General features: G+C 41.4%; 8 protein-coding genes and 2 long non-coding RNA genes across 20 annotated transcripts; 5 read left to right on the top strand and 5 right to left on the bottom strand.

Moving 5' to 3' along the window:
• Positions 1–5,493: 5,493 nt before the first annotated feature.
• On the top strand, positions 5,494–9,916 carry igfals (insulin-like growth factor binding protein, acid labile subunit). Of its 2 annotated transcripts, none has more exons than XR_011887290.1 (2): positions 5,494–5,632; positions 7,879–8,047. XR_011887290.1 is itself a non-coding variant. In XM_072268970.1 (2 exons), exons 1-2 carry the CDS (start codon positions 5,617–5,619, stop codon positions 9,914–9,916), a joined length of 1,830 nt encoding a protein of 609 aa, XP_072125071.1. In that variant the 5' UTR covers positions 5,494–5,616. The 2 variants fall into 2 exon arrangements, 1 of the variants encoding a protein (XP_072125071.1); XM_072268970.1 differs by lacking the exon at positions 7,879–8,047 and adding an exon at positions 8,103–9,916.
• A 3,064-nt stretch (positions 9,917–12,980) lies between these two features.
• Positions 12,981–34,922, bottom strand: nubp2 (nucleotide binding protein 2 (MinD homolog, E. coli)). Of its 2 annotated transcripts, none has more exons than XM_072268978.1 (7): positions 34,540–34,922; positions 30,203–30,315; positions 22,939–23,137; positions 19,844–19,998; positions 17,690–17,800; positions 16,852–16,921; positions 12,981–13,830 (listed from the first exon to the last, which is right to left on the bottom strand). In XM_072268978.1, exons 3-7 carry the CDS (start codon positions 23,090–23,092, stop codon positions 13,676–13,678), a joined length of 645 nt encoding a protein of 214 aa, XP_072125079.1. In that variant the 5' UTR covers positions 23,093–23,137; positions 30,203–30,315; positions 34,540–34,922; the 3' UTR covers positions 12,981–13,675. The 2 variants fall into 2 exon arrangements, with proteins under 2 accessions (XP_072125079.1, XP_072125078.1); XM_072268977.1 differs by lacking the exon at positions 34,540–34,922 and adding an exon at positions 33,995–34,169.
• Positions 34,272–52,584, top strand: LOC140203129 (SPRY domain-containing SOCS box protein 3-like). 5 transcript variants are annotated; one of them, XM_072268972.1, is made up of 8 exons: positions 34,273–34,378; positions 35,661–35,833; positions 44,163–44,310; positions 45,385–45,559; positions 47,561–47,748; positions 49,384–49,486; positions 51,078–51,203; positions 51,964–52,584. In XM_072268972.1, exons 3-8 carry the CDS (start codon positions 44,185–44,187, stop codon positions 52,311–52,313), a joined length of 1,068 nt encoding a protein of 355 aa, XP_072125073.1. In that variant the 5' UTR covers positions 34,273–34,378; positions 35,661–35,833; positions 44,163–44,184; the 3' UTR covers positions 52,314–52,584. The 5 variants fall into 5 exon arrangements, with proteins under 5 accessions (XP_072125075.1, XP_072125073.1, XP_072125074.1 ...); XM_072268973.1 differs by lacking the exon at positions 34,273–34,378 and adding an exon at positions 34,415–34,779; XM_072268974.1 differs by lacking the exon at positions 35,661–35,833 and having other exon boundaries at positions 34,272–34,378.
• A 1,918-nt stretch (positions 52,585–54,502) lies between these two features.
• On the bottom strand, positions 54,503–74,102 carry LOC140203128 (probable crossover junction endonuclease EME2). The gene is made up of 8 exons (XM_072268971.1): positions 73,546–74,102; positions 71,436–71,584; positions 67,689–67,781; positions 65,628–65,752; positions 64,150–64,267; positions 63,528–63,643; positions 62,289–62,478; positions 54,503–58,867 (listed from the first exon to the last, which is right to left on the bottom strand). The coding sequence occupies exons 1-8, from the start codon at positions 73,922–73,924 to the stop codon at positions 58,697–58,699; spliced, it is 1,341 nt and encodes a 446-aa protein (XP_072125072.1). The 5' UTR covers positions 73,925–74,102; the 3' UTR covers positions 54,503–58,696.
• A 51,552-nt stretch (positions 74,103–125,654) lies between these two features.
• On the bottom strand, positions 125,655–156,427 carry LOC140203482 (uncharacterized). The gene is made up of 3 exons (XR_011887377.1): positions 156,324–156,427; positions 132,185–132,270; positions 125,655–125,967 (listed from the first exon to the last, which is right to left on the bottom strand). It is a non-coding gene; the product is annotated as an uncharacterized lncRNA (long non-coding RNA).
• LOC140203481 (uncharacterized) lies at positions 133,735–144,426 on the top strand. Its single transcript, XM_072269554.1, has 2 exons — positions 133,735–134,347; positions 143,963–144,426. Exons 1-2 carry the CDS (start codon positions 133,735–133,737, stop codon positions 144,424–144,426), a joined length of 1,077 nt encoding a protein of 358 aa, XP_072125655.1.
• Positions 156,428–164,765: 8,338 nt separating the features above from the next.
• Positions 164,766–269,855, top strand: zc3h7a (zinc finger CCCH-type containing 7A). Of its 2 annotated transcripts, XM_072268964.1 has the most exons (24): positions 164,766–164,836; positions 165,354–165,492; positions 184,934–185,039; positions 205,118–205,157; positions 211,312–211,506; positions 212,264–212,422; positions 226,915–226,995; positions 227,087–227,137; positions 228,060–228,099; positions 228,479–228,765; positions 234,172–234,388; positions 234,963–235,030; positions 237,678–237,861; positions 240,293–240,454; positions 244,296–244,501; positions 246,178–246,278; positions 249,730–249,911; positions 255,710–255,786; positions 261,079–261,212; positions 263,478–263,583; positions 263,667–263,775; positions 265,804–265,931; positions 267,735–267,898; positions 269,072–269,855. In XM_072268964.1, the coding sequence occupies exons 3-24, from the start codon at positions 184,972–184,974 to the stop codon at positions 269,259–269,261; spliced, it is 2,949 nt and encodes a 982-aa protein (XP_072125065.1). In that variant the 5' UTR covers positions 164,766–164,836; positions 165,354–165,492; positions 184,934–184,971; the 3' UTR covers positions 269,262–269,855. The 2 variants fall into 2 exon arrangements, with proteins under 2 accessions (XP_072125065.1, XP_072125064.1); XM_072268963.1 differs by lacking the exon at positions 164,766–164,836 and having other exon boundaries at positions 165,257–165,492.
• On the bottom strand, positions 200,960–280,675 carry LOC140203126 (uncharacterized). The gene is made up of 3 exons (XR_011887289.1): positions 280,542–280,675; positions 276,840–276,968; positions 200,960–201,080 (listed from the first exon to the last, which is right to left on the bottom strand). It is a non-coding gene; the product is annotated as an uncharacterized lncRNA (long non-coding RNA).
• txndc11 (thioredoxin domain containing 11) lies at positions 279,801–365,730 on the top strand. The gene is made up of 12 exons (XM_072268965.1): positions 279,801–280,219; positions 298,405–298,621; positions 301,312–301,409; positions 302,364–302,493; positions 323,304–323,397; positions 324,203–324,315; positions 328,207–328,407; positions 334,432–335,179; positions 338,077–338,222; positions 353,695–353,807; positions 356,486–356,566; positions 364,508–365,730. Exons 1-12 carry the CDS (start codon positions 280,080–280,082, stop codon positions 365,082–365,084), a joined length of 2,658 nt encoding a protein of 885 aa, XP_072125066.1. The 5' UTR covers positions 279,801–280,079; the 3' UTR covers positions 365,085–365,730.
• snn (stannin) lies at positions 365,310–387,976 on the bottom strand. 4 transcript variants are annotated; one of them, XM_072268967.1, is made up of 3 exons: positions 387,758–387,976; positions 384,005–384,275; positions 365,310–366,857 (listed from the first exon to the last, which is right to left on the bottom strand). In XM_072268967.1, exon 3 carries the CDS (start codon positions 366,758–366,760, stop codon positions 366,500–366,502), a length of 261 nt encoding a protein of 86 aa, XP_072125068.1. In that variant the 5' UTR covers positions 366,761–366,857; positions 384,005–384,275; positions 387,758–387,976; the 3' UTR covers positions 365,310–366,499. The 4 variants fall into 4 exon arrangements, 3 of the variants coding, with proteins under 3 accessions (XP_072125068.1, XP_072125069.1, XP_072125070.1); XM_072268968.1 differs by having other exon boundaries at positions 384,005–384,153; XR_011887288.1 differs by lacking the exon at positions 387,758–387,976 and adding an exon at positions 387,544–387,633 and having other exon boundaries at positions 366,764–366,857.
• Between the last annotated feature and the right edge of the window lie 188,740 nt (positions 387,977–576,716).

Raw genomic sequence — 576,716 nt, 5'->3', positions numbered from 1 at the left:
GTTTGTGTAACTGGTTCCACAGATTGGGGTGGCACGGTGGTGTAGTGGTTAGCACAACTCCTTATAGCACTGGTGACCCGGGGTCAATTCCCACCGCTGCCTGCAAGGAGTTTGTATCTTCTCCCCTTGACCGAGAGGGTTTCGTCCAGGTGCTCCTGTTTCCTCCCACAGTCCAAAGACAAACTAGTTAGTAGGCTAATCAGTCATTGTAAACTATCCCATGATTAGGCTAGGATTAAATCAGGGGATTGCTGGGCTGTGCAGCTCAAAGGGCTGGACGGGCCTATTCTGCGCTGAATCCCAATAAATAAAATTCTAAAAATTAAAATTATCAGTATGATAAAGAACAGCTGCTCAACTTAAATTACAACTTCTGAGGGTTAAATAATGCACTGGCACCTGTGCCTCTGTCCTTCTTTGTGTCTGTTATGTCCAGATGAGAAACCAGAAGTGACTTGGGCGTAACATCTCATCCAATGACCAAACCTCAGGCAACGCAGTACTCAGCCTTCAGTGGATTGGATTGAACGCACAATCTTCTGACAAACCACAACTCACTTTGCCTTGACATTTGCCCAAACTCTGAATCAAAATCAGAATCAAGTTTCTAATCACCAACGTGTCACAAAATTTCAAAGAGAAGCACATTCCACTCTTCAGCATTCTTGTCCGTGCAACAGATGGGGCACCATTGGGGTTATTACTTTCTTTCATACTTCGTGGAATACGGTTTCAGTGCAGTCACCGAACTTCTTCCAAAGCAACAAAATAGACCACAAGTTACTGCATGTGGGATCTGAGACTCCTTCTGAGCGACATTGAGCCTAGTGTTGAGAAGCTGATAGCACTGTACCAAGCCCATCCATCTCATTGAAAGGTGAAAAGGCAACAAAGTAGTGAATACAAACAAGAGAAAATCTGCAGATGCTGGAAACCTAAGGAACACAGACAAAAAGCTGGAGGAACTCAGCAGGCCAGGCAGCATCTATGGAAAAAAGTACAGTCGACATTTCCAGCCAAAATTCTTCAGCAGTAGTGCATAGTTTGACTTATAATATACACTCTAAAATTGTTGATGAAAATTGTTTTTACTATAATTAAATAAAGAAATAAATGTATTTGTAGCTTTAAATAGATTTGAATAATTTTTGCAATTATTTGTCATGGCTTTAGAATTTGCAGTTCCTATTTTTTTTCACTGTGCATTGTAAATCAAAATTATTCATAGTTTTTTTATATAACAGCCAGAAAAGGAGGGAGCACTGGGGATATGGTCTGGGAGCCAAGGGGGTGGTAACCCAAAAAAGTTTGGGAATTCAAACATGAGAAAACCTGCAGATGCTGGAAATTCAAGCAGCACACACAAAATGCTGGTGGAACGTAGCAGGCCAGGCAGCATCTATAGGAAGAAGTACAGTCCATGTTTCGGGCTGAGACGCTTCGTCAGGCTGACGTTTTGAGCCAAGTCCTGACGAAGCGTCTCAGCCCGAAACGTCGTCTGTACTTCTTCCTATAGATGCTGCCTGGTCTGCTGTGTTCCATCAGCATTTTGCGTGTGTTGCTTGAAAGTTTGGGAATCACCGGTTCCCTATCTAAAGTTTCAACCCTTTCTGAAGTTGACTGTTTCTTTCTCCATAGATGCTGCCCAACTTGCTGAGTGTTTCTGACATTTTGGGCTGTGTTCTGGATTTCCAGCATTGACTGTCATTAGCATAAACTTCAGAGCAATGGGATCAAAGTTTATCAAAATGAAAGCAGTGAGAACTTTATTTCAAGACAAAGCCTTTTGTTCTGCTTTTCTTTTCAATCTTGAATTAGCATGAAATGGAAAATCATGCCAACGCTTTACACATCACGCCTGTACAGATAGGTAATGGGGGTAACATGTTACTTGCATTTGAAAGCATAGCAGCAGGAATAATCTTATTAGATTATCCATTTTGTGGACGGTGAAGTGAAATATAAAACTCATAAATGTTTTACCTTCACTGGCTGGATAAAACTTAATTATGAAACTGTGTATGAACTTAATTGTATTGTCCTTCCTTGGCATAGTTACTCTGTTATTTAACATGTTGGAAAGTTATTCTTCCAATAGAAATGATTCCAAGTAAAGTTATGAAAGTTATTCAAAACTAAAGATGCCAAAATTACTTTTGAGAGGTACTCACTAACTAACATTTCAATATAAATAAACCCCATAAGCAACCTGCCTAAAACAGAAGGGTACAGATCAATTTTATAAATGTAACCTAATAAAGATTAACTGTACTTCCCTCCTCCATGACCTGGATCAACACATTGATGTCATTTGGAGGTTTGTGTGCTTCAAGCGCTCCATCAGGCGATGCCAGCTCAGAGCCACCCATGTTAGAATGGCAGTGGACGAGTTGCTAGATGAAGATTGATCCAACCCTGGCTCCTGAACAGACAGACCCGTGCCTGCCCCTCCTGGGCCGCATCTCATGCCCTACGATACAATAAATTGTACTCCACTGACATGTTTTCAAAGGGTACATGAAAAGAGTCCTCTACATATTGACACAGGGAACTTGTCTAGACACATAGAACATAGAACAGTACAACACAGGAACAGGCCTTTCGGCCCACAATGGTGTGCCAAACCAATTAAGTTAGTAATCAAATGGCCAACTAATCCCCTCTGCCTACACAATGTCCATTTTGTTCTGTTTCTCTCATGATTCATGTACCTATCAAAACATTTCTTAATGCATCTACTATCCCGCTGTTAGAAGATAATTGAACAGCTCCCAGTATGAGAAAAGGGACTCTTGACCTCACAATCTACCTTGCATCTTGTTGTCTTTTTACAAATTTCACCCTCCTCAAGCCCTTAACCCTATTATTCTTATAACTTTGAACAATTACTCTAAACACATGCTCATCGCGGGAGGAGAGAGGCAGCGCACCGTGCGCGTGCACAGCTCTCTGGTGAAAAATGATATCGTATCTGTTAAATAGGGGCCGTGAACAATTCTGATTTGATGGAGAATGGACGTGAAAGCACAGAGGAACATCTGGAGAAATTTCTGAAACGCTCGTTCGCTGCTGTCATTACTGTGTGGTTGGGAATCTTTCGGAGGGTAGGCCTCAAAATCCCTGACTTTGCCTGCTGTTGGCAACAGAGGTTGAGGTCAAATCATTTGCTCAGTACTCGGTGTCGCAGAGCTGATCAGAGCTCGAAGTTTTCGGATGACTCAGAGTCAGATTGTGGTCGGCATGGCAGGGCGAGCTTTTCTTCCTTCTCCCATCTGCGTGAGATGTGGGATATTTGAGAGACTTTGAACTTTTACTGTGCTCATGGACTTCTTCATCAAGTTATGGCATTGTTTCACTGTTGTAACTATATGTTATAATTATGTGGTTTTGTCAGTTTTTTCAGTCTTGGTCTGTCCTGTGTTTTGTAATATCACACCGGAGGAAATATTGTATCTTTTCTTAATGCATGCATTACTGAATGACAATAAAAGAGGACTGCGTGTCTTCATAATCTAATCTAAGGTAATCTGATTCCTTCTGACTATTGTTGGGTACACACACGAGAGAGCCTTTGCATCTTGCTTCTAAATTCTACCCATATGCTCACTGAATGATCCCCCAAGAATGCCATCTCTAAGTACTGCTGTTACATCCCTTTTGTTATCAAAAAGGCTACACCCTTTTCTCACTTCCCTGTACCTCTGTAATTTGTGTAGCATCTGTATCTCTTATCCTGGAATACAGAGCTGTCAGCCATGTTTCTCTTATGGCTGTAACATCAAGGTCCTCAAAGCCAATCCCCTCTCTGAGTGCGTATCCCTTACCTGTTAAACTTCGAGCGTTGAAATAAATACAGTTTAAAAGAGTATTCTTTTCCTTGCCTTTACAGTGCCCCCAGCTATTCTGATTACGAGACTTCTTGCTAGGTATTGCTTTTTCTCATGACTTGCTTTGCATGTGGAAAATCGTGCTTAATAAACCTTTTAGAGTTTTTTTTTGAAGAGGTAACCAAAAAAGGAGATGAGGGTAGGGCAGTTAATGTTGTCTACTTGGACTTTAACTCTGTTCAAAATCACATACAACCATGACTTGGGACTGTGTAAAAGTCTTAGGCACATACAGGATATATATATCTAGGGTGCCGAAGACTTTTGCACAGTACTGTAGTAATTTTATGCATTGCACTCCACCGCGGCCGCAAAAAAACGCAAATTTCATGACATATGTGAGTAATGATAAACCAAATTCTGGTATGGATCTCTATTGTGGACTAAGAGTGGAAAGGGGGCAGGGAGAAGGGAATCACGGTTGGGAAAAGGGGAAGAGAGGAGGAGGGATCAGGAAACACCAGAGGGACATTCTGTGATGATCAATAAACCGATTGTTTGGAATCAGATGACCTTGCCTGGTGTCTCAGGGTTGGGTGTGTCTGCACCTGCACCATTCCATGCCCCTGGCACTCCTTCTGCCACCTGTCCCACACCCCTCATGCAGTGTTCCCAACATTCTTTGCTCTCGCCAGATTTACAAACTCGCTCTCCACTCCACGTTGATAAATACAGTACAGTGCAAAAGTCTTTGGTACTCTAGCTATACATATGCGCCTAAAACTTTTGCACGGTACTGCATCATCATTTCTTCTAGGTTTGGTTAACCTCTGGACTTCCATACCCAACAACACTTTGAGAGTATCTTCACCACCACTTCAAGGAGACAACTTACGATTACTTTCTCAAGAGCAATCAGGGATTGGTAATAATGCTGGCCTTCCCAATGGCATCCAAAACACAAAACAGAATTTTAAAAAAATATAAACAAAACTCAACCAGGTAGTGTCACAGTTACCATTATTACAAATACCATTCAATATCGAAAGCCTGAAAGCACATATCGCCAGACACCAATACAAATTTTATCCTGCAGTTATAAGACCATTGTATGGTCCCCCTGTGTGGTAAAATGGATTCATGAACTCATAATCTACCTCATCATGGCCTTGCACATTATTGTCCGCCTGTGTGGCATGTTCGCTGTAAATATACTACTTGATGGCTCGTACCACCTCAAAACACTGTTGTACGGATGGCACGTAAGATAGGTTTTCATTGTTCCTCAGCTCGTGACAATAATAAGCAAGTTTTCCCAATTTCATCATTCAAGGGACACAAAATTGAAAGGTTGCATAATTAATTATTGAGAGCTGGCCAGGCAGAGGTCTTATCGGATCTTTATTAACTGAATGTATCTGGCCTCAAGAAGAACATTCCATTGGCAGCAGCATGTTTTATGGCAGCAAAGTAGCTAAATATTGCTACATGTGGATGTTTTAAGTAAATACTATTGATTCTTTCTTTACTGTGAACCAGATGTTTATTTTTCTGCTGACCTTATTTTGGCTCATTGCCATTTGGTCACTAACACAGTCCACTGATCAGTGAGGGAGTTAAAATAATTATGTATTAAGAAAAGAATGAGACATGTGAAACACCATGCTGAATCAACCTGTGGTCTGAAGCTATCTTATGAAAACTGAAGCTGTGCAGAATAATTCTATTTTCCACCTGCATTATCCAGTCTGGACACAAGACGATTCAGAAAACATACAGTAGGAACAAAATGAGCAAATCTGTGGGTAAGATGCTTATTGTGGTTTTGGGGGGCTGGTGGGGAAGGTGGCTGGAGTTGAAAGTAAGGAGGGTCTTAGTCAATAGCAAGCACAATAGATTTCGGCATTGTGCACAAATTTTTCAGGACTATTTCTTTCCTGCTACGCACTGTTTCACAGTATTTGTCAAAGATAAAAATCCCACAGTTAGCAAGGCCTTGTGAATTATTGAAATGGTGAAGGAACGGTTAGAAAAATACTGCACTAGTCATGGCTAAGAGAGACTTAAAGTATTTAGATTTTAGAAACTAGAATTTGAGGGAATGCAACATTTCTTTTCAAGGTGATGCCTGGAATTTATCTGACACAAGTCCACCTCCATAGAAGGTGCAATTAGATTAAAATTTAGAGACCATAGAGCAATGTTTTTGAAATAATTTGGAATATTTCATGCACATTTGCTTCTGTGGGGATTCTGCCAAGGTGTAATTAGAGACACTGCATCCCGACATTTGAAATCATTAAACACATCACTGGTGTGTTTAAGGCTACCAGTTGGTTCCTAACACACAAAATGGCACACGTTGCGCTCACTACTTCACTAACACGTAAACGCATTGACCATTCTACACCATCACCATTGCACAAGACAGCAATGAGATGAACGGCCTGCTAATATTTTTCACTTCTAATAACTGTGTTTGATGCTGATGCCCAACACCCTGACTATAGAACAAAATCTTTAATAAGACCATAAGGCATAGGAGAGAATTAGATCAATTGGCCCATGGAGTCAATGCTGGCATTCCATCTTGACTGTTTTATTAACCCTCTCAACCCCATTCTCCTGTCTTCTCCCTATAACCAGTATATCCGATGACTTCGCCTCCCCAACCATCTGTGACAATGAATTCTATGAATTCACCACCCTCTGAATGAAAAAAAAATTCCTCCTCATTTTTGTTCTAAAGAGGCGTCCTTCTAGGCCTAGATTCTCCCACTATTGAAAACATCATCCGCAAGTCCACTGCATCTATGCCTTTCATTATTCAGTAAGTTTCAATGTGATACTCCTTCATTCTTCTAAATTGTAGCAGGTACAGGCCCAGAGCCATTAAATGCTCCTCTTATATTAACCCTTTCATTCCTACGATCATTCTTGAAAATTTCCTGTAGACCCTCTCCAATGCCAGCAGATCCTTTCTTAGATACGGGGCACAAAATTGATCATATTACTCTAAAGTGGTCTGACCACTGGCTTAAAAAGTCTCAGCATTACATCCTTGCTATTATATTGTAATCCCATGAAATGAATGCTTTTATCGCATCTGCTTTTCTTACCACTGACTCAACCTGCAAGTTAATTTTCAGGGAATTCTGCACTGATACTCTCTAGTCCCTCTGCACTTCTGATTTCTAAGTGGTCCACGTTTAGAAAATACTCTATGCCTTTATTCCTCTGCCAACGTGCATGACCATACACTTTCCTACACTGTAGTCCATCTGCCACTTTTTGCCCAGTCTCGTAAACTAAGTCCTTCCGCAAACTCCCAGCCTAGTGTTCCCCTAAACTGTTGAAGTAGGACCTCATAGATTAAATCAGTATGCGTGGTGTGCCATTTATTTTTATTTCAATTGTTAAAGATGATCAAAACTGGCAAAATTTATCACAATGATTCTGATAGGACAGTAATTAATCTTAAATTAAGTTTGATTTTTTTTCATATCAAAAGAATTATTCAGGATCTTTTAATAGGAAATGAACAAAACCAATGTGGCCCGAAATAAAAGTACCGTGATCTCCAACAGTGGTATAGAATCCACTCAAATCTTCCACTACTTCCACAAAAAAAACAGAACTGCTACAAAAACTGCATAATAAAAGTTCATGGTTTTTCATTTACACTAGGTGGCCACTGTATTAGGTATAGGAGTAGAAACCTGATGTGGTCTTCTGCTGCTGTACCCCATCCACTGCAAGGTTTGAAATGATGTGCTCTTCTGCATACCATTGTCGTATTATAGTCACTGGGAACACATTTCTTCCCCATTCTATTGTTTGATCTGAACCTCTTGACCATGTCTACATGCTTATATGCATTGAGTTTCTGCCACGCGATTGGCTGATTAGATCCTCGCACTGATGAGCAGGTGTACAGGTGTGGCCACTGACTGTAATTCACATTCAAGCATAAAAGACACATTTTTTAAGGAATAAGTATCTTCAGTAGGATAATCATCACTAACCTATGAATTCCTTTTATTGCCCACAGGATAGGTCCCCGGAACATGTTGTTAAAAGGACAGGGCAAGTTGCAATCTGTTGTACCTTAGCTATAGGATAACGCTCCGGTGTCCAGGAAATTTATTCTGCCCTGCTCTAAGCATTGCCATGATGATCATTATTTGTCTTATTTCAACCAAAGGAACAGGAATATAATATTACCCAAAATCAAATATTTTATGTTTTCTTACTGCATTTTGTGTTTTCTTTTAGAAACTTGCTTTGTTTTGCTTATTGTTTATCTGAGGTTCATTTCGCTGATGGGAACAAACTCACAGTTACCACCAGAGGGACAGACAGATAACAAAAATTTCACATGCCCTCACGTGTGCACATGCACTTTCGATGACTACACTGAAGAACTGAATGTCTACTGCAGCTCTCACAATCTTACCAGCATTCCTAACGATGTACCAACTAATGCCAAAACAGTGTGGTTTGACAGTAACAACTTCACAGTTCTTCCATCCTATGCTTTCAGAAATCTGCCAAATCTGGACTTCCTGAACCTTGAGAAAGGACAGATAGTTAGCATAGACCAACATGCTTTCTATGGTTTGAAGCAACTGGTCCACCTCCACTTGGAAAGGAACAATCTGAAACACCTGACACCAAGAGTATTCCAGCACACTCCAATTCTTGGCTCACTTAGTCTGAACAACAACAACTTTGGCAAAATTGAGGAAACATTATTTTCCAGCCTTTCCCATCTCTGGTACCTGAATCTGGGTTGGAATAATCTTGCAGTGTTGCCTACAGCAAGTTTTCATAATTTGTCTAAGTTAAGGGAGCTTATTTTAGCAGGAAATAGACTTATGTACCTGCAGCCACAACTATTTACCAGCGTGACAGAGCTGAAGGAACTTGATCTGTCTACAAACCTGTTGAGAATTATTAAGAGGAACATCTTTGTGAAACTGCAAAAACTTCAGAAGCTCTATTTGAGTCATAATCAAATCAGCATTATCATGCCTGGAGCTTTCATGGGAATGAAGTCTCTCAGGTGGTTAGACCTGTCCCACAATCGTATTACCATATTGCATGAGGAGACATTTGCTGGGCTCCCAAACCTCCACGTACTTCGAGTGTTCAACAACTCCATCACAAGGTTAAGGCACAAGACCTTCAGAGAACTTCAATTTCTAGAAGAGCTCCAATTTGGGTACAACAAAATTAGAAGTCTTCCTGAGAACATTTTTGAGGGCTTAGTCCAACTAGAAATCCTCACTCTGAATAATAATCAAATACAGGAGATCAGACCAGGCGCATTTGTTGGTCTTTGTGATGTAGCCATCCTTAATCTATCTAGCAACTTCTTAAAGGACTTAGCAGAATACACCTTTAAGGGTCTTTCTAATCTTCATAGTTTGCATTTAGAAAATAATGCAGTCACAAGAATTCAACCCAACATATTTTCTGGACTGATTGGCCTTCGACGACTTTTCTTGCAAAATAATCACATTTCAGTCATTGAGAATCATAGCCTCAGTGACTTAGGAGGGCTTTTGGAACTAGATTTCAGGTACAACAAACTCGTAGAGCTACCTCCTCATGCCTTCACAGGAATATCAAATCTGGAATATCTTCTGTTAAAGTGCAATAAACTTGCAAAAATTCCTGACATCGCCTTTCAACCTCTTCAGCAGCTCTCTTGGCTTGATTTATCAGAGAATTTTATTGAGTTTTTCTACAATCATACTTTTAAGCCACTGACCAGGTTAAAATATCTGAACCTCAAGAACAATTCTTTAAGACATTTCCCAGATCAACTTTTGAAACAGTCATCAGAACTTGAACAATTACTGTTGGATGGTAATAGATGGCATTGCGACTGCTTGTTGAAGTCCCTCAGAGACTACTGTCTGGAGAACCCCCATGTTGTGCCCCGTTACTTTGAATCAACAGTAGAAAGGGATGAAAGCCATACACTTGTGTATACATACAATAACATCACATGTGCAAGCCCACAAGCCATAGCTAGTACAGATCTGAGAGACATCAGCGAGGACTATTTTGTTAACTGCTAACATCAAGCGCAACATGAGATGTTACCTACAATTATCACAGTCAAATTATTCAAGTGGCTATATTGTGATTACTTCATCTTTTACAAGCACATAATATCTGCATAAGCAATTATAACAATACATTAATCAGTTAATGGGGGCCTGACATTTCTGGCCAATATAAATTGTTATTGATGCAATATTTCCTTCAGGTTCAGTAAGCTTATTATAAACACAAGAGATTATGCACATTCTGAAATCCAGAGCAAGAGTCCCAAAATGCTGAAGGAACTCAGCAGGTCAAGCAGCATCTATGGAAGGGAATAAACAGTCGATGTTTCAGGCCGAGGCCCTTCATCAGGACTTAACCTTATTAAAGTTGTGCAAATAATGCTCAGCTGATTGAGCAGAAATAACAATAACTGCACTAACTTGAACATTAAGCAGCATAAAAGGTAGTAAAATGTTTCACAGTGCTCGGGGAAATTATTTTACTGGTTTGGTGAACCAGAAACAGAATTGAAACTGATGGATGTCAGTAGGAACGCAAGAAGAAAATTTAGCCACTTGGCAAATTATATATTTTATGAACAAAATGTTCTACCGAACCAAAATACTGAAAAATGCTGTAAATCTGAAATAAAAAGAGAAAAATTTATAAGTGCTAAGTGGGTCAAAGAGCACTTATAGAGACAAGGAGGCAGCATTTCATGTTTGTGTCTTTCATCAGAATGGGTAAAGATTAAGAACTAGACTTGTTTTAAGATGTCAAGAAATGGGGGAAAAAAATCCAATAAAGTAGATCTGTGGTAGGGTGGGAAATTTAAACAAAAAAACAATGAACAAAGAAACAAAAGATTAATCTAATGGAGACATAAATCTAAGTGTCAAAATTAGTGATATTTAAAGGTTATTCAAAATTAAGCACACATCCCAGTGACACCCAGGACAAATTTTGGATTAGATTATTTCATAAAATTCAGAACATTTTTAAGTCTACCCTTTCATTCGGACTTAAAAGTAAATTTTGACCTCATTACAAATTTAGACAGCCTCTATCTTCTAACCTATCTATCTATGTACATCTCTAAATGTCTTTTAAACATGGCAATTGTACCTAACTCTAGCTTCCGCTGGCAACTCATTCCAGATACCCATCACACTCAGTGTGTAAAATTTTCCCTTTGATCCTTTTTTAAACGCTACCCCCCTCATCTGAAATCCATGTTTTGTTTTGCACTTTCCTACCCTACAAAAGACAAACACTTCATTGTAACGAAAATATACCATCCTTAAACTCCCCCAGACTTTTTAGAAGGCAAATCTTTACCTGCAATAGCCTATCCCAATTCACTTTTGTCTTACCTCAATTTAGGATTTTAATTTGTGGATTAGTCCCATCTTTTTCCATAACTATTTTCAAACTAATAGAGAATTATGGTCTTTAGTTCTGCTTCAATAAAAAATTATATTCTGTATATTCCTGATATCCAACCTATCCCACTCCTCTTTTACCTGGATCTTAAAAAATTATTTGGCCTTTTTGACTCCCAGTCTTAGCTAATCTGATACGTGTACTTTCAGACCTGTATATCTACATATACTCCCTAATCTGCTGAGCATTTCTATCACTTCCTCTTTTTAAAATTTGAGGTTTTAGAAACGTAGACATTTCAGTATATTTCTAAATATAGCAATTCCAAAATCTTTTGAATACGGTTTTTCAATTTTCATCATTTTTATTCTTTGTTCAATGAAACATGAGGTTAGTGATTTTTTTTATGCTAAATTAATGTTCTCTTCAATCCCACCACAGGACTTAAAGGTATCTTTATTTCCTTCACTTGCAAGTACAACAGAGCAGATGCAGTAAAATATTCCTTCAGATGAAACCTCAATTGTAGAAATCAAGCTTCACACTTCTAATCAGTCATTCAGGAAACACAATACCACAGCAATTACATCTTCAGTTCAAATCCACCACTGATGGAGGAGTAAATGTAAAAGCTTGTATAACCACAAAATCACCGGATTATCATTGCAACCCATTTTGTTCATGAACAATCTTTAAGGAAAGTCGATTCCCAATCTGACTGATATGTGGAGCCAGACCTGCACATCTACATGGTTGACTCCTCCTGAATGGCCAACAAATCAGTCAATTCAAGGGAAATTAAGGATGGGCCCACATTGTAAATAAATGAAAGTTAACATCATCTGGAAGAACAGTTCCTATCTGATCATAAGCAATGTCAGTCCATATGTCTCAAATGAACAGCAGGCAAAATAATGTCTCTAATGATCTTTATGTTATAGCACCGATGATACTGCGTGCTTCAATAAGTTTCAATAACTCATGATGCTGCCTCTTGTGAATTTAAAACACTTCAGAAACAATCAATGATTTTTGTTTCCCAATTATAGTATACAAATTAAATTCTACTTTCGAAACAAGCCTTGTGAAAGTGAATTCCTCAGTCACTTGTGGCATTCTTAATAGGAGGTATGCATAAGGCAGTCTATTATATAACATACTATTTTTACATGCACTTCATTCAGAAAAATATCTGAGTATGGAAAATATTAATTGCAGCATTAGATTTGATTTGAAAACTTATTGATTAGGAATCAACTACAGTATGTCTTTAATTCCTGAAGTTTATACTTAAACTCACTATATTGAAATAACTCAAGTTGCTGTGTGAACTAATGTCCTACAGGGTAAATTGGCTGTTAAAAAAATAGGCTAGTTCTGTTGAAGCAGATAACCTCCTGAATCAAGCACTCTTAGGCAACACAGCTATACATAGCTCCTTAACATAGCACCCAGAGCACAATGTCTGCCATTACAGATATTCTTTACTAAAGAGCATCAGGTTACAGATCTTCAAGCACATTCACAAAATTAACAGGGTACAAAGAATTTATTTTTTTTTGCACATTTCAATAAGCACAAATACTGTTCCATATTTATAAAACTTATTTCTGGAATAAATATTGACATCTTGTTATCATATCTCAGGAATGGGTATATTTAATGCTTCTTTTCCCCAATCTCCTATTTCTGCTGTCCAATACAAATATACAAAGAACAATCCTCTGCCCTTACTTTATTTTAGCTATGATTGTGTTCCCTGGAAGTTAAGGATTAAGAGAAAATTTTATCTGAGTTTTTCAAGATATTAGAGGGCAATTGACACTGCCAACAGGGAAAAACTATCTCCAGTCACTAAGGAGTTGAGACAGCATCTAAAAATTAGAGGCTGCTCTTGTGAATGTTAGTATACACTTTACTGCTCTAAGAATTTGTTTGTTTATTTATTGAGATAAAGCACAAATAAGCCCTTCGAGCCGCACCGCCAGCAATCCCCCAATTTAATCGTAGCCTTATCACAAGGCAATTTACAATGACCAATTAACCTACCAACTGGCATGTCTTGGACTAGGAGAGGAAACCCACGCGCTCACAGGGATAATGTACAAACTCCTTACAGGGAGCGGCAGGAATTGAACCCTGGTCACTGGTACTATATTGCATTGTGCGAACCTACACTACCCTGCCATTCGAATGTTGTATAGTATAGAGGCATAAAACCCTCCTCCACAAATACTAGCTGCTCCTGGGTCAATTTGTAATTTTAAATGCAGTATTGATAGATTTTGGTGCATGTTAATTATCAAGAGCTATTAAGTAAAGGAGTTAGCTCATGAGTCAGTGGTAATTCCACTTAATGGAGAAATAGGCTTGAGAGCCTAAATAACCCATTCCTGTTTCTATGGTCATGTATCATGTCCAGAGAACTCATTATCATTGCTTAAAATCTTCTCCACTATTTTATTAATGGCATCGAAGGTTGCACTCTTTGGAAAGGCTTGGATGAAATCTCTACCTTCTTCCAGACTATGTGCCAGTTGAGGATCTAGAGGAACACATCCTGAGTAGAAGAAAATATATGCAATGATATTTCAAAAGCGAAAATGTAAAACTTACATATTCTATCCCTCAACAGAGTTTTAACTAAAGTAATCTTAACAGATACTTATAATGCCCACGAACATTGCTGCTGTAAATAAGAGGAGACAAAAACCCCCTTAGGTTCAAAATTAAACTCAAAAATAATCTGCTGGAGGAACTCAACAGATTGAGCAGGATTTGTTGTGAGAGGGGGATTATTTTCCGTATTAATCCACTGAGTTCCTCCAGCAAATTGTTTGTGGCTCCAGATTCCAGCATCTGCAGTCTTGTGTATCTTACAATTAGTGGATTTGAACTTGTGCTTGTCTGAGTTTCCCCCTTTCCATACAAAATGCTGCCAATCTTGATATAAGTTCAAAGTAAATCTTTTATCAAAGTACATATAGGTTATCATATACTACCTTGAGACTCTTTTTTTCTTGCAGGGATTCACAGGAAAAAGAATTCAATAGAATCTTACAAAAAACTATACATAAACACTGACAAACAATCAATGTGCAAAAGACGACAAACCGCAAATTAAAATAATATTGAGAACATGAGTTGTAAAGAGTTCCTGGAAGTGAGTCTATGGGTTGTATAATCAGTTCACATTAGAGTTAGATTAGTGGTGAAGTTATCCACACCAGCTCAGGAGCCTGATGGCTGTAAGGTAATAATTGTTACCGAATCTAGTGGTGTGGGACCTAAGGCGTCTGTACCACCTGCCTGGTGGTAGTAATGAGAATAGGGCCAGATGGTGCTTCCTTGTGACAACATATCCAAATATTTTTATACAGAATATTATAAGGATAGTACAGTACATTAAAAAAATATTAGCTCACATAAACATAAAACGCGGCATTACCCAGCTTTTCATTTCACTTCACTGGGCAGGAATGTTTTAGGTAGTTTTGTACCATAACCTCCTACTCTCATGTTCTATGCCCTTAATATTTTTATAATCAATATTACAAAATCTGGCACATCAAAAGGCAATCAACAATTAAAATGCGTATTAATAATATACTGAAACCTCCCCAGGGCATTACATGTACCTTCAAAAATACGGAAAAATTTTTAGCCTTGATTTTACTTGGATCCACTGACATTCGCTACAAAAGCAAGCTGTGAACCCAGGGACACACCTCACATAAAAGTGTGGTTAAGAGTTTAGACTATTCAAGGGGTATGACATGCTCACAAGATGCAGAGCTCTAGCAACCCTGGTTAGATCCTGACCAGGGTTTTGACAGTGCAGCATCTACGCTCTCCTGCCCCATGTTTGGGCAGCAGGGATTCAATTGCTGGCCAAATACGAGAGAACAGGTTATAGGGGAATAAGCAGGTGAAGTCAGAATGGCTGGTTTCCTTTGACAGCCAAATAAGACTTATTCAGCCAATAGGAAAAGTATTCAATTCCAAAACTTATTCTCAAAGCCGCACATTCAATCTCACTAAGTTGCAGGCATACAGCACTACTGCACAGAAACAGGCCATTTGGCCCATCTAGTCCATGCCAAACTATTGATTCGCTCTATCCCATTGACCTGTGCCCAGACCATAAAGGCTGATTTATACTTCTGCGTAGTAGCCTTTGCTGTAGCCTACGCAAGAGGCCTACGCCGTTATGAACAGTTATACCTGTGCGTTGGTGTGTTTGCGTCGCTCTACAATTCACCGCCAAAACGCTAGTTGGCGGTGGGGTCTCTATGCCACTGTGTTGAGTTTCTTCGTGTTGAAACTCAACATGAAGAAACTCAAACTTCAAACAATGGCGACTGAAACTGAAGGAGGGTGAATTTTCTGTGCTTGTCCAGCCACAGAGAGACATGGACAAGGAAATATATTTCAAATATTTTCGGATGTCGGCAGGTAGATTTGACAATTTGGTTCATCGTCTCCGACCATTTATTTCGCATCAGTGTACGCACAGTATACTCAGAGACTGGCAATCACCATTCGAGTTTTCGCTTCAGGTGGAAGTCAACAGGGTGCAGCAGCTAGCTACAAACTGGCATCAAGCACAGGGTCCTCCATAATTTCGGAGGTTCTGTAAAGCTTTATGGAAAGCATTGCAGCCAGAGTTCCTTCCCTGCCCTTCAGTCACCCAATGGGAAGCTATTGCAGCGTAGGAGGAAATGCAATGCTACCAAGCGGACCAATCACAGTTGTCGTGGTCTGCGTCGCCACGACGCGTAGTTAAATTTTTGGGGAGGTACGCGTCAGGCTACTGCGTAGATTTGACGCAGAAATATAAATTGGCCTTAACCCTCCCATCCATGTACTATCCAAATTTCTCTTAAATATTGTAATCAAATCTGCATTCACCACTTCCGCTGGCATACTTTCACCACACTGAATGAAGAAGTTCGCCATCATGTTCCCCTTAAGCATTTCATTTTCCACCTTTAGTCCATTATCTCTAGTTCTAGTTCTCACCCAACCACAGTGGAAAAAGCCTGCTTGTATTTACCTTATCTATATCCCTCATATTTTTGTATACATCTATCAAACCTCCCCTTATTCATTAGTAAATAAAGTCCTATCCCATCCAGCCATTTTACAGTATGAGAGTCCCAGTCAACATGTGGAAAGGCAGTGACCTACTAGCACAACCTTATGTTTCTTGCAACAGTCTGCAAACTCTCCACAAATTTGCTCCTCTAAATCCTGTGGCTGTTGGAATCTGTAACGCAAGAGGTTCTGCAGACGCTGGAGATCCAGTGTAACACACACAAAATGCTGGAGGAACTCAGTACATCAGGCAGCATCTATGGAGAGGAATAAAGAGCTGAAGTTTCGGACCAAGAAATCCTCTCCGTAGATACTGCCTGACCTGCTGAGTTCCTTCAGCAGTTTCCTTGAATCTAGCATTCATCAATTGTAAAATTATTAAAAAGCTTATACTTGAATAATAATCAAGATAATTGGCTGATATTAATCACATTCCAAAACTGACAGGTGATTTATGTCTCCATAGTTTATTTCTAGATCTCACCTAGAAATGGAACCCCGGACTGCTCAGCAAGTGCTTCCCCACCTCCTCTGGAAAATACATTAGTGCATTCCTGAAAAATAGTAATTTACCCAAGTCAAGAACCTGAAGCAGATAAACAATGTACCTTAACAAGCCATTAAACAGGAATGAAATTATCAGCATGAGCCATCCTTGCATTGTGAAGTAAACAAACAATTTTGGTATTTTCATAACATGAAAATCTAGAGGGTGACTTTACAGTTTTCCAAGAAATATACTGTTTTGCTTCCTTCCATAAAACAATAGGAAATCAACTGAATGGAGGAAATTTTCCACTTTTCTTGATGAAAGGTATCTTCAAACTATGATAAATGGTTACATGAGCTTTTTAAAATGTTGATCTTGGCCATAATTACCAAGCCGCAAACTCAGGCCCTTAATACAGATGATACATGTTAATTGCAATTCCTTTATGAATATATTAGAATGTAGTAATTTTTCTTCCAAAAATGAGCTTCCACTTTAACCTAATATTCCAAGGCTTTATTTTGTACTCTGTAAAATGCTTAAAATACTACAGTTGCAAAATAAATACTTTCTGTCGGAGAGAATTCTTACTGCAGTATTATTGGTTCAACCAGCTTAATGGAAATACTGCTACGGAGTACCAAAGATCGCTTTAAAGCAATGTCTGGCAGTAACCAATGTCAGCAAAGAGAAGGCCACAATGCAGAAGGTGTTAAATATGTGTTGGCATCTTTGTTTGTACCTTGCTGCTGAATGCAAAATATTCAACGTCGTAAAACACATCCACTGTGACTTAATGAACCCACAGTTCAAAAAAATCAGTCATACTCACTGAACAGTTTGGGCAGACAAAGCCACTCATGTTCTCAATTATTCCAATGACAGGTAATCCAGTTTTCTTACAGAACGTCAATTCCCTTCTTACATCCCCTATAGATACTGCCTATTAATTGAAAAGAAACACTTAGATGGTGCATTCCGCCCAGTATTTAGGTAACACGTACTTGTTTTCAGATAAAGCAAAACATCCTTTTTGATCAATATTTGTTATCAATGATCATAAATGAATGAACCACTTGCTAATATGGATTCGTCACTGTTCATTGAAAAAGACTTCTTTCACCCAATTAAGTGAGCTAGAAATTAAAGAAAAGACAGGTAATGATTATTTGGCACCAATCTTTATATCTTCAAGTCTTCAGCTTCCATGAGAGGGGACAAGGCGAGGGTTTCACTGTTTTGAGGTTCAGTGAAGACATGAACTCTAGAATGAAACATGCTAAGAGCAGTCTAATAGTAGGAGTTAAGAGTAGGGCGCTACAGTAGCATATCAGTTAGCACAAGACTATTACAGCCTGGGATTGGAGCTCGGTGCTCAATTTCCATGCTGTCTGCAAGGAGTTTGTATGTCTTCCCCGTGGGTTTCCTCGGGGTACTCTGGTTTCCTCCCACATTCCAAAGACGTACTAGTTAGTAGGTTAATTGGTTATTGTAAATTGCCCCTTGATTAGGCTAGAGGTAAATAGGTGAGTTGCTGGGTGGTGTGGCTTACTAGGCCAGAAGGGCCTGTTCCACACTGCATCTCCAAATAAAATAAAATATGTCTTATTTAAAGCGGACAGGATACTCCTGAGGAATACTGGTTAGATTGGAATTAGTGAAATATGGAAACAAAGGGACACAGAGATAGGAAATAAAGATTCATCCAATCAATATCTTGTACATTAGTTCTAAAGCAAATAAAAATATAAATTAATTTTTCAGAAGCATTTAGCCGTACCAATTCTGAATTCATTAACATTAAGAATAGAAATAAATTTGAATTGGAAAGGCCAGCCTCAATGTCAAGAGCAAAAACTTTTAATGAAGGAGATCAGTCATAACTGAATATGCTCCAGACCAGGTCTTAGGGAAACTGAAAGGAATGAATCTCTCAATACTTGGTAGAATAACTTCACTTTCTACAGCTACTGGAGGGAAAAGCAAAACAGAAAATAAATGCATATCAGACAGGGTGAAACTGATTTTTGAAATGAAAGGTAGTTAATCTAATACTTATTATTTTAACAGTTTGAAATAACATCAGCCCTGTGGACCTGTTGCAGTTACCACTAGTGGCACTAGAGGGCAGTTCCAACAAAATCTATGACCAAGATCATACTGAGCACCATGGTGAATCCCGTCTAATAAAAAACTTTACAACAATATCCAATAAATTCCTAATTTCTTTAACATTACATTCACTAATAAAGATTAAATGCCAGTTGCATTATTCTACTTCCGTATACATTACAGGTTTCATTGCATGAAATAGAGGAAAAGGAAACATAAGATCCCAGGAATAAAGATATCTCTGAACCAAAAAAAACCCTTAAGACTAGTAAAATATTTCATTACCATGTTTTTCCCCCCTGACAATAGTGGAAAAATAAATTGGATCTAGAGACTACAAATTTTCCACTGTATCTGGAAAATACTGAGCAACATCAATTTTGGGCAGACACAAATATCTCAGCTCCCAAAACTTACTCTGACCAGTATATCAGCTGTATAATCTATCAATTCACAAAAAGGCAAGATATCCAGAAATAAGACAATTGATAACAAAATGACCACAGAATCTGTGTCCATTACAGATCACATTATGATCTACGTCATGAATTTAACTGCAAAGTTTTTCCTCAAGAAACATGATCCAAACATGCATTCTCCATTTTCAGAAGAATCCAAGGAACAGAATAGGTCATGTGGCTCATTCATAAGATCATGACTGATTATTTCCATCTTCTAGCCCAACCCTAGGTAGATAATGGCTCTCTTTGGGACAAAATACATAGTTCACAAGGACAGAATATATTCCTATCTCTCGAGTAAAGAATGCAAGTACCTGATGCATGTAACAATTATTCTACTCTATTTTTAATTATCAGCATTAATTAGCCTAGCTTAATGGGGGAAACACCTTTAAATTCTTTAGAAAATATACCTGAGGCGTCGTAACCAAAAGAGCTCCATCGGGTTTATGTTGACGAAGGGCCTCCACCACTGAGATGTGCTCATCAGAAGTCCCTGGAGGTGTGTCTACAATGAGATAGTCAAGCTCTCCCCACGCCACATCAGAGAGAAATTGCTTGATAAGAGCTAAAAGGAACAAACACATTACCTTTATTTTGTAAACATGGAGAACACTTCAAGCTTCAGTTTAATCTGAGTTTTATGTTCCATTCAGCATTAGTCTATAGACCTGGTCATTTGAAAGAGCCCATCTCAATTTCATGTGAACTTGTTGATACAGCTCTACAAAAAAAAACATAATTTCTGGTCTTTTTGTGGGACTAAATTACAATCTATCCTTAAATGGGACTGCTTTATTGAGCACTTTCGCTCTGTCTACAAAACACAGGATTTCCTGGTGATATAAACCATGATAATTCCAATCCCCATGCCCAATACAATATATGTGTATGTGTGGCATCCGCTACCGCCATGATGAAGCCACTGTCAATTTGGAGGAGAAGCACCTCTAACCTGATGGGATATACACCGATTTCTCTAACTTCAGCTAATTTCTACCCCCTCCATTTTTCATTCCCTATTCTGGTTACCCCTTACCTTGTTTCTTCTCTTCTCCTCGCCTGCCTACCATCTCCCTCTGGTGTCTCACATCCTTCCCTTTCTCCCACTGTCCACTCTCCTCTCACTCAAACCCTCTCTCCCCCACCCACCTACCTTCCTCCTCATCTGGTTTCACCTATCATATGCCAGCTTGTACACCACCCCCACCCCACCATCTTATTCTGGCTTCTTTCCCCTTCCTGCCCAGTCCTGAAAAGGGGTCTCAGCCCAAAACATCAACTCTTTATTCTTTTCCATAGATGCTGCCTGACCTGCTGAGTTCCTCCAGCATTTTGCGTGCGTTACTCTGGATCTCCAGCATCTGTAGAATTCTACAAAATTCTAGCTCAAGTGTATGCTGCATGCTGGCATTCAAGGCCAAACATACCTCAAGGTTAATTGATGGGGCAGGGACTTCATCTCTCTCCAGGAATAGTATATTGCTTCTGAAGGAGCCAGAATTAGCCTGTCACATTGCTCTCAGTAACTTGAGTATGGGGTTAAATTTGGTGATTCAGTTGGGTTTTTTTGTATGTATTTGGCAGGATTCCACAAACAGAACTTGGTCAGGTTTTATCAGTTAACTTCCTTTATTTTACATTTCTAAGCTGTTAGCTTTACAACTTTTTGTCCACACTGATAAGGGAAGCTGCCACTGTAAATCTATACTCAAGTGTAGTTAACCCCTTTTGCAAATAAACAATGTTAACAGAGAGTGCATGGAAGCACGTAACCAGAAATTTTATGTGGGTTTTACTCTTGCAAAACAATGAAGGATGCTTTTGCAGTTATTGCATCATTTTTTTGGTCTTCCATTCGTATTTCACCTTTTCTTCTAACACTGGAGTCTACTTGCCCGTTGGCTCTACGAGAAATGAACAGGTAGGTGGGATGAAGTGAGAAGCTGTGTGGTGACAAGTGGAAAAGGTAAAGCGCTGAAGAAGAAGGAATCTGACAGGAGAGAAGAAGGGACCGTGGGAAAGAGGGAAGAAGGACAGGTACCAGAGGGAGGTGATAGGCAGGTGAGAAGGGGATTAAGAGGGAAGCCTAAATGGAGAATGGAAAAAGAAAGAAATGGAAGGAAGGAGAAATTACTGGAAGCAAGAGAAATCTTTGTTCAAGACCTCAGTAATCCAATCAATCCCATTCCTCACTTATTTCTCTGCAATCTATTTCTACACATGCCTATTAACACCTCCCAATTCTCCTACCATCAGGAAGAAAATACATAAGCTTGAAAGCATGTACCACCAGGCTTAAGGACAGCTTCTATCCCACTGTTATCGGACTACTGAACAGACCTCTTAGGGTACAGTCTACCTCGTAATGATCCTGCACTTTATCGTTTACCTGTACTACATTTTTTTTGGTAGCTTTTACACTTTATTCTGCATTGTTATTTTTTTACCTTATTCTAGCTCAATGATTTGATCGAAATAAACTGAATACAAGACAAGATTTTCACTGCACCTTCGTAAACTAATAATAAACCAATATCATTCATATACATTAGAATCAATTTACACAGACAATTAACCATGAATTTCCCTCAGATGCTCTGAAATCACAGAGAAAACATGTAAATTGCACACAGTCAGCACCAGAGGTCAGAATCAAATTTAGGTCACAGGAGATGCGAGACAGTTGCACATCACCTGCAGCCCCGCTGTGCCACACAAGTTATATCAATGACATCGATAAAATACTTGCCAAATTTCATTGCAATGAGCGGCTCTTCTCTGTATCTTTCATATTACAAGATGAAGAAACTTCTAAGGCCATAATAACAAGCTGTTCACAATGTATGCTGTTACCAAGTTGCAGCTGTTTTAAATTTGGCCAACACATTTATGTCTGTACAGAACGCAAGAAGTACAAAGAGCTCTTCAACAAAATTTGTGGGCTGGCACACATTTGTAAACTTTTGGCTCTCAGTCAGAGCACTAAAACATTATGAATGAATTCTCTATTTATTAATACAGACTGGATGCTCAAATGCTACGCTTGAAGTACAACTGGCTGAACATTCGTTTTAGCAGCCAACTTTGCTGAAAGGGAAATGTCAGTTGAAAAGGAAGCCTTTCAAGCTTCAAAGAAGCTATTATAGCAAGTATCCCCTTGCTTGAATTTTATTCCAGTCATTTCCTAATATCACTACATAGCATGACCAAAAGACAATTTTTCATCAAGAATGGCACGGTGCACTGATCAAAAAGGTCACCAAAATGCTGAAGAAAAGTTTGAACTGATAATAAATCACTTCTAAATTGGTTTCCTCCTGCATTTCAAAGTCATGTGGGTTAGTAGGTTAATTGGTCACAAGGGTGTTCTAGAGCGGCACAGGCTTAGATGGGCCAGAAGAGCTTGTTACTATGCTATAAATCTAAATAAATAGATAGATAGATCACTAATTATTGGACCATAGAGTAGACTGTTCCATTATGCTGTGAAGTAATAGAACATCACCTGTTTTCTTTGGCCCTCTCCATATCACAGCATCATCTGGACTCTCCAAGAGAAAGCCTATTGACATCAAGCACATTGTTTTATTGGTGTCTACATAAACTGGAACCCATCCAGCGTCACACTGGTGCACAGCACTATTGAGAACATTCAGCATCCGGGGGATACTAGGACCACAAAGATCGATGTCCAGAATTCCAACCTGAAATAAAACAAAATCAGCAAAAGTTAAATGAGCAACTTAGAGAGCTTGGCAGTAGAGATTAATTAGACTAGACATTTCAGTCATAAACGAATGCAAGCTTTTATCATTTGCATACAATAAAAGTAAAAGATCATATAAAGGTTTGCAAGATTTCAGATAAACCACTGAAATTATCGATTAAGATCAGGCTCAGGATTATCACAAAAACAGTAAGTAACCGCTCTCTAGCCACCCCTCTCCTCTCTTCCACCCCCAGAGAGCTTTAATGTAACATGGGATGTTTTAAAACACTGCAACTGAAAGAAAAGGAAGTTAATTGGCTAAGTCTTATAAGAAAAGTTAAAGGGTTCCAGTGCCACCACTCCTTTACATTTCACTCTACTTTTCTTTGAATGTTTTAAACCATTATATTTTAAGCTTCACTTTCAACCTCTGAAACAAACTCAACAAAAATAATTGTATCCAATCAGCTAATATATATATATATATATATAAATGATTTGGCATCAGTCATCTGATAGTATTTCATGTTAGCAAACTCTAGTATCCAGATGGAATCCAGGAACAGTAACTTGCCTTAACTGCCCAAATTCCCAACACTGAGTTCCTTGTTTCAATAATATTGGTCATCAAATGTCAGGTTTGCCTATGCCCTAGAAGACCGTTCAAGTACATTGGAAAGAAAGTCTTGTGAACCAGCTGCCTTCCAATTGGATACAGGCTAAAGCCAAAAAAAAAGCTGGAGTGGCCCATTCTGACTATTTGAGAACATTCCATCATTCAGTGATAGTGGCTGGTCTTCTACCTCAAGTTAACCTTCTCAAATTTGCCTATATTCCATACATACATCAGGAGCAAGAGGGTAACTAGGGAAAAGATGGGACCACTCAAGAATAAGGGGGGAACATTTGCTTGGAGGCAGAGCATGTGGGTGAGTTCATTAATGAATACTTTACATCAATATTTACCAAGGAGGAGGACATGGTGGATAGGGAAATCTATGCTAAATGTATTAGTACGCTTGGGTATTTTGAAGTTAAGGAGGAGGTGGTATTGGGTCTCTTAAAGAGCATTAAGGTCAATAGGTTTCCAGGGCCAGATGGGATACACCCTAGATTCTTGAGAGGTGTGTGAAGAGATTGCTGGGGCTTTCACCAATACCCTTATGTTCTCCCGAACCACAGGTGAAGTCCTGGAGGACTGGCAAGTATCTTACTTTGGTCAATCATTGAGGAAGGGAACCAGAGATAATCTTGAAAACTCGGGGACTTCCGGTAGAGCTCATGGAGTGAAGTCGTGTTCTTGACTCGCTCCATTACCTCTGAGTTTTTCTTCTTATGATCAGCTATATTTTAATTAACCATTAAGGCATCGACTTTTACAATATTTTGAAATAAATTGGGCTCTTTGATAATCGGATGCTTTTAAAGTCTGCTATGTCTAAGAATGGAAAAAACGGGAAGGACGGCAAACCTCCGGTTAGACCGAAAGGTACCGATTTCCCTCCGACCGAACCACCGGTGACTTCGAAAGCTATATCGGATCTAATTCAAAGGGAAATTTCAACCTCCATTACGGAGCTGATTCGTGCGGAAATTTCAATTAATTTCCAGAAAATTGCCGATTCAATCGATAAGATTCAAACATCTATTACGGAACATCAGTCGGTTATATCTGATCTTCAAAAATCCACGCAACAAAATGAACTGAAGATGGAGAAAATCGAAGAAACAATTAAGGTAATGAAGAAGAAACTTGACTTTTTGACCTTTAGAAACTCTGACTTAGAATCCAGAATGCGACGGCAGAATCTTCGAATGATTGGGGTGCATGAAGCTGTCGAATCTTCTAACCCTATGAAGTATTTTTCTCAACTTTTAAAAGATGCATTTCCTACTGTACTTCCTGACCAACCACCGTTATTGGATCGTGTTCACAGAGTTCCATCATACTCGTCTAAGTCAGATAAACCTCGGCATGTCATCTTACGTTTTCATTACTTTCGAGACAAGGAGAAACTGTTTCGTTTCGTTCGATCTAAAGGTTACATTGATTTTTTGGATCTTAAGTTCCGATTTGTGGAGGATTTCAGTAAACCAATTCGGGATCAACGGATTCGTTATAGATCTGTGATGTCGGGACTCAACAAGATGGATTTAAAACCAGCGCTGCTTTACCCAGCACGTCTAAGGATTCGTACGTTGGATGGAGCCCTTCGTTTTTTTGAATCTCCATCGGATGCCCAGAGTTATCTGGATCAATTTTCACCCTCAACATCTTAATCGTAATTTTTAACTATCTCCGTTTGATCGGAGGTTGTGAATCTGTCAGCCTTAATTTTTTTTTGCCTTATATGGGCAGAAAAGTTTATTTTTGATTAATTAATATGGTTTCTAAACTTTCTTTCTATCTGCGTCATTCCTTTCTTTTTCCCAGGGGATTCTGGGTGGTTATTCCCTCAGCGTCCTTCTACGTATTTCCTTTGAGGCCTTAAATTTTGTAGTTTTTAAATCTACTTTTTTTGTAGGTTTTCATAACTAGTTTATGTTAATAATTTTATTTCTTTTTTTGTTTATTCATAGGGTCTGGGGTTTGTTGCAGTTTGTTTTATATTTTCTGGCTTTTTCTCTGTTATATTAAGTGTTTGTTTTACTTTTTTATTCTTTTACTGTTTTATAACTAGCTGATCTTTTTTATATTTACACTTTTTTTTTAGGGAGAGTCTATCGGAAGTCATGGGGGTAGTTTTAGTGCTTGCTTCTTTCTGGCTGGTCTGTGTTAGATTTAGCCTTGGGGTCATGGGGTGGGGGGTGGTGGGAGGGGCTTCACGTTTTAGTTTTTTTCTTCTTGGGCTATGTACACTATTGAAGTATTGGTTGCGTTCTCCTTCCCGGTATCTCTTATTTGTTCTGTTCCCTTTCCGGGTTCATGGGTCGAGCCTATCGTCAATCCTCCTTGTTGCGGGTTGACTTTAGGGTTTATGGAGTCTGTTATTAATTTTGTTTCCTGGAATACTAATGGTCTTAACCATCCTATTAAAAGGAAAAAAGTTTTTAAAGTGTTCCGGAGACTTAAAGCACAAATTTTATTTTTACCAGAGACCCATGTGTGGAGGGGGGACAGACTACGTTTTTTTAAATTCTGGAAGGGGACAGACTATGTTTTTTTAAATTCTGAAAGAAACAACAGTTCCATTCGAACTCTAACGCTAAGATTCGAGGCGTCTCTATTTTTATAGACTCCTCAGTTACTTTTATACAACATGATATTATTTCTGATCCGAATGGTAGATTTCTACTGGTTAGTGGTCTACTATTTAATAAAAAGGTAGTTTTGGTTAATGTTTATGCTCCCAATATGGACTGTCCGGAATTTTATAAATCATTATTTAATCAGTTCCCAAATTTGAATGAGTTTTCATTGATCTGGGGCGGAGATCTTAACACCTGTTTATCTCCAGCTTTGGACCATTCGGCTCCTCTACGGACCTTACTGAATAAATCTGCAACTTTGATTAATTCATTCCTCTCTGACTCTGGGTCGACGGACATTTGGCGTTTTCTGCATCCTCCGGAAAAAGATTTTTCTTTTTTTTCACATGTTCACCATTCCTATTCAAGAATTGATTATTTCTTTATTGACTCTCGTCTTATTTCTTCAGTGATTAAATGTGATTATGACTCTATAACCATTTCCGATCATGCTCCACTTAAGCTTTCTATTAAAATTCAGGCCAATACACAAAATAATAGACAATGGCGTTTTAATTCGCTGTTGCTTCAGGACTCGGACTTTGTTAACTTTATGATCTTTTGATCATCAATCTTATGAACAGATTGATCTTTTTTTTAACAATCAACTATACAGAGGATATTTCTGTGAACGTTCTTTGGGATACTTTTAAAGCTTATCTCGTATTCTGCTGCTTTGAGGAAGAAGCTGAAGCAGCAGGAGTTGGTAATTGTGGACAAGATTAAGGAAATTGATAAGAAATATGTTACAGCTCCCTCTGAGGAGTTATATAAACAAAGAACTGAACTTCAAATGGAACACAGTTTATTACTTTCGTCCTCGATTGCAAACCAATTAAAGAAAACAAGAAGTGAATTTTATGTACACAGTGACAAAATTGGCAAACTGTTGGCTAACCAATTGAAGTCTAATTATGCTAAATCTCAAATTAATCAGATTTATAATCAAAATGACCGACTGATACTTGATCATGCGGGGATTAATCAAACTTTCTTTGATTTTTATTCTTCCTTATATCAATCAGAGTCTCCTCGAGACTCTAAATATATTAATGATTTTTTTTAGATAACCTAGACTTCCCTAAGATTTCACAGGATATGTCTTCTATGCTAGATACTCCCATTACCACTGATGAGATTAAGAATGTTATTTCCTCTATGAACCTGGGGAAAGCTCCTGGCCCTGATGGGTTTACCGTAGAATTTTATAAATGTTTTGCACCTTCATCAATCCCTTGGTTCTGTAGGGTTTTCGAGGCTTCATTAAAACTTGGTAAACTTCCCGAATCTTTCAATAGAGCGTCAATTTCTCTAATATTAAAGAAGGATAAAGATCCTGCTCAATGTGCATCTTATAGACCAATATCTTTATTAAATGTTGACTCTAAAATTTTTTCTAAGTTATTAGCAAACAGATTAGAAAAAGTACTTCCTTTTATTATTTCGGAAGACCAAACGGGTTTTATTAAAGGTCGTTACTCTTTTTATAACACTCGCACACTGTTAAATATTGTTTATACCCCCTCACAAAATGTTCCTGAGTGTGTTATCTCTTTAGATGCTGAGAAAGCTTTTGATAGAGTAGAATGGCCTTACTTATTTAAGGTGCTTGAAATGTTTAATTTTAGCTCGAAATTTATATCCTGGATCAAACTGTTATATCATTCTCCTGTGGCTTCAGTCCGTACTAACTCTCTAAGCTCACCTTTTTTCCCTCTTTTTTGAGGTACTCGACAAGGTTGTCCTCTTAGTCCTTTATTATTTGATATTGCATTAGAACCTCTTGCAATTGCCATTCGAGAATCTCCAAATATTACTGGGATAACTCGGGGCTTAAAGTCCCATAAAATATCACTCTATGCTGATGACTTACTTTTATATATTTCTAATCCTCAAAAATCCATCCCTGCTGTTTTAGAGTTATTAGCACAATTTAGTCTCTTTTCAGGTTATAAATTAAATTTTAGTAAGAGTGAACTTTTCCCGATTAATAAACAACTTCCCTTATATCATAACTTTCTGTTTAAATTGATTAATAATTATTTTTCATATCTTGGGATTAAAATTACTTGTAAACACAAAGATTTATTTAAGATTAACTTTTTACCCTTAATTGACCATGGGAGGCTCATCCAGAAGATTAAGATGATGGGATCCATGGCGAATTTGCCGTTTGGATTCAGAACTGGCTTGCTCATAGAAGACAGAGGGTAAAGGTTGAAGGGACTTAATCTATCTGGAGGTCCCTGATTGTGATGTTTCGTAGGGATTTGTACTGGGACCTCTGCTATTTGTGATCTATATAAATGACCTGAATGAATATGTACAGCGCATAGGTGGATTAGTTAATTTGCAGATGATACAAAGATTGGTGGTATGTGGATAGCATAAATGACTGGCAAAGAATACTGATCAGTTACAGATGTGTGTGGAGAAATGGTCGATGGAGTTTAACCTATGTGAAGGTTAATGTGAAGTGTTGCACCTTAATAGGCAGAATATAAAGAAACAGTACAGAGGGATCTTGAGATCCAAGTTTCTAGCTCCCCAACGGTGGCTACACAGGTTGATGGGGCGGTTAAGAAGACATATGACATGCTTGCCTTTATTAGTTAAGGCATTACAAGTCAGGAACCTATGTTGCAGTTTTATAAAACTCTGGCTGTGCTACATCTGGAGTATTGCATACAGTTTTAGTCGCCTCAGTGTAGGAAGAATGTCGAGGCTTTTTGAAAGGGTGCAGAAGAGGTTTACCAGGATGCTGTCTGGATTACAGGCCATGCTTTATAACAAGAGGTTGGACAAGATGTTTTATAACAAGAGGCTGAACAAACCTGGGTTGTTTTCTCTGGAACTGCGGAGGCTGAGGGGAGATCTGATAGAGGTTTATATGATTATGAAAAGCATAGATAGAGCAGGCAGACAGTGTCTTTTTTTCCAGAATTGAAAAGTCTAATATCAGACAGCACTAAGGTGAGAGAGGGTAATTTCAAAGGAGACGAGAAGGGCAAGTTTTTATTTTACATAGAGAGTGGTGGTTCCTTAGGATGCACTGCCTGGGGTGGTGGTAGAGGCCGATATATTAAGGACTTTTAAGAGACATTTAGATAGGCACATGAATGTGAGGAAAATGGAAGGATATGGATATTGTGTAGATATAAGGGATTAGTTATGTCGGCTATTTGAATATTAACTTATTTGGCTCGGAACAACCTTGTGGGCCAAATGGCCAACTCCTGTGCTGTACTGTTCTATGTTCCAAAAATCTGATGAACATAGAGACTGGTGGATTGAAAAGTTAAGGAAGTAGAGTGTGTTACTGGCTCATTTTCTTCTCTCCACAAGAATGCCCTGATCTACTGGGCATTTCCCTCCAGCTCTACAATTCCCAGCTGTACAGCTAGTTCTGGTGTTGTCACTCTCCAACCGGCCTCTTCTACCAATTCTTCGGTTCCTTTGTGTTCTCTTTATCTAATAGCTCCCATCAGCATACCATCCAGGTTCACTTAAACATCTTATCCCAAGGAAACATTGCCTTTACACCCTTTGACTTATCAAACCCTCTTCCACTCTGCACTTTAAAACTGACTTATTTTTTCTCCTTCCCAATTCTGGTCCTTGAACTGAAACGTCAACTGTTTCTCTTTCTACCTACTAAGCATTTCCAGCATTTTCTGTTTCTGTTTCAAATTTCCAGTATCTGCCATTTTTTATTCCAATTTTCACAGACAAGATTTTGATTGTCCAGCATGGCTGAGTTTTCAGTAGAACATTCATTACATTGCTTTTATCTTAATTTAAATCTCCTTACCTTTTTCCCTGCATTCCTCAGCGCTAGTGCTAATTCTGTTGTTATGGTGCTTTTTCCTACTCCTCCTTTGCCAGACAGAACCAGCAGAATATGATCAACAGATCCCAGGTTATCTTTGTGAAAAATTAAAGCACTTGATTAAATAAAGAAACAGGTCAAGACTTAGCCTAGTGTGCAAGATAAATGTGCGTATAGTAATTCCAGTAGCTTAGTAACATTTAGCCCCATGTGTGTTTCATGACTATGACACCAAAAGTACATACAGTGCAATATTTAAATAAGAAATCTCCCCCTCCTGGTGAGAACGTGAACAGGTTTACAGCCTAATAAATCTATTCAAATATTTTATGCAGAATCAAACATTTTATCTTTTCTGGATTGATATTCAACCTAGAATTTTCAGAAGCAAAATATAGTGTAAGTATGTTGGTGTCTACCTGTTTCGATGCTGTATACCTCTACTTTTGAAAAATCTCAGGGCAGATCTGCCCATGTCCAGGCAATATTGTAGGTTTTTGTAAGTAAAAAGGCAGAGATGTTTTAAGTTTAAGGGAAACCGTAATAACACCTTTTTTGTCAATCAAGCACAAAACATAAAGCACAATAAAATCTTCACGTAATTACATCATCACATCAGACCAACCTCTTAAACTGAACCCCAAATCAATGTTGGTGGTTGTGAATTATGTATATGTTTTCACCCATTACATTACCCTACAATACCATGTATTAGAGGCAATGCATTTAAGCTGAAAGAGTAAAAGAGATATGTGGGGCATATTATTTTTATTATTTAGAGATACAACATGGTAATGGGTTATTCTGGTCCAACAAGCCTACACCGCCCAATTACACCCATGTGACCAATTAATGTACTAACCTGTATGTCTTTGGAATGTGGGAGGAAACTGGAGCACCCAGAGGAAACCCATGGGGGCACAGGGGAACATACAAACTCCTCACAGACAACAGTGGAATTGAACTCGGGTCTTGGTAAGTGTTACACTACCGTACCAACCAATAGAGATCCAGCCAGATTCCTAACCTAGGACAGCAAGAGTAGCTGAAATGCTATTTGCCCCAAGGGCTGTACAGTTCAGTGTGCCTAGATCTGAAATAATGAAAGTAGAAGATGTTGGAAATATCAATCAGTATTTGCAAAGAAGGATAGTGTTTGTTTGCTTGTTATGTGCCGTGCTGCATGGGCGATTGTGGGCTTGACCGTGATTGCTCTTCGCAATTTTTTTCTACAGAAGTGGTTTGCCATTGCCTTCTTCTGGGCAGTGTCTTTACAAGACAGGTGACCCCAGCCATTATCGATACTCTTCACAGATTGTCTGCCTAGTTTCAGGGGTCACATAACCAGGACATGCACCATTATGTGTACATCTCTTTAAAATTTAAAATATACAGTTGAAAACACCCTACATCAGGAACAGAAATAGACAGGATAGGAGAGGGAAAACAAAACTAGAACCGAAAGCCCAAAACAAAGTTAACGGGCAACATTTTGCTGACATATTGTAAGTATTTGAAGTCTTGTAAAGTATGAAACAACCTAGACTGAACAAGCCAGATCCAATCGTAAACTCCATCCCCAATGCAATCCAACCAGTATTGTAAATATAGCCACCTCTAAATTGCAACTGATCTGACCAAGGATGAAATCTGATCAAGAGATCATGTAGTAATATTAAGCATATAAAACTATCCCTGAGATGATAATCAAGCTGATAGCCTAAATGGCACCATTTTTAATTGATAAATAGGAACAGCTTTCACTGTTCAGCTTGTCAACAGACTTTTAGTGCAGATTTTTAATCAATACAATTGACTAACATGGCACCCACTTTGTTGGACTGTATCATCTATGAACAGGTAATATCATGGCAAAACAAGGCAAATGAGAAATATCTTAAAGTTATTAAATGAAGCTTTCAGAACATCCAAGAGAAGAAATGTGAATACTCTTGAAAGATGAAGCCAGCCTGTTTGGAGCAGCCATAAATGAAGTTGGGGGTGGAGTTGGAGGAGATGAGGCAAATGTTCTGCACTGAATTATATCCAATTCCATGATTGGAGTATGGCAATTCCATGAATGAACAGGCTTAACCTGATCAGAAATTCCAAGCTACAGTGTAGGCTTCTCATTTCCCCTAGCCTGCTTTTACATTCAGGTGTACTTTATACAAAGTAACACACACACAAAATGCTGGTCAGGCAGCATCTATGGAAATTAATTTAGTCAATGTTTTGGGCTGAGACTCTTCCTCAAGTCTGGAAAGGAAGGGGGAAGATGCCCGAATAAAAAGGCAGAGGGGGGAGGAGAAGGAGGATAGCTAGGTGATAGGTGAAGCTAAGTGGGTGGAAAAGGTTTTGGTCTGGAGAGGAAGGAATCTGAAAGGAGAGGAGAACGGACCATGGCACAATGAGAAGATGGAAGGACACCAAGGGGGAGGCATAACGAGGTAAGAGGCCAGAGTGGGGAATAGAACAAGTGGGGGGGGGGGGGAAGGGAAAAAATTACTGACAGAAGAAAAGGATGTTCTTGCCATCAGTTTGCAGGCTACCCAGACGGAATATGAGGTGCTGCTCTTCAACTCTGAGAGTGATCTCATCGTGGCACAACAGGAAGCCATGGTCCGACATATCAGAACAGGATGGGAATAGAAATTAAAATGGTTGGCCACTAGGGAAATTACACTTTTTGCAGACAGAGCGGAGGTACTCAAGAAAGCGGTACCCCAATTTACGACCAATGTAGAGGAAACCGCATTGGGAGCACCAGATACAATAGATGATCTTTCGCAGGTGAGGTGTTGCGTCATCTGGAAGGAATGTTTGGGACTCTGAATGGAGGCGAGGAACATGTATGGGCAGGCGTAGCAGTTTGGCCACTTGCAGAGATAATCCCCGAAGAGGGAGATTAGTGGGAAAGAATGAATGGACAAAGGAATCATGGAGGGAGCGATCTTGGCAGAAAGTGAAGAGTGGAAGGGAGGTAAAGATGTGCTTGGTGGTAGGATCCCTCTGGAGAAGATAGAATTTGCGGAGGATGATGAGGTGGTAGGTAAGAACAAGAGGAACTCTTTCTGTTTAGGCGTTGGGATAATGGAGTGAGCACATTTGTCTGGAAAAATATAGGCAATGCAGGTGATGGCATAATACAAACTTTATACAAACAGGTGGAAGTGGTATTCAGCATCTCTAGGAAGAGGTACAGTCGACGCTTCAGGCCGAGACCCTTCGTAAGGACTAACTGAAGGAAGAGTGAGTAAGAGATTTGAAAGTTGGAGGGGGAGGGGGAGATCCAAAATCTGCACCTCTTCCTAGAGATGCTGCCTGGCCTGCTGCGTTCACCAGCAACTTTGATGTGTGTTGCTTGAATTTCCAGCATCTGCAGAATTCCTGTTGTTTGGAAGTGGTATTGACTAATATCGTTACTGAAGTTTATAAAGTACCAAAGTACAAGTACGTTCCATTACATGTGAGATTTTTTTTACTCAACCAATGACTTTCAATTTAAAAGCATGAACTCTCCTATCTGGATATGACAAATGTTCAAACATAAAACCGCACAGCAGCTACAGTGACAATACAAATCATCATGGTGCCGGTCAGTGTGTGGCACATGGGCCTTAAAACTCCCAACTAAAACCGGGAAGGGTCGTGGGGAAAAAGCCTACTATAGGTCGGCAAGCAGCTACCATTAATCGTAGTGAGCGTTCCTGTCTATGGCAGTCCCTGCCCCCAGAGGAAACCTCATATTCCCCGTTCTGGATAAGTTTTTACCTTCCGCCGCCTCCATGTTGCCCGCTGCTCCGCCGTGTACGTGCGCGTGACCCGTCACCCGCGGTGTGACGTCACGTCGCGGCGGCGGGCACGCACACTGCCACCTCAGATCGAGCTGTTCCGGCATCAAACCTTGACGGGCTGTCAATGCGGCACGATTGACGCGCACCCTGTCCACTCACCGAGCAGATGGCAGTGACGACTGTTCGAGTGGACGTATAGGAAAGACCTCTCGGTGTGACGGGGCGGGGACTCGTGTGGTTGAAAGGGAGGGGGGGGGGCTGCTCCATGCACAATAAAAACAGTGAGTGGGGGTGTCCGAGCCTTGGCTGGGAGCTGTGCGGCTTCTATTCGCATGTGGCGAATGTCGGGTTATTAACCCAGGTGGGTGACTGTCGGGCACGGGTAGTGACCGGAACGTGGGAGGTTGGTGGGGAACGGTGGTCCTTTCGGCCTGAGGCCTGCGGGTCCGGAGCTGGCTCGTCCCACCCCGGCTGTTTGCCCCCACTCGCTGCCCAGTGCCTCCCCTCATTAGCCCCGCTCACCCTAGGTTTCGACTTCGCCCTCTAACGATCTCAACTTCCTCCATTCCCTTCCTCGATGCCGCGCCTCATTTCTTCTCCAGTCCTCGCCCAACCCTCGGCGGTGATGCCTTTCTGCGAAGCGCTGGTCTCCCTTTCCAAGGGCTAGTGTGCTGCTTGTCACAATAGTACCGACCCCCGCCGCCCCACTACCAGTTTGGTAGAAACAGCAGTGATCGGGTTCGCCCTGCTGATTAACTTGAGGTAAATACCCCGCCCGCCATTTGATTTGCTGTAGGGGTGGGATGTGGCTGGCTGGGTCTTTTGCTGGGGCTGAGTTTTTGTTGCAACGCAAAGTCACCAGCAAACAAATGCTGTGCAAACGAACTGCGCAACGTAATTACAATAATAGACGCTTTCCCTTTCCAATCTTATGCTTTAAGAGAGAAACGTCCTAATTTATGTGAGCGTGATATACATCTACTCAAGTAATCGCTTTGTTGTATATTAAAATATCTGTACATTTACTGATTAACTTGTCCTTGTAACGCAATGAAATACGTGACCCTACTGTTCTCGGTAACGAGGGCACGTTGATGCCTATCCAGGATGGCCCGTGACGTTGAAGTTTTGGTTTGCTTGTTTGTGAAATTAAACGTGATTCCAAGGAAACACAGGTCTAATGCTTACCAAATTGAGAGTGTACTTCAGAATTGGCTAGTTGTATGAGGGGTGATTGGTAAGTTCGTGACCTAAGATAGAAGAAGTCAATTTTACAAAACCTAGCACATTTATTTTTCCTACATTTACACACTTAGTCCAGCGGTCGTGCAGCAGACGCAGACGGATCCCTTCTTTGTAAAAGTCTGCGTCTTGGACCCCCTGAAGTGGTCCACAGCAGGAGTGATTGATAAGTTCGTGCCCTAAAGTAGGTGAGCAGATTTCACTCAGAGTTGAACTGTACCTACATGTAACGCGAGCTGTATAACTTATCTCCTTCTACCTTAAGCCACGAACTTATCAATCACCCCTGCTGTGGACCACCTGGAGGTCCGAGACGCTCTCGTTACATGCGCGTGCAGTTCAACTCTTTGAGCGATAACGCAGAAAGTTTGAAGTTAATAACTCATCTCCTTCTACCTTAGGCCAGGAACTTGTCAATCACCCCTGCTGTGGACCACTCCTACAAAGAAGGGATCCGTATGCTCCACCACGGCTGGACTAAGAAAATGTAGGAAAAGTAAATGTGCTGGGTTTTCTAAAATTGACATCTTCTTTAGACCACGAACTTATCAATCACCCCTGTATATCGCTGTAGGTAAGTCAGTACTGGTAACATAATTGTCTTATTTTTTTTAAGGTTTCAAACTTTATCATACCTTTTAAAATGAAATAATGTAGCATAAAACATTGCCAAATTTCCAAAGCAGAAATACAGGATATCACGTGTAAGAAAAAATCAACTGGTCTTGCACCTTTATGGCTTTGAATCTGCCTCCACCAGCGCATTACCATTTGCCGTGGATTTTTGTTTTAAATCCTATTTTGGTTCTTTTGCTGATCACTTAGTTCTACGTGATTTCATTATTATGAAAGTATTTCAGTATAGGACAAAGGTATCTTGCAGCAATTGTACAGAGCCTTGTTGAGATGACATCTGGAGTGCAGAGAGCATTATTCTGGCCTCCAGACACTTTTTTTAAAAAAAAAAGATGGTTTTCTTGTTATGAAGGGAGTGAAAATTCACATAGAGAGAAGGTTCTCTTCATAATTGAGTAAGCTGAGCTTGTTTTTTCTAGACAAAGAATAATGAAAGGAAATGTCATTGAAACTTGTAAAATTGCTACTTGACTGGATATAAAGAGGATGTTACTCTAGAACCATTGATCTTGCTTTCGCAGTAATTGAAGACTTTTAAAACAAAGGTGGGAAGAAATTTCTTCACATGGTGATGGGTGGAAGGCTCATTCAAAGTAAATGTAATCCTTGATATTGAAGGAATATATTTGAAATTTACTGCAGAAAATATACTGTGGGATGTGATTCTACAATTTATGGACTCTCTTTAAAGGACTCTACAGCTTGTGTTCTCAGTATTTGTTTATTTGCGCATTGGTTGTTTGTAAGCTTTTGTGTGACTCTGTTGTATTTCTTTGTTCTATGGTGAGTGCCAAAGAAAACGAATCTCCAGGTAGTACAGGGTGACTTTAACTCAATGGCCACTTTATTAGTTGCATCCTTCCTGTACCTAATGAAGTGGCCACTGTACGTATGGCTGTGATCTTCTGCTATAGCCTTTCCACTTCACGGGTTCGATGTGTTGTGCATTCAGAAATGCTGTTTTGCACACCACTGTTGTAATGTGTGGTTATTTCAGTTGCTGCCGCCTTCCTGTGAGCTTGAACCAGTCTGGCCATTCTCCTCTGACCTCTCATGAGCAAGGCATTTTAAATCTCAGAATCAGGTTCAATCTCACCGGCATGTGTCGTGAAGTTTAAGTTAGCAGCAGCAGTACAATGTAATACATAATATAGAAAAAATATTAATAAGTAAATCAATTACAGTCAGTATGTATATTACAGGATTTGGAATGTCATATGGCAACTGTGGGCATGTGGCCAAGTGGTTAAGGCATTGGACTAGCGACCTAAAGGTCGTGAGTTTGAGCCCCAGCCAAGGCAACATGTTGTGTCCTTGAGCAAGGCTCATTCCACCGAGATGCAACGCTGAGCGTCATAGGAAGTCATTCCTGCCTGTGGCCATCAAACTTTACAATTCCTCCCTTGGAGGGTCAGACACCCTGAGCCTATAGACCATAAATATTATTTAATTATTTATGGTTTTATATTGCTATATCTATACTCTATCGGTGCAACTGTAACGAAACCCAATTTCCCTCGGGATCAATAAAAGTATGACTATGGCTAAATAGTTAAGTTAATATAGTGCAAAAACAGAAATAATATTTTTTAAAAAGTGAGATAGTGTTCACGGGTTCAATGTCCATTTAGGAACTGGATGGCAGAGGGGGGAAAAAAAACTGTTCCTCAATCGTTGAGTGTGTGCCTTCAGGCTTCTGTACCTCCTTCCTGATGGTAACAATGAGAAGAGGCCATGTCCTGGGTGATGGGGGTCCTTGATAGTAGACAACAACTTTCTGAGGCACTGCTCCTTGAAGGTGTCTTGGATACTGTGGAGGCTGGTACTCAAGATAGAGCTGACTAATTTTACAACTTTGTAGCTTTTTTTGATCCTGTGCAATAGCCCCCCCCCCCCATACCAGCCTGTCAGAATGCTTTCCATGGTACTACTTTAGAAGTTTGATTTCAGTGACAAACCAGTTCTCCTCAAACTCCAAGTGAAATATAACCTCTGTCTTGCCTTCTTTATAACTGCATTGATGTATTGGGACCAGTTAGATCCTCAGAGATCTTGACACCCAGGAACTTGAAATTTCTCACTCTCTCTACTTCTGATCCCTCTGAGGATTGGTTTGTGTTCCCTCATCTTGCCCTTTCTGAAGACCACAATCAGCTCTTTGGTCTTACTGGCGTTGATTGCAGGTTGTTGCTGTGACGCCACTCAACTAGCTGGTGTATCTCACGCCTGTACACACTCTCGTCTCCATCTGAGATTCTGCCAACAAAGAACAGCCACTCACTGGATTTTTTTGGGGGTTTTTTTGTACCATTCACTATAAAATCTAGAGCCTGTTGTACATGAAAATTCCAGGAGATCAGCAGTTTCTGAGATACTCAGACCAGCCCATTTGGCACCAACAATTATTCTATGGTCATAGTCACTTCGATCATATTTTTCCCCCCTTTCTCTTATTTGGTCTGAACAACAACTGAACCTCTTGACCACATCTGCATGCTTTTATTCATTGAGTTGCCCCATGGTTGGCTGATTAGATATTTGCGTTAACAAGTGTGTGTACCTAATAAAGTGGCCACTGAATGTATACACATTTTGATGATAAATGTACTTTAAATTTTGCAATTGTGTTGAGATATAAGATCATCTATGATTTTAAGAAATGACATAATAGTCTCAGAGCCAAATGGCACTTTCCTTCTCTGATATCTTTGTGTTAACTTGCTGGGATCTATTAAACAAGTTGTAAGAAGATGCTTAATAATTGATTGGATGAGTTAATATTTAGTAGTTGGATTTTCAGTAAGCACTAAGTTGTTATAGATAATAGGTTAGATTGCACATCATTGGAGTAATCTGTTGGGCATTAATTGAGGATTCGTTAAAGGACATTTAAGATTAATATTAGTTCTTGTCATATGTACTTTAAAACGTACAGTGAAATGGTTTGTTCGCGTCAATAACTAATACAGCCTGAAGATGTGCTGAAGGATGCAGGGAAACTTCAAGGGATATAGACAGGTTAAGTGAATAGGCAAGGCCATGGTAGATCATGATTTGGGCAAATGAGACCATTCATGTTAGATGGATGAAATAGTAATGCAGTATATCTTTAAATGGTGAGGAATTGGGAGGGTAGCATCCAGGTACTGCAATTAGTAAGTTAAACAGTACATTGCTGTCGTCTTGGATTTCAGTATAAGGATAGAGCTTGCTCAGACTTTTAGTGATCTGGTAGTATCACAGGGAATACTGTGTACGTCAGTTTATCTGTCTAAGGAAGTGTATGCTTTTAATTGAAGAACTGTTGAGAAGGTTTACTTGAACTGAGAAAGGGTGATGGGTTTGAAATTTCTTGCATGTTGAGAGATGAAGTGGTCCACGCTCCTTAAGAATGAGAGGTTATTTCATTGAAAGCTTCAAACTTTACATTGATTTTGCAGGGTTGTTTCAGGGGTGATGCTTTCCTTTGGTGGGGCCTCTAGAACCAGTGGTCTTTCTCAAAATAAGGAGAGGTGAAATCTTTTGTGGAGATGATAGTATTGTTTAGCAGAAGACAATTTGACTCTTAGAGACTGTTCTGCCATTCAGATATTATAACAGGATTTTGTATCCTGTTGCTGAGTATTTTCAAAAGTGAAAGCAAATGTTCAGATATTCATCGTATCAAGAAATAGATGGTTAAGGAAGTGGTGATGAGGTAATAATCAGCCGTGACTTCATTGAATGTAAGAGCAGGCATGAAAAGCTGAATCGCTTGCTCCTATTTCTTTTGTTTGGAGTACCAGTTTCACAGTAATTACACTTCACACTTATAACCAGTGTGAAGAAACAACCTTTTATTACCTCAAATCCCAGTAATTTAGTCCTTTTTATCCTTGTCACTCCACCCCTTTTTATTCCAAGGCATTAGATCTTGAAATCTTTACACATTACTTATCAGAATGCTTTTGGAAGTCCATGTGTGCCATTGACATTTCTCTAATTAACCCTCTGTTTCCTCATTTACAAAAAATAAAGTATAACAGAATATAGAGACTCCCAGATTACAGATGATTTGACTTGGGGAAAATCCAACATTTACTCAAATTGCCCCTTGCATTTTTAAAGAATTTATCAAACTAGCAATAATAAAATGTTTCATGGTATTAATTAAAGGTTAGATGCAGTACATGTTCCAATAGTTTAATTACAGGTCTCAGAATGATTACTAAATAAAACAGAATAATTGTAACAAGAGTATGCTGAACGAATATGGGTAGTTACAGAAAATGGACATTTCTTTAGGAGAAATCTGCTTACAGACAGCTTCAAGAATAGAACCACATACGATTAATTGTGCCTGCATTTCACCAGCATGTGTATTATATTGCTTATGTTTACAAAGTGTATGCATGCAAGCTCACCTTTGATTCTCTGGAACTATTAGTCTTATCCAAGTTTAAAAACTATTTCTTATTCCGATGTTTATCTCTCCCAATCATTTTGAAAATATTCTTTATCCTCCCCAATCAATGATACTTTCCAGTATATACCACCTATCAAATTGATTTAAATGTCACCCTTCTCCAGTACTGGAGAATTTTCCAGTGTCTCCAGCTCCATACATGTACACAGATTTAAAACCCTCCCTTCTACACAGATATCCAGCTGTACATTTGTCTGTTATCCTGCCATTTCTACACTCACTAGCACTTTCTGAGGTCACACTACCTGATCTCATTCCTATTGCCTTAAAGTTCCCCCGCTGTATTTCCCTTTTTCTGCCTATTGTTTCTTCTTGCTCCCAATAAGAATCCCCTGACTCTGGCTGCATTTCATAACAGTATTCCTTCTAACAATACCCAAGAGCTTCTATTAGATCTGTAATGTTTTACTGGGTCCTTAATTCTGTGTTAACTTTAATTATTATCCTGATTGTAGTAGTAATGTATGTAGTTTAAGTACATCAGTGACCTGAATACTTGAGTTGTCAACTTTAATACACTTAATTCGCACTTTAGGTACAGGAGTGTACCTAATAAATTGGCCACAGGAACGGAATCTGGTGTGATCTTGTGCTGCTGTACCCAACCACTTCAAGGTGCGATTATATTGTGCATTCAAAGATACTCTTCTGCACGCCACCGTTGTAACATGTAGTTACTTAAGTTAATATCCCTGTCCTGTCAGTCTGGCCATTCTCCTCTGACCTTTTTAAACAAAGTGTTTATGCCCACAGAACTGACTCTTTTTTTTTTCGCATCATTCTCTGTAAACTCTAGAGACTGTGCATGAAAATCTCAGGTGATCAGCAGTTTCTGAGGTACTGAAACCACCCTGCCTGGCACCTATAATCGTTCTGTGATCAAAGACACCTGGATCACATTTCTTCCCCATTCTGATGTTTGCCCTCTTGACAACGTCTGCATACTTTTATGCATTGAGTTGCTGTCACATGACTGGCTAATTGGATATTTCATTAAACAATTGTACTGGTGTACCTACTAAAGTCACCACTGAGTGTAGTTGGTAGGTAGTTGTTAAGCAAAAACATTTGATACACTGATCTTTTATGGAGTTTTATGTATTGAAGTGCCATGAAACGAATGTTGAAACGCAATCTGAGTCACAAATCAGTTAAGCAAGCTTGAACAATGAAAGTATGTTTTTACATGGAATGCTAGTGCAATGTCATAATAAAAATACAACTGTTACATATTTTAGAACTGGTTTTAAATTTTATCCTTAACTGATCTAAATAAAGTTGATTTTTATTCAATATCTGAACAATTTGCAGTTGCTGCTTGGTTGTATTAACTTTGGGAATGTGTACATTTTGGTATATTTGATTAATTCAGATTTGATTTGTGAATGCATTATTGAGCAAGGAATTCATTATTGCAGTTTTAAATATTGATATGTTTGCACATTAAGAATAGAATTTGCAATCACAGATTTCTAGACATTGGTTTCCATGCTTTGAGGTGGAATTGGTGCTGCAATACCATGGCCTCAATGCTTCCTTGTGCAACTGGGTCCTCCATTTCCCCACTTGTAGATCCCAGTCAGTTCAGATTGGCAACAACATCTCCACAATCTCTATCAGCACAGGTGCACCACATGGCTGTGTGCTTAGCCCCTGCTCTACTCACTTTACACTAATGACTGTGTAGCTAAGCACGTCCCCAATGCCATATTCAAGCTTGCTGATGACACCACTGTTAAAGGAGGTGATTAGTCAGCGTATAGGAGGGAGATTGAAAATCTGGCTGAGTGGTGCTATGACATCAACCTCTTGCTCAATGTCTGCATTGATTATTGACTTCAGCAGAACGAAGCCAGATGTCCATGAGCAAGTCTTCATTGGAGGATCAGAAGTGGAGAGGCAACTTTAAATTCCTTAGTGTTATTATTTCAGGGGACATGTCCTGGGCTCACTATGTAAGTGCAATTACGAAGCTAGCACAGCAGCAACTGCTTTCTTAGGAGTTTGTGGAAATTTGGTAAGACATCTAAAACTTTGGCAAACCTATAAATTTGTGATGGAGAGTATATTAAGTGGCTGAATCACAGCCTGGTATGGAAACACCAATGCCTTTGAACAGGAATTCCTACAAAACTTAGTAGATGGCGCCCAGTCCATCACAGATAAAGTTCTTCCCACCATTGAGCACATCTACATGAAACACTATCACAGGAAAGCAACATCCATCATCAGGGACTTCCACCACCCAGGACGAGCTGTCTTCTTGCTGCTGCCATCGGGAAGAAGGTACAGGGGCCTTGGGATCCACACCACCAGGTTCAGGAACAGTTATTACCTCTCAACAGGGGGCTGCTGAACCTGAGGGGATAACTTCACTTGCCCCATCTTCGAAACGTTCCAACGACTACCCAGTGATGTCCCAAATTACTTGGTCAATGAAGTACTTTTTACATATGGGGTAAGAAAAGCAGCAGCCAATTTTTGCACTGTATGCACCCACAAATAACAAAGCTGAAATGTTGGTTATGGAATGTGGATTGTTGGCATTTTTTTGGTGCTCAGCTCTAAGTCCCTTGAAGGTGGCAGTCAGGAGAATCACTGCAGTCTTTCTGATGATGCACCCTCCACAGCTGCGTCACCAGATAAGGAGTTCCAGACATTAGACCAGTAACCATTTATTTCCAAGTCAGCACTGGAAATATCTCCATCATTTTTCAACATACTCTTTTACATTCACCTACAAAGGTTTAAAGTCTGATCCAATCAGTAAAACTTGCTATTGGCATGATACTGATTTGTCTGCCTAGATATACTTTCTTTTGGTTTTGGGTGTGATGTTTGAGCCCTCAACGTTCTTTCCCAAGTCTGTCAGCAACAGTGTTTTTCTTTGACCTCCAAAACTGGAAAGGAATAAGTCATGTCAATAGCAGTGAATAGTGTATGACTTGTAATTTGGGAAAGGTATTCGGTAAGCTATCAAATGGAGAATGCTGTCTTGGTCATAAAAATATACCATTTACTTCCAGGGACAGGAAATAATAATCCTGTAAATAGTGTATATTTGCTGAACAAAAGATGCCTTTTCATTGCTGACTAAACACTATTGCGCGCTGCTAAGATGGACCTTGAAACAGATTCTTGTGAAGATAAACTTGGTTATTAGACACTTGAGCCTAGATGTTAACTCTCACTTTCCCATCACTATCATTGCACTTTGGGTCAAGTGGGAAAGGGATGTGACTGAAAATAGAAAAGCCAATCTCAATGTCTGTGTGAAAACATAAAAGACTGCAGATGCTGGAAATCTGCAGCAAAACACAAAGCTGGAGAAAAACGGACAGAGTTCGTCAAGCTTTTTGTGTGCGCAGGTTCAGAAGCACAGAGATCCACAGAATACAGCTAAATAAATACTTAATTTAACAATTGGTACCTTGATTTGTAAGTTTAAAGTTCTGTATGTACAACAGCCACTAAAATCAGTGAAACAGTTGGATAATTACTTACTTTGACATTAAAAAATAACTAACAATTTTTTTTTTTTTTTGAAATGTGCAACACTGTTACAGCTCCGTTCATCGGAGTTGTCTATAAGGAGTTTTTACATTCCCTCCAATGACCACATGGATTTCCTCCCACAGTCCAAAAGCATACTGGTTAGTTGGTCATTTAAAATTGTCCTCTGATTAGGTTAGGGTTAAATAGGTTAGTTGCTGGGCCAGAAGGGCCTGTTCTATGTTGTATCTCTAAATAAAATAAAAACAATCTAGTTTTTGACTAACCTATTGTATAAATCTCATTACAGGACAGATTTGGGGAAAAAAAACATGTCTCGGAGTAACAGAAATAATCGTGCCTGGCGATATGTTTACAGTGGCATTCGAGAAACAGATGCTATGGCTGTAGTATTGCCTGATGGTTCTGCAGGTGCTGTCTATGACTCAGATGGTCAGGTAGGTAACAAAATATTTTATTGCTCATAGTTTGTCAGGTCTTTTATTCCATAAAGCTATGTCTTCAGATGTTAGAAATCTGAAATAGGGACATGCTGAACAGGTCAGAAAATGAATGCTTTTGGTTCAGTAAAAAATGGAGTGACAGACTTAAATTTCAGTATTTTGATGAGAAATAAACTGATGCTAAACTTCATTTTTTATCTCAAAAGCAATTTTGCTTTTGTGGTACCAAAGTTTGTTTGGATGTTTAAATTTGGAATTTCTGCAAAGCGTGAAATATTGTGAAATCCTTAGTAGAGTATAATTTTTACCTTTAATAAAGTTTAGAAATTCCATTCTAATTTTTCTGTAAAGCATAATTCAGAGAACCATTTTATCAACTGTTGCACTGAAAATCGAAGTTAAGTTCAAAGTAACTTTATTATCAAAGTACCTTTCTACCCATATGCTTTCTACCATGATTCATTTTCTTGCAGGCATTCACAGTAGAACAGAAAACAATAGAATCAGTGAAAAATTACACAAAGACTGACAAACAGTGCAAATGACAAACTGTTCAAATAGAAATATAAATAATAGAGTACGTGAGTTGGAGTCCTGAAACTAAGATAATTTAAGAATATATTTTAATGCTACTTTTTCCATGTCCATCGATAGTTTTGACAAGTCCATACATTAATCTGCAATAAATTCATGAGAGCTGACCAATATAGTAATATTGAAGCTGTTTATTTTAGTACTGGGGGGGAAAAAAAGAAGCTGAGGCTTTGGCTGTTACATGTTTCAAAATGCATATTAGCCAAAAATTGTTTTTTCAGTAATTCTCAATCTACTAAATATAAAGTTTTAGCAATTGAGTATTTCTCACCCAAATATGTATTTCACTTAGTATCAAATTTTTAGACAGATTTTTTAAAAAATAGTAAACTCTTTCTATTTGCTTTAAGTTCTTCTTCCAAAGTAATTTTTCAAAAAGTTGCTCTCAGTTCTACAATTTTGCATAGAACAAATGGTGTCTAAAAGACTGTACAATTATAATGTTTACGACTTTTCTTTTCCCATCTCTTAAAGCACAGTGACTCTGATTCTGAGCCAGAATTCCATTTACCACCATCAATACCAACTGCGTTACCTGTGACAGGAGAATCGTATTGTGACTGTGTAAACCAAAATGATACTCGATACTGTGGTAGTATGCGTAGTTTTCATCGTATGAAGGACTGCCACTGTGGAGAGGAAGATGAATGTGAGTTTCAGTAACCATTGTCTCATGTGATGAACTGGGGATTAATTAAGGCTGTACAGTAAAACTCTTGTAATCCAGCCCTTCAGGATTCTGGTGCCAGATTAGCATGCCTTCTGGAATATTGGGTCCAATTAAGTGTGTGGAGTATTAATCATTTTTTTCCAATGTTTCATTGTCACATAAATGTTCCAGTTGAACCCAGAGAGTTTAAAGGGAACATGGGGAATGAGGGCTCTTGTAGGTTGAGGAGCCACATGCATAATCATCAAGGTTTCTGAACAGTAGGATAGTGAATTATTGGATGCTTACTGTACATGGTAATAGCCTGGGGAGAGGAGTATAAACCAGTCATCGGGAATACTTAATCCTGTTACTTTATCTCTGAAGATCAAAATTACAACTTCTAGTTCAAGGTTTTGATAATTGGCAAATATGGGAAATTAGCATATTTGCTCGTCCCATCCATGCTGAAAATATTAAGTAAAATGAGATGTTGACTGAGATACTGAAGTGTTCGAATGGACTTTTTTTTTTTTTTTGATGGACTCTAGATCGTGGACTCTGGGGGCTTTGCTATTGCTGGCATAGTGGGGGAGGAGGGTCTAGTGCTATTGCTGGAGCAAATAGGGGGAGGGTTGATTCTTTGCTATTGCATGTGTGAGGGAGGGGGTTTGCTTTGGGGTTCTGAAGTTTCTGTCATTTGGGATTTTTTTCCTGATGTCTGTGAAGAGTAAGAATTTCAGGTTGTATGCTGTATACATTTGATATCAAATGGAACCATTGGTGCTGGGGACACTCAGATTCTAATGGCTATTCATCTGAAATATTAACACTTTTTCTGTCTCCACAAATGTCTGATTATATAACATGGTTTTGTTCCTTTAATTAGATTTTTATTTTTCTAGCTTTTATGCTTTTGTATGCTTTCCTCCATCTTGTATGTTATACTGCAGGTGAATCTAGATTGATTGATTGCCTTTGCTTTGTTTATTTAATGTTACAGCTGTAGAAGACCTTGATTAGACCCCACTTGGGGTACTGTTCAGTTTTGGTCACCTCACTACAGGAAGGATGTTGAATACTATAGAGAGTGCAGAGATTTACAAGGTCGTTGCCTAGATTGGAGGGTGTACCTTGCGAGAATAGGTTGAGTGTACTTGGCCTTTTCTCCTTGGAGTGACAGAGGATGAGAGGTGACTTGATAGAGGTGTATAAGATGAGGGGCATTGATCATGTGGATAGCCAGAGGCTTTTTCTCAGGGCAGAAATGGCTAACACGAGAGGGCACAGTTTTAAGGTGCTTGGAAGTAGGTACAGAGGGGATGTCAGGGGCAAGTTTTTCCCACACAGTTGTGGGTGTGTGGAATGCACTGCTGACAGTGGTGGAAGCAGATATAGTAGGGTCTTTTAAGAGCCTCTTAGATGGGTACATGAAGCTTACTTGCTTAAATAAATAAATAAATAGATAGATAGAGGTCTAAGTGCTAGGGAATTCCTAGGCAGTCACTAGAGTAGGTTACATGGTCAGCACAACATTGTGGGCTGAAGGGCCTGTAATGTGCTGTAAATTTCTATGTTATGTGTTTAACTAGCCATGGGTAAGAAAAATCTGAATAATCTAAATACATCTTGATTACGATCAAACTGAAGAAACTGCAATATTTGGGATATTTTTCATATTAATAATTAAAAAGTAAATGGTAAATTGAAAGTTAATGTGTTCTTTCATTTCCTCCACCATAAAATGACTCGTGTTCTTTAAGCGTTATGAAAAAATGTGCATCACATCTGTTTGGCCTTCAACAGGTTTTCAGCATGAATGCCATCAAATTGTTAATAGATTTCACTAAGCCCCTTTGTGTGGATCTAATAAAGACAACTGTCTGTGCGCCTTTTAATATGAACATGTTGAGCTTTGGTTTGCTGGAAACAATGTCAACTCTAGTAAAATGTTAAATATGACTAGAACCAGTTAAATTCAAAGACAAGTCCCCTTTGCAGATTTCGAATGGATGTGGGATGATTCAACCAAGTCTTCTGCTACATTGCTAAGCTGTGAGAACAGAGAGGTGAATTTCCATATGGACTATAGTTGTGGAACAGCAGCAGTTCGTGGCGACAAAGAAATGAGCGAGGGACAACACTTCTGGGAAATAAAAATGACCTCTCCGGTATACGGTACAGACATGGTAGGTATAGTAAAGCATGGTTTTATACTTTATGGAAAAGTATATTTCTTTATGAAAGAGTGTTAAAACATCTGATAGAGATTTATAAGAATATAGGAGGCACAGATAGAGCAGGCGGATAGTATCTTTTTCCCCAGGGTTGAGATGTTTAATACCAGAGAGCATGCATTTAAAGTGAGAGGGGTACGTCCAAAGGAGATGTGAGCAGCAAGTGTTTTTTAAACAATGGTGAGTGCCTTGAATGCACTGCCTGATGTGATGGTGGAGACAGATACATTAGAGACTTTTAACAGACATTTAGATAGGCACATGAATGTGAGGGGAAATGGAAGGATATGGACATTCCCTTGACCAAAGGGATTAGTTTAGTTGGCCATTTGATTTCTAATTTAATTGGTTCAGCACAACATTGAACCTGTTCCTGTGCTGTACTGTTCTACAAGACTGGGTAACCAGTTTTACATCCATATTCATTTTCACAAACTTGTGTGCTGACAGTACTTTGTCATCAATTTTATATTGACTTTTTATGCTGTACCTTGACATTGATTTCCACTGATTGCACTTATTTTAAGTATTTCCGTCAAATCATTAGCTATCACATCTGACTAATTCTGCATTTATCTTGTTTCACCTCATATTATTTCCCACATTAATTTATTGATTTGTCTTAATTGCATGTGCAATTCTACAATATTGCCAAAAATGATGAGTTGATATATGAATCTTTGTTTTTCAAGTTGTAACAAGCTGTCAATTAATACAATCTGTGCCAGTTTTGTTACTGACATTTGTTTGCAGTTAAAATAAATGCCCAAATTAAATACAGCTGCTTTTCAATACCAGGGTCTTGCACATTCCATTTTCAGTCCAAAATGTATCACAACTGAACTTGACACTGAATTCTTTGAATGGAGTTCAAAAATCTTTGGCTGCCCAGTAATGAACATTTGGTCAAATAAAACAATCCAATAATTTGAACATAATACAGGTAATTTAATATCATTCTAAGCAGTGACACAAGTTGTAAACTGTCCCCCATTTAAATTTGAGCTCCATTTAAATAATAGTTCTGTAGGAAACTCGTCAAGCTCGGTTTTTGGTACTGAGTGACTCAACTTAGATCTTTGAATTCAATAAAATGTTCATGAGTAATATTGTTACAGTTGATCGCTTGTTCTATTATCTAAGGTTTTTGTCTTTGCATATCCACTTTTAAAATGGGTCCCAGATAATCAGCTCTACAGAGAATTTCTTGCTGTGCACCAATGGCCTTGCTCATAATTTGTCTGAACTTCTCTTCTACCCTGACTGTGGTTGCATTTAGCTCCTCCACCTCTTTCCTGCTCAGAGTTCTTTGAAATTACCACCTTTGATCACACCTTATGTTAAACACTGTAACACAGGAGCTATATTGTTATATTTGGTTACAGTAGATCAATATCCATTGTTTCATAGAAATAAATTGATATCTGTTAAGCTAATGTGCAGGAGTAAGATTTTCTGTGGTTGCTTGTAGCAGCAGTGTTTCCCATTGCATTCTTTGAATATAATCGTGCTTCTCTAACCATTGCAACTAGAGTATTTGCTAGCTTACCTAACCCGCCCACTCTTGTATTTTTGTGCATCATTCAGATGGTAGGAATAGGAACAACTGATGTCAAACTGGACAAATTTCGTCACACCTTTTGCAGTTTACTGGGAAAGGATGAAAATAGTTGGGGTCTCTCCTACACAGGTACTACTCTTAATTATTTGTCACTTTCCAAGTGAGGAATAACAATCTCCCCTATTTAAATTTAAACACTGTTTCTCCTCAAGAAATGATAGCACATGCTGTGGACTTGGTGGCCTGTTCACACTTACCTGCACCTACCTTTTCTCCCAGATGAAGACGGCTATATTAGTGATTGATCTTCAAGTGGTCTTGCAGCTGTCATTAAAATATGATGACCCTTCCAGGCAAAATATTCCAGATCCCAGCACTAATTGGGATTTCTAATACTGACGTAGTTCCCTTGTACTGATTGTGAATCAATATCCCTTAGTTATTGACTATACATCTATGGTATATTATTCTTTATTTACCTGTGATATGAAACAACTTGATTATAATCTATACTATAAATAAAGTCCAACTTAGTTTTTAATTTCAATCTTGGTAACATCCTCATCTATCCTGTAATTACCCTCCCCCTTCTCTTTATAATGTGATGATCAAAACTACACAGTAATGAAGCTCTGGGAAAGAATTGCTTAGGCAGTCCCAGTATAATTTATTCCTGAATCCCTTTTGATAAAGCATCCCGTTTGTTACCTTTAGCCACATTCCTTATCGAACTGTCCTGCTGTCTGCCTACATTTCCATCTATTGAATCCGTTCCTCAAATACTTATTATCAAACCACTTGCCATGTATTCCTTCAATTTGTTCTTGCCAAATTCAGTGTCTCAGCTCTTGGGCTGAATTTCATTTGCCTTTTTCCCACTCACCTGACCAGTCTATAATTTTTTATATTTACTTCCTCCTTGTCAACAGCACTCAGTGAACGAATTCAAGTGTGAAAGGAATTCTCTCCTACTTTTCTTAACACTGATAAAAGTTTATCACAAGAATGCTTTGCATAATTAACACATGCATTTACATTCTGACAATTACCTAGAAAAAAACTGATGGAAGAATAATAGAATTTTGAGAGACAAGTAAAATAGTTTTTTTTTTGACAAAGTTTGTATTTGAGATTATAACAATCAAGTTGGAATCTTGTGTGCAAAATATGTATGTAGCCATTCTCCTAATGCCCTCCTTTTAAGTATCTTTAAGAAAATGATTATTTTCACATTCTGATCCCACACTAAAGGAGATCTTGAAACTCTGTACACTTGGAACACAGCTAAGAATTTAACTATTCCTAACTTCAGTGTTAAATACCATTCGAATGTATTCAGTGTAAATAGCTTGGGTTTGTTAATGTTTATAAATCATGGAAATTAGATACAGTAGTTTGTAACTACAGTAGAGTGGCGGTTAGCACGACACTATTACAGCTCAGGGTGTTTCGGAGTTCAATTCCGTCACTGTCTGTAAGGAGTTTATAAATTCTCCTTGTGAACTGTGAGGTTTCCTCCGGATGTTCCAGTTTCCTCCCACAATCCAAAGACGTACTGGCTATTAGGTTAATTGGACATTGTAAATCGTCCTTTGATTAGGCTAGTTTTAAATGGGTGGGTTGGTGGGTGGTGTGGCTCATTGGTTCAGAAGGGGCTGTTCCACACTGTATCTCAAATAAATGCTGCTTTTTTTCTGAAAACATATGCAATGTTTTGTAGGTGTACTCCATCACAAAGGTGCCAAGAGTCACTTCTCAACAAGATTTGGTCAGGGCTCCATCATAGGTGTTCACCTGGATACATGGCATGGTGTCTTGACATTCTTCAAAAACAGGAAATGCATAGGTATGATCTAGTGTTATAGAATTAAATTTTACATTGCTTGCTTCATAAAAAAATTTAAGGTTATTTATCATTTTCTGATGCCTTGTTGCTGAGCCACAAACTGTGGCCATTTCAAAATCACCAGTTTTGGTTATAAATCAGACTTATTAATATTTTTAATAAGACATTTGGTATTTATGAGCTTTAAATTTTTAAACTCTGTGATCACTAAAGGTAACAGGAGTGAGTAGGGATTTTAGTTTTTATATTATACAAACCAAATGATCTGGATAACTCCAATGAACTTCATCTGTAAAGCTATGTTCATCTGGAATTTTTTTTACATTGCCAACAGCCTGAAAACCACCAGCTGAAGAGCTTCAAAATTTGAGTCTCAAAATACCATTTTAAGATGCTTCCAAAATTGCAGCTTGGCTTATTTTCATGAAGTTCAGTTTTCTGAATGTACACATTGTGCAAAGAACAATAAGGTTTTAGACTCCAGGAATGAATGTTTGGCTTTGCTTTAAGTTGTTTCTAAAAGCTTTTGAGAAATTGTTTCAAGAAATGTACAATTTCTCTGTATTCTGGAAAATCTTTAGATGTATACTTTCAAAAGTCCATATTACGTACCTTGCTGGCCAAAGGTTGATAGTTTATGGAGATTATAAAATTTTTAATTGTCTTTTAACTTCAAGACTTGGCAGGTAGCTGATCTGTTTAAAATCTAATAATGAAGTTGTGCATAGCTGGCATTAATAAGTGTTTTTCCTTTATAAAGGAGTTGCAGCTACCAAACTGCAAAACAAGAAGTTTTTTCCAATGGTTTGTTCCACTGCAGCAAGAAGCAGTATGAAAGTGATTCGCTCGTGTTTCTCCCCAACCTCTCTCCAGTATCTTTGCTGCCTGCGGCTTCAGCAATTATTGCCTGATCACATTGACAAATTGGAGGTTCTTCCACTACCCCCGGGTTTGAAGCGTGTGCTACGTAATCGATTGGGTTGGGTCCTCACTATGAGTCAAGAAGGTAGCAGCAGTGAGGCTGCTTGCAGCTCATCAGGCAGTGATTCTGACAGTTCCTCCACAGTAGATTCTGAAACTTGTCAACGGAAAAGATGTCGATGGACTTAACACTTCTGGTTTAATTTCCTTTAAATCGTGACTCTGGCAACTAATGGCAGTTAAAAATTTATTTAGTATGGACGTGGAGCATTGCTGCTGTACAATGAGATGAGTGCAAGATGACTGATGCTCTCTACTTCATTTTGAGTGGTTCCTGCTCCTTGCAGCGATTTTACAAGAACTGTTATCTGTGAGCACAGATTGGCAGAAGTACAAATAGGGGTTTGAGATGGTGTTATTCTCAATAAAGTGACCTGTGTTCTAAGGGTGTTTTCCTCAATCTACACAGTTTTTGTAGGTTATTTAGCACTTTCACCTAATATATTAAATAATCAGCTTGTCTAAAATGTTTAGCATGCATATCTTATTTCTCAAGAAAACGTCAGTAAGCTCTACCTCATTGGTTGAGTCTTTCTCCAAGTAAACCAGGGAAATCATTTGAGTTTTTCCTGAGCTTTAGTTCTTAGTTGGGATAAAGCCAAGTCTGATCAGTCAATGTTGAGTTGGAGGGGGAATAATGTACTGATTCCTATTCCCAATAACTGTGATACTGGAAATGTGTATGTGAACATCTGATTCCTATTCCCAGTAACTGTGCGCTACTGGAGACGTGCAAGTGAACATCTGATGAGGTTCAGATTAACTTTTGTCAGAAAATTTTGACAAACAACAGCAGTTTGGGCTTGCACTTACATTTTACTGAAGTAATTATTAAAACCTTCTGAAATTAACCTCTTTCAGGAGAGGGAAGAATCAGCTGGAAGAGTGGATGCTGTTGTAAAATTTATGTTGGTAAGTGTGACTGAAGAAAATAGTTGTCAATCTCAACTTTAAATTTGATGTAAGCCTAATTTCTGTGTTGTAAAGACATATTTAAATATTTCAGTTGCTGGTACACTGCAATAGAAGTGTCTACTATCCGAGCAATCTAAAATGAATTGAGTAAAAAGCATATTAATGATTTTCATTGGACCTTTAACAGTTTTAATCCCCAAAATAGACTTTCCTATTGCAAGCAATGGAGCACATTTGCAAAGCTGCTTGAAATCTCATTCTGTTCAATTTATGTATGGAATGCTCATCAACTGTATGATGTTTGATAACGGTAATTGGTTACTAGTGTTACTATAATCAAGTAATTATTGCCAACTTCCAGCTCAAAGGATGGTTGGTCTCACATTCTGAAGTATTACTTTGAATCGGTCACATTTGGCTTCAGTGGGTTATTCCTCAAATTGGTTCCAAGAATTCTACTTTGCCTAGTATGGAAGTTAGTGCACCTATTTCAAAATTGGCCGTATTTATGCCAAATGAAATTAGACCATTAGTACATAGCAGAATGTAAACAAATATGAAGATTTCCTGTTTTTATTCCAATAGTGCTTTCTGGGCATACTAAGAATGACAGTATATAATATTTCCCGACTATTGACCGCCCATTCTTCTGTAGAAGATAGTTTGAGTGGAAATTGCTTATGTTTGTAATGATGGAAACTACCAGTAAGGTTTAATTTGTGTGAATGTCTGGAAACATAATTAATGTGCAATGCTAATTCTAATGTTCAGCGCTTCAAATGGAATATTTGTGTAACTTGAATTCTGGTTTTGGCATTCTGGTTCCAGATCTGTTGTAAAGTTTAAATGCAATTTTCACTCTTCTGTTGTAATGTAGTCACCATTGTATACTTTTTGCCCCTTTTGGATTTGTACTTTTACAACTTCTAACATTTTCAAAAAAAAAACAACCAGCAACTTAATAGGGGAAAAACATGATATCTTTGACAAATATAAAGTGCTGCCAAGATGGAAAATGTCTGGATGCAAAAAAAATCCAAAGGTAGGAATTTTGAGGTTTTTTGTTTAAAAAGTGAAACTTCTTTCCTTAGAGCTGTGCCATATTTGTTCAGAAAGAAATTGAAAATATCTTCTATATTCAGCTTTATAACCTCTCTATGCCTCCTACAGGTTAGCAAACATAGTGTCTTTGCTTTAGAGTAATAGTTTGATTAATGTTTAAAATTGAGATCTTAAAAGAAACAAATACTGCAGAATTTCTATTTAAAATTTCAGGCCATAAAAGCTGTGAAGTTCTCCTTGCATAGCAGCGTGCAAATATGGCATCATGTGCCAGTTCAAACCTTGTCTTATATTTGATCCCTTTATAATATTTCAATTGATGCAACACATTGCACACCACAAGTTACTATTTATTTAATCACATCTATTAATACAAAGATATTACATTTTGTCAAACTCACAAATCTAGTCTCACTTTTCAGGGTTACAATAAACAATCTACAAACTTGGCTCTCAGTACAGGGGAAAAAAAACATTTTGTGCTCTTGGGTTTTAGGTGTAGCATTCTGTGTGAGGCGTTGGACTCTTACTTGTGCTCTTCAAGCTTGTTTGTAATGTTTTTATCATTTCTGTTTGCAAGTACTGTTGTATGACACTCAATTTTTCCTTGTGCTTAATCTAAAAATTTGTACTTTAACTTGCAGTCTGGTGTGTAATACTATATCACAGCTGAATATTTAATGTGAAATCTTAATCAAAATTAGAATAGCAATGCTATATTTTTTCCAAGCCTGAAAGAAAATATATTTTATTCTCCTGGATTTATTAGTTAACAATCATCTTTGAACTTCCATTAACTTTTCCTGGTGTTAATATCAAGCCAAATATTTTAAGCATAAGATTTCTACAATTTCTATAATCCCCTTTTTTTTTCCAATAGGCATAGTTCTGTCCATCTCTCTAGCTAGAGTACATTATGCCATGACTATTCTAAACAGGATTGCATCAACTCATAACACATACACAATTGTTATGCATACAAATACTACTAATCAAGTGCTAAGTAAAGTAACCATACATTTCGTAATAGTATCACAGTACAGTATTGCAAATATGTCAATAAATGGATATGTATTATAAACACCGGTCAGAATTTCCTATAATCATGGCAAATCGTATTTTATGTACCACCTCTTGCTGTATGGTAGGTATGTGATAGTTCTACCATTAGACAATTAATGTATATTTTGAACGTTGTTTAAGTAACTCAGTTAATTATTGTATGGAGACAAAGAATTCCATAGGCTGTCTGCCACATTAAAGAAATTTGGGAAACTTGATCATTACACACTCCTTAATGGAAAATCTGGTGCTTTTCTTAATATACAAGAGAAAGGGTTTTCTCATCATTTTTGTTTTCTTTCATCATCCACTACTTTACATATTGTAAAAATTGCTCCAAACATTTTCTTTGCAGATAGAATCTCAATTAATTCAAAGAAATTTATTGGCTCATTAAGCTGCCCCTTTGTCTTATTTTTATTCTCTCCAGTTCCTATTTTAAATCACATTGAACTGGCTTCTTCGCTTAAATTTTATCGATAACTTTGTTATTGCTAATTGGGAGACCTAAGTTTCATAAATCAAAACAGGAATTGAAGCTGGTTACTTGACCTGCACCTGATTAATTTTCAATTTGCGCCCAGTTATTAACACAAAAAATACTTTGAGTTCAGACTGATGTTTCGTTTGGGGCAGGTTTAATTTTATACCTGAGCAGATCTGAACTAAAGCAATTTTAAGGTTAACCTTATTCTTTGCTTCCTTAATTTCTGTAAGCTAATTTCTAAGTTAGCACCTTCAAATGATTCATTTTTCTCTTGTAGCATTGCCTAAATATAAACTTTGTCCTAATCAAGTTACAAACTTTGGCACTCCAGAGCAGGTGGACCAGTTTTAAAACCAAAGCTTGATGGCTCATGTGGACAAGTTTTAAGCAACTCCCAATCAAAACAGGTCATTCCTACTGGAATCTGAATTGCTTCTGACTTGTTCAAATGAAAGAGACTAACATCACTGATTGTCATGGTAACTTGAATTTCATCCCTATAAATCCCAGGGCTATTCACTTCCATTTAATCCTTTCTTTTTCAATAGATTTTTTTTCAAGTTCAACTTAAGTATTTGTCCATAGAAATTTAATGAAGTTTCCTCCAATATTTCTTACTAATATGCTTATAACAGTTCTCTAGCAAAAGGTAATTAACTACATTTTATTCCCAAAATGTATTTAATGCCAATCTTTTGATTTGGTCCCTTTTTTTAATTCCTAATTGTGATTTTGTTTCATTTTCATTAGTTTGGTTTCTAAATCTGGTAGCAATGGAGGACATGGCAGTATTTAGGACTGTAAAACTACCTTCAGTTTTGAACAGTTATTTTATCTGCTTCCTGTACTAATGAGGCCTCAACTCCAGTGGTGATAATCCTGCAGTGGAAAGCAGTTAAAGATCTTCTATCCCTAATTGGAGCAGAGAACTGGGAGCTGAGGTATCAGCAGTTTACTGTTCTCATGCTAGATGGTGACCAAATGGAAGGGATTACAGTTGTAAACCGTTTAAATACCAAAACAATATACTGGTAATGTGTGCACTTGTATCTTAAGCAGCCTATCGCCCTTTTTCATAAATCATTATTTTGAATTTAAAATCTCAATGCTCAGTGGCATTTAAAATTGGATTACCTGGCTAAAGCTCATGTGGCCAGTTACTCGCTTCCTCCAGTCTAGCATTTCATGCTATCTAAAGTCTGAAATTTTGGAACTATTTCATTGGTGAAGTAGATTTTCATATTGTCTAAACAATTAGTCTTCATCATTAAAACTCACATTTTAGCACAAATTTTGTTCAATTTATTTTTGTGGATTTGCCACAAGTGCCAAGTTTCTAAACACGGTCTTGCAGTTTTCATGCAAGATTAAGTGCCTTTTTCTTAAACTGAGAAGTATTTTCCCTGTAAAACATGTCAAAGCCAGTGTGGGTATGACCAAATACAGTTAATAGCTTATTGGCTTACTTGCTGTGCCAAGTGGTAACACAGTAAATTATGAGAGGTTTATGACTTGCAACAAACTCAATGAAGATGCTACCCAATGATTCTTAATCCTTTGGGAAGCATAGGTCCTATCGGTTGTTAATATGCCACTGATTTGCTTTGATTTAGCAAGAAGGTGAAGCTGGCCATGTCTCATCTTTGAGCTACTGAGTGGTTACCTTGAGCTGCTGCAATTCTGGTGATGGTGCTTTCACAGCACTGTAGGAAGTGGGTTCTGGATTTAGATCTGGCATTAGTAAAGGAAGTGATATTTCTATGTCAGGATCTTTCCATGCATCTGCAGCACTTGTCTTAGTGATACAGGGCTTTGCATTTGGGAGCAGTTGAGTGTTTAGAGTGAATTTTGTTAAAGTTGGAAGCAATAAATATTCAAGGAGGTGGAATAGACATCCATTCAAGTAGATTGCTTCGTTCTACATAGTGTTATCAGTGTTGCTGTTGTACCCTTCCAGATAGGTGGAGAGAATTCTATCACACTCCTGACTTGTGCTCTGTGGAGAGTCTCGGGTATCAGAAGGTGATTTATTTGCTGCAGATGCCCAGCCTTTTGAAGCCACAGTATTTATACCCACATTATTTTTCCTTTTAATCTTTCTAACTCTTATAACCAGCTTCTGACCTCTTGCAGCTAATGCATACACATTTAGCTTGCCCAATTGATCTTCTGTTCTGAAGTGCCACCCACCATGTTCAATATTTGGAAACTTGGTGTTGAAAGTCAAGGGTAAGTGGGTAGATGCCTGGAATTATTGCCTAATGTGAATGGTACTTGTCATTTATCATCCCATGCCTCAATGTTGCGCCATTTAAGTTGGATGAGATCTAGAACTGTTATTTACTGTAGAGTGGCAAAGAGTTGAACAAGGTGGAAACATTGGTGTACACCCCCACTTGATAGAAAAACTGCAGTTGATGAGCCTATGGTGGTTGGGCCTATGACACTGTGCTGGAATTTCTGCAGAGATCCTGTGGCTGGAAAAATTGTCTTTGACAATTGGCACCCTCCTTCAAAGTTTATCAATTCTTTAACTTCCAGAAGATGGTGTGCCTAATCTCTCCACTGCTCCCTATCTGCTGAAGACTTGTATATAACTCAACAGGGTTGGGTTAATCTATGCAATTACCATAAGTTTAGATTTTTATTTAATTGGCAAACCTTTTCCATAAACATTCCTGCTGGACCCACATGTCAATTTTGTGAAAACATTATTCTAGAATTTTGACTTGCATTAACAGCTTTTGTCACCGTATGAGCAGCTACGTTTTGTATATTGAATTAGAAACTGGCCTGTGACACTGTTTATTAATCCACTACAAGAAATTGAAAGTAACTGTTTTAATAAAAACAGTTTAGAGCTCACAAGTAATAAGGTTTCAATAACACTGCTAACGCTAAACTGTTTTCAAATACAGACATCCCTGCTAATGTATTTTATATAAAAAGTTCATAAAATGCACCATTTTCTTTTCATCTGATCTATTTAACCACTTTTATCCAAGACTATGTCAGAATTTTCTGAGGTCATGAAAATGTACAACCTGCGGGATATATCTGGTCCAACACGTCGATCCACACGTTTTCCTCCAGCTTCCACTTTCACCTCCGATAACAGATTCTGCTTCTCCCATTCTGTAGTGCATTGTCTATAAGCCTTTAATGCATAATGTTAAGGCACAACTGTGAATTTTATCTGTCAGGCAGTAAACATTTTACAGCATTAATAACATGTTGAGATTGAAAATGATAGGCCACAGAAAAACTGAATTTATTTTTTTAGGATGAGGCATAAGAGGACTGCTATTCCATTGCATAGAGAGAGGATGCAAGGGGCAGGCAAATTGGAGTGAAGAGAAATGTTAAACAACAGGACTGAAATAATGGATGACTGTTTATCCAGTGAAAACTGAATTAAGGATAATGGAAATGGCTAAATGTGATGGAATGCTACAACTATCGGCAACAATTCTTTCAGTTTAACAATGCTGCTTCATCTTGTTTTAGGAAGTATATAACATTGACACATCTGAAACTATATTTAATTGGTCCTGTTTATAAAGGAAATGGCAAGAGCAGCAGCAGTCAAAGAATAAGACCATATGTACTAGAATCGCCTGTCTAAACCAATTAGGAAATTTTAATTATTGTGCACAAACTAAATATTCTTCAAAAAAGATAAACAGCTGGAGTTACTGCAAATACAGAGGATTAAAATATAATGAGTGAAAAATTAGGATCCATTATTATATTAAAGAATAATGGAGATAAAAATAAGTTACAGAAAGGGGGCTGAATGAATGTTACTTCCCTGCAAAAAGTGTGAAGTATTTATTTATTGAGATGCAGTGTGGAACAGGCCTTTCTGCCCCCTTTGAGCCATATCATCCAGCAACTTCCAATATAACCCTAGCCTAATCACAACTTATAATGACCAATTGACCTCCTAACCAGTGCAGCCTTAGATTGTGGGAGGAAACTGGAACACTCAGAAGAAACCCCCCACATTCACAGAGAGAACATGCAAGCTGCTTGTAGGGAACAGCAGGAATTGAACCTGTTCACTGGTATTGTAAAACATTGTGCTATAATGGCCAAATATATGTATGATAATTCTTGGGGGTGGGGGGGAAAGAATTGTAACTTTTGGGGGAAAAACAAGAGTTCCTGAATGCATGCTGAGAGAATTTGAAGAGGAAATCTCCAATCTTTAAACATGTCATACTAGAGAAATGTTGGGAGGCCAATTTAACATTGATCACTTTAAATGAATAGCAGCAAGTTTCTTGGGGGCACAGTGTGGGATAAATTAAGATAAAGAAAATCTCACATTGCAAATGTGTTCAAAAGAAACCATGTATGGCAATTTAATGTTTTTTTAGGTTAGGTGAAGATAATGTGTGGATAACGTGTACTTGTAAAGCATTTAGAGGTGTTGTAGAGGCTCAACTTCTGTGTTTAAAATCAAGGTGAATGTTTAAAAATGCAGTAGAATGGATAGATAGTTGGTTAAAAGCTGGGATTGGTACTGGTACCAAATGTTTTCCAGAGCACAGTAATACATGTACTATTATCTTGAGTGTTTGCAGCAGAAAGAGTAGAAAGTTTGTTTATATTGCAAATGTTCAGAATTCTTTGGGAGAACCATATCAAAATGCAACAAGAGCAAGAGGGAATGATTTTTCATGAATCTGCTCAGTCTTTACTTAATGAGGATTCTGCAGCAAGGGAAAACAGAATCTCCCCAATTAATAAAGCATTCAATCAGAAAATTATCAAAAATCAATGATTAATCTTGGGTTGCTCTAGAAGGATTTAGTGTAAACATTGTTTACTATCCACTTTTGTAAACTTGTTCTATAAAATTAATTCCAATCATTTTAAATCTACAAAGCAAATAGAATCAAAGTATCAAATGAGCAAGGGTAGCATTTAGACAATTTTTTTTCAATTTAAGTTTAAAATGAATCAAAGAACCTTTATTGTTTTTTTTTAAAGGAACAGATACATTAAGTTGTTTAGATCAGTTTTGAAAAGAATTTGGCTAAGAATAAATCTGAACAAAGTAAAATTACCAGACTCTTTATAAAAGGAAGACAGAAGCTGACTCAATGCATGCAAATCACTGCTTAGCCTGATGTTGAAGAAATGAACTGAAAGATGGAACCCCATCAGTTCGGCATAGCACAAGTGCATCAGCATAAAAATAAAGGGCAAAATTAGGACATTTTTGTTAACGCAGGAAATTGATATAAACAGTACCCCTCAAGAAGATATAAAAAAGGGAATTTCCCTCAAAGAACTTAGACAAGATCAACAGATTGTGGCAATAAAGTTCAATATTCTTCCCCATGTCACTGCAGTGAAGTGACTCTTTCCTTTATTAATGCCTCTTCTGCTTACATCTCATGCATTGACATTAAAAATAGGCATCAAACTGCTTATATTGTGAAACTGAATAACTAATTTCATTTACATAATACCTTTATCACAAAACATCTTAAAACGTTTGACAATAGCATTATAAAATATAAAAGTGAGCTACTTAAGGAAATAGTTTCAGGAGATGTTCCCACAGTAAAACAAAGTCAGGAGAAAGTGAGAAGATAGAAGAGAATGCCAGATCATAAGGCTTAGGCAGCTGAAGACATGGCTATTGAGGAAGTGATTAAATTCTCAGCTGTTGGAATCTAGAGGTAAAGCAGCACTGACATCTGAGAGTTATGGGTTGACGAGGAAAATTGAGCTACAGGAAGGTAATTGAAAATAAGTATGTGTTTTTAAAATATTTCTCAACTGAAAGTTGTTAAAGTCAATAATCAGCACTAGGGAAATTAGGCAAGCAGTACTGGTGTGTGTTAAAATACGGGCAGCAAGAAATTTGGATGACCACAATTATTTTGAAGCATGGTTATTAGTAGTCTACAATGCAAGCACAGTAGAACCTCGATTATCCCTCACAAAGGGAAATTTTCAGAGGAAAATGTGAACATCTATATGGAAAGATGCCAAGGCCTATCTCCTTTCTATTGTTCTATTGGATAATATGTTGTTATAATCATTGAACTGTTAACCAATCCTGAAAAATAATTAACATTGTAATATATACAGGTACCTTTATCCCTTGCTTGGTTTCTGGTTTATGATTCAAGCTCTTTTTTCCAATTAATCCAGTATCTGGTATGGATTTTTTGGGAAACTGCTTGCTTCTGATCTCCTGCTTTATTTTTTTTTAGCCTAAAGTTAAATACTAATGAAGCACAGAAAATCAAGTATGTGACTATCGACATCCAAATAACAACTACTTACCTACAGTAGTTGGAACAAGAACCCAGATGGTTAAGGAGCAGCCAGCTTTTAAAAAAAAAAAAATACATTTGCTCCATCTCTTGATGGTAACCTAATTCCGTGGTAACTTCTGTGGATAATAAAGACTATGGATAATCAAGGTTTCACTGTATATTAATAACATGGTAAGATGAATAGTGGAAACTATTAAGATGGATGGACAGAGTGGAAACTATTAGCAGAGACGTGAATGAGAAAAATGGCAGATATTTATATATAGCTGCCATTACCCGCACGAGCAGCTGTGGTGTAGGGTAAGCTTGTGCTATTGCCATTGCCACTGGTTGGGTGATCCTGTTGAGCTGCTGAAGCTGTTTTTTCCACAATTTCAGGAGGCCCTTTCCATCCTTGTCCACTTTCACACCAGTGGACCACGTTCCATCAGGACAGAAGGAGAAGGTCATTTTCTCAGTCTGCTTTCTAAACAAAATTATTTTCACAAGAACGTCTTGTCAAAAGAAGTTTTATTTTTGAAAATACATTCCTTTAACCATTGTATTAAGACACAAGTTTAGCTAATTTCAAATGCAGAGCAATATGGATAAATCTTAACCCACACACATCAAAGTTACTGGTGAACGCAGCAGGCCAGGCAGCATCTCTAGGAAGAGGTACAGTCAACGTTTCGGGCCGAGACCCTTCGTTAGTCCTGATGAAGAGTCTCAGCCTGAAACGTCGGCTGTACCTCTTCCTAGAGATGCTGCCTGGCCTGCTATGTTCACCAGCAACTTTGATGTGTGTGGCTTGAATTTCCAGCATCTGCAGATTTCCTCATGTTTGCGTGGATAAATCTTAAACTATATTTCTATTAAGTAACTTATTTGTAGGATCGAAAGAATCAGCAGCCATTGGAACTGTGTAATACGAAGCCAATAACTCAACCTGGTGAACACAAAGGTAAAACTCCAGCACCACTGATTAGATGTAGGAAAACTGAAACCACTGTAGGTGTTGCATTAACATTTTTTTGGAGAAGTATTTTCAATAACTAAAGTATGTTGTAAAAATGAACAGGATTTTTTCAAGGATCACGAAAACAATGGTTTTGTGTGTTTTTTTAAAAAAAAAAAATCTTGTGTACATTTCCTCTACAGTAATGCTATCAGACAAAAGATACCTCTAAAACATGTGCTGTAGTTGTAAAAGCAGCTTGGAAAATGCATGAGAGCCAGCTCCTTAGGACTGACTCAATGTTCTGCTCTATTCATAGCCACCCAGACAACCTATGCCTTAAATGGCGGAGCAGACTCGATGGGCCGAATGTCTGATTTCTGCTCCTCTGTTTTATGGTCTTACCAGAGAAACCATATAGCAAATTCAACATAAGAATCCTCAAAAACAAAAATGAGCTCTAAAATAAAAACATTTTTGTTTTTAATTTGTACCCAACAGAGAAAAGAATACTCCTCCAAACTAGTTTTTAAACATTAGTTCCTTTGATGCATGGGTATTCACTGTGGCTTACTTACTTGAAAGGAGATCGGGCTATAGCCTTTGTGAGTGTTGCAACATGATCTGCAAATTGTTGCCAGTTCTCTAAGAACCAAACTGTTGTGTGCGTTTGCAGTTGTAATGCCACCTGTACCTGAACACAAAACAGGAAAAAGGTGAGCTTGATCCAGAGTAAGACTGAGGAATCTTCTGCCATTTCTCATTCCTAAAGTAATATGGTATGTGCATAGGAATTCTATAGGCTCTGCAAATTTAAGCACTATTATATATTCTTGCATCCTTGCTATTTCTATAGATTAAATAATTCTACTTTTTATTCAACAAAAGTCTTGGTCATCTAATCGTAGATTAGTTAAGGCAGGGAATGAAGACCATTCAACCCATAGGTCTGACCTGCTTTTAGCAGAATGATCCCAACAGACCCATCCCCATGCTCATTTGCCACGGATTTACCCAATACCATTTGTAGGGCATTAATTGATTTTGCTCCCACACGGTCATGATTAGCGAAGTCCAGAACAGAACTACTGGGTGCATTGGGAAAAAAAAATTCCTCATTTTCCCACTTGTCATTGGCACTGGATTGTCAGTCAGTTTGGAGAAATGAGAAACCAACTAATGTACGAAAACAACACAGACCTCATCCAAATCTGCACAGGTCAACCCCAGCTCCTTGCTAACCCAAGATTCTGAATCTTCATCAGTGTTGTTTTCTGAATTCTGTTGCCTTTTCACTGGGCTGTAAAGCCCCTTTTCCCTAAATAATTTAAGAAAACTATGTTAAGTAACAAATCAGTGATTATAGAACATAGAACAGTACAGGACCTTCAGCCTACAATGTTGTGCTGACCTTTTAACCTAGTTTAAAGTCAATCTAACCCTTTCCTCCCACAGAACCCTCCACTTTTCTATCATATGTGCCTATCTAAGTTTCTTAAATGCTCCTAATGTATTTACCTCTACCACCACCCCTACTGGGGTGTTCTGTACACCATCACACTTTTTTTCAAAAAAAACTTACATCAATGTGCTTAATATCTTTAAAATAAAATCAGTCTGTAAATTATGGTAAAAAGGACATTTTCCATGGAAAGGGATTTGCTGAGAAGTTCTAAGTTAAAGGCAGTTACCTGTTCTAATTGGAGATCTGGAGCAACAGACTATCTGATGAAAGAACTCATGGGTCTAGCGGCATCTGTGGAGGGAAAGGAATGGTCAACGTTTTGGAACAAAACCTCAATAGTTCCTTTCCTCCCACAGATGTTGCTCAACCTTCTGAGTTCGTCCAGCTGATTTTGTTTATCGATCATTGCTAATTGATATTTCTGCCATTGAACTTTCACATTAACTCAGATTTATGAAATTAATCTTTTTAAATCCCTATATATGGTATAAGAAAGCCCAGAAGCCTCCAATGTATCAACATAGATACATGAATGGAGCAATGGCTTATGGGAATGTTCTTTGCTACTTAAGGGTAAAAGAGATTACATCAACCTTTAGCTCAGTAATTTATGCAAGATAATTTTAAAAAATAATACAGAGGAGCAGAATTAGGCCATTCAGCCCATCAAGACTGCTTTGCCATTTGATCATGGCTGATTTATTTTTCTTAACCCATTCTCCTGCCTTCTTGATAGCCTTACTAATCAAGAACCTATCAACCTTTGCTTTAAATACACCCCATGACCTGGCCTCACATCTGTCTGTGGCAATGAATCCCACAGATACGCTGCTTTCTGCCCAAAGAAATTCCTCTTCATCTCTGTTCAAAAGGAACATACCTCTCTGAGTAGGGGCCCTTTTGGTCCTTGATTCTTCTACTATTGAAAATGTCTTCTCCATGTCCAAGTTTTCCAGGCCTTTCTATATGCACAGGTTTCAATGAAATTTCTCCCCTTATTCTTCTAAATTCCACAAGTACAGGTCCAGAGCCAACAACTGTTTCCTATACATTAATCCTTTCATTCCCAGGATCATTTTTGTAAACCACCTTTGAGCTCTTTCCAACGCTAGTTCATCCTTCCATTTATAACAGATTACACAGAAATTATTAAATCTGTTGCAAGGCTGAAAAGAAAACAGATTTCTGGGAAATATTGTGAACTCACATTTACCTTGTGTAGGTATCCAAGCCAATGACAGCCAATGTGGCTTTTCTATGAAACCGCTTGTCCAGAACTCTCATTATGAAGCTGTCAAATGTTTCACAGATGTTTTCCATGAAAATGCCTTTCATTTTCTGTCAAGCAAAAAAAAAGCTAAACTGATCCGATTGAATGATTAACATGAGAATTAGTCATGTAGCACAGTTACTGGCCCTTTGGCCCACTACATCTATGCTAGCCATCAATTATCAATCTACATTAATCCCATTTACCAACACGAGGTCCCTAGATTTCTACGCCTTAGCAATTAATTTAATTGACTTTATTACTTAGATCCATCATATACATGAGTAAAAATCTTTGCGTTATGTCTGTCTAAATGTGCAATTTATAGTAATTTATAATAAATAGAATGTACAACAGGATAGTCAATATAACGTGGAAATTCAGTTGTGTCAGCATAACTTAATCAGTCTGATGGCCTGGTGGAAGAAGCGTCCTGGAGCCTGTTGGTCCTGGCTTTTATGCTGTGGTACAGTTTTCCCAGATGGTAGCAGCTGGAATAGATTGTGGTTGGGGTGACTCAGGTCCCCAATGATCCTTCGGGCCCTTTTTTTTTTAAAAACACACCCATCTTTGTAAATGTCCTGAATAGTGGGAAGTTCACATCTACAGTTGCGCTGGGCTGTCTGCACCACTCTCTGCAGAGTCTTGCGATTGAGGGAATTACAGTTCCCATACCTGGCAGTGATGCAGCCAGTCAGGATGCTCTCAATTGTGCCCCTGTAGAAAGTTCTTAGGATCTGGGGGCCCACACCAAACTTCTTCAACTGTCTGAGGTGAAAGAAGTTCTGTATGCAGCACCAGTCATCTTGGATAATAGGAGGCGAGAGGGAATTAAAGACCAAAGAAAAAAAAATCTTTTAAAGTAAAGCTTAACCTTTTTTTATTGTCACATGGACATTGAAACATACAGTGAAAAGCATTGCTTATGTCAAATCAACAAGAGTTGTGCTGGGCAGCCCGCAAGTGTTACCATCCTTCCAGCGCAAATGTAGCATGCCCACAACACACTAACCCTTACTGTATATCTGTGTTCAGGGGGAGAATGCATAAACTCCTTACAGCCAGTGGCAGGAATTGAACCCAATCGGTGAAAGCTGGTGCTGGAAAGTGATGCACTAATCGTTAACACTACCCTACTGCTCTACATCCTAAACAAACATTGGCCTACTTCCTACACAAAAGCACGATTTATTTTGTTTGAGGCTCTTTGCAATAAACCATCAAGAAGTTGAGAAGGAACTGGAGGAGAGAGGAAAATCCCTGGGTGAGGTTAACAGGGGTTGTAACAATTGATTGGGGAGAGGGCAGAAGTGAGAATGGGATTGAGGTTTAGGCATAACACAAATGTTGTTAGAGCCAACAGGTCTGAATTAGCAGCTACTTCATGATAAAAGGTAAAAAGTTAACAGTAATATGTCACAAACATTTATGGACAATAGGAAAGTAAAGAAGTATGTAGTTAAAGAGACCCAAACTTGCTCCAAATACAGAACCAGAGCTCTTTTCTCAAGTACACTACACCATCTCCTGCAATGCAACCCATCCATCAGAGTGAAAACCAGAGAGATAAGTAGAGGGCCAAGCAAGAAGCAAAGGGAGAGGCAAGACAGTAGAACTAAGGCAAACGATCTGCCATAAACTTGTGAAATAAAAATGTCTTGTGTCTGTGTCAATATTGTGCCACTGTTCTGATAGAAAAGCAGCTGGTGGAAAAGATCAGAAGTAAAGATTTAAGATGGCAATAAATTACAGATCAATCCACTGTGATGTTGACGGAGAATAAAGACTTAAGTATTTGCATTGCCTTAGTTCCACTTTCCTGCACTAACCCCTATCCCTTTATATAGGAATATGTTGATTAAATTTTCTTATATTTGAATGTTGCTTCCTATATTTTCATGTTATTTTTTTAAACAAAAATCCTCACCTTCACCCCCTTTGTCCACCATGCATTCTCTCCATCTCTCCATCCTTGCTGCACAGAGACATCAATTTGATCCTTACCTGTTTATGTGACCACACCATGTTAAGGAAGTAATTTGGTGAAAGCAGCACCAGAATTTGATTTTCCTCCTTAGACTTGTACACATATTTAGCCTGAAAGCACAAACAATGTCACCAAGTAAACTACAATGCAAGGATAAATTGATCATTTAATTATTTTAGACCCTTAAGATATATATGTTTTCTTTTGTTCAAATGACCATTATTTTCCTGTGTCCTCTAAACACAGAATTATCCTCCTTAGATGTAGAGATCTGTCTAAGTTGATGCAGTAATCAACTTAGAATGTATGTTACTTTTATTTTATTTAGAAATACAGCATAGAACAGGACTGTTCAGCCCAACAAGCTACACTTGTATCTATTTAACCCTAGCCTAATCACAGAACTATTTACAATGACCAATTAATCTACTAACTGGTACATTTTTGAAATAAGGGAGGAAACTCATGCACTCACAGGAAGGACGTACAAACTTCTTAAAGAGGGCATGGGAATTGAACTCTGAAGTCCCCATCTGCATTATGTGCGCATGCGCCGGTCGTGCATGCAGCCTGTTACAGCCGTTCTGACGAGTATTCTTACTTTTTCCTTCTTACTTTTCTAACTTACGTTATTTTTTGTATTTTTTTTCCCACAGTAACACATTGAAGCTGCACCTTCTCTAACATGCTGGTAGAGAGAATTTTATTTGGGTTTTTAGTGCTGAAAATAGTTACATTCTGACACGTCTCATTAGCGGGGTAGAAGCATGGTTGCATTGTTTATTCCAGGGACCAGCTGATTGAGCTTATGCCGCAAACAACAGGAATTCTGCAGATGCTGGAAATTCAAGCAACACACATCAAATTTGCTGGTGAATGCAGCAGGCCAGGCAGCATCTCTAGGAAGAGGTACAGTCGACGTTTCGGGCCGAGACCCTTCGTCAGGACTAACTGAAGGAAGAGCTAGTAAGAGATTTGAAAGGGGGAGGGGGAGATCCAAAATGATAGGTGAAGACAGGAGGGGGAGAGATGGAGCCAAGAGCTGGACAGGTGATTGGCAAAAGGGATATGAGGGGATCATGGGACAGGAAGCCCAGGTAGAAGGAAAAGGGGGAGGGGGGGGAACCCAGAGGATGGGCAAGGGGTATAGTCAGAGGGACAGAGGGAGAAAAAGGAGAGAGAGAGAGAGAAAGAATGTGTATATAAATAAATAACGGATAGGGTACGAGGGGGAGGTGGGGCATTAGCGGAAGTTTGAGAAGTCAATGTTCATGCCATCAGGTTGGAGGCTACTCAGACGGAATATAAGGTGTTGTTCCTCCAACCTGAGTGTGGCTTCATCTTTACAGTAGAGGAGGCTGTGGATAGACATATCAGAATAGGAATGGGATGTGGAATTAAAATGTGTGGCCACTGGGAAATCCTGCTTTCTCTGGCGGACAGAGCGTAGGTGTTCAGCAAAACGATCTCCCAGTCTGCGTTGGGTCTCGCCAATATATAGAAGGCCACATCGGGAGCACCGGACACAGTATATCACCCCAGCCGACTCACAGGTGAAGTGTCTGGTGAATGCAGCAGGCCAGGCAGCATCCCTAGGAAGAGGTACAGTCGACGTTTCGGGCCGAGACCCTTCATCAGGACTAACTGAAGGAAGAGCTGGTTCTTCCCACTTTCAAATCTCTTACTAGCTCTTCCTTCAGTTAGTCCTGACGAAGGATCACGGCCTGAAACGTCGACTGTACCTCTTCCTAGAGATGCTGCCTGGCCTGCTGCATTCACCAGCAAATTTGATGAGCTTATGCAGGCCGGTTTAGCGAGCAGAGCGGCGGACACCCCTGCTGAAATCTGGAGGAAAACACAGAGGATGCAGAGGGGGATCACAAAGTCGAGGAAAGAGGACCGGGTTGAGACAACGGAACTTATGGAGAAGAGGAGTTTGGTGGGTAATAAAATGGATGAGTTGACGGCGCTAGCCAGGCGTCAGAGAACATTTCGGGAGTGCAGTGTGATGTGTTTTACTGGAACGGGGCTGCACGAGGACATACCCGATCAAAACTTCTCCATGGATGGCTTCCAGACCGTTCGGGCTGACCGGAAGTGCACTGAGAGCGGTAAGCGTAAAGGAGTTGAGTGCTTACTGTTCTGGTTAACAACGGATGGTGCAATCCTGGTCATATTACGATCCAGGAACGTGTTTGTAGACTGGATACTGAACTTTTTGCTGTTGGACCCCGGCCACATTCCATCGAGATACAACACTGGGCGTCACGGGAGGTTGTTCCTGCCTGTGGCCATTGAACTTTGCAGCTCCTCCCGTGGAGGGTCAGACACCCTGAGCCAATAGGCTGGTCCCGGACTTATTTCCATCTGGCATAGTTTGCATTTTGTTGTTTGATTGTTTGTGGTTTTTGTATTGCTATCTTTATGCTCTATTCTTGGTTGGTGTGGCTGTAACGAAATCCAATTTCCCTCAGGATCAATAAAGTATATCTATCTATCTGTAAAGCCCTGTGCTAACCACTACACTACAGTGGCACCCCAATAAGATGCAGAAGAGAATTTCCTAAGCCATCTTGGATGAGTTAAGAGGATATGTTACTTACAACATGAGTTAATGTAATCGCTCTCACAAACACAGTAAAAGAGTTGCTCTTCATAATGATAGTTCAGTTTAAGACTGAAGTCTTGGCACATTTTTTTCTGAGATCAATAACTAGTGAATGAAGAAATCAATTCAGAATACAATGCTCAAATTCACACCACTGTCTCTGCACACTGCTAGTGCCTACCTGTGCACTTACACAGAGGTCTCCTGCTGGCTATTAAATGTTTTCAGACACAAAATGCTGGAGGTACTCATCAGGCAGCATCTATGTCAGTGTCAGTGGTTTGGTCGAAGACGTTGACTCTTTATTGCTTTGCGTAGATGCTGCCTGACCTGCTGAGTTCTTCCAGCATTGTGTGTGTGTGTGTGTGTGTGTGTGTATTACTTTGTATTTCCAGCATCTACAAAGCCTCTAGTGATTATAAATGTTTTCAGAGCTGGTGTGACATTATTTGATTTTCTTGTTCTTAAAAGAAACCTCTTCAATATAGTTAGTGAGCAGAATATAAAACATTTGTAAAGCATAATCTGATACCATAGACTTCTCAGCCAAAATCACTAGTAAACATTGCTGTATGTGGGAGTTTGCTTTGGGAAAACTGGCTGCAGTATTTTCTGTGATAGAACAGTTGCCCTCTTTCAAAATGTATGCCAATGGCTACAACATGATTTGGGAAGGTGTGAAAGGTATTGCACTAAAATACTTTATCTTACAGTGGCATGTATAAGCTGTGTGAGTTTGAGCTAGTGATGAATCCAGAGTTACACTATGATCATTCTGTGTTCCAAGGCATGTAAGGAAAGGGAGGAAGACAGGCCCAAGACAAGGAGGGTCTTGGGTTAAGGGACCATAAGGACCATGTACTGTATGTGCATGGGTGGGCAGAAGGGAGGGAGGAACAGGGATTGTTTTGCTGTTGTTGCCTTGTTGTTTGGAAGGCTCCGTTTTGTAGTCTTCTATGTTGTTCTTCTGAACATTGTAGGCAAGCTATGTTGGCGCTGTAATGCGTGGTGACACTTGTGGGCTGCCCCCAGCACATCCTTGGGTGTGTTGGTTGTTAATGCAAACCATACATTTCACTGTATGTTTCAGTGTATATGTAACAAAATAAATGAATCAGAAATCCGAGTTGTCCTTTTAAGCATCCTATCTGCTTACCTCATCAGACAGCTCATCCAATATGTCTTGAGGTAACTCTCTTCTCCATGTTATGGTGGAGGGCACAGACTGATGCTCAATGCTATACTCCGATTCCAGCGAGTTCAAGACATCCAGCAACACGTAGCCGCCAGCCTCCTGCAGAATAGCTAAGTGAGGAGCAACACATGTTCAGTTCAAGTGCAGAATTCACCCCTCCAGAACTGAAAGAAAAAAAAACACTTGAACTATTTCAGGAAGTTCCCACCGAATGAATAATCAGTCACAAACAGTTCTAACTTTTTTTGTTTTATATGTAAATTGATTGCTTTCTAAATACTATGATAAAGATAAACTCAATCACTCAATCTATCATGGCCTTTACACTTAATTATTAATTTTAACACTACATCCTGAATCCTGACGAACATCAACTCCTGATCCTGAAACATCAACTCATTATTCCTCTTCATAAATGCTGCCTTAACCTGCTGAGTTTCTCCAGCACTTTATGTGTGCTATCCTGCATTCTATTTTTTTTCTTTTTTTACTCGTCAGTCGTGGTTGGCAGCTCATCTAGAAGGAAAACTTAGATCTCAAACCTCCACTGCTTTGCGGCTATACCCGCTCATGGGGAAGGCTTGGGGAGTAAACTTTAAGGAAAAGTCTGGAGCTGAAATTCTTAAGGCAGTCCAATGTTGAGTACAGCGCTGACTGGCAACTTCTGTGATGCCACTGGTGCGAAACTGTATCAGTATCTGCCGTTCCTTTGGATTCCTCAGCTGTGTGGAGGGGAAACCTGCTACATGGGCAACAGCTTGCTCTCCGTATCGTACTGCCTTACTTATCACATAGCTGGGACGCAACATCCATGGTCAACCGCGACCAACAGAGGGCATCAACTCAACTACCTTGATGTACTTGTGTATGGAATGATCTGTCTGAATGATATGCAAAGATTTTCCGCTGTATCTCAGTGTGAGTGACAATAATAAACAAATTAGCAATTAAACTGTTACCTCCTGAACCTTCCTATATTAGACACCTCTGAATACCTTTACCAAGACTGCAAGAAATTGTAGAGAGTTGCAAACACAGCCCAATCTATCATGAATGCTAGTCGCTCCTTCCAATGACTCTGCCTACATTTCCCATAGCCTTGGGAAACCAGCCAACGTAATCAAAGACCTCACCCGCTCTGGTCACTCCACCCTTCCATTGTGCAGGAAACGCCAAAGCTTCAAAACACGTATTGATAGGCTCAGGGGCAGCTTCTATCCTGCCGACATGAGACCCTTGAACAGACCACTTATACAATACGGATGAACACTTGATCTCCCAGTCGACCTCATCCTGGCCTTTGCACTCTATTTGTCAGTCTACACTGTACTTTCTCTCTAACTGTAACACTGTATTCTACATTATGCTACTGTGTTACTGCCCCCCTTAATAATCTGTCTGGATGGCACACAAAGCTATTCACTATATCTCAATAGGTGTAACAGAAACATATTACCAAGCACTCATTTACATGAATCAGTACCAATTAAAATCCTCGCATAAAACTGCTTGTATTAGAACCCCTCCATTCCTACTTCACACACACCTCAGAATCTAGTTTAGTATCACTGGCATATGTTGAAAAATTATAATTGACAATAAATATACAGCCCTATATGCTGTATTTGTGTGTGTGTATGAGACAGGTAGAGAGAGAGAGACAGAGAAACTTGCACAGTACTATATATTAGTTAAAATAGGAAGGTGGAAGGAAAACAAAAATAAAAGTACTTAGCTTTGTATTAGCTCAGTAATAACAGGAAAGTAGTGTAATGTGTAATAATATATTAGTAATTTATAGTTTTTTTAAAAGTTACATCAAATCAAAACAAACGCCAGAAATCTGAAACAGTAACACAACAAAACCTTGAACCGATGTTGACCTGAAGCCTATTTCTCTCTCTCCACAAGAGACGGTAGAAGCTGGAAGAAGGGGCAACATCTGCGGGAGGAATTCGAGCATCTCCGTCGAAAGACGCCGCCTGACGTGTTGAATGTTTGCTGCCTTTGTTAGCGTCACGGGTTAATAATTTGTGGGGAACGAAAGAAAAAGGTGCGAAGGCTCACTCACCAGGGTCCACGCATACCCTGATGTACTTCAGACATTGGTCCGGACGGATGTACTTCAGGGCGATGTCCGTCGCCTGCCGCTCGTCCCTCTCCTGCCTCTCCACCTCCCTGGCAGCCTCCCTCTCCCGCTGGAGTATCTCCGACCCCCACTCGGCCAAGTGGATCTCCTCGGGGCTGCAGCCCTTCCTCTGCCCGGAGCTAGGGTTCGCTGTGCGTACTACCCCACCGGCCGCTGTGGCCGAGCTACCCTCTCCCGCTCCCCCTTCCAAGGGTGTCTGGACTCCAGCCGTAACCGGCCTGCCGCCGGCCTCCGGACAGCACAGCTCCCAGCCCGTCACGGCCACAGGCGCCCAGTAGAAGGAGCTCAGAGCCGGGTACATGTTCGCCGCTCCCTCCCCCTTGCAACCGGGGCTGGATCCAATCGATCAAGGCGCTCCCAGATCCAGATCGCCGGGTTTCAGAACAATAAACATCCCGGGACGGGGGCAGTCAAACGCCAGCCCCCAGCACAAAGCTTTGCCAGTGAGACCCCCGGATCTGGCACTGCCCCATCGCCGACCCACCAGCCGCAGCCAGACAAAGGAACCGAGGCTCAAGGTATCCCCCCACCCCCCCATACACACACACACACACACACACACACACACACACACACACACACACAAACACACACAGCCCTGGGCTGATCCCACCGAGGAGTCCAGCTCCCTCTGCAATCCGACCAGGTAACCAAGCTGCCGCCGAACAATTCCCCCACCAACACGGAGACCACAACCACTCTCGCAATCCCATCCCTCTTCATCGCTTCACCGTAACCTGATCATAAACCAACATGCAATAGAAATGTTTGCAGCAGTTTCAGTTTGCAGGCAGCATAATAAATCTCTTTCCCCTCTCTCTCGCAGAGTTTCACTGCTTATTTATCCTTCTTAGAGTTCAGAATCTGATTGATCCGTTATCTGACTCGTTATAATTCCCTCGCCACCAAATTATGTGTTTTATTTATCAGAAGCAATTATAGCCCTTAGGCAGTGACACCGGATGGGGGATAAATGAAGGATAAATAATATTAATGGTAATTACAATTCATAAAGTTTTACCCATGAAAAATAATTGAGCTACAATCTTTGTATAAAACGTAACAGCTGCTCCCGCGGTGTACTTGTGGGAAATGGCACTGATGTACAAAGCGACAGTGGAAGGAGAAAGCAACATGACCGAGGGCTGGTGTGAATGTTGTGGGTTGAAGGCTGGTTCTGTGCTGTGATGTGCTTAAAAGGTGGATGAATTGAAGGCAGAGTTTTGCTAAATCTAAGTACTACGGATGCTTGAAATGTGAAATAAAACGAGAAGGTGCAGGTCAGGAGGCACCTGTGCAAAGGGAAACAGAGCTTCATGAAGGAGAGTGTGGTACACATGCTCCCAACTTCATCAACGATGCTGAGGTTGGAAAGGTGGAGAGCTTCAAGTTCCTAGGAATGACTGTCACCAATAGCCTCTTCTGGTCCAATCACATAGACACCACTTAAGCTCACCAACTTCCTCGGGGGGCTAAAGAAATTTGGCATGTCCCCATCGACCTTTACCATTTTTTTAAAAATGCACCATGGAAAGCATCACGCCTTAGTTTGGTAACTGCTCTGCCAGTGGCAATAAACTGTGGACACAGCTCAGCACATCTCAGAAGCCAGCCTTCCCTCCATGGACTCTTATGTACCCTTCCTGCTGCTTACATTAGAGAAGCCAGCATAATCAAAAGCCCCACCCACTCCAGATATTCTCTTTTCTCCCCTTCCATCAGACAGAAGATACCCCAATGTTATATGACTATTATGGTCTGTTAGTATAATATGTTCCCTTGGCGTCACAATCTACCTCGTCATGATCTTGCACCGAATTGTCTACTTACACCATACTTACTCTATGGCTGTTGCACTTCATTTTGAATTGTGTTGTAATTTTTCTTTGTACTACCTCAATCTGGGTGGCAGGGTGAAGATACATCTCTACCAAAGGAGGTGTAAGGCACTCCTTCCCTCTGCTAACCTGTAGGTCACCCTTGGGCGAGGTGTAGCACCTGCTTAGCCCCCCGATCAGGGTCACGTGAAGCCATGGTCGTATGAGCGGCTGGTGCATATCACAAGTCCTGGTTATGCGAACGCTGATGCCAGGCAGACGATCTCTGAAGAGTGCTGGTAATGGCTGCGGTCACCCGCCTTGTAAAGACACTGCCCAGAAGAAGGCAATGGCAAACCACTTCTGTAAAAAAGATTGCCAAGAGCAGTCAAGATCATAGAAAGAATGATCACCTACAACATATGACACGGCACATAACGCATGATCCAACTACCTCAATGCACTGTGTAATGGTTTGACCTGTACGAACAGTATGCAAAGCAAGCATTTCACTGTATCTTGATGCATGTGACAACATTAAACCAATTCTAGTTCCAATTAACTCACAGGTAACCCTTAAGAAGCAAAAATTGAGGAGGTGTCAGAGAGGGGCAAAGGGAAGTCTGTGACTGGCTGGAATGAGGTTGATATTCCTGTTTCTTCTGGCCTCAGCTTCTCCTTAAAATTTGCTTTCCCCTCTATTGACTATAGTATGACTATAACCAATTTCCCCCAGGATCAATAAACTATGACTATGACTATGACTATTTTTCCAGTTCAAATGACCTGATGCACTGGTTTGCATTTTTCTGGAAATCATACAGCCCATGGCTTTTCCAGGTATGTTGTGTTTCAGAGCTACTGCATGATTTCCTGGCCAAACTCACGGCCGTTTTCTGGTTCAGCTCCACTGCTAGACACCCTGTGGAGTCCAGAGGTGGCACTAGGCCCCGCTGAGAATGTCCAGTATTCAGACTGAGAAATTTGCTCCCAGATCCTGTGGCATTCCACAGGCCAAATGATGTTGATGAGGGTTGTGTGACTTCCAAGAAGAGAGAAAAGGCAAAGCAAAGTTTTTTTCTTCAAAAAATTACTTGTGTTTTATTTAATGTTAAACTATTCCCTTCTGCCTACACAATATCCATATTCTTCCATTTTTTGCCCATTCCTGTGCCTGTCCAAGAGCCTCTTGAATGCCTGTTGGATTTGCCTCCACCGCCATCCTAAGAAGCACCCTACATCAAAGCATTGAAAACATTTTTAGTTACTTTTTACTGTTTCTGTTTGACAGGGGTTTGAAACACTTCCAAACACCTAGCACTTTGACACTTGGACAGGGTGGTGATGGAGGGGCTGACAGACAAGTTCGGTGGGTGAGTCCTGTTGTGGCTCTATTCCATCTCTTCATGTCCTGGCTGCCACGGAGGACCTGGCACTCAACTCTGCGGATGAAAAGTTCAAAGGGTAGCTAAAATGGGCAGGAAGGGCTGAACAGTTGGATTAATTCAGTAAATCAGTATTTGAGTCACGTGTTACCAAGAAGTTACTATATTTTGCAGGATGATGTTTGAGTTTCATCATGACACAGCACGAAAACAGGCCTTTCAGATGAATCATAAACATAAGAGATTCTGCAAGTGCTGGAAATCCAAAGCAACACATACAAACACTGGAGGAACTCAAAAGGTCAGACAGCGTCTATGGAAGTGAATAAACAGTCAAGGTTTTGGGCTAAGACCCTTCATGAGGACTGGAGAGAAGGGGAAAGATGCCAGAATAACAAAGTGGGGAGAGGAAAAGGAGTGGACACCAGAAGGTGATAAGTGAAGCCCATCACCTCCCTGTGGTGCCCCTCCTCCTATGGTCAACTCTCCTCTATCAGATTCCTTCTCCTCCAGCCCTTTACCTTTTCCACCTATCACCTCCCAACTTCTTACTTCGTCCTCCCTCCTGCACCCACCTGGCTCCACCTATCATCCTCTAGCGTGAACTTCTTCCCCTCCCCTTACATTCTTATTCTTGCAATGTCCCACTTCCATTCCAGTCCTTTGAGGAGTCTCGGCCTGAGTCTAATCGAAGGTGGAGGGAGGGGAAGGAGTACAAGCTACCCTCCCCTATTAGATCCCTTCTTCAGCCCTTTACCTCTTATCTATCCCCTCCTAAATTCCTTCATCCACTCACCTTCCCCATCTCATTAGATCCCAACTATCATCTGCCAGCTTGTGCTCCTTCTCACACCTCCGGCCCACCATCTCATTCTGGCTTCTGCCCCCTTCCTTTCCAGCTCTGGCCTGAAATATCAATGGTTTATTCTCCTCCATAGAGGAAATCTGACCGGGTGAGTCCCTCTGGCAGTTTGTGAGTGTTGCTCGAGATTTCCAGCATCTACAGAATCTCTTATGTTTAAGACAAACTAGAGACTAGTTAATCTTTCTAATTTCCTGGCAGCTGGGAGACAATTTCGGACTGCTTGCTAACTTTCAAAACAATGAATGTGGGTATCAAAAATGACAAGAAAATTAAGCAGATAATGGCAACAACCTGGTTGGCAAATAAGAATGAATTACACAGGAGGGACTGTTGAGTCATTAGTTGAATTATGATGAATTTATATTATTAGCATGGTTGGTTTATGTTAATATCATCATTAACATGTGGAGGTTTGTCCAACTTTGCTCTGATTTACTACAACAAGGAAATACCGATGCAGTATTTGAGCCTAGAAGTAGAAAAACTTGGGGTAATGGAATCCAATCTGGATTCACAATTCCTTCAGGAGTCCAAGCTTCATCTAGTGGCTAATAATTAAAGTGTAGGTACAACGTATTGTTGTGGGTCTTATACTTCAAATAAGACTATAAGACCACAGATATAGGAGCAAATTAAGTCATTCGGCCCATCAAGTCTACTCTGCCATTCTATTATGGCTGATTTATTATCCCTTCAACCGCATTCACCTGCCTTCTCCCCCGTAACCCTTGATGCCTTTACTAATCAGGAATCTATCAACCTCTGCTTTAAATGTATCCAATGACTTAGCCTCCACAGCCGTCTGTGGGAATAAATTCTACGGATTCACCACCCTCTGGCTAAAGAAGTTTCTCCTCTACTCTGTTCTAAAGGAATGTCCTTGTATTCCGAGGCTGTGCTCTCCGGTCCTGGACTCCCTCACTATAGGAAATACTCTTTCCACATCCGCTCTATCTAGGACTTTCAATATTCGGTAGGTTTCAATGAGATCTTCTCCCACCATTCTTCTAAACACTTGTGAGTATAGGCTCAGATCCATCAAATGCTCCTCACACATTAACTCTTCCATTCATTATAAAAATAAAGCCCAATTTTCCCATCTCATACCATGATCAATATTTGAACACAACTAATAATTCATAAAAATATTAAGAAATATCTCCAAACATATTAAAACTAAGAGACTGAAATAGCTAACTATATATTGTTTGTAGTCATAAGAGAAAGTGACAAGGCTGGGGTTCCTAAATTTGGAGCAAGTGAGAGCAAAAGATTTAATTAAGGTGCAAAAATTATGGAAGGTCTAGTTAGAGTAAACAGTTAGAAGCAGAGCCTTTAGTCACATTTAACCAAGGCTTGGAGCTATAATCTCCAAAACTATGGATCAAGTGTTGGTATATGGCTGTAACCTACAAATCCATTGTTGTCTAGTATAATTATAATAAGTCAAATAGCTCCCTTTTGTGCCTTAAAATTCTATGATTGTGTTAGATGGTGCTCCCCTTTATCCTAATCTTCTCAACATAAAAATGAAAACATACTGTAATTACCTTCTTAATTCTAACACCTTGTTCTCCTAACTTGTCCTGGTCTATTTGGATATACAATTTGTTTTAGAATTATCTTGGCATCATCAGAAATCGTACGGAGATCATAAGACATTAAAAAAAAGTATTGCCATTGTTGCCCAGTTGCCCAGATTGAGAATTGTGCTTATGACTGGTCTTGATTCAGATCAAAGTTACTCACTGTTAACTGTAAACTGAAGGATTAGGGTCAATTAGACACTTTGAAATGTTGGATCTAAATCTCAATGTTACAATTTGCAAGGAAGGAGATTAACAAGGCAAGTCTTGTACACAGAAAATGGCAGGTGCTTGGAATGTGCTGCCAGAGGAACGGGTGTAAACAGATGCAACAGCAATGTTCAAGGGACAGCTGGACAGGCACGTGAGATGGCTGGGAATGTAGGGTTGGCACCGTGCACTGTGCACCTGGGTTCTAGACTCCTCAGACTGCAATAAGTTCCACCCTGCATCCAGCAGCATCCTTCATCAAAGATCCCCACAACCGGGCCATGCCATTTTCTTGTGGCTACCCATAACACAGAGAGTACAACAGCCAGAAGTTCCACTCCACCAGGTGCAAGGACAGCTACCTCCTTTCAGCCATTCCATTCTTACACCAACCTGCACAACCCTAATCGCTATCTCAGTACAGCAACACCATGATTACTATGCAACGGACATTTATTTTTGTTCTAATTTTGATAATTCTTTATAATTTTATATGGCTTATGTTTTCATTGTAAACCTGTGTTGCAGCCGTAAGTAAGTTTTTCAATGCGTTTGTGCATACCTGTACTTGTGCACATAATAAACTTGACTTTAGCCTCTGAAGCTTTTTAACAAACTTGTAAATTTTGATGATATCTCCTCTGATTCTTCTAAACTTAAGAGAATACAGATACCGTCTACCCAGTTTCCCCTTATGGTATACACACTGTCTGTGGAACCAGTCTGGGGAACTCTGCAAGTAATTCCTCTCTTAAGCAAGACGACCACATTCTACGCAATAATCCAAGTGTGATCTCACCAAGGGACTATATAATAGCACCAACATTCACTTACTCGTGTATTCAACCCTCTCATAATAAAGGTGAACATACAATTTGCTTTATTAATCACTTGCTGTGCCTACATGTTGGTCTTCAGTGACCTGTGAACACACATCTTTGTTCCTTTGAACATCAACACTACCAGATCACAAAGTGTGTATACTGTATGTTAACATATATTACTTTAAGATTCATTTTCTTGCAGACACTTACAGAAAAATACAATAGAATTTTTGAAAAATGATACATAAACAAAGACTGACAAACAACCAATGTGCAAAAGAAGACCAATGGTGCAAATAAAATATAATACTGAGAACATGAGTTGTAGAGAACTTGATAGTGAGTCCATTGGTTGTGGAGTAATGATGAGTGTAATTATCCTCACCAGTTCAGGAGACTTATAGTTGTAAGGTAATAACCGTACTTGAACCTGGTGGGATGGGACCCAAGTCTTCTGTACCTCTGCTCAATGGTAATAGCGAGAAGGGAGCATGGCCTGAGTGGTGGAGATCTTTGATGACGAATGCCACATTCTTGTGGCAACGCTCCTTGTAAATATGCTCTGTGGAGGAAAGGGCCTTGGCTATGATCAACCAGGCTGTATCCACCACGTGCTGTAGCCTTTTCCATTCGTGGCCACCGTTGTTTCCAATGCAGGCTGTGATGCGACCAGTTCGCATACTCTCCACTGCCCGTCTCTCACCATGTGGCAAACATTGCCCTTATTTAGCATGTTCACTGAGGTGGATGACATCACATATTTCATCTATCATATTCTCACCCACTCATTTAGTTTGTCCGAACTTCCACAAAGTTTCTTTACATCCTCCACTGCATTCATAATCCTACTGAGTTTTTGATTATCAGCAAACTTTGAACCGTGATATTTTGCCTTCCTCAGAAATGGATGGTGAAACGCTAGGACCCAAGTTAAGATCCTTGAGATACTGAGGTTAGGCACAACCAGCCAATGTAAAATGACCCATTTATTCTTACTCTTTTTTCCTGTCTGATAACCAATTCAATATACAATATTGTGGTAAACTATATATATGTTGTAACTGGGTTACCTGTCTGGACACGCCCCTCTGCTGACTGCTCCTGTGGCTCCTCCCACAGACCCCTGAATAAAGGCGATTGTGTCACTGCTCCTCCCTCAGTCCAAGACAGATACTCAGCATGGACGTTGGTCCATTTACTGTTAATAAAAGCCGTTCAGTATTTACTCTACTTCCAGTCTTTTGGAGTACTTGATAGTGCATCAAGTATATCACCCCCATTTCTCTGTGCTCTAATATTGTTGATCAACCTCTTGTGAGGGACTAATTGAACATCATCCAAACAAAAACACTTAAACTTCCCTCCTTCTAGCCCCCCCACCCCCAAGCGACATCTATTACTGGCCCCAGAACACATTCTACACAATCAGGAAAGCTCACCAACACCTCTACTTTCTGAAGCTGGACTACGTATTCTACACTTCCATCATTCTGCAGATGTGCAGCGGAGAGCATCCTGACAAGCTGCATTACTGCATGGTATGGAAACTCCACTGCAGTGAACAGGAAGGCTCTATAATGGGTAGTCAAAGCTGCCGAAAGTATTACCAGCACCAGTTACCCACCATCAAGGAGATGCATGATCTGGATGATGGGGTGGTAAATTGGATTAGTAAGTATGCAGATGATACTAAGATAGGTGGCGTTGTGGATAATGAAGCAGGTTTTCAAAGCTTGCAGAGAGATTTGGGCCAGTTAGAAGAGTGGGCTGAAAGATGGCAGATGGAGTTTAATGCTGATAAGTGTGAGGTGCTACATTTTGGTAGGACTAATCAATATAGGACATATACATGGTAAATGGTAGGGCATTGAGGAATGCAGTAGAACAGAGGGATCGAGGAATAATGGTGCATAGTTCCCTGAAGGGAGAATCTCATGTGGATAGGGTGGTGAAGAAAGCTTTTGGTATGCTGTCCTTTATAAATCAGAGAATTGAGTATAGGAGTTGGATTGTAATGTTAAAATTGTACAAGGCATTGGTGAGGCCAAATTTGGAGTATTGTGTACAGTTCTGGTCACTGAATTATAGGAAAGATGTCAACAAAATAGAGAGAGTACAGAGAAGATTTACTAGAATGTTACCTGGGTTTCAGCACCTAAGTTACAGAGAAAGGTTGAACAAGTTAGGTCTTTATTCTTTGGAACGTAGAAGTTTGATGGGGAAATTGATAGCGGTATTTAAAATTATGAGGGGATAGATAGGGTTGACGTGGATAGGCTTTTTCCATTGAGAATAGGGGAGATTCAAACAAGAGGACATGAGTTGAGAGTTAAGGGGCAAAAGTTTAGGGGTAACATGAGGGGGAACTTCTTTACTCAGAGTGATAGCTGTGTGGAACGAGCTTCCAGTAGAAGTGGTTGAGGCAGGTTCGATTTTGTCATTTAAAAAAAAATTGGATAGGTAGATGGACAGGAAAGGAATGGAGGGTTATGGGCTGAGTGCAGGTAGATGGGACTAGGTGAGAGTAAGCGTTCAGCACGGACCAGAAGGGCCGAGATGGCCTGTTTCCGTGCTGAAAATTTGTTATATGGTTATATACAGAAAGGTGCCAGAAAAGGGTCAGTAATATCATGAAGGATCCCAACCACCCTGCTCATGGACTGCTTGTCCCACAACCATTAGGGAGGAGGCCACACATCATCCACGTCAGGCCCACAAAACAGTCACTTTCCCCAAGTAGTACTGCTGATCAACGCCTCCACAAACCCAACCACCATGACCTTATCATTTCCTGACAGTCACCTTATGTACAGATACTCCTGTGTCTAGCTTCACTTTATGGACACACAATGTGAATAAGATACCTTATGTACTTACTGTTTTTGTTGTCGAGTGCCATCGAGTCGTCGTCAACTCATGACAACCCTTTGGATGGTGTAGTTGTCCATCAGGTTTTTGTGGCAAAATACGGAAGTAGATTGCCCGGCCTTTCTTCTGTGCAAATACTGTTGCTGCCCTGGTTGGGACCCAGCCGATTTGAACTCAGGACCATCCGCTTCAAAGTCCAGTTCTCACATTTTTTTTTATTATTGTGTTCTTTATCTTATTATGTTGTTGTGCTGCAGATCAGGAGTAACAATTATTTTGTTCTCCTTTACACTTGTGTACTGGAAATAACATTAAACAATCTTGAATCTTAAATCTTAAATAATTCTACCTAATCAAATGTTGGATCTATTCAGCCATCTATTAAAGCTATTTTGCTGTTATATCCTTCATTACAGACTTATTGGTTACTTTATTAGGTACCTTGTGTACCTATTAAGTGTCCCCCATCCACGTCAAGGTTTGATGTGTTGTGTGTTCAGAGATGCTCTTCTGCACACCACTGTTGTAACACATGGTTACCTAAGCCACTATCATCTTCCTGTCAGCTTGAACCCATCTGGCCATTCTCCTCTAACCTTGCTCATTAACGAGGCATTTATGCCCACAGAACTGAAGTTCAGTGGATTTTTAAGCAACACACATAAAAGTTGCTGGTGAACGCAGCAGGCCAGGCAGCATCTCTAGGAAGAGGTACAGTCGATGTTTCGGGCCGAGACCCTTCATCAGGACTAACTGAAAGAAGAGCTTACTAGTCCTGACAAAGGGTCTCGGCCCGAAACGTCGACTGTACCTCTTCCTGGAGATGCTGCCTGGCCTGCTGCGTTCACCAGCAAATTTTATGTGTGTTTGAAATTCCAGCATCTGCAGATTTCCTTGTGTTTGTGTTCAGTGGATTTTTTGTTGTTTTTCACACCATTCTTTGTAAACGCTGGAGACTGTTGTCTGTGAAAATCCTGGGAAATCAGCAGTTTCTGAGATACTCAAAACACCCTGTCTGCCAGCAACAATAATTTCACGGTCAAAGTCACTTAGATTACATTTCTCCCCCATTCTGATGTTAAGACTCTTGATTTTCAAATATATGTGGCAGGTTCAGTGTGTCTACTGTGAAGACAGATACAAACTAATTCTTTAATTTATCTGTCAGTACTTTATTTTCCATTATATATTTACTGTCTTTCTCTGTAAGGGGCCCATACTTGCTCTTAGTCGTCATTTTGGTAAACATGCCCTTGCAATGTGACATATGCTTGCCGACAATCCACACTTGACATGGGCAATAATCAGGATTCGAGGAGTCCATTTCACATTTTAAACTCAATGACATTGAGACACTCTTGGGTCTGACATGCAGTTACAGAGTTGGACCTGAGGAAAGGTTCCCTCAGGCTGGAGAGCAGAGAATTAAGAGCCATTGGCATAAGAGGTAAGCCACTTAGACAGAGGAATAAATGAGAATTTCTTTATGCTGAGGGTTGTAAATATTTGGAATTCTCCTTCCAGAAGCCAGTGGATGCTCTGTTGTTGTGTACATTCAAGGTTAAATTGTGAATAAAGGGAATTCAATTTCCAATGTACTGGGGAAATACCAGGTAAATTAGTACCCTTGATAATAAACTGTTTGAGGTATTGAATAATACCTCAGCTGATATATCCTGTGACATATTTACAACTTGCCTGTCACTGAATTAATTCCTTTTGTAGTAGCTTGCATTAGTAACTTAATTTTAAACACATGATTTCGTTTCATACTAAATCCCTTCCCTGTCCCATATCGACTGTGACAGCATACTCCAACACGTGACTGTAATGTATTCAATATTTCGGTAATATTTGAGTAATATTGTAATTATATTGTTTGATTAAGCATTCTTTGTTTGTTTACATGTCATTATGGACTACATGTAAGAAGCTCAGAAGCTCGGAGTTTTCGGACGGATGGACTCAGGGTCGGCTGAGGTCGGCTGCTTCCAAGGTATCGGCAAGTTGACGGTGCCTGGAGGTTTATGGCAGGGAGTTTCTCCCTTTTGCCGCCTGCTATCGAGGACTCGGGAGTCGATGGACTGGGGGATTTGAGACTATTTTTGTTACTGTGCCTATGGACTGTTCTTTATCAAATTATGATATTGTTTTGCACTGCTGTAACTATATGTTATAATTATGTGGTTTTGTCAGTGTTAGTCTTTGGTCTGTCTTGTTTTCTGTGATATCACTCCGGAGAAACATTGTATCATTCCTTAATGCATGTATGCATTTCTAAATGACAATAAAAGAGGACTGAGTGTTCTCATAATCTTAAAAAAAAGTACATGAATGGCATACGTCATTATACCACCGCACCTCACTAATGAAAAGGGAAAGAGAAACTAAGTTCCAGCCCGTGTTTTTCTTTTAATTAGTTTCTGAAGTTACAAAAGATAACAGTGACTGATAGCTAACCTGCTGCAAAATGTGCACAATTATAGCACCGTATCTGGAACATTCCATATTTCGGAACCTGCAGCCACCTGCTGATGTTCCTGGTGCTCACCAAAGCAATTTATAATTGCTAACACTTTTCTCCATGCGTCAGTTATATCATAATTTCTCCAAAAGTTGCAGAGTTCATCAACAACAGTGTAATTCACCTGAAAGGTAGAATACCAAGATGCTTAGTACAATAATGGGTAGTTAGCAGCAAGCGAACTCGGGAGTTCAGTGAGTCCATCTGTTACAGCTCCACCTCTGTGATTTCTGGTGCTCTGTGACTCTTCACCTATCACCTTCCAGCTTGTGCTCCTTCTCCTCCCTCCCGCCACACCTCCTTATTCTGGGTTCTCCCCCCTTCCATCCCAGTCCTGAAGGAGGCTCCCAGCCCAAAATTTTAATTGTTTATTCCTTTCCATAGATACTGCCTGACCTGCTGAGTTCCTCCAGTACTTTGTATGTGTTACTCTGGATTTCCAGCACCTGCTTATGTTTTTCTACATATCTAGAGGCTTTAATGTTATAAGACAAACATAAATCCATTGGAGAGAAAGAAAAAGAGAGACAGTGTGGTTTTGAGTGAGAAATCCAGTGCTTAAGGCCAACTCGACCTTAATTATGGAGTGAGAAATGTTGGAGAGACACAAAGGGCTGAATTCAAAGAATGCAGAGTATTGTTTAGATTATAGGAACTGGGAAGCTATGAAGGAACTAAACAAATCAAGGATCGACTTTATTCGCCACACAGATTTACGTGTATTAAGAATTTGCTGTGGTGAATTGGTGAAAGTGCAACAATAAAATTCTCACTGCTATCATTTCATAGGACCTGTCCTTGACCCCATATTTATGTGCAATTATGAAGAAAACATGGCTGCACCTCTACTTCCTAAGAAGTTTGCAAAGATTTGGAACGACACCTAAAACTTTGACAAACTTCTATAGATGTGTGGTGGAGAGTATATTGACTGGCTGCATCACAGCCTGGTATAGAAATATCGATGCCCTTGAACAGAATAGATAGATAGATATACTTTATTGATCCCGAGGGAAATTGGGTTTCGTTACAGCTGCACCAACCAAGAATAGAGCATAAAGATAGCAATACAAAAACCACAAACAATCAAACAACAAAATGCAAACTATGCAAGATGGAAATAAGTCCAGGACCAGTCTATTGGCTCAGGGTGTCTGACCCTCCATGGGAGGAGCTGCAAAGTTTGATGGCCACAGGCAGGAACAACCTCCCATGACGCCCAGTGTTGTATCTCAGTGGAATATGGCCTGAGTCCAACAGCAAAAAGTTCAATATCCGGTCTACAAACACGTTCCTCGATCGTAATATGACCCGGATTGCACCATCCGTTGTTAACCAGAACAGCAAGCCCCCAACTCCTTTATGCTTACCGCTCTCAGTGCACTTCCGGTCAGCCCGAACAGTCTGGAAGCCATCCATGGAAATGTTTTGGTCGGGTATGTCCTCGTGCAGCCACGTTCCAGTGAAACACATAACACTGCTATCCCAAAATGTTCTCTGACGCCTGGCTAGCACCGTGAACTCATCCATTTTATTACCCACCAAACTCCTCTTCTCCATAAGTCTCTGTTGTCTCGACCCGGTCCTCTTTCCTCGCCTTTGTGATCCCCCTCTGCATCCTCTGTGTGTTTTCCTCCAGATTTCAGCAGGGGTGTCCGCAGCTCTGCTCGCTAAACCGGCCGGCATAAACGCAAGCAGCTGGTCCCTGGAATAAACAATGCAACCATGCTTCTGCCTCGCTAATGAGACGTGTCCGAATGTAACTATTTCCAGCGCTACAAACCCAAATAAAACTCTCTCTACCAGCATGTTAGAGAGGGTACAGCTTCAACGTGTTACCGGGGAAAAAAACACAAAAAAAACATAAGTTAAAAAAAGTAAAAAGAAAAAAGTAAGAATACTGGTCAGAACGGCTGTAACAGGCTGCATGCACGAGCGGCGCATGCACACTCCACTCCTACAAAAAGTAGTGGATACGGTCCAGTCCATCATGGGTGAACCCCTCTCACCATTGAGCAAATCTGCACAGAGCATTTTCGCGGGAAAGAAGCATCTATCATCAGGGATACATAGGTGATGCTCTCTTCTCGCTGCTACCATCAGGAAGAAGGTGCAGGAGCCTCAAGGCTCACACCACCAGGTTCAGGAGCAGTTATTACCCCTCAACCATCAGGCTCCTGAACCACAGGGGGATAACTTCACTCAACTTCACTTGCCCCATTACTGAACTGTTCCCACGACCTATGACTTTCAAGGACTCTTCAACTCATGTTCTTGATATTTATTGCTTATTTAATTAGTATTTTTTTCTTTATTACTTTTTCTTTCTTTTGTACTTGCTCAGTTTATTGTCCGCCCTGTTGGTGCAGTCTTTCATTGATTCTATTATTGCTGTTAGATTTATTGGGTATGCCCCCAAGAAAAAGAATCTCAGGGTTGTATACGGTGACATATACAATATGTACTTTGATAATAAATTTACTTTGAACTTTGAAGAATGAAAAATTATAAAGAGTACCAATGTGGAAAAAAGTGCATAAATATGTAAATACCAGCATTTACTTACAATGTAAACATCATTATAAATAGTGGTTTAAAGTGTTTACAGTCCAGTGACTGGTGTAATTGAGGAGGATGGGGGCTAACTAGAATAGTTGATTAGATGAACTACATGGGGTAAGAAATTTTAAAGCAGAGGATGATACGTTCTTGATTAGTAAGCATGTCAAAGGGTATAGGGAGAAGGCAGAAGAATGGGGTTGAGAGAGATCCAAAAAAGTCAGACATATTGAAATGTCAGAGCAGACTCAATGGGCTGAATGGCCTAATTCTGCTCCTACATCTCATGGTCTTAAGATGGCATTAATTTTTTGTTTTAATAACCATATAGTGCTTTCCAGAAGGAAACTTTTGGAAAAGACTGTTTGCTGGGTGGGCAGTGCCTGTAATAGTTAAAAGCATTACTAGAGCAGCAGCTAATACAGTTTAGTAATCACTAAGTACGGATGAATGAGGTTGGGTATAAATTAAGACATGAATTCCAATTAACTCGTGACAGGCAGCTTTGATTTTCTATCATGTGGACTTGCCTCTGGAATTAGGGGACATTAAGTACAGCACAATAACCTTTTACAGAGAGAAAAAAACTGCCAAGAATTTCACCCTCAGTCTGTATAATGGAAGTGTTACATGCTACCATATAATTCTCATTGTGCTCTAATCCTTCCACTGATTTCAATGGAATAAATATTATAGGCCATACACAATACACTGTTGCTCCTAGGCAATAGAGAAGGCGGTTCTGGGCAACTAATCCTAATGAAAGGCCACACACCAGTTTATTGAGAATATCTAAAATGGAACACTTAGTAGTCAAGAAGCTGAGATGCCAGAAAGATAAGTCATTTTGGAGATATTAGAGACAGAGGCACAATAAATAAATATTGACAGCTTTGACTGCTAAAGCTTCCAGCTGCTCTGGTTGAGAAACTGAGAGTTTCTTAACTTGACTTCCTAGGTAGTTTAGTGATAGTGGTTCAAGCTCTGTAACAATCACTCATATCTGTTCATCTGAAAATGCTAGTCGTTGATGTGAAGGTGATAGACGACCAACTGGAGCATTTTTGTCTTAAATCACACTTGTAATTTCTCCTCTTTTATATAAAAAAATTCTTTCAAGCACAAAATAAAAGCAATAATCTATTGACAAAATGAACAGAAACTGCTTGATGACACCAAGCCAAATCGGTTCTTGGTTCTGAAGAAGGGCCTTGGCCTAAAACATCGATGTTTACTCTTTTCCATTAGATGCTGTCTGACCAGCATTTGTGTGTGTTGCAAATGGGTACTATGTCACATTCATCGCGTGAAAAATACATTGAGGTAGTGTTTTAAAATGTTAAGAGAAGAAATTAATGGAGTTCTTTGTCTAACCTTTGCTGGCAAACCATCTTCATAAGCTGGCCAGCAACAGGGATGCACAATTCATCTTCTTGTAGCATTGAGAGCATGGTTCATCTTTGGATAACCTGGAGAACTATATACCAACATTAGCTTAGATGAACAAGAAATAACAACAATCTTAATGCCAATTATACTCTTTGCGATAACTTACAATTTAATCACTACTTAAACTCAGTGGCCATTTTATTAAATACCTCCTGTACCTAATAAAGTGGCCACTGAATATATAACCACTTCAAGGTTTGTAGTGTGTGTTCAAAGATGCACATCTCTTTGTAACACATAGTTATTTGAGTTACTAGTCATATTCCTGGCAGCTTGAACCAATCTGGCCAATCTGTGACCTCTCTCATTAACAAGGTGTTTCTTCCCACAGAACCACCACTCACTGAATGTTTTTTGTTTTTCACACCATCCTCTATAGAGACTTTTGTGTGTGAAAATCCAGGGGATGAGCAGTTTCTGAGGTACTCAAACGATCCCGTCTGGCACCAACAATCATTCCACAGTTAAAGTCTTCCCTCTCTTGATGTTTGGACTGAACAACTGAACCTCTTGGCCATGTCTCCATGCTTTTATGCATTGCGTTGCTGCCACATGATTAGCTAATTAGATATTTGCATTACCAAGGTGTACAGGTGCACCTAATCGCTACTAAGTATATGTCACCATTAATTTCTGTAACTATTGTCAGAAGATACATTGTTGATTTGCCTCTTTAGGAAAGTATCTGACTCAGTATAGAAGATCATCAACACAATTCATGTCGCTGTAGTCAATGGTGTTTATACTTTTTAAATGGCTTCTTATTTTTTTTTAAAACATTTTTCTCAATAACCGAGACTCGATATTTGACATTTGATATTTGAGTCCTGGTATAAAATATCCCATGGGATAATTGGTTGAGTCTAGGTGCATTGACAAGGATAAGTGGGACAAGTGGTCGTTAATTACAGTTGAACCTTTTCATCATCCTTAGCTGAATCCAAAGTTGATGCAACAACAATGAAATGCATTAAAACAAGATCAATTCTGGGCATTTAAAAGTGCATTTCAAATGCTTTTTCCAACCATATCTATCCAAAAGCAAAAAATTATAAATAATTCCAATTGTCTGAAATAATTATACAAGGGATTTCTGGATTACTGTTCATTACCTGTTATTAGAAACCTTTCTGTTTTAAATTGTTTCAATAATCTTTTTTCCCTTAATATGGTAAATTTAGCAAAATTTATAAGAAGCAATGCATGTAGACATGAATGAAAGCAAAAATGATTTCACTGAGATGAAAATCAGGTGAACTTTATAACAGGTTATCAATCCTCTTTGTTAGGCAGTTAAATTGATAAACTCACCCTACCCTTTTCTCGATTCATATGCAATGGGAGGTCCCAATGGATTGCAATTTTATCTCCGTTTTTCACTCATCAAAGAGTAGCTAAGTTAATCTACTGGGTATTTGTCAGGGTAATCCTACCCTGGCATTTGAAATTCGAATGCTTCATGCAAGTAACCAGTACATTAATGTTGTTGCTGTTTGTGGCAGGAGGAGAAGATGGTGGCGCGACGCAGCTCACAGCGGCCACTCCGGTGGTGATGTCTGTTATTTGCCAAGTAGGGTGCCATGCACAATCCTGATTTGATGGAGACGGACGTGAGAGCACGGAGGAACATCTGGTGAAACTTCTGAAATGCCTGCTTCGCTGCTGCTGCTACTGTGTGTTCCAGAATCCCCAGAGGGGAAGGCCCCGAGTCCTCGGCTTTGCTTGTTGCTCGGCGGCCGGGGCGGGGTCGAAGCGCTTGGCAGAGGATGGTGTTCGGAGAGGCTGTGTCGGAGGGGTTGGTCGGAGACTCGAAGTTTTCGGACGGACTCAGAGTCCGCTGCGGTCGGGTGCTTCCAATGGTGCTGCATCGGCAAGTTGGCAGCGCTTGGAGGTTCATGGCAGGGAGAGTTCTTCCCTTCTGCCGCCTACGTGAGATGATGAGGCTATCAAGACTTTGAGACTTTTTTTTAACCGTGCCCATGGTCTGCTCTTTATCAAATTATGGTATTGCTTTGCACTGTTGTAACTATATGTTATAATTATGTGGTTTTTGTCAGTTTTTAAGTCTTAGTTTGTCCTGTGTTTTCTTGTCATCATTCTGGAGGAACGTTGTATCATTTTTTACTGCATGCATTTCTAAATGACAGTAAACGAGGACTGAGTGTCTTCATAATCTAATCTAATCTAATCTAATTTGATGCCTTCTTGCTACGTATACGTGGAACAATAACTAAAAGGAGTAGTATATTGAAATATTTTACAGAGTCACTTTAGGAACAGTACACGTCAGGCAACTTGCAATGCGGGAGCGATGAACCGGACCCGCTGAGATGAAAACACTTGCGCACTCAAAAGCCCGTGCGTAGGAGGTCCAATCGATCGGCCGCATAATCGATCGGTGGCATGCACATTTGCCAATTCTCGCAGTCAATCCGATCCGGTTCGTTCCTCTCTCCCATAGCTGGGAATCTCAGAGGAGTGGAAGGGAATGTGTGAGGTAAACTGAGAAAAACATGATGAAATGTCTATTCTGCTTGGTACCGGCAGACTGCCACGGGGGGGCATATACGGTTCACTTCTCCTTTGGGTCATATTTCAGATCTGTGCTGAGGATCAAAGATTAGGCACTGTGATAGCAGCCTTGTGACCACATTCGTTAGAAGAGAAAGTTACTCACAGAATCAGTCAGTCATTTAATATCACTTGTGAATCGTCTGGCCTGGTTGAAGTTTCCGTTGATATCTCTTGCCTTTGCTGACCAGCAATCGCCAATGTTTAAATATTTATATTCCAGGTTTTTTTCAGCTCTCTCCTACGATCTGGTCTGCGTTCAGGTTAAGCAGGCCTTCACTGTTGGGGAAGAAAAGCCAAAAGGATATGAATTGATTTCCTTATAGCGATGAACATTGTTTCAACATGTTTGCGGGTGATACTGGCAGAGCCATCCTTAACTGACCTTGAAAAGGTGGTTGTGAGCCATACTGTACTGTTGCATAGACAGTTCTCGGAATTAGTTACAGTAGAGCAGAACAAACAGATTCCAGAGCAGGGTAGGATGCAAATTGGAAGGAAGTCCTGAGATGGCTGCATCTGCATGCACTTGAAGCCCTTGTCCTCCTTGATGGTAGATGTTGCCTGTGATTTTGGGAGATTGCTGTCAAAGCAGTCTAGGCAAGTAAATGCAGTCAACACACATCAAAGTTGCTGGTGAACGCAGCAGGCCAGGCAGCATCTGTAGGAAGAGGTGCAGTCGACGTTTCGGGCCGAGACCCTTCGTCAGGACTAACTGAAGGAAGAGATAGTAAGAGATTTGAAAGTGGGAGGGGGAGGGGGAGATCCAAAATGATAGGAGAAGACAGGAGGGGGAGAGATGGAGCCAAGAGCTGGACAGGTGATTGGCAAAAGGGATACGAGAGGATCATGGGACAGGAGGCCCAGGGAGAAGGAAAAGGGGGAGGGGGGGAAAACCCAGAGGATGGGCAAGGGGTATAGTCAGAGGGACAGAGGGAGAAAAAGGAGAGTGAGAGAAAGAATATGTGTATAAAAATAAATAACGGATGGGGTACGAGGAGGAGGTGGGGCATTAGCAGAAGTTAGAGAAGTCGATGTTCATGCCATCAGTTTGGAGGCTACCCAGACGGAATATAAGGTGTTGTTCCTCCAACCTGAGTGTGGCTTCGTCTTTACAGTAGAGGAGGCCGTGGATAGACATGTCAGAATGGGAATGGGATGTGGAATTAAAATGTGTGGCCACTGGGAGATCCTGCTTTCTCTGGCGGACAGAGCGTAAGTGTTCAGCGAAATAGTCTCCCAGTCTGTGTCGGGTCTCACCAATATATATAGAGGGAGCACCGGACGCAGTATATCACCCCAGCCGACTCACAGGTGAAGTGTCGCCTCACCTGGAAGGACTGTCTGGGGCTCTGAATGGTGGTAAGGGAGGAAGTGTAAGGGCATGTGTAGCACTTGTTCCGCTTACAAGGATAAGTGCCCAGGAGGGAGATCAGTGGAGAGGGATGGGGGGGACGAATGGACAAGGGAGTCGCGTAGAAAGCAATCCCTGCGGAAAGCAGAGGAGGGGGAGGGAAAGATGTGCTTTGTGGTGGGATCCTGTTGGAGGTGGCGGAAGTTACGGAGAATAATATGTTGGACCCGGAGGCTGGTGGGGTGGTAGGTGAGGACCAGGGGAACCCTATTCCTAGTGGGGTGACGGGAGGATGGAGTGAGAGCAGATGTGCCCATCCTCTGGGTTCCCCCCCCCCCATTTACTTTTCTCTGGGCCTCCTGTCCCATGATCCTCTCGTATCCCTTTTGCCAATCACCTGTCCAGCTCTTGGCTCCATCCCTCCCCCTCCTGTCTTCTCCTATCATTTTGGATCTCCCCCTCCCCCTCCCACTTTCAAATCCCTTACTAGATCTTCCTTCAGTTAGTCCTGACAAAGGGTCTCGGCCCGAAACATCGACTGTACCTCTTCCTGGAGATGCTGCCTGGCCTGCTGCGTTCACCAGCAACTTTGATGTGTGTTGCTTGAATTTCCAGCATCTGCAGAATTCCTCATGTTTAAGTAAATGCAGTGTACTTTTTGATGGTGCACACTACATATACTAACAATGAAAGAAACAAACAGACTGTGCACATTGATGGATTGCTTTGTCCTTGCTGACACTGAGCTTCCTGCCTATTTTTGGAATTGCACTTATCAGGGCAGGTAGGCAATATTCCATCACATCCCTGGCTTGTACCTGTACCTGAAGATGTAGCTTAAACGATCTACCCATGAGCTAGAAAGACTTTCTAAAATTAAAAGAAACATTGGAGATACCATCAATGTGTCCATTTTGGTGTGCTGTGACTGGAAAAAAATGTAAAGAATTTCCTAGAATTTCCCCCAATCCTGTATCATGAGGAATTCATGTAAAATGATTATGCTTCTTCTTGGAATATCTAGCGATAACTTGTTTTTTTTTATTCTTTCCAAAATGTAAAATACAGATGATCCTGAAATTGTGTGTCAAAAGTTTCCAGAAGCTAGCCCATTTGCTTTTCCTGACTCATTTATCAATGTGTGGACAGCAGTGTTTCATTGTGACATCTTTTGCACTGCTAGCGAACACTGTTCGTATTCTTCACCGTGATGATTTTGGTAGTAAACTTTGCACCATCTTCTATTTTGCAGTGGTATTATTTAATCTTAATGTCTTGTATTCAAAGTCAAAGTCCATTTATTATTTATCAAAGTATGTATGCTGTTTACAATCCCAAAATTCCCCACTTACAGTCATGAAACAACAACCATGGAACCGACCCGTTCAAAGAAAAACATCAAACCCCCTTCTCCCACGCACAAACAGCAACAAAGAACGAGTGGAAAAACACAGAATATAAAACACAACATCAAAACCAGAACCAGAACACATCATAAAAACTGGATCAGGGAACAAATCTACAGAGTGTGTTGATTAAGCCTTACTGTGGCACCGTCAGCCGACAGCGTCGACGGAGAGAGAGAGATCACTCAAATGCAAGGATCTTCCCTCGGAAGCAGGGAGCACACAAGAGAGAGGAATATACATGTCCGCCATTGAACTGACCCTTGTCAGACCAAACTATAAAATAAATTGATACTGTTGGATTGGGCTGTAGAATTGTGATTTTTATTATAGTTTGACTTTCTTATGTTTGTTTGTGTATGATCACCTATATACATGGAATTATTCAGTGAGCTTTCCAGTGGTTACTCTGTATCTGTATTTTTTCTGGAAACTTATTTGTTTCAGTGGTAGGTGTCACAGTTCTTGAACCTGGCTATCTTATTGGTTTACTGTTATCAATGGAATTTCTGTTAGCCGTAGTCCAGTTTGAGAAGACCGTGCTACATTAGTCTTCTCTTTCCTTTGTCTGCTGGCGTGTTTCTTCTGCTGTGGCTTCTTGTTTGCTCTTGAAACACTTAATAAAACAATTTAAAGCAACAAGTTTTATGTCTCATTATTGATTTCTGAAGAACCTTTAGATTGCAAAAGCATCAGGATCCAACAGTACTACACCTCCATTTAAATATACAATTGTTCAAACTGCCCTTACAGACCCACTCCCACTCCTACCAGCCCACTATGGCAGAACTGTGTAGTATTTACAAAATACAACAATCAGCCAGGTCTTCATTGATGGCATCTCCTAAACCCGGAGCCTCTGTCATCCAGAAGCACAGGGACAGCAAGTGCATGTCAGTACCCTGAAGTTTCTTCCCACGTCATGCACCATCCTGCCTTGGAAATATGACCGCCATTCCTTCACAGTTGCTGGGACTAAGTCTCTACCCCCTGTTTGAACACATTGTGGGCATCACTTCTTTAGTCTGCAGTGGGTTTCCAGGTGTGGGTGGGTGGGTTTAGAGTCAGGAGTTTTTTTTCCCATTGGGTGGTTCCAGAGCATGCGTGTTTTTTATCTGGTTGTAGTCTTCATCACCGCCATTTTTGATCATCCCATATTGGTATGTGCTCTGTGCATGTACAAAGTAGAATAAAATTATAGTATGGTATTTAAATGGATTAATATAATAAGTTGGAATGTACATGGTTGGAATCATCCTATTAAATAAAAAAAGACTTTTAAAATTATTAACTGATTCCAACCTGATATAATTTTTGCTCAAGAGACACATATCAGGGCGGGAGATCAAAATAGATTTTTTAGATGGTGGAATGGTTTGCAATTCCACTCTACTTCTCAGAGTAAAACAAAAGCCGCGTCTATTTTTATTAAACCTAATATATTTATTCAAGGGGATATTGAATCAGATTTTAATGGTAGATTATTAATTGTTAAAGGACAATCTGTAACAGAAAAGTTGTTTTAGTTAATTTGTATGGTCCTAACTTAGATAATCCTTTTTTTAAAAAGGTATTTGCTTTACTGCCTGATTTAAATGAATATATGCTGATAATGGGTGGGGATTTTAATTGCTGCTTAAATCCTATGATTGAAAGAGCTCAACCAATCAGCGACTTCCAAAACGATCCGCGTCATTTATTAATTCCTTTTTGATTGATTTTGGGTTGATTGATTTGTGGAGGTATCTCTATCCGAATAATAGAGAATATTCTTTCTTCACACATGTTTATAAAAAATATTTGAAGATTGATTATATTGTAATCGATCCCCGTTTCTTGCCTAGTGTTAAAACTTGCGAATATGACGCTATTGCAATATCTGATCATGCACCTCTGAGTTTGTCTTTTGAATTTGATGATGTCATTCTTGCCCGCCCACCTTGGCACATGTCTCAGACATTATTGCAAAGCTCTGACTTTGGCAGTTTCATTGAAACCCAGATAAAAGAATTTTTTCTTTTTAATGATATAGGGGGTATGTCTAAATTAGTTATATGGGATACATTTAAAGCATTTTTACGTGGTCAGATTATTTCTTATTCAGCTAAACTTAAAAAACAATCTAAAGCAGAATTAGATAGAATTTCAAAACGAATTAAAGATTTAGATAATATCCATGCAATTTCCCCCATTACTGATTTATTTAAACAAAGGGTGGAACTTCAATCATAATATAACCTGTTATTAACTCATCCCATTGAAGGATATTTGCTTAAGTTAAAGAGCCAATTTTATATGTTTGGAGATAAAAATAATAAACTGCTTGCATCTCAATTTAAAATGGCTGCAGCCAAAAGGCAAATCATGAAAATTTGTGGGAAAGATGGTACCTTAGCTCAGGAATATGAAGAAATTAATAAGATTTTTCAAGATTTTTATGTTGAGCTTTATAAATCTCAATGCCCGTTAGATTCCTCTGAAATGAATGCTTTTTTACAAAAGATTGTTTTTCCTAAAATCTCGGCTGAGGATCAAAAAACTCTCGATGCTCAAATTATTGAAGCCGAAATTCATAAAGCTATTTTTTCAATGCAATCTGGTAAGTCCCCAGGACTTGATGGCTATCCTGAAGAATTTTATAAATAATTTGGAAAGTTGCTTTCTCCGTATATGTTGGAAATGTTTAAGGATTCTTTTGTGAAAGGTGACTTACCCTCTACTTTTTATGAGGCTTCTATTTCTTTAATTCTTAAAAACGATAAAGATCCTACTGACTGTGCTTCATATAGACCTATTTCATTACTGAATGTCGACGCTAAAATTTTGTCAAAGATAATGGCCAATCGGTTGGAGAATATCTTGGGTAAATTTATTTTTAAAGATCATACAGTCTTTATAAAGGGTCGCTATTCTTTTCCAAATGTTCGGAGACTATTTAACATTATATATTCGTCCTCTTTTAAAACACCACAATATCTGGCATCTTTGGATGCTGAAAAAGCATTCGACCGAGTTGAATGGAAATATTTATTCAATGTTTTAGAGAAATTTGGCTTTGATGCTAATTTTAATAATTGGATTAAAATGATATATAAAGCCCCTATTGCTACTGTTGTCACTAACAATTGTAGTCTCCTTTTTTTCAGCTTTCACGGGGGACAAGGCAAAGCTGTCCATTAAGTCCTTTGTTGTTTAATTTAATATTAGAATCCCTTGCTATTGCTCTTCGTGAGGCTAAAAATATCCATGGGATTTTTGTGAATGAGACCATGCATAAGGTCTCTCTTTACTCTGATAACTTATTGGTTTATATATCCAACCCTGACAAATCCATTCCTGCCTTGCTAAAATTATTTAATGAATTTGGAGGTTTTTCAGGATATAAAATAAGTTTTAGTGAAAGTGAATTGTTTCCTTTAAATGATTCTGTCTCTGTATATGATAATACTCCTTTTAAACTTACAGACTCTTTCAGATATCTAGGTATTATAATTACTAAAAAATAAAAGGATCTTCATAAAGCCAATTTTGTTCCCTTAGTAGACTCTATGAAGTAGTTATTTAGTAGATGGAGTCCACTTACATTTTCACTTGTTGTTCACATTCAAAGAGTTAAAATGATGATTTTACCGAAATTTCTATATTTATTTCAGAATATTGCTGTTTTTTGACTAGGAAGTTTTTTGATCAGATTGATTCTATTATTTTATCTTTTATTTGGAATAATAGAAGACCAAGAATTAGTAAATGTCATTTACAAAAATTGAAAAAGGATGGAGGTCTTGCTCTGCCTAATCTAAGAATGTATTATTGGGCTGTTAATGTGCGATATATGTCTTTTTGGTTATACTGGGTTGATAAGAGTGATCGGCCAATTTGGGTAGACCTGGAACTGAAAGTTGTAAAACAGTTTTATTTAACCTCGTTATCGGGACCTCCTTTACCTATGCAATTAGTTAAAGTTGTTAATTTAAACCTATATCCTGTGATTAAGTATTCTTTACAAATTTGGCTCCAATTGCGCAATTTTTTTAATCTTAAAAAATTTAAACTTTGTAGTTTAATTTACCAAAATTACTTTTTTAAGCCTTCTTTGAGTGATCCAATTTTTTTACTTTGGAAAAATAAAGGTATTAATTCTTTTTTGGATTTATTTAAAGAAGATAGATTGATGTCTTTTGAACAATTAATTGATAACTATTCTCTTTCATAATCACACTTTCTGCAATACCTTCAAGTTAGACATTTTTTACAAAAATATTTAAGTAATTTTCCTTACATATTGGAGGCTGATCTGTTAGATACTATTATGAGTATGTATCCTTTGATTAAGGGTTCTATTGGAAGAATTTATAATTTATTATTACAATGGGATAAGCGTCCTTTATCTAAGATTAAACAGGATTGGGAAAAGGAACTTAATTTGACTTTTATGACGGAGGATTGGATGCGGATATTGAAGTTGGTTAACTTCTTCAATTTCGGCTAGCCATTCATTGATTCAATTTAAAATTCTACATCATTATCATTTGACAAAGGAGAGACTTTCTAAAATCTTTTCTAATGTTAATAGTCATTGTGATAGATGTAAAACTGAGATAGCTATACTGACACATATGTTTCGATCTTGTTCTATATTGGAACAATTCTGGAAGTTGGTTTTTTCAACAATTTCTAAAGCACTTAAAATCAATTTACAACCTAATAAATTAACTGTGCCTTTTGGAATAATCCCTCAGAATATTCATGGTATTTCTGTGTCTGACCAACATGTTATTGCATTTGTTACATTGATAGCTAGGAGGACCATTTTGTTGAAATGGAAGGATACATCAGCTCCCACTTTGACACAATGGTTCTCTCAAGTGATGCTATGTCTTAGTTTGGAGAAAATTAGAAGTTGAACCTTTGAACCTTTATTTGATTTTGAGAAAAGATGGGGCTCGTTATTATCATTTGAATTAATTGATATAATTTTTCCATGATCTAATTGTAAATTTTTTAGTATATTTTCTTTTCTTGCTGGCGTTTTGATGTTTATTTTTAGAAGCTTTTTGTATGACGCATGACTCCGAGGTTGTACAACTAATGGGTTCTTTTTTTTCTCTCACTTTTCTGCTTAGTAGCTTTTTTTTTGTTATCACAAAATTTTTTTTCAATCTTTAAGATAATTTTTTTTGAGGCATTGTAAGCGTTGTTACTTTAATGTACTCGTTATTTTTCCTGTATAATAATACAATAAAAAGATTTGAAAAGGAAACAACCATGGAACCGACCCGTACAAAGAAAAACATCAAACCCCCTTCTCCCACGCGCAAACAGCAACAAAGAACGAGTGGAAAAACACAGAATATAAAACACAAAATCAAAACCAGAACCAGAACACATCATAAAAACTGGATCAGGGAACAAATCTACAGAGTGTGTTGATTAAGCCTTACTGTGGCACCGTCCACCGACAGCGTCGACGGAGAGAGAGAGATCACTCAAATGCAAGGATCTTCCCTCGAAAGCAGTGAGCACCCAAGAGAGAGGAATATACATGTCCGCCATTGAACTGACCCTTGTCAGACCAAACTATAAAATAAATTGATACTGTTGGATTGAGCTGTAGAATTGTTATTTTTATTATAGTTTGATTTTCTTATGTTTGTTTGTATATGATCACCTATATACATGGAATTATTCAGTGAGCTTTCCAGTGGTTACTCTGTATCTGTATTTTTTCTGGAAACTTATTTGTTTCAGTGGTAGGTGTCACAGTTCTTGAACCTGGCTATCTTATTGGTTTACTGTTATCAATGGAATTTCTGTTAGCCGTAGTCTGGTTTGAGAAGACTGTGCTACATTAGTATTCTCTTTCCTTTGTCTGCTAGCATGTTCCTTCTGCTGTGTCTTCTTGTTTGCTCTTGAAACACTTAATAAAACAATTTAAAGCAACAAGTTTTATGTCTCATTATTGATTTCTGAAGAACCTTTAGATTGCAAAAGCATCAGGATCCAACAGTACTACACCTCCATTTAAATATACAATTGTTCAAACTGCCCTTACAGACCCACTCCCACTCCTACCAGCCCACTATGGCAGAACTGTGTAGTATTTACAAAATACAACAATCAGCCAGGTCTTCATTGATGGCATCTCCTAAACCCGGAGCCTCTGTCATCCAGAAGCACAGGGACAGCAAGTGCATGTCAGTACCCTGAAGTTTCTTCCCATGTCATGCACCATCCTGCCTTGGAAATATGACCGCCATTCCTTCACAGTTGCTGGGACTAGTCTCTACCCCCTGTTTGAACACATTGTGGGCATCACTTCTTCTGTCTGCAGTGGGTTTCCAGGTGTGGGTGAGTGGGTTTAGAGTCAGGAGTTTTTTTACCATTGGGTGGTTCCGGAGCATGCGTGTTTTTTATCTGGTTGTAGTCTTCATCACCGCCATTTTTGATCATCCCGTATTGGTATGTGCTCTGTGCATGTACAAAGTAGAATAAAATTATAGTATGGTATTTAAACGGATTAATATAATAAGTTGGAATGTACGTGGTTGGAATCATCCTATTAAATAGAAAAAGACTTTTAAAATTATTAACCGATTCCAACCTGATATAAGTTTTGCTCAAGAGACACATATCAGGACGGGATTCAAATAGATTTTTTTGATGGTGGAATGGTTTGCATTTCCACTCTACTTCTCAGAGTAAAACAAAAGGCGTGTCTATTTTTATTAAACCTAATATATTTATTCAAGAGGATATTGAATCAGATTCTAATGGTAGGTTTTTAATTGTTAGAGGAACAACCTGTAACAGAAAAGTTGTTTTAGTTAATTTGTATGGTCCTAATTTAGGTGATCCTTCTTTTTTTAAAAAGGTATTTGTTTTACTGCCTGATTTAAATGAATATATGCTGGGAATTTTAATTGCTGCTTAAATCCTATGATTGACAAAAGCTCAACCAATCAGCAACTTCCAAATCGATCAGTGTCATTTATTAATTCCTTTTTGATTGATTTTGGGTTGATTGATTTGTGGAGGTATCTCCATCCCGATAATAAAGAATATGCTTTCTTCTCACATGTTTATAAAAATATTCGAGGATCGATTATATTATAATCGATCCCCGTTTTTTGCCTAATGTTAAAACTTGCGAATATGATGCTATTGCTATATCTGATCATGCACCTCTGAGTTTGTCTTTTGAATTTGATGATGTCATTCTTGCCCGCTCACCTTGGCGCATGTCTCAGACATTATTGCAAAGCTCTGACTTTGTCAGTTTCATTGAAACCCAGATAAAAGAATTTTTTCTTTTTAATGATATAGGGGGCATGTCTAAATTAGTTATATGGGATACATTTAAAGTATTTTTACGTGGTCAGATTATTTCTTATTCAGCTAAACTTAAAAAACAATCTAAAGCAGAATTAGATAGAATTTCAAAACAAATTAAAGATTTAGATAATATCTATGCAATTTCCCCGAATACTGATTTATTTAAACAAAGGGTGGAACTTCAATCACAATATAACCTGTTATTATCTCATCCCATTGAAGGATATTTGCTTAAGTTAAAGAGCCAATTTTATATGTTTGGAGATAAAAATAATAAACTGCTTGCATCTCAATTAAAAATGGCTGCAGCCAAAAGGCAAATCATGAAAATTTGTGGGAAAGATGGTACCTTAGCTCAGGAATATGAAGAAATTAATAAGATTTTTCAAGATTTTTGTGCTGAGCTTTATAAATCTCAATGTTCGTCAGATTCCTCTAAAATGAATGCTTTTTTACGAAAGATTGTTTTTCCTAAGTTCTCGGCTGAGGATCAAAAAACTCTCGATGCGCAAATTACTGAAGCCGAAATTCATAAAGCTATTTTTTCAATGCAATCTGGTAAGTCCCCAGGACTTGATGGCTATCCTGCAGAATTTTATAAAAAATTTGGAAAGTTGCTTTCTCCGTATATGTTTGAAATGTTTAAGGATTCTTTTGTGAAAGGTGACTTACCCTCTACTTTTTATGAGGCTTCTATTTCTTTAATTTTTAAAAAAGATAAAGATCCTACTGACTGTGCTTCATATAGACCTATTTCATTACTGAATGTCGACGCTACGATTTTGTCAAAGATAATGGCCAATCGGTTGGAGAATATTTTGGGAAAAATTATTTTTAAAGATCAAACAGGCTTTATAAAGGGTCGCTATTCCTTTTCAAATGTTCGGAGACTATTTAACATTATGTATTCATCCTCTTTTAAAGCTCCACAATGTGTTGTGCCTTTGGATGCTGAAAAAGCATTCGACCGAGTCGAATGGAAATATTTATTCAATGTTTTAGAGAAATTTGGCTTTGGTGCTAATTTTAATAATTGGATTAAAATGATATATAAAGCCCCTATTGCTACTGTTGTCACTAACAATTGTAGTCTCCTTTTTTTCAGCTTTCACCGGGGACAAGGCAAGGCTGTCCATTAAGTCCTTTATTGTTTAATTTAATATTAGAACCCCTTGCTATTGCTCTTCGTGAGGCTAAAAATATCCATGGGACTTTTGTGAATGAGACCATGCATAAGATCTCTCTTTACGCTGATGATTTATTGGTTTATATATCTAACCCTGACGAATCCATTCCTGCCTTGCTAAAATTATTTAATGAATTTGGAGGTTTATCAGGATATAAAATAAGTTTTAGTGAAAGTGAATTGTTTCCTTTAAATGATTCTGTCTCTGTATATGATAATACTCCTTTTAAACTTACAGACTCTTTTAGATATCTAGGTATTATAATTACTAAAAAATAAAAGGATCTTCATAAAGCCAATTTTGTTCCCTTAGTAGACTCTATGAAGTATTTATTTAGTAGATGGAGTCCACTTACATTTTCACTTGTTGGTCGTATTCATATAGTTAAAATGATGATTTTACCAAAATTTCTATATTTATTTCAGAATATTCCTGTTTTTTTGACTAGGATGTTTTTGATCAGATTGATTCTATTATTTTATCTTTTATTTGGAATAATAGAAGACCAAGAATTAGTAAATGTCATTTACAAAAATTGAAAAAGGATGGAGGTCTTGCTTTGCCTAATCTAAGAATGTATTATTGGGCTGTTAATGTGCGATATATGTCTTTTTGGTTATACTGGGTTGATAAGAGTGATCGGCCAATTTGGGTAGACCTGGAACTGAAAGTTGTAAAACAGTTTTATTTAACCTCGTTATCTAGAGCTCCTTTACCTATGCAATTAGTTAAAGTTGTTAATTTAAACCTATATCCTGTGATTAAGTATTCTTTACAAATTTGGCTCCAATTGCACAATTTTTTTAATCTTAAAAAATTTAAACTTTGTAGTTTAATTTACCAAAATTACTTTTTTAAGCCTTCTTTGAGTGATCCAATTTTTTTACTTTGGAAAAATAAAGGTATTAATTCTTTTTTGGATTTATTTAAAGAAGATAGATTGATGTCTTTTGAACAATTGATAAATATTCTCTTTCATACTCACACTTTCTGCAATACCTTCAAGTTAGACATTTTTTACAAAAATATTTAAGTCATTTTCCTTACATATTGGAGGCTGACCTGTTAGATACTATTATGAGTATGAATCCTTTGATTAAGGGTTCTATTGGAAAAATTTATAATTTATTATTACAATGGGATAAGCATCCCTTATCTAAGATTAAACAGGATTGGGAAAAGGAACTTAATTTGACTTTCGTGATGGAGGATTGGATGTGGATATTGAAGCTGGTTAACTCTCCTTCAATTTGTGCTAGCCATTCATTGATTCAATTTTAAATTTTACATCGTTATCAAATGACAAAGGAGAGACTTTCTAAAACCTTTTCTAATGTTGATAGTCATTGTGATAGATGTAAAACTGAGATGGCTACACTGACACATATGTTTTGGTCTTGTTCTATATTGGAACAGTTCTGGAAGTTGGTTTTTTCAACAATTTCTAAAGCACTTAAAATCAATTTACAACCTAATAAATTAACTGTGCTTTTTGGAATAATTCCTCAGAATATTCATGGTATTTCTGTGTCTGACCAACATGCTATTGCATTTGTTACATTGATAGCTAGGAGGGCCATTTTGTTGAAGTGGAAGGATACACCAGCTCCCACTTTGACACAATGGTTCTCTCAAGTGATGCTATGTCTTAGTTTGGAGAAAATTAGAAGTCGAACCTTTGAACCTTTATTTGATTTTGAGAAAAGATAGGGCTCGTTATTATCATTTGAATTAATTGATATAATTTTTCCACGATCTAATTGTAAATTTTTTAGTATATTTTCTTTTCTTGCTGGCGTTTTGATGTTTATTTTTAGAAACTTTTTGTATGACGTATGACTCCAGGGTTGTACACCTAATCAGTTCTTTTTATTCTCTCACTTTTCTGCTTAGTAGTTTTTTTTTGTTATCACAAAATGTTTTTTCAATCTTTAAGATAATGTTTTTTTTTGAGGCATTGTAAGTGTTGTTACTTCAATTTACTCGTTATTTTTCCTGTATAATATAACAATAAAAAGATTTGAAAAGGAAACAACCATGGAACCAACCTGTTCAAAGAAAAACGTCAAACCCCCTTCTCCCACGCACAAACAGCAACAAAGAACAAGTGGAAAAACACAGAATATAAAACACAAAATCAAAACCAGAACCAGAACACATCATAAAAACTGGATCAGGGAACAAATCTACAGAGTGTGTTGACTAAGCCTTACTATGGCACCGTCAGCTGACAGCGTCGACGGAGAGAGAGAGATTACTCAAATGCAAGGATCTTCCCTCGGAAGCAGCGAGCACCCAAGAGAGAGGAATATACATGTCCGCCATTGAACTGACCCTTGTCAGACCAAACTATAAAATAAATTGATACTGTTGGATTGGGCTGTAGAATTGTTATTTTTATTATAGTTTGATTTTCTTATGTTTGTTTGTATATGATCACCTATATACATGGAATTATTCAGTGAGCTTTCCAGTGGTTACTCTGTATCTGTATTTTTTCTGGAAACTTATTTGTTTCAGTGGTAGGTGTCACAGTTCTTGAACCTGGCTATCTTATTGGTTTACTGTTATCAATGGAATTTCTGTTAGCCGTAGTCTGGTTTGAGAAGACCGTGCTACATTAGTCTTCTCTTTCCTTTGTCTGCTGGCATGTTTCTTCTGCTGTGGCTTCTTGTTTGCTCTTGAAACACTTAATAAAACAATTTAAAGCAACAAGTTTTATGTCTCATTATTGATTTCTGAAGAACCTTTAGATTGCAAAAGCATCAGGATCCAACAGTACTACACCGCCATTTAAATATACAATTGCTCAAACTGCCCTTACAGACCCACTCCCACTCTTACCAGCCCACTATGGCAGAACTGTGTAGTATTTACAAAATACAACAATCAGCCAGGTCTTCATTGATGGCATCTCCTAAACCCGGAGCCTCTGTCATCCAGAAGCACAGGGACAGCAAGTGCATGTCAGTACCCTGAAGTTTCTTCCCACGTCATGCACCATCCTGCCTTGGAAATATGACCGCCATTCCTTCACAGTTGCTGGGACTAAGTCTGTACCCCCTGTTTGAACACATTGTGGGCATCACTTCTTCAGTCTGTGGCAGTTTAGGAAGGTAGCTCTTCACCACCTTCTCAAGATCAATAGGGATTTGCAATAAATGCTGGCCACATCAGGGAGACCCACAACGTATAAATCAATTGAAATGAAAATAGATTACAATCCATATTAGAAATACGTAACTTGAAATTTGAAGAAATGATCTCCATCATTGGTCTTGTAAAAGCTACGAGGCTAAGGTCATCACAAATTTTGTTTTTATTGGTCTGACATATATATTAGATTATATATATAGTAAAGCTTATGAATTTGCATATTTCTCAAGTTATTTCCTGCATTACAGCCATGACCACTCCAGTAAACATCCTTATAGACTCCAAACTACTTCAGAGTGATCCAAATAGTGATCATTCATTTGTTATGTGCTGTGTCGTATGATGTGGGTGATCATGTTCTTTCCATGACCATGATTGTTCTTGGCAATTTTTTCTACAGAAGTGGATTACTTTTGCCCTCTTCTGGGCAGTGTCTACAATACGAGTGACCCCAGCCATTATCAATACTCTGTTGTGGAGGGAGGTGTAGAGGCCTAGGTTTTGCAGCTTTGTGATTAGGACTGGGGCTATGATTGTGTTGAATGCTGAGCTGTAGTCAATCAAGAGCAGCCTGACAATATTACTATCGTCCAGGTGATCCAAGGTCAAATGGAGAGCCAGAGAGATTGCATCTGCTGTAGACCTATTGTGGCAATAGGCAAATTGCAGGGGTCCAGGCCCTAAGCAGGAGTTGATTCTAGCCATGACCAACCTCTCAAAGCACTTCATCACCATAGATGTGAGTGCCACTGGGGGATAATCATTGAGGCAGCTCACCCTGCTTTTCTTAGACACTGGTAAGATTGTCACCCTTTTGAAGCTGGTGGGTACTGTAGCAGCGAGAGATTGCCCATGTCCTTGAACACTCTCGGCAACTACTTGGCACAGGATTTCGGTTCCCTACAAGATACACCATCAGAGCCTGACACCTTGCGAGGGTTCACCTTCTTGAAAGATATCTGATGTCAGCCTCTGACACAGAGATCATGGGGTCACCAAATGCTGGATGGATTTGTATAGATGCAGTTTTATTCTCCCTGTCATTCCACTCCAGTAAAGATCCTTATAGACTCCAAACTACTTCGGAGTGATCCAGATAGTGATCATTCATTTATTACGTGCCGTATCATATGACATGGGTGATCATGGTCTTTCCGTGACCGTGATTGTTCTTGGCAAATTTTTTTACAGAAGTGGTTTACTTTTGCCTTCTTCTGGGCAGTGTCTTTATAAGACAGGTGACTGGTGACCACAGGCATTATCAAAAGGCATTGCGCTCATCTGGGAGTGAAGTATCACTTCCATTCATGATGTTAGATTTCACTTTGTAGGGTGTAATCACCTACAAACCCTGCCAGAGCTGACGTGCATCCAATTCCATCTCCAACCTCAATCGGAATTGGGTTTTTTTGCTCTTAAGATAGCCTTCCATTGGTCACTCCTGGACTTCTTGTATAGTTGTGGATCCTTGATCTTGACTGCTATAGAACTAACCCTAAGCAGACTACAATTATCTTGGGGTTTATCTTGGTTTTTGATTTGGGTATGTTTGGTATGCTTGCGAAACCACACACTCATCCACACAGGTTTTGGTGAAGTTGGTGACAACTGTGGTGTATCCATTCAGATTTGAAGATGAATCCCTGAATACTCTTCAGTACACTGACTCAAACAGTCCAGTAAGTGCTCCTCTGCCTTCCTTGGCCATATCTTCTTGGTATTCAACCCTGTTTTTGCCATCATTAGTCTCTGCCTATGCGCTGGGAGTAGAAAGGCAGCTAGCTGATTGGATTTTCCAAACAGTGAGTATGGGATGGTACGATAAACTTTTCTTGATGGTGGTGTAACAGTGGTCAAATGTATTAGCTCCTTTGGTTCTACAGGAGATATGTTGATGGTAATTGCTCAGAGACTTCTTCAAGCCAGCCTGGTTGAGAGGGAAGACATCAGGGTGTATTGTTTCATGCCTGCAAATTACAGAGCTTAGCTTCTACAGTATCAGCCTGGTGCTGGCCTGAGGTGGAATGTACACTGCTAACAGGATGTTGGTGGAATACTCCCTCGGCAGATAAGAAGAATGACATTTGTCTGCTAGATATTACAGGTTGGGTGAGCAGGACTGAGACAGAACCATATGTTTGTGCACCACGATGAGTTAATTATAAAGTATTCTACACCTCTGCCTTTAAAAGATTGAGCTTTATGTCTTTATGGTGAATGGTAAACCCATCAAGCTGCAGCACTGCATCCAAAATGCCGAGAGATAGCCATGTTTCCATAAAGCAGAGGACAAAGCAGTCCTTGATGTTCCTCTGGTACATCAATCTTGCTCTGAGGTCTCTAATTTTATTTTCTATAAACTGCACATTTGCCAATTCAGTCGTGGAATTGACAGTGACAACATATCAAACTCTTCTCAGGCTTCCAGACAGGTACGGTTATTGATTATAAGCGATATTTCAATGACAGACTCTGCCATCTTCTTCAGCAATGATACCTGGGTATGTCTGGACCAGTGGTGTTTATATCCCTGTAGTCTGTCCCGCCTTTATATGAGGTGTAAATACCACCGATCTAGACATACCCAAGCATCATCCCTGAAGAAGATGGCAGAGTTTGTCATTGAAACGTCAGTTATAATCAATACCTGTACCTGACTGGAGCCCGAGAAGAGTTTATTTGTCATATACACCAGGAAAACCCTAGATCCTTTTTTTAACATATTAGATGGTTAAAGCTAGACATACTCACAAAATCAGAAAGAATTATCGGGAGAGTAGGTGTATCTTTTGGAGCAAAGAAATGCAGGTCCTGGAAATCCAATGTATAAACAAACACAGAGAATGGAAGAGCTCAGCAGATCGAACAGCATCAACAGGGACTGAAACAGAATTGAAGCTTCAAATTAAAGCCTCTTTTCTGGAACTAAAAAATCAGTTTGTTAAACTGCAGATAGATGTGAGAACCATAAGACCATAATGTGTTGGAGCAGAATTAAGCCATTCGGCCCATTGATCCTGCCTGATTTACTTTCCCTCTCAACCCTATTCTCCTGCCTTCTCCCCATAATCTTTGACGCACTTACTAATTAAGTACCTAATATCAACTTTGAGCGGCCTCCACAACCATCTGTGATAATGAATTCCGGACCCACCACCCGCTACTTAAAGAAATTTCTCCTCATCTCTGCTCTGAAGGGACATCCTTCTATACTGAGGCAGTACCCTCTGATCCTAGACTCATCTTCCAAATATTGGAAACTTCATCTCCATGTCAGCTCTATCTATGCCTTTCAAAATTTGATAGGCAGTCTGAAGATATCACTTCTGCTGACTCAGTATTGTACTATTTAAGTGTCCTCAGAAACTTCCTAACTTCTGAAAGAATTAAAAAAATCTTTAAAGCCATGCTGCAGGTGAAATAATTGTAATTAGTCAGGATGGGAATTTCTGTTTTAGTTGCCAAGCTATTTAAAACCTGTAAAACTGTGTTTCTTACTTCTTCTCTCTGGAAATAATTTTCCTATATAAAAGTACTCCTTCCACTTTCGCATAAATGTTACTGGTGAGTTATTCTCATGAAAAGCAGTCAATGACCTTAAATGTATATTTTCCTGTTGGTATCTGTGTCAAATATATCACTGGTGACATCTTAATGATGGCAAAGGCCCTCATTGACCCTGACCACCAGCAACAACTAGCAAATTACTCCAGTATTTTCAGCAAAAAAAACCTTTTGTTCTAATATGACCTTTCTTTCCCTTCTCCTTTTTCCATCATTGTAGGTCAAAGAATGCTCACTTCAAAAATGCAAAATCACCCGCTGGTTTTAAAAGACATTAGTGATTATATTAAAAATTAATCTCAACATGTGCTATGGATTTCCAGCCAGTTTTTTCAATCTTCTCTGTCTGAATTCCCAATATAGTTTGACCAAAGGCCTTTAAAAATTGGAGAGAAATTATTACTTTGGCATTAAGTGACTAAGTAAATTAAAGACCAAAAATGCAAATTAAATCCTGTCCATTGTGCTCTGTGTGGTCACAGCTTACTGTCAGCTCAATTAGCAATTGGGACTAATGGACCTTAAATTGTAGTTGAATTATGAAAAACAGTTGCGTAGAAATTTGTGGAGGAATTGATATCCAGCTGTCCCACTTCAGGCAAAATAATCCATTATTGTGATTACAATATATTCACCCCTTTCCCAACAGTCCCTGTGTTAAACTGTGCTTTGTGGGTCACACCAGCTGGCTTAGTTTACCTGCTGCAGAAACTTTTATCCAGGCCTTTATACCTCCTGATTTGATCATTCCAATCTCAACCTTCAGTCTCTATAAACATAGAATTGCCACATTACTGCTATTAATCTAAATTACCTCAAGGCTCTTGAACCCTCCCTAGCACCTGGTTGTGCAGGACAAAGACTGCAGAATTCTTATTCTTGTTTTCAAACCTGTCTGTGGCCTCACCTCCCCTAATGGTACTGGGTATTGCTTGTTTATTGTCACATGTACAAAGATACGGTGAAAAACTTGTCTTGTCTATTCATACAGATCATTTCATTAAATGGTGTATTGAGGTGGAAAAAGGTAGAACAGCAATGTAGAATAAAGTGTAAAGAACGTACAGCGCAGGTAAATAATAAAGTGCAAGATCATAACAAGGTAGATTGTGAGGCCAAGAGTCCATCTTATTGTACAAGAGATCTGTTCAAGAGTCTGAGAGCAGTGGGATAGAAGCTTTTCTTGAGCCTGATGGTACACACTTTCAGGCCTTAATATCTTCTGGCCATTGGGAGAGGGGAAAAGAGAGAATGTCTGTAGCGGATGGCGTCTTTGATTATGCCGGCTGTTGTATTGAGTCAGTAAGAAGTAAAGATAGAGAAGGGAGATTTTCCTGTGATGGGCTGAGTGTGTCCACAACTCTCTGCACTTCCTTGTCAACACATACAGAGCAGATGCTAGACCAAGCAGTTACGCGTCCAGATAGAATGCTTTCTGTGCTGCATTGGAAAAAGTAGGTCAGAGACTCAATGCAGACATGCCAAATTTCTTTAGCATTTTTTACTTCCTGAGGAAGTAGCAGCAGTGGTGAGTTTTCTTGGCACGACATCAACATGGCACTTAATGGCCGCTCCTTTGCGTTTATTTGCGAAAACAGTTTAACTTCTACCTTTAACATCTCTCTTTTTTTCTTTTCAGGACGGACAGGTTGCTGTCAGAGACCTTGACCTGGAGTTGCACTCAGACTTCAGCTGTTTGCGGTGATGGGACCCACTCCCAGAGGCTCACAACCAGCTGTTTTTCAAAATCCTAAGGACGCAGCATAGAAGGCAAGCACGCCTTCGGGGTCCCGAGGTTTCACGGCGCTATGGATGAGCTGATTCCATGCCGGTGCCACTGACTGAAGCATCAGGAGAACAGCGGATCAACTGTCAGAAGCTCTGTACTCGATGAATCGCTGTCTCTTTCTTGGTGGTGGGAGGAGTTTGTTGCCGATTCTCGGGTTGGAGAACAAGGGGGAGAAAGGGTCTGTGATAGACTTTTAACACCATAAATCAGTGAGTTGTTTTGTTATGTCTCCTCTCTCGCCGTGAAAGGGGGGCACCTCCTTTTCCCTTTATTAGGGAGAGAGAGAGAGCCTGTGTGGTATGTTGAATTGTCGGGTGAATGATCAGTTTTTGTAGTACTGCAGATCATAGTCTTTCTTGGGGGCTTTGCTATTGCTTGCTTGGTGGATAGAGGGTGCTGATGCTTTTTTTTTGCTGAAGCGAGTGGGAGAGGGGGAGGGCCGTTGCTTTGCTGCTGCTTGTGCCGAGGAGAGGAGAGGGGAGTACAGCGGGGCTTTGGGGTTCCAATGTTTTTATTGTCTCTCGTTCTTTGGGGCACTCTTCTGTTTTCGTGGATGTCTGCGAAGAACAAGAATTTCGGGATGTATATTGTACACATTACTCTGATGTTAAATGAAACTATTGAACTATTGAACATGGCCAGATCAGGATGAATGCTTTCTTCTCAAGACCTGTAAAACTCACAAATATCTGCTTTCTTTCAGTTTTGGCCACTTGTGTGTCCCAAGCTGAAATTGCTCCCTCACTGGCAGCTCAAGCCCTGAGCTCTTCCTTATATATTTCCACCTTGTTTTCTTCTTTTTAAGGCAATCCTTAAGATCTGCCTCTTTGACCTAGTGTTTGGGTGAGCACAAGGATTTCTGTAAATGGCTCAGTCAAGTTCATGAGCTAACACTCTTCTGAAGCAGCTTTGAAGTTTCAGTAGAGTAAAATTAATTTTAGCAGAGTGGTATTATTTAAATATAAATTGTTATTATTATTTTACTGGCATTACCCTCTGCTTTGCTGAAAATTAAATTTCAGTACTCTTTATTTTTAAGCTCCATCTTTTTGTATTTAAGGTATGGTTTATTTTCACCTGAAGTATACACGAGGACTCAAGGAGTATCACACTACTACAACTACTACGTCGACTCAGGCCTAGGGGGCCGGCGTCAGGCACGATGACGGACTCTCCACTTCTCCCTCTCCCTGATCAGTGTGTTCAGTTCATCTACATTAGCCGCACCGCTGTCTTCTAGGAGCGTGTTGACCATAGTCTTAGGAGGGCGCCCAGGGTTCATCCTCCCGTGCTTGGGCTCCCATATGATGACTAGGCTGGCAGGTAGCTCGGGGTAGCGTAGACAGTGCCCCGCTAGTTGCAGTCTTCTCACCTCGATTTTAGTGGTGAGCATCGGCAGGTCGTCATAGAACTCGACGTTCATCATGTGCTGTTGCCAACTCACGTCAAGAGCCATCCAGAGCTTTCGTGTATAGCAACCATCGCATAGCAACTTTCGCATCGTCTTGGTGAGTGTCCACGTCTCGCATCCGTATGTGAGAATGGACTCTATGACTACTATCAAGAAACTCTTTTTAAGCCCTCTGGTCAGGTTTGACTTCCAGATTTCCTTCATGTCATTCATAGCCCTCCACGCCAGTGCCTTCCGTATCTTTATGTCCTACTCCGAACTCATCATTCTTGACCCGAGGTACTTGTAGTCAAAGACTTTCTTAATGGTATCATTCTTTACGGTCTTGAGAGTACCTTCGTCACAGTTAAACACCATGTACTCTGTCTTTTTAGCATTTAGGTGAAGTCCAACTTTATTGCACTCAGTTTCCACCTTTGTCAGTGGCTGCTGTGCTTCCTCCATCCGGTCAGAGAGCAGGTCTATGTCATCTGCAAAATCGAGATCTGTGAGTGTAACTGGTCTGACAAGAATTTCATATCATGAAACATTCCCAAAACACAGTCAGAGAATCCAGAGCCCCTGGGACATATCTAGGAACCTGCTCTAGCTGAATCTTTATTCTGGTCTTCCCTCTCTGAAGGTGCAGCAGGGGGAGCAGAACCAGCCTGGTGTGACGAGAGGCCTAGAATTGGATGATAAGGAGCCGAGCGCTGGAGTACCGAGACTAGAATCAAGACACAATGTGAGACTGAGATGAGGACAGGGTTCTCAACTAGATGCTAGATGAAAATCCAAAGTAGATCTGACGATTGAGCACCGAACGTCAGTTCAGAATGCTCTTTAAATATTAAAAATCTGGTGCCAAATAAGAGAGTCATCTTACGCCATTTCATTTTTCTAATCAGAAAAGAGTATAGATTAAAAACAGGGTCTATGTATGAGAATACTGTCAGCCTGAGGCCCAGCAAAAGTTCAGATTCATTCATCTATCACATGTACATCAGAATATGCACTGAACTGCTTTGTTTGTGTTAACAACCAACACAGCCCAACAATATGATGGGTCAGCGCACAAGCGTTGCCACACGTTCCACATCCACTGCCAATGTAGCATGTCCACAATGCTCAGCAGGAAAACAGAAAGGACAACACAACTGAATATAACAAGCAACAAAACAATCTCCATTCCTCCCTAAATGCACATGCACAGTTCTCTAACGACAGGCAGCCTTTGGCCTCCACCAGACCAGTGGATTCAGACATTAGCATTTGTCACGTACCCCGTGACGGGAATAAAGAACCAGCAGAAATAGAAAACACTTTGGAGTCCAGTATTGCTATTAACTAATAATATTTATTAGTAACTATGCAATACAGTAATATAAATGTAGATAAATCAAACAGGTTAGCAATGATTTTATATATATATATATATATGTACATATATCAGTAAGTGTGGAAATATATATGAAAACCAAGCAAGTCTAGGGGTAAAAAGATACAGTCTTACGATGATGAGTAAAGTTCAGTTCAGTTCAGTTCGTGGTATTCAGTTGAGTAGTGATGGAGAGAGAGAGAGAGAGAGAGAGAGAGAGATTTGAGTCTTCAGGTGAGCTGGTGCCGTCGATCTTCTCGTCCTCCGAAATCCTTTAAAAGTCACCGACGGTGACTTCAACGAAGGGGACCGGTTTTCTGTGGTGGAGCTATCACCCAGGCAAGGGTGGACACATGGACAACTCCCCACCGGTCACTGCCTTTTCTTTTCACTGCAACAGCCACTGATCGATCTGCCTGATCGATCCTCCAAAAACCCATTTTTTCTGCAGGCACAACAAAGCTCATTCAGTGCCCCAAAACATGTGTCTAAGGTCTATCCTCTGACCTTCTATTTTATCTTCCCGTGCTGAGCATCAACTGTCACTCAAATAACTCCTCCTGCCTTTGTCTGTGTAAGCAATGTACAAGCAGGCAAATATCATTGAAGGAAGTATAAACAACCTGTGAGCAGTCTTCATCTCTCTCTCTCTCTCTCTCTTTCAAAACAACATGTTGGTGTTAAATAACTCTTTCTCTCTTTTCAAAAGCACAGTTATAGGGGTAAACGAGCACAGTTCATAGGGGTAATTCAGGACCCCGTCACGCATTGACTTTCCTACCAGTCTCGCGGAGATTCGCAGACCCAGGCTTCCGCAGATTCAGGACTTCCGATCAGGTTTCGTACTTTGACTATTGGTATCCTATAATGTTTCTATAATGGCAATGTGTCCTTTGTATTGATCAGTCCAGCAGGATTCTCCAGCTTGCTGCTGCTACCGACGGCTCTGTGCCACCTTGCAATAGAAGAGATCATGGTGATTCACTGGGTGGTGAGCAGGACAGTTGGGTGCTGTCATCAAGTTTAACCAGCTGACAGTGCACGTAACCTGTAAGGTATGGATGTAATGCTTGCAATAGCACCAGTAGTGTGAGAATGAGGTGGAACAGATGACCTGGAGCCTGACTGATAGAGAGCGGGAGATGAGCTATGGAGGTGGGGGTGAATTGAGCCATTTCTGAGGTTAGTACTGAAGTTTGTAGGCTTCAGTATTTGTAGGTACATTGGCTGAAAACTCAATATGACATCAGTTAACTTCTGAAACGGTATACAGATTCACTAAGACAATCACCCACTCCCTTTGGGTGATGTCTCTGCTCCCTTGTTATCAGACTATTCAATACAACAAAATGGACCCTTGACCTCATGATCTATCTCATTATGATAGTGCACCTCATTGTGTACCTGCACTCCACGTTCTCTTTAGCTGTTACATTTCCAAAGATTCAAAGCACGTTTATTATCGAAGAATGTATAAATTTAAACTTTGGTGTTTGCTTGCAGGCAGCCACAAAGCAAGAAACCTGAATAACCCGATAAAAAAAAGACCAAATATCACTGCGCAGAGAAAGAGAGAAAAAAAACACACATCATGCAAATAATAGAAGCAAGCCAACAGCATCTCGAACCAGACCGAGTCCCAGATCTGCCCCTGGCGCAGCCAGAGTAGACCCAAGCCAAACTTCGGTCTCCAATTCATCACACTGGCAAGGCAGAAACACACAGCAACCAGATCAGTTCACAGCCTCAGTGCCGTAGAGAAAGGAATAAACATTCGCAGGACAGTGAGCAAAACTCGCCTCTGTACCTGACCCTTGCGCCCAAATCCAGGTGCCCTGATATGCTTGGGCTGCCCAGCCTGAAGCCATTCTTGATCCCACCAAACTGGCTCGGTGCTTGGAGTGATTCGACCTCACACCTGGGTGAGGTGAATGAGCATCGAAACTCTTCCACATTGACTCCTTTCCAATTCATCTTCCACCTCCAGCAGCGATACGAACTCCATCTCTCTCTGCAGCTCAAATACATTGTACCTCACGATGCCTTAGTACGGCTCATACCTCGAGCCAGCCTCACCTCTGCCTGCCTGCTCACTGTCTGCGGTGATAGTTCTGTATTCTATTTAATTATAAATTCTATTACAGTACTGTTTTACCTTGTACTACCCCAATGCACAATGTAATAATCTGATCTGTATGAACTGTATGCAAGAATGCAAGACAATCTTTTCACTGTACCTCAGTACATATGGCAATAATAAACCAATTCCAATCCAATTTCCCTGCTTGTACCAACATTACTTCTACACTATCTCTCCGACATAGATCTCAAGTGAAGAAAGCAAGCATTATTGTAGCCCTTTCTCTTTTACGTTCTGCTATTTTCTACCCTAAGCAACAGACAGCTCCTATTCCAGCTATAGTGCATCTCCCCTGTAAGAGGTAGACTAGCTATGACTAGAGTTATTGCCCTCGGTTAATCTTCGGCTGTGACTGGCCATATGAAGTTGATGTTCTACCCGCATTACAGTCAAAGGCACAGGTTAAATTACACCATGTGGCATGATTGTTTTTCAGTAAATATCCGTGTTAGGTCCCAAGGTCTTTGCTAGTACGTAGTTAAGCCCAATGAGGAGAAATCTGGCAAGTGTTAAACATTTTGAACTCACAAAGCTGAAAGGAACAGAAGAATTTGGTGGTGGGTGAGATGTTCAAAGTTCAAAATTCAAGGTAATCATTATCAAACTACATATATGTCATCATAAACAACCCTGAGATTCATTTTCTTGCGGGCATACTCAATAAATCCATAATAAAATAATAACCATAATAGAATCAATGAAAACAACAGGAATTCTGCAGATGCTGGAAATTCAAGCAACACACATCAAAGTTGCTGGTGAATGCAGCAGGCCAGGCAGCATCTCTAGGAAGAGGTACAGTCGACGTTTCAGGCCGAGACCTTTCGTCAGGACGATGGGTCTTGGCCTGAAACGTCGACTGTACCTCTTCCTAGAGATGCTGCCTGGCCTGCTGCGTTCACCAGCAACTTTGATGTGTGTTGCTAGAATCAATGAAAGACTGCATCAACTTGGGCATTCAATCGATGTGCAAAAGTCATCCTTGCAAATACAAAGAAAAATAATAATAATAATAATAATAATTAAGCAATAGATATCAAGAATATGAGATGAGGAGTCCTTGAAAGTGAGTCCATAGTGCGCCTGATGGTTGAGGGATAATAGTTGTTCCTGAACCTGGCGGTGTGAATCCTGAGGCTCCTGTACCTTCTAAGTGGTAGGTGTTCCTGATGATGGATGCTGCTTTCCTGCAACAGTGCTCCATGTAGATGTACTCATTGGTGGGGACGGTTCTACCCATGACAGACTGGGCCATATCCACTATTTTTTGTAGGATTGTGTTTCCACACCAACACAAGTTGAATTATTAGGAGTTATTGTGCAGTAAATGCTGAGGTACCTGCCTTTTTCCCAGGTGACCACCAGAGGACATCATTTAAGGTGAGTTGAGGAAAGCTGACGGGTTTCTCTCACTCTCTTTTTTCTCCCTCTGTCCCTCTGACTATACCCCTTGCCCATCCTCTGGGTTCCCCCCCCCCAACCCCCCATCTTTCTCCCCGGACCTCCTGTCCCATGATCCTCTCATATCCCCTTTGCCAATCAGCTGTCCAGCTCTTGGCTCCATCCCTCCCCCTCCTGTCTTCTCCTATCATTTTGGACCTCCCCCTCCCCCTCCCACTTTCAAATCTCTTACTAGCTCTTCCTTCAGTTAGTCCTGACGAAGGGTCTCCGCCGAAAACGTTGACTGTACCTCTTCGTAGAGATGCTGCCTGGTCTGCTGTGTTCACCAGCAACTTTGATGTGTGTTGTTGGAAAATGTCAGAGCTAAGATTTTTACATAGAGAGTTGTGGGTATCTTGGATGGTGGTAGAGATTGATATAATAGAGACCCTTAAAAAATGCTTAGGAAGGCACATGGATATAAGAAAAATGGAAGGTTACCACCTGTGTAGCAGGGAAGGGTTAGGTTGACCGCAAGTAGGTTTATATTGGTTCTCAAAATATCATGGGCTAAGGCTGTAGTATGTTGTACTGTTCTATGTTCTTAAGTACTTTGTAATGTTAGTTACAAGTCTGCTAGATTTCAACTTTCACCTTATATAACCATATAACAATTACAGCACGGAAACAGGCCATCTCGGCCCTCCTAGTCCGTGCCGAACTACTCTCACCTAGTCCCACCGGCCTGCACTCAGCCCATAACCCTTCATGCTGTCCTCAGGAAGATCGGGCAAAGCAACATTTTTTTGAAATGTGTCATGGTTATATATCAGCACAAAATAATCCCATTTGCCTCTTCTGAGTTTTACATAACATGCTTATGGTTTTTTTTTCTTTTTTATGAAAAGTCTAATCCTTGCATTATGGTACCTTAACTGATATGTTCTCAGCAGTTTGGATAGTCTCAGAATATGTATGGTACTTTGCTCTAAAATACAACAGCAGTTTTAGTAAACAAATATTTCATTTGGTTGTTAGGGCGGGGCTCTGTTTAATGTGGGTTCTCCATTTAAAATCACCTAATGTCCATGCTGAAAAATGGTGGCTTTCAAGTCTCTGGTGTCAAACAGTTATTGTTTCAAGAATTCTAGAATGTCAGCTATTTAGCTTCATCTTCAATGAGAAATACTTTAGTTTTTAAATCTGTCTCTTTGCATATTTGTGTTCATATATGGTTGATTTCTTTCAATGGCTTGCTTAATTAATATTTATTCTCAATCAATGACAAATACTGAGTAGCCACTTTACTGGGTATCTTCAGTATTTAATAAAGTGACCATTCAGTTTATTTCAATATGTTCATCGTCTTCTGCTGCTGTAGCTAATCCACTTCAAGGTACAGCATGTTGTGTGTTCAGAGATGCCCTTGGGCACACCACTGTCATAACGTGTGTTTATCTGAGTTACTGTCACCTCCCTGTCAACTTGAATCAGTCTGGCCATTCTACGTTGACCTTTCTCATTGACAAGGCATTCTTGTTTACAGGACAGCCACTCAGTGGATTTTTTTGTTTGTTTTTTGCCCCATGGAGTATTGTGTTCAGTTTTGGTCACCAAATTACAGGAAGGATATTAATAAGGCTGAAAGAGTGCAAAGAAGGTTTACAAGGATGTTGCCGGGACTTGAGAAACTCAGTTACAGAGAAAGGTTGAATAGGTTAGGACTTTATTCCCTGGAGCGTAGGAGAATGAGGGGAGATTTGATAGAGGTATATAAAATTATGATGGGTATAGATAGAGTGAATGCAAGCAGGCTTTTTCCACTGAGGCAAGGGGAGAAAAAAACCAGAGGACATGGGTTAAGGGTGAAGGGGGAAAAGTTTAAAGGGAACATTAGGGGGGGCTTCTTCACACAGAGAGTGGTGGGAGTGTGGAATGAGCTGCCAGACGAGGTGGTAAATGTGGGTTCTTTTTTAACATTTAAGAATAAATTGGACAGATACATGGATGGGAGGTGTATGGAGGGATATGGTCCGTGTGTAGGTCAGTGGGACTCGGCAGAAAATGGTTTGGCACAGCCAAGAAGGACCAAAAGGCCTGTTTCTGTGCTGTAGTTTTTCTATAGCTTCTATGGTTTCATTCTCTGTAAACTTTAGAGTCTTCTGTGTGTAAATCCCAGGAGATCAGCAGTTTTGGAGAGACTCAAACTTGTTGGTCGGGCACCAACAACCATTCCATGGTCAAAGTCACTTAGATCACATTTCTTCTCCATTCTGATGTTTGGTCTGAACCACAACTGGATCTCTTGACCATGTCTGCATGGTTTTATGCATTGAGTTGCTGCTACATGATTGGCTGATTAGATATTAGCATTAGCGATCAGATGTATTGGTGTACCTAAGAAAGTGAGCAGTGAATGTAACTAGCTAGTTAATGCAATGAAAGAGAACTTGTAGGGTAAACATTTGAGAATGTATTTGCCTACATAATAATGGTGATCAAACATTGAATGCATTTAAAGCAGTGTGAGATATTTTGTCGACATGAGTCAGAATGAGAATCAGGTTTGATGTCACCCGCATATGTTGTGAAACTTGTATTTATGGTGGCAGTACAATGCAATACATAATAATAGAAAAAACATGAAGTACAGTAAATATATATATAAATAGTTACATTAAATCATAGAAATAGTACAAAACTAGAAAAAAATGTAGAGGTAGTGCTCATGGGTTCAATGTTCATTCAGAAATTAGATGGCAGAGGGGAAGAAGCTGTTCATGCATCCTTCACACTTCTGTACCTCCTTCCTGATGGCAGCAATGAGAACAAGGGATTATGGGGTTCCTCACTGACGAAATATATTAAAAATTTAATTAAACAAGTAGTTCAAAAAGAGAGTAAGAATAGTGGGTTGGTTCATGTCTGTTCAGAGATCTGATGACAGAGGGAAGAACTGTTCTTAAAACCTGAGTGTATGTCTTCAGGCACCTCTCTGATGGTAGTAAAGAGAAGAGCGCATGTCCTGGGCAACGGGGGTCCTCAGTGATGGATGACACCTTTTTGAGGCATCACCTTTTGAAGATGTCCTTGATGCTGGGGTGGCAAGTGCCCATGATGGCTCTGGCTGAGTTGGCAACCCCCTGCACCTTTTTCCAATTTTAAAATGTGGCCCCTCCTTATCAGATGCTGATGCAACCAGTCAGAATGCTCTCCAAGGTACATCTATTGTCCTTGGTGATATGCCAATCTCCTCAAACTACTAATGAAATATGGTTGCTGATGTACCTTCTCCATAATTTCATCAATGTACTGGGCTCAGGATTGACCCTCAGAAGTGTTGACACCAAGGAGCTTGAAACTACTCACTCTTTCCACTGAGGACTCCTCGATGATGACTGGTGTGTGTTCCCTCAACTTCCCTTTCCTGAAGTGCACAATCGATTCCTTAGTCTTACTGACGTTGAGTGCAAGATTGTTGTTGCAACAACACTTAAGGCCAATTTTTACTTGTGCGTCAAATTGATGCTGTAGGTACGGTGTAGCCGCGTACCCTACACCATAGCCTGACGCGCACCTCCCCAAAAATGTAACTACGCGTCACAGCGACACAGACTGCAACAACTGTGATTGGTCCGCTTGGTAGCATCGCATTTCCTCCTACACTACAGTAGCTTCCCATTGGGCGACTGAAGGGCAGGGAAGGAACTCTGGCTGCAATGCTTTCCATAAAGCTTTACAGACCTCCGAAATTATGGAGGACCCTGTGCTTGACGCCAGTTTGTAGCTGGCTGCTACAGCCTGTTGACTTCCACCTGAAGCTAAAACTCGAATGGTGATTGCCAGTCTCTGAGTATACTGTGCGTACACTGATGCGAAATAAATGGTCGGAGACGATGAACTAAATCATCAAATCTACCTGCCGACATCCGAAAATATTTGAAATGCATTTCCTCGTCCATGTCTCTCAGTGGCCGGACAAGCACAGAAAATTCACCTTCCTTCAGTTTCAGTCGCCATTGTTTGAAGTTTGAGTTTCTTCGTGTTGAGTTTCAACAAGAAGAAACTCAACACAATGGCATAGAAACCCCACCGCCAACTAGTGTTTTGGCAGTGAATTGCAGAGTGACGCAGACACACCAACGCGCAAATATAAATGCTCACAATGGTGTAGCCCACTTGCGTAGGCTTTGGCGTAAGCTAGTACACACAACTATAAATCAGCCTTTACTCCAGCCAATCTATCTCACTCCTCTAAGCTTCCTCATCACCGTCTGAGATGCCAACAACAGTTGTTTAATCGGCAAATTTATAGATGGCATTTGAGCCACCCAGTCATGGGTGTAGAGAAATTAGAGCAGCGGGCTAGGCACGCATTCTTGAGGTGCACGCAAGTATATTGTCAGCGGGGAGGAGGTGAAATGTGTTGTATGAGTTTTAATTATTTCTGAACTGAAAGACAATTTGAAAATAATCTAAATTATATTGTTGTCAAAATACATAGCAGTTTGGAAGATTATCAGAAGTGGATTGCATACAGTAATTTAATATTGTTTTGTATCTAAGAGAAGTTGCGAGGGTATATGGTTTTATTGCTTTAGAAATTGATACGTGAGATAGGTACCGCAAGGGGACAGAGACTTTATTTTGGATATTGCTCTTTGTAAGAAATCCTCTTAATGGTCTGTCAATAGAATATAACTTGCATTCAACAAGCCAATTCCCAGTGAAAATTGGATTTCATTGATAGATTTTCCTGCAAAAGGACAAATATTTTTCTTTTTCTGTGTGTTGCAGATTAAAGGAAGGTGGGAAATATCATTTGGGCCAGAGTAATAGATGACTAGTTACATATGTGTCTTACTTCTGTGTGAAGTCTGCTATGTTGTTTAAGGTTTCAAAGGTACATTTAATGTCAGAGAAATGTATACAATATACATCCTGAAATGCTTTTTCTTCGCAACCATCCATGAAAACAGAGAATTGCCCCAAAAGAATGAAAGGCGGTTAAATATTAGAACCCCAAAGTCCCCCCAGCTCCCTTCCCTCCCGCGCGTAAAAGGCAGCAAACAATGATCCCCCTCCCCCCACCAGCAAAAACAAGCGCATCAGCACCCACCACCGAGCACTTAAGCGTGAGCAAAGCAACAGCAAAGACATATATAGACATATCTCTCTCTCCTTCTCTCACTCACTCGCTCTCTCTGTCTCTCTCGCTCTCTCTCTCTCTCTCTCTCTCGCTCTCTCTCTCTCTCTCTCGCTCTCTCTCTCTCTCTCTCTCTCTCGCTCTCTCTCTCTTGCTCTCTCTCTCTAATAAGGGAGAAAGAGGTGTCTCTGTTTCACAGCAAGAGGGGAGACATAACAAACAACTCGCTGGTTTATGATGCTAAAAGTCCATTGCGTCACTTTTTTCAAGCTCTGTGCCCAAAGATCTCAGGTCTCTGGGCACACAGCCATAAACCTTCCAACTCCCATGACACAACAAACTCCTTCCGGGACACCAACCTTCAATCTGCCCATCTCCAGAGCCATAAAATCTCGGATCTCCGAAGGCAAGCGAAGCTCTTAGGCTGCGCCCTTGGCATATCGAATAATGGCCAGTCATGAAACCCCAAGAGCAGGTCCCGTTCCCACAAAAGCTTCAATTGTCTTTATTCACAAATTTAATAAAATCAATATGGCATTCCTCTGTTTTATTGCCCAAGAGCTTCAGAATTAACATTCATTTCCAGTGTACAAAAGGAATTTTTAATTCCAGCATGCCACACATTTAGCATATTGTGCACAAGGTAAATTATCTAAACATGGGGAGCAATGCTAAGCTTAGGGTGAAAGTGACTTTTCTACAAATAGCTGGTTTATTCATAAACAGTCATCTTCACCCTAAATTCAATTCAGATACAGAATGTAATTATATCTTATTTGAAATTGTGAACTGTTCCATAAAAATTCTCTGTTGTGATTCAATAAACTGCAAGTATATTTTTCTTGGAACCATCTGCAAGAAATTAAAATACTATTTCCATCTAGAATTCAATAAAATGATAATTAAAAGTGAAGTATCTGTCACTTATCAAGCAGAGGCAATCTCGTGTCTGGGTTCAGTTTTGTTCAACCGATCATTCCCTTAGTGTCAGTGGTCTATTGTTACTCGATAAATTGTACTATACAAACACTCCATATGAACATGGATCATTTGTTGTGTGAGTTTTGCAATTTAAAATGACAGTTCAAGTTCAACTTCAACTTCGTGTATTGCCATTTAAACCCGTAAACAAGTATACTACCAAATGAAACAATGTTTCTCCAGACTGAGGTGCACAACACAGTATGGATAACACTCACACACACACACAGACACACACACACACACACACACACACACACACATACGCACAACACACAAAGTAATATTACCACAAATAAATAAACAAATAATAACATGCATTTGCATCACAAGCTAAGAAGTAAACAGTATAACGCTGCTGGTGCTTAATACAGTATGTGGTGTGACCTAGGTGGTGGCAGGAAGTTCAGTAGCTCTCCCACACACAGTATAAACTGTGGCGCCTAACCAACAAAGTGGGTGACCAGCTGAGATACGATTACTGCTCCAGTCAATGGAAAAGATTTTAGATTATGAAGACACGTAGCCCTCTTTTATTGTCATTTAGTAATGCAGGCATTAAGTAATGACACAATATTTCCTCCGGTGTGATATCACAAAACACAGGACAGACCAAGACTGAAAAAACTGACAAAACCACATAATTATAACAACACACATCAAATTTGCTGGTGAACACAGCAGGCCAGGCAGCATCTCTAGGAAGAGGTACAGTCGACGTTTCGGGACGAGACCCTCCATCAGGACTAACTGAAGGAAGAGCTAGTAAGAGATTTGAAAGTGGGAGGGGGAGGAGGAGATCCGAAATGACAGGAGAAGACAGGAGGGGGAGGGATGGAGCCAAGAGCTGGACGGGTGATTAGCAAAGGGGATATGAGAGGATCATGCGACAGGAGGCCCGGGGAGAAAGAAAAGGGGGGGGGGAACCCAAGGATGGGCAAGGGGTATAGTCAGAGGGACAGAGGGAGAAAAAGGAGAGAGAGAGAAAGAATGTGTGTATATAAATAAATAACGGATGGGGTACGAGGGGGAGGTGGGGCATTAGCGGAAGTTAGAGAAGTCAATGTTCAACATAATTATAACATATAGTTGCAACAGTGCAACAATACCATAACTTGATGAAGAAGTCCATGAGCACAGTAAAGTTCAAAGTCTCTCAAATGTCCCACATCTCACGCAGACGGGAGAAGGAAGAAAAACTCTCCCTGCCATACCCCACTACAGTCCGACTCTGAGTCATCCGAAAACTTCGAGCTCTGATCAGCTCTCCGACACCGAGTACCGAGCACCATCTCTATCCAAATGATTCGACCTCCTCCTCGGTTGCCAATAGCAGGCAAAGCCAGGGACTTTGAGGCCTTCCCTCTGAAAGATTCCCGACCACGCAGTAACGACAGCAGCGAACGAGCGTTTCAGAAATTTCTCCGGATGTTCTTCTGTGCTTTCACGTCCATCTCCATCAAACCAGAATTGTCCACGGCCCCTATTTAACAGATACGATATCATTTTTCACCGGAGAGCTGCACACACGCAGGCGCACCACCATCTTCTCCTCCCGCCTTAAGAGTTAATGGACAATTTTAAAGCAAATCGGAATCAGTTAAAGTGTTTTCAGAGTACTGAAGTCTATGTAAGTTAAGTGATTATTTTTTAACCATTGGAGCAAGGACTTTGCAGCATATGATTCTGCCAGGATCGGTGAACAATTTTCACCAAGGCATTGAATACTGCGGAGGTTGCACATTCTACACGTGACTGTGTGGGTATCCTCCAGCTGTCCTGGTTTACACACAAATCCCAAAGACATGCTGGTCGAGAAGTTAGTTGACTTTGTAAATTGCCTGTAATAGAGCTGAGTAAAGAATTGATGGGAATGTGGAAAGAATAGATTGCAAAAATAACTAGACATGTATGGGGCCGGTGGTGGGGTGGTGATTGAGATTACTATGTGAGCCAGCTGGACTTGATTGGTTGAATGAACTCCTGTGCTGTCAGGAATTATGAAACAATAGGAATTCTGCATCCATCTTTATAAATAAACCATTAGTTTTCTTATTGAATATTGTCTTATTGACTGTACTTGATATGGACATGCATATATGGCCTGGCAATTCCATGATTTGGCAGGCCAGATTATGCTCCACTCCTTACCCACTCAACTGCTCATGTTTTCAGCAGTGGTGTGTTCCACAATACACTATACAGTTATTGGAACCACGTCTGTGGTACTAGAACTCATATATCAGCAGTATTGAGCACAAGAAGGACGGTGTGATGAAGGCTGGAGGAATAAAGGAATAAAGGAGAATAGACAATAGGTGCAGGAGTAGGCCATTCAGCCCTTCAAGCCAGCACTGATCATCCACAATCAGTATCCAGTTCCTGCCTTCTCCCCAATGATGCACTATCAATTACTCCAAAAGACTGGAAGTAGAGTAAATACTGAAAGGCTTTTATTAACAGTAAAATGGACTCATGTCCATGCTGAATATCTGTCCTGGACTGAGGGAGGAGCAGTGACACAATCGCCTTTATTCAGGGGCCTGTGGGAGGAGCCACAGGAGCAGTCAGCAGAGGGGCGTGTCCAGGTATATCCAGACCGGTAACCCAGTTACAACCTATATACATGGTTTACCACATTCACCCCTCCTTTTTAAAAAAGACAGCCCCACGAGTTGAAGTGACTGACGATACTTAAAACAAGTATATTTACAGGTCAAGTCTATCAGGCGATCAAGTCCATCGCTGTGATCTACGTAGCACCGGTGGTGATTGCATCGGTGACGGCGATTATGCTGGCTCCAGCCTAACCTGAGGCGCCAGCACATTAGGTGTCGATAACTCCTTGTGCGTGTGCGTCACGCCCGGTATGGGAGTGTCGTGTGGCGTCTGTGTAGGGCTTGGAGTGCGCGGTGTCTCGTGGGTATATATATTGGTGGGTACGGGGTTAATAGTCACCATGGAGTGATCAGGGTAGGGGCCCGGTTCTCCTGAGGGCGTCAGGTCGCGGATCGAGACCATGTCCTCCCGCCCATCAGATAAAACCACGTAGGCATACTGGGGTAAACACGAGGAATTCTGCAGATGCTGGAAATTCAAGCAACACACATCAAAGTTGCTGGTGAATGAGTCCTGACGAAGGGTCTCGGCCCGAAACGTTGACAGTACCTCTTCCTAGAGATGCTGCCTGACCTGCTGCGTTCACCAGCAACTTTGATGTGGGTTGCTAGGTATACTGGGGGTTCGCATGAAGTAAGTGAACCCTCTCGACCATCGGGGAGTATTTATTGCCCCTCGCATGTTTCTGGAGCAGCACTGGCCCCGGGGACGTCAGTCAAGATGGTAGGGTGGTCCCAGTGGTCGACTTTCTGGGAAAAGAAGAGAGCCGCTCATGAGGGGCTGCATTGGTGGCTGTGCATAACAGGGAGCGGATGGAGTGGAGTGCCTCGGGAAGGACCTCCTCCCAGCGGGAGACCAGCAGTCCCTTTGACCTGAGGGCTAAGAGTGTGGCTTTCCATACTGTGCCATTCTCCTCCTCCATCTGTCCATTCCCCTGGAGATTATAGCTTGTGGTCCTACTAGTTGCAATTCCCCGAGCCAGCAGGTATTGGCGCAGCTCGTCATTCATAAACGAGGACCCTCTGTCACTGTGGATATAGCATGGGTATCCGACACAGAGTGAAGAGCTTGCACAGGGCTTTTATGACTGACATGGTAGTGGTATCGGGACAGGGGATGGCGAAGGGGAACCGCGAGTACCCGTCAATTACATTAAGAAAGTACACATTGCGGTCGGTGGAGGGAAGGGGGCCCTTAAATTTGACACTCAGTCGCTCAAAGGGGCGGGTGGCCTTGATGAGTGGTGCCTTTTCGGGTCGGTAGAAGTGCAGTTTGCACTCTGCGCAGACTTGGCAGTCCCTGGTCATCGTCCTGATCTCCTCAAGGGAGTAAGGCAGGTCCCGGGCTTTCACAAAGTGGAAAAGCCGGGTGACTCCCGGGTGGCAAAGGTCTACATGTAGGGCGTATAGCCGGTCGATCTGCGCGCTGGCGCATGTTCCTCGGGATAGGGCATCGGAGGGCTCGTTGAGCTTCCCGGGCCTGTACATGATGTCATAGTTGTAGGTGGAGAGTTCGATTCTCCACTTCAGAATTTTATCATTTTTGATTTTGCCCTGCTGTTGATTGCTAAACGTGAGTGCAACTGAGCGCTGGTCAGTTAGCAAGGTGAACTTTTTGCTGGCGAGATAGTGCTCCAGTGCCTTATAGCTTCCACTATGGCCTGGGCCTCTCTCTCTACCGCAGAGTGCCGAATTTCAGGGCCTTGAAGGGTACAGGAGAAGAACGCCACTGGTCTTCCTGCCTGGTTGAGGGTAGCAGCCAGTGCAAAGTCGGAGGCGTCACTCTCTACTTGGAAGGGAATGGCCTCATCCACCGCATGCATTGCTGCTTTGGCAATGTCCCCTTTTATGCGGCTGAAGGCCGCGTGGGCCTCGGCAGAGAGGGGGAATGTGGTGGACTTGACCAGGGGGCGGGCCTTGTCTGCGCAGTTAGGGATCCATTGGGCGTAATATGAAAAGAAGCCCAGGAACCTTTTGAGGGCTCTGAGGGTATTGGGAAGAGGGAGTTCCTACAGGGGGCGCATACGGTTGGGGTCAGGGCCAATGACTCCATTCTCCATGACACACCCAAGGATAGCAAGTCGGGTGGTCCCAAATACACACTTGTCCTTGTTATAGGTGAGATTGAAGGCTTTGGCTGCTTGGAGAAATTTTTGGAGGTTGTTGTCGTGATCCTGCCAGTCGGGACCACAGATGGTGATGTTATCCAGATATGAGAACGTGGCTTTCAGTTGGCACTTGTCCACCATCCAGTCCATTGCCCTCTGGAAGACAGATACACTATTCCTGACAACAAAGGGGACGCGCAGGAATTGATAAAGCCTGCCGTCCGCCTTGAAGGCGGTGTATGGGCGGTCCTCCCGGTGGATGGGGAGCTGATGGTAAGCGGACTTTAGGTCTATGATCGAGTACACCTTATACTGTGCTATCTGATTGACCATATCCACAATGCGGGGTAGAAGGTACGCATCGAGCTGCGTGAACCTATTGATGGTCTAGCTATAGTCCACGACCATCCTATTTTTCTCCCCGTTCTGAACAATGACCACCTGCGCCCTCCAAGGACTTGTGCTTGCCTCAATGACCCCCTCCCTAAGCAGCCGCTGCACCTCCGACTTAATGAAAGCTCTGTCCCCCGCGCTGTACCTCCTGCTTTTAGTTGCCACAGGTTTACAGTTGGGGGTCAAGTTGGCGAACAGTGATGGGGGAGGGATCTTGAGGGTGGTGTTCGTAGTGTGGCTGTTAGCATGGTGTTGGGTGGGATGTGCGGGTCGGTGTGTGTGTGTGGTCAGTAGCGGGGTATATGACGTATTCCTACAAAACTGAGGATTTCCGACAGTGATTGTTGGGAGGGGCCCATCATACTTCATTGTCACGCTTTTCAGGTGGCTCTGGAAGTCGAGCCCCAGTAGCACAGGGGCACACAGTTGAGGCAAGACCAGTAATGTAAAGTCCCGATATTCTGTGCCCTGCACCACTAGTGTCGCTACACAACCCCCCCGGATGTTTGTTGTATGCGACACGGAAGCCATGGCGACCCTCGGCTTACCGGCTGTGTCGCGAGTCTGCAACGCTGCACCGTGTCCGGGTGGATAAAACTCTCCGTGCTGCTCGTGTCAAACAGGCAGCTTGTCCTGTGCTCCTCCACCAGGATGTCCATCATTGACCTTGCAAGTTGGTGGGGAGCGCTTTGGTTGAGGGTCACGGAAGTCAGAGTTGAGTCGCTGTCTTGGTCCGGCGCGGTGGGGTGCCTGGTGAGCACCTGTGGGTCGTAGGCGGTGCGAGGTGGCGCTGACCAAGATGGCCACCCCCATGTCTCGCACGTGGCGGCGGCGTGCAGGGAAGATGGCGACGGCCAAGATGGTGCTCCCCATGCCTCGCACGTGGCGCTGTTCGATCCCGCTGGCGGTTTGGACTGACAGGCCTTGGCGAAGTGGCCCTTCTTTCTGCAGCTGGAGCAGGTAGCTTCTCTGGCTTGGCAGCGTTTCCGGGGGTGCTTCTCGAGTCCGCAGAAGTAGCACTTCATGGACTCGCAACGGGCAGCAGCCGTGGTCGATTCGCCAGCGGGTTGCGGGGTCTGCGGCGTCCACGAGACCGTTGGGAGATTGCGTACCTGGAGAGCATCAGAGTTGTGCAGAGCGGCCTCCAGCATGTCGGCCAGCTCAATCGTCGAACGTAAGGTAAGATCGGCGTGTTCCAGCAGCCGCTGGTGCACATACACTGACCTGGTCCCCGTGACGAAGGTGTCTCTTACTAGGAGCTCCGCATGCTGTTCAGCCGTCAACCCCCGGCAATCGCAGGCCCGCACGAGTGTCTGTAGGGCCCAGACGAACTCAGCGCTTGACTCTTCGGGCTGCTGCTGCCGCGTCGCTAAGCGATGTCGTGCATAGACGGTGTTTACCGGCCGCAGGTATTGTCTTCTGAGGGTGCTCATCGCGCCGTCATAGCTCGGCTAGTCTCTAGTCATTGAGTAGACCCATGGACTGACCCTGGAGAGGAGAACTTTGCGTTTCGCGGTGGACTCGGTCACTTCAATCTCCTCCAGGTATGATTCGAAGCAGGCCAGCCAGAGTTCGAAAGCATTTCCGGCTTCAGGTGTTTGCGGGTCGAGGTCTAGCTTGTCGGGTCTCAGGATGCGTTCCGTGCCTTAGAATTACTGTTAATAAAATTGATGCACTATCAATTACTCCAAAAGACTGGAAGTAGAGTAAATACTGAAAGGCTTTTATTAACAGTAAAATGGATCCACATCCATGTTGTGTCTGTCCTGGACTGAGGGAGGAGCAGTGACACAATCGCCTTTATTCAGGGGGCTGTGGGAGGAGCCACAGGAGCAGTCAGCAGAGGGGCGAGTCCAGGCATGTCCAGACAGGTAACCCAGTTACAACCTATATACATGGTTTACTGCACCCATAACCTTTGATTCCACTATCTTTAAGAGCTCTATCCATCTCTTTCTTGAAAGCATCCAGAGACTTGGCCTCCACAGCCTTCTGGGGCAGAGCATTCCATATATCCACCACTCTCTGGGTGAAAAAGTTTTTCCTCAAGGTGAGAAGGTGGGATAGCACCAGAAAATGGGAAGAGGAAGGCAAGGGGGGAATGGATGATTGGGAAAAGGGAATGGGTTGAAGAAGACAAGTGAAGATGCAAAGGAGAAGTAGAATGAAAATGATGGCAGAATGCGAGGAAGAGACAAGCCTTATACCTATTTTATGAGGAGGTGTCACAGTAGGCATTTGGGCAAGGTGAGGGTGAAGGTAGGAGCAATTGTCTTTCTTCTCCCATTCCAGAGTCTATAGTTTGAGGGAGAAGTTGTTGCCTTAAATAAGAGGACCGAATGCGAAGAGGACTGGACTACCACTGTTGGCTGATATGGTGGGGTGGAGGAGAATTGTGGCACAAGGTGAGGCTGTGGAAAAGTTAATGAGAAAAAATGGGGGTGAGTAGATGCTGGCCAGGCACTGGGAGATGTTCGGGTGTCAGTGAAAAGCATCTGATTAATTTACGGAAGATGGAGAATAGAGAGAGAACATGGATAGGAAAGCCAGTTCCAGGGGATTATTAGGAAAATGTAGGCACCTGAATAAGGTACGTTGAACCTGTGAATTGCATCAAGAAGTCCGCCAGCTCTTTGTAAACCGGATTTGGGTGCTGCAAGGTTTTCACTGTTGAAAAAAAATCACCTTTGTTAAAAATCAAGATATTTTGACGTTGTTATCTTTTATATAGCATGAACTATAGAGAAACTTAAAATTAACAACAGTGGACCATTTGTAGCATTATTAAAATGTTTTTGATTGTTTCCTAGTATCCACCTAAATGCGAAGCATACAACATTTTGGGTTAGAAAGCATGCAAATTTGGTTTCATATATTATAATTATATCCCTAATTGTACATAAATCCCTAACATTCAGAAGGCTGTGTTAAATTTTCCATTTGGGAAGCTTTTCCAGCTCAACCTGCAACTGGTAGCTTCCAAAGGTTATACAACATATAGGAACAGTTAAAGAAGTGCAAATTACCTTTGCTAAAATGGAAAAGAAGTGTTGCTTATTGAAAGGCTTGCATTTCTTTCACAACATTTTGCAACATGTAAAATAGTTTTTATAATAATTCCCATCTAATTTCCATTCACTCTGCGGCTGTAGTACCTCTTTGCCGCACGCTAATGAATGCTCACGGATGTGTAATTATATACATATATAAAATTTCATTTCATATATGTTTCATTTTTATCACCATCATCTACATTAATAAATGTGAAATTATTGTGTAGACTGGAAACCGACCGTCGCAATTATCTGCCAAGCATTCTGAATAATTGCACTTCACGATCTTTACAGAAGTTTTCCAGTGGTGAGTCGTAACATTTTTTTTGGCTTTCGTTTTGTGAGCTTGTTAGTTACTGCAAAATAAGCAAAGGTAGGGATAGAACTTGTGAATTCCCCCCGCATTATAAAATACTTTATTTGCAAGTGATGGTGTGAGTGTAAGACAATGTGGATGCGAAATTGCGAGGATTCCCAATACTTCAGTGATGACACCGGCAGCAAAAGAATGTAGAGAAGACATCGTAGATTGGTATTTACCTGCACCTGGTCCCTTGCGTATTTGCGTGTTATTATAACTGGCCGAATGAGCAATATTTGGCGCAAAGTGTCTCTCTTCGTCGTGCATTAGCATTAGGGGTTGCAATAATAAAATTGTGTAATAATAAAATTGAAATAGCGTGCACGCATTTTGCACACTGCGGATCAACAGCACATTAGCATACGTGACTTGTCAGCCCTGTATTGCAATTGCGTGCAAGTAGAAAGACATCGGATTTTTTAAGAGTGCAAGAATTTGATTTGCCTTTTTTTACTGGTGCCCATCGGGGGATATCAGCAAGTCAGGGATCGGATTTGAGCAACTTTGGTCAATATTCTGTCTTTTTGCAAAATTCCGTCGCAACTCCCCTTGCGACGCCGCAAAATTTCGTCTTTCAGACGCAGCAAAAGTGCGTCGGCCCTCCGGAGTGCAAATTCAACTCAAGAGTCGCCATTTTAAGCTCTCGGGTTTATAGGGGATGTAGCCTCATGTAAAAGTACGCTAGAGTTGCGCACAAACTGCGGCCGGCTGCTCCTAATGGCGCAGGAAGAAGCCTTCCGCCGCCGCAAGCTGAATTTTAACGAGGAGGAGACCGAGGTCCTGATCCGTGAGGTGACACTGAATCAGGAGCAGCTGTTCGGTAGAGGTGTCGCCAAAATTCCACCAGGGGCCAAAACTAAGATCTGGCTCTCAATACTGGCCAAGGTTAATGCTGTGTCCAAGTGTACCAGGGACATAGGAGACATCAAGAAGAGGTGGTATGACATGTGTCATCGGACGAAGGATAAGGTGGTCAGGCTGGCCCAGGAGGCAATGCAGAGTGAGCGGATTGCCCAGACTCTGCAGCAGGAGAATGCCCTCCAGAGCATTGCTAACTATGACCCAGCCGCACTCAGTACCAGCAATGACAGTGAGCCCAGCACCAGTGGGACCAGCCGGGACGGCCACGTGAGCAGGGACAGTGGCAGCCAGCGGAAGAAACCTGCACTACCCAGCAAGATGACTTGGCAAGCCAAACAGGTGCCAGTGCAGCCATTGCCAGATCATCCAGTCCAGTGGCCACCGGTCCTGCTATTCACTATGGGCCAGAATGCTGCAGAGGAGAGCAACCAGGAGTCTCAAGGTCACCAAGCTAATGTAGACTTCCATGGTGAGTCACCTCGCTGAAGTAAGCTTACTTACTTTACTTACTTAAAGCCCATCGCCCCTACTGGAGCATAGGTCACCGAAAGCAGCTTACCAGAGTCCTCTGGTCAGACTTGTCTTTTAAATTGTCCCCACTTGTAACCCATCTTCGAAGACCCTTCCTCTCTCTCAGGGATGAGAACTTTGGAGCTTCTGTTGGCATTTCTGTAGCTGTGGGTTTTTACAAGATAGAGTTTTAGCCCCATGCCTAACCCTCATCCTTTCACAGCCAGACTTTGGACCATCCATGGTGGAGTCCTGGTCGACAGCACATGTCACCAAATCTCCTCAGTAACGCACCCAGTAGATATACCTGCTGAGTCTAATCCCTAAAGGAACACAATAAAAAATCACCCCATGGCTCAGTGTGAATCACAGGTAGTTATTGTCAAGATTGCTGCCCATTCTGATGCCAGAGACTGTTTCCAGTTTGCTCCAACTACCTTAGCCCTTCTTCTACTTGAGAGCTAACCAAAAACATAGATCAGTACTGACCCTTTGGCTCATGATTCTGTGCTGACCTTTTAACCTACTCAAAGATTAATCTAATGCTTTCCTCTGGCCTATCCCTCCACTTTTCTTTCACCCATGTGCCTATCTAAGAGGCTCAAAAATGTCTCTAATGTATCTTACTCTCCCACCACCCCTGTCCATGTGTTCCATGACCCACTATTCTCTGTAAAAACAACCTACCTCTGACATCCCTCCCCCCCAATCACCTTAAGATTGGGCACCCTTGTATTAGCCATTTTCACGCTGAGAATAAAGTCTCAGGTTGTCTACTCAATTTGTGTCTCTTATCATCATGTACACCTGTAGCAAGTCACCTCTCATTCTGCAAATGCTGGGGGAACTCAACAGGCCAGGCAGCATCTATGGAAAAGTGTAAACAGTTGACATTTCGGGCTGAGACCCTTCATCAGGACTGGACCCCCACCTTCTTGCTCTGACTTCACATCATTTTTCTCCAGTACCGATGAAGGGTCTCAATCCAAAATGTTGACTGTTTACTCTTTTCCTTAGATGCTGCCTGGCCTGCTGAGTTCATCCAGCATTTTGTGTGAGCTGGTTGAATTTCCAGAATCTGCAGATTTTCACTTCTTTGTGATTGGACACTTCTCATCCTCGTTCTCTTCAAAGAGAAAGGCTTTAGCTCACTCAACCTTTCCTCATAAAACAGGCTCTCTAAAAGCAGGGAGCATCCTGGTTAATCTTCTCTGCACCTACTCTTAATTTTCCACATCCTTCTTACAATGAGGCAACCAGAACTGAACTGAAAAGGTCCAGTTTCTGAAGGTTTCTCATGATCTCTTCAGATTCTCTACTCTGTCCATTAGTAAAGATAGACAGGCAATATAATCTCCTGGTGCATGCCATTGCTTCTCCACAACAAACATCTTACAATTGCCCCAGCTTTGGTTAAATTGGGAATTTCTCTCTGGAAATTTTCAAATAGATACAGTATCTGTTGGGATGCACTTCAAATTCACACCGCTACCAGTGCCCATATTGCTCTGCAACACTAACCTTTTGCATATCCTGTTCTCTTATTTAGTTTCTCTGTACTCAGTATGAAACAAAACACCCAAATTTTCATTGATGTATAACATTCAATATAATTTACAATGTAACCTTAACAAGAACTAAAAATCATGTTTCAAGTTGGGTTTGAATTATTAAGTTTTCCTTTTCTGTTCAGTTCAGGAGTGTGCATTCCATAATGTCATAAGATATAGGAGAAGAATTAGGCCATTTGGCCCATTGAGTCTGTTCTACAATTTCATCTTGGCTGATCCATTTCCCTCTCACTCTCAATCTGCTGCCTTCTCCCTGACTGACAAATGAAGAATCTATCAACCTCTGCCTTAAATGTACCCAATAATGTGGCTTCCATAGCCACCTATGACAATGAATTCCACAGATTCACCACTCTTTGGCTAAAGAAATCCCTCCTCATCTCATTTGTAAATGGACCTTCCTCTATTCTGAGTCTGTGTCCTCTAGTCTTAGACCCACCCACCCCCCCCCCCTTATAATTATTTTTCAGAATCAGGAAAAGAAGAATAATTTCAGAAGATGCATCAATTTTTGACTTTTATGGGTTGTCGATGTATTGAAGGATATCCAGCCTGTCTATATTGATCCAGGATATTATTCTGTCATACCACTGTCTCATATGTTTGATTACATGGCACAAACAAATATATTGGTCTTCAATCGTTACAGGAGATCCAGATTTTAAAAGCTGCATTCCTAACACAGAATTCACAGATGATATTCTAAAATGTTTCACCCAAAAGCAAATTCCTGATTTTATTAAGTTGGCCTTTATTCATAATTTTTAAATTGGTAGTTATGGATACACTATGAAGAATCAATGCACCCATTTTGATTTATGGAAGAGCTACAAAAGCCACTGTAGAAGCTGCTGTTGTGTTATGTGTAATTCAAAGGTAGTTTATGGGGGGAAAATGGATCCTGTATACACTCTCCTTTAGGTTAGTCATTTAATTTGTTATTCATTATAGGTTTATGACTCTTAAAAAAGATAATTTGAGTGAAAGTGAAGCCAACTTTTCTGCTAAATTGCGCTTTTACCATGGAATACAAACATTCTCTGTTGTTTTTTTTAAATAGATGAAGGACACATTGGACAAAATCTGCCTGTTAAATGACAGTGAGGATAATTTATTTGTAATTAGAATACAAGACAGGAGGAAGTACATAGTCAAATTTTAGTGCCCAAAGATCATGATCCCCCCATTAGTTTCACAAACATAGAATCTCACTATTTATAAAAATCAAGTGCTTTATCTCCTTTCTTGATGTAGAGAATAAAGTCCTATATTTTCAAAAATAAATACGCTTTAATTATGTGATAATAGTTAATTAATGCCAATGGGTCTTTGGCACTGAAGAGTAACTATTAAAATTGTGCATTGATTATTTTAATTAAATGAATATAAAAATAGCAAATATACTTTAAGAAAAGATTTTTAAGTTCCTCTTTTATTCCAAAAGATCGTAAGACATAGGAGTATAATTAGGCCATTTGGCCCATTGAGTCTGTTCTGTCATTTCATCATGGCTGATCAATTTTTCCTCCCAGTCCCAATCTCCTGCCTTCTCCGCATATCCCTTCATGCCCTAACTAGTCAAGAACCTATTAACCTCTGCCTTAAGTATACCCAATGACTTGTCTCCACAGCTGCCTGTGGCAACAAATTCCACAGATTTACCATTCTCTGGTTAAAGAAATTCCTCATCATCTTTGTTCTAAAAGGACACCACTCCATTCTGAGACTCCATCCTTTGGTCTTAGGCTCTCCCACCATTGCGCATATCCTCTCCACATCCACTCTATCAAGTCCCTTCACCTTTTGATGGGTTTCAATGAGGACCCCCTTCAGTCTCTGAATTCCAGTGAATACAGGCCCACAGCCATCAGATGCACTTCATATGACAAGTCGTTCAAACCAGGAATCATTTTTATAAGTATCCTTTGAACCCTCTCCAGTTTCAGCATATCCTTTCTAAGATAAGGGGCCCAAAACTGCTCACAATACTCCAGTGCTTTAGAAGGTCTCAATATTACATCTTTGCTTTTATATTTTAGTCCTCTTGAAATGAATGCTAACATTGCATTTGCCTTCCTCATCACAGACTCAACCTGCAAATTAACCTTTAGAGAGTCCTGCACAAGCACTCCCCAGACCCTTTGTGCCTTTTTTGTATTTTCTCTCCATTTAGAAAATAGTCAACCCTTTCATTTCTTCTACCAAAGTGCATGAGCATACACTTCTCAACACTGTATTCTATCAGCCACTTCTTTGCCATTCTCCCAAACCATAAGGTCCTTCTATAGCCTCTCTACTTCCTCAAAACTCTCAAAACTACTTGCCCCTCCACATATCTTCATATTGTCTGCAAACTTTGAAACAAAGCCATCAATTCTATCATCCTAATCATTCACATATAACGTAAAAAGAATTGATCCAACACAGATCCCTGCAGAATACCACTAGTCGCCAGCAGCCAACCAGAAAAGGCTCCCTTTATTCTGAATATTTACCTCCTGCCAATTAGCCACTGCTTTATCCAAGCTAGAATCTTCCCTGTAATACCATGGGCTCGTAGCTTGTTAAGCAGCCTCATGTGTGACATCTTGTCAAAGGTTTTTTGAAAATCCAAATACATAACGTCAACCAATTCTCTTTTGTCTATCTTGCATGTTATTTCTTGAAATAATTACAATAGGTTTAGACCATAAGACCGTAAGACAAAGGAGCAGAAGTCGGCCATTCGGCCCATCGAGTCTGCGCCATTTTATCATCAGCTGATCCATTCTCCCATTTAGTCCCACTCCCCCGCCCTCTCACCATAACCCTTGATGCCCCGGCCACTCAGATACCTATCAATCTCTGCCTTAAATACACCCAATGACTTGGCCTCCACTGCTGCCCATGGCAACAAATTCCATAGATTCACCGCCCTCTGACTGAAAAAATCTCTTCGCATTTCTGTTCTGAATGGGCACCCTTCAATCCTTATGTCATGCCCTCTCGTACTAGACTCCCCCATCATGGGAAACAACTTTGCCACATCCACTCTGTCCATGCCTTTCAACATTCGAAATGTTTCTATGAGGTCTCCCCTCATTCTTCTAGGCAAGATTTTCCCTTCAGGAAACCATGCCTATTTTATCATGTGCCTCCAAGTACCCCAAAACCACATCCTTAACAATCGACTCCAACGTCTTCCCACCCACTGAGGTCAGACTAATTTTCTACCTTCTATAATTGGCCCATTTGGCCTATAATTTCCTATCTTCTGCCTCTCTGTGTGAAGAGTGGAGTAACATTTGCAATTTTCCAGTCTTCCAGAACCATTCCAAAATCTAGTGATTCTTGAAAGGTCATTACTAATGCCTCCACAATCTCTTCAGCCACTTCCTTCAGAACCCTGGGTCCAGGTGACTTATCTACATTCAGACCCTTCAGTTTCCCAAGAAACTTCTCCCTAGTAGTGGTAAATTCACAGACTTCATGACCCCTGACATCTGGAACTTCTACCATACTGTTAGTGTCTTCCACAGTGAAGACTGATGCAAAATACTTATTCAGTTCTTCCGCCATTTCCTTGTCCCCCACTACTACCTTATATGTGAAGATGCATTGGTCATGATCTTTCAAGAATCACTTGATTCTGGCATGGTCCCAGAGGACTGGAAGATTTGCAAATGTCACTTCACTCTTTAAGAAGGGAGGAAGGCAAAAGAAAGGAAATTATAGGCCAGTTAGTCTAACCTCAGTGGTTGGGAAAGTGTTGGAGTCTATTTTTAAGGATGAGGTTTTGAGGAACTTGGAGACTAACGATAAAATAAGTCAAAGTCAGCATGGTTTCTGTAAAGGGAAATCTTGCCTGACAAATCTGTTAGAGCTCTTTGAGAAAGTAACAAGCAGGGTTGACAAAGGAGAGGCAGTGGATGTCATTTACTTGGATTTTCAGAAGGCATTTGATAAGGTACCACTCATAAGGCTGCTTAACAAGATAAAATCCTATGGCATTACAGGAGAAATACTGGCATGGATAGTGGAATGGCTGACAGGCAGGAGGCAGTGAGTGAGAGTAAAAGGGACCTTTCTGATTGGCTCTCAGTGACTAGTGGTGTTCCTCAGGGGTCAGTATTGTGACCACTGCTTTTCACATTGTTTGTCAATGATTTAGATAATGGAATTGATGGCTTTGTGGCAAAGTTTGCAGTAGTTTGTGCTGAGGAAGCAATGCGATTGAAGCAGGACAGACAAATTGGAAGAAACAGCAAAAAAGTGGTATATGGAATACAATGTTGGGAAATGTATGATAATGCATTTTGGTAAAAGGAACAACAGTGCGGACTATTATCTAAATGGGGAGAAGGTTCAAATATCAGAGGTGCAGAAGGACTTATGGGAGTCTTGCATGAGGACTCCTAAGGTTAATTTACAGGTTGAGTCTGTGATAAAGAAGGCAAATGCAACGTTGACATTAATTTCAAGGAGAATAGAATGTAAAAGCAAGGACATAATGCCGAGCCTTTATAAGACACTAGTCAGGCTGCACTTGGAGTATTGTCAACAGATTTGGGCCCCATATCTCAGTAAGAATGTGTTGTCATTGGAGAGAGTCCAGAGGAGGTTCACAAGGATGATTCTGGGAATGAATGGGTTAACATGAGGAGCATTTGGCAGCTTTGGGCTGTACTCACTGGAAATTAAAAGAGTTTGTGGGAATCTCATTGAAACCTACCAAATGTTGAAAGGACTAGATAGGGTGGATGTGGAGAGGATGTTTCCTGTGGTGGGTATACTTAGAACTAGACGGCACCGCCTCAAAATTGAGGGTTGACCCTTTAGAACAGAGGGAAGGAGGAATGTTTTTAGCCAGAGAATTGTAAATTAATGTAATGCTCTGCCACAGACTGCAGTGGAGGCCAAGTCCATGGGTATATTTAAGGTGGAAGTTGATTGTTTCCTGATTGGTCAGGGCATCAAAGGATATGGCGAGAAATGGAGTTGAGTGGGATCCGGGATCAGCCATGATGGAATGGCAGAGCCGACTTGATGGGCTGAATATCCTAATTCTGCTCCTATGTCTTATGGTCTTATGGTCTACCTCTCCAGCATCATTTTCTAGCGGTCCGATAACGACTCTCGTCTCTCTTTTACACTTTATGTATCTGAAGAAACTTTTGGTATCCTCTTTAATAAAGCGTCCCAATTCTCTAACTTCCCACTAATTTTTGCTCTATTATATGCCCTTTCTTTGGCTTTTATGTTGGTTTGACTTTTCCTGTTAACCATGGCTATGTCATCTTGCATTTAGAATACTTCTTTCTCTTTGGGATGTATATACCTGTGCCTTCCAAATTGCTCCCAGAAATTTCAGCCATTGCTGCTCTGCCATCACCCCTGCCAGTGTTCTTTTCCGTTCAATTCTGGCCAGCTGCTCTGTCGTCCCTCTGTAATTCCCTTCACTCCACTGTAATACTGTTACATCTGACTTTAGTTTTTCAGGGTGAATTCAAACATATTATGGTCACTTGCCCCTAAAAGTTATTTTACCTTAAGTTCTCTATTCAATTCTGGATCATTGCGCAATACCCAATCCAGAATAGCTGATCCCCTAGTGGGCTCAACCACAAGCTGCTCTAATAAGATATCTTAAAGACATTCTAGAAATTCCCCCTCTTGGAACACAGCACCAACTGATTTTCCCAATCTTCCTGTATATTTAAATCCCCCATGACTATTGTAACATCACCCTTTTAGCATGCATTTTCTATCTTCCATTGTAATTTGGAGACCACATCCGTACTCCTTTTTGAGGGTCTGTATATAACCCCCATCAGGGTCTTTTTACCCTTGCAGTTCCTTAGCTCTATCGGCAATGATTCAACACCTTCTGACCCTATGTCATCTCTTTCTAATGATTTTTTACCAGCAGAACAGCACCACCCTCTCTGCCTTCCTGTCTGTCCTTTTGACGTTAACCCTCCCAGCTATAATTTTCTTTCAACTATTATTCAGTGACGCCTATAACAGTATACATGCCAACCTGTAACTGTGCTACGTTAATCTACTTTATTCCGTATACTGCATGCATTCAAATATAACACCTTCAGTCCTTTATTTATCCTTTTCGATTTTGTCCACCTTTCATGTTGCAACTCATCCTGTTGACTGAAATTTTTCCTTATCATTAGCCTGTCCTTGCTAGGAGTCTCAATACATGTTGCCTCTGTTTGTAAACCAACTATCTCATCTTCAGCACTATCACTCTGGTTCCCATTCCCGTACCAAATTAGTTTAAATCCTCCCAAACAACTCTAGCCAACCTGCCCACAAGGATATTGGACCCCTTTGGGTTCAGGTGTAACCCGTCCCTTTTGTACAGGTCGTACCTTCCCCAGAAGAGATCCCAATGATCCGTAAATCTGAACCCTTGCCTCCTGCACCAGTTCCTCAACTGTGCATTCACCTACCAAATCATTCTATTCTTACTCTCACTGGCATGTGGCACAGACAGCAACCCAGAGATTAATATCCTGGTAGTCCTTTTTCTCAGCTTTCTACTTTAGCTCCAGTTGGCGCGTGACCAAGTGGTTAAGGCATTCGTCTAGTGATCTGAAGGTCGCTAGCTTGAGCCTTGGCTGAGGTAGCGTGTTGTGTCCTTGAGCAGGGCACTTACCCACACATTGCTCTGCGACAACACTGCTGCCAAGCTGTATGGGTCCTAATGCCCTTCCCTTGGACAACATCGGTGGCATGGAGAGGGGAGACTTGCAGCATGGGCAACTACCAGTCTTCCATACAACCTTGCCCAGGCCTGCACCCTGGAAACCTTCCAAGGGGCAAATCCATGGTCTCATGAGACTAACTGATGCCTATATAAAAACTTAGCTCCATAAAACTCTCTTCAGGACTTCCTCACTTTGTCCACCTATGTCATTGGTGTCAATATGCACCAAGACTAGATAGGCCAAAGGGCCTGTTTATGTGCTTTACTTCTCTATGACCGAATGTATGAACAGGTGAAATAGTAGACATGGACAGTAGTGGGTATAAATTTTATAGAGAGTGGTAGGGGCTGCCAGGGGTGATGATGGAAGCAGACATGCTTGTGGTTTTTTAGAGTCATTTATGCAGATACATGAATATGCAAGGATGGAGGGACAAGGATAATGTGCAGGCAGATAGGTTTAGTTTAACAAAACATTAGCGTCAGCACAGATTTCATGGGCCAAAGGATCTGTTCCTGTGCTGAGCTATGTTCCATACACTGCAAAATCTAGAACTTTCATAAACATTGTAGGTTGCCTATTAATAAATTGAATCCTAGCAATCATGTGGTTTTTGAAAAATAGTATTCACAATTGAAAGTGTGATCTGATAACATTGCAGTCAGAGAAAAAAACAAGATTTCTGATACCACATACACTCAGAGGCCACTTTCTCCTGTACCTAATAAACTGGCCATTGAGTGTATGTTTGTGGTCTTCTGCTGCTGTAGCCCATCCACTTCAAGGTTCAACACGTTATGCGTTCGGAGACGCTCTTTTGCACACCACTGTTGTAACACATGGTTATTTGAGTTACTGTCAACTTCCTGTCAGCTTGAATCAGTCTGGCTATTTTCCTCTGATCTCTGTCATTAACAAGGTGTTTTCACCCACAGAACTGCCACTCACTGGATTTTTTTTGTTGTTTCTTTGTGCTATGCCCTGTAAACTCTAGAGAATGTTGTTTATGAAAATCCCAGGAGATTGGCAGTTTCCGAGATACTCCTGTCTGTCACCAACAATTATTGCACAGTCACTTGGATGACATTTCTTCCCATTCTGATATTTGGTCTGAACAACAACTGAACCTCTTGACCATGTCTGCATGCTTTTATGTATTGAATTGCTGCTACGTGATTGGCTGATTAGATACTTGCATGAATGAGCAGGTGTACCTTATAAAATGGCCACTGAGTATAAATTCTGATATGCATAGTTGAGGACATTATCTTCTCAATGATTATGATATATGTTCAACAGAGACCATTGTTGATGTGAAACAGGAAGACATTAGTTCAAGCGTTGATGTGGATTATTCTTCTCCAGAAATTGGATCTCCAGTAGTCTCCCGAGAAGAAAGTCCATTCCAGCTGGGGAAGAGAGGGCGTAAGCAGATTTCCGAGGAAGAACTATTAGGTATCCAGGAGCAACACAACCTATTACTCGGGGTTGGCAATGATGAGTTGCATGGCATTAGGCAGGAATTAAGAGAGCTCCGAAATGACATTCAAGAATTGGCCACGACTATCAGACAACCCTTGGAGCGTCTGGCAGATTATGTACAGGCACTCCTTCCATTGTTGCAGCATCCTCCTCGTCCCCACATGACAGAGACGACTGATGCTTTCACACAGCATGATAACAGGGAGTCCAGTGAGTTCCAGTCTCGTGGCTGCCGGACTGGGCGAAAAGCCCGCAAGAGAGCAAAGGTCAATGTGCAATAAAGACAAGCTCTGGCAAAAATGCCAGAAACAATCAGCAGTCCAGGCAGTATCTGTGGAAAGTGAATGAATTAATGTTTCTGGCAGGGAGCCCTTCTATAGAATTGGGAAAGAGAGAAAAAACAAACTTGTTTCTAATGTAAGTTTTTTTTCCCTAGAACGCCTACGTTGAAAATGTTCTCTGGTGGGACTTCTATTTGTCCCTTGCCTCATTTTGCCAAAGAGTACCTGACATGAAGCACTAATTATTTCTCTGCTTGCAGATCCTGCCTAACTGCTGAGGGCTTCCTGTATTTCCTGCTTTCTTTTTGTTTAAGATTTCTAGTTTCCGCAGATTCCGATCTTCATCTGAATGTATAATATGTGTTTGATTAAGATGATAAGACATAAGAGCAATATTAGATCATTTGGCCTATGGATTTTGCTCCACCATTTCATGATGATTAATTTATTATCACTCCCAACCTCATTCTCTTGCCTTCTCACCTAACATTTGTTGCCCTTACTAATCAAGAATCTATCAACGTCCGCTTTAAATAGACCAAATGACTTGGCCTCCATAGCCATCTTTGTCAATACATTCCACAGATTCACCACTGTCTGGCTAAATTCCTCTTCATCTCTGTTTGAAACCTACGTCCTTCTATTCTGAGGCTAAACCCTCTGGTCCTCAACTCCCCCACATTAACATTTTCTCCATGTCCACTCTATCCAGGCCTTTAAATATTCAGAAAGTTTCAATAAGATTCCCCCTCATTCTTCTGAACTCCAGTAAATACAGGCCCAGAGTCATCAAATGCAACTCATATGTTAACCCTTTCATTCCTAGGATAATTCTTGTAAACCTCTTCTGGACTTTCTCATATGATGTGGGCATCACGGAGTTGTGGCTCATGTGGTTCTACTGAGGGAATTTGAGTAGCTAAGGACCAAATTAAAATGTAGAACCAAAAAGCTAATAATCTCTGGATTGCTACACGAGCCATGTGCAAATTGGGTTAGTAAAATCAGAAAGATAAACACGTGCCTCAAAGATGGTGTGGGACAAGTGGGTTTGGATTTTGATACAATCAATTTCATCTCTGGGTTTACTTGATTGCACAATAGCTTTTAGTTATATGTTCAATGAATAAGTTTATGTAATGCTGTTATCACCAGGATTTTATTAATGTGTGCTGTTGGGAGTACGGAGAATTCAAACATTACATCTAGATTTGGATTGTTCATATGAAGTATTTTGGACTTGCTTGAATTAGACATTTGATCACATATTTTTGTAGTGTGGACAATTTCAGGCAATGAATTACATTGATCACAAAGTAAGTATATTTGTCATGATACTAGCGCATTTTTGATAATGTGTATTTTCCTACAGTGTATTGGTGCAAGTATACAAAATATGGCTAGGTAAAATGAAATGCTGTTCGTTGTGAGTAAATTTAAGGCTGTTTTAAGAGTATACATAGATCTTAAGCAACACTTGTGAAAATGTTTCTGAAACGGGTAACTTTAAAATTTGTAACAACATACACTCAGTGTCCACTTTATTAGGTGTATATTCGTGGTCTTCTTCACGGTATCCATAACCCAACTATTTCACGGTTTGACGTGTTCTGTGTTAAAGAGATGTTCTTCAGCACAACGTTGTTGTAACACACAGTTCCATAATACTGTTGTCTTTCCGTCAGCTTGGATCATTCTCCTCTGAATTCTCATTAGCAAGGAACAACAGGAATTCTGCAGATGCTGGAAATTCAAGCAACACACATAAAAGTTGCTGGTGAACGCAGCAGGCCAGGCAGCATCTCTAGGAAGAGGTGCAGTCGACGTTTCAAGCCGAGACCCTTCGTCAGGACTAACTGAAGGAAGGGTGAGTAAGGGATTTGAAAGTTGGAGGGGGAGGGGGAGATCCAAAATGATAGGAGAAGACAGGAGGGGGAGGGATGGAGCCAAGAGCTGGACAGGTGATTGGCAAAAGGGATACGAGAGAATTATGGGACAGGAGGTCCGGGAAGAAAGACAAGGAGGCGTGGGGGACCCAGAGGATGGGCAAGGGGTATATTCAGAGGGACAGAGGGAGAAAAAGGAGAGTGAGAGAAAGAATGTGTGTATAAAAATAAGTAACAGATGGGGTACGAGGGGAGGTGGGGCATTAGCGGAAGTTAGAGAAGTCGATGTTCATGCCATCAGGTTGGAGGCTACCCAGACGGAATATAAGGTGTTGTTCCTCCAACCTGAGTGTGGCTGCATCTTTACAGTAGAGGAGGCCGTGGATAGACATGTCAGAATGGGAATGGGATGTGGAATTAAAATGTGTGGCCACTGGGAGATCCTGCTTTCTCTGGCGGACAGAGCGTAGGTGTTCAGCAAAGTGGTCTCCCAGTCTGTGTCGGGTCTCGCCAATATATAAAAGGCCACATCGGGAGCACCAGACGCAGTATATCACTCCAGCCGACTCACAGGTCCTCCCTTACCACCATTCAGGGCCCCAAACAGTCCTTCCAGGTGAGAGAACACTTCACCTGTGAGTCAGCTGGGGTGATATACTGCGTCTGGTGCTCCCGATGTGGCCTTTTATATATTGACAAGACCCAACGCAGACTGGGAGACCGCTTTGCTGAACACCTACGCTCTGTCCGCCAGAGAAAGCAGGATCTCCTAGTGGCCACACATCTTAATTCCACATCCCATTCCCATTCTGACATGTCTATCCACGGCCTCCTCTACTGTAAAGATGAAGCCACACTCAGGTTGGAGGAACAACACCTTATATTCCGTCTGGGTAGCCTCCAACCTGATGGCATGAACATCGACTTCTCTAACTTCCGCTAATGCCCCACCTCCCCCTCGTACCCCATCTGTTACTTATTTTTATACACACATTCTTTCTCTCACTCTCCTTTTTCTCCCTCTGTCCCTCTGAATATACCCCTTGCCCATCCTGGGTCCCCCCCCCCCCCGGACCTCCTGTCCCATGATCCTGTCGTATCCCTTTTGCCTATCACCTGTCCAGCTCTTGGCTCCATCCCTCCCCCTCCTGTCTTCTCCTGTCATTTTGGATCTCCCCCTCCTCCTCCAACTTTCAAATCCCTTACTCACTCTTCCTTCAGTTAGTCCTGACTAAGGGAAACGTCGACTGCACCTCTTCCTAGAGATGCTGCCTGGCCTGCTGCGTTCACTAGCAACTTTTATGTGTGTTGCTCTCATTAACAAGGTGTTGTTTTCCACTCATTGAATTTTTTTTTCTGTTTTTGTTTTTTTTTGCACCATTCTCCGTAAACTCTAGAGACTGTTGGGCATGGAAGTCCCAGGAGATCAGCGGTTTTTGAGATACTCAAACCATCCCATCTACCATCAACAATCATTCCAGGGTCAAAGTCACTGAGATCACATTTCTACCCATTTTGATATTTGGTCTGAACAACAAGTGAACATCTTGATCATGTCTGCGTGCTTTTATGCATTGAGTTGCTGCCACATGATTGGCTGATTAGATATTTGCATTAACGAGAAGGTGTCCAGGTGTACCTAACAAAATGGCCACTAAATGTGGTTCATCTAAAGCTTTCAAGTGTAAGAAATAATTGTGAAAATGCCTCTGAAATATGTAACATTAAACTTGGAAGCAACAGAAAAATACTTACACTGTATATTAAAATTATATTACACAAATGAAGCTCTTAGCGATCATTTCATTGGATTAATTCACTTTGATAAAGCAGTGACTTGTGAATGCTGTGAGGGCAACTTTTTGTAACTTGAACAGCTGTAACACAGGGGTTGCCTGTATTAGGTTTTCAAAAGTAAGTATCGTCCAGCTGATTCTTGTTCAAGTATTGAAATGTTGGAAATAATCTGTAACAATTTAATTGTGACTATGATAATTAAAAACTTTGTGGTGGAGTAGCTAGAAGAATAGACAATAGGTGCAGGAGTAGGCCATTCGGCCCTTCAAGCCAGCACCACTATTCACTGTGATCATGGCTGATCATCTACTATCAGTATCCAGTTCCTGCCTTATCCCCACAACCTTTGATTCCACTATCTTTAAGAGCTCTATCCATCTCTTTTTTGAAAGCATCCAGAGACTTGGCCTCCACAGCCTTCTGGGGCAGAGCATTCCATATATCCACCACTCTCTGGGTGAAAAAGTTTTTCCTCAACTCCATTCTAAATGGCCTACCCCTAATTCTTAAACTGTGGCCTCTGGTTCTGGACTCCCCCATCAGCGGGAACATGCTTCTTGCCTTCAGCGTGGCCAATCCCTTAATAATCTTATATGTTTCAATAAGATTCCCTCTCAGCCTTCTAAATTCCAGAGTATACAAGCCCAGTCGCTCCAATCTTTCGACATATGACAGTCCCGCCATCCCGGGAATTAACCTTGTGAACCTACGCTGCACTCCCTCAATAGCAAGAATGTCCTTCCTCAAATTTGGAGACCAAAACTGCACACAGTACTCCAGGTGTGGTCTCACCAGGGCCCTGTACAGCTGCAGAAGGACCTCTTTGCTCTTATACTCAATTCCCCTTGTTATGAAGGCCAGCATGCCATTAGCTTTTTTCACTGCCTGCTGTACTTGTATACTTGCTTTCAGTGACTGATGTACAAGAACACCTAGATCTCATTGTGCTTCCCCTTTTCCTAACTTGACTCCATTTAGATAATAATTTGCCTTCCCGTTCTTACCACCAAAGCGGATAACCTCACATTTATCCACATTAAACTGCATCTGCCCACTCGCCCAACCTGTGCAAGTCACCCTACATTCTCATAACATCCTCCTCACATTTCACACTGCTACCCAGCTTTGTGTCATCGGCAAATTTGCTAATGTTACTTTTAATTCCCTCATCTAAATCATTAATATATATTGTAAACAGCTGCAGTCCCAGCACTGAACCCTGCGGTACCCCACTGGTCACCGCCTGCCATTCCGAAAGGGACCCGTTAATCGCTACGCTTTGTTTTCTGTCAGCCAGCCAATTTTCAGTCCAGGTCAGTACTCTGCCCCCAATACCATGTGCCCTAATTTTGCCCACTAATCTCCTATGTGGGACTTTATCAAAGGCTTTCTGAAAGTCCAGGTACACTACATCCACTGGCTCTCCCTTGTCCATTTTCATAGTTACATACTCAAAAAATTCCAGAAGATTAGTCAAGCACGATTTCCCCTTCATAAATCCATGCTGACTTGGACCAATCCTGTTACTACTATCCAGATGTGTCGTAATTTCATCTTTTATAATTGACTCCAGCATCTTACCCACCACCGACGTCAGGCTAACCGGTCTATAATTCCCTGTTTTCTCTCTTCCTCCCTTCTTGAAAAGAGGGACAACATTAGCCACCCTCCAATCCACAGGAACTGATCCTGAATCTATAGAACATTGGAAAATGATTACCAATGCGTCCACGATTTCTAAAGCCACCTCCTTATGTACCCTGGGATGGAGACCATCAGGTCCAGGGGTGTTATCAGCCTTCAGACCCAACAGCCTATCCAACACCATTTCCTGCGTAATATAAATTTCCTTCAATTCATCCATTACCCTACTCTTTTGGCCACTATTACATCTGGGAGAACTATGATTCTGACCTAAATTTGGAAATGTTTTCACCCACTGAAAGGTACATTAATTCAGGTCTTCCCAACCATTTATTACCATTTACCGAGGAGTCCATGGACCCCTGGTTGGGAACCGCTGCACGAATTAAATGCATCACACACACACTGACGTGCCTTGCTGTAACAAAGATGTTCTTTGTGAACTCGGCTAACATGACCTTGGGTACACGCAGTGGTGTGTCTAATAGAGCTGCAGTTCCATCAATCCGGTTACCCATCTCTGGTGCCTATCCTTGTGCAGCTTGCAGATTCTATGTGTAATTGCCTGGATTTGCCCCCAGTACTCTAGTTCATCCCATATCCCAATGATTTGAGGGCTAGTAAGTTAATTGGCCACTATAAATAGCCCTAAACATGGTGGCATCATAGACTTATGCAACATGGACAGAGACCCTGTGGCCCACACCAAGCGAGATGCTCATCCAGACTAATCCAATTTGCTTGCATTTGGCTCTTAACTTTCTAAAGCTTTCCTGTCCATGTATCTGTCCAACTGTCTTTTAAACGTTGTGACTGCACCTGCTTCAAACATTTCTCCTGCCAGGTCATTCCACATACTATATGTACCATGTGTAAATAAAATAAAGTTGTTCCTCACATTCTTAGTAAAACCTTTACTCTTTCACCTTAAACCCTGAGAAGACTGAGTGTGTTCACCTATCAATACCACTCATGATTTTATACATCTCTATATGATCATCTTGTAATCGAAAGGAAAGGGTCCTAGCCTGTCCAACCTTTGCCTAGGACTCAGTCCTTCCAGTCCTGGCAGCATCTTTGTAGATATTTTCTGTGGTCTTTCCAGTTTAAAAACTGTGTTCCTAGAGCAGGGTAACTCCAACTGCACACATTTCTCAAAGTGTTGCCTCGCCAGCATCTTGTACAACCACACCATGACCTCCCAGCTTCTGGACTCAGTGCCCTGACTGATTAATGCCAACGTGCTAAAAGCTTTCTTCACCAACCTGCCTAACTGTGATCCACTTTCAGGGAACGATGTACCTGAACTCTAGTGTCCCTCTCCTACAACGCTCCCCAAAGCCCTACCATTCAGATGACTCGTCACATCTAGTGTGAGTAGATGGGAATACCTTGAGAATAAAATGGGTTGCAACGTACACAAAATGCTGCAGGACTGAGCAGGTCAGGCAGCATCTATAGAAGCGAACAAACCATCGACATTTCAGGCCGAGACCCTTCGGGCCTTCCTCCTGCATTTTCTGTATGTTGCTTTGGATTTCCAGCACCTGCAAGTTTTTATGTTCAGAATAAAAAGGGTGTTAGATGGTCAGCAAACAAAAACAAAAATGCTTGAAGAACTCAGCTAGTCAATTTGCATCTGTGAAATGAGCAGACTGTCCTGCAAAGTAATCATACAACCTCCAGTGTAGATGAGGCCACTTTGTGACTATTGAACAGAGCTGACTAGATAAGAAGAGCAAGTCAATTGCTGCTTCATCTGGATTGGTCATTTGGATCCCTGGATAGTGGGGATGGAAGAAATGAATGGACAGGTGTTGCATCACCTCTGGCTGCATTGGAAGATGTTATGGGGAGTTTCATGAGAATTATCCTGGGAATGAAAGGGTTAACATATGAGGAGTGTTTGCTAGCTCTGGGCCTGTACTTGCCAGAGTTTAAAAGAGTGTGTGTGTTGGGGGGGTGGGGGGGGGGGAAGGAAATCTATTTAATCCTATCAAATATTGAAAAGCCTAGATAAGATTGGGTGTAGAGAGGGTGTTTCATATAGTGGGGGAGTCTAGGACCAGCAGGCACAGCCACAGAATACAAGGATGTCCTTTTAAAACAGAGGTGAGGAGGAATTTTTTTTTAGCCAGAGGGTGGTAAATGGTATGCTAATCCATGTCAGTCATCCTTGAATAGTTGAGAAAAACCTGTTACCTGGAGGATAATGTTATGGAGACCTTAGGTTATGGGGAGAAGGCAGAAGAATGGGGTTGAGAGGGATAATAAATCAGCCACAATGCAATGGCAGAGCAAACTCCATGGGCCAAATAGCCTAATTCTGCTCCTGTGTCTTATGGTCTAATAACATTTTAAAAACTTCGAGGTTGCTTGTGCCTAGAAGCAAACTGCATCCCCCAATTTATTATGACACCATTGCCTGAGGCCAGAGTTGCCCGTCCAACCTGGCTGCAGTGGTCAATTGGATAGGCTGGCAGCATACTGCCCAGATGAGCATAGGTGGGCACAGACCACGAGCATTGTGTCCAAGCAGTAAACTAGGAACACCATGTTCTATCTCATAAATTTTAAAAGAGTTTAATTAGCTTTGGCTATTGAAATTAGATGGAATTGAAGTTAGGTAGCTATAGTTTATAACAAATTTGGGATATATTTATTTGATCTGGTATGTTCCTGTACAATTCCAAATGGTATTCAATCACTTGATCTTAAAAAAAAATAGAAAATACAAGGCAAAAGAGTATGGCTGAAGGTACAGTTGAAGTCAGAAGTTTATATACACCTTAGCCAAATACATTTAAATTCAGTTTTTCATAATTCCTGACATTTAATCCTAGAAAACATTCCCGGTCTTAGGTCAGTTAGGATCACTATTTTATTTTAAGAATGTAAAATGTCAGAATAATAGAAGAGAGAATGATTTATTTCAGCTTTTATTTCTTTCATCACTTTCCCAGTGGGTCAGAAGCTTACATACACTTTGTTAGTATTTGGTAGCATTGCCTTTAAATTGTTTAACTTGAGCCAAACATTTTGGGTAGCCTTCCACAAGCTTCTCACAATAAGTTGCTGGAATTTTGTTCCATTCCTCCAGACAGAACTGGTGTAACTGAGTCAGGTTTGTAGGCCTCCTTGCTCGCACACTTTTTCAGTTCTGCCCACAAATTTTCTATCGGATTGAGGTCAGGGCTGTGTGATGGCCACTCCAATAGCTTGACTTTGTTGTCCTTAAGCAATTTTGCCACAACTTTGGAGCTTTGCTTGAGGTCATTGTCCATTTGGAAGACCCATTTGCGACCGAGCTTTAACTTCCTGGCTAATGTCTGGAGATGTTGCTTCAATATATCCACATAATTTTTCTTCCTCATAATGCCATATATTTTGTGAAGTGCACCAGTCCCTCCTGCAGCAAAGCACCCCCACAACATGATGCTGCCACCCCCATGCTTCACGGTTGGGATGGTGTTCTTCAGCTTGCAAGCCTCACCCTTTTTCCTCCAAAAACGATGGTCATTATGGCCAAACAGTTCAATTTTTGTTTCATCAGACCAGAGGACATTTCTCCAAAAAGTAAGATCTTTGTCCCCATGTGCACTTGCAAGCTCTAGTCTGGCTTTTTTATGGTGGTTTTGGAGCAGTGGCTTCTTCCTTGCTGAGCAGCCTTTCAGGTTATGTTGATATAGGACTCGTTTTACTGTGGATATAGATACTTGTCTATCTGTTTCTTCCAGCATCTTCACAAGGTCCTTTGCTGTTGTTCTGGGATTGATTTGCACTTTTTACGCCAAAGTACGTTCATCTCTAGGAGACAGAATGTGTCTCCTTCCTGAGCGGTATGACGGCTGCGTGGTCCCATGGTGTTTATACTTGCGTACTATTGTTTGTACAGTTGAATGTGGTACCTTCAGGCGTTTGGAAATTGCTCCCAAGGATGAACCAGACTTGACATCATTTTAGAAAACGTGGGCAGAACTGAAAAAGCGTGTGCGAGCAAGGAGGCCTACAAACCTGACTCAGTTACAACAGTTCTGTCTGAAGGAATGGAACAAAATTCCAGCAACTTGCTGTGAGAAGCTTGTGGAAGGCTACCCAAAACGTTAGTCCCAAGTTAAATTTAAAGGCAATGCTACCAAATACTAACAAAGTGTATGTAAACTTCTGACCCACTGGGAAAGTGATGAAAGAAAGAAATGCTGAAATAAATCATTCTCTCTTCTATTATTCTGACATTTCACATTCTTAAAATAGTGATCCTAACTGACCTAAGACAGAGAATTTTTTCTAGGATTAAATGTCAGGAAATGTGAAAAAACTGAGTTTAAATGTATTTGGTTAAGGTGTATGTAAACTTCTGACTTCAACTGTATATAAAAACATATTTGCAAGATATTCTATTTTCTCCCCTCTTCCATTAGGGTAGAAGTTACAAAATCCTGAAAGTACATACCACCGTGCTCAAAGACAGTTTCTATCCTACTGTTGTCATGATCTGATCTGTACGAACAATAAGCAAGACACACACAAAGTGTTGGAGGAACTCAGCAGGTCAGGCAGCATCTATGGAGGGGAATAAACAGTTGACATTTCAGGCTCAAACCCTTCATCAGGACCTGATTTTCTTCACCTCTGTCATAATAGTTCCATTGATGAGGTCTCCACTTTGGTGTCCCTGAAATCTTTCTTCCTACTAAAACATGATTTCTCTTCTATGAAAGTGGATGGAGCTCTCAACCACATTTCCTCTGTTTCCTACATGTCTACTCTCACCCCAAACCCCCAGGGACAGAACAAAGACTGTATTCCCTTGATACTACTGTTCACCCCAAACTCCATCTTGATTTTCTGCATGTTATTTCAACTGCCTTCCCCATTCTCACACCAGTATGATTGTCCTCAGCATTCTCCACTGCGGTAGTGAAACCTAGCACCAACCCATATTCTGCTTGGGTAGCATGCAACCATTGGTATAGACATTGGATTTCCCAATTTCAAGTAAACTATTCCCTCTGTGTTCCTTTCTCACCCCTAGCAGTCCATCCAGGGGTTCTTTCTTGTCATTCACTTTTCCATCCCCTCTTCTACCCCTGTATTACCTAGAGTTATCACCATCTATACCATCTGACATCACCAACATACCCATCTGCTTGGGTTTCTTCTCCACTGGTTTGCCTTTTTATCCTTTCTCCCACCTGGTTCCAACTGATTGAGTCACCAAAGACGCTTGCAAATTTTTACAGATGTACCACAGAGAGCCTACGAGTGGTTTCATCATCGCCTGGTATGGAGCTCCAATGCACAAGATTGAAAGGGATCGCAGAGGGTTCTAGACTCAGCCAGTTCCATCACGGGCAAAAGCCTCCCCACCATCGAAGACATTTTCAAAAGGTGGCATCCATCATTAGTGGTCCTCACCATCTGGGACGTGCCCTCTCCTCATTACTACTCTCAGGGAGGAGATACAGAAACCTAAAGACTCACACTCAACATTTTAGGAACAGGTTCTCCTCCACCATCAGATTTCTGAACAGTCCATGGACTCATGAACACTATTCCTCTTTTGCACCATTTTAATTGTAATTTATAGTTATTTTTAAAATATCATGCAATGTACTGCTGCCTCAAAGCGACACATTCCATGATGTATTTCAGTGATAATAAACCTGATTTTAATCGCCCCGTCATCCCTTATCTGGTTCCAACTATCGCCTACCAGCTTCTGTTTCCATTCTCCCCCACCTGTCTTATGTTTCCACCTATTACCTGTCTCTCCCCTTCTTCTCACTTCTAAATTCAGCGTTGTACTGCCGAATGCCCCTCTGCACTGTTTTGAAGCGGGGTCTTGATCTGAATTATCGACCATCCCTTTGCCGTTTGATCCGCTAAGGTCTTCTAGTAGTAATACACAAAATGCTGGAGGAACACAGCAGGTCAGGCAGCGTCTATGGAGAGGAACACACAGTTGACGTTTCGGGCAGAGTCCCTCCATCAGGACAGGTTTTTTTTAATATAGTAGGCTTTCAGTTATACACATTGTGTTGAAGGCAGCTTGAATTGTTGTGCAGAGAAATATTGGCCTGAGCCAAACCAGAACAGAAATCCCCGAAAACAAAACCAACACTGGTGTTACGTCGGTCGATCGCCAATGTAAACTAATCGTCTGTACCATTAAATAAAATAAGCAAGAATGATTGAAGACCGTGTATGTAAATAACAACGCGACTTCTAAGCAACAAAGACAAAATGCTGGAGGAACTCAGCAGCTCGGGCAGCATCTATGGAAATAAATAAACCGCCCACATTTCAGGCCGAGACCTTTCATCGGGACTGGAAAATAGGGAGAGGGCGCCAGAATGAAAAGGTGAGGGAGGATGGCTAGGAGGTGATAGGTGACGCCAGCTGGGTAGGTGAGGGCAGACGAGGAAGGGATCTGACAGGTAAGGGGAATGGACCACAGGAGGAAAGGAAGGGGGAGAGGACCCAGGGGAAGTTATGGGCAAGTGAGGAGAGGTAAGAGGCCAGAGTGGGGAATAGAACAAGAGGGCCGCGGGAGGGACTTTTTTTTACCGGAAGGTGAATTCGGTATTCATGCCATCAGGTTGGAGGCTATCCAGGCGGAATATAAGGTGTTGTTCCTCGACCTCGTCTTCCACAAGGGGAACCCATGGACCGACCTGTCGCAAGGGGAATAGGAATCGGAATAAAAATGTTTGGCCGCCGGGAAGTTCCGCTGTTGGCGGATGGAACGGGTGTGCCTGACGCGAGTTCGAAAGTGTCATTGATAAGAATTCCTCAATTATTACAGACTGACAAACTTCATCTTTGAATATTGAAGAATCCGTTCGTGGCGTGGCGAATAGGATAAATTCCGTCTGAACATGTATTTAGTGACGCTGCTGATGCCCAGCTGCTCACTGTCTATGGGGTCTGGTTGTACGCATCTGCTCTCTCTGAAATGTGAAATCTGCTGTCGTGAACCATGCTAGCAATTTTGAGCCAAAGTTTTTAGAATGTATTAACCATGGTAAATGACTCTTGAGATATAAGCTAGCAGCATATTTTCTAACTGTAACGAAACCTTTTTGTTATACAAGAAAGTGAGTAATGAGACGGGTTTAACTGGAGAACGTAGCGTGACCAAAGTTCTTAAAGCAGTTTTGAGACAGATTAACCCTTTTATGTACTTAATTTAATTGCAGATTTCCTTTGTCGTACCTGATGAAAAAAAAATCAGCGGCGCTAAACAATAACGTTTGCAAGTATGTGGCGTTCAAACGGGAAAGCCTGGGGTCACACGTCCAGGGGAAGGTTCTCAACACGATATGTCGATTGTCCAGTTCTATCCAGAGATGATGCCTGACCCACTGGGTTTCTTCAGCTTCTTGTGTGTTATTGGGACACGCGTGCTTGGAAGATTGGCTGCACCATTCAGTATTACTTCTCTCTCGTGTTGGACAAGCACCAGAAAACACATCGATGTCATTGTTTTATTTTGCAACATGCGTATGTCTCCCAGCTTATCGTCAACTTTACAGCCTTTGGATTCTAGAGCCTTCAGTTTTATTCAGCCAGGAAGCTCTACAGAGGACTATCGGACTCAACTGAAGAAAACGGAATGAAGAATTTGACATCGTACAACACGTTTGGATTATATCGGCATCATCCAGAAGGCTTTCTGTGTGGTAGGGTTGGTTGTGAGGTCAAAGACTCAGCTCCGAATAACTCTTGGCCATCACAGCTACAGCCCTGTAAGGATTCCAGTGGAAACACAACATTTAATCAAAAAGGTAGAGGAATCTGAACCCTTAAGAAAGGAGTTTCAACTTCAATAAGGGCTTACATCAAGCTCTTTCATGTTACAAGGAGCGGACCAGAAATGTAAAGAAACAAAAGATCACCCCGTCTTCAGATCGCAGCCTGCCTCTTCAAATGAAATTAATTTGTAACTTCATCCTTGTAACTTGTGAGTAAAGGTTCAAATAAAATTATAATTACAATTATTCTGTGAAATATAACCAGAAATAAGGTTATCCAATTTTGAAACCAGGAGTCTTACACTTATTTTTCTTAGATTTAAAGTTTTGAGTCACATGTTTCAACTACAGTGTTTTTCAGGAATTTACCTTCAATGTAACTTGAAGTGTGACTGCTATACTTGAAGTGTGAAATCAAGAGATTCTGCAGATGCTGCAAATCCAGAGTAACACACACACAAAGTGCTGGAGGAACTCAACAGGTCTGGCAACATCTATGGAAGGGCAACACACATCAAAGTTGCTGGTGAACGCAGCAGGCCAGGCAGCATCTCTAGGAAGAAGTACAGTCGACGTTTCAGGCTGAGACCCTTTGTCAGGACTAACTGAAGGAAGAGTGAGTAAGGGATTTGAAGATTGGAGGAGGAGGGGGAGATCCAAAATGATAGGAGAAGACAGGAGGGGGAGGGATGGAGCCAAGAGCTGGACAGGTGATAGGCAAAAGGAGATATGAGAGGATCATAGGACAGGAGGCCCGGGAAGAAAGACAAGGGGGAGGGGGACCCAGAGGATGGGCAAGAGGTATATTCAGAGGGACAGAGGGAGAAAAAGGAGAGTACACCTGTCCAGCTTTTGGCTCTATCCCTCCCCCTCCTGTCTTCTCCTATCATTTTGGATCTCCCCCTCCCCCTCCAACTTTCAAATCCCTTACTCACTCTTCCTTCAGTTAGTCCTGACGAAGGGTCTCGGCCTGAAACGTCGACTGCACCTCTTCCTAGAGATGCTGCCTGGCCTGCTACGTTCACCAGCAACTTTGATGTGTGTTGCTTGAATTTCCAGCATCTGCAGAATTCCTGTTGTTTTTATCTATGGAAGGGTCTCAGCTTGAAAGATCGACTGTTTATTCCTTTTCATAGACGCTGCCTGACCTGCTGAGTTCCTCCAGCATTCTGTGTGTGTTATTCTATATATGAAGTGTGGTTAAATTTGTATTCCAATACTCCAGCAGCCACCTTCTTGTGTGACTCATAACCAGTGCAAGATTAAGTCTTTAACAACTAAAATTATGTAATTTAAATGTATCCACTAAAATAAAAGACAAAATTGAAATTAAAGAGCCTTTGAGTCTTTGGATCCTTGAAATCTGAAATGAAATGGAAAATACCAGGCATAATCTGAGAGAGACGAATTACATGAATATTTCGAATTGCTGGTCATCCATCAGATGAACTTGTTAGTTAAACCACCCTGTTACTTCAGCCACCGAAGCCATACACTATCAAATTGCCTCCCTAAATCTGTACTTTCTTTTATTCCTTTTAAGATATTTCTTAAAACCTGTGCTAATATCACGGCATATAATAATAATAATAAATATTGATCCTGAGTGGAAAATTCTTTTGTTACAACAGCAGCATTTAAAAACACACTTAGCAGTGTGCAGACTTGACTAATAATAAAGTACAGAATAATAATATATACTGTAATAATCTACCAATGTGCAATAGTATGCAATAATAATGTACAAAATAATAAAACAGAAGCTATTGTATTATGATGTGTGTTCTCCTGTCACACAGAGACAAACTGTTGTTTATGCTTATTGCATTTGGTAGGAAAGATTTTCTGTAACAATGCTTGTGACAGCTGAGCTGAATGAGTCTGTTTGAAAAGGTGCTCTGCTACTTATTCAGTAGGTCATGGAGAGGATGTGCCAGATTGTCCATAATGGATAACAGTTTGTTTCATGACCGCTTCTCCACCACTAACTCAAAAGAGTCCAGGTTATAGCCAAAGATGGATCCAGCCTTTTTAATGAGTTTATTCAGTCTTTTTGCATCACCAGCACTGATGCTGCTCCCCCAACATAAGGCCACAAATAAGACTGTACTCGCTACAACAGACTAGTAAAAGATCTCCAACATCCTGCAGCACACATTGAAGGAAAATAGAGTCTGCTCATCCCCTTCTTGTAAACAGCCTTGGTGTTGGTTTTCCAGACAAGTCTGTTGTCAAAGTGGACACCCAAGTATTTGTACTCCTCCACCACCACAACTTCTCGCAGAATGTAAACAGGACTCGTCACAGTCCTCTTCATCCTAAAATCAATCTCCATCTCCCTGGATTTCACCACATTCAGGAGCAGGTGATTCCTCCTACACCACTCCACAGACTTGTCCACCAGTCCTCTGTACTCCAACTTCTGCCCATCGCTGAGACACCCAACAACCCATATGTCTTCATGTAAAGTTTTGCTTGACATATAATTCAATAATCATCTTAGGAAGATTTTGAGGAGGTACTATACATAAATGCAAATTGCTTTAAATGTAAGATTAAGCAATTTATGTGCATTTCATAATTAACTCTTAGTTCTTTAGATTTTAGGAAGGTTTAGATTGTGTATTGTGTACAATTATATTGTGTATTCAGTATCTGCAATCCAGCACATACAGTGTTAATATTATTTTGTGGCTGTATGTGCTGGATCATAACTTCTTGAGCTGCATTTTGCACCTTAGCCCCAGAGGAATGTTGTTTCGTTTAGCTGTATACATGTGTATAGTTGGATGATGATAAACTCCAGAGGAACGAAGTTTCGTTTAGCTGTATACATGTGTATGGTTGAATGACAACAAACTTGAACTTGAATTTAATTGTATTGCAAGGATAAAATATTTTTTACAATTGAACATATTACATATTTGCTGTTAGTGTATCATCTTGAATGAAGAAACTTTTTCTTATCAAAATAATATGACCAAAAGATTAGTTTGTGTATTTTCTTAATCTCACTGGATATGAGCAAAATACTTCATTGCAGTTGTGTATCTCTGATCATTGTTATGCTCTTAAATTGAGTGTGAGTTAATTGACATGTAGGACAATTCAAAACTCTCTTCTCAGTTTTTAGAAATATGTTGTTTTTCCAGGTGAGGCGACACTTCACCTGTGATTTGGCTGGGGTGATATACTGCATCTGGTGCTCCCGATGTGGCCTTCTATATATTGGCGAGACCCGACGCAGACTGGGAGACCGTTTCACTGAACACCCGCGCTCTGTCTGCCAGAGAAAGCAGCATCTCCTAGTGGCCACACATTTTATTTTCACGTCCCATTCCCATTCTGATATGTCTATCCACGGCCTCCTCTACTGTAAAGATGTAGTTACAATTAGGTTGGAGGAACAACACCTTATATTCCGTCCGGGTAGCCTCCAACCTGATGGCATGAACATTGACTTCTCAAACTACCGCTAATGCCCAACTCCCCCTCGGACCCCATCCGTTATTTATTTATATACACACATTCTTTTTCTCTCTCTCCTTTTTCTCCCTCTGTCCCTCTGACTATACCCCTTTCCTATCCTCTGGGTTTCCCCCCCTCCCCCTTTTCTTTCTCCCTGGGCCTCCTGTCCCATGATCCTCTCATATCCATTTTGCCAATCACCTGTCCAGCTCTTGGCTCCATCCCTCCCCCTCCTGTCTTCTCCTATCATTTTGGATCTCCCCCCCCCACTTTCAAACCACTTACTAACTCTTCCTTCAGTTAGTCCTGACAAAGGGTCTCAGCCTGAAATGTTGACTGTACCTCTTCCTAGAGATGCTGCCTGGCCTGCTGCGTTTACCAGCAACTTTATGGAATGGTAAGATTCCTTATCTTAGTATAACAGAGATCTAGTATGGTGGGACCTTTAGTGCTACAAGTTATATGCAGATGGTAACTGAGCAGGGTTTTCTTCAAACAGGCCTGGTTGAAGTCCCTGACTATGATTTGACATGTGTCGGGATGGACTATTTCTTGTTTGGAGACGGCGATATTGCGAGTGCTTGATTATAGTCAGCCATTGGTGGTATGTAAGCTGCTGTCAAGAATATGGAGGAGATCTCCCAAGGTAAATGAAATGGATAGCATTTGACCTTTAGGTGTTCAAGGTCAGGGGAACACAAGGTCGACAAAACAGCCACATCAGAGCACCACCGAGAGTTTATCATGAAACACACACCTCCACCCTTTGCCTTTTCAAATCAGCAGTTCAGTGTATTCTGTGAATCAAGAAGCCTTCAGGTCTGATTTCTGCCATATCTGGCATGCTGGAAGCACGTCATTTCTTGTTCAAACACAGAACACAACATTCTCTCATTTCCCTCCGATACAGCAACCTTCCTCTCAGGTCCTCAATTCAGTTCTCCAGCGACTGCACATTTGCTAACAAGGTGCTGGGTAGAAGGGGCTTCATCCCTCTGTGTTTCAGCCCGGCTTGGAATTACCCCCAACACCCCTGTCTCACTTCTAGACATGGCAATGAACCTTTGTTTGCTTAAAGGTGCCATACCTGCTTTCTTGAGAGTTAAGCCCACTATGGGACACTATGCTGCTTAATTGGGACAGGAGACTGTTGCCAAACAGTTTCTAACTAGCATCAAATGCGTGCACTCACCTCTGAGGCTGTTAGACACTACATTGTGCTTAGAGCAAACAGTTTTTAAATAGTGTCAGTTGCATGTACTTTTGTCCAAACAGCAGTGATTTTTGTCATAGATAGTTGGCGAGAAATAACCAGTAAGACAATCCAGAACTTTTAGGCTCACTGTGGTTTCAAGCATTCAGGCTTGGAGATGCCAGAAAAGGCCGGAAGATAAAATGAAATGATTTCACTACTTCAACAAGTTAGGAATCATGAAGAATTTGAAGTTATTGACAATCATCTTGAATGTTACAATGAAAATGAAGACTTGAAGGCTGCAATTGTCAAAAATTGTACGAAGGCAGCCCATTATCCCTACCAGGTGTCTGCGCTGATTTTGTTCATTTATGGTCAAACAAAAAGAACACAGCAGTGTGATTCCTCTGTCAATAACTATAGGGAACTAATCCATACTTTTATAGTATTGAAGTGTTCTAATATGTTCTGTATTTCATTTAAATACATAAGCTGTTACTCAGTTAAACGGTGGTTTGTCTTTCTTTATACCGTTATAACTATTTCCATGAAACTCCGGCTAACTGGGGCAGCCACTTAATTGAGCCAAAGTGTACTGGTCCCAATGTGTCCCAATTAAACAGACTTCACTGTATTTATATTCAATGGTTCTGATGCATTTTTATCTCTTTACTCTAAATTGACTCTGCCACCAATCCCAATGATCCAATACCTGAGCATGTCTGGCAGGTTTCTGGACCTGCTATTGATACAGATGATGTGAGATGTGTAAGGGGACAAGAGGAAGATTAACCCAAATCTAGTAAAAATAAAGAGGTTACTTTCCTTCTGGCATTTTCTACTTCTTGTTACCAGGCGACCGAGAGGAATTCACAGGACAGTATTCAGTTTCAGCATGCTTAACTAAATACTTTGATGGCGACAATAATAAATAGAATTTCTGTTAGCATCATTCAAATTAAATGTTTTAGAAGAAAGATATTTATCTCATTATGACACAACTTTAAAGTATGCTGAGTTACATGGATGCCATTTGAAGAGAGATTGTAGTGCTATCCTGTGAATCTCTGTTTACAATAATTGGAACGAACAATTATTGCACTCGGAATCATCCTGTTCTTTTTGGTTACAGCGTTTTGAACCCACATGAACCTCAGCCCAAGATGGCAGGCTGTACTTAAGTGGTCCAAGTTTACTTTGGTGCTTTGGGAGATGAAACCATTTCGTGCTAGGACCTGAAGCTTAGGCATAACCTTTACATGGATACAAAAGGTTAGTATAAATCTCTGGCTCTTATTTTGATCATTTTCATCAGTACTTTTGAGATGCTCATACAATTTCCAGAATTTGTTTTATTTTCATCTAGTTTACCATTTATATAGTGCTAAAGTATGGTCTGGATAATGATTTGTACTCATAATATTGAAATTATAATTGTTAATTTAAGACAGGAAACAAGGGAAGTGATTGAGGCAGCTGGCAAGAAATATAGGAGTTCCTCACTCTTGCTGTGTTTTGGAGAGAAAAGAGAACGCTTTAAAAATGATGCTTACAGCAGACAAAAAAATAGGAGGGTGTTTTCTGTAGATTCTAGGACAATCCTTGGATGGGGAGCAATTTTGGCAGATGGGTGAATGATATGATAGTTTTTATTTATAATACACCAGCTATATTAGAAATATTTGTAATTGTAATTTCAATGGACTCATTGTAAGCCATGCCTGGAACAGTTTCAGAAAGAGTTGAAGCTAAGTAATTTCATGCACAGCCTATTAATGCAAGATGGAAAATGATAAATAACCACACGAGGAAAGTAAAGAGGATACCAACATTTGGAGTATGGTATGGTACATTGTTGTTATTTAATAGGGATTGTCACCTTATCATGGTGGAGAGGCTTGTGAGTTGTTACAAGAATTACAGGACTGATGAAGGGTCTTGGCCTGAAACATCAACTGTACTCTTTTTCATAGATGCTGCCTGGCTTCCCGCGTTCCTCCAGCATTTTGTGTGTGTGTGTGTGTGTATGCACAACAATGACTCGCCCAAATGACACTTACTCCCTACTGTACTCCACTCAGAATCAAGAATCAGAGCTAGGTTTATCATCACTGATGTAAGCCATGAAATATGTTGCTTCATGGTAGCAGTACAGTACAAGACATAAAAATTTCTGTAAGTTGCCAAGTTAAATACTATAAAAGACAAATTATGAGGTAGATTTTGTGGTCTGTTCAAGTAGTTTCTACCTTTCTTCTCTCTCAGCCATCCGTTTAATCTTAACACCAATATATTGTCCATTAACAACCACCCTAGATCATTGTTATTCCAACACAGCTAGCCCATATTTTCACCAAATTTCTTTAATGTGCCCTCACATTCTCATTTTATCATTCTCCCTAACTGCTCCATGAATCTTTTTAAAGAATCATCAGGGCTCTGGCAAATAGATCTCCTCACTGCAGGAGGAATGCCATTTATAACTCACTTCCTATTAAAGCACATGGCCCTTTCATGGCCAATACTAAAACGAATGCTAGGTTGTTTATGAGATACGCCTCCAACTGACAAGCACACCTCAAGCTGAAATAACCCCTGGCCAAACAGTAATTAATTTCTATTGGACATCCAGAGGAATCACATTTCTGATCTTACAGGTGCAGGTTAGTGTTAACACCAGTTTACAATCAATCCATCAATAAAATAATAGAATTTCCAGTAAGAGGCTTGTCATAATGAAATAGATGAGATAATTAAAGCAATATTTAAGACGAGCTAGTATTTTACAGTGCTCTTTAGAATATAACCGTCGCAGATGCAACGTGTTTACAGACAGGAACATCAATTTAATTTACAGACAAAAATTTAGATGTCAATAATTTGTCCATTTAGTTACTGTGCTTTAAAACATTATTTTACTTTTAAACATTCGTTGTTTCCTTATTGAACGAATAGAAAGCGAAGACTTTACGATGAGATGCCTGCTTGAAAAGCGCGATTGGCACTGTTTCAGTAAAATAATGAGATAAACTTGTTTTAAAGTAATTTCACGTGTACGTTTCCGTCTGCAGTTTAATGACAAGCGAAGAAGGTGGGGAATTAATGTTAGCTCTCGGGTTTCGATTTGCCATTTATTGTACAGTGCTACTTGCATGTTTTGAGCTCTCTATCGCTCTGTAGGTGGCAGTTGTTAACTGACAACGAAGCAGAGGGAAAGACACGTTTCTGATTTAGGAGAGAAAAGAAAATAAGGTGTATGGAGAAATTGGGGCTGTACCCACAAAGAGGACAAAAGACCTTCGTCTAAGCTTGTAAACAGGTCAGTAGCAGTGATGAGCGGGCCAAACTAGGCGATCTTATCCGTCGCACCGTAGTCTTTTGTGTGTATGTGGTTAGATTTTGCAGCGAAAGAGGGGGACAAAAAGTTTGTGATCGCTGGTGCGAGAGGTGGCCGTGCGCCTCCCCGGGTCCTGGCGCTCACGCCGCTGCCGAACAAAGCAACTGCCCCTGGCAACCCCGGCCGGGAACTGGCCCGGGATGGCTCGGCGGGCCTGATGGCAGACAGGGCTCCATCCCGGGCCTCAGGATTCCTTCACACTCTTCTGAGATGGGGGGCAGGGTGGGGGTGGCTCCCCGACTAACCCCACTTCCTGGAGGCTGGGAGGGCTAGCGGCCTCTAGGTTGGCCGGGAGCCTCGGGCCTCGCGTTGGCATGAGGTGGGTCTAAATGAGGGCTTCGTCGACGCGGGTCCAAGGAGGGGGAGGCGCGGTTGCCGGACGTGCTTTGTGTCACAGCTTCAAGAGCGGAGCCCGCTACAGGCCTGCAGAACCCACGGGGGGGAAAGGAACACTGGCTCAGCCGTCAATCGCTATGCAATCCTGCCGAGCTATTGCTGAAATGAGTTAAAATAGGATCCGAGCTTGTATTTTACCCATGCATATTTACATTTTCCTTGTAACCTGTAAGGAATTCAAGTGTTCGCTCACGCTTTAAGTTTTTTTGTTTAGTATAACCCTTGTGTTTTCGGTTCATATATATTAAATGTAATTTGGAATGAACCCAGTCGTAGCTTTTTAAAGCTGTTTATTTTATGTAAATAACCGGCTAAACAACATAGTACCTTATGCTTCCTTACGTGGGAGATGTGGTATGTCTCGATTTCCTAAGGACACTCGGTAAAGATACTGTAGATTCTGAAATCTGCTGTCATATCAAGTAAACTCAACAGTACATGATGGACAGGTTACAAAACGGAGGACTGAATGGTTGTATTATAAGCTGGTAGAAATCATTAATGTTTCCACAAGGATCAGGACTGGATTCTCAGACTATTTGCGGACTATTTTAAGGGCTGGTCTAAAGGAAGAGTATATGGAGTTGTCATCTAAATCTGGCAACAATACAGAGTTGGATTAAGAGAGGAAATGTGGATCTGAAAGTCCTGAAACACCTGATGACCCCAGGTTACATCCCTGATGATGTACCTCAGAGCATCCTTGGAGGCACCTTAGCATCAAAGGGAGGAGATATAAAGGTATGTAGACAGGTTAATCGGATGGATTGGGAAGAAGCTGACTGAACACAATGGGGGAAACATAGGAAATTATTGCTTAAGGAAGAGGCATGAAGCTAGTTAAATAATTATTGTACAGTTGGGCCCTGGTGGGTGGGCAAATAGTATACATCAAATCATCATTCAGGTAGAGCAATAAAATGATGGCAATACTAGGGTCAGACAACCTCTGTGTAACAACAAACAGTGCAGCAAGCAGATTCGAAGACAAATTGTACTGTGGCCTCCATTATAAAGAGGGTTGGAGCAGAAAAGTAAGAGAAAGTCATTCTGAAATCGTCTTAGGACTTTTTTTTTTGAGATCACACCTGGATTGCTACAGGCTCATTCCTAAGGACGGAGTAATTTCCCTTGCGCAAAAAAAAGCTGCTGGAAAGACTCAGCAGCTCATCGAGTTTCTTCAGTAGAGGAGGATGAAGCAGTCCTCATTAAGGGATCAGTGGAGGAGAGGGTCAGTAACTTTAAATTCCTTGGTGGTATCATATTGGAAGATCTATCCTGGGACCAGTATGTATGTGCCATCACAAAGAAGGCACAACAGTGACTGTACTTTCTTAGAAAATAGCGTAGATTCAGTGTGTCATCCAAAACTGTCAAACATCTATAGGTGCGCAATGAAATGTATCTAGGCTGGTTGCACCACGGTTTGGTATGGAAACACTAATGCCTAGGAATGGAAAAGTCTACAGAAAGTGCTGGGTGCAGCTCAGTCCATCACAGGCAAGCCCTCCCCACCATTGAGCACTTTTGCAAGGAGTGCCTCCAGAAGAACGCAGCATCCGTCATCAAGGGCCCCGCACAATCCAGGCCATGCTCTCTTCTCACTACTAGCATCGGCGGGAGGTACAGGAACCTTAGGTCCCACACCAGCAGGTTCAGAAGCATTTATTCCCCTCAAACCATCAGACTCCTAATTCAGTGTGGATAACTTCACTCACCTGAACTCTGAACTGGTTCCACAGCCTGTAAACTTCCTTTCAAGAACTCTACAGCTTCTTCCCAGTTTTATTTATTTAATATGCACAATTTGTCTTTTTTTTGCATCTTGGTTGTTAGTCTTTGTGTATAGTTTTACATAAATTCTATTGTATTTCCTTATTTTCCCATAAATGCCTACAAGAAAATGAATTTCAGTGTGGTATATGGTGACATATATGTACTTTGATAATAATTTTTTTATTTTGACATTGACTTGACTTTGAGAGCTTGTCATTTGCTCTAGATTCCAGCATCTGCAACTTCTTGTATCTCAATTCAATTCCCTTGATGGCAGTACCGTGTGGATACTCTTGATAGATTCTTAGTCTGACAGATCTAACCCAAAAAGAAAGATTGAGGAAACTGGACCATATTCACTGGAGTTTAGAAGAATGACACCATTGAGTGTGTTGAAAACAAATGCTGAGAACAGGAGACGTTGTCTTGCACCATTAGGAGTTGTGATTACACTGTTCCCTCTGAGGTGCAGGAGTGTGTAACTGAAATGATCCTGCATACATAGCCTTTGTTGTTCTGCAGCTGGGATTTTCTTGAATGTTCATATAATTTTGAAATCTATGTTAATATAATTGTGAAATACCCTATAGTTAATTATGTGATGATGAATATAATCCGTAAATTTTCTAAATAATATAAGTATCACAACCTCTACTTTGAAACATTTTAGAGCTTCAACATAGTTACATTGTCAATGTTTCAAGTTACAAAACTGTTACAAATTGTAACAATAAATACAGAATGGAAGTCAGCTGCTCATTGTTAAACTACTGGTTTGCTGAACGCCAAAGCTGTCTAAGTTTAGAAGTTTATGAAATGTGAAAGATTTATTTTGTTATGCTGTATTTCATTATACCCTCTAATTAATAAATAAAATCAAAAGTATGTTGTTTTTCAATTTTCATTTTAAATATTCATAGTATGCATATCACAAAAAAGTTGCTTTCAAGCTGTATACAACTTCCTGCCCAGAGCAATGATTGGTCCATGCAGTTGTAAAAAAAGGAGGGAACGTTGGCTGTGGATGGTGAGTTACGGAGTGTTTTCAATACTGAGATTGATGTTTGAATACAAGGAGGATCAAGGGATTGCGGAGATCGGACAGGAAAGTGAATGAGGAAAAGGGCCTGCTGTAATCACATTGAAGGCACAGCAGGCTTTGGGCAACACAGCTTCCTAGTTCTCTTTGAACTTTAATTTCAGATAGTTTTTAATTTACAAAAATCCTGGAAAAATAATTGCAAGTGTTCATTGGCATATTCTCCGTTGTAGGAACTTTTTTTAAGTTAATGCTGCAGATAGTCATTTGAAGACACACAGTCAACAGTGTAGAAATAGCTTCTTCCCCTCCGCCATCAGGTTTCTGAACAGTGTACCAACCTATGAGCACTGCTTTGCTATTTTTGCTCTCCTTTTGCACTACCTATTTAATTTAATTTTTAAAAATATATTTTTATTGCAGTTTATTGCTTGCGTATTGCACTGTACAGCTGCTGCAAAACAACAAATCTTATAATTTGTTAGTGATATTAAATTTGATTCCGATTCGTTTTTCATACACCATAAAGCATCCCAAGGCATTTCTCACAGGTGGCCACCAAACAAAATCTGACACTGAACCATCTGACAGATAAGGAGGTAGATTTTAAAGAGAACCCTAAAGGAGAACAGACAGTGAGGCAGATGTCTTGAAAGAATACTCCAATACTTAGGACTTCAGAAGAGCAAAGACACAAATATTGGAGGAGGTTGATGAGAAAGTGAAGGATGAGATCAAAGGGGATTTGTTCAGTTCAAGTGGTGTTGGTCTTTTTGACACTGGTATGCAGGTCAGCATATACAATGGTGGCTGATCACTATTTAGTGCAAGTTTGTCTACATGAGTTCAGATGCTTGTTCAGAGTTTATCTATATGCAAGGTATATATCTATATGATGACAACATAGTAGTATAAACAGTTGCAGCACTCTACTGTTCAATTCCCTAACTTCCTGTCTGCTTTCATCTGTGGTATTTTTCAGGGTTAGATTGCTCTTAGAATTTTTTCCTTGTAGTTTAGAGTAAAGTGATTTGTTTCTCCTTTTTTTGAAATACAATAGAGAAAATGCATTAAAATATGGTAACTCTTCCTGAGGACATTTCATAGACGTTAGGAACTGCTCAATAATATTTGTAATAAATTCATAGAACATAGAACATTACAGCACAGTGCAGGCCCTCTGACCCAGGATGTTATACCAATCTTTCGATCTACTGGAAGATTATTCTAATCCTTTCTTATTTAGCTCTCCATTTTGCCTTCATCTGTGTGCCTATCTTTAAGAGTTTTTTAAATGCCCCTCATGAACTGCCTCCACCATCATCCCTGGGAGCATGTTTCACACACTCACCACTCATTTAAAAAAGAGCTTGACTCTGACATCCCTCCCTATATTTTCCTTCGATCATTGTATTAGCCATTCCTTCCCTGGGAAAGAGTCCATGTCTATCCACTCAACCTATGTCTCTTATCATCTTGCTCTCTTCAGTTCCCAACTAGTAACTGTTACTCAGCAGCTTTTGTAAAGTAGAGAGATGGGCTTTATTGAGGTTATATAGAAGAGAGTGTAATTATTGGTCCTCTTATTTAAGAAAGGACAATGGAAGCAATTGAAGATGGTTTACTACACATAAGTCTGGAAAGGGCAGTTTGCCTTATGAGGAAGGGTGAGCAGGTTGGGCTTATATTCGTTAGAGTTTAGAAAGGTGAGGGGTGAATTGATAGAATATATAGATCCTGAGGAGTCTTGATAAGGTGGATACGGAGATAATATTTTCTCTTGTGGGAGAATCTAAGTAAGGGTTACTACTTTTATTTTAAAAAGATGGAAAGGCCCATTTAAGAAAGAGCCGAGGAGAATCTTTGCTCTGTCCTTGCTTTTAATTTCTAGCCCTTTCAAAATGAATGCCAACATTGAATTAGCCTTACCGACTCAGTCTGCAAGTTAACTTCTTGATGGGATTCCGTGGAGAATCTTTTCTCTGTCCTGTGTGTGCCATAAGTGTGTGGAACTCTCTTCCTCAAAGGGCGGTGGAAGCGGACACTCTATTTAAGGCATCGATGGACTGATATTAGATTTGAAAAGTTTATGTGGACAGGCAAAAATGCAGAGTTGAATGCATAGCCGTGATCTTAAGAGTTGTGCAGCATGGCAACAAGTCCTTCAGCTCACTGAGTTTGTGTTGACAAGCAACCATCCTTTCTACTACACATAATGCATTTTATTCTCTCCTCAATCCCATCAGCTCCTGCAGACTTTTCCATTCCTCTATAATAATAAGGGCAATTTACAATGGCCAGCCAACTTACCATCTCTGGCATCTTTGGAATATAGGTGGAAACTGGGGCATCCTGTGGAAATCCACATGGTCTCAGCAAGCGAGCAAACTCGGGCAGCGCCTGAGATCAGGATCTAACCCAGGTTGCTGGAGCTCAGGCAGCATCTCCACCTACTTTGCCAATATACTGAATTGCAGAGCAAGCTAGAGAGGCCAAATATTTACACTAACTCCGAATTCATATACCTTTGTATATGGCAAAGCATTTGATCAGAGACAATTTCATAGTCAAGTTGTGTCCTTGTTTAACGTTCATCACTGGATACCAATCAGGAGAATGTTTAGCTGAAATTGCCAATATTCTGAAGATGATGGAGGCAACACAGGAACTGAATTTGTATGTTATTGAACAAATCTTGGTAGTGTCCAATATGGAGGAGTGATGATCTATTGGTTTGTTTGAAGCAATGTTTTTGGAGGGATATTTGGATAGTTTGGCTAAAGTTACACTTACTGGAAACTTGAGACGTTGTGATCCAGAATCACAAATCATTGATGGTAGTTTGAATTGATTATATGGCCATTAGTGAAGCTAATGTGGTTGTATAAAACTAATTTGCCCATTAAAACTTTGTAATAAGTTAATGGCCTTCAAAATAGGAGACAGTAGAAATTTATACTGATGTGTCCATAACCATTACTTCAGAATGACTCCTTGTAATTTGTATAGCTTGTATTTTAAAAATTAATTGTATTGCATGTAAATCCAATATGGGCATTGGTGTAACATAGAGAAATCTGATAAGGTCCTGCAAAGCAGAAGATTAATGCTTCAATATCCTAGATATTATCTCAGATTATTGTCACATTAGGTTGCTTCCTAATTACTTCAATATTGGGTAAAGTCTGTGTTATCTGTCATAATTTTGAATGGGGTTTGAATCCAGACCTGAATGTATGATATATACTCATTGGCCTCTTTATTAGGTACACCAACATTTGTTGCTTTAGCCCATCCTCCTTGTTTGGTGTGTTTTGAATTCAGGATGCTCTTCTGCACACCATTGTTGCAATGTGTGGTTAGTTGAGTTACTGTCACCTCCCTGTCAGCTTGAACCAGTCTGGCCAACCTCCTCTGACCTCTCCCATTAACAAGACGTTTTTCTCCAAAGAACTGCTGCTCAATTACTGCTTTTGTTATTGTTTTTCGACCATTCTCTATAAATTCTAGAGACTTGTGTATGAAAACTCCAGATCACCTCAAACCACTCTGCACCAACAATCTTTTCACAGTCAAAGTCACTTAGATCATATTTCTTCCCCCATTCTGATATTTAGTCTGAACAACAACTAAACCTCTTGTCCATGACTGCACTGGGTTGCTGCCACTTGATTGGCTGATTAGATATTTACATTAACGAGCAGGTGTACTTAATAAAATGGCCATGAGTGTATATAAGTACAGTATATGATATATAGTAGGGGAAAATGGATGTGGTGCAACTTTTTCAATTCAGGATACAGCAAAATGCTTCAAATTCATTGAACATTCAGAAAATAGAGTCACTTGTAATAAGGCAACAAAATTTCGTCTTAATGATTCAAATAAAATGTTGCACCAATTTTTTCTTCATTGTTTATAAGCTTTTGCACAGTACTGTAGTAATTTTATGTATTGCACTCTGCGGCTCCCACACAAAAAAAAACAAACTTCATGACATATGTGAGTGATGATAAACCTGATTCTGATATAAGTCGGTATTGTGGACTGAGAGCGGGAACGGTGGAGGGAAAGGAGAATCATGGTTGGGAATGGGGACAGGGAGAGGGGAGGGAGTGGGAGATCCAGAGAGTCATTCTGTAATAATCAATAAACCAGTTGTTTGGAATCAGATGATCTTGTCTGATGCCTCAGGGATGGGTGTGTCTCTAACCATGTCATCCCATTCCATCCCTGGCATTTCTTCTGTCTCCGCTCCACCCTCAATATATCCTTTGCTGCTGCCAGATTTACAAAACTTGTTCTTCGCTCCACTTTGACAAATATAATATTGTGTAAAAGTGGTTTAATTGCAGATTTGTGTCCTTAGAGTTCTAGCTTCCACTATTTTTTACTGTTCATGCACCACTAGAAGAGTAGCTCGCTTTCTGCTCTTCACATCTTCATGTTTGTAATGTTCCATTTTATTGTCATAGGCATAAGCACATATTCATGTATTTTTATTATCAAAGAATGTAAAAATTATACAACCTTGAGATCTGCTTGCTCACAGGTAGCCACAAAGCAAGAAACCCAAAAGAACCCAATAAAAGAAAAAAAAATTATATATGGAGTGTAAATGCCACAAAATTTACCTTTTTGTCTCACTAGCACCATACATTACAGACATAAGTTTCAAAAAAAGCTTAAATTGGACCATAAGACATGGGAGCAGAATTAGGCCCTTAGGCCTATGGAGTCCACCATCCCATCATGGCTGATTTATAATCCTCTCAACCCCATTCTCCTGCCTTCTCCCCATAACCTTTGACACCCTTCCTAATCAAGAACCTGTTGATCTCCTCTTTATGTATAACCCAATGGCTTAGCCTTCACAGCCCTCTGTGGCAATGAATTTCACAGATTCACCACTCTCTGGCTAAAGAAATTCCACCTCATCTCTATTCTAAAGGGATGTCCTTCTACTGAAAGGCTGTACCCTCTGGTCCTAGATTCTCCCACTGTAGGAAACATCCTCTCCACGTCCGCTCTACCTAGTCCTTTCAACATTTGATAGGTTTCGATGAGGTCCCCTAACATTGTACTCGATGGAGTTTAGAACAGACCCAGAGCCATCAAATGCTCATCATATGTTAACTCTTAGATAAGATAGGATTCTATCTTGTTAAGCAGACTTGTGTGTGGCACCTTACCAAACGCCTTCTGAAAATCCAAGTAAATGACATCCGCTGCCTCTTCTTTCTCCACCCTGCTTGTTCTCCTCGAAGAACTGTAACTGGTTTGTCAGGCATGATTTCCCTTCATAGCAACCATGCTGACGTTGACTTATTTTATCATTAGTCTCCATCCTCATCCTTAATAATAGACTCCAACACTTTCCCAACCACTGAGATTAGGCTACCTGGTCTTCAAGCTTTTGTGCCTCCTACCTAATGGCAGCATCAATAAAATGACTTGGCCACCCAGATTGTGGAGATTGTTTGTGATGGGTGTTGCCTTTCTGAGATATTGACTCCTGCAGATGTCCTCGATGGTGGGGAGAGTTGTACCGGTGATAGAATTGGCTGAGTCCACCACTCTGTAGCCTCTTGTGCTCTGTGCATTGGACTTCCCATACCAGGCTGTAATGCAACCAGTCTGAATGTTTTCCACTGCACTTCTGTAGAAGTTTGTCAGAGTTTTTAATAAAATGCCTTCTTCTTGATTGCATCTGTGTACTGGGCTCAGCTTAGATTCTCTGAGGTGTTGGCTTGAATCTGCCCACCCTTTCCACCACAGACTCTTCAGCGAGGAAGGTCTGTGAATGTTGTGTTTGGTGTGAAATTATCATTTGCGTTCTGCCAACAAAAACAAATGATTCTGTGATGTTCACATCACCACAGATTTGTGTGCCTGTGATACCACTGATGCATTATGGTTTTGTAGGATGTCTTTATTTTTGGTTGTTGTTTCAGGTAATTTCCACAATTTATTTTTCATTGCCACTCTGAACGTAATGGAGTTGTTGTTGGATCACGGTTATAATTTAGAGAAACAATGACAGAGTAAATCAGTGATAACAGAACATGAGATATAGTCCCTTTCCCCGTCCCCAATTCTGCCTGTTAATAAGAACACAGACAACCTGATCTTTGGTCTAAACGTTCTCTTACCTAATTCCCTCTTTCACTCCGTGATGGATGAAACTCTCTTTGCCAGCTAACTACAATTGTTTCTTGAGAAATGAACTTGATTTGTTTTAATGTAGTTTCTGAAGGTGTTTAGTAAACCGCACATCCTCAGCTTGGTAGTGATAATTCGTTATCTCGATTCTGCTACGAAATTGCTTGTTGCAGTCATGCATTAGATTTATTCTTTTGAGATTTATATTTTGATTTTTTTTGTTTCTTCCCACAGTCCAAAAACGTATCAGTTGGTAGGGTGATTGGTCACTGTAAATTGTCCCGTCATTAGGCTAGGGTTAGTTTGGGGTTGTTGGGTGGCTCGGGGGGGGGGGCGCGGGGGGCAGAAGGGCCAATACTGCAAAAATCATTATTTAAACTGCCTCTCTTTGAATGACAATTGTTATCAGATATTATGTCACTATCCCTTGCAATTAGCAAACAGTGATTAAAAATTAGTGATTAAACCAGGAAGTGAAATCATTTTTAAGAGAGCTCTATAAGGATTGAAATATACAGACATGATAATGGTAAAAGCTGAAATATTGTAAAACTTTCAAAATATTGTGTTTTACAATGTGCATCCATATGAATTACAATTGTCCGAGGGACTGAGAGCTTGCCAAACTCTACTAAATCTTGGAATGCACCACTGTATAACACTTAAAGAGAACAAAAATCGTTTATATGTATGTGACGCTTTTATAAGTTCATTCATTTTTTTTCTCTGGAGTTTACCATGGAGCAGGCTTCAAGTTATGAAGAGGACTATGAGGAAGTAAGTCACTGAAAGACACTTCTGGGGATGAGGGTGGAGTGTGTGCTTGCACGTCTTCCATGCACAGCGCTCCAAGTATCGCTGTCAAGTTTAGAATCAGAATCAGGTTTATTATCATTTCAGTATGTCATGGAATTTGTTGATTTGCAGCAGCAGTACAGTGTAATACATACAATATACTATAAATTATAATAAGACATTTATGTATAAATTAAATAAATACTGCAAAAAGTAAGTAATGGCATTGCTGCCAGTTCAGTCATTATAACTAAGATCTGCAGCATCGTTTAATGCATGTTATCAGGACAAATACATGCTCTGCTCTGTGCCACTCATGTTTTTTTAAAACTTCTTTTGGACTTAATTGATACCTGTGGTCCCATCGATTGTCTGTCATGTCACCATAAAGGTCACAAAAATGCATTTTCCTTCAATGAAGTGAGTGGTTTGAAATCCCTTGGTGTATGATTATTTTGCCGGTGGCCTCTATTTTAAGAAAAAAGTAAGTTACTTAAACCAGCAGTTCAAACGTATTTCTATTAATGAAAATATGATTAAATCTGTCAGGTTTTCAAAGGTTTGAAGTACATTTATTTTCGAAGTATGCACGGAGTATACAACCCCGAGATTCTTCTTTTCTAGGGGAAGACCACAATTTCTATGCTAATAGTTTTATGGGGAATAAAATACAAAACACATTTTCACCTGCTATGAGGTGATATCTTTGCCTAAGATACCTTCTAATTTGTATATTGCCTGTCAAATTAGCATTCAGCTCCTAAAACCATGAGTTTTTAATGTTGGGTATAAGTTATACCACCATCTGCAATTCCCCCAAGTATCTCTTTGTCTATATCTTTAATTTGTAGGAATTGATGTAGAACAGGTATTCCCAACCTGGGCTCCACCGACCCCTCAGTTAATTGTAAGTGCCCATGGTATAAAAAACCCTTGGAAACCCCTGATGTAGAACTTAATCCACACATCCAAACGAATGCTTAAAGTGCCATAGTGCTGTGGACCTGCAGCAGTCGTCTTTTGTATACACAAAACGTTGTGCAGGTAAGCAGCGTTACTTGTGGGTCTTTTGTGCATTTGCACTTGTGTGAATCTGGGAGTTGAGCATCCACTTGTTTGATGTGACTCCTGGAACTCCTAAAGGACTCATTGTCAACAGACCGTCTGCTGGAAGCGACTGGGTGTGATGGCCCCTGGACGGTCTTGAGAACAGATACCCTGATTATTAGTATTGAAGATTGGAACTACAAATGGAAATGCCCAGGGAGCGGATTCAAGTTTTGGAATTCTTAAACTTAAAAATGACCTGACATCTGGATAGATTTTGAAAGCATTGGAGAGGGCACCAAGGAGATTCACTGGGATGTTGTCTGGGATTGGGGAATTCTGTGTTCTGTCAGTAAGAGTGACTCAGAGCTTCCTGTTACCTGTTAATTTTTCGTGCCACTCCCATTTGGACTTGTCTGATGCCTTGTGCAATATTACAAGATTGAGGATTTACACTGCATATGTGTCAGGTACATCGAGGCTTTCCAGACTTGATATTCTTCAATGTTAGGTAACTCACTTTCTGTTTATCCGACTATCCATTTCTGCTGCAAGTCATCCATGTTTGATATTAATCTACCTGTAGCTGTTCTCTCTCCATTACTACAGCCTGACCTGTTGGACTTCATCCACAGTCCTGCTGTAACAAACACACAACATGGGCAAAGAAATGTAATCACCCTTAAGCTGTTCCCATTGACCCATTTTGATCTGGCCTTGCCCAGTCATGATTACTCCTTTTGTCCTATCCATCCCACCTGTTACCTTCTCTTAAACTTTTAAAAATCACCTTTTTTTTCTGATTTTAAAAAGTCTCTGACTTAAAATGCCAACTCTCTGTCCATAGATGTTGCTGACCTGCTTGGTATCTCCAGAATTTTCTGCTTTGCATTCCGATTTCCAGCATCTTTGTTTTGAATTTTCACTAATTTTAATTTCCTTGTGCGCTCAGGTACCTTATTAAAGGTTGTTTTCCTTTTTGTTCATTTGTTTTATGCATGGGAGGAGGTTAACTTTCATTGTGCTTTAAATAAGGACTGCGTTGCACAATTGGAAACTAATAATGCTAGTTATTCTGTGATATTCATTTCCTGTAACATGTAACATAATCTTTCTGTTAAATGAAACCTGCACTGTATTTACAGTTCATGATATGTTTATTGTCCTGCTGGTGGCTTGTAGTATTTTAATTTGGTTTCTTTCGCAATACGTAGATGATGTGGACTTAGAGCAGGATATGCTACAAAGCTATTTTAGTCAAAATGACATTTTGTATTGTGGTTATGACGTTATTATGTTATTCTCAGTTTGATCTGGAGCAAGTTCTTTTTTTAAAACTACATATGATAACGGGTGGCACCATGACACAATGAGTAGAGCTATTGCCTCATGATGCAGAGACCCAAGTTCAGTCCTGACTTTGGGTGCTGACTGTGTGGATTTGACACATTTTTCCAAATCCTAAAGATATGTGAGTCAGTAGGTCAATTATGCTAGATAAGCTTTTGAATGGTGGAGTGCTATGTAAGTATTTGATTTAATTAGTTTGAATATTAAGTTAATACATCAAGGTATGAGGGTTAAGATGGAAAAGCTGGCCTAATTCTCTCTAGAGAAAGTGTTAAATAAGTAAAGTTCCTCCCTCGCCTCGTGTGGCAACCTTAGGCGTTTTTTTTTAGTGTTTGTTTGTTTTATGAGGTTGAGTTGCTAGCTTGATGCTCGATTCAGCATGGATAGTCATAGTCATAGTCATACTTCATTAATCCCGGGGGAAATTGGTTTTCGTTACAGTTGCTCCATAAATAATAAATAGTAATAGAACCATAAATAGTTAAATAGTAATATGTAAATTATGCCAGTAAATTATGAAATAAGTCCAGGACCAGCCCATTGGCTCAGGGTGTCTGACCCTCCAAGGGAGGAGTTGTAAAGTTTGATGGCCACAGGCAGGAATGACTTCCTATGACGCTCTGTGCTGCATCTCGGTGGAATGAGTCTCTGGCTGAATGTACTCCTGTGCCCACCCAGTACATTATGTAGTGGATGGGAGACATTGACCAAGATGGCATGCAACTTAGACAGCATCCTCTTTTTAGACACCACCGTGAGAGAGTCCAGTTCCATCCCCACAACATCACTGGCCTTACGAATGAGTTTGTTGATTCTGTTGGTGTCTGCCACCCTCAGCCTGCTGCCCCAGCACACAACAGCAAACATGATAGCACTGGCCACCACAGACTCGTAGAACATCCTCAGCATCGTCCGGCAGATGTTAAAGGACCTCAGTCTCCTCAGGAAATAGAGACAGCTCTGGCCCTTCTTGTAGACAGCCTCAGTGTTCTTTGACCAGTCCAGTTTATTGTCAATTTGTATCCCCAGGTATTTGTAATCCTCCACCATGTCCACACTGACCCCCTGGATGGAAACAGGGGTCACCGGTACCTTAGCTCTCCTCAGGTCTATCACCAGCTCCTTAGTCTTTTTCACATTAAGCTGCAGATAATTCTGCTCACACCATGTGACAAGGTTTCCTACCGTAGCCCTGTACTCAGCCTCATCTCCCTTGCTGATGCATCCAAAAACTTCTGAAGATGACAAGACTGTGCAGTAGTTGAAGTCTGAGGTGTAAATGGTAAAGGGAAAGGGAGACAAGACAGTCCCCTGTGGAGCCCCAGTGCTGCTGATCACTCTGTCGGACACACAGTGTTGCAAGCACACGTACTGTGGTCTGCCAGTCAGGTAATCAAGAATCCATGACACCAGGAAAGCATCCACCTGCATTGCTGTCAGCTTCTCCCCCAGCAGAGCAGGGCAGATGGTGTTGAATGCACTGGAGAAGTCAAAAAACATGACCCTCACAGTGCTCGCTGGCTTGTCCAGGTGGGCGTAGACACGGTTCAGCAGGAAGACGATGGCATCCTCAACTCCTAGTCGGGGCTGGTAGGCAAACTGGAGGGGATCTAAGTGTGGCCTGACCATAGGCCGGAGCTGCTCCAGAACAAGTCTCTCCAGGGTCATGAAAGCATGCAAGGCTGGATTTGAACCCAGGACCTCTTGTTCTGAAGTCCGGGTGCAAATACGACTACACCACTGCCACAGAGCAAATAAATTTGTGAGATTTCATTGAGTAGATAAGACTGTAGCTGGTTTAGATAGAACAAATAGATGAAAGCTTTTTCCACTCACAGGCATTCACTAATTTAGGCAAATCAGTTTTTTTGTAAAAGATACCAGGGAGGTATGACGGGGAAAAATACTTCCAAGTAGCTGGGGTGTAGAATTCAGTGCCTGTAGAGGAGGGCAAAAAATAATCAGTGCAATCTAAAGGGAGTTGGGATAGGGATTTGACACTGAATAAATCATAGGGATAGTGGAAAATACGGGGGAATACAGTATTGCTGTACTAGGAACTGACATAGAATTGATGGGCAGAATGGCCTCTTACCATGCCATAACAGTTGTAGCTTTCCAAGTGGAACAAATTAAGGTATAGTTATATTGGTGAGAATTTCCATACTTAATTGTATCACATACAGTACATGTTTATGCTTGTGATATCAACGTCCTGCCAACACATTAAAATATGCAACACATCTTTTCTAGTGCTTTCAATGTCAAGTAGAGCAATAGAACTTGAGTCTCTGCCTCTGTGGTGTGGTGATCAACCTTCTGTTCCTATTTGTTTAAATAGAAACATAGAAAATAGGTGCAGGAGTAGGCCATTTGGCCCTTCGAGCCTGCACCGCCATTTATTATGATCATGGCTGATCATCCAACTCAGAACCCTGCACCAGCCTTCCCTCCATACCCCTTGCTCCCCGTAGCCACAAGGGCCATATCTAACTCCCTCTTAAATATAGCCAATGAACTGGCCTCAACTGTTTCCTGTGGCAGAGAATTCCACAGATTCACCACTCACTGTGTGAAGAAGTTTTTCCTAATCTCGGTCCTAAAAGGCTTCCCCTTTATCCTCAAACTGCGACCCCTCGTTCTAGACTTCCCCAACATCGGGAACAATCTTCCTGCATCTAGCCTGTCCAATCCCTTTAGGGTTTTATACGTTTCAATCAGATCCCCCCCCTCAATCTTCTAAATTCCAACGAGTACAAGCCCAGTTCATCCAGTCTTTCTTCATATGAAAGTCCTGCCATCCCAGGAATCAATCTGGTGAACCTTCTTTGTACTCCCTCTATGGCAAGGATGTCTTTCCTCAGATTAGGGGACCAAAACTGCACACAATACTCCAGGTGTGGTCTCACCAAGGTCTTGTACAACTGCAGTAGTACCTCCCTGCTCCTATACTCGAATCCTCTCGCTATAAATGCCAGCATACCATTCACCTTTTTCACCGCCTGCTGTACCTGCATGCCTACTTTCAATGACTGGTGTATAATGACACCCAGGTCTCGTTTCACCTCCCCTTTTCCTAATCGGCCACCACTCAGATAATAATCTGTTTTCCTATTTTTGCCACCAAAGTGAATAACTTCACATTTATCCACATTAAATTGCATCTGCCATGAATTTGCCCACTCACCTAACCTATCCAAGTCACCCTGCATCCTCTTAGCATCCTCCTCACAGTTAACACTGCCGCCCAGCTTCGTGTCATCCGCAAACTTGGAGATGCTGCATTTAATTCCCTCATCCAAGTCATTAATATATATTGTAAACAACTGGGGCCCCAGCACTGAGCCTTGCGGTACCCCACTAGTCACTGCCTGCCATTCTGAAAATCATATACTGTATCCTGAAACTTAAAAATGGGTCCTAAAAGTGACCAGTGCAGCATTACTCTACTTGAGAAATATTACAAAGATATGTCCTTTTCTCATATGTAAAGATGCTGAAAAACTAATTCACACCTTTACAAGTATATCAACTAGACTAGATTACTGCAATGCACTTATTACTGGCCTTCCAAAGCAATCTTAACAAACTTCAACTCATTCAGAACGGCACTGCTAGACTTTTAACTAAAACTGGGTGAGGGAGCATATCACTCCCATCCTAACTACTGCGCATTGGCCTCCTGTATCTTTTGGAATTGATTTTACAGATCTCTTATTTTGAAAGCTGTCAATGGTCTGGGACCAGAGTATTAATAGTTTTCGTTTTAGAATCCTGCTCGAGCTCTTGGGTCTTCTGCTAGTCTCTTAAAATTAAACAATCTCCTTTAAAAGAAGATGGTCAAATCAGCTTTTTTAAACCACAGTCCTAAACTGTGGAACTCAGTACTTAAAACTATAAGGGATGAGTGCTCAGTTGACACTTTCAAATGCCAGTTCAAAACCTAATGATTTAACCTTGCTTTTAACTAACTTAATTTTGTCTTTTATTTTTAACTTTGAACTACACCGTTTCTATGAAAGGTGCTCTATAAATAAACAAGTTTTTATTATATTTGCATATTATTTAATTTGTATATGTTAGACATTCTTTGCAGTAAGTTGGATGATATCTGCATCATAAGTTGTAAGGTTTTACTAAGAAATGTTGATAGATAGATAGATAGATATACTTTATTAATCCCGAGGGAAATTTGGTATCGTTACAGCCGCACCAACCAAGAATAGAGCGTAAATATAGCAATACAAAAATCCCCAACAATCAAACACCAAAATGCAAACTATGCCAGATGGAAAATAAGTCCAGGACCAGTCTAATGGCTCAGGGTGTCTGACCCTCCACGGGAGGAGCTGCACGTTCGATGGCCACAGGCAGGAACAACCTCCCGTGCCGCCAAGTGTTGTATCACGGTGGAATGTGGCCGAAGTCCAACAGTAAAAAGTTCAATATCCAGTCTGAAAACACGTTCCTCGATCGTAATATGTCCCAGATTGCACCATCCGTTGTTAGCCAGAACAGTAAGCACCCAATTCCTTTACGCTTACCGCTCTCAGTGCACTTCCAGTCAGCCGGAACGGTATTACCCACCGAACTCCTCTTCTCCAAACGTCTCTGTTGTCTTGACCTGGTTCTCTTTCCTCAGATGAATGATTGTTCTTTGAAGGTGGGGGAAAATATCTAAAGCAGGAGTTAATGGTAGGGGTCTGTGGCATAAAAAAAACATTAGGAACCCCTGGTCTAAAGTCAGGGCAGCATGGTAGCGTAGTGGTTAGCACAACGCTTTACAGTACAGGCGATCTGGGTTCAATTCCCACTGGTGCCTGTAAGGTGTTTGCACCTTCTTCCCGTGAACATGTGGGTGCTCTAGCTTCTTCCTTCATTCCAAAGACATACCTGTTAGTAGGTTACTTGGTCATGGTAAATTGTCTGGTGATTAGGCTAAGATTAAATCCGGGGATTTCTGGGCAGCGTGGCTCAGAGGGCCAGAAGGGTCTACTCCGCACTGTATCGCAATAAATACATAAATAAATGTCTCCTTTTTAGTGCTGTCCAATTCTAGTAGAAGTACCTCAAAATATACCTTATTTTGAAAAGCATCAATTGTGCTTGGCTTTCATTTTGTGTGTTATCAGGCAGCTTGGCCTTTGCATCAGTTTATTAATTATGGCGATCTGTAGTGTTTAATAATTGTTATTTATTTGAGAGAATTGGCTGGGGAGGTGCACAACTCTTCTTCTGTATTGCACATTTTTAGTAGAACTTATGATATGCCCAGGATGGATCGCTCCTTTTATCTTGAAGATCCTAAAAAGCCTTGATGCTTATTTTGCTTCTCTGGAATGACGTTTTTCAGTATGTATTACTTGAAATGACATTGCAATTTATCTTATTTATATATTGATTAAAATCAATTAGTGCGCATGTGCTTTTTATTTTGTTTAAAGATACAGCATGGAGTAGACTCTCCCGATCCTTCGAGTTATGCTCACAGGCTAACCCCCTGATTTAACCCTGGCCTAATCACAGGAAAGTTTTGCAATGACCAATTAACCTCCTAACTGGTACGTCTTTGGATTGTGGGAGGAAATCGGAACACCTGGGGGAATCCCACTCATTCCATGGGAAGGACATACAAACTCCTTACAGAGGACACTGGAACTGAACTCTGAACTCTGACACCCTGAGCTGTAATAGCATTGTGCTAACCGTTACACTACAGTGGCACTGATGTTGCAATGGTACAGAAGAATTCAATGCTTAAGGACAATAATCAGTAATTTAATACAATATGCTAAATGTTTATCTGAGAGAAAGGCAATGCCACAATAGAGTAGAGTTTGGTATCAATACTTTCTCTGTTCTTGCATTCTAATATTAATCACAATGTACTTCTTCCCTGTGGTTCTCAGAATAGGGCTGGATCAAGCACCATGATCGGGTGTTTGATTTCACTTTTGTTATTAAGCTCTTTGCCAACAATACTTTATCAGAGGAGCAAATACTATTGTTCTGCTGTTTAGTGCAGAAAGGATGGATCACTATTAATTATCATGAGATTCATGGAAAATACATTTAATATAGAAACGATTAAGTCTATCCAATCAAGTTTAATGGGAACTCAAACATATGTAATGGCTAGAGAACTGCTATTAGGTTGGTAGACTTTGGACGTTTTAGTTCCAAAAGTCCATTGACAATTTTATTAGATTCAACATTTTAGTTTGTATAAATAGCTACAGAAAGTATTTTCTTAATACAAGATCAGCATTGATTCAATTGATGGGGTTAGTTTTGAACTGAAGATGGTAAATAATTAGTAAATTAACAGCGTGCAGTTTCTTCCTCAGTAAATGCTGGCTGACCTACCGTGTATCTGCAGCAATTTCTGTTCTTCTGTCTTCCAATACCTGCATGTTTTTGCTTTAGGATTTCAATTACGAGAAAGAGAGTGTTAATGATAAGTTTCTGTGATGAGGAGACTTAACAAATCTCACAACTTCCTGAAGCTAGTCATGCTAATTAAGCTGAGACCAAACACCTAAGTGCAAGTTGTAAATGCCTGTGATAAATATGATTGCATTAATAAATCGTGAAGCAGTTCTGGCAATTTTACAAGTATTATGAGGTTTAACTTTCCATCATTTGAGCTATAGTTCATGTTTATACATAAGCAAAAAGATGCTTTTTTCATTGCAGTTACTGCAAACAAGTTTGTTTTTAATGTAAATTTCTTTAAGATTTTTGTTGAGTGATTTTGTTTCTTTAATAATGATTTTATTTTTTCTCTTTCTAACTTAGAATCTGCATTGTTAGAGGAAGTGAGCGTGAAGGATAACATGACCAATGTTTCCAAGGATAGAAATAATAGGTGGCAGGAAATTCAGAAAGGATTACAGTTTATCCAGTGAGTATCATCTTAACTATGACACTAATAGTACTGCTCTTTGAAGTTTTGGATCAAACTTTTGTTTTCTGAAGCCCTGCTATATCTGGGCGTTTTCTATATCTGAACAGAGGTTATATATTTTACTGCGTTTGTTGTGGTAGCAACAGAACCTCTGCTATCGCTCATGATCTCATGAAGTGAGAGTTGATGTTATATGTGTTCTTTAGTATCCTGAGAACTGTGTGGGATTGACAGTGCTGCTTGTGTCGCTAAAGTTGCAAGAAAGTGTAATGCAGTTCTGTGAAAATATTGTTATACCCACGCTGGTTACAAATTAGTCCTCACAAACTTGGTTTGTGATCAGAAGTGTGCATTTGGAACAAACAGCAGAATTAACTACATAGTCTTGCCATGTATTATAAGGGCAATTTGAATGGGTGAATTAATATGTTTCCTTTTCAGTATAAGAATCAATTACATAAAACCAACACAACCAAGATTGAAAATTTTCTGTCTAGTGAAATATTACATCACAAACTGCTCAGTTGTATAGCACTTTAATTATATAATTATAATTCCTAAAATTAATTTGCTGATATTAAATGGTGTTTTATTACACTGGTCAACAAATTTTTTCAAAAGTGTTGCTTCCTTGGAAATATTTTTCCATTATGATAGACCACTTGAAGCTGAACACAAATATTTAATTTCAAACTACTTGTATCACGTTGGAATTTCGAGAAAGAAGAAATTAACTTTTATTCAATATAATGTGTTTAATTGCATAATGGTGCTGATGTTTTGCAGTAGTTCAACTAAACTAAAAACATTTTGTTGATTAGTTGAACTCAGTGTCTGAACTTTCTCGTTTAAATGTCCAACAATAATCAGCCAGCATTGATGGATTCCATTTGCCCTGATACCATTTCTCCATGACCACAATATCCTGGTGAAACCTTCCACCATGCTCGTCACTGACAGCACCAAGATTTGCGAGGATGAAGTCTAAATGGGAATCCAAAAAATGTGAGGAGCCCAGGCTTTGTCTTGGTCGCTAATTTTACGCCCAAAGTAGAGCTCATTGGCTCTCTTAATAAGGGGAGTCGTGCTCTGACTTTGAGATTTAAGTGTATACTCGGCACAAATATAATGGAAAGTATTGCGGCTGTTGCAACATTGGTGAGACATTTTGCTATCACACATACTCCTGAAAATGCAATTACTTTATTATAATGAGTACACACAATATGCTATGCACGTAGAACGTGTGCATCAACGTGATCGCAAACTGATATACGTGTAAATATGATGCATAGAGCAGAGTGTACGTGAGGTTTTTATAGCCCTTCTAACACCTGTTCTTTCATGCAGCATCTGCCTTGCCTAAGCATGCCCAGGCATACCTGGACAGGATAGAAAATTTTGTAGCTTACAATGCGGGCAACATTTTAATTGAATTATGAATTGAAATAACAAATATAGACAATTACAAAAGTATGGTGCGTGATAGGGAAATGTCATGGTGATTTTCATGATCAGCAGCCCAAAATCCATACGATACACCCAAAAGTATTCAGGAAGTAAAATCTTCGTTGTCCAGTGTAATTTGCATTGGAGTTTGGTTGCTAGAATATCCCCTTTTGTTTGGCATACGGTGTTAGATTCAGGAAATGTGAAAATTAATATAGATATAATGAGGCAGAAGAACATGTTTATAATTTAGCAATGAGAACAAAACGAAAGGCTGAAGCTAAACATAATATAAAATGTGACAATTTATTTTACTGATATGGGATGTGTTGTTTCATGATTATATATGATAACTTATTGACTAAATTAATCAATCAGAATTTTTTTTTAGTTTGACTTGTATCCAATGCGATTACTAGTGTGTGCTATTGGCAACATTCCTTATGGGTGTTCCGTAGTCCAGATCATTGACATACATCGTAAAAAGCAGCAGTCCGAATACCAAGCCCTGTGGGACTCCCGGCAGCCAGCCAGAATAGGATCCCTTTATTCCCACTCTGTTTTCTGCCGACCAGCCAATGCTCCACCCATTCTAGTAACTTCCCTGTAATTCCATGGGCTGTTATCTTGCTAAGCAACCTCATGTGCAGCAACTTGTGAAAGGCCTTCTGAAAATCCAAGTACACCACGTCTACTGCATCTCCATTGTCTACCCTGCTTGTAATTTCCTCAAAGAATTGCAGTAGGTTTGTCAGGTAGGATTTTCCTTTCAGGAAACCATGCTGGCTTTGGCCTATCTTGTCATGTGCCTCCAGGTACTCCATAATCTCATCCCTAACAATCGATTCCAACAGCTTCCCAACCACTGCTGCCTCCTACCGTTCATAAATAGCGGAGTAACATTTGCAATTTTCCAGTCATCCGGTACCATGCCAGAATTTATCAGTTCTTGAAAGATCATCGTTAACACCTCTGCAAATCTCTCCAGCTACTTCCTTCAGGACCTGAGAGTGCATTCCATCCACCCTCAGACCATTAAGCTTCCTGAGCACCTTCTCAGTCGTAATTTTCACTGCACAAGCTTCACTTCCCTGACACTCTTGAATGTCCGGTATACTGCAGACGTCTTCCACTGTGAAGACTGATGCAAAATACGCATTTAGTTCCTCTGCCATCTCTGCATCTCTCATTACAATATCTCCAGTGTCATTTTGTATTGGTCCTATATCTACCCTTGACTCTCTTTTACCCTTTATATACTTAAAAAAAGCTCTTAGTATCTTATTTGATATTAGTTGCCAGCTTCCTTTCATAATTCATCTTTTCCTTCCTTTGACCTTCTTAGTTTCCTTCTCACGAGGAAATCTGCAGATGCTGGAAATTTAAGCAACACACAGAAAATGCTGGTGGAACGCAGCAGGCCGGGCAGCATCTATAGGAAGAAGTACAGTCCATGTTTTGGGCCGAGACCCTTCACCAGGACATAGGGTCTCGGCCCAAAACGTGGACTGTACTTCTTCCTATAGATGCTGCCTGGCCTGCTAGTTTCCTCCTGCAAGTTTTTAAAAGCTTCCCAATCCTCTGTCTTCCCACTCTTGCAGTCATTGTGCTGCAGGAATCTATCTATTAGGTTTACTGTGTGCGTAAGATAATAATCAACAGTGTCATTACCAGAAATGCAATGAAAGTAATCGAGCCTGATCTTCAGGTTACTAGTGAGTTGCCCAAGCTTGCCAGTCAGTCACTGTTGGGATAATGTTGTTTTGTCCTGTCAAAAGTGCACAACAAGTGGCCTTTCTACCTAAAATTGGCTGGCTCTGCACCAGAATGGCCAGTGAGACCTCACCCCATAATTCTTGCCATTCAGTGGTACCAAATAGCCAGCAATGTTCGAGAACATTTTAACAATGTCAACACAAAATGCTGGAGGAACTCAGCTGATCAGGCAACATCTATTGAGGGTAATAAGCGGTGGATGTTTCGGAAAGTTCTGATGAAGGGTCTCAGCCCAAAACATCGACAGCTTATTGCCCTCATTGGATGCTGCCTGACCGGCTGAGTTCCTCCAGCATTTTGTGTGTGTTGATCTGAATTTCCAGCATCTGCAGAATCTCTTGCGTTCACAATGTTGTACTTGCATTCCATGCATGATGGAATGTTTAAAGTTCTAACAATTCTTACCCCGATTTTTTTTTTATATTTGTTCTTGAAGCTGATTCCTATTCATTTTTAGAAGGGGATTTTAGTTTTCTTTTTAGATTCATTTTAGTTCTGTGGCTGGTCCCAAATAACCATCTGCGTTTTAGTGGTGTTGCAACCACGACCTCAGCAAGACCATGGAATTGATTGTAGACTTTAGAAGGGGGAAGTCAGGTAAACATGCACCAGCTCTCACTGAGGGATCAGAGGTGGAAAGGGTGAACAGCTTTTAAGTTCCTGGGCATCAATATCTCGGAGGACCTATCCTGGGTCCAAGTCATTTATGTAGTCATGAAGAAGGCACAGCAGCAGCACTGCTTCAAATGGAGTTTGAGGAGATTTGGTGTGTCACCAAACACTTGCAAGTTTCCACAGATGTATGGTAGAGAACATTCCTAATGGTTGCATCACAGTCTAGAATGGAGGCTCCAATGCAGATTGCAGGAAGCTGAAGAGGGTTGTAGAATCAGCCCACTCCATTATGGTATAACTGAAGTCATCTTCAATAGGTGGCACCAAGAAGGGTCCCTCACTATCCGGAAAATGTCTGCTTCACATTACTATCACCTAAGGACCCACACTCAAAGTTCAAAGTAGATTTATTATCAAAGTCCAGATATGTTACTATATAGAACCCTGAGATTAATTTTCTTGTGAGCATACTCAATAAATCTATAGAATAATAACCATAACAGAATGTTGTGATTGTTCTGAGAATGTTTTCAGTGATTCGAAAACTGCTTCGTTCCCTCCATCATCAGATTTCTGAACTGTCCATGAACCCATAAGCACGACCTCATTATTCCTTTTTCTTTGCACTTTATTTTGTAATTTTTAAAAAGTTTGTCTTTAAAGTACTGCTCCCACAAAGTGACACATTTCATGACGTAAGTCGGTAACAATAAACCTGATGCTAACGTGGGATCTTCTCACTGAGTTCATTGTTAGCTTGTGTCCCAAGAAACCTGATTCCTTGCATACAGTAAAATTAATGAACTAATTCTCGTGATTCTCATACTGCAACCAAATGAGAAGTTCTCCAAAAGAATAGCTCAATAAAATGGTAGAGAGCAAAGAACTGATAGTGGGATTAACCTGGGAACTTGATGCTTGGGACTAACCTTGGACATTGCAAGTCTGTTTTCTGAAGGGCATTGATGTGTCTCCTAGTTTTCAGCAATCCAAGTGGCTGACGTGTCAGTGCTGCCTGGACTATTGGTGGCAGGCATTGTCTGATGACACAAAGGCTGGGAGTTTTCGTTAGTTTCCATACTTTGGCACTGCAGCCGAGGCTCTTGTTGATTCAGTGGGAAATGGATGGACCATCATTTTGCAACATACACACAAACACCGGAGGAACTCAGCAGGCGAAACGTCGACTGTGCTTTTTTCCATAGATACTGCCTGACCAGCTGAGCTCCTCCAGCATTTTGTATGTGTTCTCTGGATTCCCAGCATCTGCCCATTTTCTCATGTGTGTAGGCCAATATTTTTCTGTCTTCTTACAATAGGTACCATTGAGTGCCTTAAGCTACTTGAAAATCTGCACAAATAGTAAATAAAGGAAATCTGTGTGCTGCATCCTTTCAACTAAGTGAAATAACAAAATGATTTTGTGTGCCTAAATATTATTCCATAGTGCTTATTCCTGTTGTAGTTTTTCTTATATGGGGCATCTTGTCAAATATTTGACTAAAGTCCACGAAGACAACCTCATCAATCATCTTTATTACTTCCTTAGGAAACCAAATTGAATTTGTAAAACAGTATTTCCCTGGCATAAAGTGCTGGAATTGAACCCCGATCTTCTGATTGCTAGCACTGTAAAGGATTTTGCCAACTGCTGAGCTACTGTGCCATCCATTCTTCAAGGGTCTTGTCTGGTGTCTGTTTCTTAAACCTCATATATGCTTCCTTTTTCTTTTTTGCTGTTCTTTCAACATTTCTTCGTCCAGGGTTTCCAAACTTTGCCACCCTTTCATCCTCACATGAACATAGAACATTATAGCATAGTTCGGACTCTTCAGCCGACAATGTTGTGCAAAACCGTTAACCTACTGTCGCACGTCAGTTATGGATTTGCCCCAAAGTAGCCATTCCCAATCTACTTTCCCTAGTTCCTGCATCATACTGTTGTAATTAGCCTTCCTCCAATTTAGCATTCACCAAGTTCCAGTTTTATCCTTACGCATAACTGTCTCAAAACTTAGGGAATTAGGAAAATTTTTCCTAAAAGTTCATCCCCAATGAAACTGATCACATGACCAGTTTCTAATATAGCCCCTTACTTGGTTGGGTTATCCAAACACTGTTTCAAGAAACCCTCCTGGATGCACATAACACATTCTGCCCTATCTAAGCCTCTGTCAGTTAGGGAAACCCGGTCAGTGTTGGAGAAATTAATATTACCTACTGTAACAACTGTTGTTTTTGCGTCTTTCCACGTTTCCCCTAAATGTCCATTCCTCTGTCTTCTACTGGCTTACTGGGAAGCCTATAAGTATAGCCTCCTCTTAGCACTAACTTCTCTTATTTCGAGTTCCATCCAGATGGTCTTGCTGGATGAGTCCTCCAAGATGGCTCTATAAGTTCATCAGTCACATTCTCCAGTAATGTAACTCCCCCACCTGTTTAACATCCTATCTGTCATATATGAAACATTTCAACCATTGAAAATTGATCTGCCAGTCTCGCCCCTCTCTTTACCAAGCTTCTGTAATGACTACAGCATTGTTTAAAAAATATACTAGTACAGGCTCTTACCCATTTTACTTGCATTGAAATGAATACAGTTTGGATTGTTAGTCCCACCATGTTCACTTACCTGACCCTGCCTGTTCTTCCTATTACTCTAGTGGCTTAACTTCCATCTCCTTATAAATATCTTTACCTGTTGATGTACTTCAACCCCTTACCAACCCCAATGTGGAAGAGAAGGCACATCCAAGATGGTATTTGGAACATCAAGGCAAAATGTGAAGAGCACACAAAAGCCCCTGCAACAGGAACAGACTAGAAGATGTAGGAGCAGAATTAGGCCATTTGGCCCATCGAGTCTGCTCCACCATTCATTTATGGCTGATGAGGCAGTGAGGGTGGTTCTTATGATGTATTGAACTGTCTTCACTAATCTGCAGATTATTGCGGTCATACACCATAAAACAATAATAGATTCTGAAGGACTACCAAAGAAGAAGCATCACAATTACTTTGCCATATACAGTAATATGCAAAAGTCTTAGACACATATATATAGCTAGGGTGTCTGAGAACTTTGCACACGACTGTAGTAATGTTACGTGTTCCACTGTATGCCAGTGCAAAAAAAAACTAATTTATGACATATAGAGTGCTGATAAACCTGATTCTGATATAGGTCTCTATTTTGGACTGAGAGTTGGAAGGAGGCAGGGAGAGGGGAATCATTGCTGGGAAAAGGGGAAGGGAAAGGAAAAGGAATGGAAAGCCCTAGAGAGATTTGAATCCTATAACCTTGCCCGGTGTTTCAGGGCTGGGTGTGTCTGCACCCCCCGCCCCTGGCACTCCTTCTCTGGCACCAGTTCTGCAACCCTCCTGCAATGCTCCACCCTCGCCATTTTCAATATCCTTTGCTCTCCATTCCAGATTGCCAAATACAGTTAAGTGCAAAGTCTTGGACACCCTAGCTTCAGATTTATTTATTTATTTTATTAACGGCATACTCAATAAATCCGGTAACCATAATAGAATCAACGAAAGACTATACCAACAGGCCAGACAATCAGTGTGCAAAAGACAACAAGTTGCAAATACATAAAGAAAGAAAAAATAATAAATAAATAAATAAATAAGCAATAAATGTCGAGAACTTGTAATGAGGTGTCTTTGAAAGTGGGTCCATAGGTTGTGGGAACAGTTTGGTGATGGGGTGAGTGAAGTTATCCCCACTGGTTCAGGAGCCTGATGGTTGAGGGGTAATAATTTCCTGATGTAAATGTGCAAGGCATGGTTAGTAACTTGGAAAAGATTAAATAAACTTTTAGCTTTATTTGTCACATGTACATTGAAACATAGTCTCAAATCAAATCAGTGAGGATTGTGCTGGACAGCCCACAATTGCCACACTTCTTGCGTCAACATAGCATGCCCACAAATCATTACTTATGATCTTACATCTTTGGATTGTGGAAGAATGGCAGAGTACCTAGAGGAAACTTACGCGGTCACAGGCAGAGTGTACAAACTCCTTACAGACAGCAGTGGGATTTGAATCCTGATCTTATAGCTGGCACTGTACTAGCCTTACACTAACTTTGCAGATGACATTAAGATTAGTAGTGAGAAAGGTTATTGAAAATTACAAGGGAATCTTGATCAGCTAAGTAAGTGAGCCAACGATTGGCAAATGGCATTCATTTCAGATAAGTGCAAGACATTGCATTTTCAGAAGTCAAACCAGGCTGAGACTTTTCACAGTGAGTGGTCGGGCCCTGGGAGGTGTTGTAGAACAGAGGGACCTGGGAGTGCAACTACGTAGATCCTTGAAAGTGGCAACTCAGGTGGACAATGTGGTGAAGAAGATGCATGCCAGCCTTCATCAGCCAGGACACTGATTACGGGAGTTGGGATGTTATGTCACAGTTGGTTGTATAAGATGTTGGTGAGGCCACATCTGGAGTATTTTGTACAGTTTCAGTTATTCTGTTATTGGAAAGATGTCATTAAGCTGGAAATTGCGCAGAAAACATTGCCTGGACTCAACAACTGAGGGGTGATATTATAGAGGTGTATAAAGTCATGAGGAGAATAAATACGATAAATACACACTTCTTTTTTCCCAGAAACAGGAATTAAAAAAACGAGAGGGCATAGGTTTAAGTTGGGAGGGGAAAGATTTAAAAATGATCTGTGTGGCATCATCTTCATGCAGATGTTGGTCTGTGTATATGGAACAAGCTCATTTTTACAAGACAAAAATAATACCCATCGTAGTACAAAATGGTCATAGTGTTACTAAACAGTCCAACTTGTATTGATTCTACTCTTGAAGAACATTACATTATATGCAAAATAAAATTGAGTAATTCAAATAAGCAACTTTAGAACAGCAAAATGTAAATTATCTGAAAGCCTGATTTAATCACAATACCTGGTATTATGACCAATATCTGATGTCTCTGTCTTTAAGCACAAACCATTTTATTTACTGTTGTTATTAAATTGTGTTCAATTGTTTTCATAGAAAGTAGTGCATTTCCAAATTTGATAGAAGAGCTTGCATTTATAAAATGATTTTTGTGACTTGAGGATATTTCCATATGTTTTACAACCAATTAAGGACTTTAATTACTGCTCAGATGTAAGAATGAAAATCAAGAAATTAAGGTTTTATTTACAATGAAAGATGCTGCCTTTAGAAAGTGTTAATTTTCCTTCTTTGATCAGAACATTTGTCATGTCCTTGATTTTCTTTAAAAAATTAAAATATATTAATGTAACTTATGTCATCCAGGTTATGTATGGATTTATGGTTGGAATGATTAATAAACACTTAACAGATTTGTCTTTTTTGATAGAAATAACAGGGCTAGTTAAGGTGGAAGTTCTGAATAAGTAATATTTTAGATTTCAACAAAATATGGACATAATTTAAAAAATAGGACTGCAAAGAACAGGAGCTAAGCTTCAGAAATGGATTTTAATGTTGGCTATGCATAAGGATGCTTTTGAATAGAGCTTTGTTGACGTGGCATAGAAACATTAATGGATTGCCAAAGGGCTCAGTATAAGGCCTGTTACTGTTCACAATTATAGGTCTTTTGGCTGGGGAACTGGAACAAAACTGATTTAACTTTATAGATGAGGCTGGGTTGGGTTGCATTTTAAACTCTAGGGAAGAGATCAACCAATAATAGGGTTCTGAGTAGACTGGGAATATATTCTTTTTAGTTGAAAATAACAATTAGGGCAATATAAGGAAATATTTGAGAAATGATTTAAATGATTGTGAGCTAGACTATTATTAAGAACATTTAAAATTAAGAATTCAGCTTGGTTCATTGTATTTATTTAATCAAGTCTTGCTATACATGACCAGGGGGACAAGCATCAGTACATTATGTTGAATTTGTACAAGGTAAGGCGAAGACTGGAATACCGTGTATAATTCTGGTCGCAGTAAACAGCGAAATCCAGAGAGTGGGAGCTGGTGCAGCAAAGGACGGCTAGAATAATATTTGCATTAGGGGTTTATAATTTGCTTTAAGTAATCGACAGGAGATACTGTTTGAATATTGAAGCCTAGTGCTTTCATACACGCAGGGCAAGCTTGCAAGAAAAGAGAAGCATTCATATTTAATTCTAATTCTCTTCTAACTAGGAGGCAGTGAAGGGATTCACATTCATTTGTTTATCACATATACAGTACTGTACAAAAGTCTGAGTACACATATATAGCAAGGCTGTTGTAAATGTGGAGCAGAGAGCAAATTTGTGAAGTCTCGTGGGAGCAAAGGATGTTGGGAATGGCAATGGTGGAGTACCGCGGGAGGGGTGTGGGACAGGTGACAGAGAAGAAATGCCAGGGGCAGGGGAGGCATGGTGTTGACACCAAGCAAGGTCATTTGATTCCAAACAATTGGTTTATTGATCATTACAGAATGTCTATCTGGTGCTTCCCACTCCCTCCATGATTCCCCTCTCCCTGCCCCCTTCCCACTCTCAGTCCACAATAGAGACCCAAATCAGAATCAGGATTATCATCACTCACATATGTCATGGTCTTTTTTTATGGCAGCAGTACAGTGCAATACATAAAATTACTACAGTATTGTGTAAAGTCTTGGGCACCTTAGCTCATATATATACTTTTGCACAGTACTGTACATTGAAACATAAAGTGAAATATGTTGTTTGCATTACCAAGCAGCACAACCTATGGATTGCCAAGTATCGCCACAGATTTCGGTGCCAACATAGCCTGTCCCTAATGTTCAGCAGAACAATACAAACAACAGCAACAGTCAGTCGACAGCGGATGCATTCTCACTGTCTCTCCACTTGGCCTTGGATCATCTAGACAATAGTAATACCTACCTTAGGCTGCTGTTTATTGATTACAGCTCAATGTTCTACGCAGTCGTACTAATCACAAGCTTGTGTGATTAATACAATCAGCACTAATCATAAGCTCTAAAACCTGGGCCTCTGTACTTCCCTCTGCAGCTGGATCTTTGACTTCTTCACCTGGAGACCGCAGGTGGTGCGGATTGTAAATAACATCCTCTCCCTGCTGACAACCAACGCTGATGCATCTCAAAGATGCGTGCTTAGCTCACTGGTCTAATCTCCACACCCCTGATCATGTGGCTAGGCACAGCTCAAATGCCATCTGTAAATTCGCTGACAACACAACTACTGATGGCAGAATTTCAAATGGTGACGAGGATGTACATAGGAGTGAAATAGATCAGCTGATTGAGTTGTGGTGTCTGTACACTCAATGTCAGTAAGGCAAAGGAATTGATTATGGATTTCAGGAAGGGGAAGTTGAGGGAACACACACCAGTCCTCATCGAGTGATCAGAAGTGGAAAGGGTGAGCAGTTTCAAGTTCCTGAGTGTCAGCATCTCTGAAGGTCTATCCTGGACCCAACTCATTGATGCAATTACAAAGAAAGCACAACAGTGGCTATGTTACTTCAGGAGTTTGAGAAGACTTGGTATGTCACCAAAGACTCTCACAAATCTCTACAGATGTACGAGAAGAGCATTCTGACTGGTTATATCACTGTCTGGCATGTAGGAGCCACTGCACAGGATCGGAAAACGCTGCAGGAAGTTGTAAACTCAGCCAGCACCATCATGGGCACTGTGCGTCAAGGCAGTGCCTCAAGAAGGTGGCACCCATCACCCAGGACATGTTCTCTTCTCATTTGTACCATCGAGGAGGAGGTACAGGAACCTGAAAACACAACAGCTTCATCCTGTCCGCCATCGGATTTCTGAATGGGTAATGAACTCATGAACACTACCTCCGTATCTTTTTCTGTTGCTCTCTTTTAGCACAGTTTAATTGATTTTAATTTTATATATATATATTCCTTCATTGTAATTGACATTCAAAAAAATTATGTATTGCAATGTACTTCTGCCACAAAACAACAGATTTCACAACATGTGCCAGTGATCTCCAACCTGTTTCTGAACAACAGCAACAAAACCACACACACATACAAACAGGCCTCTAACCTAGGACAGGCTGCCTCTGGGCCTCAGATCTCCATTTCTTTTCCCCAGTCACTCAGGCTCGCCAGATGCTGGCTCTCCAACATCTGAGACATGCCCACCCTACAGCTTCGACCTTTGGCCCTCACCCTCTGGACTCACTTCAGGCTTCAACTTCTGGAATCGATCCAAGACTCACCAATCAAGGCTCCAACTCTGGGTCTTGCTAACCTGGGATGGTGGCGGGGGGACACCAGCTTTTGTCCATGGGGCCTGCCACCACAGATCTTGATATGGGGATCACTGGAAATGGACAATTATATGACAGTCTCGGTAGGCGAGTAGTATCACGAGGTAAAACATTATTTGCTTGCCTTAACCTGTCTCTTCTAAATTGGCCTTGCATTTTAAATGTCCCTGGTTAATTTGAACACTTGTTGACCCTTAGGGTTGCATGTTTACACTTGGAAATGGGGTAGTAATTTAAAGGTCGAATTGGAATGCAGTTCCGTACTGTGATTTGGTGTTTTCGCGATGTCTTTGTCTACACAAAATAAAGAGAAAATCTCATCGGTCTGGACTGTTCAGGCATTAATAAGCCACTCACATTTGTTTCCCCCTTTCCACCATAATTATTAGTAATTATCTGGCATTGATGGATCCATTTATTTATTGATTTATTGATTTAGCGCAGAGTAGACCCTTCCAGCCCTTTGAGCCACTCCCCAGCAACCTCCGAGAAACCCGATTAATGATAGTATAATTGGGACAATTTCCAATGACCACTTAACCTACCTGCAACACACATCAAAGTTGCTGATGAACACAGCCGGCCAGGCAACATCTCTAGGAAGAGGTACAGTCGACGTTTCAGGCCGAGACCCTTCGTCAGGACTAACTGAAGGAAGAGTTAGTAAGAGATTTGAAAGTGGGAGGGGGAGGGGGAGATCCAAAATGATAGGAGAAGACAGGAGGGGGAGGGATGGAGCCAAGAGCTGGACAGGTGATTGGCAAAGGGGATATGAGAGGATCATGGGACAGGAGGTCCGGCGAGAAAGACAAGGCGGGGGGGAACCAGAGGATGGGCAAGGGTTATAGTGAGAGGGGCAGAGGGAGAAAAAGGAGATTGAGAAAAAGAAAGTGTGTATGAAAATAAATAACAGATGGGGTACGAGGGGGAGGTGGGGCATTAGCGGAAGTTAGAGAAGCCTACCTGGTACATTTTTGGGCTGTGGGGGGAAACAAGAAGACCCGGAGAAAACCGACACATTCTGCAGGAAGGACGTACAGAGACTCCTTACAGAATGGCGCTGGAACTGAGCCCCAAGTTGTAACACTGCCGCGCTAACCGCTACTGTATCTGCTGCGCATCTAGTTGCAGCTTCTTGAAAGGAACCGGCTACAAGATGGTCACTAAAGCCTTGTGCACGGCAGTTCCTTAACTTGTAAATGCATATCACGTGGCAAGCCACGAGCTAGTCGGAAAACAAATACTTTACTAAGGCACTGCCCAAAGCTTAACCAGCTGTCAAACCGATGAAATAATAGGAATATTATGAATGTTTTTGATGTTCAAACTCTTTAAAAACTTACCACATTTATACAACTTGGAAATAGCAGAACAGCCATTATTTGTTTTGGAAAATCTAGGACATTATCTTTGAAATGAGGCAAAAAATGGGAATTGTTAGGGAAAAAAGTATAGGAATAACATTGCCCAATTTAGCACTGTGTGTGTGCACTGTGGATATCATTGTATTGCATTGTACGTTACAATCAGGTTTCAAATCACTTTGACTTAATGAACTACATTACTACATTCATCTTGGACTCCAAGAATAGCTTATTATAGAAGCCTTTGTTATTTCTGCCAGTGACGTTTTCTCATTCTACATTTAATATCGAAGGGAAAACCTTGGGGAAAAATGGACACAGTTTCCCTGTTAATTTCTCACTATGTAATTCATAAAGCCCACAATTTTTCTTTCATGTTGCACTGTCCAATTGACTTATTTAGTTTGCTGTTTGTTCTGGGAGGGGGAGGGTGTTGAAAGTCTTTGATCATTAGTAAGGAACAGCTGTGTCTTTAGTCAGAAGCAGCTTTAAAATGTACAATAGAATTTCACTTTCCACTTTGTAATTGCATGGCATTGATAAAGGTCACAATGATCCCCCTCCCCAGTCTCCTTATGGATATAAAATGTTTACAGCATTCATGCTTCTTGATTACTATTTTGCTTTTATGTATTATTTTGAACCCATTTGATTAAAAGTAAATGGAATATTTTTCGGTGTACAGAAGATAAGGTTTATATTTAACTTTCAGAACCTACACTACTGATTTTTTTTCCTTTCGCAGTTTTACAGTTCCGTCATGTCATAACTGTTCTGAGTATCCCACACATCCTTCTGCACTAATTGTCCTAGGTGACTCATCTTTGTTGAGTTGTCTTTGTTTTTTTATATTAACTGCCCAGTGTAGACTCCACAGCTCTTTGTATGTCAAGAGTGTTCCAGTCATCCCTGTATCACTGTGCAGCCTGTTCAGTCATCTGTGCTGTCAGGAAGTCGGTGGGGTTGTCAATGAGGCAAGCCTTGAGACCATTACTATAAATATTTGTTCCAGATCATGACTGCTTTCCTGTTATCCCTAGTCTCAAAAAATTATTTACAGCCTCACAATTTTTCTTTGATCCTTGGCTTAGGTGCTAAATAGTCTCCTTTCATTCCTACTTCTGCTGTTGTAGCCTTCATTCACACTTTAGTCTTTGAATTACTTAAAGTAATTAAAGGAGTTTTATTTTCCCCTTTTCCTTTCCTTTACACTCAATTGGGTCATACATAAGAATCACTGTCCAGTATGATAAATACATTATAAAGTATAGATTTCTGGTTAATTGGGACACATGAGGACCAGTACATTTTGGTCCAATTGAGTGGCTGTCCCAATTAGTCAAAGTTTCATGGAAATAATTTTAAAAAGTATAAAAAAGAAACTACCATTTAAATCAGTAGCAATATGTGTATTTAAATGAAATACAGAAAAAATAGAACACTACAGCTACCTCTACAATTCTATAAAACTGCATCAGAGGAATTCATCCAGTATACACTGCTGTGTTCTTTTGATTGACTGAATGAACAAAATCAGTGCAGATAATGAACTGCCTTCATACAATGCTTTTGAATTTTGCATCCTCAATCTTCAATTTCATTGTAACATTCAAGATGATTGTCGATACCTTCAAATTCTTTGTAGTTTCTACCTCGTTAAAGTAGTGAAATTGTTTCATTTTCACTCCTGTCCATTTCTGGCATCTCCAAGCCTGAATGCTTGAAACCACAGTGAGCAAAACAGTTCAGAATTGTCTCACTGCTTATTTCTTGCCAACCATCAGTGACAAAAATCACTGCTTTTTGAACACAAACACATGCAACTGATGCTATTAAAAAAAAAACTGTTCGCTGTAAGTACAGTGTGGTGTCTACTGGCCACGGAAGTGCACACAACTGATGCTAGCTAGAAACCTTTTGGCAATAGTCTCCTGTCCCAATTAAGTGGCTTAGTGTCCCAAATAAACGGAAGGGAATCCTGTCTACCTTCTTGTTTAGTTTTTTGTTCTTTAAGCGTTGTCCCAAATGAATGGCTACCCCCATTAACTGATGGCATAATTAACCAGGTTCCACAGTATATAAATCTGTTTGATGGCTCAGGAAGTTAGCTGACAATCACATCTTCCCACTTCCTGTAATAATTTTTTTTTTCTCCAAGGATCGGTCCACTCCACTTTTAAAATGCATCCACCACCCTTTCAGGCAGTGCATTCATTTGTGAATTCAGCGAAAAACTTAGGACCCAAGTTTGTTTGCTTAAATCTGTGCCCTCGCGTTACTGATCACTGTGGGTTATGGGGAAAAGGCAGGTAGGTGGAGATAAGTCCATGGCCAGATCAGCCATGATCTTATTGAATGGCGGGGCAGGCTCGACAGGCCAGGTGGTCCACTCTTGCTCCTATTTCTTATGTTCTTATGTTTTCCCTGTGTGCTCCTGTTTCCCCTCACAATCCAAAGACATACTAGGTAGATGAATTGGTCATTGCAAATTGTCCCATGATTGGAGTAGGTTTAAATCAAGGTTGTCTTGGGCTGCTGGGCTGTTTGGCTCAAAGGCTGTTCCATGCTGTATCTGTAAATAAATAAATAATAGTCTTAGGGAAAGGAATGGAAATCAACCTTATCATTTCTGGGTAGCCTCCAACCTGATGGCGTGAACATTGACTTCTCAAACTTCTGCTAATGCCCCACCTCCCCCTCGTACCCCATCCATTATTTATTTATTTATATACACACATTCTTTCTCTCTCTCTCCTTTTTCTCCCTCTGTCCCTCTGACTATTCCCCTTGCCCATCCTCTGGTTTTCCCCCCTTCCCCTTTTCTTTCTCCCTAGGCCTCCTGTCCCATGATCCTCTCATATCCTTTTTGCCAATCAATTGTCCAGCTCTTGGCTCCATCCCTCCCCCTCCTGTCTCCTCCTATCATTTCGCATCTCCCCCTCTCCCTCCAACTTTCAACTCTCTTACTAGCTTTTCTTTCAGTTAGTCCTGATGAAGGGTCTTGACCGGAAGCGTCGACTGTACCTCTTCCTAGAGATGCTGCCTGGCCTGCTGCGTTCACCAGCAACTTTTATGTGTGTTGCTTATCATTTCATGGTTGTTAGAAGCCATTAAATTTTGTTTTGCCCTTCTATGCTCTAAGAATTCTGTGCTAATAAACTTGTTCCTTGGTTTTTGCCTGCTTCAGTGATGCTTGCATTTTAGTTAAGTCTTACATTCAACTTAATTCCTCCCAACCTTGCAATGTAACATCTTTATCTTTAATTGCCCCAGGACCTTGACTGATTTTACCATTGCAATCTTATTTGGCAATATACTTCCTTTAGCTCATCTGATTATCTCTCAATTGAGGTGTCCTACCTGGATCAGCATCAGTGTCAGTGTCAGTTTGAATTACGTTCTAAAAACCTTCAGAAATTCAACAGCGTGATATTTTCTTTTGTTAGAGACTGCCCCAACATTAGTGTCATCATTATAAGTAAAAGGTCAGTTTCCATCTTTCCACTAACAGGCTTACACCCGCATCTCGTTTTTGGACCACCCATCTTTTAACTTTCATGCATTAATGCCAAGTGAATATTGGTTAATTGCACAGTACTGTAATGGGGAACGGAGAACCAGTTGGTAAATTTGGCGAGAGCAAAGGATGTTGGGAATGGCAAGGGTGGAGTGCAGCGGAAGGGACATGGGACAGGTGGCAGAGAATGAGTGCCAGCATCGGCGAGTGGCGCGGGTGCAGACAGACACACCCAGCCCTGAGACACCAGGCAAGGTCATTTGATGCCAAACAATTGGTTTATTGATCATTACAGAATGTCTCTCTGGTGCTTCCTGCTCCCTCCCCTCTCCTTTCCCCTTTTCCCAACCATGATTCCCCTCTCCCTGCCCCCTTCCCACTCTCAGTCCACAACAGAGACCCATATCAGAATCAGGTTTATCACTGCTCACATACGTCACGAAATTTGTGTTATTTTGTGGCAGCAGTACAGCGCAATACTTCAAATTACTACAGTACTGTGCAAGAGTCTTAGGCACCCTAGCTATATGTATGTGCCAAAGACTTTTGCACAGGTCTGTATCTCAGAAATATACTAATGCAAAAAAGCAGAAAAAACACAGATAATTTTCATTTTTATCACTGCTGCAATTCACATGCAAACCAATGTCACAAGATCAAAAAGCAGCTAACATTTAGAAACACACATCAAAGTTGCTGGTGAACGCAGCAGGCCAGGCAGCATCTGTAGGAAGAGGTGCAGTCGGCGTTTCAGGCCGAGACCCTTCGTCAGCACCCTGTGTCCTGACGAAGGGTCTCGGCCTGAAACGTCGACTGCACCTCTTCCTACAGATGCTGCCTGGCCTGCTGCGCTCACCAGCAACTTTGATGTGTGTTGCTTGAATTTCCAGCATCTGCAGAATTCCTGTTGTTAGCATTTAGAAATATCATTAAAATGTAGGAAAATATCCCAAGGCAGTTTATTGGAATACAGTCAGACAACAGGGGAATTGTTCAGAGGTCTAAGAGCTTAATCAGAGAAATAGACGGTAGATTTTATAGTAAAGTTGTAAAAAATCACATAGTGGAAAGGTTTAAAGAGGAAATCGCAGAACTCTTGTGTGCATGTTGCTTATCATAAAGTACACTGCAGATTTATTATTGCTTTCTATTTTTAAGTCTGTATGGCATATTATGGACCCATATTGCTTAAAAACAACAATCAATGTTGGAGATAGCTTTGGTCTGGCAATCCATTTAGACTTTAGACACCATCATAATAAAATCAGTTGTCAATCCCCCAAGCGCACTAAGTGTAATATTGTGACTAAACTTTGTATTTCTTCTACATTAGTTGCTAAGTTTTATGTTTAGATGGAATTCTGCTTTATTACGTCTCCAGCTGGTGCCTGTTTTCAGTTGGTGCTTAGTAACACAGTGTAAAATGGACTAGATATCCTGGACCTGGCCTGCTTTTGGACCCTGTTCAAACATTTGATCGTCTCCTGGTGCCTTCAAGAAGCAAATAGCTCAATGAGCTGGTCTGCCACACCCAAGGCAGAATAAACTGCCAGTGATAAGCAAAGCCTTAGGAAATGTATTGCGAGGTCCTTGTCCAATAACACCCTGACTGACTTTGGTAACTGGCTAGCTAACAAAACCTATGAGGGGTATAGATAGAGTAAGCACAAGCAGGCTTTTGCCACTAGTTTCCAACTAGAACTAGAGATTAAGGATGAAAGGTGAAATGTTTAAGGGGAGTGTCTTCACTTGGAGACTGGTGGGAGAGTGGAATGAGCTGTGGCGGATGTGATAGATGCAGATTAGATTTCAATGTTTAAGTGAAATTTGCATAAGTATGTGGGTGGGAGGACTATAGAGCGCTATGTCCAGATGCAGGTCGATGAGACTAGGCAGTTCGGTACCGACTATATGTTCTATGACTCTGTATGCGATCAGTTTATGATAGAGTATTTAAAAACTAATCAATAAGTGAACAGTACATTTATATAGACTTTAGAAGTAAATAACATAAGTATGTTTTGCTGCAGGGTCTGCAATTCTGTTGACATGAAGCGGTTGCGTTAGAACTCTATTGCTGATGTAAAGCTGAGAAGCCAAACACAAAGTTTGTTTGTGCCGTGCCTGGCACCTTGCTACTCCATTGAGGCATTTGTGCCTGTTGATATCTGACCTCAAATTATTCACTCTTCATGTATAGAAATCCAAGATGTGCTGAGATCAGAATGGTTGATAGTTTGCAGTTCTGGTCAGCCCAGTTTGAGCCAATATTATTCTTTTATATTTTATATTAGTGTTTGCATGTTCTCTGATTGTTCTTGATGACCAGATACAGTTCTTGCAGTTCATTACTGAATTTGGTCAGTGCTTATCCATCTATAATTTGATCAATCCCTATCACAGCTGATGACTAAGAGACCCCAAAGGTTTGACTGCGAAAAAGCCTTGTCCAGTCCAGCAACTCCTGCAGTAGGAGAATGTGATCATTTACTTCTAGGATACTTGAAACCAAGAAACCAATTGGCATGTGTTTTGTTTTGTCTTCTCTGTCTCTCTCTTCCTCCCCCCTCCCCACCTGATCTCCATTTTCCTTTCACATTTTCTTTTCCTCTATCCCAGGGGTTCCCAGCCTAAGGTCCAAGGACCCCTTGCTTAATGTTATTGATCGATGGCATAAAAAAAGATTGAGAAGCCTTGCTGTATCCTATCTTTCAGTTGGTCTTCTCCCCTCCATTTATCTTCCTTTTTTTTCAGTCTCATTTTGTTCCTTGTGATAAATCTTCTGTAAACGAGATCATCCATTAAAATGCAGATACTGTGGCGCACTTTACGAGTTAGGAAACATTTGCTCAACAAACGCTTGCTTAAAATTGAAGTTGTTTATGACGTATGAAGTTGATTGATGCTCTAATTAACAAAAAGTATAATGTAGTTTAATAAAGATTTAAATTTTTTAATCTGCACTTGTTGTTTAGCATTTTAAGATGCTGATGGATACCAAAGTCTCTTTGATTGCTTAACATTCATGGGATAAGTAGGGTGGGGGAGGTTTGTGTGTGTGTCAGATATATAAAAATGGTTTCCTTTTGCAGGTCTACACTGCCCTATCCTGGTACAGAGAAGGAGTATGAGGTAAAATAAATGTCTTCTAAATATTTCAAAGTGTATTCATTAACTTCCTTAATACCTTCCTTAACTGTTGATTCTTAATTGCCATCCCTGTTCAGCAGCAGTTAGGGCTGAGCATTAAATGTCAGCTTTGTCGATGCCACTAGTGTCCTGTGACTGGATAAGAGTATAATTTTACTGTTAAGTTTATGGTGGAGGAGATGATCATTCTTAAGCTTGATTAGAATTCTAAACTTGCAGAATAAAGAAAAGTCTTTAATTGTGTTTCCAAGGTTAATGGTGCAGTAAATCAGAATATTTAAAAGGATTCAAAGTACATTTATTATCAATGTATGCAGTATACAACCCTGAGATTCATCTTCCCACAGACAGCTATGAAACAAAAGAAACATGGAACCAGTTCAAAGAAAATCATCACCCCCCCACGTGCAAAAAAACCAATCGCACAAATGGCAACAAGAACATCAATCCCACCCCCACGCTCAAAAAAATCGCGCAAAAGTTATTTGGGTTTTTTTGGCTGGATTCCATATTTGCATTTCAAAAGGGAGGGATGAACGAAAAAGGATGCATGAGATGAATCTGATGTTCTATCCATTCATTTAAATTGATGATAAAGTGGGCAGTTTTCTTAATAGTGTGTAACCGTACATTTACTTTTCAAATACTAGAGTACATCTGAATGGTCTGTTTTCCTGCTAAAGCATAATGTAATTTGGAACTCTATAGTATGATTTTTGTTGCAAATCCAATGCAGCAGACATTGTGATTTAATTGTCATAATGGCATGCATTCCAATAAAATGTCAGAACCAGTCTTGTGTAAAAATGGTAAATAACTCTTTGAGGAATAATGAGAGGATATAAATATCGAGAAAACACTTAGCTTGCCAAGAAAGTGAACTATTTGTGTTCTGAGGTGCTAATGGGAATTGTAAGTTTAGCAATATTTGCAACTCCTGGAGTATATATTCCAAAACACTTTTCTCTTAAGGCTTTAAACTCTTTAAACACATTTTAAAGCTTATTATGCTGAGTATGGATGGTTTATAATCTGTCTTTACAGTGGAATGTGAACTAGAACCTACTAGGTGCCCAAGATGTGGTTAATGCTTAGATATTATTTCTCAAGTGGCCCAGTAAGACAAAAATTATTGCTTGAGATTAGATACTGGCAAAAACAATGGAATTTTATCAAAGGAAAAGTGGGGAATTGCATGAGCAGACGTACCTATTTGGGAAATAAACCACAGAAACAAGCCCTTCAGTTCAACCCATGCGTGCCAACCTCATTGCCTAGTCCCATTTACCTGCATTTGGCGCATATCCCTCCAAATACGCTGTTGTATCTCTCCAGATACACTCTTGGTACTGAGTCTAGCTCTGGGGCTCAGAAGGGAGGTGAGGGGGGTGAAAAGGAGTGCTGTAGTGATGGGGGGTTCTACAGTTAGAGGAGCAGACAAGAGATTCTGTAGATGTGAAAAAGATACCCAGATGGTATTTTGCGTCCCAGGATGTCTCAGATCAGGTCCCCAGCATTCTAAAGGAGGAAGGTGAGCACCCGGAAGTCATGGTTCATATTGGTTCCAATGACATGGGTAGGAAATGAGAGGAGGCCCTGAGGAGAGAATTTAGGGAGTTAGGTAGAAGGCTGAAAGGCAGGGACCTCTGGGGTAGTAATATCTATATTGCTGCCTGTGCCACGTGCCTGAGGATAAGGATAGAATGATTCGGCAGGTGGATGCCTGGCGGAGGAATTGGTGCAGAGGGAAGGGTTTCAGATTTCTGGATCATTGGGATCTCTTCTTTGGAAGGTATGACATGTACATAAAGGACAGGCTGTACCTGAATCCAAGGGGGATCAATATCCTGTGGGCAGATTTACTTGAGCTTTTGGGGAGGGTTTAAACTAATTAGGTATGAGAATGGGAGCTGGAGTGATAGAGCTGAGGATGGGCCAGTTGGTATTCAAGTAGATATAGCGTGGAGTGAGGGTGTGAGAAAGGACGGATAGACGATAGGGCAAAATTGCAGTCAGTGGGATGAGTTGAAGTGTAACGTGGGGGCAAAATCGAAAAAGGTAATGAATACAGGGCTGAAGGTATATTTGAATGCACATAACATACAGGATAAGGTAGACGATCTTGCAGCGCAGTTAGAGAATGGCAGGCATTACTGAGTCATGGCTGAAAGAAAATCATAACTGGGAGCTTAACATCCAAGGATACACATTGCATTGAAAGGACAAGCAAGTAGGCAGAGGGGTTGGGGTGGCTATAGTGGTAAAAAATTAAATAAAATCCTTAGAAAGAAGTGACAGGCTCGGATGATGTAGAATCCTTGTGGGTAGTGTGAAGAAATTGCAAGGGTTAAAAAGACTAATGGGAACAGTAACTAGGACGTCGGATGCAAATATCAATGGGAAATAGAAAGGGCATGTAATAAGGGCAATGCAGGTAGATTGTGAAAATCAGGTTGGTGCTGGACCCCAAAGGAGGGAATTTGTAGAATTCCTACGATACAGCTTTGTAGAGCAGCTTGTGGTTGAGCCCACTAAGGGAAAGGCAGTTAATGAACTAGATTTGATTAGGGAGCTTAAGGTAAAGAAACCCTTAGGAGGCAGTGATCATGACATGATAGAATTCATCCTGCAGTTTGAGAGGGAGAACATAAGAGTCAGATGTAATAATATTACAGCCGACTAAAGGGAATTACAGAGCTATGAGAGAGGAGCTGACCAAAATTGATAGAAAGGAGATGCTGGCAGGGTTCATGGCAGAACAGCAATGGCTGGCGTTTCTGGGGGCAATTCGGAAGGCATAGGATAGTTGCATCCCAAAGATGAAAAACTATTCTAAAGGGAGGATGAGGATGAGACTGACAAAGCAAGTCAAAGACAGTATAAAAGTAAAAGAGAGCATATAATATGGCAAAAATTAGTGGAAAGTTAAAGGATTGGGAAGGTTTTTAAAAAGGCAATGAGACAAGCCATAAGGAGAGAAAAGACGAAATATAAAGGTAAGCTCGACAATAATATCAAAGAGGATACCAAATGTTTTTTCAGATATATAAAGAGTAAAAGAGAGGTGAGAGTGGATATTGGACAGCTTGAAAATGACGTCGGAGAGGTAGTAATGGGGAACAAAGAAATGGTGGACAAACTTAAGTATTTTGCGTCAGCCTTCACTGTGGAAGACACTAGCAGTATGCCAGAAATTCAAGGTCAGGAGACAGAAGTGAGTGTAGTTGCTATTACTAAGGAGAAGCTGCTTGGAAAGCTGGAATGTCTGAAGGTAGATAAGGCATCTGGACCAGATGGTCTACACCCCAGAGTTCTGAAAGAGGTAATTGAAGAGATTGTGGTGGTGGTGGTAGTAATGATTTTTCAAGAATCACTAGATTCTGGAATAATTCCGGAGGACTGAAAAATAGCAGTTGTCACTTTACTCTTTAAGAAGGGAGGGATGCACAGAATAAGCAATTATGGGGCAGTTAGCCTAACTTCAGTGGTTGGGAAGATTTTGGAGTCCATAATTTTGGAGTCACGTGATAAAATAGACTAATGTCTGCATGGTTTCCTTAAGGGGAAATCTTGCCTGACATACCTATTGGAATGTTTTGAGGAAATAACATGCAGGATAGACTAAGGAGAATCAGGGATGTTGTTTATTTGCATTTTCGGAAGGCCTTTGACAAGGTGCCACACATGAGGCTGCTTAAATGAGTCCATGGTATTTCAGGAAAGATACTAGCATGGATCGAAGATTGGTGAACCGTCTGGAGGCAAAGGGTGGGAATAAAGGGAGCCTTTTCTGGTTGGCTGGCAGTGACTAGTATTGTTCCACAGGGGTTGGTGTTGGGACTGCTTCTTTTTATGTTATATATCAACGATTTGGATGATGAAATAGAAGGCTTTGTTGCCAAGTTTGTGGACGATATGAAGATAGCTGGAAGGGCAGGTAGTGTTCAGGAAGCAGAGAGTCTGCAGGAGGACTTGGACAGATTAGGAGAATGGGCAAAGAAGTGGCAGATAGGATATAGTGTAGCAAAGTGTATGGTCTTGCTCTTTGGTGCAAGGAATAAAGGCATAGACTAATTTCTAAACGGGGAGAAAATTTGAAAACTAGAGGTGCAAAGGGACTCGGAAATCCCTGTGCAGGATTCCCTAAAGATTAACTTGCAGGTTGAGTCGGTGGTAAGGAAGGCAAATGCAATGTTAGCATTCATTTTTGGAGCACTGGAATATAAGAGTGATGCTGCCATGCTGAGGCTTTGAGGCTTTATAAGGCATTGGTCAGACCACACTATTATTTGCAGTTTTGGGCACCTTATCAAAGAAAAACGTGCTGGCATTGGAGAGGATCGAGAGGATGTTCATGTGAGTGATTCCAGGAATGAAAGGGTTAACATATGATGAACATTTGATGACTCTTCGCCTATTCTTGCTGGAAGTTAGAAGAATGGGGTGGGGGGGGATCTCCTGGAAATCTATCAAATATTGAAAGGCCTGGATAGAGTGGATGTGGCAAGGATGTTTCCTATAGTGGTTGAGTCCAGGACCAGAGGACACAGCGTCAAAATAGAGGAACATGCATTTAGAAGAGAGGTGAGGAGGAATTTCTTTAGCCAGAGGGTAATGAATCTGTGTAATTCATTGGCACAGACAGTGCGGAGGCCATGTCATTGAGTATATTTAAATCAGCGGTTGGTAGGTTCCTGATTTGTCAGCGTGTTAAATATTATGGAGAGAAGGCAGGAGAATGGGGCTAAGAGGGACGATGAATCAGCCATGATGGAATGGTGGAGCAGACTCGATGAGCTGAATAGTCTAATTTGCTCCCATGCCTTGTGGTGTTAAATCTTTCCTATCCATGTACCTGTCTGAATGCTTTTTTAATGATAAAATTATACATTCCTCTGCTACTTGTTCTACATGTCCATTACCCTCTCTATGGCAAAAGTTGCCCCTTGGGTCCCCTTTCAATTTTTCCCTTCTCACTACCAATCTATACCCTTAGCTTTAGACTCCCATAGTTAAGGGAAAATAAGACTATAATCTTTCACTAAACCCCTCATCCTCAATTTCCTGCACTCCAGGGGAAACATCCAGTCCCTCTTGCATCCTTGTGAATCTTTTCTTCAGCTTTTCCAGCTTAATGTTGTCTTTCCTTTAGCTAGGCAACCACAACTGCTCGCAAAACTTAAGTGCAGTCTCAACAGCCTTTTGTATAGTTGTAACATGATGTCCCAACTCTTATACTTGACTCCCTGAACAATGAAGGCAAACGTGCCAAACACCTTCTTCACTAATCTGTCTACCTGCATTGCTGCTTTCAGGGAACTATATATGTGTACCTTTAGATCTCTGTTGTACCGCACTCCCTAGTGCTCTGCCATTTACTGTGTAAGTCCTGCCTTGGTTTAACTTAGCAAAGTGCATCACTTTGCATTTAGCCAAAAATTCCACCTACCATTCCTTGGCCACTTTCTCAGTTGCTCTAGGTCCTGTTGAGATCTTAGACAACCTACTTCACTCTCCACTGTGCCACTTATTTTTGGTGTCATTCAAATCTTACAAACCTTACATTCTCAACCAGATCATTAATATAGATGACAAATACCACTGCAGCATACCATTGGCCTTAGGCCTCCAGACTGAAAAACAATGTTCTCTACCACTGTCTGACCCTTACCACCAAGGTTGTTTTGTATCTATTTTGCTAGCACACCCTGGATCCCTTGTGATCTAGCCTTCTGGACCAGCCTACTGTGTGGGACCTTTTCAAGGGGTTTGTAGATTATGTCTACAGCCCTGCCCTCACCAATCCACTTGGTCACATCTTCAAAATAAAATAATCATATTAGTGAGACGTGATTTTCCACACACAAAGCCATACTGACTATCTCTAAACAGTCTTTGCCTTTCCACATGAATTTGGGTCCTGTCTCTGAGAATTCCTTTTATTAACTTTCCCACCACTGATGTTAGACTTACAGTTCCTTGTCTTGTCCTTGCAGTGTTAGAGTATAAATGCATTAGACATTAGCCATCCTCCAGTCTTATGGTACCTCATGCACGATTCATTCCATCATAAGAAAGTGAGTAAGTTTCTAAATGTGTAACTTAATGTTTGTACATACATAATTTTTCTTTGCAGGTATTTCTTCAAGAACTTGTGAAAAATTTATATGATGAGGGCAATGATAAGTTTAGAGAAGGCAAATGGGCGGAGGCTTTGAATCAATATACTGAGGCCTTGAATGTGGCTGAGTATGCATCTGAAGAAATCAGTATTGTGAACGAAGTAATAGAGAAGCTTTATGCAAATCGTGCTGCCTGCTATCTGAATATGGTAAGATATTTTTAAATTGCTACATAGTTTGAATTTTTTACTAAGGAACTTTGGTAATGTTTGACAGTAATAATGAGACTTTTCATTATGAAGAGCGTTTGATGGCTCTGGGACTGTATTCACTGGAGTTCAAAAGAATGAGGGGTGACCTAATTGAAACCGATTGAATGGTGAAAGGCCTTGATAGAGTGGAAGTGCAAAGGGTATTTCCTATGGTGGGAAGCTCTAGGACCAGAGAACACAGCCTCAAAATAGAAAGGGCGCCCTTTTAGAATGGAGATGAAAAGGAATTTCTTTAGCACGAGAGTGGGGAATCTGTGGAATTTATTGCCACATGTGGCTGCGGAGGCCAAGTCTTTATGTATACTTAAGGCAGAGTTTAATAGATTCTTGACTGGTCAGGGCATGAAGAGTTAGGGGGAGTGGCAGGAGGTGGAGGCTGAGGGGAAAAATGAATCAGCCGTGATGAAATGATGGAGTGGACTCAATGGGCCAAATGACCTAATTCTGCTCCTACATGTATATCTTATGGTCTTATTATTCTTATGGTGGCAATTTTATTATTTAACTTGTTGTGAAAGAAATTTTCACAAGGTGCTTTTTTTTCATTGTTATTGGCATCACAACTGATCCCAGTCCTGTTCCTGACTCTTCCAGCAAAGATCATTTTGCTTTCATTGTTAAGTTTTGTCCATTGTCAAAACTAATTGTTTTTGTCATCCCATAAGTTTCTACATTGTGCTACTTGTCATTTCAGGGTCTCTATAATCAAGTACTAGAAGATTGTGACAAAGCTTTACACCTGAATCATAATAACTGCAGAGCACTCTTCCGAAAAGGAAAGTCCTTGAAAGAATTAGGAAGGCATAAAGAAGCCTATGATGTTGTCGCAAAGTGCTCACTGGCTGTGCCACATGTAAGAGAACTACCATTTAAATCTCCATATTCTGTTTTGTATCTATTTTCCAGAAAGCTTTCAACATGTCAGTCTTGTATTGTGATTTTATTTTTAAGTATTTTATTAAAGAATTTTAAGTGCAGGGTAAATAAGGCAAGCAATTTTTTTTTTTCACTGCTACCTTTGCGAAGGAGGTACAGGAGCCTTAGGTTCCACACAACCAGGTTATCACTCTTCGACCGTCAGCTGCTGAACCAGTGCTGATAACTTCACTCACCCCATCGTTGTACTGTTTTCACAAACAATGAACTCATTTTCAAGGACTCTATAACTCATGTTCTCAATATTTATTGTTATTACTCTTTTTTTTGTAGTTGTCTATGCAGATTTTCACTGACTATTGTGTTTATTCGTATTTACTGTGAAGGTCCACAAGAAAATGAATCCATGTCTGTCTGTCTGTCTGGGTACCATATCCCAGTGGTCCCCAACCACCAGGCCGCAAAGCATGTGCTACCGGGCCGCGAGGAAACGATATGAGTCAGCTGCACCTTTCCTCATTCCCTGTCACGCACTGTTGAACTTGAACGTAGGGTTGCCAACTGTCCCGTATTTGCCGAGACATCCCGTATATTGGGCTAAATTGATTTGTCCCATATGGGACCGCCCTTGTCCTGTATTTCCCCTGCTAAGGTAAAGCGTTCCTTTGAAACCTTTCGTGCCGAAATGGCGTAAAGCGAAGAAGCAATTACCATTAATTTATATAGGAAGAATTTTTGAGTGTTCCCAGACCCAAAAAATAACCTACCAAATTGTACCAAATAACACATAAAACCTAAAATAACTCTAACATATTGTAAAAACATTAATGGTATGATAAATACACAGCCTATATAAAGTAGAAATAATGTATGTACCGTGTAGTCGGAAAGATTAAACCAAAACAGATTTGTGGAGAAAAATTGGCACGTACATGCATGGGCACGTCACGCATGCGCACACAGGTGCCTGCGCAAGGCTTCATGGTCATGGTAGTCTTTCTCGGGGTAAACACAAGTGTCCCATCAACACACACAAAAAGTGCTGGTGAACGCAGCAGGCCAGGCAGCATCTATTATAAGAGGTACAGTCAACATTTCAGGCCGGGACCCTTCGTCAGGATTTGACTGCTACTTTTGTCCCTTCTTTGGGAGTGAGAAAGTTGGCAACCCTAACTGTAAAAGATATGTTGAGGCGAGTTTAACCCTACTTGAACACCGCCCCCCCCCCCCACCCCACCCGGTCGGCCAGTCTGCAAGAATATTGTCAATATTAAACCTGTCTGCGGTGCGATAAAGGTTGGGGACCCCTGCCATATCCGATGCGGACTTTGGTGACCATGGTTTTCCATATAGATCTATCCTTCGTTTTTTGGATGACTTCCATTTCCTCGCTGTGTAGCCACCTGGCTATGCTTTTGATGTACATAAGCCGAGGTCTTCCTCTAGGTTTACTCCCCTCAATCTTTCCAGAGAGTATGAGTTTTTCTAGTTCATCTTTCCACATGATGTGTCCTAGGAATCTGAGTTGTCTTTCTCTTATTGTTGGTACGAGTGATTGAACTGCTTGGGCTCTTCTGAGAACTTCTTCATTTGATGTGTGTGTGGTCCATGATATTTTTAACATTCTCCTGTAGAACCATAATTCAGCTGCTTCTAGTCTCTTTTCCATTGCTGGAGATATGGTCCGGCATTCACTTCCATAAGTCAGGATAGAATAAATGTAGCACTGCAGTATTTTGTTTTTAGTGTACGTGCTCATCTTTCTGTCCATAAATATGGTCTTCATTTTTTGGAAAGCTTCTTTCGCCATTGCTATTCTGTATTTGATATCTGTGTCGCACCTGCCATTACTTGTTATTAGGCTGCCAAGATATTTGAATTTGTTGACTTGTTTGATGTTTGTATTTCCGATCTTGATCACACATTATGGGATGTTTGTCTTTCTGGAGATGACCATGCTTTCTGTCTTCCTGGTGTTGATTGAGAGGCCTCTGCGATTACTTTCTGCTGCCACTATAGTGAGTAGTTCTTGAAGTTTTGTTTCTGAGTCAGCCATTAGTATGATGTCATCAGCATATCTGATGTTATTTATATTATGGCCTCCAATTGTGAATCCTTTGATGTCATTGATGCTTCTCAAGATATTTTCACTATACAGGTTGAATAAGTCTGGCAAAAAGACACAGCCTTGCCTGACTCCTCTCATGATATTCACATAATCACTCACTTCTCCTTCTATTCTGATGGATGCTGTCTGGTCCCAGTATAAGTTTCTTAAGAAACGTATATCTTTCCCATCTATGTCAAGATCTTGAAGCATTTCCAGAAGATCTTGCTGTCTGACAGTGTCAAAAGCTTTTGTATAGTCAATGAAACATAGGTAGATGTCTTTTTGTACCTGGATGGCTCATTCACAGATCATCCGTAGCGTGAAAATTGCACTTCTGGTTCCACTGTTTTCCACAAAGCTGCACTGTCCTTTACTGATTTCTGGTTTTATACAGCGTTTTGCTCTCATCATGATTACTCTGAGAATAATTTTTGCCACATGGCTCATCAGGCTTATTGTTCGATGTAACTCACATTCTGTTGCTCCCTCTTTCTTTGGAAGTGTGATGAACACTGATTTACTTAAATCATCAGGAATCTCCCCATGATCATAGATTTCATTTGCTATTTCTGTTATTTTCTCTATTCCAAAATCTTCTAAGGCCAGTATCATTTCAACAGCGATGTTGTCTGGACCAGTTGCTCTGTTATGTTTTGTTTTATTTACGGCTGCTCGAATTTCTGATTTTAGAATGCTAGGTCCTTCAAGATTCTTCTTTATGTTCGGTTTTTCTCCTCTTTGGTCTTCTGAAAGTTCTTTTATATATTCTGTCCATCTGTTTAGGATTTTCTGTTTGTTCATAATTAAGCTGCCATCTTTTGTCTTGATGCATCCACTTGCTGAGCAAGGTAATTTCCCCGTTAGTTCTTTAATCTTACTGTGCATCAACTTTGTTCCAGGGTTATGGGTTTGTAGCATTTCTATCTCTGAACATTTCTCATTTAGCCATCTGTCTTTAGCTTCTCTACATTTTCTTTTTATTGTCTTATCAAGTTGTTTGTATTCTTCGCTGTCTCTTAGTCTGATGGTCTGTTTTTGTTGCATCAATTGTGTAATATCTTCAGTTATCCATTTCTTCTTACTTTTCTGTTCTTTTCGTGGGATGGTTTCTTTTGCAGCTTCAACCATGGATTCCTTCAGTATGTCCCAGGAAGATTTGCCTCCTTCATCCTGCAGCAATTGAAAACGGTTTTTCACCTTGATTGTGTATTCTGTTTTCAGATGAGGGTTGTTGTAGTTGTTGATAATCCAGTGGTTCTGATCTTTTTGGTTTCTTTAATTTTCTCATCTTTATTTTAATTTTGCATATGACTGGTATGTGGTCGCTTCCACAGTCTGCTCCAGGGTAGCTTTTAGATTGAGTTATCGAGTTTTTGAATCTGTTATTGATTGTTATGTAGTCGATTTGATTTTTTTTGTTCCCATCTGGGCTTCTCCATGTCCATTTTCTTCTTGGATGTTGTTTAAACCAAGTGTTGGTGATTATCTGATTGATTGTTTTACACCATGATATAAGCTTTTCTCCTCTTTCATTTCTTTCTCCCAATCCCTGGTCTCCAACAATATGGTCTTCTCTTCCCTCACCAACTTTTGCATTGAAGTCACCTATGACTATGATGGCTTCTTGTGATTTGCATTCTTCTAGTGCTTTGTCTAGGGAGTGGTAGAAGGCATCAGTTTCTTCCTCTGAGCTTGCCATTGTGAGTGCATATACTTGGATGATAGAGATGTTGTTTTGCTGTCCTTTTAGTTTGATTAGCATCATTCTGTCTGAGATATGCCAGTATCCTAGCAGGCTCTTGGATGTTTCTTTGTCTAAGATGATTGCAACACCCTTTTCATGTTTATCTCCACCAGGGTATATCATCTTGTGGTCGTCTGATTGGAATACTCCAGTGCCTTTCCATCTTATTTCACTTAGGCCTAGTATGCTGACTTCTAGCCTCCTCATTTCTAATTTTACGGTTTCTAGCTTACCAGCTTGGTGCAGGGTTCGAACATTCCAAGTGGCAATTCGCAGTCTCTTGTTCTTGTAGACGGTAGTGGTATGACGGTCTGGACTCACCTGTCTGTTTACATGACATCCCGTACCGAGCGAGGTGTCCGCACTATTTGGAAGTGGGCTGCCATTTACGCTGTTGTCTTTTACATTTGTGTATGTATTAACCATGGTTGTACTAGGGATAAAATACAAGAAGTAGCTTCCCCTTGCTTGCTTCCGATGCAGTGTCTTTACAAGACGGGCGACCCTGAACATTGTCCTATTAAAAGGATCTACTGCTCAGCGTCTGAGAAGCAGGAACCATCGATTGTGTTACTCACAACTTGCCTTCTGCTTCATCCACCACCTACATTCCATGGCTTCACTGTAACTCAAGTAGGGAGGCTAACAGGTGCTACACCTTACCTAAGGGTGACCTGGAGGGAGCTGTGGTTAATGGTAACCTCATTACCCAAAGCAAATGCTCCACAGCCGGATGTAGTTTATCTTCATACCCAGGAGATATGAATCCATATACTTTGATAATATATTTACTTTGAATTTTTTTATTTTATAATCATACTTCACATTTCTCATGCCAGGCTGTTCTGTCTGTACTGACAATCAAAGCAATCCCAACAGTCTTATCCCTGTATTTACTTTCCTGTACAGTAATTACTTCATTTATTCTCTACCCATAAAATCTGCTTTCTAATTCTCCTGGTGTCCACCTATTTTGGGGGTCATTTTTCAGATGTGGGAGAAACTGGGAACACTCAAGAGAAATCCACATTGTAACAGGAACTTAACACAAGAAAATAGCAATCAGGCCCTTCATGCTTTCCCAATCATCCAGTGTTCGTAACTCATCTATGCTCTTCTCAATGCCATTTCTCTTCATGGCTCTATCCCCCTATTTGTCACATATTTATCGACCTCCACTTTAAGTAGCTTTAACAATTTAGCTTTCACGAAATGCTGCAGCAGAGAATTCCAGCATTACACACACCTTCCGCTAGAAGAAATTTCTACAAACCTCACTTTTAAATGACCAGACCCTTAGCTTGTCCCTTTGTTTAAGATTCTTGTACTTGCAAAAACATTTCAATTATCAACCCTATCAAGCCTTCGTAGTGTTCTATATGTTTGAATAAGGTCATCTTTCAACCTTCTAAACTCTGAGGAATCCTAACCCAAACTATTTAGTCTCTTATGGTATTGCATCCGTCCCATCCCAGAAATGAGCTGGGTGAATCTCCTTTGTGCTGCCTTTAGTGTTACTACTGTATATCTTTGTGTAAGTAAGTGAACCAAACCTATATGCAGTATTCCATGTGAGGCCTGTACAGTTGTATCAAAGCCTTCCTATTTTTAAAAACTAACCTTTTTGTAATGCAGTTCAAAATGCCGTTTGCCGCCTTAACTGCTTGGTGGACCTACCTGCTGGCTTTTTGCGATGCATAAGAACACATGGACTCCTCTGTACTTCACCAACTTAGCAGTATTTCTCCATTTAGATAATAATCTGCCTTTTGATTTCTGTTGACCTCACACATGCTCACATTAAACTCTATTTGCCAGTCTGCCCGCTAACTTGTTCTATCTAGATCCCATTACAGAATTACAGTATCCTGATCACAACATGCCCTTCTTTTCATATCACTGGCAAATTTGGAAAACTCACATACACATCTTTCATTCCAGTAGTTAATGTAAACAGTGAACAATTGCTTGCCGAAAACTGATCGCTGGCGTACTCCACGTGTTACATCAATGGGCTCATCTGTCAATCTCCCCAATACATCCTTGAAGAATTTGCAAACTTCAGACAGAACCCAGGGTCAGGATAGAATCTACAGTATTGTGCTTAAGTCTTAGTCACATATATAGAGCTAGAGTGCTTAAGTCTTTTGCACAGTACAAGTGTGGAGTGGAGAACAAGTTTGTAAATCTGGTGGGAGCAAAGGATGTTGGGAATGTTGAGGATGGAGCACCATGGGAGGGGTATGGGACAGGTAGTAGAGAAGGTTCCGGGGCAGGTGCAGACACACCCAGCCCTGAGACACCAGGCAAGGTCATTTGATTCAAAACAATTGGTTTATTGATCATCACAAAATGTCTCTCTGGTACTTCCCGCTCTCCCCCCTCTCCCTTCCTTTTTTCCCAACCACGATTCTCCACTCCTTGCACCCTTCCCATTCTGAGTCCACAATAGAGACCCATATCAGAATTGGGTTTATCATCACTCACACCTGTCATGAAATGTATTTATTTTTTGCAGCAGCAGTACAGTGCAATACATAAAATATACTATAAATTATGATAAGAAAATATGGTGAATTCTGGTTAATTGGGACGCATCAGGACAGGTATATTTTGGCCCAATTAAGCGGCTGCCTCAATTAGCCAAAGTTTCCATATAACCTTATAACAATTACAGCACGGAAACAGGCCATCTCGGCCCTTCTAGTCCGTGCCGAACTCTTACCCTATCCTAGTCCCACCGACCTGCACTCAGCCCATAACCCTCCATTCCTTTCCTGTCCATGTCTATCCAATTTAACTTTAAACGACAACATAGAACCTGCCTCAACCACTTCTGCTGGAAGCTCGTTCCACACAGCTACCACTCTCTGAGTAAAGAAGTTCCCCCTCATGTTACCCCTAAACTTTTGTCCTCTGACTCTCAACCCATGCCCTCTTGTTTGAAACTCCCCCACTCTCAATGGAAAAAGTCTAACCACGTCAATTCTATCAATCCCCCTCATAATTTTAAATTTCATGGAAGTAATGTATAAAAAAGATAAACTACCATTTAACTCAATAACAAATTATGTATTTAAATGAAATACAGAACAAATTAGAAGACCACCAATTCTAAACACAACAGATTCTGCAGGTGCTGGAAATTCAAAGCAACACACAGAAAATGCTGGAGGAACTCAGCAGGTGAGGCAACATCTATCGAAATGAATAAAGTCAACTATTCAGGCCGAGACCCTTGTTCAGGACTGGAAAGGAAGGGGAAAGATGCTAGAATAAAAATCTGTGGGGGGGGGTGGGTTTGGAGGGAAAGAGGATTGGCTGGAAGGTGATAGGTGAAACCACGTGAGTGGTAAAGGTAAAGGGCCGGAGAGCAAGGATCTGATAGAGTGGACTATGGGAGAAAGGGAAGAAGGAGGGGCTCTGGGGGAGGCCTTAGGCAGTGAGGAGAAGAGATAAGAGACCAGTGTGGGGAAGAGTAGAAAAGGAAGTGGGGGGAATAATTACAGGAAGGAGAAATCTGTGTTCATGTGCTTCGATTGGAAGCTACGTGGATGGAATATGACATTTTGCTCCTCCACCCTGAGAGTGGCCTCATCATGGCAAAAGAGGAGGCCATAGAATAACGTGTTGGCAAAGAACTGGTGGATCGAAGTCATGGATGCGGCAGAGGATGAAATGTCGGAGAGCTCCATGACAGGCAGAGGAGAGAGGGGCCCGGAGCTGTGGCAGAGACTGAGGTAGGGCCGCCAGATATCTCCACATAGAGGAGAGGGTGACATGTAGACTGCGGAGGGAGAAGCGGCAGGGAAAGCAGTCAGTTGAGCGTAGGTACCTGGAATCCTCAGTGGGTCCGGACTGGGAGGTCTGGAAACACAGCTGCAAGCCACGTGGAATAAGGTGGTGGTGAAGACAAGTTCCCAGAATAGATGCGCAGCTGTGGTAGCGAGTCTGAGTACTTGGTCGAAGAGTCGGGTGGACAGCAGAGATCAGAGGAGGAGCAGAAGGAGAGGATCTCATGGAATTCCCATCAAAGAGACTATTTAAACTTCTTCAGGCATCACCCAAAGAAACTTTTGCAGTGGAGCAGAAAATCATTAGCACAAGAGACTCTGCAGATGCTGGAAATCCAGTGCAACACACACAGTGCTGGAGGAACTCAATAAGTCAGGCAGTATCTATTGAAATGAAAATTATACTAATCATACTACAGTACTATAAAACTGTCTATTAGTTCCTAATAGCTATCAACGGAGGAATTCAGGTGTCTGCTGTCGAGTATGGGGTGCCTAGGGAGGGGTAGCCCCTCTAGTGAAGGGACTTGTCATGCACGTTCTGAGGCAGCTCACTCACCTTTGGTCTCTACCAGACCCTCAGCTCTCACCTATAGCTTCAAGTAGTTGTTTGAATGCTACAGCAGCCACACACCAGTACGCTGCTTTGACAGGCAGGCTAAATCAGGTGGGCTTCATATCTTGGTGAAGTAGGAAAATATCTGTTCTAGCATGTGAAGTCAGCTCTGGTGGACTGGGTGGGTGAGATCAACAGTGAGATCCACTGGCCAAGAAGACAGTTCTTCAGCACCTCATGGAGAGCAAAGTGCATGATAAGGCACAGACGAAGTCATGGTTATCCACTGCGACAGGGAAGGCCCCAGTTTGTGACGACTACTTGTGCCACTGGACCTGGACTTTTGAGATTGAGAGGGTGGAACTGAAGCAGTACAACAATTTTTCCACTTTTTCACTGTCATTGTTGGATATGACAGACAACCAACATGCTGCCATGTTCTTTGATTGACTGTAAATGAGCAACATTAGTGCAGATACCTAGTGCAGATATGGACTGCCTTCATGCAAGTTTTCAATAATTGCATCCTCTGAATTGTCGTTTTCATTGTAACATTCAAGATGATTGTCAATACCTTCACATTATTTGTAGTTTCTAACTTAAAGTAATGAAATCACTTTATTTTCACTCCCAGCTATTTCTGGCATCTCCAAGCCTGAATGGTTGAAACTGCAGTGAGCAAAACAGTTCTGAATTGTCTTCCTGCTTATTTCTTGCCAATTATCAGTGACAAAAATCACTGATTTTTTTCTCCCCCCAAACACAAACAGTTCGCTCTAAGCACTGTGTAGTGTCTAATGCCCACACAAGTTCATGCAACTGACACTAGTTAGAAACTGTTCAGCAACAGTCTCCTCTCCCAATTAATGGCATATTGTCCCAAATAAGCAAAGGGAATACCTACTATTTTCTTAATTAGTCTTTATTCTTTAAGAGTTGTCCCAAATGAGTGGCTGCTCCAATTAATCGATAGACCAATTCACTCGAATCCACTGTATAATTCAAATTGCATGCGAAGTGTCCAGCACAGGTCAATAGTAAACAGTTAGTTGTCCAAATGGTGAGACCTCGGTGATTGAAGGGTCTCACAGCCTGGGGAAGGCAGCTGCTAGCTAGTCTGGCAGTCTTAACTCCTGTTGCTCCTGTAGCTCTTTCCTGATGGTAGTGGGTCAAAGAAATTGTGGGATTGGTGGTAGGGATCCTCTACAATGCTTTGGGCCTTTCAGAATCAGGTCTATTATCACCGGCATGTGACGTGAAATTTGTTAACTTAGCAATACATAATCCAGCAGAGAAAAAAAACAAATAAAGTAAAAATAATAATAATAAATAAGTAAATCATTTACAGGATGTGTATTTTGAATATATTAAAAGTGTGCAAAAACAGTAACACTGTATATTTAAAAAATATACAGTGTCTGAAGATTCAATGTCCGTTTAGGAATCGGATGGCAGAGGGAAATAAACTGTTCCTGAATCTCTGTGTGTGTGCCTTCAGGCTTCTGTACCTCCTACCTGATGGTAACAGTGAGAAAAAGGCATGCCCTGGGTGCTGGAGGTCCTTTATAATGGACGCTGCCTTTCTGAGACACCGCTCCTTGAAGATGTCCTGGGTACTTGGTAGGATAGTACCCAAGATGGAGCTGACTAGATTTACAACCCTCTGCAGCTTCTTTTGGTCCTGTGCAGTAGCCCCTCCATACCAGACAGTGATGCAGCCTGTCAGAATGCTCTCCACGGTACAACTATAGAAGTTTTTGAGTGTATTTGTTGACATGCCAAATCTCTTCAAACTCCTAATAAAGTATAGCCGCTGTCTTGCCTTTTTTATAACTACATCAATGTGTTGGGACCAGGTTAGATGCTCAGAGATCTTGACACCCAGGAACTTGAAACTGCTCACTTTCTCCACTTCTAATCCCTCTATGAGGATTGGTATGTGCTCCTTCGTCTTACCCTTCCTGAAGTCCACAATAAGCTGTTTCATCTTACTGACGTTGAGTGCCAGGTTGTTGCTGCGTGGCACATTCCACTAGTTGGCATATCTCACTTTTGTACACCCTCTCGTCACCACCTGAGATTCTACCAACAATGGTTATATCATCAGCAAATTTATAGATGGTATTTGAGCTATGCCTAGCCACACAGTCATGTGTATATAAAGAGTGGAGCAGTGGGCTAAGCACACACCCCTGAGGTGCGCCAATGTTGATCGTCAATGAGGAGGATATGTTATCACCAATCCGCACAGATTGTGGTCTTTTGGTTAGGAAGTCAAAGATCCAAGGAGGTACAGAGGCCCAGGTTCTCCAACTTCTCAATCAAGATTGTGGGAATGATGGTATTAAATGCTGAGCTGTAGTCGATGAACAGCATCCTGACATAGGTGTTTGTGTCGTCCAGGTGGTCTAAAGCCTTGTGGAGAGCCATTGAGATTGTGTCTGCCGTTGACCTATCTATAACGCTCCCAGTAAATGTCACAAGTAGGGGTCGAGGGGAAACCCCAGTGATCCTCTGGGTAGTTTTTACTATCCTCTGTAGGGTCTCGAGCTTCAATGCCTTGCAACTTCTGTACCATACAATGATGCAGCCAGACAGGGCACTCTCGATGGTGCTCCTGTAGGAAGATGTTAGAATGGGGGTGGGGAGCCTTGCACGCCTCAATCTCCTCAGAAAGTGTAGATGCTGCTATGCCACGTTGACTAATGAAGAGGTATTGTAGATCCAAGTTAGATTGTTCATTATGTGCACAGCAAGGAACTTGGTACTCTTCTGTCTCTCCATGGCAGAGCCATTGATGTGCATGACTTGCGTCTTCCTAAAGTCCACGATCATCTCTTTTGTCCATATTGAGACTCGGGTTGGTTCTCACACCAGTTGACAAGCCTCCATACCTCCTCTCTATTATTGTTGCTGATGAGGCCAACCACCGTTGAATCATCTTTAGCTGGAACTGGCAGTGCAGTCATGAGTCAGCAACATGGACAGCACACAGATTGAGCACACGGCCCTGGGGGTACCAGTGCTCAGCGCGATGGAGCTTGAGATGTTGCTGCCAATTCGGATTGACTGGGGTCTTTCCATCAAGAAGTCCAAGGTCCAGTTACTGTGAGTGGTAACACACACAAAGTGCTGGTGAACGCAGCAGGCCAGGCAGCATCTCTAGGAAGAGGTGCAGTCGACGTTTCGGGCCGGGACCCTTCGTCAGGACTAACTGAAAGAAGAGATAGTAAGAGATTTGAAAGTGGGAGGGGGAGGGGGAGATCCGAAATGATAGGAGAAGACAGGAGGGGGAGGGATGGAGCCACGAGCTGGAAAGTTGATTGGCAAAAGGGATACCAGGCTGGAGAAGGGAGAGGATCATAGGATGGGAAGCCTGGGGAGAGAGAAGGGAGGAGGGGAACCCGGAGGGTGAAGTGCAGGCAAAGAGTTATAGTGAGAGAGACAGAGGGGGAGAAAAGAGAGAGAGAGAGGAAAAAAAGGGGGGAAAAATAAAAAATATATTTAAAAAAAATTAAATAAACAAATAAGGGACAGGGTTTGAAGGGGAAGAGAGGCATTAACGGAAGTTAGAGAAGTCGATGTTCATGCCATCAGGTTGGAGGCTACCCAGACGGAATATAAGGTGTTGTTCCTCCAACCTGAGTGTGGCTTCATCTTGACAGTAGAGGAGGCCGTGGATAGACATATCAGAATGGGAATGGGACGTGGAATTAAAATGTGTGGCCACTGGGAGATCTTCCTTTCTTGTGATTATTTGAGTTACTGTCACCTTCCTGTGAATTTGAATCATTCTGACCATTCTCCTCTGTCTTCACCCATTAACAAGACATTTTCGCCCACAGAATTGCCTCTCACTGGATTATTATTTTTTTTTCACCATTCTCTAAGCTCTGGAGACTACTGTATGTGAAAATCCCAGGAGAGCAGCAGTTTCTGAGATACTCAAACCACCCTGTATTGCACTAACAATCACCCCACAGTCAAAATTACTTAGATAAGATTTTTTTCCCAACTGAACCTCTTGATGCATGATTTTATGCATTGAGCTGCTGCCACATGATTGGCTGATTCGATACTTTCATTAATAACCAAGTGTACAGGTGTATCTTATAAAGTGGCCACTGAGTGTACTTTCACTTCACTGATATGTTCACAGATTTTTTCTTCATTCCCTTATGATGTAATTTTCGCATGCTTCATTTTTGCATTTTATTAACTAGGTTGTATGAACACTTGCCCACATTATAATTATTTTAGTACTCAGAATGAATTGAAGAGCTAGCTTTTCAGTTTAACATCTGACAAGTGTTTAATTCATCACCCTCACTGGCTGATAGCGATAGGAAGTTTTCTAAGCAATGTGTTATTTTACTTTTCCTGAAAAAACAAACAGAAATAGTGGCCACACATTTTAATTCCACATCCCATTCCCATTCTGACATGTCTATCCACGGCCTCCTCTACTGTAAAGATGAAGCCACACTCAGGTTGGAGGAACAACACCTTATATTCCGTCTGGGTAGCCTCCAACCTGATGGCATGAACATTGACTTCTCAAACTTCCGCTAATGCCCCACCTCCCCCTCGTACCCCATCTGTTATTTATTTATATACACACATTCTTTTTCTCTCTCTCCTTTTTCTCCCTCTGCCCCTCTGACTATACCCCTTGCCCATCCTCTGGGATTTTTCTCCCCCTCCTCCTTTTCTTTCTCCCTAGGCCTCTTGTCCCATGATCCTCTCATATCCCTTTTGCCAATCTCCTGTCCAGCTCTTGGCTCCATTCCTCCCCCTCCTGTCTTCTCCTATCATTTTGGATCTCCCCCTCCCCCTCCCACTTTCGAATCTCTTACTAACTCTTCCTTTAGTTAGTCCTGAAGAAGGGTCTCGGCCCAAAACGTCAACTGTACCTCTTCCTAGAGTTGCTGCGTTCACCAGCAACTTTTATGTGCGTTGCTTGAAATTCTAGCCTCTGCAGATTTCCTCGTGTTTTAGTTTTCTGTTGGTTGATTGAAGGTCTTACCCTCCATCTAGTCCTTCATAAGGTATCAGTCAAATTTTAAAATGATAATCAAAGTGTATAAAATGCATTCAACATTCTGAAGTAGCTAGTTCCTCGATAAACTACTTGGTTCAATCTTCTGTCTTCATTAGTATCCTCTCCATTTCTCAGAGCACATTTCCATGCAAGTGCAGGAGATGCAACACCTGCCCTTTTTACAGCTTCCATTCTCAAGGTATGCAAGCACTCCCTCCGGATGCAACAACGATTGTCTTCAATCTAGTGTGCTCATATTGTCGTCTCTTCAATGGTAACCCAAACACAGATTGGATGACTACTTGCACAACAGCTCAGTTCAACTAATTTGCTGTGATTTTAATTCTTCATTCCATTTGCACTTTTTCCACCTATCTCTGGCCTCTGTACCATCCCAATAAAGCCCAATATAAATGCAAGCAATAGTTTCTTGTGTTCAATTGACAAGATGCAACTCTCAACAATTTTAGATAATCACTTTGAGTTTGTATCACTACTGGCCAGTATGATGAAAGACCTGTAATGTTAACTCAGCTTTTCTCTCTCCACAGATGCTGCCTGGCCTATGAAGTATTATTTCAAATTTTGAGCGTTCTGTTTGTCCTTCCGCTGTCCAGCACTTTTTCTCTTCTCTGTTCTTTATCATTTCCTCCAGAAAGATTAAAAAAAAGATGAGCTTTATTTGTCACTTGTACTTTGAAACATACAGTGAAATGTGTTGTTTGCGTCAACTGTCTGAGGATTGTGCTGGGAGCAGCCTTACCTGTGAAGAGCAGACTTTTGCAATCCCGCATCAACCAGCATCAGCACAGCGGGTGCTTGTCTATTCAGTATCTTTTGAGATCTCTATCACAGACACTCTCTTTTGTTTTCTCCACTCTTCCTCCTCCTCTGCAACATAAAAATTAGTCCTGATGGAAGGTACTAAACCTAAAACATTTCACTTTGTTTCTTCCATCACCGGTACTACCTGATCATAAACACGAGAGATTCTGCAGATATCCAGAGCAACACACACAAAAACAGTTGATGCTTTGGGCTGAGACCCTTCATCCGGACCTGACCTGCTAAGTTGCTCCAGCATTTTGTGTGTTGTTCTGCCTGATCTACCTGAATTTCTAGCAGTTGTACAATTTTTGTTGATCAATATAGAACCATCAGTCTTTTGGTAACAGTCCTGCCTTTAAATACAAAACTAAAAATATGTTTACAATTATATTTCAGGACGATGTTGTAATAAAATTAACCCAAGAGTTGGCTCAGAAATTAGGATTAAAAATTCGGAAAGCATATGTTCGAGCTCAGGTGAATGCACTTTATACTTTTATTTTCATCTATTTTCCAGTTCAAATCTTTTGGACTCATAATTAATTGAATGATTGTCTTTTTCTTGCAGCCTCCATTAATTGCTGTCAGTTCCATTACTTCTGCTGAATCTTCTAAACAAGTAAGGGTATTCTTTTAGGCTGCTTAATTTTCTCCCTTGTATGTGTTAATTGTGCAGGAGGTACAGTATGTCGGCATATTTTGGCTTTACCTGCTTCATTAGTGTATGTTAACTTCCAAGCTCTGATTTTTTTTCTTCTTGATGATTTCTCAAAGATTTTAGATGTTAACATCTTACTGTGACAATTGCCTGATTAATAACAGGTACAGAGTTCCTCAACTAAATCTGTAAAGTTTGCTATTCTAAATTGGAAAGTTTATTTTTACATAGTTATCATAATAGTTTGGTATTAGATTTTATTTTTACTTTAGCCCTTCGAGCTGTGTCGCCCAGTATTCACCTGATTTAATCTTAGCCTAATGGTACAATTTACTGTGACCAATTAACCTATGTACTGCTATGTCCTTGGACTGTGAGAGGGAACTAGAGCACCCAGAGGAAGTCCACGCGGTCACAGGGAGAACGTACTAACTCCTTACGGGCAGCGGTGGGAATGGAACCCATGTCATCTGTACTGTAGAGCAGTGGTCCCCAACGTCGCCTCTGATCTGGGCCGACATTTACGTGCCGGGCGGCACCTAATTAATTAGCTTGTTTATTTTGGCTTTTTTCTTAAAGATGTGCTGGGTGCATTCCGGCTACCGCTGCACTGCTGCATTCTACGTATCCCGGTATTGGTCCGCGGCCCGGAGGTTAGGGACCACTGCTGTAAAGCATTGTGCTAGCCAATACGCTACACCATGCTGCCCCACATTTGTGGATTTAAGTTTGTATTGGTTTCTGAAAATACCCCATAATATCTACACTCACCATGATGCCAATTTAAACTGTACATGTGCAGGTAATCCATACCCCTGTCTGTGTGTGTGTGTAAGCGCCTCTTAAACATTAAATAACATTTTAATCTCTATTTTCTCCATAGCCCAGTAATGGTTCAGGTTCAGTTGAAGATATTGAAACAGGTAAAATGAATTTTAATTTTATATTCCTATAAACTCTGCAGAGGTTTGGGGAGTAGTAGAGTTTTCTCGTCAGTAATATGTACATGGTATTGGTATTTACTAATTTTTACTATTTTTAATATTTAATATTTGTAATCCAGGGAGTGGGAAGCACAGAATGAAATATCGCTGTGATGATTGTACGTTCCAGTATCAATTGTTTGGCGACAATAAATTATAAAGTATAAGCTATCTTCTGACATCGTATTGCATATAAGAGTGACACACAGAGGTTGCTAATATGTAGTAAAATGCACGTGAAATGTTTTCCCTTTCAGTATTAACAAAAACTTTTTCCAATGTTAAATCTTTGTTGTTAATGTTGCATCCTCTCTTGTAGATTTTCCAGGATTAAGTCTTGAATCTCCAGTTTGTGTATCTGTCTCTTCGGATGAAACCCCTCAAGCAGCGCGTGAATCAGCACCAGTTCTAATTGTTCCTAATTCTACGTCGCCTCCTGTACATCTGTCCGAGAGAAACAACCCTTCCACTGCTACACTGATGAATGGAGGAGGGGTACCTTATCCGCTGTCTGAGTCATGCTTAGATTTTACTGATGGAGACAAAATAGGAGAGGACCTGGATGAGCTGCTAGATTCCATGTCTGCTTTAGAAGAAACTCCTGTGGTAAAATATAATGTATTTTAGTAAAGGCTAACGTTTCAGTAAATTGAAGGATTAGCAAACATTTGTTAGTGTGTCATTAATATCATTAATAGTTGAGAACTAGAATATAAAAGCAAGGATGTAATGTTGAGAGTTTAAAAAGCACTGATGAGGCCTCACTTTGAGCATTCTGGTCAGTTTTATGCCCCTAACTAAGAAAGGATGTGCTAACATTGGAGAGGGCTCGAGGAGGTTCATGAAAATGATTCCGGGATTGAAAGGCTTGTCATATGAAGAGTGTTTCACGGCTCTGGGCCTCTACTCACTGGAATCAGAAAAAAGAGGGGTGATCTCATTGAAACCTATTGAATGTTGAAAGGCCTTGAACAGAGTGGATGTGGAGAGGATGTTTCCTACAGTGGGCAAGTTCTAAGTCTAGAGGACACAGCCTTCGAATGGAGGGGCATCCTTTTAGAATGGAGATAGAAGGAATTTCTTTAGCCAGAGAGTGATGAGTCTGTGGAATGCATTGTCACAGCAGCTGTGGAGGCCATGTCATTGGGTATATTTAAGACACAGGCTGATAAAATTCTTACTTAGTCAGGGCATGAAAGGATACAGAAAGAAGGAGGGACATTGGGGCTGAGAGGGAAATTGATCAGCCATGAAGAAATGGAGGAGCAGAGTTGATGGGCCGAATGACCTAATTCCACTCCTATATCTTATGGTCTTATAATTTGTAAGCGCTGAGCGAATATAGAATTGTAAAAGCATAATATAGAATAAGGTATTTTTTTTAAACACTGGTTGTCTTTAGTTCTGGAGAGTATTTTAGTATCAGGATTTATCTGGAAATCGGAAAGTAACTTCATGAGAAAATTAAGTACGTTGGAATTGGCAAAGGTCCCAGGTTTTAATCTGTTGTGCCTATACAGAACTACAACTGACCTTATCATTCCTGGGCCTACACTAAGTGATCATCTTTCTTTTTTTGGATGCTGTTCCGTATTTGAGGACTGGCTTAAACTTTGTGCTTTTGCTCCAAACACAACTGCTGATGGTTGCCTACCTTTGTGAACATGACTTGAAGTTCCAGAATGCTGCCAGCTTCCATACCAAGTGTCACAGCATAATTCTTCTTCCAAAAAACTTCTCAGTTTCCACAATGTTTTAGGATTTAGCATTCCTTTAGTTGCCAGTGTCTGGAGAGGGTAAAATGTCACAGCCATAGAGGTTTCTCTGTTAGAGCAAGCTGGAGTATGTACCGACAGGGGATATCAAGTTATGTTAGATATTGGAACTGGCTAGAACTTCAGCAACAGGAATTAATATTGATAATTAGTGTTCCAAGGAGAGTGCTAAATCCACATTATACATTTCTTCACATATTTGAAAAACCTGAGTTTAAAGTTCAAAGTAAATTTATAATCAAAGTACATATATGTCACCATATACAACCCTGAGATTTGTTTTATTGTGAGCACACTCAGTAAATCCCAGAAGCATAATAGAATCAATGAATGACTGCATCCAACAGCGCAAACAAACAACCAATGTGCAAAAGATAAAACTGGGCAAGTACAAAAGAGAAAAACATAATAACAAATAAATAAGCAATAAATATTGAGAATATGAGTTGAAGAATCCTTAAAGTGAGTCTATAGGTTGTGGGAACAGATTATTGATGGCGTAAGTGAAGTTGAATAAAGTTCAACACCTTATATTCCATCTGGGTAGCCTCCAACCAGATGGCATGAACATTGACTTCTCTAGCTTCTGTTAATGCCCAACCTCCCCTTCGTACCCCATCCGCTTTTTTATTTATTTATTTCTCTCCCTCTCCCTCTGCCCCTCTCACTATACTCCTTGCCCATCCTCTGGGCTTCCCTCCCCCTTTCTTTCTCCCTAGGCCTCCCGTCCCATGATCCTCTCCCTTCTCCAGCTTGGTATCCCTTTTGCCAATCAACTTTCCAGCTCTTAGCTCCATCCCTCCTCCTCCTGTCTTCTCCTATCATTTCAGACCTCCCCCTCCCCCTCCCACTTTCAAATCTCTTACTATCTCTTCTTTCAGGTAGTCCTGATGAAGGGTCTTGGCCCGAAACGTCGACCGTACCTCTTCCTATAGATGCTGCCTGGCCTGCTGCGTTCACTAGCATTTTGTGTGTGTTGCTTGAATTTCCAGCATCTGCAGATTTCCTCGTGTTTGCGTTGAATAAAGTTCTCCCGTTTAGTTCACAAACCTGACGGTTGAAGTGTAATAACGATTCCTGAACCTGATCCTGTGTGAATCCTGAGGCTCCTGTACCTTCTACCTGATAGTAACAGCAAGAAAAGTGCATGTCCTGGATGGTGGAGGTACCTGATGATGGATGCTGCTTTCTTGCAACAGCACTCCATGTAGATGCACCCAGTGGCGGGAAGGGCTTTACTCGTGATGGACTGGGCCAGATCCACTTCTTTTTAAAGGCTCTTTCGTTCAAGGGCATTGGTTTTTCCATACAAGGTTGTGATGCAAACAGTCAATATACTCTCCACCACACATCTATGGAATTTTGTCAAAGTTTTAGATGTCATTCTGAGTCTTCACAAACTTCTAAAAAATTGGAGGTGCTGCCATGCTTTCTTCGTAATTGCACTTACCAGCTGGGCCCAGGATAGGTCCTCTATAACACTGAGGAATTTAAAGTTGCTGACCCTCTCCATCTCTGATCCCCTGATGAGGACTGGCTCATGGACTTACAGTTTCCTCCTCCTATAGTCAATAATCAACTCCTTGGTCTTGCTGACATTGAGTGAGAGGTTGTTGAGGGATCACTCAGCCAGATTTTCAATCTCTCTCCTATATCCTGATTTGTCACCACCTCTGATTCAGCCAAGGACAGCAATGTTGTCAGCAAACTTCAATTATAAAATGAATAACAATCAATAGACATCAGGGGCAGTATGCGTAGGAACATGCTGTGGATGTAATCTTAGCATGTTCGATGTGAATTCTCTGTCTACTGTGAAAATGCAACAAAATAGAATTCAAACTGAGATACCTTTAAATGTTCAGAAAATTACAATTGGAAAAGCTTGTTTGTTTTCCTTGAAATGAAGGAGACTGAGCGGGAACTTGAAGGCGGTATACAAACTTCTGAAGAACATAGGTAGAGTGGGTAGTATCATTCCAAACTAGAGGGCATAGGTTTAGGTTGAGAAATAAAAAGGTTAGAGAGGATCTGAGGATTTTTTCTACCCAAGTGGAGATGCCCTACTGAGAAGGTGGTGGACACAGGTCCCTCACAACACTTGAATTGCCAAGCCACAGAAAGCTACAGATTAAGCACTGGTAAATTAAATTAGTGTGGATGGGTTCTTCAATGGTTGATGTGCTGATGAGCTTGTTTCTGTGCTGTGTGACTTTATGACTAATTGTATGCAACCTAAAATTCTGCAGTCATTTAAGTTGCTGTTTGCATTTCAGTGCTGATTAAATGTGTTCTTGGCCACTTACTGCTAAGGAAACTTCTAGTTTTGTTACAAACAAGAGAAAATCTGCAGATGCTGGAAATCAAAGTAATACACACAAAATGCTGGGGGAACTCAGCAGGCCAGGTAGCATCTACGGAAAAGAGTAAACAGTCAATGTTTCGGCCAAGACCTTTCATCAGGGCTATCTTGATCAACAAAACCACATTATAACAGGAGCTGCGTAATTAGTTCAATAAACACTTTTGATGTTGAGATTATACTTCTGCTGGAGGACAATGAAACATTTTGTAATTGTAGTTGCAATTTTACAATGTCCAGTGGACCTCTTGTTACTGCATTAGTGATACCATTCTGATTACACACGCTCCTCAAGTGTTTTGATGCTGCAATGATGCTGCTTCTCACTACACTCCAGATGTGTCTTGTAGATGGCAGATCAGCTTTGGAATGTCAGGAGGTCAATCACTCATTACAATACTAAGCCTTTGACCTTCTCTTGTATCCACAGTATTTACAAAACTGGTCATAAGTATTTCACTAAATTAGTAGTAGCAATTTTCATTGTCTACAAATGGTTAAAATATGCACTGTATTGCAAAAAGCATACATTGTTGAATTCACAATCAATAATACTAGCTTGACTCTATTAGTAACGCATTTTTCTCTTAATTAGGAAATTATGACAATGTCCAGTGACTGACATAATTTTATATGCAGTAAAATATAACACCATCTTCTTGCTTGAATGAATGTATCTTGGTAGCATTCTGAGCATTATGACCTCATTTCTCGTGAGCAAGAAATTCTACAGTTGTATTGGCAAGCGCTCACTTCTCAACTAACATTGCCAATGAAACAACCCTTCTGTCATTCATTTGCTTTTTAGGTTGTGTTTATCCCCAACAGTTTAAAACTGAAATATGTAACTATATGGCCCGAAATGTGCCTGGAGCAACCTTGTAGAGGTGGGGTGTCCTCTAAAGACTTAAATGCCTCCTGGTGTCCTATGAACTTTCCACTCATCTGCAAGACACAGTTAAAAACTTGTCACTTACCAACAGCATTCTATAATTCAAGCATTAAAAAAAACTGCTGGAGGAACTTAGCGGACCAGATGGGGACACTGCATCAGGAGGAATAGCTCAAAATGTCTACCTTCCCTTCGTCTCTCTACCTCCACAGACACAGTCTGATCTGAGTATCTCCAACAGATTTTGTTTTAGATTATAGTGCCTACAGTTCCTGTATCTCTTTAATTAAATTAATTTCATGTGCAAAAATTAACTGTAGCATCTTGTAGAAATAATGTCGTTGGATGTCTGAAAAAAAAAGATTTACTGCCTGTGAAGTACTTTGGGATACAGCATTACCGTATATAAGACCATAAGACATTGGAGCAAAATTAGGCCATTCAGCCCAACGAGTCTTCGCTATTTAATCGTGACTGATTTATTATCTTTTTCAGCCCATTCTCTTGTCTGCTCTCTGTAACCATAAGCCATAGGGGCAGAATTAGTCCACTTGGCCCATTGGGTCTGCTCTGCCATTCAGTTGACTTGTTACCCTTTTCAACCCCATTCTCCTGCCTTCTCCCCATAGACTTTGACACCCTTACTAATCAAGAATCTAGCAACTTCTATTTTAAGTATGCCCAATGACTTGGCCTCCAGAGCCATCTCTGGTAATGAATTCCACAGATTTACCATTCTCTGGCTAAAGAAATTCCTCTTCATCTCTGTTCTAAAGTGGCATTTTTATATTCTGAGGCTGTGCCCTCCAATCCTAGTCAACTCCACTATTGGAAACATCCTTTCCACATCCACTCTATTTAGGCCTTTCAATATTTGACAGGTTTCAATGAGATCCTCCTATAAAACAAGTTCTTTAGATGGCTTATTGTTTGTAATTCTTTTGGTCAAGTTAATCTGATTTGATTATCACCTTTAATTGCAGGAAGTTCAAGGAAGTGTTTCAACTAGCTTGCCAGCCAGCCTGCCTTCTGGTATTCCTTGTCCCAGTTCTGTCCTACCACTCCAAGTTACAACCAGTAATGTTCCTTCAGTGACTCTTCCATCTGTCTATTCACTATCTATGAATATGCTGCCATATGATACTTTTGTCTCCAGAATGGATTCTTTAGACTCTTTACCTATTATGGAATCTCAAAGAGGTAAGAATTGTTTATCAAATTCACATCTAAACTTTGACAATGAGCTTCCATAATTCCTTTGTTTCAAAATTAAATAAAAGTTGTTATCCTCAAATATTAAAGGTGTTCTGCTCAGTTCAAAGTTGAAAATTCAAAATTCAAAGTAAATTTATTATCAAAGTATGTACATCCTATACAACTTTGAGATTCATTTTCCCTACAGGCACCCACAGGAAAACAAAGAAATCCAATATAATCCATGAAAAAAACACACATAACAAAGACCAACAAATATGTGTAAAAGAGGACAGATCATCCAAAGAATTAAAAAGTAAACAAATTATACTGAGAGTTGAATTTCAGTGTGAGAACGTGTCTGAATACATTTGCTGCAGCTGTTTTTGCAATATGATTCTTGTACATTCATAGCTGAGAGATTATTATTGAGGACTTTTACTTTAGACAAGGAAGCAAAAAATTTGACTATTGATCCAGTGACATAAATTTGCATTCTCCCATGGCATTTGACAATCTAAATTCAAGCAGTTAAATAAAATCAATGTTTTCTTATCTTTTCACTTTTCCTCTTTGGCAGCAAAACCTTCAGATATTGGAACTGGGGTCGGAGCACGGGGACACAGTAGTTCCATTTCTTATTTGCCTGTGAGTAAATGAATAATTTTCACTTGTCTTATCACTGATAACGTTTGATAGATAAACAGACCAATTAAACAAAATGGGTCCTTTTGTTTAAGTTTTGTTTTATTTAAATAGTGAGCCAGAAGTAGGAAATAATTGTCTCTTAAAGATAGAACTATCCATCAAAAGATTTTGCTTTTCTAACAGACCATCTTGTCATACAAGACATGCTTTTCTGTCTTGATTATATCCTAAATGAAATTGTTAAACACAACCTCTCTGACCATAAGGCACAGAAGTACTACCACTGATATTATAGCAGAAACAAATTTTCAGATGGATACCAAAGCATGCTATGCATCCCTTAAAAATAATTCAGAATAAATCCAATGAGAAGGATTCATCAAATGCCTGAGTTCAGCGAATGAATAGAAAATTTCAAATAAAATTTGAGGTTTAATCATTTGCAGACAATAAACTGAAGGATGGATGTGAGGAATAGTTAAACAGATTAATAAACTCATCTGACAGATATCAAAAGAAGTTTATTGAGGAAATGTATAAAGCAATAAATTCTGGGTGGGAAGAATTGTGCTGGTGAGAATTTTAAAAGGGGAGAGAGGAGCTATGATAAAGATTTTGTTCTTTTAAAAGTATTAATTCTTGGTTTTGTACATAAAACTGTACAATCCAATAGCAAAGATGTTCTAGTAATCCTAAACAAATTACTGGTTGACTTATTTTTGGACTTCTTTTTCATGACTGCTCTATTTAAAGATGAACATAAAAATACAGGATAAGTGCAGATGAAATTTAAGTGAATGATAACATAGATGAATTCAGTGTAGAAATGATTTTTTAAAATTGGGACACAGCAATAGGTTGTGACAAAATAAATAGACACTTTTGCCAATGATAACCAGTGATTTAAAATTATTTCTTCCCAGCACTCTTTGAGTATAAATGTCAGGAGAGATAAAATGAAATTATTTCTGTGCAACAGGTTGTTACACTCAGTGGGTGTAGAGTAATAATTCTCAACATATCTGATTTTTTTTTAAAGGGCATGTGGAGTAAGTGTAGAGAAATCGAAGTAATTAGCTCTTTAAGGAGCTTTTTATTGGACCAAATTTTCATTAATCTTATAGGAAAAGTTTTGAAATGAAAGATGCTACATAAATGCAGTTTTCTTTTTGCAGTATTGGTCTGCCTCTGTGATAGATGACAGGAAATTAACAGAACATGAGGCATTAAGGTTCCAGCAAGCTGAAGTCAAAGCGTGTAAGAGGCAAGGAACCTGCTAGAAAGAGAAACAAGAATTGCCAGGATGGGATAAAGTTAATCACAAAACAATTATAAGGGAAAGCTTACTTATAACAGTAGAGTCCATCTGTGGAACAGTACCCTATCACGAGGTTGGAGGAAGAAGACGAGAGTAAGATGTTAAGCAGGTGTTGAATCTTGGAGGAAAAGGCCGAGGAATCTTTTGTTTTCTGGCACCCTTTTTGATTTATCTTTGTAGATGAATTTGATAGCATGGCTTTAGCTTTTTAAAGACTTGATTTTTGCTTCTTGTGATTGACAGTAAAATCGTAGCCAAAATTGTCTCAAAAGTGGATAAACCAAATCCCCTCCCCTCCTGAGAGCGAGTAGTCATTGGCATGGCATAGCCTGTGTGTCATTCAGTAGAGGCAACTTAAATGTTTATTGGTGATGCCACTGCAGATATCATTATGATCTTATTTCTCTACTTGAATACTTTGTCAAATATGGGGCAGGATGCATTGATTTTTAATTTGAAAATAAATCAGATTTTTTTCTGTCACACTGTTTGCTGTTAAAGCATTACTTGTTAGAATACAATGCACCCTTTCATTACTGATTAGTTGCATTCTCAGTAAATGGCCCATTTTACAAATTTCCCCTAGACATTAACCCTAGACAAAAATTGACATAATCTGTTGTTGCTTTCACATTTTGAGTTTATTTTTCATGAACAGCCAGATAACCTATTGCTGTGCCTACTTCTTATGAGTTAATTGTGTCTCACTTTGACTCAGTTGCTGCTAGATGGTCCATTCAGTATTGTTCATTCCCCACTTTAATGCTGTGTTGATGGCTGGCTACTTGTATAACACTTTTAAGATGGAGTTAAATGTTAGCCAAACCAGGTAAAGGTGAAAGCTACTCTCCCCAGATGGGGAATGAATAAATCAGATGCTGTTTTTTTTAAACAGCCATCTGTTCTATCTTTTGTGGTCATGATCATTAACTGAATTTAAATTTCACAGCTGTGTGCAGGATTTGAACTCTTACCTTGAATTAGTAATACAGTAATTTAGCTACATTTACCCCATGTAAATGGATTATTTATTTGTAAGTCTTAAATCATTACACTTTGAATTATAACATTGTTATTCTTTGAGAGATTTTCTGGCTTTCAGTTTTAAATGAAATAATTTTGATTTACATCGCATTAAGACTTTCGAATACTTCTTCCATTTATAATTTAAAATCGAAACATTACATCTTATCCAGCCATCAAAGAACACCCTCACCAGAGCAGTGAAACATGCCATTTACGCCACGGTTAAACATTCACAAACTATTTATTTGCAGTGTTATATTTTCTGCAAGGTTCAAAGAATTTTATTTTTGTGTTTTTTAACAGCGAAATAGTACAAGTAGCCTTTTCGTTAGTAACAGCAATATAGGAGTTATAGGTCAAAACGGAAGTGCCTTTTCAAGAGGAGCAGAAATGGGAACAACTGAATTATCCATGCAACCATTTGGTGGAAATCCACTGTCAGAAACACATGAATTTAAACAGGCCTGTTTGTCTTGTTTCAAAATAGGTGAGAAAAATCTTATCTTAGTTATATTATTCAAATCTTTTCTATTATTGAAATAAATATTATAAGTGCCACTTGCATGACTCCATTTATACTTGACCAATGAGATGTACTACTTTGTATCTCTACCAGCAGGCAAGCATTTTGTGTATCAAGGAACACTTTTTCAATTCTCTAAATAAATGTGGGGTGAGAGTCTGTCCCCATTCAGTAGATAAAATAACTCAAGCACACAGTTAATTTCAAGTGAATTATTATAGTCACCCATCAAAACTAGTGATTTTGATTTTGGACAAGCTATTTTATTGTTTTAAGTGGCCAAGAACTCTCATAGGTATTGATGAGGTCAGACAGAATTGTGTCTTCTTTTATTTTTTTGCTGTGCTGTGTTTGTCTGTTGTACCACTTCCAATACTTCTCTCTATTTTTATCTTGGCGGGTTCATCATAATCCCACGAGTTATGGGCCTTTATTATCGTTTCCACCATGATTTGCCAACTCCACATTACTACATTAGCGTAATCATCACAGAATAAAGAGGGAGAAGGAAACATGGCAATCCTTTGGGAAAACATTCTCAGGAAATATTGCATTAAAATGACAAAATAATGAGAAGAATTAAAGTGCCAAGATTTACTTATACTCTATATTATATTACTTTACTCTATATTATATGAAAGATCCAAAGCACATCTGCTAAGCTGTCCTACAGCCGAGTGACACAATGAAATGATTGTAAAATAGTTAATTTCTCAAGTTTGATATACATTTAGTGCTAAGAAATTAACAAATAGCATTAATCAGGTGGCCATTTGCAATAGTGTGAAAACACCTGTTTGTCAATTCTAGAATGGGACAGCTCATTTAATTTTCAATCTAATACTGAATTGTGAAGCTCTATCAGTGGAAGGAGGGCAACAAAAATGAAGTGGTTCTATTAGCTGAGGTAAAGTAAATAAGAAGTGAGTGTTTAGGTTAATGTTCTGATTATCAGACAAATGATTAAGTGCAGTGCACATTTGCTTCTGATTACAAATTGTTTAGCCACTTGATGTGCTAAGCATTTTGTTTGAAGTCTGCTTTATACAGACCGGTATCGCAGTTTTTGTAATTGATTTTACACATGTTGATCTGCCCATACCTTTCTCCAAACTATTGAAAATACCAATGCTCCAGCTAACATCGCACATTTGAAATAATTGCAACTTTTGTATGGATGAAGAAAATGACTTGTATTTCTATAACAACACACACAAAATGCTGGACCGACTCTCAGGCAGCATCTATGGAGGGGAATAACCAGTAGGTGTTTCAGGCCGAGTTCTTCCATCATTTGGTATGTGTTGCTCTAGCTTTCCAGCATCTGCAGAATCTCTTATATTTATGGCCTGCATTTCTATAGTATAGTACTGTGCAAAAGTCTTAGGCACGTTTGTTTATTTATTTGTTTGTTGAGATTCAGCGCGGAATAGGCCCTTCTGGCCGTTCGAGCCACTCCGCCCAGCAATCCCTAAATTTGATGCTAGCCTAATCACAGGACTGTTTACAATGACCAATTAGCTTACCAACTGGTACGTCCTTGGACTGTGGGAGGAAACTGGTCCCGGAGGAAACTCACCTCACACGGAGAGACCATAGAAACTCCTTGCAGGCAGTGGCAGGAGTATACCTAGGGTTCCTAAGACTTTTGTACAGTACTGTATTTGTCAACATGGAACAGAGAGCAAGTTTGTAAATCTGGCAGGAGCAAAGGATGTTGGGAATGATGAGGGTGGAGTGCTGTGGGAGGTGTGTGGGACAGGTGGTAGAGAAGGAGTGCCAGGGCAGGTGCAGACACACCCAGCCCTGAGACTCCAGGCAAGATCATTTGATTCCAAACAATTGGTTAATTGATAGCTACAGAATATATTTCTAGTGCTTCCCACTCCCTTCCCCTTTTCCCTACCATGATTCCCCTCTCCCTGCCCCCTTCCCACTTTCAGTCCACAATAGAGACCCATATCAGAATCAGGTTTATCATCACTCACATATATCATGAAATATGTTTTTTTGCAGCAGCAGTACAGTGCAATACATAAAATTACTACAGTACTGTGCAAAAGTCTTAGGCACCTTGGCTATAGTTATATATCCCTAAGACATTTGCAGAATATGGTACCATTCGCAACTATTGGCTGCCTTAAGTGGTTAACAACTAATAAAATATCGCTGTCCTCATTTGAAATACTTCAAATAGTTAAGTGTTAAATTCTTGTCATCTCTTAGCCTGATACGGTGAAATATTAAAGTAGAACTGGCTGCTAAACTGTACTGTGCAGTATAGAGAACAAGGTTTAACCACAGCACGAGAAACGATTCCTTGGCTATGCCTTGAGAGGAAAAACAATTTTTTAAAAGAAGTTCTTTACTATGTCAATCTTTCCACTGCTTTCAGATCCCAAAGGATTGACTTACACCTATACGGGAGAGGGAGAACATAAATGTAAGAAGGATATTTTAATTGGTCGACTGAAGAATTCCGATGATAGGTCTTGGAAGAAGATACGACCTAGGCCAACAAAAAATCAGTATGTGGGACCCTATTACATATGTAAAGGTGAGGAGTTATTAGATAGTATATACATAAAATATATAGCTCATGATAGCTTCTCACATGACTTGGAAAGCAGAATTAGACGTAAAAGTATTGGCTGCTTTAAGCATTTCCTGATGACCACTCACAGCCTTCTGCTAATTTATATTACACCACTTTTGACACAAGCTCATAATTCCCAGAAAATACAGCAGGAATGATGATGGTATTGTCAGATGCTTAAAAGTCAATTTTTTGAATGTGAATGTTGCTGTTAAGATTACCATTGATTGCCTAACCCTGGTGACCATCAACAAGATGGTCCTTCGCTTTAGTGGTCATGAGGTTGATCAGCCTCCTGTTATGGAGCCATGGAAAACAGGACAAAGAACAGAACGTGACCTGATCACACAATGCACTTCCTAATCTCCATCTCCACTGTGGCTACTGGGCTGAAAAATGGGTCTATTCATGTAATAGTCTTTTCATTTTAAGTCTGAACAGATTCCTTTTTTCAAAAACAAAAACTTGTAAGATGCTTTGCATTGTAATTCACAGTAGTACTGCCATTTTTAATAATCCTTCATGGAAGCTTCACTGGGTTTTTCTGCTTTTTTTTTCCCCTAATCTTTCATGTTTTAGCTTCATACCTATTTTACATTTACGCCTGAGTACATTTCTGTGTTGAACACAGTACAAACATGTCTCCTTGTCTTTGTCTACAATCTGCAAAGATAATGGCAGTCAGGGTTGACTTGTTTGCTTTGGTATCAAGGCAATGAATTGATAATTGACTCCTTGCTCTCAAACTCAACAAAATTTAAAATAAATTGTGTAAAGTTACTTCATCTTGATTCCTTTTTGAATGTAAGCAATAGATCACATTTAATGTTGTCCGAGTCTCATAGCCAGGTTTTAGGATCCAAAAAATAAAAATTCAGATCTTGGTGGTACATATTGTTTCTAGCAGAATTAGTTTGTTTTTGATGTTGCAGTTTTATTGTTGAATTAAAACATTTCTAAATGCTGGTATGTATCATCAAGATCTGGATTTTTTATTCTTTACTTCTTTAAGACCAGGTTATGCGATACAGGCAACATTAAATGTGCTTCAAATCCAGATGAAAGTCTAGATATTTTGGCTATGCTGTGAGGCTATGAGCAACAAATTTACTTTTTTTTGTTTTATTTCATCAAGATGCCACGGGGTGGCACAGTAGTGTAGTGGTTAGCGTAATGCTTTATTGTACTGGTGACTGGGATTCAATTCCCACCGGGGAGTTTGTACGTTCTCCCCGTGACCACACGTGTTTCCTCCGGGTGATCCGGTTTCCTCCCACAGTCCAAAGACGTACCAGTTGGTTGGTTAATTTGTCTTTGTAAATTGTCCCATGATTAGGTTAGGATTAAATTTGGGGTATTGTTGGGCAGCGCGGCTCGAAGGGCCGAAAGGCCTGTTCCGTGCTGTATCTCAATAAATAAAAAATAAAGACACACACACCGTGTATGTACGCAGAACTCAGCAGATCAGGCAGCATCTAGGGAGAGGAATAAACAGTCCAACATTTCAGGCTGAGACCCTTCATTAGGATTTCATCTGTCTCAGCCTGAAACATCAATAAACGCTGTCTGACCTGCTGATTTCCACTGGATTTCCAGCATCTGCAGAATCTCTTGTGGTTATTATTTGTAGTGTTATGTACTTTGTTTTGCATTGGAGGTTCAAGCTAAAAGTTATTTAGACTACAAAAAGAGACATGTATGTTTTGCATGTTTGATTACACCAGTGGTCCCCAACCACCGGGCCGCAAAGCATGTGCTACCGAGCCACGAGGAAATGATATGATTTGGCGATATGAAACTATATGAGTCAGCTGCACCTTTCCTCATTCCCCGTCACGCCCACTGTTGAACTTGAACGCACGCGAGGTCATCCGTCGGTCATTAACCTACAACTACTCGATGAGTAAAAACAAACGTCACTTGAGAGTACTTAGTGGCTAGCCGTATTGCTAAAGCTAAGAAGCTTTTCACTGTTGGTGAAGAATTGATTCTGCCTGCTGCCAAGGACATGTGCTGTGAACAAGATGGCACAGGTTTCTCTTTCAGCTACCACAGTTTCAAGGGGAATCGATGGCATAGCGGAGGACATCGAAGCACAGCTGTTGGAACGGCTTAACGAGTCACCATGGTATGCTATCCAGGTCGACGAGTCTACCGATGTCGACAACAAGGCAATACTGCTGGTTTATGTGCGATACATATTTCAAGACGATGTGCGCGTGGATATGTTGTGTGCACGGCTGCTGCCAACTGGCACAACTGGGGCAGAACTATTCAAGTCTTTGAATGACTTCATGTCAGGCAAACTGGACTGGTCATTCTGTGTTGGAATATGCACAGACGGGGCTGCAGCTATGACTGGACGGCTGTCTGGTTTCACTACCCGAGTCAAAGAGGTTGCTCCTGAATGCCAGTCTACACACTGTGTCATACACAGGGAAATGCTGGCTAGCCGAAAAATGTTACCTGATCTTAACAGCGTATTGAGTGACATTGTTGAAGTTATCAATCACATCAAAGCAAAAGCCCTTAACTCACATCTGTTTGAGCAGCTTTGTGAGGAAATGGATGCAGAGCGCAAATGCCTTCTCTTACACACTGAAGACAGGTGGCTATCAAGGGGGAGAGCCCTGGCCAGGGTTTTTGAGTTAAGAGAGCAGCTACAGAGATTTCTTTCAGGAGAAAAGTCACCACTGGCAGCACACTTCAGTGACGAGGAGTGAATAGCAAAACTCGCTTATCTGTGTGACACCTTCAACCTGCTCAATGAACTCAATTTGTCACTTCAGGGGAGAATGACAACTGTCTTCAAGCTGGCAGATAAAGTGTCTGCTTTCAAAGCCAAACTGGAACTGTGGGGACGGCGAATGGACGGGGGCATATTTGACATGTTCCCAACATTAGCTGGGATTTTGGGAGAGACTGAACAGTCCTTCTCACAGCTGGTGCGCGATCACCTATCTTTGCTGTCGACAGAATTCGAGCATTACTTCCCAACCGCAAATGACCCAAGACGTGTAAAGGAATGGGTCCGTGACCCATTTGTGAATGTCCCCGGTGAATCATCCATGTCAGCATGGGAAGAAGATCAACTCCTCGAGCTTGCAAATGACGATGGGCTGAAAAGCATGTTTGACATAACGTCTCTGCCGGCATTCTGGATCAAAGTCAAGGCTGAATATCCTGAGGTAGCCACGAAAGCACTAAAAACGTTGCTTTATTTCCAACATCATATCTCTGCGAAGTGGGGTTTTCAGCAATGAATGCAATGAAAACTGCAGAATAGACTGGATGTAAGGAACCCCCTTCGAGTATCGCTGTCTCCTATCACCCCTCGATGGCACCGTCTTGCTGCAGGGAAACAAGCCCAGGGCTCCCACTGATTCAGCGATATTGGTGTGTTGCAATGATTTTATATGTTCATACGAGGAAAATATGCGCTGTGTGTTTAATATCCAAACGCTACTTAAAATGTTATGATGTTATTGACTTATAAGTGACTTATAATTGAATTATCACTATATTCATGCAAGGAAAATATGCGCTGTGTGTTTAATATTAAGTTTATTAGATAAACCCTTTTAGAAATGAAATTGAGTGTATTTCTTATAGGATTGAGTGTATCAGCCACTTATAAGTGACCTATCACCTATTTTCTGGTTGCGATTAACACCCCGCCCCCCATCGGCCACCCTGGAAGAATATTGTCAATATTAAACCGGTCCGCGGTGCAAAAAAGGTTGGGGACCCCTGGACTACACAATATACGGTTGGCAGATTTATGTTCTTCTGTTTTTTTCAGATGTTGCTGCAGGAGAAGTGTGTAGGTACCCTGGTCACTGCACATTTGCATATTGCCAAGAGGAAATAGATGTATGGTCCCTAGAACGGAAAGGAGCATTTAACCGTGAGCTGTTGTTTGATCCTTTTGGAAGTGTCAGGAAGGATAACTTAACTGTTGCCAAAATTCTACAGGAACACCATGGAATTTTTATGTTTCTTTGTGAGGTATGTTACATATATTTCATTTTAAATTAATCTTTCACTTTTTCCTTGTTAAATCTGGCACATTGTTGCATTTGCCATTTGTAGTGGGATAAAAATGGAACAAAAATCAGTGCAGTAAAGAGAATTATTATTTCCTCAAAAGCTATGCGAGTGAATGGGAAATGAGTGAGGAGGTTTTGAAGTTTTCCAATAAAGAGATTTTACAATTGGAAATTATTGAGCCATGTCATGTTGGACTCCAGGCCCACTCCTATCATTCATCTCCCAAGAGGTTCCACTAACTTTTGTGGCTGAATGGCTCCCCGTGTTCTGGGGACACTCAGTGAGATGGAGCAGTCTGTAAGCTGCAAGTAGAGCTCGGGCAAATGTCGTCAGCAAGCCTTTTCTAATGGAAACCTTTAGAAATAATTCAAATACATTTGAATGATTTTTAGATTCAAAGATAAATTTAAAACCGCATATACCTTGTACAAAATAATTTAAAAACATTAGATTGTAAAACATACAATTTAAAAAAACACTATTGACTTTACCTAACTTTAAAACTGAAGTTTGATGAGTCCATTCAAATGAAGGGGATCATGACATGCATCAGCCATAGCTGAAGTGAGGGTAAGGGCCAGGTAGGAATTGCATCTGATTATTCTGTTCAGTACAATCAGAACCATTACTTGTCTCAAGGCGGAGTCCAAGAGATTAGATAAACCACTATCTAATCTCCAGCACAATCCTTAACTCTAAATTATGTCGATGTTCTTTGTGGCTGTACAAAACTGGCAGTTAGAAAATAGCATGCTTCAGTGCATTGGTTCTATCGTTGCAATTTCTTTTACGTTCCTTTGCCCTCTTGAATCTCGATGTAGTTTCCTTTTCATTATCCACCCTAGAGATTAAAACTACTGCAGTGTACTTCCCTCCCACTGATTATTTTATTGTTCTGCGAGTGCTTTGGAAAGTGACAGGTGCATTCTCGAGAAGTAAGCTGAGAAACAGCTGTGCCATTGAGCTGTGTGGAGAATTGGCATGGAGTTGTTCAAGTAATTTGTATCTTTCCCGGCAACTTTCCCAAGCATACTTTGAATTTAATGTTTGGCACCCAAGATCAGAATTGTTAAAACCACTGTAGTTGAATGTATATAATGAATTTTCTTTTCACCGATTATATTGTGAAGTATTTAGAGTATCCTATTCTCATAGCCCATTTCTTGGGGAGATGGCAGTTATTAAGATTATGTGTGTATCTTGGCTGATGGGGAAATGCCACAGACTGGCAAGCCCCACTGTTAATAGTGATTGTGACTAAAACAGTTTTAAGGACTCTGCATTTGGCATTATTGCAAGGTGCCGAGGGTCAAGTATCTGAGCTGCCAATCTAAATGGCAACATTTTAAAGCAGAAATTTATCACAAAGAACAATTGGAACAATTTTAAGAAGAAAACAATTGTAAAAGATATCCTATTTGAAGTTATATCTCTTTATTGACTGATGAACTTTTGAATTACAATTTAAATTTTGCAAAGTTTTAATTTGTACAAGAACAAAATTTAAACAATATTAAAAGCGCAGTTTAAACAATGGCAGTTATTGTTTAAACTGCGCTTTTAATGCATTACGAAGTAGGCTCCAACATGAATAATAATTCTGTAATTAATTACCGTGTTCTTTTTCACTTCAGATATGTTTTGATAACAAGCCCAGAATGATACACAAAAACAACAAGGATAACCAAGCCTTCTGTTCCAATCCAGATGCCAAGCATTTATTTAATAAGAAAAAGTAAGTACATTCAGTACTAAGACTGTAAAAGTCATTAGCAAAGCTGTAACCAATCCATTTTTTTCTTAACTTGCAAGTACTTGGAAGTATTCTGTGCGTGGTATGTTTGGATTGATACGTAGATCATCCATGAAATAATTGATTATATTTATTCCCATAACCATATACCTCCAAATCTTTCCAAAATCATATTCATTTATGTTTTGTTTTGGAGATGATTGATAACAGCATTGGTACTTTGCTAGGTTAGGAAGTATAGTGGTAAGTTAATAAGAAGGCCTGTGTAAATTGTTTTATTAATGAATACTGTCGTGGAAAGGCCTAGGTAGAGTAGATGTTTAGAGGATGTTTCCTGTAGTGGGAGAGTCTAGGACCAGAGGGCACAGACTCAGCTCAGAGGGACGTCCATTTAGAACAAGGATGAGGAGGAATTTCTTTAGCCGGGGCGGAGGTTGAATCTGTGGAATTCGTTGCCACAGGTGACTGTGGAGGCCAGGTCACTGGGTGCATTTAGGATGGAGGTTGATAGGTTCTTGATTAGTCAGGACATGAAATTTTACGGGGAAAAGCGGGAGAATGGGGTTGGGTTGAGAGGAAAATGGTCAGTCCTAATAAAATGGCGGAGAAAATTCAATGGGCCAAATGGTCTAATTCTGCTCCTGTGTCTTATGGTCTAATAGGCAGGCAGCTTGCATGCCTTGTCGACAAGAAGCCATTCCAAATCGTCAGCATGTTTCAATGGAGAAAGCAGATCAAAGTTGATCAAGAATGAATCCAAACAGGTTTCAAACACCCACATGCTAAAATTATATTTAACATTGCTGACTCAAACACCAAAACCGATTTGACCCAGAAACTATCTTGAGTGTTTGTACAGAAGTTCATTGAGGCACAATGGAGCTTTGACCAGAACTGCAAGTACATGTTGAGTATCCCTTATCCAAAATTCCAAAACCCTGAAACCTCCGAAATCCAAGATTTTTTTGAGCACTGACGTGTCACAAATGGAAATTCCCACACAGTCCAGGGAAGGTTTCCAGGTGATGCGCATGACTCTGTGCAATATTGACAGTTCTGAGAAGTGATCTCACATATGTAATGAACAGAAGTAAATGCAAAATTTTAAAAAAATAAAAGGGTAAAGCAAAAAATAAAGATCTCAATCATGTATTAAAAGAATGTGTTCGCCATTGTCGGAATGAACATGTGCTGCTTAATGGTATGCTGATCTTAAAACAAGCAAAGGTCTATCACAATGAACTGAAGGTAATTGTGAATGTTCAACAGACCAATTGTGGAAATTTAAGAAAAGGTACAGTATTAATTTTATAAAGATTTTAAAAATGCTGAAGATAAAGCGTGTGCTTGCTGACCGCAAAACAGCAGGAAAATTCATTGAGTTTGTGAAAATGGGCACTGATGAAAATCTAACACCAGGACAAGTCTACAATGCTGATTGTTTTTATACTTTACATAAAATATTATAGTAATCAGTGAGCAAGATTGCATAGAGGCTGAAGGAATTCTTCCCAAGGTTGCGTTGAACCCATGGGCAATGCCAGTATTTCCATTTGCCAAGAAGAATGGGTCTGTCAGAATCTGTGGTGATTTTAAGGTCACCATCAACCCAGTACTGAAAGTAGATCAATGCCCTCTGCCCAGGATAGAGGATATCTTTGCAAACCTTTCTGGAGGAAAACACTTCAGCAAAGTGGGCTTAGCTGAGGCCTACATGCAGATGGAGATAGAAGAAAAGTCCAAAGTTTCCCACTGTAAACATTCACAAAAGGCTTTATCACTATAATAGGCTTATTTTTGGAGTAGCATCTGCACCTGCACTCTGGCAAAAAACTTTGGATCAGGTGCAGCAAGGCTGCCTGGGTACTCATTGTTACCTGGATGACATCATTGTTATTGGTAAGGATGACAAGGAATTTCTCCAAACTCTCGAGACTGTTAAAATTCTTTAAACCAAGCATCACTTACTATGGTCACACTATTGACGCATAAGAATTACACAAGTGTGCTGAGAAAATTCAAGCAGTTGTGAATGCCGCACGAACAAAGGACATGTCAGAGTTGTGGTGCTTGTTAGGATTTGTCAGTTACTATAACAGGTTTCGACCAGACTGGCTACAGTGCTCCACCTTTTGAACTCATTACTACAGGTTGGGAAATAATGGCAACAGACAAAGCAGTCTGAGGTGGCTTTCCAAAAATAAAGGAAATGGTGATGTCAGACATTGTACACACACATTATGATGTACGTTATCCAGTGAAGCTTGCCATGCATTGTTCAGGATGCCAACACATCCAGAAGAAAGGTGTCCAGAGCTGTCAGAACCACTTATGGAGGAGGCTCCAGAACCTGAGACTGTTTCAGAGCCTCAAGTCTCTCCTGCCAAGCAGAGTGACCTCCCTTTGTCAGGAAAGATGTTATCCCAAAAGAGTAAGAAATCCTCCACAGCGATTGAATCTTTAGCCTTGAATGGGACAATTTAAAATTTACAATACTGTACTGTGGATGTCTATATAAGAGATGCATTGAATAGTATTCTGTGTATATTCTGAGATGCATACTATATTGAGTTGGAGTTCATAGCTATGCAGTAGAGATTGGTTGTGTATTTAATACTTCAGTAATATTTGAGTAATATTGTAAATATATTGTCTGAGTACATATTCTTTATTTGTTTAAATAATTCATTATGTGAATTACATACGTGAATTGCATACGTCATGAAACTACCACATGATATGCGTGCACCTTGCTTAACGTAAAAACAAAACTAAGACCTGTTCTCCTGGCCTCCCGTCTTTTATTTGCAATTGGTTTTTATGTTTTGGAGTTCCAAACCTTAACGTATGTGTTATGTACAAGGCAAAGACTACTTACATATATTCAGGGTCAGAAATGATGGTGATCCCAGGCTATCTCATTATATATATTCCAAAATTCAAAACAATCTGAAATCTGAAACTCTTCCGGCCACAAGCATTTTGGGTAAGGGGAACTCAACCTGTATGTCCAACATTCTGTTAATTGTGCAGCAAAAATGTTAGGAGTTTCCAGAACTTGCTATTGACGCCAGGTAGACAATCTCTGAAGAGTATTGATAATGGCTGGGGTCACCTGTCTTGTAAAGACACTGCCCAGAAGAAGGTAAACCACTCCTGTAGAAAAATTTGCCAAGAACAATCACGATCATGATTAGAGAAAAGAGTAGGAACAACAGCATGAAGGGGGTCTTCCCCACAAGCAGACTAAGGACAGATGGCAGACCACGATTGCCCACGTCATACAACATTGCAAGTAATGAAGGAACAGGCCTCTTAAAATGACTGTGCTTGTACTATTCTAAACTCTTACTTGCATTTTATTTCTTTGCTTTGTAGAATTACTGAATATATTATGGTTTTCTTATATAGAATTCTCTCATCTTTTAACTAGGTGCCTCGTTCACATTCTTCGAGAAACAACAGTGAAATACTCTAAAGTTCGACCTTTTGACAACACTAAACTACTTGATCTCTGCCGTCATGAAGTACGCTTTGGTTGTAATAGAGAAGATGAATGTCTCTATGCACACAGTCTAGTAGAACTGAAAGTCTGGATAATGCAACACGACACAAGTAGGTGCTCTAACAGAGGCTGTTATTTTCTTTTGATACTGTGCTGTTTTTCTGTATTCCCCTAAGATTATTTATTCAATGCATTCTGTGAGTTACGTGTAATTCTGCCAAAAGTGTACATCCATTCTGATTATTTTTATTTCCTTGTTACCATAGAGCAAGTGTTCCCAACCTTTGGCCAATAGCATTAAGCAAGGGGTCCGTCAACCCCAGGTTGGGAACCCCTGCAAAAGAGCCAAGTGCTTTTTGGAGGGTGGGTGCAGAGTGGGAATCACAGGAGCTTTGTGGTTTGTGCATCGCTTTACAGCACCAGCTGTAAGATTGGGGTTTGATCTTTGAGCTTGTACATTCTCCCCATGACCGCCTGAGTTTCCTCTTGCATTCTAAAGATGTATAGTTAGGCTTACTGATTTGTTGGCATGCTGTGATGGCACTGGAAACTTGGTGACACTTGCGCGTTGCCCAGCACAATCCTTGCTGATTTGACACAAATGACACATTTCACTCTAGATTTCGATGTACTTGTGACAAGTAAAGCCAATCTTTCTCTCTCTCTGTGTGGTCATCAAGTTTCCTTTGTCCATTGTTCATTAATGAGGGATGCACCTTTGCTGTTTTCTATTCTACTCGTAGCCTTCTGGAATCCAGTGAATTTTGAAGACCTTCAACCAATGGGTCCACTCTCTCTGTAGCTCTGTTCCTTTAAAACTCTTGAATACAGACCTTTAGGTTCTAGCAACTTGTCTTTACTAGACCACTGCTCTACTACAATAATGAATGCCTACCGTTCCATGCCCAAACCACATTTCGGGAAATCTGGTCACTTGGATGTCCTCCTCTTGCCTACTTACAGACAGAGGCTAAAGAGCAAGACTCCAGAGATAAGGACACCAAAGAGGCAGTCACAGGAGGCAGAGAAGCAGCTATGGAATTGCTTCAAGTCGGTGGATTGGGCCATGTACAAGGAATCATCCGAGGATCTGAATGAATACACCATGGTAGTCACAGACTTTATATAAACAGTCGTAGACGAGTGTGGCCTCACAGAATAATTCAGAGTGTTCCCCAACTAGAAGCCCTGGATAAACCACTAGATCCGCAATCTTCTGAGGGCCAGGGTCAGTGACATTCAAGTCTGGCGACCAAGTAAGATACAAGAGGTGCAGGTATGATCTCCAGAAAGCTACCTCATGGGCAAAGTGGCAATTCCAGGCTAAACTTGGATCACTGAAGAATGTTCAACAACTGTAGTAGGGCTTGAATGCTATCAACTCCTACAAAGTAAAACCAAGCGATGTAGGTGACAACAAGTCTTCGCTTCCAGATGAGCGCAATGCCGTCTGTGCTCACTTTGACTGCCTAGGATATTTAACGCATCCGGTCAGGATGGCACCTGTGTGCAACACTCCTTTGGTCGACATCTTCTGGATAGACCATGGTAACCATATATTTCACTTCTTTTATGTCTTAGTTTGTTTTTCCCCTTGCGTGTGATTCTGGAACTGTTGGAGCCTGTGATTTACAGTTTGGAGAATGTTTGGGTGTTTCAGCGCTCTGCCGTCTCTGAGAGGGTTCCGGGAGACAAGAGCAGCGTGAGCAAACCTCATGGCGAGAAGTCTGTGGGACAGGATGCAAGCCAATGTTCGTCTCCACTTCGCTGATTAAAGCTTCCATTGCCCGCTGCTTAAAGCGACGAGGAAGATTGAAAATCGAGGCAAATACCAGGAAGGTGAGCACTGGCTGCCTACATTTTTATCACGGAGGAATCACTTTGCTACCGGAGAGGGGAGACTGCATTTTGATCACTGGTGGGATCGCTCTGCTATGGAGAGGGGAGACTGCCTTTTGATCTTTGGTAGGATTGCTCTGCTACAGAGAGAAGAGACTGCCTTTTGATCGCTGGTGAGATTGCTCACCGTAGGTAGGATTGCTCTGCTACAGAGAGAGGAGACTGCCTTTTGATCACTGGTGAGATTGCTCTGCTACAGAGAGAGGAGACTGCCTTTTGATCGCTGCTGAGATTGCTCACTGTGAGTAGGATTGCTGTGCTACAGAGAGAGGAGACTGCCTTTTGATCGCTGGTGAGATTGCTCACCGTAGGTAGGATTGCTCTGCTACAGAGAGAGGAGACTGCCTTTTGATCGCTGCTGAGATTGCTCACTGTGAGTAGGATTGCTGTGCTACAGAGAGAGGAGACTGCCTTTTGATCACTGGTGGGATTGTTTGCAGCTAGAGAGGGAAAGGCAGGCTGCTGTGCCCAGAGAACATTTCCCAGGTTTTCTGCGTTTTGGAAATGGACTTGAACTATAGACTTTTTTTTTCTAGACTTATAGTTTTTTACATTCTGTGTTTTCCTCTCTGTGTTTTTTTGTGTGTGGAGGAGGGGATTTGGGGGTCAATATGCCTGTTTCGTTTTTGTTCATTTTTTTTGGTGTGGGGAGGTGGGATTTGGGATTGATGTTCATAATGCCGTTCTTTTCTTTCTTGGTTTCGCGGCAATCTGGAGAAGAAGAATTTCAGTGTTGTATACCTTGATAATAAATGGACCTTTGAACGTTTGAACTTTGAAAGCATGGTGGAACCCTCACACATGCCCACAGCCCCCATTGACCCTGTGATTTCAGTCACTGAGGCCGATGTGAGAGCATCCTTCAGGAGGCTGAACGTACCTGGCAGTGCACTAAAGACTCGTACTGATCAAATGGCTGGAATGCTCAGCAATGTCTTTAACCTCTTTGGCAGTCGGAGGTACTCACCTGATTCAAGCAGGCTTCAATTGTACCGGTGCCTAAGAAGAGCGAAGAAAGGATGGCAATGTCTCTACTTCCGTAGAGGTTTGCAAAGATTAAGAATGACATCTAGAACTTTGCAGAACTTCTATAGATGTGTAGAGGAGAGTGTATTGTCTGGTTGCATCATGGCCTGGCATGGAAATACCAATGCCCTTAAATGGAAAATCCTACAAAAAATAGTGGATGCAGCCCAGTCTATCACGGGTAAAGCCCTCCCCACATTGAGCACATCCATAAGGAGTGTTGTCGCAGAAAAGCAGCATCCATCATCAAGGTGCCCCACCTCCCAGGCCATGCTCTCTTCTTGCTGCTTCCTTCAGGAAGAAGCCACAGGACCCTCAGGACCCACATTATCAGGTTCAGGAACAGGTATTACCCCTCAATCATCGGGCTCTTGAACAAGAACACTCAACTTCCATCACTGAACTGTTCCTGCAACCTCTGGACCCATTTTCAAAGACTCTTCATCTCATGTTCTTGATACTTATTGCTTATTTATTTATCTATTATTAATATTTCTTTTTTTCCTCTCTTTTGTATTTGCACAGTTTGTTGTCTTTTGTACACTGGTCATTTGTCCGTCCTGTTGGGTGTGGTCTTTCATTGACTCTATTATGTTTCTTTGATTTGCTGAGTACGCCTGAAAGAAAATGAATCTCAGGGTTGCATTTGGTTATGTATATGCACTTTCATAATAAATTTACTCTGAACTTCAGTCCAGTGAGTGTTTCTCATGCCTTGTCCCCTGTGATTGGAGATTTTACAAGTTGTGCCATGCTTTTCATACTAATCCATCTCACTGAATACTGCCAAGTTTTGTCTACCCAGCTGACTCTTTGATAGGGATTTTGAATAGTTTGTGCCATGCACTCATTTCTGGAATAGTCACAGCTTGCTGGTTTATTCCCACCTTTCACATTCTGTCTTAACTAATTCTCAGTCTATACCAGTATATTGCCCTCCAACTCCAAGTGCTCCTACTTATTGACCACATTGAAAGCCTTTTGAAAAATTAAATACACCACATCCACTAGTTTCCCTTATCTATTCTACTAGTTGTATCCTCAAAGAACTCCAGTAGATTGGACAAGCAAGGTTTTTTTTTACATAAATGGCTAGTACAAGGGAGCATAATTTTAAGATGTTCGGAGGATAGTATAGGGGGAATGTCAGACGTAAGTTCCTTACACAGAGAGTAGTGGGTGAGTGGAACACCCTGCAGGAGTGGTGGTAGAGGCAGATACATTAGGAATATTTAAGAAACTCTTTGATAGGCACATAGATGATAGAATAATGGGGCTATAGGAGGGTCGGATGAGATTGATCTTAGAGTAGGTTAAAAGATCAGCACACCCATCATGGGCCTAAGGGCCTGTACTGTGCTGTAATGTTCTATGTTAAGTCCATGATGACTGATTAATCCTACAGTTTTTAATTTCTTTTTTCCATCTTATTATAAATTCCAATGTTTTCCGTCCCAGTGATGTGGTAATATACTTCGTGTTTTCTCTCCTTTTCTCAAACACTGGGGCAACATTTGCTATTCATCTGCAGAAACTATTTGAGGAACTATCCCACCCCCCACCTTCTTATTTTGATGTCTTCACCCTTTCTTTCCAGTCCTGAAGAAGGGTCTTGGCCTGAAACATCAACTGTTCACTCTTTTCTGTAGATGCTACTTAGCCTGCTGAGCTCCTCCAGCATTTTGTGTGTGTTGCTTAGAAATTTGAAAGACCAGATTCTTGTGATGTATTTGTCTTTCAGTCTCACTAATTTCCCTGGTGCTATACCTTTACTACAACTAATTTCCTTCACTTCTTTAATCTTCCCCGTGGCTTGGTTCATAATATTTTTGATGGTTTTCATTTGTGTCTTCAGTAAAGGCAGATGAGAGTAATTGTTTAATTTCACTTTAATTTCAGTATTTCCCATTATAAATCCCCTATTTCAAACTTTCCTGAAGTTATAAGCATATAACTTTAGAAGTGTTTCACCTATGAGGTAAACAATTAGTTTCCCTTCCTACTGGTTCTTTTAGCAAATTCTTTACAGTAGGACGGATATTAGGTGCGTAGAGATTCATAGAGCAGTCCTGTTAGACAGTGTGCTCAGTGCTAACTGCACACCACTTATTGGAGTGGTTGCTGGAATATAGGTTGATTGTGACTTAAGTCCTCTTGATCTTGTGTCTGGTATTGGGATGTTTATAGTTTTCAGGTTTACAAATCTCTTTTAGGCATTGTTGCTTATTGATTCATTTATGTAAATAATCTCAAAGTGGGTTATATATTGTAATTTTTGAAGTTCGAAGTACATATATGTCACAATATACAACCTTGAGATTCATTTCCTGCAGGCATACTCAGCAAATCTACAGAATGGTAACTATAACAGGATTAATGAAAGATCAACTAGAGTGCAAATAAATATTTTTATTGTATCTTGAAGCACTATGTTGAAATGCATTCAATGGATTAGTTCTATTCCCTGCCCCTGTCACCTATAATGTAATTAAAATCATACCAAGAAAGGGTTTTTTAAAAAATTGACTCCATTTTAGTACTTTAAAGGAGTACAAATCTCAGTAACAAAATGAAGAATTTTGGTTGGTTTGAAGAATGTTCATAAAGACTGGATTTTAACTTTCAGTTTAGAAAACTCCTTGAATTATGTTTCAGCCAAGTATGATTCAATAATCCCTTAGTATAAATTTATAGCAACAAGTTAAGTTTGATGAAGGAATTTGCATGTTAATTAATTTGTTCGTTTATGCTACTAGAAAAAGATGAGTGAATATTGATCATGAACATTTGAAAAAAAGAATAGCCAAAGTGCATTCTTTGAAACTCATTAAAAACAAAATCACATATCAAACTTATTTTCATGAACTTGTCTTTTAAGACCAACATTATTTCTGTGTATGTATCTTCATTTTATATATCTGTACGTATATATGTTCGTACCTTTGCATGTTGAAACTTTACATTGTTATATTCCCATTGCCAGATATAACTCATGAAGTAATTACTCAGGAATCAAAAAAGTATTGGCAGAACATGGAAGCCAGTGTCCAAGCAGGGCAGGTAAACATCTCCAAATGCGTTTGTGTACGTTGTGCAGGGATGGTTGTTGTCTGACTAGCAAATTCAGTTCTGACAATTCCTCACATGGACTGATTAACATACCAGACTGTGGGGGTGAGGCAGTTTCTGAGTTCTAGAAATATATGCTGATATTACAGAGCGAGTTTGGATATCCATGTTCTGTAAACAAGGATTACTCTTAATATTCATTGTATAACAGACTTCACCATGTTGTAATGATAGTAGCTGACAAAGGTTTTGGGGTAAAAAAGCAGTGTGAGGGTACGTCAAGACCAAATGTAAACTTTACGATTAATAATCATGAGGAAAATGGACCCAAATATCCCAGACTTAGCTATTTAAATTATTCATTTAGTCTTCAATTTTTTTCCCCCAAGATATACTTACATATGCATGTTTATAACTAAATCTTTCTTTTTGAATTTGTCACATTTTGACTAATTGCAGGAAGTTTTGTGTCTTAGACGAACTCTTAACAAAATATTGAGGCTAATCAACAAATGGAAGAGGCTTCACTGGCTCTTAGTGGATTTTGTAAACCAACTAACTTTCAATCCCATCTCAGATGTTAAAGAGATGTCTTTCTCATTTTGATTTATTTCAGAATCCTTCTCTTTCGAATGCATGTTCTTGATCCGATCTGTAGAAATACTGTGAAAGTGAGATTATAAACGAACCGTGCAAGTGCTGATTAAATTAATGTGGTTCAGAACTCAGGACACTTGAATGTGGTATCAAATAACAATATTCATTCTTCCACACCAATATGCAAAATGAATATTACATTTATTTAACTAATTATCCAGTTGGAATGCCAATTGTTATAAACTACGCCTTTTTCTTAGGAATTTTGGAAAAAATTCAGATGTCTCCAATCAGCTCTTCAACCATTCCTGCTGTTTATTCTGTTGCAGTCAGTCGGACATTTGAATTCAGGGTGGCATTGACCTCCTGCGGAGCTGGGCTGCGTAGTGGTCTATGTATAATTTCCAAGTGCTTCTTTCAGTTTTAAACCAGACTTTGTGCACTGAGCTATTACTGGTGTAATACCCACAGGAGGTTTATATTGCTAAATAACACAGTGATATTATGAACCAAGTGTTGGAAAATTACACTGGAAATGATCATTAGGATCTGATTCCTCTTGCTTGATCTCATAGTAGAATCATTCACTTTATGTAGGCGGGAGCAATTGCTAACCAACACCAGATGGGTAAATTCTTACAGAATTACATCATCAGTTTTACCACAATCAAGAGCATGCCTTCATACTTTGAATTAAGCCAGTTATCTATCCATCCATCCCTCCATCTCTCCTTCCCTTCCTCTTTCCCTCTCTCCCTCCCAGGGTAGGCCCTTCTGGCCTTTCAAGCCAGGCCACCCCAGCAGCCCCCACAAACCTGGTTAACCCTAACCTAATCACAGGACAGTGACCAGTTAACCTACCCGGTACATCTTTGGACTGTGGGAGGAAACCGTAACATCTGGGGAAAACCCACACATTCCATGGGAAGGGCTTACTGTCTCCTTACAGAATGGCGCTGGAATTTAACTCCATACTCCTGAATTTCCCAAGCTGTAATTGCATCGCACTAGCCACTGGGCTACCGTTACGCCTAACTAACCAGTTTGAGAATAGACAAGGGTTATAATTCCTAAATGTGCCTAAATATCTAGGTATTGAAAACAATTGCATTGCAATAATTGAAAATGGTTGCCCTCTCCCACTCAGTATACTTCTTCACTACAAGTTAATGGAATGATTCAGCAGAGAAAGGGACACTTCAGTTCATCCATCAGTTCTGCGGGGTATTTGCCCAATATTGAAGATACCTTGTTTTATCTCCATTGTTTCTTTTCATCCCACTTGTAGAGCAGAGCAGAGTATACCCACAGCACTATTCCATCCATTGTAATATAGCAGACCATGAAGCTGCTGAACTATGCACACACTATAGAACATACTGGGCGTAAAATCTACCCCTTCCCATCCTTACAGTGTTGCTGGCACATCTTTTCCCCACTTAATGAGTAGCTTATCAAAAGTCAAAGTCAAGTTTATTATCACATGCACAGGTACATTGTAGCAGCATCACATAGATTCAGGTAAGCAGCATTCACAGGAAAAGCATACATTAGACCTACTGTAAATTATTAACTTTACAAGAAATATTTTGATATTCCATTGCAAATCCCGAAGAGCAACTCTTGCACTTGGTGACAAGAGTGAGTCATCAGTGTTAGTTTAATGTGTGATATATGTTATTGTGATACCAGCAAAGTAGTTCTTGAACAGTACAAATGAGGCTTGGTTTGTAGCCCATTCGCCTGTTTTCCATATAAAACTTGGCTCCTGGCTATAAATACAATTGTACTAATGAAATGCATGTATTTCAAATGAAGCCATAAGCTTCTTGGAGCGACACAGCAGCACAGCTCATAGAGCTTCTGCCTCACGGTATCAGAGACCCAAGTTGAATCCCAACCTCGGGTGCTTTTTGTGTGGAGTTTGCACCCTCCCTTTTTGGATTGATAGGGTTAATTGGCCACTATGGGGGAATGGGGAATGTGGGGAGAATAAAATAGGTTCAATATAGATTCAAAATAGGAAAATTTTTAATTGGGGAAGGGCAAATTATGAGGCTATAAGGCTAGAACTTGCAGGTGTGAATTGGGATGATGTTTTTGCAGGGAAATGTACTAAGGACATGAGGTCGATGTTTAGATATTTCTTGCAGGATGTTAGGGATAAATTTGTCCTGGTGAGGAAGATAAAGAATGGTAGGGTGAAGGAACCATGGGTGACAACTAAAGTGGAAAATCTAGTCAGGTGGAAGAAGGCAGCATACATGAGGTTAGGGAAGCAAGAAGGGGCAAGGGTCTGAGAAGAGCAAGAAGGGGGCATGAGAAGGTCTTGGCGAGTAAGGTAAAGGAAAACCCCAAGGCATTCTTCAATTATGTGAAGAAAAGAAGGATGACAGGAGTGAAGGTAGGACCGATTAGAGATAAAGGTGGGAAGATGTGCCTGGAGGCTGTGGAAGTGTGCGAGGTACCTCAATGAATACTTCTGTTCGGTATTCACCAATGAGAGGGAACTTGATGATGGTGAGGACAATATGAGTGAGGTTGATGTTCTGGAGCATGTTGATATTAAGGGAGAGGAGGTGTTGGAGTTGTTAAAATACATTAGGACAGATAAGTCCCCGGGGCCTGACGGAATATTCCCCAAGCTGCTCCACAAGATGAGGGAAGAGATTGCTGAGCCTCTGGCTAGGATCTTTATGTCCTCGTTGTCCACGGGAATGGTATTGGAGGATTGGAGGGAGGAGAATGTTGTCCCCTTGTTCAAAAAAGGTAGTAGGGATAGTCTGGGTAATTATAGATCAGTGAGCCTTACGTCTGTGGTGGGAAAGCTGTTGGAAAAGATTCTTAGAGATAGGATCTCTGGGTGTTTAGAGAATCATAGTCTGATCAGGGACTGTCAGCACGGCTTTGTGAAGGGCAGATCGTGTCTAACAAGCCTGATAGAGTTCTTTGAGGAGGTGACCAGGCATATAGATGAGGGTAGTGCAGTGGATGTGATCTATCTGGATTTTAGTAAGGCATTTGACAAGGTTCCACACGGTAGGCTTATTCAGAAAGTCAGAAGGCATGGGATCCAGGGAAGTTTGGCCAGGTGGATTCAGAATTGGCTTGCCTGCAGAAGGCAGAGGGTCGTGGTGGAGGGAGTACATTCATATTGGAGGATTGTGACTAGTGGTGTCCCACAAGGATCTGTTCTGGGACCTCTACTTTTCGTGATTTTTATTAACAACCTGGATGTGGGGGTAGAAGGGTGGGTTGGCAAGTTTGCAGATGACACAAAGGTTGGTGGTGTTGTTGGTAGTGCAGAGGATTGTCGAAGATTGCAGAGAGACATTGATAGGATGCAGAAGTGGGCTGAGAAGTGGCAGATGGAGTTCAACCCAGAGAAGTGTGAAGTGGTACACTTTGGAAGGACAAACTCCAAGGCAGAGTACAAAGTAAATGGCAGGATACTTGGTAGTGTGGAGGAGCAGAGGGATCTGGGGGTACATGTCCACAGATCCCTGAAAGTTGCCTCACAGGTAGATAGGGTAGTTAAGAAAGCTTATGGGGTGTTATTTTTCATAAGTTGAGGGATAGAGTTTAAGAGTCGCGATGTAATGATGCAGCTCTGTAAAACTCTGGTTAGGCCACACTTGGAGTACTGTGTCCAGTTCTGGTCACCTCGCTATAGGAAGGATGTGGAAGCATTGGAAAGGGTATAGAGGAGATATACCAGGATGCTGCCTGGTTTAGAGAGTATGCATTATGATCAGAGATTAAGGGAGTTAGGACTTTACTCTTTGAAGAGAAGGAGGATGAGAGGAGACATGATAGAGGTGTACAAGATATTAAGAGGAATAGATAGAGTAGATAGCCAGCGCCTCTTCCCCAGTGCACCACTGCTCAATACAAGAGGACATGGCTTTAAGGTAAGGGGTGGGAAGTTCAAGGGGGATATTAGAGGAAGGTTTTTTACTCAGAGAGTGGTTGGTGCGTGGAATGCACTACCTGAGTCAGTGGTGGAGGCAGATACACTAGTGAAGTTTAAGAGACTACTAGACAGGTACATGGAGGAATTTAAGGTGGGGGGTTATATGGGAGGCAGGGTTTGAGGGTCGGCACAACATTGTGGGCCGAAGGGCCTGTAATGTGCTGTAATATTCTATATGTTCTTCTATATAAATAGGATTAATGTTAAGACTCCTGCTTAATGGTTCATACAGACTCGGTAGCCTGAAGGGTCTATTTCTGTATTGTATTGCTCTATGATTCCATAGATTGGATGTATGGCTCAAGCAAATTTTGAAGGAATAACTACAAATTTTCAAACCTGTTACTGTTGTAATTATTCCAGTAAATGAGTAGACAGTATTGTAATTAAAAATAACACACTCAAAATGCTGGAGGAGCTCAGCAGGTCAGGTAGCACCTATGGAGAGGAGTGAACAGTTGACCTTTCGGCCTGAGACCCTTTCTCAGCCCAAAATGTGGCATGTTCATTCCTCACCGTAGGCGCTGCCTGACCTGCTGAGTTCCTCCAGCATTTATGTGTGTGTTATACTGGATTTCCAGCATTGCAGAATCTATTAAGATAGTGACTCAATATCCTGGGGCTCTTTATAATGTGGCATAGGTTGGAGTTATTGCCTTGTGCTGCCTCATTGGAGGTGAATAGCCAGTGATTGCTTTTCTTGAATTTTCAAGGTACCTGTAGGTTTTTCAAAATCTAGGAACCTCAACTTAAAGCTCATGTTTGTCTGTGGACAATGCTGGAGGTATGGACAGGTCAGTGAGCCAGACAAGAACAGAAAATACTGCAATGCTAAAGCAAGACATCCGTAAGTAATTGAACAGTTATTGTAAATTCAGTCAAAGGAGGGTTCTTGAATGTGTGTGTAATTGTATTATAGCATCATAGACACTCACATAATTAGATGCTTATTGTTTTTATTCAATTATGTAAATTTTAAAGAATGCTTGGATAATGCAAAATATCGACTACCCAATGCAGGAATTAGTTCAGTTGCAGTGGCTAATCTATTTTAATTTGTTACTTCATTTTTAAAGTTGTGAGAATATATTATAATCTGATGGATGACATAGGAATTCTCAGGAATATAGGTTTGCCATTGTTATTTATCTGATTAGTGATACAGCTGAGTAGCAGGGTGAAGATACATCTCTACCAAAGGAGGTGTAAGGTGCTCCTTCTCTCCACCTGCTTGCAGTTCACCCTGGAGCAAGGTGCAGCACCTGCTTAGTCTCCCCCTGCCCCCCAACTGATCAGAGTCAGGTGAAGCCATGAGAGCAGGTGGTGGATGGTCGTATGAGCAGCTGGTGCATATCACAAGTCCTGGTTCTGCAACCACTGGTGCCAGGCAGACAATCTCTGAAGAGTATTGATATTGACTGGGGTCACCCATCTTGTAAAGACACTGCCCAGAAGACGGCAATGGCAAACCACTTCTGTAGAAAAATTTGCCAAGAACAATCATGGCCATAGAAAGACCTTGATCTCATTATGACATGGCACATAATGATGCTGAGTGACACACTGATACATTGGCCATATTGAAAAAACAGTACCCATTGTTAGTTCCATTTGCCTTTGGTGTTACGGTGGCAATGATATTTTGCCCTACTAGTTATTGAAGTGTGAAATTGAAAGGGATTAATGCTGCATACACAACAACCTTGCCCCAATCGTAAAATACAAGTAAAGAGGGCAAGTAAGGTCCAAATCAGTCCTGTTGAAGTACTCTTAAAGAAATCATGCAAAGACAGTACAATATCCTAAGTTAGAAATATGAATCAGTTACAGAAGCGAAGTTGTGAGGGGAAGAAACTTCAGCAACCAAACTTTGAAGAATTGAAATTTTAACAATTAAATTGTTAACACCATGATCAATTTCAATGTAGATATGTAGATTAAATTCTGCTTTGATTATGAAGTTACTTGACTACATTTCCTGTGGTAAAATTGCTTTGGTTATGTCAAGGAAATAAAAAAATAATAACTACCCTTTGAATGGAGAGCCAGAAAGTGAAATGTTTTGAGGAAGATAATGGTATTGTATTTCTACAACAAAATTTTGAGTACTACAACTCATTACACATCTGTCTCCTCCAAGTTTGATGCGACATTTATGTATAAGTAATGCTTTGTGCTATGTGCCTTTTTGTAATTCAGAAAACGGTTTTGAACTATCATGTTTAGGTCTTCAAATATAATGATAATGAATGATTGGGTCCCTTACATGAATAAGGGTATACAGAGTATTCTCACTTTGCGGCACTTCAAATAACAGAAATTCTCTTTTTCGGAATTCCTAAATCTCCACCAAAAAATTTTGAAATGTGGAATAAATTTTTCCCTTAAGGAATTTATTTGAAAGAAAAAAAATATAAAATGCAAAAGAAACAACAAATTTTGTCAACTTCTGAAAAGGGTTCATGTTACAGAAAATCAAGATATGGACAATTTTCTAGAAACACATCCCCTCTGTTATATGAAGATAAATTGTAGTAGCATTGTAGACAGTTCAAAGGAAATTCACTGGAGTGGATGATCAAGGGAGACTTAGCAGGTTGAGGCTATGTTTGAAGTTTAGAAGAGCTGAATGTGGTCAGGATGGGGCTTTAACTCGTAAGATTTCTGTGAGTTTTATTTTCTCATAGAGTAATGAATTTTTGGAATTCTCTATCATTGAGTGTTGTGGAGGCTAAAAATCTTTAAAGTGGAGATAGATACGTTTTTGCGAGATAGGGGAATTGCGGGATTTTGGGGACTGTATGAGAGGAGAATTTGAGGCTAAGTGTCATTCTGCCATGATCATCTTGAATGGCGCAGATTTGAAGGTAGCCTACTTCCTTTACAGCTTGCTTCTATTCTATAAGCACATTCCCATTTCTTCCCCTCACCCCTGATGTGGAGCTTGGCTGTCAAATAGGAAAATCCCTAGAGATTTTGGTGCTGATTCTACATTAGTCTCTGTTGTATATTGATCATCATGCAAAGAATATCAATATATAGTAGACATATGCTACTAGAAATGAAACATTTTACTATCTTTGCCAACATGTTTTTTTAAACCTGTTTACAGTTGGACCAAAGAGCATCGTGTGCTATTAGTGATGTCCAATGAACGTAAAAAATGGACAACAATACGCCCTTTGCCATCAAAGAAACCAATTCCACAACAGTTTGATGTAAGTATTTTTATTATGATGATATCAAGTAACTAATTGCCATTGCAAATTATGGATCCCATAGTGATATCTCTCTGTTTCAGTTATGCATGCATATAGCGAAAGGAAAGAAATGTGGGTACATTGGAAACTGCTCCTTTGCCCACAGTCTTGAGGAAAAAGACATGTGGACCTATATGAAAGACAATAACAGTAAGTGCAGACTAAAGCTTTATTGTTCTCTGTTTAAACTTTAAAGCTGCTTAAAAATCTACCGTCATATACATCAAATAATTTTCTTCTTAAGAGTAATCCTTCCTTTTAGATTCTTAAACAACACAGTTCTGCAATGATTATTGAACAAAAACCTTTTTTGATATGGGACAATATGGATTCTCTCCTTTTGCAGTACCTCAACTGTAGAATCCTGAGTCTTTGTGTGTAGTTTTTCATTGATTCTTTTGTGTGTTTCTTTGTATTTACTGTGAATGCCCGCAAGAAAATGAATCTCAGGGGACATATATATACGTTGATAATAAATTTACTTTGAACTTTGAACTTTTGAGTAGATATACCAGTACAGTTCTGCAGTAATGAATTGGAATAACTTCATATGCTGCTGAAAATCAGAAAACTTAGTACAGCTTGTCACATAATCAGTGCAGTGGTACAATCTTATCTGGCTTGCTCAACATTCATACCTCCTGCAGTGCCTATACACAAGCACACGCTTTTTGGCAGGAGAAATTTTGAAGCATGTTAAAAATAATTCTAACCTGCAGATGTATTGATACCTCCCTTAGACCTCAGGACGGGTTGCCAGGAACAAGAGCCAGACAGGATGGGTTAACGCATCTCCTCTGTGCAGGGAACCCTGTTGTCTCAGTTGTTGCAATTTCTGTGTGGGAAACCCAGTATCGAGAAAGCTAGCGCAAATTGTGTGGCCACCCGTCACTGAGCACTGAGGTACGGGACCTGGCATGGGCAGTGAGTTCAGAACATTGCTGGGCATTAGCCACTGTTCCTTTGAGGAGAAACAACCACATTGCTGCTCTGGGGAGAGGTGTGCGGCCAGCGAGGAATGGTGAAAGGCCTTGACAGAGTCGATGTGAAGAAGACGTTTCCTATGGTGGGAGAGTGTAAGACCAGAGGACACAGCCTCAGAATAGAGGGGCATCTCTTTAGAATGGAGATGAGGAGGAATGTCTTTAGCCAGAGAGTGGTGAATCTGTGGAATTCTTTGCCGCAGGCAGCTGTGTAGGCAAAGATTTTATGTATATTTAAGTCAGAGGTTGATAGATTCTTGATCGATCAGGGCACGAAGGGATATGGGGAGAAGACAGGAAATTGGGGCTGAGAGGAAAATTGGATCGGCCATGAAGAAATGGCGGAGCAGACTCGATGGGCCAAATGGTCTAATTATGCTCCTATATCTTATGGCCTTATGGTCTTATGAATATGGACACAACAGTTCCCATCGCCTCCGACCTGATCTGTCAACTCATGAAGCAAGTACATTGAGTCCTTGCAGTGGCCTGCCCACAGTGTGCTAATTATTGAGCAGCCCTGCATGTTGTACTATTCACCCCAGCACAAGCCCTTGAAATCAGCCTCTCCATTCCCGAACCTGGGCATTTCTTTACTGTGGAAGCACAAACAGGAGGCAGGGGTTTGTGCCAGGTTCCTAGGACCGTAGTGGAGAGAGCCGGGGCGGGGGGTTCATGCTAGATTCCTTGCACCGCAGAGCCTTGTTCAGTCAGGTTCCTTCCTTTGATAGTTTGGATGGGAGTAACAAAGGCATTATAACGATCCATTGGAGTATGAGTGTGCTATGTTCCTGGCTTGATGTGGGACATCATTTAAAAAAAAAAACTTCCTTTAAGAGATTTGCTCTCTCCTGAAATTATTGTGACTTACTGTACTTAGATTGTTCTCATGTCAAGGACTGTACACTTTCTTTTGGAACAAGTAAGATAAATTAAAGACCTATGATATAATCTCAGTCTTATATATAAAAAAATATAAGAATCAGATGCCAGAGAGGCTGTATGGTTTCCTGGGCATGTTGAACTATTAAACAAGGACCTGGCTGATATTCTATCCGCAGCCACTTTCCTGCCTGGTTGCTGCACACAATAATACGTTTACTCATTGAAAATCTAAATCTAAGAAGCTTTATGCTGCTGATTGTTCATTTTTTGAATTCTTTCCCCATTATTCAGTTTTAATTTTAATTTTCAGTCTTAGATATGGAGCAGCTATATGAAAAGTGGCTAAAAAGCCATGAGCCAGAAAAAGAAGAGGCAGCTTCTGTACCAAAGGAGAATGGGAAGCAGATACACATGCCGACTGATTATGCTGATCTTGTGGTAAGTGACTGATTAAATAGCAAGTGCTTAACAGATCAACTGCAAGTTCCTGACCGTGGTAAATGACATTAAGTAATTTTCCAATATTGATTTCTGATATAGTGATACATTCTCCTGCAAATTGAATTTATTCAAAGTATAATTCTGTAAATTTTAAGTACTTCATTGTGCATTCCAGTCCCTAGTCTTACTTGGTTGCAAGTACTTAAAATTTCAATAGATTATGTTCTCTCCAAGATGGATTTGACTAGACAGCAAGTTCTCAACATTGTACTAGTCGTGCATGTTGTTGGTGAATGTATAGATCTTAGAATGTGACTTCTGTACCGATTAATTCTGGGATCATTATTAAGGACTTTAAGAGCTCTTTATCTTGTTATTTCATGTTCTTGTTATTTATTGCTATTTATTTATATTTCCATTTGCAAATTTGTTGTCTTCTGCACTCTGGTTGATCTTTCATTGACCTTTAATAGTTACTATTCTATAGATCTGCTGAGTATGCCTGCAGGAGGATGAATGTCAGGGTCGTGTACGGTGACATATACCTGCTTTGATAATAAAATTTACTTTGAGCATGATTAAAGGTCAATTACCAGCTCTTGGTATAGTACCTTCTGTTCCTTATTACTAGAATGTCAAAATAAAGTGCATTTTAATCAAGAAGAAGCAATTAAAGTATGACAACAACTTTTTGAAACAACAATTTGCAGTCAACGTGGAAGAGAGACATCATTCCTCCTTAGCTTAGAGACACATGAGACTGCGGATGCTGGAATCTGGGGCAATGCATAAAAGGCTGGAGGAGTTCAGCATCTTTGGAGGGAAATAGACAGTTGACATTTCAGATTGAGACCCTTGATCTAGTCTGAATTCCCCACTCTTGAAGAAGGATCTCAGCCCAAAACAATGACTGTTTATTCCCCTCCATAGATGCTGCCTGACCTGAGTTCCTCCAGCATTTTGTCTGTGCTTTATTATCTGATTCTCAAGTTAGTTTGGAAGCTTAAGTCTTTCCCCGCCTGTGAATTTTTGATTCAAAAATTTGCCTTTGTACTTTGGTAGTTTACATTTTGTTTTTTTTAATATTAAATTACTCTTTATTATGACATACTAATAAAGAGTGAAGCGATGGAGTTAATTTTTACCAGGAGTTGCTACCATTGAAAGTTGACTTAACTGTTAATGATCACAGAAATAATGAATACATTCTTAGTAGTCATACTTCTAAGCACGTATTCAGAGGTGGAGTAAGCAACTGCCAGCATTTAAGAAATGTTTAAGCAAACATGTGAACAGCCAAGCATAGAAAACTACAGGCCAAGATCTGGTAAATGGGATTAACATTGATGCATACTTTTTTTTTGGAAAGACTGTGTAATTTAGTGTTTTAACAAGTAAGTGATACAGGTTGAGTTTTTAGTATTGAAGAAAAATATCAAAATTCCACTTCATCTTTCCGATGCAGACTGGTCTGAGTGTTTCTATTATTAACCGATATTCATTAAAACTATTCTGAGAACTGTTACTTTTGTTCTGCTTGGTTAGTACTTCAATCTTTTTCAGGGGAAATGTACATAATTTGCGTAGATTTTTATTCATCTTATTAATCATACATTTTCTCCAGCAAAAGAAGAAGTGGTGTCTGTTATTCCAGATTTCTGCAGAATCTCGTGTTTATAGTGGACACTACTTGCTTTTTTCTGCTTTTGTTCTTACTTATAATGTCTGTTACTTAAAGTTTTTTGTCATTTTGATGCTGCAATGGACTTAAAGGCAATTATTATTGTGTTTCCTTCAAAGAGTTGCTATCACTGTTGGCTTTGTGGAAAAAACTGTAACAGTGAGAAGCAGTGGCAACAGCATATAACCTCAGAGAAACACAAGGAGAAAGTTTTTAGCTGTGAAGATGATCAAAACTGCTGGCAATATCGCTTTCCAACAGGACAGTTCAGTGTTTGTGAAATGTAAGAATCTCTAATTCATTCTTAAACAACATAAAAACGCGGTTTTAGCTTTAAGAAAGACATTTCCATCATTTAGTTAACAGAAACTGTATGTCAGGGCCTTTGCTCCAGTTATATTGGCAGCAATAATCTTTTATAAAATAAAACAATAAACAGCATAATAATTTGTAGAAGACCTTGCAGTTTGTGATTATTTGTCAGTTACCTAGCTAACATAGAGCAATAACAGTTAAGGTTGTTGTAAATAATGAATGCTGTGTGCTTATTATTACCATCTATGTCCATTCCCAGATATTCATTTCACCTAGAGTGAGTATGTGCTTTGAAGTAAAATCTGTTATCTCATTTGGTTAGCTTTATTATTTTATCCTACTTGCACTACTGTTTTCAGTAATCAAACTACAGTAAGGAAGGCAGCCATTTCTTTGGTCCTGTCAGTACAGCCACAATTAACAGATTTATATCAACACTAAAGATCCAAATCATTATCAAATCATTCCCAGGTCATTCTCGCGGCTACCATAGGGAAGGAGGTATGGGAGCCTTAGGTCCCACACCACCAGGTTCATTAATAGATATTGCCTTTCAACCATCAAGCTCCCGAACCAGCGTGGATAACTCAACACTGAACTGATCCCTGAACACAACCTGTGAACCCACTTTCAAAAACTCTACAACTTGTGTTCTCCGTATTATTTATTTGTTTGTTTATTTATTTGCTGAGTTAATATGCTTTTTTTCTGGAATTGCACAGTTTTCTTTTGCACATTAGTTACTTGTCAGTCTTTGTGTGTAGTTTTTCATTGATTCTGTTGCATTTCTTTGTTCTACTGTGAATGCCTGCGGAAAATGAATCTCAGGAGTATTGTATGGTGACGTATATGTACTTGAATCTTTGAAGCCATGATTTTAAGAATTATGAAAGTGTATTGAAATTGTGATTTAAAAATATGAGAATGCCAAATACAACATTGGTTCTTGATTTAGTATTCAATGAAATTCTCACATCTTGTTTCCTGGCTGCCTAGTAAATTTGAGTCTCACTTCAGTGACGCCCAGCCCCTCACTAAACATCTGCAATGTTGGTTTAATATGTAATGTACAACTTCTACTTCAAAGCAGTGTTATGGAAGTAAATATCAATTGATACATGTGTGTTTATGTTGATTACAGGCATCAGACTGGTACCTGTGTAGATGAAGAGAACTGCCAACTTGCCCATAGTAAAGCAGAATTGCAAGAATGGATGGATCGAAGAGAAGTTCTAAAACAGAAGCTAGCTAAAGCCAGAAAAGACCATTTGATTGCCCCAGATGATGATGACTTTGGCAAATTTGATTTTTTGATTAAAGAATTAAATTAATATAATAACCATGGAATGTTCATATGTTCAGAAATGTCTTATAAATTGCCATTCTCTTGATTGAAACTGAAACTAAGAGGCATATAAGCAGCAATTCTTTGAATTATCCTCCTGCTTTACTTTCCTACAGTAAAAATTGCTGTGGTATTGTGAAAGTGCCATATGTTAGAAGCAGGAGCATGACAGTATTCACTGTACATTGGCACATTTTATAGCCAATGACACAGTGTTTGGTGAAAGTCGCTGCCTTACTTCAAGATGACATGCAGCTTAACAAGAAAAAAAAACATGGGATATATTAAAGCGGAACAAATTTTTATGATATTCTTTATAATGTCATAGGAATGCATTTCAAAACCTCCTAGGGACATAGGGAAAAAAATTAAGATTTGTATGAAAAGGTCTCAGATTTTTGTTGTAAACATTTTGAGTTTACATAATAGTAAGAGCAGAAGAATTGGGATCAATAATGTGGCAAACCATTGTGATAAATGATAATGGTTCAGAGTTTCAAATTTATCATCATTGAATGTGTTAGAACAATAGGAAGCTATTTATGATTTTTTTCTTCTAAGTAATAGTTTTTAAACAAAATCATTCATCAGTATACAGGATGAATGGATTTACATTTTACCAGTGTCCTCATTTATTGGCAACAGGGAAGCAGGTGTCAAAGAGCAGCATAAAATAATTTGGTTATAAGGTAAAGAATATTATGGTTTGGTTATATATATTGCTTGCTATTTAAATGTTGATTTCCTTTAAAATCACATGAATTGCCAATTGGCAAAAAAAAATTATATGGACCAATAATGTCATTAATAAAGAAGATGAGATGGTTTACATTATACACTGGAGTGAATATTATCCTGCAATTATGTTCTTCATCTTACTTACAAATAGAAGCATGTGTTGAAGTTCTTTCATGTTTTCGATTTCTTTGTAAAGTGGTTTTGTGCCTCCTTATTTGGGTTCCTCGTCAACATCTAACCTGCTGCCCGTCCTTTTCAGCGTGTCATCTTCTCACCCAAACTCTTTCTAAGTTCACCTGGGAAGGAAAGTCTGGGCTCAGCTGGAAACACAATCTGTTCGCAGCAGAGCATGCTGACAGTGCCAGTCTGCAAAGTTTGGAGTTTGTTGAGTAAAGGTCAAAGAGCAACACGTGCTAGAGCAGGGGTTCCCAACCTTTTTTTTAATGCCATGGTCCAATACCATTAAGCAAAGGGTCTGTGGACCCCAGGTTTGGAACCCCTGCTCTAGAAGCGGAGAGAAAATGCTGATGGGTTTTCACTTTTATCCAAAGATACAGCATGTTAACGGCCCTTCAAGCCTAATGAGCCCATGCCACCCCAAGTGATCAGTTAATCTACTAACCCAAACTTCTTTGGAATGTGTGAGGAATCCAGAGCTTCTGGAGAAAGCCTACATAGTCATAGGGAGAATGTACAAACTCCTCACAGTGAAGGGAAATGAACTCAGGACTCTGGCACCATAATAGTGTACTGCTAACCGCTACCATGCCACCACAGCAGTCCCGGCAGTTTCCTAAGAGAAGAGAAGGAAATTTTGTTTCCGTCAATAGCTTTTCATCAGAGTTGAGAAGTATTAGAAAAGAATCCAATTAGAAGCTGCAAAGAAAGGAGAAAAGCAGTGGGGAAAGGATTGAGACAAGGGGAATGAGTACAACGCAAAAGATTGGAGTGCTGGTTGAAAGGGACTGGATGATAGGGGGCTGTGGAGTGCCCAACGTGGAAGAGTATAATAACTTGCAAACATTAAAAGCAGATGAACAAAGCTGTGTGGTTGCTGGGAGAGCTGGCAGTGCCCCCTAGTGTTATTGAATTATCATGGATTTTTTTTTAGATTTAGATTCAACTTTATCGTCATTGTACCGAGTACAGGCACAAAGCCAATGAAATGCAGTTAGCATCTAACCAGAAATGCAAAGAATAGTGTTATTTACAAAATAACTGCAAATAAAAAGTAAGTGCTACAGCACACAAATATAAAAGTACTGAGACAGTACAATATGGGTGCAATACTGCTTAGCGCTGTGATGTGAGGTTCAGCAGGGTCACAGCCTCAGGGAAGAAGCTCTTCCTGTACCTGCTGATGCGGGAGCGGAGGCTCCTGTAGCGCCTACCGGATGGAAGGAGAGTAAAAAGTCCATGGTTAGGGTGAGATGCATCCCTGATAATGCTTTTCGCCCTGCCCAGGCAGCGTTTATGGTAGATGTTCTCCATGATGGGCAATTGGGTGCCGATAATCTGCTGGGCAGTTTTCACCATACGCTGGAGTGCTTTGCGGTCCAATATGGGACAATTGCCATAGCACATGATGCAGTTGGTGAGTATGCTGTCAATGGTACAGCAGTAAAAGTCCTTCCTTATTCTGGGACAGAGGTGAGCTTTCTTGATGCTCCCCAGGAAATAAAGGCGCTGTTGCGCCTTTTTTTTTTATCAGGATAGAGGAGTTCAGGGACCAGGTGAGATCCTCGGAAATGTGGACACCAAGGAATTTGAAGCTTGATACACGCTCCACTACAGCTCCGTTGATATAGATGAGGATGTGAGTGTAGCTCCTAGCATGCCTGAAGACCACAATGATCTCCTTGGTCTTCCGGGTGTTAAGGGCCAGGTTGTTGTCGGCACACTTTGCAGCCAGGTGCTGGACCTCGTCCCTGTAGACCGTCTCGTCATCTCCTCTGATCAGGCCGTAGTGTCGTCTGCGAACCTGATTATGGAGTTAGAACCATGTACAGGAATGCAGTCATAGGTGAAAAGGGAGTACAGAAGAGGGCTCAGGACACAGCCTTGAGGCATGCCGGTGTTCAGGGTGAAAGTGGAGGAGGAGAGGTTGTCTAACTTAACTGATTGAGATCTGTTAGTCAGAAAGTCCAAGGTCCAATTGCAGAGGGATGAGCTAATACCAAGCTGGCGAAGTTTGGCGATCAGCTTGGAGGGGATCACAGTATTGAATGCCGAAATAAAGTCAATGAACAGCATTCTGACTTAAGAGTTGGATGATGTGATAATTGAAGTTTCCAAAATAAATCTGAACCATTAAATGTATTGATGATACATTTAAGCAAAACAGCTATTCACAATAGATTCAGCAGAATAAACAGTGACATCAATTTTTACGTGCCAAAATGTAGTAGATGCTAGAAATCTAAAATGTAACTAAAAGTTAGAAATACTTAACAGGTCAGTAATCAAATCATCAAATCAAATCAAATTATCATTCAACCATACATGGATACAGCCCAACAAAACAATATTCCTCTGAGCCCAAGGTGCAAAACATACACTGTACATTCAAAATAGTCAGAAAAGAAGACATAGCCATGCAAAAAAAAATATATATATATATACATATATATATTAGTCCAGGACCCTGAGCGACATGTCCTTCAAAATGATGGCACAGTTCCTAGCAATCCAGCCTGTCGTTCCATTGTCTCTGAGATAGAAATTAAGTACTAAACGCTCTAATATTTTTATAGAGATACAGCAGAATAACAGGTCTTTCCAGCCCAATGAGCCCGCACCACCCAATTGACCTATTAACCCAAACGCCTGTGGAATGTGGGAGGTAACTGGAGCACTCAGTGGAAATTCACACGGTTCTACTTGAATAATTTTCATTTCTCTCCTACGGTTAAATAGTACCCTTTGTACCCTGGATTTTGCAGAGATAACTTTGTATATTCTGAGTCTGGGGAGAAGTAAGTTCTTAACATGATTCTGGTTCTAACAGCAATGAGTATAAAGAGGTCAACCACATAAAGTTATTATGGTAAAGTAAGAGCTCATTTGGCTTGAAGATTCAATGGGTTGAATGGCCTGAGTTATGAAACATCATATCTTTAACAAATGATGACTTTATGGCTCAATTAATCAGCATGAGTTTTCTTAAGGTTGTTATCTCTAGGGGAGATAGGTACTGGGAACTATTAAATGCTCCCAATGGTGTGCATCTCAAATAGCCTCTGACGACCAAGTCCATATCGTGGCCTTCACATGTGGCTTAGCTACCAGGTCTGGGCAAATATTTCTGCTGACAGCAGAAGGCAAAAATGGTTTAATGGTGCCTTAAAGCCAGACGTTCTGGGCAGATGGCCACGTTCATCTAGGAGAAGGAAAACTCTGATCCCGAACCTCCACTGCCTTGTGGCTATATCCACTCATGGGGAAGGCTTCCGAAGTAAACCTGAAGGAAAAATCAAGGTGGGGTCCTGAAGGCAGTTTCACGTTGAGTTCAATGCTGACTGGCAACTCTCCGGTGCCAAACTGTGTCAGTCTCTGCCGTTGCTTTTGATTCATCAGCCAAGTGGAGAGGAGGAGCCTGCAGCACAGGCAACAGCTTGCAGTCCATATCCTACTGCCCCGGCTTGTGTATCATGTAGATAGCTAGGACAGAATATCCATGGGCGACCCCAACCAAAGGACGGTCTCAATCAGCATGACCATGAATTTCTCCCTGTGGCTTCAGCACAATGCCAAAGAATTGGAATAAGTCTCATTTATTGCAACTTGGCATTTCCACTGGAGTTTTGTATTCTTGTTTGCATAAAAAAATAAGTTTGCATTACCAAATTTGCAGCAGTTATTGACTAAAACTTTCCACCTTAATATTTGTGTATTTATGCTACTACCTTGCAGCACAGACTACAGTGTCGTTTACATGGAGGGACATATAGATAAACATTTCATACTTGAATTGAATCCTTATGTCTCTATAATAATAGATAAATTGCATTGATTTTGTTTATGGGATTAATAGATTTTAAGGTCCTCACCTATATTTTCAGATTCTACCTCTCCCTCTCTCTGTAATCATGGATATCTGCTTTCTGCCAGTACAGTCCTCTTCCATGAATTTAATTGCTCCTCTATCGTCAGTCCCACCTTCACTGCTAAGGGTTGAAGTTCTGAAATGCCCATCAAAAACATCACCTTAGCTAACTATAAACACAAGAGAGTCTGCAGATGCTGAAAATCCAGAGCAACACATACAAGAGGCTGGAAGAACTCAGCTGGTTAGACAGCTTCTATGGAAATGAATGAACAGTTGATGTTTCGGGCTGAGACTCTTCTTCAGGACTGGAAAGGAAGGAGAAAGATGCCAGAAGTAAAAGATGGGGGAAGGGAACAGTGGACTAGCTAGAAGGTGATGGGTGAAATCAGATGGGTAGGAAAGGTAAAGGGCTGGAGAAGAAGGAATCTGATAGGAGAGGAGAGTGGAGCATAGGAGAAAGGGAAGGATGAGCACCAGGACGAAGGGATAGGCTGCTGAGGAGAAGAGGTAAGAGGCAAAATTCGGGAAGAGGGAAGAGGGAGGGAAGTGATCTCCCAATGGTATTGGGTACGGAAGTCTGAGTATCTAACTCAGTGAGGAACAGCAAAGTACATGCATGTTCAATGTGGTGTAGGAGTTGGTAATGATGTTGATTCCATAGCATCGCTGTTCTTGGTAGTAGAAGGCACATACAAGATGCCGTTTAAGAGTGAAATTGGTGGCTACGTAAACAATACATACTTCTGTCATCGTGGTAGAGCATCCATTGGCAGAATTGCTAATCAAACAAACTGCTGTAAAATGTTCTTTGGGCATTGTTACAACTGCTCCTGGCCAGGCTGATGACGCATCACAGAGCTGTCTTGATCCTCATGGAAGATTAGGATTCTTTATAACATTAAAAGCACAATTCCTTATATTATACTTCCAAATCATTTAAACCATTCACTAAAATCACCTTCCATTTTTATGACATCTTCAATGCAGCAAAGCATGGCTAGGTACTTCTCATCTCTCTCATGAGCAGTAACTAGCACAGATGATTAAATGCATGTCTAGAGAGCTAGACTTTTGGAACTGCCCATCAGAAGAAATAAGTTAGCAAAGTTCTGCTTCCAACACATATTTTTCTAACAACTTCCACCATCTTGAACAGGATCCTACGATGAAACACATCTTTATTTTCCTCTACCCGCCCACTCTCCGTGTTCTGCAGAGATTACTCCCTCCTTGAGTCCTTTGTCCATTCATCACTCCTCACTAATCTCCTTCCTGGCGCATATCCCTGCAAGTGACAGAAATGCTACGTCTGCCTATTCACCTCTGTTTAGGGTCCAAGATTGTCCTTCCAGGTGAGGCAACACTTCACTTGAAAATCTATTGGGTCATCTATGGTACCTGATGATCCTGATGTGGCCACCTCTACATTGGTGAGTCCATTTTGTTGAGCAACCCTGCTCCATCCACCAAAGTGTAATTTCCTGGTGACCCACCATTTTAATTCCTTTCCCCATAATGGTATGTTGACCCATGGCATCCTCTTTTGCTACAATGAGGCCACTCTCAAGGTAGAGGAGCAACATCTCATATTCTGGCTAAGTAGCCTCCAACCTGATGACATGGACATCGATTTCTTCTTCTGGTAATTTTTTTCCCTGCCCCTCCCCTCTTCTACTCTTCCCCAATTTGGCCTCTTACCTCTTCTCCTCACCTGCTTATCCCTTCATCCTGGTGCTCCTCCTTCCATTTCTCCTATGCTCCACTCTCCTCTCCTATCAGATTCCTTCTTCTCCAGCCCTTTACCTTTCCTACCCATCTGATTTCACCCATCACCTTCGAGCTAGTCCACCATTCCCTTCCCCCATCTTTTACTTCTGGCATCTTCCCCCTTCCTTTCCAGTCCTGAAGAAGGGTCTCAGCCCAAAACATTAACTATTTATTCATTTCCATAGAAGCTGTCTAGCTAGCTGAGTTCCTCCAGCCTCTTGTATGTGTTGCTCTGGATTTTCAGCATCTGCAGAATCTCGTGTTTATAGTTAGCAAAGGTGATGTTTTTGATGGGCATTCCAGAACTTCAACCCTTAGCAGTGAAGGTGGGACTGATGATAGAGGAGCGATTAAATTCATGGATGATCAAGAGGACTGTACTGGCAGAAAGCTATCCATGATTACAGAGAGAGGGAGTGGTAGAATCTGAAAATATAGGTGAGGACCTTAAAATCTATTAATCTCATAAAGAAAATCGATGAAATTTATCAATTATTATAGAGATGTAAGGATTCAATGAAATATTTATGTATATTTTCCTCCGTGTAAACGACACTGTGGTCTGTGCTGCAAGGTAGTAGCATAAATACACAAATATTAAGGTGGAAAGTTTTAGCCATTTAACTGCTGCAAATCTGGTAATGCAAACTTATTTTTTATGCAAACAAGAATACAAAACTCCAGTGGAAATGCCAAGTTGCAATAAATGAAACTTATTCCAATGCTTTGGCATCGTGCTGAAGCCACAGGGAGAAATTCATGGTCATGCTGATTGAGACCGTCCTTTGGTTGGGGTCACCCATGGATATTCTGTCCTAGCTATCTACATGATACACAAGCCGGGGCAGTAGGATATGGACAGCAAGCTGTTGCCTGTGCTGCAGGCTCCTCTTTTCCACGCAGCTGATGAATCCAGACACTGCTCCAGTTTTATCTGTATTTTTGTAGTCTTGTGGCCAATGCTGTTAAAGTTCTTTCCTATTCCTTGTTATAAGATGAGAGGACTCTTACCTTGAAACCTTATCGTGGAGGTGATCTCCCAATGGTATTGAGTTGTAGAGTCCTTAAAAGTTGGTCCATAGGTTGTGGAGTCAGTTCAAGAGTTGAGGTAAGTGAAGTTATCCATGTTGGTTCAGGACCCTGATGGTTGAATGGCAATAATTATTCCAGAACGTAGGGGTGTACTTCCAGTTCCTCCTTCCCAATGGTAATCAGAAAGGAACACAGGAATCAAGGCCCAGCAAGAAATGTAGGAACAGGAAGTTTAGTGAGTTGGAAGTAGAGTACAGTGCAAAAGTCTGAAGCACACAAGATTGTTTACATGTATCCTGATGGTATGGTCTCCACGGAGCCCTGATCTCATCACCGATGCTGTCTGTGAGTACCTGAGAGACAAGAGCAAGCGAGACAGCCAAGGTCTGCGGAAGAATTGTGCCAAATTCTTCAAAATGATTCGAACAACCTACCAGCCGATTTTCTTATAAAACTGCACGACTGTGTACCTAAGAGAATTGATGCAGTTTTAAAGGCAAAGGGTGCTCACACCAAATATTGATTTGATTTAGTTTTTTACTATTTACTAATCATTATAGTAAATTTTCTGATACTTAAAAAGTTTTCGTTTATTATTTTGAACACATCTTCACTTTACAGAATTTTTTTTTACATGCCTAAGACTTTTGCACCATACTGTCAGTAGCAAAGACTGCTGGTAAGCTGGATGCTACCAGTGGTCCAAATAGAGGGGTAAGAGATCTCTTGTGCTTGCATCCTGTTAGTGCTCCTTTTGATAGTGGAAGTCTCAAATGAAATTTCACAGGAAATCACTTGTAAAAGTTTTTTTTTGTACAGCTCCAGGAAAGCCCAGAGTAAAGATTCAAAGATTAGCTTTATTTGTCAAATGTATATCAGAACATCGAAACATACAGCAAAATCTTTTTGCCAATGACCAATACAGTCCAAGGATATGCTGCGGGCGGCTCACAAATGCGATACCAACGTAGCATACTCACAACTTATTAACCCTAACCTGTACATTTGGAAATATGGGAGGAAACCAAAGCGCTTGGAGAAAACCCACATGGTAATTTCAGGATGTATATTGTATACAGTTCTCTGACATTAAACATACATATTGAAACCAAATGGGAAAACATACAGACTCCTCACACACAGCAGTGGCAATTGACCCCTGATCACTGATCGATGACGCTGTAAAACTGCACTATCCTGCGGCCAGTATAAGGTACTGGTTTCAATCATCTTTAACACATTGGCAGACAGCTCACTACTTTGTCAACACCACGTTATTTGTGGTAATATTACTTTGGGTTGTGCGTGAGTTATATGAATTGTGTTGTTTATCTTGGTCTGGAGGAACGTTTTCTCGTTTGGCAGTGTACGTGGTGAATGACAATAAACTTGAACTTGAAAAAGTATCCAGGTGGGAGGGAATGGGGCCTGTTGTTCTCCAAAACCGGGAAGAGCCAACGTTCAAAACGGGAGAAACACACAACATGGTCGAATCTGACCTGGCGAGTTGCATACTTGTTGGTAATAAAGAGTATAAAATTAATCTCTAATATTCATCAGACTGATAACTTCCCTCCATTAAATCCAGGAAAGGATTCCGAGCTTGGTCATTGTGGTATCATTGGTTACCAGTAAAATGACACCCAGTTCAACAGCTTTGATTATTCAAGTCCTTTATTTATGTTTCTATGGCAATTAGCCAGAAAGACACCAAGGCACTAATTAGTTAACATAGTTATGCTACTCCTGCTTCTTTTCCTCAAATTGTATTTGACTGCATGAAAGGGAGGTTGAAAAAATAAGGATGAAGGTCACAAGCAGTGTGTACTTAACTAATAAACCTCAAACTATTTGTGTTAAATCCTCAAACCGAAATGTCCTAATGCATTTAGCTCTCTGCATTCTAGACCAAAATAGTGCCAGATTCTACAAGTGGAACTATTAAATACCAAAATCTCAAACAACAGGAATTCTGCAGATGCTGGAAATTCAAGCAACACACATCAAAGTTGCTGGTGAATGCAGCAGGCCAGGCAGCATCTCTAGGAAGAGGTGCAGTCGACGTTTCAGGCCGAGACCCTGAATACCAAAATCTAATGCTTTGTTAATTACAGTTACAGATGCTTCACTCCCATTCTTGATAATATTTTAACCATCAACATTGTCTTATTCTGTGTAAAATTGATCGCTGCGTTTGGAAGGAGAAGGAGAGGGGGGGAGGGGGGAGAGAGACACACACACACACACACACACACACACACACACACACACACACACACACACACACACACACACACACACACACACACACACACACACACACACACACACACACACACACACACACACACACACACACACACACACACCGGGGCTGTACCGGTGGAGCTAGCCTCCTTGCGTTTTCTTCATACTTCATTCCACAGTGCATTGGGATAGCACAGGGTAAAACGGCAGCAAAATGCAGAAGAACAGCTACACAGAAAGGTCCATTTTACCGTACTAGGGGACCATTCATTAATCTTTTAACAGAGAGAGGGGGTGGTGTGTGTGTGTGTGTGTGTGTGTGTGTGTGTGTGTGTGTGTGTGTGTGTGTGTGTGTGTGTGTCTTGGGGGGGCGGGGTAAAATCTGCGTTGTCTCGAAGCGCTATATAATTGATTTTATTTTACCAACTACTTTTTCATTTCAAAAATACAATGTATCCATAATAAAAATATATACTAAAGAATAAACATAATGCAAAGCTTAGTGTACTTTTGATCAATACATTTTATGTTGTCATATTATTTTTACATAGCACCATTGTCACGCGTGTGGATTGTGCGAGGGGTTTCCCCACCGATGGTGGGTTGGTGAAAATAGACGGGGGGGGGGGGGGTGAAATAGCCACCTCGCACGGGGACCCAGAGGCGACCGTCACAGGAGCTCCAGCCTGTTTCAATGACTCCTCCAGCCGGGAGTCTTCCACTATCCCAGGCTGCCTTGTGGACGCGACGTGAGCGCCCCGCCGTCGATGCGCCTGGCCGTGTCAGAGCGGGCGCCGTGGCCCCGGGTTCCGGGGTGGAAGTGGTGGCGAGTACGTGGCGGAGCGGGGTTCGCCCGGCGAAGAGGCTGCGAGGGCTGGCGACCGAGGCCGGGCGCTGTGAGCGTGTGAGAGGCGGCCTGCGCCCGTCCCCACCCCTTCCCTCCCCTCCCCGCTATAAAGGCAGTGCCGAGGGATGCTGAGGCTACACAGGGAGCTCGGGCGGCAGTGCGGGTGTGTCGGTAACGCGTTGTGTCACATGGCGAAGAGACCTGAGCTCCTGTGCGGAGCCTTGGCCGTCATTTGCACCGTGGTCACCCTGCGCTTCGCCCTGAGGTAAGAGGCCGAGCTGCTGTCTGTGGGGCAGGGTAGGAAGCGTCGCACTGGCACTGACACACTCCTGATCTGGGCGCTAATGCACACTCCTGGTCCTGAACGGGGCACTGGCATATGCCTTGCCCTGGCACTGACACACATTCCTTACCCTGACCTGGGCACTGAGACTCCTGGCAGTGGCAAATGCCTTGCCCTGGCACTGACACACATTCCTTACCCTGACCTGGGCTTTCCCTGGCAAGCTGACCCTGACTGAAATGCTTGTCTGAAGGTATTGATACCGCCACATGACACGGTTGCTTGCGCTGACTGATGTACTCACCTGCCCCGCCGCTGACTGTGGAGTTGTGTGCTGGACTTGGACTTGGCATTGCACCTTGCTCATTTATCCTGACACTGGAATTATAATGCAGTGATTGATGTTGTAACGCTCTGATATCCTGGCCTGGCCTGGCCTGCCCTGCCCTGGCATGAGATGTGTGCATATGTTGGAGTGTGAGGAATTGACTGTTTGCTTGCCCTGATGCACTGACACTGACCCATTCACCTGCCCAGACACTTGCTGAGTGTTGTCCTGGCATTGTTAATGCTGAACTACTGAGTGTGGACAGGGCAGGGAAACGTGATCACTGATCCATTCACACTGTTGGCGTATTCCTGGCAAGCGCTTGCTCTTTACTGTTCCCATTAGAACATTCTTAATTGCTCACTCTGTTCAAGTTGGCATCTGTAGTCCCATTCATCCCGCCCTTGTTTTGTTTTTGCATACTTGCACACTGCTCTATCCTGTGTTATTCTTTGTCACTTTCCTCGCTCTCTTGCACTTCCCGTATATTGACCTTACGAAAATAATATTTTAATGTATGCATATATTTTATGCAGCTACATGAATGCAGAATAGGCAATTGCTTGTAAGTGATTTGACGTTGTAACATTGAGTGTACTCTTGTCACTGTCCTATTTGTGGAGCTTGAAAGAAAGAATTTTAACCCTTTTTGTGAATTGATACACAGTACAAAATGCTGAATATCTACTTATTTATTGGAGTGTTTTAGAAACATAGAAACATAGAAAACCTACAGCACAATACAGGCCCTTTGGCCTACAAAGCTGTGCTGAACATGTCCCTACTTTAGAGCTACCTAGGCTTACCCATAGCCCTCTATTTTTCTAAGCTCCATGTATCCATCCAGGAGTCTCTTAAAAGTCTGTATTGTTTCCGCCTCCACCTCCGCCGGCAGCCCATTCCACACACTCATCACTCTCTGTGTGAAAAACTTACACTTGACATCTCCTCTGTACCTACTTTTAAGCACCTTAAAACTATGCCCTCTCATGCTAGCCATTTCAGCCCTGGGAAAAAGCCTCTGACTATCCACATGATCAATGCCTCTCATCATCTTATACACCTCTATTAGGTCACCTCTCATCCTCCGTCGCTCAAAATAATTTATTTGACAAACCCTTTTGAATTTTTAAGAAACCCTTTTTGAATTCTAATTTTTTATCAATATTTTTAAAATGTGGTAGTTGAAGGGAAATTAAAAAGAAGCAAGAACTGAAATGTTTGGAAGCTACTAGGCATGCCTTGAGCAATGATTTTGAAGTAATGTGTGGTATCTTGATGTGATTGGAAGTACCTCTGATTGCTGGTGTGGATTTTGTTTTGAATATTTTGACTTGGCTTCAGAGTTGCGATGGCACACTCATTCTTTCCAGTTCTGGACCCTGAATTTGGAGATGTCATTCATGTGGTTTTGGGGAAGAAAAGCACAAATCTTCCTCATTTGTACCTGATCCTTCAAATAATTTTGAATGTGAACAAATAGTGGTAGTAGTTTATAGAGTGGATGATACGGTGTTGATTGAAAACTCTAAACAAACTTCCAGGCCTTTTTTGTCATATGTAGTTTTTAAAAAAAAAACTTGGAATATATTAATAAACAATTTTCCTGCTCATTCTATCCATCAAGTTTTGAGGTTATAAGTTATTCATGTGAAATTTAATTCTTTGTACTTAATTAGTCTAAATTCAGCTTTTATATTAAGGCGGAGCTATCACTAACACAATAAACTGACAGCAACTCTTACTCCTGTACGTATGGGGTAAGCCTAAGATTTCTGTCGATGATTTCCAGCTCTTTCTCACTAGGCGGTGTTTTCAGCCACCTTCAGTGTGTTCTGACTAACTGGCATTCTGCCGTGTGAAGTGTGTGTTTTAGGTGGTGTACTAAACCATAATTACTGCTTATTAAGTCTTCAGACCTTCAAAGTAAACTGTGTGATTGCTTGCTTCTGTTTTTCCAGGTGATCCTATACAGCCTCAATGTTGAGATCAGGGCTCTGTTGCAGAACTCTCTGTTTGCTTTTTGATGAAGGTAGTGCTTATGACCTTGGCTGTGTGTTTGTGGTCATTGGCCTGCTGCAGAATGAAGTTGGGACCGATCAGGCGCCTTCCTGATGGTATTGTGTGATGGATGAGAATCTGCTTATACTCACCATTGAGGATTCCATTAATTCTGATCAGATCACTAACTGTATTTGCAGAAATGCAGCTCCAAGCCTGCAGGGAACCTCTGCCATTTTACACTGTTGGCTGTAGGCACTCATTCATGTAGTTCTCTCCAGTTCTACAGACAAACTGCCTCCTGTTTGAGCCAAAAATTTCAAATTTTGACTCATCACTCCAGAGCACTTGTTGCCATTGTTCGGCACCCCAGTCCTTGTTAAGCCCTGAACACTTTAAAAAGCAGTAATTATGACTTAGTACACCATCTAAAACACACACTTCACACAACAGAATGCAGTTTGTGTTTTTGTGCATATGAGAGTCTCTTTCCACTTCAGAGGAATACTTTTTGGCAACAACTCTTCCATGAACACCACTCCTGGCAAGATTTCTCAAGATTGGAGAGAGGTGTACTTGGATTCCAGTGGTTTCTTTGAGTTTAGAGCTGATAGCAGTGCTGGACAGCTTCTGATTTAGAAGGAATATCACTTTGATGTATCTCTCATCTGCTGCACTCGGTTTCCATGGCCAATCACTATATTTCAGGTCCTTGACTTTGCTTGTTTCTTGTGCTTTTTTAGAAGACCTTGGACAGCACAACTTGAAGCTCCCATCTACTGCAAAATTTCTGCTTGGGAGAGACCTTGCTGATGAAGGATGACCATTTTGTGTGTTGTTGCTGTGCTTACTCTTAGCATAGTGTAAGAATTGATGATTTGAAGGTTAAGCTCTTACATCTGCCACACTCTCATCTTTTAGTTTGGTTGTCCTTCACCCAGTTTGATTCTTTCTACACCCATCTCAGTTTTAGTTAATCAGTTTAGTTCATTCAACTCTGTCATTGATCATTAACATCCTATTTGTTATCTTTGTTTAATCATACACTGGCCTGTATGATTGGTTGTGCATTGTATCTGACTGACTTCAGATTTGTCTGTTCGCATGTGGCTGCTGAATCCAAGCTGAGTGACATAGACGTCCACAATAACGACGTGAAAACTCTGCTGGTTCTGGAAATGGAGTCTCTGTTATTGCTTTCGTACCTTGTTGAGCAACGATTAGGACTGCTGGGAGTTTGTCCTCTAAGTTGTTGTGAGTAGTTCTAACCAAGGCTCACCAGCCACTTACAGCTTGCCCATTCTGTTCCAGCCATTTTGGTACAAACCCAGTGTGTGCAATGTTAGCTTTCACACAGCCTTTGAACCTTTTACAGGGCCTGCCTCGATTCTTCTTGCACAGCAAAAGCTTGCCATTTAGTAGCTGCTTGAGAATTCGGGAATCCTTCATGATTATGAAATGCCCTGTCCACTGAAACTGTGCATTTACAATCATGCTTCAACACTGGTGGTCCCTACCCTGACTAGGACCTCTGGGTTTGTGACTTGGTCCTGCCTGCAGATGCCAAGAATTGACCTCAGACTACACATATATCCTGGGCTATATACCTACAAAATAATCAAGTTTTTATTCAATAGGTGGCCTAAATGTGACTCTCTTTAACAAAGTACAAAAATTTCTCTTAACATTTAACCTTTTGGAAATTGAATGTTTGGAAATCTAAAATTTGCTCTTTTCTACTGACACTAATACGAAATAAACATCTAAAACAAAATATATATATTTTTAAAAACTGTAGGGTGCCTAAGACTTTTGCACAGTACAGTATTTATAATGTTGATTTATAGAATTTGCAGAATTTTGTTCTTGTGTAAAAGATCAGTGAGTTTTTTTTTGTCATCAGTTTTGTTCCCTCTTTTCCACTGGTTGTGATTCCCCGTGCTCTAATCTCAATTTTGGGCTTCTCATGTTGTATGGCAGCAGGCTCTTCACCACAAAGGGACCTTGCATTCTCCGTTAATTTGTATGCTTGCTGAATGTGCATTAGCACTTGTGAACCAATTTCATAATTTAAGTCTCATATTTCTGGCAATATGAATTAATCCTTTCATTGCACTAGTGTTGTCTAGGCACACTAAATTTATTTCCCTCTTTCTCCTTACTGATTCAACATTTAGCAATTACACTTCCTTATAAGTTTGTTCTCTATTTTAGTGCACCATAGGCATTGCTACCCAATACCTGGCTATTACAGCATTATTGTTATAGGATATTGTTTCAGTGACAGTTATGCACAGTCGTGAGTTAAAGTTCTCACCACAACAGCATATGTATTTGAATTTGGTTATCCTCCCACATTCCAAAAATGTACAGATAGCATTAGTGAGATGTACGGTTGGTGCCGGAATTGTGGCGATGCTTGCAGGCTGCTCAGCACAATCCTCACTGATCTGATACAAACACAATGGATGTATTTCATGTATGTTTTGATGTACATGAGACAAACTTCATCTTTATTTCTACAAATGTCATGGAGTTGGTGGTTTGATGTTGAATTTGATCAAAGTTTCAATGCTTCAATTCAATATCAGAGAGTGTGTGTAACCTGAAACCCTTACTTTTCGCAGGCATCCACAAAACGGGGGGATAAACAGAATGAATGATTGAAAATGTGAGAACCCCAAAGATCCACCTACCACCTCCCACCTGCAAAAGCATCAACCCCAACCTTCCTCTTCCTCCCCACACACCCTTTGCTCCAGCGAAAGCATCAACCTCCCACCACGCACATGTTTTCTACTGTCCCTTCCTGATCTGGTATGGGTTCAGAGTTACACTATCCAATGTAGTTGGTACTTAACTTCCACTTGTAAGACTAGGTAAAATAGTAGAAAAAGAATAAAATCAGATGTAGTCAATCAGGATCAAGTTTGAGTCACTATGATGAACATCCTTTTAAGTTTGATATTCATGTTTCTGTCCATGATGAGAATATTAGTAACTGCTGTAAGAGAGATGGCTTGGCTTTCGCGCTGTGGTCTCCCTTCATTGTATTACATGGGATTACCACTGTTGAATGAGATTTATTTTGAACAAAACTGGCAACTCAAAGCTGAATATTCAAGATTTGCAGCAAGGAGTCAGCAGAACTGTACCTCCACTCCATGGCCCAGCATCTCTCTTTCTATTATTGCATTAGGTAACTAAGAGGTAGATGAACTCCCTTGGCAATGGTTGCTTCATGAAGTCCGTTGAATGTGACAGGAGCGGCACCAGACATGTCTGCTTGAGGTTGTATATTAGTAAAGCTACAACACAGGACTCCGTTGTATATGGTGACGTATACATACATTGATAATAAATTTACTTTGAACTTCTAAGCAATGAAAGTGGCTAATGCCACAAGCCATAAATTCAAGTTCTGCAGTTCTGTTGGATATACTGTCATGGCTAAGTGCATTAAACCACCCCCCAAAAAACAAGATCAGAAGTGGCGAATGGGCCAAAAGTATTTTTTGCACCCCCTCTGAGCCAATTTGATTTATTCTCTTTAAAGTCAAGAATTCATTAACGGCAAGACTGTGGAGCTCTGACGTCCTCAGATGTACTTCAGGCTTGGCTGCTCGTCCAGCTAAAGTGTTCCTTTATGGCTTCTTTGCGGGTATCTCTTCGAAGATTGTCCCACTATGTCACAAGAACAGATACAGGCTACCTAATTACTACCCCTGCAGCCTACATTTAATCACCTGAACTGTAATAAGAGCAACAGTAACTGCCTTCTGATTAGTTATTATAAAGCAATAGAATGAATCAATAGAAATGAAATATTTCTAATGTGGGAGTGAAGTTGTTGGCTTTCAAGTTTTGAGGTAATTATGCAAAGTAACAATCTACTTATAGCTGCAAAAATTCTTTTGCCGATGGCTACTTGGCCTTCTGACAAGTTTGAGAAATTGCTGTCATAGGGATCTCTAGGGAAAGTTTTGTCAAGTGTTGCTTGGGCATGGGGTTCTGTTACCTTGCTTTAATGTTATGGTGAATCCTTCAACAAAAAAGATTCATATCAAATATGTTGTGTAATTACTAATACAAAGTGAGGGCTGAGAAAGAAATTAAAATGAAATTGCAAACATGTTAGTTTGTGGATGAATTGCATTTATTGGGTGTGTATGGTCTACTGTTAGAGCATCAGGCAGCCCAAGATACCAACAAGTCCTTCAACCCATAATCTGTGCTGACCGTAATGCTAATCCAAACTAATCCCATCTTCCTGCAATGGATATCACATCTGTATCCCCTTCATTCCCTGCCGGACCATGTGCCTCATAAACATTGCCATTTTATCTGGTTCCACCGGCAGGTCTTCTAGGCATCTACCAAGACATCTGTCTTTGCCTTTCATAATTCTATAGTCGTCTTCTGTCAGGTTATCCCTCAGTCTCTGTTGCTGAGAAATTAATCCAATCTCTTTATAGCTAATACTCCATAATCCAGGCAGCATCCTGGTGAGCCTCTTTTCGTATCCTCTGCAAAGCCTTCACATCCTTTCTGTACAAGTGTGTGCTTTTCTGGTTACAGTACTCCATATGTAGCCTGGCCAAAGTTTTATAGAGCTGCAACATGACTCCCCTGACCAGTGAAAGCAAGTATGCCTTAAGTCGTCTTTACTATCTTATCTACTTGTGTTGCCACTTTTAAGGAGCTATGGACTTGTTGCTGTATAATTTCCTCTTGTATTTAACCTCCCAAAATACGTCACCTCATGCTTACCCAGATTATTAAACTCCCATCTATCATTCCCCTGCCCACATATTTGTTGGCCTGTGTCTTGCTGAATCCTTTGATAACATCTCTTGCTTTCCACAAACCTGCCAATTTTTGTGTCACCTGCAAATTTACTACTTCACCCACATCACAAAAAGAGAGGACTCAGCACTCACCATGGGTCACAACTATCTAGCTCATCAAGGTCACCAACCTACCTGCAATCAAGAACATGTACAGAGGATTCTGATAATTGGGATGCATCAGGGCCAGTACACCCTGGCCCAATTAAGCGAATGCCCCAGTTAGCCAACGTTTCATGGAAATAGTTTAAAAACAGACAAACTACAGATAACTGAGTAACAAATTATGTACTTAAGTAAAGTACAGGACAAATTAGAACACTACTTAGCAGCAGCAATAAAATGCAAAATGAATTACAGTAGGTATATATATTAAATAGTTAAATTAATAGTGTAAAAACAGAAATAATAAAAGAGCAAGTGAGGTAGTGTTCATGGGTTCAATATCTATTCAGAAATCGGATATGGCAGAGGGGAAGAAACTGTTCCTGAATCGCTGACTATGTGCCTTCAGGCTACTACACCTCCTTCCTGACAGTAATGATGAGGAGAAGGCATGTCCTGGGTGATGGGGGTCCTTGAAGATGTCTTGGATACTATGGAGGCAAGTACCCATGATGGAGCTGACTAGTTTTACAACTTCCTGTAGCTTCTTTTAGTCCTATGCAGTAGCGCCACCCCTCGCCCCATGCCAGACATTGATGCAGCCTGTCAGTATGATACAGTAGATCTGTAGAAGTTATCAAGTATTTTAGGTGACAGACCAAATCTCCTCAAACTCCCAATGAAATATAGCTGCTGTCTTGCCTTCTTTATAGGTGCATCAATATATTGGGATCCCTTGTCTGCATCTGATAATTTTGCTAGCAATGGTTGTATCGACAGCAAACATCGATGGCATTTGAGCTATACCTAGCCACACAGTCATTTGTATAGAGAGAGGTGGTAAGAGTGGGCTTCCTCACCTCTGCCTCTCTGACTTTCAACACAGGGCTGTGTACTAAGGCCCCACCTTTACTCTCTGTATACCCACAGCCGTGTCGTCACCCACAGCTCCAATCTGCTAATTAAATTTGCTGACGACACTCCACTGATTAGCCTAGTCCCAAATAATAATGAGGCAGCCTACAGAGAAGAAGTCATCACCCTGATGCAGTGGTGTCAAGAAAACAACCTCTCCCTCAATGTCCCAAAAACAAAGGAGCTGGTTGTGGACTACAGGAGGAATGGAGACAGGTTAGCCTCTATTGACATCAATGTATCCGGGGTTGAGAGGGTAAACAGCTTTAAGTTCCTCAGCATAAACGTCACCAAGGATCTCGCGTGGTCTGTACATACTGGCTGTGTGGTGAAAAAGTCACAGTAATGCCTTTTTCACCTCAGATGGTTGAAGAAATTTGGTATGGGCCCCAAATCCTAAGAACTTTCTATAGGAGCACAATTGAGAGCATCCTGACTGGCTGCATCACTGCCTGGTATGGGAACTGTACTTCCCTCCATCGCAAACTGTGCAGAGAGTGGTGTGAACAGCCCAGTGCATCTGTAGATGTGAACTTCCCACTATTCAAGACATTTATAAAGACAGGTGTGTTTAAAACGAAAAAAAAGGGCCTGGAGGATCATTGGAGACCGAATCACCCCAGCCACAAACTGTTCCAGCTGCTACCATCTGGGAAATGGCACCGCAGCATAAAAGCCAGGACCAACTGGCTCAGGGACAGCTTCTGCCAGGCCATCAGACTGATTAATTCATGCTGATGCAACTGTTTTTCTGTTATATTGACTAATGTGTTGTACATATTTATTATAAATTACTATACATTGCACATTTAGGTGGAGATGTAACTTAAGATTTTTACTCCTTATGTATATGAGGGATGTAAGTAATAAAGGTGATTCAGTTCAGTAGATCTGTGGGCTAAGCGCACATCCCTGAGATGTGCCTGTGTTGACTGAGGGAGATGTTATTACCAATCTGCACAGATTGTGATCTTCTGTTTAGGAAGTTGAGCATCCAATTGCAGTGGGAGACACAGAGACCCAGGTTCTGTAGTTTTTCAATCAGGACTGTAGGAATGATGGTGTTAAAAGCTGAACTGTACTCAATGAAACAGCATCCTGACATGGTGTTTGTATTGTCCAGATCATCTAAGGCCACATGAGGAGCCATGGAGATTGCTTCTGTCATCAACCTATTGTGGTGATAGGCAAATTGTAGTGGGTTCCGGTCGTTGCTGAGGTAGGAGTTGATTCTAGCCTGACCAACTAAAGCATTTCATCACCGTAGATGTGAGTGCTACTGCATGATAGTCATTAAGGCAGCTCACACTTGGTCACTGGTATAACTGTTGCCCTTTTGAAGCAGGTGGGAACTTCTGATCATAGCAGTGAGAGATTAAAAGTGTCTTTGAATACACCCACTAATTGGTTGGCACACATTTTTCAGAGCCTTACCAGGTACCACATTGGGGCCTGATACCTTTTGAGGGTTCACCCTCCTGAAAGACAGCCTGATGTTGGCCTTCGACTGCAGCAGGGATCCTCACAGCTGTAGTTATATTCTCCTTTTCAAAGCGGGTAGAAAAGGCATTGAGCTCATCTGGTAATGAAGCATCGCTGCCATTCATTGTACAGCTGTTCTTGCACAATTGTTATTAAAAGTTCAGAAGTAAATGTATTATCAGGAAGGAGGTACAGAAGCCGCAGGACCCATGCCATTAGGTTCAGTACAAAAAATAATGAGAGAGAGCGCAGTAATAAAAAATAAATAGTACTTGAAAGAGCTTGTATATAGATTGATTGTATGTCCATAAAGTGACGCTACAAACAGGAATACCTGTACATAAAGTAACTGAAGCAGAGGGTATATCTTCACTCAATTTCACTCATCCAATCACTGAACTCTTCCCACAACCTATGGACTCACTTTCAAGGACTCTTCATCTCATGTTCCCAATATTTATTGCTTATTTATTATTATTTCTATTTTTTCTTTCTTTTCATATTTGCACAGTCTTTTGCACATTAGTTACAGTATTTGTCCATTCGGTTGGGTGTGGTTTTCCATTGATTCTTTTGGGTTTCTTATATCTATTGTGAATGCCTGTTTTTTTTTTAAAAAAAAAGGAAAAATCTATTTGGTAAGAAGAATTGTGTTCCAAAAGCATGAAGACCACAGCATGATGAGGCGTGTGAAATTGAGTGAAGATATCTGCTCTGATTCGAGCCTGATGATGGAGGGGTGATAACTTCCTGAATATAATCATATGGGTCCTGCGGCTCCTGGACTTTTTTCTTCCTGATGACAGCAGTAAGAAGAGATAGTGGCCTAAACAGTGGGAATCCTTGAAATTGGATGCTGCCTTCCTGTGATGGGGCTCCTTGTAGATGTGCTTAATGATGGTGAGGGCTTTATTTGTGAAGTGGTCCTGGCACAGACCCCTGTGGAATACCCGTAGTCACTGGCAGCCAATCGGATAAAGCTTTTTGCTCTCTGCCAATCAACCAGTGCTCTATCCATGTTAGTATCTTTCCTGTAATACCATGAGCTCTAACTTGTTAAGCAGCCCCATCTGGCACCTTGTTAAAGGCCTGAAAATCCAAGTACACAGCATCAGCCGATTCTCCTTTGTCTATCCTGCTTGTTATTTCTTTAATGAATTCCAACAGATTTGTCAGGTAAGATTTTCCCTTGAGGAAACCCTGTTGACAATCTATTTTATCATGAACCTCCAAGTATCCCAGAACCAGATAGTTAACAATTATCTGTTAACAATAGTTAACAGTTGACTATCTTCTTAACCACTGAGGTCAGACTAACTGTCCTACAATTCCTTTCTTCTTCCTCTGTCCTTTCTTGAAGAGTGGAGTGACATTTGCAATTTTCCAGTCATCCAGAACCATGCCATAATCGGATTCTTGTAAGATCATTACTAATGCCTCCACGGTCTCTTCAGCCACCTCTTTCAGACCTCTGGGGTGTAGACCATCTGGACTAGGTGATTTATCTACCTTCAGACCTTTCAGTTTCCCAAGAACCTTCTTCCTAGTGTTACGTACCCCGTAACTGGGTTGCCAAACCAACAGAAATGGATCACTCAGTTGGAGTCTGGATTACTAGAACTAAGAAAGTTTTATTAAAGAAACAAGCAACACAGTGATCGAAAGGATAATAAATGCAACAGTTCAGCAATGATAAACACAAGTGCACAGAATTAAGATAACAGCATCAATCAAGCTCTATCGTTGTCTAGGGGTAAATGACCAATTTCAAAGTGACACAAAGTTCAGTCCAATTTAGTTCAGTTCGCAGTAATCGTTGCCATGGCGATGGACAACGTGGGGGGAGGGAGAGAGAGAATGAGAATGACTGATCATTCAGAATGGCTTCCACTCACAGACTGGCGATATTGCTCACAAGCAGCTTTCGGGCGGGTCCTTTGTGATGTCACCTGAGGTCACCGACTGTGACCCCTCCTCCAGATGCGGTCGATCCTCTGCAGTGAACCCGGCACCCAAGCGAGGGTGGACACACACCGGGTTCCCGCTGATCGTACCTTTCCACCCTGTGCGTTTATGGCCCGGTACTTCCCACCAACTCGTGAGAGGCGCACCGCTTCCAGGGTCTCGTTACCTCGAGCGTCGTGTGTGCCCTGCCTTAGCGAACCTGTCCCTTTTTATCCCCCTGCTGGGGTATCGCCTGTCCATCACTTCAAACAGTTCAGGGTTCAAAGCGGGAGCCGCTCCAGACAATACCCAGACTGATGGCTCCTTCATTAACACCTCCAAATGCTGCTTCATTGTTCCTTATCTCTCCCTCCCCTGAGGACAGGTGGCAGACCACTGCTGATGCCACTGGTGCTAGCCCAGGCCAGCAAACATCTTAATTTATGTGTATTCTCGTCACAGTAGTAATGGCAACTTCACTCAGTTCTACCCCCGACACTCTCGAACCTCCAGCATATTGGAAGAGCCATCCACAGTGAAGTCTGATGCAAAATACTTATTCAGCTCGTCCTCTATTTCCTTGTCCCCCATTACTATCTCTCCAGCATTAATTTCCAGCGGTCCTGTATCTACTCTCATCTCACTTTTATACTTTATAGATCTGAAGAAACTTTTAGTTAACCTCTTTAACATTATTGACTACCCTACCTTCGTATTCCATCTTTTTCTTTATTACTTTTTTAGATGCCTTCTGATTTTTTTTTTAAAGCATCCTAAACCTGTAACTTCCCACTAATTTTTACTCTATTATATGTCCTCTTTGGCATTTATGTTGGCTTTGACTTCTCTTGTCAGCCATGGTTGCGTCAAACTGCCTCTAGAATACTTAGTTGGGATGCATCTATCCTGCACCTACTGAACTGCTCCCAGAAACTCCAGCCATTGTTGCTCTGTCATCATCCTACTAGTGTCATGTCTAGATCTTGCTGCTTTCAGATGTGCACTGCTTTTGAGCAGTTACAGCTGGAATTGAGACAATTGGACATCATCATTTTCATCACCTATCATTTTGGATCTCCCCCTCCCCCTCCCACTTTCAAATCTCTTACTATCTCTTCTTTCAGTTAGTCCTGATGAAGGGTCTTGGCCCAAAACGTCGACTGTACCTCTTCCTATAGATGCTGCCTGGCCTACTGCGTTCACCAGCAATTTTTGTCTGTGTTGCTTGAAATTCCAGCATCTGCAGAGTTCCTCGTGTTTGCGATCATCATTTTGTGTTGTTTTGCATGACATAGGTGATCATGTCTCATGAACATGATTGTTCTTGACAAATTTTTCCACAGAAGTGGTTTGCAATTTCCTTAATCTGTGCAGTGCCATTACAAAATGGGTGACCCCAGCCATTATCAATACTCTTCAGAGATTGTCTGTTGTCCTGGTGTCAGTTGGTGCATAATCAGGACGTGATATGCAACAGCTGCTCATACAGCCATCCACCACCTGCACCCATGGCTTCATGTGACCCTGCTCCGGGGGCATTGGGGACAAAGCAGGTGCCCTACCTCGCCCAAGGGTGACCTGCAGGCTAGTGGAGCACAGGAGTACGTTGCATCTCCTTTGGTAGAGACATATCTCCACCCTACTGTTCACAACAGTATAGGGCTGGGGTACAGAATTACACCATTACACCATATGGGCCATTGAGTCTCTTCTGCATTTGATTGTTATTATTACATAATTGATTATTATGTTTAATGCACCCACTTGTGATGAAAAGGAGGCCATTGAGGCATTTAAAGAGCTTTTGTTGAGAAATGTGACCAACAACTTAAACCTTTTTATAGTTCAAGGCACAACTCTAACTATTGAAGCAATTTCCCTTGATGCCACACTGTCAGATGCTATCTTTGTTGTTGTACTAAGGTCAAGTCTTTGACATTTCTCGCTGAATCTAGATGCGGCAAACCTTGTCTTTGGCACTACTTGCTGGGCCCACCATTGGGAGTTTACAGGCCATCCCCAGGTTGACTCATGGGCATCCCAACAAATGAGCAAGCTCTGATAATTGTAAATTCAGAAGTCTGATGTGCACGTGTTCATTCCTACAACAGCAGAGCTAATTTTCTCTTCCTCCATTTTTGGAAATTGTTCTTATCAGTTTAATGTTTTTGATGTCATTTATTACAATAATATGAAGGTATGTTTACCACTTTGACTGATTTCCTTTTTGAGTAAGTATTTTTTTGTGTATCTAAAAAGGAACCTGTTAGTTACAGGAACAGTCTGTAATTGATGGCCACCATACACTGAGGTGGAACATACCAGGGATTGTGAATGGATTTGACTCTGGGAGTAAGAAAAAGTTCCTTGAGTAGGACTGTTCATTTATTCCTTGATTCATCTATGGGACATCTCTATTTGGAAGTTTGCAAGTTTGACTGGTGTGGTAAAAACTTGTCTTTCTCAGCAAACTGGTAGTTCTGCAGTTGCCCTTACTGAAATGTTTTCATTCTATTCCAGATGATTTAATTAACTGAATGTAAATTCCACTGTTCTGTCTCTGGATTTTTGTCCTAGGTCTCTGGATTGTTAGTCTTTGTCTATACACTGAGACCATTCCAACAATCTTCTCTAAAGCAAATTTATTCCTGAGAAACTGAATCTATCAGGTGTATTTAATATGATTCAACAATGCTGTCTTGAAAGGCTTTTATTGAAGCCCTCTTTTTATTCAGTGCAGATACTCTAGAATTTGTTCCCATTCATGTTCCATAATTGGACTGCAGTGGTCAAGTCACCAAAGGAATAATATGGCCCCTATGACACTTAGGAAGTGTAGAAATTTGTACAAAGCAAAAAACTGCTCCTGAGAGAAATCTGAAACAAAAAGCACTGCAAGAACACTCAGCTAGTCAGACAGCATCTGAGAAAAGAGAAATAGAATCTGCAGAGTGTCTGTGGTATCTTCAGATTTTGATGTAGAAATCTGATTCCATGATTTCTGCAATAAAAACTGGCCAGATGAAATAATTTCTTAACTATTATAGCACTTTTAATGTTTAAATAAGTTTGAAATTGTCACAAGTGCCGAGGTATAGTGGAAAAACTTGTCTTGCATAATGTCCATGCAGGGTAATTCATTACAACATCTCTTGTTGATGTTGAGGAAAAGGTTATTGTTAGATACTATGACGTTGCTATGTCATTAAGCTCTGTATCGCCTTCCTGTACTCTGACACATCATTATTTGCGATACAGTCCAGCATGGTGTCACCTGCAAACTTGTAAATGGATTTAAAGCAGATCTGCCCATGCAGTTGTGAGTGTGTGGGGAGTAGCATAGAAAGCTGAGCATGTAGAATTGTGGGGTGCCAGTGTTGAGAATAATTGTGGTGGAGGTGTTGCCAACTCATCCTTCTTGTGGACTGTTGATCAGGACGTCAATGATCCAGTTGCAAAGGGAGGTTTTGAATCCCCAGTTTAGGAGTTTGGAGATGAGTTTCTTTTTTTTTAAACCCTCCTAATTTAAACTAAATACACCTGCAGCAATCTGATGGGTGCAAACTTGTCTTTACACCATGTTTCTCCTTTATACCAAGCTTGCCTGCTCTCAGTTGTCCACTTTTATAAATATTTGATGTTCAGCAAGGATGCTTTAATAGAATAAGTCAGACCATGACTATTGAAGATTTGGTAAATGTATCTATGACATTTATTCCCTTCAAGGATAGAACTAGGCATGTCAAAGCCACCTTTACCCATACCATGGCCACATTGCAGGTAGCTAGGGAGAAGTTTGTGCTTATATAAAGGATTCCCTTTGGCTCACAGCCTGTTTGAAAACTTCAGAAAAGGTGCCCTAGGTTCCTCCTGGCATGCTGGCACAGAGGTTCTGTTTAGTTTTAGCTCATGTGGCAGTAATGGTATTCTTTGATAAAGGTGTCTGCATTCAAAGTTCAGTTTCATCGCCAAGGCAGTAATTTCTGATATAAGTTTTCCACAAACTTCTTTTTGAAGCAGTCCTATCAAGCTAAATCTGTTTCTTTCTATTGAAGCTGTCTGAACTGCTGAAATTTTGCTGTTTGCATCAAACTCTCTAATTGTTCCAACTATTGAAATTTGCAAATTCTCACTCTAATTGCATTTAGATTTATTTCTGAAAGTTGTGTAAAACTTCTCCGTCCTGTGTGATATAGAAATAGAATACTCAGCAGCTCAGACAGCTGTTCTTACAAGGTATCTTAGACCTGAAACTTTAACTCTTTCTCTCTTCACAGATGCTGCCTAACCAAATGTTTCCACATTTCCTGTTTTTACGTGAGGTTTCCAACACCTTTTGATTGATTCTTTTTTTGGTTAGCCCTATATGATAACATGATCCTCATGATGGGATATCTTTTGCTTCTTTGAAAAGCCTCAGCTTCCTTCCAGTAATTTGGGCCCATTTCTGTTGTATTTGCTTGTCCTACTTGCTGATGTAATTTTTTATGAACTGGCTCAAAGAAACAAGACTATAGGTGTGTATTATTACTTGGGTAATATGGTGTGCAAGTTGTATTCACTTCACATACTGTGCCAATAGGATGTTCATGAAGTCTCTTTCTAAGTTTCATCACTTGAAATTAAACTAGGTATTTTGTTATATTTTAGAGCTGGTTTTATGATGCTTGTGTGCTCAACTGTGTTGTCCTCAATATTGTCACTGAGATTCTGCAAATACTATTGTTGCCACTGGATGGCACCATAACACAATTGAAGTTGTCTGTTATTGGGATAAAATTGATTTGTCCCAGCTTTTGCAGATGCATGCAACAGGTTGTTGCAAACAATAAAAATGACCCGAATTTGCTGAGACTGTGAATATGGAAGTTATTCCATTTCTACCCCCTCCTCTGAGTAGGTTTCCTGGTAGATCCTAGAACAGGTATGAAGAAGGTAAGTCCAATGGGGAGATAATTGTATTTTGAGCTTGCAGTTTGTTGTTTCAAGCACAAAGTTTGTCAAAGATGAGAGGCTTTTCCAGATTTGTATCATTTTCTCTAATGAGACTAATTGAGCTGATAATGCAGTCAGCACACTGTCAATCAGTTAGTAGTCAATCAATCAGTTTCCTCCTTCAGTAAATATCTCTGGTTCCAACTTATTCCACCCAGCACAGTTTGAAATACCTGTGATCATAAGTGAAAGCAAAGTATTCAATATTTCTCATAACTTCTGAGTTCTTGGTCACCACCCTATCACAGATATTCCCTTTTATTGAGCCCACTCCTCCACAACTCAAAAGACATCCACTTTGTTGCTCTTCTAGTTCTAATGAAAACTCATTAGAACTAAAATGTTAATTGAAATGTTAACTTTATGCTGCGTATGTTCAATATTTTCTGTTCTTGTGTCAATCATTGATGTTTCTTCGAAGGGTAAGGTCTAGTTTGCCCCGGGTGTAGAAAATGGGTGCTTGGGACTGTCAGCTCACAAAAAGTCCTGCAGGCCACTTTCTCTGAGGTCACCTCTGCTGTGTGGTTGATATACTTATCATGTTCCTGGTCCTTGAAAAGTGCAGTGGATTGTGGAAATACATGGCAAGTCTGGCGAGAGAAACAGAAGTCCTGCTTTGAAGGCCATTTCTCTTCAGTTTTTAAAAATTTCTCTTGGTCCATGCTGAAATGGCATTGAAGTCAGCAGAAAACAGTGTCTGTTTATCGCAAGTGGCGATATTGGAAAAGAACTGTATTTTGTGTGTGTTGCTCTAGAAAATAATTCATCTTTTAGCTGCTTGAACTAGTTAAGTACTGGTCTGTAGGTGAAAGAGTCAAGGTTCCCAAATTCATGTTCCCATCAGCCGTATGATTCTGTTGTTGAAGTACCACAGTGCACTGAGGACTTAATAACAGGCCTCAATAGTCATACAGCAAAGAAACTGACCGTGTGCATGTTGACCAGTGGGCACCATCAGTATTAATACCATCTTTCACCATTTGTCTTACAATCTTGTGCGTCGAGGTAATTCACATACTTACCTGGACATCTATTAACTGCTATTGTTGACACTGCTTGCACCACACTCTCAGACATTCCACATACTTGCTGCTCTCTGGGTAAAAAAGATCCCTACTAATTCCCTCTAAATATCTTGCCTCTTATTTTAAATCTGTGTCCTCTAGTTTTTTCTACCTCTGATATGGGGAAAATATCCTTCTGTCTACTCTATCATGCCCATCATAATTTTATATATTTCAATCATGTCCATTCTTAATCAGCTCCACTCCAGGAAAAACAGATTTGACCTCACCAATCTGTCCTCATAACTAAAACTCTCCATCCCAGCCAACATTCTGATGAATCTGCTCTCTCTTACCCCACCCCCGGGTCGGTGATACCACTTGAAGGCTTGTGTTAATTGGAAAGAGAATTTTTCAAAATTAAATTATTTCTTTTTTAAAATGTTAGCACTGTTTGATTTCTAATACTGTTTCATTATTTTATATAGCTCTATAGTCCTTAATTTGTGATTTTAATTTAAGTAATTGTACTTTTTGTTTTGGCAGTCGGGCAAAAGATGTGGTCAAATTGGCTCCACCACCTGTCCGGTTTCTCTCCCCCAACTCCTCCGTGATTGATCTTTACATGGGACAGCTAGACCAAGTGGAGAGACACTGTCGCTTATCTGAAGTTTGCGTTATCCTCTTTTATGCCCCTTGGTGTGGAGAGTCGATTTCTGTCAGGGAAGAAATTGATCAGGTTGCAGGAGAGCTTCAGGAACAGGTGAGTCCTGCTCTTCTTGGCTTTTTCTTTGCAGCATTTCCTTTGTACCAACAAAGAGATCAGTTCCCCATAGGGAGCAAGCATCAGGGGCAAAATCAGCATTTAACACCCATTCCCAAAATCCCTTGAGGTGGTGACTTTCATCACTGCACTGTAAGTGGTTATCGTTAATAGTTTGGTCCTTTGTTTGCTGGGTCACTTCTGCAGGAAGGTAAAGATCGATCACTTTGTTGCAGATATAGGATCACCATTAATGATAGGATTTAAAGTAGATTTCTCTGTTCCAAAGGATGTTGGTTAGTGTTGAGTTTTTACAAAAAGTTTCATGGTCACTATTTCTGATAAGTTTCTGTTTTAAGATTAACATCACTTAGCAAATTCAGAGTAGATGTACTGTTTCTTCCACATTTTGTTCAGGCTTTCTCTCTCAGCTGTGATACCTCGAAGTTATAAGTCTATTAAATCACTTCATTTTTGGCTGCCTTGTCTTGCCATAAATTCTTTTCCTCTCTTCTTAAGACAATCCTTAAAACCAAACTGGCTAAGCTTTCAGTCAGTTTTGTGTGTATCATGTGTCTCTGTGACTGTGGTAGCTTCCTGTGAAGCACTTTGAAATATTTATGCTGTGGTTGACGCATCATGCGTCAACCACAGCAATGATGGGGGAATAGGAGGTTATGCCAATATAATTTAATCATGTGGCATAAACACCAGCAAAGTTCAGTTGAGTTGAATTGTTCTGTCAGCTTCATAACATCCTTGTAATTTTACAGCTATGTAGAATTTTTAACTATATTATGCTAATTGATTGAAGGATTAAAAATCCTTCTGTATATCAAACCCTTAAATGTTCAGCAGGCAGACTGTTTATGTACTTATCAGTTTCAAATGTCACCCTGTAGGTACAGAGTTTAGAAATTTCTGCCGGAGGTATTCAAAAAATAATAGTAATCAAAAATAATAAATTAGAAGTAACACTAGGGATCCCCAACATCTGTTCAGAGCTGCTTGCATTCTTCTGTGCACTAAGTATTGAGCAACATTGATGGCTAAACTATAAATATTCTTGTTCATGTTTCTGGTAGATAAAGTATGATTTGCTTGATGAAAAGTTTAATTGCATATAAAAATGGTTTTTGCAATGCTCTACTGAGATGTCAAGTCTAGTAAAACACATTGAAGAGTTGTCTTAATGGATCATTTTCTTGCTCATTTTAATGCTACCTGAAATTTAAATCTCATATACTATTATGTATACATTATGCATTCACATCCTGTAAAGATCTTTTGCTGCTGCTGGGTTACTGTGATCTTCATTTCCCCCATGTTTGAATGTCTTACAGTCTGCTGATTATGCCTTGCAGAAAACATTGGCTTAGTTCTCAGGTTTTGAAACTGTTTTAATATTGAGTGGGAAGGCTACTGAATTTGCATGCTTTTTAACGCAAGCCCTGAAAATTGTGTTTTAATTCTGATCATTCACCTTCTGTATTCTAAAGAATGACAATAAACTTGTTTTTGAGATGCCAAATATTCCTCCCAATATTTTTTCAAATGTCAGAAATTAGATTGAAGTAAATAATACTATTAATATAACTATGCTAATTGTTGCTTACCTTCTTGCTCCACACTCATCACGCTTGCCAACATAACAATATGTACTGATATCCAGTGAATTGGTTCTCTTGATAAGGTTAACATAGGTAATTTTAAGCAAAGTGAGAAGCATGGCCTGCTGCGTTCACCAGCAATTTTTATGTGTGAAGCATGGTCGTCTCAAGTTTCAGTTCAGCGCACCAGGGAAATGCTGAAGGAAATCTGTTTTGGCAATACCTTATCAATCGCTCTTCTGACAGATCATTTTTAAAAAATTGCTGCACAGCCAATTTCCTCCCCCCCCCCCCCCCAATTGTTGTGATCTCTCTTTGTTACCTGCAATCATCTCCGAAGTTTGGGTATACCTTAAATGCTACTTTTATGGTATTAACTAACTCCCAACATTTGAAGCAACTCAGAGGTAATCATCTTAGAGGTCTCATTCTAAGGCTTCATTCTTGAGAGTTGAACACCAAAAATCTCTGCTGATATTGGAGATCAGGGATAGGAAGAAGGAAGAGAGCCCTTAACTCCGAGAGGAGTCATTGGGACGCCGTCATGACGGCGGTTTTTTTTAGCAGGCTTTCTTATTTTTAAGAGGCCGAGTTGCTGGCTCGACGCTCAACCCAGCACGGATGGAAAGCGTGCAAGAGAGCTGGCTGGATTCGAACTCAGGAGTCTTTGCTCCGAAGTCCAGCGCTGATGCCACTACACCACCAGCCGGCAATCTACTGTATCCTGGGCGATATTTATCAACCATCGTCCCAAATCCAATGATTTGGTCATCTGTATTACATGTACTTTTGTAAGAGTTTGTGTGCAGAATTTGGCAAATGAATCTTTTGCATCTGTGAATGCATTTACAGAGTATTTCATTGGCAATAGAACTTTGGAACAACAGATTTCATGACACATGTCAGTGATAATGAACCTTATTATGGTCTGCGCCATACTTTCCTTTTTTTTTAAGCCACTGAATGACTGGTTGGAACATGAAGTTGTACATTTGGACTAAATCTGATGTAGAGAGTGACACCTGTTGATGTGAGAGGATGTTGAGCTTGGAATAGGACTGATGTTGTTCTGTGTTCTAGGTGCTGTTCCTTGCTGTAAACTGCTGGTGGCATCAGGGGAAGTGCAGGAAGCAGATGAATTTCTTTTATTATCCGGTGATTCATCTATATCAGAGGAGGTAAGAAGCAATTTCCTGATCAGTTGCAGTCTTAACTTGCTCTGGCTGATGCATGACTCTAGTAGACCCATCGCTGTATTGTCTAAATATCAGGTCAATAGGGGTTGAGCAATGTATCTTTATTCCCTTGCCAGTATTAGTGTATTAAAGAAGGATTTAGTGGATAGATTATACAGTGAATTTGGAAGTATATAAATTGAGAAGTGCAAACACTCTTGTGTCAAACTGTTGGTATTTTCTGGTGTAATGGGCAACTCTGTTAACTTTGTGAGCCACAGCTCAGCAATTTTCAGTAGCTATTTATACTCCCATGTGATGGAAGGCAAAAGAGCTGCCAGATAATTCCCCATTTAACATCAGAACTTAAACTATTAGGTTGCAATTCTAAGACTTAGTCTATTTACAATAGTATTTCTATAAAATTTACCCTTCATAAATAGCATGAGTAGGTACTAATATTAAGCCTGTTGTCCTTTAAAAATATATTCTGTTATTATTTTTATTGGTGGTAGAAAGTTGTATATTTGACTCCATTTTTATTTTTGTTTGTTTCCGTTGGGGATTGAGTATGAAGGCCTTACTACAGCATTACAGAATTCAGAGTATCTGGAGTACTGCATGCACTTTGGTCTCTTTTTTTAAACCAGGTTTCCTGTTGGGAAAGATCTAGTGCTAAAACTATAAATTCCCAACTCAAAGGAACTGACGACTTTGTATAAGGAAATGTACGGGTCAAATGATGTAATTCCAGGATGATCAGTAGAATGAGAGCAGATACTCCACCATCTCAAGGGAAATTAGGGATAGACTCTTGATAATGATGCCCTCATCCTTTAAATAATTGGAAAAAAAATTATTCTGGATGGTGCTACAATTTTTAAGATAAGTTGACAGCATATTATTGAAAACAAAGATTTTGTATCACAGTTAATGGAAACTTACTTTTTCTTTTAGATTTGGCCCTATTGAGTACAGGGGACCTCTTACAGCTGCTTATATTCATAGCTTCATTCAAAGAGTTATGAGCCCACTTCAGTATATCCCAACTCATTCAGGTTTGCTGGACTTCCTTTCCCACTATGAGGTAGGCACTTTTATTTGTAGACAAGTTGGAGTGAGCAATCTCCATACTGTATGGTATTTGCTAATGTATCATTAATAGTGATTAAATGCATGCTAAATGCATTTTTCTTGATTATGTAGATTTCTTAAACTAGGATGCCACTGCAGATCTGCAGTTACTAATGTTAAATCAAATGCATGTTTAGGGGTTTATTAGTGATTAAAAGAGCTTTGAATGTCTACCTTGCAGTCTTTCAATGCCGTAATGTTAGAGAGGAGAAATGTAATTCCCTTGTACTGGTGCTGTTTTATCTGGCAACTACAATCTTGCTTATTAAAATAATGAGTATTTCCATTGGGGATGTTTTAGCTTTAAAATGGTTTTATAAAGTAATTTGTGTTTGTGTTTGTTTTTATGGAATGACTTTGTACATTGCCTTTCATTTGTGATTTAGGACAGAGACACGGCCACTTTTATGTAGAAAAACTCAGCTGACTGCTAACTTTTACATTACAATCAGTTCACATTGGGTGAGGAACGGCCATCTCACCTTAGTCCAGAATGCCAACTACAAGACATATGAGCAGGATTAGCTCATCCGGTCCATTGAGTCTGCTCCACCATTCCATAATGGCTGATGTATTATCTCCCTCAAACCCATTCTCTTGCCTTCTCTCCATAATCTTTGATGGCCTTAATAAGATCATTTAGACATAGGGTCTTGTGAGTCTGTGACATCCTGTTCCAGACATGTCAGTCAGCACAAGCAGCATCCCAGCGTGTATTGTTAGAATTTTGTACGTTTCTATAAGATCACCTCTTAAAATCTAGGAGCAGTTTAATCTCTCAAAGCAGAAATCTTTACATTCCCACTATCATAAGTTTATCTTCCCATAAATAGGGAACAAGATCTATGTACTGTATCCTATGTGTAGTATCACTATGACCTTGTATAGTCGCAGTAAGATGTCTTTATTCTTGCACTCAGTTCCACTTGCAGTAAAGATCAACACGCCATTACCCATTTGTAATCACTTGTTCTATGATTTGTGGAAATCCAGGTCTCTGAACACCAGCATGTTATAATTTCTCACCATTTAAAATGTATTCTGCTTTTCCACTTCTCTACCAAAGTGGATGACCTGACATTTTTCCACATTTATTTTGCATCCTCTATGACCTTGCTATTTATTTGGCCATTTGACAAGCTTTTCATACCTTCCTATATCCGCCTAGCTGCCCACACTGCCACTTAGTTAGAAACATAGAAAACCTACAGCACAATCCAAGCCCTTTGGCCCACATAGTTGTGCCGAACATGTCCCTACCTTAGAAATTGCTAGGGTTACTCATAACCCTATTATTTTTCTAAGTTCCATGTGCCTATCCAAAAGTCTCTTAAAAGACCCTATCGTATCCGCCTCCACTACCGTTGCCGGCAGCCCATTCCACGCACTCACCACTCTCTGCGTAATTTTTAAAAAAACAAACTTACCCCGACATCTCCTCTGTACCTACTGCCAAGTACCTTAAACCTGTGCCCTCTTGTGGCATCCATTTCAGCCCTGGGAAAAGGCCTCTGACTATCCACACGATCAATGCCTCTCATCATCTTATACACCTCTATCAGGTCACCTCTCATCCTCCGTCTCTCTAAGGAGAAAAGGCCAAGTTCACTCAACCTATAAGGCACACTTCCCAATCCAGGCAACATCCTTGCAAATCTCCTCTGCACCCTTTCTATGGTTTCCACATCCTTCCTGTAGTGAGGCGACCAGAACTGAGCACAGTACTCCAAGTGGGGTCTCACCAGGGTCCTATATAGCTGCAACATTACCTCTCGGCTTCTAAATTCAGTTCCACAATTGATGAAGGCCAATACATCGTATGCCTTCTTAACCACAGAGTCAACCTGCGAAGCTGCTTTGAGTGTCTTATGGACTCAGACCCCAAGGCCCCAAGTTCTGTGTCACTAGCAAGTCATTAATATAAATAGCTTTCCTGCACTAATCACTTTAGCAGTCTGGTATCCGCAGCTTTGTAATCCACAATGTGGCTCATTTATTCCTATTGTCTTCTATCCTTTAACCAATCCTAAGTCCACTGAAGTACCTTTATTTGCAATAGCATGCGCTCTAGTTTTGTAAACTTGTGTTGCACCGATTTTAAAAACCCTTCTGGAAGTTCGCATGCATCTTTGTCTACTCAACTACAAGGTATTCTAACAGGTTTGATTTCCCTTTTGTAAATCCACGTTCACTTGCCGAATTTTGTTTTTTCCAAGGGTAAGTTCTGGCATTTTCCCTACTATTGATAATGGGCTAACTAGTCTGCAGAGAGTTCCTCCTTGCTCTCTTCCCCCTTTGTTAAATAACAGGATTACATTTACTACCTTAGTCTATGGAAACTTTATAGAACCTATACATTTTAATTAGAGTACAATTTTGTATATACTAAGCATCAGTATTTCTGAAATTACTTGCTATTATTCAGCAATTTGAAACAGTTTCCCTTCAGGTTCTCGCAAGTTCATTTGTTCGATATGTGCCCTGTGATATGATGTAGGTAATCCTGGCCTCATAACCATGGTTGTTCTTGGCAAAGAGCAGTCTACAGAAGTAGTTTGCCATTGCTGCCTTCTGGGCAGTGTCTTTATCAATGCTCTTCAGAGATTGCCTGCCTGGCATCAGTGATCGCATAACCAGGACTTGTGATATATACCAATGCTCATATGATCATCCGCCACCTGCTGACGTAGCTTCTTGTGACCTTGATTGTGGGGGGGGGGGGGAGCGGGGGCTAAGCAGGTGCTACACCTTGCCCAAGGTGACCTGTAGGCTAACAGAGGGAAGGAACACCTTACCACTTCTTTGGTAGAGATGTATCTCCACCCTGCCACCCAAGTATGGATTTGTATCACATTAGTGCAAGGTTTGAACCTTGGAAGATTGAGTGTCTGGATTCTTATCTTGTACTTCTAGTGCAAATTAAGCCTAATACATAAAGTTGGATATCTATTTGCTTTCTGTTAAAAGTAATTTCTCATGGTGAGTTTCCCTTTGCCTCTGACATATTGCTGAATAGATGTTTGTCATCTTGCAAAATTGTAAAACTTAACTGTTCCAGTTTTGCACTTTCATGCATGCATCGGAGGCAGCGCACTTCAATTAAACTATTTCCCTACAGACCACAAGAGGGCGATCAAGCAAGCATCAAGACATTAATCTATTACCAGGAGAAAACTGGATTTATAAAATAGTGATTTTCCTTTTCTTGTTTGTTCATAAGCTTGTAATGTTCCAGTAGAGCAGTTCATTTTCTGAATTAATTGATTGATTACTAATTGATCTGAATGCAATATGGATGGATGTCTATTAGTGACATGCATTGCAAGCTAAAATACAGTAATTGTTCTGCATTTTCTGCATGACATGCTAGATTTAATAGCTCGGATAATGACCTCCCTCCCCCACCCCCTCCACTCCATGAAAAGATGAATTTAAATTCCAGAAGTTAAGCAGTTTTCCTCTTGTATTCTGTAGGCACATGGTTACTGAAGACTTGGTTTTAGTTTTAGATAAATTTGATTTAAATTAAAAAAAAATGAAAACCCTGGGTTTCACCTCTTGATAACTTTGGCCAATGTCCCAAACAGATACTCATAGTCTCTTTGAACAGGTATTTAGTTGCCTTAATGATGGTCTTTTAATTATGTTAACCCAATTTTTGTCACTTTTTACCATAGAATCTGTAATTAACAGCATTGGACTTGGTTATAGAAAACTGATTTAAGATTATACACATCAGAAAACAGTCTGATTTAAAATAAAGGCATAAAAGGAGTTTTAATCATTCCCTTTACAGACATACTCATCACCATTGTCTATTATTCAAGGGCTTTCACCAGCACTAATATGTGGTTTAGCGCTCTACATATTCTGGTGTGTTTGTGTTGCTGGATATTAACTGACAGGGTATCTATGTTAGGATTAGCTTTGTTCTTGATCTAGAAAGATTTCTCTGGTTAAACATACAAAATGTTGGAGGAACTCAGCAAGCATCTATGGAAATGAATAAACAGTTTGACGTTTGCAAGTCAGGCAGCATCTTTGGAAACGAATTGATGTTTTGAGCCGAGACCTTTCATCAGGACCTGACCTGCTGAGTTCCTCCAGCATTTTGTGTGTGTTCCTCTGGATTTCCAGCATCTGCAGAATTATTTGTCTTTATGTCCTTCTAGTTAATGTGTCTTTCATGGTAAGTATTGCAGTTGGATATTAGAGGTTATTGAATATTATTTTTTTTAATCTGGTGCTACTAATTAACTACAATTAAGTGCTGCTAAGGTACTCATTAAGATTTCGGTATTTCAGTGATAAAAACTTAGCTAGTGCGTAATGTAGCTGAGTGTTTTCACTTGCTACTTCAGTGTTGAATGTTAATTAATCTGCTTTGTATTTGGCCTGAATAGATGAACCAAGTTCTGTATCTTTAATTTGTAGGACTGGACAGTGAAAGAAACATGAAGTGATAAATACAGCACTGAGCAAGGCAGAAACAATCCTTTAATAATTTAGCCAGAGAGGCAAAGGTTTCATTGAAATTTGTGTTAAATATAAATTTAACTGTAGCTATCTTAACATAAATGTAGGAAGTAAGCCCAAGAAAAGACTTGTGTGTAAGGTGCAGCACAGAAGCTAGTTGTCTGGCTGAACAAGACCATGCCTGGATTTGTGCTGCATTCTTCTTGTTTGGGTCTTAAAGAGTAAGCACCCATTCCTTTTTTCATTCCATTATGTATGCTGCTCTTCAATACACTTGTGTAAGTTGCCTACATCTGGGAGGGAGTTCCATGTAGTCTCTAGTATATTGTTTGATCTCTTGGCAACTGTCTTGTATCACAAGTTTCTGTTTTTTATTCCCATAGGTACAAGCATTCTTCCTGTATCTAATCCATCACAGCAAAACCCTTTTCAGAAGAACAAAGACGCTTTAGAACAGGGATTCCCAACCTTTTTTTAATGCCATGGACCCTGACCATTAACTGAGAAGTCCGTGGACCCAGGGTTGGGAACCCCTGCTTTTGAATTAGTTGAGACTTTACATTTCTAAACCACCCTGAAGTGTTTTCTCTCACTTCTCCAATATGAAATATGTTGTAATATATACATATCGGAATGCTTGTAGTCCTTCACAAGCCAGAAATGACTGTGGTGCTTTTGGGGGCTTACCTTGTGTCACTGTTTTGTTCTTTGACTAATCTTCTTTGTGAACTGTGTTTGCAAGCTTGTATTCTCAGCAGGCTTGAATGAAATAATTTAACTCCCCAAAGCGAGAAACCCAGCCAGGTTTATTTTGTATGAAGGTATAACATCCAGTAACTTGTATGTAGTATAGCAATCAATATTGTGCTCATGTGGACTAGTTGACATTTGTATCAGGTTTAATATCAGTGGCATATGTCATCAAATTTGTTGTTTTGTGGCAGTAGTGCACTACAATACATAATAAAAACTATAAATTACATTGTATTTAAAAAAATAAGTGGTGCAAAAAGAGGGGGGAAAATATTGAAGAGTTCATTGTAGATTCAGAAATCTGATGGCAGAGAGAAAGAAGCTATTTCTGAAATGTTGGAGTGTGTGACTTCAGGGTCCTGTATCACCCCCTTGATGGTAGCAGTGAGAAGGGGGCACATCTTGAGTGATGGAGGTCTTTAACGATGCATACTCCTTTTTGAGACATCAATGTTTGAAGGTGTCCTGGAGAGGCAGAGTTTACAACTTTCTGTAGTTTTGCTGATCCTGTGCAGTGACCCCTTCATACCAGACAGTGATATAACCAGTTAGAATACTCTCCGCAGTACATCTGTAGAAATTTGCAAGTGTCTTTGGTGACATACCAATTCTCCTTAAACTCCTAATGAAGTATAGCTGCTATCATGCCACCTTTGTATTGCATCAATATGTTGGCTCAGGATAGATCCTCAGAGATGTTGACACCTAGGAACTTGTAAATGCTCACCTTTTCCATTTCTGATCCTTCATTGAGGACTGGTGTGTGTTCCCTCGCTTTCCCCTTTCTGAAGTCGACAGTCAATTACTTGATCTGACTGATGTTGAGTGTATGGTTGTTGCTGCGATTTCACTGAACCTGTTGATCTATCCCGCTCCTGTATGCCTCCTCATTGCCATCTGAAACTCTGCCAACAATAATTGTGTCGTAAGCGAACTTGTAGATGCTATTTGAGCTGTGCTTAGCCACACAATCGTGGGTATAGAGTAGAGCAGTGGGCTAAGCACACGTTTTTTGAGGTGAGTCACTGTTGGCTGTCAACGAGATGGTAAAGGCAATGACAAGGAAGAAGTAGGGATTTTCCACAAGCCATAGAAAGTGAGATGTGTCAGAAGAAAGCAATTGGAATGCCCAAAGGAATTGAACCTCTCCTATTAGGAAACAGTGGTTTCCTTTCAGGAAGTTGAAGATTTTGTACAGGACTCGTAGATTTGCCTTTTGCCAAATAACAATGAAGTGGCTGATTGAAGTACCAGATTTGGTAGTTAAATAGTGTTCAATTTAACTATAGTTCAACTGTTGCTCTGTTACTAAAGTAAATTATGTCATCTTTTGGAGTTGGTACATACTTAATTCGTCAGAGAAACACCTCTTCAGCCCAATTTGTCCATGATGAGCAAGGTGCCTTCCAAAACTAGCCCTGTTTCTTGAATTTCGCACATACCCTCTAAACCTTTCCTATCTATGTGCTTGCAGTATCTAAATGTAGTTTAAACATCATAATTTTATCGACCTCTAACACTTCCTCAAAGCACATTCCACACACCTACTCTTTGTGTATAGGGGTGGGGGGGTGGGTGTTGGGGGAACTTGCCCCTCAGGTCCCCTTTAAATTGTTCCCCTCTCACCGTATACCTATGCCCTTGGAGTTTTATACTCCTCCACCCTAGGAGAAAAAGACTGTGACTATCCACCTTATTTTTGCCCCTCATGATTTTATAAATCTCTGTTAGGTAACCTGTTGGCTGCCAGATGGTGGCAGCCTATTCAGTCTCTTTTTATAACGTAAGTCCTGCCAGTAACATCCTTGTGAATCTTTTCTGCACCCCTCTAGCTTAAACATATCATTGCACACAATATTCCAGTTGTACTGTCACCATAGTCTTAATACTGGTTGAGTAAGGGAATTTCAAGCTGATGTTGGTGATTCCTTCCGCTTCTTGATAATGAGTGTTGAAGCATATCAACTCCTTTCTGAGTGGTGACTTGGATGACCTCCAATTCGCCTACCGAAGCAGCAGGTTTACAGAAGATGCTATCTCGTTGGCTCTTCACACAACTGTGGAGCATCTGGGCACGAAGTTGCATTCATCATGATGCTCTTCATCGACACAGCTCGGCATTTGACACCATAATCTTCTCAAAACTAATCCGTAAACTAAGGACCTGGGACACAATACCCCCTTGTACAATTGGATCCTGGATTTCCTCACTTGTAGATCCCAGTTGGTTTGAATTGGCAAAAGCATCTCCTCTACAATCTCCATCAGCACAGGAGCACCGCAGGGATGTGTGCTTAGTCCCCTGCTCTACTCGCTTTACACCTATGACTGTGTGGTTAAGTGCAGCTCCAATACCATATTCAAGTTTGCTGACGACACCTCTGTTGTGGGCTGAATCAAAGGTGATGATGAATCAGCATACAGGAGGGAATTGAAAAATTTGTCTTGAGTGGTGTAATTACAACAACCTCTCACTCAATGTCGATAAGACCAAGGAACTGATTATAGACTTCAGGAGAGGGAAACTAGAGCTCCATGAGCCGGCAATCATTGGAGGATCAGAGGTGGAGAGGGTCAGTAACTTTAACTTCCTGGTTGTCATTATCTCAGGGGACCTGTCCTGGACCCATCATATAAATATAATTGCGAAGAAAACACTACAGTGCCTGTATTTCCTCAGGAATCTGTGGAGATGCGGCGTGTTATTAAAAATCTTGGCAAACTTCTGTAGATGTGTGGTAAAAAGTGTGCTGTCTGGCTGTGTTACGGCCTGGTATGGGAATACCAATGCCTCTGAGCAGAAAATACTGCAAAAAGGTAGTGGATTTGGCCCAGTACATCACAGGTAAAACCTTGGGAACCTTTGAGCACATCTATGTGAAATGTTGCTGTAAAAAAGCAACATCCATTACAAAGAATCTCACCACCCAGGCCATGCTCTTCTTTCACTGCTACCATCAGTTAGAAGGTACAGGTGCCTCAGGACTCATTACCACCAGGTTCAGAAAGAATTACTACCCCTCAACCATCAGGCTCTTGAATAAAAGGGGATAACTACACCCATTTAAGGACTTTTTTTAAATCTTGATATTTCATGCTTGTTATTTATTGCTATTTATTATCTACATTTGAACTGTTGGTTTAGTTTACAGATTTTGTTTACAGTTACTGTTCTATAGATTTGCGAAGTACGCCCATAGAAAAGAAATCTTAGGGTTGTATGTGGTGACGTGCATGTACTCTGATAATAAATCTTACTTTGAACTTTTAATGTAATCGGGGAATCAATAACCTGTTGAGAAAGTAAGGAGGCATGGGATCCAAAAGGGACATTGCTTTGTGGATTCAGAACTGGCTTGCTCACAGAAGGCAAAGAGTGGTTGAAGATGGGTCATATTCTGTATGGAGGTCGGTGACCAGTGGTGTGCCTCAGGGATCTGTTCTGGGACCCCTACTCTGTGATTTTTATAAATGATCTGGATGAGGAAGTGGAGGGATAGGTTGGTAAATTTGCTGATGACACAAAGTTTAGGGGTGTTGTGGCTATTGTGGAGGCTGTCAGAGGTTACAGCGGGACATCGATAGGATGCAAAACTGGGCTGAGAAGTGACAGATGGAGTTCAACCCAGATAAGTGTGAGTGGTTCATTTTGGTAGGTCAAATATGTTGGCAGAATATAGCATTAATGGTAAGACTGTTGGCAGTGTGGAGGATCAGAGGGATCTTGGGGTCCAAGTCCATAGGACACTTAAAGCAACTATGCAGGTTGACTCTGTGGTTAAGAAAGCATACTGTGCATTGGTCATTATCGCTGGTGAGATTGAGTTTAGGAGCCAAGAGGTAATGTTGTAGCTATGTAGGACCCTGGTCAGACCTCACTTGGAGTACTGTGTTCAGTTCTGGTCACCTCACTACAGGAAGGATGTAGAAACTATAGAGAGGGTGCAGAGGAGATTTGCAAGGATGTTGCCTGGATTGGGGAGGAGGTCTTATGAGAATAGGTTGAGTGAACTCGGCCTTTTCTCCTTGGAGTGACGGAGGATGAGAGGTGACCTGATAGAGGTGTATAAGATGATGAGAGGTATTGATTGTGTGGATAGTCAGAGGCTTTTTTCCCAGGGCTGAAATGGCTAGCACAAGAGGGCACAGTTTTAAGGTGCTTGAAAGTAGGTACAGAGGAGATGTCAGGGGTAGGTTTTTTTTTACACACAGAAAGTGATGAGTGCGTGGAATGGGCCACCAGCGATGGTGGTGGGGGCAGGTACAATAGGGTCTTTTAAGAGACTCCTGGACAGGTACCTGGAGCTCAGAAAAATAGATGGCTATGGGTAACCCTAGGTAATTTCTAAGCTAAGTACATGTTTGGCACAGCTTTGTGGGCCGGAGGGCGTGTATTGTGCTGTAGGTTTTCTGTGTTTCAAAATGAACCACTCACACTTATCTGGGTTGAACTCCATCTGTCACTTCTCAGCCCAGTTTTGCATCCTATGTTTCTAAAATTCAGAACTTCATGAATAGATTGTAAATAGAATTTTAACACTTTGCTTTAGATGAGTTTATGTTTGGTGCATTAATAATTGCTTTGCAAATTGTATAAAAGAAAATGTTGATTTGGTGTGGCTTATAAATTCAAGTTTGTTTGTTATTTCACTTTCTTAAAATTAGTTTCTCTATTCTTTCTCTGTAACATTTGAATACTGACACTGGCTTCTAAATTTTTGCCCATGTGTTCTTCGGTCAAATTAATGGTATCAAAAGGAATTAGCAGGTTTTTTTTTAAAACTTCTGTCCAAGAGATTGGAAAAGGGAAGATCCAGGCCACATACATTATTTCTGTGGGAAGTTCCTTTGACATCATCAGAATTAGAATCAGGTTTAATATCATTGGCATATGTCGTGAAATTTGTTGTTTTGTGACAGCAGTCTATTGCAGTACATAATTTTAAACTAAATAGGAGCAGAATTAGGCCATTGAGCCTGCTCGCCATTCTATCATGGCTGATCCCATACACCTGCCTTCTCGCCATATCCTGTGATGCAGTGACCTGTCAGCAAACTTAATATAACTAAGTATATATTTTTTAAAAAATAAATTAACTAGTGCAAAAAGAGGAAAACGTACTGAGGTGTTCATGAGTTCATTGTCCATTCTGAAATTTCATAGCAGAGGGGAAGAAGCTGTTCCTAAGAGGTTGAGTGTGTGTCTTCACGTTCTTGTACCACTTGCTTGATGGTGCCAGTGAGAAGAAGGCATGTCCTTTGGTGATGGAGGTCCTTAATGACGGATGCTGCCTTTTGAAGGTGTCCTGGATGCTGAGGAGGCTAGTGCCCATGATGGTGCTGGCTGAGTTTACAAATTTCTGCAGCTTTTTCTGATCCTGGGCAGTGCCTGCTTCATACCAGACAGTGATGCAACCAGTTAGAATGCTCTCTGCTGTACTCCTGTACAAATTTGCGAGGTCTTTGGTGACATACCAATTATCCTTAAAGTCCTAATAAAGTATAGCTGCTTGTTGTGCCTTCTTTGTAATTGCATCAATATGTTGGGCCCAGAATAGATACTCAAAGATACTGACACCCAAGAATTTGAAGCTGCTCTCTCTTTCCACTTCAGTGATGATGAATGTAAAATCCAACTCATTGCTGCTTTTGCGCTGTAGAGCAAAAACAATAGTTGGCTTGCCCTCTGGAGAGAACTGAGTTCAATACGTGTGATTTTGAAATGTCTGAGAGTGATAAGTATGTGCTGAGGGCTTGTTTCCCCATGGAGAATCTAGAGAAAGTTGCATTAGCTCAGGATAAAGTGTTGGTAATGTAGAACTAGTGAAGATTGCAAACTTTTGGAATAAAACTGAAAATGGTAAAAAATACTCAGCGGGTTAGAGCACCAGTGGAGCGAGAAAAATAATTAACGTTAAAGGTCAATGATCATTCTGTAATTCTTTCCTGAGTGATCTTTTTAACTACGTACATTGATTTGACTAACAACAGAGCAATCACATTTTACTAATAATTTTCTATAAAGCCTTGCTTCTTAAAAACTTCAGTAACATTCTTTGTCCTTAGCTGTGGTCTATGTCTTCCTACAACATAAAGTGCCATCTGGTATGCCTTGACTGTTTTGCCCTTATAAGCCAAGGTCACATTCACTGTTTTCAGCCTACTTCTGATCTCTGCTTTAATCAAAGAGTTTCTTCACTGCTGCAGAGAGACGATTTTGGCTATTTTATCTATTTGGGCACTGGGATTTGTCTGTTTTACTGAAATACACACTTTCTTGCATTCATAACACGTGGTATTACACCTTAGCAGAGAATTCATTGCAACTTCCTGCCAGGTGTTGTTTTTTTAAATGGACTCATGAGCTTCAATTTGGGCTTTCCTGAGAACTTGCAAAACGTGCAAAGAATATATTGCATTGCAACTGACACGATATGTCGTTACATGAGAAAAGCTATTCTTGTTCTGTAATGCTGTAAATAAAAAAAAATAAACTTTATGGGGTTGTAAGCATCAAGGTTTGTTTATTGTTTCAATGCATCTTCTGGAGGCTTTTATTGAAAGGTAGATTGGAAAAAATAGTTGGGGAGAATTGCTTTATCAATATTTAAATTTTTTTTAACCACAAGTCCAAACAAGTACAATCCTGGAAACTGAGATAACCATATTAATTTTTGGTGCGTGTTTTTGCCATGAAAATTGGCATCTTCTGGGATTTTCCATTTTCTCATTGTTTGTTTCTGGATGTCCTGAAATGTTTTATATGAAAGAAGCTTTTTGAAACTGAATCCATTGCTTTTCTTTTTAAGATAAAAATTCTTTACAGAATTCACATGAAATCATTAATGCCATTATAGATGGGGAGGCGTGGTTCGGACAGTTTGGAAAGATTTTTTTTTAGAATTTTGTAAAAATCTGGTCACAGCATCTAGCAGAGCAGCACTAGGTTTAACAAAACGTCAAGTGAATACAGAGGTGATTGCAGAAGTTGCATTAGTAGCATTTGGACCAGTAGAAATATAACCAAGTTATTGCAGCGGCTTAGAACTGGGTCGTGGTGCTATGAAAAGTATTTAAATTTTGATTTGACAAAGATCAATATTTACCTGAAAAGTAAATGTGCTAGTTTGTAAACCATTCATAGGTACATTTTAAATATTGTGTATATTCTAGCTGCCTTAGTGGAAGGGTGTCCAGTTCCTGCTACTGTCTGTAAGGAGTTTGTATGTTCTCCCTGTGACCACTTGGGTTTCTTCCGGGTATTCCGGTTTCCTCCTACATTCCAAAGATGTATGGGTTGGTGAGTTAATTGGTCACATGGGTTGTGCAGGCTCATTGGGTTGGAAGTGCTTGTCACTATGCTATATCTCTAAATGTAAAAAAAATGTAGGTTGGTAACATTATGTGGAGCAGTAATGTAAATTCAGCATGTACCCAGTGAAAAGGACAATTAAAAGTGAGCAAATATCCCAGTCATGGAATGAAAAAGAATAAGTCGGCATGGAAATGCTATCATCTTATCCATACTGGTAGAGCTAATGGTCACTGTATTTGGGAAGGATAAAGTCAAAGCTGAAATGTGGAAAGCATTTTAGTGCATGAGTGATAAATCTATAGTTCTCTCAAGAGGAAGTCAAGGATGTCTTTGAATCTGAGTAATCTGAGATTGCAGTAGCCTACTTGAAAAGAGCAAGTAACTAAGCTTTGACCTATATTGCATGCAGCACCTCCCAGCTGAAAGAATTCATTTTATGTATGGGGCTTTTATAGAACATTCATTAGAGATTACTTAACATTGTTGATTCACCATTGTATCATGTAACAATCAAGAAGGAATGGGGGAGGGTGGTGTAGGGTCAGTAAACGAACCCTAAAGATACTTTTAGGCAGTGAATTCTGTAAAGTTAAATTTCCGTTACCCAAATGGCCATAACATGGGTCGTCTGTACAATTTACTTTGTATCAATATCATATTTAACCAGTTGAGTGCATGCTTTTGATCTCTGCCATATGTCTTCCTGCCAAATTAATGGTTCACTGAAGCTTCCTTTGTATCATCTGTTGTGTTGAAAGCTAATCAAAAGGACTTGAAACTGTATTTGTTCCTGGATTTCTATTTAAAACACTCTCTCCAGTGTAGTAATTGTTAACAAGTTAATTTTTATGAAAGCCAAAGACAATACTTGGCTGTACTCTCTGGAATGTGGGTTTTCTTTTGGCTGTTGAATAATTCTGTTTTGCTTCGTCTACTTGCTGCAGTATCCTTTAAGTGGATTGACATTAGGATATTTTGAAAATACTGCCTCAATTCCAGTTTTAATCCCATAATCATAATGCTGAACATGAATTATCTAATGATCATGAATTATCTGAAGGAGGTAGATTTAACTTAAGGAGAAAATAAGGATTTTATGAGAGGGGTTTTCTTGTGTAAGTAGCTTTAATTTAATTTTATAGCTTTTATTTTCCAATAAACACTTGTTCAGATATGTTATTTGTGGATATGATGAGTGTGCGACCAACCTTCATTGTCAGAAACAAAATAAAAGCATTAGATGAATGGTGTTTATTAAAATATGAGCATTCTTTGTCTTTTTTGTTTTATTTGATAACCCCAGCTAGATCACTTATCCTGTTAGTTATTTTGCCTTAGATGTATATAAAGATTAATACATAGTTTACAAATTTGTTAGTCATTATGTCTTTTCTGTTACACCTATGCATTTCCTAACCTACCTTGGCTAACTCTGTCTTATCTGCCTCCATAGTTCATTCAAAGTTAAAGCCTCTGTTTCAGATTGAACTAATAATTTGCAAAATTAAAAACTTCTATCATTTTTTGGTCACTGTTCCTTTAAAGCTGTTTAACGAGCAGATGAAAGACCAACACTTACTCTTTAAATCATATTATGCACAATATTTTACAATTCAATATGGGCTGTACTTGCAGAAATGACAGTGAGCCAGATTTTCTTCTACAACAGTTTTGATAATTTTGTAGCCACCATTATTGAGGCTAGCTTATTTAAATTTAAATCCCCTGGATGTTATTTTATTTTTTAACTCTTAACTCCAATTAATTTATGTTGTCCCGTCATTTAAACACAGTGCCACTGTGAGGACCTTGGTTGGGGTCGACCATGGATATTGCGTCCTACATGTCTATGTGATACACAAGTCAGGGCAGTACGATATTGAGAGCAAGCTGTTTCCCATGCAGCAGACTTCCCCTTCTCCATGCAGCCAAATCCAAAGGACCAGTAGAGACCAGCATGGTTTGGCACTCAGTGGCGCCATAGGAGTTGCCAGTCACCGTTGAACTCAACATTGGACTGCCTTATGAACTTCAGCTCCAGATTTTCCCTCTGGGTTTATTCCCAAAGCCTTCCCCATGAGTGGGCATAGCCACAAGGCAGCAGAGGGTTGAAATCAGAGATTTCCTTCTAGATCAGTTGCCAACCACAGTTGATGAGCCCCATCTGCTTGAAGCGACTGGTTTTAAGGCAGCAGTAACCCACCTTTGCCCTTCTGTCAATAGAAATGCTTTCACCAGGCTTAGTAGCTAAACCACATGTGAAGGCCAGGAGCTGGACTTGGTTGGCAGAGGCTATTTGAGGCACACACCATTGGGAGTACTTAATAGCTACTGGGAGCTTATCCCCACTACCTCCCCAGCTATGACAGCCTTAAGGAACCACAGTGCCAGTATGTCCTCCATTATTGCCAAGAATCCATTGCAGCCAGTTTTATAGATAGCAAGTTGAACTGTCACTTTGATCTCTTTAAAACAGTGCCCATGTGATCACTGTGTATAATTCAGCTTGAGCTAAACACTTTGCTCATTTGGTAAGAAAAGGAAGGCAGATTATTATCTAAATGGAGTCAAGTTAGGAAAAAGGGAAATACAACGAGATCTAGGTGTTCTTGTACATCAGTCACTGAAAGCAAGCATGCAAGTACAGCAGACAGTGAAGAAAACTGATTGGAGTGACTGGGCTTGTATACACTGGAACTTAGAAGGATGAGGGGGGATCTGATTGAAACATATAAGATTATTAAGGGATTGGACATGCTGGAGTTAGGAAGCATGTTCCTGCTGATGGGTGAGTCCAGAACCAGAGGCCACAGTTTAAGAGTAAAGGGTAGGCCATTTAGAACGGAGTTGAGGAAAAACTTTTTCACCCAGAGAGTGGTGGATATATGGAATGCTCTGCCCCAGAAGGCAGTGGAGGCCAAGTCTCTGGATGCTTTCAAGAAAGAGATGGATAGAGCTCTTAAAGATAACAGAATCAAAGGTTATGGGGATAAGGCAGGAACTGGATACTGATTATGGATGATCAGCCATGATCACAGTGAATGGCGGTGCTGGCTCGAAGGGTCGAATGGCCTACTCCTGCACCTATTGTCTATTGGTAGCTGATATCTGTTGATACCTACTGCTCAATGTATGTACAAAAATTGAAACAATATAAAGTTGGTTCAGGAATCGAATTTTAGGAACTTAAATGTTGGTACATAAATTGCTGATTTTGGAGTTCTAAAACATAAATGCTCAGCAGATTAGACTGCATCTTTGGAGAGGCAAATAAGAGCTGAAGACTTGGGTCACTGATCTTTCATCAGAATCTGAAGTTTTTGTGTAAGTCAGTTCCAGCATTTCTTTCTCTATAAGTGGTACCTAACTTGAGTGTTTTAATATTTTCTGCATATACTAGTCCCAGTCATAAATCTTCCCCTTGTAGTGAATGCCTTGCTGTACTGTAAAGGTACTTCAATTCTGTGATGGTTACTTATGGTAAGATAGTGGCGTGTTCGGTCGTAGAGGCTTTATGGGGCCAACCAGAAGTGTTATTGTCCTTGAACATATTTTTAATGATCACAAGACCCTGCTGAATATTAAGAACCGCAGGTCTACATAGACATAGAACATAGAATAGTACAGCACAGTACAGGCCCTTCGGCCCATATTGTAGTGCTGACACTCAAACCCTGCCTCCCATATAAGACCCACCTTAAATTCCTCCATATACCTGTCTAGTAGTCTCTTAAACTTCACAAGTGTATCTGCCTCCACCACTGACTCAGGTAGTGCATTCCACGCACCAACCACTCTCTGAGTAAAAAACCTTCCTTTAATATCCCCCTTGAACTTCCCACCCCTTACCTTAAAGCCATGTCCTCTTGTATTGAGCAGTGGTGCCCTGGGGAAGAGGCACTGGCTATCCACTCTATCTATTCCTCTTATTATCTTGTACACCTCTATCATGTCTCCTCTCATCCTCCTTCTCTCCAAAGAGTAAAGCCTTAGCTCCCTCAATCTCTGATCATAATGCATACTCTCTAAACCAGGCAGCATCCTGGTAAATCTTCTCTGTACCCTTTCCAATGCTTCCACATCCTTCCTATAGTGAGGTGACCAGAACTGGACACAGTACTCCAAGTGTGGCCTAACCAGAGTTTTATAGTGCTGCATCATTACATCGTGACTCTTAAACTCTATCCCTCGACTTATGAAAGCTAACACCCCATAAGCTTTCTTAACTACCCTATCCACCTGTGAGGCAACTTTCAGGGATCTGTGGACATATACCCCCAGATCCCTCTGCTCTTCCACACTACCAAGTATCCTGCCATTTACTTTGTACTCTGCCTTGGAGTTTGTCCTTCCAAAGTGTACCACCCCACTCTTCTCCGGTTTGAACTCCATCTACCACTTCTCAGCCCACTTCTGCATCCTATCAATGTCTCTCTGCAATCTTTGACAATCCTGTACACTATCTACAACGCCACCAACCTTTGTGTCGTCTGCAAACTTGCCAACCCACCTCCACTTCTACCCCCACATCCAGGTCGTTAATAAAAATCACGAAAAGTAGAGGTCCCAGAACCGATCCTTGTGGGACACCACTAGTCACAATCCTCCAATCTGAATGTACTCCCTCCACCACGACCCTCTGCCTTCTGCAGGCAAGCCAATTCTGAATCCACCTGCCAAACTTCCCTGGATCCCATGCCTCCTAACTTCCTGAATAAGCCTACCCTGTGGAACCTTGTCAAATGCCTTACTAAAATCCATATAGATCACATCCACTGCACTACCCTCATCTATATGCCTGGTCACCTCCTCAAAGAACTCTATCAGGCCTGTTAGACACGATCTGCCCTTCACAAAGCCATGCTGACTGTCCCTGATCAGACCATGATTCTCTAAATGCCCAGAGATCCTATCTCTTTTCCAACAGCTTTCCCACCACAGACGTAAGGCTCACTGGTCAATAATTACCTGGACTATCCCTACTACCTTTTTTGAACAAGGGGACAATCCTCCAGTACCATTCCCGTGGACAACGAGGACATAAAGACCCTCTCCAGAGGCTCAGCAATCTCTTCCCTCGCCTCGTGGAGCAGCCTGGGGAATATTCTGTCAGGCCCCGGGGACTTATCTGTCCTAATGTATTTTAACAACTCCAACACCTCCTCTCCCTTAATATCAACATGCTCCAGAACATCAACCTCACTCATATTGTCCTCACCATCATCAAGTTCCCTCTCATTGGTGAATACCGAAGAGAAGTATTCATTGAGGACCTCGCTCACTTCCACAACCTCCGGGCACATCTTCCCACCTTTATCTCTAATCGGTCCTACCTTCACTCCTGTCATCCTTTTTTTCTTCACATAATTGAAGAATGCCTTGGGGTTTTCCTTTACCCTACTCGCCAAGGCCTTCTCATGCCCCCTTCTTGCTCTTCTCAGCCCCTTCTTAAGCTCCTTTCTTGCTTCCCTATATTCCTCAATAGACCCATCTGATCCTTGCTTCCTAACCCTCATGTATGCTGCCGCCTTCCACCTGACTAGATTTTCCACCTCACTTGTCACCCATGGTTCCTTCACCCTACCATTCTTTATCTTCCTCACTGGGACAAATTTATCCCTAACATCCTGCAAGAGATCTCTAAACATCGACCACATGTCCATAGTACATTTCCCTGCAAAAACATCATCCCAATTCTCACCCGCAAGTTCTAGCCTTATAGCCTCATAATTTGCCCTTCCCCAATTAAAATTTTTCCTGTCCTCGCTGATTCTGTCCTTTACCATGATAATGCTAAAGGCCAGGGAGTGGTGGTCACTGTCCCCCAGATACTTACCCACTGAGAGATCTGTGACCTGACCCGGTTCATCACCTAGGACTAGATCTAGTATGGCATTCCCCCTGGTCGGCCTGTCCACATACTGTGACAGGAATCCGTCCTGGACACACTTAACAAATTCTGCCCCATCTAAACCCTTGGAACTAATCAGGTGCCAATCAATAATAGGGAAGTTGAAGTCACCCATGATAACAACCCTGTTATTTTTGCACCTTTCCAAAATCTTCCTCCCAATCTGCTCCTCTGTATCTCTGCTGCTACCAGGGGGCCTATAGAATACCCCCAATAGAGTAACTGCTCCCTTCCTGTTCCCGACTTCCACCCATACTGACTCAAAAGAGGATACCTTATCAGTGAGTTACTTGTTGGCAAAGAAACTGAAGGAGCTGGACGACTTGGTGCAGATCATGTTGCTGCCTGCGCTAGAGAGGTGTCGGGGGAGTCAGTGCGCAAAGGCATTGTATAGTATGTGTCAATTTTCTTGTGATTGCAACACCCTGTTGAACATTGTTAATGTGGAATTTTGCACGTCTGATTGACTGCTATTTATTGGTGGGCAGCTGTGTGGCCTCGGTCATAGCAAGGCTTAGATCTCAAGCTGCGGTGTCGCCCGTTCACAGCCACCCAGAGAGAGAGAGACATCAGAGGCTGTGCAGCATCCAGGCTGGAGTTCTTGCTGAACACTCTCCCCCCCCCCCCCCCACCCCCCCAGTGTTTATTCAAGAGTAGACAAGCTGTATCGTGTTCAAAGTGTTCAAACTGCAGACGGCAGCAACATTCATGGGACTCATGGTCTTGGACTATGTATTTTTGTGTGACTGTATTTTACTGATATCTTGTATGTGCTTGTGGCCTTATCTGTACTTTGTGCTGTGTATGACTGTTGGTACAGTGTTTTATGCCTTGGCCCTCAAGTAATGCTGCTTTGTTTGGCTGCATTCATGGTCGTCATGGTTGAATGACAATTAAACTTGAACTGAACTGAGTGGTTGCTGATGAGATCTAGGTGGATTTTGAGATGTACAAAAAATAGAGCAGACAGCTGTTGCATCAAAGGAAGATGGGTTTTAAGTTATAGGATGACTTTGAATCATAGCATTTAGGAAACAACAGTACAGGGACAGACTCAAAGACCAACCATTCCTGCACTAATCATTATGACAATCTGACCAGTACCATCTGCCCATATGTGATAACTATCCCTCAATGTGGTCATGTGTCTGTCCAAATGCCATTTAAAGACTGTTAACGTATCTGTTTCTATCACCTGCCTTGACAGCCTAATCCAGATACCTAAAATGCTCTTGCCTCTCCTATCTCCTTTGCACTCTTTTCTTTCCCCACCTTCAAAATAAGTTCTCCAGTACTTGACAGCTTCACCTGGTGGGGTGGGGGTGGCAAAACTATTTACACTATATATGCCACTCATCATTTTATGCTGTTCTATCAGTTTTATCACCGTATCCACTTGTGTTACTACTTTTAGGGAGCTGTGAGCTTACACCCCGAGATCCCTCTATGTTGGTGCTTCCAAAGGTGCAACCATTTGGTCCCAGCTAAACATAACAGTAAAAATATAGCTTTTTTTTATAACAGCATGGGGGTTGAATTCTTTAGTGGAATGAAAAAAATATGCAAATACATTTCCCCCCTATACCATATGATGTTTGAATGCTGTGTTTTTTTAAAATTATTGAGGCCTTTGTTCTTTAAGAATTTTACACCCCGTTTTTTCAGTTTATACATTATCTATTTAGCAAGGGCAATTGTTTGGATGAAATACAGTCAGTGTTTTTCTTTCAGTACCATGAGGTTAATAAAGGAGTGAGATGATGAAATGAATTCCCTTTTAATATAGTTCAGTGCAATTGGCATTGTATTTATTGCCAGACTGTTAATTGCATATAAATTGCTGGAAAATTAACACTTTTGAAATTGGTTCTATTTATGATGCCTTTTTCCTAACCACATTAAATATGCTTCATAAATCCAAGTTGTTATTGTTGTTACTATATTTAAATACAGCGGCTTGTAACTATCACCTATAGCTTGTTTCATAACATTTGTAATTTAGTATATCTAAACACAATATGGAATTCCTAGCATTTTCGTTACTAGTTTCATTTCAATTATTGCTTTGTGAAAAGGGTCATACAAGTGTTGTGTGCGAAATGTTAACATCTTGTATATAACAGCAACGTGCTATCTGACATGCTGGAAAGATTGTTTGACTTTATTGCATTAAATTACATCAGTTATTTTTTGGGGAAATATAAGTAACTTGGTGCTTACTGTTTCTCGTTTTGCAATAGTAATAGACAATGCTGATGAACCTTCTCAAAGTTTAGAATTGTCTTCATTTTTCCTTTCTCCAACACAGCCAGGTGTACTTGGATATTTTGAGTTCAACACCTCACCACAGCCTCCTGGTTTTTTGACGTTCTACATCTCTGCATTGCATGCACTAAAAAGAGGTACAACTTTAACCTATTCAAAACAAAATAACTATACCTTTGGCACATACTGTTTAACATAACTTTGTTTAATATCTGATGAATGAGTTTTAATTAGTTATAATACAATTAGAATGTAAGGTACAGGAAACTATTTGACTCTCTTGCCTTGAATTTGCCTATCCTTTTTCTTCTCCCCATCATTTTACTTTTTATCATATCTATCCATATCTTTTTTTGGATTTATTGTGCATGTTCAAATAAAAGTTTTTAAATTTTGAAAACTGTAAATCATATCCATTTCCTCATCCAGTATTTTGTAGAAATCAGTTTTTTTTTCCCTTTTGGCTTGCAACAATCCTAGAGAGTTAATCTAATAATAACTTTAAGAATATGTAGCAGATTTCCTAGTAACATTAGCACAAGTTGTATCAAGATTCTGGGAATAAATTTACCATGAACTTGAAAACACTGATTTCAGATTTTGGTGGCATTTTTTGTGGACATTAGTAAATTTTGTTGTACTGCTGTTGGAGATACCATTTCAAAGAAAGATGACTTCTGATTTTCCTTGGGTTTTAAATCTCTGCACAGTATTTAATAAAAAATCTATTAACTGCTCAACAATTCATTCGAATGACACAGGATGCTTTTCTCCAAATTCTGATATTGACACTAAAATGGTAAATGTACTTTATGGGGATTGCTGATATTCCATAAAATCAAAGTAATGAAAACTGAGGGTACATTCTTATTTCATGAAGTGTTTTGATCCTGCAATGGTTTGGTTGAGATCTGCTGAAAGTGAAACGTCTCTTGGTTTCAGATCATCAAGGAACAATTCGTTTTGGTGTGATTACAAGCAAGCAGGTGGCTAAAGAAATATCTGTAACTGATCCTGGAACAATTTATATGCATAGACATTTCAACGCTTCCCTAGTAAGTTATTTATCAGTCAGTGTCCAATTAGTTCCTCTAATTACTGCATAACGTATGGCTTTTAACTTTAGAGTCAGAGTCATAGAACACTACAACACAGAAACAGGACCTTTGGCCCAAATAGTCTGTGCTGAACTATTAAACTGCCCAGTGACGTCTACGTGCACCTGAACCATACCCTCCATACCCCTCCCATCCATGTACCTGTCCAAAATTTCTCTTAAATGTTGAAAATGAATCTGTATCCACCACTTTGGCTGGCAGCTCATTCCACGCTTTTTCCACCCTCTGAATGAAGAGATTAACTGTTTCAACTGTCATTCCTAATCTGTGACCACTAGTTTTAGTCTCACTGAACCTCAGTGGAAAAAGCCTGCTGCATTTACCCTGTGTATACCCTTCATCATTTTGTATTCCTCTATCAAATCTCCTCTCAATCTTCTACGCGCTAGGGAATAAAGTCCTAACCTGTTCAATCTTTCCTTGTAACTCGGATCCTCCAGTCCTGACAACATCCTTGTAAGCCTTATTGATTTCTTTCTTGTATGTAGGTGACCAAACTGCATGAAATACTTCAAATTGGGCCTCACCAACATCTTGTACAACTTCAAAATAACATCCCAACTCCTGTATTCAGTACTTTGATTTATGAAGGACAATGTGCTAAATGCTTTCTTTACGACCCTACCAACCTGTGATGCAACTCACAAGGAATTGTGGACCTGAATTCCCAGATCCCCCATTCTATATTGCAGTGGTCCCCAACCACCGGGCCGCAAAGCATGTGCTACCGGGCCGCGAGGAAAAGATATGAGTCAGCTGCACCTTTCCTCATTCCCTGTCACGCACTGTTGAACTTGAACATAGGGTTGCCAACTGTCCCGTATTTGCCGGGACATCCTGTATATTGGGCTAAATTGGTTTGTCCCGTACGGGATCGCCCTTGTCCCATATTTTCCCCGCTAAGGTGGAGCGTTTCTGTGAAACCGTTCGTAAGCTGAAATGGTGTAAAGCGAAGAAGCAATTACCATTAATTTATATGGGAAAAGGTTTTGAGCGTTCCCAGACCCAAAAAGTAACCTACCAAATAACACATAAAACCTAAAATAACACTAACATATAGTAAAAGCAGGAATGGTATGATAAATACACAGCCTATATAAAGTAGAAAATAATGTATGTACAGTGTAGTTTCACTTAACAGAGTCGGGAAGATTAAACCAAAACCGATTTGTAGAAAAAAATCGGCTCGTACACGCATGCACACACAGGTGCCCGCGCAAGGCTTCATGGTCGTGGTAGTCTTTCTCGGGGTAAACACGTGTCCCGTATTTGACTGCTATTTTTGTCCCTTATTTAGGAGTGAGAAAGTTGGCAACCCTCACTGTAAAAGACATGCTGAGGTGAACTTACCTCTACTTGAACACCCCGGTCGGCTGATCCGCAAGAATATTGTCAATATTAAACTGGTCCGCGGTGCAAAAAAGGTTGGGGACCTCTGCTGTATTTCACTTCTCAGTGCCCTACTGCTCACCATGCAAGTCCTGGCCTGGTTTTTCCCCCTCAAGTGCAACAGCTCATACCTATCTGCATTAAATTCCATCTGCTATTTTTCAGCCTATTTTTTTTTTTCAGTTGATTCAGATTCAGCCACAAACTTTAATAGCCTTCCTTGCTGTCCTCTTACACCCCCATTTTGGTGTCATCTGCAAATTCGCTGATCCAGTTTACCACACTATCACCCAAATCATTGATATAGATGACAAACAACAATGGACCCAGCACCGATCCCTGCGACATTCCACGAGTCACAGTCTCCAATCAGAGAGGCAACCAACTGGCTTTTCCTGTGAGATCAATGTCAAATCCAATTTTTTACCTCATCTTGGATGCCAAGTGACTGAACCATCTTGACCAGCCTGCCATGTGGAATCTTGTCAAAGGCCTTGCTAATGTCAATGTAGACTACATCCACTGCCTTGCCTTCATCAACTTTCCTGGTAATGTTCTTGGAGAAACTCTTAAGGTTGGTTAGACACAAACTACCGCACACAAAGCCATGTTTACTGTCTCTAATCAATCTCTGTCTATCCAAATAATTCTATTTCCGGTCCCTTAGAATACCTTCCAGTAACTTTCCCACTACTAATTGCAGGCTCCTCAACCTATAATTTCCTAGCTTATTCTTAGAGCCTTTCTTGAACAACATTATATAATCTCCAATCATAGACACCTCACCAGTGGCTAAGGAAATTTTAAATATTTCTGCTTGAGCCACTGTAATTTCTGCACTGGCCTCCTATGGGGTCTGAGGGAACACCTTGTCAAGCTTGGAGACTTGTACGCCCTATTTTGCTTTGACGGCAAACACCACCACCTCTGTAATCTGTGTGTGCTCCATAACCTCAGTGCAGCTTTGCCTCACATCTGTAGATTCTGTGTCCATCTCCCCACTAAATACTGCTGCAAAAAATCAATTTAAGATCTTCCCCCATCTCTTTTGATTCCCTGTGTAGATGATCATGCTGTACTTCTACAGGACCAATTTTGTCCCTTGTTATTCTTTTGCTCTTAATATATCTGTAAAAACTGTTAGGATTCTCCTTCTTTTTGTCTGCTAGAGCAACCTCATGCTTTCTTTTAGCTCTCCTGATTTCCTCCTCAAGTGTTCTCTTGTATTTCTTATACTGCTGAAGTACCTAATTTGCTTATTCCTACCTATACCTGCTGTGCATAGTCTCAGCATCTCTCAAAAACCAAGGTTCCTTAAGCCTTTTATCCTTTTACTCTGACAGGAACATATAAACTCTGTACTCTCAAAATATCACTTTTGAGGTCCTCCCACTTATTAAATACACCTTTGCCAGAGAACAACCTGTCCCAATTCACACTTGCCAGATCCTTTATGGTGCCATCAAAATTGCCCTTTCTTCAATATAGAATCTCAACCCAGGGGCCAGACCGATCCTTCTCCATAATTAACTTGAAACTAATGGCACTATGATCACTGGATGCAAAGTGCTCCTCTACACAAACCTCTGTCACTTGCCCTGTCTCATTCCCTAACAGGAGATCTAATATCACACTCTCTCTAGTTGGGACTTCTATGTACTGATTAAGGAAACTTTTCTGAATACATTTGACAACCTCCATCTCACCCAGCCTTTTACAGTATGGGAGTCCCAGTCAATGTGTGGAAAATTAAAATCACCTGCTATCTCAGATTTGTTTCTTGCAACAGTCTGCAATCTCTCTACAAATTTGTTCCTTTAATTCCAGCAGGCTGTTGGTGGTCTGTAATGTAATTCCATTAATGTGGTCATCCTTTCTTATTCTTCAGTTCCACTCCTATAGCCTCAGTGGGCAAGCTCTCCAGTCTGTTTATAAATACAGGTTTTTGTGTTGTGAAAGGTTTCAATAATAGTGCAACATCAGTGCTAGTAATTGAAGATTGGTTCTTGTGAACATTTAGGAATAGTTCGATGAATTGAGGATAAAGCAATTAAGGAAAATGGAAGCTAAAATACTGTTGAGTCATATAGTATGTTTAAAGGTAGGTGGAAAATATTTCCTAATGTGTCTATGCTCATAGCATAAAATGACACTGAATAGATGTGGCATACTGGAAGATGGAACTATTCACGAGGGTCAAAAATGATTGTTGGATGATTGGTTCCTTATCGATGGTCTTGTGTACTAATCCTGCTTTGAGCTGACTTTGGAAACATGAGACTAAGTCAGATCAGGATTTGATAGTGATCTGGAAGACCTAAAGGATGAGAGAAAACAGATGAGACAATTTTTTTTAGACTAAATTTTATTTATTTGTATTTATCTGCTTCTGTTAGTTAAGACCTGTATCATCTTGAAATGTCTGTTTTTCTAATTCAGGTCTTTCCTCATGAGATCCTAAACTTCACTGCAGTGAATGTCTACAGCTGGGCTTATGAGAATAGAGAGACCTTTATACACTGGTTGCGACCACATGGAAGCAAGAGTCTGCTCCTGAATAATGAGCTTAAGAAAGGGCCGGCTTTGCTATTGTTTTTCCCCTTCAGCCCATTAGCTGAAAAACAGCCACTGATGGAGGAGGTGAGAAGTTAATTCATGTGAATACGTATATGTAGGAATCACAGGATGCTTTCTTTATTCTCAGATCTGCTCTGTATACAAGATGTTCTAACATGAAGGATTTTGCTGAACAGGCTTTTGGAAAAAAATAGCAGTAGGAAATGATTCGGTTAAAACTTAATCTGCATAATCTGCAAAAACAAAAGTTGCTTCTCCATGTCATTTGTATCTGCGTGCTTTTTTAAAAAAATATCTTTGTAAGAGCGGTCTCTTTAGCAGGTTAGTTCTTCATGTGACTTGCTATGAGGTTTGCTCAGTTTTTAATTTAAAGCATTTCCAAATATTTGAAGCAGCTATGTTGCAAGGTATAAAGATCTTTTCTCAATCCTTAATACTGCTAAGGATTTATCTTGCTTCTTGATTTTTAATACAAATTATCATTTATGTAACCCACAGCATGAGAGGTAAACCATTTCCTCACAAGAGATACCAAAATTCTTTAATGCTAGTACAAGCAAATTTCATAAACTCCGTATATACTCTTCAAAGTGAGTGTTGAGCAATAGATTTTTCTGGTTGCTTATATTATTACTTTTATTGCAAGTTTTAGCCACACATTCTGGCACATTCCAACATGGGCTACCCACAGTGTTTGACAAAACAACATAGAACACAACAAGCAACAAAACAGCAACAAAACGAGCCACTTTCCTCCCTTCCAACCACACACACTGACAGTCCTCCAACAGGCCCTTAGTCTCAAGTGCTTCAATTTCAAATTGACCTTTGGCCTCTGATCTTCAGTATTGACTAGCTGGAGTAGGTTAAAAGTTTAGCTTGACATCATGGGCCGAAAGGCCTGTACTGTGCGGTATTGTTCTGTATTCAGTTTTGCACAACCAAATGCATGTACATTCTCTGTACATTTGTCTTGACTTTGAGGTTTGGGGGCGGGGGGGGGGAATGTTTCAGTCATTAGTGTAATACTTCCTCATTTTGTAAAGGGAGTAAGGTTAATAAATTAAGACTAGGTTTGTGTGTTTGAATGCAGTGATATAAATCTATTGAAAAGTATCCAAACACATTTAATGTAGGATCACTGCAGCCAATAGAAAGACTTTTAAACATTATTTATCCTGGCTAGAGTTTAAACATCAGTCTGCAGTTAAAGAATATTGTGTTCTCTATTAGCACCCTTATTTTAAAGACTTACTGTAGTGCCTGTAGCCTCTGTTTTGATGCCATTCAACACAGTAAGTAACAACGAGAATCAATTAAGTATTTTTAATAGAAAACGGTCAACTAGCAGCAAGATCTGGTATAAGTGTATTAAATATTAGGTCACATGGTACAGTTCTTGAAGATAAAGTCATAGTTATTTCTCTGCTTTTTTTAAAAAAAGTAAACGTAAACAGCTGAAAATAGTTAAATAACTAACAGTTAAGGTTTATACAGTAGAACATAGAACAGTACAGCACAGGAACAGACCCTTTGGCCCACAATGCTGTGCCGAATCAATTAAATGGCTAACTAATCTCTTCAGTATAGAAAATACACATATCCTTCCTTTGCTCCTCACTTTAATGTGCCTATCTAAATGTCTTTTAAAAGTCTCTAATGTTTCTGCCTCTAGCACCAGCCCAGGTAGTGCATTCCAGGCACCCACCATTTTCTGCGGGGTCGGGGGGGGGGGATCTTGCCCCGTACATCCCCTTTGAAATTACCCCTTCTCACCTTAAATGCATGATATTTGACATTGCAACCCTGGGAAAAGGATATTGTCTGCTCTATCTATGCTTCTCATAATCTTTTAAATCTCTATCAGATCTCCTCTCAGCATCTGGCGCTCCAGAGAAAACAACCCAAGTTCATCCAACTTCTCGTTATAGCACATGACCTCTAATCCAGGCAGGTAAACCTTTTCTGCACTCTCTCCAAAGCCCCAATGTCCTCCTATCATGGGACAACCAGGACTGTATACAGTACTCTAGATGTGGCCCAGCTAAAGTTTTATAAAACTGTAGCATTACTTCCTGACGAACTCAGTGCTTCAACTAATAAAGGCAAGCATGTCATATGCTGTCTTAACCACCCTATCAACCTGTGTAAGCACTTTCAGGGAGCTATGAACTTAGACCCCAAGATCCCTCTCCTCATCAGCCCTGTTACGGGTCTTGCCCTTAACAGTCTGCTGTCTCTTTACATTTGACCTACAAAGGGGCACAACTCACATTTGGCCCGGTTAGCTTCCATCTGCCATTTCTCTGTATATATCTGCAGATGATTTATATTTCATTCACTGTATTCTTTGCCTGTCTTCTATGCTACCCACAACACTACCAATCTTTGTATCGTCTGCAAACTTACTAGCCCACCTATGTACATTTTCATCCATGTCATTTATATACATCACAAGCAGCAGGGGTCCCAGTAAGCTTTCTGCAGAGCACCACTAATCACAGACCTCCAGCTAGAATAAGTTCTTTCGACCACTACCCTCTGTGTTCTATGGGCAAGCCAGTTCTCAATCCAGGTTCACCGTGAATCCCACACATCTACATCTTCTTGATGAGCATCCATGAGGGACCTTGTCAAATGCCTTAGAAAATCCAGGCAGACGTCAGCAGCAGCTCTACCTTCATCAATCACCCTCATGTCATCTTAACCAAAAAACTCAATCCAAATTAGTAAAGCACAACTTGCCCCACACAAAGTCATGGCCTCCCTAATTAGGCCATGGTTTTCCAAATGCTCATAAACCATATCCCTAAGAATTCTCTTCAGTAACATTGTGGGACTTGCCAATTTATAGCTTGCAGGAGTATCCCTTATTGAATAATAGAACAGTAGCTTCAAAATTATATACTTCACCACCAACCTCCAGCCCAATCATTTTTCCATATGCTGTTATAGGCTGTTTTGATTCATTACATCTGTATGGCTTTCAGAGCAATGCCTTACCTCATTAATTTTCCATTTAAGTTCAAGTTTGTTGTCAAATGACTATGCATTTGTACAACCAAATGAAACAGTGTTCCTCCAGACCACAGTGCAGCTAAACAACACATAAACCAAAATATTGTACTAAAATTCAGGTAACAAAGTATAATTCAAAATACATGTCGTAAAGCACAGTACAGCAGACAGCTTGCTGTTCTAGTGACAAGACCTTGATAGTGATAGGTTATTCAATAGTGTAACAGCCTGAGGGAAGAAGCTGTTACCCAGTCTGGCAGTCCTAGTCCTCATGCTCCTGTGCCTCCTTCCTGACCATAGTGGGTCAAATAGATTGTGGGATGGGTGGTAAAGGTCCTTAACATGCTTTGTCTGCAACGCTCCTGTAAATGTCACAAATGGGGGATGGACGAGATCTCATTGATCCCCTTGGCTTTTTTTTTGTACTGTCTTCTATAGGATCTTGTAGTCTGATGCCTTGCAGCTTCTGTACCACACAACGATGCAGCCAGACAGGACACTCGATCTTGCTCCTCACGAAAGTTGTTAGAATGGGGTGGGGAGTCCTGCATGCCTCAGTTTCTTCAAAGTGTAGATGCTACTGTGCCTTCTAATGAAGAGGTATTGTAGGTCCAGGTTAGAATGTTCATTATGTGCACACCAAGGAACTTTGTGCTCTTCGTGCTGTCTATGGCAGGGCCATAGACAAACAGTGGACAGTGATCGACTTGTGCCTTCCTGAAGCTCACAGTCATCTCTTTTGTGTTGTCCATGCTGAGACTGAGGTTGTTCTCACGTCTTTTGACAAGCCTTTACCTCCTCTCTGTTTGTCAACTCATCATTGTTGCTAATGTACGAGGGGTGATTGATAAGTTCGTGGCCCAAGGTAGAAGTAGATGAGTTATACAGCTCTCATTACATGCACATGCAGTTCAACTCTTTCAGTGATTATGCAGAAAGCTTGAAGTTAATAACTCATCAAGGGTAACCTCAAACTTTCTGCATAATCACTCAGGGTTGATCTGCACGTGCATGTAACGAGAGCGGTATAGCTCATCTCCTTCTACCTGAAGGCACGAGCCTATCAATCACCCCTGCTGTGGACACTTTCTGGAGGTCCAAGATCCGTATGCTCCATGACCGCTGGACTAAGTGTGTAAATGTAGGAGGGGACTATGTTGAAAAGTAAATGTGCTAGGTTTTCTAAAATTGACGCCTCCTATATTAGGCCACAAACTTATCAATCACCCCTCGTAGTATCATTAGCAAACGTAATGATGTAGTTTCAGCTGAATCTTGCCATCTTGAGTCAGCAGTAGACTGAGCACACAACCCTTGGAGGAGGGGGCACCAGTGCTCAGTATGATGGAGCTTGAGATGTTGCTGCCAACTCAGACTGACTGGGCTCTTTCCATCAAGAAGTCCAGGATCGATTTACAGCGTGGTGTTGAGTCCAACGAGGACAGTTTACCCATTAGCCTCTGAGGGATGACTGTGCTAAACGCCGAGCTGAAGTCGATAAACATCACCCTGCCACAGGAAGCATCGTTTTCTAGGTGGGACAGGACAGGGTGGAGGGCCGAAGCTATGGCATCATCAGAGGAACGTTTTGAGTGGTAGGCTAACTGAAAAAGGTCCAATGTAGCTGGAAGGTGGGATTTTATACAACCCTTTACCAGCAGATCAAAGCACTTCATGATTGTTGAAGTCATTACCACTGGGCAGTAATCATTTAGGCCAAGTCCTATGCACTTTTGGCACCAAAATGATGGTGATTGGCTTGAAGGCCTGCAGGTATAGTGGACTATTTTAGAGAAATATTAAAAATGTCCATTGAGGCCTCTGTCCCTCAGCACCTGATCAGGTGTGTTGTCCGACCTGTATTCTTCTCATCTCCTGGGGATAATTTAGTTTCCGCACAATACAGTTGCATGGACACAAGCTCTTCGGCTCAAGGTGCCTATCTGAGCTGGTCCCATTTGCCTCCACACAGACAGCAGAGCAGAGGTCAGAATTTAATCTAGGTTGCTGGAGGACGAGGCAGTAGCTGTACTACTTGTGCCAGTGTGACACCTAGTTCTGTGGATTTTATACTGACTTTACTTCCTTGGTTGCTGTAGACCTCCATGACTGCATCCATGTGGTTCCTGTTGATAAATAGGCACAATTCACAACACTCATTGTGTATAGACCATAACAATTTATTGACTTGGGCCTGCGGTTTCCAGTAGGTAGAGACATCAGATTTGGTTCCCATATGATTTTCCCGAAAACCATACATTTTCATAAAGCAGATATCTCTTCATCTGAATGCTACCTATTGAGTATTTAAAATGACAGAGATACAGAACCTGTGAGAAATATTTCTACTGCGTTTTACTCGAGAACAGCCAATAAGACTGTTGATTGTTGGGATATTTGCTATTTCAGATCCTGCACTTTTTGCTAAACCTTTGGGAAATAGCTTAAATTATTCATCTGAAATTGCAAGCATGCTAATCTGTAGCACCACAATCTGTATAAATTATGAATAAGTATTTCTTCTGGCTGAAGTAAAAAAAACTTAATCAAGGAAACAGAGGCTGGGATGTTGTGCAAATGTTTGCCTGTTCAAAAATTTGTTTTTAAATATGTGCCAGCTCTGTTCTATATTATCTGGCTTTCAGAAGGTGATCAAATCACTTATTCCTACAGAAAGGCTCAAACTATGTTTGATATATGGAATTGATGACTTAATAGACACAAGAAAATTCTGGGGTAATTCAGTAAGTCAGACAGAATCTGTGGAAGGTGATAAACAGCTGAAGTTCTGGCTGTAGCCTCCTTTCCTTCCAGTCCTGATAATGGATCTTGGCCCAAAACGTTGACTGTTCATACCCCTCCATATTGCTGCCTGAGTTGCTGTGTCACGCCAGCGTTTTGTGGGTGTTGCTCAAGATTTCCAGCACCTGCAGTATCTCTTGGTAACTGAAAAGGTTAGGTGGTATGGAATTGAGTGGTGCCTTTGCAGTGCTATGTTTTAATAGGTAACATTTAGTGACATCACTTTCCTGGTTATTACATTGAATTTTATCTGATTTTATTTCTCAGATAACAGAAGTTATTCTTCAGTATCGCAACTGTAATGCCAGCAAGACCATTCAACGTATACTGCAATATTTGGAAAAGACTGAACAGGCAGATCAGGAAGTTCATTCGACGGAGTCTTTCTTCTGGACTAGAAAACGTTGTTGTAACACAGTAGTGCCTTCCCATTGGCATTCTGTAGCTCAGACCCACAACGTATGTGAGCTCTGTATTAATCAGACTCTTGGAATTCAGCCAGGTGTGGTCCGCATTTCAGAATGCAATTTCATAGAGATGGAAGCAGCTCTGGATTCATTCTACCTCAGAGAGCAGACATTTTTCCAATTGCAATCGAGGATTGTAGAATGCAGCAATTTCTTGAGCTATTACAGCCCATTCAGTTATTACACTGCTTGCTGCAGGACATTCAACAGTCCAATTACATCTGAACATTTTGATGCCCTTGTCTCTTCAGAACTGTTTACCAGTGCAGAGCACAGCCAGGGGATGATTTCACATAATTTTCCTCACATTGAGGATAGAACAACTGGTCTTTTTGATTTGCATCGTACTCACATTGCAGGACTGAGTTGTAATACTAATAAAACTCTAAACTTTTTCTTACTGGATTCAAACTTGCACTGGAGATTTGCAACTAGATTAGGAGCCAGTGAATCTGCACAAGTGCAAGAATTTGCTACCATTGTTGATCTATGGGACGAAGTTCATTATGTCTTCGACCAAAAACAAGTCCTTGATAAATCTTCGATTGGTAGGTACTTATGAAAACAATTTTCAATGCAGCTGAAATTTTGCTGTATTTTCTGAAATAATTTGTTTACTATTAGTGTATACATACTGTAGTTTCCATTTTTAGTCAATTTACCATCATTCCCACCCCACCTATCCCCATTCAAGAAAGATCACCTTAACTCTGCAATGACGTAAAAATCAAATTTGGGTAATGGACATCCTGAAACCCTGAAATGAGCATGGATTTAATTTTCCAAATTTATTGCTGATTTATTTCCTTTACAATATTTAAATTTTGACTTGCTGTATCTCTAACTTTAAAATCTAAATACAACGAAGTTGTGCTGCATAATATTATGTACGTTTGCATTGTCCTGCTCACTAACCTCCAAGGGTCGTGGTAGAGGCAGACACATTAGGTGCATTTTAAGAAACTCTTAAATAAGCACATGAATGATAGAAAAATGAAGGACAATGCAGGAAGGAAGGGTTAAACTGATCTTAGAGTAGCTTAAAAAGACAACACAAAGAGCCTGTACTGTGCTATATCTATACTAAATCTTTTTGCTAGAGTTGTATACTTAGCCCTAGAGTTAACAATCTGTAATTTTAAAAAAAAATGTACATTTATCTAGTGTGTTTATACAACTGTGTTGCAGCACATCTAATTTTGGGTTGCAAGGGGCTTTGTGGATGTACGGATGACAATATTTATTCTTGTATTTATTGAATTTCACTTGTTCAGTTAACCAGAGGTCCATCTCAGTAAAACTCTTTCAATTTATGAACAGTATGTTTCTTGCACGATGTTTCGATCTTGCTACGGCATGTTCCCTTGATGAGGATGCTTTCTTTTCAGCAGCCTAAATTAGGATGCAAGTAATGTTCTTGGAGAGAAAATCTTCAAATTCTCTCCAAACAAGCAATTTAGCTTTACTCCTCAAGGCTACAATGACGTGGAAGAGGTGAATTGCCTCCTAAAAATTATCAGTGTCAAGTAAGTTTAATTAATTGGGAAGTTAGTTGGGAAGTCTGATAATTGCAGTTTTTAATCCATTCACAGCAGATTTGAGTGGAACGTCTTTTATTCTTCCTTTACCAGCAGCAGGCCAACTCAAAATAACTCTGTTTTGTAACGGTTGCATTGAAATAAGGCACTTTTTTAATGTTTTCATTTCTTGGGATCTGGGTATTGCTTGCAGATATTTGTTTCTATTTTTATGTCAGGGTTCCAGCATCTGCAATATTTTATTTTAGATTGGAATTTAATTTTGATGCACAATATTAGTCACTTCATGGAGCTATTATAGCGCTGGTGACCCGGGTTCATTCCACTGCTGTCTTTAAGAAGTTTTTACATTCTCCCCGTGACTCTGTGGGTTCCCCCTGGGTGCTCCAAAAATGTACGGATTAGTAGGTTAATTGGTCACATGGGTGTATTGTGGCAGTGTGGGGTAGAGGGGCCTGTTACAATGTTGTATCCGGGCAGTATCTCTAAATTTTTTTAATTAATTAATCTTTTGTCGTCTATTTCTAAGCTTAGCAAATTGCAAGATGTCATAGAAACATAGAAAACCTACAATACAATACAGGCCTTTCAGCCCACAATGCTATGCCAAGCATCTATTTACTTCAGAAATTACCTAGGGTTACCTATAGCCCACTATTTTTCTAAGCTCCATATACCTATCCAGGAATCTCTTAAAAGACCCTATCATATCCGCCTCCAGCACCGCCACCGGCAGACCATTCCACGCACTCACCACTCACTGCGTGTGGAAAAAAAACGCCTACCCCTGACATCTCCTCTGTACCTACTTCCAAGCACCTTAAAACTGTGCCCTCTCGTATTAACTATTTCAGCCCTGGGAAAAAGCCTCTGAGTATCCGCAAGATTAATGCCTCTCATCTTATGCAACTTCATCAGGTCACCTCTTATCCTCCATCGCTGTAAGTCATCCCTATAATTGCCAAGATCCTATTCCGCAGTGAATACTGAAGCAAAGTATTCATTAAGTACCTCTGCCATCTCCTCCAGTTCCATACACAAGTTTCCACTGTCACACTTGATTGGTCCTATTCTTTCATGTCTTATCCTCTTGCTCTTCACATATTTGTAGAATGCCTTGGGGTTTTCCTTAATCCTGTTCACCAAGGCCTTCTCATGGCCCCCTCTGGCTCTCCTAATTTCATTCTTTAGCTCCTTCCTGCTAGCCTTATAATCTTCTAGATGTCTATCATTACCTAATTATTTGAACCTTTCGTAAGCTTTTCTTATTGACTAGATTTTCAACAGTCTTTGTATACCACGGTTTCTGTACCCTACCATACTTTTCCTGTCTCACTGGAACATACCTATGCAGAACGCCATTCAAATATCCCCTGAATGTTTGCCATATTTCTGCTGTACGTTTCCCTGAGAACATCTGTTCCCAATTTATGCTTTCAAGGTCCTGCCTGATAGCTTCATATTTTCTCTTTCTCCAATTAAACGCTTTCCTAATTTGTCTGTGCCTATCCCTCTCCAGTGCTATGGTAAAGGAGATAGAATTGTGATCACTATCTTCAAAATGCTCTCCCACTGAGAGACCTGACCAGGTTCATTTCCCAATACCAGATCAAGTACAGCCTTTCCTCTTGTAGGCTTATCTACATAATGTGTCAGGAAACCTTTCTAAACACCTAACAACCTCCACCCCATCTAAACCCCTTGTCAGGCCAGTGGAATTCTACAAATTAAAATATGGCAGATGCTGGAAACCTGAAATAAAAACATTACTAGTGCTGGTAATTGGGTTGAAGAACTGGTGAGATGCAGTCCTATTTTTACCGCAACTGATGGTATTAGAAATTTGTGTTTATAACATGCAGTCAGAAATATTCAATTTTTACTTGAATACCATTTTTGTGTTGCAGAAAGCATAATAAAAAATTACAGCAGGGCATACAGTCCATTACATCGGCATCTTATTGCTGGAACCAAATCTAAAGCTCAGGAAGAATATTTAATAGCTGAAGTAACAACTGAGACATTCGACAATATTGTACTGGATGTTGAAAAGGTGAACCTCTTATTTCTGTCATTACTTATCTAAGCATTGATGTTTATGGCGAAAACCATTTGTCTTGTTAAAAATGCCATAGTACTTTCCAATTACTGTGATGTAAAGTTTAAATGAGTATGCATTTTCTTCAAGCATTTCCTATTTTCTTGTAAAATAATGCAAATAGCTAGTTTGAGATTATCCTGGTGCAAAGCTCTCAGCTCTGTTCATTTCCCTCCATAGATGCTGCCTGACCTGCTGCGGTCCTTCACAGTTTTGTGTGTGTGTTGCAATGGAATTCACATTTCGTTTTGTACTAACAACTACTTTTCATAATGGTCCAAGCTCAAACAAACTTGGCTGAAGCAGAGTACAATATTGTAAAAGTTGGAAGGAAACCTTGCATTTTGACAAAGTCCATTAACTGAAGTATTCTCGTAGCTCCTTTTAAAATGATATTTCTTCCTTTAGAAGATGGAACAACAGCTATTGCTGAACTTCTGTTAATTTCTTGACGTATGCATTAAGCTAAGTGCTTTGTCATGGGAGTAACCAAGGCTTTGGAGTCCAGTTTACATTCTGTTCAAAATCTGCACATTGAGAAGTTTGAAAGATGATGTACTTCCTAGTGTCATTCCTAATTATCATATAAATACACAAAAATAGCTAGCTCTTGGATATCTTTATCTCTGCACAAACTAGTGAGTCAGAGTGATCACCACTCTGATCGGAGTATGAACCTCATCTTTCTTTTTCCTATTCAAGTGCTTCCATTTCAAGTAGGCCTTCTTGATTTTACAACTTCCTACCCTGAAAGTTCCAAAAAGTGTTGACAAACATTTTTGTATCCTAGCTGATCTTGTTGTTGTGCCTAGTGGTTTCACGAAACTGTCATCACATTTGAGCTTTATGCCTTACACTTGATAGAACTGGTCATGAGGATTTGGAAGTAGTGAAACTGACAGGAAACAGAAACTCTTAATACTGCCTCATTCAAAACCAATCTAACCTGTAACGGGAATTGAACTTTCTTGCCTATTGTTATGAAAACAATTAAATTACAAAGCAATTTTGTTTGTGCAGTCACTACAACCTCTTATCTCCTGGGTGGTTGTTAAAAGGCAGCTGTGAAACAGCCTTAGTAAAATTTGCAAACATTTCTTGACGACTGATGCAGGATTTCTCATTTGGTAGTCAAGAGATGTGTGTTTGCCTTAAGTAATTGCCTTCACATGCAGAGTTGAATAAGAACAAAAATAAGATGTTAATAATATCAAATGCTTTATCGTCAATTCATGGAATGAATGTTATTGATCGCAATTTATCTTGCCTGCCTTTGGAAACTGGTATTGGGATTGTACTCTAGAATTAATAACAGGCAGCTTTTTTCAGTTTGTTGTTGGATTTGGGTAAACAAGCAATATTTGTGTAGATGCTCTACAAGTTGATGTGGAACTTTTCAGTATTTTAAACAATTCAACTTCTAGATCCACTAAATATCTTGCTGATTTATGAACGTGTAGTAATGCTTCTACGATTTAGTATTTTTTATTTGCAGGAAATGTCCCCTTTGTCAGACATTAGGGTGGTATGGTTAGCACGCTTTACGTACAGGTGATCCTGTGGGAGATTGTATGTTCTCCCTATGACTGTGTGGGTTTACTCTGGATTTTCTGGTTTTCTCCCACAGTCCAAAGACTTACTGGTTGGTAGGTTAATTGGTCATTGTAAATTGTCCCGTGATTAGGCTAGGGTTAAATTGGGGGATTGCTGGGAGATGTGGCTCGAAGGGCCTTCTCCACACTGTATCTCTATAAAAATGTACTGAGGTACAGTGAAGAGCTTGACTTGCATACCATTCATACAAATCAATTCATTGCAACAGTGCATGGAGGTAGTACAAGGTTTAAAAAGAAATAAGGGTGAAGAATGAAGTGCTGCAGTTACAGAGAGAGTGCAGTGCAGGCAGACAATAAGGTACAAGATCATAATGAGGTAGTTTGAGACTGAGTCCATCTTACTGTATTGGGGAACCATTCAGTCATTTTAAGAGTGATTAAGCAATTCCGATTGAGGTTGGGTGGAATTGGATGCACCTCAACTCTGGCAGGGGTTGCAGGCCATTACTTCCTATAAAGCAAAACCTAACATAATGGCTATGATGTTTCACTCCTAGGTGAGCTCAGTGCTTTTTATGCACCTTTGAAATGGAAAATATAACTATACCTCTGTGAATTCCTGCAGCATCGATGACTTTGACTTCTGCTTCGGAGGCCGACATCAGAACATGTTTCAAGAGGGTGAACCCTCGCACAGTGTCAGACCCTGATGGAGTACCTGGTAGGGATCTGAAAACCTATGTCAACCAACTGTTGGGAATGTTCAAAGACATCTTCAATATCTCACTGTTGCAATTTGAGGTTCCCACTTGCTTCAAAAGGGCGAAAGTCATACTAGTGCCCAAGAAGAGTAGGATGAGCTGTCTTAATGACTGTCAGCCTGTGGCATTTAAGTCTACTGTGGTGAAGTGCTTTGAGAAGTTGGTCATGGCTAGAATCAACTTCTGTCTAAGTAAGGACCTGGACTCACTGCAATTTGCCTATCGCCACAAGAAGTCTACAGTGGATGCATTCCAACTGGCTCTCCATTTAGCTTCTGATCACTTGGACAATAGTAATACCTACGTCAGCTTACTGTTTATTGATTACAGCTCTATGTTCAACACAATCATATCCCCGTTCTAAACTGTAACCTCCAAAATCTCGCTTTGCAACTGGATCCTTGACTTCCTCACTAGGAGACCACAGGCTGTGTGAATTGGAGATAACATCTCCTCCGTGCTGACATTTGACACTGGTACACCTCTAGAATATGTGCTTTGCCCACTGCTCTACTCTCTGTGCACCCACGGCTGTGTGGCTAGGAACAGCTCGAATGCCTAAGAAGGCCTGATAACGGCTATATTTTATTAGGAGTTTGAGGAGAATTGATATGTCACCAGAGACACTCGCAAATTTTTACAGATGTACCGTGAAGGAGAATCTAACTGGTTCCATCTTTCATTTTGTATGGAGGAGCCACTGCACAAGATCAGAAAAAGTTGTGGAAAGTTGTAAACGCAGCCTCCTCAGCATCCAGGAAATCTTTAAAAGGCAGTATCCATTATTAAGGACCTCCATCACCCAGCGCATGCTTTCTTCTTGCTACCATCGAGGTGGTACATGACCTGAAGACTCACACTCAACATTTCAGGAACAGCTTCTTCCCCTCTGCCATCAGATTTCTGAATGGACCGTGAACCCACAAACACTATGTCACTTTATTTTTCCTCTTTTTTTCACTATTTATTTAACTTTTATTAGTTATTATTATGTATTGTAATGTACTGCTGCTGCAAAGCAACAAATTTCACAACATATGCCAGTGATATTAAACCAGGTTTTGCTTCTGATCTTTAAATATCAGTATGAAAGCTGTACTTGGGCCTGGTGTATTGTGCTTTCAGGCTTTTGTATGATAGGAGGGAAGAGAACAGAGGTTGTCTGGGATGGGTGGAGTGTTTGTCTGTACCCCACTGCTTCAGTAATTCAGCCAGCGTAATCAGAGACCATGGAATGGAGGCTGGTTTCTGTAATGTGCTGAGCTGTGTCCACAACTCTGCAGTTTCTTGTGGTCATGGGCAGAGCAGTTGCCATACCAAGTCATGATACATCTGGATAGGTTGCTTCCTGTGGTACTTTGATAGGGTCGAAGGGAGCATGCTAAATTTCTTTAACCTCCTGAGGAAATGAAGGTGTTGGTGAGCTTTCTTGGCCATGGTGTCAACGTGAATGGACCAGGGCAGGCTATTAGTGATGCTCACCCCGAGGAACTTAAAGCCATCAAGCCTCTTGACCTCAGCAGTGTGAATTCAGTGGCCAGCTCTTTTGTTTTGCTGGCATTGAGGGAAGTGTTGGCATGACACTATGTCACTAGGCTCTCTTCATGTTCTCTGACTCATTGATATTTGAGAAACAGCCCACTACAGTGGTATCATCTGCAAACTTGTAAATGGAGATGGAGCACAATCTGGCCATGCAGTTGTGAGTGTAGAGTAGGGGGCTGAGGATGTAGCTTTGTGGGGCACCAGTGTTCAGAATAATTGTGGAGGTAGCATTGCTGTCTGTCCTTACTGATTTTGCTCTGCTGATCAGAAAATCAAGGACCCAGTTGGTAAGGAAGATGTTGAGTCCCAGGTCTAGGAGTTTATGATGCATTTAAGATTTTAATTCCTCTGATATTTTTGTCATTAGCGGTAATCGTTGTGGTCATATGTAGTTTGCGTATGTGGTTAATGCAGGTATAAAGGTAGGGCAGGGACATCTGATCCAACGTAACCATCTGTTTCATGCCAAAAGATTCAGAGTTGTTTGGCTAATTTCCAAACCATCCAGACCTTGCTGACGAAGGTCTGCCTTTGCTGCTGGGAGTTGAATCTCCCAGTTCTGTCTGGCACATGTCCTCTTCCTGCGGATTAGTAGTTGATATATCTGGATGGCAAAAGGTTTACAGTAAATTGGATCTGGCTTAGTCTGGCACTTAAAAGGATTGGAATGGGAAGTAGATGAAATATCAAAACTTCTCTTAAAGCTTCTATCCTGGCTTACAGGCCTCTTACAATTTTTTCCTTATAGAGAACTCTGCACCTTCGCCCCTCTTGTTCTGCTATCCTGTTTTTATACCCTTTGAAATATCTTTCTACCAGGTCCATCTTTAAGATATAATCAGTTGTGGATGCCAAGGTAATTAAGTGTGTAGTGAAAAATTACTTGGCGCTTAATTGGTTGCATTTTCAAAAAAAAATCTAGCCTAGCTAGAAGACTTTATTATAAAAGTGTAGCAGTCAATTCAAAGTGCAATTGAAGATGACCCCGAACATATAGAGGAAATTCTTTTTCTGTTAAATGGTCCATTTTGTGATTTTTTTTTTTTAGTAAGGAAGCTCACCTCTGTCCCAGAATACTGATGGACTTTTACTGCTGTACCATTGAGAGCATACTCACCAACTGCATCTCAGTATGGTGTGGCAATTGTCCCTTATCGGGCCGCAAAGCACTCCAGCGTGTGGTGAAAACTGCCCAGCGGATTATCGGCATCCAGTTGCACACCATTGAGAACATCAACCATAAACGTTGCCCTGGGGGGGGGGGGGCGGGGAAGGATTATCAGGGATGCATCTCACCCTAACCATGGACTTTTCGCTCTCCTCCCATCCGGTAGGCGCTACAGGAGCCTCCGCTCCCGCACCAGCAGGCACAGGAAGAGCTTCTTCCCTGAGGCTGTGACCCTGCTGAACCTCACATCACAGCGCTAAGCAGTATTGCATCCGTATTGTACTGTCTCAGTACTTTTATATTTGTGTGCTGTAGCACTTTTTATTCGCAGTTATTTTGTAAGTAACACTATTCTTTGCATTTCTGGTCAGATGCTAAATGCATTTCATTGGCTTTGTATCTGTACTTGGCACAATGACAATAAAGTTGAATCTAATCTAATCTAAAACTCAAAGTCATGGTATCTACACATACGCTCAGTGGCCACTTTTATTTGGATACACTCCTGTACCTAATAAAGTGGCCAGAGGAGTAGAACCCTGTTTAGTCTTTTGCTGCTATGGCCAATCCACTTCAAGGTTTGATATGCGTTCATAGATGCTCTTCTCTTCTGCACACCACTGTTGTTACGCATGGTTATTTGAGTTACTGTCACCTTTCCGTCAGCTTGAAGCACTGTGGGTCTTCTCCTCTGACCACATTAACAAGGTGTTTTACCTGCAGAACTGCTGCTCATGGATGTGTTTTTTTGTTTTTTGTACCATTTTCTGTAAACTCTTAACAACTTGTGTCTGAAAATCCAGGGAGATCAGCAGTTTCAGCGATAGTATGACGCTAGCAATTATTCTGTGGTCGAAGTCAGTAAGGTCACATTACTTCCCCATTCTGATATTTGGTCTGAACAAGATTGAATCTCTTGTCAATATGCTTTTATGCATTCAGTGCTGCTACATGATTGGCTGATTAGATACTTGCATTAACGAGCAAATGTATCTAATAAAGTGGCCACTGAATGTTCATCAAATTGAAATGCTTTTCTCATACAAGTTCTTTTAAGAGTGAATTTTATTCCAAATCTGGAACTTTTGGGTAGGGATTTATGAATTGTGTAATAATGAATTTCCGTTGCCTAAATGGCAGTAATGCAGTGGTTGTCTGTACATAATGTGTGTAAGCAGTTATTTAGTGGTTGCCTCTTTTCTAATTTTACTGTACATCTCGAATAATTCCCACTTTTCATCAAGTCTTTCATTGCAAGCTATTGTTTTGGTGGAAGTTAATTATGAGAAAGAATAATGTTCACACATTTTAAACCCACTGCATACCAAATGGATGCATAAAATGATGCTGGAATAGACCCATAGTCTTATCTTGGATCTGGTAGCATGCTTCTCAGAATATAAATGTTCATTTTCAGATTGTAAACACAAGAGATTCTGCAGATGCCAGAGACACAAAGACTTCCTGATGAAGAGTGCAGCCCAGAACATCCACTGTTTATTTCCCTCCCATCATCTATGGAAATCAATAAACAATTGATATTTTGGTCCAAGACCCTTCAACATGACTGGAGAAGAAGGGGAAAGGTGCCAGAATAAGATGGGGGGGCAGGGAGAGGAGATGGAATACAAGCTAGAAGGTGATAAGTGAAATCTTATTCTGGTGTTTATTCATTTCCGTAGATGCTGCCTGACTTGCTGAGATCCACCAGCATTTTGTGTGTGTCATTCTCAGATTGACTTTGTTTCCTTCAGGACCTTAAAACAATAATCCTGTTAATGTCAATGTGTAATTATTGTTATATGCAATGTTCTCTCCTAAATTTGTTTTTACAGCTGCGCAGACCAATCATTGCTCTGTGCAGGAAATTTTTACATGAGCTGAAAACTGTGCGGCTCTTTAATGAAACATCATATAAGAGAAATTTCCAGCTGTGTGGCAAAAAAGACTGTGCATGGGAGCATTTCAGTTACCGTGCGGTTGCGCACATGTGCAGCTTAGTGGGAGCAGTGGTTGCGTGATGTTTACAATTAAATCAATTTTAATGTAATTCCACCAAGAAGCTTGTTTTGGATATTGCCATTTTCCTATTAAATGGTTTAATGGGATAAAGGACCATCCAACTCAAAACCAGTTACTTTTCCCAAGCAGTAAGACTGATCAGCGCCTCCACCCACTAACCCAGCCCTCCACACCCCTCGCCACCACTACTTTATGAACATACAATCAATCTATGTATATAGCTATCTTATGTATTTATATTTATTGTGTTTTTTAGTATTGTGTTCTCTTTCTTATTATGTTTCTTTTTGTGTTACATTGGATCCAGAGTAACAATTATTTCATTCTCGTTTACACTTGTGTACTGGAATTGACATTAAACAATCTTTAATGTATGTTACTACTTTTGATTTAAATTGAACCCAGGAATTTATTTAGTTCTGGGCACATCAGAAATTCAATCTTCTCTGACCTTTAGTAACCTATTATTATATTGGGATAATTCAAATCTCCCTCTGGAGCAACACACACAAAATGCTGGAGGAACTCAGCAAACTAGGCAGCATCAATGGAAAAGAATAGACAGTTGATATTTCGGACCAAGGGTTTTCATCATGTCTACAACTGCTCTGTAGCTTTTGTACTTAAATGAAAATTCCTCTGCATGTTTCCTCCTCTAGTTCTTGAGGAAATAGACCCTCTAATACATAGTTATAACTAAACAAATTCTACTTTTAAATTTTTTTGCCAGTGTTGTGATGTACTCTTGCATCATACTTCTGCCCTTCCTTTCCTTCCCGAGCATATTTGTCCAGGAATATATCCCCAAGCTTGTCCATGCCAGCCAAGGTGTTCACCTCAGCTAATTTCATTTGGCCCATATCCATATTAACTGCTCCAATCATGTACTTGTACAACTATTTAAATATATTACTGCACCTCAGCCATTTTCTCTAGTAATTCATTCCATGTACACATCATCCTCTGCATGAACTTGCCCCTCAAGTCCCTTATAAATCTTTCTCCTCTTGCTTTAAACTTGTGCCCTCTGACTTTGGTTCCTTTTCCCTGGAAACAGGAACGTGTATTCACTTTATCTATGCCAACATATCATATTCCCATGCAACTGTTTGCTGTAAGTTAACCTCTTATTCCCTTGTACTTTGCAGATTTATGTAAGTACTTGACAAATCAAATTTTGTTATTTAATTTACTTTTCTGTTGCCACATTTGAAATCCTAATGCCAGGCTAATCCACTGTGACCTGTCTTTCCCAATTGTTTGCTTTTAACTTAATCTTTTTTGTACCTTTTTAATTTTTGCTGATTGACTTGTGTTCATGTATGTTCTGACCCTTCCTGAAACATTCTGGTGATTGTTACCCATTATTTTGTGCACTATAGCCTTTTCAAATGCCCCAACACCTGAATCCCTACCTTCTGTTCCCTTCTGACTCTCCTATCAAACTGTTCAAGCTGTCCCCATCATCAGTAACACATAGGATATTTGAGGATGTTTGTTGCAGTTTAATAAAATGTTAGTCAGACCACATCAAGAGAAACCCATTATAGGAAGGATGTTAACAACAGGAATTCTGCAGATGCTGGAAATTCAAGCAACGCACATCAAAGTTGCTGGTGAACACAGCAGGCCAGGCAATATCTCTAGGAAGAGGTACAGTCGACGTTTCAGGCCAAGACCCTTCGTCAGGACTAACTGAAGAAAGAGCTAGCTAATCTCTTACTAGCTCTTTCTTCAGTTAGTCCTGACGAAGGGTCTCGGCCTGAAATATCGACTGTACCTCTTCCTAGAGATGCTGCCTGGCCTGCTGCGTTCACCAGCAACTTTGATGTGCGTTGATAAGAAGGATGTTGAGGCTTTGGAGAGTGTGCCTGGATTAGAGAGCATGTGCTATAATGAGAGGTTAGAAAAACTTGTTGTTTTCTCTGGATGAAGGAAGACCTGATAAAGGTTTATAACAGGGGTCAGCAACCTTTTTGTCTCTGTGGGCCGGATCGCGTATTAATGAGCAGACGGTGGGCCAGATAAATGCCATTTTTAAAAAAACTTGAAATATGGGAATTATCCATTTAAATACATCTAGTTATGTTTGGCCTCAAATTAATGAATAACACATGCTAGAAAATCATTTGTGCTTAAGGTTGCCTACCCCTGGTTTATAAGATTATGAGAGGCATAGAGTAGACAGTATTTTTCCCGCCCAGGTTTGAAATGTCTAATACTAGAGAGCAAGCATTTAGGATGAGAGGGGGTAATTTCAAAGGTGATGTGAGGAACAAGAATATTCACAGAATGGGTGCCTGGGGTGGTGGTAGAGGAAGCTACATTAGGGATTTTTAAGAGACCTTTAGATGGGCACATGAATGTGAGGAAAATGGAAGGATATGGACATTGTGTAGACAGAAGGGATTAGTTTAGTAGGCCACTTGGTTACTAATTTAGTCAGTTTGACTCAACGTTCTGGGCTGAAGGGCCTGTTCCTATATTGTATTGTTCTGTGAGTCACTCCTCTGCAGGTGCAGTTCATCAGGCTCAAAGGTCACATCTCAATTACATACATTTCCTCTTCCTGAGGAATCTAAAGCCCTCTTTCAGATGTTATTTCTCTAGAAATGTGTTCATTTTCCTATTTTAGTTCTCACTATCACATGACACTAGAATTATTCTGGAGATTGCTACCTTTTTGTGATCTTTTTAATCTTACTCAACTTTGCCTGAAGAACCTAATCCCTTTTTCCACCTCATACAATTTACCCCCATGACATGTATTTAAACCTTCAGCATTTACAGTAATTGTTGGTAGTACCCTTTTCTGCTATGATTAATCATTGTGGAGAAATATTTCCCTCAAAAGTGATGATTTTAATCACAAGACCATCTGTTTGAGAGCTTAATAATTCATTTACTCTTTTTAAAGTATGCTGCCTCTGACTGTATTTAATATTTCAGTAATTATAGTTTGATTAAGCATTCTTGTTTAATGTATTGCGGGTTATATATAAAATTACATAAATGACGTGTTATTACACTGCCACATTGAACATGCACATCTTGCTAAAGTAAAAATGAAACTAAAACACGTTTTCTTGGGTTCCCATCTTTATGCTTTCAATCAGTTTTATCCTTCAGAGTTACAAAACATAACAGTGGTGATAAAGTTTGAAACAAACACTACATGACTACGTACCTGTTACAGCGAGGCATTCAGTTTTATTTTAAAAAGGCAATGCAGCACATGTTCTTCGGAAGAGTTTAACAAAAAAAAGGGTAGAAAATGAACAAATTCATGAGTTCATAAACAGCACCGGGTGTTACTAGAAAATAATAATTTTTTTAAAAAGCAGATATGGCTGGCTTCACTGGAAAGATTGGAGCGTTCAACCTCACAAAAGATAACTGGATATTGTATACTGAGCAAATTGAGCATTATATTTTAAAGCAAACAGAACAGCCAATGAGGAACAGGTGCCAGTTTTGCTGGGTGTACTGGGTTTAAGGCAGACTGTTTGACTGCTGAAAATAAACCAGCCAGAATGAACTTTGTTGATATCGTGAAAGTAATGCAGGAACATTTAGAACCAAAGCCATTGGTGGAATCAAAAACAAAGGGAGTCCATTTTAGTGTATGTGGCTGAATTGAAAAGATTGTCAGGTTGGTGATAGGCATAATAATACACTGAGAGATCATTTAGTTTGTGGAATTGTACAAGAAAGCATTTAAAAACGGCTCGTAACTGAAGCACAACTTGCATTTAAAAGAGCAGTTGAAATCTTATCAATGGAAACAGAAGATGGAGATGCAGTTGAGTTGCCTTCAGGAATGAAAGTGAGTGTGAACAAAATTCCGATGTCTAAATAGAAACCTGCCTGGCTGAACAAATTGTGTTACCATTGTGGCAGGGGTTTACATACACCAGACCAATGCAGGTTTTAAGGTGAAACTTGCAGGGAAAGAAAACAACAAAGTAGGATGCATACAAAGAGCATGTCAAGCAGACAAAAATAAATGGGCTGCACAGGGAAGAGGAAAAAAAAGTCATGTTGCAATTTCAAAAAGAGTACTAATCTATATAGTGTTGATGAAAATCTGAGCGTGACAGAAGACTGGGTAGCCTTGAGATTTATAATGTGAAAACTGAACAATAGACAAGCTTGCACCTGAAGTGAATGGCAAATTAAAATGGAATTGGATACTGGCTAGGCTGTATCAGTCATTCCACAAAGTGAGCTTGAAAGGCATTTCCAAGATACTGAACTGAAGCCTGAAGGTATCCAACTAAGAACTAATACTAGAGAAAAGGTAATGCCTATGGAGATGACACCTGTAACAGTCAGGTACAACATTGGATTGCATGTGGTTTAAAAACAGGAGGGCCAGCATTGTGGGGTTGTGAGTGGCCGAGATCACTACAACTTGATTGGCGATCCATCCAACATTTGCTTGCCACATTCCCTGTAATAGAGTCAACTGAAAGCAAATTACAAAAGGTACTGGATGATGCCACAGCAGTGTTCAAGGATGGCATTGGGAAAACTCAAACATATTAAAGGTAAAATGGTGTTAAATGAAAATGCCACACCCAAGTTTCACAAAGCCCGTCCATTTCCTTATACCATCCATGATAAAGTAGCCAATGGAGACTGAAGAAATTCTAAGGTTGAATGGAGCCCATGGGCAAGACCAGTGGACCCAGTAACCAAGAAGAATGGGTTCATCAAGATCTGTGGTGATTTTAAAGTCACCATCAACCTAGTACTAAAAGTAGATCAATACTCTCTGCCTAAGATGAAGGATATCTTTGCAAACCTTAATGGAGGGAAATATTTCAGCAAAGCGGACCTAGTGAGGCCTATCTACAGATGGAGATGGAAGAAGAGTTCAATTTGTTTCTCACCATAAACACTCAAAGGCCTTTATTGCTATACTAGGCTTAGTTTTGGAGTATCTTCTATATCTGCACTTTGGTAGAAAGCTACGGACAAGGTCTTCCAAGGCTGTCCAGGCATTCACTGTTACCTGGATGGTCATTATTACTGGTAAAGATGACAAGGAACAGCGCCAAAATCTGAAGTGTTAAAAAGATTAGAAGGTTATGGGCCTGGAACAAGTGTGAATTCCTTAAACCAAGTATCACTTACTGTGATCACATCAACAATGCACAAGGATTATAAGTGTGGTCAGAAAGTTCAGGGTGGATGTTCCAAGGCTTAAGGTTGTGTCACAGTTGCGGTCCTTTTTAGGATTTGTCAACTACTATAACAGGTACCTGGCTACTGTACTCCACCCCTTGAGCTCATTACTACAGGTAGGCAAGAAATGGCAATGGACAAAGCAGTATGAGATGGATTTCCAAAAGGAAATGGTAATGTCAGACATTGTACTCACACATTATGATCCACATCATTTAGTGAAACTTGCCAAGCACTGTTCAGGATGCCAACGCAGCCAGAAGAAAGGAGTCTAGAGTTGCCAGAACCACTTCCTGCAGTCCCAGAGCCAACTCCTACAACCACCATGGAGGAGAACCTAGGATGTATGATTTGTTTCACAGCCACAAGCTTCTGCCAAGCAGAGTGACCACCCCGCAACTCCCCTGTCAGGAAATAAGTTATCCCACAAGAGTAAAACATTCTCCATAGCAAGTTAAATCTTTAGGCCTGAATGGGACAATTTAAAACTTACTATGTTGTGGAAGCCTTTATAGTAGTATTACATAGTATACTGTGTGTGTGTGTGTGTAGTATATGTAATATAGTGTGTATACTGTAAATGTATATACAGTATAATCTGTGTATATAAAGTTGAAATTTATAGTTAACCTAGGAGGGGTGTTGTGGATTTAATACTTAAGTAAAACTGGAGTAATATTGTAAATATATTATTTGATTAAGTATTCTTTGTTTACATAATACATTGGAGATTGTGTAGAAGTATGTAAATATCATACGCCATTATGCCACCATATCTTACGTGTGCATGTTGCTAAAGTAAAAATGAAGCTAAGACACATCATCTTAGACTCCTGTCTTTTTTGCTTTCAATTAGTGTTATTTTGGGGTTACGAAACATAATATGTTTCATTGAAAGGAAATGTTTTAAAACTGAAAAGCATCAACTTGTCAAAAGAATTTTATAACAAAGGTTGAGGTGCATGGCTCTGTCGTTTGACTGATGTAAATGAAAATCTTGTGAAGTGAATCTGTAACAATATACTAATGTGCTTTCTCTCAATTTCTGCCTATTCCCTATATACAACATTCATTGTTGCTAAGCAAGGAAGATGCTACTGGTTTCTCCAAGTGACTTGCTAGTGCTGCTTATTGTACCTTGGTGCCTTCTGCAGCTACAGGAGATTGACAGACCTGGGTGCCAGGGCCATCCTGTGAAGTAAATCAGGCCTTGATTGTTGACTAGATATTGGTTGGCAGATCCTAAGAATACCCCGAAGACCTTTGACAGCTCGCTACTGTCAGAGACCCATTTAACTGCTTTTGCACTTCGTTGGTAATTGGAGAGATTTAAAAGTAGATTTAAAAATATCTTGCAACTAGAGATTTAAGTTAATTAAAAATATTAAAAGAAAATAAACCATTACTTGAATTTTTTAGTTAACATTGATGACCTCATTCAAAAAAAATAGGGTTCAGTATACAGCTCAGTATGTTTCATCGACACTGGATTAGTGAACACAGAAGCAGAACACATGGTCATGTACATCAGTATGTGACCTCCATTTTGTCTCCGATGGTGCAATTGAATGCATGGGTTAGAAAGTCAAAGATGATCTTTTCCATTGAAAATATGTTGATAGTGGTTTTCCAGTTCTAGCCAGAGATGAGCAAAATTCTTAAACAGTGTATAATTAGATTTTATTTGGTTAGGCTTTGTGAAAAAGCCTGGGATGTTTGGCGCCATGAAAGCGGCAATAAAACTTCATGACATTTTGTAATTTCCTAGAAAATGCAAACCAAGGCTAACCAATCTGGCTGAAAGCAGACAGCTGGGAATTTTCTCCTGAATTATTTAAGGAGACTCTTCAGACCACTTAAATACCCAGATTTCTCTTTCTGCGAGATATGAATTCTGATTTATGATGGTGCTGGTGATGCCCGTGATTACTTATCGGCGGCAAAAAGCAAAACAAAAGAAGCTACCAAATACCTTATTAATAACACTAATAATGATCACTGTTAACAATGGAGGGGTGAACGGAGGCGGGGTTGAGGCAGCGTTGAGACATCCCCGAAAGCGAAAAAAGTCCTGATATCTGATTGAAGTGACAGGCTGCACTGGAAAAGCCACATTGTGGCGGTGGGATCTGGGGTCCAGGTCCGAGAGGGAAAAAAGACCTGATGCTTAGTTGGAGTTAAGTACTGGGCTCGATTGAAAAGGTCATAGTGTCAGGACTGGAAGTGATAGCTGCTTCTACCTGGTTCTGCTCGTTGCTCCGCAGTGTTTACTCAGCTCTGTGTTGAACTGAGGCTGTGGCCTCTGGTTGCAGTGATGACTGGTTTTGCGCTTGTGGTTTTGCAACGTTTACTCAGCTGTGTGATGAACTGAAGCTGTGGTCTGCTCCAGCTCCAGAGATGACTGGCTTCATGTCTTTTGTAAAACTTAAGTTCTGAAGCTACTTGCTTACTTTTACTGTTTGCATGATTTGGTTTTTTTTTTCTCTCTCTGTGTATTGGGTGTTTTGATGATCTTTTTATTTAATGGTTCTTTTGGAGTTAATTTGCTTTGTGGCTGCCTGTAAGGAGACAAATCCCATTGTTCTATAATGTATACATACCTTGATAATGTCCTTTGAACTTGAAGAACTTGCTCACAAGTGGTTGGGCCAAACGGCCTGTATTCATGCTGCGTTGCCCTGACTATGACCATAACAGTCTTGATCATGTACAGACTCTACACACAGTACCTGAGCCAGCAACTCTTCACTTTTGAACTGATTTCATATTACACCAGTCTGTTCAAGGATATTTTTCTTTTAGGTTCCGAGAGGTATTTGAAAATAAAAATATTACTGGAAAACTTTTGCTTTCAACATTAAAAATCTGAAAAGACTATTAAGTGTAGTTATACTTATGATTTCTTTCCAAAGTTGTTTTTTCAACAGCTGCAAACATGTTATTACTATAAGCAACTAGATTTAATAGGTATCATGTGTCTACATAAAAATCACAAAATCCAATGACATTCTATTTTATGTTTGTTTATAGAGAACAAATTTGTAAATGTGTGTAAAAGAATGAACGCCACCAATCCTAACATCTTCACTTATTTCCTTTCTTTCCTTATTTAATACATTAAGTAATATACATTACTATATTTAATGTAAATATTCAATAATGCTGACTTATCTCTTTTCTTACAGAATGTCTTGTTACTCTACTACACGCAGTGGTGTGGATTTTGCACTGTTCTCAATCATATCTTCATTCAGGTTGCTCGTCTCTTCCATGCCAATGATGGAGTTGTAACAGCCAGGTAAGAAATAACTCTATTTTGAAGCTTTTTTTTGTTGTTGTTGTTGTTGCATGTTCCTTTTTCATTATTCTTCCTCTCCTTCCCCCACCCCTAGCCTGAAACTTTGCGTAAATTCTCCAATCTCATTTTTTTTCATTCAGTATATAGGAGTAGAAGTATATCCTCGAGCCTGCTGCACCTTTGCACAGATCATTGCCTTGGCTTCCCATTCCTCTTGATCCCACCAACCTTTTGACTTCCCAACAATCAAACTTGTATATATTTAATGATTCAACTTTTGTACGTTTCTGGGGTAGGGTATTCCAATGATTCACAACCCTCGGAGGACAAATTCCAACATGCTCATTCATGAAAGGGTGCTCTTAATTTGAGACTATGTCTCCTAGTTTTAGATTACCCACTTGAGAAACCTGTGCAAGCCCCAGAATCTTTGTATGTTTCACAGAAGTAATCTAATTTCCTAAACTACACAGCACAGGCCCAGTTTGCTTCGCTTTCCTTCAAAGTGTGTTGAATCAAAAAAATACTTAAATCGCTTTGAGCTACGTCACCCCAGCAATTCCAATTAACCTAACCTAATCATGGGACAATTTACAGTGACCAGTTAACCTACCTGGTACATCTTTGGACTGTGAGAGGAAACTGGAGTACCTGGGGAAAAGCCACACATTCCACGAATGAATGTATAGAGACTCCTTACAGACGGCGCCGGAATTGAACTCCAGTGCCCTGAGCTGTAATAGTGTCGCATCAACCATTACACTAATGTGGCACCCACTTGTAGAGCAAGTAACTCCAAACTAACACACACAGAATGCTGAAGGTCAGCAGGTCAGGCAGTATCTATGGAGAGGAACAAAGAATCAGTGTTTTGGGCTGAGACCCTTCATCTGAACTGGAAAGGAAAGGGGAAGAAGCCAGAAAAAGGGGGGAGGGGAAGGTGTACAAGCTGGAAAGTGATGGGTGAAGCCAGGTGAGGGCAAAGTACATGCTTTCCATCCTCTTGTCTCTAAACTTGATCATTTGTGTTAATAATGTTGTTTCTCTTCTTGCCAAGCTGGTAAGTTGTAAGTTGAGGTATTAAATACAGAGGAGGTACATTTGTATAAAGGCAGTGTGACCCACATACTCACCCACAGATATTTCCTAAAATCTTGCCTTTTGTAAGTTAGCAGCGAAAACGAAATATCAATGAAATGCCTAAAATTTTGTCACATTATTTCAATAAATCGTATTTGAATTCTGTTGGTGATACCTTACCCCGGTCACATTCTGCCAAGTTTGCACACAGCAGCATCAAACATCGCTTTGTGTTTTAAAATGAGCGTCAGATGCTAGATTAGTACCCTTGGCAGTGTTGAGACAATGCTTAAAATCTCCAAGAACCGGTCCTTCAGATGTATTGGTGAACTGAGTCACTGAAAGTTAAAGGTCTAGTGGTACTAAGTTTTATTCTTGTTCAGTTCTTCCTCAGTTCTCCATTGAAGATCTGTCCAAGCTGGGATCCATCTGTAAATGGAGCAGCTAATCCCACTTACCTGTAAAACGATTGTGCTTTATTGAACCGTTTGGAGACATACCTGCCTAATGTATTCAGTAACATTATAAATACAAAACGTCTCTTCTTGTATTGTGTTCATGAGGCTGGTTACTGTGTTCATTCAAGTTTTCTCCCCCCCGCCCCCGCTGCACTTTCTACATTCTATCTATTGGCACTTTAAACAGTGTGATTAAATCTTTTAAAATCAGAAGTTGCTGCTGTAGTTTATGACATGTGATTACTCAGCAGTCTACAGATCAGCCAGCTTGGCAACAATAACATTATTTTTAGTCAGCACTGTATAATGATTGTTCTGAATGCAGTGAATGCATAGTGACAGTGTAGTTTGTTAAAACTACCATATATTTTAATAACTGTTTCATGAATTTAAAATTAATTGACTGAATTCAATGAATGGTATAAAACAGGAATATCAGTATTTGGTGAAATTTCTTCCCTACATCTACCAGTTACAAAGAATTATAAAGATCAGAGTAAATTTAATATCAAAATATATATGCTGTATGGCACCATACACTACCTTGAGATATGGGCATTCACAGTGGATACAAAGAAATACAATAAACTACACAAACAGAGATGGACAAACAACCAATGTGCAAAAGAAGTCAACTGTGCAGATACAAAAAAGCTCATAATAATAATATTGAGAACGTGAGTTGTAGAGTCCTTGAAAGTGAGTTCATAGGTTGTGGAATCAGTTCAGTATTGAGGTGACTGAAGTTGTGCACACTGGTTCAGGAGCCTGATGGTTGAAGGGTAATAACTGTTCCTGAACCTGGTGATGTTGGGCGCTTAAAGCAGTAAGTCACTCACTTTCAGCTCTATCTGTGCAATCAGGGGTCAAGCAAACTGGATCTTGAACAATGCATAAAATTCTTCTTGCTGCAGATACATTAGCTACAAGTCATTTAAGATTTGAACCATCACAGTTTTATTCACTGGGTATTTTGGATCCCTTATTTGTTTGGTGGAAATCCAACATTTGCTTGTGGAGCAGACTTAGTGAACCAAATGGCCTGATTCTGCACCTAATTCTTGTGATCTAACTCCCTTTCTTCAATATGACTAGTTATAGGATACTAAAATAATTCACAAAACTGTTCTATTCTTTCAGAATCAATGTTGCCAAAAATGACCTTCCTTGGGAATATATGGTTGATCGATTTCCAACTGTTCTGTTTTTCCCCAGAAACAGGTAAGGCACACAGTACACGATCCTCCTTGTATAAATACGTTCTATGACAGTATTCTAATATTTATGTTTCTTATCAACTGTCTAACTTGTCAGAGTATGATTGTGACTTGTATCAACTCTTCCACTGTTAAAGCTAACTTTACATGATGCTCCTTTTGGAATTTCTCCCTCCTATACTGACTTTCCCTATATCTGTAAAAGTATTTTACATTAGTTCTGACATTACCATATGAGACAAAAAATTGCATCTTGATGTCACTATTTCCATCTTGTCCCCAAGCATATCCAAACTAATAAGGTAATTTTGATGCACTATTACTGGTGTAATGTGACATAGTAATTGTGCTGTCACAGCTGCACAGGAAAACTTTTGGAGAACTAGAATCAACAATGGTTCTCATGGCATTATGTTAAATTCTGTATATAGTTTCCCAGTTTTTCAAAGTAGATGAGGTAATACACTAAGTGCCAGTGTAGCATTGTAAACCATTAACATCAGGGCATAACATGCAAAGTCAGTGTGTTACCACCCCCCCCCCCCCCCCCCGCAGCCACTAAGTATGACGTGAATAATGTGAAAATTGCAGGTATCATGTACCATACATAATTTTATGTGCCACTGTGCAGGCATCAAAAACAGAATGTAAGTGAAAATTAATGTTTTTTTTCCTCTCTAGAACTACACACTGAAGCTGTGCAGTGAGATAGTAAACCGCCTAAGCCTGTGCCAGCTTGAATTTAGAATGAAAAATGATCTGATTGAAATGTACAACATTTTACAAAGGATATGCTAGTCCAGATATGTGAATGATGCATCCCCTTTATGGGGTATGTGGAGTATTAGTACCCAAAGGGTGAACCGTTCAAGAGTGAGAAGTGATTCCCCCCCCCCCCCCCCCACCAAGTAACGTGAATCCTTGCAGTCTCTATAGAGGCTCAGATACTGAGTACAGATCAATAGATAGTAAGGAATATGCCATTAGTGCAGGAAAACAGTGCTGGGAGAAATAATCAGACGCAATCTTATTGATTGCTACAACAGGTATAAGGATCATATTGGTTTATTCCCTGCTTTTAGTTCTTGTGTCTTAGAGATGTGGAAGAATGTTTAATGTTTCTAAAAGAAAGACTAACTCAAAAAAATTCTTCCATTTGTTTTTTTTTATTGAATCTGTTAAGAGGATGGAAGGTTACAAATTCCTGATGACTAGCCTGGGAAAGATATGGGCACAATAGTCCATTACTATTAGCTTCCAATGTTGAGAATGATCTTGAATCATTTTACTTCGGACTAGCTACGTCTGTCTCGGTGAAGATTTAAAACAAGCACTGTTTCTTTAGTCGAGACGTATTTGGGCTCCAGTCTGATTTCTTCCCTGGGCCTAAAGTTGCACCTAGGGAAAAACACACTTGCTATTCCATGGTGAAGTACCTCCACTTGCTGTTCATGTCTGGGCCAATCTCCAGCTTATCTATTTGGGAGATCAAAATCCATTGGAAGAAGCTGGCTAAATCCTCAGCAGTGGCTTGACTGCACCATTATATGGCTATCCACAGATGAAGATTATAAAGAGATCTTGTAGATTTCCACAGTGTTCTCAAGTCTTCCCCAATATACAAAGGCCCAACTTGCATATAGCCATGGCATACAAGTGAGCGTTTGGGAGGCCAGTGGTACGGATTTACTAGCTGCTGTGGAGCTGCAGGCACCTTCTCCCGTGTGGGGACTCTGTTTGCAGCTGCATTTCTGACTTAAGACCTGCCTGGGATACAAACGGTCCACAGGAGCCCTGCCATAATCTGGGGATGATCTGTATCTGTAAATTGTGAGAATAGGGTAGGTAGGCAGGATAGTTCTTGCACAAACCTGCTCAGCAAACTCTGAAAACTATTTAATCAACCAGACTGTTAAACTAAGAAAAAGAACAGAGAAAAACACTTAAGTATTCAAATAAACCAAAACAATTAAGAATCCAGAACATGCTAACACTTTAATTCCTCTTCCATTGAAACTAACAAAACTCCCAGTGCCGAGTCTAATCTTATGCAGAATATTTAAATCCTTTCTCCAACATTGCTACACTTTCCACTTCCATGCTTCCTTCATAAGGAGTCCAGTGTTGGAGCACAGTTCTAGCAAATGCTGGCTAATCTCTGATACTATCTTGAGACTTTGTTAGCATTTGTACAAGAAAAAAGGTTTTCTATGTGAAATCCAGTTCTTTAGATCTTTGCTACACTTTAACAAAAGGATTTCTGTCTTGTGTGTCTATGGAACTATTGAGTCCACTCTGTGTAATAATTTTATAGAAGGGTAACCTCCACTCCCACTTTTTTGTACATTGTCTGACCTTGGTTGTCATCTGGGGACAGCATTTCAGAAACTAGAGTAGGAGGCTGTACAGGATACACTGACCTAAGTCTTTCCTCTTCCTTCTCCAGTGAATTAAACTATCCTAGTGGTGAAAGGGTCTCTACTCTAATTGTTCTGTCTGTAACAAAGAAAAGTACATCTGTTTTATACTGTTAGCATGCTATTCTGACTGCTCTGATGTTGGGGGCAAGAGGTTAAACAATGTCATCACCGTAATACCAGAAGCTGTTGAGAACACTGACGGGAATGTAATAAGGCTTCATGTGGACAGACAAGTTAAAGTGGCAAGTGAGGAATGGGGACTCTTTTGCGAATGGTATGCTGGCATTCATAGCAAGAGGATTCGAGTACAGGAGCAGGAAGGTACTACTGCAGTTGTACAAGGCCTTGGTGAGACCACACCTAGAGTATTGTGTGCAGTTTTGGTCCCCTAATCTGAGGAAAGACATTCTTGCCATAGAGGGGGTACAAAGAAGGTTCACCAGTTTGATGGCAGTACTTTCATATGATGAAAGACTGGATCGACTAGGCCTATACTGTCTGGAATTTAGAAGATTGAGGGGGATCTGATTGAAACGTATAAAATTCTAAAGGGATTGGACAGGCTAGATGCAGGAAGATTGTTCCCGATGTTGGGGAAGTCTAGAACGAGGGGTCACAGTTTGAGGATAAAGGGGAAGCCTTTTAGGACCGAGATGAGGAAAAACTTCTTCACACAGAGAGTGGTGAATCTGTGGAATTCCCTGCCACAGGAAACAGTTGAGGCCAGTTCATTGGCTATATTTAAGAGGGAGTTAGATAAGGCCCTTGTGGCTAAAGGGTTCAGGGGGTATGGAGGGGAGGCTAGTACAGGGTTCTGAGTTGGATGATCAGCCATGATTGTACTGAATGGTGATGCAGGCTCGAAGGGCTGAATGGCCTACTCCTGCACCTATTTTCTATGTTTCTATCCTGGTGCACCAAACAGAAAAGCAGAGTATTTATTCAACTGGTTACAGATTAGGGAATGTTGATGCTTAAGAGGGCTTGGATGTTTTTGTATGTAATTTCCTGAAAGCTAATGTGCAGATGCAGCTAGCAATTAGGAGTGCTAGTGGAACATTGTAAAAAAAAAGATTGAGGATATGCCTTCAATTGAGGAAATGCAGCAAAGGTTCACTAGACCCTGAGAACACACACTCAGCATTTTATAACAGCTTCTTTCCCTTCCACCATCAGATTTCTGAATGGCTCACTATTTTGGTCTTTTGCACTATTTTTATATATTGTAACTATGGAAGTACATTTTCATGTATTACACTGTACTGCTGCTAACAAAATAACATTTCATGACATACAGTTGCAAGAAAAAGCTTGTGAACCCTTTGCAATTACTTGGTTTTCTGTATTAATTACTTGTAAATGAAGATCAGACCATATTTTAAGTCACAATGATAGACAAACACAATCTGTCTAAACTAATAACATGCAAACAATTGTACGTTCCATGTTTTTATTGAACAAATTGTTTAATCATTCACGGTCCAGGCTGGAAAAAGTATGTGAATCTCTCTATTTATTAACTGGTAGAGCTTCCTTTAGCATCAATAACCTCCACCAAACATTTCCTGTAGCTGCTGATCAGAATTGCACAATGGTGAGGGGAAATTTTAGATCATTCCTCCATACAAAATTTTCAGTTCTTCAATATTTCTGGGATACCTTGCATGAACAGCTCTCTTCAGGTCATGCCACAGCACCTCAATTGGATTAGGGTCTGGACTGACTTGGCCATTCCAAAACATAAATTTTCTCATTTTTAAACAGTTTATTGATTTATTCTTGTGTGTCAGATCATTGTGTGGCTGCATCATCCAACTTCTATTAAGCTTCAGGGTGGCTGACCACTACCCTGGCATTCTCCTGTAAAATGTCTTGAAATAATCTTGAATTTGTTGTTTCATCAATAATTGCGAGCCGTCCAGGCACTGAGGCAGCAAAGCAGCCCCAGACCATCTTGCTGCTTCCACCATGCTTTACAGCTGGGATGAGGTTTTGGTGTTGGTATGGCAGTGCCCTTTTCCCTCCAAACATAGTGGTGTGTAGTTCTGCCAAAAAGTTCAACTTCTGTCTCATCTGTCCACAGAACATTTGTCCCAGAAGCATTGTAGCACATCCAGGTGGTCTTTTGCAAACGTGAGATGTGTAGCGGTGTTTTGTTTGGAGAGCAGTGGTTTCCTCTGTGATGTCCTTCCGTGAGCACCATTCTTGTTTAGTGCTTTTTTTTTATATAGTGGACACTTGAACAGAGACTAGCAAGTTCTAGAGACTTCTGCAGGTCTTTTGCTGCTACCCTTGGGTTCTTTTTCACCTCCTTCACCATTGCATGTTGTCCTCTTGGTGTGACCTTTGCAGGATGCCCACTCCCAGGGAAAGTAGCAACAGTACTGAGTTTCCTCTATTTGTATTCAATTTCTTTAACTGTGGACTTTAGAAGTGCTTTCGTAGTCTTTTCCAGCTTAATGCGTCTCTACAATTCTAAGGTCCTCTGAAAGTTGTTTTGATTGGGGCACGGTGCACATAAATAGATCTTTCTTGAGACAGAACAGGCTCTGTCAGTAACCTGACTTTATATATATATGTGTGTGTGTTTTTATATAGGGCAGGACACTTCTACAACCCACACCTCCAATCTCATCGATTGGAACATCTGACTCCAAATAGCTTTTGTGGAAGGCATTACCCCAGAGGTTCACATTTTTTTTAACCTAGACTGTGATTGTATAAATGGTGTACTCAGTATTGACAAGAATAAGTACAATTGTTTGTGTGTTATTTAGGCAGATTGTGTTTGTCTATTATTGTGACTTGGATGAAGATCAGACCACACTTTGAGTAATTAATGCAGAAAACCAGGTACCTGTAATTGCAATGGGTTCACAAACTTTTTCTTGCAACTGTATGACAGTGATAATAAATCTGATTCTTGCAATGACTAAATCACTATGAGGATACAAGAATATATTCTTTAGGATATGAAAGAGTGAGTGATGATCTCATTGAAATTGTGTATTTCTTGCAAGTCTTGTCCAGATGAATGGTGTTTGCTTCCTCAATGGGGATTCGGAATTGTGCCTTTTATTGGAGAAAATTTTCTGCACTAGGAAAGCGATGAATCTGGGTTGTGGAGGCTTGGTTTTTGTAGTTTTTGAAAGCAAAATTTGATAGATTTTCTTGATATCAACAGAATTGCAGGATATGGGGACAGTGGTGCTGATGTAATAAAATCAGCCCGTTCATGCTTTTTCTATTTTTATCAGATGCAGATATCCCATGATCACTGAATGTGAATATTTTTAAGGATTCTCAGTGTGCCTTGCATTCATAAGTATTTAACAGTGCTAATGAAAAATGAAAATACTTAAACTCACTGCAAATTAAAAAACATTTAGCCTTAGCAGTTAGCTCCTCAGAGCTGTAAAATTGCTACTGTAATAAATGGGCTTGCAGATCTTTTACCAGGTATAAGCTGTCACAGTAACTGCCTTTTTTTGTAAAATTTGCGAAGTAGTTTGCCTACAGTTTTCCAAGTTATGCATTATTCAGAGTTGTATTCTACGTAAGTTATTCAAAGTTTTGGATTGGAGTATCTTTGTTCACTAACTTGTGGAAATCTGAAATCAAACTAACAGGGACGATGAAGTATGAAGTATGATAAATGTCCTGGTTATGACTTGCAATGACATGTACATATGTTGATGAACATGAGATAGATTAGGAAGAATGTTGCTCAGAAGCCTGAACTCTGAATCCTTGTAAATGGATTTTACTGCTAATTCTGAACTGACCTGTCAATGTCTTCCCTTTTTAAGTGCTGATGAGTTTGGAAATCCTGAAGCCTACATTTACTTGTGGGATTTTGCTCCCAAATCTGGAGCCATGTTGTACTTTGTGCAAGTTCCTTGTGCTAGTCAGTGGAGATTCTACAGCTATGAACTACGTGAAGTAGAGTTTTCTTATTTTCCACATTTATTTTTAAGCTATATTTGCAGCATTCCATTTCTAGGGTGTTTTCACAGCTTTTAAACATTTCTGAATGTCAATGAAATTGAGAAGTGGTCTGCTTTGATAGACACCAAAACTAGGAAGAGCTTGTTATAGTTTTTTTTTCCAGATGTTTTAAGGCCCAGTTGTTCAGAGTTTCACTAACTGGCTTTGGGGTTGTGCAGTTTTTGCCCCCATATTAAACATATCCCTTACCTGCAAACAGAAATATCAACCCCAGTTTTAATGATTGGAATCTGCATGCCATACTGAATTCTGAATTGTCTTATTCTCATCACAGCACATCTCATCGCATTACGTAACCTAGTCAAAAGTGGCGAACTGAAGGTAACTGCAAGGAAACAACATATACTGCTTCAACACCCTTCGCCCTTGTCCTCAATCTGGTGTTGATGAGACCAATGTATTTTTTTGATGTGAAAATCTGTGGTAGCTATGAAAGGAACGCTTTCCCATTTTAAACTAACTTACAATTTCAAGTGACAATTAATTCAACTTTTGAAATTTCAGTTCTACATTGATCATGTGTTCATCAGATTAAACCAATGTTTAAATGTATTTATATGTGGAGGGAATTGAAACCAGCAATGTGAGCTTTTTTTATTGCCACTTAATGCCTCTTTCAGCAATGCATTATGACTGACTTGAAATAGAAACTATGAACCTTTTTGCTTTCCTTTTGCTATCATCTTGAAAAGCACTGCTTTCTTCTAAACTACAAAAAAAGTACTTTTAATTTCGTGTTTGACTAATTCAAGTCAAGCATTCAGTCTCTTAAAACTTTAATGGAGAAATAGCTGTGGGAGTTTCTTCATAGTAACTGCTACAGGAAAGCAGCAGAAGTCTCAGACTGAATAATGGTAGGTTGTATTGGACAGTATTTTCAGACACGCATGCCAATTAAGTGTGTTAATCTTCAAGACAGATTACTGAATGCAAAGCAAGTCAACTAAGCTTTGTCTACTGGAGGATGACTTTTGCATAAACTGTCAAAGTTCATGCGTGAGTTAGTGCTGCAGAAGATCACTGCTTCCTGTAGATTAGTTGCCATTCAAATTGCAAAGCTCCATTGAGGAAAACAAAATAGTGGGATTATGCCTTTTTAAAATGCCCCCCCCACCCCAAAATCACAAGTAGTACCATAACTATGACATTTATTTAATCCGTTCACTTTTGGAAGTTTAATTGAACCTTAATTGTTTTCTTATTAAAGATGGCATAATTTTAATTTTTGTAGTTTTTGAGGTAAGTGTGTGGAAAACACTGCTGAGTTTACAGTAGAGGAGGATACATTAGGGACATTTTAAGAGACCCTTAGATAGGCACATGGAGGGCTGTGTGAGAATTGAAGATGGATTGAAATTGGAACAAGATTAAAGATTGACATTTCATCATGGATCCTACGTTCTATGGTTTTAGAAAGCTCCTGTATCTAGGAATGGTGAAAAATCCACAAAGAAGAATGTGAGGAGAAAATGGAGAAATATGCATATTTTAACTTCTTTCCTTTTTTCTTTAAACAGGAAAGACTTAAGTGTGAAGTACCCAGAGGATCTACCATTAACTGTCCCCAACCTGGTGAGGTTTATTCTACTGCACTCTGCCCAGTTAGTTCAGCAGGACCCATTCCACTCCTGTAACCCAGAGTGTATCCAGAAAGCAGCTGAGCTGCAGAAAGACCGCATTAGCCAGCTGGAGGAGGAGATAAAGAGGCTCCATGCAGAGATGCAGGTGTTGCACCAGGCTGAAAAACAACTGGCTTCACAGCTGTCTATGTCTAGGCACGAGGAACACCAACTGAAGATCCACAACAAAGCTCTACAGGAGAAAAATGAAAAGCTCAAACATCACAACGAGAAACTAAAAGATCTGTACCATCAGAGGAACACCGAGCTAGCTGAAACAGCAGCAAAATTAAATGAGCTTGCAGCAGTATCAAAAAAGTTGCTCAATGAAAATATTTTACTAAAAACTTACATGGCTTCAATTGAAGAGGAGCTGGAGATAAATACCTACCCTTCCTCAACACCATTTCCCATTGAAGAATCTGAGTTATCTTCCACTCATTCAGAAAGTACAGGAGCTGAATCTCCAAACTAGCTCCACAAACATTCAGGATGAAGACTGACTTTAAAAAAATTTGAGCCATACTGCTAATGTTTTTAAAATGTACTTGGGCCATGATTTGAAGGGAACTGGGCTTGGTGTGGGAGGAGAAAGAAAAACACCTGCTAATTTTTATCAAATGAGTAAATTTCTTCATTCTGATAACCAGTTCTTGTAAAACAATATCAGGTTCTGAGCTTAATTTTTTTTGCAGTTAAGTACTGGTAAAAGGGGAAATTCTTTATTTGTTTACATTGAATATTGCACTAATGAAATTTGATTACAATGTACATAGAGTAAGTTCATTTGTAAAAACTGAATTACAGGAAAGAATATTATGGTAGAGTACCACAATCAAGTTTTTAAATTAAACCATTTCAGTACTACAAACCCCATTTATACATGCGTTCAATTTTAACAAACTGCTCAGCCACCATTGTTGTACAGACCTTCCGGATCATTTGTAGTTTCCAACTACAGCCTTCTCCATCATAGGCCCTGATTAGAATCAGTTTTTTTTTTAGAAAGTGCTTTGGTAGCATCCTAGCAGTCATGTCATTTCAGCACAACCTCATGCACAAGTTAGAGAACAATTCTGCAGTCTTCATTGTGCAACTCTGTAGAAATGATTCCTCTCTTCCCCCCCCACCCCCATTCCCTGCTTCCATTTCCTAAACTAAAGATCTTGCAGAATCCAATTTAAGGGGTGAGAGACAAATCTGAACTAGTTCTGCCACAAATAATGACTGTAACATCAGGTTATTTTAAAACAAACACGTGAGATTCTGCAGATGCTGGAAATCTTGAGCAACACACACACACACACACACAAAATGCTGGTGGACCTCAGCGAGACAAGCAGCATCTATGGAGTCGACAGTTCTGTGCCGATACCCTTCAACAGGAGTTAAGTTAAAAACCAGATTTCTAATTCTGTAGCTGCTTCTCTTCCCCTCCCCCAATTCCAACTTGGCCTCAAGCACAGGAAAACACTGCAAGATTATCAAAACCAGGGCTGGTAACACTTACAGCAGATCATTTTTGCTTTTCAGAATACAAATGCTATTGTGTGGAAAATGGACTAGAATTTCAACCTCATCCCCACACACTTACCCCCCCCCCACTAAAATCCACAGGTTCAGTAAGAATGAAAATTACAGTAGCTACTGCATTAACACAAGCTTGCGGGCTTAGAATTCAAGGAGGAAACACTTAAGTTTTAAATGGCTAGTCTTGATTTCCTTTAACATGCAGTTGCAGATCAGATTTCTGATTACACCAGGTCCAGCTGTAATGCCCTTTTAATAAGCAGCTTGAAGAGATTTAAACTTTCACAGTATGAAGAATGAACTGACTACAAATGTTTAGTCCAAAACAGCAGACGCTGTCACATGAACTGCAACTGCAGACTAGCCGTGGCCTTCCGAACCATTCGCTGTCAGCTTGGCTTTCCGCTCGACCCGGGGCCCTTTCGCAGAGTACTGCACCAGCAGAAAGGGCTCTTTGGTTTCTCCTTCCCCCACGATGCTTTCCTCGTCTTCTGACTGGCCTATTCGCTGCAAGCGCAGGTAGCACCAGCAGCCCAGGATCAAAGCACCGAGAGCTGCTATGGCGATAAGAATGACAATTACTGTGACCACTCCGGTAGTGGGGCTGTGGTCCATGGACATGGTAAGTGTCTGTGAGTCTTCAACTTCAAATTTTGAAAAGGAGGTTTCAGCTCAGTGGCTGGAGAAGGTTCTGTAGATGAGATGCTTGTAAAAGAATCTGCAATGGAGGGGGGAAAAACAAACATATTAGTATGCTTTCCTCTTTTTTTAAATAAGGATTACCAGTTGGCATATCAACACAAGTACTCCAGATGCTGGCAATATAAGTAATGGAATAAGTGGTCAGGTAATAGCAGGGGAGAGAAGATGGAAAAAAATGCTCAGGTCAGTGACTTTATCAAAATACAGATCAATTGAAAGCAGCCGGAAACTTGCACCTCTTTCCACTGGTGCTGACTCGCCTGCTGAGAACTTACTGCAAGCACAGGAGTTCAGATTGTACATGCCAGTTTCTGCAAATAATCTGATCTGCATATTTGTTTTTAAATTAGGACTGAATAGGTTTGTGGGAGCTCCTGTTCTATTAAAAGATTTTAATGAGGAAAAACCTACAAAAAATTAGGTGATTAATTTTCAAGTTCCTTCCAAATAAGTAGAATTTTTAAAGAAAAAGTATGTGCTAGTGTTATAGTACTTAAATTTACCATGCTAATGTTTTCCCCTGAAAGGTTAAGGCCAATTTCCCCTGTATTTTAAGTATAGGAAATAGTTCTAAGAATCATTAGCAGGGAGGGGGGAAAGGAAGGATAACATACAAGTTGGCAGAGTTTTAAAAGAACAGATTCCTTCATACTAAGCTAAGCTATGTTGCATGCAAACTTCCAACATAGCACGACAATGTTGGTTACTTAAGATAAAGGCATAGCAAATCGCTAGGTATAGAATAGCACATTAGGTTAAATCACACACACCCATGCACCCCAGTCTGTCCCAATGTGACTACACTAACCTCCCTCTGCTTTGAATGTCCAACTGAGCTGGAAGCCTCACTGCTCCACCCATTTATTGCAGCACGATCAGAACATTGAACAACTTTTTTTTTGTTGGGAGGTTCTGTTTTATTTAGAGAAAGCAGCTGAAGTGTATCCACCCTCAACCCCGCAGCAGGATAGTTCTGTGGTGTGAAATAAAAGTGCAGAAATCAGCAACTTGCTGTCAGCCGGAGTACTATCTAGGCTATTACGCATGCAAAGTATTACTAATAGAACAAGCTGGGGGTCAAGCAAGAAAGTGGGGAAAACTGAAATCCCCACTCCTCATAAACGAACAAGGAAGAGATGCTCAGATTTGTACAAAGTTTCCAGTGAGAATTTACTGCTGCACATTTAATAACAAAGCCACTAAAAATTCATCAGATCTGCATCAAAGTTGAAAGTAAATTTATTATCAAATGTATATATTACCTTGCGATTCATCTTCCTTTTGTGCATTCACAATAGAACTAAGAAATACAATAGAATCAAAAGAACTACATACAAAGATTTGCAGGCAACCAATGTGCAAAAGCAGACAACTTGTGCAAATACAAAATACCGTAATTAAATAATACTGAGAATATGAGTTGTAGAGTCCTTGAAAGTCAGTCCGTAGGTTGTGGATTCAGTTTAGTGTTGAGGTGAAAGAAGTTTTATCCACAGTTGTACAACAAAGCAATGTTTCTCCATGCTTTAATTTTGCTAAGGGATCTCAAAATCTCAATTCATTACCTATTATAGAATAGTACAGCACAGTACAGGCCCTTCAGCCCACAATGTTGTGCCGACCCTCAAACCCTGCCTCCCATATAAACCCCCACCTTAAATTCCTCCATATACCTGTCTAGTAGTCTCTTAAACTTCACTAGTGTATCTGCCTCCACCACTGACTCAGGCAGTGCATTCCACGCACCAACCACTCTGAGTAAAAAACCTTCCTCTAATATCCCCCTTGAACTTCCACCCCTTACCTTAAAGCCATGTCCTCTTGTATTGAGCAGTGGTGCCCTGGGGAAGAGGTGCTGGCTATCCACTCAATCTATTCCTCTTATTATCTTGTACACCTCTATCATGTCTCCTCTCATCCTTCTCTCCAAAGAGTAAAGCCCTAGCTCCCTTAATCTCTGATCATAATGCATACTCTCTAAACCAGGCAGCATCCTGGTAAATCTCCTCTGTACCTTTTTCAATGCTTCCACATCCTTCCTATAGTGAGGCGACCAGAACTGGACACAGTACTCCAAGTGTGGCCTAACCAGAGTCTTATAGAGCTGCATCATTACATCACGACTCTTAAACTTTATCCCTCAACTTATGAAAGCTAACACCCCATAAGCTTTCTTAACTACCCTATCCTCCTGTGAGGCAACTTTCAGGAATCTGTGGACATGTACCCCCAGATCCCTCTGCTCCTCCACACTACCAAGTATCCTGCCATTTACTTTGTACTCTGCCTTGGAGTTTGTCCTTCCAAGTGTACCACCTCACACTTCTCCGAGTTGAACTCCATCTGCCACTTCTCAGCCCACTTCTGCATCCTATCAATGTCTCTCTGCAATCTTCAACAATCCTCTACACTATCCAAAACACCACCAACCTTTGTGTCATCTGCAAAACTTGCCAACTCACCCTTCTACCCCCACATCCAGGATGTTAATAAAAATCACGAAAAGTAGAGGTCCCAGAACAGATCCTTGTGGGACACCACTAGTCACAATCCTCCAATCTGAATGTACTCCCTCCACCATGACCCTCTGCCTTCTGCAGGCAAGCCAATTCTGAATCCACCTGGCCAAACTTCCCCGGATCCCATGCCTTCTGACTTTCTGAATAAGCCTACTGTGTGGAACCTTGTCAAATGCCTTACTAAAATCCATATAGATCACATCCACTGCACTACCCTCATCTATATGCCTGGTCTCCTCCTCAAAGAACTCCTTCAGGCTTGTTACACAATCTGCCCTTCACAAAGCCATGCTGACTGTCCCTGATCAGACCATGATTCTCTAAATGCCCATAGATCCTATCTCTAAGAATCTTTTCCAACAGCTTTCCCACCACAGACGAAAGGCTCACTGGTCTATAATTACCCAGACTATCCCTACTACCTTTTTTGAACAAGGGGACAACATTCGCCTCCCTCCAATCCTCCGGTACCATTCCCGTGGATAATGAGGACATAAAGATCTTGATTTCAAAAACAGTTTCCAGTCCATAGATGTAGACTATAAGTATGGCCACGGGCACTAACATTTATTCCAAATATAATTGAACGGCTGAAGCTCATCTACACTCAGTGGCCACTTTATTAGGTACACCTGTACGTCTTGTTACTGCAGTATCTAATCAGCCAAACGTGGCAGGAGCTCAATGCATAAAAGCATGGAGACGTGGTCAAGAGGTCATCAGAAGAGGGAAGAAATGTGATCTAACTGACTTTAACCGTGAAATGATTGCTGGCGCTGGATGGGGTGGTTTTGAGTATCTCAGAAAAGGCTGATGTGGAATTTTCACACACAACAGTCTCCTGAGTTTTTAAGTGAATGGTGCAAAAAACAAAAAAAAACACGCCTTGAGTGGCAGTTCTGTGGGCAACACTGGTAGTGACAGAGGTCAGAGCAGAGTGGCGAGAACGGTTCAAGCTTGACAGGAAGGTGAAAGTAACTCAAACAACCAGGCGTTACAACAGTGGTGTACAAAACAGCACATCTGAACGCACAATATGTCCAACCTTGAAGTAAATGGGCTATAGCAGAAGACTATGCACATACATTCAGCTGCCACCTTGTTAGGTATAGGAGGCACCAAATAAAGTGGCCACAGGGTATACAAAGGTGGAAAGCCAATCTGCCAAAGCATAGGGCACATGCTAATCTTTGAGATTGAAATGTTAAGATTGGAAAGAGCTGCAAAAGGAGACTAGGCACTGATAAATGCTAGCATATTTAATAAAGTGTCCCCAGTCAACATGATCAAGCACTATCATGGGATTATTATAAGGGTGCTATGATAGGGGTGATGAGTTCCTTTTAGCCATAGACAAATTTGAGTTCTTAAAAGAATCTCTAGCAAAATAATTCTCAAAACATTCAGTTCTGGTCACCTCATTATAGGAAGGATATGGAAGCTTCAAAGAGAGTGCAGAGGAGATTTAACAGGACTAGAGGACGTGTCTTGTGAAGATGGGTTGAGTGAGCTAGGGCTTTTCTCTTTAGAGAGTAGAAGTTGACCTGATAGAGGTGTACAAAATAAGAGGCATAGATCAAATGGACAGGCAGAGACTTTTACCCAGGGTAGAAATGGCTAAAACAAGGGGGAATAACTGGAGGAAAGTATGGTGGGGGGGGGGGGGGGGAAGAGGAGCATCAGAAATGGTTGTTTTGTGTTTTTTTTTAAAAGAGTGGTAGGTTCATCGAATGTGCTGCCATGGGTGATGGTAGAGACAGATACATTAGGGACTCAAATAGGCATATGGATGAAAGAAATATGGGGGCTACATGGGAGGGAGATTAGATTAATCTTGGAGTAGGTGAAAGGGTTGGCACGGTGTTGTAGGCTGAAGGACCTGTATTGTGCTGTACTATAGTGTTCTATGTATCTTTTTTATAGCCAATATCTTTTTGATACATCCACTCCAAAGTAACAGAGCAACTGAGAACTAGGATATTTGCTGCTAAATGTCTATAGTCCTCATTCCCTCCCCCCCCCATACAAAAGGAATCTTATGAAACACTACTGTATTGGATAAAAATTATGAAAATACACAGTACAATATTCATTATAACCCCTCAATAAATAACAACGTTCTTTACTTGAGGCACAGTGAAAACAAGGATAGTTTTATTGGAACTGTATATAACACCACAGCTTAACTACAATTCTGGTCACCATATTACAGGAAAGATGCATTTGCACATTTTAGAATGTAAAAAGAGATTTGAGGATGCTACCAGAACAAGAAAATTAAACTGAGGAAAAATTGGATTAACTCATATTTTCACTGAAATAGGATGTGGAGAGATGCAATTTCTGTACTTGTAAAACTAGAAAGACCATATCTTGAGTTCAAAAACCAAAGGATATGGTTAAAGTAACTGCTATTAAATTTAGAAGGGAAATGAAGAAATACGTCTTCAAAAGTGGAGAGGGTTTGCTGAAGCGTGGTAGTGTTTAAGATGTATGTGGATCAGACTAAGAAAAATTTCTCTCCTCTTTTCCCCGCCTCTTTCACTCTCCCCCTCAAGTCAGTATGGACACGTAGCTCCTAAGCAGTGGATGAATGGACTTCCCCATGGTGGTGGCCCCCAGTGAAGACATTGGCTCAGATTTGATATACCACTGCGCAATTTAGCACCGCTAAGAGTTAACAGGCATGATATCGTTAACCTTGCAACTATGCACCCAAATGCTGGAGGATCAAGTCTGCAGAATTCCTCAAGTTTACCTCTCACCCTAACTATGTTTATGAGATTGCTATCAGAATGCACTACCTTGCAACACCGAAAATTACTTCATAAATATTACATTGCACTGTGCTGCACTGGCAATATCCCAAAAACAAATAGGGATTTTCAGAATGCCTGCTTTGAAGTTTTCTGCATCAGGAACTACAGACCTCACCTGAACTCAAATTGTCCTTCAGACCAAACCATTCAATTCATGAAGTGAAGTCACCACAAGGCTAACGTTAATTCTTCATCTAAATGTAACTTACTACATGTTGCTTTGTCACTTGAAGGTGAAGGGAAAGTGGTAATTAAAACGCCACTTGGTTAATTCAAAATGAAGCCCTTAAATTTGACCTTGGTAGAACCAGTTAAGCACAGGCCTAATGTTTTTACTAGCACCTGGTGCAGAACTCAGTTTTCTGGATATAAAATTGAGATAGAGTTATTGAGCACTACAGCACAGAAACAGACCCTTCAGCCTATCTACTCTGTTGAATTATTACTCCACTTAGTCCCATTGAAAAGAATGTGCAGAACTAATATAAAAACATTGAAATGTATACCTATTACTCTCTTCCTTGGTACATTCTACCTATAGCAATAAATCAGATTCTAGACAAGTTTCCATTTACCTTTCAAATGTGGAGGAGTGATCAACAAACAAATGCTCCAATAAATCAAAATCCTATTGGGAGTCAAAAGTCTATTTTCTTGTATGCAGTTACTAGTGTTTCCAGATGTGTAAATTGTTTTGAAAGAAAATTAAGCTTTAGGTCTCTTCAGCCAATTCCCAGGTGGCAGCTGGGATGAACTGTTGGAAAGCCTTGGCAGAGGAATGCAAACCAAGACAGGATGGAGAAGTTTCAGTCAGTTCTAACCTGCAAAGCTTTTCTTCACTTTAATTGTGAAAAGCAGGTCATTCTACAATTAAAGTATCCTATTCCTGGATTATAGCTAGTGTGAAGCATAGTAACTGATCACTTGCACTGTTAATAAGCAAACTGTATGATGAAATAAAATTTCCTAGAATATAACCTGCATGGATTGCTTAAGTCATATGAAGATGATGTTTTTGATATTTGGATGGCTCAGTGCAGTTTTTGAAATTACTTGGACAAACTTTTAGTACTTTGGAGGTTCCGTCAGGACAGCCATACATTGTGTAAATAAATTCTCAGAAGTCTGCTAGATCTCTTTCTTCAAACCCATCACAATAAAATGCATAGGTCAGTGATGTGGGGACTGAGTTCTTATATTATTCGGCATTTATGAACAAGAATTTCCTCACTATAGATGACCAAAACTACCATGATGACTCCTAATCTGTTCCAACCACGTGTAGTTCTAGCCAAGCTTCAGAATAGATCTATGCTAGTACTGTCACCAATTTCTATCCCTGTAGCATCTCACTCCTTTTGTTACCTTTAGATCTGGCTATTCAACCAACCATGCATCAATCTTCTCAGTGCATTGATTTATTCAGCCTCACTGCCCGACAACCGATTTCAACCTTGCCTAATCACAGGAGCATTTACAATGACAATCTAACATCATTGGACTGGGAGGAAGCACACACATGCTGTACAAACCCCTTACAGACCACAGCAGGAATTGAACCCAGGTTGCTGGTACTGTAAAGCATTATACTAATCACTACGCTACTGTGCCATTCTGTACTATGTGGGGATGGGGGTATGTATTCAAGTCTCATTCAAACATCATTGTTACCTACACCAACTCAATTCCTACTGATTTTCATAACGTTCCTACGAAGTGTCTTCCAAAGCGCTTCAAAAAATGCTAAATGAGTAATAGTTGCTTTTCATAATTTGCAAGATCTGCTGCTGGCATCTTCAGGGAACTCTTGTTTGATTAATAGAGCAAAGCAAGGCAGCTTAGGTTTGTCCTGCTAATGAACTTCTGGGAAGACTGTAAGTTACTTTTAAATTTTAGAGAGGTTGCTAGATTGTACATCTGTGATGGTGTATCCATTCAGGAAATCTGATACATTTTTACAGTATGAAAGAAGGATCTTGATGACTTAAAGCTCCTGTTGTCGCACCTTTGCTAGAGCCATGTGTTGGCAGGAAGTGACAAGAACAGAACCCTGCTCCATAAATACATACCCTCTCTCAGAAAAGAAATATGCCACAACAACCCTTCGCTATAAAACAGGCTTACTTTGGTATTCAAAGCATTAGACCTTGTGCTCAACAGGCAAACATCAAAGGCAATTTTTAAAAATAAAAATGTGAACCAACTTAAATCAAATGGTGTCATTAATATGACATTTCTCTTACGGGCAAGCTAAGATCTAGATACTCAGTGACCACTTTATTAGGCATACCTATACACAAATATCTAATCAGCCAATCATGTGCAGCAATTCAATGCATAAAAGAACGTGGTCATGGTCGAGAGGTTCAGTTGTTCAAACCAAACATCAGAATGGGGAAGAAATGTGATCTAAGTGACCTTAACTGTGGAATGATTCTTGGGTTTCAGAAGGGGTGGTTTGATTATCTCAGAAACTGCTGATCTCCTGGGATTTTCATGCACGACAGTCTGTAGAGTTTGTGGAGAATGGTGCCAAAAACAAAAAAGAAACATCCAGTGAGCAGCAGTTCTGTGAGCAAAAATGCCTTGTTAATGAGAGAGGTCAGAGGAGAATGCCAGACTGGTTCCAGCTGACAGGAAGGCGGCAGTAACTCAAATAACCACACGTTATAAGTGGTGTGCAGATGGAACCTTGAAGTGGATAGGCAACAGCAGCAGGAGACCACACCAGGGCCACGTCTGTACCTTATAAAGTGGCCACTGAGTGTATATGGAACTTTTTGCATCTGAGAAGAGGAAATCAAATTTAGGAAAGTAAACATGGGGTTGTGTTAATTAAATAGAACACTCCTTAAAAAGGTGCATTTAAAAGTTGTCCTTCACCCCACTGGATAATCAAGCAGAACTGTTTCCAACTCTGTCTAAATTCATGGATCAAAAACATTGCTTTTGATTTATTTGTAATTTAAATTAGTTTGAAAACAAAAGCAATAAGCACCTCCATTTTAACAAACATCCGGAGAACAAGCTGTTAAATTAGTACATTCACAAGGTAATTATTGACTACTTTTAGAAATGTCTCAAGAACATTCATAGTGTAAACCTGCATGACACACAAAACAGCAAAACCAAAAGAATGGAACAACCTTTTTAATGTAACATCTGAAACTGGTTTCCACAATACACCAAAAGCAAAAACAGAACAACATACCTAGTCCTTGACGACCAATGTCAGTGAAGGATAACTATACATGTATTTTATATCTTTCATTACTATCTTCACTGAACTATTCTCAATCCACCATCTAAGTGACTGAAGCAGGTTCACTATTATATCACTTGAATGGGAAACTACCTCACATTCACTTTGAGCTCCCCTCCTGTTGTTTCCCATTGAACCACAGAACATTCAATTCCTGTCTCTGACTCCACCGCAACTAATATTGTAAATAGTTCTCCAACTGGGTGCAACCACCCATAAACACATCTAAAATCCCCTTTTAGTTGGGCTGCACAGTGGTGCAGCTTGTAGAACTGCTGCTTCAATGGTCCAGAGACCCAGATTCAATTCTGACCTTCAGTGATGCCTGTTGGGAGTCTACATGTTCTCCTCCTGACTCCAGGGGTTCCTCACGGTGCTCTAGATTCCTCACACATCCCAAAGTCCATAAGACATAGGAGACATAGGCCTGTTGAGTCTGTTCTGCCTTTCCATCGTGGCTGATTTATAATCCCTCTCAATGCCATTCTCCTGTCTTCTCACCATTTCACACCATTACTGATCGTGTGGATAGCCAGAGGCTTTTCCCAGGGCTGAAATGGCTAACACGAGTGAGCTTAATTTTAAGACACTTGAAAGTAGGTACAGAAGGGATGTCGGCTACGTTTTTCACACAGAGAGTGGTGGGTGTGTGGAATGCACTGCCGGCGATAGTGGTGGAAGCAGATACAATAGGGTTTTTAAGAGACTCTTAGACAGGTACATGGAGCTCAGAAAATAGAGGGCTATGCAGTAGGGAAATTCTAGGCAGTTTCTAGAGTAAGTTACATGGTCGGCACAACATTGTGGGCCAAGGGGCCTGTGCCGTAGATTTCTATGTTCTATGTTCTAACCCATCAACCTCCACTCTAAATATACCCAATGACTTGGCTTCCACAGCTGCCTGTAGCAATGAATTCCACAGATCCACCACCATGTGGGTTGGTTAATTGTCCATTAGACTGCCTTTCGCATGCAGGTGGATGGTAGGAGCTTGGGAGGGGCAAGTTGAGGAGGATGTGGAGAGAATAAAACTGAGATTAATAGGATATTACAGCACAATACAGGCCCTTCAGCCCACAAAGATGTGCTAACCTTTTATGATCGTATGGATCCAAGGAAACATGGCTATGTGGATTCAGAATTGACTTGCATACCTGCAAACTTGTTAATCAACCCAACACTCTACTTCCTCATCCATGTCATTTAGAAAAATCACAAAGAGTAGGGGTCCTAGTACAGATCCCTGTGGAACACCACCGGTCACTGACCTCCAGGCAAAATATTCTCCATCTATCACTATCCTCTACACTAATTATGTAGTTTTTAAAGGGTAGTTGATGGTTAGTATGAACTTGATGGGTAGGGTCTCTATGATTAAATCAACATCCTCATCTCCAGCTTCAAGTTCTTCAATATGATGTTGTCCCCTGGAACCATACCATCCACACAAGCAATGGAGCTCCAACCAAAGCAATGGAAAACAACTGGTCATGTTTGACCAATCTATTGGAGTTTTTCCAGGAGGTTACCAGGAAAGTGAATGAAGGGAAGGCAGTGGATATTGTCTACATGGACTTCAGTAAGGCCTTTGACAAGGTCCCGCATGGGAGGTTAGTTAGGAAAATTCAGTCGCTAGGTATACATGGAGAGGTGTTAAATTGGATTAGACATTGGCTCAATGGAAGAAGCCAAAGAGTGGTAGTAGAGAATTGCTTCTCTGAGTGGAGGCCTGTGACTAGTGGTGTGCCACAGGGATCAGTGCTGGGTCCATTGTTATTTGTCATCTATATCAATGATCTGGATGATAATGTGGTAAATTGGATCAGCAAATTTGCTGATGATACAAAGATTGGAGGTGTAGTGGACAGTGAGGAAGGTTTTCAGAGCCTGCAGAGGGACTTGGACCAGCTAGAAAAATGGGCTGAAAAAAGGCAGATGGAGTTTAATACAGGCAACTGTGAGGTATTGCACTTTGGAAGGACAAACCAAGGTAGAACATATAGGGTAAATGGTAAGGCACTGAGGAGTGCAGTAGAACAGAAGGATCAGGGAATACAGATCCAAAATTCCCTCAAAGTGGCATCACAGGTAGATAGGGTCGTAAAGAGAGCTTTTGGTACATTGGCCTTTATTAATCAAAGTATTGAGTATAAGAGCTGGAATGTTATGATGAGGTTGTATAAGGCATTGGTGAGGCCGAATCTGGAGTATTGTGTTCAGTTTTGGTCACCAAATTACAGGAAGGATATTAATAAGGTTGAAAGAGTGCAGAGAAGGTTTACAAGGTTGTTGCTGGGACTTGAGAAACTCTGTTAAAGAGAAAGGTTGAATAGGTTAGGACTTTATTCCCTGGAGCGTAGAAGAATGAGGGGAGATTTGATAGAGGTATATAAAATTATCATGGGTATAGATAGAGTGAAGGCAAGCAGGCTTTTTCCACTGAGGCAAGGGGAGAAAAAAAAAGAGGACATGGGTTAAGGGTGAGGGGGGAAAAGTTTAAAGGGAACATTAGGGGGGGCTTCTTCACACAGAGGGTGGTGGGAGTATGGAATGAGCTGCCAGACGAGGTGGTAAATGCGGGTTCTTTTTTAACATTTAAGAATAAATTGGACAGATACATGGATGGGAGGTGTATGGAGGGATATGGTCCACGTGCAGGTCAGTGGGACTAGGCAGAAAATGGTTCGGCACAGCCAAGAAGGGCCAAAAGGCCTGTTTCTGTGCTGTAGTTTTTCTATGGAAAACAATTCTAATATTCCCTTTCTCAATGTTGACCTCTCTTCACCTTCAACACAGTAAACCTCAATCTCATACCTATGATAATGAAGAGTGGGGCTGCCGTTGTTTAACCCTGTTCTTATACATACAGTTATGGTTGGTTTATCATGACCTGGTATGGAAACACCAATGTCCAAGAATGGAAAAATGGAAAATCCTACAAAAAGTAGTGGATACAGCCCAGTCCATAACAGGAAAAGCTCTACCACCACTGAACACAATTGCAAAGAGCGCTGCCACAAGAAAACAGCATCCATCAAGGACTCCACCATCCAGGTCATGCTCTCTTCTTGCTGCTGCCATCAGAAAGGAGGTACAGGAGCCATAGGTTCAAGAACAGTTATTCCCTTTCAACCATCAGGTTCCTGAAACAGCGTGGATAACTTCATTCACCTCAACACTGAACTGATTCCACAACTTATAGGCTCACTTTCCATGGCTCGACAACTCATGTCCTCAATATTTATTTGTTTGTTTGCATTTGCACAATGGTTGTTTGTTGGTCTGTGTTTTGTGTTAAATTTTTCATTGATACTACTTTCTTTGAAATATTGCAGAATATTCTATTTTATTTCTTTGTTCTACTGTGAATGCCTGCAATACAATGAATGTCAGGGTATATGCTGACATACTTTGAACTCTGAGCTTTGGCCAGAGCTTAGGGCTACCTAATAGCCTCTACTTCTTCCTCCCCAATATTACAGGATATAATGGGTAAGTCATTCAGCATCCAGGAAGTTCATTGGTCCCACTGCCCTAACAACCACACTCCCTCAAGTGCTTAATCACTTCTTTTTAAGACAACAATTGAGTTAGAAGCAGTTAGACATGGAATTTTGGAATAGCTAGCATAGATTTGGGAGGTAATAATAAAGGGATCTCAATGGAAAGTAAGATTGGAAGTGGAGACAGGTCATTTTCAGCAATATTTTGGTATTAATCATTTGAAGGGGGTGGGCTGACGGCAACAAATTTGAAGACGGGATGAGGAGTCACCTGAGGCCCAAATCCTATATCTTGTTCTCAAATGGTCAAATATTTTATTGCCGCTGAAGGAAATTATTTTAAAACTGCTGCAATCATGCTTGGATACAGCATTATCAACAATGAAGAGTCAGGTCTCACCACAAAGATGCAGGCCTTTCAGCCCATCCCTGTCCATGCTAGCCAGAACAGCAAGTCCCGCTCAGTGGGCGTTTTAGAAAGCAGCAAATATCTGCATCAGAAATCTATCCTTTACCTCATCACATGTAACAAATCAATATATACTCACTGGCCATTTTGTCAGGTACTCCCGTTCGTTAATGCAAATATCTAATCAGACAACCCTGTGGCAGCAACTTAATGCATAAAAGCATGCAGGCATGGTCAAGAGATTCAGTTGCTATTCAGACCAAACATCAGAATGGGGAAGAAATGTAATCCAAGTGACTTTAACCGAGGAATGATTGCTGGTGCCAGACGGGCTGGTTTGAGTATCTCAGAAACTGCTGATCACCTGCGAATATTTCACACACAACAGGCCCTAGAGTTTACAGGGAATGGTGTGAAAAAAAAGGCGGGAAGGTGACAATGACTCAAATAACCACACGTTACAACAGTGGTGTGCAGAAGAATATTTCTCAACGCAGAACACGTCAAACCTTGAAGTGGATGGACTATATTACAGCAGAAGGCTACGAATCTGCACTCAGTGGCTATTTTATTAGATATCTCCTATATCTAATAAGAGTGACTACTGAGTGTATATGAAGCATAACAACATACACAAAATTCTGGAGGAATTCAGCAGAATAAATAGTCAAAGTTTCAGACTGAGACCCTTCATCAGGCCAGGTTCACTGTTAAAAACAATTTTTGAAGTAACGATTCATGACTATTAGCCACTAAGTATCCAGCCCACTGATAAAAGTTGACTTGTTGCCCTAAGCAGACAGAATTGGTGGCAATTGCTTCAAAGAATCTCTAACTCCAGTCCCGATCAGAATCTATCAGCCTTTCTGGCATCCTTACGTTTGTCTCATTATATATCCGGTCCGAATAATAAAATTGTTTCCTTCAGACTTCCTCCCTGTATCTAAGGATTATAAGAGCTCAAAGGGGTTAGGCAGAGGCTTGCATGCCTCAGTGACCCAGAGAGCTATGCTGGCTGGAGTCAGGGCCTTGTGCTTTGGCTCCTGGTAGGGTCACCCATGCCAAACAGGTCAAAGGGTAGAGGCCAGAGTGGCCCACCAGTCCTCCAGGTTTGCAAGTTCTGCTCAGGGCTAACAACCCTGACTGGTCAAACAAAACTGTCACGGATGAAGAATCCTTCTATTTCTGAGTGTGATGGTATTCCTCAGTCTCCACCCAGGAGTTGCAAGACTGATAGTAGTGAAAGCTACTGACACGATGAAGGAAGCCATGAACACTGCCAGAAATGGAGGGCCTTCACTGCTCTCCTAAACATCAGCACCATTAGCACAGTAGAAGTGGTTAGGTATCATTTTTCTTAAAGTATATTACGAAGGCACATGTGCAAGTTTTGCTACCTAGTCCTGGAAAAATAATTATGAATTCTTTCATATTTAGCAGCAATGCCCTTGAACTGTTTCAAGCCACTATTCGGCATGGAGTCACACAGAGGCCAGACTGGATAATGATACACGGTTCCAAACCCCCAAAGAGCACTGATAAAACCAGATGGGTGTTTGCAAGAATCTGGCCAACACAAGCTCACCATTACGGCCACAACTTACTAAGATTTTCACTTGTAAATTCCTACATGTGTACCATGGAGAGCTTTCTAACTGGCTGCATCACCGTCTGGTTGGGGAGAGAAGGACTGCTGCACAGGATTGGAGTAGGCGGCAGAGAGTTGTAAAATTAGTCAGCTCCATCTTGGGCACCAGTCTCTGTAACATCCAGGACATTTTCGAGGTCTGATCCCTCAAAAAGGTGGTGCCCATCACCAAGAATCCCCACCACCCAGGACTTACCATAACCATAAGATGATAAGGTATAGGAGCAGAATTAGACCATTTGGCCCATCGAATCTGCTCTGCCATTTCATCATGGCTGATCCATTTTTCTTCTCAGCCTCAATCTCCTGCCTTCTCCCCATACCCCTTCACGCCCTGACTAGAATCTATCAACCTCATAAAGACTTGGCCTCCACAGCTGCCTGTGGCAACGAATTCCACAGTGAGTTCCCCTCATTGCTACCAACAGGAAGGAGTTACAGAGTCCTGAAGGCAGACACTCAGTGATTCAGGAACAGCTTCTTCCTCCCTGCCATCCGGTTTCTAAATGGACATTGAACCCATGAACACTATCTCACTACTTTGTTACTTCTATTTTTGCATAATTTATTTAACAACTTTATATATATATATACACACACACTTACTGTAATTTACTGCAAAGTTAACAACATATGCCAGTGATATTAAACCTGATTCTGATTCATTATCCCACAGATAAATACAGACAACTCCCGTACGATATGGCCGCCTGGGGCGTAGTGGCATCAGTGCCAGACTTCGGAGCGAAGGCCGGCTCCCCAGGCACACTGTCCATCCGTGCTGGATTGAGCATCAAGCTAGCAACTCGACCTCGTAAAAAAGAAATTGCCTGCTACAGAAACATCAACAGCAAGAAGTTGATGGCCTATGCTCTCTCGTGAGTTTAAAAGGCAATTTCCTTTCCTTCCCGTGCAATGGCTATTTGGCAGAAATTTGCTCACACAGAATTCAAGGGCTGCACAGTAGCATAGCAGTTAGGGCAATCGCTTTACAGCAGCAGTGATCACCGATCAAAATTCAATTCCCACCACCATTCACATCTTAGAAAAGATGCAGACAAGGTCAAACAAGTACCGAGAAAATTTACAAGGATGTTGCTGGGTTTGGAGAACCTGAGTTATAAGGAAAGATTGAATAGAACTGGACTTCATTCCTTAGAACGTAGAAAATTGAGAGGAGTGAGGAGATTTGAGGGGTGCAGATAAGGTAAATACAAGCAGGCTTTTTTCACTGAGGTTGGGTGAGACTACAACCAGAGGTGATGGGTTAAGGGTGAAAGGTGAAAAGTTTAAGAGGGGAAACTTCTTCACTCAGAGGGTCATGAGAGTGTGGAACAAGCTACTGGCACAAGTGGTGCACGCGAGCTCGATTTCAACATTTACGTGAAGTTCGGATAGGTACATGAATGGCAGGGGAATGGAGGGCTATGGTCCCAGTGCAGCTCGATGGGAGTAGGCAGCTTAAATACTTATGGCATGGACTAGGTGGGCTGAAGGGCCTGTTTCTGTGCTATGACTCCATGACACTGTCCCTGAGGAGTTTGTACATTCTCCCGTGATGTGTGGGTTTCCTCCGGATGATTCAGTTTCCTCCCATATTCCAAAGACCGACGGTTAGGGTTAGTAAGTTGTGGGCATGTTATGTCGCTGCTGGAGGGATGGCGACACTTGTGGGCTGCCCCCAGCTCACATTCATCGATTAGATTTGCTGCAGAGTCATGTCAATGTACATGTGACAAATACATCCAATCTTTATATTTAATCTCTTCACAAACCACCACCCAATAATTGGAAGTATGGAATAAAATTGGCCCTCACAGAACCTGTGAGGGAGGAAAGTAAATAAATCCACAAGATTTGTTTTTATTCCAATCTGCACTTGTCGACCTACTCATAGATCACAGAAAAAAGTGATACGGGCCAATTTGAGGAATGTAACTTCCACCCCCCCAACCCATTCCTCCCCGCGGCACTCATCTGTAATAAACCATTAGTACTTCAATATCCACTCAGTTCCTACAGGCTAATAGTATGTTAGAGTTCAGTGTGTCATCCTAACAGATAAAAGCACCTGAAAAAGCAGCCTTTTGCTGCTTAATTATTAAGTTTGTTAGCAGGCTGTGCAGTTCTCAATGGGTAACCACCTCCTCCTTAGTCCCAGGACTAAGAATGGGTTTCTTATTTGAGGACAATTTAAATATACTTGTTTTGCAATCTTAAGCGTCATGGAACACTATAGCACAGAAATAGGCCCTCCAGCTCATCCAGTCCGTACTGAACCGTTATTCTGACGCGTCCCATCGACCTGCAGCTGAGCCAATGTCTCCCTTACCCCTCCCATCCAAGAACCTTCCCAAATTTCTCTTAGATGCTGAAATCAAACCCGAATCCAGCACTTCCACTGGCAGCTCATTCCACACTCTCACCACCCTCTGAGTGAAGCTGTTCCCCTTAAACATTTCACCTTTCACCCTTAACCCATGACCTCTACTGGTAAGTCTCACCCAACCTCAGTAGATAAAGCCTACTTGCATTTACCCTATCTATACCCTTCATAATTTATTATACCTCTTATCAAATCTCCCCTCATTCTCCTGCACTCTAAGGAATAAAGTCCTTTATTAGTCTCAAAGTAGAATAAAGTCTTAAAGACTTTTCTAGTGTACCTATATCACAGATTCCATTAGATGTCCTTTAAGGGTTGCTGGCTACAACTTATCTGAGCGGAACAGAAGTTACATTAATTCAGTTGCCCAAACCTAACTCTCTGGAACTCCCGTCCCATGAAACCTCTAGAGCACTTTAAAACCGATCAAGAAATATGGTCCACAGTTTATGTCAACATCCAGATCTGATATTTACACACATATACTGTTCCATGCACAAAATGCACACAGCGTGTTGGGTAGGGATGGGGGATGGTGAAAAGGGGTGGGGGGGGGGGAAGCACAGGGATAGATAGCTAACAGGCAGAAACTGCAGCTCATTTAGCAGAACTCTCACCTCAGTCTGACAGATCTGAGTTCGACCCTTACAGCAGGAAACCCCCGAGCGCAAACATCCAGGCTGATACTCCAGTGCAGTACTGACTGAGTGCTGCACTGTCAGAAGTGCCAATCGTTGAGTTGAGACTTCAAACCGATGCGACAGTGCTGTTTCAATGAAGAGCAGAGGAGTTACTCCCGGTGTCGTGGCCAGTATGTGTCCATTCATCAACTCTACTTCCTTATTATATTTGTAGATACTTGCTGTGCTTAACTGGTCACTGCATTTTCTGCATAAGAGAATAACGACATTTCAGTACGGATCTGACTTGCCTGAAAGAGCTTGGGACGTCCCAAAGGGGATGAGGAACACACCACAGCAGAGCAGATCTTACCCATGTCCGCGACACCCCCACCCCTGGTTCAGAGAACTCCAATATGCCCACCTGTGAAAGGGGCTAACAACTCCATCCATAAAAACCCGGTGCTCCAAAAACGCCAACAGAAGCTCCGAAGACCTCATCTCTGGGAGAGGAAGGATCACCGATGGGCTACACCTGGGGGCAATTTGAAAGACCGGTCCAGGGTAGAGGACTCTGGCCAGTTGCTGGCAGTGGCCTGAGCCCAGTGGAATTGACTCAGGAAGGGGGGGGACTCAGAGAGGGGTAAAAAGGATGACCAGAAACATAGCCACAAAATCCATATTTACTGAGCAGCCTTAAACTGGTCTAGAGGGTTCATGGGGCATGAGTTCCAGAGGTTGGGCAGCTGCATTCATAATACAGTGCAGAAACTAGCTCCTAGTCGTGTCCTGACGAAGGGTCTCGGCCCGAAACGTCGACTGTACCTCTTCCTAGAGATGCTGCCTGGCCTGCTGCGTTCACCAGCAACTTTGATGTGTGTTCCCAGTCATGGCAGGACCACATTACTCATCAACTACCACTCATACTAACCCATTTTATTGTGGAACTCAATACCCTACTCACTTCCATCAACACCAGTTCGGAATGTTATCTGCTTACTTTGATCATTTGCACATTTTTTCCCCATACATTGGCTGTTTTTTTCTTTTTTAAAAGGTTCTATTGGGCATCTGTTGTGTGGCTGCCTACAAGGAGAGAAATCTCAAGATTGTATATAGTATACAACTTCGATAATAAATGTACTCAGGACTAAAACTTCAAGACTCAGTTAACACTTTTAAACGGTAGCTCAAAACCTATTTATTTAACCTTGCTTTTAACTAACATCCACAGCATTTATCTTTTACTTCCATGTTTGCAATTTATCCCATCATAAAGCGCTTTGAACTACATCATTTGTATGAAAAATGCTTTACAAGTTATTAATATTATGAAGAAAATTTTAAAACTTTTTTTCACCGCTCCTGCTGGTAAAACCTGAGGTGTGGGCAAAGCCAACCATTTCTCAATTGCAACGAACTTTCCGACTTTTCTAGTGGTGTTCAGTATTGTGGCTTACTGAAGATTTACATAGATATTGCTGTGTAATCCTAATTGCTTAATGCTATTGTGTAGTGCATTTGGGGTGTCAACAGTTGTAGATATTACCGTTGACACAATGTATTATAATAATTATTACCATCATTCTCCCCAGATTCAACCGCTCATCCAAACACAGGGGCAATTTACAATTACCAACTAAACTACCAACCACAACATCTTTGGGATGTGGAAGAAAACTCAACCATCCAGAAGGGAACCGACGCAGTCACAGGAAGAGCATGCAAACACCACACAGACAGCACCCAAGGTCAGGACTGAACCTAGGTTACTGGAACCGCAGAGACTAGCCACAAGGGTTCAAATAGAGTACCAGCCCGACCACCAAACGTTTGTTTTCTAGCTACGCCAAGCCCTGTAAGGAGGGTCCCCACAGGCACTGAAGAGGTTCCAGAGGTTTACAAACTGATCCTGGGAAGGAAAGGTTAACCTGTGGGGAGAATTTGAAGGTTCTGGGCCTGTACTCGCTGCAGTTTAGAAGAATGAGGGGAATCTCGGTGAAACCTACTTAATATTGAACAGCCTAGATAGAGTGGACGTGGAAAAGATGTTTCCAATAGAGGGAGATTCTAGGACCAAAGTGCACAGCCTCAAAATAGTAGGACTTCCCTTTAGAACGAGATGAGGAGCAATTTCGATAGTCAGGGGGTGGTAAATTAGTGGAATTAACTGCCACAGATGGTTGTGGACGCCAAATCTTTGGGTATATTTAAGGCAGAGGTTGATAGCTTCTTGATTGGAAAGGGCATCAAAAGTTATGGAGACAAGGTAGGGGAATAGTGTAGAGAGGAAATAAATCAGCCATAACTAAACAGCAGGGCAGACTGGATGGGTGAAATGGCAAAATTCTGCTCCTATGCCTTATGCTGTCGGGATGTTCCAGGAGTTAGAGCTGCTGCCCTGTGTTCCATCTGGCTATCAGGAGTGATAGTGTGGAATTTGCAGGTTCTCTCCTCCACTATGAGGGTTCCCCTAGGGATTTTTTTTTCTGATTTCCTCCCACATCTCAAAAGGTGTCTTGGGGGTTACTGGCAACTGAAAATACTCCTTTATGTAGGGCAACGGCCAAAAAAGAGTTGAGGAGTACAAGAGAGGATGTCTGTAAATAAGGAGAGGCCATACAGGGCTAATTGCTCCTCCCGGAACCAGGATAAGCCCAAAAGAGCAGCGCGAACTTTTGTAGATGTTCCTTCAGAACGTGGCTGTGGGACAAAACCACAGATTACAAGCTGGCAAGAAGCCAAGCATTTGCTTCACCTACAGTCCGAAGTTGTACGGGCAACCTCTTGAATTTCCGCTCAAAAGGGCTTGAAATTAGAACTGACAGGCAAGCAGCAGTTTTGTGGCATTTTAGCACTTGTATTGCCGCAGGGCCGTGAAATTTGTCGAAAATGTACTTTCATTAAAATAAAACATCTGATTCCCTAAACTGATACAGTGACCTTACATTTTTCACGTGTTTCCCTTCAACATTTGCTTACGGTTGAACTACCAGTATAGATCAGGTTTTACACCAAAAAAAAGCCAAAGCGCTTGTGAGCAAAATTCGTTATAAAGGAATTTTACATTTTGCCAAGGGGACTGATGTAAACAAAGAAGATACGCGACGTTATGCTGTTCAATATTCTAACTGCTTCAGAAGTTATTACTAAAAGAAAATCACTTATAAACAAAAGACATTCGCCTCTTATTTTGTAATAGTCAATCACCTAAACATGACAGTGCATGCACTGCCTACGAAGTATCTACCAGACACAAAAAGACACCCAGGGTGGTTTTCCAGTTGCGAATTTAAAAAGAGAGCGAATTGGCCATATTTCCGTAAACAACTAGGAAATCGATTTCAAGGCAGTCTACAATCGCAAAGACTCGGTTCCCATGCAACTCTGCAATGGGATGAACACCATTAATTTTTAAATTCCTGCTGAAATCGCATCACAGCTCGCTGCGTGCGGAACATGCAAAAAGAAATATAAGAAATTTCAACCCATTTCCCCAAAAAACCTCACATTATTCAGCGGCGCGGTGTACATACCCAATTAGCCGCTGCACAGTTTTACGACCCTGATACTAGCAATGCCATTTAATATCGCGGTTTAAACACTGCGTCGCTTTGTTTCTCCGATCGCCAGATCCTGCATTGCTACAAAGGTTTCCACTGCGGAAAGCAGCGCCCCTGCAGTATATATTAAAAATGAAAGCGTGCAAAGACACATAGAGCTCAGGGCTCTTTCATAAATATTGCTCACCATTTTTTGCATTCTCCAAAGAATCGCCAGTCAACGTGCCACTCAGTCCTGGGTTATTGCAACGTTTGCTACAGGCGGGCGAAAACTCCCCAGCACCATTTCCATACTGCTGCCCAATCTTTGCGGTGCTTCCCGGGCCACCGTGCGGCAAAAACTCCCCCTGACGCTCTCCGCTCGCCGCTCCTGTCAATTTCCTGCAAAACTGCGCGTCCAGGCGCCGCCCCGGGGCCGCTCGCTCCCGCCGATGATTGACGTGCAAGCACCGCCCCGGGGCCGCACGCTCCCGCCGCTGATTGACGTCCAGGCGCCGCCCCGGGGCCGCACGCTCCCGCCGATGATTGACGTCCAGCGCCGCCCAATCGGAGGAGGGCGGCGGCGGCGGCCAAAGGCAAAGAGGACCCCGGGGCGAGGTGAAGGTTCCATTTTGACACACAGCCCGGAACAGCTGCGGTGTCTGCAATTAGCTCTGTCCCTGCAAACTGCACATTTCCACCACCCGGCACCATTTTGATGCGTTGTACTGTCAAATTATTTCCAAGTGGGAATGCATATCGAGAAGAACGAGCGCGAACGAAATGTACCTTTAATCTACACCTATTCTGTGCAATTTGACCGCACTTGGATAAAACTGCAGTCTCTAAAATGTTGTGAAATTTTTTCTCGGTTTAAATGAAAACCTTCGATGCTGTGTGTTTTACCTTTTTTCCATTTCATATAGCGCAACACTTCCTAATATGCATGTATATTGGAGGACTTCACAATCCAATTATCGAAAATCATTCCAAATTTAAAGGGGTTTTCAATAATTAGAATTCACATTTCTTAATATTGCTGCTTTTTAAGCGGTGGGGTTCATTTTCCATCAACAGTCAAATGTGAATAAAAGTCCTCTGTGGTAACAAAAGGTTTTCTCAGATTGTTCATTTCATATAGAGACTCGGTTTAATTTTGTCATTTATATTAGATTAGATTCGACTTTATTGTCATTGTGCCGAGTACAGATACAAAGCCAATGAAATGCAGTTATCATCAAACCAGAAATGCAAAGAATAGTGTTATTTACAAAATAACTGCTAATAAAAAGTAAGTGCTACAGCACACAAATATAAAAGTACTGAGACAGTACAATATGGGTGCAATACTGCTTAGCGCTGTGATGTGAGGTTCAGCAGGGTCACAGCCTCAGGGAAGAAACTCTTCCTGTGCCTGCTGATGCGGGAGCGGAGGCTCCTGTAGCGTCTACCGGATGGGAGGAGAGTAAAAAGTCCATGGTTAGGGTGAGATGCATCCCTGATAATGCTTTTCGCCCTGCCCAGGCAGCGTTTATGGTAGATGTTTTCAATGGTGGGCAATTAGGTGCTGATAATCCGCTGGGCAGTTTTCACCACACACTGGAGTGCTTTGCGGTCCGATACGGGACAATTGCCATACCACACCGAGATGCAGTTGGTGGGTATGCTCTCAATGGTACAGCAGTAAAAGGCCGTCAGTATCCTGGAACAGAGGTGAGCTTTCTTGATGCTCCGCAGGAAATAAAGGTGCTGTTGCGCCTTTTTGATCAGGATGGAGTTCAGGGACCAGGTGAGATCCTCGGAGATGTGGACACCAAGGAATCTGAAGCTTGATACACGCTCTGTTGATGTAGATGGGGATGTGAGTGTGGCTCCTAGCATGCCTGAAGTCCACAATAGAAACAGAAACATAGAAAATAGGTGCAGGAGTAGGCCATTTGGCCCTTCGAGCCTGCACCACCATTCAGTATGATCATGGCTGATCATCCAACTCAGAACCCTGTACCCGCCTTCTCTCCATACCCCCTGATCCCTTTAACCACAAGGGCCATATCTAACTCCCTCTTAAATATAGCCAATGAACTGGCCTCAACTGTTTCCTGTGGCATAGAATTCCACAGATTCACCACTCTCTGTGTGAAGGAGGTTTTCCTCATCTCGGTCCTAAAAGGCTTCCCCCGTATCCTCAACCTGTGACTCCTCGTTCTGGACTTCCCCAACATTGGGAACAATCTCCTTGGTCTTCTGGGTGTTAAGGGCCAGGTTGTTGTCGGCAAACCACGCAGCCAGGTGCTGGACCTCGTCCCTGTAGGCCGTCTCGTCATCCCCTCTGCTCAGGCCAACCACCGTGGTGTCGTCTGCGAACTTGATTATGGAGTTAGAACGGTGTGAAGGAATGCAGTCATAGGTGTAGAGGGCTCAGGACACAGCCTTGAGACACACCGGTGTTCAGGGTGAGAGTGGAGGAGGAGAGGTTGTCTAACTTAACAGATTGGGATCTGTTAGTCAGAAAGTCCAAGGTCCAATTGCAGAGGGATGAGCTGATACCAAGCTGATAACGTTTGACGATCAGCTTGGAGGGGATTACAGTATTGAATGCTGAACTAAAGTCAATGAACAACATTCTGACGTAAGAGTTGGGGCTGTCCAGGTGGGTCAGGGCAGAGTGAAGTGCTGTGGAGATGGCGTCCTCTGTTGACCTGTTGGTGCGATAGGCAAATTGATGGGGGTCCAGGCTAGTGGGCAGACAGGATTTCAGATGTGATAGAACCAGTCTCTCAAAGCACTTTGCAATGATGGGGGTGAGTGCAACTGGACGGAAGTCATTCAGGCCCAGGGCAGTGGAATGCTTCGGCACTGGCATGATGGTGGTGATCTTGAAGCTTGTGGGGACAACTGCCCGTGCCAGGGACAGATTGAAAATGTCTGTGAAGACCCCGGCCAACTCCCCTGCACAGACTCTGAGCACACGGACAGGTATTCCATTCGGACCAGCTGCCTTCCGTACATTCACCCTGCTCAGGGTGGCACAAACATTGGAGGTGGAAAGTGAGAGAAGCAGTTCACCAGGTGGGAGATCCGCTTTGAGGGTGACCTCCTTGTTCTCTCAGTCAAAGCGAGCGTAGAAGTAAATCATCAGGGAGGGAAGCAGAGCTGGAAGGGGGCACAGTTAGGGTTGCCAACTGTCCCGTATTAGCCGGGACATCCCGTATATTGGGCTAAATTGGTTTGTCCCGTATTTCCCCCGCTAAGGTAGAGCGTTCCTATGAAACCGTTCGTAAGCTGAAATGGCGTAAAGCCAAGAAGCAATTACCATTAATTTATATGGGAAAATTTTTTGAGCGTTCCCAGACCCAAAAAATAATCTACCAAATCATACCAAATAACACATAAAATCTAAAATAACACTAACATATAATAAAAGCAGGAATGATATGATAAATACACTGCCTATATAAAGTAGAAATAATGTATGTACAGAAACAACAGCAATTCTGCAGATGCTGGAAATTCAAGCAACACACATCAAAGTTGCTGGTGAATGCCAGCAACCTTGAAATGTATGTACAGTGTAGTTTCACTTAACAGAATCGGGAAGATTAAGCCAAAACCGATTTATAGAAAAAAACTGGCATGTACCCACATGAGCACGTCACGTATGCGCACGTCACGCATGCGCAAACAGGTGCCCGCGCAAGGCTTCATGATCATGGTAGTCTTTCTCGGGGTAAACACAAGTGTCCCGTATTTGACTGCTACTTTTGTCCCTTATTTGAGAGTGAGAAAGTTGGCAACCCTAGGCACAGTACTAGGTGGTTTGAAGTCTGTAATGACCTGTATCCCATGCCACATGCACTGGGGGTCTGAGGAGTTGAAATGCTCCTCGATTCTCTGCATATGTGTTTAGCCTGAGAGATTCCCCTCCTCAGGCTGGCCCTGGCTGAGCTGAAGCCTCCCGGTCTCCAGACCTGAAGGCTGAATCTCTGGCTTTGAGCAGGAGGTGAACCTCTCTGTTCATCCATGGTTTCTGATTGGGGAAAACTTTTATTTGTGTTTGTGATGTCACCCTATCTACACACTAGTTGATGTGCTCAAGGACAGAGTTGATATACAAGTCAATGTTAATCTGAGAGTCTGTGGTGGCATGGGCAGCAAGCGCGCTCCAGTCTGTGTGCTGGAATTGGTGCTGAAGAGCAGAGTCATCACCCTCCAGCCAGATCTGAATAGTCTTCATTGTGGGTTTCACACGTTTAATGACCGGGCTAAACTTGGAAAGCAGAAACAATGAAAGATGGTCGGACAGTCCCAGGTGGGGGAGGGTAGTGGCTTTGTAAGCGTCAGCCACAGTCCTTGTCACTGTTTTGGTGGGTTAGAACCCCAGTCCCCTACTACCATCTTTTGAACTTTATTTGCCTTTCTTATTCAGAGTCTGATTTATTTATCACACATATAATGAAGCGTACAGTGAAACGTGCTTTTTGCATTAACAACTACCACACCCAAGTATCGCCATACATTCTGGCGCCAAGATTGCATGCCCACCAGAACAACACAAGCACAACAAAACAAGACCACAACAGCAAAACAAGCCCCTCTCCCACCCACCCACCTATCCAGCCCCTCACACAGACAGCCGGTCTTCCAACCCCAGGGCAGTCCAACTCTGGGCCCGGACCCTCAGACTTGCCAATACCATGCCTCTGACCTCCGAACAAGCCGACTGGGGGACTTCGACATTCGTTTCTCTGCTCTGAACCTGCTGACTTCGATCTTTGAATTTTGGGCTTCTTCTGCCAGACTCGCCAGGCTCTGCACCACGACCTTTGGCCTTGCCTTCCAACCTCTGGGTGTCAACCCCTGAAGCACCTTCAATAACTCCAACATACTGAAGTTGGGTAAAATACTGAAAGGCTTTTATTCGCTGTACAATACGACCTCCACGGTGAGTGTCTGCCCCCGGACTGAGGGGGAGGGGCAAGGTGAAACACCTTTATACAGTACTCTGTGGGAGGAGCCACAGGGGCAGTCAGCAGAGGGGCGTGTCCAGACAGTTAACCCAGTTACAACATATATATGGTTTACCACAACCCAGGATTCGGCAATCACGTGTTTGACGTTTGGGCCTCAACCCTAGGACTGTCCAATCACAGGTCTGACTCTCAGGTTTGCACAGACTTCCAATTCCGGTGGTGGGGAAGAGTGTGTTTTAGCGGGCAAATGGGGCTACTTTGATGGGCATCCTGGTTGGCATGGAGCAGTTGGGCGGTGCGGCCAGTTTTCGCAGCGTATAGCTCTGGGACATGACTTGAACGTTTCAAAAGCCACATCTGGAAACTGATTGCACAAAAAACAATCAGAGGGAGATTTGCTTTATTGAATTACTGAAATTCTAGCCATGTTGGAAGTTGTTCACCGTTGAGCAATTGCTCAAGAATGCCACAATGAGTTCTCCTGATTTGAATGGAAGGAGGAAGCAGCCAATGCACAATCTGTACTGAGCCTGAGGAGATGGCACCATGTATGGCATACAGCAGAATTTCCAAGTTCTTCAAGGAATCTCAGCTGAGAAATGTTCTACACATTGTTAAGCCTCTTTGCATCTTTGCAACAGTAATGCTGTTGTCAAGAAGGCACATGGATGAAATAGGGGGGCTATGTGGGAGGGAGGGATGAGATTGATCTTGGAGTAGGTTAAAGGATCAGCACAACATTGTAGTGTCACGTACCCCGTGACGGGTTAAAGAACCAGCAGAAATGGAAAAAACTTTGGAGTCTCATATTGCTATTCACTAATACTATTTATTAGTAACTACGCAATACAGTAATATAAACTCAGATATATCAAACAGGTTAGCAAAGATTATATGCATGTAAGTGTGGAAATATAGAAACCAAGCTTCTTCAAGCCTAGGTGTAAGTAGATACAGTCTTACGGTGATGAGTAAAGTTCAGTTCAGTTCGTGATATTGAGTTGAGTAGGGATGGAGAGAGAGAGGTGTTTGGTTTCTCAGGTGAGCTGATGCCGTTGATCTTCCCATTGTCCTCCGAAACTTCCAATTTAGCCAAACTTGACCAACTTAAGAGCACCATCTTCGAGTGATAGTTTACCAACCCAGGCGAGGGATAGGCACACTAGTAGACTCCACAAGGTCGCTCTTTCACGCACTAACAATCACAGATCGATACCTCCCACACTTGTGGGCACCTAAGCAGAATAGTGATAACTTCACCACACCCTTGTGCGTCTGCGTGTCCTGTGAAACAGCAATTATGCTGGATTAAGTACTGTTGTGCTGAACACCAGCTGTCCATCAAGTAGCTCCTCCCTTCTCTCTCTGTAAGAACTTGGAAGCTGCCAGTGTCCTTGCAGAAGTGTAAACATGTTGCAGAGAAACCATAACACCATCTCCAAGCAGTCTTCGCCTCTCTCTGTCTTAATAACAAGGTGTCTGTGTTGAACAGCTCTCTCTCACTCTTTTTAAAAGCACAGTTCATAGGGATAATTCAGGATCCCGTCACAGTGGGCCTAAGGGCCTCTATGTGCAAAAAAAACCCCAAAACAGATTAAACATAACCATATGAGTGTAAGCTGCAGAAGAAAAGGTATGGTTATATATAGAAGAGAAAAAAAAAATAGTTCGAGGCAGTGTTAGGCCTGAAGCATCGACTATTTGTTCATTTCCTTGGATGCTGCCTGACCTGCAGAGTTTCTCCAGCATCTTGTGTGTGTTGCTTTGGATTTCCAGCTTCTGCTGACTTTCTAGTGTGAAGGTTTTTCAGGTTGGTTTAAGAACCTGATGGCAGTGGGGAAAAACTGTTATTAAACCTTGAGCTGTGCCTCCTACAAGATGGTGGTACTGAGAAGAGGGCAAGGCCCAGATGGTAGTGGTCCTTGTAATGGATGCTGCCTTCCTGAGACATCGCATCTTGAATATGTGACCATGCCTGCATAGAAGAGTTCTGCAAAGCAGCTGCCGTGTTTGCAGTTGGTTTTGATGTAAAGGAAACCGTATCATAATCAGAGACCACAGCAAACTTAACTGAGGTAAGAGTGAGCAAGCCGCTGCTTCGATTAAAGAAGTAAACCAGCCACAAATACCGTGACTAATGTGAGAAATCAGGTACTGAAGTGGGTGATGATTACACCATTATCTGAATTGCTCATCCTATGTAATTCATGGAAAGTTATTTACTTTCTCACATGATAAGAGGCACAGGAGTGCCTCTACGTCCTTAGAAGTTTGTGTAGATTCAGCATGACATCTAAAACTTTGACGAACTTCTATACCTGCATGGTGGAGAGTATCCTGACTGGTTGTGTCACAGCCTGGTATGGGAACACCAGTATCCTTGAATGGAAAGTCCTTCAAAACGTGATGAATGCAGCCCAGGCAAAACCCTCCCTGCCATTGAACACATTTACAAGGAGCACTGTCCCAGGAAAGCAGTATTCATAATCAAGGGCCCACTCCATGCAGGCTATGCTTTCTTCTCATTGATGCCATCATGAAGGATGTACGGGAGCCTTAGGACCCACACCACCAGGTTCAGGGACAGTTATTACCCCTCCACCATCAGACTCCTAAACCAGAGCAGATAACTTCACTCACCCCAACACCAAAGTGATTCCACAAACCTATGGACTCACTTTTAGAGACTCTACAACTCGTGTTCTCAGTATTTATTGCTTATTTATTATTATTATTAATAATATTTTTTGTATTTGTAAAGTTTGTTGTCTTTTGCACATTGGTTGTTTGTCCATCTTTGCCATGTGTGGTTTTTCACAGCTTCTATTGTGTTTCTTTGTCTCTACTGTGAATGCCTGTAAGACAATGAATCTTAGGGTTGTATATGGTGATATGTATGTACTTTGATAATAAATTTACTTCGAACTTTGGTTATTTATCTGAAACTATATTTGCCCACATGCATTTACTGTCCTGCTGAGCATCAGAACTTCCCACCTGCTTCAAAATGACAACAATTATACCAGTGCCCAGTAAGAGCAGGGTGAGCTCCCTTCATGACTATCGCCTTGTAGCACTCACATCTATGGTGATGACGTGCTTTGAGAGATTGGTCTCTTTGCACTATCAATTACTCCAAAAGACTGGAAGTAGAGTAAATACTGAAAGTCTTTTATTAACAGTAAAATGGATCCACCTCCATGCTGTATGTCTGTCTTGGACTGAGGGAGAAGCAATGACACAATCGCCTTTATTCAGGGGTCTGTGGGAGGAGCCACAGGAGCAGTCAGCGGAGGGACGTGTCCAGGCGTGTCCAGACAGGCAACCCAGTTACAACCTATATACATGGTCATGGCTAGAATCAACTCCTGCCTCAGCAAGGACCTGGACCCACTGCAATTTGCCTATTGCCACAATAGGTCAACGGCAGATGCAATCTCAATGGCTCTTTACGTGGCCTTACATCACCTGGACAATACAAGCACCAGGATGCTGTTTGTTGACTAGAGCTCAGTGTTTAACACAGTCCTAATTGATAAGCTACAGAACCTTGGCCTCTTTACTACCTTCTGCAATTGGATCCACGACTTCCTGACCAGAAGACCACAATCTGTGCAGATTGGTAATAATATCTCCCCCTCGCTGACGATCAACACTGGTGCACCTCAGGAATGTGTGCTTAGCCCACTGCTCTATTCTCTCTATACCCATGACTGTGTGGCTAGGTAGAGCTCAAATGCCATCTATAAATTTGCTGATGATGGAACCATTGTTGGCAGAATCTCAGATGGAGATGAAAGAGCGTACAGGAGTGAGATATACCAGTGGTGTCATAGCAACAACCTTGCACTCAATATCAGTAAGACGAAAGCTGATTGTGGACTTCAGAAAGAACATGAACTAATCCTCATAGAGGGATCAGAAGTGGAAAAAGAGAGCAATTTCAAGTTCCTGGGTGTCAAGATCTCTGAGGACCTAACCTGGTCCCAATGTATTGTTGCAGCTATAACGATGGCAAGACAGTGGCTATAATTCATTAGGAGTTTGAGGAGATTTGGTTTGTCACCTAAAACACTTGAAAACTTCTACAGATGTACGGTGGAAAGCATTCTGACTGACTGCATCATCATCTGGTATGGTGGGGGGGGGGGAGTGCGGCTACCACACTGGATCAAAAGAAGCTACAGATAGTTGTAAAATTAATCAGCTCCATCATGGGTACTAGCCTCCGTAGAATTCAAGAACTCTTCAAGGAGCGATGCCTCAGAAAGGTAACGTCCATTATTAAGGGCCCCCATCACACAGGGAATGCTCTCTTTTCTCTGTTATCATCAGGAAGGAAGCCTGAAGACGCACACTCAGTGACTCAGGAACAGCTTTTTCCCCTCTACCATCCAATTCCTAAATGGACATTGAACCCGTGAACACGACCTCAGCTTTTAAAAATTCTTTCTGCTTTTGCACTATTTTTAATTTAACTACAGTATACATATGTACTGTATACTTACTGTAATTGACTAACTTACTTATTTTTCCTATTTTATCATGTATTGGATTGAGCTGCTGTGCTAAATTAACAAATTTCACAACTATGCCGGTGATAATAAAGCTAAATCTGAATCAATTCCAACATTTTCTGTTTTTATTTTACATCTTCCAGTGTCCACAGTATTTCATTTTCCTAAAGCAAGAAATTTAAGTCACTGTAGGACAGATTAACTATTTGTTTATAAATATACACTCAGTGGCTACTTTATTATGTGCGGGAGTGGAAATTGATGTGGTCTTCTGTTGCTGGAGCCCATTCACTTCGAGGATCGACGTGCTGTGCATTCAGGGATACTCTTTGGCACACCACGTGTAATGCATGGATATTTGCGTTGCTTTTGCCTACCTGTCAGCTTGAACTAGTCTGGCCATTCTCTGACCTCTCCCATTTACAAGCCATTTTGACCCACAGAGTTGAGGCTTATTGGATTCTTCATCTTCTTCTTCCACCCCCTTCCTCCTCCTCTTCTTCATAACACAAACAGAGTTATTAAATAGATTTATCCTTATATGCCTTGTATCAACATAACCTCGTGTCTTGAAACTTAGATAAGATTTCAACCAGGTTTCCTGTACAGTAAACATGTAACATCATGTTTATCTGGTAAATCTTCAACAAATTTCTTAAATTCTTTACCATTAGCTAACAAACTTCAGCATTCCATTGTAAGATTAGAAAAACCATTAACAACCCTCGTTTGAAGTACGAACGTCATTTACTCCTCCTTGTAAGGCATCACTAATAACTTCTAGAGTTAAGTCTTTTATCTCCAGATGTTTTTCTGCAGCTTTTAATTTTTTTCTGTCCTACTTTTAGTTTGTGCCGTACCATTTACAACATCTGCCATGAAAGTGACTAGTTTATCAGCAATCAACGAATCCTTTGTTATACAAACATGCACTTTACACACTGACTTTAATCTACCCGTATTCTGGATATTAATAGCCCCCATTGGCACTGTCTTCTGTTCTTTCTGTAAGGCCTCTGCATTTGATATACTCATTTCCACCTGAACTACTGCACATCCACAGCTTGCTTATATACAGGACACCCTGCATAAGCAGATCTATGTTCTCCTCCGCAGTTGCTACATTTTAGCCTTACACCTTCCGCACAACTGCCGTAGTCATGTTCTCAACCACATCTACCACAGCTGCTACATGCCCAAACTTCTGGCACTGAAGACAAGGGGCAGCACATAGACTCAAACTATATTAACACCTATAACCTAAATTAACCCTATCTGGCAACTTTATTTTCTGTCAAGTTTAATCAACGCTGATGAGCTAACCGTTCTTACTCCTCCACAAAATCCTTTTAAACTTTTAACATCGACAACTTTTCCCCTGACTAAATTATTTTTAACGTCGTCCATGGATGCATCTAGAGGCACTCCTGTGATTACTCCCCAAAGCCGCTGTCATTCAATAAAATTCCCTGTATTACTTTCCTCCCTCCTACAGCTTTTAAACCCAAAGCTTTCTCACATTGCTTACTATCTTTACAAAGCACTAATAGAGCCCATCTCCTAAGGGTTTTGCATCCACAATATCTCCTAATGCCTTTTCAAACCCTTAGTTAATTGGATTGATATCAAAAACAGGTCCACGTTCAAAACTCAACAAAACTTTAAACTCTTCCTTCCTTCTTTTATTCGGGTCCTGTCTACTGCCTTCATCAGTGGATGATAAGCCACTTCAATCCTCAATTTGCTGCCAGACACCAACGGGACCAATGATGACATCCTGCAGCCAGCTCATGAAACTGCTCCTTGTAGTTCTTCTCCTTCTTTCCAATATGATCCTACTGCTAAGCTGCGTGCAATTGGAACCTGTGATTTACATTTTGATCGTGTGTTTTTCGGCCAATTGAGCGATCTGGTGCTTTCAGTTTAATATTGCATGTGTTTCTGGATTCTGGTTACTCTTTTTTTGCTATTTTTGAGCGGTTTGATTGGGGTGCTTCAGCAAAGACCTGCTCTGTGGTTTGCAGACAGTTAGCTGAAACGAACTGAATTGAACTAAACTGAATACTCCGGGAGTCCTAGTTTGATGTTTGATATGTCTGGTGACCAAGAAAGTTATAAGAGGTCCAGGTATGGTCTCCAGAAAGCCATCTGATGGATGAGTGGCAATTCCAGACTAAACATGAAACAACGAAGGATGCTCGACAACTGTGGCAGGCCTTGAATACTCTCTGCTGTCATCTGGAAGAAGGTACAGGTGCTTCAACGCTCACACCACCAGGTTCAGGAACAGTCATTACCCCCCAACCATCAGGCTCTTGAACCAGAGTGGATATCTTCACTCAATTTCACTTTGAATTGTCCTATGGACTCAAGGACTCTTCATCTCATGCTCTCAATATTTACTGCACTGCTTATTTATTTATTGTTGTTTTTTTTCTTTTTGTATTTGCACAGTTTGCTGTCTTTTGTACATTGGCTGAACGCCCAAGTTGGTGCAGTCTTTCTTTAATTCTAATATGGATTTATTGAGTATGTCCACAAGAAAATGAATCTCAGGGTTGTATATGGTGACCTGTGTGAACTTTGATAATAAATTTACTTTGAACCTTGGTGTCCTACGTGTTGTTCGCTTGCTTTTTGATGTTTGTGCAAAGTGTTCCTTTTTTGCACATTGGGTGTTTGAGGTTTTCTTTGAATGGGTTCCATGATGTTTCTTTGTTTCATGGCTGCCTACGGGAGGACAAATCTCAGAGGTGTATCTGTATACATACTTCGATAATAAATGTACTTTATATCTTTGAATTTTGAATCTTATTTTCTTTCTCAGAAATTTGCCATTTGCCTTCCTCCATACAACACCTTTCACCCAATTCTCCCTCTCGTCCCCGTCACTTCATGCCATCTCTACCACCCACCGTTCAGCCCGGGTGCAACTCCCAACAGCAGACTCAGTCCTTTGCTCCAACCCCAATTCTCCAACCAAATCCATTGGGTCCTGGCCATGTATATTGCCCCTGAACTTGCTCCCCTCTGAACTTTCACCTGCCGTAAGCCATAGTTCTCCCAAATCTACCTTCTCTAGATCAGCGGTCCCCAACCACCGGGCTGCAGACCGGTACCGGGCTGCAAAGCATGTGCTACTGGGCCACGAGGAAACGATATGATTTGGCGATATAAGTCAGCTGCACCTTTCCTCCTTCCCTGTCACGCCCACTGTTGAACTTGAACGCACACGAGGTCATTACCCACGTGTCATCCATGTCAGCACAGGAAGGAGATCAACTCCTCGAGCTTACAAATGATGGTGGGCTGAAAAGTATGTTTGATGTAACATCTCTGACAGCATTCTGGATCAAAGTCAAGGCTAAATATTCTGAGATAGCCACAAAAGCACTGAAAACGTTGCTTCCATTTCCAACATATCTCTGCAATGAATGCAATGAAAACTAAATTGCGGAATAGACTGACATAAGGAACCCCCCTTCGAGTTTGCTGTCTCCCATCACCCCTCGATGGCACCGTCTTGTTGCAGGGAAACAAGCCCAGGGCTCCCACTGATTCAGCGATATTGGTGTGTTGCAATGATTTTATATGTTCATACGAGGAAAATATGTGCTGTGTGTTTAATATCCAAATGTTACTTAAAATGTTATGATGCTATTATAAGTGACTTATATAACCATATAACAATTACAGCACGGAAACAGGCCATCTCTGCCCTTCTAGTCCGTGCCAAACGCTACTCTCACCTAGTCCCACCGACCTGCACTCAGCCCATAACCCTCCATTCCTTTCTTATCCATATACCTATCCATTTTTTCTTTAAATGGTAATATCGAACCTGCTTCTACCACTTCTACTGGAAGTTTGTTCAACACTTCAAGCTCCCCTGTCCTCCCCTGATAATTGACTTATCACTATATTCATGCGAGGAAAATATACGCTGTGTGTTTAATATTATATTCGTTAGATAAACCCTTTTAGAAACGAAATTGAGTGCATTAGCCACTTATCACCTATATTCCAGTCGTGATTAACAGCAACCCCCCCCCCCCCCACAGAATTGCCAAAAACGATTTGTAGAAAAATATCGGCAGGTACACGCATGCGCACTGGTGCCCGCGCAAGTCTTCATGGTCATTGTAGTCTTCCTCGGGGTAAACACAACGTATTTGACTGCTACTCTTGTCCATTGGCAACCCTACCCACCCCCGGGTTGGCCGGCCTGCAAGAATATTGTCAATAATAAACCGGTCCGCGTTGCAAAAGAGGTTGAGGACCCCTGCTCTAGATGCTGGAAATCCAAAGTAAGAAAGGCAAAATGCTGGAGGAACTCAGCAGGTCATGCAGCATCAATGGGAAAGAATAAACAGAGGACGCTTTGGGTCAAAACCCTTCAGCAGGACCTGAAAGGAAGGGGGAAGAAGCCAGGGAAGGGGATGGATTACAAGCTGGCAGGTGAGAGGTGAGGGGTAGGTGGGTGGGTGGCAGGGAGGGGCTAAAGTGAGAAGCTGGGAGATGATGTGGAAAAGTAAAGGGCTGGAGAAGAAGGAATCGGATCGGAGGGGAGCGTGGACCACAGGAGAAAGGGAAGGTGGAGGGGCACCAGAGGGAGGCGATGGGCAGGTGAGGAGAAGATGAGGGGCAAGAGGCGAACCTGAATGGGGAATGGAAAAAGAGAGAAGGGGGCATGGGGAGAAGTTACTGAACATTAGAGAAATCGAAGTTCATGCCCTCAGGTAGTGAGGTAATGAGGTAGTGTTCATGGATTCATGGACCGTTTTGAAATCCAACTTTGGAGCATGTGATCACCTCACCTTTCCTCTTCCAACTCAAACCCTCCTTACCAATTTTAAGTTAACAATTTCAAGCCTTCTGTGACCCAAGAAATTCTCCTCTTCCCAAACAGTGCACTTTTTTTTTAACCAACTGTTTCTGCAGGTCATTAACTGTAATGAACGGAAAAATGATGTGGTGCTGGGTGGGAGTGGAAGGCTTTGGTATGTGCTGCTGTGCAAACGGCTGAGGATAAATGTTCATTTCCTGGTTTCCAGAAATTCCAGCTTTAAGTCCTTTGAGTAATGCACTCAAAAACTTAAATCAGTGAAAACTTGAAGTTAACTCTGGGTGCTCTGGTTTCCTCCCACATTCCAAAGACATATGAGTGAGTATGTTAATTGGAAACATGGATATATTTGGGCTTGTGGGCCAGAAAGACCTGTTACTGTGCAGTAACTCCAAGATAATAAATAAATAAATAAAGTGAACTATGTTTTCCAACTCAAATGTTAACGCACAGCTGCCTTCACAGTCTGTGCATGTTAGATTTTGGAGCATGTTTCATCATCCCATTTGAAATACAGAGCAGACACCTCCATCACTGCCAGCAGTGTCATTATGCTCGATTACTGGAAGAATCATTCATTCAAGTTCCCTCGTTTTCACATCAGTTACAGACCGCTTCGCCAAGCACCTTCGCCCCCGTCCGCCAGAAAAAGCAGGATCTCCCGGTGGCCACCCATTTCAATTCTACTTCCCATTCCCATTCCGATGTGTCCATCCATGGCCTCCTCTACTGCCGTGAAGAGGCCACACTCAGGTTGGAGGAAAAACACCTCATATTCCTCCGGGTAGCTTCCAACCTGATGGAATGAACATTGATTTCTTGAACTTCCAGCGATGCTCTCCTCCCCCCTTCACCATTCCCCATTCCCATTTCCTTCTCTCACCTACTTACCTGCCCATCATCTCCCTCTCGTTCTCCTCCACCTTCCCTTCTTCCATGGCCTTCTCTCTTCTCCTATCAGATACCCGCTTCTCCAGCCCTTTGCCTCTTTCACCAATCAACTTCCCAGCTCTTTACTTTACTCCCTCCCCCTCTCCCAGTTTCACCTATCACCTGCCACCTTGTACTTCTTCCTCTCCTCCCCCCACCTTCTCATCCTGACTTCTCCTCTTCCTTTCCAGCCCCGATGAAGGGCTTTTGGCCAGAAATGTCAACTGTACTCCTTTTCATGGATACTGCCTGACCTGCTGAGTTCACACAGCATTTTGTGTGTGCTACAAATTAGTTGCTATTATTGTTGATCAGATGCAGAATCAGAATTGGATTTAATATCAGTGACAAATATGAAGTTAGTTGATCTGTGGTAGCAGTACAGCTTAATACATAAAAAATTACTATAAACTGTATAGGTTGCAATATATAAAAAGCAAATAGTGCAAAGTTGGTAACTTACTGCCCGTTGTGCCACTGGCGTTTAGGGCAGCATTGAATGTCCTCTATGTCTGTCTGTCCTTGGTGTGCACAGATATAGAAGGATTCTTCATTGTTGTTTCTGTAACAATTGTATTTTCACCAGTCAGGGTCATTAGCCCCGAGCTGAACCCCCAGGCCTGGAGGACCGGTGGACCGCTCTTAGTCTGGCCTCTATCCTTTGACCTGTTTGGCATGGGTGACCCTACATGGCTCTGACTCCAGCCAGCATAGCTCTCCAGGCCATCGAGGCACAAAACCCTTCGACAAGGTTGTGGTCCTCTTGGAGAAAGTAGTACAAAAAGAGATCAAAATAGTGAATAACACACACAAAATGGTGGAGGAACTCAGCAGGCCAGGCAGCAGCTATGGAAAAGAGTAAACTGTCAAACTTTCAGGCTGAGAACCTTCATCAGCACTTCTCGTTGTCTATACTCTTTTCTACAGATGCTGCCGGGCCTGCCGAGTTTCTTCAGCATTTTGTGTGTGTTGCCTTCATTTCCAGCATCTGCAGATTTTCTTTCATTTGCAAAGTAGTGAGACACTGTTCATGGACTGTTCAGATACTTTAGCTGTTCCTAAAATCCTTATTGTGTGTCTTCAGGCTCCTGTACCTCTTCTCTGATGGTACTAATGAGAAAAGGGCACATCTTGGGAGGGCTGATGGGAATGTGGGGAGAATAGTAACATTAGATTAATGTAGGGTTCATGTAAGTGTGTGGTTTATGGTCAGCACTGATTAAATGGACCAAAGGGCCTGACATCAATAGTGAGGTCAGAAGTCAGGACCCAGTGGCTGAAATCCCGGGTCTGTGAGTCAGACTGGGGACATCAGAGGCCCAAAGCCTGTGCGTCATAGGGTCCGCTGGAGGACCAGAGGCAGCCTGTCCTGGGGCTGGAGGACTGTGTGTGTGTGTGTGTGTGTGTGTGTGTGTGTGTGTGTGTGTGTGGTTGTGTGTATGTGTGTGTGTGAGAGAGAGAGAGAACAGGTGGGAGGGTTGGAGGGAGGAAAGGGGCATGTTTTGCTGCTGTTGTTTTGTTGTTGTTGTTTGTATTGTTCTGCTGAGCATTGTGGGTATGTCAAGTTGGCGCTGGGATGTGCGGCAATACTTGCAGGCTTCCCCCAGCACGTCCTTACAAGGATACATTTCACTGTATATGTGAGAAATAAATGAATCTGAATCTGATGCCCTGAAGTACGACTTTGACTGTAGAATGGAACAGACTGAGATGGGTTAAACAGGGAAGGGGTTTGTGTGAAGGATATACAGAGAGAGAGAGATCTGTTGAGGTAATTTTGTAATTTAAGTATTCTGCCCTTTTTATGTGCTATAAAGCTCTCTGTGAGATCATTTTACTTGCTGTCATCTTCTAAGTTGCCATCTGTTTACTGTGCTGGAGATCGCACTGTTGCCCTCACATGGGCTTTCATGCAACTAAAGGTGACCCTGATGAGAGATGGTACAGATACATAAATAGCGTTCATTCTGCATCACGGCCGGTCTGATGTGGTGGAACACGACGTGCAGTGTGCTCTGTGCTGAAGGCTTGGAAGCTCATTACAATAAGTATTGCAAAGCTTTTAACGAGTTAAATCGGCCACAGCAGTGTGCGTGGGGACTTCGCACACAAATGAGCGTTCCTCTAACTTAGCCACAGCAACACCCGCAAAATGCTGGAGGAACTCAGCAGGTCAGGCAGCATCTATGAACAGGAATAAAGAGTCGACGTTTTGGGCTGAGACCCTTCATCAGGACCTTTGTGTACAGATAACCCCCTGAGAGACATCAGTCAGTGCACACATAACTGCCCGAGAGAGAGGGAGGGGGACTGAGAGTTGTCAGAATCAGGTTTAATATCACTGGCATATGTTGTGAAATTTGTTGTTTTGTGGCAGCAGTACATTGCAATAAATGTAAATTACAGTAAGAAATACTGTACTGGGCAAAAGTCCTAGGTATATATATATCTGTACATATCTATATCAATCTCTCTCTCTCTCTCTCTATATATATATATAGAGAGAGAGAGAGAGAGAGAGAGAGGAGAGAAGGAGTGCCAGAAGCAGGGTTTGGCATGGGTACAGACAGACAGACCCAGCCCTGAGACACCAGGCAAGGTCATTTGATTCCAAGCAATTGGTTTATTGATCATTACAAATGTCTCTCTGGTGCTTCCTGCTCCCTCCCCTCTCCCTTCCCCTTTTCCCAACCATGATTCCCCTCTCCCTGCCCCCTTCCCACTCTCAGTCCACAACAGAGACCCATATCAGAATCAGGTTTATCATCACTCACATATGTCATGAAATTAGTTTTTTTTTAGGGCAGCAGTACAGTGCAATACATAAAATGACTACAGTACTGTGTAAAGGTCTTAGGCATCCTCGCTATATACGTTTGCACAATACTGCCCATATAATAAATGAAATTTAAAAAGTAGTACAAAAAGAGGGGGAAAAATAATGAGGTAGTGTTCACGGGTTAATTGTCCGTTCAGAAATCTGATGGCGGAGGGGAGATATATGCATGACATGCAAACAAAGAATATTACTGTATCCCAGCACTCGATAACAATTATTCCTGCTGGTTTATTTCTGCCCCTCCCCTTCCAAAGGCACCAATTCCTTATTGTTGTAAGGTCTGTGCCCGTACCTCTATGACTGACCAGCACGGGTATGTGACCAATTGCAGTGAATGTCAACATGTGACTTGGTGCCAGGGGAAAGAGGAACCTCCTTTGGTAGAGACGTATCTCCACCCCATCACTCTAGTGTACATGTGATAAATTATGAATCTGAATATGAACTGGGATGGAACCCGTGGTATTGGTCCTTGCGATTACTGAAATCTATTATTGTACCTATCAGGACAAACTGCAGCTCAAACCAGGTCTGTGCAGTTTCATTTTACATTGAAGGAGTTCACACAAAAGGACATATGGAAGAAATCCAACAAAGACTTGCACCGATTGGGTCCCTTTTAGAAGATCTCAACATTATTTGCAGCTGATAAGCACCTTTTCCAAGTGTAGTCTGTATTGTAATGGAGGAAACAAAACAGCCAATTTGTGCATAGCAAGATTCCATAAACAGGGTAATAATGAGCAGGTGAACTAGATGGGCTGAAGGGCTGTAATTTAAACGGTTTTCAGCGATTTTGACCAAGGAGCAAGTGTTGAACAAGGGACATCGCGGGTTCTTTGAGTCACAACTATCAGCCATTCAGCCCATTGAATCCATGCCAACAATGCTGTCCACCAAGCTAGTCCCAATTTCCTGCATTTAGCCCCATATCCCTCCACGTACCTAAAATAAAAGCAAAATCAACCACACAAGAACGTAACCCAGCTAGGAATCAACGGGATGACAAGAGAAGGGGGAATGAAGGGATCACCGTTGACTTAGGATAAGTATGAATTGAATAATTAAGTTAGTACTTTAGGAATTCTGAAAGCACTTCAACATTTTCAGGGAGAATGGGCTTGCTAGCATCACATGAAGCAAACATTTGCTTATTTTTATGTTTGCACGATTTGTTTATTTTCTGCGCATTGGATGTTTGATGGTCTTTTTAATGGATTCTACTGGGTTTCTTCATTTTGTGAGGAGACGAAGATCAGTGTTGTGTGTAGTATACACATTCTGACAATAAATGCACTTTGAACTTTGAACACGATATCCATCAAATGCAGATACTCCCCTTTTAAAAAAAAGCAGAGGCCAACCTTGATGCAGTCAGACATAATTTTAAAATAATTGTTATTAAGTATTAGGATAAGCTCTTTTTCTTCTTTGAAATTACGTCATGGGATCACCTCTGTCCTCCTGAGAGCAGATATAGAGAGCGTTGTGTCATGGCGTCATGACAATAACCTTTCAAAAACCACAATGTCTGCAAAACAAAATACTGATCTCTGACTTTAGGGGGTGGTGATTATGCTCGTGACTACGTTAATGGTTCTGAGGTTGAGACGGTTGAGAGCTTCAAATTCCTTGGGAGTGAACATCACCACTGTGCTGGTCCAACCACATTGACGCTACAGCCAAGGAAGGTCACTAGTGCCTCTGCTTCATCAGCATGTCCCCATTGGCCCTCACCAGTTTTTGTTGATACACCATGGAAAGCATCCTAGCTGGGTGTATTGCAGCTTGGTATGGCTGTGACTGCAAGAAATTCCAAAGAGTTGTGAACACAGCTTAGCACATGGTCGAAACCAGCCTCCCCTCTACCTGCACTTCAGGCAGGATAATCAGGCATCTTAAGCACCACAAAACAATTTCTGTTCTCCCCGCCCCACCCTTCCATTGGGCAGAAGATACAAAAGTCTGAAAGTGCGGACCACCAGGCTCAAGGACAGGTCCTATCTCAAGGCCATGACTTCAGGATTGAAGGACGTCCATTTAGCACAGAGATGTGGAGAAATTACTTTAGTCAGAGGGTGGTAAATCTGTGGAACTTGTTGCCATGAGTGGCTGTGGAAGCCAAGTCATTGGGTGTATTTAAGGCAGAGATAGATAGGTTCTTGATTAGCCAGGGCATCAAAGGGTATGAGGAGAAGGCAGGGGAGTGGAGATGAGTGGAAGAATTGGATCAGCCCATGATTGAATGGTGGAGCAGACTCGATGGGCCAAATGGCCTACTCCTGCTCCTATATCTCACGGTCCCATGGTCTTATCCCACTGTTATTATGCTATTGAATGGTTCTCAAGAACAATAAAATGGAGCCTTGATCTCGCTTGATGTAACGTGATAACTTGATATAACTTTGCATCTTAGTGTGTAGCTTCACTATGCTGAACCTTAACTGTAACACTTTATTCTACACTCTGTTATTGTTTTACCTTAAACTATCTCAGAGCAGCATTGTAATGAATTGATCTGCGGGAACAGTATGCAAACAAGTTTTTCATAGTACCTCAGTACCTGTCACAGAAATAAACCATTTACCAACTTCTACGGCTTTAGCTTACACCCACCTAAATAGTTGCACTTTCCACAAGCAGCAGTCCTTTGTCTTTAGTCTTTCACTTGAGACTCTAAAACAGGAAGGAAGCCACAGCTTCCTGATTCGGAGGTGCATTGCTACCCCCGAGTTCGAAGAGCTTCTCGAATCTGCTTCGTGTTCTTATGGTTGTACTAATCCAATTAAAAAAATTATTTGCCTAGGTACCACACATGCTGGAGGAATTCAGCGAGTCAGGCAGCATCTATGGAGGAGAATAAACTTGTAACATTTCAGGACGAGACCCTTCATCGGGACTGGGAAGGAAAGGGAAATAGGCCAGAATAAGAAGGGGGAGAGTGGGAGAAGTTAAGCTGACAGGTGATAGGTGAGACCAGGTGAAGGGGAAGGGAGGGAGATGAAGTGAGAAGCTGACAGGTGATAGGTGAGACCGGGTGAAGTGGAAGGGAGGGAGATGAAGTGAGAAGCTGACAGGTGATAGGTGAAAAAGATAAAGAGCTGAAGAAGAAGGAATCTGTTAGGAGTGGACCATGAGAGAAAGGGAAGGAAGAGGGACACCAGAGGGAAGTGATGGGAAGGTGTAAGAGGGGGGCCAGAATGGGGAATTTAAAAAGGGAGGGGAGAAATTACTGAAAGTTAGCGGGTTTGTTGCTTTGGATTTCCAGCATCTACAGAATCGCTTGTGTTTGTAATATTCTGCAATATATTTGCCATTGATCAATAGCTGAAGACTCTAGTTACCTCCTCTCTGCAGGAATTGGTTTCTACGCAGCTGTTCTGCAGTCTCTGTTCGGTTATAACCCGCCTCTCAACCTTGCCCTCCTCTCATTCTTCGTGCATTAACCGTGCTCAGTGGGACAATCATTGGGGGTGGGGTGTGGGCAGCAGAACGAACCAAGAACTTTGACCTCAGTGTTGCACCTAGACATGACTTGTCCATGACACCCGTGGGTGCTATTAAGACGTTCCTCCACCCATCTCTATAGCACACAATCTCAGATGCAAAGGCAGATCTGGCAAAGCTTTCAGCCAGAGGCCTGTGCCTACAGGTTTTCCACAAAACTAGTGAAAGTTATGGGTTGCTGCTGTGATTATCAGTGTAGATAGGTGCGTTATCTTCCCTACAAACCTCATTAATTCAGCTTCAAAACATGCATGGAACTCCTTTTCTCTGAGCCGTCCAAGTTAGATTGTCAGAGGTGGAGGGAGAAAAAATAAAGAAACTTATAACATGTGGAGATATAGCAGAAAGAGCAGAGAAAATATAACAGCAGAAAGTCCAGAGAGACTGTGTGCAAATAACGCCCAAGGGATTCTAGTTACTCTTCTATAGATTGCTGAGTATGCCCACAAGAAAATGAATCTCAGGCTTACATGTGGTGACATATATGTGCTTTGAGAATAAAATTTACTTTGAACTCTGAACTTTGAACACAGAGAATGGAGGCACAAAATACGACAGACACTGGAATCTGGAGCAACACACAAAATGCTAGAGGAACTGCAGGTTGGGCAGCATAGCTGGCTAGCAATGGGTGGATCCAGGTGAAGAGGGGTGATAGGCAGGCGGCGGTGGGGATAGGGGGCGGAGTCGGAATAGTGAGAGAAGCTGGGGGGGGTGATGATGATGGAATTTAACAGGAGGGGAATGTGGACCATGGAAGTTAACAAACCTCACGACATGTACCAATGATATAAGACCTGATTCTGAATCAAGTGAGGGAGGGAGAGGGCAGAGAGTAGCCCTTTGTCACCCTTGCCATCATCTGCCAGCTTCTGTCACTTTTCCCACTCTTCCCTTCTCCACTTGTCCGTCACTGCTCCTCACCTGGATCCACCCATCACCAGCCTGATCTCACTCCACCCCTTCCCGCCACCGTCTTCTCCCCATCTCCATTCGTCCAGGTGAAAGGCCCCAAGCCAAACCATCAACTTCCCTTCACAGACGCTGCCTGATGCGTTGAGTTCCTCCTGCAACTTGCGTGTGTTATACAGGGGAGAGAGCTGGAGGCTGCAGTATGATGCAAAAGGATATGAATTCAGTGAGGTGGGGTGGTGAGCCTAGATACAACAAGGTGATAAAGATATATTCCTCAAAAAAAAGGAAATAATTAAAACTATAGGAAAAATATTAAACAATAACTTTCCAAGTCCTGCTACTAATGCCTCCATTATTTTTGTGATTCCTGTTGATATATAAATGGTGTTATAACATTGCACCCTAACGGGGTTTCTGGCTAAATGTTACTGGGTCCTCAAGAGTGTGAGGGAGACTCAGAAATAATCCTGGCAGGACTTCCTTCTGGAGCAGACATCGGGTGGGGTTCACTGAATAATAGTTGCTGAGTCCAGTCCAGAGACAAAACCACAAGAAATACTCTGAGCTGACGGTGCGGTATTGAGGGCAATCTTTCCTTTTGGAACTGCTATCCCAGAGGGACATGAAAGAACCTGGGGCACTTGTTGAGGAAGAGACGGGTAGCTATCATAAATGTCCAGACTTGTGGTACTCCTCAGGAAACAACAAAAACAAGTCATCTAAGCTTTTATAACTTTCCGGTGTATAAAAACTCACAATGTGCAAATTAGCTGCTGCATTTCCTAACTTGTAATATTGGAAGACAGTCATTTGGCTGTGAGCTCACAGGAAGATACTGATTGTATTTGTTCTGATTAGGAATGGCATCAGAACCATCTCCTCCACAGACTTGGTCCACCTTCTTGCTGCCTCAGTGAAGTAGCTAACATAATCAAAGACCCTTCCCGCCCAGTTGTTAGCTCTTCTCCCCCCTTCATCAGGCAGAAGATGAGGGCCTCTGTTGGTTGAGGTTATCCTAGCTAGCTATGTGATATGCAAACCGGTACACAAGCCAGGACGGTACAATATGGAGACAAAGCTGTTGCCCATTCAGCAGACTTCCCCTCTCCACCCAGCTGATGAATCCAAAGGAACGGCAGAGCCCGATACAGTTTGGCACCAGCAGTGCTACACGTTTCTTTGCTCTCTGTAATTGCTGTAGCTTGTAAACACCTAGTCCACCTCTGTGAGCTGGACAATGCTTGTCTATTTCCTGAATACCACGAGAATTATTCTCAGTGGAAGCAGACAGACCATGGCAGCAAAAGGTTTCATCTTTTATGTCATCCTATCAATCTTCAGGGCAGGCCACTAAGGGACTTGTGCTAAAAATATTATTGTGTGACTGTATGTGCTGGATTGTAACTATATGTGCTGTGTGTGACTATATCAGAATCAGGTTTACTATCACCGGCAAGTGTCGTGAAATTTATTAACTTAGCAACAGCAGTTCAATGCAATACATAATATAGACGGGAAAAAAAAACAAATAATAATAAATAAATAAATTGCAGTGTATGTGTATTGACTAGATTATAAATTGTGCAAAAAACAGAAATAGTATATGTTAACAAAGTGAGGTAGTGTTCAAGGGTTCAATATCCATTTAGGAATCAGATGGCGGAGGGGAAGAAGCTGTTCCTGAATCGCTGAGTGTGTGCCTTCAGGCTTCTGTACCTCCTCCCTGAGCTTAGCAGCTTGGTCGCAGAAGAAGAGTGTTTTGTTTAGCTGTATACACATGTATGTTTGAAAGACAGGAAACTTGAACTTGGAATTCTTTTGGTACAATTCTTCATTCAGATTATTGTTGTTCACTTCAATTGTTTGCCTGATTTGTGTTTTTTTTTCTCTTGTGTATTGGGTGTTGGACTTGTATTTATTTATTTTTTAAAAACTGGGTTCTTTCGGGTTCCTTGCTTTGTGCCTACCTGTGAGCAAACAAATCTCAAGTTTGTATAATTTAAATGCACTGTTGACTTCGACTTGAACTTGGACTTTGTTTAAAATGTGCTCCAAAACTGGACTGGAGCCCAAATGAATCCACCCAAAGGCAGTCCCACGGTACAAGTTTGTGGAAATCAAGGTGAAGCTACTGGTTATTGGTGCCTCAGTCCTATTCCTAAGATCCTATTTCTTTGCATCAGATGAACATAATATCTGTCTCTCATGAAACGCATTTTTGGTTGTCCTTTAATTCCCTTCTGTGACAAGCTGCTGCCTAGCATTGACAGTATTGAGACAATCTGTTGTGAACATCTGCTGATTCCATCATGAGATCTGCGAGGGAGGTTACAAGGCAGGCAGGAACAGAATCTCCTTCTCAATTGTTTGGCAAAGTTCAAGAGCTTTCAAAGTTCTTGCCTTTGCCTCCTGCTGTAGGTGAATTAAACCATTTATTAAAGGTTCAAAGGTCCATTTATTATCAAAGTACACAACTCTGAAATTCTTCTTCTCCAGATAGCCACAAAACCAAGAAAGAAAGGAACGACAGCACGATCATCAGCCCACAAATAACCCCTCCCTGCAAAAAAAAAACAAGCAATAACAGAACAGGCTCATCAACCCCTAAATCCCCCCTCCCGCACAAAAAAATGAACAAAAACGGAACAGGCACAGCAACCCCTAAATCCCTCATCCCGCACAAAAAAAAAGCAAGAAAAATTGGGTGAAAAACACAGAATATATAAAAACCTATAAAACTGAAAAAAGACTATAGTCCAAGTCCACATCCAAAAAACTGAAAACCCTTCTTATCTCCCTCTTCCCCTTCCCTTTTAAGTCATAGTATCATATAACTCAGGCCATTTGGCCCATTGTGTTTATTCCAATCTCTTTACCCATATACAGTAATCCTTGTTCGGATGCTCTCCACTGTGCCTCTGTAGTTTTCCCTCTTGCCCTTTCGTTTTTGATACTCTATCCAACTTATCCATGCCTTCAATAAGTATCTTTGATTTTCGCAGATCCCATGCTTCTGCGTCAAAAGGAAATATATGAAATATATCTTCCATATATCATTTTGTTTTAAGAACGTTAATGTATATAATAGATTCAATCCTGACCTCAGGCGTTGACTGTGTTGAGTTTGCATGTTCTCCCTGTAATTACTTGTGCTTCCTCTTACATCCCAAAGACGGTGGGTTGGTAGGGTGTTTGACATTGTGGATTGCCCCAAATGTGTAAGTGAGTGGAGGAATCGGGGGGAGATTGATTAAAGGAGAAGATGGTGGCGCGACGGCAGCGTGTGCAGCCTCTCCGGTGAATGTAAGGTAGGGGACCGTGCACAGTTCTGATTTGATGGAGACAGACGTGAGAGTACAGAGGAACATTTGGAGAAACATCTGAAATGCCCGCTTCGCTGCCGCTGCGACTGCGTGGTAATTGGAATCTCCGGAGCAGAAGGCCCCAAAATCCTTGGCTTTGCTTGTTTCAGCAGCTGGGGTGAGGTGGAAGGCGCTTGGCAGAGGATGGCACTCAGGAGGCTGTGTCGGAGGCTTGAAGTTTTCGGATGGATGGACTCAGTGTCGGCTGGGATCGGCTGCTTCCAAGGCATCGACAGGTTGATGGTGCCTGGAGGTTTATGGCAGGGAGTTTCTCCCTTTTGCAGCCTGCTATCGGGGACTTGGGAGTCGATCGACTCGGGGTCTTTGAGACTTTTTTTACTGTGCCCATGGTTTATTCTTCATCAAATTATGGTATTGCTTTGCACTGCTGTAACTATATGTTATAATTATGTGGTTCTGCCAGTGTTACTCTTTGGTTTGTCCTGTTTTCTGTGATATCACTCTGGAGAAACATTGTATCAATTCTTAATGCATGTATGCATCTCTAAATGACAATAAAAGAGGACTGAGTGTTCTCATAATCTAATCTAAAAAATTAATTAAGAACTAGTGTAAAAAGTGCGTTTGATGGTCAGTGTCGACTTGATGGGCTGAAGGGTCTGTTGCCAAGCTATTTCTCTCTATGACTTTATATTTACTTTCAAAAACTCCAGGCTCCATATCTGAGGGTTCCACTCAGCTCTGCACTGAACTGAAACGGAGGTTGTGGCCTACTCGCGCTGCTCCAAGTTTCGTGCGTATGGACTCACTTTTGTTCTGAATGCTATTTGCTTACTTTTATTGTTTGCACGATTTGTTTTCTTTTTCTCTCAGCACATTGGGTGTTTAAAGGTCTCCTTTTTTCAATGGGTTCTTTTGGGTTTCTTTGTTTTGTGCTTACCTGTAAGGCGATAAATCTCAAGGTTGTATAATATAGACATACCTTGATAATTAACATACTCTGAACTTGAAAAATATGCTACAGAGTCTGAAATATAATTTAGGCTCTTGATTAGTAAGGGCGTCAAAGGTTATGGGGAGAAGGCAGGAAAAGGGGTTTGAGAGAAATCAGCTATGATCGAATGGCAGAGTAGACTCGATGGGCTAAATGGCTTTATTGTGCTCCTGTGTCTTATAGAGTAATTCAGAAACTTCTTTTGTCTCCAATAAAAGATACAATAATCAAAAATAGATTTCACTATATGTAAGTTATATATTTGTTCTGATGGTTAAAAAAAAATGGGTTACTTTCTTTCTCTGGTAGTTCTGTGGGTTTCAAAGAAGACAGGATTTCTTTTCCACAAAAATATCAAACAGGCATCCATGAATGGAAATTATTCTCCTTTCTAAAATGAAAAAAACTGAATGATTACCTAGTAAAGAATGAACATAATTAAATGTGGCTAAATACAATTTGGAGATGAGATGAAGAGAGAAAATTGGAGCTGGTTTAAAAGAAAATGAAAGCAAACAATGCCAACTTAATAAGTGTAATTTGGAAAGAAATGTTTAACTTGTTTAGAATCCACAGTGAGATGCATGCTGGATCAGAACACAGATTGTTAACGTGTCTCCGGGACTGGTAGGGGTTTAACGATGACTTCAAGCAGATTAAGCTATTAAGCACAAATCATAATTCACTCTTACTTTAAATAAGGAATCTATTGTTGGCTTGTTTAGACGAGTTCAAAACACAAATCAAGCCGTTAATAAACTCTAGACATTCTATCATCACAAATATGCCTGAAAATACCGGCATCTTGGTTAAAATAAAACGTTTTGCCTGCGTGACCTTAAGAAGTCATTGGGATTCAGGTTTAAGAACAGTTACTACCCCTCAACCGTCAAGGTCTTGAACAAAAGGGGATAACTACACTCACCTATTGAGATGCTCCCACAATCAATGATCTCACTTTAAAGACACTTTATCTTGCTATTTCATGCCCTCATTATTTATTGCAATTTATCTATATTTGTGTTTGCACAGTTTGTTGTCTTCTGCACTCCGGTTGATCTTTCATTGATCCTGTGCTATGCTATAGATTTGCTGAGTATGCCCACAGGAAAACGAATCTCAGGGCTGTATGTGGTGTGCTCTGATAATAAAATTTACTTTGGACTTTTGGATTGTCAATTTGTTTCTCCCTGCTAAAGATGGCCGTGCACCAGTGGCGTAACTTCAAGTCCATTTTGGTAGCAGCAATTGATGGGTTGAATAGACCCCTTCTGTAATATCGGGGGATGTCACCAGGGATGGAAGATTTGACTTATAAGGAGAGGCTGGATGAGCTACGACTTTTATCCCTGCAGCATAGGAGGCTGAGAGACGACTTTCTAAAGATATATAAATTCCGGAAGGGTGTAGGTAAAGTGAATAGCCATCAATAGATAAGGTGAATTTCCTTGGATGAGTCCAAAACTAGGGGGCATAGGTTTAAAGCGAGAGAGGAAAGATTTCTAAGGGATCTGAGAGGCAACTTTATCCACACAGAGGCCAGTGTGTCTATGGATGGAGTTGCCATTCACAGTGGTCGAGATAGATGCAATTATGGCATTCAAAAAGATACTTGGAGAGGAGAGTTTCGGAGTGATGAGGTTTACGTAAACAAAACGGCAGAGGTGTTTTAAGTTTAAAGGAAAGCGTAATAACTCCTTTATTGTCCTCCAAACAGAATCTGAAGTGCAGTAAAAAAAACTTCACACCATTATGTCATCACGTCAGACCAGCCTCTTAAAAGTGAACCCCAACTCTATGTTGGTAGTTGTGAATTATGCTCATTTCCACCCCTTACATTACCCTACAGTGATATGCTAAAGGCAGCCCATTAGGAATAGCTCAGTTAGGCAGCTTGGTCAGAATGAATGCTGTATATTTCAATGACTCTCTCATAAATTTCAACAAAAAGTTGCTTCTGCTTGGCTGTGTGTAAATGAAGATCAGTGGTTCAAGAAATAAATGTCTGTGTGGAAGTGATTAAGTGCAAGTTAGAGGATTAGTTGTCCAGATATATTCACTTCTGCACATTAGGTCTTGCTGGAATTGGGGAGTAGTTTATTTTTTATTCTTAGAAATAGTATTCTTATTATTCCTGGAAAAACAAAATGAAGTGGTAAGTCAGTAAAGCCAAATGTGTGGAGGAAAGAACAAGTGGCTGATGATGACATTTTCATTTTGTGACAATGTATTTCTCAATGATCTCAAGACAGTAGTATTCATCACTAAGGGTTCTCACCATTCAGGACAGGTCTTCTTCTCTTTGCTACCATTGGGAAGGAGAGGAGTTCACTTTTAAGAGGTGGTCCTTCAATGGTTCAATGTCTCCATTTAGTATCAGAGAATGTATACAATATACAACCTGAAATTCTTACTCTCTGCAGACATCTTCGAAATTGAAAAGCCCCAAAGGACAGAAAAAAGATTTAAGAGCCCCAAAGCCCCCTATGCCCCTCCCACGCAAAAGCAGCATCAACCCTCCACCTTCCCTCTCCCCTTCTGCCCACTTACTCTAGCATAAGTCATCAGCATTCCCACCACCCACCACGCGAGCAACAGCAAAGCCCCCAAAGAGAGACCATGGCCTACAGTCCATCAAAAACTAACAGTTCATTCCAACAATTCGACACCCCTCAGGCTCTCTCTATCTCACTAATGAAGGAGAGACAGATATCACTCCTTTCACAGCAAGAGGGAAGACAAACAGTCGCTGTTTCGATGTTACAGTCACAGTCTGAAGCGTTGTTTTTTATTTTGAGTTCCTGACTTGAGAACGGGCAGCAAACCATCAAGAGAGAGAGAGAAAAAGCGATCACCCAAATGCAGAGGTCTCTGGCAGCCTCGCTTGCTGTCCTGAAGTACTGGCTCTCAGCAATGCTTCAGTTCACAATGCCAGCGAGAATTCATGTTCGCCGGGCCGCGCAAGGCCACACCCTGAAGGTGCCTAACATCAGGCTGCACCTGAACATATCAAAAAACGCGGCCGATTGGCGAGCTCCAAGAGCGGAAACACGCCGCCATGCAGAACTGCAGTTTGAGTGCCGCTGTAGATCACAGGCTCCAACAGGACCCCAGCTGGCTTGAAGAGGAAAATAAAGACATTAGAAGAGGAAGAATTTAATTGTTTTGTTGATGGGCCGGGAGAAGTTGCTCTCTGGCACCAACTTTAGCTCCGCCCCCAAGAAGGCGGTATCCATCATTACCAACTAGCACGTGCCCTCTTCTCGTTACCACCATCAGGGAGGAGGTACAGGAACTCAAGATTCAACGATTTAGGAACAGCTTCTTCCCCTCCACAATCAGTTTTCTGAACGGTCCTTAAACCACCACTACCGGGTTATTCCTTCTTTTTGCACTCTATTTTTCTAATCTATGGCAATTTCATACCTTTGCACTGTACTGCTGTGGCAGAACAACAGATCTCACATACCTGTAAATCTGACTCTGATTCTCAACCCTCGATCTATGGTCTGATCATGATTTGTGGAAGTGACCCACAATGTCGGGTGTTAGGACGTTGGGTTGTCGCTAAGAATCAGAGTCAAAGATTCACAGTACATCTATTATCAAAGTGTGCATGCAGTATACAACCCTGAGATTTGTCTTCCCCACTGACAGTCACGAAACAAAGAACCACGGATCTAAACCGTTCAAACATGAAATCCCCCCACCCTGCGTGCAAAAAGAAAATCGCATAAATGGCAACCAAAAAAAACCTGAGGGAAATACAGCCCTGATTCAAAAATTGCCCAAAAGTAGTGCATAAAAAACAGTGACCAGGACTAGAACTGGAAATAGAACACATCGTATAAGCTAAATTAGTGTCCAAATCTGCAATCCATGTCAATTAAAGCCTTGCTTTTTTAAAAAATGTGATTTAAACATGTAAAATGTAATTTTACACTTCCTCCCACTATCTCCATGTAATTTTGTTTACGATTATTCAGCCTTCTGATTAATTGAAAAGCCCTTGAAGATATTTAAATATTTTCAGTTCCTCATTCAAATTTTTAGATACACTTTCCAGGAATTTGACTGCTCCCTTTCAATAGAAAGCAAAATTAGTGCTTGTTTCCTTTTTTTTGGCCTCTGTGTTAATCATCCGTATGACAAGGCTGCAGAACGGCATTTTGTGATACAATCACAAAACACACATTTGATAATTGACTGCGCGATCTGCATGCTTTAATCAATTGTTTTCACAGAAATTTCAAAATATTCCCCAAGATGATGCAACGCAACAATGCAGATGCTCGGTGACAGGCAAAAAGCCACGGTAAATTATTATACCATTAAATCAAAGTACTGATACCTTTTGTTTTAATTACTGCTCCTGGCATAACATCAGTCAAATTGACATTACCAGGGGTTCCCAACCTTTTTAATACCATGGACCGATACCTTTAAGCAAGGGGTCCATGAACCCCAGGTTGGGAACCCCTGCATTAGCCAATGCCTGAGCAATGAGTCAGCTGCATGTGGAACCAGGGTGTATGTACCCTTCCTTAGAATTCAAACTATTTTTCTCTGGACTCTGGAAGGCCAACAAAACATTTATCTGTATTTATATAGAGCTTCTAATGAGGCAAAATATCCAGAGCTTTGACCCACATGACCAAATTTTCAGGGGTCGGTTTTAATGAGAGGGTAGGGAAGGTTAGGGGAGGGAATAAGAGAGCACGGTATTTTGGCACAGAGAGCATCAAGTGACCAAATAATTGGGAAAGTGGCAGGTACGCTCACAACATTTAAGAAATGTAGTCAGTGGCCACTTTATTAGGTACACCTGCTCGTTAATGCAAAACATCGAATCAGCCAATCGTGTGGCAGCAACTCAAAGCATAAAAGCATGCAGATATGGTCAAGAGGTTCAGCTGTTGTTCAGACGAAGCAACAGAATGGGGAAGAAATGTGATCTAAGTGACTTTGGCTTGGAGTGATTGTTGGTACCAGATGGGGTGATTTGAGTATCTCAGAAACTGCTGCTTTCCTGGGATTTTTATGCACAGCTGCCTCTAGAGTTTACAGAGAATGGTGTGTGAAACTAAAAAAAAAAATCTGGTGAGTGGCAGTTCTGTAGGCAAGAATGCCTCATTAATGAGAGAGGTCAGAAGAGAATGGTCAGATTGGTTCAAGCTGATAGGCAGGTGGCAATAGGCAGTGGTGTGCAGAGGAGCATCTTCGAACGCACAACACATCAAACCTTGAAGTAGATGGGTTACAGCAGCAGAAGATCACAAATGTACACTCAGTGGCCACTATTAAAGTGCAGGAGGTACCCAATAAAGTGGCCGTTGAGTGTATGTGGATGAGTATGGGAATTACCAAGGTATAGTGGGCTAAATAAGATTAAAGGTAGTTAGGTTTTTGATGGTTAGCATAGACATGATGGGCCAAAGAGCCTGTTTATGTTCTGTATGACTGTATGCATTTTATCTTGGTTGGAAGACAAGTCATTGAACTTTGGAGTGACACTAACCTTTGATCTTTAATACTTTTATGCACAAGCTGGAGGGACACTTACAGCGCTGGGAGAAGACAGATAAATAATTCCGTGAGATTAGAATGTGAAATTTACTCATCAAGTTGAAGGAATTTCTCAGAAATAGTAGCAGGAGGGGTTTATGTTGATGGACCTCTGTAATGGAGAAGCAAAACGACAGGGTAGATGCAAGGGTAGAGGTTTGTCTTCCGTGGCGTGATAGACAGTACTGTTTCTGTCAGACAGTACGAGCAACTCACAGGACTCTGCTGCTGAAGGCTTATTTGAACAAAGTTATAGGGGCAGCCTCCTTCACTAGCATATCCACCTGAGTTTGCCATTTACAGGGAGCTGTGAACTTACATCCCTGGTCTCCTCTGTCTATCCCTAAGGTCACTGGCTTTTACTATATATTATGTTTGGCCAGTATTGGAGGAGCAAGAGTAGATGATCTCGTGCTTGTGTGCATTAAATTCCATCTGGCCCATTCCATCCCATCTTGCAGGTCTTATCTGTCTATTTGTATGTAGGCAACCAGTCTCACTATCTGTAACTTCACCAGTCTTTTGCATTATCAGCAAACGTATCAGACCACACATTCACAACCAAGTCATTTAACCCAATGATAAGCAATAAAGGTCCCCACTGTGATCACTGCTGTACACCACAAAGTTACAGACATCCAGTCAGAAACACAAACTTCCACCACTGCCTCCTCTCATTAAGCCAACCATGGATCCCGTTTGCCAAAGCACCTTGGAACAAAAAAAAACTTCCTTTCTTAAAAGTTTGCGAAGATTCAGCATGTCATCTAAAACTTTGACAAACTTCTAGAGATGCTCTCCTGAGATTATACTGACTAGTTGCATCAGAGCCTGGTATGGAAACACCGATGCCCTCGGATGGAAATGCCTATAAAAAGTAGCAGATACAGCCCAGTCCACCTTGGTAAAGCCCACACCACCATTGAGTACATCTATAAGGAGTGCTGATGCAGGGCAGTGGCACCCATCATCACGAATCCCCACCCCCCAGGTCCGCTGGTCCCATCAGGAAGAAGGTCCAGGAGCCTCAGGAGTCACACCACCAAGTTCAGGAACAGTTATTACCCCTCAACCATCAGGGTCTTGAACCAGGGAGAATAACTTTACCCAACTTCACTCACCCAACATTGAACTGGTTCCACAACCTATGGACTCATGTTCAAGAACTCTACAACTCATGTTCTCAATATTTATTGCTTGTTTATTTAGTTATTTATTATTTTGTGTTTATTTTGTCTTTTTGTATTTGCACAATTTGATATCTTTTGCACATTGGTTGTCTGTTGTGTGTGGGTTTTCACTGATTTGATTGTGCTTCTTTGTATTTACTGTGAATGTCTGCAAGAAAATTAATCTCAGGATTATGGTGATATATATGTACTTTGATAATAAGTTTACTTTGAACTTTTGAACCTAAAGTCAATAGAACTGAATTTCGGACACTGTTCTAACTAGCTTTACTCTCCATGGGTTTGTTTAAAACAGGTGATAGACATCAAGCAAAGGTTCAAAAAGGTTCAAAGGTTAATTTGTTTTCTAAGTATGTATGCAGTATGAAATTGCTCTAAATTGCTAAAACTGAAAAAAACAATCTGAGAAAGGAAGTTGCCTCAGACGTTTCCCTCCGGCTACCTGCATTAGTGTCACTTGATATCAAGTTTTGTTCCAAGGGAGTGAAGTGATCTCTCCTCTGCTGCAGTGGTTCCTTTGCAATGTTCCATCAGGACTCCATCCAACTTGGGAAACACAGGAGGCTGCAGATGCTGGAATCATTCTGCTGGAGGAGCTCAGGACGCTAATGCAGGATTTTGACCAGTGACGCTGACAATTCCTCTCCCCTCACAGATGCCGCTCTGCCTGTTGAGTTCCTCCAGCAGAGTATTTGCTGCTTTGTGCGACTTCTGTCAGCTGGCTATTTGGCATCACCTATCTAACTTATTGTACTATGAAGCTCAGAATCAGGTTTAGTATCACCAGCATACGTCATGAAATTTGTTGTCTTTGTGGCAGTAATACATAACAACAGAAAAAAGTGTGAATTACTGTAAGTATATATTTGTATATTAAATAGATTAAAATAGTGCAAAAGCTAAAATAATACATATTTTTAAAAGTGCACTACTTAATTAATTTAACTATTTAATATATATAATAGATTTTTTTCTTTCTCTATTATCATGTAATACATTGAACCACTGCTGCTAAGTCAGCAAATTTCATGACACATGCCAGTGAGAATAAACCTGATTCTTATTCAGAATCAGAATCCTTTATTATCGCTAAGTATGTGGACACATACAGGGAATTTGGTGCTGGTTTCCCTGAGCTCTCGCTGTACAGAATCAAAAAGCAAACAATAGTGCAAATAATCGTGAACTATATACAGTGAGGTATACCTGTGTGTGTACAGGTGGACTTGGTTTATAATAGACTAAAATTTAAGTGTTCATAAGGCTGATGGCATACAGAAAGAAACTGTTCTTGTACCTATGGGTCCTGGCATACAGTGATCTAAAGCGCCTACCAGAAGGAAGGAGTTGGAACGGGTGATGTCCAGGGTGTGATGGGTCTACAATGATGCTGCTTGCTCGCTTCCTGACTCCAGATGCATATAAGTCCGGATCGAGGGCAGCTTCACACCAATAACCCTTTCCGCAGTCCTGACGGTTCTTTGGAGTCTATTCTTGTCTTGTTTGGTAGCTGATCCAAACCAGACAGTGATGGACGAACAGAGAACAGACTGGATTATTCCTGAATAGAATTCAGGAATTCTGATTCTGAAAAATAGAAGCAAAAGAAGTTGTGTGATAGTGTTCAGGGGTTCAATGTCCGTTCAGAAATCGGATAGCAGAGAGGAATAGCTGTTGCTCAGTCGTTGAGTGTGTGCCTTCAGGCTTCTGTATCTCTTCCCTGATGGTAGCAATGAGAACAAGGCATGACCTGGGTGATGGGGTCCTTAATGATGGATGCTGCCTTTCTGAGGCATCACTCCTTGAAGATGTCCTGGATGCTGGAGAGGCCGATGCTCGTGATGGAGCTGACTGAATTTACAATTCTCTAGAGCGTACTTTGCACCTCTGTGTTAATTGTATTTCCCAGGACATTGACTCAAAGAATTGTTATTCCCTGACCATTATCCACCATCAAAGTAGGAGGAAGTACCAATTGTGGTTGAGGTGTAACGAGAAGCCTTGATCACAGCAGGTTTGCAACAACACAAAGGACTTTGACAGGTTGGTTTCATAAATGGGTTCATATAAAGGGCTGTTTTATTCCATCTTGATGACGCATGCTTTGATTATATGAGAGGCATAATGGAATGATTTGTTTCATTGAAGAAAGATACAGCTTGTTCCAGTGACTACATTTCTCATCAATGGAGATCTCCTCCACACATGATAAGCATTCAACACATCAGTACTCTTATGACTAGATTAAGGCCTGCTCCTTTTCTCTCCCCTTGTTGTAACTTGTCAATTGGCTTGTTGAAGTGAATTGACTATTAGATCTAGTCATGTAAAATTATTTAGTAATTGGTTTAGTGTTGGCATATGTACTGAGATAGACTGAAAGGTTTTTGTTTGCATGCCATTCACAGTGATCATTTTATACATAAATACATTGAGTTAGTACAAAAATAATAAAAATCAGAGAACAAGATATATTGATAGACTCTATTAAAGTTCAAAGGTTCAAATTTAATGATCTTAGGAGGGATGATGGCACCTATCGGTGATTCCTTTGCTTGCATCTTTGGAAACTGCTCTATTTCTACCTTTAGTATCTTTATTTTCTCCTTTCAGGGTCCTTTTGAAGACCTGACCTGGAGTTACATGCAGGCTTCGGTTCTTTGTGGGAATGGGACCCGTTCTCAGGGTTCCACGACTGGCCGCTATTCGACATGCCTGAGAATCTCAATTGTGTTTGGAAGCCTAAGATCTCAGGGCTCTGGAGACGGGTGGATCGAGGGCCAGTGTCATGGCAGGAGACTCGTGTGTCGTCGGGGAGGACAGAAAATCTTTCGCTGTGGGCCCGAAGACCCGAGGTCTTTGCAATCTTCGGACACAGAGCTTGAAAAAAATGACAAAATGGACTTTTAACATCGTAAACCAGTGGGTTGTTGTTATGCGTTCCCACTTGCTGTGAAAATGGGGGACACCTCCCTCTCCCTTGCCAGGGAGAGAGAGAACTTGTGGATTGTCAAATTTCGGATAAAATGCGAAGCCTTTGGGGTAACTTTGGTCTGCGTCTTTGCTATCGCTTAGCATACGCTTGGGCTCGGTGATGGTACTGATCCATGTTTTTTTTGCTGGTGGGGGGAGGGGGAGTCGTTCCTTGCTGCTGCTTATGCGCGGGGGGGGGACTTTGGGGTTCTTACGTTTAACCGTTGTTCATTCTTTGGGGCACTTCTCTGTTTTCGTGGATGTTTGCAAAGAAAAAGCATTTCAGGATGTATATTGTATACATTTCTCTGACATTAAATTTGACCTTTGAACCTTTGAATTTATTTTCAAAGTACATATATGTCACCATATACAACCCACAGATTCATTCTCTTGTGAGCATACTCAATAAATCCATAATAGAATAATAACGATAATATAGTCACTGAGAGACTGTACCACTTCAGGCATTCAACCAGTGTGAAAAAGACAACAAATTGTACAAATATAAAAAGAAAGAAATAATAATAATAATGAATAAATAAGCAATGAAGAGTCCTTGAAAGTGAGTCCATAGGTTTTGGGGACATTCTATTGATGGGGCAGGTGAAGTTGAGTGAAGTTATCTCCTTTGGTTCAAGAGCCTGATGGTTCAGGGGTAATAACTGTTCCTGAACCTAAGGCTCCTGTACCTTCTTCCAGATGGCAGCAGTGAGAAGAGAGCATGACCTGGGTGGTGAGGATCCCTGATGGTTAACGAGGATTTCCTGTGACAATGTTTCATGTAGATGTGCTCAATGATAGGGAGGGCTCCACCCATGATAGACTGGATCATATCCACCACCTTTTGTAGGACTTTCCATTCAAGGGCATTGGTGTTTCCGTACCAGGCTGTGATGCAGCCGGTCAATACACTGTCCACTACACATCTATAGAAGTTTGTCAAAGTTTTAGATGTCATGCCTTTACTTGTCACATGTACATGAAAGCATCAAATATGCAGTGAAATGCATCATTTGTATCAATGACCAACAAAGCCCAAGGACGGTGCTGAGGCAGCACGCAAGTGTCGCCAAGCTTCTGCGTCAATATAGCATAAAGAGTTTGTACGTTCTCCCCATGACCGCGTGAGTTTCCTCCGTGTGCGCTGCTTTCCTCCCACAATCCAAAGACCTACTAGTTGGTAAGTTAATTGGTCATTGTAAATTGTCCCGTGATTAGGCTAGGATTAAACTGGGGTATTGCTGGACAGTGTGGCTCAAAGGGCCAGAAGGGCCTATTCAGCATTGTATATCTCAATAAATAAAAATATTTAAACTACTTACTAATAAACTCTTCTTGGGCTTCCAGCCGGGTATGCAGGTATCGATTTTATCCGACGCTTCGATGACAAACTCTGCCATCTTCATCAGGGATGATGAAGATGCATAGTTGGTTATCGAAACATCGGTTAAAATCGATACCTGTAGCCAGCTGGAAGCCTGAGAAGAGTTTATTCATCATGTACGCTGGGAAAACACTAGATCCATTTTTTTTAACTTACTAACCCTAACCCGTATGTTCTTGGAATGTGTGAGGAAACTAAAGCTCCCAGAGGAAGTCCGAGCAGATACAGGGAGAATGTAGAAATTCCTTACAGTTCTACAGCTGATGCTGTATAACGATTGCAACAACAGTTATGCTACCTTGCCACCCTTACAGTTACATTTACAGAGAAAGTACAGGCAGATAGACAAACGCACTGTGCAGAAGTTATATCAGTTGGCTAGTATTGGGCATTCCAAAGCCCCAGATTAATGTGTTCAGATTCCACCATGGCAGCTGAGCAAGTGAAATATAATTAGTTCAATATGGAATATTAGTGGCTGCATGATTGTGGTATGAGGGCATGTGCAGGAATTTAAATTTGACTTCTTTCCCATTCTAATCAGAAGTAGGATTAAGGATAAACTTCATTCACCATACACTCAGTGGCCACTTTGTTATGTAAACCTGCTCATTAATGTAGATATATAATCAGCCAATCACATGGGAGCAACTCAATGCATAAAAAGCATGCAGACATGGTCAAGAGGTTCAGTTGTTGTTCAGACCAAATAAGAGAAAGAGGAAGAAATGTGATCTAGGTGACCTTGACTGTGGCATGATTGTTGGTGCCAGACAGGGTGGCTTGAGTATCTCAGAAACTGCTGATCCCCTGGCTTTTGTATGCACAACAGTCTCTAGAGTTTACAAAGAATGGTGTGAAAAACAAAAAACATCCAGTGAAAATAACTATGGGTGCAAATAACTTGTTAATGAGAGAAGTTGAAGCTGACAGGAAGATGGCAGCATATCGAGAGAGGTTGAAAATCTGGCTGAGAGGTGCCAGAACAACAACCCCTCACTCATTGTTAGCAAGATCAAGGAGCTGATTATGGACTTCAGGAGGAGCAGGTCAGAGGACCATGAGCCAGTCCTCATCAGAGGATCAGAGGTGGAGAGGGTCTGCAACTTCAGATTCCACAGTGTTATCATTTTAGAAAATCTGTCTTGGTCCAGCGCCTGTCCTTACACATCTGGAGAGGAGGGATGCTTATGAGAGAATGCTGTTCTTGGACTACAGCATTTACCATAGACTCAGTGGCCACTTTATTATGTAAACCTGCTCGTTAATGTAGATATCTAATCAGCCAACCACGTGGGAGCAACTCAATGCATAAAAAGCACACATACAGGGTCAAGAGGTTTAGTTGTCACTCAGACCAAACATTCAACACCATAATTCCCTCCAGGCTCAACAAGAAGCTCAGAGACCTTGGCCTTCACCCTGCCTTCTGTAGCTGGATCCTAGACTTCCTGTCAGATCGCCGGCAGGTGGTAAGAGTGAGCTCCCTCACCTCAGCCCTTCTGACCCTCAACACAGATGCCCCTTGGGGCTGTGTCCTAAGCCTCCCCTTTACTCTCTGTATACCCATGACTGTGTCACCATCCACAGCTCCAATCTGCTAATTAAATTTGCTGATGACACTACACTGATTGGCCTTATCTCAAATGATAATGAGGCAGCCTACAGAGAAGAAGTCATCACCCTGACGGTGTCAAGAAAACAACCTCTCCCTCAATGTCCCAAAAACAAAGGAGCTGGTTGTGGACTACAGGAGGAATGGAGACAGTCTATAGACATCAATGGATCTGGGGTTGAGAGGGTGAACAGCTTTAAGTTCCTCGGCATAAACATCACTGAGGATCTCGTGTGGTCTGTACATACCGGCTGTGTGGTGAAAAAGGCACAATAGTGCCTCTTTCACCTCAGATGGTTGAAGAAGTTTGGTATGGCCCCCAAATTCTAGGAGCTTTCCATAGGGGCACGACTGAGAGCATCCTGACTGGCTGCATCACTGCCTAGTATGGGAACTGTACTTCCCTCAATCACAGGACTCTACAGAGAGTGGTGTGGACAGCCCAGCGCATCTGTAGGTGTGAACTTCCCACTACTCAAGATATTTACAAAGACCGGTGTGTAAAAAGGGCCTGAAGGATCATTGGGGATCTGAGTCACCCCAACCACAAACTGTTCCAGCTGCTACCATCCAGGAAACGGTACCACAGCATAAAAGCCAGGACCAACAGGCTCCGGGACAGCTTCTTCCACCAAGCCATCAGACTGCTTAATTCACGCTGACGCAACTGTACTTCTATGTTATATTGACTATCCTGTTGGACATAATATTTATTATAAATTACTGTAATTGCACATCTGAATGGAGATATAATGTAAGATTTTTACTCCTCATTTATATGAAGGATGTAAATGATAAAGTCAATTCAATTCAATTCAAGCGCCATTATGAAGAAAACTCGACAGCACTTTCTCAGAAATTTGTGAAAATTTGAATGACATCTAAAACTTTGACAAACTTCATGGCCTGATGTGGATACACCATTGCCTTTGAATGGAAATGCCTTCAAAAAGTATGATATGGCCCAGCCCATCACAGATCAAGCCCCATTGAGCACATGTTACAGGAGCCTCAGGAGCCACACCACCAGGTTCAGGAACTGCTATTAACCCTCAACCATCAGGCTCTTGAACCAGAGGGGATAACTTCACTCAACTTTATTTGCCCCATCACTGAACTGTTCCCACAATCCATGGACTCACTTTCAAGGACTCTTCATCTCATGTTCTAGATATTCATTGCTTATCTATCTATCTATCTATTTATTTATTTATTCTTGTTTTTCTTTTAGTATTTGCACGTTGTGTTGTCTTTTGCACACTGGTTGTTTGTCTGTCCCGCTGGGTGCAATCGTTCAGTGATTCCATCGTGTTTCTTGGATTTATGTTGCATTCCCACAAGAAATTGAAATTGAATGTAGCTTGATAATAAATTTACTTTGAACTTTGACAGCAACTAAATAACCACAGGTTATAAAAGTGGTGTGCAGAAGAGCATCTCTGATACACAACACATCGAAGCTTGAAGTGTATGGGGTACAGCAGCAGAAGACCACAACCATACACTCAGTGGCCACTTCACTAGGTACAGGAGATTCTGTGGACAGGATCTACAAAACAAAAACAACAGAAATAGCAATGTGGCACGTTCTCAGAGCAGAGGTGAGCCGCTCCTCGCGGCTGACAAATGAACAATTTTCCACATGCCGGAAGAGTTCACGACAAGTGCAGGGAAGTGTGTGGGTAGCCGGCTCCTCAGCTGTACAAGCCATGTATGTGTGGTACAGGCAGCTGCTCTCTCTGAAGGCAGCCACATCCTCTCCAACCGCACCGTGCACCAAAGACCTTGCACAGTTGCCCCTTGCAGTCTAGCTTCAATCAAAGGCCTGCTGCTCGCAAGTTGCTCAGTGCCACTGAACCAGTGCAAGTTGCACTTTTATCTTTGTGTCGGAGAGCAGGGGGTTCGGAACATCGCTCTCATATTGTGTGGAGTGTTCCGCAGGCATCTAATCTGCGTTTGGTCTCACTGAGGGAGAGGGAACTGTATGGTCTGCACTTACGACAAATCGACAACCTTTGTGCTCCCTTTGTTGAATGTTGGCCCCAGCACCCCTCTGCTGTTTATGGGATCTCACTGTGCACAGATTTTGCTGTGTTTACTTACATAACAACAGGGATTGTATTGTAAACATAATGATCTGGCTGTGAATCACCGCGGGATATTCTTCAATCATGTAAGGCACGTGCTAAATGCAAATTAATTTTCTTTCCAGCCTCAGAGGCAGTTTCCATGGTATTTTTTTTTGTGTATGCTATTTAATTTATATGAATGTTGTGCTGTCAAGGGAGTCGCAGAGGCTGCTTTTGAAGAAATGCTATCTCCCTGTTCACTTGGTAATAAGGATGCCATGGCATTTGTGTAAAGGGAGGCCGGAACAAAATGAACTGTTCCATGTAGTGGTTAATGCAGTGCTTTACAGAGCCTGTGACCACCAATTGGCTTCATTTCCTGCTGCAGTCTGTAGAGAGCTTGTATGTTCTCGCCGTGACCAAGTGGGTTTCCCCCGGTGACCCGATTCCCTCCCACATTCCAAGGACGTATGGGTTTGGCTTAGTGAGTTGTGGGCATGCTACATTGACACAAGACTCGCGGGCTGTGCCCAGAACAATCCTCGCTGATCTGATTTGACACAGAATGATGTTTTCACTGTATTCACCATTTACACCTCGGACTTCAACTACTGCACAGAGTCTTGCCATCTTCAGAAGTTTTCAGATGACTCTGCCATAGTTGGATGCATCAGCAAGGGAGATGAGGCTGAGTACAGAGCTATGGTAGGAAACCTTGTCACATGGTGTGAGCAGAATTATCTGCAGCTTAATGTGAAAAAGACTAAGGAGCTGGCGGTAGACCTGAGGAGAGCTAAGGTACCGGTGACCCCTGTTTCCATCCAGGGGGTCAGTGTGGACATGGTGGAGGATTACAAATACCTGGGGATACGAATTGACAATAAACTGGACTGGTCAAAGAACACTGAGGCTGTGTTCTTTGAAGGGTCAGAGCTGTCTCTATCTCCTGAGGAGACTGAGGTCCTTTAACATCTGCTGGATGGTGCTGAGGATGTTCTACAAGCCTGTGGTGGCCAGTGCTATCATGTTTGCTGTTGTGTGCTGGGGCAGCAGGCTGAGGGTAGCAGACACCAACAGAATCAACAAACTCATTCGTAAGGCCAGTGACGTTGTGGAGATGGAACTGGACTCTCTCACGGTGGTGTCTGAAAAGAGGATGCTGTCTAAGTTGCATGCCATCTTGGTCAATATCTCCCATCCACTACATAATGTACTGGTTGGGCACAGGAGTACATTCAGCCAGAGACTCATTCCACCAAGATGCAGCACAGAGCGTCATAGGAAGTCATTCCTGCCTGTGGCCATCAAACTTTACAACTCCTCCCTTGGAGGGTCAGACACCCTCAGACAATAGGCTGGTCCTGGACTTATTTCATAATTTACTGGCATAATTTACATATTACTATTTAACTATTTATGGTTTTACTACTATTAATTATTTATGGTGCAACTGTAATGAAAACCAATTTCCCCCGGGATCAATAAAGTATGACTATGACTATGACTATGTATGCTTTGATGTACATGTGACAAACAAAGCTAACCTTTATTTACATGTCTTCGGAGCTCTTCATTAAAAGGGAAATCGAACAAAGATCGGATGATAGTTCTGCATTCCTCCTTCCACCCATAAACACGGCCCCAAGTTCTGATAAGGTAGCAGCGCGTTCGACCGCAGCAGCTTCTAAAGGTGTTATTGTCTTTTTTAAACGTATTTTCTCAGTTTGTAAGACACTGCTGGACATTAAGAACTTCTACGACTGCCGGCCTACCTCGTCAGCGAGTTGCTTGTTGGTGGAGAAACTGGAGGAGCTGGACCTGGTGCGGATCACGCTGCTGCCTGAGCTAGAGAGGTGGTGGAGTGGCCGTGTGCAGTCTAACAGTGAGAGATCCTCCTAGTTGCATCAGTGAGTGGTCATCCTTTTTTGTGATTGCAAGGCTATGTTGGACATTGTTAATGCGGAATGCTGCAAGTCCAATCCACTGATTTATCGGTGAAGAACAGGGTCCTTGGTTGTATCGATGACTGGGCCTCGAGCAGCAGTGTCACCAGCTTACAGCCACCCAGGAGAGAAGCGTCAGAGTCGGTGTGCTCCACTGGAGGCTGTGTGGTGTGGCGACCAAGCTGACGTTGGTGCTGCCCTCTTGTGTTCCCTAATTTTCACTTAATTCATGAAGTGTTGTGAGCAGTTTTGGCCCCCTTATCTAAGAAATGTGCTGGCATTGGAGAAGGTCCAGAAGAGTCTCACAAGAATCCTGGGAATGAAAGGGTTATCAAATGAGGAGTGTTTAATGGCTCTGGGCCTGTATTAATGGAGTTTAGAAGAATGAGGAGGATCTCACTGAAGCTTATCAGATATTGAAAGGCCTAGAGAGGACGTTTCCAGTAGTGGGAGAGTCCAGGTCCAGAGGGTACAGTTTCAGAATAGAAGCACATCTCTTTAGAACAGAGATGAAGACGAATTTCTTTAGCCAGAGGATGGTGAATCTGTGGAATTCATAGCCACAGACGTTTGTGGAGCCTAAGTCATTGAAAATATTTAAAGCAGAGGTTGATGGACTCTTGCTTATTAAGGGTGTCAAAAGCTACAGGGAGATGGCAGGAGAATGAGAATAAAAGGGGAAAAAACAAATCAGCCGTAATGGAATGGTGGAGCAGACTCGATGTGTCGAATGGCCGAATTCTTCTCCTATGTCTAATATTTTCCCCGCACTAAGTTCTATGGCAATTTGTCATTTACTTTTTCTTGCTCCCCCCCACTCCCCGAGCACAGACCTTCCTTCCATGATCTCTCCGGGCCTCCCATTTTCTTTCACCTCTTTGTCTTATCTCAAACTTTTCACAGTTTACAATAAATCACTGAAATTTACCGCACAGGAAGAGGCCACAGCAGATGCTGACCAAGCCTCCAAGCACTTCCAGCACTTCCAGTTTTAGTTCAGATTTCTGCCACCTGCAATATTTTGCTTTTGGACCGTTTATCTCATACGTTGTCTGTGGGATTTTGCTCCGCATGAGCAGCTCTTTAGCCTACATAACGAGGGGGATTGGATTTCAATGGTAATGTCCAAACTCTGAATCACTCTCGTACACTTTCTGCTTATGTGAGTTGCTAGTCAAATCCAAATTAATTTTGTTTTTCCCCGGCGTAAAGCAATTACTATGGTTTTTAATTTTGAAACATATCTCTCACTTTACCCACACACCCATTTTAGCTCTGAAACATGATAGAGAAGTGATATGACATCATTCGGGGTTCTATTGCCACATCTGTTTCGGGCAGGAGTTCCCATCTCCGTCTTTTCAATCCAGGAGAAAGGCTCTTAATTGCAACCAGCAGCCTGTGAGAGTTCAGTCTCTGCTCTGAATTCTTCTGTTAGTTTGAACAGGACTTGACATGCACAATGGTTGGAAAATGGGGAAAATGATAACCCATTTCCTCATGCTGGGCTGGGCACACTCTCCTTCTCCTTGTTTGATTAATTGCCAAAACTTTTTGAGTTTTTGACTCATAAAGGGGAACTGGTGGCTGTGGTGTATTTGGATTACTGCTCCCTTTAAACTGTACTGGAGCGCAGCCGCGCAGTAACTGAAATGCTTCCACGCACATATCCTTTGTTGTTGTGCAGCTGGAATAAAGACGGATGAAAAAAAAGTTATGAAACATAAAAGATTTTCTTAGTTGTACTGTATTTTATTATACCCTTTAAGTAATAGAAAGCATATTTTTTTAGTTTTCATTCTAAATATTCATAGTTTGTATGTTTCAAAAAAACACATTTAAAATTCCGCAGTTTTCAAGCCATGTAAGAATGTCCCGTTCAGAGCGATGGCTGATCTGTGCAGCTGTGTAAAACTTAGAAGCAACACTGTCCGGACTTTCAATAAAATCCCACAAAGATCAGTCAAGAAGGTCAGAGTACAATGAAATGGAAGTAGTTGACATGCTTAGATAATTAGTTACAGACAGAGCAAAATGTGTGTGCGGTTGGTGAATGGATTCCCCCTCTGGTGGATAGATAAGATATTGCTAGGATTGGGGAACACACACAGAGTGCTGGCGGAACCCAGGATCAGTGGAGAGGAATAAACAGTCGACGTTTCGGGCTGAGACCCTTCATCAGGATGGGAGAGAAAGAAACCAGAATAAGATGATGGAGGGTGGGGAAGGAGTAGAAGCTGGCAGGTGATAGGTGGGTGGGGATGAGGCAAGAAGCTGGGAGATGATAGGTGGATTGCTTGAATTGGTATTTGGAACCCAGCTAATCATAATCTGCTTCTACAATTTGGTTCAGGAGACTAAATGTCTTGTTTCCAGATTTGTTGGCAATACTAGATGGGCTTGTGAGTATTGATGCAAAAAAACCTAAGGGAGATATGGACAATCTGAATGAGTGAGTGAGAATGTAGCAGGTGGTATACAAGGAGAAAAAAATATCACATCACATACTTTAGTTAGCATAACAGAGGGGCAGTGTGTTTGTTTAATAATAAGAGATGGTTTAGAGTTAATGCTTAAGGGGACCAGAAGCCAACAAAGTTTTGCAATAACTAGTCTTTGTAACAAGAGGCTTTGTTGATAGGGATGAGGAAATCATATTGGATTTGTATAGGGTCTTGATGACGTTGCCCTTGCCGTGTTTCCTTACGTGCGTGCCAGAGATGGAGAGAAGAGATGGTCAGAAGTTTCAACAGCCATTTACCACGGCAATAACCTCTGAGAATGAAATAACTCTTCAGCATTAAACTGGCATTCTTTGTAAGCTAATCTACTTAATTCACCTCTAACATCCAGCAAGTACTCATGGAAGCTTTTAAAGGCAACCGAGACACATCACAGGCAAAGCTCTCCCCACCACGTCCATCAGAGGCAAAGCACTCTCCACCACTGAGCTAATTTACAAGGAGTGCTGCCACAAGAAAGCAGCATCCATCATCAAGGACCCCCACCATCCAGGCCGTGCTCTCTTCTCGCTGTTGCCACCTGGAAGGAGGTACAGGAGCCTTAGGCCCCATGCCACCAGATTCAGGAACAAATATCACCCCTCAACATTAGGCTCCTGAATTAGCATGGATAACCTCACTCACCTCAACACTGAACTGATTCCACAATCTACAACATATATAATATTTGCACAATTTGTCTTTGTTTGCACATTGAAAGTCAGTCTTTTTTTGTGTACAGTTTTTCATAAATTCAATTGCATTTCTTTATTTTCCTGTAAATGAAACTCAAGGTAATAAATGTTGATATATAAGTACTTTGATAATAAATTTACTTTGACTTTTGACAATAATAAAGAAATAAGACATTTATTTTGAAACCTAAGGAAGTCCTTCTGGTGACGTGGCAGTGGAGGGGACAATTATTTATCAGTCCACCAGTATCAACTATTCTGAAAACCATCACTCTCAACAATTAATTTGTGGACTGAAGTGCTTTGACAGATTTTGATGTTGTAATATATGAATCCGATTTTTTCTTGCTCTGGTAATGACATTACAAATTTCTATTTGCCTTATCATAATCACAGACAAGAAAGCTTTTTGAAGTAGAATAATTGTAATCCCGGCTCCGTAACTGGGGAGGTACTTAGCTTGAAGAATTTCACATGGTAGTTCTTCAGCTGTGCACTGACAGATAGACAGATAGATACTTTATCGGTCCCAAAGGAAATTACAGTGTCACAGTAGCATTACAAGTGCACAGATATACAAATATTAGAAGAGAAGTAAGAAAGAATAAAAAATAAGGGACCTCAAACAGTCTAACAGGGGAGGGGAACGTTGACTCAGACCATGAGAGGCCTGCATTGGGCATTTTCATGCCTTACAAGGCGCAGATTGGAAGTCTGTGTGGGGTGCCACACCTCGCACAGACACTAGAGCAATATGTGGTTAAGTGCCTTGTTCAAGGACACAAACACTCTACCACAGCTGAGGCTCGAACTAGCGACCTTCAGATCAGTAGACAAACACCTTAACCACTTGGCCACGTGCCCAACCCTAATGGCCAAGGGTAAGAATGACCTAATTTAGTGCTCCTTGGAGCAGCGCAGTTGTCTTAGTCTGTTACTCAAAGTGCTCCTCTGTTTAACCAAGGTGGCATGCAGAGGGTGAGAAACAGAATTGCCAGGATTCTCTGCAGCCTCCAGTGTGTCCATTTTGACTCCTATATCAGAGCTGACCTTTCTAATCAGTTCATTGAGCCTGTTGGCATCACCCATGTTGATGCCATTGCCCCAGCAAACCACCACATAGATGGTTGTACTGGTGACAATAGACTGGTGGAACATGTGAAGGAGAGGCCTGTGTACTCCAAAGAACCTCAGTCTTCTCAGGAAGTAGAGGCCTCTGTGTTGGTGCTTGCGCTGTATGGCCTACAATATAATGAGGGACTACTTTATGCTGTAGGGATACGTCGTTACATGCGCTATTAGGCACGTATTGAGCATGCACTATTAGGCGCGTATTGATCTGTACGTGTTTGCTGAGTTCGGTTTCTACCAGTAAAGAACCACGAACCTTAGCTCCCATCTCCAGTGTTTTATTTAGCTCCCGTCTCCAGCGTATGTCCTCGTTGTCCACGGGAATGGTACCGGAGGATTGGAGGGAGGCGAATGTTGTCCCCTTGTTCAAGAAAGGTAGTAGGGATAGTCCAGGTAATTATAGACCAGTGAGCCTTACGTCTGTGGTGGGAAAGCTGTTGGAAAAGATTCTTAGAGATAGGATCTATGGACATTTAGAGAACCATGAACTGATCAGGGACAGTCAGCATGGCTTTGTGAAGGGCAGATCGTGTCTAACAAGCCTGATAGAGTTCTTTGGGGGGGTGACCAGGCATATAGATGAAGGTAGTGCAGTGGATGTGATCTATATGGATTTTAGTAAGGCATTTGACAAGGTTCCACACAGTAGGCTTATTCAGAAAGTCAGAAGGCATGGGATCCAGGGAAGTTTGGCCAGGTGGATTCAGAATTGGCTTGCCTGCAGAAGGCAGAGGGTCGTGGTGGAGGGAGTACATTTGGATTGGAGGGTTGTGACTAGTGGTGTCCCACAAGGATCGGTTCTGGGACCCCTGCTTTTCGTGATTTTTATTAATGACAAGGATGTGGGGGTAGAAGGGTGGGTTGGCAAGTTTGCAGACGACACAAAGGTTGGTGGTGTTGTAGATAGTGTAGAGGATTGTCAAAGATTGCAGAGAGACATCAATAGGATGCAGAAGTGGGCTGAGAAGTGGTAGATGGAGTTCAACCCGGAGAAGTGTGAGGTGGTACACTTTGGAAGGACAAACTCCAAGGCAGAGTACGAAGTAAATGGCAGAATACTTGGTAGTGTGGAGGAGCAGAGGGATCTGGGGGTACATGTCCACAGATCCCTGAAAGTTGCCTCACAGGTGGATAGGGTAGATAGGAAAGCTTATGGGGTGTTAGCTTTCATAAGTCGAGGGATAGAGTTTAAGAGTCGCTGGGTAATGATGCAGCTCTATAAAACTCTGGTTAGGCCACACTTAGAGTACTGTGTCCAGTTCTGGTCACCTCACTATAGGAACGATGTGGAAGCATTGGAAAGGGTACAGAGGAGATTTACCAGGATGCTGCCTGCTTAAGAGAGTATGGATTATGATCTGAGATTAAGGGAGCTCGGGCTTTACTCTTTGGAGAGAAGGAGGATGAAAGGAGACATGATAGAGGTATACAAGATATTAAGAGGAATAGATAGAGTGGACAGTCAGTGTCTCTTCCCCAGGGCACCACTGCTCAATAGAAGGGGACATGGCTTTAAGGTAAGGGGGATATTAGAGGAAGGTTTTTTACTCAGAGAGTGGTTGGTGCGTGGAATGCACTGCCTGAGTCAATGGTGGAGGAAGATACACTAGTGAAGTTTAAAAGACTACTAGACAGGTATATGGAAGAATTTAAGGTGGGAGGGGGGTTATATGGGAGGAAGGTTTCAGGGTCGGCACAACAATGTGGGCCGAAGGGCCTGTACTGTGCTGTACTATTCTATGTCTATGTCTATTTGTTAATAGCATTGTTGTGTAACCAGGCCACATACACAACAGTGTTCTACTCAAGTCTGTCATCCGGGTGCACCCCAGTTACTTGTAGGTTCACTCCAGATCCACGTCCTCGCCATCAATAGTAACAGGGAGCAGTGTAGGCTTGGTCTTCCTAAAGTCCATCACTGTCTCCTTTGTCTTACTGATGTTGAGCTGTAGATGATTCAGCTTGCAAAAAACAGATGATTCAGCGTGCAGCTGATGGGTGCGGGTGAGGTAACATTCCAGTGGAGCCTGGGACATGGAGCTGTACAGCACAGAAACAGGCCCTTTGGCCCATCAAATACATGCATGGAACTGTGGGGAAAGGACTAGTAAATAACAATGGCTCCTCTTCTTCTTCTTCAGCCTATCGTCCCTACTGGGGCATAGGCCGCCAACAGCAGCTCGCCGACGTCCCCTGTCCTGGGCTAGACATTTAAATTGTCTCCAGATGTTACCCATCATTGAAAACCCTTCCTCTCCCAGGAATGAGGTCTTTGGAGCTTCTGCTGGCGTTTCTGTAGCACTGGGCTGGGTTTCTAATGGGATGGGATTGCTAGACCCATACCCTTTTCACAGTTGGACTTGAGACCATCCATGCTGGAGTTCACAATGGTTCTGCAGGAGTTGAAGTAAAAAAGTAATTGCCAGTAGAGGTAAAAAAAAAACAGGTACAAACTGTGGTAATGGGAACTGTGATAGTTGGAATTGCTGGTTATTTGAGATTGCCCTATCTACACTAATCCCATTTACCTGCCTATTTAAGTGTCATGATAAATATCTCTTAAAATGGAGTGATTGGATCTGATTCCCTCACCTCCTTCAGGTGCAAGTTTCAATTATCAACTACTCTCTGGGGGTCCTTGAAGTTGAGGGATAATAACCCAGTGGTGTGGGGCCTGAGGCTCCTGGGCCCCTTTCCAGGAGGCAGGAGTGAGAAGAGAGCATGGACTAGGTGGTGGGGCTCCTTGTAAATGCACTTAGGTAATCAACTTCCTCTCACATCCTCTTTAAAGCATCTTCCTCTCACCTTAAAATGAAGCCCTTTTGTTTTGATACCCGTAACATGGGATAAAACTTGTGACTATCTCCCCCATCTATGCTCCTTACAAATAATATTCCATTTCCGCTCGGTCACCGCTCAGTACCCTTTGCTCCAGCGAGAACAAACCCACCTTCTAGAATCTCTCCCCATTCCTAAAGTCCTCCAATGCAGGCACGGTAGTACGGTGCTAGCGATCGGAAGATCGGAGTTCAATTCCCACTGAGTCCGTCAGGAATTTGTACGTTTTCCCCGTGACTGCATAGGTTTCTTCCCACAGTCCAAGAAGACGTATGGATTAGGGTTAGTAAATTGTGTGAGTGCTATATTGGTGCCATAGGCATGGTGATACTTGTGGTCTGACCCAGCACATCTTTGGGCTTGTTAGCAAAAAATGGTACATTTCACTTCGATGTACATGTGACATAGAAAGCTCATCTTTATCTAATCTAAAACATCCTGTGAATCTTCTCTGAAACCACAGTAACTTTGTTGAACCTGACTTCTTGTCAGTCTTACCCTCTTTTAAATGTACTAATTGTTCTTCTTGTGAGTTAAATACCTTACATTTCATCAACTAATCAATGTGACAGACTCGATGGGCCAAATGGCCTACTTCTCCCTTGTCTTGTCTTGTGTTGGTGGTGAAAGGTCAACAGAGTTTTTTGATTTCTCATTAAGTAAATCAGGATTAACATTGATGTGTTTCTATGCCTCGGCATTCTGTCCTACAGTCTGCATTCTATCTGATAACATATACTTGACTCACTCTTTCTTTCAACACTATGACTACGTGCCTTCAAGCCCAACATAATGGAGGAATAAGGCCATAGGAACAGGAGTAAGCTATTTAAATACTTAGTTGTTCTGCCATTCAAGTGAGATCTGCTTTAAGGTATCACTATGTAGGTTTGCCTCTGTACCACATCCCCTGAAGCTGTTGCTTAATAACTGTCTATCTGTCTCACGTATCATGGCCAGTGTTATTCTGTGAATCTACAATATCATCGCTTCAACACCTTCCTACAGCGCAGAATCCAGAAATAAATTCCGTTCTCCAGGTGTGAACGTGAAGGATGAGTTGCCCTAATACACTTCAATGCATTTCCTGGTTTAGGATGGTGGTGAATATTGGTAGCTTGGGTGAGGTGTTTAATGTTACGGTGTTTGCTGATCTTGGCAATTAGCTTGCAGACCTTTTGTCACTAGTCAAGGTGACATCCTCAGTCCACAGTTGATGGTGCTTCTCATTGGGAGCACTTGCATTTATATAGGTCCCTGTTTGCTTGCCTCAGTCCTGATTGGTTACCCCTTCAGTTGTCCAATTCTATTGGCTCGTGTTTCTTTGGCTCTTAGGGGTTTGTCCCATTTTGGCTGGGACACTGCAGCGGTTCTGTCGCAGGCAAACATGCAACAGGAATGAGAATTTTTACAAGTGTGGTTCTTTTCTGATAACTCCGTAAACAAACGTATCAAAACAGACGCATCTGCGAAACCCCAAAGAGCCAAAGAAACAGGAGCCAATAGGATTCAAAGGTCAACTGAAGGGATAGCCAATCAGGACTGAGGCAAGCAAACATGGGTCTATATAAATGTGAGCAACTCCCAAAGAGAAACACCAACAATTTCGAACTAAGGACGTCACCTCAACTGGTGCTGAAATGCCTGGAAGCTAATTGCCAAGCTCGGCGAACACTGCAACATCAAAAACCTTTCACAGCCAATGAAGTAGCTTTGAAGTATAATGATTACTGTTAGAAAGGCATTAATATCTACACTGCAAAAGTGATATTGACCAAATAATCTTTTTCTTAATGTTGTTTATTAATATCACACAAAGAGCAATGTGATAATCGTCACGTAATCTATTTTGGTTTCAGGTCTGAGAACCTTCATCAGAATTTCATCCTGGTCCTGAATTGTTACTGTTTCTCTTTTCACAGATACTGCCTGACAAGCTAAGCATTTCCAGCATTTTCTGATTTTAGGTCAGATTTCCAACACCTGCAGTTTTTAGAAAAAATCAAAATAATCTTGTGGGAGTTTTAACAATTGACTGGGAGAGCAGACTGTGCATTGGCTCCAACCATGCAGCACTCTCTATGCAACCCTCTCCAGTCAGTACTGGAATCCCAGACTAGGCTTTATTGAGGTCTGTCAAATGGGGTTTGACACCACAATCTTCTGATCAAATGATATTAATAACAACACAATTTTTATGATTTTTAAAGTAACTTACAGTTTGCTCATGGATTCTAATACATGGTTTGTGTAGATGTAGCATTTGTGTCTTCAAGACATAAAAAAGAATATTCCATCATTCCGACAAGATTCCACACAAGAATTTAATTTGCAGAGTTAAAGAATATGGGATTAGGTGTAATGGATAAAGAACAGATTGGATTTAACGATCTTCAGAAGAGTGGACCCAGCTGTGGAGCAAAGTTAGGACTTGATAGCAGAAATTAACGATGACAGTTTATTTGGAGAGTAATGCAAGGAATAAGCAAACTAAGAGGTGACTTACTTGGGACTTGAGCACACAGAGCGGTAGCTCACACAGAACTCGAACCCAGGACTCAGCGCTGGTCTGGAATAACCTTAAACAGAACATAAAACACAGGAAATCCATGTGGGTTAAAATCAAAAAATAATCACTTGGGAATGAGAAGAATAAGGAAACCGTATTCATATAACAAGCATCATGAAAAACACAGTGACAGTTTTTTTTGGCGTGTGCCTGCGTGCGAGTCTGTGCGTGTGCATGCGTGCGCGTCTGTGTGTCCGTGCGTGCGTCCATGATGATGTCTTTTTCATGGTTTTTTCAAGGCGCAGAGCAAGAGAGAGACTGTGTGGCACGCCTCTCCTCACACAGACATTTTGCAGTATTTTCCCTTTATTTTACGAGGTCGAGTTGCGATCTTGACACTCAACCTGGCATGGATGGAAAGCGTACTCGGGAGTGACCGGACTAGTTTCAAACCCAGGAACCTCTGCTCCTGGGTCCGGCGCCGATGTCGTTGTGCCACCAGCCAGTCCCACAGTGACAGTTTAATGATTGAAGTAGTCATGAAACAACTCTGATAAACTAAAATAACTGACGTTCAAGTGCATCAAGACCTGTCACTACTCGGAGCCCCCTGCTGGTCTGGAGGGCTCATGACATTGGCAGACACAAAATGCTGGAAGAACTCAACAGGTCAGGCAGCATCTGTGGAGAGTAACGAACAGTCGACATTTGAGATCTAAACCCTTCATCAGGACATGAAAGGAAGGGGGGAAGGAGCCAGAATAAAGAGTATACAGGCCCTATGCTGAGTGGCAGGCAATGATTAGTGAGGTAGCAAAGGGTTCAATGCTTGGGCCATTTTTTTCATAATATATCTTAATATAGGAGTCTAGATGTAGGGTCTTGACTTGAAACACCAACAGTTTCTTTAGTTCCACAGATATAGTTTGACCTGCTGAGTTTCTCAGGCAGATTGTTTGCTGCTCTATATTAACATATTTTCCACTGGAGGTTCCCATCTCTTTAGCCTATTAAGATCTCTTGACAATGTAATATTACAAGCGAAATATCATCAATAAATCTGGACAAAAGACTTTCTACCCAGCTTTCAATTGCCCTGCTTGAGTTTAAAGTTCAAAATGAATTTATTATCAAAGTACGTATATGTCGCCCTATACTACCCTCAGGTGCATTCTTGCAGGCATTCACTGTAGAACAACAGAATCAATAAAAAACTACTCTCAAAAACAATCAATGTGTAAAAGACAAACTGTGAAAAAACAAAAGAAAAACACAAAAATATAATAAACATAAATAGGTAAGTTAATAGGTAACATAATAGAACATGAATTATAGAGTCTTTGAAAGTGAGTCTATAGGTTGTGGATGAGTTCGGTATTGAGTAAAGTTAAGCACAATATTTCAGGAGTCGTGTATTGGGGTATGGCTTCTTTGAGTATCTGTACATTATCTGTATTCTTTTGCTGCCAAACCACCAATCTGAAACAGCCAACAATTTGTGTTCATTGCCATTTCAAGATAGTTTCCACTGACGGTCAAAAAATGGCAAGTTTTATCCATGGGCTGAGAAAAGAGAAGGAAGATTTACCCAGATTACCATTATCCAGTGATTATTCATTCATGTACTGTGAGTGTAGTGGAGAGATTGGTGGTGGATGATGCACATGAACAGGAGTTAGCTCTTGAGTTGTCATCTCAGGTTTCCTTACATGATTCCCATCTGGAAAACACCTGCCTGATCCAACAGCTCTTTTGCTCCTTCATTCCAATATTCTGTGAGAAACAAAAGTTTTGAAAGAAAGTTGCTTTTTTAAAAAATTCCCCTGGGTTTCTCACTGCAAGCTGTAGGAGATTAATCTTGAGTTCCTGGAGTCTCCTGGGGAATCATGAAGTTGCATTGTGCATTTTAAATCATTGCAATGCATTAAGATAGAAATTCCAGACAATTTAAATATAATGCAGTTTTTTTTCTTTCAAGAATGGCAGGATGATGAATAAGGCCTCCAACATGCTTTCTAATGAAAGATTTCTTTCAATGCAGAAAGTGGAATCCAAGAATTCCTTGACTCATTGACTTTTAGAGAATGCAGTCAATGGCTTTGGAGAACAGCCGTCACAACTCTGGACTGGGAAGCCGCGCCATTTTGTTGTGCTCTTGGCTGCTGTGGCAGAACAAGGGGGAAGGAGGGATAAATGTTATGCTTCTTCTGGGGAGGGTTTCTGTTGACACTTTGGACATCTTCAGGATCCTGGTCAGCAAATGAAAATTGCCAGGCTTTAGGAACATCCCGGCTGGACGCCAGATCAGTCCACTCCCAGCATCCCCCAACCCTTGGCAACCACACCTGCACAGGTAGTGTTTGGGCTTGAATGTGCTTATCCAGAGTCTGCACCTCTCCTTTCTGTTGCCAGTGGAGTTTTTTTTTAATATACCAAACTCAGTGGAGTAGAGAGCTGGGACGTACACACAAATAGGAACAGCAACACACGCAAAATGCTGGAGGAACTCAGCAGGCCAGGCAGCATCTATGCAAAAGAGTACAGTTGACATTTCGGGCCGAGGCCCTTCAGCAGGACTGGGAGAAAATAAAGATGAGGAGTCAGAGTTAGAAGGTGAGGAAGAAACACAAGGTGAAAGATGAAACTCAGAGGGAGTGGTGAAGTAAAGAGCCAGGAAGTTGATTGGTGAAAGAGATACAGGGCTGGAGAAGGGGTAATTCAATAGGAGAGAACAGAAGGCCATGGAAGAAAGAAAAAGGGGGTGGAGTACCAGAGGGAGGTGATGGGCAAGCAAGGAGATAAGGTGAGAGAGGGAAGAGGTCATGGGGTATACAGAAGGGGAGAAGACATTACTGGAAGTTCAAGAAATCGATGTTCATGCCATCAAATTAGAGGGAATAGGCAAGGAATGGGTTTTGTGGTAATACTACTTTGAGCTCAGCCTTGTTAGAGTGGAGGGTGTGTTGGGCCGCCAAGGGGCACTTGCCCCAGTTAGGTATCCCAGTGCAGCACAACGCTCCACTCTAGCAGATCTCTCCAGTAGATTGAATGTTGGTGAAATGGGGAAGAGTACGGACATCCTGGAGACTTCTGAAACTACTTTTTATTTTCATTTATTCATTAAAGTGATGTGAGCATCACTCACAAAGCCAGCATTTATTGTGGAAAGCTTATTGTCCTGCAGCATCTTACAGTTATACAGTCATTAAGCAACACAGTACGGATACAGGCCCTTCAGCCCAACCTGTCTATACTGACCACTGTGCCTGTCAGGACACGTAGAAGAGGCTTGTCCCAAGTGCAGAGCAGCAGAGACAATTTAGCGATAAGTGAACACTTTAATAATAAACTGCAAAATAAGCCTCAAGGAGTAGCGAAACAAGAGAGAACAGATACTTAACACAACAAAGCAACTGAAGGCTGGGAGCAATTGGCTGAGGCTGACTGGTTTGAATGAGTGAAACAGGATTGTGGATGAGAGCTGGGTTTAAATAGGCTGCAGGTGACAAGTTGGAAATGAGTGGCAGGTGACTCTTGTTAAGTGGTGTAGACTGGGAGGAGCCCGTAAGCGCAGGCCTGAGAGTGCCCACTCAGCTAATCCCAATTTCCTGTGTTCAGCTCATGTCCCTCTAAATCTCCCTCCTCCTTGTACCCTACCCTTATCCTTGTAAAATGATACTATTTCACCTGCCTTAGCCACTTCCTCTAGCATTTCATTCCATATACTCACCACACTCCATATAAACATTCCCCTCAGGTCCCTTTAAAACCTTTGGCCTTGCACCCTAAATCCATGCTGCTAGTTTTAGATTCTCCTACCATGGGGAAAAGACTGTTACCACTCACCTTATGCCTCTCATAATCTTAAACACTTGTATAAAGTGGTCAAGCAACACACACACACAAAATGCTGGTGAACACAGCAGGCCAGGCAGCATCTATAGGAAGAGGTACAGTCGACGTTTCGGGCCGAGACCCTTCATCAGGACTAACTAGCAACGTCCTCCTAAATCTTGAACCACTTCAGTGCTTCGGGTGGAAAATTGTTGTAGAAGGAGTTCTAGGAATGATAATCAATTATTTCAGGACAGTGCCAGAGTTGGAAAAAAATCCCCGAGTGATGATTGTCTGACACACCTTCACCTTCTTGGTACCAGAAATCATGTGTTCGAGAAATATTATTTGAGTAGCCCCAGTATAGGAGGGATGTTGAGGCTTTGGAGAGAGTGCAGATGAGGTTTACCAGGAGATGCTGCCTGGTTTCAACGGGATAAACTTGGGCTGTTTTCTCTGGAGCACTGGAGGCTCAGAGGAGATCTGAGAGAGGTTTACAAGATTATGGATGGCCAGAGAGTATCAGTTTCCCAGGGCTGAAATGTCTAATACCAGAGGTCATGCATTGAAGGTGAGAGGGGGTAGGTTCAAGGGGGAGATGAGGGGTAGGTTTTTTACTCAGATACCTGGAGTGCACTGCCTGATACGTTGGTAGAGGGAAATACATGAGAGGCTTTTAAGAGATGTTTGGATAGGCACATGGATGTAAGGAAGATGGGGGGGGGGGTGATACAGACATAGTGTAGGTTGGGTGTTTTTGATTTGCCTTTTAGCTGGTTCAGCACAAACATTGTGGGCTGAATGGCCTGTTCCTGAGCTGTACAGCACTATGTTCTATGTTCTGTGTTCTAGTTTAGGTGAGAAAATGCAGAGTGCTTTCTAGACAGTGCACAATGCAGTTACAATTCTGGAGGAGGTGAATATATACAGTCTACAGAATGGGGGCGAGGAGTGGCTTGACAATGAAACAGGCTGTTTGCCCTGGATGGCAACAAGTTTCAAGTGAATTATTAGAATTGCATTTTTTCAGGCAGGTAGAGAGAGAATTCCATTTTGGCTTGTATAACATAAGACCATAAAGCATATAGTAGGAGCAGAATAAGGCCATTCAGCCCATTGAGTCCGTTCTGACATTCCATCATTGCTGATGTATTATCCCTCTCACCCTATTCCCCTGCCATCTTTCCATAGAGAGTGGAAAGGCTTTGGGGATTGGTCACTGCCGGATAAGCATTCCGAATGTTGAAAGGCCTGGTAGAGTGGACATGGAGAGGTTATTTTTCATAGTGGGAATGTCGAGGACCAGAGGGCACAGCCTCAGAATTGGACCTTTAGAATGTACCTTTAGAAAAGAGATGAAAAGGAATTTCTTTAACCAGAGGTTGGGGAATATGTGGAATTCATTTCCACAAACGACTGTGAAGGCCAAATCAGTGGGTATGTTTAATGCAGAGGTTGATAGGTTCTTGATTAGTAAGGGTGTCAAAGGTTACAGAGAGAAAGTAGGAGGATACAGTTGAGAGGGAAATGATTGAATGATGGAGCAGACCCAGTGGGCCGAATGGCCTAATACTATTCCTATGTCTTATGGACTTATGTTAGCCAACCTCTGATCCACTTATGCAGCTAAGCTACATCAGTTATTTACTAACACTTCAGGGTCTCTTCCACTGATTATTCAGCTTGACTGGGTACAGTAGGCATCACTGGTCCCTGTTTTCATCAGGTTGGGCTTCGCTGTAAGTGAGTTTTCAACGAACTGAGAGTAATTGAATTTGCAAACCTCTCCAGAGACCGGGACGTAACCAGTATTTGAATTAATTGCCATGAATTACTTATACAAGAATGAGATCATTGTCGAGCAGTTCCTTCTGAGGATTTAACCTCCAGGTAAGGAGCAGGTAGGCAGAAAGTTCTAACGATAGGTCATCAACCTGACCCATTGTTTCCTGTTCCTCCCTCCATGGATGCTGTCTGACCTGCTGGGCATCCTTTGTTTCCATTTAAATTCAGAATTAACCTGGTCTTACAAAGATCTCATCCTCGGTTTTGCTTAGAGTACAAATGGTCAGTCATCATCTTACCACCCAGGCCATGCTCTCTTCCTGCTAATACCATGAGGCAGGAGGTGCAGAAGCATTAGGTCCCACACCACCAGGTTCCAGACCAGTTGTTACCCTATAACCTGAACCAGCGGGGATAACTTCACTCTCTTAATGCTGAACTGACTCCCTAGCATATCAACTCACTTCCAAGGACTCTACAAATCATGTTCTCATTATTGCTTATTTTTTATTATTTATATGATTTGACTTCTTTTGCATATTGGTTGTTTGCCAGTATTTGGTTATATAAATATAGTTTTTATAAATTATATTATACTTCTTTACTTTTCTCATACAGTACATGCCTGTAAATATGTCAATAATAAATGTACTTAGAACTTTGAAGGGGGTGGGGGGTGGGGGGTGGTGGACTTTACTTCCTAACTGTACTGATCCCAAGGAACATTTGGGCTCTATCCAAAACCTTGTACCTTGTCTGGAATAGGGATTAGTGTCCATCTCAGATATTGTAAGGTTGTAGCTTCATTAAAAACTTCAGCAGCTAAATACAACTTAATCAGACGGGGTTGTCACAAGTTGCACATTTCACACGGGGAGACTCTCTGGATTTGACAGGGAGACTCTGGGGATAATTGTTTGAGCCCTGCTGACTGAGGGGCTGCCCATTCTCTGGGAGGGGGCTAAATGACCTGTGGCATTCCAGCCAGGACCTCAGGGCTTGGTCTTGGCTTTGACCTCCTCAGATATCAATTGTCAAAGCCATAATCAAAATCAGAATCAGAAACAGGTTTATTATCAATAATAATAACTACTTTATTGATCCTGAGTGGGAAATTATTTCATTACAGCAGCAACTTTTAAAAACACACTTAGCCACAATATTAAATAATAATATTAATAATAAAATACATAATAATAATATACACAATAATAATTTACCAATGTACAGTAATAATGTACGAAATAATAAAACAGAGGCTATTGTAATATGATGTGTGTTCTTCTGTCACACAGAGATGAACAGACAGGATCTCCCAGTAGCCACCCACTTCAACTCTGCTTCCCACTTCCATTCAGATATGTCCATACATGGCCTCCTCTACTGCCATGATGGGGTTAAACTCAGGTTGGAGGAGCAACACCTCATATACCGTCTAGGCAGTCTCCAGCCCCTTGGTATGAACATAAAATTCTCCGGCTTCTGGTAATTCCCTCCCCCTCCCTTCCCCTATCCCTATGTCATTCTGCCCCCTCCCCCAGCTGCCTGTCACCTCCCTCATGGTTCCGCCTCCTCCTACTACCCATTGTGTTTTCCCCTATTCCTTCTTCACCTTTCCTGCCTATCACCTCCCTGCCTCCCCCCTCCCACCCCTTTATCTTTCCCCTTACTAGTCTTTCACCTGGAACCTACCAGCCTTCTCCTTCCCACCCTCCCCCCACCTTCTTTATAGGGCCTCTGCCCCTTCCCTCTACAGTCCTGATGAAGGGTTCCGGCCCGAAATGTCGACCCATCTTTTCCACGGATTCTGCCCGACCTGCTGAGTTCCTCCAGCGCGTTGTGAGTGTTGCTTTGACCCAGCATTTGCAGATTATTTTGTGTTTACGATGAACTGTTGTATATGCTTATTGCATTTGAAAGAGAAGATTTTTTTTTAACGATCCTTGTCATAGTGGAGCTGAATGCGTCGGTTCAAAAGGGTGTTCTGCTGCTTATTCAGTAGGTCATGGAGAGGATGTGCCAGGTTGTCCATACATAATGGATAACAGTTTGTTTAGTGACCTCCTCTCCACCGCTAACTCAAAAGACGTGTCATGAAATTTGTTGTTTTGTAGCAGCAGTACAGTGTAAGACATAAAAAATGCTATATATTACAATAAGAAATATATTAAAAACTAAGAAGTGGAAAAAGAAGAAAATAGCAAGGTATTGTCATGAGTTCATGGACTGTTCAGAAATCTGATGTTGAGCGTGTATCTTCAGGCTCCTGTACCTCCTCCATGGTAGTAATGAGAAGAGGGCATGCCCTGGGTGCTGAGGATCCTTAATGATGGATGCTGCGGTTTAAAGATATGCTCAGTAGGGGGGAGGTTAGTGCCTACGATGGAATTGGTTGAGTTTACAATCCTTGGCAGCTTTTTCTGATCCCGTGCAGTGGTGCCTCCATACCAAATGGTGATGTAACCAGTCAGAATGCTGTCCACGATACAGCTACAGAAAGCTGTGACATCCCAAATCTCCAAATATAGCCACTCCATGCCTTCTCCATAAATGGATCAATATGTTGGGCCCAGGGTAGCTCTTCTGAGGTCTGTGTGCCTTCTAGATACAGAATATATCATCTCTCTTTAACCCCCTCCTCCACGTATGCCTCCTGAGCATCTTCAGAGATCCCTGAATACCAGAGGGTCCTAACTCTTTTTTTATGCCATAGACCAATACCTTCATGAAGGGGTCCATAGACCCAGGTTGGGAACCTCGGCTGTAGACCAGTTGATTCCACCTAAGCAGTTCCACAGTGCCTGAATTGAGCTTACTGAGAGCCAGCAGTGTCGAGGAAACTGCTGGCCATTAACCACTCAAGCTTCAGTACGTCTCAGACTCAAAGATAAGTCCAAAACAAGCACAAGGTTAAACCCACTGCTGGAAATGCCATTGAGTCTCAGATCCACTGCAGAGTGGATCAAGGCACACCTCAACTTTACATCAGGGAGGGTTAGTGCACAAGTGGCAGAATTTGAATAAAATTGCCAATCTGGTGGAAATTATTTTAATATCTATTAATACTTTTAATGATTTGTTCATATGATATTGTACATAAAGCAAATCGGTGAGACTGGAGCTAATGCTGAGATCCCATCTTTGGCAAGACCAGAGTTCAAGGCCTAATGTCTGGTGACAGGCAGGTCCTCGGGTTGAAGCCCGAAGGTTGATCAGAAGCCCAGATGCTGAGGCCCAATGGCTAGGACCCCATCTCTATGAATCTCTATGAGTCTGCTGGGGAAGTCGAAGTCCCAATGTCTGTGAGTCCGAGACCACTGGAGGCTGGAGGCGGAAGAAAACAGCCTGTCCTGGGGTTGGAGTACTGCGTATGTATATTTGGAGGGAGGCAAGGGGCTTGCTTTGCTGTTATTGTTTTGTTTTTGCTGTGTTCTGTGTAGTTCTGCTGACACTGGGCCAGAATGTTTGGCAACACTTGTGGGCTGCCCCTGCCACATCCTTGGATGTGCTGGTTGTCAACGGAAACGATGCATTTCACTGCATGTTTCAATGTACATGTGATAAATAATTCAAATCTAAATTAATAAATAAACACACCATATGGTATTTCAATTATAATTTGTTGAATTGCTTTTGGAACTAACTATCAAAAACCATTTAACGTCGTTTGGGAGTCTCTGAATGCCAGTGAGCTGGCTGTCAGGAGATTAGGAGATAGGGCCTGGAGGTCACGGCAGAGAGCCTGCCATGCTTCATGGGATATTTCTGGATGTGGTCGGCTCATTGAGCCCCAGGCATCTGGGGGAAGTAACTAGGTGGGCAGGGACTGTTTGTAGGGTTGAGCTTATGGCAATCTGACCCAAAGATCTATTCATGTATAAAAGATCCACTATAGCTGTCTCTATCATCTTATACCCCTTAAGCAAACTACTTTCAATGAGAACCATTCATCCATTGAACATCGTGTAGTTGTACATTGCTTGTAACAGGTGAGGACCCTGTGATCAGCTGTGAAGTTAATCTCCTTTTGATATAATCCTGCAAATTCAGGGTTAAATTTTCTGGGAACTGCTGAGGAACTGTAATCAAATGAACTGTGTTTCAGAACAGCTCGTTTTCATTTATTCAGTGCCATACCAGATATTATCCTGCTGGAAATGTGTTATATCACACAATGGCCACAATATCTCTCTTCACCCCTTGATGCATTTTCAACAAGGATACCATTAATTTGACAGCGTTGGCGTCATTGCCAGGGGCATGATGGCAACGTGTTCTGTTACTGCTAGCAGCTGGCGTCAAAGATTAAATTAAACCATCACATGAAATTAAAATGGAGCAGACAGCAGGAAGTGATTTTGGGACCACAATTGAATCACAGAGTTTAAGACTGAGTCTGAATCTTGTGATCAATGCATATTTCTTTCCGTGTAAGATGTGCTCATTCCCATGGAAATATGATTCAAAGCTCTTATGCTTTCTGTGGAATTTAAAAACTATCCTGCATACTTTTGGGCCTCTGGTGCTGTGAGGCAACAGATCTACCAACTGAGCCACTGTGCCCAGTGTCAGGTTTCAACAGGCTCACTCTTCAAGCAATTTCATCATATCCAATGGTGGTATAGACCAAATGCATTAAACAATTTTGTTTTGTGTTTTAGGGAGCTTTCAAAGGATTCAGGAATCTTATTAAGTATAATTCTCACCTAACAGCTAAACTGTGGAAACCATAGTAACATAGAATGTAGAACATTACAGCACAGAACAGGCCCTTCAGCCCACAATGTTGTGCTGACCCTTTAACCCACTCCAAGTTCAATCCAACCTTTCCCTTTTACATAGCCTTCCATTTTTCTATCCTCTATGTGCCTATCTAAGAGTTTCTTAAAAGCCCCTCTTGTATTTGCCACGACTACCACCCCAGAGAGGGCATTCCATGCACCCACCTGTGTAAAACCTCTGACATGAGGCAAATATATTCAAATTGGCTGGATGTATATATTGTAGGTGTTTGCTTTGCATTTCCTTGTTGTAAGGAACAATCTATTGTTCACTTAACCATGCAGTCATTTAATTAGCTGTCATATCATTTAATATTAATATATTATTCTTCCACACCTTTTACAGCACAACCATTTAATCTAATCCTTACCAAGACCATGTTTCATTTAATGATTAAATGACAGCTGACAATCTGCTATGTTGGGAGATGGAAAAAGAACTTGCAAATCTTCGAGCAGTAAATTGCCTCTCACATTTGTAATGAACCATAAATAATCTCCCTCCCTATTCTGTCCACACACCCACCAAATCTGTCACTGGCAGCTTATCTTTATCTTGGTTGATCATTCCACTGACTCACTCAGGGCTAATTTTGATTTAGCATGAAATGGGAGTTGGTGACTCATCAACTGATTTCACATTTTGCACTGAACTCAATGGAAACCAAAAATGGAGAACCTGTACAATACTCAGAATCCTACCTATTGTAAATGATTGACGATCAACTTTATGCCACACACGCACTCAGTAGCCACTTCATTAGGTTCACCTACTCATTAATGCAAATATCTAATCAGCCAATCACGGGGCAGCAACTCAATGCACAAAAGCATGCAGACATGGACAAGAGGTTCAGTTGTTCTTCAGACCAAACATCACAATGGGGAAGGAATGTGATCTAAGTGACTTTGACTGTGGAATGATTGTTGGTGGTTTCAATATCTCAGGAACTGCTGATCTCCTGATATTTTCATGCACAACAGTCTTTAGAGTTTACAAAGAATAGTGCAAAATACAACAAAGTATCCAGCGAGCGGCAGTTTTGAAGATGAAAATGTCTTGTTAATGAGAGAGGTCAGAGGAGAATGGCCAGACTGGATCAAGCTGGCAGAAAGGAGACAATAATTCAAATAACCACATATTACAACAGAGGTGTACAGAAGAACATCTCTGAATGCACAACATGTCGAATTTTGAAGAAGACCAGGAACATACACTCAGTGACTACTTTACTAGGTACAGGAGATATCTAATAAAGTTGCCATGAAATGTATATTTGCACATATTCGGATTTACTGTGGTGTGTTGGTCAGGAGGCAACTTGCAACAAAAGCAACGGCATTCAACAATTGTAAGGAATAAAGAATTAGATAGAAAATAAAGTAAGATGATTAAGTATGGTTATTCAAGATTCAAGATTGTTTAGGGTAAGTAGGCATCTGCACTCGCACGGTGTCTCTCTCTTTGATGATGAAGGAAGATGTTACTGTGGGTCTGCGTTATGGATTGGACCATTTTCCCTTCTTTATTTTTTCCAAAAAAAAATAGCTTTAACATTTTGTTTTCCTTATTATTATTATTGATGTACTGTTTGGCTTGGTTAATAGTTTGACTCTTATTATACATATTGATATACTGACTTGATTATTTGGTAATGTATTTTTTTTGTTGTCGGTTTTCAATTATAACTAATAAAAAGATTTAAAAATGAAAATGATGATGTGCAGTGTTCAGCTTACGCCAAACATAGCGTTTAGTCTGATGGCCAAAAATCTTAGTTTTGGTTTCATCAGATCATAGAACCTTCTTCCGGCTGATTTCAGAGTTTCCCACATGCCCTCTGGCAAACTCTAGCTGAGATCTCATGTGAGGTTTTTTTTCAACAGTGGCTTTTTCTTTGCCACTCTCCCATAAAGCTGCAAATGGTGAAGCACCCAGGCAACAGTTGTTGTAAGTGCAGTCTCTCCCATCTTAGCTACTGAAGCTTGTAACTCCTCCAGAGTTGTCATAGGTCTCTTGGTGGCCTCCCTCACTAGTCCCCTTCTTGCACAGTCACTCTGTTTTTGAGGGCGGCCTGCTCTAGGCAGATTTACAGATGTACCATATTCTTTCCATTTCTTCATGATTGACTTAACTGTACTCCAAGGATTATTTAGCGACTTGGAAATTTTCTTGTGTCCCTCTCCTGACCCGTGCTTTTCAATAACCTTTATGCAGAATTGCTTGGAGTGTTCTTTTGTCCTCATGTGTAGTTTTTGCCAGGATACTGACTCACCAGCAGCTGGACCTTCCAGATACAGGTGTATTTTTACTACGACCAGTTGGAACACCTTGACTGCACAAGGTGATCTGCATTTAACTAATTACGTGACTTCTAAAACCAATTGGCTGCACCAGTGATGATTTGATGTGTCATATTAAAGGACTTATGCAATCAATTGTTTTGTGTTTTTTTATTTGTGACTAACTTAGATTGTTTTGTAGAGATTTGTTTTCACTTTGACACGGAAGAGTCTTTTACTGTTGATCAGTGTCAAAAAAGCCAAATTAAATCCTCTTGTGATTCAATGTTGTAAAACAATATAACATGAAAACTTCCAAGGTGGGTGAATACTTTTTACAGGCACTGTATAAGTCCTGCAGTGATGGTAGACTGCAGGCAATGACGTTGTCTGCTGCCCTGACAGTTCACTGTAGGTTTTACTTCACCAAGCCAGACAGTATCGACTGATGCGAGGAGGCTCTCTGTGATGACAGTGTAGAATTGCAACAGTATGTTCTATTTGATGGAAAATGGAATTTTACCAACTGCCACTTCCCAACATCATAGCATCCGCACTATCCTTTGCTCACAGTTTGGCGCTACTCTGCAGAAAATAGTCATTGGCCACAAATACTAAATCCATATACTGCACATGGCCAAGTGGTTAAGGCATTCGACCAGCGATCTGAAGGTCGCGAGTTCGAGCCCCAGCCGAGGTAGCATGTTGTGTCCTTGAGCAAGGCACTTAACCACACAGTGCTCTGCGACGACACTGGTGCCAAGCTGTATCGGCCCTTGCCCTTCCCTTGGACAACATCGGTGTCGTGGAGAGGGGAGACTTGCAGCATGGGCAACTGCCGGTCTTCCATACAACCTTGCCCAGGCCTGCGCCCTGGAGAATGAAGACTTTCCAGGTGCAGGTCTATGGTCTCGCAAGACTAATGGATGTCTGTACTGCAGTTTGCACACACAATACACAACTCCCAAATATCTATTGTACTAACTGCAGTGGGGGAGCCATGGGCTATCATTTTGTGTGCTCAATGTGTTTAACCAAGCACAAAAAACATTTCTTTCTATGGAGTTCCTCTTTGTTAGGAAGTTCATTTTGTAACTGTGAGCTATTCTCAAAGGTGGCCATTTCCATCTATTGTCTGTGGCTTATGTGCATGGCACCAGTAAGATGTGGCCAATGTACGACACAATTGTTAACAGAACTGCTTTGTTGAGTTGGAACAATGGTGTCATCGAGAACTGAATCACAGGCCACAGTACATCGGTGATTCATTTTCAATTCACACCTGACTTTGCAGAGGTCACTCATTATTACACTGCTGATTACTAGAAAGGGACTTCTGGCTTTTCCATAACCTCTGCTGCCTTAGGATCCAACCCAGTTTACGTGGCAACCAGATCCAGGGGTAGGGCTGAATGGGGTGTTGGAGGATTTAGTCACAAACTACTGATGATATAGATCTGTCAGTCCTGAAGAAAGGTCTTGGCCAGAAATGTTGGCTCTTTTTTCCTGTCCATAAATGCTACCTGACCAGCATTTTGTGTGTGTTATAGTTCATCCAATACATTTTACAGGTATTTTACTTTCTGCAAGAATGGTCAGATCAGCTCACTGCAATCCAACATGTACTTCTCTGTATGAGCAGAGACTGTAGTATGCCGGCATCTTGAGATTTCCCGGAATCAGATTTACTATCTCTGCAAAGTGTGTCATTTTTCAGCAGTGGTACAGTGGAACACACAAAACATTATTTTAAGTTACAAATATACCAAAAATATACTGCAAAAAAGGGAGCAAAATAGTGAAATTGTTTTCATGGGTTCATAGACTGCTCAGAAATCTGATGGCAGAAGGGAAGAAACTGTCCATAAAACGTTGAGTATGTGTCTTCAGGCTCCTATATCTCCTTCCCGATGGTAGTAATGAGAAGAGGGCATATCCTGGTGAGTGTCCTTAATGATGGATGCCACCTTCTTAGGACACCACCAGTTGAAGATGTCCTCGGTGGCGAGGCGCATGTTTTCCATTTGTAACACCAGCTACTGTAACTGGGAGATGACTTCATGAGGACAATGGTGGAACCTCAAGCCTTTTGCACAGTTTTCCTTCCCTCATTGGGGCTGCAGAATTCAGGCAGTAGCACAACATATAGGAATAAACCGGTCTGTCAGGATTAACGCAGCTAACGTAAAGAGTGTGCAAAACCACCCTGGGCAGATTTCATTCCAGACTTTACCTTGTACCTCAGAGGAATACTAAAAATGTGAAAGATAGTTGTCTGACTGTGCACAACCTTTGGAAGTGGGAGGTCGCATTATGAAAAATTCAGGAAAACAGGCTCAACTGATGCATCTAATCTGAATGCCAGGCTCTGCTGCCCTTTTGCTCATTGTGAGTATCTGAATTGGTGCAGTAGGTGACCTGGCTTCATTATGGGTTTCCTGCGTCTCCTTTGTTCCCTGGCTGTTTGTTGGCTGGTGGCTGGGTGGTACGGTAGTGCAGTGGTTAGCGTAATGCTTTACAGTGCCAGTGATCAAAAGATCGGGGTTCAATTCCTGCCACTGTCTATAAGGAGTTTGTATGTTCTCCCTGTGACTGTGTGTATTTCCTCCAGGTGCTACAGTTTCCTCCCATAGTCCAAAGACATTTGGATTAGGGTTAGTAAATTGTGGGCAAGCATGGAGACACCTGACCTCAATCCAATTGAGAATTTGTGACTGGACTTGAAAAGGGCTGTTCACTCACAATCCCCATGCAATCTAACAGAGTTTGAGCAGTTTTGTAAAGAAGAATTGGGGAAAATTGCAGTGTCCAGATGCACAAAGCTGATAGAGACCTATGCACACAGACTCAAGACTGTAATTGCTGCCAAAGGTGCATCAACTAAATGCTGACTTGAAGTGAGTGAATACTTATCCAATCAATTAGCTTGTGTTTTATACTTGTAATTAATTTAGATCACTTTGTAGAGATCTGTTTTCACTTTGACATGGAAAAGTATTTTTCTGTTGATCAGTGTCAAAAAAAAAAGCCAAATTAAATCCTCTGTGATTCAATGCCATAAAACAATAAGACGTGAAAACTTTTGGGGGGGGGTGGTGAATACTTTTTATAGGCGCTGTATGTGCTGATTCAGCCTATGACAATGGTCCTCGATGTAAGAGACACATTTCACTGTATGTTTCCATGCTTTGATGTACATGTGACAAATAGAGTTAATCTCTCTGGAAGGAGAAAGGTCGAATAGAAATGGTACTGCGTAGAGAGGGACGAAAGGGAGGTGGAAACTAGAACAAACGCCCTATCTGCAGTAAATAAACCGCTGTAGGATGTAGGAGACGAGGAGGATTAGAGATGAAGAAAGTGTCAGTTTAAATTCTTTCAGTCTTGTAATTGGTGTCAATAGTCTTTGCAATGAGTGCTGGAGATCTCTCTTCCAAGGCATGCAGGCTCATTTTGTGAGCTTCTGTCATATCTGTTTCCACTCTTCCTGACAGCAAGTTCGTGAAGTGCCTCATTGTTGGGTGATGTGTTTGTCGTGGTTGGGTCGTTGACAATACAGCATATGCAAAGTATAAGTTCTGCAGCATTGAGAAGTATGTAAAGAATGCTGGCGCAGATGCGGTGAGGTGTGAGCCAGACTGATATATATCAGTTAGTGAGTGATAATAGAGCGGTGAATTAGTGAAATACTTTGCCACAGGCAGCTGTGGAGGCCAAGTCTTTGTGGATATTTAAGGCAGAAGTTAATAGATTCTTGATTGGTCAGGGCATGAAGGGATATGGGGAGAAGGCAGGAGACTGGGGCTGAGAGGAAAATGGATCAGCCATGATGAAATGGCAGAGCAGACTCAATGGGCCGAATGGCCTAATACAGCTCCTATATCTTGTTGTCTTATGATCTTATAATGAAATGCCGGTGTTTGTGTGATGTTCACCTACCTATAGGAACGATATTGGTAAGATTATAAGAATGTTGCAAGAACTTGAGGACCGGAGTTACAGGGAAAGGTTGAATAGGTTAGGTCCTTATTCTCTGGAGTGTAGGAGAATGACGGGAGATTTGATAGAGGTCTACAAAATTATGAGTGGTACAGATAGGGTAAATGCAAGCAAGCTTTTTCCACTGAGGTTGGGTGAGACTAGAACTAGAGATGAAAGGTGAACTGGTTAAGGAGAACTACTTCACTCAGAGTGGAACAAGCTGCCAGTGAAGTGATGGACGCAGGTTTGATTTCAACATTTAAGAGAAGTTTGGATAGTACACAGATGGGAGGAGTGTGGAGGGGCCATGGTCTGGGTGCAGATCGGTGGGTCTAGGCAGAATTACATTCTGGCACAGACTAGGTGGACCTGAGAGCCTGTTTCTATACTCTAGTGCTCTATGACTTTATGGTACAAATATTTTCCTCCTTTCTAATCAATTCTTCGTAATTCTGAATATATCTCTGACACATTCAGGTTTCTTCGTGTGACTAACAAAAATATTTTGCTGCTCATTAGTTGTTAGTAATAAATTAAAACACAGTCACATGTTTCAAAACAGCCAAGCTATGCAGTGTTCAAGTGGATTGTTATTTTTAATTTAATTATTTCAAAATGAATTATATATTCCTGTCTTGCCTTTCAAGTTGCTGACCTTCAGAGTATCAACATGTGTTCTTGATGAATAATGCACACACTATCCCTCTCCCACTGCTGGGTACCTTTGAGCTGTATTAGAACAGACATATGGCATGGAGACCTGTTGTTACTTTCATTTAATATGGCAATTATAGTGAAAATCACTCAGTCAAATTGTCATTTCTGGTGCACTGATATACAGAATCTATAGAGCAGCTCATGTAGTGTAACAGATCAATTATGTTAAATAAAAGATCAGTAAGTTAAAAGGATCTCATTAATGTCTCCATTAATGGTGTAGAGATAGCTTCTGTCTTGATATATCAGATAATGTTTCATGCACTTAAATTTTACAACCAGTCCCTCAATGTAAAATGCTGGTGTTTCCACACTTTGAATTTACTATTTTAGACCATATTGGTTCAAATAGTCCAATTTAATATCAGAGAATGATAAACAGCATACAACCTGAAATTCTTACTCTTTGCGGACATCCACAAAACTGAACAAAAGAAAGAATGACAGAAAACATGTCCGAAGCTCTCCTCCCCCATGAACAAACAGCAGCAAAAACAAAAACTCTCCCCCTACTTGCTCCATGTCCTCCACCCACCATGCAAGCAATAGAGAAGCCCCCAAAGGGGCCAAGATATAGAGTCCATCAAAAAACTACTGTCCGTCCCAGCACTTTGACATCTCAGACAGGCTCTCTCTTCCACTAGCGAGGGAGAGAGAGATATTTCTCCTGCTGCTCATTAGCAAGAGGGGAGACCAGCAGCTTGCTGTTTGGATGTTACAGTCTGCCGTGTCACTTGTCCGAGTTCCCTGACTTAGTCATAGTCATACCTTATTGATCCCGGGGGAAACTGGTTTTCGTTACAGTTGCACCATAAATAATAAATAGTAGTAAAACCATAAATAGTTAAATAGTAATATGTAAATTATGCCAAGAAATAAGTCCAGGACCAGCCTATTGGCTCAGGGTGTCTGACCCTCCAAGGGAGGAGTTGTAAAGTTTGATGACCACAGGCAGGAATGACTTCCTATGATGCTCTGTGCTGCATCTCGGTGGAATGAGTCTCTGGCTGAATGTACCCCTGTGCCCAACCAGTACATTATGTAGTGGATGGGAGACATTGTCCAAGATGGCATGCGACTTGGACAGCATCCTCTTTTCAGACACCACCGTCAGAGAGTCCAGTTCCATCCCCACATCATCACTGGCCTTACGAATGAGTTTGTTGATTCTGTTGGTGTCTGCTACCCTCAGCCTGCTGCCCCAGCACACAACAGCAAACATGATCGCACTGGCCACCACAGACTCGTAGAACATCCTCAGCATCGTCCGGCAGATGTTAAAGGACCTCAGTCTCCTCAGGAAATAGAGACAGCTCTGACCTTTCTTGTGGACAGCCCCAGTGGACTTGAGGACTGACAGACTCTTACTCAGAGAGCGAGTGAGAGAGATCACTCAAGTGCAGGGGCCTTCTTTCGACAGCAGAGTGCTCCGCCTGCTGTCCCCCGCAATGCTTCAGTTGGCGACAGTGCCGAGGAATTGGGTTGTCCGTAGGTCCACACCCCAAAGGTGCTTGTCTTCCCGGTCATACCTAGAAACATCAAAATGCCAGGCTTGGCAAGTCTAAGAGTGAGAACGCACCACTGGTGATGAACTGTAGTTTGAGCTGCAGCTGTAGATCGCGGACCCTGACAAGACCCCAGCCACCTGAAAAGAAAAACGACATAAGAAAAGGAGAATAAGCTATTTTGCAGGCTAACTGGAAGAAGTCACCTAGGTTCGCAAAAATCTTTGCTTTATAAGATACATAAGCAGAATTAGGCTATTTGGCTCATTGAGTCTGCTCTGCTATTCCATCATGGCTGATTTATTTTCCCTTCCAACACCATTCTCTTCCTTCTCCCCGCTACCTTGTGCCCTTACTAATCAGAACTTATCAGTCTCCATGTTAAATATAGCCAAAAACTTGGCCTCCACAGCTCTATTTGGCAATGAATTCCAGAGGCTCACCACACTCCAGCTAAATAAATTCCTCCTCAGCTCCGTTCTAATGGATGTGCTTCTATTCTGAGGCTGTGCCCTCTGATTCTAGACACCCCCACTTTTGGAAGCATCCTCCCTGAGTCCACTCAGTCTAGGTTAGGATTTCCTAACCTGGGGTTCATGGACCTCTCTTTTAATAGTAAGCGCTCATGACATTAAAAAGGTTGGGATCTCCTAATTTAGGTTTGAATATTTGATAGATTTTATTAAGATTCACTCTCATTCTTCTAAACTCCAGTGAGTATAGGTCTAGAGACATCAAATGCTCCCTTTTTAACCTTCAGTATACCACCATTAGTCTGAAAGGGAGCATGAAGCTCCATGAGCAGGCCCTCCCAGAACTGAGACACTCCTGACCTTTACAAGCTTCTGCCCCCAACCAGTCTCTCTCTTCACTTTTATATTTTATGAATCGTAATTTTCCTCACCCAGCCCCCTTTCAAAAGAAAATTAAACTTAAGGAAGACGTACCACACTGTGAAATATTGCAATATTACTTCTGTCACTCAGTAATTAGATGTCTGTGGCACTGCACTAGACAGCTGATCACTGCAGTGTGAATCACACACATCAAATCAGTGGATTGTAGTCATTAGTGCAATTTACTTCAATCAAAACCACATTAGGTTTCCAGCAGACGCTCAGAGCGGCACTTTAAGAATAACATGTTTGGCTTTAAGTGGCGCCTTTGCTTCTTAAACCCTACTGCAAATTAATGTAATCAAACAAAATTGATGCTTTAAATATCCAAATGCAAACAGTGTTGGTATGAACATGACCAAAAATGATAAACATTGATTTGTGGCAATGAAACCCCCACCATCCAGCCCATGCACTCTTCTTGCTGCTGCCATTAGGAAGGAGGTACAGGAGCCTCGGGCCCCACACCACTAGATTCAGGAACAGTTACTACCCTTCAACCACTAGACTTCTGAACCAGTTTCGATAACGTCACCACAACACTGATCTGACTCTACAATCTATAGGCTCACTTTCAAGGACTCTACAACTCATGTTCTCAGTTATCTATCTATCTATCTATCTATCTTTCTATCTATTTATTTATGTATATGTTTGCTTGCACAGTTTGTCTTTAGCACATTGGTTGTTTGTCAGTCTTTGTGTGTAGTTTTTCCACTGATTCTATTGTATTTCTTTGTTCTGCTGTGAATGCCTGCAAGAAAATGAGTCTCAAGGTGGTATATGGTGACTTTGGTAATAAATTTACTTTGAACTTTGAATCTCATTAACCCTTTATGATTCACGATACCATGTTCTATATCAATAAAGTCTACTGACAATGTCCTACCTTGTATTGTCTATTAACCCATCAGATGGGCCTGTTGACCAGAAATGGCTCCTGTTCCAGCAACATCTTGAGATTGGTTAACCAATAACTTTCCAAGGTGTCAGCACTAGCCCAATTCTTTCTCCTACTCAGACCTGATTGAACTGTCCCTTCAGTAATGCCAAGACACCAAGCTCTGAAGCTCCTTGCTTAAATTTTTATTCTTCTTTATCCATCTCCACCAAACACTCTAAGCTTCTGGTCATGTATAATTCTTCATCGCAGCGTTTATCATCTCATGTACGCTGGATAAGAAGGCTTATGGAATGCTTGCTTTCATTAGTTAAAGCTTTGAGTTCAAAAGTCAGGAGGTTATGTTGCAACTTTTTAAAACTGTGGTTGGGCCATATCTGGAATATTGCATATAGTTCTGGTTGCCCTATTACAGGAAGGAAGTTGAGGCTTTGGAGAGGTTGCAGAAGAGGTTTAGCAGAATGCTGCCTGATTTAGAGGCCATGTGCTATCACCAGAGCTGGGGGAACTTGGGTTGCTTTCTCTGGAGCGTTGAAGGCTGAGGGGAGATCTAATAAGAGGTTTTCAGGTTATGACAGACATAGATAGAGCAGACAGAGAATATCTGTTTCCCAGGGCTGAAGTTTCTAATACCAGAGGGCATGCATTGAAGGTGAGAGGGGGTAGGTTCAAGGGGGAGATGAGGGGTAAGTTTTGGAATGCACTGCCTGCTATGGTGGTAGAGGTAAATACACTAGAGGCTTTTAAGAGATGTTTGGATAGCCACATGGTTGTAAGGAAGATGGAGGGATATGGACGTGGTGTTGGTAGGAAAGATCAGTATTTGGGTGTTTTTGGTTTGCTGTTTAGCTAGTGGGCCAAATGACGGTTCCCTGTGCTGTACTCTTCTATGTGCATGCCTCATTGTAGAATCTGATATCGTTTTTTGTTTGACAACTTTGCCGTGAAGCCTTTTTTTGAACATTTACAGGACGTTATTGCTGTGCAGGGGTGGTGCAGAGATCAGTGCTGCTGCTGTAGAACTCCAGTGAGCCAGGTTTGATGCTGACCTCAGGTGTTGGCTGCATGTTCTCTCCGTGACGGTGTGAGGTTCCTCTACATTACCCACGAAACGTGCAGGTAGGTTAATTTGCCATTGTAAATTGTCCCTAGTGTGGGTGACTGGCAGAAGGATTAGTGGAGTCTTGATGGGCACAAGGTAGAATTGACAGAGAAATGGAACTGATGAGGCCCTTTCGTTCTGACTCTGACTTCTGCTCTTCCTTCTCAGTCCTGATGAAGGGTCTCGGCTGTGTACTCTTTTCCATAGATGCTGCCTGACCTGCTGAGTTCCTCTGGCATTTTGTGTGTGTTGCTTTGGATTTCAAGCATCTGCAGATTTTCTGGTATTTATAGTGCTTTCTGTGCTGTCATGGGCTGTGCGGGCCAAATGGCCTCTTTCTACATTGTAAAGAAAGATGGGAACTAAAGGTGACCTATAAGTCCATACAGTAGTTACATAGAAACATAGAAAATAGGTGCAGGAGTATGCCATTCGGCCCTTCGAGCCTGCACCACCATTCAGTATGATCAAGGCTGATCATCCAACTCAGAACCCTGTACCAGCCTTCCCTCCGTACCCCCTGATCCCTTTAGCCACAAGGGCCATATCTAACTCCCTTTTAAATATAGCCAATGAACTGGCCTCAACTGTTTCCTGTGGCAGAGAATTCCACAGATTCACCACTCTCTGTGTGAAGAAGTTTTTCCTCATCTCGGTCCTAAGAGGCTTCCCCTTTATCCTTAAACTGTGACCCTTCATTCTGGACTTCCCCAACATCAGGAACAATCTTCCTGCATCTATCCTTTTAGGATTTTATACGTTTCAATAAGATCCCCCCTCAATCTTCTAAATTCCAGAAAGTATAAGCCTAGTCGATCCAGTCTTTCATCATATGAAAGTCCTGCCATCCCAGGAATCAATCTGGTGAACCTTCTTTGTACTCCCTCTATGGCAAGAATGTCTTTCCTCAGATTAGTTGTTATAAAACCATAAGACATAGGAGCAGAGTTGGACCATTCGGCCCATCGAGTCTGATCCACTACTCCATCATGGCTGATTTATTACCCCTCTCAGTCCCATTCCCCTGCTTTCTTCCAGTAACCTTTGATTCCCTTATTAATCAAGAACCTATCAACCTCCACTTTAAATAAACTTAATGACTTGGCCACCACTGCCATCTGTGGCAACGAATTCCACAGGAATTGTTATTGTTGAAGCACTGTCACGTGTTACCTTTCCAACTGTTACATGTGTATTCAGATTGTGACAGATTAGTACCTCAGCCAAGGCATCTCACAGCTGACTGCAATATGTGACTGTTATTTATAGGCAATATTTTATTCCTACTGTGTCATACAATCTGTGCTGCACACATTCCAAGAGTTGCATGCAAAGAACCGTACATTTTTCCAAAGAGAACTATTTAACTGAGACTTACTGAAATACATCTAGGAAAGCTACCACTTTCGTGGCAGACTTGGGGAATTGTTATTAACTAACACTGTTAGCTCAGATGTGCTGATTATTACCAGATTGCAACAGTCCTTTATAAATTTCCCAGGGGTCACGCTTTGTGTGAGTGTTGGTAGACATCAGACTGAGCTGGGCATTGGTCCTGTCTGCACTTACAAGGCAATCATGGGTAGCATTTTATTTTTATTACATTTAGAGATACAGTGTGGAATAGGCCCTCTGGCCCTTTGAGCTGCGCCACAAGCAACCCCCGACAAAACCTTACTTACTTAGTGATTCAAGCTGGAAGAGGCCCCCCTTGACCCATCAACAGTACTGCCCCAGCGATCCTGACAACCCCAACTTAACCCTAACCTTAATTTACAATATAATCAGTGTTTTGTTTTAAGTCCTCAGATGCTTTCAGAGTTTGAAATGCCAAACTTTCACTTTCTTTACAGCCTTTTTTGACACTGTTTCCGCCTTGACAGTGTTTGAAAATCATTGTCAAGAAAGACATGATCTTCCCCAATTTAGGTCGAGTCTTGAGTTCCTCCAACACTTTGGACTTATTAATATTGGATACGACATCTCCATAAAGTAGTATGAAATAGTACAAAAACAAATTAACCTACCTGTTAGGTCTTTGGACTGTGGGAGGAAACTGGAGCACCTAGGGAATACCCATGCATTCCATGGAGAGGATGTACAGAGACTCCTTACAAAAGTTGCCGGGATTGATCTACGATCTCCAACGCCACAAGCTGTAATAGTGTTGTGCTAAATGTTACGCTACCATGGTGCTCAGAAATCACAAGACCTAATGTAGCTGTTTGATTATTTATCACTGCCAGGTCAAAAAGGTCGAGGGTTCATTGCTGCACCCCCGGTACAGTCACAAAAATTGAGGTTGGTACTCCAGTATAATACTGAGGAAGCGCTGCACTGCTGGAGGTGTTGACTTCTGTATGAGATGATGAAGAAAACTCTTTCTCAGATTTCTGATGACATGGTCATCATGGTCATTTATTGTTCCCTGAACTAACATCATAAAAAGAAAACAAACAATTTAAATACTGTTCACTTTGAAAACTTATTTTGACCATAAGCCATAGGAGCAGATTTGGGCCATTCAACCCATGGACTCTGCTCTACCGCTTCATCGTGGCTGACTTCAACCCCATTCTCCTACATTCTCCCCAAAACCTTTGACACCCTTACTAATCAAGAACCTGTCAGCCTCCACTTTAAACATACCCAATGACTTGGCCTCCACATTCATCTGTGGTAATGGATTCCACAGATTCACCATCTCTGGCTAAAGATTTTACTCCTCATCCCTGTTCTAAAGGGACATCCCTCTATTCTGAGGTTCTATTTCTCTCTGTGCAGATTAACTGCTGTGTTTCCTGCTTTCCAACTGAACTACTTTTCAGAATTAGATAAATGTTTTGGGGTATCTAAAATATGTCAATGTGCCACAGAGGGTGATACTTTCTCCCACTTGCTTTCCCCACAACTAACCTATGATTTCTACTTAATAACACAATGATTTCAATTAAACCATTCCGTAATCTTCTAAATTCCAGGTGGATTTAAACACAAGCGTTTCTTCAGATGCTGGAAACCCACAAGTTAAGTACTGGAAGACTCAGAAGGTCGGGCAGCACCTTCGAACCATTGTTGACAGATTTTCAGATGGAGAGGAGAGGGTGTACAGGAGCGAGATATACCAGCTGATTGAGTGGTGCTGCAGCAACAACCTTGCTCACAATGTCAGTAAGACCAAAGAGATTATTGTGGATCTCAGAAAGAGTAAGAAGACGGAACATGAACCAGCCCTCACTGAGGGATCAGAAGTGGAGAGAGTGAGCGATTTCAATTTCCTGGGTGTCAAGACCCAGCATAATGATGCAGCTATGAAAAAAAGGCACAACAGCGGCTATGCGTCATCAGGAGTTTGGGGAGATTTGGTTGTCACCTAACGCGAGGGTCCCCAACCTTTTTTGCACCACGGACCGGTTTAATATTGACAATATTCTTGCGGACCAGCAGACCAGCGGGAGGGGGCAGTGTTCAAGTAGGGCTAAACTCACCTCAACATCTCTTTTACAGTTAGGGTTGCCAACTTTCTCACTCCCAAATAAGGGACAAAAGTAGCAGCCAGATCCCGGGGAAACTTTACCCCAGGAAAGACTACCATGACCATGAAGCCTTGCGCGGGCACCTGTGTGCGCATGCGCGTACGTGCCGAATTTTTTCTCACTAATCGGTTTTGCCTTCATCTTCCCAACTATACATACATTATTTCTACTTTATATAGTCTGTGTATTTATGATATCATTCCTGCTTTTACTATATGCTAGTATTATTTATTTTCGGTCTTATGTGTTATTTGGTATGATTTGCTAGGTTATTTTTTGGGTCTGGGAATGCTCAAAAATTTTTCCCGTATAAATGAATGGTAATTGCTTCTTCGCTTCACGCCATTTCGGCACGAAAGGTTTCATAGGAACGCTCTACCTCAGCGGGGGAAATACAGGACAAACCAATTTAGCCCTATAAACGGGATGTCCCGGCAAATATGGGACAGTTGGCAACCCTATGTTCAAGTTCAACAGTGCAGCTGACTCATATCGTTTCCTCACGGCCCGGTAGCACATGCTTTGCGGCCCGGTACAGGTCCACGGCCCGGTGGTTGGGGACCGCTGACCTAAAGCACTCGAAAACTTCTACAAATGTACCATGGAGAGAATTCTGACAGGACGCATCACCATGTGGAGTGGGGGGGGGGGGGCTCCTACACAGAATGGAAAGAAGCTACAGAAAGAAGTAAAAATAGTCAACTCCATTATGGATACTAGCTGCCACACTATCCAAGACATCTTCAAGAAGCAGTACCTCAGAAAGGCGGCATCCATTATTAAGGACCCCAGCACCCAGGACATGCCCTCTTCTCACTGTTACCATCAGGAGGGAGGTTCAGAAGCCTGAAGGCACACACTCAGCGATTCAGGAACAGCTTCTTCCCCTCTGCCATCTGACTTCTAAATGAACATTGAACCCATGGATACTACCTCACTCTTTTTATTTTACTGTTTTTGCACTACTATTCTCAATTTCACTAGTTATTATACATATTTATACTTACTGTAATTCATTTATTTTTTCTATATTTATCATGCATTGCATTGTACTGCTGCCGTTATGTAAACAAATTTCACGACATAAGCCTATGATATTAAACCTGATTCTGATTCTGATCTGTGGAAGTGAATAAACAGTTGGCGTTTTGGGCTGAGACCCTTCATCAGGACCGGAAAGGAAGGCGGGAGGAGTCAGAATAAAAAGGTGGGCAAGTACAAGCTGGTAGGTGACAGGTGGTGCCAGGTCAGGGAGGAGGGAGGTTGGTGGGGGAGGGGTGGATGAAATGAGAATCTGGAAGGTGAAGATGGAAAAGGTAAAGGGCTGAAGATTAAAAACTCTGATAGGAGAGAGAACCATGGGAGAATGGGAAGGAGGTGGAACAGCACTGAAAGGAGATGATAAGCAGGTGAGGAGAAGAGAAGGGGTAAGAGGGGAGCCAGAGTAGGGAATGAAAAAGAGAGGAAGGAAACTAGGGCTAAATTTCAGAAAGCTTGACACCGATTTCAGCAATTACTCCTAATATAACCTTTGAAGCTGTTAGGGAGTATTCTGGAGTTATCTGAATATAACAGATATTAATTCAAAGAAGAACTAGAATTCTTCTTTGTAAATAAGTTCAGGAAGTTTGCAATTAGCCTTCAGTTTTTTTTGTGACTTGTGAGCAGTAAATTAAAGTTTAAAGCACAGGCTGCTCCACTGACTAAGAGAATATACATGCAAGAGCTGAACGTTGAGACAATGGAGTTGTGTTAATTAGCTTGCATCAGACCAGGCAACATGGACTAAGTTATTTGCACCAAAGTGAGTGAGTTCAATCTGGCAGATCCAATGGATGTTGACATTTAGCATACCAAGCATGGTCACAGGTATAGGCATTTTTGTGTACTCGGAGATGATCTTGACAAGATTAATTTTGGGTGTCTGGGATTTCTACCTCCAGAAACATTTAGACAATTTTTGTGAATTACTTTGTGACAAAGATGTTTGAACATTCAGAGGCATCTGTCATTGTAGATATCTGATTCAAAGGAACCATTTGTCAACCAAAAACGTTGAAGGAAACAATATTTTTGTAACTATTGAAGTTGTATTGTATCACCTATGGTTACCTTTGATCTTAAGGGTATAAAAACATGACGTACCTTTGGGCTTGTGAGCCTCTGCTGAGAGTGTCTGCAGAACAATGCTTGCTTCTTGTGCTGAGTAAAGACTTCCATATCATCAGTTTCGGTATCTCTCCGGTGACTTCCATCAGTCACAACAGACATCGAGGTAGATATATTGTCTTACCTGCACACTGCGCTGCCTCCAAGCCCATTATGTCCTTCCTGGGATGAGATGTCCGGCGTGAATGGTTTATTCAGGAACTTAAATTGGGGCAGGCATAACACGTTTCCTTTTGTATCCCAGCCCTAAAGCTAAAAAGGACAATTAACCTTTCTGATTATGATGTTATTGAGCAGTAGTTCAATACATCTGGTGCACACACCCATTAAATTGAAACAGTTTGCTGTAATTGAATCCAGGCTCGCAACTTTGAAAAGCTGGGAAGAAAGTGCTGGGAAACACACTAAAAGTTTGAATTGATAACAGATTTTGTATAGTTTCAGGCATGAGTGCTGCGTGCACACAGAAGTGTATGCCTCATTATCATTTAGAGTCATGGAGCACAACAGCACAGAAATAAGTCCTTCCGCCATTTTAGTCTATTTCAAACTATTATTCTGCCCAGACCTGGACCAGAGCCCTCCATATCCCTCCCATCCATATACTTATCCAAACTTCTTGTAAATGTTAGATATGGCCCTTGTGGCTACGGGGGTCAGGGGGTATGGAGGGAAGGCTGGGGCGGGGTTCTGAGTTGGATGATCAGCCATGATCATAATAAATGGCGGTGCAGGCTCGAAGGGCCGAATGGCCTACTCCTGCACCTATTTTCTATGTTTCTATGTTTCTATGTTGAAATTGAACCCACCTCCACCACTTCCGCGGGCAGCTCGTTCCACACTCTGAGTGAACAAATTCCCCCACAGTTTCCCTTTAAATATGTCACCTTTCACCCTTAACCCATGACCTCTAGTTCTAGTCTCACCCGACCTCAGTAGATAAAACCTGCATGCATTTAAAAATATATATATTTTAGTGATACAGTATGGAGTTGGCCCTTCCAGCTTCTCAAGCCATGCTGCCCCAACAACCCTGACAACCATGATTAACCCCAACCTAATCACAGGGCAACTTAGAATGACCAATTAACCTACCCAGTATGTCTTTGGGCTGTCGGAGGAAACTGGAGGACCCAGAGAAAACCCAAGCTTTTACCCTCCCTATAGCTTTGTATACCTCTCACACCTCCCCTCATGTATGTGAAGGTCGTTAGAAAGGCCGGTTTTCTCTGTCCCTTTCTAATTACCCTTGAGAAGGTCGTGGTAAGCTGCCCATATCATCTGCTGCAGTCCTTCTGGTGACTAATGTTGCAGGTTAGTGGGCTCGGCAGGTATTCACTACCCTGCAGTGTGAGTCGTGGGTTTAGACCCGGTGACAAAGAAATAAAAACAAGGTAGATAAGAGTCACAATGTCACAAGAGATACTATTCCCTGTGCCTGCTGCCCACGTCCAGCTTGGTGGTATGGGTCATAGATTCAGGAGACACTGTCAACGTAAGCCGAGCAAATAACTGCAGCGAATTTTATACCTTATCTATTTTGCGTAAAACAGAATTGGGAAAATTGGAAATCCTTTTTGGTTTCTTTACACTATTGAGCTTCTGCATATAACTGGCCTCAATGCAAGATCAGATTGAATATTAATGTCCTACAATGGTTTAAAAACAGAATTACATATCATACCTCACTGATGCCTATATTGAAAATTTATCTCTTGCATGAGGTCTTTATTTAACTTCAGCTTGTCAGGATGCTAGGATGTTTAACAGTCTCTTTTTCTGTGTGTGTGTGTGTGTGTGTGTGTGTGTGTGTGTTCGTTCTCAGGCCCTACAGATGACATAATCATGTTTTGAAAGTAATGGGATGCTGAAATTGATTTTCAAATGGATCTGCTGCTAAGGCTGGGTGACCCAGACATACGATGACAGAGAGGTCAATCTACTGAACTGCTGTCAGTATAAACTCAATGGAATTTGCTCTCATTTATACTGGTACAGCCCAACACATTGATGATATATTTTCCTGATTGAGCTAAATGTCTGATATCTCTCAGCTGGTAGAAGGTAATGGGTTCAAATACCACTTCAAAAGTGTTTATTGGAAAAGCCTTTGCTGACCGTCCTATACAGAATGAGCGATGGATTTGGTGCTGGAGTGATTCTCTGTCTAGCAGGGAGATAGTCAGTATAATCGGATAGCATGTATCAGAGCGGACTTGATGGGTTGAATGGCCCAATTCTGCTCCTATGCGTTATGGTCTTATGTTGGCCCGGCACAGCCCTAGGAGGAAGCTGGCTCAGGAAACAATCCTTGTTCCAGAAAGGATAGGACCAAGGTACACTGATAATGAGCCGTCACCCTTGCTTTACAAGAACGTGTTGTGCTGCCGGGTTTAAGGAGCGGTTGGGGACCAACTAACATAGATATGGAAGTAAACCATCCTTGGGGGTCTGTGTAGTAGATGAAAATGATTTTTGACACTTTAATAAGACCATAAGACCATTAACGGATCTTCATGGACTCCCTAACATGCTCCCGGATCGTCTGTGACAGGCTTCATGGTTGTGAACTCAGTTCTATGAACTTCATTTCTGAATGTTATTTGCTTACTTTTATTATTTGTACTGTTCGTATTTTTTTCCTGCACATTGTGTGTTTGACAGTCTTTTTTAAAAATGGGTTTTATTTGTCTTGTGGCTGCCTGTAAGGAGATGAATCCAAAGGTTGTATATGGTTTTATAATGAATGTATTTTGTACTTTGAACTTTGAACAAAGTAGCACTGATTAATTCAGCTACTTAACTTTCCCATCACTGAAATAAGCCACAAGTGTTTCTGGCAAGTAATGGCACATGACATATGGAGATATTGAAGTCAAATTACAGCACTGACATTGAGAAAATTTAATAAAGGTGTCACTAGACTGGTATTAGAAATTAAAATAGAGACCTTATTTCAGGTGAAAGGAGTTGACAGGGATAATAAATCAGGTACGATGGACTGGCTAAATGGCTAATTCTGCTCTTCTGTCTTATGGTGACAAAATAAAAGTGATATAGTTAAAATTCAGGATGTGGTACAACTTGAAGTGAACATGCAAGTGATGGTAGTCATTGTGTCTTCTTGGTGGTAGAAGTCCTAGATTTGGGAGATGCTGTCAACGTAAGCTAGTCATGTAACTGCAGTCTATATTGTCCACTGTATCCTGATACACCAGGACATTATATCAAAACATGCAGTGAAGGGCCGGCTGGTGGCGCAAAGACATCAACGCCAGACTCTGGAACGGAGGTTCCCGGGTTCAAACCCAGTCGGATCCGCTCCCGAGTACGCTTTCCATCCGTATCGGGTTGAGTGTCAAGATCGCAACTCGACCTCGTAAAATAAAGGGAAAAATACTGTGAAATGTCTGTATGAGGAGTGGCGTGCCACACAGTCGCTCTCTCTCACTCCGCGCCTTGTAAAGGCATGAAAAAGATATCGTCCCGCCAACATCGCACACGCATGGACGCATGCACGCAGATGCACACGCACAGATGCACACGCACGCACGCACATGCCAAAAAAAACCCAACAACATGCAGTGAAATATGTCATTTGTTCAAGGATGGGCTTGGGTTGCCTGTGAGTGTCGCTATGCTTCTGGTGCCAACATAGCATGCCCACGACTTACTAACCCTAACCCACACATCTTTGGAATATGGGAGGAAACTACAGCACCCACAGCAAACCCATGTTTTTGGTGTCTGAATCTATGGTTAGAGCCAGTTGGTGTTATTACACAAAGGATTCTTGATCCATATTTAAGGTTCTTTAATCTGCATACGTTAGACAGCCTACAGAGAGGTGGTGGAAGAGGTCGAGGCCTGGTGCCAGGCAAATAATCAGCTCCTTCGTGTCAAGAAGACAAAGGAGGTGTTTATCAACTTCAGAAGAAGTGACAGCAATCACACCCCTCTTTGCATCAGCGGCACGGCAATGGAAACTGCAAGGAGCTACAAAAAGTGCTGGGAGTGCACATTTCAAACACCCTCTCATGGTCCCAGATCACATCCTACATAGTCAGGAAATCTCACCAGTGCCTCTGCTTTCAGCGTTATCTCTGTAAGTAGAAGGTTGTGGGTTCAAATACCACTTCAAACGTGTTTATAAGAAAGGTCTTGGCTGACCAAGTGAGAGAAGGACATGGTGCTGGAGTGATTCTCTATCTGGAGGGGAGATGGCCAGTATAATCAGATACCAAGTGTCATAGCATGTATCAGAGCAGATTTGATGTGCTGAATGTCCTAATTCTGCTCCTATATCTTATGGTCTTACGTTGGTCTGGCCCAGCACTGGAGGATGTGGGTGCAGGGAAACAATTCTTCTTCCAGATGGATAGATCATAAGACCATAAGATATAGGAGCAGAATTATGCCATTTGGCCCATCGAGTCTGCTTCAACATGGCTGATCCATTTTCCTCTCAGACCCATTCTCCTGCCTTTTCCCCATATCCCTTCATGCCCTGACCAATCAAGAACCTATCAACCTCTGCCTTAAATATGCCCAATGACTTGGCTTCCACAGCTGCCTGTGGCAAAGAATTCCAGGGACTCACCATGCTCTGGCTAAAGACATTCCTCCAAATTTCCATTCTAAAAGGACGCCCCTCTAGTCTAAGGCTGTGTCCTCTGGTCTTAGACTCTCCCACCATAGGAAACATCCTCTCCACATCCACTCTGTCAAGGCCTTTCATCATTCGATAGGTTTCAATGAGGTCACCCCTCATTCTTCCGAATTCTAGTGAATACAGGCCCAAAGTGATCAAACACTCTTCATACGACAAGCCATTCAATCCTGGAATCATTTTTGTGAATCTCCTTTGAACTCTCTCCAGTTTCAGCAAATTCTTTCTCAGATAAAGGGCCCAGTCGCTCACAATACTCTGTGAAGCCTCACCAGTGCTTTATAAAGTCTCAACATTACATCCTTGCTTTTATATTCGAGTCCTCTTGAAATGAGACCTAACCTGCAAATTAACCTTTTAGGAATCTTGCACAAGGATTCCCAAGTTCCTTTGCACCTCAGTTTTTTGTATTTTTTCTCCATTTAATAAATAGCCAACCCTTTCATTTCTTCTGCCAAAGTGCATAATCATACACCTCCCAACACTGTATTCCATCTGCATTTCTTTGCCCATTCTCCTAATCTGTCTAAGTCCTTCTGTAGCCTCTCTAACTTCCTCAAAACTAGCTGCCCCTCCACCTATCTTCATATCATCTATGAACATTGCAATAAAGCCATCAATTGCATCATCCAAATCATTGAAATATAACGTGAAATGAAACGGTCCCAACACAGACTGCTGTGGAACTCACTGATCACTGGCAGTCAGCCAGAAAAGGCTCCCTTTATTCCCACTCTTTGCCTCCTGCCAATCATCCATTGCTTTTTCCATGCCAGAATCTTTCCTGCAATATCATGGGCTGATAACTTGTTAAGAGGCCTGATGTGTGGCACCTTGTCAAAGGCCTCCTGAAAATCCAAGTACACATCAATCGATTCTCCTTTGTCTATCTTGCTTGTTAATTCTCACAGAATTCCATCAGATTTGTCGGGCAAGATTTTCCATTGAGGAAACCATGCTGGCTACGGCCTATTTTATCATGTGCCTCCAATTACCCTGAAACCTCATCCGTAATAATCGACTCCAACATCTTCCCAATCACTGAGGTCAGACTAACTAGCCTATAGCTTCCTTTCTTCTGCCTCTCTCCCTTCTTGAAGAGTGGAGTGAGATTTGCAATTTTCCAGTCTTCCGGAACCATTCCAGAATCTAGTGATTCTTGAAAGACCATTACTAATCCCTCCACAATCTCTTCAGCCACCACTTTCTGGACCCTGGGTGTATGCTATCTGGTCCAGATGACTTATCTACCTTCAGAACTTTCAGTTTCCCAAGAACCTTCTCTCTAGTGATGGTAACTGCACACACTTTATGACTTCTGACACCTGGAACTCCCACCATAGGACCAAGGGACACTGATAATGAGCTGTGGCCCTCGCTTTACAAGAATGCATTGAGCTACTTGTGTCCATTTCCCATTGAGTAGGTCTCACGTAGGTGTAGGAAGTGGTTGGTAACCAACTGATTTAGATATAGAAGCAACCTGTCATCAGGGGTCTGTGTGGTAGATGACAATATCTCTTGAAATTTTAGTAGGACTATATCACCATTAATGGATCCTCATAGATCCCTTCTTCATCCTGTTCCACCAAAGCAACACTGATAAATCTGCTCTTAGCTATTTAATTTTCCATTCTGATTGAAATAAGGTACAAATATTCCTGCCAAGTAGCAGCACATGATATGTGGAGGTATTGAAGAGAAATTACTACACTGACATCGAGAAGCTTTTATAAAGATGTCACCAGACTGTATCAGAAATTAAAGTGGAGATCTTATGCCCATTATATATATTGCAGGAGAATATCGTTGAGAGAGATAATGAATCAGCCATGAGGAATTGTGGCGCAGACTCCATGGGCCAATTGGCTTAATTCTACTCCTATGTCTTATCATCTTATGGTTGTGATTTGCCAAAGAAAGTTTTAATCCCTAATGACTGTGTAGCCCCCCCGGCCACCCTCAGGGTCGCTCGGCTCGCTGTCATCTAGGGAAACAGGCTCGGTCCCGCCAAACTGGGTAATTAGTTTGTGTGGATGCTGTGTGATGCACCCCACCCCACCCAAATAACAGACAATACACCAGATACGATTAAATGATTTACAGTTTATAGATATTACTGGAACTATATAATTAAGAGAGAATAAAATATAAAAGGAAAATAAAAGGCGCCACACTTATCAAAGTTCAATCGCTTCGTGCACAAACAGTTGGAGCTCAAGGACCTTCTTCTTCACCCTGCGACCCCTCGGACCACCTCGACCGGCCGCCTGGGACCAACAACGGTGGTCGACCAGACGCTCCACCCTAGTCCGAATCCGTCTCCTCGCCAAACGCCCTCCTCGGGGTCCGACCCCATTAACGGACATCACTGCACCTCATCCATCCTCTGTCTCGCTCTCCCGCCTTCTGCTCCAAAACCCCGCGCATACAATATCTTCAAATACACCAAAACCATAACAACTATCCCAATTGGTTAATAGTATCCTCTTATCACACTCTAAACCAAAACAAGCTGCTAGCGCAAACTTTCTCAGCGTTTAACACAACAAAGCCGCATTCCCCAGATTAACATAACAAAGGCACCATTTTAATTAGCCTCTGCAGTAACATAACAGTCGAAACCCCTTTACAACTGCTTCTGAACATGAACTTGCACTTTAGAACGTGTGGTGTATTGATGGCAGTGAGATTACTGTGGGACGTGTTCACCTCTGGCTGTGCTAATGGAGAGAGAAAACCTGAGATGAGTGAACAGCAGAACTGGACACTCTATGTAGTAAAGGGCCAGCTACACAGTATTACCCTCGTCACCACAGTGATAGGTTGCACAACCCGTGAAGGGTCTCAGCCCAAAGCATCTATCTGTCTATTTTCCTCCACAGGAGCTTCCAGACTCATTGAGTGCTTAGAGCATCTTGCTCAGAACCAGAATCATAATCAGGCTTAATATTACCGACGTGTGTTGTGGAATTTGATGTTTTGCGACAACAGTACACTGCAATACATAAAATGTACTATAAATTACAATAAGTATATTTAAACATTTAAATTAGTGCAAAAAGAGACGAATAAATAGTGAGGTACTATTCGTGGGTTCATTGTCTGTTTGGAAATCTGAAGGCAAAGGGCAAGAGGCTGCTCCTAAAATTTCGAATACGTGTCTAGGTTCCTGTACCTTCTCTCTGATGATAGTAATGAGAAGAGGATATGTCCCGTTTGGTACAGCCCAAAACTATCCAGGTCAGTGCACAATTCTAGGAAGATATTGGTTTAGGTCTAGTGACCAAGTAAGATACAGGAGGTCCAAGTATGATCTCAGATAAGCCATCTCACAGTAGAAGTGGCAGTTCTGGACTGAATTAGAATCTCTGAAGGATACCCTGTAGCAGTGGCAGGGCTGGTCTGCTATACCTCTTACAAATGAAACCAAGCGACAAAGGTGACAACAGTGCTTCGCTCCCAAACGAGCTCAAAGCCTTCACTTTTCACTCCAACTGTCAAAACATGGAGGAACCTTCACAAACTCCCACAGCCCCCGATAACCACGTGATTTCAGTCTCTGAGGTTGGCGATCAACTCCTACCTGAACAGCAATTTGGATGCAATCCAATTTGCCAACCAGCGCAACAGGTCCACAGGTGATGTCATTTCATTGGCTCCTCACTCAACCCTGGACAGCAAAGATGCATACATCAGGATGCTGTTTATCGACAACAGCTCGGCACCCCCTCAAAACTAATCAACAAGCTTCAAGGCCTTGGCCTCTTTGTGCAGTTGTTATCTTTTGCACATTGATTGTTTGTCCATCCCGTTCCGTACGGTCTTTCATTGATTCCATTATGTCTCTTGGATTTATGGAGTATGCCCACAAGAAAATGAACTTCAGGGTTGTATTTAGTGATACAGCCTGGTGTAGGCCATTCTGGCCCTCCAAGCCACACTGCCTCAACGACTCCACAAGCATAGTTAACCCTAAACTAATTAGAAAAATTTATAATGACCAATGAACCTACCTGGTACACCTTTGGATTGTGGGAAGAAACCAGAGCACTCGAGGAAAACCCACACATTCCACTGGGAGGACATACGGACTTACAGAATGGTGCTGGAATTGAACTCTAAGCTCTGGAATGCCGCGAGCTGTAATAGTGCCGCTACCATATATTTATTTTAATTTGTTTTAATTTATTGAGATAGTGTGGAGTAGGCCCTTCCGGCCCTTTGAGTCACGTCACCCAGCAATTCCCCAATTTAATTCTAGTGTAATCATGGGACAATTTACAATCACCAACTAACCCACCAATCCATACGTCTTTGGATGGCGGGAAAAAACTGGAGCACCCAGAGGAAATCCACGCGGTCACAGGAAGAACATACAAGTTCCTTACAGGCAACGATGGGAATTGAACCCAGGTCACCTGTACTGTGAAGTGTTGTGCTAACCACTACGCTACTGCGTCATCCCATATGTACTTTGATAATAAATTTACTTTGAACTCTGAGCTATGAACTTCGAGATATGAAACAGTTAACATTTTAGATCAAAACTCCTTTGTCAAGCTGGTCTTCATTCTGACTGAGAGTTTTTACCTCTCTCTTCCCACCAACACAGCCTGACCTGTTAAACAAATCCAGCATTTCCTGTTCTTTATTTTCGATTCCCAGCATCTGCAGGTTCTTTTTTTTTCCAGCCACAACTGTCCAGTTATGTGATGTTAGACCCAGGAGCCTGCAATGCACAGCTGGATGCATTGGTCATTGTCTGTACCTGCAGAAACACGGATGAATGGGTTGAAAATGGAGCCATGTCCAGCCAATGTCCCATTGCAATGTGGTATATGTCTTGCCCCGGAGAAGGATTGTGAACAGCATCTCAGTAGCCGACACGGGACATTTTAGGAACCACGTCCCACATATACCTTCCCCTAAATCAACAGGACCTTGGTTCAGTAGAGCCTTATTAAGCTGGGTGCCAAACACCGTAAAACAAGAAGAAGAAGAAGAAGAAGAAAAGCTTTAGATCAGAGTGCTGAAGTTTGGACTGTTGGTTTCTCCCAGCCTTCACACTTGCTCAGCTTCCTGCCCTCTTAGCTTCACACTGACAGCCTTGGGACAGTGCTGGGAAGGAAAGTTGTAGGGGGAGGGTGTTGGGTGTTGAGGTAGCTGGGCTTTGTGCTTGCAGCCGCACATGCGTGGCGCTGGGTGCTGATTGTGCAGCAACTGGGAGGTGTGAGAAGGTGGCGTGGGGGCTGGAGTGACCTTCTTGTGAGTCAGCCATTGAATTCTGGCAGCTACTGCTGCTGTACGTATTGGTTTTGGGTTGGGAAAAGCATCCCCTTCTCTCAATGTCATTGGGACATGCAAGCCCAGTGTTCTTCTGAATTGGAAATCTGATCCAATCTGTTATTGAGATTTTGAATTTCAACATTCCTGTAACTATAATTGGGACCTCCAATCTTTCTTGTCAATAGACAATAGACAATAGGTGCAGGAGTAGGCCATTCAGTCCTTCGAGCCAGCACCACCATTCACTGTGATTGTGGCTGATCATCCACAATCAGTACCCTTTTCCTGCCCTTCTCCCCATATCCCTTAACTCCACTATCTTTAAGAGCTCTATCTAACTCTTTTTTGAAAGAATCCAGAGAATTGGCCTCCACTGCCTTCTAAGGCAGAGCATTTCACAGAACCACAACCCTCCGTGTGAAAAAGTTTTTCCTCAACTCCATTCTAAACTGTCTACCCCTTATTCTTCAATTGTGGCCTCTAGTTCTGGACTCCCCAGATTAGAAATCCATTCCTCCTTATCAACAGGATTGGAAATCTAATCTTTCCTGTCAATTGGGTTTGGGAAATCCAACCCTTTATATAATCGGAAATGGAAATCCAATCCTTTCTGTCAACAGCATTGGAAATGCAATCCTCTGTATTGCATTGGAAATCCAGTTCTTGCTTCTTGTTACGTTGAAAATCCAGTTCTTTCCGTCAATGGTGTTGGAAATCCAATCTTTTTTACCTGTGAAGTCCAATCCTTTCTATGGCCTTTAACTTCAGGAGTGACCTGGAGTAAAACAATACCTCTTGGAATTAGGCATGGTGTCTGCAGAGTGTATGAGTGGTGTGGGATGCAAAAACTGCTTGGTCATCCCTCTCTCCATTATTTATTATTATTGTGTTCCTTATCTTATTGTGTTTTTTTTTTGCGCTGCATCGGATCTGGAGTAAAAATTATTTCATTCTCTTGTGTACTGGAAATGACATTAAACAATTTTGAATCTTGAAGATATGTCAAGACTTGCAGTTCAATTTGCTTTGACATTGTTAATCAAAACATCAAGATAACAAAAGATCATTTGTGTTGTTTGAGTTCACAAGCTCTTCCAGGCACACCTGCCTAGCCCCAGGCCTGTGAAAAGCAATACAATAGAGGGAAATTGCCACCTTTGAGAATACACTACATTGCTAATGGAAAATAGAATTTTCTCACTGACAAATAAAAGGCTCTTTTGTTACAAAGTAACAAAGACCAACTCCACTGGGAGAAATGCATGAAATGTTTGGTTGCAAACATGCAATATCATCACCAAGATGAATTGGTTCCATTGAACTGATCCTACTTATGGTAAAGAGAGTATTCTTTAACTTTTCCCCAATTGCAGGGAGTACTTTACGAGAATAGGTTGAGTATACTTGGCCTTTTCTCCTTGGAGCGCTGGAGATGAAAGGTGACCTGACAGAGGTGTATAAAATGATGAGAGGCATTGATCGTGTGGATAGCCAGAAGCTTTTTCCCAGGACTGAAATGGCTAACATGAGGGGGCAAAGTTCTAAGGTGCTTGTGAATAGGTACCGAGGGGACGTCAGGAGTAAGTTTTTCACACAGAGAGTGGTGGATGCGTGGAATGCACTGCTGGCAGCTGTGGTGGAAGCGGATACAATAGGCTCTTTTAAGAGTCTCTTAGATAGGTACATGGAGCTTAGAAAAATAGAGCGCTTTCGGGAAATTCTAGGCAGTCTCTAGAGTAGGCTACATGGTCGGCACAACATTGTGGGCCGAAGGGCCTGTAATGTGCTGTAGATTTCTATGTTCTATGTTCAATCCTTTCCTCACATCCAACTTAAGACCCCAGTCACAATCTAAAAGGAATAGAACAACACTCCAGATATTGAGATGAGAGTGCTCAACAAGTTCAAAGGAAGCAAATTTTGGACATTGGGTATAATGCTGACATGCGTCCATGTCATGTGACAAAAGAGTGGCACCAGGCTGCGGGCAAAGAAAGAACAATGGGGATCCCTTGACTCTGGGGGATTGTCTACAGTGGGCGATAGCGAGCTGCTGTCTACCATACGTGTTCCTCAGTTTTTCCCTTTATATTCAACACAGTACGTAAAACAGACTGGTAATTCTATGCTGCAGTGCTATGCTATGCTGAAAAGTTAAAATAAGCCCTAAAAAGTCCATGGAAGTAACACACCAACATAAAGATCAAGTGCCCTTGACAATTTTGCTGGATGTACTGACAGAATAAGGAAGATGATTAGCCATGGTTCATTACAAATGTAAAGCACAACTTACTGCCAGTGTTGTATAAGTTCTTTCTACTTTAACAGATTGTCAGCCCGTATTTAATCACTTACATGATGGGCCACTGGTTCTTGGAAATAGGTCTTGAGTTCTGATAAAGCCTTTTCAGTAGATATTCCATTGTGTGAGTCATTTAACAGCCCAAAACATTTCATTCCCATTTTGACATATCTATCAATGGCCTCTTCTACTGCGATGATGAACTCAACCTCATGCTGGGGGATCAACACCTCATATTCTGTCTGGGTAGCCTTTGGAAGAAGGTACAAGAACCTCAGAACTCACAGCACCAGGCTCTGGAACAATTATTACTCCTCAACCATCAGGGTCTTGAACCAAAGGGAGGAAGGAAGGGAGGAGAAGATGGCGGCGCGACCTAGCGCGCGCGTCCGTTCCGAATTATACCGATTATGTGTTAACTAGGGGGCCGTGCACAATCCTGATTTGATGGAGGCAGACGTGAGAAGCACGGAGGAACACCTGGAGTAACTTCTGAAATGCCCGCTTCGCTGACGCTGCTACTGTACGATCAAGAATCTCCGGAGGGGAAGGCCCCAGATCCTCGGCTTTGGCTTTTGCCTGTTGCCGGGGCCGGGGTCGAAACGTTCGGCAGAGATGGTGCTCGGTGCTCGGTGTCGGAGAGCTGGTCGGAGGCTCGGAGTTTTTCGGACTGACTCGGAGTCGAACTGTGGTCGGACGCTTCCGGTACACTGCATCAGCAAGTTTGCAGCGCTGGAGGTTCACCGTCTGTGTGAGATGATGGGACTTTCGAGAGACTTTGAAACTTTTACCGTGCCCGTGGTCTGTTCTTATCAAATTATGGTATTGCTTTGCACTGTTGTAACTATATGTTATAATTATGTGGTTTTTGTCAGTTTTTAAATCGGTTTGTCATGTGTTTCTGTGATATCATTCTGGAAAAACATTGTATCATTTCTTAATGCATGCATTACCTAATGACAGTAAAAGAGGATTGTGTGTCCTCATAATCTAATCTAAACTTCACTCAGCTTCATCACTGAACTGTTCCCACAGCCTCTGGACTCACTTTCAAGGACTTTATATTTCATGGTATGTATTGTTTATTTATTTATGTTTTTATTAGTGTTATTATTTATTTTGTATTTGCACAGTTTGTTGCCTTTTGCACATTGGTTGTTGAGTGCAGTCTTTCATTGATTCTATTATGGTTCTTGGATTTACTGAGTACGCCTGCAAGAAAATGGATCTCGGGGTTGCATATGGTGACATATACAGTAAATGCTTTGATAGTAAATCTACTTTGAACTTTCAACTTTGAAGCACTTCAGCAAGGCCTCTTCCGTCCAGTAGCCAAGTGTTAAAAGAAAATCTGCCAGCTCTACTTTGACAAAGTTGTATCAGCTCTGAGAGACAGACAAAATGGGAGAAACATTGGCATGAGAGGAGTAGAAGCAGGCTCCAAAATGGATGTTAAAAAAATAGAATAGGACTAAAGTTACACAGAATGCACTAGAGTTTAGGACTGAGTTTCTATAGCGTTAAGCAAGCCTAATATTGAGAGAAATATGGGATTAGTTACAAGCCAGCAACATAATGAGTGGGTTCAGATATAGTCTTAAATCATGGGATTAGATGAGATCCTTACAATCATTTCCTGCTGTGTGTTCTCATTTAATTTTAGGAGAAGATTTTACTCGTTTTGTGAAGTTATTTACAGTCAATGTGGCATGGATATTATTACTAGGGAGGGCCACGTTGGAAAGTTGCCAATATGGCCCTTTGCAGTGATGTCCACATCATCTGAGAATGCAACAGGGAAAGAAGTTCCACTGCTTGTGGAGAGATGCTGTGGCCATTATGCTGAATCACGTTTTAGGTTGCACTAATTACCTGTTATATGAGTTGGACAATCCACACCCGGGTTGCGTGAAAAGAGCTATTTTTTAATCAGGGTGGTGATCGAGATCTTGAAGGCAGTTTCGCGGCAGTTTTTCTGATTTGAGGAGCGATCAATCAGCAAGAAGGATTCATTAGAAAGGGGGGGAATACAAGTAGCTCAGGTGAAAGTGGAGCGCCCATTCTTTGAGCAGCCTTGCTTCTGAGCACGCCCGTCTTTAGAGTAGCTTTGGCTCATCAGACTTAGGCACGATCAGGCCTGGGTGACGTAGATTGTCTTGTAAGTTACTCTCTGTGTGTTCTTATTTATTCATTCCTCATTTATTAGTGCGTAGTACTGTATAACGAGAATGTCTCCAGGGGCAGTGTTTTGTACTGTGTGTGGGATATGGGAAGTCTGGGAGACCTCCAGCCTCTCAGATCAACACATCTGCACCAGGTGCTCCGAGTTGCAGCTCCTGAGAGAGCATATTAAGGAACTGGAGCTGCAGCTCGAGGTTCTGTGGATGCGATGGAGACACCCAGATGGTATATTGCCTCCCTGGTGCAGGGATCAGGGATGTCTCAGATCAGGTCCATGGCATTCTCAAGGGTGATGGTGAGCAACCAGAAGTCTTGGTGCATATTGGCACCAATGACATAGGTAGACAAGGTGAAGAGAGATTTCAGGGAGCTGGGTAGAAAGTTGAGAAACAGAACTTCCAGGGTAGTAATCTCTGGATTGCTGCCACATTGCAGTGAGGGTAAAAATAGTATGATTTCCCTGGTGAATGTGTGGCCGAGGAACTAGTGTAGGGGGCAGCGGTTCAGATTTACGGATCATTGGGATCTCTTCTGGGGAAGGTATGACCTGTACAAAAGGGATGGGTTACACCTGAACCCTAGGGGGTCCAATATGCTTGCGGGTTGGTTTAGACTAATTTGGCAGGGGGGTGGGAACCAGACTGATAGTGCTGAAGATGAGGTAGTTGGGTAACAAACAGGGGCAATGTGTTGTGAGACTCCTAGCAATCAGAATCAGGATTATTATCGCCGGCATGTGACATGAAATTTGTTAACTTAGCAGCAACAATTCAATGCAATACATAAAATAGAAGGAAAAAAACACAATAAAATAATAATGATAAATAAATAAGTAAATCAATTACAGTATACATAGGCTGATGATAGGGTAAAATTGCAATCAACAGGATGACGCAACATAAAAGGCAGACAAAATCGAAAATACTGAAACAAGGTCGATGAACTTGTAGCACAGTTGCAGATTGGCATGTACGATGTAGGCATCACTGAATTATGGCTGAATGAAGATTATATCTGTGAGCTTAATGTCCAAGAATACACCTTGTATCAAAAGGACAGGCCAGAAGGTGGAGAGGGTGGTGTTACTCTGTTGGTAAAAAATGAAATCAAGTTCAAACAAGAGGACATGAGTTGAGAGTTAAAGGGCAAAAGTTTAGGGGTATCATGAGGGGGAACTCCTTTACTCAGAGAGTGGTAGCTGTGTGGAACGAGCTTCCAGCAGAAGTGGTTGAGGCAGGTTCGATGCTGTCGTTTAAAACTAAACTGGACAGCTATATGGACAGGAAAGGAATGGAGGGTTATGGGCTGAGTGCAGGTCGGTGGGACTAGGTGAGAGTAAGAGTTCAGCACAGACTAGAAGGGCCGAGATGGCCTGCTTCTGTGCTGTAATTGTTATATGGTTATACGGTTATGGTTAAATCACTAGAAAGAGGTGACATAGGGTAAGAAGGTGTTGAATCATTGTGGATAGAGCTAAGGAACTGCAAAAGTAAAAAGACCCTGATGGGAATTGCATACTGACCCCCAGTCAGTAGTAAGGAAGTGGTCTACAAGTTACAAGGGGAGAGAGAAAAAGCATACCAAAAGGGCAATTTTACAATAGTCATGGGGGGATTTCAATATGCAGGTAGATTGGGAAAATCAGGTTGGTGCGGGATTCCAAGAATGGAATTTATAGAATGCATACAAGATGCTTTTTTAGAGCAGCTCATGGTTGAGCCCACTAGGAGAACACCTGTTCTGGATTGGGTGTTGTGGAATGAACCAGAATTGATTAGAGAGCTTAAAGTCAAAGAACCCTGAGGGGAAGTGATCATAATATGATTGAATTCACCCTGAAATTTGAGAAGGAGAAGCTATCAGTATTATTGTGGAATAAAGGGAATTAAAGAGGCATGATAGAAGAGATGGCCAGAGTTGATTGGGGAAAAAAAACACTGGCAGGGATGATGGCAGAACAGCAATAGAGAAGAAGAGGAAGGGGTATTCTGAAGGCAAGATGATACAACCATGGCTAACAATGAAAGTCAAAGCAGAGGTAGTAATGGAGAACAAGGAAATGGTGGACAAACTGTATAAGTATCTTGCATCAGTTTTCACTGTGGAAGACACTAGCAGTATCATAAAAGTTCCAGGTGTCAGAGGTCGTGAAATCTGTGAAGTTACCATTACTAGGGAGGAGGTTCTTGGGAAACTGAAAGGTCTGTAGATAGATAAGTCGCCTGGACCAGATGGTGTACACCCTAGGGTTCTGAAAGATGTGGCTGAAGAGATTGTGGTGGAATTCGTAATGATCTTTCAAGAATCACTAAATTCTGGAATGGTTCCAGAAGACTGGAAAATTGCAAATGTCACTCGACTCTTCAAGAAGGGAGAGAGGCAGAAGAAAGGAAATTATAGGTCAATTAGTCTGACCTCAGTAGTTTGGAAGATGTCAATTGTTAAGTATGTGGTTTCAAGATACTTGGATAAAATAGGCCTTAGTCAGCATAGTTTCCTCAAGGGAAAATCTTGCTTGATAAATCTGTTGGAATTCTTTGAAGAAATAACAAGCAGGATAGACAAACGAGAATTGGTTAATGTTGTGTATTTGGATTTTCAGAAGGCCTTTGACAAGGTGCTACACATAAGGCTGCTTAACAAGCTACGAGCCCATGGTATTACAGGAAAGATTCAGTGGCTGATTGGCAGGAGGCAAAGAGTGGGAATAAAGGGAGCCTATTCTTGTTGGCTGCCTGTGACTAGTGGTGTTCCAAAGGGGTCTATGTTGGGACTGATTCTTTTTACGTTATATGTTTATGATTTGGATGATAGAATTGATGGTTTTGTTGAAAAGTTTGTGGACAATATGAAGGTAAGTGGAGGGGCAGCTAGTTTTGAGGAAGTGCAGAGGCTATAGAAGGTACAAGTTAGGAGATTTGTCTTCAGCCTCAGAATAGATGAGCGTCCATTTAGAGTGGAGATGAGGAGGAATTTCTTTTGCCAGAGTGGAATCTGTGGAATTCATTGCTGCAGGCAGCTGTAGTGGCCAAGTCTTTAGGTATATTTAAGGCAGAGGCTGGTAGATCTTTGATTGGTCAGGGCATGAAGGGGTACAGGGGTGTAGCGGGGGAAGGCAGGAAGTTGTGGTTGAGAGAGAAAATGGATCAACCATGATGAAATAACAGAGCAGACTCGACGGGCCAGATGACTGAATTCTGCTCCTATATCTAATGGTTTTGGTCTTATGATCTTATTTTATTCAGGTTTTAATTCCTCAGTTCACTTTCCAAAGAACTTAATTTTAAACTTTGAAGGTTTCATGCAAAATGAAGGACAGGAAAGTTGGTTCCGATACTTGATCAGAATGTTTCTGCCTGACATTGTCAACGGCAATTTTATACCATACATTTGCTCAGAAGCACCTTTGATCGCGAAAGTGAGAATGGAATCAAGAGACAGTACGGAAATAAGTCCTCTTGCCCAATAGATCATTTATATTCCTATATTAATCTTAATCTATGTACATTTATAATACATTTATAGCACCAGCGACCTGAGTTCAATTGCCAGTGCTGCCAGTAAGGAGTTTGTACGTCCTCCCCCTGACCGCGTGTGTTTCCTCCAGATGCTCTGGTTTCCTCCCACATTCCACAGACATACAAGTTAGTAGGTTAATTGGTCATGGGGGTGTAATTGGATGGGGTGGGCTCATTGATCTGGAAGGGCCTGTCACATGCTGTATGACTAAATAAACTAAGATAATTAAAATGTAGATGAGATTTGTCACTTCCTCCCATTATCTCCTGACATCCTGCGCCACTTCACATCAGTTATGTCACTGTCATTATTTACTGTTTTGCCCTGAACTGTTTGGCTCTTTAAAAATAACCTTTTTCCATAAGAAGTATGGACTCGAGGTAGCTTTAACTTGAAAGGTCCTTTCTGATAATTTGTCAGACCCCCATGTTGTCAGTGGGTTTGTGCATGAGCAACGTTACTGATGTGACTTCTGCATTACCTCAGCATCTGGTCTCCAGGTTAATAATGATTCAACTCACTGCAAAACCATTTGCTGGAAAATCTGAGATGCTGTGCAGAGGTTAGCTCTAAGGGGCATGAAGGGTATTAAGTGCTGTTCACAAACTACCCTTATATCTATAGCTAGATCTATTTTGCTTCTGATTATTTAATTAGCTCAGACAGGTTTGATTAGCCTTGCGGATAATCTGATTAGTTTCACCACATGCTGTCTGGCCAACTTGTTATAGAATAGAAACAGTGCAAGTGGGTCTCAGTAATGTCTAAAGTCTAATTCTAATTCTTTCACTTGTCCAGCTTAACGTACAGGAGGAGTTATATATCAGTGGGTAAAACACCAAACTTAGACCAGAAAGCTTGCAAGTATAAATCCCACAGCAGGGCCATTGCGTAGGCTTTGTGGGGAAGAACTGCAATCTAAGATCCTGCCAAAGGACACTAATGGGCTGTGAAATGTGTAACGGTTTCTTGAGCATTTGTATTTTTCAAAGAGGCCACAGAAGTGCATCGGTGCTTTGTACATTGGTGCTGTCTATGTTTCTAGCTGCCTCGGTAAAGCAGCCAGTGTAGTCAAGACCTCGCCTTCCCCGAACATTCTCTCTTCTCCCCTCTCCCATCGGGCAGAAAATATGGACTGCCTGAAGGTGCATACCACCAGGCTCAAGGACAGCTTCTATCCCACTGTTATCAGATTCCAGAACAACCTCTCTGCCTCACAATCTATTTGGTTATGATCTTCTCTTTATCGTTTACCTGCACTGCACTTCTTCGATAGCTTTAACATTTATTCAGCATTGTTATCATTTTACCTTATTCCATCTCAATGCACTGTGGAATGATTCGACCTGTGTAAACAGTATGCAAGACAAGCTTTTCACTGTTATCTTGCTACATGTAACAATAATAAACCACTAGCAATAGAAAGAAATTGAAGATATTGACTTGATGACACTGATTATAACTAAAAATAAATTATAATCAGTTTTAAGCTCCAAGTTTTAAAGTGCTTGGAAGTAGGTACAGAGGAGATGTCAGGGGTAAGTTTTTTACGCAGAGAGTGGTGAATGCGTGGAATGGGCTGCCGGTGACGGTGGTGAAGGCAGATATGATAGGGTCTTTTAAGAGACTTTTGGATAGGTACATAGAGCTTAGAAAAATAGAGGGCTATGGGTAACCCAAGGTAATTTCTAAAGTAAGTACATGTTTGGCACAGCATTGTGGGCTGAAGGGCTTGTATTGTGCTGTAGGTTTTCTATGTTTCTATGTCTAAAAATGTACTGATTCATTTTATATCTTATATAATTTTTATGAATAAAGTTTATTTTTGATGTAAAATAAGTTCAATTTTGAAGTAATAACATTTGAATACAAAATCCATATGTCCAGAATTCTCAAAAGTGCTGTATTTTGGACATGACATTAAACTGACAAGGCATCTGCTCTTTCAGTTGAATATCATATAGCTTATGGTAATGCAAAGCAGGTGCTTTATTCCCATGGGTACCCCGCAGCTAAGTTCAGGTTCAACGTTCAAAGTACATTTATTATCAAAGCATCTGTACATTATACAACTTTGAGATTTGTCTCCTAACAGGCATCCACGAGACAAAGAAAGCCAAGAAGAATCCATTAAAAAAAGAAAGACTGTCAAACACCCAATGTGCGGAGGAATAAAACAAATCATGCAAACAATGAAGGCAAGCAAATAGCGGTCTGAATTGAAGTCCATGAGGAGAGTCTGTCCACAGACTCCCAGTTCAGCATAGAGCCGAGCAGTAAGCTGAAGCGGCCAGTTCCTCGCCTTGGGCCCTGACACCTTGCTCTTCTTCACATTCCCACCCGGATATGTCCCTACACGGCCTCCTCTGCTGCCATGATGAGGTTAAACTCAGGCTGGAGGAGCAACACCTCATATACCGTCTGGGTAGTCTCCAGCCCCTTGGTATGAACCTTGAATTCTCCAACTTCCGGTAATTCCCTCCCCCTCCCTTCCCCTATCTCAGTTTCACTCTGCCCCCTCCCCCAGCTACCTATCACCTCCCTCATGGTTCCGCCTCCTTCTACTACCCATTGTGCTTTCCCCTATTCCTTCTTCACCTTTCCTGCCTATCCCCTCCCTGCTTCCCCTCCCCCACCCCTTTATCTTTCCCCTTACTGGTTTTTCACCTGGAACCTACCAGCCTTCTCCTTCCCACCCTCCCCGTCCTTATTTATAGGGCCTCTGTCCCTTCCCTCTTCAGTCCTGATGGAGGGTTCCGGCCTGAAACGTTGACTGATCGTTTCCACGTATGTATGCTGCCCGACCTGCTGGTTCCTCCAGTGTGTTGTGAGTGTTGGCCTTTTCTATCTGCCCCGACACCTAAATTGCCATCTGAGCATGGGATTGAGTTGCTTTGGTACACTCCAGGGCCTGGACTCTGCTGTCTCAATTCAGCCTGTACCCAACCTTTCTGCTTTGGCCCGGTTCTCAAACCGTCGCCCAAACTTCGGGTTTAGTTGCTTTGAGACACTCTAGGCCTGCACCCTGCCACCTCGATTCGGCCTGTACCCGACCTTTCTGATTCATCCCAGAGTTTAAATTGTCATCCAAACATCTGGTTCAATCACTACGATACGCTTTGGGGCCTGGACCCCACCGCCTCAATTTGACCTGTACCTGACCTTTCCAAATTAAAGAAGATTGTCAGCTCATGGTTACGTTGCCAGTTGGGGAAGCTTTCTGTGCACAAGTTGGCCACGGTGTTTTTTGCATTGCAATAGTGAACATACAATATAAAGTACACACAGTGACCACTATATTCGGTGCCTCCTGTACCTATTAAAGTGGCCACTGAGTGTACTTTCATGGTCTTCTGCTGCTTAGCCCATCCACTTCAGGGTTCAAGATGCTGTGCTCTTCTGCAAACCATGGTTGTAACGCGTGGTTATTTGAACTACTGTCGCCTTCCTGTCAGCTTGAACCAGCCTGGCCATTCTCCTCTGACCTCTCTTACTAACAAGGCCTTTTCACCCGCAGAACTGCTGCTCACTGGATGCTTTCTGCTTTTTGCACCATTCCCTGTAAACTCGAGAGACTGTTCTGTGTGAAAGTCCCAGGGGATCAGCAGTTTCTGAAATACTCAAACCGCCCCGCCTGGCACCAACAATTGTCAAAGTCAAAAACACCGTCAAAGTCCCTTACATTTCTTTCACATTCTGATGTTTGGTCTGAACAAGAACTGAACCTCTTAGACACAAGAGATTCTGCCATCACTGGAAATCCAGAGCAACATGCACAAAATGCTGGATGAACTTGGCGGGTGTATTTACCGAGGGGAATAAACAGTCGCCACTTTGGGGTGTCACCTTTCATCGGGACCGGAAAGGAAAGGGAAAGGAGCAAGAATTAGGGGAAGGAGCACAAACTGCAAGGTGATTGGATAAAACCAGGTGAGGGGGAAGGTGGGTGAATGGAGGAAAGGGAATGAAGTAAGAAGTTGGGAGGTGATAGGTGGAAGTGGTACAGGGCTGAAAAAGAAGAGATCTGATTGGAGAGGAGAGCAGAGCATAGGAGAAAGGGAAGAAGGAGGGGTACCAGAGGGAACTAAGGCAGGTGTGGAGAAGAGGAGAGGTAAGTTAAAGTCTTCCTTTTATTTTATATTCCTGATGGCAATTTGCATAATGTAATTAGGAGACAAAGCACAGGAGAGAAAAAGTAGACTTAAAATTATCGAACTCCACTATGAAGTAAGGAAGTAAGTGATTTTTTTTCTAAAAATATATGAGCTCAAGAGTTTCTCAAAGTGACATAAATTGGAAACCACATGTGTCTAGGATTATGCAAATTTTCAAATTTGCATGAATAGGTAATGAGGATATCTATCACGGGCGCATTTCTGCTTGCAAGTCGCAGGAGTAATTTATGGGTGTCACATGGATGGAGTTTCAAGTGCAGAAACAAGCAGTACCTGTCCATCGCATTTTCCAGGCAACACAGTCTTTATATTTCTTCACATTGATGCTAAGCTCTACACCACATCAAAAGCAATTAGTTCTGGGGCTTTCATGGGAGCTAGCACAAAGGTTTGCTAAAAATAAAGTGAAAAACAGCATGTGTAGGAAGAATGTCACATTAAGGGATCATTTTCTATTATAGTACTGAAATAACAGTTTTATTTCGGGTTTACTTTTTATCTGGATCGAGGGGCCAATTTTCCTCGCAACCTAATGCCTTCCAAAGAAATGACTCATGCCAGTTAAATATTTAAGGCGTCAAGCCTGAAGGCTCGTCTCCAGGTCACACACAGCTGGGCTTCAGTTCCTGCTGTTGCCTGTAAACAGTCTGTACATTCCCCCTGTGACCACGTAGGTTTCCTCCGGGTGCTCCGGTTTCCTCCCACATTCCAAAGACGTGCAGTTAGGATTAGGTGGGCATGATACCTTGGCGCTGGAATCATTGTGACACTTGCAGGATGCCCCCAGCACACAGTATTTGGACTGCATTGGTTGTTGATGCAAAACGAGGCATTTCAATGTATGTATTGATGTTTCCATGTGCCTGTGACAAATAACCAGAATCTGATTCTGATATAAAGCTAATCTTTGAAATCGAGTTAAGATTTGTTTTACTTAATTGAGTAAAAAAAATCTTACTGAATATTTTACTTAAAAAAATGTAAAGCTGATCTTTAAGTATATTGGTTTCCTTGATAGAATTACCCAAGCTCCAATGTCACAAATGTGTTGATGCCACAAGAACAGTAGAATTTGATGAAAACTCTCTTCACCATCTTCTCAAGGGCAAAGAGGGGTGGGCAAGGTTGGGCTTGTTACTTAAGGTCCATGTTACTTAAATGAATTTTTTAAAAATGCATCTAATTACGAAAAAGCCAACCTTATGACATAAAGTTTATACACTCACACCTTACCTCCTAGAGGACCACAACCTTATCGTAGGGTTTGGAGGTTTGTATCCCTCAATGAACCATAAGACCATAAGATATAGGAGCAGAAGTAGGCCATTCAGCCCATCGAGTCTGCTCTGCCATTCTATCATGGGCTGATCCAATTATTCCAGCCATCCCCACTCCCCTGCTTTCACCCCATACTCTTTGATGCCCTGGCCAATCAAGAACCTATCTGTCTCTGCCTTAAATACACCCAATGACTTGGCCTCCACAGCCGCTCGAGACATCAAATTCCACAGATTTACCGCCCTCTGACTAAAGTAATTTCTCTGCATCTCTGTTCTGAATGGGCATCCTTCCATCTTGAACTCGTGCCCTCTTGTCCTGGACTCCCCTACCATAGGAAATAATTTTGCCATATCTAATCTGTTCAGGCCTGTTAACATTTGGAATGTTTCTATGATATCCCCCCTCATTCTCCTGAACTCCAGAGAATACAGCCAGGAGCTGCCAGACGTTCCTCATACGGTAACCCTTTCATTCCTGAAATCATTCTCGTGAATCTTCTCTGAACCCTCTCCAATGTCAGTATATCCTTTCTAAAATACGGAGCCCAAAACTGCACACAATACTCTTAAGTGTTGACTCATGTGTGCCTTATAGAACCCCAACATCACATCCCTGCTCTTATATTCTATACCTCTAGAAATGAATGCCAACATTGCATTTGCCTTCTTCACCACCGACTCAACCTGGAAGTTAACCTTTAGGGTACCCTGCACAATGTTTCAATGTACACACAACAAATAAATCTGAATCTGAGTACCTTTCCATAAATCAGCACAACATCATGGGCCGAAGGACTCATACTGTGCCATTCTTTCTTCTATGAATGTTGTCTAAAAAGAGTAGAGTATTAAGCAAGAAGAAAATTTGTCTTGCAGGTGACATAAGGGGAAAGACCATACATTAGGAGGAGTTAAGAGACTGCTTCTCATGTAATGCCAGAGCAGTTGATTCACAGAATGCAATGCAAATCCTCTGGGATTTGTTAAGATTGCCTCCAAACGTGCTAACTCTGTCTCTATTTATTTATTCTCAGAATGATTCAGCAGCTGCTGCAGATCTTCAGGCGGTGATAACAATACAAATTCATTTCAAAATCTGTAATATGAGAAAAGGCAAGGGAATGATCATCTCATTGGAATAACTGTGCTGCGGGGTCTATTTTTACAGGGGAGACTTTATGAGTTCACATGTGTTGTACAGAAGACTGTTCTGGTTATATTGAAGAAACCAATGTAGATGTGTTTCTAATATAAGAACGAGAAGAGGGTTACAAATGTTCTTGAGATATTTGTACTGCTAAATGCTCAACCCATTGATTCCCAGAGACTTCTCTATAAACGATTATAATGAGCCAAGGATGAAGAATGCATTACAATGAACAGGCACTGGCATTGCCCTCATTAAGACGCCCCTTGCATAGCTCTCAGAGAAATAAAATGATAATGTTGATTGGTAGGGCGAAGTGATGATGTGGTTAGCTGTGGGTCATTAGGCTGCTTGTCTGGACGGATGAGTTCAAGTCCCACTCCAAAGACATTCCAAGATGACAATCCAGTGAAGTATAACAGATATGGTCTTTGAGTTGAGGCTTTGAGCTGTTCTCTCATTAAGCAGTCTCTTGGTACTATCTTGAATAAAGCTTGTGATGTTACTCTTGGTTTTCTCTCTATCATAAATTCCTGTGATTTAATGAATACACTAACAGGGAGTCATTAAATTGTCGACGTTTATGACATTTAAGGAGTCCGTGGCTCTATGTCAGTCACAGAGTCATGTAGCACAGATGGCTTACTATGTCCCTGTTGGCCAGTGTACTAATTCCAACTACCCATCAAAAACCGGACTTCAGTTTAATCCTTAGTCTCTGCCCTTGGCCCTGACCCTGCAGGTTATACCTCTTCAGGTGTTTAGTCATAGTCATAGTCATACTTTATTGATCCCAGGGGAAATTGGTTTTCGTTACAGTTGCACCATAAATAATGAAATAGTAATAAAACCATAAATAGTTAAATAGTAATATGTAAATTATGCTAGGAAATAAGTCCAGGACCAGCTTATTGGCTCAGGGTGTCTGACCCTCCAAGGGAGGAGTTGTAAAGTTTGATGGCCACAGGCAGGAATGACTTCCTATGGCGCTCTGTGTTGAATCTCGGTGGAATGAGTCTCTAGCTGAATGTACTCCTGTGCCCAACCAGTACATTATGTAGTGGATGGGAGACATTGTCCCAGATGGCATGCAACTTGGACAGCATCCTCTTTTCAGACACCACTGTCAGAGAGTCCAGTTCCATCCCCACAACATCACTGGCCTTACGAATCAGTTTGTTGATTCTGTTGGTGTCTGCTACCCTCAGCCTGCTGCCCCAGCACACAGCAGCAAACCTGATCGCACTGGCCACCACAGACTCGTAGAACATCCTCAGCATCGTCCGGCAGATGTTAAAGGTCCTCAGTCTCCTCAGGAAATAGAGACGGCTCGGACCCTTCTTGTAGACAGCCTCAGTGTTCTTTGACCAGTCCAGTTTATTGTCAATTCGTATCCCCAGGTATTTGTAATCCTCCACCATGTCCATACTGACCCCCTGGATGGAAACAGGGGTCACCGGTACCTTAGCTCTCCTCAGGTCTACCATCAGCTCCTTAGTCTTTTTCACATTAAGCTGCAGATAATTCTGCTCACACCATGTGACAAACTTTCCTACCATAGCCCTGTACTCAGCCTCATCTCCCTTGCTGATGCATCCAACTATGGCAGAGTCATCTGAAAACTTCTGAAGATGCAGTAGTTGAAGTCTGAGGTGTAAGTGGTGAAGAGAAAGGGAGACAAGACAGTCCTCTGTGGAGCCCCAGTGCCGCTGATCACTCTGTTGGGTTTATCCAGGTACATCTGAAATAAGGCAAGTGTTCCTGTCTCCACCACCTTTTCCATCAGTGAGTTCCAGACCTCTGCCACACTCTCACCACCCAGCTTAACTTTCCACCAATGTATTTATAAAAGGGAAATAAGACCATTTTATTTACCGCAATCTCCTTTGTTCCAAATAAAAGAAAACCTTAGCCTCAGGAGCTTCTCCACATCCCTCTGTTCTTAACTTCCACACACTTGAAATTTGAACAGTGAGTTCTGGATAGTTGCAAGGAGCAGAAAACCAAGTGGAATTTTTCCAATCTTCCAAAGCATGATGATGGCATCCGCCTGTCTCGAAGGTCAATGGATAACGGCACTGGAGTGACCTCTCTGGGAAGGTACGGAGATCCTGGGATGCCCAGTCATCAAGATCCCCCTCTTGGCCTCACCAGTGTAGTCCAAAGGAAAGTTTATGAAGCAATATGTTTGGTACCAGCTTGGCTGCAGGAGCTGCCGAAAGGATGTTCATTGATGTCCAGCCACCTTAGGGGCTCCATTCTGGATTTACTGTCTGAGTTTACTCCCGTAGTCTTCATTTCTCCTGAGGCTGCCCACAAGGCAGTGAGGCTACTTACCCATAGCTAGGGATCTGGTTCATGAGCACCAGGGCGTGTCCACACCCTAAACATAAGCACTACAATTTTCCGTCCTGGAGATGTACCGATGTTACCTGTAGATGTTAACCAATGCTTTTGCATTCTTCCAGATGATCTGCCCACAGTCACACTGCTGTGCGTGGGAGATGGCAGACGATAAGGCATAGGAGCAGAATTAGGCCATTCGGTCCATCGAGTCTGTTCTGCCACTCCACCATGGCTGATTTATTAGCTCTTTCAACTGCATTCTCCTGCCTTCTTCCTGCAACCTTTAACACCCTTACTAATCGAGAAACTGCCTTGGGAGATCATGGAAGGAATTATTTAACCATATAAGTAGGGCTAGGGTGCCCAAGACTTTTGCACAGTACTGTGTAATTTTACGTATTGCGCTGTACTGCTGCCGCAAAAAAAAAAACAAACTTCATGACGTGAGTGATGATAAATCTAGTTCTGAAATGGGTCTCTATTCTGGACTGAGAGTGGGAAGGGGGCAGAGAGAGAGGAATCATAGTTGGGAAAAGAGGAAGGCTGAGGGAAACACCAGAGAGACTTTCTGTAATGATCAATAGACCAATTGTTTGGAATCAAATGACCTTCCCTGGTGACTCAGGGCTGGGTGTATCTGCACCCGTGCCAACCCCAGCCCCTGGCACTCCCTCTCTGCCAGCTGTCCTACACCCCTTCTGCGGCACTCCACCCTTGCCACCCCCATCCTTTGCTCCTGCTAGATTTACAAGCTTGTTCTTCATTCCATGTTGACAAACACAGTACTGTATAAAAGTCTTAGGCACCCTAGCTATATATGGCATCAAAGATTATGGGGAGGAAGCTGGGGGAAGTGGCTGAGGGGGGGCAGGAAAAGGATCAGCCATGATGGGATGGCAGAGCAGACTCGATGGGCCAAGTGGCCTAATTCTGCTCCTATGTCTAATGGTTTTCTATATGTGGCAAAGCCTTTTTGCATAGTACCGTAGCTTCTTTTTCAATTGAAGTCTTTAGATTATCATAACATTTCAAACTTTCTCGTGAGATGTTTAAATCTACCATGTCTTCACTTCAGAGTTGATCACCTTGTAGAAGCCTTGTGGAAGCCTTGTGGAAGGAAAGAATTAAAACTCTGGTGCCTCAGGAGATTAGCAGCACAGGAAACAGGGCTTCTAAATGGAACTAAACCTTCTAAGCAATTTGCTTGGAAGGAAAATTAAAAAGCATTCTATAATTTGCGCTTAATTTGGCGCTTTGTGTGCACACAGCGAGAAGTCACCGAATAAGCAAACACTTTTAGTCATGTTAATGCATCAACAACGTATCTTGAGGGAGGACTAGATCTTCGGTACAAATCACTTCACAGGTTTTATTTTAATCACACATAGCCAGATGCTGACATTTGTTTTCATATTTATGAAGAAAAAAAGCTCGAATTTATTAATAGCTGTATAAATATAGTGGCTATATTTAATTAGGAATTTGAGGAGATTTGGTATGTCACCAAAGACACTCACAAATTTCTACAGATGTACTGTGGAGAGCATTCTAATTGGCTGCATCACTGGTGTGTGGTGGCGTGGGGTGGGAAACTTCTGCACAGGATCAAGGTAAGCTGCAGAGAGTTGTAAAATTAGTCAGCTCCACCACAAGTACTAGTCTCCATAGTATCCAACACATCTTCAAGGGATGGTGCCTCAGAGGGGCTGCGTCCATTATTACCGATCTCCACCACCCAGGACATGCCCTCTTCTCATTGTTACCATCAGGAAGAAGGTACAGAAGCCTGAAGGCACACGCTTAGCCATTGAGGAACAGCTTCTTCCCCTCCGTCACCCGATTTCTGAATGGACATTGAACCCGTGAACATAACCTCACTGCGTGCGCAAGTTTCTACTTATGCACCACGAAGAGCATTCCGACTGGTTTCATCACCGTCCAGTATGGAGGTGCCAATACATGGGATCAAAAAAGCAGCAGAGGGTTGTAGGCCATCCCGGCCATGCTCTCTTCTTGCTGCTGCCATCAGGAAGGAGGTACAGGAACCTCAGGACCTACACCACCAGGTTCAGGAACAGTTGTTACCCCTCAACTATCAGGCTCTTGAACCAGAAGGGATAACTTCACTCGCACTATCACTGAGCCGTTCCTTCAACCTAGGGACACTTTCAATGACTCTTCGTCTCATGTTCACAATAATTTATTTATTCATTTATTATTAATTTTCTTTTTATACAAATAGCTTGTTGTCTTTTGCACATTGCTTGGGATGGTCTTCCACTGATTCTATGGTGTTTCTTGTATTTACTGTGATTTCCTACACGAAAATGAATCTCAGGGTTGTATATGGTGACGTAGATGTACTTTGAAACTTTAAACTTAGACTCAATCAGCTTCATCATGGCCACAAGACACTCCTCCATCAAGGACATTGTCAAAAGTCAGTGCCTCAGGGAGACGGCATCCATCATGAAGACCCCTCACCAGGGCATGCCACCTTCTCATTATTACCATCAGCAAAGAGACGCAGGAACTTGAAGATGAACATTCAATGTTTTATTCCCCTCTGCCATCAGAATTCTGATTGACCCATGACCCACGAACACCATATCACTATTTTATTGTTTTGCACTATTTACTTATTTTTTACATATTCCCATTGTAAGTTATGGTCATTTTTATGTATTGCATCATGCTGCTGTTGTAAAACTACAAATTTCATGACTTAATGTCAATGAAGCTACCTACAGCACAGGAAGGGAATGGGAACCCATGGACCTTATGAAAACAAATGGACAAGGTGGACTTTGCTGTTGATATACCCTCCTGTCCCAAACCCACAAGCAACACAGGAAAATAAAACAACAGACCTGGCAACCAAATCAGTGCAAGTGGGCCTTAACATCCACAAGGGGAAAACGAAAGTCCTCAAGATTAATTCAACCTGCAACGACCCATTCACTCTCGAGGGAAGCCCACTTGAGGAGTCTCACCTACCTGGGTAGTGTCATTGTCAGGCAGGGCAGAACCGGTATGAATATCAAGGCAAGGATCAGCAAAGCTGGGGCAGCCTTCGTCCAGCTCAAGAACATCTGGTGCTCCAAGCAGCTGTCACAGTGCATTAAGATCAGGCTGTTCAACTCCAGTGTGAAATCAGTTCTTCTGTACAGGGCAGAGACTTTGAGGACATCAAAGATTATCATTAGGAAAGTGCAGACCTTTATTAATAGCCGTCTGAGAAAAATCCTCCAGATCCGCTGGCCAGACGTCATCAGCGACAGCAAGCTGTGACAGGGAACACTCCCCCAGCTAGCAGTGGAAGAAGAATGAAGGGAACGAGGATGGGCATGGATGGGACATTAGCCAAGTACCAACATCACCAGGCAAGCGCCAATGGGGAAAGCGGAAGAGAGGCTGGCCAAAGAACATCTGGTGATGCGCCCTTGAAGCTGACACCAAGAAGATGGGCTACACCTGGGGACAAATTGAAAGACTTGCCCAGGACGGAGGGCTCTGGCAAGCTGCTGTAGGTGGCCTATGCCCCAGTAGGGGTGATGGTCTTATCCAACTAACTAACCATGTGAGTGATTCTGATATTGAGCTGAGACCACAGCTATTTTCAAAGTTGGTGATTTAGAAATAGGAAGTGGGTGTACTGTAGCCAAGTTCATGGAAGACGTATCTGAGGGTGGAAAAGCAGGTAGGGAGCAGTATACAGACTGTTTACAGAGAGATATTGATAGGTTAAGTGAGTGGGCAAAAGTCGACAAGTGGAGTGTAAGCTCGGAAAATATGAAAGTGGCTCACATTGGAAAAATAATGTGTCAAGATATTGCCTGAATGGGAAAAGATTACAGAAAGCTGCAGAACAAAGGGAATTGGGGGTCGGCATACATGAAAATGTACAGGTTCTGCAAAGTGGTTAGTGTACAGGTTCTGCAAATTTCGAAGTAAATTTATTATGAAAGTACATATATGACACTTCATACTACCCTGAGGTTAATTTTCTTTTGGATATTCACAGTAAATACAAGAAACACAATAGAATCAATGAAAAAAAATCAAAAACAAAAACAAAAAAAGACAACCAATGTGCAAAAGGCAACACATTGTGCAAATACAAAAAGAAAAACAAAATAATAATTAAAATAAACAAGCAAACAAATAAATAAATAAAATTGAGAACATGAGTTGTAGAGTCCTTGAACCTGAGTCCATAGGTCATGGAGTCAATGCAGGGGTGAGTGGAGTTATCCACTCTGGTTCAAGAGCCTGATGGTTGAGTGGTAGAACTGTTTCTGAAGCTGGTGGTTTGGGACCTAAGGCTCCAGTACCTCCTTTCCTGACGGCAGCGGTGGGAAGAGAGCATGACCTGGATGGTGGGGGTAAGGGTGAGGGTTCTTGATGATGGATGCTGCTTTCCTGTGACAGTGCTCCTGGTGGATGTGCTCAGTATTGGGGAGGGCTTTACCTGTGATGGACTGGGATATACCCACTACCGTTTTCAGGCTATCGGTGTTTCCTCATGCAGTCATGATGCATCCAGTCAGTATACTCCAGACCACGTATCTATACAAGTTCGTCAATGTCTTAGGTGGCATGCCAAATCTTCGCAAATTTCTAAGGAAGTAGAGGTGCTGCCGTGCCTTCTTTGTAATGGCACTTACGTGCTGAACCCAGGACAGATCCTCTGAAATGATAATGCAGAAAAATTTAAAGTTCCTGATCCTCTCCATCTCTGATCCCCTGATGGGAACTGGCTCATGGACCTCCAGTTCCATTAGAAATGGCACCTCCGATCCCTCGGTTAAATTTGAAGAAACGTGGAGACCATTTATTCAACATTTTCGTATGATGTAGTCTGACCTTTTTCGAATCCTATTTTTTAACTAAAAATATACAGACAGAGGAGTGGAGTTAACAACATTAATGATGGTATCTGATGTAATATGTTAGCCCAATTTTGTTTTAGTTTAGTGTTAGTTTTGCTTAGCATCATGTAATGTTTTTTCTCTTTTCTAGTTTGAGGGTTTCTTTTTTTTAAGTTTTTTTTCATTTATTCTTTACCATGTTCAATTGTATTTGGAGTCAGGGAGATTTAGCGTACTTGTATGATTAGCAATTTGTATTTGCTAATGTTAGTTATCAATAATGTAACCCCATTCTCTGTTTATTAATATTATTATTGTTTTGTTCATAATTTTAAAATTAATAAAAAGACTGGAAAAGAAAGGACCTCCAGTTTCCTCCTCCTGTAGTCAGTAATCAGCTGTTTGGTTTTGCTGACATTGAGGAAGTGGGTAGAAGTCAGAAGAAGAAGGTAGGTGGAAGGGAAGGAGTAAAAGCTGGCAGGTGATAAATAAGAACAAATGAGCAGAAAGTTGGGTAGTTAGGAGAGGAGAGATGAAGTTAAAAGCTTGGAGGGAATAGATGGGAGAGCTCATCTAATGGACATACAATCAATCTATGTATATACATTAGCTTAACATATTTCCATTTCTTATGTTTTTTTATTATTGTGTTCTTTATCTTATTGTGTTTTTTTTTGTGGTGCATCAGATCTACACTAACAATCAATCATTTCCTTCCCCTTCACACTCATGTACTGAAGAATGACAGTAAGCAACCTTGAATTTAATTTGAACTAAGGTCTGCAGAAGAGGAAATCTGATATGGTGGTGGACCATGGAAGAAAGGGAAGGAGGGAGAGAACTAGAGGGAGGTGATGGGTAGGTGAGGAGAAGAGGAGGGGTAAGAGGGAAACTAGGGTGGGGAATGGAAAAAGAGAGAAGGAGGAGAAATTACTGGAAGTTGGAGAAATAACTTGCTCACAGGTTAGAAGCTATCCTGATGGGAAGGAGAGATTTCTACTTAAAGAAAGGTTGATTAGATTGGGTCCTTACTTATTGGTGTTCAGAAGAAAAGGGTACCATCGTGTACGATTCTTCTGGAGTTTGACAGAGTGAATGCAGGGAGGATGTTTCTTTTCGTGAGAAACCCGATGTTTGGATGACGATTTAGGCACTGGGCTGAATTGGAAAGGTAGGATACCACTGAATCGAGGTGGTGGACTCCAGGCCCCAGAGCGTATTGAGGTGACTGAACCCCATGTTTGAACATCAGTTTAGACGTTGGGCCAGATTGAAAGGTCAGGATGTTGGATCCTGAGGTGAAGGATAGGTGGGTTCAGCTTGCTGGTTGGCTCTGCGCTGAACCAAGGGTCTGCAGACTTCTGTACAGAATGCTATTTGTTTGCGTTTATTGTTTGCATGATTTGGTTATCTCCTTTGTACAATGGGTGTGCGATGCTCTTCTTTGGTTCTTAATGGGTTCTTTTGGGTTTCTTTGTTTTGTGACTGCCTGTTAGGAGACAAATCTCAAGATTGTATAATGTACACATACTTTGATAATAAATGTACTTTGAACTTTGAAGTCTCAGACCTGACAGCATAGTATCAGAAATAGCAGGACCAAGAGGAGAAAGAAAGGTTTTTCTCTTAAAAAGGGTGTACACATTTGAGATTGAATCCCTGAATACCTTCAAAGCAACAGCAGATGATTTTTTTGATCAGTAAGAGAATCGAGGTATATGGGGTGAGGCGGGAAAGTGGGCTTGCGGATGGTCGCATCAGTTGTGATCTTACTGGATGGCGGAACAGGTTAGGCTGGTCAAATGCTCTATTGCTGTTACTATTTTTATACTCTTATGGCATTATGACAGACTGGCCCATGACAATTCCCTGTCACACTGTGTGTGTGTGTGTGTGTGTGTGTGTGTGTGTGTGTGGGGGGGGGGGAGAGGGAGAGGAGGAGAGGTCACATGGCTGTCATTTGCCTGCATTGATGATGTAAGCACGGATGATGCACTTCCTATGATGACATCACTTGCTTTGTTTAATTGACATGGAAATCACTGGTGAGGATTCCCAACCATGTCTTTATTTTTTGTGCGAGGGGACTTGGTGGAGATGAGACCTCATACACATCCCCACCCCAAAACAAAGGTGCCAACGAAGGAGTTATTGTTGGTTTCCATGTCAGTCAGCTTGGAGGAAGCAGCAAACTGAAAAACTTTAAAATATTGAAATAAAGTATTGAGTACAAAGTATTCTAACTTAATTTATTCAAATTACCTTGTCAGGCAGATGCCAAAATGATTGTAGTTCCTTCACCACCTTCCCCAAAACCTCACCTTCAGTCCCAGACTTAGCCAGGGACATTAATCCTTCCTGATCAGAGGTCTCTCCCAGTCTAGATCCACCAAAAATATCTAGGAATGCTGAACGAGAGAGGGAGTGCAAAGGCCTGGAGATCCCAGATTCCAGGGGAATGGACAATCAGGAGACCAGAGAGAGAGATGAGGTCAGCGATCACCACCAACCCAGCCACCTTCTGTCTCACTGTCACTGGGTCTCAGAACCAAACTGAAAAGCCTTTATTGTACCTATGACTACATTTCCCTCAACCTGCAGTCATGGTTATTTTTGCTTAATCTGTTGTGTAAGTTATGTATACTTTATATAAACTTTATTATATAACTTTATATAAATTACATTGTTATATTTGTAGTGTCTTGAGCTGCAGCAGCAAAGAGCCAATTTTCATGGCATTAATGTTCTGGATAAGTAATTCCCATGATAATAAACTTGAAACTTGAACCTACATGTCCCGGGAGTTACTCCCATATCCCCATCCTACCAGTCTTCAGGTAAGGTCATTCTTCATTCAGGCATCACAGATTTGCACCCCCTAACAACACACCAATCCCGTACATTAAGCTGTTCTTCTTTCTCTGACCATTCACCTCTTCCCTCAGTCAGATGCGTGAGCTGTGGTTCTAATTAGGTATCAATTACCATGGAGCAAGGCACCACAATTAGTTTCCATTTAGCAAGGTACGTTGTGACTGGAATACTGCATACAGAAACATATTTTCACAACTTGGCACCTGAGTAGTTCTTTTACAAACATATTAGCTGTGCAATATTGTCTGTAAAACTAAACTTGTCTAATTGCCATCCCTCATTTTAAGGTATTGGAGACATACAGCATGGGAAGAGGCCCCACAATCCATCAAGTTGAAGCCAGCAATTAAGTATCCATTCATATTATAACATAAAATATAGAACATAGAACAGTACAGGCCCTCCGACCCACCACATTGTGCTAACCTTTCAATCTACTCTAAAATCAATCTAGCCTTGCTGACGTCAAGGCAGTGGATGTAGTCAACATGGACCTTAGCAAGACCTCAGACAAGGTTCCATATGGGAGGTTGGTCAAGAAATTTTGGTTGCTTGCCATTCAGGACGAGGTAGTAAATTGAATTAGACATTGGCTCTGTGGGAGAAGCCAGAGAGTGGTAGTAGATAGTTGTCTCTCTGACCTGTGGCCTGCAAGTAGTGGAATGCTGCAGGGATCGGTGCTGGTTCCATTGATATTTGTTGTCTATGTCAACGATCTGAATGATAATATGGTTAACTGGATCAGCAAATTTTCAGGTGACACAAGATTGCGGGGGGGCGGGGGGTGGTTGGAGTTGCACTTTGGGAGGACCAACCGGGGTAGGTTGTACATGGTGAGTGGTAGGGCACTGAGGAGTGAGGTAGAACAGATGGGTTGGGGAAACAGATCTCTAATTCCTTGAAAGTGGCGTCACAGGTAGATAGGATCATAAAGAAAGCTTTTGGTAGATTGGCCTTGATAAATCAATATATTGAGTACAAGAGTTACTGTATGTTGTAATGGTATAAGATATTGGTGAGGCCTAATTTGGAGTTTTGTTCTCAGTTTGGTTCATCTATCTACAGGAAGGATGTAAATATGATTGAAAAAGTGCAGAGAAAATTTACAAGGATATTGCTGGGACTTGAGGACCTGAGTTAGAGGGATAGGTTGAATAGGTTAGGATTTTAGTCCCTAGCTTGTAGAAGATTGAGGGGAGATTTGATAGGGCATACAAAATGATGAGGGGTTTAGATAGAGTAAATACAAGCAGGCTTTTTTCCACTGAGGTTGGGTTTGACTACAACTAGGAGTCATGGGTTAAGGGTGAAAGGTGAAATGTTTAAGGGGAACATGAGGGGGAACTTCTTCGCTCAGAAGTGATGAGAGTGCGGAATGAGCTGCCAGAGCAAGTGTTGGATGCAGGTTCAATTTCAACATTTATGAGAAATTTCGAAAGGGACATGGATGGAAGGGGTATGGTCCGGGGCAGGTCGATGGGACTAGGCAAATTAATGGTTTGGCATGGACTAGATGGGCTTGCTTCTGTGCTGTAGTGTTTGCTGACTCTATGATTCTTCCCACATAGCCTTGTTTTTCATTCATCCATGTTCCTATCTAAGTCTCTTAACTGTCTCTAATCTATTAGCCTCTACTAAAGTTCAAAGTACCACCCCTGGCAGTGCATTCCAGACACCCACCAGTCTGTGTGTAAAAATCCTACCTCTGATATCCCACTATACTTTCTCCCACTCACTTTAAAAGGATGTGCTCTGATATTGGCCATTGCCACCCTGGGGAAAAGGGTGCTGGCTACCCACTCTATTTACTGAACATCCTTCCCAGATTTTACCATTCACCTACGTTCTAGGACAATTTAGGGTGACTAATTAATCTAGCAGCTTGCACAACTTTTGGGATGTGGGAGGAAAATGAAGCACCGGGAAAATAAAAATATAGTTGGTTGCAAGGAAAATGTGGAGACTCCACAGAGAGCATGGGAGGACAAGAGTAAGCCCAGGCCTCTGGTGCTGAGGCAGCTGCTCTGCTAGCCGACCCACTGTGCTGCCCTTTTGAATTACCTTTTTATCTTTCTATAGACCAATACCTCAGCAGTCCTCAGCTTTAGAAGGGCTGTTTTCACTTTCCTATCTTTGCTTTGGTAGTCGTTGAATGGAGATCACAGCCACTGGCTCCACCACCCTGACCAAATGAACCATGGTGGTGGTCCGATGCTAATTAATGGGAGTTACTTAGACTCATTGAATGATTACCTCCATTAGCTACTGAGTGCCAAAACTTCCTCCCTCCCTTCTTCCAAATTCCCTCTCATCCTTCCAAATTTCCTTCCCCCCTTCCAAAATCCCTTCCTTCCTTCTTTTCTTCCTATCTCTATCTTTCTGTCTTGCATTCTTCCTTTCTTTTTCCCCTTTTTATTCCTTGCCTTCTCTCTTTCCATCCTCTTCCTGTGTCTTTCTCTCTTTCTTTGTTCTCTTTCTCTCTCCCCTTCCTCTTGTGCTTTCTCTTATTCTCTTTTTGTTTCTTTTGGTTTCTTTCTTTGTAAAATGCAAACACATATTCTACAGCACCCAATATGGTAAATTGGATCAAAGGAGTTAATATAATTTGTGAACAAGAGAAAATCTGCAAACGATGGAAATCCAAGTAACACATACAAAATGCTGGAGGAACTCAGCAGGCCAGGCAGCATTTATGGAAAAAAGTACAGTCGATGCTTCAGGACGAGACCCTTCGGCAGGATTCTAAAGGGTCTTAGTCCAAAACGTTGACTGTACGTTTTTCCATAGATGTTGCCTGGTCTGCTGAGTTCCTCCAGCATTTTGTGTGTGCGGCTTATATAATTTTGAATTTCTATCAAGTCCTCAAGTAAGGAAAACCTATGCCCTGCTTTCCCTTGGTTTCATGGTTAATACAACCTTACTCTTGACAGTTATCTCCTTCTAAGGTAAGTGGTGATAACTTATTGAGTCTGGGGAACTACTCAAGGTTTGCATTAAGAGATAAAATGATTACAACTATGTCCAGAATATTTCACAAGGGATAATCAGCCAAATTAGATGCTGGACCAAAGAGAAGAGGTATTAGATTCAGATCAAAAGCTTGGGCAAAGAAACGGGGTTTTAAAAAGTTCTTAAAATAGAAAAAGGTGGTGGCAAGAGGAAGAGATAATTACAGGCCATGAGTCCTTGAGGACGGATGGTTTTCCTGATGTTGTATTAAAGGGAGAGAGGATGTGTGGGAAGTTTTAAACAGAACAGAGAACTATACAGTGTAGTACAGGCCCTATAGCCCTTATGTTGTGCCGACCTTTTAATTTACTCAACCAATTGTGGAGAGGATGTTTCCTATAGAGGAGTCTAGGTCCATAGGGCACAGGCTCAGAATATGAGGGTGCCCCTTTAGCCATAGCCATAGCCATAGTCATACTTTATTGATCCGGGGGGAAATTGGTTTTTGTTACAGTTGCACCATAAATAATAAATAGTAATAAAACCATAAATAGTTAAATAGTAATAAGTAAGTTATGCCAGTAAATTATGAAATAAGTCCAGGACCAGCCTTTTGGCTCAGGGTGTCTGACCCTCCAAGGGAGGAGTTGTAAAGTTTGATGGCCACAGGCAGGAATGACTTCCTATGATGCTCTGTGTTGCATCTCAGTGAAATAAGTCCCTGTCCTGTGCCCAACCAGTACATTATGTAGTGGATGGGAGACATTGTTGGGAGAACAGAGATGAGGAGGAATTTCTGTATCTAGAGGGTGATGAATCTGCGGAATTCATTGCCACAGGCGCCTATGGAGGCCAAGTCTTTGTGTATGTTTAAAGTAGGGTTTAAGAGGTTTTTGAATAGTAAGGGTGTCAAAGGTTACAGGGATAAGGCAGGATAATGTGGTTGAGAGGGATAATAAATCAACCGTAAATGACAGAACAGACTTGATGGGCTGAATGGCTTAATTCTGCTCCTCTATCTTATGTCTCTTGGCTGACACCAAGATCAATCTAACTCTTTCTTCCTACACAGCCCACCATATTTCAAACATCCATGTGCCTATCTAAGAGTCTCTTAAATGTCCCTAATGTATCTGCCTTTACTACCACCCCTGGTAGTTCACTCCACCGACTCACCACTCTCTCTGTGTAAAAATCCTAACTTTAAAGTTTTGGGGGATTGCTCATGGCTGGAGTTCAGAGAAGGTATGAGTTGTGCTGCAGAAATACGAGGAAAGCAGTTCTGCAGCTGGACCTTTAAACAAATTGGTTGTTTGCAAACTCAGCTGCTAAGGCGATGTACATTTTTTCTTACCGAGGCCAAATACCAATTACACTCGGAGCCTGAGAAAGAAGAGCATTACCAAAGGGCTGCTGGAAAGCTGTGAAACAGAGGAAAGTGATTAAGGTTTTAGATCAGCAACTGAAGAAAAATCAGTCACAGGGCAATCGCTCCCTCGATATTGCTTCAGGGGAACCAAGGAATTGTAATTTTAAATGTGATAAATCTGCTTCTCAAACCATCCCATCAACGAAACAACCTCCTGAGATTAACTGCAAGGTTTTCTTTCTTGAAATATCTTGTTAACTCTATCCCAGCTGGTTAAAATCAGGACAATCAAGAAAATAAGTAGGGATAATCCCGGGAATTATTGGCCAATGAGTCTTACATCAGTGGTGGGCAAACTATCAGAGAGAACTCTTGGGGACAGGATTTACAAGCATCTGGAGAAGCATAGACTAATTAGGGGTAGTCAACAAGGCCTTGTATAGGGCAAGGTTGTGCTTTATGAGCCCGATTGAGTTTGTCAAGGAGATGACATTGTAAATTGACAAAGATGGAGTGTGCATGTGGATTTCAGTAAGGCATTTGACAAGGTTCCCCATGCTGGCGGGGTAAAGATATGTCTCCACCCAAGGAGGAGTGAGGTGCTTCTTCTCTCCGCTACCCTGTAGTCACCTTGGGCAAGGTGTAGCACCTGCTTAGCCCCCCGAGTCAGGGTCACGTGAAGCCACTGGAGCAGATGGTATGAGCAGCTGGTGCACATCACAAGTCCTGGTTATGCGACCACTGACGTCCGGCAGACAATCTCTGAAGAGTATCGATAATGGCTGGGGTCATCCATCTTGTAAAGACGCTGCCCAGAAGAAGGCAATGGCAAACCACCTCTGCAGAAAAACTTACCAAGAACGTCATGGTCAAAGACCAAGATCGCCCATGTCGTATGACACAGCACATAATGACGATGACTTTAAGTAAGAACTTAAAGTACAACATCTACCCTGCCTGCCCCATCAGCGAGTTATCATTGGCAGAGAAACTGAAGGAGCTGAACTTCGCGCGGATCGCACTGCAGCTTGTGTCAGAAAGGTATCGGAGGAGACAGTACACGAAGATGTGTGTACCCTGACAGCGAGAGATCATCTTAGTTGCTTTTCTTGTGAGTTCAAAACTCTGTTGGACATTGTTAATGTGGAAAGCTGCAAGACTGCCTCACTGATGGAGGAGGACGGTGGGGAAGCTGCATGGTCTCAGTTATAGCAAGGTCCAGGCCTCAAGTCACAGTACCACCTGCTTACAGCCGCCCAGGAGAGAGGCGTCAGAGTTGGTGCGCTTCACTGCAGGCCGTGTGGCACAGGAGTCCAAGCTGGAGTCAGTGCTGCTCTCCAGTGTTCACTGGGCAGTAGATAAGCTATACTGTGTTTGACTGCAGACTGCTGCAGCACTCGTGGACTCAGGGACTTGGATTATATGTTTTCGTGTGGCTGTGTTTTACTGATGTCTTGAATGTGCTTGCTATCTTAAATGCACTGTGTGTGACTGTTGGTTCTGTGTTTTGTAGCTTGGCCCCAGGGTAACACTGTCTCATTTGTCTGCATTCATGGGTATTCATGCATGGTTGAATGACAATTGAACTTGAACTTGAGCCATTCTCCCCATGTCCGTTCTATCTTTACTGTTCTGCTTTTCAAAATCAGTTCTGGCTCCTTTTGGAATGAAAGCACTCGAAAAGCAGCACCAGGTTAGGAGCAGGTTACGACCTAGCTTTGCTTATGCATGCGTGTGCATGTGCATTGTGGGGTGGAGGGGGACTGTTGGCTGGTCTGAGTCTCAGAGCTGAGATTTGGAAGAGAGTGTGGTTATCCGGTGGGATGGGGATGAGCCCGGTGATCCTGAAAGGATCATCCAGTCACAATGTGGGGAATGACACTTGTTTTGTCTTGATAAAAAACACTGCACTTCCTAGTCCTTTAGGAGCAAAGGCAAGTACATACCTCTCGCATCTGAAGTCCTCTTCTCTCTTCCGTATCTGGATTGGCAAGGACGATGATATCTGCCTGGCCAATGCTAAAGACTGGCCAGCAATAGAATCTGAGGCATCATGTTACATTTATCTTTATTTACTGACCAATTCGAGTGGGTTTGTTGCCTGCGCGTTGTTGGACAGAAGTTAGATTAGACAGTTTTCAAAAATGCCATTGGAAGAAATTATAAGGGGGATGTTAGAGGTAGGATTTTTACACAGGGAGAGGTGAGTGCATGGAATGCTCTGCCAGGGGTGGGAGAGGCAGGTACACTAAGGTCATTAAAGAGAGTCTTAGATAGTCACATGGATGAAAGAAAAGTGGAGGACTATGGGGGAGAGAAGGATTAGATTGATCTTGGAGTAGGTTAAAAGGTTGGCACAACATCATGGGTCAAAGGGCCTGTACTGTGCTGTAATATTCCATGTTCTATGAAATTTTCCACCAAGGTAAGTTGAAAGAGAGAGCTTGGCATTGGTGGCTCACAGTCTGGGAGTGCTGGAGGCTGAAATCTTCACCGCATGGAAGAAGAACTTGCTGTGCTCTAGGTGTCAGAATCAGAATCAGGTTGACATTGTGCTAGGTGGAGGGAAGGACATGAGGAAATATTTCATGCCATCCCAGCAACCTCCGGCAAACCCGGTTAACCCTAGTCTAATCACAGGGCAACTTACAATGACCCATTAACGTATCCCGTCTGTCTTTGGTCCGTGGGAGGAAAATGGAGAACCCAGGGAAAACCCACACATTCCATGGGGAGTACGTGCGGAGACTCCTTACAGAACAGCACCGGAATTGAACGCCGAACGCCCCCAGCTGTGATAGCGTCACGCTATCTACTATGCCGTCATGGAGCCCACCATGAAATCTGTTGATTTGCGGCTGTAGAACTTAGCAAGGCTGGATTCCCTTAATGGAGATCTAGAGAAGGCCAACAAGAACAGCATCTCCACCATGATAAAGCAACACCAACTCCGATGGATAGGTCACGTCATTCAGATGCCTAACTCTCATCTCCCCAAACAGATCCTTTACTCCCAGTTGAAGGAAGGTCAGCGGGTCTCTGATGGGCAAGGGAAAAACTCCAAAAAAAATAGTAAAATGAGCCTGATGAAATTCGGCATTGCATCTAAAAACTGGGAAGACATTGCATTCAATAAATACACCTGGAGGACATCTGTTCAATAGGCAGCAGAGCTACAGGAGAACTGACTCCACTGGGCCACAGAGAGCAAGTGGCAGATGTGAAAGGAGAGACTGAGAAACCGAAAGACTCAGCCACTAACCACAGCCACTACCCACTCCTGCCCACACTTCGCCAGAATATGTGGATCCTGGATCAGCATCTACAGACAACCCCTTAGCAGAATGTCACACTGGACTCGACCTATCGCACTACTGCAGTGCAAGACATACAAGTTACTAAAAGTTATAAAATTAGATAAGTCGGGCCAAGGATGAAAAATAAGGTCGTTATCGGAAATCTGATAGCAGAGGGGAAGAAGCTGCCTCTAAAGCATTGAGTGTGGGTCTTCAGGCGTCTGGACCTCCTCGCTGATGGCGGTAATGAGAGGAGGGGTTGTCACACATGGAAGGGGTCTTTGATGATGGATGCTGCCGCCTTGAGTCATCACCTCTTGAAGGGGAGGGGATGGTAGAGAACTTGATAGAGAACCTATAGAATTTAGAACCTAAATTACTGTGAATATCCCCACTACTCGGCTTGATTGGGATGGGTGAAGTGACCTCTTTTTGACCCATCACATTCAATGAGCCTTTTCTGCTACGCACAAGAATCCGTTATTAAGGACATCAGGAAGGAAACTTGATGGGACATGATAGGACCTGATGCTATTTTAGACCAGTGGATTTGGCTCCTTGTCCAATCTGATTAGGTGAGTCAGAGAACGCATTGAGTAATAAAACTACAAGCTGATGAAAAGCAGAACTGTGCTTTCTTTTAGATAATTATCATATTAGTCAGGCATTAGTCCATGGTGACTTGAGAATCATTTGCTTAGCCAAGTTCTAGCAGGCAGGTCAGTAAAAGCAGATTGGAAAGTAATAATTTCCTTTTAGGTGTAGTAGGCTATCTTGACGTAGTTTAATCCCTCTGACTCCCCATTCAGAAATGTTCACTCTGATCCTAACATGTTTCAAGCCTGGAAATCTGAAATAATCACAAAAGCTGCTAATATTCCACAGAAGATCAGGTAGCTCTGTGGTGTCTGGTCTGTTCCCATTGATATCTCTCAGCCTGCGCACGTAGCACCTTCCAGTCTCCACCCTGCTAGCAGGAGTCATCTGCAGCTCATTCCAGACTCATCACCAGCAGTTTCCCCAGTTCTCATCCATGGCCCTTGTTCACTCATCAAACCAGCCAGCCTAGCTTCCACTTTCCCTGTCCAGCGTTTACTTGGTTGCCTGTTGTATTTAGTTTCTGTTCTCTCTTGTTTTGTGGCCCCTTGTGGCTGGCTATTTTGCGGTCTATTATTAAAGTTATTGTTCACTGCCAAGTCGTCTCCGCTGCTCTGCTTCTGTGCCAAGCCTCCTCTGCACGGAGAGAGGAACAGAGTTAACATTTTGAGTTAACAAATTCTGAATTACAGGCCATTGGCCTGTAATGGTAACTTTGATTCTCCCTCCATTGTTTCTGCCTGAACCACTGGGTAATTCCAGCATATTCAGTTTTTAGTTGTAAAAAGTTTCACTTGCCAAAGATAATACTATAATTCAGAATATAAACTTTGGCCCCCTGTCAAGTGAGGAAGAAATTTCCCTTTCCTAATCTATTAACTTCTATACTTCCTGAATGCATGTACAGTCACCAGCAGTGTGGCTACTCCCTGGAGACCTTGGACAACTTGAATGGGAAGGAATGAAATACTAATATACACATCATCTGTTCTGGATGTCCTGGAGAACTTTAAGGGTAATTAAGAGCTTGCTCAAAGTTTTGTAACTCAGAAATATAGAAAACATGGCGACCAATTGGGGGACAACAAGATCTGTGATAAAATCTGTATCATCTGTGTTGACTGAGGATGCACATGTCAGGCACTGTCTTAAGCATATTAACTGACACAGTAAAACTGTAGGTGGCCTGGAGGATGTCTCCAAATAAGAATGGACAATGTTGTTAGAACTGCATCGGCAGATAACAGGTGGGGCTTTGTTGAAGCTGATCTCGTCTTCAATAAAAGCCCCTCTGTCCCCCCGCTTGGTAGATGGACTACAAGAATCTCAAAAGGAAACTTCCTACTACAAACACCTCACATTGGAAGTCAAAGGACTTACAAAATTGAGTTTGTAGCTGGGGTAAGATGGAAGTATTTTAAGGTTCACAACAAATTATTGAATTTCTTCAGCAAAGACATGATAAATCCTTTGCATGACACGCGTCAAAAGACTCAGCAATGAGGTAAGTTTGATATTTTGCAATGTTTTCTGATGTGTAAACAATGGTTCCTCATTTTTTTTAAATATCATTAGTAATCTTGCCTAAAAGCATTGGATATCTGCCAAGATACCCATGGTAATACCTCTACAATTTATCAAAATAATGCCATCATAGAATCTTTTATATTCATCTGGGAAGAAAGCTAGTTATCACCTTGACATCTCATTCAAAAGAAGCAGCTTTGACATAGAGTATTCCCTCAGTATTGCACAGAGGGGCCTCAACTCACAAGGAATTGCAATTAATCTTGTAAGTAGCACAAAATGAAAATAGCTTTACACCAAACCCAGTATCTTTTCTACTGAAGTCAATTGAGAAGGAAGTCGTGTAGGGTATGAACCATGGCACCAACTCCTAAACCCCCTCTTACTCCAGAGTATAAGGCAGTTAAGTGGCACTGGGCATTTTCTGATGCCTTCTTCCTCTCTTTCTCCTCTACACACCTTTGCAAAGTAAAGTCTGCCCTCTCTCACATAAAGCATCCCAGAGTCCTATCAGAATGCACACTGGTTCTCCACTCCTTCTCGAGAAGGCACACCCTGTCCTCCTCCATTTCCATTCACCTTTTAAATAATAATAAATTACAATAAATAAAACATACGATGGCAGTTTCCTAATACATGTAAGTAGATATGGCAAGTGATCTTTGATCCATGGTCCTTGATCCTTCTTGAAAGATAAACATTGTGTATTTCACTAATTTTCCCACTGGGTCAAAATGGCAACTAGAATCAGAATCTGAATCCATTTGTGGTTGTGATTTATTTAAATAATAAATAAATAGAGCAGAATAGTGAGGTAATGGACTGTCCAGGGGCGAAGAAGGTATTCTTAAAACATTGAGTGTGTGTTCTCAGGCTCCTGTGTCTCATCTCTGACGATCAAGATGAGAAGAGGGTATGTCCTGGATGGTGAGGGCCTTTGATGATGGATACCGCCTTTTGAAGATGTCCTCAAATGAAAGGGCGGATGTATGAGGAGAATTTGATGACTCTGGGCCTGTACTCACTGGAGTTTAGAAGAATTGGGGGGGGGGTGGAATTTCATTGAATATTGAAAGGCCTAGATAAGGTGGATGTGGAGAGGATGTTTTCTATAGAGGGTGTGGAGGAATCTAGGACCAGATGACACAGGCTCAGAATAGAGGGACATCTACTTGGGACAGAGATGGGAGGAATTATTTTTTAGCCAGAGAGTGGTGAATCTGTGGAATTCATTGCCACAGATAGATGTGGATACCAAGTCACTGGGCATTTCTAAAGCGGAGTTTGATGGATCTTCATTGGTAAGGGTATCGGAGGTTATGGGGAGAAGTAGGAGAATGGGGTTGAGAAGGAAAATAAATCAGCCATGTTGGAATGGTGGAGCAGACTCAATGGGCCGAATGGCCTAATTTTGCTCCTGTGTCTTATGGCCTTAAAATCACTTTCCGTTCCCATTAGTGCTGGATAGAACAGCTGCAGGATTTTTATGATCAAGCTGTGTTTTACACTTCCACAGCTCTAAAGTCAGCCAAACAAGGCCAGCTCACCGGGAATTATAAGATCTCACACACTTGCTACAAGCTATAATTAGCTGCTGACACCAAATTTGTTGCCAGGACCAAGTAACCCTCTGGTTCAACTCTAAAATGAACTGAAACTTTCATTAGAGTCTGCAGAACTGTCTGCAAGCTACAGACTGGGTTGGCTTCATTCACTTACGCACAGGCAATTTCATTTACTGAAACCTTTGCTCCCATAAAAGGGTAAAATTTAGTTGCAAAAGCAACTGAAGCTGTCAGTCTGAGCAGGAATGAATAACCACTGGGTTAAATTTACTTAGAGATACAGCGCAGAATAGGTCCTTCAAGCTGCACCACCCAGCAACCCCCGACAACCTTGATTTAACCCTAACTTAATCACAGGGCAATTTACAAGGACCAATTAACCTACCCGGTGTGTCTTTGGACTGTGGGAGGAAACCAGAGGACATGGAAAAAACCCACACATTCCACGGGGTCTTTAGGCAAGGAGTACAGGGTCTCCTTACAGAGGACGCTGGGATTGAACTCCAAACTCTGACACCCCGGGCTGTAATAGCGTCGCGTTAACCGCTACACTACTGTGGCACCCATGTTATACTGCTAACTCTGCCGTGGATAGTCCCAAGCCTGGCTGTAAGAGGACTGCTCGACATGGGGCTAGCAACTCCATCCTGTAAAAACGCAAAGCTACAGAAATCCTGCAGAAAATCCAGAGAAATCTCTGGGAAAGGAAGAGAGGACTGGCGAGCCTATGCCCCAGTAGGGCTGATGGGCTATGTAGTATGTAAGTAATTTTACCGCCAGCATAACCCAGTTCAACAGAAGTTCTGAAACTTTGACTTCATTCATGCGCTGATTAGTTTAATGGATTGAAATGAAAAGAATGAGTGCTTGGATTTATTCTATTGTAACGCCACTAAGCACTCTGCAGTACTATCTTTGATTGTGGTAACGTGGAATGTGGCAGCGAATCATCGACATCCCGTTCTCTGACATGTCGCTCATGGCCCCTTCCACTGCCACAATGAGGCCAAACTCAGGTTGGAGGAGCATCACCTCCTATTCCATCTGGGTAACCTCCAACCTGATGGCGTTAACATCTACTTCTCTAACCTCTGGTAATTATTACCCCTTCCCTTCATCATGCTTTATCCATTCCCCATTCTGGTTACCCTCTCACCCCTTCTCTTCTCCTCACCTGCCCATCACCTCCCTCTGGCTCTTCTTCTCCTTCCCTTTCTTCCGTGGTCCACTGTCCTCTCCTATTAGATTCCTTCTTCTGCCCTTTATGCCTTCCACCTATCGCTTCTCAATTCCTCACATCATCCCCCTCCACCGCCCGCCCGCCTTCCCACTCACCTGGTCTCACCTATCACCTGCCAGTTTGTACTCCCTTCCCTCCCTCACCTTCTCATTCTGGCTTCTGCCACCTTCCTTCCCAGACCTGACAAAGGATCTCGCCCCAAAGTTTCAGCTGTTTGTTCTCCTCCATAGCCGCTGCCAGACCTGCTGAGTTCCTCCAGCATTTTGTGTATGCGATGACCAATATTTACTTTTCAAGATCCTACCGGTACCAATGTTATAGTGACATAAAATCACTGGTTTCTGGGCACAAGACTTAAAACACAAATTCTATATGTAAGAAAGGCAACAGCAAATTCAACATTGTCCTTTTTGATCATCGGCTAGCTTGGAAGTTGAATGATTAAATGTACGCTCTGTGGCCAGTTTATTAGTTACAGGAGATACCCTAATAAAGTGGCCACTGAGTGCATTTCTGTATGTTCGAGCTCTTCTGTTCCTGTAGCCCATCCAGTTCAAAGTTCAACGTGCTGTGCCTTCAGAGATATTCTACTGCACATCAGTGTTGTAATGCAGGGTTATTTCAGTTACTGTTGCCTTCCTGTCAGCTTGAACCAGTCTGGCCATTCTCCTTTGATGTTTCTCATTAACACCACAATTTTTCCCACCGAACTGCCACTCACTGGATGTTTTTTTGTTTCTCACACCCATCTTTGTAAGCTCCAGAGACTGTGAGGCATGAAAAACCCAGGAGATCAGCAGTTTCCAAGATACTCAAACCACCCCATCTGGCACCAACAACCATTCCATGCTCAAAGTCACTTAGATCACATGTCTTCCCCATCCTGATGTTTGGTCTGAACAACAACTGAACCTCTTGGCTGTGCCTGCATGCTTTTATGTATTGAGTTGCTGCCACATGATTGGCTGATTAGATATTCTCTTTAATGAGCAGGTGTACAAGTGCACTTAATAAAGTGGCCACTGAGTGTAAGAACATCCAATATAGTGTCAGTACCTCCAGCTGAACTCTGTCTTTTTGTGTTTTCCCCTAGCTGTCAGTCTGTGGCTTTGTATTGCCATGTGCTCCTGTTCCTGCTCCTCCTCTGCTCCGGCCCCTGTATTACTGAGCACTCCATCTCTCATCTGTCTCTCATTATTACCTGTTTTGCTGCCACCTGTGTCTCATTGTGCTCCACCTATCATCTGCCTCTCTGTTTATTGCTCAGTGTATTTCAGTCCTGTGTTTTCACCAGTTTGTTGCTAGATTATACCAATGAATTTTCCTGAGCCTTTCCAGCATTTGTATCTGTCTGCATATTGATTCTGGTTTTTGGATTTTTCTGGATGTTTTGATCTCTGCCTGAACTTTGACGCTGACTTTGTTTGCATCTTGGGATTTGTTACTCAATTAATATCACCGTGTGCACAGTACTGGGTCTGTGATTGGACTCCTGCTCCAGTGTCCCTGACATATAGAGGCTTGTGACTACAGCCAGCATTTTCCCCTCATTTTAATTCTGGCAAACCATGAGCATTATGGGGTCCATTCTTGGTTTATAACTGGTATCTATCAATTCCCAAGTATTTCCTGATCTTAACATTGAAGTACTCTAACAAAAAATTATTACAACAGTTGAAAAATTAAATGTGGGTTGGTGCAGTAGCTTAGCAGTTAGCACAGTCACTATGATCACCGATCAGGGTTTGAGTCCAGTCGTCGTTGGGGCTCCCATGGTTTCCTCCAGATGCTCCGTTTTCTTTTCTCTCACATTCCAAAGATGCACGGTTACGATTCATGAGTCGTAGGCGTGCTATGTTGGTGCTGGAAGGGTGGTAACAGTTGCAGGCTGATCCCAGCACAAACATCACTGACTTGCTTTGACGCAAATGACACATTTCGCAGTACGTTTCAATGTACATGTAACAAATAAAGCTAATCTGTAGATTTTTGGTGGTACATTTGATGATTTTTACTCTTAAGGAATTGAGCATACCATGTGTTATGAAAATCGAGCGACTGCAGATGCTGAAAATCTGAAATAAAAACAGAAAATGGTGGAAATGTTCATCAGGTCGGGCAGCATCTGTGGAGAAAGAAAGAAAGTTAATGGTTTGTATCATAAGATCTTCATCTTTTTCTGTTTTTGTACCACATAGTATGACTTTTGATACATAGTTATATCAGACATTGCTTTTAGCTTTAACCTGACTGATTTTAATATGTGATGTTCCATGATTTGCTCTGCCTCAATTATTTTACTTACAACACCCGAGTACCTACAAACACGACATTGACAATGAGTTTGGGAGGCTGCTACTTACTGAAAAGGCAGCATAGCTGTGCAAGGTTCATAAAGGAGAGAATTTTGCAGGTAGAAGTGTGAAATAGCAGCCAACAATTTCAGTGAGCTTGAGATATATGACCGGTTTCTGCCATTCGCCCTGTAGGAGGAAGAAGTAGAAATGATCCTAAGCACAAACTATACCTTTAACTTCCTGGGGAAAGCCATAATAAAGGGAAACACAAAGCGATACACACAAAATGGTCGAGGAAATCAGAAAGCTGGCTTGCTGAATTCCTCCAGCAGTTTATATGTGTATTCCTTTGGATTGCCAGCAACTGCAGACTTTCTTGTGTTTATAAAGAGAAACACGGCCAGATACAAGACAAGAAAGGTGATATTGTTGCTGGTGGTGAGACATGAGACAGCTGGGACATTAATGGCTCCAGCGGACAAGATTTCACGTGAGGACGTCATAGAAATCTTGACATTTGCTTGAGCCCTACATGCAGCAAAGACCAGAGGAAACTGCCAGACTAAAGATCTTGCCAAAACGTGAATCAGGTTCAGGAACAGACACAAAACGCTGGAGGAACTCAGCAGGCCAGGCGGCGTCTATGGGAAAAGTACAGTCGTCAGTTTGGTCTGAGACCCTTGTGAAGTCACTTCCAGGGATGCCAGTATTGCTTGGATTTCTAGCATTTGCAGATTTTCTCTTGTTTGTGATCTGATTCAGGATTACCCTGCAACCATCAGGCTCCTGAACCAACATGGATAACTTTAACCGCCCCTACTCTGAACTGATTCTATGACTTACAGGCTCACTTTCAAGAACTCTGTGACTTAACAGGGTCACTCTGTGTGTAGTTTCGTGTAAAGTTCTACTGTATTTCTTTTTTCCCTGTAAGTGCCTGCAAGAAAATGAATCTCAAGATAGTACACAGATACTTTGATGATAAATTGATTTTGAACTTTGAATAATGCAATCTGAAGGCAGTGAAATACTAAGGCAGAAGTAGACCATTATCAGAACTGTCTACAGGTTGAAGTGACGAAACAAAACTTGAAAGGAACAGGAACAGGTTGGCCAGAACTTTATACCAGGTGAGAGGTTCCAGAATGAAGCACGGTCCAGTGCAGATGATTGAGGTCTTCAGCCTCACTTGGATAGTGATCTAGCATTTTCACAGCAATGTGAGTGTTTGCAGTTCTTGACAGCAAACAGTTCAGATCGAGGTGCTTGGACAATATGACAGCTGGTTCCCTGGAATTTTTGGACAGGTGATGAGGATCGGAAAAGACTCAGACTAAGCGGCTGTCATAGGTAATTCCAACTGAGATTAGCCCAGACACTATCAATGTACAAGATGAAACTTTGCTGATTTTGGGGAAGAGCTCAGATTCTATGTTGTCTAAAATGTAGATGGACTGAGCCTAATAAGTTGAATGCTTGAAGAAAGGATTGCAATGCAATATGGAAACTATATAGAAATTCCAAAGACGCCGTGAGGGATGTCACAGACTGTACAGTACTATCGATGTCAACCCAATACAGTCGAGACAGACTGTGACTAAAGAGACTGCAGATAGTCATAGCAGAACTGAAACCCTAGGAGATAATACAGAGAGAAAAGGGCACAGGATTTGACTTTGTGAATTCAAAATGAAAAGGTAGAAAGGTCTGGTGTCCATAGGAAATGAAAGTGAACGTCCTTTTACAGAACCCGTAAAAGCAAAAGCACTTTAAGGAACAACTAAAAGAGATGTTGTCATATACTACACTAAGATTCATTTTCTTCCAGGCATTCACAGTAGAACAAAGAAATACAACAGAAAAAATGGATGAAAACTTTGTAGTTAGAAGACTAAGAGACGGAGTGAATTTATGTTTGGTTAAATTTATCACTGTGTAAATAAGATGAATAGCTGGCTGGTGGTGTGGTGGCAGCACCATCGGACTTTGACATGAATGGTCCTGGGTTTGAATCCAGCCGGCCTCTTGCATGCTTTCCATCTGTGCTGGGTTGAGTGTTGAGCTAGCAACTTGGCCTCAGAAAAAATAGTCAAATGCTAAAGAAACCGGAAAAAATGCCGCCCAATATGCCACAAGGCACAAGAAGTTACAATCACAAATAAGATGAATATTACACAAAGTGAATTTTCTAATTAATAATGGTATAGCTTTAATTTAACCATATAACATATAACATAATTTAGTGGTTATAATTTGAAGTTAATGGCATAAATAATAAAGGTTTAGTAACACATACAAAATGTGGGAAGAGCGCAGCATCAGGCAGCATCCGATGTGGTTGTGGTGAGGACCTGCAAGTACCTGGGGGTGCACCTGCAGGACAAATTTGAACGGAGCAACAACACAGAGGCCATGTACAAGGAGGACCAGAGTTGACTCTAGTTTTTGAGGAGACTGAGGTCCTTTGGAGCATGTAGGCCGCTGCTTCACATGTTCTACCAGTCTGTTGTCACCAGTACAGTCTTCTATGAGGTGGTGTGCTAGGTCAATGGCATCAACATGGGTGATGCCAACAGGCTCAATAAACTGATTAGAAAGGCTGGCTCTGTTATTGGAGTCAAACTGGACATACTGGAGGCTGTTGTAGAACCAAGGACGTGATGGAAAATCCTGGCAACACTGGACAATGTTTCTCACCCTCTGGATGTAACCTTGGTTGAACAGAGGAGCACTTTAATAATAGACCAAGACAACTGTGCTGCTCCAAAGAGCGCTACATGAGATCATTCTTACCCTCGGCCATTAGCTTCTATAATGAGGCAACCTATAGTTGGAGAAGTGATGTCCCCCTCCTGTATACTGTTTGAGATAACTTTTTTTTATTCTTTCTCACTTCTCTTCTAATATTTGTATCTCTGTGCACTTGTAATGTTACTGTGACTCTGTAATTTCCTTTGGGATCAATAAAGTATCTATCTATCTATCTATCATCTATGGAAATGAATAAGCAGTTGACGTTTCAGGCCATGACCCTTCTTCAGGATGCAGGATCTCTTCAGGAATTGTTTAATAATCTAGTTAATAATGGCATAATTTTATATACAGTATGTGTTTAGTTGATGGTGAGCAGGGGCTTTCATTTTTAAGAAGGCTACAATAGACTGACTATAGCACTTAATATGGCTTCTGAGGTATTGTTGTACTGTTAGTTACGAACACACTGCCTCCAATAAGGCTGCTTTGTCAGCAGCTCCATCTCGGATATTGAAGCTATGTATATTGAAGAGCCTACAAAAACATTAGTGTCAGTGGCAGCACCTCTGTGATAACATTTCCTCAGATATCTTTCCACTCCATTAACTTCCCTTATTTCTCGCCTTTATCTGTATTCTTTACTTACCAAGATTATCCCCATTAGAGGCTACCAGTACTGTTATTGCTGGCTGAACTGAAATCAGGTAACACATTGTAAAGATACATCTGTGGGCCTTGCTTTAAGTTCTTACAGATTGCTTATTGAACTTAGGATTCTTCTGACTGATTTCTTTGATACTAGTGCTGATAATGTGCCCTAGAAGTCCTCAAAGGTCTCATAGGATACTACAGCACAGAACAAGCCATTTGGCCCATCTAGTCCATGCTGACTACTTGTGTTTCTTATGTTCTTTGGTCCTAGATTAACAATTTCAAAAACAAATGATGTTGTTGATATTTGTGAATGTGGTACTTTATAATAATAAACTTGAAAAGCTAGTATCAGTAACGCTGACCATGAACCCACTGGAATCTTGTAAAATCCCATCAGTTTCTTTAATGTTATTACCCTCTGGCTATATGTGACTGTAGGTCACAGCCAGAAGGCCACATAGCTCATATCCCATAGAACATAGAGCAGTATAGCACAGTATGGACCCTTTGACCCTCAATGTTGTGCCAGCCTATATGTAATGCCCTAGTTTATATTTTTACTGTTGTGCTGTATGTATTTCATTGTGGCAGTTCTGTAAGAGCAGTCTGTTCTGTTTTCAGCTTGCTTGGGTTATTGTGGAAGATGAGAGATGAGGAGAAATGTGTGCCATCCAATTAGGATGGTCGAATTTAGGGGAGGTGATTCTGGTGAGCGACACTAAGGTTGAGCTTGGGGTTTTTTGGTTTGAGAGGAGGGGAAGAGGGAAGACGTCGGAGAGAAGCGGTCGTAGGATTTGTCTGGAGCAGGACCGTGATTCGACAAAGCCCAAGGTGAGATTGATTGAGGATCGGTGACTTGGAGAAACTGTGAGCTCCAACTTGTGCGCATTAGACCGTTCCATTAAAATGGGCCCTTTTCCCTTTATGTCCTTTTCTTTACTAACCCTTTAGTCAAATTCAGAATCATAAAGATAATCTCTTAATCGTATGAGGTGTCTGTTATTTCGTGCACTAATTTGTAACAGGGTGGCGAATTACACAGCATCCACACAAACGGGGTTTGGGCTGGCAGCATGCCTCACTCTCACAAGTTTGCCAGAGGTTGTCTTCCCTGGACTTACGCAGCCGAGGAAACCAGAGGGTGTCATAAATAAAGCCATCAACCATAAGATGGATGACAGCCTGCCAACATCCCTTGAAAGAATATCAAAGTATTGAAGAGTTTGTTTAGAATTCTTAGTGTAAATAAAGAGAGATCATAATCAAGAAAGAGTGATTTTCATCATTGCACAGGAAAGCTCTGAGGTTAAATATTAACGGTGATGGAACAATGCATTAGACCAGGGATTCCCAACATTTTTTATGCCACGGACACCTATCATTAACCAAGGTGTATGTGGAGTCCAGGTTGGGAACCCCTGCAACAGACTGTTTCCAAGCATTCCACTGATAGAAGGACATCCAATAATAAATTTACGAGGGGTGATTGATATGTTCGTGGCCTAAGGAGATGAATTATACAGCTCTCATTACGTGCATGTGCAGTTCAACTCTTTAAGTGATTATGCAGAAAGTTTGAAGTTAATAACTCATCTCCTTCTACCTTAGGCCACGAACTTATCAATCACCCATGCTGTGGACCACTTTCTGGAGGTCCAACCAAAACGCCGAATTCTACAAAGAAGGGATCCATATGCTCCACGACCGCTGGACTAAGTGTGTAAATGTAGGAGGGGACTATGTTGAAAAATAAATGTGCTAGGCTTTCTAAAATTGAGTCCTTCTACCCTAGGCCACAAACTTATCAATCACCCCTCATATGAGTATTTCAAACAGATAACAAAGTAAGTTGGCTCTGTTTTTATTCTGCCTCATAAATCAATCACCGAGTAGAATATTCTGTCTGTTTACTTTATTTTAATCCAGTTTCATGAAACTTTAAGTGAACTATATGCACATTCTGAAGTTCAGTTTCAGATAGAACATAAACTTGGAACACTACAGCACAGTACTATATTTGTCAATGTGCAGCGGAGAGCGAGCTTGTAAATCTAGTGGGAGCAAAGGATGATGGGAATGACAAGGGTGGAGCGCCGTAGGAGGGGTGAGGGACAGCTGGCAGAGAAGAAGTGTCAGGGGCGGGGTGGGTGGGTGGCGCAGGTGCAGACACACCCAGCCCTGAGACACCAGGCAAGGTGATTCGATTCCAAACAATTGGTTTATCGATCATTACAGAATGTCTCTCTGGTTCTTCCCACTCCCTCCCCCTTTTCCCAAACATGATTCCCCTCTCCCTGGCCCCTTCCCACTCTCAGTCCCCAAGAGAGACCAATATCAGAATCAGTTTTATCATCACTCACATATGTCATGAAATTTGTTTTTTTTCCAGCAGCAGTATCATGCAATACATAAAATTACTACAGTCCTGTGCAAAAGTCTTAGGCACCCTATCTATATATACATGTCTAAGACTTTTGCAGAGTTCTGTAGGTCCTTCAGCCCACAATGTTGTGCTGACTTCTTATCCTAGTTTAAGATCAGCCTAACGCTTTCTTCCTATATTGCCTTCCATTTTTCTATCATCCATTAGCAGAAAAAATCTATTCACTTAAATTCTCACAAATTATACACACTAGACAACAAAGATTTTGCTTCTTGAATCCCTTTAGGTGTATCTTATGAATTTTGGGCTAATGATCATGATAATTACCATGAAATTTCCCTATTGTGCACCATTTTAAAAATAAACTTATGTTTATTATTTCAATTCATAATTCAAGTCAATTAAAATGTTGCCCACAATGTAAGCTGGAAAGTTTCCTATCTTGTCCAGGAATGCTTAGGCAGCGTGGCTGCTGCATGGCAGGACAGGTTTTAGTAATAATTATTGGGTTCAGGACTGTAAGGATGGAATTTGCTATCACCAGGCACAAAAGTTTCTTTGAAAGATTTTGATATTTGAGACAGATGCTTCCCAGAATAACTGATGCCAAGATTAAGGAAAGCATTTTTTGTTGGTCCACAAATCCATCAGGTCATCAATGACAGGCAATTTGAAGAATTTCTAGTGGGACCGGAGAAAATCACATGGAAAGCATTCAAGGAAGTCGTTGAAATTTTTCTCGGCATCTACAGAGCACCAAACCACATGCAGCTGGTTGAAAGGATGCTTCAAGCATATAAAACCATGAAATGCAGCATGTCACTAAAGATTCATTTTCTGCATTCCCATTTAGGCTTCTTCCCTGCAAATCTCGGTGCTGTTAGTGACGAGCATGGTCAAAGGTTTCACCAGGACATTGCAGTCATGGAGAAAAGATACCAGGGCAACTGGAATCCATCAATGCTGGTGAATTATTGTTGGACACTTAAGCAAGAAGCCTCAGACATTGAGTACAAATGAAAATCATTCACAAAATATTTTTAACTTAGTTGAACTATTGCAAGGCATTAGCACCATTATGCAATTAAACACATTACATTCAATAAAGGTTAATTTGTTGTTTCTCCAAATTCCTACATGATATAAGTAGTCTGAAATTATATTTGTGTTCACCTTCAAGCAGTCTATCATAAACAAAAAGAAATTCAGTGGTGGCAACAATTTTGAAAAAATTTGTTGTCCATAATAATAAAATAATTATTTGCAAGATGTCTTGCCATATTATAGAGAGCAGATAATCTAATGATACAATCAAATCTAGAACAATAACATTTTACTCCACTTTATATTGCTCCACCATTATAGACTGCACGTTCAACTCAGATACAATATTTATATCAGTTTCTCGTGTTTATAATCTATTTATATCAGTTTGGTGAAAAGAGTCTAAGCACTTGAAGGAAGCGATACCAGACCATATGTGACGTCGGACCTCATAAACGTTGAGAAAGATGAACCAAATAAAGAACTTTTATCACAAGAGGCTGTTGACGATCAGAAGGCAATGCATCGCAATGGTAAGTGGGCCAGGACTGGAGGAGGGTGGAGATCGGGCCAGGACTGGAAGGAGGGTGGACGTTCTGGATTGCAGCAGATTACAGAGGAAAGGAGGAGCAAGGTGCTGGGTGGATCAAGCGCAAACTGGTGATGTTAAAACTGCGCAACGTATACGAAATGCTGGAGGAGCTCAGCAGGTCAGGCAGCATCTGTGGAAATGAATAAACAGTGCATGTTTCGGGCCGAAACCATTCATCAGGAATTGATCATTCCCCTTCATAGATGCTGCATGGCTTTCTGCGTCCCTCCAGCATTTTGTGTGCATTGCTCTAGATTTCCAGCATCTGTAGAATCTGGTGTTATAACTGAGGGGCCTCTGGGCCAGCAAGCCAGTGATCCCAGGAATGATCAGTGCTTGGCAACTGAAATTGGTTACTGCAACAGGTTGACTGCAAATGTTAGAACATAGCACACAGAACATTACAGAATAGTACAGGCCCTTTGGCCCACGATGTTGTGCTGACTTTCTGATCAATCTAACTCCTCCCTCCTAAATAGCCCTCCATTTGTCTATCCTTCATATGCCCATCTAAGAGTTTCTTAAGTACCCCTACTGTATCTGCCCCTACCACCACTCTGGCAGAGCATTCCACACACTCACCATTCTCTGTGTTACCTCTGGCATTCCTTCTATACTTTCCACCAATCTCTTTAAAGTTATGCCCCCTGGTAGTAGCCACTTGCACCTCAGGCAAAGGTCTCTGGCTACCTACTTGATCTATGCCTCTTATCGTCTAGTGGCGGTTGTCCATTGTGTCTGATGATGAGGGGAAACCCTTGCGGGAGAGGTTTTAAAGTGGAAGAGCCGTTGAACTGGGGCAGTTCCACTCTTTTGACCTCGGAAGTTCGGGTCCAGTGATATGAACAAGTGTCACAAACTGGGGTCTTCCTTGGTTGCAGTGGATGACCATGACGTCTCTGTGCCCTTCGCCTTCCTGGCCGTTGGATCTCACTGTAGATCTCATCCACCCCGTCCGCCAGAGCTGACTTTGCACGCTAGGACAGGCAAGTCCCTGTCTCACCAGGATATGAGGGCGCCAGCTACCCTCACCTGATTTGGCCTGCCTGTCGAAGCTGGGTACCGCGGTATGGCTGCTGTCGCATGCAAACAGCTACTAGGAGCCACAGGTGAGAGCTGAGTGTCTGGAGGGGACAAAGGTGAGTGAGCTGCTCTGGAAAGGACACAACAAGCCCCTCCACCAGAAGTCGTTCCCCTCCCTGGACACCACATACACCCTATACAGTAAACACAAAATACTCTGCAGATGCTAGGGTCAAAGTAACACTGACAACACGCTGGAGGAACTCAGCAGGTCAGGCAGCATCCGTGGAAATGATCAGTCGGCGTTTCGGGCCGGAACCCTTCATCAGGACTGAAGGGGGAAGGGGCAGAGGCTCTATAAAGAAGGTGGGGGGAGGGTGGGAAGGAGAAGGCTGGTAGGTTCCAGGTGAAAAACCAGTAAGGGGAAAGATAAAGGGGTGGGGGAGGGGAAGCAGGGAGGGGATAGGCAGGAAAGGTGAAGAAGGAATAGGGGAAAACACAATGGGTAGTAGAAGGAGGCGGAACCATGAGGGAGGTGATAGGCAGCTGGGGGAGAGGGCAGAGTGAAATAGAGATAGGGGAAGGGAGGGGGAGGGAATTACCGTGAGTTGGAGAACTCTATGTTCATACCAAGATGGGTTCACACCCTATCCAGTACATCTCTGTCCAGTTACTTCTCCATTCTCTGAGGAAACCCTAGCTCATGATTGTTGTGCACCACATTTCCCCTCTCAGTGCATGCTCTAGAACAGCAGGATGGAGGTGGCGATATCCCTTGCGAGCCAGAGATGGTAAATGGGCAGGATGGATGCACGAAGCGTAAAATACGAGCAGGAGAGAGCCAGCAAAGCTCTCCCTACTTAACTTTCACCCTCCCTACTGTGCTGCTGCTGTCAGCCCTTCACACTGCCTAGGATCTGCACACTGGATCATTCAGACAACCAATTAATTGCGTGGCAGCATTTGCAAACCTTTATGAAGCCGCTTCTCCCATGTGTTGTCCCCCCCCATGTCTGAGTAGCATGTACAATGGTTGTTATTGGTATGTCGTCACTGGTCTCTTCAGATCTAATGTCAGCTTTTTAATATTCTAGCAGGTACAATGGAGAGTGCAGCACAGGAACAGGCCTGTTAGTCCACAAAGTTGTGCCAAACTAATTAAACTAACAATGTCTGATTAAGCTAATCCCTTCTGCCTGCATTTAGTTTATACAGTATACTCTATTCTCTGCATGTTCATGGGCTTATTTATTTCTTCCCTTTATCTATTGAAGGAATAGGCCCTTCCGGCTCTTGGAGTCGTGCTGCCTAGCAACCGCCGATTTTAACCTAGCCGAATCACGGGACGATTTGCAATGACCTATTAACCTACTAACCCGTAAGTCTTCAGACCATGGGAGGAAACTGGAGCTCCCGGAGGGAACCCACACAACAGTGGGGAGAAGGTACGAACACCTTACAGACTGTAATGTGGAAGCAGGTTCGCAGGTTTGGTGAGTGAGACAGAAGACGCTGACTACAAATAAGCACATTAATCATTTATTTACAAACAGTAATGGAAACAGTGTTGGCGCGTGGCCAAGTGGTTAAGGCATCAGTCTAGTGATCTGAAGGTTGATAGTTTGAGCCTCAGCTGAGTCGGTATGTTGTGTCCTTGAGCAAGGCACTTAACCACACATTGCTCTGCGACGACACTGGTGCCAAGCTGTATCAGCCCTAGTGTCCTTCCCTTGGACAACATCGGTGTCGTGGAGAGAGGAGACTTGCAGCATGGGCAAATGCCGGTCTTCCATACAACCTTGCCCAGGCCTGCGCCCTGGAAACCTTCCAAGGTGCAAATCCATGGTCTCATGAGACTAACGGATGCCTATATAAATGGATAGATAGTTGGATATTTTATTGATCCCAAAGGAAATTGCAGTGTCACAGTAGAACTGCAAGTGCACAGATATAAATATTAGAAGAAGGTAGAAAGAATAAAAAATGTTATCACAAACATTCTAACAGGAGAGGGTTGACCAAGCATCTAAGTTCCCTCAAGTTACACAAACTACAAAACTAAATATTCAATAAACAGGTAAACAGGTGCTTAGCTAAGCGTATGCGCAGGCCTTCTAAGTCTGGACTAGTCACGACCTCAGTCCGAAATGGACGCTGCGGCTGAGCCGAACACCCGTGCTATTCCTATACCCTTGAGGTGCTGGAGACCGCACACTGGTGCCGTGGCACACAAGGCAATCAATGAGAAGGAGCTGCTGCATCCTTCAAATGGGCCAGCCAATAACCGCATGATGGAAGCAGCTATCGACCGACAAGTAAACTAGCCGCCTCGTAACGGAGACAGGGCAGACTCCTTACACATCTGTAATATACTTGCCTCCACTTCCATCCCCAGCAAGGCAATCCAGGCACTCACCTTTCTCTGTGTAAAAAATCTCCCCCACGCATGTCCCCTTACCTGAAATTCATCACCTTTAGTATTAGACATTTCACCCCCGAGAAAAAGATCACTCTCCATTCCGTAACTATACAAACTTCTATCAGATCTCCTCCCAGCTCCTAGTGCACAATCTTAGTTTGTCCAACCTCCTCTTATAGCACCTGCCCTCTGAAATTCATCACCTTTAGTATTAGACATTTCACCCCCGAGGAAAAGATCACTCTCCATTCCGTAACTATACAAACTTCTATCAGATCTCCTCCCAGCCTTTAGTGCACAATCTTAGTTTGTCCAACCTCCTCTTATAGCGCCTGCCCTCTAATCCAGGGAGCATCCTGGAAAAATAAACAAGAGACATGGAGAGTATAACATTACAGGCCCTTCAGCCCACGATGTTGTGCTGACCTCTGAACATACTCTGTGGTCAATCTAACCTTTCTCTCCCACATAGTCTTCCATTTATTTTTCATCCATGTGCCTATCTAAGAGTCTCTTAAATGCCCCTAATGTATCTGCCCCCTGGCAGCACGTTCCACACACCCACCACTTTCTGTGTAAATAACTTCCCTCTGACATCCCCTATACCCGTCCAATCACCTTGAAGTTATGCCTCCTTGTATTAGCTATTTACGCTCTGAAGAACTGTCCATGGCTGTCCACTCGATCTACGCCTTTTCAAATAGCAAGGATTAATTTATTTGCCATTTGCATTGATATGTATTAGGAATTTGATGTGATGTGTTGGTCAGGTTGTGACATACAACAAAAAAAACAACATTCGGTTATATAAAACATAAAGTTAGAGATTAAGGTATGGATATGTAATAAAATATGTATAAGTATATAAAATACCAGCATGTATTTACAATGTAAACAGCATTATAAAAACTGGCTTTCAGTGTTTACAGTGCAGCTGAGTGATGGAGGTAATAAATGGAAGAGAGTGGAGGGGGTGGGGAAGTGGTTGATTAGATTAACCGCCTGTGGGAAGAAAGTCTTATCTTGCACGCTTCTGTCAAGTCTCCTCTCTTTCATTCATGGTAGAATAAGTTCAACGCCCTCTTTTCATTCTACTTACAACACTGCTGCTTCTAAAAAAGTACAGCAACGAAGTATTATCTAACATGTTCGGCAATGATCAAAAGAGGCAAGCAATTTTAACCTGCCATTGTTTTGACAATAGTTTCCAGCTTTTGTCTTCATTAGGACTGTAACAGTGAGTACTGTCAAAGTGTCTCAACTCACAGTGAACCTGTACTGACAGCTTTGCTGTTTTTGTGAAGATGGGAATTTGATGTAGTGATTTCACAGTCTAAAGTTCCATCTCTGAAATATGGGTAGAACAGCATCCTCCGTGTGAATTAAACACCCCCTACGTCTCCCAGAACAAGGATAGCATTCTGTTTCTTCTTGCCTCCTACCCTGAATATCTTCCTTCATTTCTAAATTACCTAACATCATTCTTTGATACCTTTCCCATCTTTGTTCTGACATCCTTTTTGACACTTAGCCATTCATGCCCACTATTCTATTAAACATCTTCTCTTTGCTCTCAAGGCCCATTACCCCTTCCTTCTACTTTTTGGGACTTGGCTGAACTCTTAACTTTTTCTAGCTATTAGGTTATTATCCTGAGACATTTCTCTCTCCATGGATGCTGTTTGTCATGCTGTGTATCCAGATTTCTTTATTTCAGATTTGCGGTCTCTGCAGTATTTTGCTTTTGCTGTTGTTTGAAGGTAGACCATGCAGAAAGAAATAGAGCAATTATACTCCAGGTATCAGCTCTCACAACTCAAAACAGTGCAATCTACACCCTTCTCTTTTAAATCTGTCTTTACCTAAGTCTTCAGTGGCCTATCCTAATAATAATTTTATATGGATTGTGGTCATACCTTTCCTGTGAAGTATCTGGAATTATTTTATTTTATTTTATTTTACAGCTACAGCATAGTAACAAGCCCTTCACCATCCAATTACACCCATGTGACCAATTAACCTACTAACCCATGCAACTAACTTACTAACCCTACAATTAACCTATCAACCCATGCAACTAACCTACTAACCCTACAATTAACCTACTAACCCATACAACTAACCTACTAACTCTACAATTAACCTACCAACCCATGCAACTAACTTACTAACCCTACAGTTAACCTACTAACCCATGCAACTTTGGTGTGTGGGAGGAGACCAGAGCACCCAGAGGAAACCCACATGGTCACAGGGAGAACGTACAAACTCCTTACAGAGAGCAGCTGGATTGAATTGTGGTTGCTGTATTAGCATTACACTAACCGCTACACTACCGTGTTGCACTAAGCTGATATAAATAAATAGGTTTGTCCTGATGAAGGGTCTTGGCCCGAAACATCGACTGTTTACTCTTTTCCGTAGATGCTGCCTGGCCTGCTGAGTTCTTCCTGCATTTTGTGTGTGTTACCATGTGAAAATGGCTGTTTTTCCATGGTCAGGGATGGCAGCTGATATATACAGTACTGTGGGACGGTAGTGTTACGTATGTGTGAAGTGAGAATGACAATGGAGTAGTAGTGTTTTACTGAGTCATGTTAGTAATGGTACATGCTGGGCAACTTAGCAGGTCGGGATATCGGAGGAGCCCGCCGGTGTGTCGGTGGAGCCAGTTTGGATATGGAGGGGCTGCCCTTGCTGCAGACCATGTTGCTGCCCACTACTCAAAAGCATCGGAGTTGGTGCAGTATAACTGCGGCAGATTGTCTCGGACATTTCACTTGCGATTGCAAGACTCTGTTGGACAGTGATAATGTAAGTTGCCACAAGCCTGTTACTCTTGTCTGGTGGAGAGACAGGTGACATGGGAGCTGTGTTGCCTCAGTTGCAGCAAGGCCTAGGCCTCAAGCCTCCTGCTTGCCTGCTGCTCCAGGCCAGGTGAGAGATGCGTAAGCACTTACGGCATCGCATTTGAGCTCAGCTGGGGTCTGTCCTCTTCTGTCAGTGCTCCCCTTCTGTGTTCGAGTGCTGGATTGACCGACTGGATTGCAGGTGTCTGTACTCTGCCAGAAGACTGTACCATTGACTGCTAGACATTGTCGCTCAGGGTCTTGGGCTATATAAGTTTTTTTTTGAGTGAATATGCTTCTTTGCTCGATGTTTTGAATTAGGTTACTCATTATTTTTGAATGTTTACTTGCTATTTTGAATGTCTTGCACTTTGGCCCTGGAGGAACACTGCCTCTTTCAGCTGTATCTATGTATGGTTTGAGTGATAATTAAACTTGATTTGATTTGATCACAGTACGTGAGTGACGAGCCAGGCTCAGGTAAAGAGAGATCCTTCCATGCTTAGCAGGCCCAATTCGTTGTGCCTCATTTGGCCCCACGTGCACATTTGCCACATTCTCACAATTCATCGATACAGTTCCGCAGTTCTCGTTAAATCAGAGGGAGCTTTACTCCATTTCCTTCAGCCGATGACCCCCACCCCCACTCCCAAGATCTCCAAATTTAACCTGTTGTCCATCCACCAGCTCATTTACCTGATAGCTGTCCTTAAACCTCTGCACTTCCTACAAGAGCTTATTTGTCCTGGTGAAGGGTCTCAGTCCAAGTGTCCTTTCTATAGGTGCTGCCTGGCCAGTTGAGTTCCCACTGCATATTGAGTGTGTTGCTCTGCACTTCCAGCATGTGCAGAATCTCATGAGCTTATCACGTGCATAGGATCTTTCCCTTTGATCCAGCTTTTGATTATCTATCTCTGTGACTCAGTGGTCTGACTTCAATAGGCAACAGTCCCATGAAACAAAGAACTATTTTGCTGTGGGCAATATACATTCAGTGGCCAGCTTATCAGGTACACCTGTGCACCTGCTCGTTAATGCAAATATCTAATCAGCCAATCATGTGGCAGCAACTCACGCAGTCACGGTCAAGAGGTTCAGTTGTTGTTCAGACCAAACATCAGAATGGGGAAGAAATGTGATCTAAGTGATATTGACCATGGAATGGTTGTGGGTGCCAGACGGGGTGGTTTGCGTATCTCAGAAACTACTGATCTCCTGGGATTTTCACATACAATAGTGTCTAGAGCAGGGGTTCCCAACTTTTTTTATGTCATGGACCAATGCCATTAAGCAAGGGTTCATGGATTCCAGGTTGGGAACCCCTAGTCCAGAGTTTACAGAGAATGGTGTGTAAAAAAATCCAGCAAACGGCAGTTCTGTGGGCAAAAATGCCTTGTGAATGAGAGAGGTCAGAGGAGAATGGCCAGACACGATCAAGCTTATAGGAAGATGACAGGAACTCAAATAACCACATATTATGGTGTGCAGAAGAACATCTCTGAATGCACAAAACATCAAATCTTGAAGTGGATTGGCTGCAGCAGCAGAAGACCATGAACCTCCTGTTCCTAATAAAGTGGCCACTGAGTGTAAGTGCAAGTTCCCTTATACAGCATGTCACTGCTGTATTTGGCTTAAGGACACTCTACTCGGTGCCCGGAAACAGGAATAGGCTCCAGCACCAACATCTGTCACCTTGATCTGTGTATAATTCACAAAATATAACTTCTGAGGAAAGAATGTGACATAAATTCAGTTGATAATCTAAAAAATCTGTGAGTTCACTGGGGTCTCCCAGCAAAGGTGAAGACGGAAAGAGACTGCGAACAGCAAACTCTGTCATTTGCAGCTTTTTGTTTTCTATTTCAAGACTTGGACATTTGCTCAGAATTGTGTGCCCTGATGAAATCATACTCTACGTAATTTATGGGAATCTGATTTGGTTCGTTTTTTTGTGCGGGGAGGTGGGATTTGTAGCTCGATGATCGTGCTGCCTTGATTCCATGGCTATCTGGAGACGAAGAGTTTTGAAGCTGTGTACTTTGATAATAAGTGAACCTTTGAGCCTTTTGTAACTTCTGAAGCAGGAATCTCAGATGATTCTGACTAATAGTTTGTTTAAGTCAACATTTTTACATCCCTGAAAATGATTAAACAGCAGAGAGGATTAAAATGATAAATGGCTGTACTCTGCTGCTATTAATCCACTTTCATCATGTGTATCACATTTGCCCATGTGCTAAATATAACATCAAAGTCAGCTAATTGCCAGATGGCAATCACGTGACATCAATCATCATCTCTCTCCCTCCCCCATCCTTGATATGGAGCTCAAGGGACTGGCTTCCTGAGCCCTCACCTCTTCCTGCACCACCAGGTTGTCTCATTACCTCTTGCTGAGATGCCTGATATCTTGGCCGGCACAGTAGCGTATGGGTTAGAGTGACTCCGTTATGGCTGTGGGGGGCATTCTGGAGTTCGGAGTTCAATTCTGGCGTCTGTACGTCCTCCCTGTGAACCGCGTGGGACTGCTCCTGTTTCGTCCCATAGGTCAAAGGCATACCAATTGTAAATTGTCCTGCGACTAGGCTAGTTTTAAATACAATGACATGCAAAAGTCTGGGCACCCCGGTCAAAATTTCTGTTACTGTGAATAGCTAAGCGAGTAAAAGATGACCTGATTTCCAAAAGGCATAAAGTTAAAGATGACAAGTCTCTTTAATATCTTAAGCAAGAAAACTTACTTATTTCCATCTTTTACAGTTTCAAAATAACAAAAAAGGAAAAGGACCCGAAGCAAAGGTTTGGGCACCCTGCATGGCCGTACTTAGTAACACCCCCTTTAGCAAGTATCACAGCTTGTAGTCGCTTTTTGTAGCCAGCTAAGAGTCTTTCAATTCTTATTTGGGGGATTTTCATCCATTCTTCCTTACAAAAGGCTTCTAGTTCTCTGAGATTCTTGGGCCGTCTTGCACGCACTGCTCTCTTGAAGTCTATCCACAGATTTTCGATGATGTTTAGGTCAGGAGACTGTGAGGGCCATGGCAAAATCTGCAGCTTGCGCCTCTTGTGGTAGTCCATTGTGGATTTTGAGGTGTGTTTAGGATCATTATCCTGTTGTAGAAGCCATCCTCTTTTCATCTTCAGCTTTTTTACAGATGGTGTGATGTTTGCTTCCAGAATTTGCTGGTATTTAATTGAATTCATTCTTCCCTCTACCAGTGAAATGTTCCCCGTGCCACTGGCTGCAACACAAGCCCAAAGCATGATCGATCCACTCCCGTGCTTAACAGTTGGAGAGGGGTTCTTTTCATGAAATTCTGCACCCTTTTTTCTCCAAACATACCTTTGCTCATTGCGGCCATAAAGTTCTATTTTAAATTCATCAGTCCACAGGACTTGTTTCCAAAATGCAGCAGGCTTGTTTAGATGTTCCTTTGCAAACTTCTGATGCTGAATTTTGTGATGAGGACGCAGGAAAGGTTCCCTTCTCATGACTCTTCCATGAAGGTCATATTTGTGCAGGTGTCACTGCACAGTAGAACAGTGCACCACCACTCCAGAGTCTGCTAAATCTTCCTGAAGGTCTTTTGCAGTCAAACAGGGATTTTGATTTGCCTTTCTATCAATCCACCGAGCAGTTCTCTCGGAAAGTTTTCTTGGTTTTCCAGACCTCAACTTGACCTCCACTGTTCCTGTTAACTGCCATTTCTTAATTACGTTAGGAACTGGGGAAACGGCTACCTGAAAACGCTTTGCTATCTCCTTATTGCCTTCTCCTGCTTTGTGGGCATCATTTATTTTAATTCTCGGAGTGCTAGGCAGCTGCTTAGAGGACGCTGCTGATTGTTGGGACAAGGTTTGGGGAGTCAGGGTATTTATAAAGCTTTGAGATTTGCATCACCTGGCCTTTCCTAACAATGACTGTGAACAAGCCATAGCCCTAACAAGCTAATTAAGGTCTGAAACCTTGGTAAAAGTTATCTGAGAGCTCAAATCTCTTGGGGTGCCCAAACTTTTGTATGGTGCTCCTTTCCTTTTTTTCCACTCTAAAATTGTAGAAAACAAAAATAATACACTAATCTTGCTTAAAATGTTGAAAAGAATGTTTCATCTTTAACTTTATGACTTTTGGAGATCAGTTCATTTTCTACTCACTTAACTATTCACAGTAACAGAAACTTTGACTGGGGTGCCCAAACTTCTGCATGCCACTGTAGGTGGGTTGCTGGGCTATGCAGCTCATTGGGCCAGAAGGGACTGTTTCACACTGTATCAATAAATAAATAAATAACCTTCCTCATCTTCGGTCCATGTACTTCCAGTAGGAGGTAACTAGCTGGCCTTACCCTCCATTAGCGGCATTACATGTAAGCATCAGAGTGCGCGGTGTTGAACTTCACTGAGGTAGACTCACCACTTGGACTTGCACTTGAAAAGCTACAAGGGACTGCTGGTTACCAGTGGTGTTCCACAGGGATCCGTGTTGGGGCCACTTCTTTTTACATTGTACATCAATGATTTGGATTATGGAATAGATGGCTTTGTGGCTAAGTTTGCTGACGATACGAAGATAGGTGGAGGGGCTGGTAGTGCTGAGGAAACAGAGAGACTGCAGAGAGACTTGGACAGATTGGAAGAATGGGCGAAGAAGTGGCAAATGAAATACAATGTTGGAAAGTGTATGGTTATGCACTTTGGCAGAAGAAATGAACGGGCAGACTATTATTCAAATGGGGAGAGAATTTAAAGTTCTGAGATGCAACAGGACTTGGGAGTCCTTGTACAGGATACCCTTAAGGTTATCCTCCAGGTTGAGTCAGTGGTGAAGAAGGCGAATGCAATGTTGGCATTCATTTCTAGAGGAATAGAATATAGGAGCAGGGATGTGACGTTGAGGCTCTATAAGGTGCTGGTGAGACCTCACTTGGAGTACTGTGGGCAGTTTTGGTCTCCTTATTTAAGAAAGGATGTGCTGACTTTGGAGAGGGGACAGAGAAGATTCACTAGAATGATTCCGGGAATGAGAGGGTTAACATATGAGGAATGTTTGTCCGCTCTTGGACTGTATTTCTTGGAGTTTAGAAAAAATGAGGGGAGACCTCATTGAAACATTTCGCATGTTGAAAGGCATGGACAGAGTGTATGTGGCAAAGTTGTTTCCCATGATGGGGGAGTCTAGTATGAGAGGGCATGACTTAAGGATTGAAGGGTGCCTATTCGGAACAGAAATGCGAAGAAATTTTTTTGGCCAGAGGGTGGTGAATCTATGGAATTTGTTGCCATGGGCAGCAGTGGAGGCCAAGTCATTGGGTGCATTTAAGGCAGAGATTGATAGATATTTGAGTAGCCAGGGTATCAAAGGTTATGGTGAGAAGGCGGGGGAGTGGGACTAAATGGGAGAATGGATCAGCTGATGATAAAATGGCGGAGCAGACTCGATGGGCTGAATGGCCGACTTCTGCTCCTTTGTCTTATGGTCCTATGGTCTTATGCACTCAGAAGGTCAGGCAACATCCATGGAGTGAAACAGATGTCTGAACTTCTCTGGTAGAGGTTGTGTGCCCTCTGTTGTCCCATTGCTATGGTTCAATATCCTTCACCCATTAATGCAGCCCCATCAACACTTACAGGTGTTTGGCACAACGTTGGTCCAATACAATACATCTACGTGTCACCAGTACCATCACACTTGCTCACATCCCCTGCACTCAATTTTGTTGTTCCTGAAGCAGGATAAGTTAAAGAGATTAAAATCCTGAAGGACCCTTACTCTCTGGGGCATGCTCTCTTCTCATTACTACCATCAGGGAGGAGATACAGGAGCCTGAAGACCCTCACTCAACCACCTCTTTCGCTTTTCACTTATTTTTTATTGTCATAATTTTTTAATATCTTGCACTGTCCTGCTGCCACAAGACAACAAATACAGACATAGTGATAATGAATCTTGAAAAAAAAAAGCAGGACAAAGCCATGAACACACACAAGATTCTGGAGAAACTCAGCAGGTCAGGCAGCATCTGTGGAGAGGAATAAAGAGCTGATAAATAAACTTCACCAGGACTGGAAAGGAAGGGTGAAGAAGAAGGCAGAACCATGAAGGTTTGTCCTTGCATGTGAAACTCAGTTGTACAAGGTGAAGTCACAATTTAAAGAATATTTAATTTCAGGTATAATATTATGTCTGTTCATGATTATGACTATAAATGTAACAAAATCACATCAGAATAGACCAATGTTCTTTTGGAAGCATGTTACTACATTGATGTAGTTTTCCATGTAGTTACAAAAAAATATATAATTTTATTGCGATACAGCTCGGAATAGGCCCTCCTGGTCCTTCAAGCCACACCACTCAGAATCCCCTGACTTAACCCCAGCCTACTCACGGGACAATTTACAATGACCAATCAACCAGTTGTCATGGTCTGGTCCGTGAAGTCCGTATTCTGGTTCACAGTCCAGTCCATCGACCCTTGCTCCAGGTTTTCCTGTCTACCCTGTTTCTGTTCTTGTTGAGCTCTAATTGAGGCAGCTGATGCTCATTGGGGCGGGCTGCATAAATACCTTCAGAGACCAGGGCGTGGCTGCTGGATTGTTCTGGTCCTTACTCCTTGTATCCCTTCCTCTGCCTTCTGTTTCTTCGCCTGAAGCCCTACCTTGTCTTGCCGGTAAATCTCACCTCGCCTGAAGTTCTCGTCTCGCCTTGCTTTGCCAGAAGCCTTGCCTTGTCTTGCTGGTAACTCTTGCCTCAGCTGAAGTTCTCGTCTCACCTTGCTTTGCTTGAAGCCTTGCCTTGTCTTGCTGGTAACTCTCGCCTCGTCTCGCCTGCAGTCTTGTCCTGGAGCCACCCTGTACCTAGCTCCCTTCCTGTCCCTTGCCTGTGCCCAAGTAAGCCAGGCCGTCTTGCCGTTACCTGCGGTTGGTTCTGTCCCTTCCTGTCCCATGCCTCCGTCGGGTGGAGATCCATGCCCTGCCCAGGGGTACCATGCCCTGCCCAGGGGTACCGTGCCCTGCCCAGGAGAACCGCGCCCTGCCCAGGAGGAACCTGCCTAGCCTCAAGCCTGAAGACTCCAGCCTCCTGCCTAGCCCCAAGCCTGAAGACTCCAGCCTCCTGCCTCCTGCCAAGCCTCGCCTCAAGTCTCTAGCCTCTAGTCCCAAGCCTGAAGACCCCAGCCTCCTGCCTCGTGCCAAAACACGTCTCTAGCCTCTAGCATCAAGCCTGAAGACTCCAGCCTCCTGCCTCCTGCGAAGCCTCACCTCGTCTCCAGCCTCTAGCCTCTAGCCTCAAGCCTGAAGATTCCAGCCTCCTGCCTCCTGCCAAGCCTCGCCTCTAGCCTCAAGCTTGAAGACTCCAGCCTCCTGCCAAGCCTCGCCTCTAGCCTCAAGCCTGAAGACTCCAGCCTCCTGCCTCCTGCGAAGCCTCACCTCAAGTCTCCAGCCTCTAGCCTCAAGCCTGAAGACTCTAGCCTCCTGCCTCCTGCCAAGCCTCACCTCTAGCCTCAAGCCTGAAGTCTCCAGCCTCCTGCCAAGCCTCGCCTCTAGCCTCAAGCCTGAAGACTCCAGCCTTGTCCTGCCTGCCTGCCAATCTTCGTCCTTGCCTAGTTCTGGGGTCCGAGCCAGAGGCAAGACCCAGGTACTGGGTCCTTATCCAGTCTCTAGCTCGGAGTCCAAGCCCGGGCTCCTAGCTCTTTTGTCCAGTCCTGTTCCTGGTTCCTGGTTTTCCTGTCCATGTCCTTGCCATTGCCCTGTATCCTAGTCCTGTCCCTAGTACTTCAGTGTCTGTGTCTTGTACTTGGGTCCGTTCCCAGCCACCGCCTTATGACACCAGTATGGCAAAATGACCAGTACGTCTTGGGTCTGTGGGAGGAAACTGGCGCATCTGGAGGAAACCAATGCGGTCATGGGGAGATCGTACAAACTCCTTACAGACAGCAGGGAGTTTATTCACCAATGAAGTAAAATAGCTCAGCATCACGTAGGCAATTGGGACTAACTTAGTGGGCACCATGGTCAGCATGAAGGAGATGGTCCAGATGGCCTATTTCCATTCAGTATTACTCTATAAATCTATAAAAGAAGGAGAAACTGTTTCTATCAGAAGAAGAGCAGGTAACTAGAGATACCAGATTGACAGCAATTGGCAAACGAGGCTGACATAAATACGGGATACTCTATGTTGCAACAATTACACCAGTGCCAAAGAAGAATAAAGTGAGCTGCCTTAACGACTATCGCCCAGTAGCACTCACATCGACAGTGATGAAATGCTTTGAGAGGTTGGTTATGACTAGACTGAACTCCTGCCTCAGCAAGGACCTAGACCCATTGCAATTTGCCTATTGTCACAATAGGTCAATGGCAGACGCAATCTCCATGGCTCTTCACACGGCCTTAGACCACCTGGACAATACAAACACCTACGTCAGGATGCTGTTCATCCACTACAGCTCAGCATTTAATCCTGATTGAGAAGTTGCAGAACCTGGGCCCCTGTACCTCCCTCTGTAATTGGATCCTCAACTTCCTAACCGAAAAACCACAGTCTGTGCGGATTGGTGATAACATATCGTCTTCGCTGACGATCAGCACTGGTGCACCTCAGGGGTGTGTGCTTAGCCCACTGCTGTACTCTCTGTATACCCATGACTGTGTGGCTAGGCATAGCCCAAATACCATCTATAAATTTGCTGACGATACAACCATTGTTGGTAGAATCTCAGGTGGTGACGAGAGGGTGTACAGGAGTGAGATATGCCAACTAGTGGAATGTGCCACGCAGCAACAACCTGGCACTCAACGTCAGTAAGATGAAAGAGCTGATTGTGGACTTCAGGAAGGCTAAGAAGAAGGAACACATACCAATCCTGATAGAGGGATCAGAAGTGGAGAGAGTGAGCGGTTTCAAGTTCCTGGGTGTCAAGATCTCTGAGGATCTAACCTGGTCCCAACACATTGATGTAGTCATAAAGAAAGCAAGGCAGCGGCTATACTGTATTAGGAGTTTGAAGCGATTTGGCACGTCAACAAGTACACTCAAAAACTTCTATAGTTGTACTGTGGCGAGCATTCTGACAGGCTGTATCACTGTCTGGGATGCAGGGGCTACTGCACAGGACTGAAAGAAGCTGCAGCAGGTTGTAAATCTAGTCAGCTCCATCTTGTGCACTAGCCTTCAAAGTACCCAGGACATCTTTAGGGAGCGGTGTCTCAGAAAGGCAACGTCCATTATTAAGGACCTCCAGCACCCAGGGCATGCCTTTTTCTCACCGTTGCCATCAGGTAGGAGATACAGAAGCCTGAAGACACACACTCAGTGATTCAGGAACAGCTTCTTCCCCTCTGCCATCTGATTCCTAGATGGACATTGAAGCTTTGGACACTACCTCACTTTTTTTAATATACAGTATTTCTGTTGTTGCACATTTTTTCATAATCTATTCACTATACATAATTGATTTACTTGTTTATTTATGATTGTTTTATTTTATTTATTATTTTTCTTCTCTCTGCTAGATTATGTATTGCATTGAACTGCGGCTGCTAAGTTAACAAATTTCACGTCACATGTCGGTGATAATAAACCTGATTCTGATTCTGATTCAAATTGTGTTGGCTGATGAGACAATTTGTTATGGTCTGGTCTAAGTATTGGATTCAATCAGTTTCAATACGGTACTCAGAAGGGAATAGGGGAAATACATGGAAACAAGATTGTGGAACTATTTGGTAAAACTGTGAGACTAAGATCGTAGTTATACAGCACAGAAACGGGTGCTTCAGCCACTTCGTCAATACTGACCCAGGAGCCTACCTGAGTTTGTCCCACGTCAGCATTTGGACTATATTCCTCTAAACCAGGGGTCCCCAACCTTTATTATGCCACAGACCCCTACCATTAACCAAGAGGTCTGTAGACCCCAGGTTAGGAACTTCTGATCTAAACCTTTCCTATCCACGTACCTGCCCAAATGTCTTTTAAACACATGGTCATTTAAACAGATTGGTTTGGTATCTGCCAGAAACTTCCTCATTTGTTACTCTGTCCTTCTATGATATTTTCATCATTCTTCTCAAAATTCACATTTCTGCAGCTTCAAGTCTCCCCTCATTCGCTTTGATATTGTCCAACGTTCACATCCATACGTTAGTGTGGAATGAATGTGGCACTGCAACACTTGTGTTTTGTACCCAGAGGAATGTCTAATAAAACCATAAAGGGCACATGGGCTGGCGATTGCTTGAACTAGAAGCATATCTGAGGTAACAGTAACATTAGTCTGAGTCTACTAAGCAAGTGGTGCTGCTGGAGCTGACAGTCCTATCGGAAGATAGCTTGGAGGAGGCCTTTGAAAGGAAGCTCTCCAAGTTCGCAGGACTGGTCAGCAACTGTCAGCAGGCTGGATGGAGAGCTGGGTGTCTCCCAGTGGAGGTTGGTTGTAGGGGATTCGTAGCCCATTCTTTAGTTAGAGCCTTCAGCATTTTGGGCATCGAGGGAGAGAGGAAGAAGAGAGCCATCTGCAGTACCACCGATGCAGCAGAGAGGGCCTCAAGATGGCTGTGGCTCAAAAGAGGGAGCCATGGGGTCATAAGTAGCTAGCCATCTGGACACAAGCTGGGGTCTGATCAGCCCTGGCTGGGTCACCTGGAGGAGGTTGTATGATATTGAAAGACCCGAAACACCCGATGATTCCAGGAACATCACTGAAGATGTGTCCAGAAGCATCAATAGATGTATGTACACAGCAGTGAATCTGTCTTTATGGCCTACTTGTGATTCTGCAACAGTGATATATCCATGGACCTGTCAATTGCATGAGGCAAAATCCACCTCTGCCATTCTGTTTGCCAATATGCAAAAATGATTGTAGAGACTTGGACAATTTAACAGATTAAATCTTCAGATGAGGAGATGAGGAGGAATTTCTTTAGCCATTAAATGGTGAATCTGTGGATTTCTTTGCCACAGGGAGCTATGGAGGCCAAGTCTATATGTATATTTAAGGAAGGGGTTGATTGGTCAGGGCATGAAGGGATATGGGGAGAAGGCAGGAGATTCGGGTTGAGAGGGAAAATGGATCAGCCATGATGAAATGGGCCAAATGGCCTAATTTCCGCTCCTATATTTTATGGTCTTATAGTCTTCATCAGAGACAGTGATTCATATCTGAAATAATAGAAAGACCGATAGTCTATTACATTTCTGCAGTTAGTGTTTGGTATAGATGATGAATCCAGAAACTGATACTTAAAGCCTTCTTTGCTCTCAGTTACGTAGCTGGGCATTCTTATGAAAGGGTATCACTGCAGCAGCAGTCTACATATATCTATTGAATAGTCAGTGATGTGGAAGATAAAGGCAAAATATAGTCCATGTGTTTAGAATTTTACTGTAAAAAAGAATTTAGGATAATCTTCTGTCTTGCTAATTTAGAGAGGCATCACTTCTTTCTATAAGGACCTGCCAAATCTCCTTCTCAAGATCAATGGAACGACTGTAACAGCACAGGTACAGCGAGTGTAATACAGAGAAAAAGGAAGATGGAGAAAGTCACACAGCCTCTCATGCCTGCTCTGTTGTTTAAAATGTTCGTGGCTGACTTTTACCTCAATGTCACCCCTCTATTAAATATTTTCAGTGAATGCAGGTACAGAGAGTTCCAGGAATTCATTTCCACCTGCGTTAAGAATGTTATTTTGCCATCTTTATTCTGAACATCTCTGGGTTCTAGACACACCAGCCAGGGGAAGTACCTTGACAAGCCCCATGAGAAGGTTCTTCAATTTCATTGAGATCATCTCTCATTCTTCCACCATGAATAAGTCCAGTCTGTTTAATCTCTCCTCAGAGAACATGCCCTCCACCCCAGGAATCAGTCTGGTGAATATTCAATGCACTCCCTCGATCAGAAAGATAGTCTTCCCTTGGTATAGAGGCTAGATCTGTACACAAATACTTATTCGTACCAGGGCCTTTTATAATTACATTAAGAAAAAATATTGTTTCAATTGTCATCCCATTCCATCCCTTCACTGATGAGAACACAAAAAAGTATGTCTCACCAGGTATAAAATGGGTGCATTATACTCAATGACTGATCATTACACACTACCAGCAGGTCACAGAGTTGGAGAGTCACAGCATGCAAACAGGCCCTTCAGCCCAATTCATCCATGCTGACTATGGTGTCTATCCAATCCAGTCTTATTTGCCTGCACTTGATCCATATCCCTCTAAACTTTTTTTATACATTGTAACCGTACCTGCCTCTACAGATTTTCCTCTGTGCGAAAAAATTGTCTTGCAGCAGATCTCCTTTTAAATCTTTCCCCTCCCACCTTAAATCTGTGTCCCTGAGCAAGAAACTGTGACCATCCACCTTATCTGTGCCCCTTGTGGTTTAATACACTTCTGTAAGCTCAGGCTGCTATGCTGCATAGAAAATGTCCCAGATATACCAGTCTCTCCTTGTACATAAATAATAAATAAAGGCATCCATTAGTCTTGTGAAACCATGGATCTGCACCTGGAAAGTCTTCACTCTCCAGGGCAAGGTTGTATGGAAGACAACCCATGCTGCAAGTCTCCCCTCTCCATGACACCGATGTTGTCCAAGGGAAGGGCAAGGGCCGATACAGCTTGGCGCCAGTGTCGTCGCAGAGTACTGTGTGGTGAAGTGCCTTGCTCAAGGAAGCAACACGCTGCCTCGGCTGGGGCTTGAACTCACGACCTTCAGGTCGCTAGTCGAATGCCTTAACCACTTGGCCACGTGCCCTTATGTTTAAACCCTCCAGTAACATCCTGGTGATTCATTTCTGCCCACATTCCTGCTTAATAACAGCCTTTCTATAGTTAGACAACCAGAATTGTGCAGAGGTGGTGAACCTATGGCGTGTGTGCCGAAGATAGCATACAGTACACAAAAACATTGTGGACGTGCGACAGGCAGAGGCACCCCTCGATTCCTTAATCCCATACATAGTGATTATCTTTACTGCGAAATGAAGCATTGAATGATTTCTTACAACCCGAGAGTGTGAGATCTTTGAACAGGGAACGTCTCACACTGGCTTGGTGCCATCCGGACTGCTACAAGAAAACGTGATGTTGAATGATATGTTTTGAAATCCTCGCAGTTCTGGCGTGCACAATAGTAACAGGATAGTAAACAGTTACAACAACAGTACTGTTTTAAAAAGAAACACACATAAAAGTTACTGGTGAATGCAGCACGCCAGGCAGCATCTCCAGGAAGAGGTACAGTCGACGTTTCGGGCCGAGACCCTTCGTCAGGACTAACTGAAAGAAGAACTAGTAAGAGATTCGAAAAAAAGATGCTATTTTTTTAAAAAAATAGAAGATTAATTAATTTTAACGGGTTTTCTAAAATGCTTCATTTATTTCAATCTATCTTTGTTATACTTTTATTAATAGTAAATTTCTGACGAGCTAAATTTATCTTTAGTAGTAATATTTAATGCAGAGCAAAGAATTTCATTGCACCCTGATCTTTCTCTATATACAATAAACTGGTCTAAATCTGAATCTAATGAAATCCTAATTTGGGAGGCTATTCAACAACCTCAAAACCTGTCGATTACACTACAGCCCATTCAGGATGTTTGGTGTAAAATTCCAGTTTAGGAAATTATTGCTTACTTTTAGCAGCACCACTTCTCTCCTATCTTCCCTGTATCCAGGGTTGACTTGGCAGAGTCGACAAGTACCCAGGACATCTTTAGGGAGCAGTGTCTCAGAAAGGCAGTGTCCATTATTAAGGACCTCCAGCACCCAGGGCATGCCCTTTTCTCACTGTTACTATTGGGTAGGAGGTACAGAAGCCTGAAGGCACACACTCAGCGATTCAGGAACAGCTTCTTCCCATCTGTAAACTGATTCCTAAATGGTCATTGAATCTTTGGACACTTCCTCACTTTTTTTTAATATACAGTGTTTCTATTTTTGCATGATTTTTAAAAAATCGATTCAATATACATAATTGATTTACTTGTTTATTTATTATTATTTTTTTTTAATTTTATTTATTTTTTTTCTCTCTGCTAGATTGCATTGAACTGCTGCTGCTAAGTTAACACATTCCACGACAGGTGCCAGTGATAATAAACCTGATTCTGATTGTGTATCCTTCTCCAGTCCAGCAATCCCGGGAGATCTCTGCTCTGTTCCAATTCAGCCTTTGTGCAGCTCTGTTTTACCTGCTCTGCCATGTTTTTAGCTGCCATGATTCTTAATTCTGGAGATTCCCCACCACCCCTCTCCACCCGCCTAACCCTACTCTTCATTTAGAATATTGAACTGTGACCCACAATATTGTGCCAACCCTTTGGCTTATTCCAAGATCACATCCTTCAGTCCTACACAGCCCATAGCCCTCCATTGTTCCTTCATCCTTGTGCCTACCTAAGAGTCTCTTGGATGTCCCACCACCAACTCTGGCAGTGCATTCCAGGTGCCTATCAGAGACAGAAGAAAAAAAACTAGTTCTGACATTTGCCTAAGTATTCCTCCAATCACCTTAAACGGACATCCTCTGGTATTAGCCATGGCACCCTGGGAAAAAGCCCTGGCTGTGCAGTCTGTCTATGCCTCTTACCAGCTTATGCATGTCTATCAAGTCAATTCTTATCCTCTTTCATGCCAAAGACAAAAGGGCTAACTCGCTCAACCTTGCCTCATAAGCAAGGTTGTTCTCTAATCCAAACAGCATCCCGGTAAATCTTCTCTGCACCCTCTCAAAAGTTTCCACATACCTTCCTATAATGAGGCAGCCAGAGTGAAATACAATACTTCAAGTGTGGCCTAACAATACTTCAAGTGTGGTCTTTAAAAGGTTCTTTAAGGTAAAAAACAACCTTGTTTTGCAATCTTTTGCTCACTGGTTCTTAGATATCATTCTCAAATTTTTGATGTTAATGTTGACTGATGTATTAATGTATTATATAATGCATTTAAAGTATTATATAATGCAACCTATTTTGTTGCTGCTGTTACATTTTTATTTGCAAATGAATTTTCAGATTTAACTGGAATCGTTGAGCGACAAGTTTTCAGCAATCGTTATATTACCTTCAAAATGCAGAACCACTTGCTTTTATGATTCTTTCTGGGAAATTCATGCAAAATTCATTCAATTTGTCCTGACTGGACTGGATCATGCATGATACAAAATAAATATAGAAGCCAGCAGGCCATTGACCTTCCTGTATTTCGGAGGCTGGCAGTGAAAGGCTCAGAATGAATAATTAATTAACACCAGCAGTCCGTCTTGTTGTCGGACGAAGTTAAACATGGCACCTATTTCCACCACATCAGTGTTTATTTTACATCATCTTTTTGCATCGACCTTTAGTGGTTTCTGTATCCCATTTTATCGGGAGATCCATCTGCTCCAATGAGTTACTCAGAGGTATGCATCTCATGAGCTGGTGGTTTGGTGGGGTGGGTAGGAGGAAGACCAACCACAGATGATGGAAATCTGAAATTAAAGCAGAAAATGCTGGTAACACTCAGCAGGTCAGGCAGCACCTGAAGAAAGAGAAAGCAGTCAGCACTTCAGGTTGGGATCCTTGAGCCTTCAGTAGTGGGTAGGTTATTGGAAGGTATTCTAAGGGACTGGATACATGAGTATTTGGATAAACGGGGGACGATTAGAGATAATTAACATGACTTTGTGTGTGGTAGGTCAGATCTAACAAATCTTATGTCATATTTTGAGGAAGTTACCAGGAAAGCTGATGAAGAGAAGTCAGTGGGTGTTGTCTACATGGACTTTAGCAAGGTCACGCATGGGAGGTTGATCCAGAAGGTTCAGTCGCTTGGTGTTCAAGATGAGATAGTAAACTGGATTAGACTTTGGCATTGTGGGAGAAGCCACAGTGTGGTAACTCCCTGTTTTCTCTCTCCCTCCTTTCTTAAAAAGTGGGATAACATTAGCTACCCTCCAATCCACAGGAACTGATCCTGAATCTATAGAACATTGGAAAATGATTACCAATGCGTCCACGATTTCTAGAGCCACCTCCTGGGATGCAGACCATCAGGCCCTGATATATAGAGAGATATAGGGAGAGGTTTGGACTTCATTCCCTGGAACAGAGAAGAATGAGGGGAGATTTGATAGAGATATACAAAATTATACGGGCTATAGATAGGGTAAAAGCAAGCAGGCTTTTTCACTGAGGTTAGGTGAGACTAGAACCAGGGGTTATAGGTTAAGGGTGAAATATTTAAGGGGAACCTCTTCACTCAGAGGGTGATGAGAGTGTGGCACGAGCTGCTGGTGGAAGTGGTGGATGCTGATTTGATTTCTACACTTAAGAGAAATTTGGATAGGGACATGGATGGGAGGGATATGGAGGACTATGGTCTCGGTGCATATCGACAGGACTAGGCAGATAAATAGTTCAGTCTAGATGGGCCGAAGGGCCTGTTTCAATCAGCACTGTTTCTTTTGCTGCACGTGGGGTCTGAGCTGTTCAGGAAAGAGAGGGTAGGAGTGAGAAATGGAGGAACCAGAAGGGAGGAAGGGACAGATGGAGGAAGGAAGGAAGGAAGACAGAGGGATAGACTCTAGCCTCATTTGTATCTCTGACACCAGCAACAGCTTTCAGAGTTTTCATTTTTTTTTCTTCATCCTGGAGCTAGGTTCCAGTCCATTGCTTATTTTCAATGTCAGTAAAATAATCTTCTAAATATTTTACAACCAACTGTGGAGGATACATCACGAATATCATCCATACTTCTTGCCAAAGTCAAGTTAATGGAACGCTGAGAGCAGCCTGATTAACCTGATAACTAAAATACCTTGTCAGAAGCAGGCCAGCCAGTTATGCTCATTATTTGTTATTACAGCATATTAGCAGAATGGTACACTGCAATTAAAGATTCATCACCATCATTATGTGCTGTGTTGTATAACATGGGCGAGCGCAGTCTCCATGATCATGATTGCTCTTGGCAAGCTTTTCTACAGAAGTGGTTTGCCAGTGCCTTCTTTTGGACAGTGTATTAACACGATGGGTGATCCTAGCCATTATCAATACTCTTCAGAGGTTGTCTGCCTGGCCTGGTGTCAACGGTCGCGTAACCAGGACTTGCAAAATGCACCAGCTGCTCATACGACCACCCACCGCTTGCTCCCATGGCTTCATGTGACCCTGATTGGGTGGGGGGTGGGGTGCTAAGCAGGTGCTACACCTTGCCCAAGGGTGACCTGCAGGCTAGCGGAGGGAAGGAGCGCCTTACACCTCCTTTGGTAGAGACGTATCTCCACCCCACCATCCTAATTAAAGACTAGCAAATTGAATTCTCCCGCCTCAGAGAAACCAGTGAGGTCCAGTAATGAGACCCAAACCAGGTGACCAGTCTCAATCCTGTAATCTTTTCCTTTGATCCTGAATAGAGGTTGGAGAGAAATGGTTTCCAGACTGGGAAACAAACTGGCTCTGTTTCTTTTCCTTACCGGGCAGGAGGTACAGGAGTAATTGTGCAAGCATATCACCCTGAAACCTTAACTCTTTTGAGGCACAAGTGACTGTAGATGCTGGAAAGTGGGGCTACAACTAACCTGCTGGAGGAACTCAGCAGGCCGAGCACATCTGCAGGTGGGAAGGGGGGAAATATCAACGCTTTGGGTCAAAACTTTGCATCAGCACTGAAAGTGGAGTGAGGAGATAGCCAGTATAAAGAGGAGAGGGGCAGGGTTGACACCCAGGCCGGAAGGCAATTGGTGGATTAAAAAGAGGTGAAGCTTGGGACAGAGGCCAGTGGGCAATTGGACTGAGGAGAGGTGAAGGATGATAGACGGGTGGAACCAGCTGAGGGGGGAGGATGTTGGAGGTGGGGGACAGAGGCTCCCTCTTTCTATCATTCCCCTTCAGCCCTAGCAAGACTATCTTTTCACAGTGAAATCCAATCATTTATCATTTGATCTTTACCAAATTAGATCTTTGCCACACTGTGTCTGCAGGAATGATAGATTCACTAAATGTCCAGAAAATCTAAAGTTAGTGGCATTTTTGATTAAATCTGTTGTAACATTATTGATGGAAGTCATCTGAAAATTATCTGGAAAAATTCCTATAATTTTTAGATTTATCCAGGAATCAATTCAAAGTAAAATTATATTTGTTAAGGGTGCTGATAGATCATGGACCAAGAGCTGGTCAATGGGATTAGTAGGTACTTGGTGGCCGGAATGGATATAATGGGCCGAGCGGCCTGTATCACCCTAATAGCAGCTTTGAAGAAGATGAGCAACCATTAGCATGATGACCAACACACAAATTGCTGGAGGAGTTCAGCAGGTCAGGGAGTACCTGTAGAGGGAAATAGTTGGTGTTTCCGGCCAAGACTCAAAATGTCTAGTCTAGCCTAGCCTAATCTAGTTTAGTTCAGTCCAGTCCAGGCCAGTCCAATTGTTTTGATGTGATTGGAAGCCTGTGACTGGTGGTTACCACAGCATTCAGTAGTAGCACCCGTACTGTTTATCATATACATTAATGATTTGGACAGGAATATAGTAAGTATTTAGATGAGATGGAAATTGATAGTGGTGTTGTTCGTGAGGGGAGTATCTGGAGCTGATAGGATGGTATTGATCATTTAGTACGATGGGTACAGTGACTGCAGATGGAATTTAATTTTGAGAGAGGCAACTTGATGAACATCAGGAGGACTAATAAAGGATAGACACAAACAAAGAATGGGAGAACCTTAGGGAGTATGGAGGAACAAAGGGACTGTGAGTGAGAATCCCCAAAGGTGAAATGCTAAATTGGTATGTTATTGTCAGATGTACCAAGGTGTAATGAAAAACTTTGTTTCGCCTGCCATACAGATCATTTTATCACATCAGCACATCAAGGTAGTACAAACATAGAATAGTACAGCACATTACAGGCTCTTCGGCCCACAATGTTGTGCCGACCCTCAAACCCTGCCTCCCATATAACCCCCTACCTTAAATTCCTCCATATACCTGTCTAGTAGTCTCTTAAACTTCACTAGTGTATCTGCCTCCACCACTGACTCAGGCAGTGCATTGCACGCACCAACCACTCTCTGAGTAAAAAACCTTCCTCTAATATCCCCCTTGAACTTCCCACCCCTTACCTTAAATCCACGTCCTCTTGTATTGAGCAGTGGTGCCCTGGGGAAGAGGCACTGGCTGTCCACTCTATCTATTCCTCTTATTATCTTGTAGATCTCTATCATGTTTCAGGAAGCAGAATAGAGTGTCACAGTTACAGAGAAAGTGCAGCACAGGCTGACAACAAGGTGTACAGCAATGACAAGGTAAGTTATGAGGTCAGGAGTCTGTCTTATCGTGCAAGAGGTCCATTCAATAGTCTTATAACAGCGGAATAGAAGCTGTCCTTCAGCCTGGTTGTACGTGTTTTCAGGCTTTTGTTTCTTCTATCCAATGGAAGGGGTGAGAAGAGAGAACACCTAGGGTGGGCAGGCCCTTTGATTAAGGTAACAGAGGCTGATGGAGAGCTGAAGAAAGCATATGGGATGGCTGCCTTCAGTGGGTGTATAGTATATAACAGCAAGGAGGTGTGGTGTAATTTAATGAAACAGTGCTTAACCCACAGTTTGGTGTGCTTTCCTGGTCATTGTATATCTGAAAGACATTATTGCACCAGAGAAGGTGCAAGAGGTTAAGTGTTGGACAGACTGGAAAGGCTGGGTTGAGCAGTTCTCAGTGGAGCCCTCTCACTCATGAAAAATGACCACAGAACCCACGGTGACATTAATGCCCTGCAGACCAAGAGAGGGATTATTGGAAATAAATGACTCTCAGTGGCATGCTAGGACTGGAGAAGATGAGGGTCTTCTTAAAACAGAAATTAAAGGGAAGATTCATTGCTAGGACCCAGGCTTATTCAGGGGTTTGATTCAATAAGTAAGGAGAAATTGTTTTGGTTGGAGAGAGAGCCGGTAGTGAAAGGAAATGGATGTAGGATCATTGCAATGGAAGATGAGGAATGATGAGATCGTGAAAACAGAGGAAGTTTTGATGATCTGGAATGTACTGCCTGGAAACAGATTCAATAACAGGTTGCAGAAACCAGCAGGAAATATATATGAACTGCCAGGATATCCCCTAATTTAAAGCTTCTGGCCAAAAAGCATACTTTCTTCTTGTTAGTGCTGATGATCACACAATGATGGAATGATCCTGGAAGAAATGGCAGGGTGCCGGTTACCTGTCTGAGTAAACTGTAAGCCTACATCCCAAAGCCTAACAATGCATCAGTCAGCCAACTCTGCACTACTATCAATTTAAACTCCAGTGATAGGGCATCTGAAGTTCTAAACCAACAAACCTATGCACTATAACGATCCTCCACAGCCTATATGGACTTCACATAACTTACAGATGTTAGCAACACTGATCATAAGAGTGAAGACCACAGATTTTAGCTTACATTCGTAATTCCAAATGCTACTTGATGCTTCAACTAAACTGGATTGGCTTTGCCTGTGGCTTTATACAGACTTTAGCTCTCATTTTGCAGTGTTTTTTGCAAAATATTGCAGTCTACAATCCTTTCAATCAAGAGCCACGAGGTAATGTTGCAGCTCTACAAAACTCAGGTTAGACCACACTTGGAGTACCGTGCTCAGTTCTGGTCCCCTCATTATAGGATGGATGTGGAAGCTTCAGAGAGCATGCAGATGAGATTTACCAGGATGTTACATAAGAACATAAGAAATAGCAGCAGGAGTAGGCCATCTGGCCCATCGAGCCTGCCTCGCCATTCAGTAAGATCATGGCTGATCTGTCTGTAAACTCAGCTCCAACTACCTGCCTTTTCCCCATAACTCTTAATTCCCCTACAATGTAAAAATCTGTCTAACTCTATCTTAAATATATTTAGTGAAGAAGCCTCAACTGCTTCCCTGGGCAGAGAATTCCGCAGATTCACCACTCTCTGGGAAAAACAGTTTCTCCTCATCTCCATCCTAAATCTTCTCCCCTGAATCTTGAGGCAATGTCTCCTAGTTCTAGTCTCACCTACCAATGAAAACAACTTTGCTACTTCTATCTTATCTATGCCTTTCTAATCTAGATGTTGTCCAGATTAGAGAGCATGTGTAATGAGGATAGGTTGAGCAAGCTAGGCCCTTTCAGGAGGCTGAGAGGTGACTTGATAAGAGGTGCATGAGATGATAAGATGCACAGAACGAATTCTGTGAATTCTGCACTCAAAGAAGCTGCAGAAGATTGTGAACACGGCGCAGCACATCACACAAACCAACCTTCAGGTCTGTGGACTCATTTTACACCACACGCTATTGGAGCAGTGCTGCCAGGATAATCAAGGACACGACCCACCCAGCCAACACACTTTTCATCCCTCTTCCCTCCGGGAGAAGGTTCAGGAGCTTGAAGACTCGTACGGCCAGATTTGGGAACAGTTTCTTTCCAACTGTGATAGACTGCTGAACGGATCCTGACCCAGATCTGGGCCGTACCCTCCAAATATCTGGACCTGCCTCTCGGTCTTTTTTTGCACTACTTTGCTTCCCATTTTTCTATTTTCTATTTATGATTTATAATTTAATTTTTTAATATTTACTGATTTTAACTATTTTTAATATTCAATATGTGTAATCCAGGGAGTGTGAAGCACAGAATCAAATATCGCTGTGATGATTGTACGTTCTAGTACCAATTGTTGGGCGACAATAAAGTATAAAGTATAAAGATAGAGTGTACAGTCAGAGAATTTTCTTTCCCCCAGAGCAGAAATGGGCAATATGAGGGGGCATAACTTAAGGCAATTGGAGGACAGTATCGGGGGTGTGGATGTTTTTTATACAGTGGATGAAATGTACGTGGAATGCTCTGCCAGGGTGGTGCTAGAGGCAGATACATCAGGGACATTTAAGTGACTCTTAGATAGGCACATGGATGAAAGACTCATGGGGGGGGGGGGATGTTATGTAGGAGGAAAGGGTTGGATTGATCTTAGAGTAAGTTAACATTGTAGGCTGAAGATCCTGATCTGTGCTATACTGTTCTATGTATTGTGGTTCTGATTTTAATTGTCAGTGGGTCATTAATTGAGCCAGGTTGTAACAAAGTATCCACCAAGTACTGATTGACTGACTTTTCCTAATCTGATGCCAAACATTGAAAGCAATAACTATTTCTATGCTTGGCCTAGTGACAAGTTTCTCTGAGCTCTGAATTTTTAAGGGCTGAAAGAAAGCCAGAAGAAGACAATAATTGTGTGAAGACTGGCATTAATCAGACAAAGCCACAGTGGGAAATCTTTGAATATGTTGTATTATTAAGTTGTTATTCTGTTTGCAGTTGGACTAGTGGTGATAATTTAACATTGAAAGCATATTGCTTCTGTTTTGAAATAGCTGAATGTCTTATTTTGCTGGCGTTGGTCACTGTTCCTGCTAATATTTCAAGTGTTTTCCCAATATTAATATAAAATATGCCAAAATGAAACTGTTATTAAATGGAGCCCTGCACTGTTTGACAATGATACGTCCCAATGCTCTCGCTCATCTTCCACCCTTTCACAATCTTGATTTCAATGTAAGCTCAGCTGCCCATCTACTAATTCATTTTCCCAATGGCCTGGTGCAGCATTGGATCCCAGTCCTGACTTTTTTGAGCTTTGTTTCAAGCGGTCCTACCTCGTCCTTCTCTCTGTAGCCTTCTCCAACCCTCCCAGCTTCTTGTATTCTGCAGTTTGGCCCCCTTGGAAATCTGCTATCCTAATTACTTTGTCAACAATCTGATGTACTTCTACCTCACTGTACTTGTGCACATGACCTAAACTTGACTTGACTTGGCTCTGGGCGATTACAGAGCACTGGAAGAACTCAATGAGTTAGGCGACATTTATGAAGGTAAAATATCAAAATCAGCATGTTAGCTTTGATCTGAAAAATCAGTTTTTGCCTCCGCAGAGACTGCTTGGCTCACTGAGTTCTTCAAGTATTTTGCTTTTGTTCCAGATTCCAGCATCCGCAGTCTCATGGAGCTTCCTGGTGACTCTGTATTCGTTTTGGGGAAACAGATGACGTTGACAGGAAAGCTAATAGTTTTTACGTGAAATTTATTCTTTCTCCAACCAGTAGTTATTGGACAATAGTGTCAGCCTGGTGGAATCATACAGCTTCATGTAGCAAGACTAAAGTGAAGGGACACCGTGGAAAGAATGTGCAAGTTCCATGCAAAATTCCATTGACTGGAATTTTAAGGAGGAAATTAACCAAGTGGGCCATTAGCTCTGCAAAATTTTCCAGAAACACATACAAATGTGCTTTTAGCAGGCCAGGCAGCATCCATGGAGGAAAATAAACTGTCAACTTTTCAGGCCGAGACCCTGCATCAGACCTGTTCTTCCAGCAACACAGGAGATTCTGCAGATGCTGGAAATCCAGAGCAACACACACACACACACACACACACACACCAATGCTGGAGGAACACAGCAGGTCCCCCCAGTTTAGAGCTTCCTCTATGTTGGTGAGATCCGACATAAGTTGGGGGACTGCCTTGTCAAGCACCCCTGGTCCACCCGCCAAAAGTGGAATTTGCCTGTGGCCAACCACTTTAATTCCTATCCCCATTCCCGTTCCGACATGTCAGACCGTAGCCTTCTCTTCCGCCACAATGAGGCTAATCTCGGGGTGGAGAAGTAACATCTTACATACCATCTAGGGGTAGCCTCCAACCTAATGGCATGAACATTGATTTCACATTCTGGTAATTTTTTTTCTCCTTTTCCCTTCCCCCTTCCCCCTTCCCTCTTCCATTCTCCAGACTGGTCCCTTTCCTTTTCTCTTCACCTGCCTATCACCTCCCCCTGGCTCTCCTCCTACTTCCCTTTCTCCCTTGGTCTACTCTCCTCTGTATCAGGTTCCTTTCTCACTCACCTGGCTTCACCTCCTCCCCCCCCCCCCCACCCCCACCCTCACTGCCTTTTTATTCTGGCGTCTTCCCTCTTCTTTTCCGGTCATGATCTCAGCCAGAAACGTTGACTGTCTATTCATTTCCACAGATGTTGCCTGACCTGCTGAGTTCCTCTAGCATTTTGTGTGTGTTGTTCTGTTCTTCCGGTGTTCTGTTTTCGCTCAGAACCAAGTCTGGTCAAGTCTATTTAGATTATGAGAACACTCAGTCCTCTTTTATTGTCATTTAGAAATGCATACGTGCATTAAGAAATGATACAATGTTTCTCTGGAGTGGTATCACAGAAAACAGGACAAACCAAAGACTAACACTGACAAAACCACATAATTATAACATATAGTTACAGCAGTGCAAAACAATACCATAATTTGATGAAGAACAAACCATGGGCACGGTAAAAAAAAGTCTCAAAGTCCCCGAGTTGATCGACTCCCAAGTCCCCGTTAGTAGGCGGCAAAAGGGAGAAACTCCCTGCCATAAACCTCCAGGCACTGTCAACTTGCCGATGCATTGGAAGCAGCCAACCACAACCGACACTGAGTCAGTCTGTCCGAAAACTTCGAGCCTCCGACTAGCCCCTCCGATACAGCCTCCCGAGCGCCATCCTCTGCCGAGCGCCTTCGACCTCGCCCTGGCCGCTGAAACAAGGAAAGCCGAGGATTCGGGGCCTTCAGCTCCGGAGATTCCGGTTACCACACAGTAGCAGCGGCAGCGAAGTGGGCATTTCAGAAGTTTTCCAGATGTTCCTCCGTACTCTCACGTCCGTCTCCATCAAATCAGAATTGTGCACGGTCCCCTACTTGACAGATTACAGATATTGTTATGCACAGTGAGGTACAGATACAACAAAATACTTGCTTGCACAGCCTTGCAGATTTAGAAACACACAGAACATTAATTTATGTGTTATTAATATACAATTTTACAAGACAGCGAAGAAAGAGACTGCAAAACAAGACATTAAAGCAACAGAACTAGAAGGACAAGTCCGTGCCCGTGCAGGAGGTGGTCTGCAATGTTCCATTGATCAGGTGGATTTAGGACTGAGGAAAGGTCTCGGCTCAAAATATCGATGTTCCCCTCTGTCGATGCTGCCTGACTTGAGTTCCTCTAGCATATTGTATGTGTTACTCAAGATTTCCAACATCTGCAGAATCTCTTCACAGATGTATTTTGGACCGCAGTATCACAAGGTAAAACCTGAGAGGTTCCCAGGGCACCCGGCTGGAGTAAAGGTGTTGTAAAGTACCTCCAATCTAATTCCCACAGGGTGAGCATGGATGTCCGGGAATTGGAGGAAATGAGAGTGAAGGCAGCACCAATGGTGGAAGAATAGTAACCCTATTCTTTGAAGGAGGACGACGTCGTTGATGTCCTGGGGAGGAAAACCTCAACCAGGGAACAGACACAAAATGCTGGAGGAACTCAGCAGGCCAGGCAGCATTTATGGAAAAAAGTACAGTCGACCTTTTGGGCTGAGACCCTTCAGAAGGTACAGAGGCCCAGGTTCTGGAGCTTCTTGATGAGACCTGTAGGAACACTTGTGTTAAATGCTGAGCTGTAGTCAGTGAACTGCAGTCTGACAGAAGTATTAGTATTGTTCAGGTGATCTTAGGCTGTGTGAAGGACCAATGAGATCGCATCTGCTGTCGACCTTTTGCAGTGATAGGTAAATTGCTGTGGGTCCAGGTCCAGGCCTTCAAAAGTGAAATTTTGAGAGTAGAGAGTTTGTATTTTCCTGTCAGAATAAAAGGCAGGGTTAACAGGTTTTGGGAACCTTGGTTTTTGAGAAATATTGAGGCTCTGGTTAAGAAAAAGAAGGATGTACATAGCAGATATAGGCAGGTAGGAACAAATGAGGTACTTGAAGAATGTAAGAAATGCAAAATAATACTTAAAGAGAACATTTATGAAGGAAATCAGGAGGGCTAAATGAAGGCATGAGGTTGATCTTGCAGACAAGGTGAAGGAGAATCCCAAGGGCTTCTAAGAGCAAAAGGATAGCAAGGGGAAAATGGTTTTCTGGAGTGGTAATCTATACATGGAGCCAAAAGAGATGAGAGTTCTTAAATGGAATTTTTGTATCTGTATTTACTCTGGAGCAAGGCACAGAGTCTATCAGGACTCTTGGCCCAGATGAAGGATCTCAGCCTGAAATGCTGACTCTTAATTCTTTTCCACAGATATTGCTTAACATGCTGATCTCCTCCACCACTTTGTGTGCGTTACTCTGGGTAATTCACAAAGTTAGTAACTTTCTCTCTCTAAGGATATATTATTTTGACAAATGAATTGAAAAGTTGTCTGCAATACTGTACCACTGTTTATATTTGAACAATTCTCTTTTAGAGTCATTGGGATGTAGAACACACAAATAGGCCACGTAGGCCTGTACCTGAATTTTTTTGCCTGTCTGCACTAATCCAATTAAGCTACATTATATACTTTATTTAATTAAGTTCATAAGATTGTGCAACATAATTGTAACCATTGATATTAAGGACCAGCTTCTGTGAAAACCCTAATGAAGTACCTTGATCATGGAACAGAACTAGAGGCCATGGTTAAGGGTGAAACATGAAATGTTTAGGAGGAACATGAGAAGGAACTTCTTCACTCAGAAGGTGGTGAGAATGTGGAACAAACTACCAGGGGAAGTGGTAGATGTGGGCTTGATTTCAAAATTTAAGAGAAATTTGGATAAGTACATGGTCCAGGTGTAGATTGATGGGACTAGGAGAATACTGGTTGGGAATGGACTAGATGGGCTGAAGGAACTGTTGTCTGTACTGTAACATTCTATGACTCTATAACTGTTATTGTGCAAGAGGTTATTCAGCTCATTAACTCTGTGTCATTTCTCTTCTTTCCCCACGCACTGCAATTATTTTACTGTCCCGTCCCTTCTTGAAAGTCCCAATTAATAACTCCCAACACCGGCAGTAGGTTCTGGCTCAAATCTGCTTAATACATAATTAAAAAAACTACTACTCACATTCTACATGTATTGATTTCTGAAGACGTTAAATGTGTACGCTTTGCTCAGTGAATTACCTTGCTTCAGAAACAGCTTCCTCGATTTACTCTATATAATTAAGTCACTGTCTGGTACAGCTCAATCAATCCTTTTTCCTTTAAGAAGAACAACCCTAGCTTCTCCAGTGAGGTAGCTCTTTATTTATGAAACTCTCATTTCCAGATGGATCAAGGATGCTATTCTGTTTGCAACATTAATAAAATAGCATTCTTCTCATTAAAATGATTTTTATGTGACAGATTGCCACTGTAAATAAACTTGCCTCTGCATATTTAATAGCACAATGCATGATTAATGAGTTGTATAAAACAGATGTTTTAAAAACAATGTTTTGTTGCATGCTTGTTGATAAAGTTAAGAGTGCCTTGTTGTTTGTTACCATGGTGATAATTAATCTTAGGCATATAATATTGTATAATTTAAACTCCTGCAAATTAGGAAAACATATTGCTAACCAATTCAAGTACATAGTTTCGTAACAGCACACAAAATTTTATACAATTTGAAACAAACCCCTTGTTTCAATCTGGCCATTATACACACGGGATGAATCAAAATAGATCTTAACATTTGAATAAATATTCTCCTTCAGTACCTCATATTGATTCCTATACCTAAGCTAATTTACATCAATCTAAGTTTCATAATACTTATGCTGGGTGAGAATTGATGAGAATAGATTTTGGAATTTCTCCTTGGCTGCTTTCATTTGAAAAGTCTCTGCAGGTTAGAGTCATTCATTGAGCTGACTCTGGCCTGTAAATTTGATGATGACACATTGGTTTCTCAGAAGCTTAATTAATGGGTTTTTACATTTTCAGTGTGATGGTCAGGAAGTGTATGCTTATGGTCATATCGGAGCAGTCAAAAAAATACCTTGAGCCACTTCTCAAAGGAAGTGTTGGATCGTTTGTATTTTGACTGCAGCACTGGATGCAGACAGCTCCAACACATCCCAATGACCAACTGTAGACCTCCAACATAACCTAAAATTAACGCTAATACACAGGAACGCACGAGGCTACAGTGATTCAGTCAATTCTATCAGAGGTACATCTCCAGCCAACATTGAGGACATCTACAAGAGGCGATGTCTCAGGAAAGCCCTCTCCTCAATGCTGACAGCAGGCAGGAAGTACAGCAGCCCGAAAACCAATAGCTCAAGGCCTGGTAACAGCTTCTTCCCCATTGCCCTCAAATTCCTGCATGGCCTGAAAAACCTTATAGTGCAAATTAGTTTTATTTCTTTGTTCTCTCTCAATTTGCATTAGTGCCATTGTGTTCATTTTCTCATTTAGGTTAAAAGACCATAAGACATAGACTCAATGGGCTAAATAGCCAAACTTTGCTCTCATCTGCCATTCCATCATGGCTGATCTATTATCCCTCTCAACCCCATTTTCCTGCATTCTCCCTGTAACCTTTGATGTCCTGACTAATCAAGAACATCTGCTTTAAATATACTCAATGATTTGCCCTCCACAGCCATCTGTGGCGATTAATTCCACAGATTCACTGCCCTCTGGCTAAAGAAATTCCTCTTCATCTGTTTTAAATGGATATGCCCCTGTTCTGAAGCTGTACTTTCTGGTCTTAGACTTACCCACTATAGGAAACATCCTCCCCACATCCATTCCATCCAGGCTTTTCAATAAGATTCTCCCTCTTGCTTCTAAATTCTCGTGAGTCCAGGCCCAGAGCCATCAAATGCACCTGGTACATTAACGCTTTCATTTCCAGAATCATTCTCCTGAACCATCTCTGGACTCTCCCCAATGCCAACACATCCTTTCTTAGATAAAGGGCCCAAAACTGTTCACAATACTCTAAGTGGGGTCTGATCAATGTGTTATAAAGTTTCAGCTTTACATTCTTGCTCTTACATTCTGGTCTTCTTGAAATGAATGCTAACATAGCATTTGCCTTCCTTAATAACGACTCAGCCTGCAAGTTAACCTTCAGGGATTCCTACACAAGGACTAAGTCCCTTTGCAACTCTGAGTTTTGAATTTTCTCCCTGCTTAGTAAACAGCCTACACCTTTATTCCTTCTACCAAAGTGCATGATCATACACTCCTCTACCCTATATGCCATCTGCCATTTCTTTGCCCATTCTCCTAATCTGTCTAAGCCCTTCTGCAGACACCCAACTTGCCCCTTCACCTGTCTTCATAACTTCCGTAATCAATTCCGTCATCCAAATCAGTGGAAAAAAAACATTCCCAGCACAAACCCCTGCAGAACACCACGAGTCACCGGCAACCAATCAGAAAAGGCTCCTTTCATTCCCACACTTTGCCTCTTGCCAGTCTGCCAATCTTCTATTCATGCTAGCATCTTTCCTGTAATACTCTAGGCTCTTATATTGTTCAGCAGTATCATGTGTGGCACCTTCCGAGAATTCATATAAACAACATCCAAGGACTTTCCTTTGTCTATCCTGCCTGTTATTTCCTCAATGAATTCCAACAGGTTTGTCAGGCAAAATGGTTTCTACTTAAGAAAACTATGATGATTTTGACCTATTTTATCATAGAACATAGTACAGCACAGTACAGGCCCTTCAGCCCACAATGTTGTGCTGACCCTTAAACCCTACCTCCCATATAACCCCCCCCACCTTAAATTCCTCCATATACCTGTCTAGTAGTCTCTTAAATTTCACTAGTGTATCTGCCTCCACCACTGACTCAGGCAGTGCATTCCACGCACCAACCACTCTCTGAGTAAAAAACCTTCCTCTAATATCCCCCTTGAACTTCCCACCCCTTACCTTAAAGCCATGTCCTTTTGTATTGAGCAGTGGTGCCCTGGGGAAGAGGCGCTGGCTATCCACTCTATCTATTCCTCTTACTATCTTGTACACCTCTATCATGTCTCCTGTCAACCACCTCCTCTCCAAAGAGTAAAGCCCTAGCTCCCTTAATCTCTGATCATAATGCATACTCTCTAAACCAGGCAGCATCCTGGTAAATCTCCTCTGTACCCTTTCCAATGCTTCCACATCCTTCCTATAGTGAGGCAACCAGAACTGGACACAGTACTCCAAGTGTGGCCTAACCAGAGTTTTATAGAGCTGCATCATTACCCAGCGACTCTTAAACTCTATCGCTCAACTTATGAAAGCTAACACCCCATAAGCTTTCTTAACTACCCTATCTGCATGTGAGGCAACTTTCAGGGATCTGTGGACATGTACCCCCAGATCTCTCTACTCCTCCACACTACCAAGTATCCTGCCATTTACTTTGTACTCTGCCTTGGAGTTTGTCCTTCCAAAGTGTACCACCTCACACTTCTCCGGATTGAACTCCACCTGCCACTTCTCAACCCACTTCTGCATCCTATCGATGTCTCTCTGCAATCTTCGACAATCCTCTACACTATCCAAAACACCACCAACCTTTGTGTCATCTGCAAACTTGCCAACCCACTCTTCTACCCCTACATCCAGGTCGTTAATAAAAATCACGAAAAGCAGGGGTCCCAGAACCGATCCTTGCGGGACACCACTAGTCTCAACCCTCCAATCCGAATGTACTCCCTCCACCATAACCCTCTGCTTTCTGCAGGCGAGCCAATTCCAAATCCACCTGGCCAAACTTCCCTGGATCCCATGCCTTCTGACTTTCTGAATAAGCCTACTGTGTGGAATGTTGTCAAATGCCTTACTAAAATCCATGTAGATCACATCCACCGCACTACCCTCATCTATATGCCTGGTCACCTCCTCAAAAAACTCTATCAGGCTTGTTAGACACGATCTGCCCTTAACAAAGCCATTCTGACTGTCCCTGATCAGAACATGATTCTCTAAATGCCCATAGATCCTATCTCTAAGAATCTTTTCCAACAGCTTTCCCACCACAGACGTAAGGCTCACTGTTCTATAATTACCTGGACTGTCTCTACTACCTTTTTGAACAAGCAGACAACATTTGCCTTCCTCCAGTCCTCCGGTACCATTCCTGTGGACAATGAGGACATGAAGATCCTAGCCAGAGTGTGCCTCCAAATCCCAGTTCTTGATAATGGAAGCCAACATCTTCTGCCTCCCTCCTTTCTTAAAGAGTGGAGTGACATTTACAATTTTCCAGTCCTCCGGAACCATTCCAGAATCTAGTGATTCTTGAAAGATCATTACTAATGCCTCAAGAATCTCTTTGGCTACCTCTTTCAGAAACCTGGGGTGCAGTCCATCTGACCCTTGCCTTCAGGTTATTCAGCTTCCCAAGCACTTTCTCCTCAGTACTAACAACCACACTCACTTCTGCCCCTGATATTCTCAAATTTTTGGCATACTGCCAGTGTCTTCCAGTGAGGACTGATTCCAATACTTATTAAGCTCATCTGCCATTACTACCTCTTCAGCATCGTTTTCCAGTGGCCTGGTATCCACACTTCATTTTCCATATTTGCAAAAGCTTTTGATATCCTTTTCTATTATTAGCCAGCTTGCCTTCACATTTCATCTCTTCCATCTTTATGACTCCTTTGTTGTAAAAAAAAAGTTGCTTTGTTGGTTTTTAAAAGCTTACCAGTCCTCTAACTTCTCACTAATTTTTACCATATTATTTGTTATAAGCTAGGTATAATTTGTTAATTTAAATTTATGCTAACTTCTATAGTCATATACTGCTGTTGCAAAAACATAATTATCATGACACTTATACTGTGTATGCATGTCTTTGACAATAAACTTGAACTTTAACACTTCCCAGCTTTTTACCATGATACATTTTGAAATCCCCTTAAATGATTTATTTCCTAGGCAACAGGGACTTTATAAACACTTGTACTGGAAAATTCCTAGATTAGTCATGTTTCAGATCAGAGAAATTACCTTGCATTAGAAACAGGAAGTTGTCCAGCATTAAAAAAAAGGGCAAATTTTCCCTTTGCATTAAGATCTTCCATTATAGGTAATAACTTCATTAACAATTTAAATGGCTAAAGTACTGCTGGGTGGCAAGGTGGAGATACATCTCTACCAAAGGAGGTGTAATGTGCTCCTTCCCTCCGCTAGCCTGCAGGTCACCCTTGGGCAAGGCGTAGCACCTGCTTAGCCCTCCCCATCAGGGTGGGTGACGTGAAGCCATGGGGGCAGGTGGTGGATGGTTGCGTTGGCAGATGGCGCACATCACAAGTCCTGGTTATGCGACCAATTGTTGAAGCATATTGATAATGGCTGGGGTTACCTGTCTTGTAAAGACACTGCCCAGAAGGTGACAATGGCAACCTACTTCTATAGAAGAATTTGCCAAGAATAATCACGATCATGGAAAGACCATGATTGCCCACGTCATATGACACGGCCCATAACGCACGAATGAACTACTAGAAAGAGACTTTTGTAAATGAAAGAATTAGAAGAACAGTACAAAACAGTATAAAGATAAAACAAAACATTATAAGTGATACAAACAGGAGACTTGGGAGCAATGCTCTTTGTTTAGAATAGTTGTACTGTTTCAGACTTAACATTTAAAGATATAACAAAGGAATTAATCATGAGTGTCACTCATGGTGACCTGATATTGTAATGGCAGGTGGAGGTTATTATGCACATTTCTGCTCAAAATATTTGCCATGTTTTGGCCTTTTAAGTACTGAGAGAGTAGCTACCGTTTGGGAGTAGAGGCCATGAAAGATGCTAGTTGTGTCTTAGTGAATTCAAGGATTTTTATATGTTTTAGAAACAAATTGCTTCTCTGCATCGGCCTGTTTAATTATTAACACTTAATAAACTGTTTTACAGATTGACGCAATTGAGGTGCTGTTATGTGAAGGATGTAACACAAGTCTTTACACTTCTCTAATTCTCCAAAAGACTTTCAATTGTACTTTCTAACTTCACCCTGCAAATGTATGCAACCGTAGTTAAATCTTATTTTTGCAAGATAAATGGCTTAATAACATTCTAAAGTATCTTAAAAATATACAACTGAGCTTGTTGAACAACTGCAATAAATTGAGTAAATAAACACACTTTCAATGACGATCGGCCACTGTGAGAGGGGGAGAGCTGACATCCACTTCAGGAGGGACAATAGTTACATTGAGTCAGCCTAGCCATACACAACGCTCACAAAACCACAGAAGCTGTGGGAAAATGTACAAGGGCAACGGTATAGCACTGTTCTGAACGAAACAAAAACCTGTTCTCGGAATACATTGTAACCATGACCACACTTTGAAGAGGGAAGGATCATCTACACAGCACTTCTCTGAGTCTTGGAGTATTTAAAAGGATTTTTTTTAAAAAAACAGCCAGGGATGTTTGTATGAGGTTTAGTCTCTGCTCCAGTTTAAAAGGCACAGCAGACAACGTGTGCATAGCAAACCCCCCTGAGAAAGCATGTGATCACAGGAAATTAATCCTGACCAAGTAATGATGGTTGAAGGTCAGACAGTGGACGATCTATTCTGAATGAACGCACTCAATGTTTTAGGAACAGCTTCTTCCCCTCTGCCTTCAGTTTTCCGAACGGACAATGAACTCGGGCACACTACTTCACTTTCTTTATGACTGTCTTTTTGCACCGCTCATTTCATTTAATATATACACATTTTATTGCAATTTCGTTGCCGCACAACATATTTCACAGCATATGCCAGTGATGTTAAACCTGGTTCTGATCTTTGAAATGGTGCCGTAGAATCTGTTATGTTCAGTTTAAAGCCTCGACTAAAAATCAAAGACTGAATGGAAGGTCATTGAAAAGTTCAAATCCTCGGAAAGCATTTACAATAAATGTATCACTTTGTGGAATGGAGACAGTGGATAAAGTGGGCACACAGCTTCCTCACAGCAAGCTTCCCTCTCCAGCAATGGAATAATGACTATATAATCTTGTTTCTGATGTTGAATAATACATATTTCACATCAGTATGAACTCCTATGCTACATGTATGAGATGGCAGACAAGATCTCCAAAAAATAGGCAACACACTCAATATAATTCCAGATGTTTCTGTTCAACTGCAGATTAGGACACAAATCCCCAAATTCCTGACGTAGGTAAGAAGCCTAACCCAGTAATCAGTGGCTGACAAACTAATTTTGACCAAGTTATGAATATATTTGGCATTTTTATGCAAACATCAACATCAGTATACTTAATTGACCACTGCTATTCTGTGATTAGGAATGCCTGGACCACATTTTGGGAAATCTGAGCACTTGGCTGTCTCCCTCCTACCTGTATACAGGCAGAGTCTAAAAAGTAAGGCTGCAGAGACAAGGGCAGCAAAGACTTTGTTGTGGGCCCCAGAGGAGCAACTATGGGATTGCTTCAAGTCAGTGGATGAGACTGCATTCAAGGACTCAGAATATCTGAATAAATATACCATGATTGTTATGGACTTTATATAAAAAAAGTTATTGATGAGTATGTACCACAAAATAGTCTTCCCCAACCAAGACCTGGAAGATCCCCCTATTCTTCCACACAGCTAAGAATCCTGCCATTAACTCTGTCATCTGACTTCACCTTTGACCTTCCAAAGAGCATCACTTCACACTTTCCATATTAAACTCTGCCTGCTACTTCTCAGCCCAGCTCTGCATCCTATCAGTGTCCCATTGCAACCGACAACAATCTTCCACACTATTCACAAAACCACCTTAGTGTTAGCTGCAAACTTACGAACCTGCCTTTCTACTTCCTCATCCAAGTCATAAAGAGCAGGGGTTCCAGAACAGATGCCCACAAGATGGCACCGATAGGCGATCTCCAGACAGAATAGGATCTATCTACTACCACCCTCTGCCATTTCTGAATCCACACATCCAAGTGTCCCTGGATCTCTCGCCTCTCGACCTTCTGAACGAGCCTACCATGGGGCATCTTGTCAATTAACTTACTAGAATCCACATACTCTACCTTCATTAACATATTTTGTCACTTGCTCATATAATTCAATCAGATTCATGAGTCACGACCTACCCCTCAAAGCCAGACTGACAATTACTGATTAGCCTATGCTTCCCCAAATGCTGCCTCCAAGAATAATCTCCAATGATTTGCCCACCACAAATGTAAAACTTGTTGGTCTAATTCCCAGGGTTATTTTCTTAACCTTTCTTGAACAAAGAAATAAAATTTGCCACCCTCCAATCTGCTGGTACTACTCCTGCGGCTAGTGGGTGGGGGGGGGGGGAGCATAAAGATCATTTCCAGATTCAAGGTTAGTGTTCTCTTTCCTTGCTACCTCTGAGCAATGGAAGATCCTGGAGTAGAGTTTGTTGATGGTACATCAGTGGTGTAGGGGTGAACACAAGTCCCTTTGCTTTGTATGGAGTCAGGTTTCACTATTGGAGCTACACCAAGTAAATGGAGAATACAGTACCACTTTCTTGACTTGAGCCACACAGATGGTGGAAAGATTTTGGGAAGGTCAAGCACAGTAGTAATTTTGGTTTTTCCCAGATAAAATCATCTTCAGAGGCTAGTAAATGGAGGGAATGTGGTAGTACTAACTGCCGACATGCAACACATAAATTGCCGCACAGACAATTACCCTACTTATGCTGTTCAACTAAGGAATGTTGCAAGTGTTTGGTGGAAGAACAGTCCAAGACTTGGATTAGAAGAAGAATGAAAAACTAAGTATAGTGACTGATTCTGTAAGCTGTTTGAATCGGCTGCAGTGATGTCTGGTCTTGTGACCTTCAGATCTCAATGCTGTTTGCTTGCACAGTTTGCTTTCTCTCTGTACATTGGGTGTTTGACAGTCTTCTTTTGTTTTTAATGAGTTCTATTGGCATCTTTGCTTAGTGGCTACCCGTAAGGAGATGAACCTCAAGGTTGTATTAAGTATACATACTTTCAATATGAATGTTCATTGATGAAGTGGCTGATGTTAGGATAGAACCAGGACAAAAAAGTTCAATCCATGATGCAATTCTGCAAGATTTTCTACAAGTTCAGCAGATTCATTTGCTAGCCAAGTGAAAGCGTTTTAGAAGTTGCTCTCATTATGTTTAAAAAGAACATGCATGAATAACAAGACCGCCACCAAGTGGCCAAAGGCTGCATAACATGAGCAACTGTCTATCCATTGAACACACATCAAAGTTGCTGGTGAACGCAGCAGGCCAGGCAGCATCTCTAGGAAGAGGTACAGTCGACGTTTCGGGCCGAGACCCTTCTTCGCCCGAAACATCGACTGTACCTCTTCCCAGAGATGCTGCCTGGCTTGTTGCGTTCACCAGCAACTTTGACGTGTGTTGCTTGAATTTCCAGCACCTGCAGAATTCCTCGTGTTTATGCCTATCCATTGAAACATTTCAAAGCAAGCAGACAGATGTGTGTTTGTCTTTAAAAGGAGCATCTTGCTGGCAGATTTGAGTACATTTACAAGTCAACCACATTGTTGTGAACCTGGAGTTACACATAGGGCAGACTAGGCAAGGGTAGCAATTTTCTTCCCCTGCAGGGTAGTAGTGACAATCCAGAGTTCTCCTTGTATCGGATTATTTACCTAGGTAGAGTTTGTTAGCTGTTAATAAATTTACATTTTAAATTATTTTCATGTGCAAATCTAGTTCTCTAGAAATAGAAATGGTCTTCCCATATTTATATTAAATATAAAGAGGTAAATTACCATAAGATAAGAGCAGAATTGGGACATTTGGCCCATCAAGTTGCTGCTGTCATTCAATTATGGCTGATTTATTACCCCTCAATTCCATTATCCTGCCTTCACTAACATTTAATGCCTTTGCTAATCAACTATCAACCTCTTTAAAAATATCTAATGACTTGGACTCTACATCTGTCTGTGGAAATGAATTCCTTATTCACCACCTTCTGGCTAAAGAACATCCTCATCTCTGCTCTAAAGTGACGTCCCTCTATCAGGAAGCTGTGTCTTCAGGTCCTGGACTCCCCATTATAGGAAACATCCTCTCCATATTCGCTCCATCCATAGGCCTTTCAAGATACAATAAGTTTCAATGAGATCCTCCTTCATTCTTTTAAACTCCAGCAAATACAGGTCCAGAGATGTCAAATCCCTCTCACATTAACCCTTCCCTTTCCAGAATAATTCTTGTGAACTTCCTCTGGATCCTCTCCAATGCCAACATAAGCTTAAATAGGGGGCCCAAGAGTGCTGACAATACTCCAAGTATGGATGACCAATGCCCTGAAAAGACTGAAGAGAAAGATGAAAGGAGGAAAGAAATTAAAATCCAAAGCCACAGTAGGAAAAACAAAACATTTCATAAACACAAGAGATTCTGCAGATACTAGAAATCCAGAGTAACACAAAATGCTGGAGGAACGCAGCAGGTCAGGCAACATTTATGGCAAGGAATATTCAGTTGACATTTCCGTCAGAGATCCCTCATCAGGGTCTCGGCCAGTAACATTGACTGAATATTTCTTTCCATAGATGGTGAGTTCCTCCAGCATTGTGTGCATGAAATAAGGCTTGTGTTAACAACAATAAGTCCAGTTAAAGTGGAATACCTGCAATTTGAGAAAAATTCATATCAAACTGAGATCTGCCCATTTCTCTCTCTACCCTTCTTATGAACGGTCCTGGATTTAAAACATTTATTGTTCAACTTCCACAGATACTGCTTGATTGGGTAAGTTCCATTTGCTCTCAACATGATCATTAAATAATGCAATATAGATGAAGTCATCTAATTTCAGCCTTCAGTAACTAGTCTAGAATTCCGAACATGATAAAATTTGTCACAGGAGTAGCAAACTATTAGTAACCTACAGTGCCAAAGCATACACTTTCCATTTGTCATGATTCAAGGTACCAGCAATATTTTCTTAAATACATTTCAGATGAAGTAGCACTGAATGAATCAATATTAACTGTGCTGTAGATATTGGCAACGACTGTGGACCTACGTTAGCTTGCAATAGAAGGGATCAGGTTACAAATTCTAAAACATCTAATGTTTGCAATCGGAAGTGGGAAGGACAGAGACAGATAGACCATGAGTGGAAACTAAGAGCAAAGGCAGTGCTGATTTGAGTCCTGCACAAATGTGGGAAGCAACTTCGATGCACTCATTGGAAGAAAGAATTGATGGGGAGAAACTTCAGTAAAACTGAAATATCTCTTTTTTTACCCCCAAACTACAGCCTGGTCTACTTAGTGTTTCTGACATTTTGTTTATATAATGTTACTAGCTTTAGTGCTTTCTCTCTCTCTCTCTCTCGTGCATTGTGAATTTAAAATATGTATTGCATGGTGCCCTCATGACCTTACCACCTCCTGTTAACTTTCTTCTATTATTCTCAATCTCACCTTCACCCTCAACTAAGCAACATCTTGAAGTCAAAACCTCCACCAATGTCACTTCCCTACCCTCATCTCTTACAACAGCGGAGGCCAAGTCTTTGGGCATATTTAAAGCACAGGATAAAAGGTTCTTGATTAGTAAGGCGTTGAAGATTATGGGGTAAAGGCAGGAGACTGGGGCTGAGAGGGCATAATAAATCAACCATGATGGAATGGCGGAGCAGACTTGATTAGCCAAATGGCCTAATTATGTTCCTTATCTTATGGCCTTGAGCCTATTGACCCACTTTAAAAAGTTCCTCCACATTTCAAGTCCCCTACTTTCCACAGCACATCATTAATGCTCACATTCATAGCAAAAAAGTGGCATTCTCCCTGTGCTACATCTCTACTTCACTGATACCAACAATGGTGCACCTCAAGGATGTGTGCCTTGCCTGCTGCTCTACTCTCTCTACACCCATGTCTGTATGGCTAGGCACTGCTCAAATGCCATCTATAAACTTGACAGTCGGCAGAATTTCAGATGGTGACAAGGCAGCATACAGGGGTTAGATCAGCTGGCTGAGTGGTGTAGCAGCAACAGTCTTTCATTCGTCAGTAAACTTAGTCAGCACCATCATGGGCACTAATCTCCTCAGCATCCAGGACATCAAGGAACAATGCCTCAAAAAGGCAGCATCAATCATTGAGGACCCCATCACCCAGGACGTGGCCTCTTCTCCTTGCTACCATCAGGGAGGAGGTACAGAAGCCTGAAGGCACACACAATAATTCGGGAATAGCTTCTTCCCTTCTCCTATTAGTTTTCTGACTAGACATTAAACCCACGAATACTAACCTCACTTTTCTCCTCTTTTTGCACTACTTAATTAACTTTAAATATATCCTACTTACTGTAATTTAGTTTTTATTATGCATTGCAATCTACTGCTGCTGCACAACAAATTTCCTGACGTATAGCTAACTCTGAATCCGCTGTCTCTCCTTAGAGCACTAAAACAAACAGGTTCTCCAGCCCTTCTAGTCTTATTTTCACAACTAGAAACAGTTCAATTCCATAACCATATATAATGTAACAAGTTGCTTCACACTTCTAACCTCCCCCTAACACACAGCCTATGCTAGCATCATTCACTCAGGCCAGAGCAGCATAGTGGTTAGCCTGACATTATTACAGCTCAGGGTGTTGGAGCTCAATTCTGGCGCCACTTGTAAACTATTTCTGTAACATCCCCTCCATGGAATGTGTCTTCTCTCTGGTTTCCTCCCACAGTCCAGAGACGTACTGGGTAGGTTAATTGGTTATTTTGTTATCCCATAGTTAGGTTAGGGTAAATTGGAGTTGTTTGGTCTGCGTGGCTCAAAGGGCCAACTCCGTACTGTATTCCTCAGTCTATACATCATATGCCAAGACCAACTTCTCTCCACTGATATCCAAATCTGCAACATGCCTGGAATCTACAGTCACATCTCATTTTCATTGCACAGGGAATTCGGTTTATTTCTGGTCTAGCCTTGTAGGTGGAGCCCTGCATCCTTGAAGTTTTCCTAGTAACTTATACTCAGCCCCCAGGACCATCATATTTATTTAAAATATGGTGGCTGAACCGGATGCAAAAGTTCAGTTATGTACTAAATATTGTCAAAATAAGCTTTGAGTGCAGCCCTTTATTAAAGATGCCACCTCATATGCTTTACCAACTGCTCTCTACTCATCCTGATCATCTTTATACTTTATTGTCGCCCAACAATTGGTACTAGAACGTACAATCATCACAGCAATATTTGATTCTGCGTTTCACACTCCCTGGATTACAAATATTAAATAATAAACATAGTTAAAATGAGTAAATATTAAAAATTTAAATTATAAATCATAAATAGAAAATAGAAAAATGGGAAGTAAGGTAGTGCAAAAAAAAAACCAAGAGGCAGGTCCAGGTATTTGGAGGGTACGGCCCAGATCCGGGTCAGAATCCGTTCAGCAGTCTTATCACAGTTGGAAAGAAGCTGTTCCCAAATCTGGCAGTACAAGTCTTCAAGCTCCTGAACCTTCTCCCGGAGGGAAGAGGGACGAAAAGTGTGTTGGCTGGGTGGGCCGTGTCCATAATTATCCTGGCAGCACTGCTCCAACAGCGTGAGGTGTAAAGTGAGTCCACAGACGGAAGATTGGCTTATGTGATGTGCTGCGCCGTGTTGACAATCTTCTGCAGCTTCTTTCGGTCTTGGACAGGACAACTTCCATACCAGGTTGTGATGCACCCGAGAAGAATGCTTTCTATGGTGCATCTATAAAAATTAGTGAGGGTTTTAGGGGACAGGCCAAATTTCTTTAGTTTTCTCAGGAAGGTGCTGGTGGGCCTTCTTGGCAGTGAACTCTGCTTGGTTGGACCAAGTCAGGTCATTTGTGATACTGACCCCGAAGAACTTAAAGCTTTTGACCTGTTCCACTTGCGCACCACTGATGTAAATTGGGCCGTGCGGTCCGCTACTCCTTCTGAAGTCAACAACCAAATCCTTTGTCTTGCTGACGTTGAGGGATAGGTTATTGTCTTCGCACCATGCCATCAGGTTCTTCAAAATTCACATACATATCCTGCTAATTCTTTGGCTTAAAGAAGAAATATGAACTCTATATCAAAGTTCATTACCTGACTTCTATATTAATTTCATCCAGCACTTGTGCCAAATGACCAATCTTAAGATTGCAGAACTCTACAAGACAAAGGGCCCCAAATCACAATTGTGTATGTTAGACAAAATGTTCAAATGCCTCTACTGTTCACTTCATTTGAAACTTTTGTAAGACTGCAGTCAATAGGTTCAGGACATGCCTCGATCATTCAATGACACATTAATTCTTCATCCTTGTACAGTACAATAAAAAGCAGAAAATCTACTATTAAAAACAATCATAACACATTCATCTTCATCCTGGGGAGCAAGTCAACATATGCAAATAAGCCTTTTGCAGCTTCTTATCCCTTTGTCAAATATGCTCTCACTTGGCATCATTGGGAAGTGTAAAACTATACACCTAAATTTAAGTCTTTAAACAGTTACAATTACACCATTAATCCCCTAAATCTCATCAGCTTGTTAATAGAAACATAGAAAACCTACAGCACAATACAGGCCCTTTGGCCCACAAAGCTTTACCAAACGTGTCCCTACTGGAGAATTTACCAAGGGTTACCCATAGCCCTCTATTTTGCTGAGCTCCATATACCTGTCCAGTAGTCCCTTAAAAGACCCTATTGTATCCGCCTCCACCACCATCGCTGGCAGCCCATTCCACGCACTCACCACTGTGTAAAAAAACTTACCTGATCTCTCCTCTGTACCTATTCCCAATCTCCTGCCTTCTCCCCGTATCCCTTCATGCCCTAACCAATCAAGAATCCATCAACCTCTGCCCGAAACACACATGGACTTGGCCTCAACAGCCATCTGAAGCAATGAACTCCACAGATTCAACACCCTCCCACCTAAGAAATACCTCATCTCCGTTCCAAAAGGACATCACTCTCCACTGTGGCTGTGTCCTCTGCCCATGGACTCTCCCACCACAGGAAACATCTTTTCCACATCCACTCTGTCAAGGCCTTTCAACATTTGATAGGTTTCAAATTTATATTCTCACTCCTTAGACCCACTTTCAAGGAAATTACAACTCATGTTCTCAGTATTATTTTTTAACTGTTGTACAATTGTTCTCAATTTTTTAAAAAATTCTAAAATCTAAGCTCGTTCCTTGTCAAATGGCTCCAATTTTGTGCAGCACTTAGTTGGATCTCTCAAAATTCCAAACGGATGTCATTAGCTTTATCAACTTCCGGCCATCTCTAAGCATTTATTACTGGTTGACATAATTTGCCCTTAACATATGGTTTTCTTCATCAACTCAAAATTGTCTATATGCCTATTAATTTTTCCCATAAACTTACCAAACTTCTATAACCTTCTACACATCGATAATTAAACTGCTTTTTAGTTACCTGGTATTTTTCATATCATTTTGTTTACATTTGTTGATTGCCAGCTACAAACAACAAAATGATCAACTTCTCAAAAGCAGAAAGATGCTGTCACTGGAGAGTGGGCACATATCTACTACATATGAAAAATAGAATTATCCATTTATCTTCACTTCTGTAGGAAATTTGGAAATGGTTAAAACTAATTTGGCAGAGGTGGGAACCAGAGTGATAGGGCTGAGGTTGAGGCAGTTGGTTTACAGAGAGGTAGTGCGCAGTGAAACTGCCAGGACAGGCTGATGATAGGGCAAAATTGTGGTCGGTAGTTTGAGTTGCAATGTTCAAATGGGCCCAAAATTGAAAAGGGTGAACACAGGACTATGGTGTTATATCTGAATGAACACAGTAGATGGAATAAGATAATAAAACTTGTAGCACAATTAGAAATTGGCAGGCATCACTGAATCATAGTTGAAAGATTAAAGCTGGGAGCTTAACATCCAAGTATACACCTTGCATCAAAAGGACAGGCTGGTAGGGCAAGGGAGTGGTGTGGCTCTGTTGGGGGGAAAAAAAATCAAATCCTTAGAAAGGGTGATAAGATTGTAAGGTGCAGAATCCTTGTAGTTAGAGCCAAGAGACTGCAAAGGTCTCATGGGAGGTATAATCAGGCCTCTGAACAGTAATCACGATGTGGGCCACAAATTAAAATAGGAGATAGAAAAGGCCTGTCAACAGGGCAATGTCATGGGGGATTTCAATATGCAGGATGCAGGTAGATTGGGAACATCAGGTTGGTGCGAAACCTATAAAATGGCTTTTTAAGAGTAGCTCATGGTTGGGCTCACTGGGGATCAGCTATTCTGGATTAGGTGCTGTGTGATCAGGTGAAATTGATTCCATCATAATGTGATGGAATTTACCCTGCAATTTGAGAGAGGGAAGCTGGCCAAAGTTGATTTGAAGGGGATGTCAGGTAGGGGGATGTCAGGTAGGATGACGACAGAGCTATAATGGCTGGAATTTCTGGGAGCAATTTGGAAGGCACAGGATACATTCAAAAAGGCAGGATGATGCAAATGCGGCTGACAAGGGAAGTCAAAGCCAAAATAAATGCCAAAGAGAGGGCATATAATAGAGCAAAAAGTAGTGGGAATTACAGGATTGGGAAGCTTTTAGAAAACAGAAGGCAACTAAAAATATTATAAGGAGATAAAAGATGGAATACGAAGGCAAGCTAACCAATAATATGGAAGTGGATACAATTATTTTCCCCCCAGACATACAGTGTAAAAGAGAGGTGAGAGTAGCTATTGAACTGCTGGAAAATGATGCTGGAGAGGTAGTAATGAGGGACAAGGAAATGGCAGATGAACTTAATAAGTACTCTGCACTGTGGAAGACATGGGCAGTATGCCGGAATTTTGATAGTGTCGGGGGCAGAAGTAGTCATTACTAGGAAGAAGGTTTTTGAAGGCATTAGTAATGATCTTTCCAAAAAAAATCCAATAGAAGTTGGCATGGTTCCAGAGGACCAGAAAGTTGCAAATGTCACTCTACTCTTCAAGAAAGGAGAGGAGCAGAAGGAAGGAAATTATAGGCCAGTTAGTCTGATCTCAGTGGTTAGGAAGATGTTGGGAGTCAATCGTGAAGGATGTGATTTCGGGATACTTGAAGGCACATGATTAAAATAAGCCATAGTCAGCACTGTGTCCTTGAAGGAAAACCTTGTCTAATAAATCTATTGGAATTCTTTGAAGAAATAACAAGCAGGATAGACAAACAATTGGCAGATATTGTATACTTGGATTTTCAGGCCTTTTGACATGAAGCTGCTGAACAAGATAAATCAGAATCAGGTTTAATATCACCAGCATACGTTGTGAAATATGTTAACTTCATGGCAGCAGTACAATGAAATACATGATAAATATAGAAAAAACCTGAACAACAGTATTTGTCTACTAAATAGTTAAGTTACAGTAAGTAGAGATAATGTTCATTGGGGGGAGGGATGGGGAAGAGAATCTCATTTAAACCTATTGAATGGTGAAAGGCCTCGATAGAGATGTTTCCTATGGTGGGGGAGACTATAACCAGAGGCACAGCCTCAGAATAGATGGATGTCCATTTAGAACTGAAATGAGGAATTTCATTAGCAAGAGTGGTGAATCTGTGGAATTCATTGCCATGGGCAGTGTGGAGGCCAAGTCTTTATGTATATTTAAGGCAGAGGTTGATAGATACTTGATCAGTCAGGCTATAAAAGATTACAGGAAGAAAGCAGGAGACTGGGGCTGAGAGGGAAATGGATCAGGCTTGATGATCAAGTGGAGCAGACTCAATGGGTAAATGACCCAATTCTGCTCCCATCTCTACGGTCTAAATTGAGTCACTTTATGCCTGACCCATCAGAAGATTCAGATCCTCGGACGTGGATCTCAAAGATAAATACTGCACTTTTTTTTTAAAACAGCAAAACTACTGAATTTACACATTTAGGAAGCATTGTGGGAAACAGAAGCTTCTGCTGTTCATTTCAGTCTTTCTGGAAATGAACTTGAGAAATAAAATGGAAGCTTTACCTTGATAGGAATCTTGAATGTAAGAATGGAATTAACAGTTGGGAAGGAATAACTTTGCAATTACAAATTTCAAAGCCTTAGTGAGACAGATGATGGATACAGTCAAGCAGATATCTGTATCCAATGATTATAGCCAAATTTCCTATTGTCCTTGTGGGCAGGAAAAACTGCAGAAAACCTGATGATCAAAAAAAGCAAAGGCAAGAATCTAAAACAGTTCACAGCATTTATATCAAAACATGCAAACAAAAGCAAAAGGGAAATACACACTAGTGGATACAATACCATAGCAGTCATTGGACACCCAAAATCATGACTTACTACCTTTACAAGGTAACATTTTCCCTCACCTGAACAT

Source organism: Mobula birostris, chromosome 9 (assembly GCF_030028105.1).
Source record: "Mobula birostris isolate sMobBir1 chromosome 9, sMobBir1.hap1, whole genome shotgun sequence".
In the NCBI taxonomy this organism is placed as follows: domain Eukaryota; kingdom Metazoa; phylum Chordata; class Chondrichthyes; order Myliobatiformes; family Myliobatidae; genus Mobula; species Mobula birostris.
The sequence above is the reverse complement of the archived record's forward strand: the minus strand, read 5'-3'. Positions and strand labels throughout refer to the sequence as shown.

Excerpts from the sequence above, each read along its gene's own strand:
- LOC140203129 (XM_072268974.1), top strand. The coding sequence starts at position 44,185 with ATGTCTCGGAGTAACAGAAATAATCGTGCCTGGCGATATGTTTACAGT. Across the intron at positions 44,311-45,384 it reads TCTATGACTCAGATGGTCAG|CACAGTGACTCTGATTCTGA; the intron begins GTAGGTAACAAA and ends CATCTCTTAAAG. Across the intron at positions 51,204-51,963 it reads CAAAAACAGGAAATGCATAG|GAGTTGCAGCTACCAAACTG; the intron begins GTATGATCTAGT and ends TCCTTTATAAAG.
- nubp2 (XM_072268977.1), bottom strand. The coding sequence starts at position 34,121 with ATGCCGGAACAGCTCGATCTGAGGTGGCAGTGTGCGTGCCCGCCGCCG. Across the intron at positions 19,999-22,938 it reads GAGAGGGCCAAAGAAAACAG|CTCTTATCAAGCAATTTCTC; the intron begins GTGATGTTCTAT and ends TGTTCCTTTTAG. Across the intron at positions 13,831-16,851 it reads GTCCGGGGTTCCATTTCTAG|GATGTGTTCCTCTAGATCCT; the intron begins GTGAGATCTAGA and ends TCTTCTACTCAG.
- LOC140203481 (XM_072269554.1), top strand. The coding sequence starts at position 133,735 with ATGGCGCAGGAAGAAGCCTTCCGCCGCCGCAAGCTGAATTTTAACGAG. Across the intron at positions 134,348-143,962 it reads AGCTAATGTAGACTTCCATG|AGACCATTGTTGATGTGAAA; the intron begins GTGAGTCACCTC and ends TATGTTCAACAG.
- zc3h7a (XM_072268964.1), top strand. The coding sequence starts at position 184,972 with ATGACCAATGTTTCCAAGGATAGAAATAATAGGTGGCAGGAAATTCAG. Across the intron at positions 205,158-211,311 it reads GTACAGAGAAGGAGTATGAG|GTATTTCTTCAAGAACTTGT; the intron begins GTAAAATAAATG and ends TTTTCTTTGCAG. Across the intron at positions 234,389-234,962 it reads TATTATGGAATCTCAAAGAG|CAAAACCTTCAGATATTGGA; the intron begins GTAAGAATTGTT and ends CCTCTTTGGCAG.
- txndc11 (XM_072268965.1), top strand. The coding sequence starts at position 280,080 with ATGCTGAGGCTACACAGGGAGCTCGGGCGGCAGTGCGGGTGTGTCGGT. Across the intron at positions 280,220-298,404 it reads ACCCTGCGCTTCGCCCTGAG|TCGGGCAAAAGATGTGGTCA; the intron begins GTAAGAGGCCGA and ends TTGTTTTGGCAG. Across the intron at positions 323,398-324,202 it reads ATTGCATGCACTAAAAAGAG|ATCATCAAGGAACAATTCGT; the intron begins GTACAACTTTAA and ends TCTTGGTTTCAG.
- snn (XM_072268967.1), bottom strand. The coding sequence starts at position 366,760 with ATGTCCATGGACCACAGCCCCACTACCGGAGTGGTCACAGTAATTGTC.
- LOC140203128 (XM_072268971.1), bottom strand. The coding sequence starts at position 73,924 with ATGTACCCGGCTCTGAGCTCCTTCTACTGGGCGCCTGTGGCCGTGACG. Across the intron at positions 67,782-71,435 it reads TGGATGAGCTGTCTGATGAG|GCTAAATATGTGTACAAGTC; the intron begins GTAAGCAGATAG and ends TTGTGCTTTCAG. Across the intron at positions 65,753-67,688 it reads TGGTGTGGTCACATAAACAG|AAAATGAAAGGCATTTTCAT; the intron begins GTAAGGATCAAA and ends TTTGCTTGACAG.